At 42.0% G+C, this 529,635-nt stretch overlaps 7 protein-coding genes, 2 long non-coding RNA genes and 1 pseudogene across 38 annotated transcripts; 8 read left to right on the forward strand and 2 right to left on the reverse strand.

The window, feature by feature from the left end:
* Positions 1-1,590: 1,590 nt before the first annotated feature.
* MDN1 (midasin AAA ATPase 1) lies at positions 1,591-165,573 on the forward strand. 4 transcript variants are annotated; one of them, XM_073220970.1, is made up of 102 exons: positions 1,598-1,863; positions 10,256-10,482; positions 18,579-18,803; positions 19,157-19,264; positions 19,345-19,525; positions 21,626-21,868; positions 22,113-22,244; positions 26,892-26,995; positions 29,163-29,277; positions 43,137-43,330; positions 44,272-44,353; positions 47,430-47,525; positions 48,845-48,957; positions 50,284-50,432; positions 51,101-51,161; positions 53,984-54,195; positions 55,194-55,297; positions 56,642-56,786; positions 57,306-57,402; positions 58,356-58,469; positions 60,305-60,452; positions 60,758-60,868; positions 62,762-62,913; positions 63,384-63,562; positions 64,137-64,345; positions 64,534-64,680; positions 65,379-65,520; positions 66,889-67,023; positions 67,104-67,242; positions 67,816-67,954; positions 68,225-68,355; positions 69,421-69,565; positions 71,451-71,580; positions 75,022-75,240; positions 75,788-75,985; positions 77,445-77,653; positions 78,300-78,422; positions 80,188-80,385; positions 83,885-83,992; positions 84,352-84,540; positions 87,192-87,281; positions 87,387-87,644; positions 87,791-88,052; positions 90,736-90,895; positions 92,871-92,987; positions 93,911-94,119; positions 95,130-95,278; positions 95,643-95,854; positions 96,192-96,412; positions 97,338-97,451; positions 99,179-99,311; positions 104,211-104,326; positions 105,087-105,220; positions 108,366-108,523; positions 108,749-108,869; positions 109,232-109,442; positions 109,760-109,991; positions 110,325-110,454; positions 111,099-111,269; positions 115,848-116,062; positions 116,432-116,819; positions 117,586-117,695; positions 118,317-119,019; positions 119,657-119,818; positions 120,034-120,304; positions 121,041-121,276; positions 121,771-121,866; positions 122,519-122,613; positions 122,914-123,035; positions 123,617-123,763; positions 124,600-124,709; positions 125,327-125,400; positions 125,897-126,095; positions 127,407-127,566; positions 129,400-129,546; positions 130,051-130,177; positions 131,347-131,452; positions 132,011-132,126; positions 132,974-133,459; positions 133,722-133,948; positions 134,549-134,704; positions 134,878-135,047; positions 135,746-135,907; positions 138,374-138,511; positions 140,882-141,023; positions 142,232-142,407; positions 142,993-143,145; positions 143,670-143,817; positions 145,782-146,101; positions 146,355-146,522; positions 147,570-147,671; positions 148,414-148,615; positions 149,713-149,883; positions 152,827-152,990; positions 153,687-153,776; positions 154,696-154,811; positions 155,504-155,678; positions 160,904-160,977; positions 161,080-161,194; positions 162,007-162,070; positions 163,203-163,345; positions 164,152-165,573. In XM_073220970.1, the coding sequence occupies exons 1-102, from the start codon at positions 1,765-1,767 to the stop codon at positions 164,338-164,340; spliced, it is 16,785 nt and encodes a 5,594-aa protein (XP_073077071.1). In that variant the 5' UTR covers positions 1,598-1,764; the 3' UTR covers positions 164,341-165,573. The 4 variants fall into 4 exon arrangements, 3 of the variants coding, with proteins under 3 accessions (XP_073077073.1, XP_073077071.1, XP_073077072.1); XM_073220971.1 differs by having other exon boundaries at positions 132,014-132,126; XM_073220972.1 differs by lacking the exons at positions 160,904-160,977; positions 161,080-161,194; positions 162,007-162,070; positions 163,203-163,345; positions 164,152-165,573 and having other exon boundaries at positions 1,594-1,863; positions 154,696-154,820; positions 155,504-155,641.
* LOC140845851 (uncharacterized) lies at positions 127,585-168,638 on the reverse strand. Of its 6 annotated transcripts, none has more exons than XR_012124766.1 (5): positions 168,504-168,638; positions 153,114-153,277; positions 143,703-143,762; positions 143,316-143,455; positions 135,032-135,452 (listed from the first exon to the last, which is right to left on the reverse strand). It is a non-coding gene; the product is annotated as an uncharacterized lncRNA (long non-coding RNA). The 6 variants fall into 6 exon arrangements; XR_012124767.1 differs by lacking the exon at positions 135,032-135,452 and adding an exon at positions 141,017-142,168; XR_012124768.1 differs by lacking the exons at positions 135,032-135,452; positions 143,316-143,455 and adding an exon at positions 127,585-127,670.
* LYRM2 (LYR motif containing 2) lies at positions 168,507-172,290 on the forward strand. 2 transcript variants are annotated; one of them, XM_037014172.2, is made up of 4 exons: positions 168,507-168,662; positions 169,250-169,390; positions 169,824-169,900; positions 170,955-172,290. In XM_037014172.2, the coding sequence occupies exons 1-4, from the start codon at positions 168,618-168,620 to the stop codon at positions 170,986-170,988; spliced, it is 297 nt and encodes a 98-aa protein (XP_036870067.1). In that variant the 5' UTR covers positions 168,507-168,617; the 3' UTR covers positions 170,989-172,290. The 2 variants fall into 2 exon arrangements, with proteins under 2 accessions (XP_036870067.1, XP_017518276.1); XM_017662787.3 differs by lacking the exon at positions 170,955-172,290 and having other exon boundaries at positions 168,512-168,662; positions 169,824-170,667.
* Positions 172,291-175,074: 2,784 nt separating this feature from the next.
* On the reverse strand, positions 175,075-344,412 carry ANKRD6 (ankyrin repeat domain 6). 17 transcript variants are annotated; one of them, XM_073220976.1, is made up of 16 exons: positions 344,351-344,412; positions 234,074-234,338; positions 203,056-203,154; positions 196,668-196,766; positions 194,856-194,954; positions 190,892-190,990; positions 189,381-189,479; positions 187,386-187,484; positions 186,073-186,150; positions 182,207-182,311; positions 180,759-180,893; positions 180,271-180,456; positions 179,647-179,799; positions 178,307-178,420; positions 177,512-177,638; positions 175,075-176,388 (listed from the first exon to the last, which is right to left on the reverse strand). In XM_073220976.1, exons 2-16 carry the CDS (start codon positions 234,191-234,193, stop codon positions 175,817-175,819), a joined length of 2,184 nt encoding a protein of 727 aa, XP_073077077.1. In that variant the 5' UTR covers positions 234,194-234,338; positions 344,351-344,412; the 3' UTR covers positions 175,075-175,816. The 17 variants fall into 17 exon arrangements, with proteins under 17 accessions (XP_073077077.1, XP_036870006.2, XP_017518269.3 ...); XM_037014111.2 differs by lacking the exon at positions 344,351-344,412 and adding an exon at positions 344,022-344,225; XM_017662780.3 differs by lacking the exon at positions 344,351-344,412 and adding an exon at positions 303,505-303,980.
* Positions 236,534-237,512, forward strand: LOC140845852 (uncharacterized). Its single transcript, XR_012124770.1, has 3 exons — positions 236,534-236,673; positions 236,797-236,957; positions 237,463-237,512. It is a non-coding gene; the product is annotated as an uncharacterized lncRNA (long non-coding RNA).
* An 8,396-nt stretch (positions 344,413-352,808) lies between the features above and the next one.
* On the forward strand, positions 352,809-389,264 carry RRAGD (Ras related GTP binding D). 4 transcript variants are annotated; one of them, XM_017665701.3, is made up of 7 exons: positions 352,809-352,912; positions 370,021-370,316; positions 374,620-374,927; positions 375,747-375,861; positions 376,639-376,781; positions 381,076-381,224; positions 386,426-389,264. In XM_017665701.3, the coding sequence occupies exons 2-7, from the start codon at positions 370,074-370,076 to the stop codon at positions 386,572-386,574; spliced, it is 1,107 nt and encodes a 368-aa protein (XP_017521190.3). In that variant the 5' UTR covers positions 352,809-352,912; positions 370,021-370,073; the 3' UTR covers positions 386,575-389,264. The 4 variants fall into 4 exon arrangements, with proteins under 4 accessions (XP_017521190.3, XP_073077084.1, XP_036869982.2 ...); XM_037014087.2 differs by lacking the exon at positions 352,809-352,912 and adding an exon at positions 353,284-353,674 and having other exon boundaries at positions 374,728-374,927; XM_037014082.2 differs by lacking the exon at positions 352,809-352,912 and adding an exon at positions 353,285-353,674.
* LOC118971786 (U1 spliceosomal RNA) lies at positions 365,436-365,561 on the forward strand (annotated as a pseudogene).
* Positions 389,265-403,132: 13,868 nt separating the features above from the next.
* UBE2J1 (ubiquitin conjugating enzyme E2 J1) lies at positions 403,133-425,657 on the forward strand. Its single transcript, XM_073220984.1, has 8 exons — positions 403,133-403,301; positions 410,502-410,575; positions 411,506-411,637; positions 413,721-413,805; positions 414,088-414,193; positions 416,332-416,461; positions 417,688-417,807; positions 422,821-425,657. Exons 1-8 carry the CDS (start codon positions 403,271-403,273, stop codon positions 423,097-423,099), a joined length of 957 nt encoding a protein of 318 aa, XP_073077085.1. The 5' UTR covers positions 403,133-403,270; the 3' UTR covers positions 423,100-425,657.
* An 8,577-nt stretch (positions 425,658-434,234) lies between these two features.
* Positions 434,235-470,649, forward strand: GABRR2 (gamma-aminobutyric acid type A receptor subunit rho2). Of its 2 annotated transcripts, XM_037014067.2 has the most exons (9): positions 434,235-434,597; positions 440,235-440,338; positions 453,265-453,332; positions 454,819-455,042; positions 455,819-455,901; positions 456,083-456,223; positions 463,622-463,774; positions 464,775-464,971; positions 468,822-470,649. In XM_037014067.2, exons 1-9 carry the CDS (start codon positions 434,485-434,487, stop codon positions 469,131-469,133), a joined length of 1,395 nt encoding a protein of 464 aa, XP_036869962.2. In that variant the 5' UTR covers positions 434,235-434,484; the 3' UTR covers positions 469,134-470,649. The 2 variants fall into 2 exon arrangements, with proteins under 2 accessions (XP_036869962.2, XP_073077088.1); XM_073220987.1 differs by lacking the exon at positions 456,083-456,223.
* A 26,353-nt stretch (positions 470,650-497,002) lies between these two features.
* Positions 497,003-520,798, forward strand: GABRR1 (gamma-aminobutyric acid type A receptor subunit rho1). The gene is made up of 9 exons (XM_073220989.1): positions 497,003-497,137; positions 502,737-502,846; positions 504,267-504,334; positions 505,390-505,613; positions 508,319-508,401; positions 511,551-511,691; positions 513,336-513,488; positions 514,871-515,067; positions 516,012-520,798. The coding sequence occupies exons 2-9, from the start codon at positions 502,828-502,830 to the stop codon at positions 516,303-516,305; spliced, it is 1,179 nt and encodes a 392-aa protein (XP_073077090.1). The 5' UTR covers positions 497,003-497,137; positions 502,737-502,827; the 3' UTR covers positions 516,306-520,798.
* The last annotated feature ends 8,837 nt before the right edge of the window (positions 520,799-529,635 follow it).

Consider the following 529,635-nt stretch of genomic DNA (forward strand, 5'->3'; position numbering starts at 1 on the left):
GGGTGGGGAGAAGGTCATCTCCATATCAATGGCTAATTACCTGAGCAACGGAGGTTGTGTCTGAACCTTAGAGTTTAAAGGGAGGGAGTTGCTTGCTTGCTTGCTGGCTCCTTCCGGGGCAGAGGAGAAAAATGGCCCAGAGTGCAGTTTGTGAGTAGTAAGCGGGTTTTAAACTTTATTTCCCCCTTCCACTGATTTCGGTTTTTAGAGGTATTTTGCGCCAGGATTTACTGTCCCAGGACTAACACCCAAGGGAGGGGCTGGCTTCTTCAAAGGTCAGTGGCAAGCCACACTGATGGGCAACAGCCTACATTGTCTTTTGCCCCGTGTGCACCAAATGCTGATGTAGCCTTTGGGCCACATGAGAGGTAGGCTTTCCTTTTATTCATCGCACCTGGGCCAATGTGTCTGCTTCATTATTTCCTGGGGATGCCAAAGGCAAATGGCCAGTCACATGACTTACGCTAGATGTTTGTGCCACACCACTCCGTGGGCTTTGGGTCCAGTCTCTCACCCAACCCGTGATGGGATAGGTGGTTATTATCTTGGTAGGAGCTTTTCCGGTGATGGGCTCCGTAGCCAGCAAGGCTTGGTACACAGCAGAGATGTACCGGATCTCTGCTCCTTTCCATAGTCGGACCAGGCTCCAGCCGGCATCAAAAGCAGCAGCAGTGGCAGAAGCAGTCGCCTTAGTCTCAGGCAACAACAGGCTTGGGTCAGCGCAGCCAGCACCGGTGGTGGTGCCTCCACGACCACTTGAGTAGACACATGTCCCTCGTCGTGCGCGCCACTTTTCCGCATCGTTTCTTGGGGCGGCCCTCCCAAAGGAGACGGCCATTGTAACAGATTTTGCGTTCAGAGGCATCTTGCCGACTGCGCTAGGTGTTAGTCTGGGGAAAGGAAACCCCGGGGCAAAATACCTCTAAAACCGAAATCAGTCAAAGGTAGAAATAAAGTTTAAAACCCGTTTATTGCTTACAAACTGCAGTCCAGGACTGTTTATCCTGCTCCGCCCCTTTGTAGTCAGTGGCCCCCATAGGCAACCATTATTATCCTGATTGTCATTACTTTTTGTCTTGTTCTTGAATTTTATATGAATGCACTCTTAATTTTATGTACCCCTCCACTTTTTAAAAATGTCTTATGTCATCTCATACTTTAATTGAAGTATTTCCCAGCTGAAAACTTATTCGAATATTTATATTAAGAATGCTGCAAAGGGAGTGCTTGTCACACTTGTGTATGAATTGCCATAGCCTAGAGGTCTGGAATTGCTGGGTGGGAGGGGGGCGAATCTTTCTTCCGTATCTTATCTTTTTGCGTGTTGAGGAGGAAGCACAGTGAACTAAGGATAACACGCCCGCAGGGATTCCCTGGTTTCTGAGGCCTGGCAGAAATCTGTCCCACTGTCCCACTGTCCCGCCACACGCCCTCACGGGACATCCTTTCACCGCCAGCTTAAGCACCGCATCCGAGTAGGCATTCCTGTATCCAATCCCCTCCCGGACCTGACACGTAGTGACGCCTGCCATTTACGCAGCCGAGGGGGTGGAGCTGGGGCTGCCAAGTTCCCCCAGCCGTTGCCGTCGTCGCGGGCTGATGACGTAGAGCGCCGCGTGCTCCCCCACATGTGCCGGGTGTCGGTGTGTACTGAGTCCCGGTAGCCGCTTTCCTTGGCGTTTGGTTGGCGGCATCCACGGTTCGGGGGCTCCGAGCGCAAAGCAGGAGGCCCTTGTGGCCGCCCGGAACGGGGATCCCGCGGTCATGGAACACCTCTTCCTAGAGGTGGTCGCGCCACTGCGGTTAATCGCTGCCAAGAACGAAAAGAGCCGCAGCGAGCTAGGCCGACTCTTGGCCAAGCAGGTAAGAGAAAGAGGGCGGGCGCCTGGCGGACCCCGGTCGCTCCTCTGTGCGCGCCCTGCGGCCCTACGCGAGAAGCGGCACTTGTCACTCTGGCCCCCTCCCCGGCGCTGGCAGGTGGCGGAGGTGTCCGCGAGTGTTTGAGTAAATTGGAAGGGCCTTTTGCTTTTGTCTGGAGACCCTTCCCTTACCCTTTTCTCAGACCTACCTCTATGAGGCGATTTGACTGCGTGTGGCAAATGTGGCCATCGGAAACACATGTGGTTTTCTGTTGCTGAGATTCCGTGCCCGCCCCTTAGACATGTGTTTTACCTAAGTGTTTCGAGTCCAGCCACCCCGGTTTGGGTGCCTGTTTTTCTTTTCTGCGTGGTTCCTCCTTTTCGGCGCGTTGAGAAGCGTTGATGGATTTCGTGGTATGTGTAAGGCACCGAGACGTTCTGCAAGGAGACAGATAAATCCGTTACGGTCGTTTGCCCCCGGAGAATTTAGCATCTGTTTTTGAAGACAGTTCATAAACACAGAAAATGGGACAACTAGGGCTAACTAGGACGCTCACCGTAGTAATTATGAGGTGAATTATCAATTTTCTTGAAAATGGGTCTTTGACCTTTAAGAGTTTTCTGTCGGTGACGTCCCCCTGAGTTGAGGAACCTTATGCATTTTTTCTCATGGCATTTTAATTTTCTGTTTTGTGTTTTCTCATTCCAAATCTGTGAGCGGCTTGAGAAGAGAAAATGTGTGTGGGTTTTTTTTTCCTTACTAACTCCAGTATCTAGACCTTGCTCATTCACAAGTGCGATATGTACATGTATGTACGTTGAAAGCAGAGACAATATTTTGGGTCTGGAGTGACAGGGAACTAATTTAAAGAGCCATTTCTGTTTGGTGACAGCAAATTGAAGTGTGAAGCAAAAGGGAGGGAGGAATCGAAGATATTCTTGGGGTTTCTGGCCTGTGACCCCGTAGTAAAGGGAATCAGTATAACAAATGGCTACATCTTGAAAGAAAATTGATTTTTGGTGGGCTAAAGAAAGACAATCAGTTTGTATGAACTGAGCATATGACTATAGGCTCCTGATTATTTACTGTTGCTAGAAATATTTTCCTGTAAGTGAGCTTGAGGATTTAGAGGAGAGGTTCTGAATCTCAGGATCATGGGCCAGTAACAGGGGTTTATGAGTCCCCACCACTGTAACTGGGTGCAAGATTGGTGTGTATGTGTTGGGAGAAGCATGGAGAAATGACTTGTAGCCTTTTATTAGGTGAGGTTTTAGAGAATCTGACACACTGAAGTGTGAGAACCACTCACAGATTTCTGAGGTTGTATGGTAATGGTACTGGGCTGGAAAGCTACCAGAAATCTAGTTCAGTTGAATTAAGGAGATTGGGAAATTTATTTCTCCCTCAGTTTCACATTGTTTGTCATTCTGTCCTATCTCAGAGGTGCCTTTCAGGTTTGTTCTTTACATTTTCAGTAATAATTTCAAAGTTTTCACTTAGAGAACATTGTGTTGCCACTATTTTTCTCTTTTTTTTGGAAATAACAAAATAATTTTTATTGGAAAGCAAAGACTTTGATTTGATGACATTCCCACTGGAGTTTGGGATCTGAAGTAAGAACTGTTTACCATTGTGCTTCCGTGTATGTTCTTCATCTCAGCTGGTGACACCAGCACTCTCTCTCTCCAGCCACTTACTGTAGAGAACTGAGTGTCCTAAACTCTTTTCTCTCCTTTTCCTTCACGTAGAGGCAAGTCCTCCTGATTTTACTTCCTTAGCATTGAATTTATTCTTTTCTCTTTATTCTTACCATCACTACCATCTTACAGTTATGACTCCAGTTCCAGTGTGTGGGTTTTCCTATACCACCAAGTAATTCTCAGACACCAACCAGCTTGGTGCCCTACAGTTTAACTCAGTTATCACTGTTTACCTGGAGATAGTGACAGATCCCACAGGTTAAAGGCTCAGTCCTTCAAGACTCCCAGACACCAATTGCAAGTCCAGATTTTCTCCTGTGCTTCTGACCAACTGGCTGTAGATGGGAGGTCTCAGTGAACCCCCTCTTTGGGTTTGATTAATTTGGTAGACATAGAACTCAGAGAAACATTTACTTACTAGATCACCAGTTTATTGTAAAATAATATAATCCAGGAACTGCCAGATGAAGGAGATGCATTGGTCAAGGTATAGGGAAAGGGTGGGACTTCCAGGCCAGGCCCTCTCCAGGTGCACCACTCCACATCACCACATGTTCACCAACCTGGAAGTTTCCCAGACCAGGTTTGGGTTTTCTGGAGGCTTCATTACATAGGCATGATTTCATGACATCTTTGGCTGTTGGTGACTGAACTCAGTGTCTAACCCTTTGGAGGACAGCGGGGTAGGACTGAAAGTTCCCATCCTCTATTCGCATGTTTGGGTTTCCTGGTCCCCATCTTTGGGTGCTTTTCTGAAATCCACCTCATTAACATAACAGAAGACACCTTTAGTATTCTCATTACAGGATATTCCAAGGGTTTTAGGAACTCTGGCAGGAATGGAGTCCAAGACTAGATATGCATTATTGTACATCACAGTAGCACACATCTTTACCTCCTTGATCACTGTCTGTGTTCGGGAAGACCAAAGTGCTTAAGAGGAAACATGGGCACTGGAACTGAAGTATGGCCAAAGATCAAATCCGTTCTCTTTCAGTTGCTTTTGGGATCTGGACAAGTTATTTAACTTTCCGAAGTCCCAGTTTCTTGATATATTACATATGGTAGCTGCTAAATAGTTACAGTCAGGGACTTGGGAGCCACACTCCGACATGGATTCCTAGTTCTGTTGCTAGCTTTGTGACCTTAACCCTTTTTCTATTTTTCAATTTCCTTATCTGTAAAATGGGGATATTACCTACTTTATGGGTTGCTGTGAGGATTAGATGCCTAGAGTATATTAAGTATTGTCTATAAAAATGATTGCCATTGTTATTCCTATAAATATTGTCAGGAGAGCTAGGTAATGCACATGAAGAGCTTACTACTATGCCTGGCACATAGTGATCAGTACATGTGTGCTATAATAATTCTCAAAAGCAGATTTATTGAAATATATTTCACATACCATATCATTCATCCATTTAGGTGTATAGCCCAGTGGTTTTTGCTGTGGTCACAGATATGTACAGCTGTCACCACAGTCCATTTTAGAGCACTTTCATTACTTCACAAAGAAGCCCTCATACCTCTTAGCTCCCGTCCTCCTTCACTGTGCGCCTCCACCACCAAGCAAACACTAACCTACTTTTTTTCTCTATAGATTGTCTATTCTAGTTACTTAATATAATTATTGTTAATGAAACAAATCTGAACCTCTCACCATTCTTCCTAAGCTCTCCATTGTCTCTAGAATCAAAATGCAAGATTGCTAAAATGGTATATGAGGTGTTGTTTTATTTTTGGAAATTTTTTTACTTTTAAGAAACTTTATTTTTCATCCTTATTTTCATCTTGTTTGAAAAATTTTTTTTTTTTACCTTAAAATCTAGCCCAGTGGTCCTTGTAAGATAAATTTTAGCCAAAGTGAGCAGGTGAAGAGAGACAACAAAGGGCCAGGTAGTTTATTTGAGTTCAACTCCCGGGTGATGTTCCGTGGTCTGGGTATTAAGGCCGGGGAAGTCACACCCGGTCAGGGAGGTGGGGGTTTATAAGGGATTAGGAGGGGGAGGAGTGGGCAAGCTATCCTAGGGGGCATGTAGAGTTATGATTGGCTAAAGGTGACATAATAGACTACTGGAAACTTTTTTCCTTCCAAGAGGGAGGAGGCTGACATCTGGGTCTTAGTTGGCACATGAGAAGGATGGAATTCAGGAAGTGCTGTCCCCTTTCTATATAAGGCATGGAACTTGGGGTCTGTTCTGTTCTCCCTCTGGCATCTCTCTGTTCTGTTTGCATGTCCTTGTTTTTCCTTCCTCCAGCCTAACAGTCCTCACCTGGGGGCAAATCTGGGTACATTTTTGGTTGTTACAGTTGGTGTGGGGGTGCTACTGGCATCTAGTGTGTAGAGGCCAGGGATGGTGTTAAGCAGCTTATAATGCCCAGGGCAGCCCACACAAGGAGTCATCCAGCCTGCTGTAGTAGTGCAGACTGAAGAAAGAAACCCTAAATATATGTGCACCTAATAACAATATCAAAATACATGATTCAAAAAGTGACAGAAAAAGAGAAATAGACAAATTCACAATTATAATTGGAGACTCTATTCTCAGTGATAGAACACATACAAAAAATTAGTAAGGGTGTGGAAGACATGAACACTACTATCAACAAACCTGACCTACTTGACTTTTATAGAGTCCTCTTCCCAATAACTGCAGAACACATGTTCTCAGTGTCTGGAACATTACCAAGAAAATAATATATTAGGCCATTAAACAAGTCTCAGTAAATATAGGGGAATTAGAATCAAGCAAGGTATATTCAGTGACCCTAATGAAATTAAGTTCGGGGAAAGAAAAACCCAAAAAGATGCCAGGAAAAATGCCTAAATGTTAGAAATTAAATAACAAAATTAAAAATAACTGATGGTTAAAGAAGAAATCACTGGGAGAATCAGAAAATATTTTGAACTGAATGATAATTTTTAAAATTTGGGGGCTGCCGCTAAAGCAGTATTTAGAAGGAAGTTAACATTAAAGTCGTATATTAGGAAAGAAAGGTTTGGAATTAGTAATGTTTCTTAAGCTTTTGCCTTAGGGAAATAGAAAAAGAGCAAATTAAAACCTAAATATACAGAAGGAAGAAAACAATAAAGAGTGGAAATTAATGAAATATGAAATGGACAAGCTGTAGAGCAATCTAGAAGTTTTGTGAAACCAGAAATCTTTGAAAAAAACTGACCAAGAGTAAAAGGGAAAATCAAATTAATAGACATGAAAGAAGGCCACCGTTACAGATGGTTACAAGAATAAAAAGATACGTAACTAATATGAACAACTTTATGCCAATAAATTAGATAATTAAGATGACCAGAGTATTTGAAGAATACAGACTACCAAAGCCCACTCAGGAGATGGACAGAAACAAGCTAGGAATAGACCAAATTTCCTTAGACGGATACAGAGCATATACAAAAACAGGTATAGCTAGCATCATAGTTAATATATGAACAACCCAACTCAAAAATGGGTGAAATACTTGATCAAAAACATCATGAAAGATGATAAATGAATGGCCATTAAACCCTTGAGAAAATTCTCAACATCTTTGGTCATCAGGGAAATGCAAATAAAAGCACCAGGTACCACTCCACCTCCACTGGAATGGCTAAAATTAAGACTAAAAGCTAGAGGTCTCCAACGTTGCTGGTGTAAATTTACACATTTATATTGTGTAAACTGGTACACCTGCATTGGAAACCAGTTTGCTTCAAAGTTAAACATTGAAACATATCTTTTAGAAATTAAATTTGAACTCATTATCAAGTTAAGTATACAGTTACCATATACTTAACAGTCTCACTCTTAGGTAATGATAAGAGTAAGGAATACCTCTTTCAAAATCCTGAATATGCACAAAAGTTCATAGTAGCTTTATTGATGATAGCCGGAAACAATGAAAAAACCCATCAGCATGTGAGTGAATAAAGAAGTTGTGGTATATTCATACAGTGAAAAACTGATAATAAAATCGAATAAACAAAGCATACAAGTACATGAATAATTGTCAGAAGCCTTCTACAGGGCAAAAGCAGCTAAAATGTAAAATCCATACTGTATGATTTAATTTATATAAAGTTTTAAAGTAGGAATATCTAATCTATGATCATAAAACCGTATCATTTGTTGCCTAGGGTAGGGTGGGTGACTGAAGGAACACGAGGGACCTTTGGGTTCCAACTTTAATTGGTGTGGTGGTTACACGGGGGTGTATATATGATGTCAAAACACATCAAACTATAAATGGGTGCATTTTGTTGTATGTAAGTTATATTACAATAAAGTTGATATTTAAAAAAGTTAAATAATCTGTTTCTTCTAACACAGTTTTCCAGATTATCTCTTAAAGAAAGAGTTCCTTATGTGATGTTCTCTGGAGTTTTTTTCCCAGCCCACAAATATCCATTTGTATAACACATCTAGGACAGTGGCGTTTGTTTCATTCATTTTGTAGATGCTGTGTTTCTTTTTTTTTTTACAATGTAAACACCATATGTGGGTAAAACTAATGTTTACAGAATATCTCACCTGTTTCCAGGCATCTGCATATCAATAGGTATTCCTTAGGGGTGGGGAGAAGTTCATCTCCATATCAATGGGTAATTACCTGGGCTATGGAGGGCTTATCTGAAACCAAAAGGTGAGGGAGAGGTCTTGCTTGCTTTGGCAGAGCAGGAAAGAGAGACAGCCTGTTTGTAAGCAATAACGGGTTTTAAACTTTGTTTCTCCCTCTAACTGATTTCAGTTTTAGAGGTATTTTGTCCCTGGATTTCCTCTCCCTGGACTTACACTATATTACTTTATATTATTTTATTTTATTTTATTGAAATATTGTTGATATGTAATCTTACATTGGTTTCAGATATACACACAGCTGTTTAACATTTACCCATACTATTAAATCTTAACCCCCACTAGTGTGGTTACTATACCATAGAATCATTGGCTATATTCTCCATGCTGTGACCAACTTATGATCCAGAATTTCTGTGCTGCTTTATCCCCCATCTATCCCCCATCCTTCCCCCATGGTAACCACCAATCACTTCTCATTGTGTACCATATTACTTTTTAAATGGTACCTTTAGAGGGCTTGTTTATAGGGACATTCAGCAGTTGAAAATATGAAGCCACAACCGCTTGTGAATCATGACCAAATCTGTTACATTTCCTTGTCTCCTGTAAAGAGCAGAGCTAATTCCGAGAAAATTGTTTTCAAAGTACTGTTTTTCCCCTATCAGTGCTTTGTTCAGAATTAGGTATTTCTGAGAGAATTCCTTTCAATTTGGGAGACTTTGTAAGCTCAGGTGTAAGATTACCTTTTCTTTTCTAAGCGGTAACTTTGTAAAAACTCTTATATTTTTGAGTATGGTATTTAGGTGGCGTTCAGCTGCTCTCTTACAGATAATCATTTAGTATGAAACTCCTTAGGATGAACTGATAGCATTGGGCTTACTGAGTCAGAATATGCCTATTAGGTAATTTAAACCTGCTGTTGTATTGTCTGGTAGATTGACGTACCTGTTAGCAATATGAGACCTTTCACACACTTCTCCCTTATCCCAAGAACTAGAATTTTGTGCAGTATTTCATCTTGATCATCAAAGTGTGGCTGTCTACTCTGGGTCTGTTTTGTTTGTTTATTAGAGACTGTAGCCTTCATAGGGATATCCTCATTCATTTCCAGAACTGATTTTGCATCTCTGTCCTTGCTTTAGCAGAGTTGGCAGTTTTGCTTGCTAACTTCAGTTTTTGTGTTTAATTCTCATGTTTTTCTCCAAGAACAAAGGAGGTTGGGAAACACTGGTTTCCCTGGAGAGTGTTGGACCCTGAAACGTAGATCATTTTTCAGGGAAGCTGTGTGTAGCATATACATGGAATGCAGGTGTCAGTCCTTTTGAGACAGGGATGGTGAGTGTAGTCAGTAGAGTGAGGGCCTCTGGGAAAAGCAGGGCGGAATATTTTCAGTCAGAGCAATGTAACAATGGGCAAAGAAGTCCCTATTGAAACTCTGTTAAGCATTATGCAAAGTCAAGATCACACTAATTCTCTAAAGGAAAGATATCAGATTAAGAGTATAGACATCTTCAGTGAGATCAGTTAAAGGTCGAAAGGCCAGGAGCAACTTGGCTTGGAATGTTTAAGTGTTCCACAAGGGTATCTCAGCATAACCGTGACTTCACTGTAAAGAGCCCTACCAGACAGACAAAAGCCCAGCCCACCTAGAGGGCAGGGCAGGTGAGGCAAGTCCACACCCCTAAGTTTTTTTCATGTTCTCAAAAAATCTTCAACTGCCTATAAAACCTCATAGACAATGCACCACTATGGGCTCTTGTCTCCTCCTGGAATAAGCCAGGAGCTCTGTCTGTCGTCTCACTGTATCTCTCAGTAGAAGTCTCCCTCGCTATCCTACCTTGATTGTTTGCTAAGTTCATTCTTCCACTCTGCAAACAAGAACCCCGGCATCACTTTTACCTCAAACCCCAATGGACTGAAACTTATTTGTAACAGCCTGTACATGAAATTAATCTTTTGTTGCAAAAAACCCTCATTGTGTTTTATAAGATAAACTCACTTATGAAGTCTGGCAATTGGATATTTTCATGTGAAGCTAGGGCTCTTGGCTCCTCTGCAGCAGTGTAAATGAATACTGACTATTGCTCATATAGATACTTTGTTTTGCTTTTCTATCAGGTGTGGACACCTCAAGATCGCCAGTGTATCCTGGGTGCCTTGGCACAGTTACTTCTGGATAAGGACTATACTGTGCTGGTTGGTCGCCAGTTGCGTCCTGTCCTTTTGGATTTGCTGGAAAGGAATGCTGAAGCCATTAAAGCCGGAGGCCAGATCAACCATGATCTGCATGAACGACTCTGTGTGGCAATGAGCAAACTCATTGGGAACCATCCTGACATCCTCCCGTGAGTGAGAGTTTTTGCTCTTCACATTTTTCTTTGAGGTGGTAGAACCTGCTCTCTATTAGGAAGTGAGGAGGAGTCTGAGCTGAGAAGGTAAGAGGTGGAAATAGCAGAAAGGAGAGAGATGGGTGCTACTGTTTTATAAAAATAATCACAACAGAATACATTTATCCATCTCAGTTCAGTGACCATTTATGAAGTTTCCTTTTAGTCTTGGCCATCAGGATAGGTCTGGAAAAGTAGCCAAGATATCTCCCCTACCCTCAAGGATTATGTTATCTGTTAAGACAGGCTTATGCAAGGCAGATTTAAGGCTCTGACAGCATCCACCTCAGATAGATGAGATTTCTTGCTTGCTGGAAAGGTTGAAGGGGGTAGGTTAGAAGACTTGTAGTGTCCCTTTTTCTAACTTTCTATAAATCCATCCAAATCGGTGGTGTGAGAAGTTGTGTGGGAACTGGATTCTAATGTATTTCTCTTGTGGCCCGCTCTGTTTCCAGCTTGGTATGATTCGCCACTCCTTAGGCAGCCTGCTGTTCTCCTGCTTCTGGTCACCATATCGACGCTGAACTTAGTGCATGTGCCCAACCAACACAACGTACTAGAGCTTAGGACTCCTGGGCTCAAGCAGGCTTCCTGCCTCAGCCTCCTGAGTAGCTGGGGCTGCACACACTTGCCATCTCACCTGCCTTTTTCTTTTACTTTGGTAGTAAAATGTGGCTTCTGTGGAATAATCCAGAGACATTGAAATGAGTGTCAGGGGTTATTTCATTGAGAAGATAAAGAACTTTCACTCTAAACATGAATAATCTGTTCTGTATACTAATGGTAGCATCCATTTAAGTACATAGATATATGTTTTCTTTTTAATCTTTACATTCTAACATACTCATTGCATTTTATGACCTCATGACTCTTTCTGTTACCCCCCCAGGAAAGAGACCCTTCTCCTTAGTTTGTATATTCTCTAGGGTAAAATCTGATTGTGTTATTTGCTTGGCTAAAAATGCTTTATTGATCCATTCATCATTGCTTAGATCAGAATTTTAGAGCACTTGTTGAATATAAAGGGTCTCTAGAGAAAAGAGTGCTGTAGTCAGCTAAGTTCCGGAGGGTGCACCAGTGGGTCCCCACTTTTGTATACTTGCAGTGGACCACAGTTCCCTTTGCCCGCTAGCCCTACAGTGTAGGGCCATGGTCAGTGCACTCTGCTCATTTCGCCCCATCCTCCTGAAAGACCCCTTTGGTCGGGTGAACCACTGGGTTATTGCTTACCTGTCTGTCTGTCTGGTGCTGCCTGGTGGCCCCACATGTGCTGCCAACACCAGCTGCCAGTGCTAATAGAATACGGGCCTCCCACACCACAGCTGAATCTCGTAAAACCCATTTTTTCAATCTCCTTCAGAATATCATGAGTGGTAAATTACCAAGCCTCTGTTCCTGTTTGCTCCTTGAAGTCCAATCCTTCTCACCCATCCCCTGAATTCCCATTGTATCCTCTCACCAAGCTGACGTTCAGGTCTCTTCTCTTACCCAGCCCCTCTCGCTGTGCCCTCTGCCTGCTCCATAAACCTTCACACTCCCTTATGTACTCAGCCTCTTCTCTGAGTGTCCCTTTTGTGTCCTTGTTTTCACTGATTCATGGTGGTCTTGATGCTGTGTCCCTTCTGATATTCAGGTGGGGGCTCTTTAAGCTTGCCTTCCACATCCCCCATGTCTAGCAGGTGGCCTCCTTTTTTCTCCTGTGGAGTTTTCTGGACATTCTTTCCCTATTTGTATAACTCTTGTCTCTTGGGCACCTGCCATCTTCTGCTTTATTTTCTGCTGTTGCGATTGGTGATCATCAACTGATCTTCTAGTTCTTTGATACACTTGGCAACTGGCCCACCATCTTCTTCCCCACCCCAGCCTCTATCATCACTTGGGACACCCGAACAGTGCTGACTCTGATTCATTGACTAGCTAATCTCTAGTGAACGTCTTTGTCACTCCACTTGCCCTGCTCCCTTCAGTGGTTACACCAGGGCCTGACATGCATCTGCACCACCACCTTTGAAATCACTGGTGTTAATGCCCCATTCCTGGACTCCCATCTCCTGTCCCCTAGTTTATTTGCTCAGCTACAGTTAACACACTTCTTTCTCCTCACTGGGACTGCTAGTTCCTTCTTGTTATGTATCAGCTCCTTCCTGTTCATACTTTCTTTGTGCTGTTTGAAACTGTATTTTCCACATTATGGTTGCTGTCTTCCTGTTAATTTGTGCTCCTTTGTCCATCTCTTCAGTGTTGATGCCTGACTAGAAAACTCCCAAATTGATGAATCCACCTTCTTCTTCATGTCTGCAGTAGAGCAACTGAATCACACATCTGAGCATGGAGTTGGAGTGCCTGGATTCAAACAGCTGTTCTACACTTAGTAGCTTTGTGACCTTGAGCAAATAATCTAACCACTCTAGACTTGTTTCCTTATCTGTGCATCAGGGAAAAGAAGACCTAGTGTTGACAGACACCCTGTTCTACTCCCACTTCACAGTAGACCTGGGCAGTGAGGGTGCAGAGAGCTAAACCAATAGCTTCCATTGCAGACCAACACACACAGGGAACAGAGGAGTTTGCTCTAACATCTTCCTACTCTGGGTTTCCTTCCAGTCATTCATGCCAAGGAATACAGTAGGAGAAACAGCAAGGATGTATTAGTATATCATTTATTTACCTTTACTGACTTGACCCAAATCCATTGAGAATCACCATGTCTGCAGTACACATAAATTCTGAAAGTAGGCTTATGTCCTTAAAATTTTTTTAATTATTGAGAATGGATGTATACTTTTTTTTTATTGTAGTAAAAAACACATAAAATTTATCATCTTAACCAATTTTAAGTGTACAGTTTAGAAGTGTCAATCTGTTGTTGTAAAAAGATCTCCAGAAGCTTTTCATCTCACAGAACTGAAACTGTGTACCCTTTAATCAATTTCCCTTTGCTCCTCTCTCCCCATACCCTAGTAACCACCATTCTACTCTCTGTATCTATGAATTTGACTACTTTAGGTACCTTATTTAAGTGGAATCATACAGTATTTGTCCTTTTATGATTGGCTTATTTCACTTAGCATAATGTCCTGAAAGTTCATCTGTGTTGTCACATGTGACAGGATTTCCTTCCTTTTTAAGGCTGCACAGTATTCCATTGTATGTATACACCAAAATTTATTGATTCATCTATCAAAAGATTTTTGGGTTGCTTCCACCTCTTGGCTATTGTGAAGCATGCTGTTATGAACATGGCTGCGCAAATATATTTCTTTAATACAGTGCTTTCAATTTTGGTTGTATACCTAGAATCGAGATTGCTGGATCATATGGATCAGTGCATCATCTGATGCACAGTATTGCAGTTTAATTAAAATAATAGGTTTGCTCCATGGGGGAAAAGAAAAGATGGTAGTTCTATTTTTATTTTTTTAAGGAACTTCCATACTCTTCTGTAGTGGTTGTATCATTTTACAATCCCACCACTGTACAAGCTGGTTCTAGCTTCTCCACATCCTCACCAAAAATTGTTATTTTCTGTTTTTTTTGATAGTAGCTATCCTAATGGATGTGAGGTGATAATCTCATTGGGGTTTTGGTTTGCATTTTCCTGTTGATTAATGATGTTTCTTATTCTTGTTGGCCATTTGTATATCGTTTTTGGAGAATGTCTTCAAGTCCTTTCTCCATTTTTTAATCAGGTTATTGGATTTTTGTTACTGTTGAGTTGTAGTTCTTTATACATTCTGTATATTAATCCCTTATCAAATACATGATTTGCAAATATTTTCTTCTGTTCTATAGGTCGTCTCTTTGCTGTACTGATTGTTTCTTTTGCTGTATGGAAGTGTTTTTGTTTGGTATAGTCCCATTTGTCTGTATTTCTTTTGGTGTCATATCCAAAAAAATCATTGTCAAATCAAATCCAGTTTTATGAAGCTTTTCCCCTGTGTTTTCTTCTGAGAGTTTTATAGGTTTGAGTCTTAACACTTAAGCCTGCAATTCATTTTGAGTTAATTTTTTATATGGTGTAAGGTAAAGGTTCATCTTCATTCTTTTCATGTGGTCATCAGTTTTCTCAACACCATTTGTTGAAGAAATTTACCCATTGTGTGGTCTTGGACCCTGTCAAAGATAACTTGATTATATAAATTGAGGTTTATTTCTAGACTTTTTTTCTGTTAGTCGGTGTGTTTGTCTTTATACCTGTACCATACTGTTTTGGTTATGTAGTTTTATAATATGTTTTGAAGTTAGGACATGTGACTCCTCCATCTTCTTTTTCCAAATTGTTTTGGCTAATTGTGGTCCCTTGAGATTCCACATAACTTTTAAGATGTTGTCGGTTTTTTAAAAATTTCAAAAATGCCTTTGGGATTTTAAATTTGTAGATCTCCTTGGATGGTATTGATATCCTAACAGTATTGTTTTCTATTCCATTAACATGGGATGTCTTTCCACTTATTTGTGTTTTTCTTTCAGCAATGTTTTGCAGTTTTCAAAGTACAAGTCTTTCACCTTGTCGGTTTAGTTTTCTTTCCAAATATTTTATACATTTGATGTTATTGTAAATGGAATTATTTTTTTAATTTGCCTTTCTGTCTGTTCATTACTAGAATATAGAAATCTGACTGATTTTTGTGTGTTGATTCTGTGTCCTGCAGTTTTGCTCAATTCATCTAATCTAACAGTTTTTTTTGTTGTTGTTGTTGAATCTTTATGGTTTTCTACATCTGAGATCATGTCATCTGTGACCAGAGATAATTTTATTTCTTCCCTTTGAATTTGTGTGCCTCTTATTTCTTTTTCTTACCTAATTGCTATGGCTAGGACTTAGGGTACTATGCTGAATAGAAATGATGAAAGAAGGCAGCCTTGTTCCTGATTTTAGAGAAAAGCATTCAGTCTTTTACCAGGAAACATGATGTCAGTATGGGTTTTTCATATGGCCTTTATTGTATTGAGGTAGTTTCCTTGTATCACTGGTTTGGTGAGTTCTTATCATCAAAGGGTCTTGAATCTTGTCAAATGCTTTTTCTGCACCAATCAAGAGCATCATGTGGTTCTTTTCCTTTATTCTGTTGACATGGGATTACAATGATTGTTTTTCATGTTAGTCCATCATTGTGTTCCAGAAATGAATCCCACTTGGTCATCGTGTATATCTTTTTAATGTACTGTTGATTTTGGTTTGATAGTATTTTGTTGAGTAGTCTTGCATCAATATTAATTGGAATTTTGATCCTTAGTTTTCTTTTATTGTACTGTCTTTGTCTGCCTTTGGTATCAGGGTAGTACTAGTTTCATAGACTGAACTTGGAAGTGTTCCCTCCTTTTCAACTTTTTAGAAGTGTTTGAAGAGGATTGGTATAAATTCTTCTTTAAATGTTTGGTAGAATTCTCCAGTGAAGTCATGTGGTCCTGGAATTTTCCTTGTTGAAAAGTTTTTGATTATTGATTCAATCTCCTCATTGGTCTGTTCAGATTTTCTTGGGAGATTGTGTTTCTAGGAATTTAAACATTTCTCCTAGTTATCCAAGTTCTTGACATATACTTCATAGTATTCTCCTATAGTTTGCTTTATTTCTGTGGGATTGGTGGTAATATCCCCTCATTTCTGATTGAGTCTGCTATCTTTTTTTCTTAGTTAATTTAACTGTTTATCACTTCTCTTAATCTTTTCAAAACCAGCTCTTAATTTCTTCCCCGCCCCCCCATTGTTTTTCTATTCTCTATCTCTGCTTTAATCTTTATTATTCCTTCTTTCTGTTAGTTTTGGGTTTAGTTTGTTCTTTTTCTAGGTGATTGGGGTGAGATCTTTTTTAATATACACAATTTATAGCTATAAACTTCCCATGGGTTTTTGGTATGTTGTGTTTTTGTTTTCATCGGTGTCAAGGTAATTTCTAATTACCCTTTTGACTTCTTTGACCCATTGGTTGTTTAAGAGTATGTTGTTTAACTTCCACTTATTTGAGGATTTCCCAGTTTTCTTTCCTTTGTCAATTTCTAGTATTGTTACATTGTGATAGGAAAAGATATTTTGTATCATTTCAATTTTTAAAAATTTGTTGATACTTGTTTTTTTGTACTCATGTAGTCTCTCTTGGAGAATGTTCCATGTGCATGTGTGAAGAATGTGTATTCTGTTGTTGGGTGGAGTATTGTATGTATGTTCAATCCAGTTGGTCTATAGTTTTGTTTATGTCTTCTGTTTCCTTATTGATCTTCTGTCTTGGCCTATCCATTATTGAATGTGGGGTGTTGAAGTTTCCCACTTGTTGCATTGCTGTTTATTTTTCCTTTCAATTCTGTCAAAGTTTGCTTCATATATTTAGGAGCTCTGATGTTTGGTGGATAAGTATTTAAAATTGTTTCATTTTTTTGGTGAATTGACTTTATATGTCCTTTTATCCTTATAATGTCCTTCTTTGTCTCTTTTTGTTTGTTTCCTGTTTTATTAATTTATTTATCTATTAGTAAGGTATCATTGATATACACTCTTTTGATGGTTTCACAAGAAAAACAGTGTGGTTATTACATTCACCCTTATTATTGAGTCCCCCTCCATACCCCATTGCAGTCACTGTCCATCAGTGTAGTCGGATGTCGCAGAGTCCCTATTTGTCTTTTCTGAGCCACACTGTCTTCCCCATGACCCCACGCACACCATGTGCACCAATCATGATACCCCACAATCCTCTTCTCCCTCTCTCTCCACCTGCTTCCTCCTTTGTTTGTTAACTTTTTGATTTAAAGTTTGTTTTGTCTGATATTAGTGTAGCCATTTCTGCTTCCTTTTGGTTTCCATTTCCATGAAATGTTTTTTTCTCTTCATTTTCAGTCTATGTGTGTCTTTAGAATCAAAGTTAGCTTTTATATAGCATATAGTTTGATGGTGTTTTTTAATACATTCAACTATGTCTTTTTAGTAGGATATAAGCCACTTAAATTTAAAGTAGTTACTGATATCAAAGGACTTTTTATGTAGGTACATTCCATTTTTTGAAAGTTTGCTTTGTGTCACTTTAATTTTATGAAAGACCTACATGATTACCTGTTTTTGCTAACTGAAAGAAACCAAAAGAGCATTTTCCTTTTATGGAAAAGGGTGGAGAGTGAAAGTAGTCTGTTTTGCAGTGAGTCATTATAGAGGCAATGTGCATCCCAAGCAGCGAGAGTGACCCTAACAGGCTCCTTCCCTGGGAACTACACTTGGTGTGTCAGCAGGAAGCTGACCTACCTTTGAAATATGTCTGTGGCCATCCATGCTTTATCTTGGTTTATTTTGTGCTTCCGTTAGAAAGATGTGTCCTCAGGTATAAGAAAAGCCTGAAAGGTTATTTTTTGAGTCTGGGAATGCTAAAAGTTCTTTCCATATATATTAATGGGAATTGCTTCTTTGCTTTATGCCATTTGGGCTTATGAAAGATTTCATAGGAATGCAGATAGTGGGGGAGACCTGCACTGCCATTTTATTGTTTTCTGTATGTCTTGTAGCTTTTTTGTCCCTCTTTCCCAGTACTGTCTTCCTTTGTGTTTCATGAGGATATCTCCTCTTCATCCTTTTAAGATGTAACCAAAGCATCTCTTCTGAACTCCCAGAAGTACCTTTGAATACCTGTTATTTCTGGTAATATTAAGATTTCTGTTGTCTTTTTTCTTTATGCCCGTTATTGTTTCCGTAAGTGATTGTCTTTATTACTAGATAGCAGGCTCCTCAAGGAAAGTATCTCCTTGGTTTTGTACCCCCAGTACTCAACAGTGTTTGGCTCATGGTGAGAAGCCAATAAATATTTTGTGAAAGGGAGTGCATTGTTACTAGTAAACACTTGCAGTGAGTACTTATGATTTCTGTATCCTCTCAGATACCTTATGCCCATAGTCCTGGTTCCTGAACTTGAGCAGGATACAGTCTTAGTACTGGGTGGCTTTAGCATTCTTCTCTTTTAGTTCTCAGACCCTTGAAATTTCCTGTTATCTCATACTGCGGTCCTGTTTCAAAGTGGAGATGTATACTTTGATATCCTCACCAGCAAGTGAAAATGCTCTCTCTCTTTCTGAAGGTTTTCTCTGAGGTATTTCAAGGACACTTCTCCAGTCTTTCAAAGGCTCTTCCTAGAGAGTTCAGATGCTACTTCAGTCCGCTATGGGCGCAGGCGGATGAAGCTCCGGGACCTAATGGAAGCAGCTTACAAGTTTCTGCAGCAAGAGCAGTCTGTGTTCCGGGAGCTCTGGGACTGGAGCGTGTGTGTCCCTCTCCTCAGGAGCCACGACACATTGGTCCGCTGGTGCGTAGCTGTTGGACTTTTCCTGTGCCTTCAGTGTGGGCATGATAGAGGGAGTAAAGAGTTGAGTGCATGAGCAGAGAGGTGAAGCTATTTAAAATGTGTTGTTTCTGTTCCTATTCCTTTTCCTTAATCATGTGTGACTTCAGAGGAAACAGAGATGATATGAATGGCGTGCCACTCTTTGCATGTTCTGTTGAGTGAATTCATTGTGCCTGATTTGTATTTTCTACTCTTAAGTGTATCATGTTAATTCTGCAAGATTTCCTTTGCTTGGGTTTGGTTGTCTGGTGTGTGTTCTTAATTCCTTAGGATCCACTGCAGGTCCTGAATTTATGTTCTTTTGTTTTATTCAGGTACACAGCCAATTGTCTTGCTTTGGTTACCTGTATGAGTGAGGAACACAAGTTATCATTCCTTAAGAAGATTTTCAGTACTGAGGAGCTGATTCATTTCAGGTTGAGGTAAGCAGGAGTGTTCCTGGAGATCCTGATGTGGCTTTACTGTGCATTAAAGTAATTGATGAGATCCTCATTTCTGTCAGGTTACTGGAAGAGGCCCAGCTGCAGGACTTGGAGAAGGCCTTGGTTTTGGCCAATCCAGAAGCCTCCCTTTGGCGCAAAGAAAAGGAGCTGCGGTACTTACAGGGACACCTTGTTTCATCTGACCTTTCCTCCAGGGTGACTGCGGTCTGTGGTGTGGTGCTGCCTGGGCTTGGAGAGCAGGTATGTCAGGATCAGTAGGGGGTGTACCACCTTCCCCCTCCTAAACAGTGTGCTTTTTCCCTTGGTTGGGCTCTGTGTTACAGGTGGGAGCCAGATTGAATTTGCCAAATTGCTATTCCATTTACAGAAGTGTTCAGGGAGAGACTAAGAGAAATTCACCCATGCCCTTCCTCTCTTGATATTCCCTTTGTTCCTGTTTAATGTTAAATTAGAAAATGTCATGATGCCTCTGTGATGCTTTGAACTTTAGCAAAGCCTTTCCATATACCCTCTCATTTATTTGCCATGACCACCATGTACGGTTGGGTAGCACAAGCTGTTGCGCCGTGTTTATGTACAACAAAGGTGGCATGACTTGCCTAGAGACCCTTGGGTCGCCCTTTGGCAGAGACAGGAGCAGGCCCAGGTATGACTCCTGCAGCCTCTCTCAGAACATTCCCTTTGCCTTTTGTTTGGGGCCCTAGTATCTGTAGTAAACTTCCTCCTGCCATTTGAAATGACCTTCTTTCTAAGAATATGGCTCCAGACCACACCTTGGAAAGGCTTATAGATCATAACCTGGTTCCATAAACTGAAACCATTGGGAGCCAGTCTGTTTTTCCCCAGTAGCCTTTAGTCAGCTGTCATTTTGTCTGATGGTCAGATTCACCCAGTTTTCTTCTTGGAGAAGTCCTGGGTCATTCCTTGAACCATCAGTTTGTCACCAGGCAGTACAGTTTTTAAAAAAGTATAATATACAGGTAAAAAGTGCCCATCTTAAATATACAGATCAATGATTATTCATAAATTGAATATATCTGTGTATCCAGTACTACGACACTTTGGAAGCCCCTTGTGTTTCCCTCTGGTCACTAAGAGACCCCACCCCTCTTTAACTACTCTTCTGATACAGATTAAGTTTGGAGTATTAGGATTTTCACATAGTTTGGGGTGGGTAGCAGTGGTAAGGCACTGGGGCAGAAGTGCAGAATGGTGCTATGGCTCAGCCTGTCTGCTAAATTGCTGAGAATAACAGCCCTGCAGAACGTTCAAGAACTCCTAGCCCTGAGTCTCAAATTGTCCTCACATATCTTTAGGAGATTAGCCATGTTTGAAAAGTTACTATTCTTAAAAGTTAGTAATCATACTGCTTTTCCAAGAGACTCTTTTTCCATGTTATATAAGGTGCATTTTCATTTAAAATTTTAAATAAAGAAAGAGAGAGAGAGAGAAAGAATGTTTGTGATGAGAAATATTATATATATTTTATATATATTTGTCATCACAAACATTTTTAAGTATTTATTTCAGGGGTGTTAAGTATATTCACACTGTTAAACAAACAAACTCCGGAAGTTTTTCATCTTGCAAAATCAAAACACCAACTCCATTAAACATACTAGGTGCGTTGTCATATGTAGTAAACTTTTGTTATAGAAAGTGTCAAACATGGTCCAAAGTAGAAACAATAGGGTAGTGAGTCCCCATGTATCCATCACCCAGTTTCAGTAGTTATAAACTCATGATCAATTATGTTTCATTTGTATTTCTGCACACTTTCCCTATACCATATTATTTTGAAGCATCTCCCAGATAGCACATCATTTCATCCCAAATATTTTAGTACAGATATGTAAAAGAAAAAGACTTCAAAAACACCTGCAATATTCTTTATGACACTTGAAAAAAATTAACTATTTTATAATATATAATTTTCTTTTAGTGTCCATATGTCCCTGATTATATCATAAATATTTATAATCTTAGATATGAGTTCCTAGAATATGGTGAGAGGAAGAAAGATTAAAATCCAGTCATGACAGATGAGGTTTGCCTCCATTCCCATGTGTCAACTCTTTTGGCTTAAACTTTGGGAAACTTTTCATGAAAGTTGTTAGCAAATTTTGCCTCTCCATCCCCAGGGGCTGGGGAAAGAATAAAAAGTAAAAGAGTCATTTCCTTGCTTTGGATAACACTCCTGTTGTCATACTTCTGATGCTACTAATTTATTGGTAGAATTTTATGCAGTGGCTAGTGGCAGCATTGTTCTGTAAATTAATTAGTGCCCCTTGGAACGTCGAGCCTTCTTGACATGCCTTTATTTCTCACTTGTTTCCCTAGGCTGGTAATGGGACTTCACCTCGTGAGCAGGAGCTGGCACACAGGTCTTATGTTCTGGTTGAGTCAGTCTGCAAAAATCTTCAGACCTTGGCCATGGCAGTGGCTTCTCAGAATGCTGTATTGTTGGAAGGACCAATTGGATGTGGCAAAACTTCCTTAGTTGAATATTTAGCTGGAATGACAGGTAGAAGGAAGCCCCCTCAGTTTCTCAAAGTCCAGCTCGGAGATCAGACTGACAGTAAGGTAATTAAGAAATGGCAAATATTGGTGGATTAGCATGTTTGTAATTATTTGCACTGAAGTATTGTTTCTGCTAAGGGGATATGAGAAGAGTTAATGGTCATTCTCATAACTGATGGGACCAAGGTGTAAAAACTTAAAGTGCTTGTTTACATCCCTATTGGAAGTTTAATGGAATTAACCAAAGGTTGTATGTAGCATTGCCACCGCAGGTATGTGGTTTCGATACATTATCCTTTTTCTGCAGATGCTGTTGGGAATGTATCGCTGCACAGATGTCCCAGGAGAGTTTGTGTGGCAACCTGGCACCCTGACACAGGCAGCCACGAAGGGACACTGGATCCTTCTGGAGGATATTGACTATGCCCCATTAGACGTGGTATGTCATCTCACTGATTACTCACTAATTTCCTGTGTTTGAAGAGCATTTTGTTAATATTTTTAATATCTTAATGATTCTGTGAGATGGTTTAAGTAACATAACTAGAGATGATATGTCATAAGAAGCTCATTCCTGATTAGTCACCTTATCTGGTTTGAGGTGTTGGATTACTTGGCTGCTTTCTTTTTTGGTAGAAAATGGGTAAAATTCTGCTTGTGCTGCCTCCTTCCGTATAGCAGGCCCTCCTCCTCCCTGGTGTCATGTTTATTTTCCATACTCTCAGTTACCTGCAGTCAATCGCGGTCTGGAAGCTGATGATCCTCTTTCTGATTTACCATCAGAAGGTGAATAGTAACCTAATGCAACATCACAATGCCTACATCATTCACCTCACTTCATTTTACAGTCTATACAGGGAAACATCTTACCCATGTTACAGGTACTTTAAGAACTTAGACCCTGCTTCCCACCTATGGTATCTGTAGAGCTGTGGGAGCAGTGGGCTGAGGACAGATGGAGGAGATGATGTAATAAGAATGTGCTTGTTTTTGTTCCATTAAGGAAAATATAGTGGATGTGTATTTTCACCTATACTGTAGGATGCCTTTTTGTTCTACTGATTGTGTCCTTTGCTGTACAGAAGATTTTTAGTTTGATGTAATCCCACTTGTTCATTTTTGTTTTTTCTTCCCCTGCTTGAGCAGATATGTTCATGAAAAAGTTTCTCATGTTTATATTCAAGAGATGTTTGCCTATGTTGTCTTCTAAGAGTTTTATGGTTTCATGACTTATATTCAGATCTTTGATCCATTTTGAGTTTACTTTTGTATATGGACTTAGACAATAATCCTGTTTCGTTCTCTTACATGTAGCTGTCCAGTTTTGCCAACACCAGCTGTTGAAGAGGCTGTCATTTCCCCATTGTATGTCCATGGCTACTTTATCATGTATTAATTGGCCATGTATGTGTGGGTTTATATCTGGGCTCTCTCTTCTATTCCATTGATCTATGGGTCTGTTCTTGTGCCAGTACCAAATTGTCTTGATTACTGTGGCTTTGTAGTAGAGCTTGAAGTTGGGGAGCATAATCCCTCCAGCTTTATTCTTCCTTCTCTGCATTTCTTCGGCTATTTAGGGTATTTTGTAGTTCCATATGAATTTTAGAACTATTTGCTCTAGTTCATTGAAGAATGCTGTTGGTATTTTGATAGGGATTGCATTGAATCTGTAGATTGCTTTAGGCAGGTTGGCCATTTTGTGAATATTAATTCTTCCTACCCAAGAACATGGGATATATTTCCATTTACTGGTGTCCTCTTTAATTTCTCTCAAGAGTGTCTTATAGTTTTCAGGGTATAGGTCCTTCACTTCCTTGGTTAGGTTTATTCCTAGTTATTTTATTCTTTTTGATGCTATTGTGAATGGAATTGTTTTCCTGATTTCACTTTCTATTAGTTCATTGTTAGTGTATAGGAAAGCCACAGATTTGTTTTGTATCCCGCAACTTTGCTGAATTCCGATATTCTAGTAGTTTTGGAGTGGATTCTTTAGGGTTTTTTATGTACAATATCATGTCATCTGCGAACAGTGACAGTTTGACTTCTTCCTTACCAATCTGGATGCTTTATTTCTTTGTGTTGTCTGATTGCTGTGGCTAGGAACTCCAGTATTATGTTGAATAAAAGTGAGGAGAGTGGGCATCTTTGTCTTGTTCCCGATCTTAGAGGCAAAGTTTTCAGCTTTTCACTGTTAAGTATGATGTTGGTTGTGGGTTTGTCATATATGGCCTTTATTATGTTGAGGTACTTGCCCTTTATACCCATTTTGTTGAGAGTTTTTATCATGAATGGGTGTTGAATTTCATCAAATGCTTTTTCAGCATCTATGGAGATGATTATGGGATTTTTGTCCTTTTTAATGTAGTAGATGATGGATTTTTGAATGTTGTACCATCCTTGCATCCCTGGTATGTATACCACTTGATCATGATGTATGATCCTCTTGATGTATTTTTTTATTTGGTTTGCTAATATTTTGCTGAGTGTTTTGTGTCTATGTTCATCAGGAATATTGGTCTGTCGTTTTCTTTTTTTGTGGTGTCTTTGCCAGGTTTTGGTATTAGAGTGATGCCGCCTTCATAGAATAAGTTTGGAAGTATTCCCTCCTATTCTATTTTTTGGAATATTTTAAGGAGAAGTGGTGTTAGATCTTCTTTAAAAGTTTGAGAAAATTCAGTGGTGAAGTCATCTGGTCCGGGAGTTTTGTTCTTGGGTAGTTTTTTGGATGTGTATTTTCACTGTTAAAAAGACCTCTTTTCTGTGTACATGAAATTTAGCTGTGGAGGCTTTCCATATTTCTTCTGTAACCTATGACCAAAAAAATGTATTGCAGAGTGAAAATTTTTACCTTTGGGCAGATTTTTCTGAGATTTTAGTTTTCTTTTAACATGAACCCTAAAGTTACCTGCATATGGATTTTCCCTTCTTAGATATGAGACTAATGAGAGAGAAAGTGAGAGAGAGAGAGAGAAAGATTGAGAATGAGTGGTGTGTGTGTGTGCGTTGGTTTAGGGAGATATGAGGGGAAGGAGTGGCTATAAATACATGTGTATTATAATGGTTTTGGAGTCTGATGAGGTACAGATGTAATGGGGTTATTGGCCCAGAAATGGCCTCACAGTTTGGTCACTATGTTCTAGGATCTTAATGCACAGGTTTATATTGGTGGAAATTCAGTTGTCTTAATAAGCCCAGGGCCAAGGCTGACTCCTACCAACAAGAAAATAAAAGTAAAATACAAACCGCAAGGCCAATTTAAAAGTATTTGTTAAGTCTTTTCCTTTTCTAGTGCTTTCTTTCCTGGGCAATTTCTTGAGAAATCACAAATATCTAGGAAGTCTTTAGGATTATGATCATGGAATGAGAGCCAAAGAAGGTAAAAGAATGTAAGGGTTATTCCATCCTGGCTGTGATGGAGCCTAAGGATCTAGCTCTCTCTGTCCCATAGCTTGTACACTCTGTGGTGACCAAGTCCAGAGTCAAGACCAAACCTGACAGTTTTTGTCTTGGTCTTCCTTTGGCAGCATCTGATAAACATGAGAAAATGCCTGTACTTTTGAGTTCCATTTTGTGCAGATCATTCCCCTTCTGTTAATACATTTGTTTCCAGGGTTGATTTGTTCAGCTGATTATATTTAAACTTAATTATCCCTCTGGTGAAGTTTTGTTTACTTTAAAACATACCTGGATCCCTTGATTATTTTGTTCTTCCCCAAACTTCTTCGTGAACAATTAACCTAGTACTGTTTTAAGGTAGCTTTCATAGATCTCAGTCCAGATGGTTTTCTTTCGTTTCAAATTTTGTTATCTTGAAGTCATCCCAATATTATTTTTGGCTTTCCTATTAATTTCTGGCTATGTATGAAATAATGACAATTAATAAAATGATGTCTGATATTTTAGAATTCTTCCTCGACTCTCTTCTATTCTTGCTTTGTTCTTTTTCTTTTCAAACTTCCCCTATAAATTCATGTCCCAGATCCATATGTCTACTCCATACTTTTCTTAAAAAAAAATCTCTGCTTGGATGTCCCTTACCAGTGTAAGTTCAACATGTCCAAAGTGGAACTTGTCTGCTCTTTCTCAGACCTTTATGAGAAAAGTTAGTTAGCAAGCCAGCATGTTGGTGTTTCTTATTTTGTCTTATAGTGCTTAGTACTTTTTTTCTTGTGTCTTTATTCTCTCCTATCTTACTGCCGTAGCACAGGGCTTTTAATTTTTTCCATCTATTTTTATCTATTTATCTATCTTATTTTTATCTGTCTCATTTTTAATCTATGTAGCCACCCACACATCCATCCATCTATCCATCTGTCTTACCTGTCTTGCCTTTGTCACTTGACTGGTGTCCTTTTCTGCATCTTCCCCTCCATTCTAGCTCCCTTTCAGTTTATTTTCCATATTATTGCATAGTTGGCTTTCAGAAGTAAAAAATGTAATTTCTTTTACCCCAGCCAATATCATCTGAATAGCTTCATGATAAAATTCAGCACAGGAGAGTTTTTACATCTACGTCTAACCTCCTGTTTTTGCACTACTTCATGTGCACATGCTGTCCTATCCATAACAGAATTCTCTCATGCCATACGCTTAAGCATGTGCATTTTTATCTGAATATTTTTGCCTGTAGTCTATGTGCTATTTCTTTCCCACCAAACCCGGCTAATTCCTGTTTATACTTTAAAACTCAGTGAATGTCATTAACAGTGGATGGTTTCACTGCACTGCTTATTCTGATTTATAGCCACCTCTGTCTTCACATATTACTTTGTACACCCCTGGGGTCACACTGATAGTACTGTGTGGTGATTTGCATGGCTTTCTCCCATCAGATGCTAGTCTCTCCAGCCTCACTCATGTCTGGATTTTTAGTGTCTTTCTTTGGCTCCATAGGAGGCACCTAGTGAATGTTGAACAAATAAATTCCTGTGCTGGAGTGTAGGTGGCACAAGACACTCACACCTGCTGTTTGACTCCAGTTCACATTATGAGAACAGGGATTTCCTTTAAAGATGTGTTCATCATGTGGAGAGAGGGTTGTTTTGTTTTTTGTTACTTCTGTAATCAGTGGGGTTTTGTGCTTTAGGTTTCTGTGCTGATCCCTCTCTTGGAGAATGGAGAGTTATTGATTCCTGGCCAAGGTGACTGTCTGAAAGTGGCTCCTGGATTTCAGTTCTTTGCAACCAGGAGGTATGTTCTTTCTTCCCACTGTGGAGCCTCTTCCTTATAAGTCAGCACTCTAGAGTGCTGAGTACCAAAGTCTGGTAATAGCGCTCATTGGGCCCACTTTAAGCAAGGTTATTTGTGACTGATCACAGATCACACATACTCATTCTGGACTATTTCAATTGGAGATAATTTAGAAAATATAAGCTATTTTTTCTCACTTAAAAATTACTTATCAGTTTTAAGAAACTTGTTCTCGTTTTTAAAAATAATGAGGTGAGACTGTTATCAGATAGCTCTGACACTGTCAGGTCGAGTCCTGACACTCACACTTTTTACCTTTGTGTAAGTACCTTGCTTACCTGATTATATTGGAGCTAATAATACCTACTTTACAGCTTGTTGTAGCTGTAAAGATGAGATGAAATGATTTCCACATAATAAGTGTCTAATTAATGGCTAGATGTGGTGATGGTGATGTTTATGACATGCAGATTTGAAGCAGTTAAAAAATTGAATATTGGTGCAGCCACTATGGAAAGCAGTGTGGAGGTGTCTCAGAAAACTAAAACTAGAAATAATGTATGACCCAGTAATTTGACTTCTAGGAATTTACCTGAGGAAAACAAAATCCCTGATTTGAAAAGATATGTGCACCCCTGTGTTTATTGCTGCACTATTTACAAGAGCCAAGATATGGAAGCAACCTAATTGTCCATCAGTAGATGAATGGCTAAAGAAGATGTGGTACTTATACACAATGGAATATTATTCAGCCATAAAAAAGAAAGACCCTGCCATTTGTGACAACATGGGTGGACCTAGAGGGTATTATGTTCAGTGAAATAAGCCAGATGGAGAAAGACAAATACCATGTGATTTCACTTACTTGTGAAATACAAAAACAAAACAAAACAAACCAAACAAAATAGCAGTAGACTCATTGACACTGAGAAGTGACTGGTGGTTACCATGGTGGAGGGGTTGGGGTAGGTGGGTGGGAGGGTGAAAGGGATAAAGGAGCACAAAAATTCTCAATCATAATGTAAGTTGGTCACAGGGACAGTAGTACAGCATGGAGAGTATAGCCAGTGATTCTAGATAATAACAGCACTAGTTGGGGTGGGGATTTAATAATGTGGGTAACTGCTGAACCACTATGTTATGTACTTGAAACTGATACAAGATTATATATCAACTATACTTCAATTAAAAAAACATGAATATAAGCATCAACAAAGGACTAAAAGCTAAACAATCTTAGTGTATGTCCCTGTCTACATTTTTTAATACCATGAAAGCAGTGGTCTATTTCTTACTACTAGTCTATTCCTGTACAGTTTCTCCAACATCTTAAAATACCTGAGTGAAACTAATGTTGCATCATGTTTAGTGATTACATGTTTAGTGATTACTGTACCCCAGTGAACCTCCACTCCCTGGTGGAGTATAGAGCTAACCTTATGGTTCTCAAGGAACACCTTGGTAGGTCCTTATTAATTTTGAGAAACGCTGATTCTTTTTACAGAAACTTTGAAATTCTTTCTTGCTGGGTACATTTCCCAGAAAGTACTGGGACATCATAGAAAGCTATCATTCAAACTTGAGTTCAGTTCTTGGCTCTATTATTTATAGTCATAGTTGAATGAGCAAGGGGCATACTTTCCTTCTCCTGCTTATGCCTTAGAAGAAAAGAAGAGCACAGTCCTCTCAGGGTGGTTGCTGTGAGGATGGAATTAAATGGCTTTTAATTAAAGTGGTAAGCATGTGACTTGCCCAGAGTATGTGTTTAATGAATATTGCTTCTCTTCTAGAAATTTAGCTTTTGGTAGTAAGCAGTGGACTTATCTTTAATGTTACAGGCCTTGGATTTTGTTCTCTCTTTCCTCAAGTTATGCCTTAAGGGAAAGAAACATATTGAGTTCAAGATATCCAATAGAATCATTTGCAGTGATTGGAAAATAACTTGGTTAAAACTTTATTACTTCCCCTTAGGAAAAGAGTCAAACTTGGGTCAACTGGCAGCATTTCATTTGTCATCTGCCCTTGAGGCCCAGCATAGTGGTATCTGACCCCGGAAGGGATTGTGAATGTATTCATATAGGAGATCATATCTAGCAGGGGATAACCAGGAGCATAATTCAAGATTAACATTGGGAATTTTGTATGACTCTTTTATTTTGAAATACAGACTTTTGAGCTGTGGAGGAAATTGGTATCGGCCACTAAATAGTCATGCTACTCTGCTAGACAAGTACTGGACCAAAATTCACCTGGATAACATGGATAAGACAGAACTGAATGAGGTATATTGGTGTTTTTTTTTTTTTAACTTTTTGTTATTAAAGCTGCAGACTTACATGTAAATAAATAGAGGAAGTAATGTAATAAGTCACAACCTATTATCATCAACCTATTTTTAACAGTTAATATACTAACATTTTAATATAGTGACTTCACCTACTATTTTTCATTTGCTAATATATTTGAAAGTAAACATTAGCATTTCATGCCTAAATACTTCCATACATCTCTAAAAATCTTAGGGCTTTTTCACATATAACCACAATGACATCATTATGCGTGATAAAATAAATAGTAATTCCTCAGCACCGTCTAATTCTCAGGTCATATTTAAGTTTCCCCCAGTGTCCCCAAAGGATCTTTCTTACTAAGTTGATCTCTAACTAACATCTTTCACACTCAGCACTTTAATGCACATTTTGATCTGGGTATTAAGGAAAATTGAGAGTAATTATTTTACAAATTTCATACATTGATTCACTTTGTAGTGTTGCTGATTATCCTTGATCATTAAGAGGTATTCCTCACTTTCCACTGCTAACTCCCCAACACCCGTTTTGTCTACTTCCTCACTTGGAAAGCTCCCCATTTCCCAGAGCTTCACCTTGGAGATTAGCAAATAAAGCCTTGACAAGGATTATTCAGGCACAGAAGGGGTGCTTTGCCAGTTCTTGGGGGTAAGTTTTTAGATAAATAAGTGGCACAACACATTTTCACATATTTTATCCAGCCTTTTGGTTTTTTTTTGGCAGAGGGGTTCTCAGGATATCTTGTTCACTTATTAGGGGAAAAAGCTTGATCATGTAATCTCTAAGAAGCCTTGTCTTGCCAGTGTGATTTTAGGACTCTGCAACCTATTTTGCAGTTGTGAGCGTATCTCACTCTGGTTCGCAGTTGTGAATTTCTGTGTCCGTCTTCCCCATCTTGCCTCCTTCAGCTATAAGCTCCTCAGGTACCTTACTCACCCCTGTGCTGCCAGCATCTCCTCAGTCCCTGGCACCCTGTGAACATTTGTTATATTGCTCTGCCATAATGCAATGCTTCCTTTTGGAATGGTAGATGTTTAAATGTCTAGTTTTCAGACTTGCCAGTCTGTTCTTTAAAGGGAAGGCTACAGTTCACATTTAGGCACGATTTATTGGGGATTGAGAGGATGAGAAGAACACTTGACAGCTACCCTTTCCTTACTGTGTTCTGTATTTGAAGTAAAGGCCAAAGCTCATCTTTACGTTCCTGATATGAACAGCAGTGAGTCATCTTGCTGACAGGAAATGCAGCGGAAGCATTCACCCCCTCACTTAAATGACTCATTAGATAGTTGAATTTGAGATGTACACTTGTTATTTTTAAGCTTCTGGACTTACTAATAACTCTTAATACTCTCCTGATTCAATGCCTGGGGGCTAAAACCCTTGTTTTAACCCTTGTTTTAAAATAATCTATGCTGACCTCATGGGGAACACGTGGAACTGCATTTCTGCTGTTGACAACTCCAGTCATTTTAGGCTTAAATTGTCTTCTGACTTCCTGCTCAAATACCAGAGCACACTTTAAGAAAATGAGCTATTTATGTAGTGCTAGTTTCATAGTTATTAAGTGCCAGGAGCTCCATGCCTGGCAGTTTCTAATACCTTGTCTCCCCTGTACACCTTGAATGTGTCCTGATATCTTATGCACTGGTGCCTTAGATGGCTTGTTTTCTCTGCTGGCAGTGCCCACTCATAGCCACCAGTGACCTTTGCCAAGTGCATCTCCTGCTCCATAAAACTTTCCTGGGTTTCCCAAGCAGGGCTGACCACATTGTCCTTTGTGCTGCAAGCTTGATTTGCTTGTATATCTGCTGCTTATACCAGACAGAGTTTCTTGAGTATGGACTCCTTTCCTTATTTTGTTTCCTTATCTCTGGAACAGTGCCTGATACTAAGTAGATTCTTAATAAATGCGTATTAAAGGACTGACACTCCAGAATACATACCAGTTGATAATAGAGCCATAGCATGTTCCATTAGTTTATTAAGTGATAACTGTATTTTTTTACATATGCTGTAATAGCAAAATATTTTTGGCTGAGGTAGGGAATAAATTGGTGGTGGGTATATATAAATCATCTGTTTAGAACTTTTTTTTCATATAACTGAGTTCTTACTAAAATTTTAAACTTGATAGTTTTTTCTAAGTAAAAATAGTTTTACCCTGATCATAAATAAACATGCTCATATAATAGAATTACTAGGCAGTGAAAGGGAATGAACTATTGATACATGCAGTGATGCCTGGATGAATCTCAAAAAATGCTGAGTAAGACATGTAAACTATACACTACATCCTATGATTCCATGCATGACAGACTTGAAAGCAGAGCCATATGGATCTGCATGAGAGGCATCATTGTCAGAGGTGAGGTGTAGAGAAAGGGATGGATTACAACAGGGACCTGAGGGAACTTTTTGTTTTGGGGGATGGAAATAGCCTATGTTTTGTTTGTGGTGACAAGGTTATAAATATATATGACCAATTTTGTAAATATTCCTTCATACACAAAAATGTGTATTCTGTGTTTGAAAGATCCACATGTATATCCATTAAACTGAATTTTTTTACTTTATTATTCTCTTACATTGTCCATAATTTTTATTCTTAAGTACATGTTTTGAATATTTGTTATAAATCCTCCAGTAAAAAAGGTGTGAAGAAATAAAATCCATAAGATCTACCATTTGAGACAATACCTTTAAAAGGTTTTATGGTTTTTTATCTTCGCAAATATGTACACATTACATTTAATATATACAAAATATGTGGATATTTCATATACAGATTGGAATCACAATATGCTTCTTTCCAGGCTAACTTAAATGTGTTGGATGGTATTATTTCTGATAAAGCACACCTGAAATATATTGGGGGTTAAGTTGCAGATCACTATAGTAAAGTGAGTATCACAGTAAAGCAAGTCAAATTAAGTTTTTGGCTCCCAACACATATAAAACTTAGGTTTATAGTATACTTTAGTCTGTTAAGTGTGCAATAGAATTATGTTGAGATAAAGAATGTACATACCTTAATTTAAAATATTTTATTGGTAATAAAAGATGCTGACCATCATCTGACTCTTCAATGAACTATAATCTTTTTATTGGTGGTTATCTCCCTATTGATGGCTGCTGACTGATCAGGGTGGTGGCTGCTGAAGGTTGGGGTGACTGTCAGGTTCTTCATATAAGAACAATGAAATTTGTTGAATCTGTTGATTTTCCCTTTTGTAACAATTTATCTGTATGATGCTGTTTGATAGCATTTTATCCATAGTAAAACTTCTCTCAAAATTGAAGTCAATCCTCTCAAAGCATGCTGCTGCTCCATCAACTAAGTTTATATAATCTAATAGGCTGATCCGTTGTTGTCATTTCAACAGTCTTCACAGCATCTTTACCAGGAGTAGATTGGATCTCAAGGAAGTTATTTCTTTGCTAGTCCATAAGAAGCAACTCATCTGGTTCAATTTCCATCATGGGATTTGTAGCAATTTAGTCACATCTTCAGGCTCCACTTGTCATTCTATCTAGTTCTCTTGCTATTTCCACCACATCTGCAGTTACTTCCTCCAGTGAAGTCTTGGACCCCTCGAAGTCATCCATGAGGGTTGGAATACACTTCTTCCAAATTCCTGTTAATATTGGTATTTTGACTTCTTCCCAATAAGACTTGAAAGTCAAAACAATTTGATTGACATTAAGAGATTAAAGATGGTGGAATAAGAAGGGAAGACAGAAACCTCCTCCCAAAAACACGTAAAAGAGGAAAATACAGCAAATGCAGCAAACCTGAAAATGACCTCAAGACCACAGAACAGACCACCTACACCTGAGAAGGAAGATAGGACCACCCATGAAAGGGTGAGGTGGCAAAGCTGAAATTGAGTGGGACCCAAGCCCACCCCCCAACCCAGCCTACATATGGGAGAAAGAGGAATGGAGCAGGGAGGGGATAAGAGCCCAGGAACTCTGCACACCTGGCTCTGGAGATCTCCAGGAGCATGAGCCCAGATTACACTGGGTTCTGGTGATTATCGGGGATGGACACCGGATGCAGATGTAACACTCAGGGAGGCTGAGACTCCACCAGTGTGGAGGACAGGCACACTCCATCAGTCCTGAGACCCAGAGCAGAGATGATAGGTTGAAAGACTTCTGAGCAGTGGGAGGGGTGGGTAACAGAGGGGATGAGGGTTGGACGCAACTCTCTCCTCAGGAGAAAGGGCAAGTGAAGGACACCTCCCCAGGTCTTCCTCGGCCCAACAGATTGGGAAATCTTGGGATCCCCAGACACTCCATCCTCCTTGCTGGCAATGCAGCCCCGAGGATCCTCCTTGTGCACGCTCCCGACAGACAACCCACTTGGTCCAGTGGCAGCAACAGAATTGCTGCTGGCAGAAGGAGACTGTCCCAGCTTGCTTGGTTCCATTTCAGCCCAACCAGAGAGGCGCCTGGAGGAGCAGACCCAAGACCTCCTTTCTCCCTGTGGGTGTCCAAACCCAGTGCTGTGCGTCTGGACAGGGCACATCGGTTTGCCCACCCCATTAACCCAGCAGCCCTGCCATTGCTGCAGACCAGGCAGAGGGCAGCCCTGCCCAAAGTGAGCTGAGCAGAGATTTCTGAGCTGATTGCAAAGGCAGCAGCTTGAACAAACTTCCCACCCAGACTCAGGATCACCACAAATGCCAGACAGAGAGATGACCCTGCCCTTGGCCAGCAGCTGGGGCCCCCAAAATAGAACCAGGCACTAGAGAGTAAAGAATCTTGAGCTTCTGGGCACCATGGTACACCTTCTTCATAAAGCACCTGAAAGCATAGCAGAGATATCTAATACAAAGTAAGAAACACAGACTCCCTGACAAAATGAGCAGGCAGAGGAATTTGATCCAAACAAAACTACAAGACAGAATCCCAGAAAGAAGGGAAATGAATCACAGATCACCAGTCCTCTTGATAAAGATTTCAAAATAAAAGATAATAAACATGCTCATGGATTTACAGAAAAGTATTCAAGATCCCAGGGAGGACTTCAACAAAGAGATAGAAGACCTGAAAAAGAGCCACTAAGAGCTGAAGAATAGAGTAACTGAAATGAAACATAAAATGGAGGGATTTAAAAGTAGATTAGACCAGCAATGAAATTGAATCGGTAATCAAAAAACTACCCAAGAGCAAAACCCCTGGTCTAGATGGATTTACTACTGAATTTTATCAGACATACAGAGAAGACATAATAACCATTCTCCTTAAAGTTTTCCAAAAAATAGAAGATGAGGAAATACTCCCAAACTCATTCTATGAAGCCAGCATCACCCTAATACCAAAACCAGGCAAAGACCCCACCAAAAAAGAAAATTACAGACCAATATCCCTGATGAACATAGATGCAAAAATACTCAAAATATTAGCAAACCAAATTCAAAAATACCTCAAGAGGATCATACACCATGACCAAGTAGGATTCATCCCAGGGATGCAAGGATGGTACAAACATTCGAAAATCCATCAACATCATCCACCACATAAACAAAAAGAAGGACAAAAACCACATGATCATCTCCATAAATGCAGAAAAAGCATTTGACAAAATTCAACATCCATTCATGATAAAAACTATCAACAAAATAGGTATAGAGGGCAGTACATCAACATAATAAAGGCCATATATAACAAACCCACAGCCGACATCATACTTAACAGCGAGAAGCTGAAAGCTTTTTCTCTAAGATGGGGAACAAGACAGGGATGGCCACTCTCCCCACTGTTATTCAACGTGCTACTGGAGGTCCTAGCCGCGGCAATCAGACAAAATAAAGAAATACAAGGAAACCAGTTTGATAAAGTGGAAGTCGAACTCTCACTATTTGCAGATGACATGATATTGTATATAAAAAACCCAAAGACTCCACTCCAAAACTACTAGAACTAGTATCTGAATTCAGCAAAGTTGCAGAATACAAAATTAATACACAGAAATCTGTTGCTTTCCTATACACTAACTATGAACTAGCAGAAAGAGAAATCAGGAAAAAATTCCATTCATAATTGCATGAAAAAGAATAAAATACCTAGGAAAAAACCTAACCAAGGATGTGAAAGACCTATACCCTGAAAACTATAAGACACTCTAAAGAGAAATTAAAGAGGACACTAACAAATGGAAACTCATCCAATGCACTTGGCTAGGAAGAATTAATACTGTCAAAATGGCCATCCTGCCGAAAACGATCTACAGATTCAATGCAATCCCTATCAAAATACCAACAGCATTCTTCAATGAACTGGAACAAATAGTTCTAAAATTCATCTGGAACCACCAAAGACCCCGAATAGCCAAAGCAATCCTGAGAAGGAAGAATAAAGTGGGGGGGGATCTCACACCCCAACTTCAAGCTCTACTACAAAGCCACAGTAATCAAGACAATTTGGTACTGGCACAAGAACAGAGCCACAGACCAGTGGAACAGAATAGAGAGTCCAGATATTAGCCCAAGCATATATCGTCAATTAATATATGATAAAGGAGCCATGGACATACAATGGGGAAATGGCAGCCTCTTCAACAGCTGGTGTTGGCAAAACTGGACAGCTACATGTAAGAGAATGAAACTGGATCATTGTCTAACCCCATACACAAAAGTAAATTCAAAATGGATCAAAGACCTGAATGTAAGTTATGAAACCATAAAACTCTTAGGAAAAAACATAGGCAAAAATCTCTTGGACATTAACATGAGCAACTTCTTCATGAACATATCTCCCCATGCAAGGGAAACAAAAGCAAAAATGAAGTAGGACTATATCAAGCTGAAAAGCTTCTGTACAGCAAAGGACACCATCAATAGAACAAAAAGGCATCCTACAGTATGGGAGAATATATTCATAAATGACAGATCCGATAAAGGGTTGACATTCAAAATATATAAAGAACTTACGTACCTCAACAAACAAAAAGCAAATAATTCAATTAAGAAATGGGCAGAGGAGCTGAATAGACAGTTCTCTAAAGAAGAAATTCAGATGGCCAACAGACACATGAAAAGATGCTCCACATCACTTGTCATCAGAGAAATGCAAATTAAAACCACAATGAGATATCACCTCACACCAGTAAGGATCGCCACCATCCAAAAGACAAACAACAACAAATGTTGGCAAGGTTGTGGAGAAAGGGCAACCCTCCTACACTGCTGATGAGAATGTAAATTAGTTCAACCATTGTGGAAAGCAGTATGGCGGTTCCTCAAAAAGCTCAAATGGAAATACCATTTGACCCAGGAATTCCGCTTCTAGGAATTTACCCTAAGAATACAACTTCTCAGACTCATAAAGACATATGCACCCCTATGTTTATTGCAGCAGTATTTACAGTAGCCAAGAAATGGAAGCAACCTAAGTGTCCACTAGTTGATGAATGGATAAAGAAGATGTGGTACATATACACAGTGGAATATTATTCAGCCATAAGAGGAAAACAAACCCTACCATTTGCAACAACATGGATGGAGCCAGAGGGTATTATGCTCAGTGACATAAGCCAGTCAGAGAAAGAAAAGTACCATATGATTTCACTCATCTGTGGAGTATAACAGCAAAGAAAAAACAGAAGGAACAAAACACCAGCAGAATCACAGAACCCAAGAATGGATTTACAGTTACCAAAGTGAAAGGGACTGGGGAGGATGGGTGGGAAGGGACGGATATGGGTGAGGGGGGAAGAAAGGGGACATTATGATTAGCATGTATAATGTGGAGGGGGGTATGGGGAGGACTGTACAAGACAGAGAAAACTAGTAGTGATTTTACAGCATCTTACTATGCTGATGCACAGTGAGTGTAATGGGGTTTCTTGGGGGGACTTGGTGATGGGGAGTGTCTGATAAACAGAATGTTCCTCATGTAATTTTAGATTAATGATACCAAAAAAAAAAGAAGATTAGGTCATGTCGAGGGTATCGTAAATGAAATAGAAATTAGAGAACAGGAAACAGGCTGAGGCACAGAGAGAAAAAAGGATCTCTAGGAGTGAAAGAATGATAAGAAAGCTATGTGACCAATTCAAACAAAACAATATTCACATTATAGGGGCACCAGAAGGAGAAGAGAAAGACAAAGGAATAGTCTCTTCAAGGAAATAATCGTTGAAAACTTCTGCAATCTGGGGAAGGAAATAGACACTCAGGTCATGGAAGGGCAAACAAAAGGATCTCTGGAAGGCAACACCAAGATATATATAATTTAAAATGGCAAAGATCAAAGATAAGGAAAGAGTTTTGAAAGCAGCTAGAAGGAGGAAAAAAAAGATTACTTATAAAGGAAACCCCATCAGGGTATCAGCTGACTACTCAACAGAAACTCTACAGGCCAGAAGGAAGTGGCATGATATATTTCATGTTCTGAAACAGTAGGACTTCCAACCAAGAATCTTCTACTCGAGGAGATTGTCATTTAAATTTGATGCAGGTATTAAACAATTTCCAGGTAAACAAATGTTGAAGGAATTCACCACCAGTAAGCTAGTCTTACAGGATATGTTCAAGGGATTGCTGTAGATGTCAATCACCCAAAGGCTAAAAAGCTTTCACCAGTGAAAATAAACCCACAGTAAAGGTAGTAGAGCAACTACTTAACAAGCAAATAGGAAATTAAAATAAAGCAAAATCACCTATACACAAAAAGTCAAGGGATACACAAAAAGTACAGATTGACACCTAGTATAAAAAATGTGGCTGACAAGATATGGAAGCAGCCTAAATGTCCATCAGTAGATGAATGAATAAAGAAGATGTGGTACATACACATGATGGAATACTATTCAGCCATAAGAAAGGAACAAATCCTACCATTTCCAACAACATGGATGGAGCTGGAGGACAGTATGCTCAGTGAAATAAGCCAGGTGGAGAAAGATAAGTGCCAAATGATTTCCCTCATTTGTGGAGTATAACAGCGAAGCAAAAGTGAAGAAACAAAATAGCAGCAGATTCAGAGACTCCAAGAAGGAACTAGTGGTTACCAGAGGGAAGGGGTGTGGATGGGTGGGTGGGGAGGGAGGTAGAAGGGGATTGAGGGGTATTATATTTAGTACACGTGGTGTGGGGGATCACGGGGAAAACAGTGTAGCACAGAGAAGGCAACAGTGAATCTGTGGAATCTTACTACACTGATGGTCAGTGCCTGTATTGAGGTATGGGTAGGGACTTGATAATAAACGTAAATGTAGTAACCATGTTTTTTCATGTGAAACCTTTGTAAGAGTGTATATCAATAATACCTTAATAGAAATTTAAAAAAAAATGTGGCTGAAATAGAGTAATCAGCAATTCAAGAGAGACTATCATATAGTAAAGAACCTATACTTGAATCTTTCGTAACCACTAAACTAAAGCCTACAGTAAATACACACGTAAAAATAAATAAATGTAAAAAAGAGAAATCCAATTACAACACTAAAGAAAATCATCAATAACAAGAGGAAAGTATCAGAGAGAAAGAAAGGAACAGAGAGGAGATTTAAAAAGTAGCCAGAAAATGATTAACGAAATGCCAGCAAGTACATATCTGTCGATAATCACCTTACATGTAAATGGACTGAATGCACCAGTCAAAAGACAAAGAGTGGCAGAAGGAATAAGGAAACAAGACCCATGTATATGCTGCCTACAAGAGACTCATTACAGACCCAAGACATACACAGAATAAACGTGAAGGGGTGGAAGAAGATATTCCAATGGGGAGAAAAAAGCAGGAGTAGCAGTACTATCTCAGAGAAAATAGATTTCAGAACAAAGAAAGTAACAGGAGACAAAGAAGGATGTTACATAATGATAAAGGGGTCAGTCCAACAAGAGACTGTAACTATTAAAAATATCTGTGCACCCAACATAGCAGCACCAAAATATGTAAAACAAGTACTAACAGAATTAAAGGAGCAAATAAATTGCCACACATTCATTTTGGAGATTTTAGCACAGCTCTGTTAAAGAAAATCAAACAATCATAAAGAAGGAATAATCACAGTATATATCACAGAAATAAGAATTAATAGGGAATACTTTGAAAAATTAGATGCCAATAAATTGGATACTTTAGAAGAATTGGACAACTTTGTAGAAAAATACAACCTTCCCAGAGTAACCCAGGGAGAAACAGAAAATCTGAACAGACCAGTTGCCAGCAAGGAGATCAAAAAACTCCCCAAAGACAAACCTCCAGGCCCAAATGGCTTCACAGCCAAATTGTACCAAACATTTAATGAAGAGCTGAAACCCATCTGTCTTAAATCCAAAAAGTAGAAGAGACTACTTCCAAACTCAGTCTATGAGGCTAGCATCACTCTAATACCAAAATCATACAAAGATACCACAAAAAAAGAAAATTATAGACCAATATCCCTGATGAACATAAATGGAAAAATCCCCAACAAAATATTAGCAAACAAAATCCAAAAATACATTAAAAAGATCATCCATCATGGCCAAGTGAGATTTATTCCAGGGATGCAAGTGTGGTACAATATTCATAAATCCATCAATATCATACATTGCATTAACAAAAAGAAGGATAAAAACCACATCATCATCTCAATAGTTGCTGAAAAAGCACTTGAGAAAATTCAACATTCATTCATGATAAAAACTGTCATCAAAGGCCATATATGACAGACCCACAGGGAACAAGACAAGGATGTCCACTTTCACCACTTTTATTCAACTTAGTACTGGAGGTCTGAGTCACAGCAGTCAGACAACACAAAGAGATAAAAGGCATCCAGATTGTTAAGGAAGAATTTAAACTCTCACTATTTTCAGATAATATGATATTATACATAGAAAACCCTAAACACTGCACAAAAGAACTTACAGAACTAATAACTAAATTCAGCAAAGTCGCAGAATACCAATTAACACACAAATCTGTTGCATTTAATTTAATGCATTAAATATTAGCAATAAATTAGCAGAAAGAGACATCAGGAAATCGACTCTATTTACAATTACATCAAAAAGAATAAAATACCTAATAATAAACCTCACTGAGGAGGTGAAAGACCTATATGCTGAAAACTACAAGACATTCATGAGAGAAATTAGACACCAAAAAATGGAGATTTATGTATGCCGTGCTCATGGACGGGAAGAATTAATATTGTCAAAATGGCCATCCTGTTCAAAGCAATTTACAGATTCAGTGCAATCCGTACCAAAATACCAACAGCATTCTTCAATGAACTAGAACAAATAGTTCTAATATTCACATGGAACCACAAAATATCCCGAATAGCCAAAGCAGTCCTGAGAAAGAAGAACAAAGCTGGGGGATTATGCTCCTTGATTTCTAGCTCTACTACAAAGCCACAGTAATCAAAGCAATTTGGTAGTAGCACAAGAATAGACCCATAGACCAATGGAACACAGTAGATAGCCCAGATATAAACCCACACATATATTGTCAATATATGATAAAGGAGCCATGAATATACAATCGGTTAAAGACATCCTCTTCAATAACTAGTGGGGAAACTAGACAGCTACATTGTAAGAGAATGAAACAATTATTATCTAATTCCATACACAAAAGTAAACCCAAGATGGATCCAAGACCTGAAAGTAAGTTGTGAAACTTTAAAATTCTTAGAAGAAAATAGGCAGAAATCTCTTGAATATAATCATGAGCAATTTTTTCCTGGACACGTCTCCTTGGGAAAGGGAAAGAAAATAAAAAATGAACAAGTGAGACTACATCAAACTAAAAAGCTTCTGTACAGCAAAGGACACCATCAGTAGAACAAAAAGGCATCCTACAGTATGGGCGAATATATTCCAGAATCCCTGCTTCAGAAAAATACATGCACCCCTATGTTTATTGCCACACTGCAATAGCCAAGGTATGGAAGCAAAATAACTGTCCATCAGTAGATGAATGGCTAAAGAAGCTGTGGTACATATGCACAATGGAATATTATTCCACCGTAAAAAGAAAACAAATCCTGCCATTTGCAACAACAAATGGATCTAGAGGGTATTATGTTCATTGAAATAAGGTAGGTAGGGAAAGACAGATACCATATGAATTCACTTACTGTGGAGTATAAAAACAAAGCAAAAGAAATAACAAAATAGCATTATACTCATAGACACTGAGAGGTGGCTAATGGTTACTATGGGTGAGGGTGATCAGTAGTGGGATTGTGAGGGGGAATTTTGAATCACTGTGATGTACGTTTGATAATAAAATTAAAAAAAAGAATAAAAACAAAACAACCCATTGATCCATGGGCTGCAGAATGGATGTTGTGTTAGCGGACAAGAAAACAACATGAATCCCTATACATTTCCTTCAGAACTCTTGGGTGACCAGGTGCATGTCAATTAGTAATATTTTGAAAGGAATCTTTTTATCTGAGCAGTAGGTCTCAAAAGTAGGCTTGAGATAATCAAGAAACCATGTTATAAACAGATATGCTGTAATCTAGGCTCTGTTGTTACTCCATTTATAGAGCATAGGCAGAGTGGATTTAGCCTAATTTTTAAAGGTCCTAGCACTTTGGGATGGTCATCGAGCTTTGGCTTCAATTTAAGGCACCTGCATCATTAGTCTCTAATAAGAGAGTCAGTCAGCCTGTCCTTTAGAGTTTTGAAGCCAGGCATTGAGTCTCTAGTTATGATAGCCCTGGGTGGCATCTTCTTCCATTAGAAGGCTGTTTGTCTACCTTGAATGTCTGTTGTTTAGTTTAGCCACCTTCATTAATTATCTTAGCTGGGTCTTCTGGATAACTTGCTACAACTTCTACATCAGCACTTGCTGCTTCACCTTTGATGTTAGAGGGACAGCTTCTTTCCTTAAACCTCATGAACAAAGTCCTGCCGCCCTCAGACTTTTCTTCTGCAGCCTCCTGACCTCTCCAGCCTTCACAGAATTGAAGAAAGTTCGGGCCTTGGCCTGGATTAGGCTTTGGCATAAGGGAATGTTATGGCTGTTTAATCCTTTATCTAGGACACTGAAACTTCCTCCATGTCAGCAATAAGGCTATTTTACTTTCCTATCATTTGTGTATTCACTGGAGTTGCAGTTTTAATTTCCTTAACTTTTCCTTTATATTCAGAACTTGATTAATTAGCAAGAGGCCTAGTTTTCAGCCTTTCTCAGCTTTTGACATGCGTTCCTCACTAAGCTTAGTCATTTCTAGGTTGATTTAAAAGTGAGACATGTGTGACTCTACCTTTCACTTGAAGTATTAGAGGCTACTGTAGGGTTACTAATTTGCATAGCTTTAATATTGTGTCTGGGGAATAGGGAGACCTGAGGAGAGGTAAGGGATGGGGAAGGGCCGGTTGGTGGAGCAGTCAGAACACACTCATTTACTGATTATGTTTGCCATCTTATATGGGCTATTACAATAGTAACATCAGAGGGCACTGATATGAGATCACTCTACCAAAGATTATAATAATGACATAGTTAGAAATATTGTAAGATTTACCAAAATATTACATAGAGATACTAGCAAATAGTGAGTAAATTCCTGGGACTTGGATGTGCATTTTGCCTGGAGCCCTTTTTCCCCATTGGCTATGCTACATGTTGAGTTGTGTTATAGATGGTGAGATTGCTAGATAACTGAGTTTTGGTAGAGAAAAAGGTCATGGTATTTGAAGGGGAAAGCTATGTAGGTAAGAGCAGAATTTCTTACACCTGGTAAAGAAATGACAGATTTTATGGAGAATTCATTTTTGGTTGACTAGTTTCACAGCAGTTTATGTGTGCTCTTAAAAATCACTGTGTCTGCTGTTAAATTTTCTATGGTGTTTTTTTTTCTCTGTCAGGTTCTTCAGAATAGATATCCCAGCCTGTTGGCAGCCACTGATCACCTGCTTGACATTTACATCCAACTTACTGGAGAGAAACATCACTCCAGGAGTGATAGTTCTGTTGGGTGTGAACAGGCACCCGAGGGAATTCCAGAAGCCGGAAGAGAAAACAAAAGACTAAGTCTTGAGGGAAGAGAATTGTCTCTAAGGTATTGGACTAAACACTTAAAATTTTTGAGTTGATATTTTAAAAACTGCTTCCCTGGAAATTTCTTACCAGCTAGAACTGAATGATTACAAGGGGTTAGGTTTTGAAATTAGCCCTCTGGGCTGCCTCTTGGTATCAGATCCCTTTTTCAAATCTATAGTTACTCATTGGGAAGGCTTGTAAAGGTAATAAAATTTTAGCTTTAAGAAACAGCTTTTAAAGCCCAAACTGGGAATGGTTATTGACATACTTCTTCACTGGATGCTCTTGTGTGATTGTAACTCCAGGGAAAGGAAATCCTGGGGCAAAATACCTCTAAAACCAAAATCAGTCAAAGGGAGAAATAGTTTATAACCCGTTTATTGCTTACAAAGTGCAGTCCGAGGTGTCTCTTTCCTGCTGGGGCAAGCAAGCAAGCAAGCCCTCCCCCGCACTTCTCAGGTTCTGTAAGCCCTCAGTAGCCCAGGTAATTACCCATTTTAAGGAGATGAACAATTCTCTACCCCTGAGCGATGCCTGTTGATATGCAGATGAACTAAAGCCAGGCGAGATGTTCTAGAAATATTACAGTTACCCAGAGTGACACCTAAAGACTATAGGGTCTTGCCCACATATAGTTGGTTCTGTGCCTTTGCTGTCCATTTTTGATGGTCGTCTTGCCCTTTGAGAATTGAGGGCAGCTCCCTTAGTTTGCTCTGAGGTTAGTGGCTCCCCTTTCCCTGCTATCTTGTCTGGGGTGAATGGGGAGAAGTGCATGATAGGTCACTTGCAGGTAGGGGTAGAGACTGGGACCACTCACTCTCTTTCTCCTGAGGCTGTTTTCTTCACATTGCCAGGAGAAAGGAGATACTTTGTTGTCAGGTGTCCCCAGACTTAAGTAGACCAAATTGTTGTCTTTGGCCTATGGTCTTTTATTTCCTGGCTTTTTTTCTTTTTTTTAAGGGATCTACTGAATTGGTGTAATAGGATTGCCCATAGCTTTGACAGCCCATCCTCATCATCGTCATTAAATATTTTTCAAGAGGTAAGATGCAGTCTTCCTGCTTGTTTTCTCTGTGCTCTGCAAGGCTATTGATTCCCATTGTTATTTTGTCTCTTGGCTGCTATTAGAATTTTTCTTTTGTGTAGGTCCTTCTTATTATCCATAACTAGTTAAAATTGAGCTAATGTTGCCTTTAAGCTAATTAGGCATAATAAATGTTTTGTAGTTTTTGAAGCAGGCTACTACTAATTTCAAATATGGATAGTTTGAGATAAAGTAAGATACTGAAATTAAAAGTAAAATGAAAAGAAAATCTAGGTGATAATAGTTTTTAAAAATATAATGTGTTTCTAAGATGTTTAGTTTTTATACCAATGTATAATTTCTTAGTCTCTTTGATAGATTTGTTTTTGTCTGATTCCTGTACATGCCTCAGTAGGGCTTTTCAACTTTAGTCCAGAGAAATTTATGTGGGGGTTACAAAGTTTAATCTTGTATACTAGGTTTGGGGAAAAATGCGTTATGTGGGAGGAAAGCCCTATTGAATTATAGCTCTGCCACATTGAGTAAGGACAGAGATATTTATTCCTGGCTGGTTAAGAATAAAAATGGTACTGCCTGAGGATTTATGGGCCCTTAAAACATTGACCAGTTTTGCTTATGAAGTGTTCTGGGTTCTGTCAGCTGTGATTGAGAGAATAGTGACCTGTTTTGGTTTGTGTTTGGTTAAGTTACTTCAAGTTGAAAGAAGCCCCATTTGGAGTGCACACTTAAGCTCACATGAACCCTGAAATGTTGTGTGACAGTCCTGGGATCTCACTCTTCTCTCCAGTGAGCTCTCCTTCTTTTTGTACATCTCTCGTCTTATAGACACCTTTTTTGTACTTTTAAAGCAAAAGTAGCCTTGCTAGGATTCCTCTTATCTTCTGTAGTCTTTATTTTAGAATGTCATTGTGTGTGTGTATAAAATCACTTAATTGAGCTATAATTCACATGCCATAAAATTCACTCTTTTAAAGTGTACAGTTCAGTGTTTTTTAGTGTATTCACAGAATGACATAACCATTACCACTATTTGGTTCTAGAGTATCTTCATTACCCCCAAAAGAAACTTTGTACCCATTAGCTGTCATCCCCCTTTACCCTTCTGTGAAGCCCCAGGCGACCACTAATTTACCTTCTGTCTATAGCTTTGCTGAATCTGGACATTTCATATAAATGGAATTATACAACATGTGACCCTTTGTATCTGGCTTCTTCCATTCGGCATATTCTCTTCGTTAATCCATGCTGTAGCATGAGTCAGTACTTCATTTTTTTATGGCTGAAAGCATTTCGTTGTATTGATGTACCACGTTTTGTTTTTCCATACATTTGTTTAAGGCTATTTGGGTTGTTTTCACCTTTTGGCTATTGTAAATAATGCTGCTGTGAACATTTGGGCACAAGTTTTTTTATTAATATAGAAGAAATATATATGTGTTGTTGAAAATGGGAAAATAAAGGAAAGCACAATGATAAAATAAAATGTCCCCTCATCCAGACATTCCCCAACACTGTTAACACCTTGCTGTATTTCCTTCCAGATCTTTTTCTATGCATATAGGCTTAAGAACTCTTAGTATATCCGAATCCCCCCTTTAAAGACATTACTTTGTTGAAGAGATCGGGCCAGTTGTGCAGAATGTTTCACCTTCTGGCTTTGTCTGGTTGATCTTTCATTGCTCTGGTACCCTTTGGTGTCCTGCAATTTAATACAGTGTGACAGTGAGTACCTGAAGTTAGTGAAGGTTCAGGTTCAGTGGTTCAGCTCTCCACAAGGTTGCCACCACTTTAGACTACAGCCACAAGTCTTGGGGATCATCTACATGCACTACCTACCAGCTATAAATTCAGGGGTTCTCATGAACTCCTTAGATTGAGTAATTGATTCACAGAGCTCTTTGAAAGCACTATACTTAGGATATAAGTTACAGTTTTATTATAAAACGTATAACCTAGGAACAGTCAAATGAGGTGACGCATAGGGCAAGGGTCCTGAGTACAGGAGCTTCTATTCTGTGGGGTCAGGGTGTGCCACCTCCTGGTACATCATGTCCACCAGCCAGGAAGCTGTTCAAACTTTGAATGTCTAGCATTTCACTGGAGTTGTAATATGTCACTGGCCATATGATTGACCTGTGTCCAGCCCCTTTCTCCTCCTCAGAGATTGGGGGTAGAGCTGAAAATTTCAGTCCTCTAATCAGTCCTTGGTCTTTCTGGCCTCTGCAGCTCCTCCCTTAAATTACTATCTTAAGAGGTCATCAAGAGTCACCTTGCCTAGTAGTAAACTCAAAATCCAGTCCTAAGGGGCTCTAGTGAATAACAAAACACTCCTCACTCCTGGTAATTCACAGGATATTTGAAGCTTCTGTGTCAGGAATTTATCTGGCCATTGACAAAGACCAAATAAATTCTCTCCCTTTTTTTTGAATGCTTGCATGAAGTTTATTGATATATTTGGTGATGTTACAACCAGATTTGTTCTTTGTTTTGCCATGCTCACGGTGTCCTTTCCCTTGTCATTTTATTTCATCTTTCCTGTAGATAGAAGTTTAACAAAATGCTTGATATATTCAAATTCAACTTTTTTAAGGCAGACTTGATTTTTGGTGGTGATATGTATTTATATTTCATTATATCCGAAGACATATATCTGGTTGGCCCATTCAGTTGCTAAGATTGAATCCTGGATTAGTGTAATGACAATGTGGTCCCTTTATTGCATACCTGGAATTTCCCTTTACAGCTTGAAAGTAATCTTGTGTTGTTATTCACACTGTCTGAGAGTCAGTACCGCACCAACCATATACCTACTGATTTTGCCTGAATTTCAGGTTTACAAGATTTTTTTGTTTTTTTCTAATTAAGCAGTATTTTGATAACAAAGCCTCATATTTGTGCCATGTCTGAATCATGCTGAAGCCCTTGTGTGTAGTGTTGGCACGTTATATGTATTTTCCTTAGTCCTTACAGGAATGGTACTGTTGGACGTTCCTCCTTTTGTTGCCAGTATAGTGGTGCTTTGCTATTTATTATTTTAAAAATCAGTTGGCATTTACCTTGGTTCTTTTAATAGGCTCTGGACTGTTTCACAGCAATGCTTTCTAAGCATGCAAGCAAACTGAAAATGGCAGAAGTCATTGGAAGCAAATTGAACATTTCCAAGAAAAAGGTATATAGTGCTATTTTTACTTCCCCACTGAAAGGAAACTGGGATATTTAGCTTACTGGTGTCTGGTTGTTCCCTGGAACACTTCTTGCAATAACCGTCCCCTGTGTAACAGCTGGTAGTTTCATTGCTGCCTCCCATAGACATAGAGCTCTAGCTCCCAGGTAGGTTTTTCCATGTATTCCACATTCTTCTGCAGGCTTCCTTGTGTCCTGTATCACATGCGTGATTATTTTTCAGTGTTTTAATGAGCATGCTATTCTGCATGCTGTGGACTCACAGCTGGAACTGTGTCTTAGTAACACCTTTGTGCCTTTATGCACAATTAGATTTTTCTGACTTTTTATTATTAGTATCTTAAAACTGAGAGGTTAAAAAGAATGAACACCTGTACCATTACTTAGGCTCATTGCCGTCATTGTTAATGTTTTGCCATTCTTGCTTTAAGTCAAAGTGTGTGTTTTTGGAGGAGATAGCCTTTCAGCAGTGATGTTGGTAGCTTGAAAAATGTCTGGGGCTCATCTTGAGGCAGATAGCAGGTATTCCCAAGTGAATGATGACTTTTATCAAGAACTGAAATAATTAGAGATATTCCTTAGGCTTCTGAAACTCTTGGGATGGTTTTGACCACAGGTAACAGAACACCTACTAAAAGGGGCTCAAATAACAAATATATTAATTATAGTAGGCAAGAGAAATGAACCTACCACAACAGGCTTAGATTGATCAATATTCATTCATCCATCCCCTTTGGTTGAAGAGGGATTTCCATGAGCACTTTGCCTCCTTATTCCTGCTCCAAACCTGAACAAAATCTGGGTTCTTTGGGTTATAAACAAGGATAAGAGAGGGAGTGGCTCTTGGGTAGATGTCCTGGGGCATCTGTCATAGCTTTTCTTTCTGCTTTGGCATTAGTTGGATGTATCATGATTTATTCAAGTGACTGTTGCCATTATGTTAGAGAAGAAAGCATAGTTGAAAAAATAGTTGACTTTTTTTCTCCATGTCTTTTAGACGAAAAGATTTATTCTCTGTTGGGATATGTTAACTCTCTATTGGGATATGTCAGTGTGTTCAGTTTAAATATAGGCAGATACAAGCTTATTTGCAAAAATAAAAAGTACTGTTACCCGGGAACATTCATAATCAATGTTTTTGGAAGCATATTGGAAATTTGGGAAAATTAAAAAAAATTAAAGCTAACTCACCTATCTTAGAAGTAGAAGTCCTTCTTGGTAAAGGGCTAATTAGGGGCACAGTATGACTCTTGTATGAAGAGTACACAGAATTTTATTCAGGTAAAAATCTTTTTCCTCCCATAGGCTGAATTCTTCTGTCAACTTTATAAACCAGAAATTGTGATCAATGAGCTAGATGTGCGGGTTGGTCGAGTGCAGCTTCTACGGAAACAAAGTGAGGCTGTCCATGTACAGAGGTAAACAGGGTTCTCAGCTGATCTGAAAACTGTGGGGTTGTTAGAACTTGATAAACTGTGATCTTTTTGGTAAGCAGCCGTGTTTTCCCAAAGTATATTCTGTGAAACTAGATGTTAAATAGGTGAAGGAGATGATGAGGGTTATTGGAAGCTTGGCACTAGCAAAGGTGTACTTTGGTTTTATTCACTATGTAGTGTATTTAGCAAAGTGAGCTTCACTTGGAAGTCAGGCTAGGGCCTAACATCCATCTGTTAATTCCTTGAAGTCTGAAATTAATGTTAGATTCTGAGATCTAGGTACTATTTATTAAATACTTACTATTACTATATGCTTAACATTGTGCTAAATGCTTTGCATATGTTTTCTCATGTAGTAGGTAAAATAATCTCATGAATTCTGTATTAGCATCCTAGGGCTGCCATAACAAATTACCTAAGTTAGGTGGCCTGAAACAACAGACTTTTTTCTCTCAGTTCTGGAGGTTAGAAGTCTGAAATTGAGGTGTTGGCAGGGCCATGCTCCCTCTGAAGGCTCTTCCTGCCTTTTCCTGCCTTCCAGTCCCTCCCAGCAATCTTTGGTGTTCCTCGCCTTGTAGCTGTATATCTCTGATCTCTGTTTTCCATAGACATAAAATCTTCTTTCCTTGTGAGTTTGTGTTTCTAAATCTCTCTTTATTAGGACACTAGTCACTGGATTTAAGACCCATCCTTATTTAACTTTATTTTATCTGAATTTAACTTTATTATATCTGCAAAGATCCTCTCTCCTTCCTTTTTTAAATTGAAGTATTATTGATATATACAATCTAATACTGGTTTCAGGCGTACAACACAGTGGTTTAACAGTTACCCATATAATTAAATCCTTACCTCCATTAGTGCAGTTACTATTTTGCAGGTAAGGTCACATTCACAGGTTCCGGGTGGATCTCAATTTTGGGGAAGACTATTAATATCCAAATTTTACAGGTGAGGAAACTGAGGTTAGGTAATTTGCCCAAGATTACATAGCTAGTACAGATGATGTCTTATCTTACTTCTGTTCCAAGATTACATAGCTAGTACAGATGATGTCTTATCTTACTTCTGTTTTGAATCTCCAGAGCCTGGTAAACTACCAGATGTGTAAAAATACTCAGTGGTTGTAGAATGAATGAATTCTGCAATTCATATGTTCTGAGGACATCTCTTACAGTATGAAGACTTAACTCTGAAACATCTTCTCAGTCCTTGTTTGTTCATGCTAAAAAATCTGGTTACTCCAAACAACACTGAGAGAGGCTTGCAGACTGCTTCACAACTGCTTATATACTGTCCATTTCCCAGGGAGAAGCTCACGTTTGCGGCTACGAGGCCGTCTTCTGTCCTCCTTGAACAGCTTGCTGTGTGTGTCAGCAAAGGGGAGACTGTGTTGCTGGTGGGAGAGACCGGGACTGGCAAAACCTCTGCTGTCCAGTACTTGGCTCACATTACAGGTGACTCCTAGAGGGGAAGCTCCCTGCCCATGGGCACTAAACAGTACACACTGGCTCCCTCTTAACATTTTTTTGAAAATAAGTCCAAAGAATACTAGAGTTTAAAAAGTGCCACCACTCTGCTTTCTCTGAAAATAAGCACTGGAAATTTTATTCTCGGAAATAATATAATGTTTTCCCTTGGAAATAACCACTGTTAACAGATTGGTGTTAACATTTTTCAGTTCTAATCTATGGTCCACAAATGCATATACATACAGATTTGGTTTTATTTTGAAACAAATAGAATTATACTCTGTGTATTGCATTTAGTTAAGCATATTGGACATCTTTACGGACCGAACTGCCTCATTTTAATTCTAATGGCTAAATAATACTCCACACTGGACATTTATTTAGTTCTAATTTCTAGTTGTGGACTTACTTATTTTTGTTGTTTTCAGTTATCTGATGCTGCAGCAATACTACATAGCAAATCTTGTACATACTTCTCTGGGTTAGGTGAAAATTTTGAGTGGTTAAGATAGCTGAAGATAAAATGCAAGGCTGAGAGGAAATGCACATTTAAAGATATGCCCTGTGCGCATGCCACACATCCTAAAGGATCACACTGAATGTTTTCAGCCTTTACATTTTTGGAATGACCTTTTGCCCTTGTCTTTTTAAAGGCCACCGTCTGAGGGTTGTCAATATGAATCAACAAAGTGACACTGCAGACTTGCTTGGAGGGTAGGTGTGGTGTTATATTTTTCTTATTATTTTGTGTTCACTGCTAGAGGTAAGAAATAGTGATATCTTTTAAAGCTCAGAACTAGCTTTGGGAAAATGTTCAAAGACATGCATCCCTACCCCCACCCCAGCACAGTATTTATTGAGGAGCTCTTGAGTGTGTAGATGCTTCTCTTCATTGTAAGAACTTGCGGTTCTTGCTGCCAAAGATCATACTGGAAGGGGGAGGGAAAAAGAGACGGGTATGTAGTCAGCTAATAATTGTGTACATAGTTGTTTAAAGCATGCATTCTAGAGGCATAGTTTCTGAGTTAGACTCTCCTGCAGTTCAATTAAAAGTAGCTCTGCTTGGTGAAGTGTTGCTCTGAGGACTCCACTGTGGTCATTAAAATGCCCTTCATTCCTGGGGTGGTTCTGAGTATGTTAGTTCCAGTAGGAATTTTAGTTTTTGCTGAGGGCTGTAGAACTGCTGGGTACTTTTGTCATATCTTATGTTGAGCGATATTGGGGTCGCTTAAAAAATCGTTAAAGGCATAAAATAATAGAATTTATTGTCCTTTTTGCTCTTAATGGCATCTGCTGGAAATGTGTTCATTTGTCTCCTTTTTTAAGGGCCACATTATGCTGTAGCAATATTTTTATTTTTACCCTTTCCTGCCCTCATATCACTTCCTGCTTGGGGAGGAGTGTTTTTGGAATCCTGTATCCTTTGGTGTTTTTCCTTTTCTTACCCTCCCAATCCATTACTTATATTCTTTCTGCTCTATGCATATCATTAATTATATGCTTACTTACTGCTTTTAAATTTATATTTTGTCTTAAAATCCATTAGCTGAGTCTTATCTCTCTTTTTCTCTAATTCAACTGTCACTTAAATTTTTCCCCTGGTGATCTGTCTGAATCATTTTTATTTACTTCTATTTAGTTAATTGACAGTCTCCCCATTACCTTGTTGAGGTATTTGGCAATGTGTTATTGGTAATATAGGGAACTTTTTATTTAACTAGGCATGTCTGCACTACTTTGTATTTCTTTCTGTTCTGTATCTTTTTATGTTTTCTGTATTATCCTGTTAACTGTTCCTAACACCAGTGGCATTAATTTTAGTAATTGAACATGGAGTGGGTCTGTGTCTTCTAATCATTTGTAGGATCATGTCAGCCACTGCAAGTAGTTTTAAATGTAGTGAGTACACAGGAATGCCTGTGTGCCCTGATAAAATTGATAATGCAAAAAGGTCAGAATCTGAACATGAGAACTGGAATTTTGTCTTGGTGTCAAGCTTGGTGAAAAGAATATCCATTTTTTTCCTTTTAAGTTGTTTAACATCAGTTATCAAGAGAGCATTTACACATGCTTCAATTTTTGTATAGTTGGAAGTATGCCCTGTTTTCTCTACTTCTCTGACATGACCTCCTTCTTTTAGCTCTGCTGCTGAGCTCCAGCCACACTGTCCTCCGTATTGCACCTCCATGCTTGCTGTCCCCCCTCTGTGGCATCCCCTGTCATCCAGACACATGTGTAGTTTCCTTCAGTGCTTGATTTAGGTCTCCTTCAAATTTCCACCTTCAACAAAGCCTTTTCTAGAATATCTAAGTTACCAGTACCTCCTTCACCCATTCGCCCTTTACTTATTTGGATTCAGAGTATTTAACTACCATTTGATATTTATAGTAGATGTATTTCTTTATTGTCTCTTAAGAAAGAGCAGTTTACTCAGTGCCAAATACCTAACAGTGCTCAGTAAATTCTTGTTGAATAAATGGAATAAATATCTGTGCTAATGTGCTAATACTTACTAGTAAGAGAAAAGGAGTTTGTAGTTCTCTTATTTTTTCTCTCTGGAATCTCAGTATAGATGCTCAGGGCCCTGGGTTTTACTCATCTCATTGTTCCTCCCCCACAGGCCATGAGTAAATAGCATCCCCGAGTTCTCTAATTGTGCCTGACTTTTCTGAAACATATTTTGATATCATTTCAGTTCTCAAACTCTTTTTCTTAGAAATAAAATTTCTGTCATTGTCCTTAAATTGTAGTGTTTAGTATTTTAGGCTACAGAAAGCTGTATACTTGAGATTCCCCAGAAACAGTCAGTGCTGCTAGCGCAACTTACTTTTAGCTTGAGCAGTTTTTTGACCCTTTGCTTTATCAACCTCCACCCCCTGAATATTAAATATGTTAATTTAAATGAATTAATATCCTAACTCCCCAGCCAGCTAAACCAAATGCTAAAGAATAAGAGAGAACCTGAGTACTAAGAAATAAAAAGTTGAGCTTTGGGGTGGGGTACAAGGCCGAGGAGGTGGGGTGGCGGTGTCACAGGCTGTGGTATGTCTAAGAATTTTTTGCTGCCCTCTCCAATCCAGTTGGTGTCTCTTTGGGAGCAATCCTCTCCCTCTCAACTGAGAAGGCAGAGCTGAGTTCACCTTTCTTACGTAGATCAATTTTAAATGTTGTTATATTTTTCTTATATCTTGAAAACATTTCAGTCAATCTCAATAAAATACGGTTTATCACTAAGTTGCATATATCATGTTCCTTTAAACATGTTAGTAAAGTAAATGCCATGCCTTTCACTGCCTAGCTAGGAATTTTTCATAATATTGTTAATCTGATACTAGTTTTTACCTTCAGTAAAAGGCCCTTAAAATACTTGGAGTGGAGGAAAGATTATAGCTTAAAACTTTAACACAGGTTTTTAGAGTATTTTGGGATTATTTTTGAATTTGATGAAATTTAGACCTATTCCTGTTTTCTGAGGTATACTTGCTAATTTCTGTTAGCTTCAGAAGTCTGTGAGTCACATTTACCTTTTGTTTCAGTTACAAACCAGTGGACCATAAGCTTATTTGGCTACCCTTACGGGAGGCATTTGAGGAACTCTTTGCCCAGACATTTTCCAAGAAGCAAAACTTTACGTTCCTAGGGCACATTCAGACCTGTTACAGGCAGAAACGGTGGCATGATCTCCTCAGACTAATGCAGCATGTGCACAAGTCGGCTGTAAACAAGGATGGAAAAGAGAGTGAAGCTGGTAAGAATGCAACCCAGATTGCTAGTGGGAGGGCATGAGGCTAGGGCTGAAGGAGCAGAATTAGGAAAAGAGTTTGGGTGAAGAATGAAGCAGTACAAAGTGGAGCTTTCTAAGACTTGGGGCAAAGGTGATGAATACGAAAGTCTTGCTGTCTTGCCAATGGGTTCAGCCCCAGGCAAGTTCACTATGGATTCAATGTGACCAAAGAAATGACAGTAGAATGTTCTTGGGGTGAAAGGGTTATATCCAGCTTTATTTGCATGGTGGCAGGTCAGTCACTAGAATCCCATTCACTAGAGTGAGTCTGCATGCAGCAAGCTGGTCTCTACCTCTGGGCCTCTCTGCCCGCACAGCCGTCCTCTGGGCCTCTGTCCTCAGCACTGCCCTGACTCCAGCCTCTGCTCTGCTCTCCTGAGCCTTGCAGCCATGCCACCGTGTCACCTAGCGCACTGGGCAGGGCTCTTTATAGAAAATCAATAATGACATATTGCCCACATGTGTGTAATGAGCTAGCCAACAATGGCCAGGTGAGAATCCTGGCCACAAGAACCTTCCTTTTATCCACAATTGCTATTCCTGTGCCTCTAGCATGATTTACATAAAAACAGGTGATTGGTAATATTGATGTACAAGTACCACTTTGTGATCAGTAAAAGTCATATTTCCTTAGAAAAAGAGGTAATTTCCGTAACTGGATTCCACAACCAAGGGGCCTTTGGTAGCTTCTTTATCTTATCTGTAAAATGGGAATAAGAGGAGCTACTTCAAAGGGTTGTTTGTGGGAGAAATGAGTCCAGTTGTACATAGGCATATAACTGAACTGATTAATCTAGGGGCTGACACATAGTTAGTTTCATGCCAGTGGACCTATTTTTTACACTTTTGTCTAAGGTGTTTGATTTTTGTGTGAGTTTTCTTAACTATGTTTTTTGTATATTTACTTATATTTGTTACAACTCCAAAATGTGTGTTAAATTCCTGTCTTTATTCTTTTCTAGGGTTAGTCCTAAAAGAGAAATGGGAAGCATTTGGTCTTAGACTAAGCCATGCCCAACAACAGATGAAAATGACTGAAAGTGCCCTATTGTTTGCATTTGTAGAGGTATTTTGCCTTAGTTATTTAGATTAAGGGAATGTTGATTTGATGCAAAATAGAAGTTTTAGGCAGGCTCCTGTTTTGTATTCTTTTCATGTTGATATTTTTAGTGCTTGCTGTTTAAAATTTAATATACACTTAATGAAATAGTACTGGGAGAAGATTTTGAAAAATATCCTTTATGGAAATTAAAAGGTCTTGATCAGAGCATCATTATTATTTTTGAAGTTGCAGTTGATGACAGCTAGTGAACTCTTTATGTTTTATAGCTGTGTGTGTGTGTGTGTGTGTGTGTGTGTGTGTGTGAGAGAGAGAGAGAGAGAGAGAGAAAGAGAGAGTGAGAGAGGGAGGGAAGGTAGAAGGGATGGAGATTTGGGTCCATTCACTTTAGGCCCCATTTTTTATTCTAGCGAACGGGTAGCTCCACTGTTTACTGTGTCCCTGTTGGAAGGATCAACTTAATGAAATGTTAATGACTTAAGCTTTTTTAATTTTTAAAAATTATTTCTGTGACCCTCTGGACCACACCGTTAAGGAGGTAGGAATCTTGCGATGGTGTTTGGTAAGAGATGAGGTCACTGAACCATGTGTCGGTCATTGTGGGAAATTTGGTCATCAGTGCTTAATCTTAATATGATTATTTCTAAAATAACCAGTTAAAATGTCAAAATAAGGTTTATACCTATTTCATGACTTGGCATTACACTGAGTTTAGTGCATTTGTTCTTTTTTTTTTTCAGTTAAATTTGTAGAAAATTCTTTGTTAGGATCATCATCATGAAAAGAGAAAAAGGAAGTTTAATATTAGTAAGACAGTTTTTTTTGAGTGGATTGTAAGATTTCATTTTCATTGTTCTTGGAAGCATAACTTGAAGAGATAAACTTAGTAGAGATGAGTGAAAAATTCATTTTGAGAATCTTCAGCTGTGAAAGGCTATGTTTTAAAACTAGTATATACTCCTGATTTAGTCATATATCTGATCTTGGTACACTCACAGCCTGACCCTATATTAATTTTGAGTGCTTTTTAATTACCATTTGGGTACATTTAAACATTTGAATATATTGTAAGATAACATTTACCTCACCATCTATGTAATGAGATGATTTAGTTTATTGCATCTCACTATTAAGTTCAAAGATTTTCTCTTGACCCTTTGGAACATTTTAAACAGTTAACTTGGCCTTAACTCTGGCACCCAGCTGGGGCCTTTGGTGTTTAAGGTGTAAGCTCTGTTAGTAGGAGAGGTTTGCCCTTGTTTTTGTTTCTAACCCTGCTTACATAACTGCTCCTTGTGACATTGTCTTTATTTGAAATGGATCTTAACATTTTACTTGATCTTCTTCTAGGGTACGTTAGCTCAGGCTGTCAAGAAAGGAGAGTGGATATTATTGGATGAGATTAATCTGGCAGCTCCAGAAACATTAGAATGTCTGAGTGGTTTACTTGAAGGCTCCTCTGGATCCCTGGTATTGCTAGATCGAGGAGACACAGGTAGCATTTGACCCCCTTGGTCTTTGACTTGGTGCCAGGCCTTTTGGCCTCTTTAGAGTAAGATTCTTTGGGTGAGGTGGATTACATAGGTTTCCCGCTGGGGTTTGTTCATTCCATAGATACTAATTGTTTTTCAAAGTCTTTTTGTGAGGTGGTATGGTAAATGCAAAAAATAAAATTATTTGTCAGCGTATTTGGGTAGTAGGTAATAATAGACATGCATGCTCAGTGACAAAATATATGCTGTAAGTAGATAATAAAGTGTGAGTAACAGTGAACAATCACACAATAAAAGACAGTGGAATGGCAGCATAAGATTAAGCTGTATACACAGGTCTGGAAACTGATTTCATGGGGTTTCAGAAAAGGCAAGGATGGCGTGAGTAGCCAGCACCAACCTTGCTGAGCCTGAATTTGGTGCCCTGGGTTCTTTGGATTTAGATAGTCTTCCCCTGGGGACCTGTCGCTGATCACTTGATTGTTACAAGTTGTTGATAATTTATAATTTTTTCTTAACAGAACCACTGGTTCGTCACCCTGACTTCCATTTGTTTGCCTGTATGAATCCAGCAACTGATGTGGGCAAAAGAAATCTCCCACCAGGAATAAGAAACAGGTGAGGGGCTATGCCTGGTTCTTGGAGACTTTATAAAAAGTTCTCTTTTTTATTAATTGGTAATATTAACATAACCAACCTTATAACAGTACTTGAAATTTCTTGACCTCTGATAGAGGAATCTTTCTTGTCATATTCCTACCTTCTGTAGCTGGTAGAAGTAAGAAAAACTCCAGAACACTGCAGAATTTTTTCCTTTGGGTTATTAGTATGGCACTTAATGCCTCATGGATACTGTTGAAAACAAATGTCTTTCTTCCTTCAAATAGCCTTATAGCTATTGGAAGAACATCACATAAGGATATAGCAGTGTAAGTGCATTTTAGAAAGTTCTCATGGATAAAGCTAATGATCTGTAGAAAGCCTTTAAAAATGTTTTTGTTGTTAGCTGTGGCTTACATGAACAAGGTTCTTAGTTGTTGGTGTTTTATGTATGTAGCATTTGGGAAAAGATAATGGACCTTACTTATTTTTGGTAACCTGTTGTTGAGTTTGATTTTCATATAGTGTTAAAATTTTATTAGATCCTCTCCCCCATTATAAAAGTAATGTAAAGTTCTTAGGAAAATTTTATGAACTGTGAGTATGTATTTGTCTTTGCTCCAAGTACTTGATGGTAACTACTTGCGTGCATTTTTTTGTTACATGTAGTTATGGCCAAAAACATCTTCTGAAAATTAGGATAAATAAGTCTTGTTTTTGTAATCGTTTCTTTGCAAGGACTATACATAGAGGACTTCATTTCATGGAAGCAATAGTGGTAGGCTTTTGGTGACACATACATTATCTGTTATTATGACCAATATGTATTTCATTTTGAAAGACTTGTATTTTATACTACAAGCAGTTGAAATTTGAGTTTACATAACTTCTTCTGTTTGATATTTTTTAATTGTCAGAATAGCTATATTATTTTCATAAAAAGTGATTATGTAATAATGATTGTCTTATAGGTTCACAGAACTTTATGTAGAAGAACTGGAAAGTAAAGAAGACTTACAGATTCTTATTGTGGATTATCTGAAAGGATTGAGTGTGAACAAGAGTGTAGTGCAAGGAATCATCAAGTAGGTTCTCTTTATAAACTTCTCCTCTGAACATAAAAAGATGCACCTCATGTGTATATATTTTTTTCCTTGTTATTTCAAACTAGGGAAGACTGATGGAAGGAGTATTATTTAAATTTCTATTTTTAAGTTGGAACCACATGAGCTGCCTTGTATTTTCCTAAGGAAACTACATAGAAAGCTTATGAATCACTGCCCATGAAAGAATATGTAAACAATTAGTAATGATCTCCTGATTACTCTGTTGTCACAGCTAAGATTTGTAATCCCTGGGGGACATGTTAATGTCTTTTATTTTGATCTATTTTGATGAAATCTTACTTTTTGCAATTTACATACTAGCTATGTGGGATATTGGGGGGAAATGTTGATACTGATTGAGTCAGGTTTGGAATTATAGGAGCTTAGCTGAATACAATATAGAGTGATTATGTGTGTTGGTGCCTTAATTTGAGTCTCTTTCCTCTGTTCTTTTGTATGCTGTGTGGAAAGGGTGTAATCTTTTGTGTCAGACAATCTAAATTCTAGTAGTGGCTCTGTTGAAATTAGTTTTGGCACATCATTTAGTTGATTTTCTTTGTCTTCTAGAATGAAGTAAACAAAGTGTAAGTGGTTTGAAATAGGATCATATTAGTGTTTTACTTTGCATTTTATGGTTCCTTATTTTTTATGCAAGTGCTTATCGAGTTGCCCAGGTGCTAGGGATATAGCGGTAAATACAAGAGGAGACCCTGGTTTTCCTCATGGAGCTTTAATTCTAGAGGTAAAAATAACCAATAAATAAGGAGATATGTACTGTAATATTAGGTTGTGATAAGTGAAGAAAAATAACATAAAGCAAAATGGGGGTTAGAAAATAAAGTTTGGAGCCCTGTTTTAAATAGATTAGTCAAAGAGGCAAAAATCCTTTGGAATGTTTCACCATACCACATCCTAAAATTGGAATACTTTTTGGTAGCCAAGAGTATTTGGACAAAAGTATAAACATATGTAGTTAAACTTCATAAAGCTGTAGATAAAACAACACAGCCAGGTAAAGTAGAGGCTCTTGTAAATGCTGATTGTACAAGTAATGCATGTTCCATGTATAAAAACCACTCTGGAATGTAGATTCTTTCTACAAAAGAATGAATGCTAGATTGCAAAGAGGCATGTGAAATCCCACTTGGGCAAGAACTTGTATTTTATCCATAACACATATTCTGTTGACACTTGGTCTTGTGGTAGGTGATCATGAATTTCATGAATTTTAAAATTTCCTGCACTTCATGTTACAGTCTGAAACTTCTTCCATCTTGTCATCTTCTGGGCTTCTAAAGTGTTTGGTAATGATAATAGTAATGGTCGCTGTATCTTCATGCTTTTTAACATTTTGCTATTACTGATTATAGCCATATCCATACCCTTTCAAAACACCATGACTTTTGTTTGCCATGTTCTTATCCACCACCGCTATAGGTTACAGAGGGACTTGATTTGCCCATCATATTCGAGCTGACTATGAAGCACTGTTTGGACTCAGTATATTCTTTCTAAGGGCCTCTCATTCAGCATCTTGTTAAGAATCAGAAGTTTCTCTCCTCTCTTCTCTTTCTATCTTAAAAGAAATTGATAGATCTTCATTGTATTATTTTGAGAGAGAGCCCCTGAATGTGTGGAAAATAGACTTAAAACAATGTCAGAGATTTTGATGTGTGCTCTAGGAGCTTATGTGTATGGTTGGCCATCTTCTCTATAAAATGGCTTTTAGACCCTCTGTAGAGAAATAGGAACAAGAGTCAAATAGTGTGTACTTATTTGTTAGGAAAATCACCTAAACTGCCTTCACTTTGTAGTTTCTACACAGCTGTGCGGAAAGACTCTGGGACAAAATTGGTGGATGGAACTGGCCATAGACCTCATTACAGCCTTCGGACTCTCTGCAGGGCCCTGCGATTTGCAGCATCTAATCCGTGCAGCAACATCCAGCGCTCACTCTATGAGGTCTTCTAAAGTCTGTGTTTGGCTAGGGGGTTGGGTGGATGGGCTCGCCGTGGAAGAGAGAGTGGTAACACATTTGCCAGCTGTGCCCGTTTCCTGTTCTGTCTGGTTAGTCCAGAACATTTTATACCAGAGAAACCCTATTTGCTACCATTATACCACATATTAAAGTGATATGACGATGTTCTGGTAATCAGCACCACCCACACAGTTGAATTTTGTTCCTGGAAAAAAAAAAAAAAGCCTTTTATTACAGAAGGATAATTAGTGTTATTCATATTTGTGGCATTTTTGTGCTTCTTTCCTAGGGCTTTTGTTTGGGTTTCTTAACACAGCTTGACAGGGCATCACACCCAATAGTTCAGAAGCTCATTTGTCAACACATTGTCTCTGGCAATGTTAAAAGTCTGCTGAAACAGGTATGTTCTTTTTTGATTTTTGGCTTGTTTAATATAAAGGATGAATTACCGTATTTTTGGGTGTTGGGTTTTTTACAAAACGTGGTTCTGATTATAAAAGTAAACTGTTCTAAAAAAATTATAAGTGTTAGACAGTGTTTCTCATTTGAAAATTTCCACTAATCCTACTCTCTGGGGATTTTAACCCTGTATAGATAGATAGTCTTTTCCATCTAAGTTATATATATGTATTTTATTTTCTTATATGTTTAAATTCTGATTTTTGTGTCTGTGTGTGAAGATTTGTCAAGGTAAATTCTAATACATATCTAATGTTATAAACAGGGCCATCTCATAAGAAGTTTCCTTTCTGTAGTTTCCTTTTTAGCCTGACTATATCCTGAACAGAGATCACTGTGATATGCTTTCTAATGGTTACATAGCATTTCACTGGATGCTTTTACCGTAATTTATGTACACACTTCATGTCCAGTTGATGATTGGACTTCCTCTGCCTTATTGTATATAACCATTTCAGTTTGATAGAGGAAATTACAGAATAGCATGTGTGTGTGGAAAATGGAAGTTATCACGGCCAGGATCCTCACCTGGCCCTAAGGTACTTAACCACTATGCATGTGCAATGCTCACAGGCTCTGCTTGCACATATGTGGGTGGGCAATGACTTGTTATTGACTCTATAAAGAACTCCACCCAGTGTGTGGGGCTGCGGGGCTGCAGGAGAGCAGAGGCTGGAGTGGTGGCAGCTCCCAAGAACGGAAGCGGAGAGGCCTGAAGGCAGAGACCGGCTTGCTGCACGCAGACTTGCCCTGAGGAGTGGTGGGATTCTAGTGCTCTACTTGCCACCATGAGAGTAGAGCTTGGTACAAACCCTTCTCCACACGACGTTCTGTTGTTGTGATTAGGTCTCACCAAACCCAGAGTGAACTTGGCAGGGACTAAACCCCACCCCAAGACACTGGGAGTGAAAGAGTTTGAGAAACTGGCTCACCAAACTGGCTTGTTTTTAAGTGGATTGCTTGTTCTTTAGGAAGAGTGACTAGAACTTGCAGGTACTTTGGATCAGTGTGTTTTCCTTTTTAAAATTTATCAACACATGAATATGTATTTTTGGTACACTGTAAAACATTGAGAAAAGACTCAAACTGCATTTGATTATCCTAATAATTATTCTCCACTTGTTCGTTTTGTGTGTGTGTTGCTCATGGTGTTACACTTGATGGAGATTGATAGTGCTTTTGTCCCCACTGTTTCTCAACTCAGCTGAGGAACTGTTAGAGGTGGTGCCTAGAATTGTAGTTTCAAATCACAGGACAAAGTATTCTAGAAGAGCAGTTTTCCAAAGCTATAGATCTGCCTACTGTTTGACCATTTTTTATTATAAATTTGGCAATTTTGTATAAATCAACTTAATTGCCACTATATCTTAATAGATTATTTTCTTTGGAGAGTTGCTTTTACTTTTATGTCTTCTAAGGGATCCAGAATGTAGTAATGCAAAGCCCCACTCCCTCAGTAAAATATTGGTCCTGTTTTTGGGAATGTGATTTATGTGAAATACATGGCTTTGACCAAAATACTTCATCAGAGTGGAAATTGTGGTTGGTGAGAGAACTGAATCATAAACTGTCAGAGAAATGATTTAGATTAATGTTTTTTTCCCAAACCCATGTACCCCCATGTGAATTCTAAAATCCATACATGTCATTTTGTTCTCATTTCTCAAAGTAATTTTATTTGCATATTTCACTGATGGGTTTTGTTGTTGAAAAGCATCCAGAACAAGGCAGCGTTTTGGTGGCCATCTCTTTTCCTACTTGACACCCCTCTCTAAAAGAATGCTGTGATTGTCATCTGACTGTGGGTTGTTTTTCTAATTTTTGTCTTTTTCAGCCTATTCCAGAACCGAAAGGAGGTCGGCTTATCCAGGTTGAAGGCTACTGGATTTCAGTGGGAGATAAGGAACCAACAATAGACGAGGCATACATCCTTACATCTTCCGTCAAGCTGAACCTGAGAGACATAGTCCGAGTGGTCTCTGCTGGGTGTGTAGACCTTGTCTCTTGCTCAGGGCACTGATGACATTCTAGTCTTACTTCCTTAGCTTTCATTGCTTTATTTGTTATTAATTGACTAGATTAATAATTGCTTTCTAAAATCAGTACTGTCACTTTCCTCTTGGCCCGAAGCATTGTTTCTAGTTATACCTTTCGTTGAAGTGATACAGATGCAGCTTGTTTTGCTGGTGAATACTCACTCATTATTTGTTAAATGTCCCACTTACTGTTTCTCACAAGAAGTGCCCGAGAGTTTGGAATTGCTTTCCTCAGTATTTTCTGAGGAACTCTTCAGTGCTTTAAGAAACATTCCATTAGTAGTGCCATAGGTATATAAAAATATATACACTTTTTTTTATGGTGATGTTAAATGATATAGTCATTGTTTTTTAAAACTACTTGAATTAACTGGTTTCTGTCTTTCTTCTTAAATTTCTGTTTTGGCTGATCTTTTAAAGAACCTATCCAGTGCTGATTCAGGGAGAGACATCAGTTGGTAAAACCAGCCTGATCTGGTGGCTGGCTGCAGCTACTGGAAACCACTGTGTGCGTATTAACAATCATGAACACACGGATATTCAGGAGTACATTGGTTGTTACACATCCGATTCCTCAGGGAAGCTTGTGTTTAAAGAAGGTAGGATGCTCATTCTGTTCCACGGGTGTAGGCGTTCATCTTTTTAGGCCCATTTCCCCAAGGAATCAGTTCAGGCACGTGGATCTCTGCCATCGTAGCTGGTTTTTCTTTCTCTATGAGCTACTTGGTGCTTAAAGGGTAATGATTAAGGGTCCCGGTTCCTATGGGCCCCACTAGTCTTGGCAGCCTGTGCACAGGACTAGGGCCAAGTTTTGAAGAGTACAGTGGAATTTCCTAGAGATTCAGAAGGATGGTGTGAATGTTGAATGGAATGGAAGCTGAGAATTGATATGAGACTCTGGTAATTTAAATGAAATTAGACTACAGGGAAGAAAGCAAGTTGGAAATATGGTATTTGTCAGCCTTGGGTTCCCTTCTGCAAAATAAAAAGGGGTTATGTTAATTGAAGATTGCTTTTTGAATATTTAGCATCACAAGTTATTTTGGAGCATGAGTAACTGTAGCAAATAATTTGTTTTGAAATTTAATGATCATCTAGGATTTGTTGATTTGTATATAACATTTTTTAAAATTTGGGCTAATTTATGCACTAATTCTGTTTATTTCCTTCAAGGTGTTCTTATTGATGCTATGAGAAAGGGCTACTGGATTATTTTAGATGAATTAAATTTAGCCCCTACAGATGTGCTCGAGGCCCTGAACAGACTGTTGGATGATAATCGTGAATTGCTTATAACAGAAACACAAGAAGTTGTTAAAGCACACCCTGGGTTCATGCTTTTTGCTACTCAAAATCCCCCAGGACTGTATGGCGGCAGAAAGGTGTGTTGCATTTGTCCCCTTACTCCCATTTGTTACTGCATCAAGTAGCAGATCTTTTTTGAAGTAAGACTGAGGTGTGTTTGCATCTTTTGAAGGGTTTTTCTTTTTGTGGTGAATAACAGATTTTGGAATTAGGGAAATACATGAAAAGGCTCCTTTTGTCATGTTTTTTTCTGTGTGTTTCCTAGGTGCTCTCCAGAGCCTTCAGGAATCGGTTTGTGGAATTGCACTTTGATGAATTGCCTAGCTCTGAGTTGGAAACAATCTTGCACAAGCGGTGTAGTTTGCCACCCTCCTATTGCAGCAAGTTAGTTAAAGTCATGGTGGACCTTCAGGTAGTTCAGCTCTCCATCACTTAATTTAGTTACAAATGGAATGTGTTGATTAGATTTGGTGATCAAAAAAATTGACAGCTTCCTTGGGTAGAAATAGTCCATCCATTTATTATTTTTCTCAGAGTAAGGATCTTACCTTTAAAACATTGTAGATAACATTGGGACGTTTTGTTTAGGTTGGAATTTGGCATTGACAAACTGCAATTTTTGTTTCTTAAATGAGTACAGTCCTTGAATGGGCATAACTAAGGAGACCTTTTTTAGTTTAGCTCTCTTATCAACCCTGTAAAGTTAGTTTTTTTTTATATCATTAATTTTATAGGATTAAAAATGTTCTTTATCAGAATTATACACTGTCAAATTACTTTCTAGGAGTCTAATAATAACACTACTACAGTAGTCCCCATTATGGGATTAATTTTTCTGAGTGTTTGCCACCATTAGTATTATTATATGTATATATATATTCATAATTTTTTCTATATGGCATATGAGATGTAAATCCATTGTTTATCTTTGCTTATACATGGATTCGAACATTTTTCTTCAAATGATTACAGTCCATTTATATTTTTTCAAAAATTAATCTTGGTGGAATGAATCATTTTTATGGGAGCTTAAAATTTATTTGGAATTTTATGTAAATTGTATTTTATGCTTGCCATTGCCCTTTTTCATTTGTGTTGATACTTTAATAGTCCTATCGCAGAAGTTCTTCAGTGTTTGCTGGAAAGCAGGGCTTCATCACCCTTCGTGATCTGTTTCGATGGGCCGAAAGGTACAGATTGGCTGAACAGACTGAGAAGGAGTATGACTGGCTACAGCATTTAGCCAATGATGGTATGCTTTCAGTCAAATGCTGTCTCAACTGTGACATTTTGTCAAATACGAAACTTTTTTGTTAAAAAAAATCTTGCCGAAATTGTGGTCAGTATATACGTTTTACTATGTATCTCAGAAATAGAGCCTTTCTCCATCAGGTCCCAACCACCTTTTCAAGGGTTCCTATTTCTGCAGGTTTCTGTGTTAATGTTTCTTGCTAAGATACATTAAATCTTTGCTAAAATTTTCTCACTCTGCTACAGGAACCACAGGTGTCAGGACATGGCACAGTGCCTTTAGGAGTTTAAGCATGTGGTTGGTGGTGTCTTTGCGAACTATTTATCTGCAGTGTCAGTGACCGTGAATGATCATGATCATACTTGTGCCTTAGAGATACGCAGAAAACTGATAGATAGTATCAGAGTTCTGAGAGAAGGCAGTTAGGTCATCTGAGACCCAGGATTGGTCATTTTGGTTTAATCCATGGAAAGAATTTTGTGTTCCTTTCCATGATAGGATAGAAAGCATTTCAGAATCTTTTGATTTGAAAAGTGCTGATGAGTCTTTAATGGGGTGGTTAATAAGCAAAGAGTAAATGAAACTACCCATGAGAGTTGTGTTTTTCCCTTTACTGGTAAAGAATAGATAAGAGGGAAGCACACATTTTTCTAGAAACTTTTTTACCAAGGTATAACATCCAGTCCAGTGGGTGAGGGTGCTGTTACTTATATACAGCTCAGTGTATGTTCACATGTGTATGTACCCATGTAAGTCATCACTTAGCCCAATATTTAGAGTATTTCCAGCATCTCAGAATATTACTTCATGGCTCTTGCCAGTTTTCATTCTCCTGGAGATAATCACTGCTCTGACATCTGTCACTGCTGATAGATTTTTGCCTGTTGATTCATCTAAATAGAATGCAGTCTGTACTCTTGGGGTCTGGCTGCTTTTCACTCAACCTGATGTTAGATTCAGCCATGCTGTTATGTGTATTGGGACTTCATTCTTCTTTATTTTTTATTTTACTGTGTTGTAACTCATTGTATGGGGACACCCTAATATGTTTATCTGTTCTCTTGTTGGGGGACATTTGGATCATTTCCACTTTTTAGCTAGTATGACTGAAACTGCTTTGAGCATTCATGTGTTTATCTTTTGGTGCATATGTGTTCATTTGTGTTTGGGTCTACCTAGAAGTTAGATTGCTGGGGCACAGGGCAGGCATATGGTTAGTTGTAGTAGGTACTTCCAGTTTTTCCAAAGTAGTTCTTCAGATTTCCTCTCTGTTAATAGTTAGTGAGAGTTGCTATTGCTCCATATTCTCAACAATTCTTGGTATTGCCACTAGACACTTGACAGTTCCTCATTTTTCTTTTTTTAAAGGTTTTATGCTTCTGGCAGGCCGAGTCAGAAAGCAGGAGGAGGTTAATGTGATTCAAGAAGTCCTTGAAAAGCATTTCAAGAAAAAACTGTGTCCTCAATCCCTCTTCTCCAAAGAAAATGTTCTAAAATTGCTGAGTGAGTGGGCCACAGTACCCAGAGGGGATGAAGTGAGTTGTACTCATATTAGAACCTAAATATTATTCTACTTTTGATAGGTAAACTCTCTAGTCAGATATCCACATTGGAGTCTAAGTTCAAACACATCGTGTGGACCAAGGACATGCAGAGACTGGCGATGCTGGTGGGAAGGGCCCTGGAATTTTGCGAACCAGTGCTGCTGGTTGGAGATACTGGGTAAAGTTCTGTGACTAACTTATTATGAGGGTCTAGTTCAGTTCCATAGGGTTACTTGAGTTCTCTCTAAAGGACTCATCGGAAAGCAGTCCTCATTTTTTTCTTTTTCCTTTCTTCCCTTCCTCTTTTTTTTTTAAGACCCTAGGGTTCTATTGTTTCCTCTACTTCCAAACCTTTGTGATGGAAAAGAATAATTTCTTGGTATTATTATCACCAGGGCTGTATTTTCCTATTTAATGCTTTCAAACAGTGGCATTCATCCTATAGATGTGTAGAAGTGAGCAGCAGAAGAGCTAGTGTCTCTTGGAAGTCTATAAAGGTTGAGTTTCTTTCCCATCCCTTGGTGGTGGTTGGTAGAAGTAGAAAAGGATGGAATTCATGCAATATATGCCATTCCGGATGAGAAACTTGGTAGGGGGCTGTTGTTTTGGGGAAAGGATCCCTGAGCTGGGAGTACAGAGCTCCTGTGTTGGCCATCAGAGTCTGCTGCTACAGTGACCCTTTTTTGCTACAGTTTGTGGCTGTGTATTTAGAATTCATGCTCTTTGTTAATCTGGTGTGTATCATTCACAGGTGTGGGAAAACTACTATCTGTCAGGTGTTTGCAGATTTGGCAAATCAGAAATTATACTCTGTCAACTGCCACTTACACATGGAGACATCAGACTTCCTGGGAGGACTGCGGCCCGTGAGACAGAAGACAAAGGACAAGGTTTGTCCAGTAGCAAATGAATATATGTGTTCATTCATTTAAAGCTGATTCTGTGCATGAGTCCACTGTGAGATTTTGTTCATAGTGGTGTTTTGATTCCGGGTTTGACACCTACCTTATCTTCAAATTTTCACTGGTCTGCAAGGAGCCTTCATGAGCATCCTATTGTGCGGGTCTGTCCCTTGTTCTCAGATGCTTGACTCCAGCTAGTGTCTTGTCTTGAGGAGTCACCTGCCCTTTAATTTCACCCTCTTCTTTTCCAAATTGTAGGAAGAAATTGACACATCAAGACTATTTGAGTGGCATGATGGGCCTCTGGTTCTGGCCATGAAGGAGGATGGCTTTTTCCTCTTAGATGAGATCTCACTGGCTGATGACTCTGTCCTGGAAAGACTCAACAGGTACATGCATAAGAGGTTTGCCCTGTGTTTGATGTGTTTGCTGGTCTGGTTTTTATAGATATTAATTCTTGTGCATGGTAATGTACCTCGTAGGTGCATAGTAAATGTTTGAAAATGATAATGAGTTAATTGCTCTTTTTTTGGCTTTAGCACAGGGGGTCTCCTTTAAGAAACCTAGTTTTTCTGTTTTTCTGTCCATAATTAGAAGGATGGGACTGTGGGATATGTAGGGTTAAAACAAATGAGCCTGAGTTAAAATTCTTTAAGGTAAACCATATGGCCATTATCTTAATTTTTGGAAAGAACTGAAATCAGAATTCTAGATGTTATGTCTATAAGGCCTTTCCTCTCATCAAAACCTCAGACCAATACAAGTCTTGATATATATGTTTTTCTACGTTGAGATAAAATTTATATATCACAAAATGCATCAATTTAAGGTATAATTCCACAAGTGTTAGTAAATTTAATGAGTTTTGCGAACACCATAATCCTGTTTTAAACATTCCCATCCCAGTTTTACAGTTTATCTTTGACACCATTTCCTGTTCCAAGTACTGATCCACTTTTTGTCTCTAAATTTCTCTTTTGGGGACATTCCATATAAATGATCTCTTCTCTGACTTTGCATTAATATTTTGAGATTAATCCATTCTGTAACCTGTTAGCAGTAGTTTGTTCTTTCTGATTCCTGATAGTCTTTCATTGTGTAGGTGTACCGTGTACTTTATCCTTCACTTCTTGATGGTATTTGGGTTGTTTCCATTTCTATGACTAATGCTGCCATAAACATTTGCAGGTGGGACTTTTTTTTTTTTTAAACAAGTGCCTTAACAGGGCATAAGTAGAAAAGGGAATTCTTTTTCTTTTGATCAGACATACTGTGTGATCAGAAGAAATTGGGACAATGAGTCATTTAAAAATCTGTGGTGGGAAACTTAACTAAAGTAAAAGCTCATCAGAGGAGATAAATTCTTCTTTCCCTTCGAAAGAACTTTGAAGACCACAAAGATGAAAGAATATCTCTGCCTTGTATAATTTCATATTCTCCAATTTTTCTTCCAGTGTCCTTGAAGTGGAAAAGTCTCTGGTATTAGCTGAAAAAGGTAGTCTAGAGGACAAGGATAATGAGGTAGAACTGTTGACTGCTGGGAAAAAATTCCGTATCTTAGCAACCATGAACCCTGGGGGTGACTTTGGAAAAAAAGAGGTAAAACTGTGTTCCTGAAGCATTTTTTTTCCCCCTGGTTTTTTACCTCAGCTCAGTGGCACCTATAAATGGAGTATGTAGAAATGCATTTAGAATTTTATGTTAGGTAAAAACTGGCTGAAGGTAAAAGTCCGGAAAGATATTTTACAGTTATTCAACTGTATACTTGAAACCCATATAAGATTGTATATCAAACTATAATAAAAAAAATTATAGTAATAATGAATGAATGAATGAATAAATAAATAAAATTACTATAAGGTTGAAAAATAATTGACAGATAAACATTTCCTTATTTGGTATTTCACTTTATGTGCATGAAATTTAATTTTCAGTCACTTTGCCCAGTTTTTACATATGTTCCATAATGGATTCTCACAAGAACTCTGTGTGAAAGTTATTTTCTTACTTTATGGATAAAGAAAGTTGAGACTGAAATTAAATCTCCAGCTTTGTTTTCATAGCCAACTCTCATAAACAGTGTGGCTTTATGAGTGATTTTTTTAAAGTAACAAAAAATCACAGCCAGGAACCTCTTTCGGTTTTGCAGGTGGAACATGTTCTCCCAGAGGTTATGTAGGCCACTTGGGTTCTTGGTAAGAGGAAAGGGTAAAGGGGGTATCAGGATCCAGCCAGGCTCCGACCCCCTGAACGCTGCGGCTTTCAGGCTCACAAGGCTCTCGGTGAAGTCTCAGTTGTGTGTGTGATCTTGGTCTGTTATAAAGTTGGGAAAAGGGTAGCGGGGTAGTAGGTCAGGGACGATGCGAAGAAATAGGGGTTGATTGTGAATGAAAGCAGTCAAGATTGTTGGTAACTTGGTGGGTGCCTGAAATGTGAATATGATATTTTGGGGCTAATTTTCTTCAGTAGCATAAAAAGAGAGATTATTAGTGTGTGTTTCAAGAAATGTTCTGAAGAGAAGAAATAAAATATATCACAGTTTTAAACAAAGTATGAACTGGTTCCTTGGCAAGTGGAAATTGCGCAGAAAGATCTGATTTCAAGATTGTGTGTGTTAACTTGCCTGTCAGATTACCTTAAGTTTTTCTTAGACAACGATTGCTAACTCTTACCTCAGGGAGAGCCACCATTTAGTTTTACATGCTTAGCAAGCAGAGCGAGGTAGGATTCTGAAGACCAGAGGAACTGCTTGTCAAGGATGGCAACAAGGTGCACTCACATATGAGTGAGGACGGGTGTTGTTCTAGTCCTGCTGTGGTAGGTCAGAGAGAGACAGTGGCTAGAGTTCATTGTCAAGTAAAAGGGAAGTGAATTAGTCCTTACATGTGTGTGGCATTGTAAACACTTGTGAGTTGACTGACCTAGGGGATGGGTAAGAAAGGTAAGAGGACTGCAGACAGGGCAGAGGCTCTCAGACTGGAGGCATAAATAGCTCTTTGCTATTCCAGAAGTAAAATATCTACAACCTTATGATTTCCCTTACTGTGAGTTGCACAAAAGTCTTCTCCTACTTCAGACAGTGCTTCCTTATGAGAAGATAGCTTTTATTTTTCTCTAAAACAATGCTTATGTAATTGAAGGTAAAAAGGACCTCTGCTTAGGGCAAAGTACTTAGGTTTGGGAGTCACTCCCTGGGGCTGGAATCCTACCTGCACCGTCTACTCTCTTGAGACCTTGAAGTTCTGTACCAAGTCTATAGAGAAAGTGAAGGCAATTCCTGCTTGGCGGGTGTGGTGAAGATTCATGAGGTGACATATGGAAGGAGCAGGGCAAAGTAGGTTTCAATAAATCAGACCTAGTAATAGAGGTCACAGAAGCAGCATCTTGCACTTGGCAGACTCACAGCTAATGTTCTTTGAAAGGATTTATTTTCTAGCTTTCTCCATAGGTATTACATTCATATTGGGATTTGTGTTCCTTATAGCTATCTCCTGCCTTAAGAAACCGGTTCACAGAAATATGGTGCCCTCAAAGCACTAGCCGAGAAGATTTAATTCAGATTATCAGCCATAATCTTCGTCCTGGATTGTCTCTGGGCAGAATAGATCACAAAGGTGAGAGTTTCAGTTGTGTGGTTGGGTGGTAAGGGTGGAGGGGTGTGTGAACTGGGAGTGACAGGTGTGATGTAGGACACTATGTGTATGTGTGGCGTGTTATATATAAAGAGGAGAGAGGGAAATGGAAATAAAATAGATCCAAGGAAATATGCTGGTCTGCGAACTTCTGTTGAAGTGTTCGTTCTTCACATTGCCCTCTTCACCAGGGTTATTAAATTCTAGCTTCCTTATTATTTCACTTGTTGGTCATCTTTATATGAGGTATATTTATTTAGCTAAAGGTGAAGAAAATTTGGTTTGAATTTTAGTCATTACCTCCATTGCAAAATGTTTAGAATTTTAAACTGCATTTCATTAGTTGTCACCAATGATTTATTATTTCACTTTATTTAAAAATTTTTTATTGTGAAAATTTTCAAACATAAGTAAAATAGAATAGTACTAAAAAACTGCCATATATCTGTAACCTAGATTTAATAATTAAGATATCCAATAAGAGTCAAAATATTTATGTTTTTTTTATTGAACCTAGATTGCTTTGATATATGTATGTTTAACTTTTTTATTGAAGTATAATTGACATACGTTTTTTTAGGTGTGTAACACAGTGATTCAATATTTGTATATATCATAAAATCACCATAACAAGTCTAGTTAAATCCCTCACCTTGATAAATATATATATATTTTTTTCATAGATATCAAATGAGCTAAATTTAGAACCCAGTTCTGGTTCCAAGCCTTGGTACATAGTTTTTTGGATCATTTCACCTCTTTCTTAAGGAACATAAAAGGACATCTGGTTCTTTGAGATTTGGTTCATGGATATGTTCAGCTTTTAAAGGTACCCTGAAGCACACCTTCAAAAATAGGATAGCTGCGGATGGCAGCTGCATGGAACCCAGTCTCACCTATGGTGTGTCAGGAAAAATTGGGTCGCTTGTTTGAGCAAAGACTTCCCACACTGAACTTCCACATTCACAGGTATACACAGTGCTTCGTGAAGAGCTGGAGTTTCCAGGCCCTACCAAATATTGGAGCCACTCAGTAGCACAAACTAAACCTGTGGTTCTCTTAGTCACCTGGAGGATTGTAGCAATGATGCTTGCTGGGCCTTACACCCAGTGTTTCTGATTCAGTCAGTCTGAATTGGGGGTGTAAGAATTTGCCTTTCTAACAGGTTCTCAGGTGATGCCAGTAATGTTGGCAATTTGTGGCCCACACCCAGAACTTCTGACTTACCTTGGTTGTGTGCTGTTTACAATGCTGCATGTATTATGAAAATTAGAGTAAAAGAAGGAGAAGACAGACATTATTAAGCAGACACGGTTTGTCTTTAGGCTCCATGTTGGGGCTGGATCTCCCAAGGACAAAAACCTTGAATCTTACTTTTCTGTTATGTGGATTGTGGTAAGAATGGCAGAGGATGCAACTGCTGTTACACTGCATGTTTGCACCATGTGGGCTTCATGTTTAATTGAGTAAACAATTTTGCCTCCAGGCAGTAAACATTGTGACCTCTAGGACATACCTCTGAGCCTCTGCTTGTCCTTAGGAAACTTGTTTATTTCAAGGTTGCTGCCAGTTTGCATGGCAACAGCTTTTCTGGGGAGGCATTAGAGGTCCCACAGGAGCATGTAGAAGGGAGCAGTGGTTTAATAATTTATGTCAGTTTTATCATTTGGAAATGGATCAGGTTGGCACAGTGTAAAAACATGTTTAAAAACTGCAAAGTAAAACAGGAAGCTAGACTTTGCCTTTTCCCCAGATTTGCTTTAAAGATATGTAAGATTTAATGAGCTTAATATTTTAACTGATTATGAATTTTAAATTTAATTCTGATCTTATTCAGAGTACTTAAGATATATTTAGTGTATTATCTTAATCAAAATATAAATACTACTATGGTTTCTTCTTTCATTCACAAATCTTTATAGTTTTATCTGTATTTTCATGGTATGAATGAAACAAAAGATTCCATGAAATTGATGTATTAAAAAAAAATTAAAAAGACCTCTTTTAAGGGCGTAGCTGAACTTCTTAGCTTCCATTGGTCATGACCAGATTGCTCTCTAGAAAAACTATCATTCACAGTGCTACCAGCAGCTTCGTAAATGTGCCTGCATGGCATGGTCCTTCCAACATGGAGTTTTCATTTTTTTCAAAATAGTAAAATCCATTATTCTTAATTTAATGGATAGTCTAAAATCTCATTTTCTAGATGTGGAGCATTCTATGTGTTTTTAAAAATGATTCATTTTACATATTAGTATTATGTATGTTTTGGATAATATTCTATATTACATTTATCACAGGCTTCTATATTATTAGTTTTTAATATTTGTTGCAAATATATATACACATACATACATACATATATATATATATAGATATGTAATACACACACACACACACACACACACACACACCCATCTACTTTATCTCTAAATGATTGTTCAGTAGTCATGGTTTAAATCCCTTTTAACAGTGAATAAAGCTGCTCATTTTCATTAAGTTCATTGATTTACCTCAGGTTTATTCCACTCTGAAATGCAGGTGTAAATACTTGTATTTAATATGTAATTATTGAAACAGTGTTTCTTTCCTCATCGTTACTGAGCTTATTCCCTTGAGTTGTCATTTTAAGTTCTTTTTAAAGATTAGTTTTTTTCTGTAATTCATTTTTTCCCTCCTAACTAATTTGTTTTTCTCTAACCGATTTACAGTGTAGACTTGAAGGCTGCTGCTTTATAGTCTGTTTTATAGCCGTGCTGATTCTTCCTCATCAAATTTCCCTTTTTAAAAAAACATTCTCTGGTATTTCTACTTTTTAGATAAATGTTTACTATTGACTTCAGAAATTATATAAAGTGCTCTATTAAATTTAATTGGCATTGCTTTGTGTCTCTTTTTTGTTTTCAAATACTTTACAGTATGAAGTTGTGATTAGAAGTCATTTAACTTACATCATGAAACGAAATTTGTGAATTCTCTACTTTGCTGAATTGATGCATTTTAAAAAACAAAAAACCTGAAATAAATACCACTAAAAATGTCACATTCCCTGTGAATCAGTTTAAAATATAACATTTCTGTATTTTCTAAAATCGTTGTATCTGAACACGAACCAAATGAATATTTTGTTATTTATAAATAAATGAATATTTATTATGGCAGCTTCTTATGCTCTAATTCTCAAATTGTTTTGTTTGTTTGCTTTGGGTGTAGGTATGGAATGCTATTCATGAACTCAGTGGGAATGCAGTAAAAGCTGTGGACCCCACCTCTTAGAAAAAGCATTCATGTATATTCACAGAAATTTGCATTTAATCTCATGGAGCACCAAGCCCTGTTGTGCTATCTGTGGTCCCCAGATTACAAATCCCCATTCGGAAGTCTTTTGTAAATAGCAAGTACTTTTGCTTCCTTGTATTGTAGGGGCTGATATAGCTGCAGTGATGCTGGATTTCATTGACTGGCTGACCCACCAAGAATTTGGCCGAAGGTGTGTGGTCAGTATCAGAGATATCCTGTCCTGGGTTAACTTCATGAACACAATGGGGGAGGAAGCTGCTTTGAAAAGGCCAGAGACCATCTCCACTGTGACGTCTTTTGTCCATGCTGCATGCCTGGTGTACATAGATGGAATAGGTTCAGGTATGTCAGTTGTCTGTTAGCTGGAGGGAACAGGTGGTTAGGGTAGAGGAAAGTACACAATGGGGCAAGCCCAAACCTCTGATCCAGATACTTTATAGAATCACTCTAATATTTCTGGGACTCAGAATGGATTTCTTTTTCTTTGTACTCTTTTTGAGAGGTGGTTGGTTTAAAACTCCTCATTGCTTATACAACAGGGACTTGGTAAATGTGAAGAAGTCTGTAGGAGTTTGGTTTTAAGTTTACTGTAATTGCATAAAATCCAATATTTAAGTTCCATTTTTTGCTGTGAAGATTAAAAATATTAAAATGATCAGTAATACCACAGTAATTACTCTTTATCTCCAGGCTGATTTATCTCCAGGCATGCCTGGGGTGCTTTACTGAATAATCTGCTGCTGAATTGATGATCTTTTAAACTGTGGGGAGAGGAGAGTCACACTTCCTTAGGACTGCTTACGCTAGCATTTGTAGGGTCTCATTTCCCCAGGAAAACTGCCCTAGAGCTGCTGAATGGTGTCGTGTCGTTGTTTCCTTTATCTTTTAGGGGTAACAACTTCTGGGTTTGGTACGGCCCTCTTGGCTCGCAAACAGTGTCTGAAATTCCTAATCAAGAAACTTTCAAAGATAGTCCGGCTTACAGAATGTCAGAAAAAAGAATTGAAGATTTATGACAGACTCAAGGCCAAAGAATTCACTGGGATAGAGAACCTTTGGGGAATTCATCCATTTTTTATACCAAGGGGTAAGAATGATTTTAAGTGAATGAAGATTCTCTTGTTATAGATCATGGATACTTGACTTTCATTGTGATTTCATGATGGATTTTGGAATAGTTATCTAGGTTAGAATCTGACTTGGCATAACCATAGTTGTGTGAGTGGTGAAAAATATACAACTGGTGTGTAAAAGTAGGGGAAAATACACTTTCATCTCTCAATAAATTGTGTAAAAATGCATCTATTTGGTGTTCAAAACAAGAGCTTTCCTATAGTGATAATCCAGCCTATAGTGTGTTAACTGTAGAACTTCATCACTGGTTACAAAAACAGTTTTATGAACCCTGTGGGCAAGAACTGTGTCACTTATCTTCCTGTCCCTGGCATCTGACATGTAGCCAGCTTTCATAGGCATTTAGAAAACGTCTCTTGACTGAATGAATGGATGAATGAATGAATGAAGAAGTGGAAAATGCAAGTGTGTTTAAATTCTAATCCTTGCTTTCATTCTTACTGGGTTGTTTCTACCAAATATTTAAAATGTGGCAGTTAGAAAAGATAGCTTCTAAGGCACTTTAAATTTTTTAGAGTGTTTTAGCAGATTTAGCAGATTGTTGCTTTCCTTTTTTCTTGTCCCTTACTTCTTCCCTACATTACTAATTGTTGAATTCCTGAGGCAGTTGGTAGGCTTTCATTGGTGAACAAAACCAGCCAAGTTCCTGACTGAATAGAACATTGACCCCTTTCCTGTCCTTCTTCAACAGTACTTTCTTCATGCCTGATGGGGCCTCTATGATCTAACCTTTAGGTCCCTTCCCTAAGCCATTGTCATATATTCACTTCTCTTAGGTAGGAGCTATATGCTAGTGGCCTGAGACTGGGGTGGTTCTTGCTTCATTCTCCTTCCATAGCTGAGATAATAGATGTTTTCCTTGCCCTCCAAACCGGTATACCAAAAGTTTCTTCCAGGAGACATAGTGGCACAAATGTTAAGCCTATAAAACTATTATTCCTCTGCATGTCAGTACATTACGGTTCAAGAACGCATACTGGATTATCTTGGTGGCCTACTAATCGTAGATAAAATTATTTCTACAGAACCGTGGAGCCTATGCACCTAATTTACATTTGACTTTTAGGATAATACCTTTTTATAAAGGCGAATAGTACCAAGAACCTGTAGTAATTCCAGGTATAGGTTGTAAAAAGAAAGATGTGTGCTTGCAGTTAGACTTATGTATGTAGGTATATGTATAGATCTAAGAGATGGAGAGATCTGTATAGTAGGCCCAGATTTGCTAGCTGTGCTTTAAAGCATTTTATGGACCAAGAAGTGGGGAAATATGGAAATAAGGCTAAGCATTTTCACTGCAGAATGATACCTCGCCGACCGACAGTCCACTTGGTGGAATCTGATGATCTTGAGTTGATCTGAATATATGATTTGGTGACGTCCAGTTTATATGTGGCTTTTCTCCACTTAAGGACCTGTCCTGCACAGGAATAATATTGCTGACTATGCACTCAGTGCAGGCACCACGGCTATGAATGCTCAGAGGCTGTTAAGAGCTACAAAACTGAACAAACCTATTCTGCTGGAGGGCTCCCCTGGTGTGGGCAAGACAAGTTTGGTGGGAGCATTAGCAAAGGCTTCAGGCAACATCCTTGTTCGAATCAACTTGTCAGAGCAGACGGTAAGCTTAGTCATCCTGCTGCTGGTGAGGGTAGTAGAGGGAGTAATGTTTGTATCTGGGTATAGTTCCTAGTCAGAAATAGTTATGACATTTTCAGTACCTCAGATAGTTCATGGTGATAAACACCATAGTAACATGGCCTTCCAAACGAATTCTCCTTCTGGTTTCAGTAATGGTTGACATCTGTAATGTTATTCTCTCTGGATGCTTTCTTCTAATTCTCTTTTGAGAGAGAATGCCCAATTCAGTATTTTGTCATTTTAAAAAAAAGGACCTTTAAACAATCTTATGAAAATAAGGAACAGAGATGCAAAAAGTAATGGGGTCTGGGAGCAGGGCCTGGATGTTATTACTGTTCCTGTTTTTTAAAAGCTTAACCAATTTCCAAGTATAACTACAGGTGAAAACTGCTGATCTTGAGCTCCAGCATTAACGGGTGGATACTTGGAGTATTGTGATTAGAAGGTTCTCGGGGGCATGTGTGGGCTCCTGGTGAAGAGTGCTGGGATTGCTTAGTTCTGTCTTGGGTGTAAGAAGGAAACAGTTTGTAACAGCCAAGTATTTATCATTGTAGATTTAGGATCTTGGGATTTTGTTAATTTTTTATGTAATGTTGACTTTTCCTTGTTTCTACCCCTGCTCAAAGGACATCACAGACCTGTTTGGAGCAGATCTACCTGTTGAAGGTGGCAAGGGAGGAGAGTTTGCCTGGCGTGATGGCCCCTTGCTGGCAGCTCTGAAGGCAGGCCATTGGGTCGTGCTGGATGAGGTGAGAGGGCCGTGCATCATGCCAAGCATGGTGTGACAAGCGTTAGGAACGGCCATACTTTTTAGCCTTAGGGCATTTCTCAGTGAATGATTATGTTATTGGATAGTAAAGACAAATTCTCAATTAAAAAAGTCCTTCATGGTTTCTTTTAAGAATAAGAAGTCACTTGTCAGTACATACAGAAGTTCCTCTGTATATAACCTACAAACTCCTACTTTTGTAAGCTAGCCTTCTGAGAAAAACTGCTTCTTCACTAGTTTAGTCTGTGTCTCTGGCAGGCATGTTGTTTATATTTATTTTGTGGGCATTTTACAAGGAGTGTTAACACCTCATGTTTGTATCAGTGCAACAGAGGGACTGGGGAAAGTTATCTTAAGAAGAGATATAAAAAATGGTGAGAAAATGATCAGGGTTATATGTGCATATTGGATAAATTTTTCACCAGAAAAACAGACCACATCATGAGACCTGTGATAAGTGCTGAATCTCAGGGACCGCTCGGCAGTTTAGAGGGATGGAAAAGTGATGCATAAAAATAAGTTTAAGGTTGTGACCAAAGGAATCAAGTCATTTTAGTATGTTAATTCAGGAAAAAGCTAGAAAGTAGTTGTGGAACTTAAATGATTGTAGTGATGAAAGTGCTGTAGATGAAACTTTTGACATAGATGCCAGCGGGTTCCCCAGGTTCAGACCCCTCTGAGTCTGAAGTCAGGGCGTGCTGTGGGATTCCTTTTTGGATGAGTGGCTTCTTACTTGTCTTGGAGAAAGATAATGGAGATGGAGTGTTCCCCCATCTACCACTCCCTACCCCTGATTTTTTTGAACAAAGATGACTGATAGAATATTCATTAGCCAGGAAAAAAGAATGCTTAGTCTTAAAGCCTAAGACTTCTGACCATACTCCTATTGGGTTGAAATGCATCCAAGTACCACAAGCCATTTTGGACTTGCAGTTAAACTTTTAGAAGCAGCTTTTAGAACTTGACGTATTTGGGAATATACAGTGGTATGTAAACGTGATACTTCTCATATGATAGTCTTGTTTTTTTGCCCATTTGCATTTAATTGATTCACCTTTTCCCAATTGAATTTTCCCATGTTAGCTAAAAACTACCCATACTTCACATCCTTGAGCTCTGAACTCAGCATCTGAAGATCTCTATTTAGCTCTTTTCATTTTGGGTGCAACAACTTGTATTTGTTCTTATTCATAAAACTGTTGGTGAAAGTTAGTTATGTAGATCTACTTCACGTGGTTTATATCATGTCATGACTTTGAAGCCCATTTGGAGATTTCATTCGGTATTGGAGCTGGGAAAGATACTTGCTTATTTAAGTATATAAAGAACCATCTTACCTCATCTTTAAAAATCTCAGAGTGAAAATGAAATATCTGGGTTTTGGCAAATTTTTTTTGTTTTTTTTAGAAGCTATGATTTGTAAAGTATGTCAATATAGGTGCTTATAATGGATACAATTTAATTTTAGAGACGATTTTAACTGTTCTTTAATAAATTCAGTCTGCATATTTATTCAGTTTATTTAAAATTACTGATAATTTATACACCCCACGTCTCTGTAACTATAAATGAACTAATAATAAGATGAATGCTCATTAACCCATCTCTCGCTTAAGAAATGGAATGTTACCAATATTGTTTGGGCCTCCTGCTGAAGTAACACTGTCTTTTGTGCATATTTGCTTTTAGTTATAGTTACACAACATATGTAATAAATGTATGCATTTCCCCTCTAACCCCAACAGCTCAACCTGGCTTCTCAGTCTGTATTGGAAGGACTCAATGCTTGTTTTGACCACCGAGGAGAAATCTATGTTCCTGAGTTAGGAATGAGCTTTCAAGTGCAGCATGAAAAGACAAAGATTTTTGGGTGTCAAAATCCTTTTAAACAAGGAGGCGGGAGAAAAGGCTTGCCCAGGTCTTTCCTTAACAGATTCACTCAGGTAAGATTTGCTGTTGCCATAGAGTCTGAAGTGGCAGTGTCTGGGTGCTGAGACTGATGACATGTTGCAATTAGGATGCTCACTACCAGAATGAGAGTCAGTTTAATAATCCATTTTTTAATTCCATGTCTTTATTTATTTATTTTTAAATTTTTTATCAAGGTATTATTGATATACACTCTTATGAAGGTTCCACATGAAAAAACAATGTGGTTACTACATTCACCCATATTATCGAGTTCCCCCCATACCCCAGTGCAGTCACTGTCCATCAGTGTAGTAAGATACCACAGATTCACTGTTTGCCCTCTCTGTGCTACACTGTTTTCCCAGTGACCCCCTACACCATGTGTACTAAACATAATATCCCTCAATCCCCTTCTCCCTCCCTCTCCACCCGCCCTCCCACACCCCTCCCCTTTGGTGACCACTAGTCCCTTCTTGGAGTGTCTGTAAATCTGCTAATTTGTTCCTTCAGTTTTGCTTTGTTATACTCCACAAATGAGGGAAATCATTTGGCACTTGTCTTTCTCCACCTGGCTTATTTCACTGAGCATGATGTCCTCCAGCTCCATCCATGTTGTTGCAAATGGTAGGGTTTGTTTCTTTCTTATGACTGAATAGTATTCCATTGTGTACATGCACCACATCTTTATCCATTCATCTACTGATGGACACTTAGCTTCCTTCCATATCTTGGTTATTGTAAATAGTGCTGCAGTAAACATAGGGGTGCATATGTCTTTTTGAGTCTGAGAAGTTGTATTCTTTGGGTAAATTCCAAGGAGTGGGATTCCCAGGTCAAATGGTATTTCTATTTTTAGTTCTTTGAGGAACCTCCATACTGCTTTCCACAATGGTTTAAATAGCTTACGGTCCCACCGGCAGTGTAGGAGAATTCCCCTTTCTCCGCATCCTCACCAGCATTTGTTGTTTTTAGTCTTTTTGATGCTGTCCGTCCTTACTGGTGTGAGGTGATACTTCATTGTGGTTTTAATTTGCATTTCTCTGATGACAAGCGATGTGGAGCATCTTTTCATGTGTCTGTTGGCCATCTGAATTTCTTCTTTAGAGAATTATCTCTTCATATACTCTGCCCATTTTTTAATCGGGTTATTTGCTTTTTGGGTGTTGAGGCATGTGAGTTCTTTATATATTTTGGATATTAACTCCTTGTCGGATATGTCATTTACAAATATATTCTCCCATACTGTAGGATACCTTTTTGTTCTGTTGATGGTGTCCTTTGCTGTACAAAAACTTTTTAGTTTGATGTAGTCCCATGTGTTCATTTTTGCTTTTGTTTCCCTTGCCTGAGGAGATGTGTTCAGGAAGAAGTTGCTCATTCTTATATTCAGGAGATTTTTGCCTGTGTTGTCTTCTGAGAGTTATGGTTTCATGACTTACATTCAGGTCTTTGATCCATTTTGAGTTTACTTTTATGTATGGGGTTAAACAGTAATCCAGTTTCATTTTCTTGTATGTAGCTGTCCAGTTTTGCCAACACCAGCTGTTGAAGAGGCTGTCATTTCCCATTGTATGTCCATGGCTCCTTTATCATATATTAATTGACCATATATGGTTGGGTTTATATCTGGGTTCTTTAGTTTGTTCCATTGGTCTATGGGTCTGTCACTGTGCCAGTACCAAATTGTCTTGATTACTGTGGCTTTGTAGCAGAGCTTGAAGTTGGGGAGTGAGATCCCTGCAGCTTTATTCTTTCTTCTCAGGATTGCTTTGGCTATTCGGGGTCTTTTGTGACTCCATATGAATTTTAGAATGATTTGCTCTAGTTCCTCAAAGAATGCTGTTGGTATTTCGATAGGGATTGTGTTGAATCTGTAGATTGCTTTAGGCAGGATGGCCATTTTGATAATATTAATTCTTCCTATTCATGTGTGTGGGATGTATTTCCATTTAATGGTGTCTTCTTTAATTTCCCTTATGGCTGTCTTGTAGTTTTCAGGGTATAGGTCTTTCACTTTCTTGGTTAGGCTTATCCCTAGGTGTTTTATTCTTTTTGGTGCTATTGTGAATGGATTTATTTTCCTGATTTCTCTTTCTGCTAGTTCATCATTAGGATATAGGAATGCAACAGATTTCTGTGTATTAATTTTGTATCCTGCAACTTTCCTGAATTCAGATATTAGACGTTGTAATTTTGCAGTGGATTCTTTAGGGATTTTTATGTACAATATAATGTCATCTGCAGACAGGGACAGTTTAACCTCTTCCTTGCCAATCCGGATACTCTTTATTTCTTTGTGTTATCTGATTGCTGTGGCGAGGACCTCCAGAACTATGTTGAATAAAAGGGGCGAGAGTGGGAATCCTTGTCTTATTCCCAAACAATTAAAAATTTTATAATGAAAGTAATGCATTTTAATTAAAGAAAAGTGACATAGAACAGAAAATACCATGAAGAATAAAAAATCCAGTTTCTCCATACCAAAGTCAAGAATTATTAACATTTGGTATCTTTTCTTACTTCCTTTATTCTCATTTACATAGGTAGGAGTGTGTGTATGTGTGTGCACACATAAGCTTACTAGTTTTAATACTCATTTTTCAAAGTTGCACTAATCTAGAGGTTTGGAAATGGCTCTAGATGTTAACTTTGTTTAATGAACCTGTCCCTTGATAATTAAACAATTTGCTGCATATCTTTTAAGAATAGTTTATTATGAAAACTTGAAGCATATTGAAAAGTTGAACAAATTTTAAAGTGAACACTTTTATGCTTGCCATCCAGAATTTTGATAGCATTGTACATATATGTAGGAAGTTTTTATAAAACAAATATACATACCTTTTTTGAATTCACTAGAGTTAACGAAAAAAACCTCTGTTGCTGTATATTTTAGATTTTATACATGTGTATCCTAAAAAATGCAAGGAAAGAAATTTCTATACCTGAAAATGTTTGTGTGTGTGTGTGGTGGGAGGTATGTATGTATGTGTATAAGTATATATACACAGGTACAGTTGACCCTTAAACAATACAGGTTGCAATTGCATGGGTACACTAATATGTGTGTATTTTTCAATAATACATTGGAAAAGTTTTTGGAAATTTGCAACAATTTGAGAAACCATTTTTTCTCTAGCTTACTTTATTGTGAGAATAGTATATATAGTACAGATAACATAAAAAATATTTGTTAATTGACTATGTAATAAGTAAGTCTTCTGGTCAATAGTACGCTATTAAGTTTTTGGGGAAGTTGATGTCACAAGCTGATTTTTTACTGCACCAGGGGTTCAGCACTCCTAGCCCTTGCATTGTTCAAGGATCAGCTGAAGATACATACACACACACACACACACACACACACACATATATATATACACACTATATGCCACGTGCCAGATACTATATATACACATGCAGAGATACTGTTATTTTGGTGTTGAATAAAAATTTCACAAGTGGTGGTTGTTTCCAATATTGGTAAATAGAAACTGTAACATTTCTTCATGCTATTTTTGGGTTTAATAGGTCTTTGTGGATCCTCTTACTGTAATTGACATGGAGTTCATTGCCAGTACTCTGTTTCCAGCCATTGACAAAAATATCATTAAGAAAATGGTTGCTTTCAACAACCAGGTAAGTACTTACTTGTATTAATTGCTATTTATTTTCCTGGCTGTAATTGAGCCATCATTTTCTCAACATGGGACACTACCAAATTATCAGTCACTCTCAGATAAATCACATAGAATTCTGCAAGTTTCTAGTGGAGTGAAGCTACTCATTTGAGGGTTGGTGATTCAGTTCCGTTGTATCAGTGTTAATGCTTACAGGTATTCCTGGCATTGAGAAGTCTGAGTTCGGAGAATGAGACATCAGAAACAAGCCTATAAATAATGATTTTAGATTATGTATGCATTTATATTATATTGATAGTATTAATGCAGTGCCTAGAAAATTGGACTTCTTTCCCAATAAGTGTATTTTCTTTTTAGATTGATCATGAAGTGACTGTTGAGAAGAAATGGGGACAAAAAGGAGGACCATGGGAATTCAACCTCCGGGACCTTTTCCGCTGGTGTCAGTTGATGCTGGTTGACCAGTCCCCTGGGTGTTATGATCCTGGTCAGCATGTGTTTTTGGTCTATGGTGAAAGAATGAGAACCAGGAAGGACAAAGAAACGGTGAGTTTCACAGTTGCTGTTTGTGTTTTCTTTCCACCCGAAAGTTGACTTCATCCTAAGGGAGAGAAGGGGCTACTCACTAATGCCAAACCCAGTAAAGCTGCAGAGAAATCTAGAAGTTAAGGGAAGAGACTAAATAGTCACCTACCTTAAGGTCTCACAGTATAGGGTAATTTGCTTTGAAGTATAAACATGCTTATCCACCAAAATTGCCATGATTGCAAACTTCCTTAAAATAGTATTGCCCTCCACTAATAAAGAACTAGGTCTTCCTTCATCTTTCTGAGCACAAAGGGGAGAAGCAGAAGAAGAGATTATATCCAATAGAAGAGGAGAGTTTTCTGTTTTTAAATAAATGTCCAATTACAAAGTATTCTATCTAGAAAGTATCAGTAGATAAAAAGAGGGGATATTCTCCATTTAAATGGAAGTGAAAATATTCTTTTGTAAATAGAAAAATAACACTAGATTCTCAGTTTAATTAACTGAGATAATAATGTATTCACTTTGCTTTGTGATACTTAAAGTCTGGCCTCACTGGGTGCTCCCTCTACCTGCAGGTGGGAGGTGCTGCGTGACCCCTTACAGACGAGGATCCAAGGCTTAGAGTCATGGAACCTCACAAGTAGCAAGTGACAGAGACAGTTCTCCGGCCCAGGCCTTTCCACTCTGTCAGCTATTCCTTCTAGTATATCATAGCTGCTTTAAAACTAATTAATTAGTAAATAGTCACTGTTTAAAAACTAATTAATTAGTAAATAGATTGATGCATTAGAAGCAGTAACCTTGGTGAATGTAAAGACACGGCTATCCCACACTATGTGTGGCTTTCACATACCTTTGATTCTGCTGCTGATTGCCAAGATCCCTTTTTATGTGGAATTGAGAACCTAGCCAAATGTTAACAAATCATTTGTTTTGTGCAAGTAGCTTTCAGTCAGTATATTAGGACAAAATGTTTCAGCTAGTATTTTTTTTCAGCCAGTATTTTTTTTTTTTACAAATTTATTGATATAATTCATATATCATCACCTAGTATTTTAATTTCTTCATCTACTTTACTAGTTAGAGTATATTAATTGTGGCCAGACACTAGCCAATTGTTGGGTAACTGACAGATGGGTGTAAGCTGTGGAAGGTTTCCATCACTTCTTCAATTCACCAAATAGGAGTCTTCTGAGGAAGAAAAAAATGTTAGGAAAAATAATAATGGAAGAAAAAAGCCTTAAGAGCTGGAAGGGTTTGGATAAATTGAATATGGCTTTATAAAACTAATTAAAGCAGCTGTAATTTTAACTCTGATAGACTATCAGGGAGAGGAGATTATGTGCTTTAGGGTGGAAGGCAAGGTCAGGAATCACCTGCACCCAGGGACAGGCAGCAGGAGCACCGTTTTTCTCTGCTGCTTGGTGACTCACATTCAGTTTTTGATACTGGTTGTGATTTTACCTTTATTATTTTTCTCTAATGTCTCCTTTACTATTTAAAAAAATTTTTTAGTTGAAAGGTAATTGACATATAACATTATAGAGTTTCAGGTGTATAACAATGATGTGATATCTTGTATACATTGTGAAATGATCACCACAATGTCTAGTTAATGTCTGTTATCTTACATAGTTACCAAAAAAAACTTTTTTCCTGTGATAACTTTTAAGATCTATTTTCTTAGCAACTTTCAGATATGCAATACAGTATCATTAAGTGCAGTCACCATATACATTACATCCCCATGACTTACTTATTTTATAATATTATTGTTACTTTAATTTTCTGACTTCAGTCCAATGTACAATGATTAATTTGAATATCACTACTTTGTTAGAAACACACAAATTGGTGTAAATATTTTTGGTAGCTGGAATTTTTCCTTCTGCTGTGGGCTGAATTAGTGTTTTTTACACACCCCTGTCTTCTTCCGTGCCCCAACTCCTCTTATATTTTTAAAAGAAATCCAAGAAAGAAATGGGGCTAATGAAAAGTTTTCTAACAGTGTTCCTGCTAAGGAAGGGATAATTGAATATAAATTATCAGTTAGAGAAATAACTTTGGTTGTCATTTTACATAATTGTTTAGGGAATAATATGGTATTTTTGGGATCAGACTGGCTTAGATTTACAATCAGTTACTAATGTATACAATCAGTCATGTAACTGATGAATCCTGTTATTCACATGTATCAAATGGAAATGATACCTATTTTTGCAAGGGTTATAAAGATGAGAATCTATTATAAACATCTGTAATGTTTGGCATATAGTAGGTGCTTAAAAATGGTCATTTTCTTCATAATGTTCATGTTTCCATTCTTTGCTACTTTCTTCTTAGGTGGTATCTTGAATGATGAAAGCAAATTCATTTTTCAACTCTAGATTTGTCATAGTACCCATGGCTTTATTTTAATTTATGATATATTCTGACTGAAACTCAAATACTTTGAGATTATGTGACTACTCTTTGCTTCAGCTTCAGTTTGCTTTCATTCTGAAGAATTAAGTAAATATAATCCTTTTTATAAGAAAAAATTCGAAAGGATAAGAAAATTATGACTGCTGTTCTCACAATATGCTATGCATGTTTTCTAGAAGTCTTTATTTGAGAAGGTTTGGCTTGTAATTTGGTGGAATGATTTGTGTTTTGATTGAATATAGGTCATTGCTGTATTCAAGGATGTGTTTAGTTCCAATTCCAATCCATATCTGGGAACAAGACTGTTTCGCATCACTCCCTATGATGTTCAGGTGAGGAGAGAAAGATAATCCTCTATTCTTTTAAGGTGTTTATGATTTCTTTTGCTCCTATTACCAGGCGTGCTTGTAAGATCTCACTGGCATGTCTCTTTTCAGCTGGGCTACTCAGTCCTTTCCCGTGGCAGCTATGTTCCTCCCCGCCATCCCCTGTCACTGCTGCACCAATCATTACACTCTCTGGAGTCAATTATGAAGTGTGTCCAGATGAGCTGGATGGTCATCCTAGTTGGGTCAGCCTCTGTAGGCAAGACCAGCCTGGTCCAGCTCTTGGCACACCTTACTGGTCACACATTAAAGATCATGGCTATGAATAGTGCGATGGATACTACAGAGCTTCTGGGTGGATTTGAGCAGGTAAGTGGCCTGCCTTTGATATTTTCAGGCAAAACATATTAAAACCTGTGTTTTGATTGATGGTCTTCTGTGTTTGTGGTAACTATAATAGCAGTGCTCCTTGTAGCCAATAGCTGTGCTGAGTTCACATGCTTTGGGAATTTCAGGTTGATCTTACTCGGCCGTGGAGGCAGCTGCTAGAGAAGGTGGAGGGCACTGTGAGGGCGCTGCTAAGAGACAGCCTCCTCACTGGTGCTGATGATGCAGAAGTAGTGCTGCGGGCCTGGAGTCATTTCCTTCTGACTTGCAAGCCCAGGTGTCTTGGAGAACACGGTAAAGGTGTCACGATGGAGATTGTCAACAAGCTGGAAGCAGTATTACTGCTTATGCAGCGACTCAACAATAAGATCGACTCATACTCCAAGGCAGGTATGTGGGTTTGGATGTGTATCAGACACTTACCGTTGCCCATAGAGTATCCATTTATAGAGAGTAACAGATTTGTAAAAGAAGTGCCCATAATTTTTTTTTAAATTAATATAATGGCTATTAAGAATTAGAATTTGAAAATATTTTTTTTTAGAAAGTAAAGTGGAGATAATGTGTAAAGTAATTCAGAATTTGTGATCCTAAACAAAGTAAGGGAAAAAAGTTGACTAAGAAGAAAGAAATTGGCTATTAAGCTTGATGGCTTATTTGGTGTGTAACCGGATAACATGAATGTGAAATCACTTGCATGTGAAGCTGGTATTGTTTTTTGGCCTTTTAAGAAAAATGAATAATATCTCAAGAAATTAAGCTTAAACTGAAGAATAGAAATCTAAACTGATAGCTAGAATGTGCTTATTAATTTTGTACAGAAAGTAGAAGATATTCCTCAATTAAAATGGAAACTTACTTCTCTCATTTTGTGGTACAACTCTCCGGGTGGTGATGAGTGTGCCTTTAGGGGGGATCAGAGATAAAGGTGAGCAGGTTGTGTGTCACTGTTGTAAGGTTGAAGGCACTTGGGAGAGGGGTGAGCACGTCAGACACTGATGACATGCCAAAGTCCCCGGCTGATGCCCCCTCCCAACCTGAAAAATGTGCCTTAGGCTAGCCAATCCTCCCACCGCTGTAAATCTAAGCTCTGCCTCCTCCCACCTTCTTTAAAAACTCGCTGCCTGTCTACTTTCCCGTAACTTCCCAGGCCTGTGATGACCAGACCGGAGAACCTCGCCCGGGGGCATTCAAATAAATCACCTGGCCCTTTGTTGCCTCTCTTTGCCTGCTTATTTCGGCTAGAATTGATAGTCATCCTTGATTTCCAAAGGCTTGTAACTTGTAACAAAGAGTTGATTCCTTAGGGATGAAGAAATGAGACCTTGGTTGTAGCTGGGTCAACTTTGTATCCATTGCTGTGGTTCAAATAGTTTACTTTGTTAGGCAAGAGAATGATTTTACTGTTGATCTGTCATTTGCCGATTCATGGCCACTGTTTGAATTTGAAATCCTTTACTCGTTCACTTAGATTAATTATTAAACATATTTAATGGAGTCATACATCACTTTATATATTTTTAAAAGATGGGTGTTATAAAATGTACCATTTAGATGTGAATTCCTATGAGACTCTTAAATATATTTTCTTCTGATCCTCACATACTGCATTAAAAGGAAAGATTATCCCCATTTAATACATAAGGAAATAGGTGCTTGTAGAGGTCAAATGACCTGTCCAGTGTCTTGTAGCATTAAGTGCTTTGCTTCAGTGTCATTTTCTTCTCATTTGCCTGATGTGCATTTGTCACTCATGCAGCCTTGAGTATTTTTTCCTTTTTTTGGAGGAAATTGTTCCATATGTAGCTGTTTGACTCAGTGTGTCTGTGGGAGGAGATGGGTTCAGGATCTTCCTGCACCACCTTCTTGAACTAGATTATTTTGAACTTTTCAAGCTTGCTTTTAAGCTGTTTAAGGTTAGTCCAGAGTAGCGTTTACTCTAGGGCTAGATTAACTCCACCCTTGAGGCATGGCCCTCACGGCATCTGTGCTGAATGTCCTATATAGTCATTCAGTGGAGTCTCTCCACTTTGGCTGGTGGCAATGAGAGTGATACTTATTTGTGTGAACTCTGGGAAGCGTTCAGCTCAGCTCCCCAGTTACTTTCCTTTCCTTGGAAATTTTTGCTCATCCTTGTGGAGCTTCACCCTGTACATGCATGTGCAGATTTTTATTTATCCAAAGACTCCAGAGGCCCTTATCTAGAATTATGGAGCTTTATCTCTGAGCAGCTCCTTAACCTTAAGTACTCTGCCTGTTATTCTAGCTGCCTTGGCCTCCCTGAATTCCAGTCTGTTTCCTCAAGTCAGTGAGACCACCGGGGTCTGTTTGAGTTTGCTCTTCCTGCTTTGCCATCTAGAAGTTGCTTCCAGGTGGAAATCTGGGTCAATTATAGGGCTTCTTTTCTTCAGGTGTCACAGCTTCCTGCTATTGTCCAGTGTCTGAAAGCAGTTTCATATATTTTTCCTTGTTTTCTAATTCTTACCAGTGGAGGTTAAGTCTAACCTTTGTGACTTCCTCATGGCTAGAAGTAGGAATCCAATGTATATATATTACCTTGTGATATGGAAAAAGGTCATGAGCCAATTTCCAACAAAAAAGAGCAATTGAAACATTTCCAGGGATGGGCTATGTAAACTAGAAAGCACTCAGCAAATTAATACCAGCTGTTAATATGTCAGTTTAATGACAGTGATTGCATTGTGCCAATTTATAGAACTTTTGTTTGGTAATAGAATGGGATTAACAGCACTAGGTTGGAAGCCTTATTCTCCTGCCATTTGGGAAATTATATAAAGATTTCTTTCCTTCTTCACCACATTTCGAGTCACCTCTGTTTAGTCATTAATTCCAAAAACCAGTAAGAAGTACTTCCTGACCCTAAACCTAATTTTTTTACCTGCTTTAATTAAACAACAACAAAAAGTGCCAATTGTTATGAGACTTTAAAAAATTGGGCCAAAAGTTTCCAACTTTCTTTTAATATACATTAAGTGGGTTTTGTTTTTGTTTTTGTTTTGCTTGTTTGTTTTTGATTAGTTTGAAATTAAGTGTTCTGGCTGTGACATTTCAGAGTTCTCCAAACTTTTGGAAGAGTTCCGAAGCTTTGGGCTGAAGCTGCTGCAGTCAGCGAGTGGCCGCAGCCGTGGCACGTTTGAATGGGTTGACAGCATGTTGGTTCAGGCCCTGAAGTCTGGAGATTGGCTTTTGATGGACAATGTTAACTTCTGCAAGTAAGGACCTTCTGCCCATTCACGAGTGGGCCTGATTAAAATTTGGAATGTTTGTCAAGGTACAAACCCAGGTGGAAGCTCTGTTTTTTTTTTTTAATTGAAATATTGTTGATATTTGGTTTCAAAAGTACAACACAATAGTTCAACAGTTACCCACATTACCAAATCCTCACCACCTCTAGTATGGTTACTATCTGTCAACGTAGAAAGGTGTTACAGAATCATTGACTGTATTCTCCATGCTATACTACTGTCCCATGATCAACTTATATTGTGACTGCGAAATATTGTGCGCCTTTTCCCTCTCCCCAAACCCCTGCCCCACAACCTGCCCCAGCCCTTGCCCCTTGATAACCACAGTCAATTCTCAGTGTCTATGAATCTGCTGCTGTTTTGTTTTGTTCCTTCTGTTTTGCTTTGTTTTTATATTCCACAAATAAGTGAAATCATACGGTATTTGTCTTCCTCTTTCTGGCTTATTTCACTGGAAGTTCTGGTATTTTTAATCCACTGTTTTAATTTTTTTTTTGATTAAGGTATCACTGGTATACAATCTTATGAAGGTTTCACATGAGCAACATTGTGGTTTCAATATTCACCCATGTTATCACCCCACTGCAATCACTGTCCATCAGCGCAGTAAGATGCTATAGAGTCATTACTTGTCTGTTCTGTGCTATACTGCCTTCCCTGTGACCTACCTGTATTGGGAGTGCTAATTATAATGCCCTTTAATCCCTTCTCCTTCCTTCTCCCACACCTCCCCTCTGGTAACTGCTAGTCCCTTCTCTGAGTCTGCTGCTGTTTTATTCCATCAGTTTTGCTTCGTTGTTATACTCTACAAATGAGTGAAATCATTTGGTACTTGTCTTTTTCCGCCTGGCTTATTTCGCTGAGCATAATACCCTCTAGCTTCATCCATGTTGCTGCAAATGGTAGGATTTCTTTTCTTTTTATGGCTGAATAATATTGCATTGTGTATATGTGCAACATCTTTATCGATTCATCTGCTGATGGACACTTAGGTTGCTTCCATATCGTGGCTATGGTAAATAGTGCTGTGATAAACATAGGGGCGCATATGTCTTTCTTGTTTTCTTCGGGTAAATTCCTAGGAGTGGAATGACTGGGTCAAATGGTGTTTCTATTTTTAGTTTTCTCAGGAACCTCCATCCTGCTTTCCACAATGGTTAAACTAATTTATAATCCACTGTTTTCTTAACTAGAAAATATTCTCAATCATGACCTGTATATGTCTGTCTGTGGTGAACACTGATAGTTAGTTGGTCATTAGACAGCTGCCAGATTTTAGTTTTGTATGGTAGTTTTGAGCTGAACTGAAGGCAAACTAAATCAGATTACTTTCCCTACTAACTTTGAGTCAGACCTTTTTCTTTAACATCAGAAATCTTCCTTTTGTTAGGGTCATTCTTGAGCACAGATTTTTGAAATGGAGGTTCTGACACAGCAGACATTTAATAAATGTGCCTCAGTGTGTATCACTTTGGACTCTAAAGTAATGAAAAGGGCAAGTTAAAAACTCATCATTACACAGCTAGCATAAGAAGCTACACAGGTCAGATAATGGGTTTCTCTATCTGGAGCATTTTTCAGAATGTTTCAAATTGAAATCCATTTACCCTTAAATGGATTTGATAATGTTGGAAAGTGGGGGACTTGGAAGGGGAAAGAGAAGAGTTATAGTTTAGAGAACTTCCTATCATATTCTGTAATTGTATTTATTTAACAAATATTTTGCATATTTACAATGTATGAATTTGGTCTCTCTGCCTTGGGGAGTGGAAAAGAGGGGGTTAATGGGGAAAGAGACCTTGAAAGGGGTCACAATTCTACATGGGGGAATGGCCATGCTGAAAGGAGGGAATGGCTCATGGGCAGTGGGCAGCCTGTGCAAGGAAAGTGGAGTCAATGCAGTGCATCGGCCTGTCCGCCATTTGAAATCTTTTCTCTGCAGCCCATCAGTGCTGGATCGTTTGAATGCTTTGCTTGAACCTGGAGGCGTCCTCACTGTTAGTGAGAGAGGACTGATAGATGGATCCACTCCTACCATAACACCAAGTCCCAATTTCAGGTATCTATGCCCCTTAATTTTCTGCCTAAGAATCTGTCAGCCTTGATAGCAGAGGTAGACATTTAATGGGACCTTTTTACATTTTTCTTCATAATCTTGTCATAAATGTTCACCCACTCATTGGTTCATTTAACAGATGTTTATTGAGGCTCTCCTATTTGCCAGGCTCTGGGGTCACAGCAGTACACAAATGGGGCAAGGACCCTGTGGTGGGTTGGTAATGAAGGGTGGAAGCAGGGATGCTAGTTACAAGCCTTTTGCAGTAGTTCAGGCAAGGGAGAACGATAGCTTAGACTAGGGTGGTCTGATGAGTGGGACTTGCTAAACAGACTTGTGGGTTGAGAAAAAGGAAGCAAGGATGACACCTAAGTTATTGGTTTAGTAATTGGGTAAGTGTGGGAAGGGGGCATTTATTGAAAAAGGGAGAACTGGTAAAGGAACAGGTTTTCTGTGTGTGGGGTCAGCAGGGAATCAGGTGTTTAATGTTGGAGATGTCAGCTAGATGGAAACGTTGCCTGGACATTGAGTATATCAAGCTAATTTGGAGAACACACCGCTTCCTTTTTTGCTCTGTGTGGGTGAGTTAGAATGATGAAGTAGCTCTGCCTGATTTGGGGAATATCTGAAAGAATTCTAAAGTCCTCAGATAGCACTAAAGGTGCTAAATGTATATCTAGTGATGTACAATACTTTAGTTGCTAAGGTAAGCAAGTTCAGAGAAACTGATTTGCTGTATTGATGTATTCTGGAACTAGAGAAACAAAACAGATGAAAGTAGCAGACTTTGAGTTAGTGGTTAGTGTGAAGAAGTCTCTGAATGGGGCCACAAAGGATTTTCCCTCACCATTTGTTGCTGACTTGCAGCAGTGGTGGTACCGGGATTTAAAAACAATTCTTTTTCTTTCAAATTGCTGTATTACTAGACTTTTTCTCTCAATGGATCCTGTTCATGGAGAAATATCCCGAGCTATGAGGAATCGTGGACTTGAAATCTACATTTCAGGAGAAGGGGATGGGGTCATTCCAGATGACCTGGATCTGAAAGTTCTGCTGCACAGTCTCGGGTTGGTTGGCGACAGCGTGTGTGACACCCTCTTGGCTCTGCACAGAGAGACCCGAAGTACTGTTGTAGGTAAGGTGTTTGACTTCTAGGCCTCTGCAGAGTTTATCCTATGGAAATTTATGTTATTCCATTTGAGTACTAGGCCAGGAAGTCCTTATAGTTAGTGTACAGAGAAGTAGAAATTACCAGGAAAGCCTGTTAGAAATGTAGATGTTCTGGTGCCCTTCTTTCCTTCTAAGAGATTCATTGGGTTAGCAGATCTGGGTGAGGCACAAGAATTAGCATTTTAAGGGAAGCTCCCCAGATAACTCTAATGCATGCAGTCAGAGGCCCACACTGAGGATATTGTTTAGGCCCTGGCATTCCTAAGGTTTGTCCCTCTTATCTTCAAGGTTATCATTCAGTCTCTTGAAGGTGAAATAAAGAGGATAGTCTAAATTGTTCAAAACAGACAAACATTACTTCTTCTGAATGTCCAAATATACAAGAAAAAGCAATAATAATCATAGTATCAATAATAAAAAATGAAATGCTATTTATTAACTGACTACTGTTTGTTAGGTGGTACAGTGTTGATTGCCTATTTAGTCCTTAAATTAGCTCTGCAAGGCATGTATTCCCTTTTCACAAATAAGTCTTGGAAAGGTTGAGTAACTCATCAGAGCCAAGTAGTTAATAATGACAACTGGGATTTGAAAGCAGATCTGTTTTATCTCAAAGCCTGTGGTTCTTTATGAGGGCATGCTCATTCTGCCACCTGCAGTGTGTCAGTTTAGATTAAGAGCACATATGACTAGGCTTTGTAACACTTGTAAATGTGTCATCTCTTCACTTCCCCACAATACACTGTTGTCAGCCAGAGAAAGAAGGGGAAAGGTGGAATAGGAGGGAAGGAATACAAATGTCCCCACAAGTCCATTGTGTGCTAGTGAGACTGTAGAGTCAATTTAGATGACTTTCTAAAAATAAGTATCTGCGTGGATTTGAGTGGAATGAGGTTTGATGTGGTGAATTTATCCATTTTCATTGGAGATTTTGCAGAATCTATTGCTCATAGATGGCAATATTTTTCTTCATAGGTTCTCCAGCATCATCTATTTCAACTCTAATTCAGACAGCCTTACTAATTGTGCAGTACTTACAGCGAGGACTGAGTTTAGATAGAGCCTTTTCTGAAGCATGCTCGGAAGCTTATGTCCGCTCCCAGCATTCACCAGCAAACCGGAAGGTAACTGTGAAGTGTTCTCAGAAGCTTTCTAAATTGTAACACTCCACATTGTTTAGTAGGAGGGAATTCTTTTTATGATGCAGCTTAATGACCTAAGAGTGTGGACCACTGCAGTTATTTTCTAATGGAGGTCTGATATCCGGGTACTTTTCTGAAAAACAACTTAAATGTAAATATTATTTGCTTGAAATTTTCCTGTCATCAGGAAAAGTGGGATTCAGCTTCTAATGTTGTACATTGAAGAATGTGTAGGAGAGTTGTGAAATGATCACAAGAGACCTAGAAAACTGTTATTACTCTGCTGGTTTTTGGTTATAACACTTACGTGTTTGCCTGTATACCATGTATTTTTATCTTTTACCAGCTTGTGCAGGCTTTACTGGTGAGACATGCTTCTTCTCTGCGAGCACATGAAATCTGGGGTAACTCCATTCTTGCCTTGGGGCTGTGGCCAGATTCTCTGCCATCAGCCCTCTTTGCCACAGAAGATTCTCACCTCTCTGTAGTCCGAAGTGATGGACAGATCTTAGCATATTGCCTCAACAGGATGAGCTTGAAAACGAGCAGCTGGGCAAGGTTAGCAGAACTTGTGTGTCTCTGGCATCTTGACTGTTGTGGGTTTTTTTGTGTGTGTATTCTTTTTTGCTTTTTATTTTGGATGGTAATGGACATGACGAACATGTCCAACCAGAATAATAATTTGGCCATTTATTATCTAGCTGTCATAGTTTCATTGCCCATTTCAATATTGCTCCCTGTATATTATTCATCTGGTATTGTCCTCCTTTGGAGGGAGCTCATCTTTTTCTCATTAGCTCTGATCCATTATTTGTAAAGTTATTTTCCTGATTCTTTGAAATATGAAATCAAAGTTTATTCTACTATTGACTTAGCCTATTCCAATGAATTTCAGGATTCAGCCTCTTACTTTGCCAGACTTAGAGAAAATTATGCAGTCCTCCAACCCCGAGAGTTTGAAATTCAGTTCAGTCGAAGTGGATGCTTACTGGATTGATGAACCAGATGTTCTGGCAATGGCTGTTAAGTTGCTCATAGAAAGAGCAACCAATCAAGATTGGATGCTCAGAGTTAAATGGCTTTATCATTTAGCCAATAATACACCACAGGGGCTTGGTGAGTAGAAAAGTCTAATTTGTATAATGAGTAGATTTATGCACTTAACCTGTTTTAGTGTCTCAGCAGCTGTGTTACTCTGCAAGTACAAACTGTTAAAATTACATCTGGGAGATTCCCTAGAAAGACATTTGTGACCTAGCACTACTGTTTGTGTAACTTAAAAATTAAGGAACACATCTGCCCTTAGATGTGTCCCAAGAGAAACTTTTTTCCCATGTAATCCTTAGCATTTCAGAATCTGCCCACCTTTTTGTCAAATTCAAAAGGAAAGTATAGTATATTTTGTTACTTTTTATTTTTTTGAACATCCTGCCTTTTTGCTGTACTACTATTGCTGCACAACCATTCTATCTGGGAACTGTGTAGCTTTTGGTAAATAAGTGTTCCCTAAAAGTGTGTAAGAGATTGACTTCATTTAGTTCATGCTCTAAATTGTCACACTTAATTTCACTTGATTTCATTGTACTTTTTTCATTCTAAGAGAAGGAAAAGCAGCAGTAACAACATCGCGTGGGTTTCGAAGTGTAGGAGGTGGAATTTGTTGGTAGAACTTGCTGCCTGAAGTAATGAGTTCACATGAGCCTTCCTACTCTGTGAGGAACTTGGATAGGCCAGTGAATGTGTGTGGTACATGTGATATAACAATTTGTAGAGAGAATTTGCATAAATACTCCTATCTCTGCTTTCCTGTATGATAGCTAATAGCTATAGGTAGCTACAGAAATGTAAAATATTAATTAACCAAAATTAAATAAAATCTAAAATCCAGTCTCTTAGTTGGACTAACTACATTTCTGGTGCTCCCTAAGGTGTGACCGGTGGCTGCTCCAACAGTACAGTTACATGAATATCTCATATTGCAAAAAGTTTGATTAAACATCATTGCTTCACATACTGACATTTGCTTCTCCTTCCTCTACAGAGTCAATACAGATTCATTTGGAAGCTAGTGCTACCTCTCTTAGGAATTTTTACTCAAATTCTCTCTCAGCTGGGGCCAGTAATGTCATCAAAGTACTACAGCCAAACGTAACAGGTACTGCCTGTGATTTTATCTCTAGCTCTCAGCACTGCTTAGGAAACTTGTCCATTGAGTTAATGGGAGAAAGACCTGTCAGAGCTGCCACTGTGACAAACAGTGTTTTTTAGAAGACTTAGAATATCCAGATGCAAATTCTACTTCTTTGTTATAACTATCCATTTACCCTTCAGATTCTGAAAGAGGATGATATACAGCATATTGAGAAGAACATGGGAGTTGGAAGATTGGCTCTGGCCCCAAGGCCGCAAACAGACTTTTTGAGTTTTGGGCCCATCGTTTGTATTTGCTGCCTGTGTTTAAACAATATGGGAATTAAATTTATTTCTCTTGAATCCCTTCTGCTTATAACATTTTTTTATTTATTATCACTGTTAGCAGAAAGGGTTTTAAACTAAGCTATTTGGGACAGGATCATTTATGTCAGAAAATATAACTTGATAAAACTTGTGAAGCTTTAAGTAGAGTTATAAAACTACAATGATAAAGAAATACATCCAAGCTCTCTGATCAAGTGGAGTATTCAGAATTTCTTCTTAAGGAGTGGAATAGAACTTAGTTATTGAAACAGAATAATATAAAGTTGACTGACCATATACATTAGTGAGAAAAATAGGGGCATTTTCACAGAACCAGGTTTTTAAATTCCCACTTCCACCTTCATTTGATATTGATCAAGACATACTGTTGGCCATTTGGTTTTAAAAAAATGTGCACAATGCTTGTGCTGAACTAATTATTTAAAGGTAAGGTGAATGGTTGGCAAGAAATCAAACAATAGAGAAAATTACTGTAGTAGTCAGGTTGTGGCTGAACAAAATCATGGCTTTCCAATTCTGAAAGAATTTTGGTCTTTAGAAACACAGTTCTATAGTAGAGTAGCAGGTTTCCTTTTGGACAGACATCACTTGCTCACTGTTAGAGCACATTAGGTCCGCCCTCATCTTCTTTTTCATTGCATTACTCTGGGTTATGCAGTCTTACTGGACCTCTTGGAGTATAGCTTCCCTCCTTGATGTACCTTGCTGTTCACAGCAGGCATTTGTTAGTCTGCTATATGGTGGATGCCGACTTTAAAACTTGAAGTGCTCTATTTATCCATCCTACCTAGCCACCTTCACATGAACGTTTCCATTGTTTTGTCTTCCGTTCTTCCCTTGGGTTCTCACAATCTCTGGAGAGGGTCAGAGTTTGATTGCTGTAGCTTTACAGAAAAGGTACCAAGTCTGAGCCAAATGCGTGTGAGGTGGCAGCAGTCAGCCACATCCTATGATTGTGAAGAGATGGCCTTGAAAGGAAATAATGTTGTTTTTTTCCTTGTTGAAAACATATATTGAGAAATAGTCATTCATTTTCTGCCATGTAAATTAGTTTTTCTGTGGTTAATGGTAACAGATTGGATAATTAAGCCCATGGATTCTGACCAGTAGTGGGACCTGAGCAGAATGCACTGGTTATAATGTTTATGTGCCAGTAGGCATTACCTTTAATTCCACAGTGGAATGAATTTGCAAAACTAGCAGAAATTTTGCAGAAATAGTGTTAAAGCTGTTGAACCTTACTTTTCTAGTATTGTGAGCAGAGACCATGACAGCATTTCCCCATTCCACATCTTTCCCATCAGAACTGACTGTGAGCACATTAAAACAATGAGAATCCTTAACTGAAATTTGCCAGGGAAATTTAACTCCAAAATTGTATTTTCTCTTTTGCTTTTAAACCAGATGAATTTGTGATCCCTTTGGACCCCCGATGGAATATGCAGGCTTTGGACATCATTAGAAATTCGATGGACTTTGACCCACAAACGGACCAGCCTGAGGAGCTGTTTGCCCTTTTAGAGTCTGTTGCAAATAAGTAGGTGAAGGCTGCTGTTCTGGGCGCTGCTCCCCTCACTGTACACCACGGCTACACAGATTATTCCCTTTCTAAGATTGTCAAGTAACAGCTTATGTGTTTAATCTTCTGAACTTCAGAAGTGGTTGGTGATTGAGATGGTTGCCTTCATTGCTACTTCTTCTTCATGCTCAATGAAGTAATTCTACTGTGATGTCAGAATGCCTCTGAATATTGCAGGTTAATAGGGTGTTTTAAGAGATACACTAGCTTAACATTAATCGTAGGATTTACATTAAGGTTAATCCTTTATTTCAGGATAGTCATGTTTCTGTTTTCTGTTTGTGATCCCCAGAAGCTCCTCCCATTTTCACCTACTGATTTTTGCACATGTCCTTTCCTCAACTGTCTGTCTGTCCACATCATTTCCTATCCTCAAATGCTACAGACATACATAGCATGTGTATGCTTATGTACACACATATAAATTTACCTAATTGTTATATTAGCTGACCCTTATTTATTTATTTATTTTTATTAAGGTATCACTTGACATACACTCTTATGAAGTTTTCACATGAGAAACATTATGGTTACTACATTCACCCATATTATCAAGTCTCTCCCACCCACCCCATTGCAGTCACTGTCCATCAGCATAGTAAGATGCCACAGAGTCCCTACTTGTCTTCTATGTGCTACACTGTCTTCCCCGTGATCCCCTTCCCCCACACCATGTGTACCAATCATAATACCCCTTAATCCTCTTCTCCCTCTCACCCCACCCACCCTCCCATTTGGTAACTAACCACTAGTCCCTTCTTGGGTTCTGTGAGTCTGCTGCTGTTTTGTTCCTTCAGTTTTGCTTCTTTGTTATACTTCACAAATGAGGGAAATCATTTGGTACTTGTCTTTCTCCACCTGGCTTATTTCACTGAGCATAATACCCTCTAGCTCCATCCATGTTGTTGCAAATGGTAGGATTTGTTTTCTTCTTATGGCTGAATAATATTCCATTGTGTATATGTACCACAGCTTCTTCATCCATCATCCATCTACTGATGGACACTTAGTTTGCTTCCATATCTTGGCTCCTTCGTTACTTTTTAATGTAATGACCAGCACTATTTTTTCAATTGCCCATCAGTATAATTTTTATTTTATTTTATTTTATTTTATTTTATTTTATTTTATTTTATTTTATTTTATTTTATTTTATTTTATTTTTTTATTTTATTTTATTTTATTTTATTTTATTTTATTTTATTTTATTTTATTTATTTTATTTTATTTTATTTATTTTATTATTTATTTTATTTTATTTTTTATTTTTATTAAGGTATCGTTGATACACAGTCTTATGAAGGTTTCACATGACAACACTGTGATTTCAAAATTCACCCATATTATCAAGTCCTCCCTGCCCCTGCCTTTGCAGTCACTGTCCATCGGCATAGTAACATGCTATAGAGTCATTACTTGTCTTCTCCATGCTGTACTGCCTTCCCCGTGACTTAACCTGTATTGCGATTGCAAATTATAATACCCCTTAATCTCCTTCTCCCTCCCCACCCACCCTACCCTCTCCAACCTATGTTCTTTGGTGACCTGGAGTCTGAGAGTCTTGCTATTTTGTTCCTTTGGTTTTGCTTTGTTGTTATACTCCACAAATGATTGATGTCATTTGATCTGAGCACAATACCCTCTAGCTCCAACCATATTGTTGCAAATGGTAGGATTTCTGCTCTTTCTATGGCTGATTAATATTCCATTGTGTTTATATACTACATTATCTTTATCCATTAATCTGTTGATGGACACTTAAGTTGCTAACATATCTTGGCTATTGTAAATAGTGAAGTGATAAACATAGGGGTGCATATGTCTTTTTGAATCAGGGATCTTGTTTTCTTTGGTTAAATTCCTAGGAGTGGAATTACTGGATCAAATGCTATTTCTATTTTTAGTTTTTTGAGGTACCTCTGTATTGCTTTCCACAACAGTTGAACCAATTTACATTCCCATTAACAGTGTAGAAGGGTTCCTCTTTGTCTGCATCCTTGTCAGCATTTGTTGTTTCTTATCTTTTGGATGTTGGCCGTCCTAACTGGTGTGAGGTGGTATCTCATTGTGGCTTTAATTTGCATTTCCCTGATGATTAGCAATTTGGAGCATCTTTTCATGTGCTTCCTGGCCATCAAATTTCTTTTTTGGAGAAATGTCTGGTCCGATTCACTGCCCATTTTTTAATAGGGTTATTTACCTTATGGGTATTGAGGTGTGTGATTTCTTTATGTATTTTGGATGTTAACCCCTTCTCTGTTAAGTTGTTTACAAAAATATTCTCCCATACTGTAAGATGCCTTTTTGTTCTGGTGATGGTGTCCTTGCCAAATAGAAGCGTTTCAGTTTGATGTAGTTCCACTTGTTCCTTTTTTAATTTTGTTTCCCTTGCCCAAGGAGATCTGTTTAGGGAAATTGTTGCACATGTTTATATTCAAGAGATTTTTGCCTGTGTTTTCTTCTGTGAGTTTTAATGTTTTCATAGCTTACACTCAGATCTTTGATCATTTTGAGTTTACTTTTTTGTTTGGGGTCATTCCCTTCTATGTAGTTGTCCAGTTTTGCCAACACCAGTTGTTGAAGAGGCTGTCATTTCCCCATTGTATATCCATGGCTCCTTTATCACATATTAATTGACCATATATGCTTGGGTTTATACCTGGGCTCTCTGTTCTGTTCCACTGGTCTATGGGTCTGTTCTTGTGCCAGTACCAAACTGTCTTGATTACTGTGGCTTTGTAGTACAACTTGAAGTTGGGGAGCGTAATCCCTTCTGCTTTATTCCTCCTTCTCAGGACTGCTTTGGCTTGGCTATTTGGGGTCTTTTGTAGTTCCATATGAAATTTAGAACTATTTATTCTAGTTCATTGAAGAATGCTGTTGGTATTTTGATAGTGATTGCATTGAATCTGTAGATTGCTTTAGGCAGGATGGCCATTTTGGCCATATTAATTCTTCCTGTCCATGAGTATAGGGTTGTTATTTCCATTTATTGATATCTTCTTTAATTTCTCTCATGAGTGTCTTACAGTTTTCAGGGTACAGGTCTTTCACCTCCTTGGTTAGGTTTATTCTTAGGCATTTTTATTCTTTGTGATACAATTGTAAATAGTATTGTTTTCTTGATTTCTCTTTCTCCTATTTTGTTATTAGTATATAGGAATGCAATAAATTTCTGTGTATTAATTTTATAACCTGCAACTGTACTGAATTCAGTTAGTAGTTCTAATAGTTTTTTGGTGGATTCTTTAGGGTTTTCTATGTCTAATATCATGTTGTCTGCAAATAGTGACAGCTTAACTTCTTCCTTACCAATTTGGGTGCCATTTATTTCTTTGTGTTGTCTGGTTGCTGTGGCTAGGACCTACAGTACTATGTTGAATAAAAGTGGTGAGAGTGGACATCCTTTTCTTGTTCCTGACCTTAGAGGAGAAACTTTCAGCTTTTTGCTATTAAGTGTGATGTTGGCTGTGGGTTTGTCATATATGGCCTTTATTACGTTGAGGTACCTGCCCCTCTGTACCCATTTTGTTGAGAGTTTTTATCATGAATGGATGTTGAATTATCAAATGCTTTTGCAGCATCTATTAATATGATCATGTGTTTTTGTCCTTGTTTTTGTTGATGTGGTATATGATGATGGATTTTTCACATATTGTACCATCCTTGTATCCCTGGAATAAATCCCACTTGATCATGATGGCTGATCTTTTTGATGTATTTTTTGATTCGGTTTGCTAATATGTTTCTGAGGATTTTTGCATCTCTGTTCATCAGGGATATTGTTAAGTAATTTTCTTTTTTTGTGGTGTCTTCACCTGGTTTTGATACACAGAATGAGTTTGAAAGTCTTCCCTCCTCTTCTAGTTTTTGGAAAACTTTAAGGAGGATGGGTATTAGCTTTTCTTTAAATGTTTGATAAAATTCAGTGGTGAAGCCATCTGGGACAGTGGTTTTGTTCTTAGGTAATTGATAACCAATTCAATTTCATTGCTGGTAATTGGTCTGTTCAGATTTTCTGTTTCTTCCTGGGTCAGTCTTGGAAGGTTGTATTTTTCTAGGAAGTTGTCCATTTCTTCTAGGTTGTCCAATTTGTTGGCATACAATTTTTCATAGTGTTCTCTAATAATTCTTTCTATTGCTGCAGTGTCCTTTGTGATTTTTTTCCTTTTTCATTTCTGATTTTTCTTATGTGTCCAGACTCTTTTTTTTGATAAGACTGGCTAGGGGTTTATCTATTTTATTTATTTCTGCTGTGATCTTTATTATGTCCCTCCTTCTACTGACTTTGGGCCTCATTTGTTCTTCGTTTTCTAATTTCATTAGTTGTGAGTTGAGACTGTTCATTTGGTATTTTTCTTGTTTCTTGAGGTAAGCCCATTTGAAAATCACTTTGTAGTTGAGGTATAATGTACATTATCAAAAAATGCATTTAATAATAAGTATATGTGTTTTTTTAAATGAATTTTCACAAAGTAAACTCATGTATATGATATGAGCTAGCACCCCCTTGCCTCCCTCCCAAAACTCTGTCCCTCCCCATGTTACTTCTGACACCACCAATTGCTTTTAATAATGGCCAATTTTAAGAGTTCACAGTGTGGTTTGTCAGATCATGTCAAGTAACAGAGTGAGGCCTGGCAGTCCACCAAGACACAACTATTTCCATCCATTTGTCGTCTTGCCTTCAAACAAGATGTCATCACTTTCACTTTTGTTTTTCTAGTCCAGAATTTGCAGAGGCTGGAGAGGAATGGCAGGTTGAAGGAGAGTGATATTCTAAGGTTCTCAAGATTCAGCAGGTGCAAACTAGTATTCACCAGTAACTATTTGTTATGTTACTGAATCTCATTTCAGGGCAATCATATATCTGGACCGGGAAAAACGGATTTTTACTGAAGCAAATTTGGTTTCTGTGGGTGGCAAAAAGTTAAGAAATAGTGTTTTGCGAATGTCCTTTGAATTCCATAAAGGTAAGCCGATTGCCTTTTGTATTCATTCATGCATCTAATTGCATAATGTTATTAAGGTTAACAGACATTCAGTAGGCATTTTGCCAATTCCTTTTGATTTGCTGGCCTCATTTTAAACATGTTCTCTTATATAATGGTAATGACTAACTGCTGCTTACATGTCCTTGATCTCATTTTTTATAGCAGCCTTAGTTTGATGTAGCTAGCACATAACAGCTAGAACTTGAAGTTTGGTTTCCTGGATCAAAAGTGCATGCTCCTAAGTATTTGGTTATGGCTTCTTTCTTTCTCCATTTTTACTTTTTTAAGTTAAAAAGATAGCCATGCTTGTGAAAAAATTCAAACTATGTAGAGGCATGAAAATTGAAGAAGTCTTCCCTTGAAGCAGCTACTGTGTTAACAATACATTTGTATCTTCTCATATCTGTGCTGTCTATCCATTCAGACATGTGTACATTCAGTTATCATTTTTTATTTAAATATTTGTATAAAATATGCACTATTCTATTCTATAGTTTTCATTTTTCATTAAGACATTATGAACATGTATAGGTATATGTGCCTGATCTGCTAAGTTTAGTAATGGTAGGCTAAGAAGTTGTTTTTGATTTTGACCTTTAAAAATTGACCTTTGTAGGGAGATAAAATAAAGTTCCATATTACAGTTGATTCTGAAAATAACTGAACAACAGATATCTGAAAATATATAGAGATTAATTAAAATCTGATGGAATCTTATTTTATTTGTGTCAATTCTAAGATCCAGAGAGCTATCACAGCCTGCCCCATGAGATTGTGGTCAATCTTGCTGCTTTTTTTGAACTTTGTGATGCACTAATTCTGCTCTGGGTACAGTCCTTCCAGGGAATGGTGTCTGATGCCAGTGCCAGTGAGGTGAGGAAATGAATTTGTTTTTATTTTAAACATTTCCCTTGGCATGAAGGATCTTCTGGGTGTGACTAACATCATTGTTGTTATATGTGGTCTGTTACTTGAGAAATGTAATTGTTCTTCACAGCTTTAGATACATGCACATTTTAAAGCATTATGGAGATATAATTGACATTATAAATGGTAGATATTTAAAGTGTACAATTTTATGTTTTGACACGTATGCACTTATGACACCATTACCACAATTAAGATGGTGAAAATATCCCCCTCAAACCTTTTGACATGTTGTTTTGAATTCCTTCCTTTCCCCTGTCTCCAGTCCACAATCAGGCATCCATTAATCTGCTTTCTCATACTTTAGATCAGCTGCATTTTCTAGCATTTTGTGTAAATGGAATTACTCTGTGTACCTCCCGGAACAAGTTTCCTATGAATCCAGTGAAACAGAAATAAGATGAGAAGGAGAGTTGGGTTAAAGGGTTTTATTCCTCACAGCTTGCTCAGGTTCACCAGCCAGGCTCTGCACTGTCCATCTACTGGAGCTGTGTGCATGTGTGCTCGAGGGGTGTGTCCGTGACTGACTGGCACCAGACCAGTTAGGTACCAGTTAGGAGAGAATGGCCATTTTCTCTACACCCCTTGCCCTGGATCTGTGGAGAGGCTCTGAAACATCCATTGGTGTGTGTGTAAATGGACTAAGGCTAGGTGGGAAATTCTGGAAACTCTGGGTGAAAACTTCCATTTCCCCCACATGCAGTAAATATTCTTTTTGTGTGGCTTCTTTTACTCAAAATAGTTATTCTGAGATGCATCCATATTATCTTGTGTATCAGGAGTTCATTCCTTTTTATTGCCAAGTAATAGTCCATCAAATGTATGTACAACAACTTATTTATCCGATGATGGACATTGGAATTTTAAGTTGTGTTTTATTCACTTAAGCCTTCTTAGACATTGTTGTCATATGGATTTGAATTTTGAATTCAGATTATTCTAGCTATTCTAGTAAACTAGAGTAGAAGGTTTCAAACTTTTTGGTCTCAAGACGTCTTAGTGTTAAAACTTACCAAAGATCCCAAAGTACTTGTTTATGTGGCTACATCTGTCAGTATTTACTATATTAGGAAATAACCCTGAAAAACATATAAAATACTAACCTGTTTTAAAGCACATTAGTAATTCCATTTCATTTTAATATGAATAACATTTTTAATGAAAAAAAAAGCAACTGTTTTCCAAAACAAAAATTAGTAAGAAGAGTAGAACTGTTTTACATTTCTGTCTTTTTAATGTTTGTCTTAACTGAAGAAAGATGGATTCTCACATCTGCTTTTGCATTCTCTCATAATATGTTGTTCAGGTTGAAGTTTGTGCAGAAAATCTGGCATCTGTTCATATAGTTAGGTTAGGAGGTTAGAAAAGGGAGGAGTGTCTTAGTAGCCATTTCATACAATTGTGAGTAATCTTCTTTGATACTGTAACCACAACTTGATAAGTGGTAGTTTTGTAAAGGTTACTTGTAATGTGGAATCTGAACAAGTATCACTGAACTTCATGCCTGAAGAGCTGATGGTTTAGCTTGCAGTTTGGATGGGTCTTTACCCTTGCGTGCATTTGTACCTCATGCTTTGGTAATTTGGAAAATACCATTCACTGAGTTAACAGATCTTCCAAATGTTGACACATTTCATTCCTCAATATAAATAAATAAGTAACATACATGAAAAATTACCTCAGACCTCATCAGAGAAATCTTTATTTGGAAGATTTGGGTTTGGTTTTTCAGAATTGTAGGTTTTACTTGAAAGCTTTAATTTTATTGCTGACGACAAATACTCTGAATTGTTTTTCTTAATGACAGATTCACTTCATTTTCAATCCAATGTTTGACAAATACCCAATCAGTTTGTCTATCCCCTCCCTCCCCTCACTCACCTTTTTTTGGCATCATCAGCAACAAATGTCAACTAAGTAAAAATGTCAAACAATTTGATATTATTATGAAAATAGCTTTTACCATACAGAACTTCTGAAAGGAATCATTAATCTTGAGACTACTTTACTGTAAAGATGCATTATTAGAAGCACATGATGGAGACTCACATTACCTGATTGCATTACAAAGCTGCATTAATGAAAACAGTGGATATTGTCATAAGGATAGATGTGTACACCAGTGAAACAAAATAGAATTCAGAAATAGACCCTCACATATATGATCAATTGATATTTTTGTAAAATGTGGGAGGTAATTTAATGGGTAAAAACAGTTTATTCAGCAGGTCATGATGGAATAACTATATGTCCACATGATAAAGTTAAAATGAGCCTTTACCCCTGCCATATGTTTTATAGGAAAGTTACCTCAAAGTGGATCATAGACTTACATATAAAAGCTAAAACTGAATTGTCTAAAAGAAAACATACAGGAACAAAATCTTCATGATCTGAGGATAGGCAAACATTTTGAAGGACTCTTCTATAAGAAAAAAATTGGAAAATTTCATCAAATTCAAATACTAGGTTTTATATATTTATATATATTATAAAATTATATATATATTTTATATATTATACATATACATAAGTAATATGTAAATTATATAAACCAATATGACATCCCAGTTTAAAAAGTGAGCAAGATAATTTGATAAGGTGCTTCTCAGAAGGTATGTGAATGTCCAGTAAGCCCTTGAAAAATCACAGCATCGTTAGTTATCAAGGAAATGTAAATTGAAATCACAGTGAGGTGCCACTAATGAGAAAGGCTAAAATTAAATTCAATAACAGTTGCAAGTTTTGGCCAGGAAATGGAACAACTGGACTTGCCTACAGTGCTTTTTGGAATACAGAGTAGTACAGCTGCTTTGTAAGACAAGTTGATAGTTTCTTATAAAATTACATGTACACTTACTGTATGCTCCAGTAACTCCATTTTCTCCAGTGTAATAACTCTGAGCCTCAAGTCCTAGGAGGAAAGAGCTTCGTCTTCTCTGAGTGCCTGCCTTAATGTTTCTAAAAATATTCTAGTCAAATGCTAGATCTCTCATGTGTATATTGAGTACTGATTAGTAACTGAAGTCTGTGTCCTGTGTCTCTCTTACTGGGAGATGTTTGTGAGCAGTTTGGTTTACTTTGTTTTTAGATTTTGCATTCCGTGCATTGGCGGGACCGGTTTTGGACTGTGGCCGACACAGTAAAAGTGGATGCTCCAGGCCTGGCCCTGCTTGCCCTTCACTGGCACTGGGTTTTAAAACATTTGATTTGTCAGATTCCCCAACTCCTGATGAGCCATGAAGACAAGTAAGACTCATATTTAGAATAATAATGTCAAGATCTGCAGTATTGGTGATGTTTAAGAGTGGAGGGTTTGGAATTGAAACTGTTTCTTCTCGCTTTACTTTGGTTTATTCTCTTGACCTATTGGCAAACGAAAATCAAATATAAAATGTAAATGATGTCTCTTACCATCTAGTGTTTTCCCCTTTCCTTATTTCCTCTCTGCCCTTTTTTTTTCCTTGTTTAAAGATACTACAAAGAGGTTCAGAACGTCTCAGAACATATTCAGAATTGTCTGGGGAGCCCAACTGGTGGCTTCACTGGTATAAAGAAGTTGCAGAAGTTCCTGGGGCGACCATTTCCTTTTAAGGTACACCTTGGGAGCATGTAGTCAACACAGAGGTTTGGTGACTTCATCTGAAGGTCTTGGGAGCATGGGGACTGCCAAGTCAGCCAGACTCATCCTTGCCTTCAAGCTTAACTTTTAAATGTTCACTGAATACTATTAATTGATTGGCTAAATCTTAGCATATTACTTATTCTTGAAACTTAAGGCTGGGTAGAGTTTTAACTTTATTACGATAAGATCTGAAAGCAACAGGAGTAAATAAACCCTATGTTTTCTGGAAGTATTGTTTTGACATTTAAAATTTTTTTTCAGACATGAATAGGCTGCTAAAAAGAATCACATTTCTCCTCTATAGTAGGCTGTTCTGGGTTTTGTTGTTTTAGGACAAGCTAGTGGTGGAGTGTTTTTCACAATTGAAAGTCCTTAACAAAGCCCTTGCCATCAAAGATCGGATGCCTGCTCTTGGAGAGAGTGGATGGTGGGAAGACATTAGTCGACTCCAAATGGTTGCTTCTGAATGGACATTAAAGAACAGTCTCCTGAAGGCCTGGGGATTGGTCCTCAGAGCTAATATTCTGGAAGATATCAACCCAGGTAATATACTCTGGAGCTTGGCCTGTTACCCTGCAGCCAATAAATTTTAAGTTTATCCCTTTGATTCTCTTCTTTTCTGTGTACTATAATTATCATATAATAAATGTCAGACATAGATCTGAACTTTACATACATTGTTTAAAATTTTGTCATTAAGAATTGTGCAGGTATTAATTGCATCATTTTACAGATGCAAAACTCAGGCTCAGATTAAGCCGAAATCAGGTTAAGCTCACAGTTAAATAACTGGCTGTTGGAAATCTCAGCCTCTACTACTGACCACTATGCTCTAATACCACATGTGTCTTTTTGTCCAGATGAATTGAAGAATCTTGTAAATGCTCAGTATTTACAACTAAGAGCCAAAGGAATTTCACTTGGTTTTCTGGAGAAAAAGCACAGTGAAGCTTCTTGTCTGTCCCAGCCAGACCTTACCTCCTTAAGCCAGCTCACAAGGAATGTTCAGTTGTGGCCTGCAATGGAGTACTTGGCTCTGCTTTGGCGGTACAGAGTGACAGCTAACTTCATGACGCAGGCTTGTCTGAGAAAGTAAGCCCTTTTCTTCATGGCCACTTATTTTTTTTGTAGGTTATTCTGTGGATCACATATGAAACAAAGCACAGTTTTGTCCTGAGAGGTAATTGTTGCTGAAGCAGAGGGTGGTCAATTGCCAGCTTGGAAAGCTGAAACTTTTTGAAGACCCTCTGCCTGTTTTGACTTCACCCCTAAAAGTAACTAGACATTTTTCTAGTAGAATTGCTTTCTTATTTTTCAGTAAATTGACTTAAGTTCTGTGTGTTCCATTTTTCATACATGGCAGGTTTTCGCAGTTCAGTGCTTGCTCACAGCTCACCTTCTTCTCCCTCCTTATTTTTGGAACAGGTCCAGCAAAAGTCAGCAGCACCAGATAGACAAGGAGATGATAAGTCAGTACATCACATTTTGTCTTAAGCACACACCAGTTGCTCCTCAAGAACTTCAAGACCTTTGGTTCTTACTGAATCATCAGAAGGTAAAAACCGGAATTGAAAAGGGAAATAAACTTCCTTTACACTATGAGCTGAGATTTTTTTGGCAGAGTGGTTGCATGACGTTTTATTTATTCAATTTCGATTCTGTCTTACAAACTCCAGTCTTAACTGAATTAACTTAACAAAGGGGAGAATTTTGAATATCCTTTTGCAGTAATCACCTGGGTATTTTTCAGTTCTTATCACAGAATCATTCAATTTGTTTTTCACTTAAATGAGGCGAAAATAATTGCTTATTTACATTTTGTTTGCAAAAAACTATTGTGAGAGTAGTTTTATTCTTCCTCTGAAAATGATTATTGAATGAATACTGATAAAACTGTAGTTAATATAACTTCATTAGTACAACTTGATTTTTTTGATTATGTTTTATTTTGCTGACATAGTTGTGTGATTTTACTTAAATTTTCTCATGCAACTTGATAAAAGCAGATCTAATCTTAGTTTTATAAAATTATAAACAGGGTAAGTGACTTAACCAATATTATCAGTGTGGCAGAATAGCAGGAACACTGGAATTAATATCTTTAAACCCATGTTAGTTTTATATGATTCTTACAAGCCAGAGACCTCATATGGAATCTTTCTCAAATATTCTCTTATCTAATTATTCCTTTATCTCTAGGTGTCTACTGAAGAAATTAACTCTTTATGGTCCAACTTATTTAATTCCACATTTACGTCTTTCTGGAGCAGTACTGTGATGACAAGTCCAGAGTACTGGCTAACATGGAGCCCTCTGCCTGCTGTGCAGCAGAGGGAGATGCCCAAGTCCCTTTTGGACTCTACATTGAAGGTTTGTTGGCATAAAATCATGAAAAGTTCTGTAATAATGAAGAGAATTTCTCATCGGACTAAGCAATAAACATCCTAGGATAGAGCAGTAATTAAGAGATTACAATACTTTGTTTTCTGCAGGACGTTAATAAGTCTACCTTCAGAAAAGATAATCTGTCTGTCTTAAATGATTCAGGAAATTCTGAATTAAAGCAAAAATACTTTCCTTTAAAAGCCTTTTATTTCTTTTCTAATTAAAATATTTTTTCTAATTATAAAATATTTAAGCAGTACAGAAATGTGTATGTGTGTATATATGTATGTATGTGTATGTAATATATATATACACATATTAGTGCATAGTAGAAATAATCACTCTTTGCTCTGTATCCTTCTGTTTACATATATTTTTATATTAAATACATGTATAAGCAAAACTAAGATCACTTTCTTTGTTCATATAATATGTCATGGAAACCTGCACCGCACCTGTCATTCCTGCATCTTAATTCTTTTTAAGGTATTCCATTCCATCACTTCCTATTCTTAAGTGATGGGGTCTCTTGCCTTTATTTCCTCCCTCACTGTAACAGGCATACTGCATCACTACCCTTGTATATATATGTCTTTGTTCATTTGTGTATTTCTGTGGATATGTTACAAGAACTGGAATTTAACCCATAGTCAAAGTGTCTGCATAGTTAAAGAAATTTATAGCTGTTATCAGAAGGTCTAGGTAGGTGCTGTTTGGTTTTTACTTTTTTAAGCATGCTAGGAGCTAGTAAAGAGGGAGGTCACAAAGTCCTGGGTGCCTGAAGTAGGACTTGTGATAGAACACAGTTTTACTTCCTTTATATGAGGATCTGTTTCTTCATAGCCTTGCTACACCAGCTGTTATCAACATTTATAATTATTGCCAATCATACAATTTAAAAAATCTCATTTCATCTTATACTTTTGATTATTTTTGAGTTTGAACATCTTCATATTTGCATATTAATCACTTTATTTCCTAGAAATTTTCAGTCATGGTCATCGCTATTTTGTTAAAAAAAAGTGTTGTTCCTCATCATTTTATTATTAAAGATCTCTATATATATTAGGGATAGTAAACCTTTATTGAACATGTGGTTGAAAACACATTTCTAGTGTTCTCTTGTCTTTCAAGTTTTATAGTGTTTTCTTTTCAAGTATGCCAGTCTCTTTCTGCTTTCTGGCTTTGGTGTCATGCTTTTTAAAAAAGGCTTCCTTCTGACCAAAACAGCGTTAGACTCATAGACACTGAGAAGTGACTAGTGGTTACCGAGGGGGAGGGAGTAAGAAGGAGGGGGAGGGGGACCGTTGAACCACCATGATGTACATTTGATTTAAAAAAAGTCTTCAGTTCCTATCTCTAGAGTTAAAACCATTTGCCTATATTTCCTTCTTATATTTTTGTTATTGTTTTATATTTAAATTAGTTTTATCTGGGTATCTTATTTTGTAACATGGGCATGCATATTTTTTATTTTATACAAACAGCATATACACAAGCAGTGTAGCAACACCAGTTTTGACTAATTCATCCTTTTCCCCCTTGAATTTGAAGTGCCACCTTTATCGTATACCTTATTCCCACAAATGTCATGAATTTATTTTGGGACTCTTTTCTGTCCCATTGCTTTTATCAAAATTGATTTCATTATTGTAAAACATTTCTCAAAGCCTTTAGTGATTAACTTGTGATCCCCAAGAGTTGCCCAGAGTATAGTGTCTCCTGTCACGTGTATCTGACCACCTTGCCCTTGGTTGTGGACAGTTACCACTGTGTCCCAGCTGAACAGCCCAAGGAGCAGAGGTTTGGCAAACTTGTTCTGGCTCTTAACAACTGTCTTCTTTTCCTTTTCTCCAACTCTTACTTACCTGCTTTGTGCCCCTAGCTCGCAAGAGTGGTTTTCCTAATGCCCAGATGTGAGGGGTTTTCTTCTGCATTACTAAAGCACCCATTGTCCTCATTCCTAGGATGGAGTCCACATTCCCTTAAGGCCTGCTGACCCCTTAACCCATTCTGTTCTTCTCTTCCTACCTTTGGTTCATATTTACCTGGTTCTAGCAATCTAAACCTCCTTTTCTTGTTCTCTTACTTCCCTTTAAGGTGCCCAGTATTGCTTGTTGAAAACCTTGTAGTTAATTTCTTTTTTTCTTAATTTATTATTTATTTTTCTGGTATCATTAATGTACACTTACATGAACAATATTGTGATTACTAGATTGCCCCCATTATCAAATCCCTGCCACATATCCCATTACAGTCACTGTCCATCAGCGTAGTAAGATGCTATAGAATACTACTTGTCTTCTCTGTGTTATACTACCTTCCCCTTGGCCCCCCAACTCCCTACTTTATGTGTGCTAGTTATAATGCTCCTTTATCCCCTTATCCCTCCCTTCCCACCCATCCCCCCCAGTTCCTTTTGCTTTGGTAACTGTTAGTCCATTCTTGGGTTCTGTGAGTCTGCTGCTGTTTTGTTCCTTCAGTTTTTTCTTTGTTCTTATACTCCACAGATGAGTAAAATCATTTGATACTTGTCTTTCTCCACCTGGCTTATTACACTGAGCATAATACCCTCTAGCTCCATCCATATTGTTGCAAATGGTAGGATTTGTTTTCTTCTTATGGCTGAATAATATTCCATTGTGTATATGTACCACATCTTCTTTATCTGTTCATCTACTGATGGACACTTAGGTTGCTTCCATATCTTGGCTATTGTCAGTGGTGCTGCAATAAACATAGAGGTGCATATGTGTTTTCGAGACTGGGAAACTGCATTCTTAGGGTAAATTCCAAGGAATGGAATTCCTAGGCCAAATGGTATTTCTATTTTGAGTTTTTTGAGGAACCTCCATACTGCTTTCCACAAAGGTTGAACCAATTTACATTCCCACCAGCAGTGTAGGAGGGTTCCCCTTTCTCCACATCCTCACCAATGTTTGTTGTTGTCTGTCTTTTGGATGTTGGCCATCCTAACTGGTGTGAGGTGATATCTCATTGTGGTTTTAATTTGCATATCTCTGATGATTAGTGATGTGCAGCATCTTTTCATGTGCCTGTTGGCCATCTGAATTTCTTCTTTGGAGAAGTATCTGTTCAGATCCTATGCCCATTTTTTAATTGGGTTGTTTGCTTTTTGTTTGTTGAGGTGCATGAGCTCTTTGTACATTTTAGATATCAACCCCTTATCGGATATGACATTTATGAATATGTTCTCCCATACTGTAGGATGCCTTTTTGTTCTACTGATGGTGTCCTTTGCTGTAAAGAAACTTTTTAGTTTGATACAGTCCCACTTGTTCATTTTTGCTTTTGTTTCCATTGCCCGTGGAGATATGTTCATGACTTACATTCAGGTCTTTGATCCATTTCAAGTTTACTTTTGTGTGTGGAGTTAGACAGTAGTCCAGTTTCATTCTCTTACATGTAGCTGTCCAGTTTTGCCAACACCAGCTGTCGAAGAGGCTGTCATTTCCCCCATTGTATATCCATGGCTCCTTTATCGTATATTACTTGGCCATATATGCTTGGGTTAATATCTGGACTCTCTATTCTGTTTCACTGGTCTATGGGTCTGTTCTTGAGCCAGTACCAAATTGTCTTGATTATTGTGGCTTTGTAGTAGAGCTTGAAGTTGGGAAGTAAGATCCCCCCTGCTTTATTCTTCCTTCCCAGGATTGCTTTGGCTATTCGGGGTCTTTTGTGGTTCCATATGAATTTTAGAACTATTTGTTTCAGTTCATTGAAGAATGCTGTTGGTATTTTGATAGGGATTGCATTGAATCTGTAGATTGCTTTAGGCAGGATGGCCATTTAAAAAATTTTAACAAAATTAATTCTTCCTACCCAAGAGCATGGGATGAATTTCCATTTATTAGTCTCCTCTTTAATTTCTCTTAGAAGTGTCTTGTAGTTTTCAGGGTATAGGTCTTTCACTTCCTTGGTTAGGTTTATTTCTAGGTATTTTATTCTTTTTGATGCAATTGTCAATGAAATTGTTTTCCTGATTTCTCTTTCTGCTAGCTTATTGTTCGTTAATAGGAAAGCAACAGATTTCTGTGTATTAATTTTGTATCCTGCAACTTTGCTGAATTCAGATACTAGTTCTTGTAGTTTTGGAGTGGAGTCTTTAGGGTTTTTTATGTACAATATCATGTCAGCTGCAAACAGTGACAGTTTGACTTGTTCTTTACCAATCTGGATGCCTTTTATTTCTTTGTGTTGTCTGATTGCCATGGCTAGGACCTCCAGTACTGTGTTGAATAAAAGCGGGATGAGTGGGCATCCATGTCTTGTTCCCAATCTTAGAGAAAAAGCTTTCAGCTTCTTGCTGTTCAGTATGATGTTGGCTGTGGGTTTGTCATATATGGCCTTTATTATGTTGAGGTACTGGCCCTCTATACCCATTTTGTTGAGAGTTTTTATCATGAATGGATGTTGAATTTTGTCAAATGCTTTTTCAGTATCTATGGAAATTATCGTGTGGTTTTTGTCTGTCTTTTTGTTGATGTGGTGCCTTGTAGTTAATTCCTAAAAGTCACTTGACCCCTCTCTATCCCTCAGGGCCCTGGCAGTCTCAGTAGAGCCATATTCTCCAAGTGCTGCTTTGACGTCTTAACCAGTAGCTGCAGAGTGCGCCCTTGGGATGTGAGTGGCCTCTGCATGCTGTCCTCCTTGCACGTCACCCTGGGAGAGTGGGTTGAGAGAGCCCAGCAGCTCCGGGACATCACTTCAGTGCTTTGGACCAACATGGCTGTCTCAACATTAGCAGAGTTCAGGTATTCCCTCCCCCTGTGTAAACTGTCAAACACTTGTCTTTTCTCTAGACGTGGAGTAGGCAACCTCAGTCATAACTTAACTCTGTAACTGGCTAGTTCTGATGGGTGAACGCAACGGTGTTCTCTGGCTGGATCAGCAGGTTTTCAGTGCATGATAGGTTACTATGAGCTCCTCTGATAATTTGAAGCAAATTGTGAGCAAGAGGGTAGTGTTTAGAAAACCACATAAGATTATGTGAGAACAGAAATTCACCTGTAAGTATTGGCAGTGCAGGCTTCTGTCTCATTTTCTGAAGAATGACAGTGTTACAAGAAAGAAATGATGTTTAATGGAGTGCAGAGCCCTTAAGTGCTTCCTTGTCTCCACAGACGCACAGATTCCCAGCTCCAGAGCCTGGTGCTCTGTCGGCACCTGGCAGGCCTGGCAGAGCTGCTCCCTGAATCCCGGAGGCAGGGGTACATGCAGAATTGCAAACGGCTGCTACTCCAGGACAGCCAGGCCTTCCAGCATGTGGGCCAGACTCTTGCGGACATGGCCGGGCAGGAGGTGCTGCCCGAAGAGCTGCTCTGCCTCTTGCTTACCTCCCTGCGCCACTTGTTTGGGGAAAGTGAGGGTAAGCGGGACCTGCCCGAGCCAGCCCAGCGTGGGAGCCTCTGGGTGAGCCTTGGCTTGCTCCAGATTCAGGCATGGCTTCCCCAGGCACGCTTCGACCCTGCAGTGAAGAGGGAATACAAGCTCAAGTACGCCAAGGAAGAGGTATGGAGGTGGGAGTGTGGAGCATGGGCTCCATCCCCAAGTGGCTGCTTAGTGTATTACTGCTTTTGCTGCTGCTTGGTGCTCAGAGCATCAAAGGAGTGACTGTGCACAAGCTGCCCTGTGACTGCCCAGGGTGTGTTCTAAAGACTCTTCTCCTTGCGAGTTGCTGAGTAGGCTCAGGTACTGGGCAGGACCCCTTCCAAGGTCAGACACATCGCCCTGGGCAGCAGCAGGCAGAGGGTGTGACAGTGGAACACCTGGGGCATTGCCAGAGAAGTAGGGGCATCCCTCACTGGGCAGACTTCCTCTACCTAAGCTAAGGTTGGATATTTGCATTTGATAACTTCTCTAGTCAGGGTATAGTATTCCCTCAGGTTTTGCACTTTTGGTGTTCATTATATAAATTCAAGAATCAAGTAAATTCAGGTAATATGATATTCCTTGCTATTTGAACTTTGAACTAAGGAACTGAGTACATAAAGAAACATACATACTAGTTCTATATTTTGGAAAAGGAAAATTGTATGAGTTGGGCTGAACACTAAGTTGCTAGCAGTCTCAGAAGTTCACCGGTGTAAACAAGATCATTTCTTTCATCTAATGGCGCTGAGGTGAGTGGTCCAGGTTAAGGAGCAAAACCCCTGCCCTTGGGTCATTCAGGAACCAGGTTCCTTCTACCCAGTTGCTCTTCCCTCCCCCCGGGTATCGCCTTCTGGGGCATGGTCAGAGCTGGGCACAGCCGACCACTTTCTCGCATTTCTGTTAGTTACACCAGCTGCAGTGCGAGTGGAAGACCCGGAACCTCATGTCCCAGCTACAGACTGGAAGAGACCTAGAAGATGAAGTCTTTATCAGCTACACTCATCCTCACATCAGGTAACACAGCTGAGTGATTGTGTTGGGCCTGTTGATTATCCTCTTAAAAAAGACACTTTGAGGTTGACCGTTGCAATGTAATTCCAGTGTTAACAGAGGTAATGATACACATCTCTGAACTACATTGGCAATTAGATCCCAAAACTATGGTGATGGGAAAAATACATACTCTGTGAAAGTAGGAGGAGGATTCACATGGGGCCCCGAGGATTGAATCCAGAACTTAGACTCAGTGTGAAAGAAGTTGAGTGCGATGATGTGCATGTGTGGGTCTGTTGTCTTAGTAAATACTGTAAGTGTTGTCGGTTCTGAGTTCCAGTCCTGACCCTGCCTTTCAGCTTTAGACCTTGTTAACAAGCCTTTAAGCCTCAATGCCCGTGTCTGCTAAAGGAGGTTGATAGTACCTATTTCAGTGAGTTGTGATGAGACTTCAATTTTATATGCATCTAAATTGCTTAACATTATGTGTGGCGTGTGGTGAATGCTTTCTCCATATTATCGGTTTCATTATGATTATTAATATTATACTATTCCTCAGTAGCTGATATGTTTTCATTCTACTTTCCTAGATTTGCCGTGTTCTTCTGACTGGATTTACATACTGTGTTAATTTGCTTTTAGGTTACTTCGCCAAAGAATTGTTCAGCTGGAGAATTTAATCTGCAGTCTGTCAAAGAAGCAGGCCTTCAGACCCCAGGTGCCTGTATATGAATCGCTGGTGCAAGAGATCCACCATTACGTCACCAGCATTGCCAAGGCCCCTGCTGTTCAGGATCTGCTCACACGGCTCCTGCAGGCCCTCCACATGGACAGGCCTCGGTCTTCTCAGGTGGCCCAGAACCTTCTGAAAGAGGAGGCCTCATGGCAGCAGTCCCACCACCAGTTCAGGAAGCGGCTGGCCGAGGAGTATGCTCTATACCCAGACTCTGTTGCCCCATTACAGGCATCCATTTTGCAGTTGCAGCATGGCATGAGGCTGGTGGCGTCTGAGGTCCATGCCTCACTCCACAGCACTGTGCTCTCTGCAGACAGGCTGGGTACCCTGGCGGCATCCCTGCTGGCTTTCCCATCAGTGGGCCCGACTTTCCCTACTTACTATGCTCATGCAGACACACTGTGTTCAGTGAAGTCAGAGGAGATTCTTCGAGGCCTTGGGAAGTTGCTCAAGTGCTCAGGAGGAAAGGAGCTGGATGGCAAGGTCCAGAGTGCCTGTCCTACCCGAGAGCAGCTGCTGCTGAATGCACTCCTTTACCTGCGCTCCCATGTGCTGGCCAAGGGGGAGCTGGACCAGAGGGCCCTTCAGCTCTTCAGACACGTGTGCCAGGTAAGACTGTCTGGAGAGACAGCCCCAGCCCGTCCTCCTGTGGGACCTGGAGCACAAGCAGGGTGCCTGTGGACATTAGCAGTGCCCAGTGTAGGTAGAGACTGGGTGGAGAAGGAGGGGGGATCTGTCTGTTCCTACTTTTTTCTCTTGTAACTGTCAGGTTTGGAGCCTTTGTCTTCAAGATTTAAAAAACAAAAACTGATGTTAGCCCTTTACCTGTGATATACATGCAAATATTTTCTCCAAGTTTATTGGTTGTCTTTTGACTTTGTTTATGGTGGTTTTTGCCATGTAATCATGTCAACTCTTACTAATATTATGAAAATAACCAGGTTTTTCCCTTACCAACAAAACCAGTTTTCTCACTTTGGATAATTAAAAGAATAAAGATGAGTGAAAATTACCTAGATTTTATCACTGAGAGCTATATAAACTCTGTTAACATATTGGTGTATCCCATTCTAGGGTTGCTCTCCATCACCTACAATGTGGCTTCTTGGATGTTAGCATTTATTTGTTTTTGAACCATGTACTTTTGTTTTCATGGGAAGTTAAGAAAGAGCAAGTCTTGCCTTTGTTCATTTTAAGTGCCTTAGCAAAGGCAAATCAGTTTCCTTTTGAATGTGTGACTTTTTAGGAAATCATCAATGAGTGGGATGAACAGCAGCGCATAGCCCAGGAGAAGGCCGAGCGCGAGAGCAGCCTGTACAGATACAGGAGCAGGAACCCCAGGACAGCCTTGAGTGAGGAGGAGGAGGAAGAACGGGAGTTCAGAAAGCTGTTTCCGCCGCATGAAAAGGTCGGCGTTGTGGCAGGGTTTGTTTCGGAATGAATTCCTGTGTACCACACACATTCCCTTTGAATGTTTTATAGTCTTTTTACAATATTGTAATGCGTGTAAAAGGCTGCTTCATTTTCTTAATTGTTCATACTCCATCTTTACCTCTTCCTTTTAGTCTGATTAGAACTGGATTTTTATTTTTACACAGTCTATTGCTCTAATGTTGTTTACAGGACTTTGCAGATATTTTGGTAGAGCCAACACTAGAGGAGAAGCCAGCCCCAGACGGGCAAGAGGAGGAAGCAGCCCCAGACCCTGCTGTCCTCTCCCAGAGTTCAATGCAGGCCGTGATGTTGATTCACCAGCAGCTGTGCCTCAGCTTTGCTCGATCCCTCTGGTACCAACAGACTTCGCCGCCACACGAGGCAAAGCATTACCTCAGTCTGTTTCTGTCCTGTTATCAGACTGGGTCGGCTCTTGTGACACACTTCTACCCCTTGATGGGTATGGCAGTTCACTTGTTATGTTCTTGGGAAATCAAAATGAATAGATATGATTGCTACTCTGGAAGAATTAAAACCATTACTTCCCTGTTGTTGCTAAATTCCTCATTGATGGGGTTTCCTTATCTGAAAAGACTTAAGCTAATAGAAGGTGATTTAAAATCTGTAATTAATTTAAGATGGCTATTCATCATTTGAAAACTTTGGGGTGAAGAGATTAATAAGGATACAGACTTAGTTTAAGTTGTCTTATTACTCTGCATTATTCCCAGTTTGCCTCTAAATTGCTTCAGTGTTTTTCAAATGAAATCATGTATTCCCAAAAGCAATCTGGGAACTCTGAAATTAATCTCATAGAGTATGGTTTGATGCATCCTCCTGTATGACCTCATGCATTACTCCATGCAAGTAGGAAAAAAGGTTTTAAGTTTGATTCTGTCTACCAAAACTAGCTACAAAAACCAGGAATTTGAATCCATCAAAACCAAACTGCATTCTCTTTATTATACCTAGGCACTGAGTTCCTCTGTATATCCCAGAAACTTTAGTGGCTGCTGTGGTATCAGGGTCACAGTCCTCTAGACCTGTGTTGCTTTGGGGGTAGATAACATTGAAGTACCTGTTTTGCTGTTAGTTCAGTAGTTCATTATTTCTAAGTGTGTTTCTGACATCTTTGTGACTTGGTAGATCAATTTACTGAGTTCGTTGACTTCATTATGATATTGTTAACTTCACAGGAGTTGAGCTGGATGACCAACTGTTGGGCAGCCAACTTTTGGCCTGCACCCTCTCCCATAATACTCTTTTTGGGGAGGCAACCTCAGACCTGACAGTGAAGCCTGATGGGCCCTATGACTTCTACCAGCACCCCAACGTTCCAGAAGCATGGCATTGTCAGCCTGTGCTCCAGGGCTTCTCAGAGGCTGTCGGTCAGCTGCTGCAGGATTGGCCAGAACACCCGGTGCTTGAGCAGGTGGGGCAGCCAGTGAGGAGGGGCAATTGAGGACGTGGTCCCTCACCGTCCCAGGAGGCGTTCACTTGCACATTTGAATATACAAACAAAAAGGCTTACAGAACCCTCGTTCAGAGGGACTCTACCAGTTTGTTTTGCTGTTGTATAAATAATGTTTGGGATTCCAGTAATTTAGGTCAGGGTTTTCTGTCCACATGTTTAAAATCCTGCTCTTTTGTTCTGTTTATTCAGAGACATATGGTAGGAAAGGCCTGGCTTTTTCAAGATTGACAGTTTTAACTCTGACCATGCTCTGTGATTTTTGTAATAACACTTGTAACAGAGTAGCAAATGAGATCATTGTCTTACCAAACTCAACTGTGCTTCCATAAGTCTTGTGAAGCAAGGCCTTTGCATGAAACTTCAGCAGTCAGGCCTCTTTCCAGTACCCTGTGACTTTGGGTGATTGATAGTCTCACATAGTACCCCAATTTTTTTTTTTTTTGTCCCTGCAGCTGCTGGTTGTAATGGACAGAATTCGTAGTTTCCCACTTTCCAGTCCCATCTCAAAGTTCCTGAATGGCTTAGAGATCCTTCTGGCAAAGGCACAGGTAAGGTGATTCTCTAACTCATTTTAGTTTGTAGTCAATTGAAAAAAAGAGTATTGTGTGGCACCTTTATTGTTAGAGGATCAGAAAGGTATATAAAAGCCCCTGGGTTGGAGAAGGATAATCTTCATTTTTCTGATATGGGTTATATCATTGCAAACAAATCCATTGCCACTGTGGGCATGTGAGGGGCCTGCCTTACCTGCTCTCAAGGACGGGGCACAGCAGCCACCAGTACTGAGGGCTCACTGTGCCAGGACTTCCAAGTGGCCCCTTCAGACTGGGTGAGTGCCTGGGTACGTCCTGCCCCTGAGTCCTCTCACAGCTTCTGGTGCTTCCCTAGTCATCATATTAGGGCTCTGAACTTTGGAACAAAGTCACATGACTAACACCAGGCATTCAGACCCAGGTCTCCAAATCCTGAGCTGTTTGCTTGCCTGTAAGTTGGCTCTGCTGGAGTTCTGTCAAGGGACCACACAGACCTGAAGCTGGATACTCTGGATGTAATCTTACTACTGCTGTTGGTAAATTAGCATAAAAGTTGCATAAGGGCCCAATGATTTTCACTCAGGGGAAGTCCAGGATGTTCCCTGAGGGAGGAGATGATTAAGGGATGGAATAATGGCCGTAGTAAATTTCATCTTTGTTTCTTAAGGATTGGGAGGAGAATGCAAGTCGAGCTTTGTCTCTGCGGAAACATCTTAATTTGGTCAGTCAGATGATCATTCGTTGGCGTAAACTAGAACTGAAGTGAGTGATACATTTGCCACTCCCTTCCCCTCCTGAACATCCATTCCAGGGACATTCTTCTGTTGATAGGTTGTTTCTTTGGGGTTTATGTAGTATGACAGACAATGTGCTTTTCAGGCATTAATCACAGAGTTAAAAGCAGGGCATTAAAATGACCTTGTTCCTGAAGCAGCAAACTAGATGCTTCTCCATCTCCATTTGGGAGGAGGGAATAGCGAGCAGTAGCTTCTATTTCTGTGGTTTCAGAGATTCCAAGCGGTTTTTCTGAATGCCTCCTTTGCCTCTTCTGTCATGCTTTAGCTGCTGGTCGATGAGTTTGGATAACACCATGAAACGCCACACTGAGAAATCTACAAAGCACTGGTTCTCCGTCTATCAGATGCTTGAGAAGCACGTTCAGGAACAAACAGAAGAGCAGGAAGGTAACATGTACCAATAAACTCCCTTCATGTTTAGAGGTTCCATCCTAAACTTGGAGTGCTGCAGAAGGATGGGGTTCACCTGCTCGTGTGTCTCTTCCCTCCATGGTTTTCACAGAGGACACATCATTTGACTTCATGGTATTCCTGAGAAGTCAGCCAAGAATGCTGTATAGTACTCTGACTGAGAGAATGATAATGGAAGTCAGATAGGTTTAAGTGACTAGAAAGCTAGTCAGAAGATAAGATTTCTTTATTCTCTATATCCATGAGACAAATCAAAATGAAAGTTTCTGTGTTGGTAGGTAGTAATTAAAATGTGCTTATGTGGAAAGTATTCCATTTAGTGCTTAAGCATCTCATAATTTAGATTCATAATTTGCTGTGTATATAACACATACCCTGAGTGCAGCTGTTGTTTTTAAGTCAGCTTGAAATTTAGCTATGGTTCTTGGTTCAAAGCTTCGCTTTCATTGTGGTATCGACTTGCCATGCCTCGTTGTAACCTGTAGTAGACTGCATGCGTGTTATGAATAGGGAGTAATATTGCAGGCACACATGTTTTCCTCTTTGAATCTCTAAAGATGACAAACAGATGACCCTGATGTTGCTGGTCAGCACCTTACAAGCATTTATTGAAGGGTCCTCACTGGGAGAATTCCATGTACGACTTCAGATGTTACTGGTTTTCCATTGTCATGTCTTGTTGATGCCTCAAGTTGAAGGAAAAGGTAAGGAGATACATACATACATACATACATACATACATACATACATACATATATATATATATATTTCCCCCTACCTTTACTTTTACACTGCACTGTTTAAATGGGTTAGGCTTTTGAATTTTCCATGTGCACAGATAGCTCGTTGCATACCAGATTTTAAACAAGACACTTTTAGCCCTCTTGACATTATAAATGAAGCCCTGACTAGTGAACTCTGGCAGAGGTAAACTGCCAGATGCAGGTCTTGGGAACTGGTGTGTTGAGACAGCACATCTTTCAGTTCAGATGGTGTATGTGCCCTGCCAGGCTTCTGCTTGATCCAGGCCGTTGTTAGGTTCTGTGATATGGTGAGGGCACAGCCGTGTATCAAGTATGTGCACATAAAACTTCTGTTGTCAGGTTACTCTGCCTGATCACAGCCATGTAGATAAAAGGCAGATGGATTGTATGTGAATGAGCAGGCAAGGTGAGCCTTTAAGTGCCATCTTTTAAAACAGACTCAGTTTCTGCTGACTCTACAGTAAGATTCCAAGAAAGGGTTTAAAATTATGAATTTAGTAGAAAGTCTGAGTACATTGCCTTTAAGAACAAATGCAATAAAAAATTTCACTGCAAACCGAAATGAAAAGATAGTGTTGACAGTCTGCGTCTCAAGGAACTGCTAAGCTCGGCCAGGCTCCCCAGTGAGCTGCTACATAATCCTGTGAAATGTGCAGTCACCTCATGGCCTGAAGAGTAGCGAGCAAGGACCATCACTGAAGTGGGAAGCCCACAGGTGGAGCCAGGGTCCATGCAGCCAAAGTGTGGTGGTGGTGTTTTCTTTTCATTTCTTCCAGATTCACTTTGCAGCGTTCTGTGGAATTTGTACCATTATTACAAGCAATTCTTTGACCGGGTCCAAGCCAAAATTGTGGAACTTCGTTCCCCACTGGAAAAAGAACTTAAAGTAAGATAAACAGCTGTCATGATCACTCTTGGGAGAACAAGATCAGCACGTTTTTTTTATGAAGTTGTGTTCTTTTATTTGTCTAACAATGAGGCAGGGGACTCTGGGGGATGAAGGAGAGCATTGCAACTGCCAAGTAGGATGGCAAGATTTACGTTTTGTGGCATTGGCCTCATTGCCAGCCTGGCCATGTGTGTGAGGGATTAGTGTTGGCCCTGTCAAAGGCTCCTCAGGAAGACTGCCACAGACAAATGTCACTGCTCCCTTCCCTGGCCTTGCCTGAATCGATCTGCTTCAGAGGAGTGCCAGTTAGCATTGGTCCATGTGACGTGGGGTAAGGGGGACCTTCTCCTTTTGATACTCTCAGTGAGTGTGGAACCAACCTGGTATAACCCAGAGTACATATCAAGTGACCTGTTGGTTGTAGCCACAGTCTTTTTTATTGCTTTGCAATAAATACATGGTTCTTTTTTCAGACTTGTTTTACCTTGTTCACTGACATTCAGCCCTGTGTTTGGGGTGGAGTGGGCTCTGGTCTTTGGCAAATAATGATCTAGAAAGTGACAGAATGATACCAACTTGGTAAAGCCAGTCCTTGAACTTCATTTTTCTTACAGGAATTTGTTAAGATATCCAAATGGAATGATGTCAGCTTCTGGTCCATTAAACAGTCTGTGGAAAAAACACACAGGTAATTAATTCATATTTAAAACAGGGAGGTGATCAAAGCTCAGAATGTTCAGCAGTAGTAGCGGTACTACACTGTTACGGTGGCCTGACGGATGCCACCTTGGACTTCCTCTAAAACACTGGATTGTTTCTTGGCCTTTGGGGCCCCCCTACCAACCAAAACAAAGTCTGCCCGCAGGAGCAGTTGGCTTTGCCTGAGACAAAGCAGCCTATGTGCTGTAAAAGGGGTGAGCCTTCTGCTCCCTCCTGGCTGTCTCACCTTGAGTAACTGATCCCAGTATTCGTGGGTTCAGTTTTTCCTTCTAGAAAAGGGAGGTGACAATACCTGCCATAGTCTTCCTTTAAAAAAAAGAATAACATGATTAGTATCAAAGGAGCTCATTGCACAGAAAAGGTACATTATTAAGTTATGTGTGTATGCATTATGATGTCATTTTTACATTTCCTCACTTTCCATCCAATTTTTTCACCTCATCTCTGTCATTACCTGGGGCTAGGACCCTTTTTAAATTTATGAAGAAATTTGAAGCTGTCCTGAGTGAACCCTGCCGGTCATGCCTGATGGAGAGTGACAAGGAGGAACAACCTGACTTTTTGCTGCGGATGATAGATGCGGCTCCTAGTGAGGCATCCCCCATTCAGAGCCTGAACAGGGCACTGAGGGAGACCCTGTTAGGCCAGCCAGCAGCTGCGCAGGTACTAGCTCATGGGTCATGCTTGCTTACTCCTGGGCCAGTCAGGTGCGATCTGTGCTTACTGTGTCAGGGGTGTCCTTAGAAGTAGGCAAGGAAATGCCTATGAAGTCTGGTTCTTTGGACATACATAGCATTTGTATGTCTGCCTGATCCTGCTGCAGAATAAGGCAAAAAGCACTGATCCTAGTGCTAAAAGTTTCTTGTTAGCCTAACACTTCCTCTCCCTGTAATAGAAGATTTGAAGCATCAGTTTGGGGGCATGCCACTGGAGCTGCCTTTGGGCTCGCCCATGCTCAGGCTGCTGCTCGGAGAGTGGGTGTGTGCGGCGACCTGCTGGTTTGCCGTGGTTGCTCACGGCCATGTTACAGATACTCTCATCAGCGCCCATTTCAAGCACCAGAAGTTAAGAGCTGACCTTCAAAATTCCTGAAAATGTAATGGTCAGAAAGAGCTTGGGTGAGCAGGTCTAACGATGGGTGTTCCTGCTTCCCGTCCTTGGGCGTAGGAAGCTCTGGGATTGGGCGTCAGGGCTCGAGAGGGATCACTTTTGCCTTCTTTCTGTACTTCCCATGCTGGATCCGTGGCATGAGTAATGGCAGGTTTCAAGCTACCTTTAGTATTCTAACAGTACAGAAAGCATAATAGAAGTTGAGATAATAGCCACGGTATGGTTCTGCAGATAGGATATGACTGCCAAGTTTGTTTTCTTTTGACTGTATTCATCAATTCAGTGCTTCTGTCACACTGGTCAGAAATTTTGATTTGCTGTTGATGACAGCATAGGAAATTCAGGGAAGAAAAATAATAGAAATATGCCCCTGATGGATGGAAAGCCTTTGCTTTAATCTAATATCTGGGTTCCTGATACGTGAACTGGTCAGAAAGTGGACAGTGGAAAGTGATGGTAGTAGAAGAAAGATCAGTGCAGTCTTGTTTGTGTGTGTAAGAAACACAGTGCTGCCCAGCACCTGAAGGCAGCAGGTGGGTTATTTATCCTGCTGGGCCCAGAGATCGGAGCTGGACTCTTCCTGTGACTAGTCCAGAAAGCATCGCTGGGGAGGGGTCAGGGGCCCTTCCACAGTTTCTCATATGGAGCAGCCGTACACGTTCCTAATGTCCATACTATATGCCTCTTTAATTTGGTGATGCTTCATTTGTTCTTGGGAGACTTCAGAGGTGGTGGGAAGAGAATGTAATGTTTGCTGAGCTAGGTGTGTCCGGAGGGGTGCAACACTTAAATTTAGAACCCGTGCATATCAGTGATACTGCTGCTGCTCTTGGCAGTGAGACTCACCTGTGTTCTGTGTCACAGGCCATGATTCCAGAACAGTGTCAGGGTGCTCCTTTCCCCGTGGAAGGGGAGCTTCTACATCGCATGCCAAAGCTCGTGAAACGAATGAGGAGGGTGTGCCTGGCACTCATGAAGGAAAGCCGCCTTCCTCACCTGGTGGAGGGCCTCGATCAGTTCACTGGTAGGTGCCAGCAGCTGGGGCAGGGGCGGGGTTTGTGCTCTTTCTTCCCCAGTGGCCCCGGAGCGCTGGGAATTTGTCACCTATGTCCTTTGTCCTTTGACATCCTAAATAGCGTTGAGCAGTAAATTAAATAAACAAGTAGGCTAAAAATCAGCATATCCTAGACACTGGAGCCACCCAAGACCACAGAAACTGTCATAATATTCATCCTGTCCTCCTGTCACGTAAACTAGTGCTGTGTTAGGCCATTTGCTACGGCATCTTTATCTATGTCAGCTCTTGTTGGTTGGGAACTGGAGTAAAGGGGCACAGAGGTGGATTTCCCAGTCTCTGAGCTGTCCCCAACCCTCAAAATGTTGTCTCTCTTGAGTTAAAGGAAAAGGGGGGCCATCCACAGTCCTCTTCTTGCCTTGTTCATTTCAGAGAGGTGGGGCAGCTTCATTTCCCCCGGCTGTCCTTGCTCAGGGAAGGTGGGAGTGAGAATAGCAATGAGTGGAGGAGGGAATCCAGACTTCATATATTGCCTGGGCTCTTGGCTGCCTTTCCACCCCCCTACCTGACACCCCCACTCCAGTAAGGGTGATGTCAGAGTGAGGCTGGTCCTTCTGCAGTAAGGCTACAGTCTGATCTCAGGAAACTCTATTTTTAAAACTTGCCAGACTCATGGCCTGATATCTGTTCAGTATAACCTGCCTGCTTGAACCTGATGATGAGAGTGAATGGAATATGGTTCCCATGCACATCTTCTGGAAAGAGCACATGTTCTGTATGATGCCAAGTATTCTTTCCTCTAACTCGCCTACAGTGTCAGTGTAATGTGTGCAGTGTGCATGTCCTCACCCGAAAGACTAGTCTGCCTGTATCAACTAATGGTATATAAATGAGGGCTGCCTTAGCAGAGTAGCATATATTGGGTGGCTTAAACAACAGAATTAATTCTCTCATAGTTCTGGAGGCTGAAAGTCCAAGATTTAAGTGTCAACAGGTTCGGTTTCTGACTCCTCTTTTTTTGGCTTGTTAGATGGCTGTTTTCTCTCTGTTTTCACATGCTGAAAATCTGTGCGTATCTGTGTCCCAATCTCCTCCTTTTTTATGGACACCAAATTGGGTAGGGCCCATGTGGCCTCATTTGACCTAAATTACCTCTTTAAAGTCCCTGTTTCCAAATAAAGTCACATTCTGAGGTACTGGAGATTAGGGCTTAACCTTGCATTTCAGGGGACACAGTCTACCCTTAACACTGCCTGTGGCAGGCTGGCAGCATCCTTGTACTGCAGTGCCTGTGAGTATTCAGGAAGGCAGCATGGTGCTGGAGAAAGAACTTGGGCTTTGAAGTCCCTTAGGCCAAGATGCAGGTCCTGTCTTGAAGTCAGCTCTCAAGCTGAAAGGCCTTTAGAAACTGACTGCAAGCAGCTACAAATAAGTGTTTCCTGAGTTGTATGGATTAAAATAACATCTGTAAGGTACCAGATACAGGGTAGTTTGTACAGTATTTATCAGAAATTTGCCCCAGATGATTAAAATTCCTAGTATAAATTACTGCACATAGGTGGTGCTCATTAAGTGCTTTGCTTGATTAATTATAAACCGTTAAATAAAAAAAGAATACTTGGGTAGTTTGCTGTCAAGAGATATGAAATCTCATGTGTTTTTCTATTGCCGTGCATCTTGATCACTCCACTTGAGAATTTACCAAATGCTTGGATGATGCCACTTGTCTGGGATGTAAAAGATGAGTAACGCTTGTTCCCCAAAATGTCATTGCTCTGGGGTAATCTCAATACATTTATAAGCCTGTGGGATTTCTGTATTTCCCTATTGTTTTCCCCTCAGGTGAAGTAATTTCCTCTGTGACTGAGCTGCAGAGCTTAGCGGTAGGGCCCTCTGCAGAAAAGGAGAAGCAGTGCTCAGAAGCCAAGCACATTCTCATGCAGAAGCAGCGAGCTCTAGCAGATCTCTTTAAACACCTTGCAAAAACTGGTAAGGTTTTTGTGTAAGACCCGATGAAATATCATCAGCAGCTTTTAGGGGGAAAAACAACAAGGGTGATTTTGGGGGAAATTGGTAGAGATAGTTGAGATGGTGGGAAACAGAAGGTGGCAGGTGGGGTTTTAAAATGCCACTCTTCATACACATGAAAATCCTAGGATAAACCATTTGTGGTTCATAAATATTTTCATAGGTTTGTAATGAGGTTTCTTGGAAATCTTGCTTTTTATTTTCGTCACCATGTATTGTACATCACCCACCCTTCCAGCATACCTTAGAGAGCAACATTTTCCGAACTTCAATGAGTGTATGAAACAGTTGGGGAACCTTGTTCAGTGCAGTAGATTATATTCCAGGAGGTGTGGGGCAGGGCCTGAAAGTCGACTATCAAGCGCCTGAGTAGCAGTGGCCTTGCCTGGGGCAGGGCGGGAGGGTCAAGGCACATACATCCTGTCCTGAGTCTCTTTACCTAAACACATGCTGTTTACTTCCTAGGTTTGTCATACCGCAAAGGTCTTGCCTGGGCCCGTTCAAAAAACCCTCAAGAAATGCTTCATCTTCACCCATTAGATCTCTGGAGTGCATTGTCTATAGTCAGCAGCACTCAGGAGGCTGATTCTAGGTTCGTTTTTTTAATTATAAATAGAGCAAGTCATTTAAGCCTCTGTGTCCTCCATTTGACAAAATAGGGATAGCAGTACCTTTGCCCTAGCCTTGCTATAAAGCTGACAGTTAGTAAAGGGCCTGCCTTGGTATCTGGCATGTGGTGAGCATTCAGTAAACGTTAATTTCCCTTTTTCTTTATCCTTTTTCTTTCCTCCTTGTATTCACCTCTTATGTTGGTTTTTGGGTCCTTTGATTTCAATGTACAGGTGAAAATCTGAGATAATTTTTAGCTGTTTCATATATATACATGCACACACACATCCCCCCTTCTTAGATGTTCTACACACACACACACATACAGACACACACACACACACACACACCCTTAGACGCTCTACACACACACACACACACACACACACACACACACACACACACACACCCCACCCCCTTCTTAGACGTTCTAATATATTCCTGTAATATATTCCTGTATTTGAGAGCCTATAAACTTCTGAGACCGTTACCTCTATGTCAATAACTACAGAGGTTGGAAATGATTTGCATGAGCTGGGTATGGCTTACATTTATATTTTATTTGCTCAGTGGCCCTCTCCATGCTTTAAATTTGAATGCAATACAACATTGTAAAAAAGTAGAAATTTAACATAAACATTCTGAATTTTCAGTTTTTTGCAGAAATTTGGCCACACAAGCTTGCTTTCCCACATCAAAAGTTGACTATACCTCCCTCCTTTTGATATAGGACACATGCTCTCCAGTTCACTATGGTCCACAGCAATCCCTGCTGCTTCTCTCATATTTGAGGTCAGCTGTCAGTGCATGTATCATTTTGTACTTGGCTGTCCTGAATCACTTGTTACCTGCTTGGGCCCTATAGGCATCAAAATTTGTGATCCACTGCTTCCTCTCCCAGGATAGTTACCAAGTTTTCATTAAAGAAACCATATTGTCACTGTAATTTATTTCCCCACTATACTTCCAGTGCTAAGTATATAATACATCCTTTGCGTAAATGACTAATGAGTGCCTGAGTCCTCACAGAAGTAAATCTGTTCAGACTCTTGGCTTTTGGTAGTGGCTAAACATGCCAGTCTCTGTGTCTTCAGGATCTGGGGTGGGAGATAGTAGTTTTCATTAGCTAAATCATGTTGATTTCTTTTCCAGGCTGCTTACAGAGATCTCATCTTCGTGGGATGGGTGCCAGAAGTATTTTTATCGCTCTCTTGCACGGCATGCCAGACTTAGTGCAGCCCTAGCAACTCCTGCCAAGGTAGAATGCTAGAACCTCAGAATTGCCAGGGTCCAGGGAAAACTCCTGTTCTGTTACCCAGGGCAGTGTTAGTGTTCTCAGGCCTTGTCAGGTGATAACAGCCCATTACTCGAGGTGACTGAGCTCTCTGCAGAACATTGTGAAACTTAAAATATAAATCAATGTAATTTTGTGCTTAATCAGAGAGCATCTTAAATTCTCTTTAGAATTTGTCAGTAGGAGTAAATGTGTAAGAAAACTTAGAGAAGATAAACTTCAACACCGTCTTCAGATCTTCTTCCTCCTGTGAATTGAGAAAAGAACACTAATATCTAGTTCTGGTGTTAAACCTAGTTCCTACTCATGGAATATGAATGAACTGTGGAAGCATAATTTGAGGAGCATTGCTCAAAAAGATGAAAGTAGTGTTGCCTCTGGAGTCAGCACATCCCAAGATTATCTGAGCAAGGGGCTCTTCCCCCAGAGGGTATTAGGTGACACCGTTCTCTGGAGGCTCCTACATGGGGGGCTGTGTTTGCCAGCAGCACCTTCAGTGTGCTTTTTTTCTCCCCTTGCCAGGAGATGGGTGTGGGCAACATTGAGCGGTGTAAGGGGTTCTCCGCCCACTTGATGAAGGTGCTCATACGACAGCGGCGCTGCCTGACCACACTGACTGAGCAGTGGATTCTTCTCAGGTATTAGCTCACTGGCTGGGGTTGTGGCATAAATTAGGAAGAACCATGTGAGCCAGCTCAGAGTTGCTGCTCTCAATCATGAAATGAAGTTTGAGGTCCACAGAGGCAAGTGGGGTTTCTCTTGGCCCTGCCTCCTGGTTCTGGCAACACATCTAGGGAGAACAGGACCTGGGGGATGGGTTCAGGCTGAGTCAGATGGGAAAAATTGCCATGGCTGATCTACACTGGGTCTGGAGTGAGGGTGATCATGGTTGACATTTCATGCTGGCTGAGGGTTGTGTTCATAGTATTTGGGCATCCCAGTCTCTGGGCCAGACCAGATTTGAGTTGGCTTCAGCTTTTTGGATCACAGAGTTGCAATTTGCTGAGCCATCATGGACATTCCCCCATAGAAGTAGATACTTAAAAGATGAGGATAGTTAGGAAGCCTGTCATTACCTTGAGTGGGTTCTTGACTGAGAGGTAGTATTCCAGATGGTAACCATTTCTGCTTCAGCTATTTGCTGCTGCACTCATAAGGTTTTATCTAGCAACGCAGACTACATTTACTAGATTTTCTTTATTTAAATGATTGAAATCACTGCAGTGGTATGATGGCATTGGGTGTCAGAGGGTTGTAAGGGGGCAGGTGATAAGCCCTGAGTTTTGATAATTCTCTGGAAAGACTGAAAAATGTGCTTAAGAACTTTGGAAGACATTTTAACAGACTTCTTAACCTGTTATGGGGATCCTCTTACTCATTATGTGAGAAGGCCCATACTTCATCAGAAATAAATGAATTTACTGTTAAAATATGAGGACACTGTTTGAGGTGCCATGTGTTTTGCCTCTGGGTTTCTCCATACAGGAACCTCCTCAGCTGTGTGCAGGAGATTCATGGCAGGCTGACAGGGCCACTGGTCTATCCCGTGGCCTTCCCCCCTCAGGATGCTGTACAGCAGTGGACAGAAAGGCTACAGCACCTGGCCATGCAGAGCCAGATCCTGCTTGAGCAGCTCTCCTGGCTCCTCCAGTGTTGCCCCAGTGCTGGGCCAGCAGCGGGCCAGCATGATGCCCAGGCCCAGGGTCAGCCTTCTGCCCCCTACCGTGAAGGACCAGAGCTCACCCAGAGACAGCTTTCCGGAGTGGTGCTGGACCATGTGCCATCAGATCTGAGCTGCCCATCCCCAGTACCTAGAAATCACCTGCCCTCTGGTTGTTGGATGAGGAAACAGGACCAGCTTTGGCAGCAGTCAACTGCAAGATTAACAGAGATGCTGAAAACCGTTAAAACAGTGAAAGCTGACATCGACAAAATTAGGCAGCAGTCTTGTGAAACTCTTTTCCATTCTTGGTGTGTATGCCTATGTCTCTGCTATTCCTGTGTCCTTGGGTGCTTGTTTGGAGTTTAGTAATAGGATAAAATTATGAAAGGGATTATGCTTCAGTCTGCATTTTTCAGTGGACCCCCATAGTGCTTTGCAACATATGTCTAACTGTAAATCTTCAGGTACAGTTGAGTTTTGCCCTACTTGCATTTTAGTGATTGGAAGGAGGGGGTGTATGCGTGTGTATGTGTCCCTTCCTATCAACATGTGGCATTTCTGTTGTTACAGGAAAGATTTTGAAGTTTGCTCTTCTGGAGTGAGTTGCCTGTCCCAGGTGTCAGCTCATTTGCAAGGCCTAGAGTCCTTGTTCACTCTTCCAGGGATGGAGGTTGGGCAAAGAGATCAACAAATAGCATTAGTTAAGAGCCTGGAATATGTGAGAGGAGAAATCAATAAAGCGACGGATGACTTCACTACCTGGAAGACACATCTACTTGTTGCAGGCAGCCAAGGAGGTAAAGACTATTGTTCAAGGGAGTAAAAGCCCAGTGCAGGAATGATGTCTTACGGATTGAAGTGTAGATTATCCTAAAGTCACAATAATGGTTTTTCTAGATGTGTCTGTGCAGGGTTCTGAGGCAGGCAGATGTGGTTGGAACCCATAGCTTTTAACTTTTTTGCTTCATTTGTTTGAATCCCTTGCCTTTGGGTTGCTATCATGTCACTTACTCTGTAGCCCACGTGTAGGGAGGCAGCACAGACTCCCTCGGCTCTTATAGACATTGCTCTCTTAGCCTGGGAAGCTGAGGGCTGGTGTTCAGACTAAGGTGGTGTTTATACCCACTATCTCAACTTTCGTTTTTGTATTTTCAGCATTACTAGAGTGAAATTATTTTAACATAACACAAACTTGTAATCCTAGTTTATCTAGGCAAGGAATGGGTCTCATTAGTCTGGGTATCCAGCACAGCTTGACACCATGGCTCAACCATGGTTAGGTGTTTAATGGGTGGCTGTTTATATAGATATCAAAGAAGGATTGTTAATGATTTCCAGAGGCATTGAAGCAAATGATTTGGGCTTTTTGTTTGTTTTGTACCGTGTTTACTTACTAGGAAACCAGATGATGGATGAAGGGTTTCTGGAAGATTTTTCAGAGCAAATGGAAACTGCCATCCGGACCATCCTTTTTGCTATCCAGAACTTAGCAGAAAGAACCAGTAAAAAGACAGAGGAGAACATGCACCAAACAGGACCACAGGAAGAGGATGGTATGTGTGAAATCAGGCAAAAATTAGTTTCATACTTGATTATTTTTAATTTGATGATTTATTTTTGTGGCTAAATATTTAAGGACAAATGTTAGAAATGACAGCTGTGGCTGAATGGAGATGAAAAGGCCTTGTTTTCTGTTATTCATCATCTTCTTTCCTATAAATAAAAGGGGCAGCAGGCTTTGAGAGACTGCAATCAGGACATCTAACAAAACTCTTAGAGGATGACTTCTGGGCTGATGTGAGCACTTTGCATGTGCAGAAAATAATATCCGCTGTCTCTGAGTTGTTGGAGAGGTTGAAATCATATGGTGAGGATGGCACTGCAGCAAAGCACACGGTAACCAATTGTTCCTTACAATCTTCTTGCTGTCTGGAGTGGGCTGAACAAAGGTTGAGTGGGTTTCACTCTGCTCCATGTAGGTGGTCCCAAAGCAGGCCTCCATGGCAAAATCACTATGAATTTTATCTCTTTATACATGTAAATGTTACTGACAAACTTTGAAAAGTTTAGGGCTTGCTAGCTAAGGGTTACAGGTGTCGGATATTTGATGTTGCTGCCATCATCTGAGGCCTAATGGCTATTCTCTGCAAACATCTTCCCTTCACAGTAAACCAGCAGAGGAAGTTGTCATCTCCATGATAAGCCCAAAGAAGCAGCCTACTCTGTAGGGCTTGTGTGTCATTCTGCAGCATTGTCTCTAGTGCCGTCTCTGATTCCCAGAATTTGCTTATATATGTTTTACTGAAAAAAAATAAACAAACCAAACAGCATTGTGAACTAAAGACTTAAGTGACTGAGAATTTAAAGTGTGTTTTTGTGAGGATTTGTGTGAACAAGGAAGAGATCTCAATAAATAAAGGATGTGTGTGTATATATTAAAATACACAAAAAATTTACCATTTGTGACATTTAGTACATTCACAATGTCATACAACCGTCATCGCTGTCTAGTTCCAGAGCACTTTCATCACCCCAGAGGAAACCCAGTGCCCAGTAAGCAGTGTGAGCAGGCCTTTTGATCTGTTTGCCCCCAGGTCTTCAGCCAGTCCTGCTGCTTGGCGGTACGCCTGGTGCCCATGCTCTCCAGGTACTCAGACGTTGTCCTCTTCTTCCTGACCATGTCTTTGGCAACTCACCGTAGCACTGCGAAGCTGCTCTCTGTGCTTGCCCAGGTCTTTACAGAGCTTGCCCAGAAGGTAAGGATTGTTCATGTGGTGCACTGTGGGGCAGCGGTTTCAAATACCCTATACCCTTTAGTGTTTGATGGGCTTTTATTTTGGACCTTCACAAGTAGCAGGAGGGGATTTGCTCTCCCTGTGTATTTTTTAGGGCTTTATCTGACAATTTCAGTAACCCTGCTTCACTAAAGTATATAGGGACCTACAGGTCCCCCACTGATAAATGAACTCCCTAGACACTAGAGGTTGGCTGAAGGCCTCTCTGTTCACACCTTCTCTCCCTGTTCCCAGTTGGAATTCATCACGTAACTCTGAGCTAGACTTAAAGGATAGATGAATTCCTAAGGCTATTATGCTTCCTTGAAACTACATTTATATGTAATTCCTTGAAATGGTAATGGGACTCTTAGTGTTAGGAGAAGAATTTTTCTTCTTAGGAGGAGATGACTTAGGAGAAGTCATTCATTTATTCAACCATATGCTCAGTACTGTGAAAAGCACTCAAGTAGGGATTGTAGATGCTATCCTTGAAGTTCAGGAGCAGGAGACGGTCAGATCTGACAGACCCAACACAGTTTATTCAGTTATTGGACTCTTGAGTTAGTCATTTAACTTCTCTGAGCCTCAGTTTACTCATCTGTAAAATAAGATCTGCCTATGCTCCTTAGCATTTTTGTGAGAATCACCTTCAACTGAATATATAATTTTCATCTTTTTTTTTTCCTCCTTAGCATTTAAGATTTTCTCCAAATCTAAGTACAATACAGATGAGATTCATTTGAGGAAGATAGGAATTTCCAAATTGAAGATATGGATATAGGCTTCCTGTAAACAGTCCAGAGTTCCTGGTTCTGAGTATCTGGAATACTGGAAAGGGTTAAAAAATGGGGGGCAAACGCATGCCTTGTATCTAGAGGATAAATACATATATTTGTTGAATAATATGTAAATTAATGGATCTCAGTTTTGCCTGCTCTGTCTGATGGGTATTAAGCCGGTCTTACATCCCATCACTTCTTGGAGGAACTACTACATTCAAGACAGTGGCAGGACAATGTATGGTGAGGATGCCCTGAGTTTGGGTCAGCTATATTTGTCCACTTGCATCATTGCTCTTGTCTGACAGGTTCTAGAGTGACTTTGGGCCTGTCTGACCATTCTGTATTTTGGGGTTGGGGTGTGGGGGTGCAGTAGCTCTGTATAAGCAGAGTAATAGGAGCCCAGTGGCTGGCCTGTCTGTAGCTACTTAGTGATGTGCCTGCAGAAGAACATCTGAATCTCCTTCCTCTACAGTCTTACTCTGCTTCCATCAAAACATATGTTTTTACAAATAATGTATCTCAATAGGAAAATTAGGTATTTTAACCAAAATATAGTTTTCAGTCAACATTCCAAGAATACAAGTCCTGAAAGTGAATTTATCTTTCCTTTAAGTTTTTAAGAGTCTAAATTGTATTCATATCCTTTCTGAATAGTTTTGAGGGAACTTAAAAGTAGGTTACAAACAATGCTAAGATATTACATGTAGGTTGTAATTATAGCCCTTAATCCACAGAAGCTCTTTCTGTGTAACTAAATCACAATCTGTGTTTGCTGGACTTGGATCTTAACTCCTTGTGGGCAGTTTATTTCTAGTACATTTCATACTCAGATTGATAAATATCTTGATAGCTTATCAGTATTTTCTCTGATAAAATTAAGATTTTTTCATTGAAAGACACTGTTTTCTTCTACTTTTTCTATTCATTTTTGCCCCACACACTAGTAGTTGATTTCTCTTTTCAGGGTGTTTTCCCTCTTGAAACACGTTGCAACTTAACAAGCATTACTGTATCTGACCTTTTTCTTCACTCAACCCCATGCTGTGCTTTGGCAGCAGACAGCTGAGGCCAGGTGTGGCATGGTCCCCAGGAGGCACAGGTTTATTTCAAGAGTTGGGGGGAAGAAGGCATTTAAAAAATATATATTAAAACTAACATTTTATTTGAAGAGCTTCACACAAAATTTCTTGAATTTTCAAGAAAAACTAACTGTTCCACTTGCAACATCTTCAAGTTGTTGTACCTTCAGGGTAACATGTCTTCTCTGTCTCAGGCTTGGCTTATTTTGAGACATAAATAAAGGACATCTTTGGAATTTAGACACTGAGAGGTTCTACTATCCATCAGTGACTTGCTCCTAAATACTAATTTTATTTCATTCAAAATTTTACTCAAATTTTTGTCATGGCAAAATGGCATATTACCACATACTGGAGTCCTCTACAAAGACAAAACCTCATATATTAAATCTAATGTCAAGCTTTGTAATTGCACAGTCATTATTGACAAGGAAGAAAAAATGTCAAAGGTCTAATCTACTTCCTTGAGATTTAAAATACTGAACTAGAAAAACAAGCATTTGCTCAAATTTTTTTTTTCTGTGGCAGGACAGGAAATCCTGTTTTTTATTACCTCTGTGCCTAAATTCACTTTTATTTTCAAGGGATTTTGCCTGCCCAAAGAATTTATGGAAGATTCAGCAGGAGAGGGAGCAACTGAGTTCCATGATTATGAGGGAGGTGGAATCGGAGAAGGCGAGGGCATGAAAGATGTTAGTGACCAGATAGAAAATGAAGAACAGGTACGTCTTCACACGCATGAAATGTGTGCACAGTTCACAGAAGCTCTCTCCTTTTCCCTTTTCTTTTCAATATTTAAATTACACATGTGTGTTTTTTACTAGGTTAATGGTTTCCAAACTATGATCTATGGAGCCCTAAAAATACTGGAACTTGGGGAGTGAGTATAAGTACAAAGTTTGAAGACCTAAAGGAACTTTGCAACTCAGTCATTAGTTATGGCTATAATTTGAAAGGGAAAATGATTTAAAATTTTTAATTTTTAAAATTTAATTTAAATTCAATTTAAAATTTAGGGAGATTTTTGCTGATGATTTTCTAGAGAGTATTTTTGGTAGTGGCTCACTTAAGGATAAAGAATTTGGTTATTTTAAGTGATAATTGCATGTAACAACTGCCACTGCTTGCTATTAATAGTTTTATTGTTTATTTTTAAGACATTTTGAAATTTTTAATCTCCTTTTTTGGTTGGAATCAAGAGTGATACTGAAATAATCAGATGCTTTGGACTAAGATTGTTGTGTTACTTTCTTAAATGCCTGTTTCATGTGGGAAGGATTTTTTTAAAAAATACATACTGCTGTTAGTCATTTAGATTGATCAACTGTGACTTGAAGAAATAAGAGGTAGCAGAATTTTTTTTTATCCCTTACATTCTAACCTAAAAGCAGGCTATAAGTTTTTGTTTCAGGTATGGTTATAACTTTTAAAAATAAAGAAACAAACAAATCCAAACTTCCTTTCTTCCTTTGAAGGGAAAACTGGATAGAAATAAAAAACCAGAAGAGTGATGCTAGTGTTCATGTGGCGGTAGAGCTCGGACACAGTAATTGTTTTGGCTTTTCTGTGTTTCTCAAATTTAATGCAATCAACATAGGGTACTTTTCTAATGGAAGAAAAGTAAGCATAATAGGAAAGTACAGTCTAGTGCAAAAATATCTTAACGGGGTAAAAAGCTATTAGAACAGTTTGGCAATATCTAATAAATTTTAAATTGTGTATGTTCTTTGACTTTTAGTTTTCTTATAGAAATGCTAATAAGGGTCAAAGATAAATATGTGTAAAAGGGAATGTGTTTACACAAGGATGTTTGCTACAGCATTATTTATAATGGTGATAATTGCAAAAGACTAAATATTTGTCAGGAGGGAATTATTGAAATTATACAATCCAGGTAGAGAAGTACCACAAATTAATTAAATAGAATGAGTTAGATTTATATGTATCGACATGAAAATATATCAAGGAAATATTTTTAAGTTAGAAAAGCAGACTGCAAAAACAGTTGTAAAAGATGATCTTTTTTTATTTAAAAAGACTTTGGGATGTAGATATTAATGCATATCACCTGTACTGCTAAATATGTGGTGGTGTATTCATGGAAAAAAAGATACAAGAATGCATTTGTGGAATATAAAAACAAAGCAAAACGGAAGGAACAAAATAGTAGTTGACTCATAGATACTGAGAAGTGACTAGTGGTTATTGAAGTGGAGGAGTTGGGGCGGGTGGGGTTAGCGTGAGGGGGATAAAGGCACAATAATTCACAGTCACTGTATAAGTTGGTCACAGGGACAAGAGTACAGCATGAAGAATACAGTCAGTGATATTGTAACATCTTTCTACATTGAAAGATAGTAACTGCATTAAAGGAAGTGAGGATTTGATAATGTGGGTAACTGCTGAACCACTCACTGTGTTAAGTATTTGAAACCAACATGTTTGTATATCAACAATACTTTAATTAAAAAAAAAGATACAAGAATGCCTTTGTGGTAATTTCTTAGGGAGTTTTAGAGGATGGTCGTGCCATGGGAAACAATGTTTCTCCTTTGCTCAGAATTCTTCTAATGAGATTTTATTACTTTTGTATTTTAAATAAGGACTCTTAAACTTTAACCATAATGAAGGAAATAAACAATTATGAATCTTTTGCCCCAAATACTATATAGATTATATAGGAACGTATAGTCTAAGGAAAAGTGAACAAAATTATATTCACAGTGGGGTACTTACTATGAGAAATCAAAGTGACAAAGAAAGATTTTAAAGATATGGGCACTGTTTAATAAGATTGATGATTTTTTTTATCCTACAGAGAATACATACTCTTTTATCTGAAGTATTGTCGAATCAAAATTGTATATTGATTTCAAATATGTAACACAGTGGTTCAGTAATTAGCCACATTATTAAATCCTCACCCCCAGAATACATACTCTTTTTAAGTATGTCTGCATTTTTTTAAACAATTCAACATGAAAACCTAAAAAAAATTCTGTATTCTCTAATTACAATGCAACAAAATTTAGTGAAGTGAATAAACATTAGTGAAGTTAAAATGTTTGTTTTCTATAATGCTTTTGATATAGGCAGAAGATACATTTCAGAAAGGTCAAGAAAAGGATAAAGAGGATGCTGACTCAAAATCGGACATTAAGGGTGAAGATAATGCCATTGAGATGTCAGAAGACTTTGATGGGAAAATGCATGATGAGGAGCTTGAAGAACAAGGTTTGAGATTGTCAAATTGCATTCTTGTTTTTGAAAAATAACTATTTTACCCAGGAAGTTACATGTTCCTAGGAAGAAGCCTATTGTAATCTTTTGGAACAAGTTGGTTACTTTGCATAACTGCAGATGAAAACATCAGCCTGTGCATGTGTCACTGCCATCGCCAGTGAGGCAGAAGTTTATAGTTAGTTGGTTTGGAGATCAACTGAGTAATGTGAGACACTGACTGACATTCTGGCTGCCTCGTGCTAGCTGCAATGACTCTGTAGTGTGCCTCAGGGAAGTCTGGAAGAGCAAGGAGATGACCCCCAGCAGAGTGAGGCTCTCAGCTCAAAAGTCAGCTGTTCGGGGTCATTGTTTAAAAAACAATTTTTTTTCCTAATAACAAAAACAGTAGATGTTTGTTTGTTAGATGATTTGGAACAAACATGAGGGAATAAAATAGATACCCTGTAGGCCTCGCCACTTAATACATTTTGGTTTATTTCTTTCCATTTATTGTATATATGCATATACATATATATACACACACACACACACACACAGACCACAGTTTTGTAGCCTGTGTTTTTCATTTGACATTATGAACATTTCCCTTGTAGAATATGATTTCCTACAGCACATCACTTGACATATGTTTGTATTGTAATTTAGCTGTTGCCCTAAAATTCTGTCCAAAGCTTAATTTGAGGTGTAGTGTCTTATTCTAAGTGAAGATATTGCAAAAATGAAAGCTGACCTCGGAGTGCCTAAGCAGCATGAGGATATCATCTTTGGCACAGGAGATCTTGAACAAAAACAATGGCAAGAAAATTCTGATTTACTGAGCTTCGGCATATCATTTTAGATATTGGATAAAATCATAGAAGTATAATTTATTGGAGATGGTTGGGGGAGAATCTTGGAAATCACATAGCCTGACTCTGTCATTTCACAGATAAGAAGCCAAAGTCCAGCGAGGTTGTGGAGTCCCATGCTCCCAGCACTATGTCAGGACATCCTTCTACCTGTCTGCTAGCATAGTGCATCACAGACTGTCACACAGTAGAACTGCTTCAACAGATCTGCAGGCCCATACAGTCTTTTGCAGAAGCAGGCAGTGAATCCCAGGCCAGGCCCTTGCCAGGTGGTGGGTCGTGCCTTTCCTACACAGACAGGAACACTCATTGTGGGGATCTGCCGAACTAAGTTCAGTGCTTCCCTTTCAGAAGAGGAGGATGACAAATCAGATAGTGAGGGTGGAGACCTGGATAAACAGATGGGCGATCTGCACGGTGAGGAAGCTGACAAACTAGACGAGAGGCTTTGGGGTGATGACGATGAGGAGGAAGATGAGGAGGAAGAAGACAGTAAGACTGAAGAAACAGGACCAGGAATGGACGAGGTAATTGAAAGATTCCCCCATCCTGTAGTCCCCAGGTTGAGACACCACTACCACTCCCTGTCATTCACTGCTCTGCCTTTTCTTGTTTTTCTTTATCTTCCATCTCTTTTTTTCTTTTTTTCTCTCCCACCTACCTTACTGACTTAAGACCTAAAGAGTAGCCTGACCTGAGCTGTCCCATGTGTTATGGAGCAGGGAGGTCAGTGCAGATGCTCTCATTCTGCTACTGGCCATTGGCCTCCTCCAGCTTCCTGCCTAGGAGAACTGCGGGGCTGGGTGAGACCGTTCAGCAGCCTAGTGTGACTGTCAGCTGCTCCTGCAGCTGCTGTTCCTCCTGCTCTCCGGCAGGCCCACGCTTTGCTCGCCCGGTCATGGATGGCACCCTGTCAGCTAGGTATTTCCAAGGGGTCAGCCTAACAGGCGAAATGGCATGTGTCCAAGAGCTAAGGGCAGTGTCAACCTGTGTGAATGGTTTCGTTTCTCTTTCTTTCTTTCATTCAACTTTGAAGATCAGAGTTATTTGTGAAAACGGTTTCTTATGCTGAAAGTGATGATTTTGTTCTTTTTTCTTCTTCTGGTGTTTAGGAAGATTGTGGACTTGTTGCTAAAGATGACAACTTGGATGGTGGGAAGTCAAACAGAGATAAAAATCAGCAAGATAAGAAGGAAAAAAAGGAAGAACCAGAAGCTGATGATGATGGACAAGGCCAAGACAAAATTAATGAACAAACAGATGAGGTAATGAGGATTCAAAATTGACTCACTCTCCTGACTCAAGGTCAGGGCCCTGTGTGCCCTGTGCAAGACTTTTTTTCCTGTTCATCAAATGTTTTCCCATTTCCTCGTAAAAAACGTGTAAGAGAATCTCTTAACAGGCCATAAAATATCTAACTATATATATTGGTTACCTGTGAGATAATCTTCATGCTATTTGGGTTCATACTGTAGTTGCAAGCCAAACCCTTTAGTCTTTTTCTATATTTCTTCTCATCAACTTCAGTTTTCTTCTTGGAGATTAAGTCACCCAGTACCTCATACATGTGGAGAACTTGCACAGAAAGTGAAATTTGAAATTACAACATGAAAATTCTGAAGATACCAGTAAACTTCTAATGTGCACTGGTGATTTTAGGGAAGAGATTATATTATGTTAGCATAACTATTTAGAGCTAATTATATGCGAATGCTACTTTTTTTAAAAAGTTATTCATACATATATATATATATTTTTTTTTCCCCCTTATTGTGTCCATTGTCCAAAGAGGGAATATGATGAGAATGAGGTGGACCCTTACCATGGAAATCAGGAAACATTGCCAGAACCTGAGGCCTTGGACCTTCCAGATGATTTGAACCTAGACAGTGAAGACAAGAATGGTGATGAGGACACAGACCATGAAGAAGGAGAAGGTGTGTCTTTCAAAACCTAAAAAGACTAGTTGGAACTCATCCAAAATGAGCAGTAACCAGAAAGCGATTGTTTTCAGGCTGATGTCATTGCCAGATCAAAAGTCATGTCTGGTCAGCTCAGTTCCAGTTAGAGGAAACTGTCTGCTGTCTCTTGGTGGTGTTTCTCTTCCGGGTAGACCTGAAGCCTGTAAAGCCGCAGTGCTCTGTCAGTACTGTCACCTCTGGCCCCAGTGGCGCTTCGTCTCACACGGCTCATCCTCCTCAGCCACCATGGGCCCCACTCACGTGCAGTGTGGGCAACCCCAGCCTGCGTGCAGTGCCCACTTACAGCTTTTGTAGGGGAAATGATTGTTTCAGTTATTGATTGTTGTGCTTATGTTGTGTTTAGTCTGATTATGAAATCATAATCGGGAATGAAATGGAATAATCCCAAGAGAAATCACATGGCACAGACAGTAATCTAGTGCTTCTGTCACCCATTGTTCAACCATAGCAACTCCCCTAGGAAATTTTATCTGGTATTGGAAGCGTTGTGTAGGAGGGACCCCTGTAATAGAGAGCCCCCATCATGGTGGTTAACAAATGAGGTAGCCTCACTCTGCTTTATAATCTTTCAGTAACTTATTTAGAAAAGCTACTTAAAAAAAAACTTTTTTAAAGCACTCTACTGGAACAAAAATAATAAAAGCAAGTTACAAAAGGATAAGCAAGAGGTATCCTTTCTTTAAAAATTCAATGAAAGAAATAATATTATATAATGTTTATGGATACCTCGAATGTATGGAACATAAAAAGTAGTGAAAACTTCCTGTTGTGGTGGCCTGCGCTGAGGCAGGAGGAAGGATGAAGCCCTCCAGACCATTTATTTCTTGAAAACAAGAAATAGAAGTTTGATACAAATATGGCAAAATGTTAATATCTGTTAAACCCAAGAGATGGATATATGGCTCTCATAATTTTTAAATGCATTTTTTATGTTTAAAGTACTTAGGAATTAAAAAAAAATGTGCAAACTTAGCTAATTAACCAGAGTAATTTAGTTAAGGAGGGTTTCCTTGCACTCATAATATTCTTCACTCTGTGAATCTCTCATTTAATTTTTAAACATAGTATTAGGTGTTGCTCCTGAGGCCATTTCATTACCATATAATTTTGGAATTGGATTTCAACCTTAAATTCAACAACCAAGTAAGCATAAAATTAAGACAATTAAAATCCACTGAGAATGTAATAAGTTGTTCATGCTTAGAAAAACATCCAGGCTTACATTAAGCTACTGTGTATATAAACTAAGGAGGAGTTATTTTAATTAGTTTGCTAACAAAGTATTTGTGACTTTGCTAACCAAGTAATTGTGATTTCTGAGGTGTCCAAAGTATAGAAAAGCTCTTTTAAGAAAACTTTGTCAAGTAGGACTGTTTCTGTTTGAATTTATGTTTTATTTTCTGTGTATGATAATGATACCTACCATTTATTCCCAATAATGTCATTTCTTATCTTTGTCTAAAATCTCTCTCTTGTGTGGCTTTTATGATTTTTTCAGTGAATTTTTTAATGAAATGTACCATCTAAGCAATTGTCTGTAATATAAAAGTATGGTTTAGAGCAGAGTAGGTAAACTTTCTCTGTAAAGGGTCAGATAATAAATATATCAGGTTTGGCAGGTCATAAGCAGCAACAGAGGTTGCAGATGCTCAGTTCTGCTGTTGAGTAGTGTAAAAGCAGCCATAGGCTATAGGACAGATGGGGTAAACATGTAGGTAAATAAGTAGATGTGGCTGTGTGCCAATAAAACTTTGTTTACAGAACATGTCAGCCAGATTTGGTCCATGGGCCATAGTTTGCCAACTCCTGATTTGAGAATAATAGAACAAAATATTTGTGTAACTCCATCCCATCTTCAGAAATCGTATTGTTGTTGTTTTTAATTTTGTGTTCTTTTGTTTTTTGCTTTATCTATCCAGAAGAGAATCCTTTGGACATTAAAGAAAAACCCATGGATGCCAACGAAGCAGGTCATGAAGCTGAGGAAATAAATGAAGAGACTGAGGCTGACCACAGTGAAGGGCAGAGCCAGCATGAGCCTGAGGAGGGCCCCAGTGAAGAAGACAGGGTGGCGGGGGAGGAAGAGATGGACACAGGAGCCGATGATCAAGACACAGATGCTGCTGAACCTGAAGAAAACTCAGAGGAGGAGCAGCAGTCTCTGGAGGACCAGGATGAGGAAGCCAGTGAGGAAAGTGCAGAGAAGGGCATCCCTGCGGACCAAGGTCTCCAGCCCCAGGTATTACGGGGGGTCTGGCTTATATTAATAATAATGGGGAGGAGAAATTACTACTGCAGTAGACTGTCTTTTAGACTACTGCTCCATCACCAGGTGGCACTGCCAAGCAGCTTTAAGTTTCTGTTTTAAGACCCTCTCTGGTTGATAGCTTCTCTGCAGACTCCCTGTGGTGAGGAATGGGGTGCCTGCTTGCTGCAGGGGCCCCAACCTCATGTTCTTCCCCCATTTAACAATGTGTTTGATTTTTCTGCAGAAGCAAGAGAAAGAAGAAGGGGAGACCTCTGACACAGACGATCAGGGGCCAGAAGCTGCAGAGAGGACAGAGCATGACTCCTGTGGGCAGACTGGGCTGGAGAGCTTGCAAAGCACCCAGGCCTTGGAGCTGGCTGGGGCTGCACCTGAGAAGGAGCCCGGAAAGGAGGTAATAGGCCCTTGTCATCTCTGTCAGCTGCCTCCAGGACGGTCTCTTCCCTGGCTGAAGTCATGTTCTATTTAGCATTAGTTGTTTTATATGTGATGTTTTCTTGATATTGTTGACATCTAAAAGATCATGTCCCATTCTTTGAGACATGTACCTATTTTTATATACCTCTCACAACAAACCCCAGAATATTTACTACACTCAGATATTCTTAATGAGAAAAAGTTATTAGATTCATAGTTTTCCGTGGGAGAATCAGGGCTCCCAAAGGAAAAAAAGTTTGAATTTGGACTTCATTCAGTAATAAATCTCTAGTAGTGCTTCCCTTTCCATTGCTAGTCACTTCTGAGTGTTTTAATTTAAAAGCCAAAGCACTTATTCATTCCTTGACCTGGGGTGATACGTTCTGTATAAAACCACAGTTCGGGCTGTTGGCATGCCATGGAAAGAGCCCTTAAAGTCAGAGGACCTGCTTCTTACGGTGGTGACTCCAACCACTTCTTTAGCCTCTGTGAGCCCTTTTTTCTCACCATTAATAACAACTGTTACATTCTTATACCCACTCCACCCCATTTATTGAGCAGCATTACACAGGTGTAAGCACTTTCATTATTCCAGCAACTCCTCACAATAGTCCTGTAAAATACCTGTTAATACTATTATTATTTTCTCTACTTTACATTTGAGTTAAATGAGCCTCAGTAAAGTTACATGACAGTCCCAACAGTGCACACAGCTATTTAATGATGAAACCTGGTTTCTAATCAGGGTCTGTCCTGCCTTCAGAGTAAGCCATTGTTCATGTGGCAAGGACTTAAATTAGTCTTGCAAAGCGAGGTCACTGGGAGGGTAACAGATCCGCGTCTGGGTGTTCTGTTCTGCCCACAGGCCAGACGTCAGTCATGGGTGCATTCCAGAGCAGCGGGAAGGTGGGGTTGTATGGCCCTGACAGGACGGTAGTGAGGGAAGTTGTGTGCTGTGCAGCACAGCAGCCAGGCACTTGTGTGGTGTCCTCTCTCTTATCTTCTCACGGCTTGAATTTCATAGGAACAGGGGAGTGGAGCTGCAGACGCAAACCAGGCAGAAGGCCATGAATCCATCTTCATCGCCCGGCTGGCTTCCCAGAAACAGACCAGGAAAAAAACACAGGTCTCTTGCTTCTCAACTAAACTTAGGTGAAGGCTGCATGTAAAAAAGATGTTCTAAACATAGTGGTTAAAAACATAAAGCCACATTCCAAGCCTTTGCTGTCCCATCAGACACAATGGCAGCCTTGGTGAGCAGGCCAGGACCCTAGGGGGATTCCCACTGGAACCTGGGGCATCTTCCCTGTGGGTGTCGGGGGGATGCACACACCCTGTTGCTGTTACATAGCCTAAGAACCAGTGTTGTGTGCTCAGCACCAACCAGTCTTGCTTTTTTCACTGTCTGTGGTTCTGTGTTTTAATAATCAGGTTTTTTTTTAATGGGGGAATGTAAGTCATGCACATAATGCAGAATTAATACAGAAAAACCAGTCCCTGAAAAGTTTCCATCCTATTCCTGTCCTCAAGCCACCTGAGGGACCATCCCCAGAACAAATTGGTGCTATTAGTTTTTGTCTTCATTGAGATATTTTCTCCATTTGTAACAGATGTATGGATGAATGTGTGTATGTTCTTATGTGTGTCTTCTGTGCTTCTGTGCCTTTATTTTGGATACAAGAGTATAGCATAGCGATTGTCCTGTATGTGTATACAGAGATCTTCCCATTCTTGTTGACAGCTTCATTGCTTCCGTTCTTTTATATCTAATGTACTTAACCAGCCCCCTATGGATGGCCATTATGGTTATTTTTAGTCTTTTTGCCATTACAGAAAAGGCTCCGATGAATTTTCTGTATTTCCCACAGAGTTTTAAGAGGAAACCTGGACAGGCTGACAACGAACGCTCCATGGGTGATCGCAGTGAGCATGTGCACAAGCGGCTGAGGACCGTGGATATGGACAGCCACCCCGAGCGGGCGCCAGCTCTGCCTCAGGCTCCGGTGGAGTGTGCAGATGCATTTGAGCACATTAAACAAGGCAGTGGCCCTTACGATGCCCAGACCTATGGTATGGTGCAGGGACGGCTCCTCCTTTGCTCACCGAGCTGTGAGAACTTGGCTGTATGACTGTGCCGCCCAGGTGTTGTTATAAATTCTTCTTAGGAGGGAACGGAAATCACTCTTTCACAGTTTGTTTTTGGTGTAAAGGTATCCATAGTCAAGTGCAAATGTTCAGGGTTTCTGGGTCTAGTAAAAGCCTCTTAAATAGCCTTGATAACTGTTGGCCGCATCCAAACACAGCGCTCATCTCAGGGTTTCTTAGTACTGGATATTTTTTCATAGTCACCTTGAGGTTGCTCCTTGCCATGACAGGAGCTGTGTACTTGAAATAAATGATTTCCCCATAAGCCAAAAGAGGAGAAAAAAACCTTCCATGTGTGAAGGGAGTAGTCAGTCATTGGTCAGCCTCCCCTTCTGGTTTTCTTGGTGATCTCGGTGTTTCATTCCAGATGCTACAAAAACGTTTGCTCTGCCATGGATTACTTTCTCTCTCTCCCTGTCCCTACTTCTTAGCAAAATCAATAATAAGAACTACCAAGCACTGAGATTTTACTTTATGCCAGACACTGTTTGAGCCTTTGCTGCATGATCGTGGAATTCCTTCAGTCATCTTCTGAGCCAGGCTATCATTTTATAGATGAGCACACTATAGCCAAAGAAGTCTGAGAACTTGTCCAAGACCAGTGTTGGGATCCTCATGTTGGTCTTCTTATATCCCGGGTTATACTCTTCATCACTAATTTCTCTATAACTTGAAAATGGGGGATAATTGCATAGCTGCTCTGAGTCCTGTGTCCAGCCTGTTTGTTCTGGTCAGTCTCTGGTCATAATAGTAAAAACCCAACTAAACATCTCACTCCTATGGTTGCATATACTTACGTTACATCCTTGTAGCTTCTGGGTTGGGGAGGCGGGAGTAGAGAATACGCAGTTTCATCAGTAGGCCATTAGGACATCTTGGGCACAGACAAGCCATGTAGCTGGTCCCAAGGGCAGGCCACATAGCCAGTCAGTGGCAGAACAGGCACTAGAGTCTGGGAGGCTACAAGTGACAGACAGCAGCCCACATCTGAGTGTGTGTTTGTGTGCATACTTTATTGGCAGACGTCGCCAGTAGGGAGCAGCGACAGTCTGCACAAGACGCCAGCGAGGATCAGAAAGAGGAGGAGACGGAGGATATCAGTGAGGACACAGAGGAGCAGAAGTTGCTCAGAGCAGTAGACGCAGAGCAGCTGAAGCCAGAGGATGTCAGGTCGGGGACCGCAACAAGCCCAGGTGAGTTCTAGAGTGAACAGATCCCTGTGAAGCTCCCTCACGTGGAGAAGTCGCTTCTCTTGTGCTAGTCAAGTCTGGTCTGTTCTTTCCAACGTCCTAACCATGGCTTAGACTCCTTTGCCTGAAAGAATTCCCGTACGTTTCACTGGGCAGGAGAAAGTTGGAGGAGTGGTATTGCAGGACAGTCTCATTCAAGGAAACTTCTGAGACGAGTTTCAGACAAAATCCCATCAGTAATTTTTAAATATGTAGAAGAAAAGAGAATAGCACATTTACTTCAGTTGTGATGAGAAGGTGTATTCTTTTTTATTAGAGCAATATTGTTTTCAGTTACATGAAAATACCTAGGCATAACTCACTGTGCTTCACAAATAAACTACATTTTTAAAAACGGAAGGTTTGCAGTGCCCTTCAAGGCTATCAGTGCCATCTTTCCAAGAGCAGTTGCTCATTTCAAGTCTCTGTGTCACATTTTATTAATTCTCACTGTATTTTAACTTTTTTAATTATTACTGCATTTGTTGTGGTGATCTGTGTGTTACTCTTGTAACTGTTTTCAAGGGCCACAACCCATGCGCATTGAAGGTGGTAAACTTACTCTGAAGACGTGTTCTGACTGGCCATTTCCCTGTCTCTCTCCCTCCCCTTCGGGCCTCCCTGTTCCCTGAGATAACAACACTGAAATGAGGCCACTTAACCCCACTGTGACCTCTCAGGGTTCAGGCGAAAGGAAGAGTTACATGTCTCTTACTTTAAATCAAAAGCCAGAAATGGTTAAACTTAGTGAGGAAGATACGTCGAAAGCTGAGGTACACTGAAACTAGGCCTCTTGTGCCAAACAATCAAGTTGTAGATGCAAAAGGAAAAGTTCTTGAAGGAACTTAAAATGCTAGTTCAGTCACACACAAATGATAAGAAAGGGAAACAGCCTTATTGCTGACATGGAGAAAGTTTTAGTGGTCTGGACAGAAGATCAACCAGCCACAGTATTCCCCTAAGCCAAAGCCTCATCCAGAGCAAGGTCCTAATTCTCTTCAGTTCTGTGAAGGCTCAGAGAGGTGAGGAAGCTGCAGGAGAATAGTTGGAAGCCAGCAGAGGTTGGATCATGAGGTTTAAGGAAAGAATCCATCTCCATAACATAAAGTGCAAGGTGAAGCAGCAGGTGCTGATGGAGAAGCTGCAGCAAGTTATCCAGAAGATCTCACTAAGTTACTTCATGAGGGTGCAACATAGTAGCAACAGGTTCTCAGTGGAGATGAAACAGCCTTCCCTCTATGGGAAGAAGGTGCCACCCAGGACTTTCATAAATAGAGAGGAGAAGTCAATGTCTGGCTCCAAAGCTCTGAAGGACAGGCGGACTCCCTTGTCAGAAGCCAGTGCAGCTGGTGACTTGAAGTTGAAACCAGTGCTCACTGGGCACTGAGGTCAACAGGAGTTTGGAAGAAGTGGATTCCAACCCTCATGGATGACTTAGAAGGATTCGAGACATCCTTGAGAAGTAGCTGCAGGTGTGGTGGAAACAGCAAGAAGAACTAGAGTGAGAAGTGGAGACTGAAGAGGAGACTGAATTGCTGCAACCCCATGACAGAACTTGAACCCGATGAGTTACTTCTCAGGGAAGAGCAGAGAGTGGTTTCTTGAGCTAGTCTATTCCTGGTGAAAATATGTGAAGATTGTTGAAATGACAACAGAGGCTTTAGAATATTAAGTAAGTTGAGGTGATAAAGCAGTGGCAGGGTTTGAGAGGACTGGCTCCAGTTTTGAAGGAAGCTCTTGTTGGTAAAATCCTATCACACAGCATCACTTACTTCAGAGAAGTCATTAGTGAAAGGAAGCGTCAGCTGATGAGACAAAACTTCACTGTTGTCTTATTTTAAGAAATTGCCACAGCCACCCCAGCCTTCAGCAACCACCACCCTAATTAGTCAGCAGCCATCAACATCGAGGCAAGACCCTCATCTACAAAAAGGTTCAACTTTCTGAAAACTCAGAATTGTTAGCATTTTTTAGCAATAAAATATTTTTTAATTAATGCTATAAACTTTTCTTTAAAGATATAATGCTATATCTATCATGCTGTGTCTATGGACTACAGTATAGCATAAACATAATTTTTATGTGTACTGGGCAACCTAAAAATTCATTTGACTTCTTTATTGCAGTGGTCTGAAATCTAACCCTCAATATCTCTGAGGTATGTCTGTTAGATATTAGCATAAAATACAGTAAAATTCTTTAAAGAAATAGAATGGGGAAAATGCATGTGAGAACATAACAAAACTTATATGTTTCCTCCCACAGCTGACAAAGCTATTTTTTACAACACATACCCTATACGTTAAAAAATAACTTCATCCACAGTGGAGTAAATGCCAATTCAAAACAATCTGCCAGATTCAGAAGTTTTTATCTTCTGCTTCCTGGCCTGTCCTCTCCCGGGTGTTAGAACTGTTGACTACCTGGCTGTTATATGACAGTGGGAAAGGTATAACTCTGCGGCTAGACTTTTGAAGAGCTAATCCAGACTTTACCTCTTACTCACCTTGCAGGTTGAGGGAAATCATTCATCTTTTTGGGGGCTTAACTTCCTAAACTATAAAACAGAGTTGTGGTTTTATTTTAGTTTTTATTACCAAAGTTTCACATGTACATAGTGTAAAGAATCACCCAGTATCATAAGGCTTATCAGGGTAAACTATAGTCTCCCACAGTTCCCCCTGCCCAGAACAGCCACCTTCACCATCAGGTGGGGACGAGGGGGAGTTAGAGGAGTGTCAGTTGGCAGTGAGTGCCTCAAAAGGAAGAGCACATGGAACCAGGATGTGGAAATGAGTTGGGGAGTGGATGGGTGATGTGCGAGTAATTGTTAGGATGGGCAGGCAACTGCGAAGGCTCGATCTTTGTGTTAATATTAAGTAAAACGATGTCCTTGTATGAAAACAGGCTTTGATGAGATGGATATGGGGACCCATACTGTCGAAACAGAGGAAGACCAAGACCCCAGGACAGACAAATCCCACAAGGACACAGAGAATGAGAAACCAGAGAGGAGCCGAGATTCGTCCATTCATACAGCCCATCAGTTCCTTGTGGACATGATTTTCCAGGTACTAAAATGTTCACAAATTGTTGCTTTAATAAGTTGCTAAAATATAATCAAAACTGCTTTTAAACCTTTGTCTTTAGAACTTTATAGAACATCTGGTTGTTTTGGGGTATCAGGTCCTTACCACAGCTTCTTGGTGTGACAGGTGTTCTCCAAGCAGGTAGCACTGTTCCAGCAGTTGGTCCCAGGGTCACAGTGGGTGGGCTGTGACCAGGCCATGATGGGACATCTGGTCCTTGGGTCTGGCTCTCAGATCTACTCTTCTCCTGTCCACCTTATGTGAGAAGCCTGGAGGACAATGAACAGTTTATGATGGTTAAGTAAGGCAAGGATCATTGACTTAATGCCTGCATTTAGGAAGAGCTGATTGACTCTGCTGTTTTCCCTAATCGTTTGACTTAATGACAGTCTAGATTAATTAACATTTTCATTATTGATAGCTTCATGCGTTTTTTAGTTTTGTTTTGCTGGGATAGATTTATAGATGTTAAAGTTACCTTTATCCACCTTGTCTGTGAAATGGGAAGCAGAAGAATAGTCGTCTGGCAGCTTCTTGTTGTGCTATTAAATCTGCTTAAGTTTTGCATTTCAGGCTATGTACTTGGAGTTCATAACTGGAGGGAAGAAGGCAGCCAGTGATAATGAGTTGGTGAATCCACACCTGGCTGCCTCTCACCTGTGGCTTTTTTTATTTTAGCCCTTTTTAAAAGATATCTGTGAGCTAAGACAGGAGCTGGAGAGACAGTTGGAAATATGGCAGCCACATGAATCTGGAAACCCAGAAGAAGTAAGTTACCAGTCTTTTCACAAATATTTTGGTTCTTATTTTTAAAGACACAGCAGACTTAATAGGTTCTTAGCTGTAGTCACCTTTGTAAAAGGGACTGAGTATATGGAGAATAAATTAAAATCCTGAAGCCTAAATTTATCCCTTGTTTTCTGCCTGCTTTGCCACTAGATCTGTAGTTTAATTAAAACAGACAGAGACTAATATGTGTAATTCCTTTGAGTTCTGTTGCTTGCTCTGTAATGGATGTAATAGATCATGACAGTGGTCAGAATGGGACAGAAGGACACTGTGTGGTCTTCAGAATAGGCTCCTCGGAGTACTGGCAGCTCATCCAGTGTGACAGTGTGAATTAACCAGAAATGTCATTTTTAATGACTTCACATTTTAAGTTTAGTCTATATGTACATGCTTTTGGTTTATATCTATTACCATTGTTCTCACCACAAATGTGTATTGAGTGCTTTGCCATCGTTGGCAGAAAAATCATGGAGCTTTGTGTCCAGGAAATAAGCAAACTCTGGGGTGTGTTACTTGAGAGATTTGTGCTTGTCACTTTGACTTCAGAAACATGACCTTGGGAGCCCACAGAGTGGCTGGATCTGATGCTCATACTCTTAGATTGCACTCTTCATAGGTGAAGTAAGACACTGATTTGGTTAGGAATTCCAGTATGTTCTGTTTTGCTATTTCATTCTTTATCACATGGGATGGTGACTGTGGTTTTGATAGGAGGGGGGCAGTTTTAATCAAGTAAATTAGATGGCAGCTTGCTAAGACAGGCTTTTCAGTTAGCCTCTGTTGAGAAAGGCCATGTGAGTTGTTTTCTACTACTTTGCTTCAAGCCTTCCTTCTGATGTTACGACTTTGGTTGGCTCTGACTTTCTAAGGGTGACTTACATGCTGTGGTCTGTCACAGGAAAAGGCTGCAGCTGAGATGTGGCAGAGTTACCTGGCCTTAACGGCGCCTCTTTCACAGCAGTTGTGTGAACAGCTTCGCCTCATCTTAGAGCCTACCCAGGCAGCCAAACTGAAGTAAGTCTTGTAAGTCTCATCTTCCCCACTGGATACCCTCACGGTGCCCTGGACAGGTGGCCCTCAGTGGACAGGTGGCAGTGTTGCCTTTTCTGTTGATCTCAGCACCTAGCCACGTATGGTGTTGCTTCAGTGTCATGTTTTCTGCTGCACAGGCTCCAGTATGGTGTTCCTTCCCCTTTTTTGTGTTCTAATAACTGTGAAGTTTCTTTGTAAGTTGGCTATGAGTGCAGTTTCTCTGAACTGTTAATATCTGATGGGAAGTTGGCTGAGCCTTCTGGGTATATTTGCTACTTATCTTGCTACTTACTTCCTACATGTTTGTTACTCACTTGTGTATTAGTCATGTCGGTCTTCTCAAAGATTTGCCCAAAATGATAGTTTTAGAACAGAAAAAAGAAAATCTGAAACTTAATATTCAGTGCAAACATTTTTCTAATTTTTAAAATGTACCTTACCTTTTCTGGGATGACCTAGTTACATTGCTTACATACATGATACATTTTCTGGTTGTTGATCAAAAAGATCCTGGCCCTTAATCCTCAACTGACAGTAACACTTCATCATGCCAGATGACTGGTTATTTGGTATTGTCAGTTATGAGGTGGTACTATTGATTTTATCCTTTAAAAGACTTCTCAAAGGATGAGCAGTTGTTAACAATGTTTGTCACATTTGGATATATTTAATAGAGGAGACTATCGAACTGGGAAGCGGCTAAACATGCGGAAGGTCATTCCATACATTGCTAGTCAATTTCGTAAAGACAAGATTTGGCTTCGAAGGACCAAACCCAGTAAACGCCAGTATCAGATCTGTTTGGCTATTGATGACTCATCTAGCATGGTAGACAACCATACCAAACAGGTAAGGAAGAGAAGTGTGGTGGTAGTTCGATGAGAACTTAACACCAAACTGTCCCCTGTGGGCCACTTAAATGATAACACCAAGCAATAACTCTGTTCTGAGAATGTGGTACCACATTTGAAATGTAAAATTTAAAGAGTTCAAAAGGACAACTTCAGGCTATCTCAAATAAGTTGGTCCCTTACTATTATAGGTCTTTTAAATTGTTTGTTTCTTAACCTTGTTATGTTCTCGTAAAAGCTGCAGAATAAGTATTTTTTGACATTTATTTTCCACAAAATACAGTATAGTAAACTATTCTTTAAGACTATGTACAACATGATGTCTGAGTATCTTTGATTTTTAAAAAATAGGTGCCCACACTCAGCCCAGCAGGTTGGGAACTTTCAGGAGCTTCAGGTGCTCCATCCCCATGGCTGGCAACGCAGCACCAAGGGCCCCCACTGCGGCACACAGCCTGCTGCTCCTTCATACCGGCAGGCACTGGTATGCTCACCTGCTGCCCCTGCCAGCACACCAGGACAACCAGAGGGAGGCCTCGCCTATGGCAGCCTCAGGGGCATAATGCAGAGGAGAGGCTCCTCCCTGCATGCTCAGCTCACTGGAACTGGCAGTGGAGGCAGGCACTTTCTAGAAAAATACAACCTTCCAAGACTGACCCAGGAAGAAACAGAAAACCTGAACAGACCAATTACCAGCAATGAAATTGAACTGGTAATCAAACAACTATCTAAGAACTAAAGTTCTGGACCAGATGGCTTCATTGCTGAATTTTATCTAACATTTAGAGAAGACCTAATACCCACCCTCCTTAAAGTTTTCCAAAAAACGAGAAGAGGAGGGAATACTTCCAAACTCATTCTATGAGGCCAGCATCACTCTAATACTAAAATCAGGCAAAGATACCAGAAAAATAGAAAATTACAGACCAATATCCCTGAATCCCTGATGAACAAAGATGCAAAAATTCTCAACGAAATATTAGTAAACCGATTTCAAAAATTCATCAAAAGGATCATCCATCATGATCAAGTGGGATTTATTCCAAGGATGCAAGGATGGTAAAGTATTAGAAAATCCATCAACATCATCCACCACATCAACAAAAACAAGGACAAAAATGACATGATCTGTTTTCTTCCATATGCTACCTCTATAGCTTTTCTTCTTCCTCCCTAATTACAACCCTTAAATAGAATTCGTGCCTCATATCGAATTTACCGAGTATCATAATTCCTCCAGGTGGTAAAGATACCTCGAGACAAGTGCTGGGCATAGAAGCCACAGGGCATAAATCTGCAAAGAAATAAAAAGCTAACCTTTTCAAACAATATTGCTTCTCTCTCACTTGCCAACTTTACATTTCCCTGTATGGCCCCGGAAGATGACTGGTTAGCCAGAGACGGGTAAGATTCCTCAAGGGAGGAACAACCTAAGACAGGCACAGTCGCAGGGGGGCCATCAGGTGAGAATTTGGGGATCAACAGAGGTGAGGCTCAGAACCTCACTACCCCTGCTTTGAGAGAAATCTTCTGCATCCGTGGATGTTTTGCTGTCCTTGTCTAGCTTGGATTAACACATAGTCTACAGGCCCACACCTGATCATCTACATTTGCCCTCTTACAGCACTAAACTATGTTTTCTACCTTTATCTTGCATCTACCTACCACTTCAGCATTTTATTAAAAATAAAAAAAATAATAATAATAAAGGGAGAAATGTGGGATCAACATATAAATCAAGTATAAAAATCAAATGAATATTCATATTTGACCTGATTGTTTATAGTTCATAATGCATGATCAAAACCGAAAGTTTCTGTGATGACTGCCCTTGTACTGTTCACCATGTAAGAACTTATTCACTATGTAAGAATTCGTTCACCATGTAAGAACTTGTTCGTTATGCTTCAGAAGATTGGAGACTGACGAGAATTAGGCTTGAGATGGATTAATGATTGTACATTGAGCATTGACCCCCCTATATTGAATTTTATTGTTGTTAACAACCATTTGATCAATAAATATGAGAGATGCCCTCTCAGAAAAAAAATGACATGATCATCTACATAGATGCTGAAAAAACATTCGACAAAATTCAACATGCATTCATGATAAAAACTGAACAAAATGGGTATAGAGGGTAAAGGCCATATATGACAAACCCATAGCCAACATACTTAACAAAAAAAAAAAAAACTGAAAGCTTTTCCTCTAAGATCATGAACAAGACAAGGGTGCCCATTCTCACCACTTTTATTCAACATAGTACTGGAGGTCCTAACCACAGCAATCAGACAAGACAAAGAAATAAGAGGTATCCAGATTGGTAAGGAAGAAAAACTGTTACTGTTTGCAGATTACATATATTGTACATAAAAGCCCTAAAAAGTCCACCCCAAAACCACTAGTACTAATAACTGAATTCAGCACAATGGTAAGACACAAAATTAATGCATTCCTATATACTAACAATGAACTAGCAGAAAGAGAAATCATGAAAATCAATTCCAATTCCAATTATATCAAAAGGAATAAAATACCTAGGAATAAACCTAACCAAGGAAGTGAAAGACCTATACCCTGAAAACTACAAGACACTCATGAGAGAAATTAAAGAAGACACCAATAAATGGAAATACATCCTATGCTCATGGATAGAAAGAATCAATATTGACAAAATGGCCATCCTGACTAAAGCAATCCAGATTCAGTGCAATCCCTATCAAAATGCCAACAGCATTCTTCAGCGAACCAGAACAAACAGTTCTAAAATTCATATGGAACCACAAAAGACCCCGAATAGTCAAAGTGATCCTGAGAAGGAAGAATAAAGCTGGGGGGATTATGCTCCCCAACTTCAAGCTGTACTAAAAAGCCACAGTAATCAACACAATTCGGTACTGGCACAAATACAGACAGACCCATAGATCAATGGAACAGAATAGAGAGCCCAGATATAAACCCACATATATATGGCCAATTAATATATAAAAAAGGGCCATGGACATACAATGGGGAAATGACAGCCTCTTCAACAACTGGTGTTGGCAAAAATGGACAGCTACATGTAAGAGAATGAAATTGGATTATTGTCTAATTCCATATAGAAAAGTAAACTTGAAATGGATCAAAGGCCTTGAAGTCATGAAACCATTAAAACTCACAGAAGAAAACAAACTTAGGCAAAAATCTCTTGAATATAAATATGAACAACTTTTTCCTGAACACTTCTTGGGCAAGGGAAACAAAACCAAAAGTGAGTAAGTGGGACTACATCAAACTAAAAAGTTGCTGTACAGCAAAGGACACCATCAGAACAAAAAGGCATCCTACAGTATGGGAGAATATATTTGTAAATGACATATCTGATAAGGGGTTAATGCCCAAAATATATAAAGAGCTCACACACTTCAATACCCAAAAAGCAATTAACCTGATTAAAAAATGGTCCAGGGGATCCAAACACTGAATTTCAAAGAAATTCAGGTGGCCAACAGGCACATGAAAAGATGCTCCACATCACTAATCATCAGGGAAATGCAAATTAAAACCACGATGAGATACCACCTCACACCAGTTAGGATGGCCAGCATCCAAAGAACAAGCAACAACAAATGCTGGCAAGGACGTGGAGAAAGGGGAACCCTCCTGTGCTATTGGTGGAATGTAAATTGGTTCAACCATTATGGAAAGCAATATGGAGGTTCCTCAAAAAACTAAAATTAGAAACAGCATTTGACCCAGTAATTCCACGCCTAGAAATTTACCCAAAGAAAATGATCCCTGATTCAAAAAGACATATGCACCCCTATGTTTATCACAGCACTCTTTATAATAGCAAAGATACGGAAGCAACCTAAGTGTCCATCAGTAGATGAATGGATAAAGGAGATGTGGTACATACACACAATGGAATATTATTAAACCATAAGAAGAAAACAAATCCTACCATTTGCAACACATGGATGAAGCTAGAGGGTATTATGCATGGTAAAATAAGCCAGGTGGAGTAAGACATGTAGTAAATGATTTCACTCCTTTGTGGAGTATAATGACAAAGCAAAACTGAAGGAACAAAACTCACAGCAGTCTCACAGACTTGGAAGAAAGGACTAGCGCTTATCGAAGGAGAGGGATTAGGGAGGGTGGGTTGAGAGGGAGGGAGAAGGATTAAGGGGCACTAATTAGCGATCACAGTATACATAGGTCATGGGGAAACTGTACAGCATGGAGAAGACAAGTAGTGACTCTTAACACCTTACTATGCTGATGGACAGTGACTGCAGTGGGGTGAGGGGAGACTTGATAATATGGGTGAATGCTATAACTACAGTGTTGCTCATGTGAAAACTTTCATAATGTATATCGATACCTTAAAAAAATATGTTCCCAGTGTACATTTTTAAAAGTCTGTAATTATCTAGAGTTAGTGTTCTATCAGTATGAATGCACAGAATGCCTCATGATACTTCCATCACGGACACCGACCACTGTTTGCCTGCAGTGACGCGATCTCCAGCATGAGCCAGTGAGCAACTGAAAGTCTAGACAGATGTTCTGCTGGGGAAAGTCAGTGTGACCTCTATACCCGCATTCAGATCCCAGCTCCCAATGTAGTACCAAATCACTTTTGGTAATTTATTTACTTCTTAAGTGGCAGTTTCATCTTCTGAAAAATGAGCATTTTAACAATACCTACCTCATACTCAAGAATTGTGCAAATTAAATAATGTATTTAGAGTGCTCAGTTTTATGCATAGCAGTTGGTAAGTGTTCAGATGTTAATCGTTACAAATATTGTCATCTTTTTAATTGAATTTGAATTCTGAAACTATGTTATCACTTGTGCACAAATTGGAAGAAATTGGTTTTTAAAGCCCTTTGCTGTAAGAGATTTACTTGTTATATAGTCAAAAAAAGAAAGTTAAAAAAATTTTATGGACCAGATCTCTCAAGATCATTTTTATTAGATGCTGTCTAGAGCAGACCTTTCCTACCAGTGAAAAATGGATTCTGGGTATCAGGATTTGTGGTAGTAGCCATGGCCTAAGGCCACCAAAGCCTCTGGGTTGGTTGTGAATAGCCATATTGATGTTCCCTGTGTGCCATACAAAAGTAGTATGTTCTGTGATAATTTTGGTATGAAATGTTGAGAGGTACTAGTCAGTAGAGGATATTAGGATATTCTGATTCCTTCAATTCTTTGGTTTTCTGTTTTTACAGCTTGCATTTGAATCTTTGGCTGTGATTGGAAATGCTCTCACCCTGCTAGAAGTGGGTCAGATTGCTGTTTGCAGGTAAGGGGCCTTTTAATCCCACTGGAAAAAACAACCTCCTTTCATTTTTTTGGTTGCACAACAAAAACTAACTCCCATTGTATTCGGCTTTTCTCTCCCAAGTTTTGGAGAGTCTGTAAAGCTCTTACACCCATTCCACGAACAGTTTGGTGATTACTCAGGGTCTCAGATTCTGCAGCTCTGCAAATTCCAACAAAAGAAAACCAAGATTGCTCAGGTATGCTGGTGACATCAAATGTCTTCTGCACAGTTATTCTTTAGAACTCCCTCCTTCCTGGTATGGCATTACAAGTGAAATGTGTAATACAGTATAGTCCCAGACCTCAGCCCTCGTAACCACTAGAATAGAAACTTCCTTGGCATCCACAAAACAGGGTGTGACCTTTTTAGTCTAAGTTCCTCCAAGTCTCCTTGTCTTTGCATCACTGATTTTCTGGCTCCCTATTTTTTTGAGAGGTTTGAAACATTATGTAAAACAAACCATCTCCCAGCACCTGTATCATGTGGGTCAGGACCAGTTTCTCTCCCCCATTTTAGCTTAGAGAAGAAATGGTATAAAATAAAGCCAGTGCCTTTCTCAGGTGATGTAAGTTTAAAACATTACATGGGATAGTTTCCTGTCCTAATTTAGCCTCCTTTCTTTATGTTGCACTGGACTTTATTTGTTTTCTTGCTTTTTTTTTGCTCAATAATTTTCTTGAAAGAAGACAGCTATTTGGTTCATTTGGGGGAGTTGTTGACTTCTTATCCCTCAAGGGAAGCATTTCTTTTTCTTCAGCTGTCTTGCAGAATACTAGTGGTGTGTCTGCCAGAGACACAGGCCTTGTGTGTGCTGCACAGCACCAGTGCCCACGGGTGGATAGAGCAGGGCAGGGCCTGTGGATCCTTTACAGCAGCCAGGAGGGACAGACTGATTGCCTGCAGGTCTGAGATGGCTCTCTGATAATCACTGAAGTGTCAGAAATACTTTGTCTCTTAACAATGGGAATAAATTTTAAGTAGAATTCCAATTGTCTGTTTCTGGTTTAGTTTCTAGAGTCTGTAGCCAACATGTTTGCAGCTGCTCGGCAGCTCTCACAAAACATCAGTCCAGGTGAGCTGCCTTCTTTCTTCTTTGTAGCAAAATGCTCTTCTGTTCTCTGCGTCTGTAAGCTGCTAGCTTCCTCTCCCAGTGCCGTCATCATCTTTTTAGTATATACATGTATACAATATTGTACAAGAAAGACCTAAACAGGAGATGGAGAGGTATTCGGCCTTCATGAAATTTTATACTCACTTATTAAAACAATTTTATTGAATCCATATTCATGAGGCTGATAATCAGTGAAGGAGTTACACACTAATTAACTAGTTTGTAATTAACTAGTATATACTTGATAGATTGAGTTCAGAGTTATGAACGAAAGGAGCAAGGTTTATGGAATTAAGTATAAAGAATAGTCTGTAATATTTTAATAACAGAGGAAAGCAGAGGACACAATTCAGAAAACAACTAATCTAACCATGATTGATTTGAATCTAGAAACACCAATTCTTTATCTGCTCTTTCCAAAATCTCTTAATCCTAACTGCCTCATGGACAGACTTCTTTCTGTTTGAAGCAAGTCGTTCACACCTGTCAATATTTGCTAAGCTTTCTTGACAGAAAAAAGCCTACTCTTAAGCACTACGATCTTTCTCTGGAAACATAGCTAAAAAATTTTAAACATTTTTATTCACTATTTTAATGATCCCTTCTACTTAAATATTTGTTTGACTGAGTCCATCTCAAGAAAAAAAGAGTACAAAAATTTGGTAAAATCGTGATGGTGATGATGACTGAAATTTGGAAGACACATCCAGGTTTCTGAGTTGGGCCCTGCCCTCTAAGGGCCTGCATAGTATTACTATTTTTACCACTTTTAGCGACAACTATGTGTTTTGATTCTCAGATATGTTGCTGTATGATGAAGTTTGATCTAAATGTGATATTCCCTGGAGCACTGTGGGAAAACTGTTCTGTTGACAGAAGCTGTGTGTGTCTGTGTTCAGCCTTGTCTCTGACTTGGGCATCTGAAGCAGTAGAGCTTAACCAGGGCCTGTTTTGCTAGTGCCCAGAATTCAGTTTCAGAGATGTTTGGCTTTAATAGTACAGAGAAAGCCTACACTATGTGTCTTCGTTGTGAGCTGGTAAAAGTGGATTTTCATAATGTTCCCTTCCTCTCCTGCTACACATTCCACTATAGAAACTGCCCAGCTCCTCCTGGTAGTCTCTGACGGACGCGGCCTTTTCCTTGAGGGCAAAGACAGAGTCTTGGCAGCAGTTCAGGCTGCCCGGAATGCTAACATCTTTGTCATTTTTGTTGTGTTGGACAATCCCAGTTCACGGGTGAGTGACTAGAAAGACTACTTCTCTGGGGATAAAGTATGGGATTCCCTTCAGCCCATTCTGTCGGGAAATAGGGCCTCAGAACTCCCTGTCAGATGCCATGCTAGGCACTTCAGAAGGGTTTTCTCATGTAACACTGCAGTAACCTGGTGGGATAGGGATCATTAGTCCCATTGTTCAGTGAAGAACAGAAACACAGAGATTACAGTTGATGAAGAAAGCCAGGGTTCAGACTGACTCGAGAGCATCCTCTTAGCCGCTTCCTGTGCTGATGGACTGTGGCGGGTCATTTCCCTCTGTGTAGCATCACTGTAGGTAGTGCAGCCTTGACAGTAGGCCTCGTTCACTTGGAAATGTGCACCTGTGCTTTCCTGCCACCTATCTCAGCGGTGCCCTCTGCATAGCCGGGAGCAGCTACAGCTGAGTGAAGGGTGCCCACGTGGCAGGTCTGTTCTGGGGGAAGTTTGGTTCCTGCAGGCCACAGAAAGGCCTGGAGAGCAAACTGAAGATTTAATGTAAATCATTCCAAGTAGAGAATGGGAGGTGCTACTGTAGGGAAATCTGGGCTTTTGTCTGTCCCCTCTTGCGTTTCAGTGTATATTCTCCTGGAGGGGGTGCTCAGAGAAACATCTGCTTCCTCCTAAATAAGAGTTCTGAAAATTCTGTTTTACTTAATAATAAAAGCTAGTTTTATGTGCAAGAATTAGACACAGGAGACCTAAAACCTTCCAACAAGAGATCACAAAAGACCTAGCCAAGAATGCTGATTTGTGTTTTTTTTGTTCCAAAATGTCTTCTGTTGACAGGATTCTATCTTGGACATTAAAGTACCAATATTCAAAGGGCCTGGAGAGATGCCTGAAATCCGGTCCTACATGGAAGAGTTCCCGTTCCCATTCTATATAATTCTTCGTGACGTGAACGCGCTTCCCGAGACACTCAGCGATGCTCTCAGGCAGTGGTTTGAGTTGGTGACAGCCTCTGACCACCCATAGAAAAGAAGACACACAGTCCAAAGTGAAACTTTAAGAATGTCACACTTCTTGTCCTTGTGCTCCCTTGTGGACAACTGTTTCTGGACTCACAGTTCTAAAATATGATACTCTTACTGTGCCTCTGATTTATAAATATTCAACAACTACAAAAAATGTTACTGCATTGTACCTTTTACCCTGCAGTATTTTTTTCAGAACTTAAGGTAAAGCTCTCAGGCTCCCTGCTTTGTCTGAGCTACAGTTCTTGGAGCAACAGCAGGCACCTGGTTCCATACTCGGGGAGAGCTCCCCTTCCAGCCTGCCTTAGAAGCCCTGGTCCTGGAGGGGGGCTTGGGGCCCAGGCATCTCCTTCCCCTCACAGGGACCCTGGTTGCCTGCCTCGAGGAGATGCTGCCAGGAGTGTGGGATCGTGCCAGACCTCTGGACAAAGGACTAAAGGCAACCACCCTTCTGAGCCCAGGCTCTGCCTTGCCAAGCCCACAGCGTACACCCAAAAGCTGTCAGGTGGCCGAGAGAGCAGTTTCCTAGAGAGTCCCACTGTGTTTTCTTTTTGTGTTTCATGAGAAAGGAACTACCTTCTCTTTGAGGGTAGGAAGCTTGTGGTACATGTGTTTTCATAAAGCAACCAGCCATTGTGGCAGCCCAAGGAACCAGAAAATGACCCTTGGGCTGTGTGTGAATGGACACACTGGAAGGCCACTTCTTCACACTTGCTGCCTCAGGTGACTATGCAATGACAGAAAGATGGTTTTCCCCATGTTTATTTAGTTTTTTCCAGTGCCAGTGTCACTGTTGCTATAGTAATTTATTTCTTCAGTTCACACTGCCTTCCAGGTGGGCTGAGCCGCTCACTCTGGAGAAGAAGCGCTGCCTCCGGCAACACTACGCAGCTGTGTGTTTCTTTTTCCAGTCAAAATACACCAAGTTTCTAGGCAGTTTTTACTTGGCCAGAAAGTAGTGCTTAAGTACTTGAAACTGTGTTCTGTGTTACATTCTGTCAGAATGGGTTTTTGTAGACCACATGCTACATATGTATAGACAGCATGTAATTGTCCATCATCAGATCCCACTGTGAGGTTTGCCACCCCTTGAGGTGCTCAGAGACACAGATTGATTGTTTGACCAAGTGTCCTAAAGCATGTACCTGTTATGCCATTATTTTTTATTCTAAAAAGCTATGCAGCTTATATTCTGAAAACTATTAAATATATATATATATATATTATACATATATATATGCCCCACTGCTGATGTAATCTGTGACCACTGTTAGGAAACAGGCCAGGAGTGGGGACCAGAGTGGAAAGGGGCCAGGGCAGTGGGCCTGCCTGCCGGCTCGGTCGAGTCCCACTGGCTGATGCTGCGCTAGCAGGACCCATGCCTGCAGTAAGGGTTTGTGTCTGTGGTGAGAGATGCAACATGCTGGCCTATGGCAGAGGAAAAATGGTAAGTTGGGGCAAACAGTGGTTTGTAAAGATTCTGCTCCAAAATGATTTGTGTCTCTTCCACTGATATTTTATTGACCAAAAGCCCTTTACAGCGACAGGAAGTTTAATCTCCCAGCAGGGTCGGGTCTGGTAGGGAAGACTCCAGCCTTATGAAGGTGATGCTGTCTAGCATGTCCACCTTTAACTGACAGGACCATCTAAGCTGGAGCTTCCCGACTGGCGTGCTAAGATGCTGATTCCTTGGCCCTGAGGTAGCTCCTTGGGTCTGGGACCATAGGCAGTCCAGTTATCAGGTGACCCAGAGTGCCGTTTTCAGCCTGTGCTGCGATGGGCAAGGGCTGGGAAGCATGGGGGCAGTCACAGGACACCCGGCGAGACCTGACAGGGTGGGGTCAGTCAGGCCCTGGCCCCAGGGAAGGAGTAGGACGCGCCTGAGTCCCTGAGGAGGTGCTCATTCTCTCACTTGGAGCTCAGCTTCTTTATCTGCCTGCCTTCACTGTGTCCGCCTACACCCAGCCTGTCCAGCCTAACTCCTGGACATTCCTCTAGGCCTGTCCTCCGTTCTCTCTCTCTCCCCTGCACTGCAGCCGGAGCTCTGTCAGTCTGTAACCTGGACTACGGCAGTGGCATCCCAGACACATCACTTTGCTCACTTCATCCTACTCAAAACATCCAAGGAGACCTTCCCAGAATTCCTTTAGAGGGCCCTGTTGCAAAGAGGGTATTATTATTCATGCCTCCCACCGTGGCCTGATGCTCCTTCCCCTTTCTTCCAGCATGCCCACCACACTATGATCTGATCACAGCAAACCCTGGAGGGGCTGGAACCTGCCAGTGTCCCATGTGGTCTGAAATTTCCTTACCTTCTCTGCCTGACAAACCCCTAGCTCAGATAAGTCCTCCAGGAAGAATGAGCTCTCAGGATAGGAACCTGGACATGTGTAATACTACACTGTACTTAGATGTCTTCTGGTCCAAAGGGTGAGACTGGGGACAGGGAACACAGGACTCACGACAGTGTAATTACCCAGCACGAGTGAATGTTTTTCTAGATAGGAAGAATTGGTAAAAATGTTTTTTCTCATATACTAAAGATTCAACACTGCCAAATATTTTTTTAAATCCCGAAATGATTGGGAGGGACATGATATAAAACATTTTTAAATTAAAGGTCAACTTTAACAGAAGAGTATTATAAGAAACTACAGGGGAGTAGTCTTGCCAAATAAAACACAATACAACAAAAATATAACATCGAGTAACAAAAATTAGAAGCAACATGATACTAATTCCAGATGAAATAATTCAAACAATTTACCATATGGGCTTTACAAAGCCCAAGAAGAGGAATGAATTATTTAATAAATGGTGTTGAAGTTAGTTTAGCAGCTGTTAAAGAACTTATATCCACCACAAAACAAGTTCTAGATGGAGTATTTTAAAAGCCACAAAAAAGTGAAAACAAAGTTCTGAAATAGAATTACAAATGACTTCAAAGAAGATAAAATTGAAAGCCTCAGAAGAAATGAAAATGCTTATATAGGGATTGAAGGCTATATAAAAGAAAAGGGTGAAAATAAAAACTCAGAATAAAAGTTTTAAATTGCTAGAAATGGACAACCAAAGTGATGATGGTTCACAAAATGAATGTAATAAAGTAGTAAAGGATATGTAACCAATATTTTAACAAAATCAGTATGAATCGCTACAGCTAAGTAGTAGACAAACTTAAAAAAAAAAACGGTGGTGGCAGCAAAGACACTGACACTGTAACATCTTATATGCTGATAGGGACCAGAATGGAGGGGGTGAGGCCTTAATATGGGTGAATGTTGAACCACTCTTGTGTATTTGAAACCGTCGTAAGATTGTCTATCAATGATACTTTAACAACAACAAAAAAACGGTGGGACCAGCATCACTCCCATACATACAACAGGAGGTCTTGTTCTGAGTGTATTACGTGTAATACAACAGCTCCGAGGTAGATGCTGTTACTTCACTTTACAGATGAGGAAACATGCCAATCACGTTACCAAAACACAACTAGGACAAGGGAGTACGAGAGAATATCAACAAGCGATGCTCACTCCGTTAAACGGGTACTTGAACATTTTTTGCAATTTTAGGTATTCTATTTAGAAAGTAATACAGCAAAAATTTGCGAACCCCACTTTAAAAAGGCGTGTGGTGTGTTAGGAGGAAGACAAAACAACCACGAGTAAAAACTTAAGGCCTGGGGATATTCAGTTCCTCAGCATTAGAGATATAAAACTAAAATTGCAATGGGGCGGCCTTTTAAAAGCCTTGTTACTAATCATAAACAGACTGCCACGCCAGGAAAATAAATCTTGCCATAGAAAAAGAGCAGGATAAAAACGAGAAAAAAAGACAAAAAATAGGGTGCAAACTTTTCAAACTAACGTTTAAAATATTTTGGTATTTTTAACCATACACATTTAAAAAGTTTAAAAGAAATGCACCAAAATAATTTTCCCCTTGCCGCCAAAACCCCTAACTTCCTTCTAACGAAACTATTAAACAGGTGCCAGGAACTGTGCTAACTGCCTTACCACTCCTATTTCATGGTAACAATCCCTGATGCAAGCAAGCTATCCCGTTTCACGGTAAGAAAACGTGCTAAGACCGGTGACATTGCCCAAGGTTACCTAGCTCATAACCGGTTGCAGACCCGAGGGCTGTAGTTCCACCCACCTCCGAGGCTGACCTGCCGCGGTCGCCCAGGAAACAGCTCGTCCCACCTCCTGGCGCTGGCTCACTTCCGCTCCTGCGCACTGCGGCTCGGGCCAACCGAGCGCTCTGGAGAACATGGCCGCTTCCCGCTTACCCTCAGCGACGCTAACGCTGAAGCAGGTACCAGCTGTTCTCGCCGGCCTTACAGGGCAGCTTTCCGGAGTCTGATCTGTTATCCCCCTCTGCCTCCACCTAGTCCACGGAGCGGCTGTGGCGAGGGGGAAGGGGGGCACCTACCCTGCGCTCACTGTGATTGGCCGGGGCTGCATGGGCTGGGCTTCCCGTCGCGGAGCCTGACGGGAGGGGCGGGGCGGGGCTCTTGCTCTCCAGGCGCCCTGATGCCACAGCTGCCCGACCGCCACGGTGAGGGTTTCTCTGCCTGTCGTACTGAGCCATACTAGAGACCAAATGAGCGTACCAAAGGCTTTGCACAACTGCCTATAGAAAAAGTGCTGTTACTATGGTTGCAGCTTCGAGGAGACTGGTAGCCCTTTGCCCTGTCAGCTCTTGATTTTAGGGATTCTTAGGTTTGACAAATTAGTAAGCGAATAACCCAAATAAACTAACTGCCGTTTTCTTAAGTGTTTTTCTTTGCCCTTTCAACATTGAGGATCAAAGAGAAGTCATGTGGTTACAGTTTGGATTGCTAAAATAGAGCCTCCTGGCACCTTGTGCAGTTTTAATTGCCATTTCTTGTCCCGGTACAGTTCATGAGAAGGCAACAAGTTCTCCTTCTCTACAGAAGGATTTTGCAAGCAATTCGGCAAGTTCCGAATGATTCTGATCGCAAATACCTGCAAGACTGGGCAAGGGAAGAATTCAAAAGAAACAAAAGTGCCACCGAAGAGGTGAGAACGAGATGCTGGTGTTCGTACTCATCAGTGAAGTTTTTAAAAATTGAGTAGACATCTTGGAATATAAATGTCACTGAGATGCTCTATCTTGATTGTGGCTCTGAATGTTATGACTTTTCAAAAGATATTTTAAATTTTACAATTCTTACTGCACCTGCGTTTCATGGTAGCATCACCCAGCTTCTATGTTAGACTCTACACACACACATACATGAAAAGACTGTAATTACAGCATGGTGGTTCCGGAAGCATGATGATGGGGGTACATGAAAGCACGCCAGACATTGTACACCCTGTTAGCTTTTCACTTCCCTAATATGTAGCAGATGCAGTTCTCAGTATTGGTTCTTGACTAAAAAATAAACTAAAAGAACTATACCTTATTTAATGAGGTAAAACAGTGACCAGATTTCACTTTCTTCTACAGGATACAATCCGGATGATGATTACTCAAGGCAACATACAGCTGAAGGAGTTAGAAAAAACACTTGCCTTTGCAAAATCGTAACTACATCATTATTCTGAAAGATTTTTAGTCTCCATGTGTTTTGTTGTGCTCAGGCTCACTGATGGGCAGCCTAAAGCCAAGCCAGTCTGTCTGTACATTACTTGGGCAAAATAACAGAACATGGAGCATGGCATGTTGGACAGCAAAGAGTATCAAAATAATTGCCATAGCACTGAAAAATTTACCTTAATAGCATTTTGAATCTATTTCTGGATGTGCCAGCAGTTTAAGAAGCAAAAACCAGTATAAGAAATGGTCAGTTATCACATGAAAAGATGCTCAACACTGTTAACCATCAGGGAAATATAAAACAATGATACTCCTTCACATCCACGTAATTAAGAAGGGAGATAATAACAAATGTTGCTGGAGATGTAGAGAAATTGTAACCCTCACCTATTTGCTGGTGGAAATATAAAATGGTGCAGCCCCTTGGGAAAACAAGACTGCCGGTTGCTCAGAAGGTTAAACATAGATACCATATGATTTAGCAGTTCTGCTCCTAGGTTTATAAACGAGAACTGACAAGTATATAGTATTATTCCTAATAGCGAAAAAGTAGGAACAACCCAAATGCCCAACGCCTGATGAATGGTTAAATAAAATGTGATATATCCACACAGTATTATTTAGCAAAAAAGAGCGAAATGCTGATTCATGATAGACATGCATGGACCTGGAGACCAGTCACAAAAGTTCACACGTTGTATGACTGTGTTTATGTGAAACATCTATAGAATAAACAGATGAGTGGTTGCCTCGGGCTGTGGATGGCATGGAGAGTATTTAATTGCCAATGGGCAAGGGGTTTCTTTTCTGAGTGATGAAAATATTCTAAAGTTAGATTGTGGTGTTAGTTGCACAACTCGGTGAATATACTGAAATCCGTTGAGTCACGATTTTATCTCAACAAAGCTGGTTTTTTCCTCTGAGACAACTGACATAAAACATTGTCTAATCAATAAAGCTGTTTTAAAAAGCGGTATGAGATGATTAGAGGTATACTGACCTACAGCTTTTCTTGAAAAATCCTTCTGCATTACCCCTCAGGGCTGTGGAGGTATGTTCTCCAGATGTACCGTGATGTGATTCTCAGAGGACTCTGAAAACATCACTGCCGGGGCTCTCAAACTTTGTTGGAAAGAGGAGAGCGGCTGAAGGAATGTGCTGAATACAGAGGCAACTTCTGGATGAAACTAATGTCGTTACCTTAATATCTACATAAAAGAAAAATAAATTTTTAGGGAAGATGTTCAGTGCATCAGGTTCTCCAGTTCTAGGAAAAAAAAGTTTGAAGAATGCACTGGAAACAAGTTGACCTCAGGACCTTTTTGAAAGATACCAACTGTGTAACCCAGTTAATTTAGTGAAAGTGAAAGCTTGTGAGGGGCTGATGGGCAGTCCTGCAGGGAAGTTCTCTTCACCTACAGATCTGAAAAGTTAACCCAAGAATCTGAGCCGTGCCTGAAAGATGTAAAACAAAATTTGCAGAATGTAAGTGGTATCTGGTACTGGGCTGTGTGCCAGAGAGGCATAAGCTGATGGTATTTACGTCAGTAACCTGCATTGCCCAGGGTCCACTCCCATTTTCCACAGCCTCAGAGACCACAAGACAAAATGACTGAACATCTTCCACAGGGAAATCTAATTCAAAATGCTTGTATAAGCCAATTTTCAGTTTTATGTAAGTGTACTTTGGTCAACTGGTTGCAAAGGCATCTAATGAACAAAACGTTTGTGAAGTTTCTGAGTCTGAGCAGAGAACATTCATCTTTGTGTAACATGATTGACATACACACTCTGTCCGTAATAAATATAATTTTGCTGCTAAAAATCACCCTTTTAGGTGTGGAAGTCAAGGACTCGTTCTTAGCACTAGTGCACAAGAGCATTTGTGGTTTGAATCTGCAAGATGCAGATACCACGAACTCCCAAGACAACCTAACTTGGGGTTTGTTTTCTTTTAAAGTGGACAAAACAGTGAAAATTGAATTTTATCTTCCAGAGGCTAAGATTTTTATAATGGACAAGCATTTACCTTCATCTCTAAAGAAGTTTAATTTGTTCACTTATCATGCCTTGATTATCCCATCTTAATCAGACCAAATCTGTCGTTCAGGCTAGAAAGATTTAGTCAGCAATTTCTTCTCATCGATGGAACAGTCATTAACTAAGACACTGGCCAGAACAGAACTGCTGGTGAAACACATTTTATTTGCCAGTATTCTGGATCAGACAACAATTACCTTTCTGGATGTTCCCTGTAAACTATATACTCTTGAGTGTTAGAGTTTTGTTCATAAGATATGTAAATGCTCATGTATTTGAACTATAATAAATCTTTATGCTAAAACAATTTTAAATACAAAAGCTTTCTAGCATGTGACAGGTGGCTAAGGCTATTACTTAACATACTGACTGCCACTATGTAATTTCCTCCTTTTAAGTGTGTCCTCAGGTTGGAAGTTTTAAATTCATGGCACAGTTACTGCTGTGGCTGTACTTGCTGAGACGGGTGCCTAATATTTGGGCGAAGCAGAACATAGTTGTATTGGCATTACAGTTCTACCAGCAGTTGCTCGAAGACAGGCTGAGACCCATGCTTACCCCGATTACCTCTTTTATGGCACAAGTAAGGGAAGTGCTGGTAAAACACCAGAAGGAAGCAGCTCACGTCTACCTTGAAAGAAGTCGGGCAGATGTAGAAACAGATCTAAACAGGATCAAAATTGTCACCCTGTGCCAAACTAGAAATCGCTATAGACTATCTCCTTCCACTAGTCAGGCATTGGAGAGATTATATTAGGATGAAATTTACTGTTTTTTTCACCAAGAAGAGTAAATCACTTTTTACTGTATTTTGTATTTTAAAAAGTGCTTTGCTGTGCTGTCTTCCTTTAGTGTTTCATGGACTTAATATGTTCACATTTGATTGTCATAACATTTGACATACAGGAAAAGACTTTCCCCTTTCACATTACAACTAAAAATATTGTTAATGTTTTTTCTTAATCATAAGAGGTATCCTAAGCTGATTTAAACTGATCTGTCCTTTCAATCTTACTTGATTGGCTCTTCTATCACAAGAAGAAATGTATTTAGCTTTTAGGAACAATTTGTCAGTCAAAATATGTTATCTCTGCCTGCATACAAGTGGGGTTTTGTCCTTCTTTGCTCGATATTTTCCAAAAAGGCAACAGTTTAAACAGAACATTTAAACATTTAAACATGTACAGCTTACACAGAGAAATCTCTCCAGGTTACAGGCTTTTAAAAAAAATTCTTTTTCACACAGTGCACCTGATCTCTACTTGAAAGCAGATGTATTTATTCTGTTACACTTTCATAGAAACAAGGTGAAGTGTGGCTGGGTGAAGGCACTCTTAGAGGAGCCACAAAATCTGATCAACCACATGAGTGAGTGAAAGTAGAGGCTAAACAAAGTGCTCACACTTTCCCTTTTTAAATAGGGAATTTAATATCCACAGTGTTGAGAACCATGTTTTAACACTTGGAAGAGACACAAATTCAAGGTAATAAAAATATTAAATAGAAGACAACATACCTCACAAGTATCAACACTTGACTGAAAAAAAAGGTATAAACATGAAAACACTTCCTTTATTTTGGGCTCCCAAAGTCCGAAGTAAGATTAGAATGACTAATCTATCACAGATATGATTTACTATACTCAATGCATTAATGCACTAACAATTTTTTAAATTACTGCAACACTGTACAACTTTCCTGTGTTTTACATCATTTTTTCCGCAGCTATTGAAAATTCCAGTCTGTTTCATACACAACCTAAATGACAGGCTATGAATAGTTAATAGTCCTGCGTCTTTGGAAAAGTACTACCGCGGCATTTGCTCATTTGAGCAGACAGCACAAGGAAAAATACACACTGACCCAGAGCTGAGTTTCTGACTAAGGAACAAAAATGGACCAAACAGTTGTTGCACATAAAAAGCTCCTGCACTGGCCTTGAGACGCCGCCGTCTCTCTGGGTTAGGGGGCCGACCAATCCCGTTCCATTTCCTTCCCTCTGTTTTCCCTTCTGTGAGAGAGAAGATCCATGTGATCTGCCAGAGTAGGTACATCTAGTCCGTTCCCTGGTCTCTACTAGAAGCAACTGGCAAAAGTACCCCATTCACAACGCTAAGCTGCCTGTTTCTGCCGGGTGGGAGTTACATAATCAAAATACTTCCCACTGGAGCACTCTATGGTCTAGATGGCAAAATTTAAATTTAGTTTATTTTCAGCCTTTCTCCACCAAGATACCCTTTGAGGTGAGAGGAGATATTTTGATAAGTGAAAATAAGTCCTACTTGGGGCACAATTTACTGAACATCTCAGGAGTTCATCTCTTCTCTGACTCTGAGGCATCTCTCAAAAGATTAATATATGTTGAGGAATGAAGCATTGTTGGGGACAGGTGTAGAAAACTGAAGGTACCATTTATGATCCTGTGATTCTGCATTAGGAACAAATCAATGAAAAGAGGAGAAGTGCCTCCACATTTAGCAACCCAGCACGAGTCTCTGGGGAACAACCGTCTACCTACTTGCTAGTTGAGGAGTGAGACAAGCTCATAAACATGACACAAACATGAGAGAACATCAAATTAATTCCCTGCCCAGGTTCTGTGAGGGTGGCACACATACATCTGCGTGAATTAGGAGTATCTATAGCCATAGACGGTCACTGTTAGAGAAACCAACAAAACAAAACACCATGAGCTTGAAGGGAAAAAGCAAAGAGATGAAAAGCGTACTTTGTCTTTCTGGGTGTTTCCATGTCAGAACATCATTACAGTCTCTCTGGCTCAATGAGCAACATTTTTTTCAAAATTATAAGCAATGGTTACTTGGTTCTTATATTTATAGAAAGAGAATTGAGGTTTCTATGCACACATGGAATTTTGAGGAGATGAATATAATCTCACATTCCAAGGGACAAAATACTTAGCAAATAATTAAATCCAAAGTTTCAATGCACCCATGCTACTTTTACAACTATGTGTATACTCCATAGGGTAAAAATCCTTAGAGCTCCATAAAGCTGGGGACTTGTGGGGACTAAATCAAGTTATTGTGTTGACAGAGTCCCTGCAATGCAGTGAAAAGCTTTTGAGGTTTTCAATGACAGAACTCAATAAAAAATGAAGTACTTTCAAGCAATAGCTGTATTTCTTTATAAAACATAGCCCAATAAGCTCAAATTCAGAAAAGTACTCTGGGATGTTTGGGTTTGATTATGAAGAGGTTACAGAAGTTTCAGGTAATTGTTGCATGAAAGTTTTTCCACTCATCTGCTTTAAAATCACTAAGATTAATCAACTGTAGTATTTCTGTAATTTGGCTGAAAATGCAGAAACAATGTTCAAATGATCTGAACCTTTCTCATTTGTGTCCATTATTAAACATTCCCAGTGCTGTTAGCCAGTTGCTCATTATTTAATTAAACTGACTGCAAACATTCTAAGATATACTGGATCTCGTGACATGAAAATCTCTCCTCACTCGGTAAGTTTTCACCTGGTTAACATGTCAGCATTTTGAGAATTCACAAGGGATTAACATCTCTTCTTGCTTTTGATTTATCCTGAATTTGGGGATCATTCAGTTTCTTAGCATGGCTGGCTTAATGTGAGCTTTTGAACTTCAGATGAACTTGAATTAAGGTTTTGAGTTTGTAATGAAACCTGAAACTCAGCAAGCTCCTGCGGGTTTCAGTTTAAGTGTTGAAGTCTTCATAACTTCCGGGCACAGGAAACATGTGTCTGGCACATTCTCGAAGTTACGGATTTTTTTTTTATGCGCACCATAACTGACCCCTCGGGCACAGCTGTTCTGCGCTCACACAACCGGAAATTCCCACGAACCCCTTCCTGTGCCACTTCCCCGGCCCTAGTTTTCCTTCTGCACCTTCGTCCTTAGTTTAGCAAGTTCCTCTTCCAAACTTTTAATATGTTCCTTCAGTGTGGCCTTGTCCTGCTGGGCTTTGTGGCTGGCCTGGCTTCGTGCTTCCTCAATCTTCCTTTCATACCACTTCTCCATCTGGGTGGAAACAGCCTCAAAAAAATACTGGGTAATCTCCAGAGCTTGGGCGGTGTCTCGGACATGAGGTGCAGGCTGCTCGCTGCCTCCTGCGGCTGGCGGCTGCCCACCGGCGTTGCCAGGGGCTGGGTGCGGGGCTCGATGCCTCATCAGCCCACTCTTCCCAGACTTCTTGGTTTGGGTGCCCTTGTCGATGCAGGGCCCGGCCTGCTGCTCGCACGGGGCTGTCTCTTTCAAGGGCAGCAAGGCCGTGTGGCCCCTGGCATTCCTCAGGCGGCAGCCCATGCAGTCCGAGGCGGGCAGCTCCTGCTGGAGCCCCTGGGCAGCGGCCACATGGAGGGCCTTTTCCTTGGGCCTGACCACCAGTGGGGAACTGTCAGAAGCTGCTCCTGGACCTGCGGTCACCACCGACTGATCCACACCTGGTTGCAGAAGGAAAAGAAAGGTCAGAGCAAATCCACAGTCACGTAGCCACGGGCCTGTGGGTCGGCACCTGAGTCCCAGGAATCCCGCGAGCCGCCAGCCTCCCCAGCCACCTAGCACCATGTGCAGCTTCTCCTCTGCCCTTCCGTCCGCTTCTGCCCGATGACCGTTGCAGCCGGCCAGGGCGTACACGCATACTCCGTTAGCCACACTGGCGGCGGCTGAGCCAGAAACATTGCCGGCCTTTCCTGTCGCCTGCTTCACTCTACCCTAGGAGGCTCTGGCTACCACCTCCTGATTGCTACAGGTGACCCAGCTCGCCAAGCGTCTCAAAACGAAACTGGGCACTTATTGATGAGAATGAATATCCCCGTTCTTCGATTTCTGGGCCCTTTGTATGTCACAGCCCCAGTTACTAGTTCCTTGACACGAGCTCTGATTTGGAGAGGTGGTCCTATGCCCAGAGCCCCAGCCAAGCTCCATGACTAGGCCTAGCAGGAAAAGTTGGCCCCGGAGTCTCCCAATGTGAAAAGCACAAAGAAGGTAAAATCACAGCTCCGGAAATGGTCCACAGTAACATAAAAACACTTGACATATCAAAATCCCCCACGGAGGCCTCATCACTAAAGCTCTGAACGTGCTTAAAACCAGCATCCCTGAGCATAATCACTGCGGCTGAAGTGAAGATCACGGCTTAAAGCACCTCTCACGCAGCCCCGGTGGCAGCTTCCACGTATGAACAGCTATTTAAGGAGGTTTCACAGAGCTGGGCAAAGGTGAAAGGTCAGTCAGCGAGAAGAAAGGGGAAAGGGCAGAGGGTGAGGGCCAGAGCTCTGCCGGAGAGCCGCCCATTCATGACCCCTCATCTTCGGAGGCCACTGACCCCATCGGTGCTGTAGCTGAGGCACTGCTATCACTGAGCAGCAATTCTTTTACTCTCTCATTCTACTGGTTTTGAGCATTTAATAGGCGTGCGTTATAACTGTTCAGGAGCTGAGCACACAGCAGTGGGGACAACTTGGCACCTGCCCCCACGCACGTTACTCCTCAGTGCAGTGTTCCCCACAACCCTCGGACGCGGACCCAGGACAGATCAAGGTCTCTCTCTCTGCAGGTGGTTACCTGTAGAGGACTCGCAAGTAGATGGTGTGGATTTAGTCCTCGAGGCCCTGGAATCTCCAGAAAGCTTCACCTCCAGGTTCTGAATCTTTAACATGCACCAGGTTTTTAATTCATCCACCAAAGACAGCTAAAAACACACAAAATAACTGGTGAATTTGATACATGATTTGTGAAAAGGTATCAATTATGGACTTTTCAATTAGGACAGCTGAGAAGCCCACAGGCTGTGACTGAGCCCCCCCACAGGCTACACGGCCTCCTCCGCTGGCATACTTCAGACCAGGGCTCACCTGGCACCCAAGCTGGTGACCGACAACCTGTCATCTTCATTAAGTGACCCAGAGCCACCTTCAACTCATCCCCAAAGCTTCCCAAGTGTCCCGAGCCAGCACTTCCGGCTGAGCTCTCACACACTCCAAGTACTTGTCCCATGTGTCCTGTCTTGGCTGGACCATAAACATCCTAGGGGCATGAACCGAACCTGGATCAACAGGGCAACGGCCCCCAAATGCATGACACAGAGAACTTCCCCGGGGCAGAGCTCCACTTTCTCCAGCACGTTCTATAAACCACTCAGTCCCCACCTGCTGCCACCATACTCAGCGGCAAACAGGAACTGAGCTACAGGTTCTCTTCTGCTAACTTCATTTCAGAGTCATAAAAATGACCAGCTATGTAATGTAGATGCTTGTAAGGTCTCATGGCCTCTGGGTCTTGAGCGACAGGTCTGAGGGCTGACTCGGGTCGGGGGGTGTGATGACTCTCCAGCTAAGGACTGGCCGAGCCGGGCCTCACCTGCCGCTTCTCTCCCTCGTGCCTCTCGGCGTCTGCATGCTGCTGCAGGCGGCTCAGGCACTCTGTTCGCTCTGCCGAGAGTCTCTCAACCATCAGCTTGTCCAGGACACGCATCTAGGGTACGAGGGGCAAAGAGCACATGACTGAGATGATCTGAGGCCCTGGCCTCCCAACTCCTGCTCAGGGTACCAAGCAGGGACCAGAGAGGATGCAAGCAAACCTCAGCTCCTCACCTATTCTCTTTCCATACAATACCCCACGCATTCTTTTCTTGCAGAATTCCTAAGCCACATTTCTATGTAGGCCAATGTTTCTTTTTCTCATTTTTTAAGTCCTAAGGGGCTTAAAGACTGTGAATAGACAGTAAATATACAAGGGGAGCCGATGCAGACTTTGTAGGTGAAAGAATTTTTGTAGGTCTCAGAACATCATTTCTAAGATGATTATTACAAGGGAACACCTGAAGCTATTCTCCTCTATTTTAAATTAATTTATCTTCCCCCTCTCCTTTTAAATAGTTCTGGCTACCCAAGAGGTGGTGGAAAAACAAACAGCCAGGGCTTTTTCCAGCTTTCCCAGTGAACAAACACTCCTGCTCCACGGAGAGTGAGCAAAGCCAGTGCGAAGACGGGTGTGGGAGGAGTTCAAAGGGGCCGCTTCAGGGACCAGGTGACCGTTCCCTTCCAGTCATCCCCCTGGGCTTCCTTTCCGTCTTGACATTTCCTGGAGGGCCGGACACCCAACAGGGCAAACCCTTCCCTGCCCCGGAGCATCCAGGAGAGGAGGGAACCGCGCTGGGCTGCAGCCGGCACCTGCGGGCTTACTGCCTAGCTCCCCGCGTGTCAGAGACACGGGGCACGCGGGGAACGTACTGCCCGCTGTTTGAATCTGGGTGGAGGGGAGCCAAGGTTCGTGTTACTATTATTTCTACTTTTCTCTCTGTTCGAAAAGTTTCTCAATACACAGTTGGAAAAGAAAAAAAAATAGATATGATTATTCTGATTTTATTGTGCAAAGGGGTATAGAGCACATAGAAAAAACCTGGAAGAGAATAAACCCACACCTCAGGAGTGCTTTCTCACCATGGTGGGCTTCTGGGTGATTTGTCTTCCTTTCTAATTTTTGTATTTGAAAAAATGCTCTGAAATGGATAAGTATCACTTCTATAATCAGAAGCAAGTTATACATGTTTTTTAAAAATTTCAGTAAATGGGCTTTAGAGAAAGCACCTAAGCAGGCCTCTTCCCTGACACTCTCAGGACAGAGTCTGCAGGGGTCTCTTTCTGATTTCCTTTCCTGCCAGGACACCCCGGATTTCGGGGGCTGGGTGATCTGCTTACGTGGTGCTGGGTCTTATTCTCCATCTGACCCAGTTTTGTGTTCATTTTATCCTGAACTGATCCCAGCTCTGCTCTGATCTCCTCCACAGTTGCCTCCAACTGATTCTCCAGCTTGTTGATCAGGGGTTCACATCGACAGCCATTTATCGGCGCCTAAGAGGGAAACAAAAAAGGAATCAATCCAACTCATTTGTTCCTCCAGCAAATCAGTTCTGAGTACCTATCATGTGCCAGTCAGCATACTGGGGGGTGCAGACAAGGAAGGAGAGTTACCTGCTGGAACGGCCAGCAGGCCAAGCCTTGGGTACAGTAGGCACTAAGAAGATTCAGAGAGTGAGATATGGTCCCAATCTGCAAGCTACTTTTATCTATTCTGGGGCCTCAAGATTACCTTGTCACCTAAGGATGGTGCAGAAAGCTTTGTACTCCCCCTGTGTGCCTGGGCCTAAGCAACAGGAGTTGTCTGCACTGTGTAGGTGGGGAGGTCCAACTGGCGATTGTTCAAAGCTCATGCCTTCTTAAGTCAATGCCTCAAGTGGATACTAGCCCCCAGAAATTGTGTTAAACAGAACACCGTGCTTAAGGCTTGCAGTCACCCTACATCCTGCAGGGCGCGGTGGGTACCTGCATCACTTTCCCGTCCTTTCCCCGGTACAGCGTGTAGAGCTGGTATGCTCGGAACTCGTGGGGGGCCGGCGGGGGGGAGCACCGGTGCCTGGGCCTCTTTTTAGCGTGGTTATGAGTGTGCAGGCTCTTCTGGTGTCCAGGCTGTTGGTCTGCGGGTGGGGTGGGGTCCGAAAACGCTGACACCTGTGGGAAAGGAAGACATGACACTCGTTGGTACTGTGACCTGCACAACGGACATCCAGCAGCGGCTCCAGTATCACCCAACTTGTGTCCCCTGTGCCCTGCTCCGAGCACCACATCACAAGAAATGGGTCAAGATCAGCATGCCCACCTTGTGTCCACAGTAAGCCAGACTTCATCTCTGCGCTTGGCTCCAAACCAGCAAGCCCAGTGGAGTGGCTTTCTGGCTGCTGAGCCCGACGCCATCCCAGGCCCACCGCCAAGCTGCCTCCCAGCCCTCTCAGTGGCTCCACGTGCCTCCTGACCTTGGGTCTTGACTTTCTCTGCCTGTTGTCCTTCACTCTGGGCTCCGGGGAGGCTGACAAGAAATCTTCGCTGGCCTCTTCTTTCCTGGGCACAGCCTGTTCACTGCTGGGGGTGTCTCCTGCAGAGACACTTCCCTACAGAGAAAAAAAGCCCAGAAATCTGTTCTAACTGCCCCCCCTGGCCTTTTCCAATAATGCTGTGAAATTCTCTTTGCAAGTCTCCATTCCACGGGGACCTATGAGAATCCTTGCCAAGGACAAATGTCAGCCATGGGGAGCACAGCTGTGTGGGCCTAACTGAACACACACGCCTTTTCCTATCGGCTGAATATTTGGCTTTTAACGTGTTAGATACCAGACTAAATGCAGCCTTGGGTCTAATTCTGTGTTCTAGAACTTCAGGGACCTCCCAACACAAAACAACTCAGGAGTAGAGATTTTTGGTTTTTTGCATTTCAACAAAAAACAATCCCACTCACTCTCTGAGGTTGGGCCCCCAGAATTCAAGTGGAGAGTGGGAACTCTCTGAAATGAAAAACACCACCACAGTTCTGGCTTTTGTGAGCACTTTTACAAATGAATATGTATTATTCACACACAGGAACTTAATCAGAGTTACAGGGCCTTAACCCTGGGAACTTGTAAGAGGACTTTGCAAGAGCAGACAAAAGAACAAGTACTTGGTATAAAATTGTATGTGCCAAAAGTTGTCTCTCTATCCCGGGAGAGCTGAAAAGCATGGTTTGTTCCAGGGCTGCCATGTAGAGCGGTACAGGCTGCTCACTGCACAAGGGTACCTAGCTGAGAGGGGTGAGTGGGGCAGGAGGAGCTGATGCCTATCCTCCACATGTGCCCTGTGCAGGGCCGGGCTGCCCTGGGGGCATCTTCTCTGGTTTGCGCAGCCTCAGTCTGCTCCCTAAGGGGGAGAGAGGACGGAGTTTATGACAGTGGCTCTCACTGTGGTCTGTGTCAGAACCTCCTGGGGGGCTAGTCCACACGCAGACTGCTGGGCTCTCAGCCCAGAGTTTCTAACGCAGTGGGTCGAGGTGAGGCCCCCACATCTGGGTTTCTAGCAAGGTCCCAGATGACACGGGGGCCACCCACTTTGAAAACCACGCTGCACACAAAGGCAGGGTGCCCGAGAGGCAGTGCTGTCCATACGGTGGGGGAGGCCCCCCCACATGGGGTAGTCAGTGCCCCCACACGGGGTAGTCAATGTCCCCACACGGGGTGCTGGGAAGGACAGCCGACACTCACGGGTGCAGGATCCAAAGTCTCAGAACAGAGGAGGCCGAGGGGAAAGGCTGACAGCGGAGTGAAGGGGCCCAGTGGGGGGAGAGGCCGAGGCTGGCAAGGGGGCCGCGGGGGCTTCTGGGGGAGGCAAGGAGAGTGTCTCCGGCCCCCAGGCTGGGGCAGGGCTGGGGCGGGTCGGGGGTGCTGCCTCCTACCTTGCTCTGTGCCACCTCATCTCTTGGCACAGACTGGGCTCTCCTCTCGTCCTTGAGCCTCTCTCTCTTTTTCCTCAGGCTTCGCCCACGACTGAAGCGCAAGACCTGAAGGAGGCAAGAGGCTCCGTTACAAGCGGTGGGTGTGTGCAGCATTGGTGGGAGAGAAGTCCCTGCCCTCGGCATTCAAGGCCTAACGGGACTGGGGCGAGACCAGGCACCTGCTTCAGACAGGCACCTCCAGACCACCTGCTGTGCCTCCTCGGGCTCGTGCTGGGCACTGTGGGGACCAGACACAGGCAGGGCATTGCCGCTGGCCTCACAGAGCTTTCAGTCCACGACAGTATCATCAGGCCAGGGCTGCCATGCGGATGTGCAGGGCACCATTCACACAGAAAAGGGTGTGAGTGGCGTCCCCTGGGCTTGCACGGCTTGGCAGCCCTATGCCGGGCGCAGGCTCACTGCCTGGGTACCCTGGACCTGAACTAGCACATCAGGCTTTTCTTGGCCAAACTCTAAGTCATGTTCAATTTGATTCAAACATTACTGCGGTGCATCCGTGAGCCTTGGTACTGACCACAGAGTCTCTTCCCCAAAAGGAAGCGATGGTCTGCCCGTAATGTGCGGAGAGGTAGAAGGGACAGGAGCGAGAACGTGAGGGGTCTGACAGATCCCGACTGGAACCCAGCAGCTGCCTACAGGAGCTCCGGGCAAGTTCCTAGACCTCTCTGTGCCCTGCAGTCTTGAACGTGACAATGAAGAGTTGCTGGGCTTAACCAACACGAAGGAGGTGGTGGTGCACTTAGGGCCGTCGGGCACTGTCAGTTGCCTCCCACCCAGCTGGCTACCTTTGAGCTGCTCAGAGGGCCGAGGACGTCTAGCCACAGAAGACAGACCTTGGAGCCGGTGGAGACCTTCCGTCTCCAGCCCAGCTCCACACCCTTCCCCTGACTTGCAGTCGCAGGGTCCACCCCCTTTAACCAGGAGGTTCTGAAGGCGAAGACAGTTTCTCAAGGTCACACTGTCTTTCTACGGTAAAACATTTTATGTTGCTTTGCATAGATTGATAAGGGTTCTCTGCAGTTCAGCACAGTGTTCTCATTTCTGTGTCAGACCTGCTTGTGTCCATTAAGTTCAATGATTCCTTTGTAAGACAAAAAGAACCTGTACACGTTCTGAGAACATCTCAGTGGAACATTCTGCCAATTCCTGCCAATATCTGCCTGTGGCTAAGCCCGATTTTTACTCTCATCCCTAAGCCAGCAGCTCTGAAAGTGTCCAGGGACCCCTGGGTCCATGAGGCTAAAATTATTTTCGTGACACTGCAGCAGCGCTGGTCTCTCCCGCTCTGACTGTCTTTGGGGTGTGCAGTGGAGTACCCCGGAGGTTGCATGCATGAAACTGCAACAGGTAACAGGATCCTCAATTTCTGCGTGCAGTTTTCTTTCAAGTAAGACAATAGGAGATTTGCAAAAATGTAAAACAATGGTACTCTTCTCACTCAATTTTTGTGTTGAGAAATAGTTTTTTTCACAGAAAAGATGCTATTTATGTTACTGTAAAATAGACTTATTTTTAAATGAACATCTTTAACATCTCTCAACTTTAATTTCAAAGAGGGTAACTATGAATAGACATAACTCACATAAAACAAAGGGGCCTCTGTAATATTTAAGAACGTAACAGGGTCCTTAGAACACAAGGTCTGAGAACTGCTGGCCTAAACCATTTTTAAACTGAATTCAGACTCACTAGGAGGTCAAGTCTGATGAAAGGAAGTGAGCAGCGCCCGGTCATTCAGTTTATGGGCCCTTAGACCAGGATACAGCACCAGAATCAACCTGAAACTCATTTCAGAAGCATCTGTGAACCACATCAATTCAAAATAAGGAGGGACACTCAAGAGTCACCCAAACCCAACATAATCACCAGAAAACTTCCCTCTATAAACCATGTTATTAGCCAGTGAGAATAACCGCGTGGCTCACAGCTGTTCTCAGCACACCATCCCAGCTACCAGAGGGAACGTCAGCAATCTTTTTCAGTTCATACAAATCAGGGGATACTGATGTTCAGTCCTCAGCAAGAAGCATCTTCTCAGTACTGCTGTGAGCCACTGAAATCCATGGCCAACTAAGGTGCCCAGGCAGGGGGATTTTTTGTTTCAAATAAAAAACAGTAAGACCATTTCTGGAACTATGGAACAGCAGAACAGCACACATACAATATTATGCATATTTAAAAGTCCCTTCTTTGTGCTGAGAAGAGGGTTTAGCATGTATAATTACATAAAATATCTTTTCATACAATGTCATCCTGGGTGACATTCAATATGGGTGCAGAAAAACTTGCCTATTTCTTGTGGAAATCCCTCAAGGAGAATGGCCCACGGTAAAAACTTTTCCCCTATGACTGCAGATCTTGGGCTCTGGAAGACAAACGCCAGGCAGGTTCAAGGCACATAAGTCTTTGTGTGCGTGGGGGATATTCTACTCCCCAGCTGATGACGTTCATACAGCTGAGGGCAGAGCTGGCTATCCAAACTGCCAAATGCTGACATGCCAGCGAACTGTGAGGGGTTCTTTCATTTATAAAGCACCCCATGCTTTTCGATCCATGGACAGACCAGCCTTTTTCTATGAGATGTCATGGATGTGATTCTGCTGGTGATTTGTCTGCATAGCTGGAGAGGTAGAGCCTTCTTCCAAGGGAGCACCTGACTCGTGCCTGTCAAGGGCTCCACGGACTTCCAGAGACCACCTAGAAGGACCAACTCCATGGCCAAAATGTGATCAATTTTCAAAATGCAAAAAAAAAAATCTTAAACATTTCCAGAAACTGACAGTTATATTAGGCATGTTTTAAAAACTGGAACGAACTAAAGGCCATACAGAACCCTGGCTGGCTAGGGCTGGGCTGTGATGCAGCCGAATGGTGTCTGGAAATTTCCTCTGGCTCCCTGAGACTTTGTCCTCTTGAAACATTAGCCGGAATAAGGTGGAAAACCGATCAGTATTTGCTGTAATTTAATAAAGAATAGCTCCAACTGGGAAATAACCTAAACGCCCTACATTAAGGAAATGGTTTAAAAAAAGAATACTATGCTCCCCTTATGATGAGTAATTGTGAAGACAACAGAACATTCTATTACAGTAAGGACAAAGGGCAGACTCTGAGAGGGTATATACACTGCAGGCACAATGATAGAAAAACTGTGTGTCTGTGGTAATATGAAGAAACAAAAACAGTTATTTCAGGGGGCTGAAATCATGAATAGCTTATAAGGCATTAAATTTCTTTATTGTTAATGGGAGAATTTAAACCCCAACTGACATATCATTTGTAAAAAAATTAAATGAGAGATAAAAAAGGAAAGCTATACATCACACTTAGCTGCCTTTAGTGGGCATTTTCGACTTGGTCTGCCCAGGAAGGACCCCTCTCCCCCACCTTTCTCCAGGAAGTGCCACTTCTGACCATGCTGTCAGACGGATGCAACCATCTTCTCAAACCCCCTGTCCTGTTTGCTCTGTGACTTTGTCCCAAGCTCTCTGATCAAGATCCTTTCCTGCAGCGCTTTAAGCTGGAACTTCTCTCCTGCCAGTACCTTAGGAGTTATGATCCCGGAAGTTGGAAGTGGCAGTGATGTGGCAAAGGGAGGGAATGATGCCTGTGTATGAAAAGCAGCGGGCTGGACCTGAAATCTCTGGCTCGTTACCTTGGCGGCCCACATGGCTTCCTAGATTTCCCACTGTGCAGTTAGTAGGCCCATCTAAGTTGGAATTGGCTTCAGTAGACTGCAACCAGGGAGTCCCAGTGACTTTGCGGCTCCACATAATCAATACAATAGAAAATGTAATAAGTCCTACCTGGGGAGCTTTAGTGAGGAGAAGAGCAACCTCCGGATTATTGTGATGGCGGGCAGTCTCCAGCGGAGTGTGGCCTGCCTACGGAAAGCACAGGGGAAGACAGGGCGTGAGGGCCTCCAGCCCAGGACACACAGCCTGGCTGGGACAGTGGCCCAGCACACGGTCAACCAGCAGCTGCCCGTGCTCAACAAAACATGACCACGTGTACGGTGTGGCCCTGCTCTGGAGCCTCATCCCATTCAGCAAGGGAGCCAGGTGACACCCAAGGATCCGGGACTAACACAGCAACAGAGGGGAAGGGCTGCCGGAGCAAGCAACCTGCACGCTGGGAGGCCAAGGCTGCTGCTGCCCTCCCAGGAGTACTTCCTGGGAAAGGGGCGGGGCAAGGTAAAAACCAGACGGGTCAGCGCGTAGGGTTTCAGCTGAGGAGACACCAAGGGCCATGAAATCCAGACCAGCAGTGAACTTTCCCTAGAAAACCGTGGAGCAGACACCCGGAAGGGCCGATCAGGGCCCGGCCGCAGTCTCAGTAACTGGACTGAGGAAAACGCTTAGACGTCCTGGCCACAGGGAGGCTCTAGGGGATTCAGCCAAGCACCAGGAGTTGATAACAGTGGGATTCAAAGGAAGGGAAGGAGGTTCAGGGCATCATGGGAGGGGGGGGGTGCCATGACGCACCCCCCAGCCACGCTGGCACCAGGGCTGTGAGGAGGGGAGGAAGGGGGCGCCAGATACGGAGGCTTTCGCCAGCTTCAGCACCCCGGCTCTCCAGACAGCTGATCCGCCCCAGGCCCCTCTGGGTCTGGGCTGCTGCAGGAGGGCAGGGGTCACCGGTCAGTCCCGAGGCAGAAAGGACGCCTGAGCTCATAGGACCCGGGAGAGGTGGAGGGGGTGGACCCTGATGGAGCTGAGAAGAGGGAAGGCGATTCTACAGAGAAAGGAGCTTGAGTTTTGAGGATGTTCAATCTGATGGCCATGTGGTCACTTTGAGTTCATCGTGTGTAGGCCTCGAACTCACTTCCAGTAACATCCACCTGTCAGTTTCCTTAGGTACCTCTTACCTTCCTTTTCTCAGCAGGAGGTGCTCACTTCAGCAGTGAGTCTAGCGACGCACCCTTGGGGCTGCTGAGAGCACGGGTTCCCCCAGTGCCTGAGCGCCCCAGGGGCTGTAGCTTTAGCAGGGCTCTGTTCCTCCAGAGCAAGCCTGGGCAAGGCTAAGTGCCCCTGGGGTCTGCAGGAGGCGAGGCAGTAATCAAACAGCCCATTCAGGAAGGGGGCGTGGCTTCAGAAACCACTGCCGCAACTCAACTCACATTATTAAGGATGGTCCCGTCTGCCCCAGCTTCCAGTAAGATTTTAGCCACCTTCTTGTGATTTAGGGCAGCAGCAATATGAAGTGCGGTGTCTCCAGCCTGAAATTAATCAAAAGAAAGCCTGCTAATAACACCCACGCGCTCACGGCCCCCAGCCCTCTGGCTTGTCATCCCATGGTGGTGGCTTTTCAAAGTCAAACTCAGATTTGCCTTAGACCGTAATGGGGCACTTTGCTGAAGTGGTATGTGGTTCTTTTAAAAGAGATTTTGGAACGAAACCTATGCACTAATACCACATTCCTTTCTGCCTGGAGATACCAGAAACCACAGGATTAAGGGCAGAGGGCAAAGCAGTGCTGGGTGGGTTGTTGAGAACAGTGAGATCAGAAGCCTCACATCAAGGCAAGACGACAGGCTAGTCAGGGGCCAGCAAGCCCTCCATCCCAGAGCTCTGGACTATGTCCCTCTGCCCAGGCACGTAAGAGGGCAGAGAACCCCTTAGGTTTCTGAGGCTCGAATGAGCAGAGCCTGCAAAGATGGCTACAAGCACCAGCCCATCCCTGCGGCGCCTGCAGGGGAGTGACGGGGCCATTGGAATCACTGTGGACAAACATGACAAATGCTGCTTTGGGGGCTAATTCCAAATACAAATGCTGGTTTTCCAATGCCCCCCTACTACCCCAAGCAGAATGATGTATTTTTAAAAAATCAGGCAAATATAGAAATTCCTATCAGGTAATCAGGTATAGCAGCCTGATACTTTTTTCCCTGGGCAGTGTGTAAATCCAGCCATCTCTGTGGCCCTCTTTCCCAGGGAGTAGCCAGGGAGGTATTTCTTCCATTGCTGAGTTACTTGTGGTGTGTGGGGGAGCAAGCTCTGTGGCAGCGGTTTCCGAGCCTGGCTGCACACTGCAGTCAGCTGGGGGCATTGAAAAACTACTGATGCCTGGGCCCCCAGACACTGAATTGGTCTGGAGTACATGTCGGGCGCAGTGATTCTTCAAAGCTCCAAAGTGACTGACACAAGCTGCCATGGCTGAACCCCCCCAGTGAGTGGGGGCTGTGGAGGGTTGTGACCTGATGAACTAGAACCCACTGGCAGGCTGTGGGATGACACAATTCAGCTATTCTGCCAGGTCAGTGGTTCTCCATCCTGTCTGCACACTCGGGCCATGTACTTTTAAGAAATCCCATTATGTGGATATTTTGGTCATTTAAATTGAGGTGGGATTCAGGATGGTGTTTTTAATTCTCTTGTTGATTCTTATATGTAGCCAAGGTCAGAAAACACCATTATAAGGAATATGTGAATAACAGTCTATTTTTGAAATTGATCTACAGTTTTATATTGGTTTCAAGTACACAGCACAGTGGTTCAACAGTTACCCATATTATTAAATCCTCAGCCCACTAGTACAGCTATCTGTCAACATAGGGAGATAAAACAATCTATTTTTAAGATTTCAGATATATACACCTAAACTCAGGCAAATCAAACAGTGCATCACTTAGGTATCAGCAAATACAAAAACATTTAAAAAATATTTAAACAACTATTGAAAACCACACACCTTTCCACAGAACACTAATAAAGTTTTATTTCAAAACCCTTCTATATGGAGTAGATACAGGTCACTTACCAAATTTTACAGAAACCAGAGACTCCATCAGCGCAAAGTGGCAGTGGGAGTCGTGAGATGCCCCCGCCCCTCCTTCTAGGTTTCCTTTATAAAGTCATTAGAACAAAACCTGCCCCAGGATCTTCAGGAAGTGTTCAGTGTGCAAGACCAGTATGGTTTTGGAATGATAAGGGCAGGCTCTGTCTGGGAGGCCAGGGAAAGCAGGGCCACAGGAACTCAGTGGAACACCCAGGCAAAGCGAGCCCTCAGCTGGGAGAGGCTCCCAGCAGCCCCCACTCCCACTGTGCTAACACACCTGCCAGTTAACCCTACGGGAAGCGGGCCCGGGGGCCACAAGGAGGACACACACACTGACCTGGTTCTTTTCATGGACAGAACAGAAAGCGCTGAGGAGGAGCTTAATGATGGACAAGTGATTATAGCGTGCGGCCACGTGCAAACAGGTATCGCCAGCCTACGGACAGAAATCAAACCCTAAGCACAGTCTGAGCAATCGTAAAACAAAGCAGAATGTAAAGAGAAAATATCATTTTAATGCTGGTGGACTAGCATATCTTTAGAGGATATCAGCCTGAATTATAAGCATCTCCTCTACCACAGATACTTGTCTCCAAGACTCACAGCCCTTTGCTGCTGTCTGCAGTCCGGCTCATTTTCCACCTGCACAGTCTCTGCTTTCATATGCTGGACGCCTACTTCCCATGAGGCCTCCACCACTGCAAAGGCAGGCTCTCCTTACCTAGCACTTGGTAAGAATCCAGTGACTCCAGCCTCTCCTAGCCCCCGAAGCCCCCGGAGTAAACTGAGTCAGGACCAGTGGCACTGCTTTGCAAATGAGGCTTTCCCATCATAGATGCATCATGGCTCACAGGACAGGGTAGCAGGGAGAGCAGGTTTTAAGATCACATGTGTTCTAAAAAATTCAAGCTGCATGCCATCTTGCATCCTGTAAGACCCCAATACCCTCTATGGAGCAATGCAGTCTGGGGACCTGCTGAGGAAGCAGTTACTAGACAGGAAGACAAAAGGGCATTCAGAAAGACTCAGCATCAGTATATCCCTTTAGTGGTCACAGGTCCAACTGCTCCCAGGGGACAATAATAAAACTGGAGACAAAGTTGTGCCATTCTGCAGTGCTCTCCTGACGTGTTCATTCTAGCTCTGTTTACGAATGGCAACCACTCAGCATGGCCTTCTCCCCTGGATCAAAAAGGAGCGCAGGCTGAGGCTCAGAGCACCCTGAGAACCGCTTTAGATGAGTCTGTCCCCAGTCACGGAGTCCCCAGCTAAGACCAGTTATTAAGAGAGGCCGTAGTCAGGTCCTCTAGCCAAAGTGGCGGAAGCTGGGACTTCAAAAGGAAATGCACTTTGCTGTGGAGGGAGGAGAAACATCCTTGTGACTTCTCAGGTCAGGCGTCCTCTGAGAGCTACTGGCCCTTATGAAGCTCACTGTAAGGATGCCTCGGGGATCAGCCTATAGACACAGGCACAGAGCACCGAAGACCCGCCCCGTGCAGCCCCATCCAGCATCGGTTACTAGTACAGCACTATGTGGGGGAAGACTTCCCTCAAGCATTTGGATTCTTCCTGAACTCATTCACCAGCCGGTGCTGCAAGAAGTGATGAAGCAAGCCAAGGCTGAGGAGCGAGGCGCAAAGGATGGGAAAAAGGAGGTGTTTCCGAGTCCTGACTCCTGTCTCATGCCCCTAGATGGCCCCTTAGGAAAGCAGCAAGAAGTGAGTACTTTATCCGTAGTCCTCAAACACAAACATGTTTATTTCTAGATGTTAATACTCAAGTACGCGTTCAGGGTTATTTTCCAAGCGGACACAAGGAGTGTGAGAGGAGCTGGTCGCGTGCACCCACGTTATTTTTGAGGTCGGCGCGGGACCCGCCCAGCAGGAGGACGCGTGTGCTCTGGGAGTGGCTATTCTGGCAGGCCAGGTGCAGAGCCGTGTTCCCTGCCTGGGAGAGAGGCAAGAGAAGGGAGGACACGTTAGCAACGCACTTCTCGGCACACCTGCAACAGACAGGCCTTGCGGAGGGGCGATACTTACAGGAAAAAAATGTCAAGGCTCATGTTCTCTGCTTCCTAATTAGCAGTCCTGGTGTGGGTGCCTCAGTGGCAAGAACAGTTGATATGGAACCCAAACAGACAGGAGAGCCACATTTGTCACAAAACCTTGGTTCCAAGTCCTGTCTCTGCCACTTACTAGTTAAAGTTCGCTAGGTGAGGCTCTTAATATTCCCAGCCTTGAATTCCTTACCTGTAAAATGGAGCGTGACCCCTGTATCCTGAGGCTATGCAGACTGATTCAGAGAGCCTAGGAGAGCATTTTCTTAATGGTAAAATGCTGTGCACATCCACTGAGTTATAGTCCTCTTAGAGATGGCTGCATCCTTCCTGCCCGACAGGGATAACAGCTGTGGCTACAGCACTCCGCCCATGGAGTGCGGACAGCAGGACAGGCCATTTCCTGTAAGTGCAGGCTGAAGGAAACTGACTTAACTTGTAAGCCTTTTGCAAAGCATCCATGCTTGTGCTTTTCTTGAAACATCAAAATGTAAACTATGGACAAGTTCCACGCATAACAGGCAATACAATTCCACCTGTCACTTACCATACAGAGACCCTTTTGTTTTTTGGACTCTACCCTCAACATGCCATGTCAAAATGACAACCAAGGGTCAGAAAAATGTCCACAGCAACCTTGCAAAAAGAACTCATGACCTGACCAGAACTTTATGAAACTATGGGAATGGGGCATGCAAGGCCACTGATAACCCCTTAGGAGTGCAACAAGAAAAGCAGACCACCTGACAGACGTGGAGGTGGCCTGAGAGAGCCTGTGAGCGTGCAAGAGGCTGAATATCCAAGCTCAGTGCTTGTGCTGCTGAGCTGCAAAGCTGGGTCAGGACGGCACCTGCGTGAGCTCAGCGCTGTGACACTGCCTGTGTATAGCCTCTCCCTCCTGGGTCACAGCACTGCCTGCCATGCCCAGGGGAGTTATATGCCTCACTTTCTGAAAAGAGGAATGAGTTTAAAAATAAACAGGAAGACTGTATGCCTCTGGGCCACTCACCTCCCCCTCATAGCCTTGACTCTAACCAGCCTGGGTAGAGTCTTCCCCACCTCAGGGTGGGGTTACAATACCCTAGAGGTATTAACTCCAGGAACCTGTAGGTTACAAACCTCAGTGGTCATTAACCCTTTGTTGCACCTTAGAATCACCTGGAGAGCTTTAAAAATATCCATCACCGTTGCAACCCCTCCAGGACTCTGATTTAATACATGTGAGGCATGAGGTCTGGGTAGTTCAGGTTTTAGCTCCTGAATCCCAGGAGGCCCTCAGTGTAGGGCAAACTGGGGCAGCTGGTCACCCTAGACATAATCATCAGGGTGGGGACTTTTTTTTCTTACTTTTATTTGGTTTAAAATTTCCCTGGAGATCTTAAAAAGTACAGCCAAGTAGGGGAGTCACTGCTAGCTTACTTCTCAAAAATGAAGAATCTGTCTGCATTTAAAACATTCCATTTCCTATGAAAGAGCTCAGTGCTTGGCTTGGAGTAATTCTAATGAGAATTACACAAGGAATAGGTTGTCTAAGTTGTTAGCTTCATGGGAGTCATTAAATATGTATTGAATAAATTGGTGAGATAAAAGAAATCTGGTAGTTCTAGAAATATGTCATACCAAAATTCACTTCACTAAAAAGAAAATTTTAATCATGCTGAAAAGCATTTGGATCAAGAAAATTAAACACCTTGGGCTAGAATAAACAAATCACGGTATATCCACACGATGGAATATCCCTCAGCAACAAAAAGGAATGAACTAATTACATGTGTGACAACATGGAAGGATCTCAAAAACATGCTAAGTGAAAGCAGTCAGACACAAAATCCTACATACTGTATGATCCCTTTATATGACATCCTGGGAAAGGCACACCTAAGAAGGATGACCTTCCCTATATATGGATTTTACCTCAAAAGCTGACATTTTTAAAAAGTGACCTAGGTAGCTATACCTAGCAGGCATTTTTCCCAGCCAGAGCAATGTGTACTGATTTCCCAGACAGGGGCTGAAATACTCACTGGGTACGTTAGGACCTTTCTCATACAGTGGAATATTTTTCAACCTTAAAATTGAAGGAATCCTGTCGTTTGTGACGAAATGGATGAATCCAGAGGGCACTGTGCTAAGTGAAATAAGCCAGAAAGAGAAAGACAGTCCTGGATGGTATCACTGATATGTAGAATCTTTAAAAAAAAAAAGTCAAACTCACAGAAACAAGGAGTTGAAAAGTGGTTGTTATGGGCTGGTGGATGTGGGAAATAGGAAGAGGTTGGTCAAAGGGCACAAGCTCTTAGTTATAAGATGAGTAAGGTCTGGGGATGTAATGCACAACATGGCGACTACAGGTGACAGCACTGTGTATTAAACTGAGATTTACTAAGAGTAGAATTTAAATGTTCTCACAAAAAAACATTTTTTAAAAAGGTAAATACATAAGGCAACAGATGTGTTGATTAACCCAGTGGGAGGAATCCTTTCACATCTTTTTGAACACTTTAAATATCTTACAATTTTATTTGTCAGTTGTAACTCAGTCAAGGTGGGGGTAACAAAAAAACCTTTCTGGAAGCTTCCCCAGGGGCTCTAGCTGGAGGAGAATCTAAAGTCCTCTTCTGGGATGGCACTTCACCTAAGCTTCCAACAGCCTCCTCTGTTTATCTGGATAGAACTTGCGGTTTCCATAGGACAGGAGGCAGGCAGTGTGCAGGGGCGCACAGACACAGGCCGGTTCATGGTTCTAATTGTATCACAAACGAATCATGTGTCTCAGTCAAGACTACAGGTTCCCAGCTTAGGCTTCCCTGTCCACTGCCTGGGAACCACCTACTTCTCAGAGTTGGTATAAACTTACCACCTCATGTTGTGGACTATGTATCACCTCAAAGAAATGAAGCGGCCACCGCCTGCCAGCCAGGAGGCCAGGGGGCCAGGAAGCCAGGGAGCCAGGGAGCCAGGGGGCCAGGCATTACCGCAGATATTACAATGTATGGCCTGCTTCTTTCCCTCAAGCACGGGACCCAGGTGACCAGTGAGGGAACCCGAAGGATCATTTAACCAGTAAATAACAGCATAAAATGACTGTGTGCAGTGCCAAGGGAGTCGGCTGGGAACAGCCCGAGGGGTCCACAGGGAGGGAGGGGACGCTGCCCTGGGGAGCTGGGTGCAGGTCTACAGGCAGAAGTGAGGAGTAGGGGGGTGGGCAGTGGGAGGGGACAGGGAGTCTGCTCGGACACGCAGGAGGCCCAGATGTGGACTGTGACGGCATCGGGCTGAGGAGCTTTACTAGAGCGTTTCTGAGCAGAGGGAAGAGCAGATAGAGAAGGGACTAGGCAGGCTGGCCAGTTTGCTGTGAGGCTTCCGAAGTAACCCGGAGATGCCTTAGCAATGAGCAGAGGAGATGGAGAGATGCCTGACAGACCAGCTGGGATGGGCGCCAGAGAGGGAGGCGGGAAAACAAGGAAGAAGAAAGGCTACCGTCCTTTCCCTGCCTCCCCGGGGACAGGGCTGCCGGCTTAGCCACTGCCAGGGCACAACACCTGGGGCAGCGAGCGCCAGGGCGCCAGAGGAAGCGAAGCCATGCCAGCAGGTGCCCGCGCTCACCACGCAGACATTGCTCACCACGGACTCCGGCTGTCATTGCCCTGCCAGGTCCCACGTGGTCCCCACGCCCTCCCTGCACAGGGACAGGGACGGGACCTGACAGGCAGCCTCACCCGTGAACGCGGAGGTCTAGGACCTGCCGGGCCTCACCTTGTTCTTGGCAAGCACATTGGCCCCTGCCTTGACGAGCAGCTGGGCGGACTGGCTGAAGCCGTGCCACGACGCCTCGTGCAGGGCCGTGTTCCCGTCCTGCAGAGCGCGTGCGGGAGGAAGAGCACGTTATCAGAGACCTGGTTCGTCACACGGTGATCAGTACATCCAGTTCATCTCATATGAACGCATCACGGTATAGATTCAGGGCACCCCACAGGGCCGTTCTCCACTGGGGTTTCTCACCCAACCCAGAAGTGATTTGAGGGGTCAGGCTCTCCACTCCCCCAGAAATGGTACATATCAATACCACACTAGATGCATTCTAGATTTATGATGTGCAACAGATGCCTTAAGGCACTAGGGGCCTAAGGCTCTCTGGCAACTCCAGCTGAGAAAGGCTCCGCGTCCGAACACAGGTCACATGGATCAGAAAACACCGTCAGGATGGCACCAAGTCCATTCCTGCCCCCAACCCCGCCACCACCCCAGAGAGAACCTGAAAAGACCGGGAAGTTGAAGAGTCCAGTGTCCTAAATTCCAGGGGTCCAAGGGTTGGATGGGCAGATGCCACCCTGCCCCTTTCCATCCCGCCACATTTTAGTTCTCATAAATTTAATCTGACCCAGCTTAATCCAAAAGCTTCTGGCCCCCCAAAAATAAGCAGGCACTGAGAAAACAGATTCGTGAATGAGATAAACAAGAGTCCTCAGTCATGGAGCTTTTAAATAAAAATCAAGCAATTGACATAGCTGGTATTGCCTTAACTTTCTATAAAGAAACATTAAGCGCAATGAATTGGGTTGGGCGGGGCGGGGAAGGCTTGGGTGAAGGGGAGGGATCAGCGCAGAGAGGAGGCAGAGGCCGCTGGGGCTGTCCAGCCGGCAGGGACGACCCGCGGGGAGCAGCGCAGGCCCACCCTCCAGTTCTGCCCCATCCTCTGCCTTAGGCTTTTATTCCACTGGTGCCAAGAGATGAGGATTAATGCTGCCACATCCGAGAAGAGGGGAGCCTAGTGCTCTGAGGCCATGGTACCAAAGGCCAGGCAGGGCGGAAGTGCTGGGAATGGGGGGTGGCAGTGAGCGGCTGACTGACTGCAGGAAGCAAGCAGAAAAGTAACTGGAAGGGGGTGAGGGTGTCCAGGGTGCTGGTTCCAGCCTGCTTCCCCATCTGGTTGCTCACAGTGGGGTGCTCAGGTAGTGAAAACTCACTGTGCCGCTTGCTTATTGGTGTACTTTCATGCACATATATTACACTTTCATAAAAGTTGTTGGAAAAAGTAAACAGAGGCTGACTTGCACTTAGTTGTCATGTTCCATGATTTAAGATTGCTTGACCACTTAAAAACAATGGAGTTAAATAAAATATGTCATTGGGATGTCATAAAGATTGCTTTTGCTAATTTTTTTCCCAATATACTTAAAATGACTCACTCACTATTCTGAAAATAAAGGTAACCAGAGCACCTGGGGCACATACCTTCCCCAGCCAGGCACACACAGGCCATCATTTCCGGCCAGCTTTCACTCTACCATTTATATCTCTGTGCTTACCCACGGCTGCCACAGAACAGGGGGAAGGACTAAAAAAAACTGCTGAGATATTAGATACTCTTTCAAGGCAATTTGGGCTGATTTCACCATGTTAAATCGTGAGTGATAAGACTCAGGAATGATCAGTATAATATTGCCTGTCATCTATATGCCAATAAAAAAGGTTTAAAAAAATACATAAGACTCAGGAATGACAACATCTTGGGCACTCAAAAGTTCCCCAAATGGGGGGTCCTCAGGCCGACACGGCCCACCCCACCTTGTCCTGCCGGTCCAGAGCACAGCCCTCCTGGATGAGCGCCGCGATGACCTCGGTGTTCCCTGCCACTGTGGCCCGGTGCAAGGCGGTCTGCTCCCCCTGCAGAGTGGGACAGAGGCAGGAACAGCTGTCAGCGCCCCCACCAGCCCCCCACCACCCACTCACTCTCTCCTCCATTCTGACACAAGGCCATGTCCCCTCCCTGCATGGTACGGACTGGTCCCCAAGCTGGGCAGGGCACTTTGTTCCCAAATTCAGTGGAAACCTTGAGTGGGACCCCATCCACAGAACAGCCCTCAGCTGCAGAGCCAGCCTTAGAAAGAGGTTCAAGCACTCGGCCGCCACCACGGGGCATGGCAGCGTGCAGCAGGACTGTGACTGCCAGGCTGTGAAGAGTGGGTCTGAGAAGCGGCAATGCCGGGAACCTTGGCTCCCCGAGCTCTCCAGTCCCTGCTCTCAGAGGAGGCGCTGCCCAGCTGTGTCAGTGAGCAGCTCTCAGATCTGCCGACTCACCCGTACTGGCCAGACAGATGTAGGGGTTTACACTATGTCAGCTGAGGACCCCAGAGCCTGCAGGCGTCCCTGCGTATCTCCAAGAAGCCTCTCCGGGTACTTCCTAACAGCATCCTTACTGACTTATGCTGCCTTTGATCCCTTTCTCTGGCGTCAGATCCCTGCGACTGCCGACCTTCTCTTTTCTTCAGGGCACCTGAAGGAACTTTCTCCTAACTGCACTCGAGAGGGCTGAACACTCCCAGAGGCACAGCAGTCAAGACTGGAACAAGAGAGGGCTCTGACGTCTGTAAGCACGTCTTCTCTCTGACGTATCAGGGAGTCAGGCTGAGACCTGGGGTCTAGGCTGGAAAGGGGAGACGGGGGGAGCCATGTGGAAAATTCTTGGTGGGAAGGAAAGGGCACAGGGCAACGGCGTCAGAAGAGGTGAGTAGTGCCCAGTCTTGGGAGACAGCTGCCCCCTCACTGGCCCTCAGGCTCTTCACCTGTGAAAGGAGGGGGTGGATGATCCCAAAGGCCCCTCCCTGCCCTTCCTGGACTCTGTGATTTGGTTGGTAAACATTTTGCATAAAGGCAGTTTCCTGGTGGAGCCCCAGGAGAGGAAAGGAGGGACCCTGGGCCTCCCTGGTCCCTAGCCTAAGAGAGGAAAGAGACCACTGCAAGACAGAAAACATGGAGAGTTTTTAAAGAGGGATGCATGGCTATTTATAAACAACCTTAATGAAATGCTGGTTCTACTTGTTAAACTCCCTAGAACCCGTAACCAACAGTAGTGTACATTACAGCACTCGGTCCAAAGAACAGTTGTAGGGATGGGGGCTGGTGATGGTCGCACAGTGACGGGAATGTACTTAATGTCACTGGACCACACTGTCAAAAATGGTTAAGGTGGTAAATTTATGTTGCATACGTTTTACCATAATAAAAAAGCAATTATGCTATTTGAAATTCAAATTCACCTTAAAATTTAAAAATCTTCCTTTAAAAATCCACATGGGGAAGTGACTTTTATTTTCTTCCTTGTATTTTTTACTACTTTCTAAGTTTTTCTATTAAACACGTAATGCGAGCATCAGGAAAAACTACCATTTATTAAAGGTCTGAGCTGTAACAATATGGCATTAAAGGGACCGGCCATCTCTGGAAACCTTTTCTCACTGTTCATTCACACAGTTAAGGGGTTCCCCGGGGGAGGGTCAGGACACCCAGACCCACTACCACAGTTTCACCCACCGTCCTCAGCATTTCTATCCAAAATTCTCCCCTCGCCATTCTAAGCTATTATTCTCATCATAAATTAGGTGTAGAGTTGGTTTTCTTCTCACCCACCTTCCCGGAGCCCTTACTTAAGAAACAAGACCCTTTCTGGGTGCCATGCAGTCCAGAGAATGCAGCCCCGAGTCAGCAGGCGCAGGAGGTGTGCCCAGCCATTACACACCCGTTTCAAACATCTTAGGAAGTGTTTCCAGAGGAGGTGATCTTAAAGCCCAAACTAGTAACTGTAGGAGAAGTTGCCCAAGGCTTAGCTTTTTCAACTTTCTACAAGAATTTCCAAGACTGCCCATCTCCCCATCAAAATGGTGATGGGTTTTCCTGAAATGGATGCTAAGTGCAATTTTCACTGGCCTGCTAGGAAGATGGAGCTCTGATCTCAGCAGGCAGGGGAACTGCAGCCCACTCTCTCAAGGGAAACGGTGAGGGCAGATTTCTAGCTGTTAGAGGCCTGTAACATCCCGACACACTGCTGGCACTCTGACCAGCCCTCTTCAAAGCAAAGACAACCTTTTCACAGAATGAAACTTAAACCCCCCGCCCATGTCGTGCCTCAAGCATGAGCAGCAAGCCCCCCAAGCTGGCTCCTCTTGCTGTAGAGTCACTGCACAAAGGGCCTCGCTGGTGAGGACTCAGTCTAACCCGAGCCTTGCTGTAGGTCAGATGTTTTATTTGCTGCCACTAAATCATGAGTTGAAGGAGCTTTGGAGCCGGAATGTCACCATTATTCATTATGCGCCTTCGCATGAATCTACTGTATTTGCTTCCCTTAAGGTAACATGCCTTTGTGAAACTCTAGTTTAATGCAAGAAGCTAAATCTAACCGGTAGTTAGCCCTTAAAAATAAATTTCCTAATGGATTATCCAGGCTTAAGGAGCTCTAACAACTTGTGGGAGGGGGCAATGAGAACACGATTGCCCTAAGCCAGCTGGCATGGGTGTCCCTGGCCACTGTTCTTGCCCTGCAGAGACCTTTAGCTGCCCTGCCTCCAGGCCACAGTTTTCCCTCCATCTGTCACCCCCTCAGAGACCTCACGCAGAGCCTGGGTCCGTGGCTCACCAGCCCGATGAGCACTGTCACAGCCCAAGTCAGCCTTGCCCACTGTAAGAGCTGCCTGGTAGCTGGACCATTAGCTTTGTTAACACCAGGTAGGGTAGTTCTGGAGGCCTGAGTGAGGAACCCCCTGGCGTATAAAAACCAGCCACTCAAAAGTGACCGGTATGAGAGTTAAAAGCTGGAGAGACATGAAATACACAAGCAAAGGGCCACCTTGAGCCACCTCTCTCACAGCCGTTCTGCCCAGAACACAGCACAGCAGGACACCTAAGACCCTCGCTTGAAACAGGGCCAATTACCTGGAAATCAACTTTTCTTCCTCTAAAAGTTAAATTCACTATTGAAACATTTCCTCATGAAATTCTGAGATGGAGAAAAAATGCTAGAAAAAGGATGGTACTTTTAAGAGCATTTGCTAATTATTTGTTCAGTGAATCATTACTGACCCTCTACTATGCTCCAAGTGACACGACCTCTAATTCTCCATTTTATTGATTAAGAAACCAAGGCTCAGTGCGGTTCAGCGCCTAGCCTAGGATAACCAGATAATTCGGGGTAGCATGGTCAGGCCGGAATTCAAATTGTCCAGGGTCTCGGCGCTTAGCCCAAGTTGCTTCTAACCTGTGAAGTTACTTAACCTTAGGACAGGCCTTTAAAAAGACCAGGTGCCCTCATGGGGTTGGGGCTGCCCCTTCATGGCATCACGAAGCTAAGGGCTTTAGCATAGGACCATCACACTCCAGGCCCCCAAGAAGTGCTTGTAGGCTGATTAACACAGAGCAGAAGGAAAAATGCTGCAGTTGGGCTTTTGAAGAGCCAGCAAACTTGCACTTTGGCACTTTGATCTGGAACAAGCTGACCCATTTACAAAGTGCATGAACTGCCAGTTCTCACTTTTTCTAAAGACATCAGTGTTTCTCACTTTGGAATTTAAGGAGTTTGCAATCTCTGAGGTCTACATCTTTGTTCTGAAGTACTTTTACTTTCCTTTTCTGTGTGGTGAAAAGAGTGAGCGCAGGCAGATTCCAAAGCAAGTCTCATGGAAGAAACCCAAAGTCATGCACAGGCGGCACATGCCCCACCCATTCAGGAGGAATCCCTCCCAGGTGTTGCAGGCAGACATGTTGCAAGGAAGCGCAAGACAGCGTAGGTGTGCAAAGCAAGTTGCTGACCTCTGTTTCTCTCTCTGATCTTCTAGGGTTCTTCCTAGCCTTTCTTCTCTGGTTTTTCTTATTTTTTTCATCCTTCATGGTTTTCACCATGGCCACACAGTCCTGGACTATATCTGAGGTGGGGGCGTTGTGACTGCACACTGACCACTCAGAGATGGCGTTAGAGCTCCAAAGAGGGTTGATGGGATTGGCGGAAAGCGAGAGGGAATTTGCTCCTGGAGTTGCATATTCTAAAGAACTGGTTTCCACAGGTTGAAAGTCATAATAATCCCACTCCAGGCCACTGGAGGTCATTCTTCAACTAATTCTCAGTCCTTACCATGACATAAAGAACAGTATCTGTAGAATATGAAGTTAGGAGTAAATTCTTTGTAATATTAGCATTCTCTATTTCTACCCATCATCTAAGACAGGTAACTTCTGAACTGATTTTTTTCCAATAATCTCTAAGTCTCTTTAAAGAACACCCATAAAGAGTTTTCTTCTTCGAATTCTTGGATAAACTTCAAGGCCGATCATCAACAGACATGGTAAATATATAGAACAGACATGAATCACATTCTGGCAAATGCAATATTCAGAACTAGTGAATTTTACCTTTTCCATTCCCAACTATTTTTACACTATTTTGTTGTTAGTGTGTTTTTGTTTTGTTTTACTTTGTCTTAAGTTATCTGGGAGAGTTAATGTATGCATTGTCTGTCTAGAGCAAGGAAAAGATGTAGGAAAATACTTAATCCCAATAAACGAAAGAGGGTGTTTCTGTCTAAAAATAGAGCTGACTTTCCTTTTGCTGGCATGTGTCTCCTCTTGGCTACCTTCTGACAACTCCTTACTATTTTACTTCCTACCTTGCCTGATATAAACAGCAGTTCTATGAAGTTAGCATGGATTTGCTCCATTGAGAACTCAATAGTACTTGGAGCTCAGGACCTGAGGCAGAGAGCTGTGCTGGGATGGGTTGGCAAGCCTCAGGCAAGGACTTCACTGATGGCAGAAGATCAGACGCATCCTAAAGTGTGTGCACCAGCAACTCAACGCCCTTCCTTCTCTGTGGTCACAACCTCTCTCCCTATATTTTGCTCCTGCCATCTAAAGATGTGATACAACCAAGAATGTTATGAGGGCTACAGTGTAGGAAAATAAAAAGCATTATGACCTATGGTAGAAATCACCAGCTTAGAGCTAAATTAGAATCTTTTGAAAATAAGATCCTTGATGACCCAACAGTTTCCAAATATAACTGGGGACTTATGAATGACACTGGACAACCTCTGCCCGTGAATAAAGCAATGACATTTTTAGGCATTTCTTTGGAATGGTACCCTTCTCACTTGTGTGTTTGCCAAGCTTTCAGACATTCACACAGAGGCCCAAAGAAACCTAGAAGTGCTTTGGTAAGCCACACCCTAGCACACTATGGGTCTGAAATTTGTTAACAGTCTGTAACCACGGTTAAGGTGAATCTGGAAGAGGTTATGATAAGCACAAAACTCTCCAAGATTCTGTGTCTTCCTATAAGTTCTTGTCTTAGAGTCCCCCTACACAAATCAGAATTAGAAACAGTTTCTGAAAATAGTTTCCAATCACATTATTACAGGACTTTTTCCTAATACTCACTGGAGGACAAATGACATAATCTTGTCTGCATCCCTTTCTTAGAGAAACGACTTCCCCAAGACCTCATAGGGCAACCCTCGATACTACGAGTCCTCACCGCCGGCCCTGCTGACGGACTCAGGAACCTGAGAGGAACCAGCTGGAGTCTTTGTCCAGATCAATCTGAATGAAGAGACTCAGGGACTGGCTCTTAAAAACAGCACAGCACCAAAGTGAGCTCTTTCTGAAGGCTTCCTTTTGCTGGATCCTATGAGATCAGGTTATTTTCCTTTGAATAGGCCCTTTTTAACTAAAGGTACACTAAGAGAAATCAAGGTGAGAAAAGGAAGAAATTATGCTTTTAAGCACCATCTTTATTCCCATGGTAAGCCTGGCCTGACACGCATTTCCAGTAGCCTTGATATGTGTGTGTGTGTTTGTGCACGTGTGTGCATGCGCATGTGTGTGGGGGGTGGGGGGTGTTCCTTCATACTGAGACAGGATAAGCAAAATGCCCTTTGAGACTCTGCACTTGAATGATGCTAGAGAGTAAATGAACCGTCATGAGAAACCTGCCCAACACTCCCCAAATCTAACTTGCTAGTGAGGGAGAGACCCAGAGCAGGTCTTCAAGGGAAAGTTACTCCCAGCACAGGGACGGAGAGAGAGAATCCACTACCGTCCCGCCTCACAGATAGTACACTGCACTGTCGATTTCTAGGTAGACAACCTCCCCTGACAACCCACCCCTGAAAGAAGGATGGCTTCTACTTACATCATCCTGGACGTCGAGGTCGCAGCCAGCCTTCAGCAAGATCTGGACCACAGAAAGATGGCCCTTATTTGCAGCAAGATGCAGGGGGGTCCGGCCATGCTGTTAATGCAAAGCAAACACTGAGTTCAGAACAGTATATCAAAACCTCTCCCCTGGAGTGGGGAGGGGCTAGAGCGAGTTTTCCAAGTGGCACCTCCCCGTCTTCCTGACCACTTCGGTGTGGCAAGAGATTCAGAATTCAAGTTTGTCTCAGTTAACAACGTTGGCTACTGGCATTCTAATAAGTGAACAAAATATGCTCAAACTGTGAAGATTTCCTTTGGCGTGTAATTTCTACTCCCACTCATCAAACTAACAAGTAGGAATAAAAGGGTTTCATGTTTTCTCTTATTTTCCCACTGGTGCTAACAGTCAGGGATGATGATGTGGCCCCAATTAATCTGACGGGGCAAGGATGGGTGAACAGGAAAAGGTCAAGCTCATCAGCCCCAGAAAAATATGGTTACTAATTACTCAAAACTGCAGCTGCTGAGCAAACTGATTAGAAAAGGTTTTCCTCCTTTTTAATAACAAGTTCTAAAATTACAAAGTATTTCATCCATTCAAAAACATGAAGCAAAATTTTTAAATGTACATACCAACCAACGACTTTAAGAAAACACTAGAGAAACCGCATAGCTCTTACAATCTTTTCCAAGATGCAATTCCCCCCTGACTCGAGATAACCACTCTTAAATCTGGTATTCATTATTCTTTTGCCTTTTATTATATTTTACTGTTTGTAGCAATAAACAATATATAAACATTGTGCTTGTCTTCAGAGCTTACATAAACAGCATTAAACTAGATAACATCATCTCGCAAATTTTGTCCAACAAAATTATTGTAGAGAAAATGGAAGTTACCATGGCTAGGATCCTCACCTGACCCTAATCTACTTGCCACCATGCATGTGCTATGCTCACCAGTGCATGACTGCACACCTGTTGGCAGTGAGCCATAGCTGTCTGTGTTGCTATATAAGGGGCTCAAATCAGTACTCTGCCCAAGGTTTTAAGGAAGTGGAGAGGCCTGGAGACAGAGATGGATTGTGAATTTGCCTAAGGCAGACGTGATTCTAGTACTTGACTTGTCATCACAAGAATAAAGCTTGGTAAGACCTTTTACTTCCAAATGTCCCACTGTCATTTTTCAGTCTCATTGAATCTAGAGTGGACTTGCCCGCAGCTGAAACCCCCCTCAGGTGAGACATTTGGCATAGTCGGCAGGATTCACTGCGGGAACCTCTTATGGAAGAGGAGGAATTTAGGTGTCCCCCAGGCGACATGTGGACTGAGGTAGCTTTCTTCCTGAGGAGTGGGCCCCTCCCCAGGACTTGGGGGAGGTGGCGGTGACACCTGAGGCAATGACAGAGGCCCTCCACAAGATTGGGAGATCCTTAGAGAAACATAGTGCCTGAAAGGTGGTGGGAGCTGTGGTTTGGCTATTTCTCACAGCATTAAAAAAAGGCTATGAAGGAGATGGATGAACTCCTGTGAGAAATACAAGAAGATGCAGCATGTGAATGCAAGCTGCATGGAGCCCTGGAGGAAGTTAAAAATGTGTTGGATGACTGAGATGGCATGACTGCAAGGTGCTGTGGGAGGGGTAAAGGATGTAATGGTAGCACAAGCAGTGGCAGCATGAGAACACAGGCCGGGAGGTGCTGTGGGGGAGGTAAAGGACATAGTGGTGCCGTCAGCTCCAGAAATGGTGGAAGATATATCAGACAAGGATGAGGGGAGGGGTGTGGTGCTGGAGGCACCAATCTCTTCTTTATTGAAATCCCGCCTGGTTGTAGTTAAGAACATAAAGACGCAGCACCACAAATTCTTCTGGGAGAGAAGCAGCCCTTTCCCCAGGTCGTAGAGCACTCCATACTCCCCTACACACAGGCAGAGCTGGATTTGGGCTCCAGGTTTCATCAGAAACCACTGGAGTCCCTGTCAGCCTGGCTTCTGAGCCTTTGGGATGTAGGGGTGGATGGGTTTATTCTGTCTGGGTTAGAAATTGGAAAGCTGGCTTCTCTAACAACTCATCCTGCTTTAAGGTAGCAATTACAAAATGCACACCAGACCCCAAGCAATCACTTCCACCTTGACTGGCTGATGGCTGCACTGTGAACTGTATGGCCCAATCAGGGTGATTTACCATCTTTTCCAGCTAGATGGCAGATGTATGCCAAGCTCCAAAAGATATTATGGGCATTGAGCATGAAAAATGCCATTTATAACCCAGGAAATCATGGCCCAGATGAGGAGCCATTTACATCAGGGATGAGGGTTACCATGTTACAAACAGCTCCCCCATACCTCTTTGGGCCCTTTCATGCCCTTCACTTAGGGCCACCCATGAATGAGGTCACCTGTACTGGGACAGATTTGGGAGAGGCTGAAGCGATGTGGGCATGGAAGGGAGTACAGTCCACTGCTGAGAGGAAGGGCTTGAAGGGCCTGTGAAAGTCATAAGGACCCAGATGTGGGTTGAACTATAAAGGCAAGAGAAAACAGAGAAACTGGATGGGAAGTAAAATAAAATCTTACTGGAGCTGTGGCAACAACGGAAGCCAGAGCAGTGGTTCTAGCCGCTGAGGACCAAGAAATGGAAGCAAGAGACCCACAAGTCTGGCCAGTGTGTCTGAAGGACTTCCTGCTGGGGAGGGAGCTGACTCTGCCTGGACCTTCACAGGCAGACAATTGGGCAATACTGTTTGACTGAGGAGAGGGTCAAGGCACCTGGGGGACTGGGTGGGGGCCAGAGGTCACATGTTGAAATATCCATTCATTGGTTCCCAGTGAATGTGTAATGTGTCCTGGCTCTGGTGGACACAGGAGCTGAATGCTCACTCTGATTTATGGCAACCCTGAGCAGTTTCCCAAGACCCCTCCTGTGATAGATGACTATGGGGGAAAGGCTATCAGAGTGAAACAAGCCCTAATCCTTTGGGAATAGGGTATCTACCCCTAAAGAAGTGTAATGTATATATCTCTTCCATCCCTGAATGTATTTTGGGGATAGATATCCTGCAGGGCCTGGGGTTGCAGACCACTGCAGGTGAGTTCAGACTGAGGATATATGTGGTAAAGGCAGTTCTGAGGGGACATGCTAAGCACCCACCCATAGCTTTGCCTGTGCCTTGGTAGGTGACTAATACCAAGCAATACAAATTGCCTAGAGGGTATAAAGGAATTGGAGAAACCCTTCAGGAACAGGAGAAGGTAGGTATTATAAAGCCCACCCATAGCCCTTTTAATTTCCCAGTGTGGCCATTAAAAAAGCTGGATGCCTCCTGGTGCATAACTGTAACTACAGAGAATTAAACAAAGTCATACCCCCTCTGCACGCTGCTGTTCCTGTATTACAGTCTTTATGGATACCCTCAGTCAAGAACTAGAGACATATTATCATGTTGTGAATCTTGCTAATGTCTTCTGTTCCATTGACATAGCCCCAGAAAGTCAGGAACAGTTTGCCCTCATTCACATGGGAAGGACAGCAATGGACTTCCACTGTTTTCTACAGGGGTCCCACATTTGGCACAAATTCTGAAGACCTTAGACCATCTGGTACAAAAGGGTGTCAGGTGGTAGTGGGATGAAACATGTGCATTTGCTTTTGCTGCTGCAAAGCGGGAAGTCAAGGCCATGCAGGCCTTGAGTGTGATAGACCTATCAAAGCCCTGTGAGCTGGATGTCCATGTGACCAAAGATAGTTATGGCTGAGCCTTTGGCAGCGGCTTGGATGAATGCACCAACCTATTGGATTCTGGTCATGTTGCACAGACCAGTGAATGACCAAAAGAAGCCTAGAGAGTCTCTCTGCAGTCTATGACTGACCGCAGGTAATTGAGAGTGATCAAGGTACCCATTTTACTAGACATGCACTACAAAAATGGGTACAGCATTTAGGGATAAAGTGGAAGCTTCATGTACCATGTAATCCTACAGGGGAAGGCATGATAGAGAGGCACAATGGCTTGTCAAAATCTGGCCTGAAGTCAGAAACCAATAGTCTGCAGGGATAGTCAGTCCAATTATGGACAGTGCTACGGCATTTGAGTGAGAAGCCCCGGAAGAGGGCACTGAGCCCTGTAGACATGCTAATACACACGGCTGCCTTCCCTATACAACTGCAAGCACAGACCAAGGAGGAATCATTGAAGCTGAGGTTTGACCACCAGAATAATATCTTGCTTCCAGCACCAACTGCAATAAATCCTGGAGACTCAGTTCAGTGGCTTTGGCCTTGGACATTTTGACATATGAGGGACCAGTGATGGGTAGCCCTCCAGAGACCTTGGGGACAAGGTCTGGGGGCTGGATCCTGTGTATTCCTGGAGTAACAGCAGAGTGGCCCCCAAAGATCACAGTAGTGTATCCTAAATGGTCAGAAGGTAAGAGCATCTTACCAAGGAGTTTTGTTTTATCTTCATGGCCAGTGCATGCACCTCCAGTAGCACTATATCTAGACCCCTTAGTAACCCCCACAGGGAGAGGGGTAAAGGTATGGCATACTAGACCTGGATGGGACCCCCTTTTCTGTTACAGTCCTATCATAGGACCACTCTCTTGCATGCATTTTACCTGATGGACAAGATTTGCCTATGTTGGTGTCATTAAAACATGTGTCTTACTGCCCGTCAGGTTAATTTCCTCTAATGTCTTTGTGGATTGGGCACACACCCTAGCACTGCTTTCTGGGTGTGCATGGAGCTCCCTACCAGTTCAGCTACTGGCCTCCTGTGGAAAATGCGAGTCATGAACTCATCTGCGTAGAACTGGTTTGAATACAGCTGGAATGACCAGTTGGTGGCAATCAGATCCTCAAGCTTGAGGATGACTACTATTACTGTAATTTTTGTTATCAGTCCTCAGGTTTGAAAATGACTATTATTATCATAATTCTGTTGTTATTTGTATGTTGTTATAAAGCCTCTGTTGCTGTTATGGAACCTGGTTGCAATGTTCCAGCTTTCTCGCACAGGGACCATTGTTGAAAATTGAAAGTGTGTAGTTTTAGTGAGGCAAGAACCCAGAGGGGTGGAGTGCAGGGAAAACAGAAGTTACCATAGCCAGGATTGTCATCTGACCCTAATTTACTTGCCCATTGCACACATGGAATGCTTGTAGGCTTATGCTTGCACACCTGTTGGCGGTAAGCCATAGTTGTCTGTGTTGCTGTATAAGGGGCTCACCCAGTGCTCTGCCTGGGGTTGCAAGGAGGCAGAGGCCCAGAGGCAGAGAAAGAGGTGAACTAGCTAGAAGCAGATGTGATTATAGCACTTGATCTGCCATCACGAGAATAAAGCTTGGTGTAAGACCTTTTACTCCCAAATGTTCTGTTGTCATATGCCAGTCTCATCGAATCCAGATGAACTTGGAGCTGAAATCCCCCTCAGGTGAGACAATATGTTTTTTTCACACTGTCACATGTAGTTTCAGGTTTATTATTCACCCACTTTCCTACTGATGGGCATCCAGGTTGCAGAACACATTAGTGTCCACTTCTCCTTGTGCACCTGAGAAGCCTGCTTTGCCCTGTTGCTGGAATATGGAGATGACCCTTCCTTTTAAGCACTCTAAGAATGTGGGTTCCTAAGGTCTGACTGAGGGTGATGTGTAGAATAACTCTCTTCAGTGCAAATCAAATTCTATCCAGAGAACTGACTTAGCCACAGAACAAACTGTCCAAATTCCAAATTCTAAAGAAGACATTATGTTCCCTTTGCTTTCAACCTCAAGTTCACCCTCAAAAAATGCTTCCACCCCCTGCTCCAGACATCCTTTATCCATGCCCCCCACCCATGGGAAAACACACTCTGAGAAATAAAGGTCTCACAAAAGTCCTTTAAAGCATCTTGATTAAACTTCCCAAAGACTTTTATTGATATTCTAGCAGGATAAACCCATTTATGATCTATATAAAGTGCCAGTCCGCCATGGGTAACTAGCCGTGAAAGGAAACAGAACAGATAATAATGGATCTTAGTTTGTACCTGTGAAATGCAATCAAAGCCTAGAAGGATTCTGGAAAGAGGTCAGAGCTCACTTTAAAATTAGAACTCTTAATTAAGAAAAAAGTTACTCCCAAGAAAGCAGACTATAAAAAGCCTTTATTAAAAAGTCACACCTGAGATGAGGTGAAAGCATGACCTTCCCTGGCCAGCAGCTGTGCTGAGGCTCATGCTTCTTAACCTTGATTCTTTAAATGCAGTGTCCACAGCTCTTCAGACAGAGCACAGCACAATGACTGGATTCTACTCACGGGGCCTGGTCCCAGGCTCCATCTGTCATCATGTATCCTTGTCAAGGACATCTGGTAAGTGACCTTCGTAAGTTTCTAAGGCATTTAGAAATAGGGAAATTCATCACATTTGTGAGGAGAATGACATGTGTGCTATGAGGGGGTTGACAGGATGGTGGGACACGAGTGTTTTTGAGCATCTGGAAAATACAGACCATGATGGGGAGAAGCTGTCTGGAGAAAGACCAGAAGAGGCCGCGAGTAGAGGAGGCACTGGGTGTCGGAAGCCCTGAGGAACATTCCCATCAGTGACCTGACATTACCGAGTGGAAGGTGAGGCCCACGGAGGTGGAGGGGCCTGCCTAAGGAGTGCAGATAATCAGAGGCAGGAGAAGGAGACACACCTGTGCTTCAAGCTGCAAGGGTGCTTTAGAGACTGAATTACTAACAAGATGGTCCTAGACGAGAGGCACCTTCCTGACCCAAAGTCAGCAAATAAGCCCCTCTGGGGAGAAAGGAAAGGCCAGTGCCACTGGAACCCAACAAGCCTAGTTCAAATCCCAGCTCGGGTAACACCTGTGTGATTTTGTGTGCGACATTCTCCAAAGCGCGTTTTCTCACCTGTAAAACAGGAATAGCGTCCACTCTCCACCCCACAGGCTTGAAATAGGGTATCTGAGGCCATACTCCTTGCCTGACATGGGTTTCCCTTCCTGCCAACCGTCCTCAGCCCTCACCCCTGAGGACACCCCATTATTCCCTCTCCTCGGCACCTTGTCACCTGGGCCTCAGCAAAGGCCAGTGAGGTATTTCCAGTGGCTAATCCATCTGGGCTAAGAGTCGGATCTTGGGTCACTTGGAGAGCCAGGTGGGCTCAAATGGAGGATCGAGTTTCTTGCTGGCCAGTTCCGAGTCACTCATCAGCTTCTATAGTTTCCCTGTTTATATATAACTATACATATAGTTTCCATGTTTCCCTGTCTCTGCATCTCTGCTGGATTTTACCTTCCTCACTGGGAATGTCCTTCTCCAAACCATGCCTTCTCTGGTTCTCCAACAGGAACTTCCTGGCCTTGTCTTCTCCACTCCCACAGCACTCAGCTCCCTCTGAGGAACCAGCACCTTCTGTTTGGAGTGTCAGCTCAGGTGCTGGCTTCTTCTTCCAACTCGGCCACCATCTCCTTGAGGGTAGGGCTGTGTACTCCGTGACTGCTGAAGCGAGTCGACTCTTGGGTGATGTGGGGGCCATCTCAAACAGATGCCGGTGTTTCCCAACACCCCACCCAGGCCGAGGCTACCAGGGACGCTGGAGCAAATTGCGCAGTTCCAGGCTTGACCTCAGTGAAATGGGGAGCGTAGGGTGGCTGCAGACTCCAGGTCCCGGGATGTCACAGCCCATCAGAGGAGGTGTAGACATCTGGGGATTTGTAAGTATTTAAGCAGTGGCAGCTGTGACATGGGGGTTTCTCTGAGGAGGGCCAGTGTCCCCTTCACATATCTGGGTCCTTTTCTGGCACCAGGTAGAAGTACAGCAGTATAAAATTTAGTAGGATCAGTTTCCCATTGTACTCAACTCAGGCCCTAGGTGGGCCCAGGGAGGCCAGTAATAATGTGCACAAGAACAAGAGAAGGCGGCAGCTAACAACTGTGGGACACTTACTGTGTAATAGGCACTACCTTAAGCATTGTACATGTATTAGCTCATTTAATTCTCCTAACAACCCTGAGGTAGACAATATCATTAAGCCTATTTTACAGATGAGGAAACTGAGGCACGGAGAGACTGTCATACACCAGGTAGAGTACGGATTCACCCGCGAGCCCCCACATTCTGACCCACCACTCTCCCTGCTGCCCGCCTGCTTCTGGGGAGGCTCTCCCCCAGCTTAGGGGAGTCATGCCTCACTCCCAGGTGATGACCCCTGAGGGTGCCGGGAAATAACCTTGTTCTTTAGAGCCTCAAGGACGAGGAGAGAGGTTTTCCACTCTCACCGTACCTCTGAATCACTTGGGGATATTGGTCTGTTCGCCTACCCACTTGTACTGATGCCCAAGCCCCTCGCCCAGAGTTTCTGACTCAACTCTCTGTGGTGGGGCCCAGGCCACAGTTGTTACACACCCTCCCCAGGTGAGTCTCATGAGTGACCCTGGTGGGGAACCTCAGGACGAGAGGAAGAGGGGCCAGGATAATCCTCCTCAGATCAGTTACAGGCCCCCAGGCAAAGCCTGCCACGTGGGGCCTGTCCCAGCAAGAGTCAGTCTTCCTGCTACATTCTTCATGATGCTCTCATTCCCACCTGTCCACACAAGACTAAAATACTGTTGTACCACAATAGAGTTTCCCACACCTTAAGCATATACAAGCAATATAATGACATTACTAAAAACTTGGAAAATAAAAGCAAAGAATCTGTAATTCTACTGCCCCATACAACTAGCATCATTTTTATCCAGTCTTTTCCAGCATATCTTTTCAAATGATGCTTTTGCAAAGTTATAGTCACAAGCCACATAAAACTATCTTGCTTTTTGCATTAATATTAGGCCTTAACCCAGTGGTTCCAAAACCTTACTGGGGCAGCAGAACCTTCTTTAAGGCTTGTGAAAAGACAAATCTAGGTCCTTTTGCAGAGTTTCTGGTTCAGTAGGTCTGGGGTGGAAACTGAGAGTTTGCATTTCTATCAAGTTCCCAGGAGAGGCAAATGCTGCCAGTAGGGGACCATATTTTGAGAGGCACTCATGTAAACTGCTGGTTTTCAACCCTGTTGCACATTTGAATCACCTGAAATCTTAAAATAAAAACAAACCCAAAATTTACTCCCAAACACCTGTATTTCATCAACCTAGGTAGGGTGAGGTCTGGTGTGGGTGTCTTTCAGTTCCAGGTGATGCTAATGTGCAGCCAGAGGTCATAAACCCCTGCCTCAGACGCTCCAACCTGCCCTGGTATCAGGACAGGCATCTGAAACCAGCTGGGGTGAGAGGACGCTGGACCCAGTATGTTTCCCTTGACCTAACCAGGGAGAGGCAGAGACCCAGACGCTGCTCACTTCCAGGGAGCTGAAAAGCAAAGGGCCTTGAGATGTAGCCAGGCAACAGCCACAAAGAAGGGGCCTTACTGTCAACAACTCAGGGGCTCTGGTCTGGGGCACTGCTTTGTTCTGGCAGGTTGAGCCCTGGGCATCCGGACTCGCAGCAGAACCGCCACATGTGAACATCAGAGCAAGTCCCGTTCCCGCAGCTGGCCCATAAATTACACTCACAGGTGATCATAAAGACTGCACAGAACAAAAAGGTCCCTAACACTCATTTTGAAGAGGCCAACTCCCCGCTGAAGCAGGCAGGCTCCATCAGGGAACATTCCAGGAGGAGGATTTCTGTTCAGATTAAGATCTGCGACCAACGGTGGTGACAATAGGGCCTGCCAAAGGTGACCAACCTAACATATGCCTTGAAAGGAAGTGGGGGTGTTTCGTTCCCAGCAGGTGTTCAGACATGGTGCCTGACGCTTCTCACTGACAGTCCCAGGCAGACAGTGGTGTTTACACTGGAGAGACCTCCCTAGGAAGGCGCCGAGCCCCAGCGAGGGGATTCCAGGTCAGCTGAGAGCCACAACCCACAGAAATGAGCATGGAAGGACTCTCCCCTCCCCCAGACTTCATGGGGCCGTGATCCAGGTCACTCAGAGCTCCAGCCAAGACTCAGAGGTAGGGTCACAGCTCTTCTCCTGGACTTAGGTGTCTCGGATCCTCCTTAGTAAAGGGTCCTCAAGAGGGACAACACCTGCCCCAAGGACAGTCCCTGAGCTCCTCAGGGTAGATGCCTAGTCCAACAGAGAGGGCCAGGGAAGTGAGAAGGCATATAATCAGCAGATCATTATGCTGTCCCCGCAAAACTAACGTAATGTTAGATGTCAATTATATCTCAATTAGAAGAAAAGGAGAAGGAAGGACGCTGCTGATCACCGACTCCTGCAACACCAGGTAAGCCCAGTGATGTGCTTACGTCCAGAGCCTTACAGAGACCCGGGGCAGTGGCTGGAGGAACCAAAGGCTAGCAGCTCTGAGGGAGGGGAGCAGGGTGAAGGGATCGAGACTCATTAGCTCAAAGACATGGAACAACTTAATCATCTTAACTGGGGGTTCTTACAGGGAGGGGGCACTTAGAGACAAGACCCACGTGAAGGGAACCAGTTTAATAGGGAAGAATTTAGTTTAGGTTAGTGTAATGATTTCAAATGACAATGCTTCCTCTCTTCTTCAGATCATGAAAAACAGACTATCAGTCATGTAGTCTTTCTCGAGGCAAACAATGTCTGTCTATTTTATCTATAGCATTCAGGAAAAAAGCAAGGAAAGAGAGAAGTAGGTGGCAAGAGAGATGTGCCGATGTTGGTAAAATGAGTGGCGCCTATTTTAGAAACGATATAATATTCAGATTGAAAAGGGTCTTTGAGAACTTAATTTGGATGAGGCTAAGCTAACAGGTTCGGTGGTTTTTCAAGATCTCAAATATTATTTGTGGCAGAACTACATACAGCTGGAGTCCTGGCAGCATGGCCCCTCATTCAGGTTTTAAATTGTGGAAGACCCCCACTAACTTTCCTAGGTGCCTCCAAGGTTCTCTTATTGTAGGCTGTGTTGCCAGGGTCTCAATTACCTGGAGTGGTGCTGATTTGGGTCAAAAACTTCCAAGTCCTTCTCAGGCTTATGGTTCAATGAAAACAAAGTTAGACAGACAATGGGCCAAGAAAAGTCCCATGAATCAAAGAAGAGAAAATAAAACTTTACATTTAAAAATAATTGTAAGTACACTCACACAATGAGATATTACCTCACACCAATAAGGATTGCCACCATCCAAAAGATAAACAACAACAAATGTTGGCGAGGTTGCGGAGAAAGGGGAACCCTCCTACACTGCTGGTGGGAATGTAAATTAGTTCAACCATTGTGGAAAGCAGCATGGAGGTCTTCCTCAAAAAGCTCAAAATAGAAAGACCATTTGACCCAGGAATTCCACTTCTAGAGATTTACCCTAAGAATGCAGCAGCCCAGTTTGAAAAACACAGATGCACCCCTATGTTTATCGCAGCACTATTTACAATAGCCAAGAAATGGAAGCAACCTAAGTGTCCATCAGTATATGAATGGATAAAGAAGATGTGGTACATGTACACAATGCGATATTATTCAGCCATAAGAAGAAAACAAATCCTACAATTTGCAACAACATGGATGGAGCTAGAGGGTATTATGCTCAGTGAAATAAGCCAGGCGGAGAAAGACCAGTACCAAATGATTTCACTCATATGCGGAGTAAAAGAACAAAGAAAAACTGAAGGAACAAAATAGCAGCAGAATCACAGAACCCAAGAATGGCCTAACGGTTACCAAAGAGAAAGGGACTGGGGAGGATGGGTGGGACAGGAGGGATAAGGGCGGGAAAAAGAAAGGGGGCATTACGATTAGCATGTATAATGTGGGGGGGAGCATAGGGAGGGCTGTGCAACACAGAGAAGATAGGTAATGATTCTACAGCTTCTTACAACGCTGATGGACAGTGACTGCAATGGGGATTGTTGGGGGGACTTGGTGAAGAGGGGAGCCTAGTAAACATAATGTTCTTCATGAAATTGTAGATTAATGATAACAACAACAACAAAAAATAATAATTATAGTTTTAAAAGCCTTCAGAGCTCTCTTTCCTTGTTGGAAATGTGTTTTGTCTCCTTGGATGAATGACATATCATATCTTAACACAATTATAGATGATAAGAAGCAATGAGGGAGGAAATTCTTTGGGTGGCAAAAATCAGGATCCAAGGCAATCTGAGATCGGAGAACCACGCTGACCTTAGCAAGACAAAATGTAGTGGGGGCAGATGTGAAATTCTTGCACTGAGGATCACCAGTCCAATTGCACATGGGCAGGCATGCTGTTATTTATTGTCATGCATAATAATAATCCTCCCTTTAAAAGAATTTGTTTTCTAAGCAAAAAAAAAGCTTCTCTAAGTCTTACTTTGGGAATAGCCTAAAAGTCATAAATAATTTGGAGAGATGATTTGAAATGTGTACTGTTAGGAATCAATTACTCAAATATAATGGCTTGTAAGAGAATTCCTTTTGAGGTGATCCACAAATTGCCAGGGTTGAGCTTGCTTTTAGAAAGATCCACCAGCAAGAGGGACCAAAGGTATTTCAAGCAACTTAACTGGCTGTTAAGAACTACTATAGTATTATCTGTCCATTACAGTTTAATTGCCCTGCACTCCTCACAGGCAGCTGCTTAAACTACATTTGCAATGGCTTGACACATTTGATAGAGCAAAGCACGGTGGTCCAGTGCATGATGGACTATGGTTAGGAGATAAGAACTGTCCTCTCTTCTGGTCTTCACCAGGAATTACTGCCTTTTCAGCAACTGTTAATATAATAGTTATGGAACCATTCTTGCATTCCTGGATCAAACTTTATGTGCTCATGCTGTATTATTCCTCTGATGAGTGCTGTATTCATTTTTTTTATAATCAAATATACATCATAGTGGTTCAATAATCCCCCTCCTCCCCACCCCAACTCACTCCCCTCCCCCTTGGTAACCACTAGTCACTTCTCAGTGTCTGTGAGCCTAATGCTGTTTTGTTCCTTCTCTTTTGCTTTATTTTTGTATTCCACAAATAAGTGAAATCATATGGTATTTGTCTCTCTCTGCCTGGCTTATTTCACTGAGCTAATACCTCCTAGATCCATCTATATTGTTGCAAATGGCAGGATTTCTTTTCTTTTTATGGCTGAATAATATTCCATTTGTATATGTACCACCTCTTTATCCATTCATCTACTGATGGATACTTAGGTTAATTCCATATTTTGACTGTTGCAAACAGTGTGGTGATAAACATAGGGGTGTGCATGTATCTTTGAATCTGGGATTTTATTTTCTTTGGGTAAATTCCTAGGAGTGGAAGTTTTGTTTTCTTTTAAGCAATGTTATTAATAATTTTTGTATTTATAATCATAATTGAGATTGATATAGTTGTATTATCTTTCTTGAACTCTCTCTCTTTCTCATTTATATTTACCTGCCTTTGATATTATGGTTGTACTGGCTTCATAAAACAAATCTAGCTTTCCATTGTGTTCTATGCTTTATGGTAGTTTAAATACATTGGAATTTTTGTTGTTAAAATATGGAATGGTCTGTGAAACAATCAGACCCTAGTACTTTTTAAAAGTTGCATCTTTAATCACATTTCTAATCTTTTCTATGAAAACTGGACTATTTAAGTTTTCCTCTTCTCATTTTTATTTTTTATTGTGGTAAAGTATACATAAAACTTAACATTTTAATCATTTTTAGGTATACAATTCAGTGGCATTAAGTTTATTGTGCCACCATCACCACTATTTAGTTCACCATCCCAACAGAAACTCCGAATTCATTGAACACTAACTCTCCACCCCTCCTCCTCCCAGCCCTGCTGTCCTCTGTTCTACTCTGTCTCAGTGAATCCAATCCCTTTAGATACTTCATCGAAGTGAAATCATATAATATTTGTACTTTTGTGTCTGGCTGATTTCACTTAGTGTAATGTCTTCAAGGTTCGTCCATGTTATAATGTGTATCAGAATTTCATTCTTTTTTAGTGCTAAATAATACTCCATTGTATTATACACAATGGTTTGTTTATCCGTTCTTCCACTGACGGACATGTGGGTTGCTTCCACCTTTTGGCTATTGTGAATAATGCTGTATGAACAGAGATATACAAACACCTATTCAAGGCCTTGCTTTTACTGCATTAGGGAATATACTTAGAAGTAGAATTGACAAATCATTTGATAATTCTATTTTATTTTTTTTGAGGCAACGACATACTGTTTTCTGTAGTGGTTGTACCATTTTACATTTCTGCCAGTCATGCGTAAGTGTTCTAATTTCTCCACATCTTTGTCAACACTTGTTCTTTCTGGTTTGGTTTGGTTTGGTAATAGTCGTCCTAATGGGTGTGAGTGGTATTTCATTAGGACTTTGATTACATTTTCCTAATGATTTAGTGATATTGAATCACTGTTATATGCTTATTAACCATTTGTTTATCTTCTATAAAAAAGTATTAAAGTCCTTTGTTCATTTTAAAAATTGTTTTGTTGTTGAGTTGTTGGAGTTCTTCTTATATTCTGGATGTTAATCTTTTGTCAGATTTATCATTTGCAAATATTTTCTCCTATTTTGTAGGTTGCCTTTTTACTCTGTTAGCAGTATCATCTGATACATAGAAGTTTTTAATTTTGATGAAGCACAACTTATCTATTTTTCCTTTTGTTTTCTGTAGGGATCAACATTTTGGTAGGAAATCCTCCACCTTCTTGAAGTTTTCATATTCTTGGAGTTTCAGGTTTCCCAGTATAACAGCTAACACTTACTGAGCCCTTACAAAGCCATATACTCTTCTAGGCACTTATCATATCATTTTGTCTTCCTGGCCAGCATTAGACGGTTCCCCACACCTTTTTCTTCCAAGACTAAATGCAAATTGTATGAGACCTGACACATACACAGTGTTGGAATCCTTCCTTAATAAAAAGATTACAAAGTGACAGATACAAAATTAGGTGGGGGGCACTGAAAAGGTCCAGTGAGAGGGCAGGACCCCGAAACCTAAACTCCATCACCCTCAGCCACATCTATCTTAATGGTGAAGCTGTTCCCCTTGCACTCAGGCTGTGGCCAGGAAGACAGAGAACCGCACTGGGAAATCCCAGTGCCAGGGACAGATGGGGGCTGGTCTCCCCTCTCCTACTTGGCATCCTCTTCCAGGTCTAAAGCTTTGTAGATTCGAGGTTTGCTTTAACAGAAGTAGCTCTCTTTTCTCTCTGGCAGAGGTCTGTATTCTAAAGGAACTACAGCATGGACATCTAAGAATTTTCTGTAGGCAAGGTAGTAGGCATAATTTAGTTGATGAACATTTATTGAGTGCCAAGCTAAGTACTAAGAATTCAAGTACTAAGAATCCTGCCAGCTCAGTGCCCACCCACATTTCCTATAAACTTTCCCAGGGACAATCACTGCTCCTTCTTGACAAGCAGAATAGCCCAGACTGGGCACCTAAGGGCATTGCTCCAGTTGCATGAAGGTGTTAAAATGAGGGTACAACATATACAGGGCAAACAAATGCCAGATACACAGCACGAGAACTCAGGCCCAAGCAATGGGAAGACCAGAGGATTCAGGCCTCGAGCTGCCACATCACTGACTAGGGCAGAGGGAGGCAATGATGTTCCGGAGCCGTATAAACCCAGCTCCAAGATCCTGGGATTCCGGGTTCAGCATTAGGCTGAGGTTGAAAACTGTGGCCCTTAGGACAATTATGGCTTTTAATTGTAACTTTCTGTTGTTCCTTCCCTTTGTAATTTTTAAAAAATAAACTCTTTATTTTGATGAATATAGTCAATGATTCTGCAACATAACTTTCTATGTTGATAGATAGTAACCACTAGAGGGGATGAGGATTAAATAATATGGGTAACTGTTGAACCACTGTGTTAAACATTTGAAACCAATGTAAGATTGTATATCAACAATACTTCAATGAAAAAAAATAAACTCTTTGAGATGATAGTGGATTTACATGGAGTTTCAGGAAATAATACAGAGAGCTCCCAGTACCCTCTACCCAGTTTCCTCCAAGTGCACCATCTTACAAAACTAGTACAATATCATAATCAGAATACTGACCTTGATACATTCAAGATACACAATCGCTGTATCACCAAGAATCCCTCTTGTTGACACTTTACAACTACACCCACCTTTCTGTGTTCACCTGCCCCCCACTCCATCCCTAATCCCTGGGAAATACTAGTCTATTTTCTAGATTAAGTTTTTCAATGTCATACAAATGGAATAATAGAGTATAAATATTGATTGTTCCTCTTTATTACTGAGTTGTACTCTATGGTACAACTCAGTTGTACTACGATTTGTTTTTAACCATTTTCTCATTGCAAGACATCTGGGGTGTTTCCAGTTTTGGGCTATTATGAATAAAGGTGCTATAAACATCCATATGTATACTTTTGTGTAAATGTAAGCTTGCATTTCTTTTGGATAAATGTTCAAGAGTGCAATTGCTGGATCATAAAGTAGTTGCATATTTATAAGAAATTGCCAAACTGTTTTCCAGAATAGCTGTATCATTTTACATTCCCACCAGCAATGTGTAAGAGATCCAGTTTCTCTACATCCTTGTCAGCATTTGGTGTTGTCACTATTTTTTTTATTTTAGCCATTCTGATAGACGTAGAGCTATCTCATTGTGGTTTTAATTTGAATTTACCTAATTGCTAGTGATATTTAACATCTTTCATCTGCATATTTGTCACTGGCATATCTTCTTCCATGAAATGTCTCTTCATGTCTTTTACCCATTTTCTAATAGGACTGTTTGTCATTCTACTGTTGAATCTTGAGAGTTCTTCATACATTCTAGATGTGACTCCTTTGTCAAATATGTCATTTGCAAATATTTTATTCCAGACTGTTGGTTGTCTTTTCATCTTAACAGAGTTGTTCACAAAGCCGAAGTTTTTTAATTTTGATGAGATCCAATTTATCAATTTTTCCTTTCATGTATTCTGGTTTAGGTGTCAAGGCTAAGAATTCTTTGCCTAGCTCTAGATCCTGAGGATTTTCTCTTAATATTTTTTTTTCTAAAAGTTTTACAATTTTACATTTAAGGCCATGATCTATTCAGGGTTAATTTTTGTGTCAGGTATCAGGTCTCGGTCAAGGTCTATTTTTTTAACCTATGGATGTCCAAGTGCTCCAACAGCATTTGTGGTGAGTTCCTCTATTGAATTGCTTTTGCACATTTATGAGAAGCTGCACATCTTGGTGGGCTCTACTTCTGGGTCCTCTATTCTGTTCTATTGATCTATGTATCTATCTCTCCATGAATGCCACACTTTCCCAATTACTGTAACTCTATTGTTGGCTTTAATATCAAGTACAGTAATTCCCCCCTCTTTATTTTGTTGTAGCTATTCTAGTGTCTGTGCCTTTTCACATACATTTGAGAATATTCTTACAGATATGTGCAAAGACCTTTTCTAGGATTCTAAAAGAAATTGCATTCAACATATAGATCAATTTGGAGAGAACTGTAATCTTTACTATGTTCAGTTTTCTAATTATGAACATGGTATGCCTGTCCAATTGTTTAGTTCTCCTTTGACTTCTTTCGTCAGCATTTTTGTAATTTTCCAGATCGTATACATGTTTTGTTAAATTTCTATTTAAGTATTTAATTTCCTTTGGAGTGACTATAAAGGGTATTGTGTTTTTAAATTTCCATCCACATGTTCATAGTTAGTTAGTATATAACAATGAGTTGATTTTTGTGTGGTGAACTTATATTCTGCAAGTTTGCTGAACTCTCTTAATCAGTTGTAGGAATTTTTTTTTTGTAGATTCCTTAGTATTTTTTTAGATAGATTTTTGGTATCTGAAAATTGGGACTTAACTTCTTCTTTGGCAATCTGTATTCCTTTTCTTGCCTTGTTGCAGTGGCTAGAATTTGCATCAGATTGCATATCAGTGGTCAGAACAGATATCCTTCTCATGCTCCTTATCTTAGAGGAAAGTAGTCAGTTTTCCACCACTAAGTCTGATGCTTTTTATTGTGTTGAGCAAGTTTTCCTTAATCCTAATTTGCTGAGAGTTCTTTTACCATTGAATGGGTATTGGATTTTGTCAAATGCTTTTTCTGCATCTGTCAATATAATCATAACATTTTTCTTGTTTAGCCTGTTATTATGGACAAAATGTTTGTGTTCCCCAAAATTCATATGCCCGAGGATGTGCTTGGAGACAGGGCCTCTGGGAGGTAATGAGATGACACTGTGAGGATAGGGGCCCCAGGATGGGAACTCTCCTTGTAAGAGGGAGAAGAGAGGCCAGCGCTTGCTCTCTCTTCGTCATGTGAGACCAGAGTGAGATTGCGGCTGTCTACAAGCCGGAAAGGGGATTCTCACCAGGAATCCAACCTGCTGACACCTTATTCTTAGACTTCCCAGCTTCCAGAACTGTGAGAAATAAATGACTGTTTAAGCCACCCAGTTCATGGGATTCTGTTACAGCGCCCAAACTGACTACGACATCTGTCAATGTGGGGATTCTACTGATTGGTGTTGAACCAGCTTTACATACTTGGAATAAATTTCACTTGCTTATGGTGTAGACTTTATATATTGCTTGATTCGATGAAAACATGGGCTAGAAGAAGACCAGCCACAATTGCCACCTACTCACCCATCTAAGTGTAGATCCTTGGTTTACAACAAACTAAACATGCAACAGTCGATTCTCATTGGAAACAAACTGAGAGGCCTGGTGAGGAAGAATTCTCAGTCACCAAACAACTTTCTGGCTTAATTTATTTCCTGAAACCTAAGTCATTATAGATTAAGAGAAAGAAAGAAAAGAAGAAACTAAGAGGGACTCAGAGAATTCAACAATAAACCACCTACACTGGTATTAGAGCTGAGGCCCAAGTGGGCCACTTGGGAGGTTCTGACCTCCTTTTCTACTTAGGCTTTTGCATTTCATATCCTAGAATGCAGATTCGGGGATGACACTGCACAAGTAAGACAGCAGGCTGATTACTGGCCAGGAACCAAGTAATCCTTCAATGCATTTCCTTCAGAAAAGATATATGTATTTAGGGAGGATTTTAAAAATGCTGACAGCCAACTGTGCCTTGACATAACAATATCTCCCCTACAGCAGTTAGAACCCCTTAAATACTTGTTACGGGTTTTCCACAGCACATTAATCTGGATTCTAAAACACTCCACTGTGTAGTTAGAGGTTCCATTTCACTTGCAGGCAACTGACGCAACAGAATGCAAACCGCACAGACTGACCACGGGGATGGGGAATGGTGCGCAATGTGCTGACTGAACACCTAGGTGCTGGGTGGGCCTCTGGACCAAGCACCCACCAGGCCTGCACAGACCTTGGGAAAGAGGTGGAGGACAAACAGGACCTGCAGAGCAAGGCACGGCTCCCCAGGCTTCCCCAGAGCAGGGACGGGGCGCAGAGGGCGGCGAAGAGACTTGGCGCTGACTCCAGCCCCGGTCCCAGAGCAGCCTCGACAGCCTCCCCTCAGATGCCTGAGTCAGGGTCGAGGGTCCATCCCAAGGCTAGAGGCTCGTGCTCCTCAGTACAGCATGTCTCCACAGGCCCAGGCAGGAACTCACGTGTGACCCACTACACCAGACGTTATACTGTCCCTTTCCATCTGAGAGGCCACCTCTCCTTCATGCACATGCGTCTCCTGAGGGCGCTTCCCCCAACCCTTGCTGGAAATACAAGTTACTCTGTTTGCCTGCCTAATTAACACCCTCATCAAATTAACTTAATACTTACTGGGATGTTCCTAATTATCGACCCAATAATTTTCCACACATTGTCTCACAGGTGAGTCATACAGTGTGCAGCATGCATTTGCCTCCCCAAACCCGAGACACATTTCCTTCTGGTAGAGGTGCTTCTAGTCTGAATCGTGGCATTTAGAGTGTCAGTATTTCAAGGGGCTCTACAAAGAGCACCGTGACTCGCAGGAGCCTCACACCTCTGACTTGGCCCAATGCTCAATGAGGAGTGTTGTCCTAGTCTGCACGCAAGGCTCTGAGACCTCAGGGAGAAACACTGGAACGGGGTGAGCAGTGCCCCACCTGGCTGCTCACTAGAGCTCTGAAACACTCCCAGCCCAAGCCACACAGCAGATCGATTAAGTCAGAACCTCTGGGTGTGGCACCGGGGCGTGGGCATTTTTCAAGGCTCTCCGGGTGGCCACATGTGCAGCCAGTGCTGGGAACCACGGACCTAAAGCAGCTTCTGTGCCTCTGAGGACAGCAGACTCAAGGGAGAGAACAGTGACGATGATGACAACTACCATCCACTGTGCTCTCTCTGCGTCCTTATTACATCATACGAAGTGCTCTGACCACGCCCCTTGTCTAATCCTCACAACAAATCCCTGAGGTAGATGTTACCCTGATTTTACAGAAAGGAAACCAAGGCTCAGAGTGGCTAATAATCTGACTAGGGTCACAGAGATGTGTGAGTGTGATTAACTGCCTCTACTTCTCGTAAAGGACAAATTGGGAAAGCTTTTTAAATAGGTGGCAAATTCACGGAGATGGCAAGTGGAGCTATGGTTGCCAGGCACCAGGGGAGCAGGAATGGAGAGTTAACTGTTTAGTGGGCACAGAGTTTTAGTTTCAGAAGATGAGAAAAGCTCTGGAAATGGCTGGTGCCCGTGGTGACACAAAACGTGAATGTATTTAATGCCACGGAATTTTGCACTTAAACATAATTGAAAGGGTAAATTTTCTGTTATGCATTTTACCATAATTTTTAAAAATAAAATACATTAAAAAAATACAAATGGGCGAGAAGATGAGAGAAAGACTGAGAGATGACTAGGTATCCTGTCTCAGGCATAGTGCAATTCAGGGTTATCTCCTGGTTATCTTCATCATCTTTGAGCTACCTGACAACTCTGAGTTGTAGAACTCTGAGGGTGATGCCAATAAATCCTGTATAGCAGAGATTCAGTGTATATTGGCCAATTCTGCATCTAACAACTAGATTTATTTCCAATTGCCTGATGGCCTACATAGTTGTAATTCTTTTAATTCTCCTTTGAACAAGTTGCAACATCTTACTGGTTCCCTCATAAATTGATTAGTTAAATAAAATCTTAACACGTCTTTGTTTTATAACTATTCATCAGAATTAAGGATTACCACTTTATGCTGAGTTTCCATGATGATTTCTGACGATAAACTACAAAGGCCTAAGTTGTCCTGGTTGAGGTTTTCTTCCCACAAGGTGATGCTTCTAGCAATTATAGAACAAAAAGCAGATTTTCTATTTGACCTGACAGGCAACTGTGTAGCCCCGACGCCACAACAGTGTGTGAGGATCCAAGAGCCTGGAGCAGGGCCAGCGCAGGGTCCAGCCCCCACTCTGGGGGTGAGAGCACCCCAGTCTGCTGGGCGTGAGGCGACAAGTCCCGGCCGCCTTAGGAGGGAACCCTCTTTTCCACCTGCGAGTGGAGGGCAAGGAAGGGGAGATGTGTGGGGACCCCGGCCACTCTCCCCCCATCAACCAGCTCCCCCGCTTTTCTCTCCAGTCCCAGGCAGAAGGCCCTAGACACAACCTAGAGCAGATAAAAAAGAGAAAATTCCATGGAGCTGATGCTGAAGTGGTGAGGAACTGAGGCCAAATTAGCCACAGCAGAGAGCTCCCGGAGAGAATGTTAGAAAGGCAGGAGGAAGCCGGAAGACGACGGGCTAGGAGAAGGGGGAGGTGGGAGCTGCCAGGAAGGGGGAGGCCACTGTGCCAGGGTCAGTTCTCATGGGCCTTGCTCTCTCTGTGGGTAGAGTGTAGACCGAGGACAATTCCACTCAAGCCGTCAAAATTACAAGGGTCCATGTGCCCTGATGTAACAGTGCCACTTAGAGAAATGTGTCCCACAGATATAATCAGACTGCAATAAGACCTCAGGACAAGGTGAGTTGTAAGAGCAGATCAACATGATCTAAATGTCCATCAGTAGGGGATAAATTAATCCAATTATGGTTCGACAAATAATAAAGCAAATGAAGGATAGGCATAGCATCCTGCAAGTTAAAGAAGAGGAGGGAAACAGATGCATCCAGCTGCACACATATGCATGAAATAGCTCAGGAAAAATGCAAGAAAAAGATTGCCTTCAAGGAGAGAAATACTGAATAGCTGGGAGACAGCATGTGAGAAACCTGTCAACCTTCCGGACCTTCTGTGTTAGAGCCATGTGAATGTATTAGTATTCAAAAATGTTTAAATTTTGTATCTTTTTAAACAAGCATAGAGAGTCTTTGGGAGGAAGCATGCTACATACAACATGTTCTTGCAAGTGAGCATTTTCACCTGCCCACAACCTCATAAAGGGGGCGTTTCCCCCACCGCCCTCCTCCTGGGGACTGGCAGCTTTCAGGGAAGGACCACAAACCGAGAGACTGGCAAACACGAGTTCAGACCCACAACATTCCAGTGGGTCCTGATGTTAAACACACACCCACAGAATCAAAACCAAAGTGCATGAAAACAACAAAAAAGGGGTTTGGCCCTGGAGAGCCAGCCTCACAGACCTGCCCTGGAGGTCTTGCCCAAAGAGGAAACAGGTTTAAGAGCAAGAGGCCCGGGCACTCCCAGCAGGAGGGAACCGCCTGCAAAGGCTGCTCTTCCTGAAGTTCTGGTGGCCATGAGTGTACACCAGTTACACATTTATCGGCCCCCAGCCGATATTTACAAGCTCTGCATGTTCCTCTTATCTGTGAACACTATCAAGTGTCACACTTCGGAACGTTAATTTGCTACCATCAAGCCCTTTGTATTTCTCTGTTTAAAAGTTTAAGGTTTGTGTTTACTGGAGCAGACACTGAGTAGTATGGGGAGACAAGACAGGAAAGCCCACAAGGGCCACCGACAACTTATAAATGACTAGAACGAAGTTACTAAACCTCCTGCAGTTTAATGGTTCCTTATCTACAACAATAACTATATAAAGAAGAGTTATTTTAAAATATCAAGTTTCTGGAGGCATAATTTACATTCAATAAAATCTACCCTTTTCAAGTAGTTTGATGTGATAGGATAAAGGTATACACTCGTATAATCACCACCACAAGCAAAAATAGATTTTCACTGACCCCCAGAAATTCCCTCCTACTTTCTTTCAGTCAGTCCCCACCATCCCTGAGCCCTATTTTCTATTCCTATAGTTTTGACTCTTCTAGAAAGCCATACACTTGGAATTATATTGTGCAAGGCCTTTTGTATCTGGCTCTAGATGCTTTTGAGACCCAGGTAGGTTGCTTCCTCTATCAATAGTTCATTTCTTTTCATTGCCGAACAGCATCCCCCAATTTGTTTATCAATTCAGTGGTATGGGCAGATTTACTTGAAGGAATTGGCTCACGCCAGTTGCGGAGGCTTGGTGAGTCCAAACTCTGCAGGGTGGGCTGGTAGGCTGGAAACCTAGGCAAGAGTTGATGCTTCAGCTCAAACCCAGAGGCAGTCTGGAAGCAGAATTCTCTCTTCCTCACAGGAGGTCAGTCTTCTTTTAAGGCCTTCAACTGAATGGATAAGACCCATCCATATATAGAGGATAATCTGCCTAACTCAACATCTACTGCTTTAAATGTGAATTCCACCTAAAAAACACCTTCACGGAAACGTCTAGAATAACGTTTGGCCAAGTATCTAGGAATCACGGCCTACTCAAGATGAACTAAAATTAGGTATCACACAAGATCATAAAGACTTCATCCTGTTCTAGAATTTTCATAGGCCTGTGATCCATTTCAAGTTAATATTTACATGTGCTACAATACATTCACTTTTTTGCATGCAGATGTCCCATTGCTCCTGCACCATTTGTTGAAAAGACTGTTCTTCCCCACTGAATTGCTTTGGCACCTCTGTCAAAAATCAGTTGACCCCGTAGGCGTGTGTATATTTCTGGAATCCCTATTCCATTCTCTTGATCTCTTCATCTATCTTTACACCAACACCACCCTATCTTGATTATTGGGGTTGTAGAGTAAATCTGTAAATCAAGCAGGGAAAGCCCTCCAGCTCTGTTCTACAAAATTGCTTTGGCTTATCTAGGTCCTCTGCAGTTTCATACACATTTTAGAATCAGCCTCTCAGTTTCTACCAAGGAAGCCTATTGTGATCATTTATTAAATGCTGGAAACTGTGCTAAACAGTTGTCATCTCATTTAATCTCCATGGCAACCCCACAGGGTTAGGATTATCCTCATTTTCCAGAAGAGAGCGCTGAACGGCCTTGTGCCCCCTGCTGAGGAGCCCCTCCTGGTGCTCGGATCCCAGGAGGCATGAGATGGTCCCTGCTGCGTCATCAGGACCTCGTCACCACGGCTGCCTCATTTAGCACTCACTCCATGCTCAGCACTCAGTTCCTAGCACTCGGCATTTTTTTATTTAATTAGTGCCTCACCCACCTAATGAGGTAGCTACTAGTACTTACCTGAATTTTAAAGGTGACAGTATGAGGCACAGAAAGATTAAGTAACTTCCCCAAGATCACAGAGCTGGTAAACACGCTGGCATTTGAACCCAGGGCAGTCTGGCTCCCACGTTCCCACTCCCATCCTCTACACGTCACTGCCTTGGTTGGGAACTTCTCAAGTTGCTACAAAACCCCAGGAATGGGGTGAATGTGGTGGGGGGGGGAGTGGCTGTGAGGAAGAATAGAAAAGCTCCTCTGGCCTAACCCCCTCCCACAGGACAGCCTCTTTCTCTATGTACATCGAAAGGGACGAGGGACCAGCAAGGGGTGCTAGGGGTTCAAGCTGGAAGGAACAGGGATGTATAGGTGCTTTAGACAGTGGGAGGCAGTGTCCTAAATGTGGGCATCAGAGCCACACAGGGTTGGGTCTCTCCAGGACTAAGTAACCTAGTGCTCAACTTGGTCAAGTCACTTTCTGCTCAGCACCCCCTTCCCTTCTGATGCTGCAGAGCTGAGCACACAGGCTTCTCAGCTGCTGTGGGGGGCTCAGCGAGGTGGTATATGCCGAGCACTGCCTGGGGTGCAGGGTCATCATACCCACACACTGTTAGCTACTATGTAAAATCCCCGTGAGGACAGAGGAGACCCCTTGCACCTGAGCCCCTGGTGCAACAGAGAGCACACGTGTGTGGGAGCCAGGAGCCAGGTCCCGGTCAGCCCCGGCCCGCCGTAGCTTGTCAGATCACTTCCCTTTTGAGGCCTCCATTTCTTCACAACTCTAAAAGAAAAATCTGCATATGTGTGTGTCACAGGGTTCTGGGGATGAGCAACACATGTGCAAAAATGATTCAATTAGTGTGAAATGCTGCACACACATCTGATACCATTATTGGGATACTGCTTTATCAAAGCATTGGGCACTGTCAGTCAGTCAGACACTTGCAGGCTGTATCTACTAAGCGTAAGGGGCCAAATACACTAAAGAGCAGCCGCTGGAAGCTCCATCCAGTCATTAACCCTACAGTTAAGACACGGTGGCTAAGAGCGAGGACTCCAGACCAGATGCCGGTGTTCGGATCCTGATTCTGACATTTTCTAACTGAAACTCTGGACGGGGCTGGCTACCCAGTCCCTCCTTACCTCAGTTTCCTCATCTGTACATTGAGGATGACAGAGGCGTGGTGAGGTTTAAATGGTGTAATCACCATGGAGCTCTTACAAGAGCTAAGTGCAAGCGACTCACCCTCAGCAGCGTCATTGCCCGCAGTCACGGTTCCAGGGGCCTAGTGTCCGTGGCCCGTGTGAGGGCTGCACTGGGCGCGACAGGAGGGCTCAACCACACAGGTGCAGTGTTTGGGGCCCACTTTGATTTTATGACTGTGATGACACATGTTGCCACACTTGGTGCTTACAGAAATTGGTGAGGAAATGGAGGCTTACGAAGTGAAGAAATGTGCCTCATTAATGGTTCTTGGTGGGGGCAATTTTGCCCCAGGAGAAGGGTTGACTAGCAATGTCTGGAGACATCTTTGGTTGTCACACTAGGGATGAGGGAGCGCTGCTGGCATCAGTGGGTGGGGGCCCGTGAGGCCGCTGAACATGCCACAAGGCACAGAGCAGCCCCCGCGGCCCAGAGCCATCCGCCCAAAGCAGGCCTCGGGCCCAGCCGAGGAGCCCTGGCCGGCGCATGTCACCAGGCGGCTGGCTGGCACACAGCGGACAGGCGCCCAGGCCGAGGCCGTGGGAGTCCAGACCCGGTGCTCCCTTCCGTGCCACCTCAGAGCATGGGAGACACACACCGAGCTGGGTCGCGGTGACAGTCCAGCGGGCAGGGAGGGCACCCGGGGAGCAGCACGCAGCTATGGCCAGTGTGTGAAGGGCCAGTGCCTCTGAGGCTGCAGAGAGGGGCGCGAGTCTATGCAGGGGCTGCTCCCTGGGTGCGCATCCTGGGCCGGGGGCTGATGTCAGGCCTGACGGGTGGCATGGGCGCCTTTGGGAGGCAGGTGAGGAAGAATCTATAAGCCAAGTTTCCCACAGCAGCACTGTAAGCTCAGAGATGACAGAACACTGCCTTCACGTGCTGAGGCGAAATGCTTCTCAGCTGGCGTTTCATATGCAACTGTCAGTACATGAGCGTGCAATAAAGACTTGTTTCACACCTGCAGACTCTCAAAGCACTTATCTCCCCTGTTCCCTTTCTTAGGAAGTTACCAGAGATAATGCACCTCTAAAGCGAGGGTGACACGGGTTCGGGCAAACGGGACCCAACACAGGAGGGAGGTGGAAGGAATTCCCAGGACGTCTCCACGCAGGCAGGGCTGGAGGGCCAGCCGGGGCCCGGAGGACCAGGGACTGGATGACCCCACAGGGAGCTCTCCAGGAGAACAATAAAACTGATATATTACAGATTTAATCCTGGAAAACTACACTAACAACTGCTGTACGGGCTTGTTGGAGGGTAGAGCAAACATTTAACTATAAGCTTGAATAAACGAAGCAAATAAAAAATCAGGGCAATTACCAAGCCCAGGAAAAACAGCAAGTTATATAGAAAATGGAAATGCAATTATAGTGCAACTCTGGGCACACCAGTGAATAGCATTTACATAATCACACTAATTATGGATCTGCTCAAAAGTTCTGATGTAACTAAACTGGGAGAGTGTGGGAGAGAAAGGGACAATGGTTTATGTCTAAAATTGATTAATCATGTGCTCATTCTCAGGAAGACATTAGAGCTGTGCTATTCAATACATGGGACATTTAAATTTTAACTAATTAAAATCTAATCTAAAATTCAGTTCACCAGTCACACCACACCAGCCACATATTAAGTGCTCAGTAGCCATGTGCTGCCGCCACCCTGTAACACTCGGAGAACATTTCACCATCACAGGAAGTTCTGATGGACGGCGTCACACTAGACAGTGTGCCACATCCAAACAAGGCAGTGAACTAAGAGAAAGAAAGACATTGGGGTCTAGAAACAGAAAATTCATGTTTATAAAAGGGGTTAAGGAGAATCCCTAGGATAAAGTAAAAGGAGATCCCCATGGCTGTCAGAAGGCCCTGTGGGCCCCCAGTCCAGATGAAAGGGGAGGGGGGCTCCAGGGAATGTCTCCCCAAAGAGACTCCCTGGGGAGACAACATTAAATGTCTGAATTTCCAGTAAGATCAGCATCACTGGAGGAGAGTTTAGGGATGGTACATACCACATGGCTCAGCTATGAATTGGGTAAATTAATGTAAAGCCTGAATGCTGATGTCACCTAGGTAATAATATAAGTATGCTGGAGAAGGCAGAAGTGCACGTATGACAGAGCAGAGAGGGTTAAATCTTAAATTATTGGTTCTCATATTGTTAAGTCAACAGATAATCCCTAAAACAGAAAAACCAAGATTGAACAATATCAGGATGTCATTAACGATGTAAACACTAAAAGACCCTAATGGGAGAGTTTAAAGTGGTTGCCTGATGAGAATCAGAAATGGAAGGTAAACATTGTACAAATAGCTGACATTTCAATCTACGTGTATGTATGACATACAAATCTAAATATCTAAATTGCTTTTAAATTAAAATTAAACTAATTAATCAAATTAGTAGTATGTGTATATTAATTAGGAATATGGAGATAAACACCAGGGTGGGGGAAATAAACAGCTAAAAGACTTGAAAGTTCTTTTTTCTGGGGAACAGACTGGCAGTTGGGCCAAGAGATACCTGTTTTTGTTAGAAGCCTTCCAACAGTATTTGAACTTATACTTTTAAAGCTCCTATGTGCACACATTACTTTCACAAAGATAACTATTAAAAACCAAATGATAAACAAAAAAATAGTATAAAATAATAAGCAATGGGCAAAGATGTAGAAAAACTGAACCCCTCATACACTGTTGGTGGGAAGGCAAAATGGTGTAACCACTCTGGAGAATACCTTGGCAGGTTCTCAAGGTGTTAAACATAGATTCACTATTTGATCCAGCAATTCCACTCCTAGGTATCTACCCAAGAGAAATGAAAACATAGGTTCACACAAAAACTGTACACAAATGTTCAGAGCAGTGTTATTTGTAATAGTGCCAAACCAGAAGAAAACCAAAACGTCCATGAACTGATGACTGGATAAACAGTATGTGGTCTATCCACATAAGGGGATACTATTCTCAATAAAAGAGAATGAACTGCTGATGCATACTACAGCATAGAGGAACCTAGAAAACATTAGGCCAAGCAAAAGAAGCCAGGTACAAAACACTGCATATGTTAAGGTTCCATTACATGAAATGTTCAAGGAAGGGCTATTTATGGAGACAGAAGGTAGATTAATGAACGGCTGCCAGGAGCTGGGGGTTGAAACGGGGAGTGACAGCTAGTGAGTATGAAGTACTGGCAATGTTCTAAAATTAGAACACGGTAAACACATTACACATCCCTGAGTTCACTTTGGTGCATTTTATGGCATGTAACCTGACTGTGATAAAGCTGTTTTTTATAAAGCCAATGAAAAAGTCTATTTAAAGAAGAACTGCAGACAATGAGCTAAGTCCTTCAATAAGTTATTATTACAATAAACATGAAAGGCTGGTGTTTTCATCCCCCTTTAACAGATAAGGAAGTTGAGGATGGAAGTTGGGCAACTTGCACAATTAGCAAGCATAGCAGAGCTGAAATGTAGGGGCATGCACCCTAACTACTAAGTTCACGCATTTGTGACTGCTGGGCCCTTAAGAGCTGTGGGCAGATCACACCAAGGCCTGAGTTAAGGCCCCCTTCACCCTCAGTCCCACACAACCTAGTCACCATTTCTGTGCAGTGTGCTGTTAGGAGCATGGGTGACCTTTGAGTAGCCCAAGATTTTCTGTCTCTTTAGGGACCAAAGCATATTGTGATATTGCAACTTATAAAAATAAATAAATGTGTGGTGGCAGTCCCTGTTCCTGGCTCACAGCTCAAAGCCCTGGAATCCTGGGAGAGAAGAGCAATGGGAGCATATTCTGTTATGACATGCAGGCCTTTTGTCATCAGTTCCTGAGAATAGCTGCACGTGTCATTCATAACAGGGCCCTTTCACCCACACCTGAGTGTGTATTAATGAGGCGACTTTTAAAAAACTCCAAGAAAGATGGGGGCTGGGGGCCAGGGGCTGGGGGTTGAATTAATCACCACTGGCCAATGATTTAACCAAGCATGTCCATGTCCAGAGGTGCCATAAAAAGCCAAGGGAGCTCAGGGAATTCTGAGGGCGGCGCTGGGAGTGTGGTGCGCTCAGTGTGGGAACTCTGTGCCCTGCTCCCCAGACCTTGCTCTCTGCACCTCTTCCATCTGGCTGTGCCTGAGTTATATCATTTTATAATAACCCAGTACCCTCGTGAGCACAATGTGTTCTGGAGTTCTGTGAGCAGCTCTAGGAAATCAATCAAGCCCAAGGAGGGGGTTGGGTCGCTGGTACCTCCAGTTTCTAGCTGGTCAGTCAGAAGCACAGGTGAGAACCTGGACTTACTGGCAGTTGGCATCTGAAGGGAGTGGGAGAGGGCATTCCTGTGGGCCTGAGCCCCTAGCCCGTGAGATCTGATGCTACATCCAGGTAGACAAGAGTCAGAACCGACTCAACTACTTAGTGGTGCAGGAAAAGCCTGTATCAGAAGCACAAAACACACAGTAGGCACATGAGTAACTGAAAATGTGAGGGGGCCAACCTTTGCCATGAGGTCAGAAGTTATTCGTTTTTACTATTTGAAAACTAAGCTTGGCCTCTCTCCATAGAACTCTCCAGGATGGCCTGGGGGGTGGGCTTTGGAGCCAGACTCTGTGAGTACTAGTGCCATTCTGCCACTCAGCAGCTAAGGGATCCTGGGCAAGTTACTTATAAAAAAAAAAAAACCTCTCTGTGCCTCAGTTTCCTCATCTCTAAAGTGGGGATGGAAACTGAACCTCTTCTAGAGGACCGTGAAGTACATAGAGCAATACTAAGTGCTCAGTGTGGTGTGTGTCTGCCACCAGTCTTCTTTCATTTATGTATTTAAACTTGTCACCTACCTGTGCAGAGCCCGCCTTTCCTCGGCTCTGCTACAAAACCACCCCTTGGCTAGGATGGTCTCTCACCCACCATGGCATATCTGTGATGAGGGTAAGCAATGTCCTGCAAAGCTTCCCGCACATTTTCACTGACTCACACCAAATCAAAGCCAAAGCGGGGGTGGTCAGCTGGGCCAAGCCCATCAGTGTACAGATGGCAACAGTGCGCTGTCCCGTACGGCAGATAGGCTGCCCCGTCCACAGCTGGCCCACCTCCCCAGGAGGCCTGTCCAATGTGATTATCTCCCCCACACTCTACCCAGCAAGGTCCCGTGCACCAACTTCTCCAAAGAGATCTCTGTCCATCTGGCTAAAGAAGTAGATAAGAAAAAGCCAACTGTAATTTTAAAGACTGTCAAATGCTAACTACAAGTTACTCCATTTGAAAGATAGCAATGAGCACGTTTTAAATTCTCCTTCCTTCTGTGCAAACCCTACATCACTGGGAAAAAAAGCCAGTTCTTTGAAAGCTATGAACCAGACACACCAGTTCTGCGGACAGTGGGTAAGAGATAAGCTTTTCCCCAGGAATGGCTAAAGTGTTTTTTCTCTCTTGTTACCTTGGTAACGGCTACCTTGGCGCCCTTGTTGATGAGCTGAACCACATTCTCTGCTTGGCCTTTGTACGCAGCTATGAGGAGGCGTTCTGAAAGCGCAGCGACCGCATCCTGCTGGCTCATGAATTAGGACAGAAAGAGATTTTCGGGAAAGCAGTAGGCAAGTTCCTTCGGCTCAACACGACGCCACTGGCCCGGGCAGGCCCCCACGGGTAAAGGTGCTCCCGATCATCGGACGGTGCCTTTATTACTATGCCATCTTCGGGACCTAGGAGTTACAAAACAAAGCTGCCATCAGAGCCGCTCAGCACACAGGACAGGCTACACCTCTGCTCTCTGATTTTAGGATGTTCTTCTGATTGCTCACTGCAGGGGAGGGAGGCCGTGAGAGTCAGGACGGGTGGGAAGCGCACTCACGCAGCAAAGCCCTGAACTCCCCAAGCGGAAGGCAGCGGAATGTGCCAACCTCCCCCCTTTCTCCTGCCCAGGACATTCCCCAGAGGACTATGGCCAGGGCTGCAAGGTCAGCTCTGAATTTTCTGACCCAGGTAGCAGAGGTCTGATAAAATCCCCTAAACATCCCCTGGTTTCCAGGCCCGCCTTTGCAGGTAACTACTGTGTATGGTCACAAAGGGTCTCTGGATGGTAGTGTGTGGGTTCACCACGATTTCCCTGGCAAATGAGGTGCCCGTGGATCACATCCGCAAAGACCCTGAGGCGTGTGCTAAATACTTGGGGTTTTCTCCAGCATTTACTTGAGTTCTCTTCCTTCATCCTTTTCTCCCTGTGAACAGCGCAGTTTCCTGAGTTCTGGAACAGATGGAGAGCTGGGCGCAGGCCTGGGCCGTCCCCCAGTTCCAATTACCACTGGAACAACATGGGTGCTGGAAACATTGGCGGTTGCGCTGCTTTGCTGCTTAACAAGAGGGAAAAAAGGCCTACGAAAGCCACCCACAGACAGCTAAGCCCGACTCTGGAGCACAGTAACTACTACTAAGCTTAAGCTCTTCTTTCCACCAGTTAGCAGAATGACTGGAATTTTAAAGTCAGTCTGACCCTCCAGTACCCGGGGACCACCATTAGCACAAACCAAAGCCCTGGATAATGATGTCAAAGGTGAAGGGGTCTTTGGGTGGAAGAAGGAGTGCTTAAGGATCCACTCCTCCATGACAGCAGGGAAGTGCGGGCTTCTTTGTGATTTAAAGTGTACTTACTAAAAATACCAACATATATGCAAAGAGAAAGAAAATGCTGTGCCAACCAGACACCATTCTTCGTCCCAGACCTAACACACATTCTAATTCTGAGGGCCCAGAAGATACAGACATCTTTTACAGTTGCTTCTATGGGAACCCAAGGCTCTGTTCAACCTCTGAAGATTAAGGAATTGGCCTTGATATGGCTGGAAAAGTCGTGGGCTGTACTCTGCTCTAAGTCTCGTTCCCCATGACATTCCAGGTGGGCCGTTTCACCAGCCCATCTGGCAGGCTGGGGTTCCACACTCATATATAACAAGGACAAAAAAAATGGACTGTGGTGAGAATTAAAGATGGCATGTTATTAGGTTAAAGAATTGGCCAAATAGGATTATTATAACTTCTGAAAGAGAATTCTTATCCCCTGTCCCCCAAATTGTGAGCTATCAAATTTTCTCACTGATATCCATCATTTTGCTGCCCAAAATGTGGGCAGAGAAAAAGAGAAAAGGAACCCTCACAGACGCATCCTGCTCTGACCACCAGGCCCACAAGAAGCCCAGCAAAACCTGGAGAAGGTGCCCTCCAAAGAAGTAGACTCCCCTGCTAGCCGGTCAGAAATCTCTAGGATGCACCCCAAATCTTTGCTGAATGAATGAGCCAATGAAAGAATAAAGTTGAAACTACACACAGAGAGAAATGGGGCTGGAAACACCTTTGGAAATTCCCAAGTTTGCACGGAAGACTTGGTAGTTCGGGCTTCCTTTCCCCCTGTTCCACTCTTGGGAAGTGGTTTGTTTTTGTTAACAGAGGATACCTTGTCTCTCTTCATTCGGGTCAAAAGCGGTACCTTCAAACCAATTCCACTGAGCTTCTACTCTGTTTGCCCCAACATGGTAAAAACGCTCCAGGCCCAAACAGCAGGAAATGCAGAAAACTGGCCATGGCTCCCTAACTGCTCTCCCACCCACACCACATTGTCCTTCATTTTCCGCCTCTGTTACCTCTGCGCACTCAACCTAAACCACTCCCTTCGCCTCTCTAGGTCAGACCTACCCTACACTGGCATTAGTACATCTCAAGTACAATGGCCCAGTTCGTACAAACATTATTACCATGACTAAACTTTCACTCATTTTACTCCATAGCTTAGCTCCTGGGGGGAGATCTCGCAGCAGCTTCCGTGCAGGCATGAGCTGAGGTCACGAGCTCCTGACTAGCAGAGCTGTCCGGTTTCCCCGGCAACAGATGTACGGGTCACCAGGCCTGTAGAACGCCGACAGCCACTCCCCTGCCTCCCGCCCGGCCCACGCGATTCAGCCGCTCAGACCCTGAGACAAAGCCGAGGTGCATTCATCGCCATGGCTGCAAGCTACGGGGATAGCCTTGTTTACATGATGACTTTCGGTAAGCAGCCCTCTGCAAGCCCAGCACACATCACTATTCCTTTTTTTTTAAGATAGAAAAAAAGGACATATGTGAGAAAATGTTGACCAAGCAAAAATGTCTTCTTTCTAAATTTATTTCCAGTTACAGCTACTTAAGAATGAAATGCTCCACGCCCGCCCACCCCCTCCACCACGGCCTAGACGTAGGCAGCCTCCTGGGATGGCTGAGCCTCCGGAGCCACTCACACAGGGAAGTGCCTGCAGGAGCAGCAACAGTCTCAGGCTTCCAGTTTCCAGTTTGCTGTGAGCACCATCCCTGTGTTACTGGGTATCTCAAGATTATTCTCCACTTAAATCCATTAAAAGCTTCTCCACTAGGACCCCCGGCTCTCAGGTGTAGTTACATTTACACACAGAGTGGGTGGAAGAGATCCCAATGTCTGTACCTCCAGTCTTGGGTGGGGGTTCAGGGCAGCTCAGCCTCCTCTCCACCTCTCTCATGATCACTGTGCTAAATCCCTGGGGTCCTTACTCCCCATCCAGAAGGGTGATCCCCATCCTTTAGGAATGAGAGGATACCCGGCTTCTCATCTGATACCTCGGAACTGAGAAGTCAGGCCCGGCAGAGGTGGGCTTAGGCAGAGAGCTAGGGAGGGATGGAGGACCCCCAACGATGAGTGCAGAGGGGAGAGCAAGGCGGGTGGTGACCAGTGTGCAATCAGCCACTGAAACTTCCCTGCCAACCTGTTGTCACCTAGGCTGCGGCAGCCCCATCCCTCATTAAACCTGAGCCTCCTCTTCCAAGCAGATCAGCTATGATTCAAGACATTTCCCACTGCTGGCGCCGAGGGCTTTCTGGAGAAAAATGTTAAATGCAAACATGCTGCCAGTTCTTTAAGCAGAAATGAAATAAATGCACGATCATAAACACACAATAAGCACCCTGATTCCAGAAAGATACTCCACTTCCTAAGAGAGGCTTCTCCCCCTCCTCCCAGCCCACTGCCCAATTTTCATTGTTCTCCAATTTGCCAATGCCTTTGTCTCTCATCACAAATGCCAGGGAGACACACCTTTGCTTGGTTTGTGATGCAATGAGATCAGTTTTCTTTCTATAGCAAGAGGCCTATACGGTTTGCTTTTGCTGTTTTTATGAGGATTTACAACAAAGTCTCCTGATACAAACATCCCTATATATTCAGTCTCCTGACAGGCAAAATGTTCGAGAAGAGACCTGCAAACAAAAGTCCCAGGCAGGCGTCATTCCCAACCCACCCAGAGACAGTCCACAGGTACCCAAGAACTGGTGGTTAGGGGGCGCAACCAATTACAGTAACTGGCTCTGCTGCTCCTGCTCCAAGCCCCGCGTTGAGGACAGACAGTACTCACACCCAGGGGTCGGTTCTCCCCGTTCTACATCACGTTCTGTTGCTGGACGACCGCAGTCCGTTCCTCCCTGGAGAGGGCATTAGCTCCCTCGGCTGCCTTGCCCTGTGGGTCTGCAGGGATTTACGTGCCAATGCTTGCTGCCGTGTCCCTCGAGCTTCCTCTGCCAGCACTGGCCAAGTCACATCTAAAAGCTTATTGAGACATCCATCCAGCTCACAGTGTTTTGTGGCTTCTAGTCCACTCACATAGCTTCTGAAAGTCCGGGTCTTCAGGTTGTACTGAAGTGCTCCCTCCTGCCGGCAGAGGACCTCTAACAACACCCTGATGTTAGAGTCAGGGAATAATTCAGATGAGCGGGAGGCATTTGACTGATGCTCAGATGCCGGAGAAATGAACTTTGTTTTCTTCTGGCAGTGACGCAAGAAGAGATGATTCTGTGCGTTGTAAGAGAGGGAGGGTGCAGAAAGGGTCCGAATCTGTAATGACTGCCTGTGATAACAGTTAGGGCGATGCTCGGTTTGTGGCAACAGCCGAGCCCCAGGCACTCCACCCTCCCCGGCAGAAGAGTTCCAGCACAGTGACTGTGGCGGCGAGGAGCTAGGGGCTGGCAGAGCAGTTGCCCACGTTTGTAAGACCTTAGCATCTCACAAATCCTCCTCTGTAGGTCTCTGTGGGGAAAGGGGAAGGAGAAAACGCAAGCAAAGCTGTCTCAAGTGCTGTCAGTGGCCCGAAACATCACAGGTTTGTGCTTCGGATCACCTGTTGAAGCAGCAGAAAACCAACTTCTCAGCTGGAGCAATCAGAAAGGAAGAGGGTTTTCATTTTGATTTGAGTCACTACCACTACGTTTTCCTAATTTCTAAAGCCAGAATTGTTAGTCCTAGAGATGGGAAAAAACTACTTGATGGCAAACCCACTCAGCACTCTCCCTGCCCAAATCCTTGCTATTGCCCAAACCCTCACAGCAATAGTTCCTAATAGGCAACAGTTAAGTGGAGGAACTCTCTGCTGGGGAGGGTGGAGTGCCTGGGTCTCTCCTGTTCCCACAATGTGAGCATCACCCTAACTGTTATCATAGGCAGTTCATTACAGATCTAGGCCCTTCCTTCACACACTCATCTCTTCTGGCATCACTGCCAAGAGAAAGCAAACTTCACTTCTCTGTCATCTGGGATTCTGCTTTGGCCACTGCTGGCTTACACCAAGGATAGGAGACTTGCCAGGGCATTGCAGAGAGACTGAATTCCACCGCAGGGACCCAGTGCCAATAGAATAATCAGCTTATTTTTAATACACAATACTTGTACTAGTTTATCCCAAAGTGATCACATGTGGGACACTGCAATCACCTCTGGAGGCAAGTGAAGCTAGAACAAAAATAGACGTGACTCACTCCCTACTTTGAAGAAACTTATCATTTGGCCCTGATAAACCACAAGCAGGGCTCTTAAAAGGCCAGATGTCAGATGGGAAATGTGAACCGAATTCTACCAAAGTACCAGCAAGGTGTGGTTAATTTTCTCAAAGCTTCTGGGATGTTTCCTTCTTCTGAGAATATGTACCCATACGCAGGGACCCCCAACACAGTCCTATCCGTGAGCACAGCAGAACCTGACTGTTCACAGCCTGGTGTCCGTGAGTGCTACCTGCAAAGGACAGGGCCTGGCGAAGGGGCAGAGACACGCCTTTTGAGCAAGTACATGACTCACTGTACATATCCCACCATGGCCCCCACCAGAGGGATATGTATGCTTATTTCTTAAGCCATCTCAAGTATGGTACCTATCCTCCTATGCATCTGACAGTTACTGAATCTTCAAAATAATCACCTTTGCAGGAGCCATAAAGAGGCTGTTGCGCTGCAGGTTGAATGATATCTGGAAACCTGTGACACAGCCCACCATCAAGAAAAGCTGCTGACAAATGTATAAGTAATATTGGAGACATAAGGACCTATCACTGAATAAAGAGGTGACTGATGGAAGGCTTGTGGTGCACCCTCCCCTTTCACATGGGACAAGAAGGACCTGCTGACTGCCCAGGCCTGCCAGACCACCAGAGCCTCCAACTTAAGGCTGGGTGCTCATGTCACACAGCACACACCCACGTGCCCCAGACCCAGACCAGGGTCACTCCTGAGCCTTCTGCCGCCCCCTCTCCCTCGACAAGATGATTGTGCCCTCGTCCGTGCTCCTCCAGTTTCCTAGAAGCTCCTGCATGGATTGAACCGTGTTCCCTGCAAATTCGTATGCTGAGGCTCTGACCCTCAGCATGACTGTATCTGGAAAAAGGGTCTTTAGGAGGTAATTGAGGTAAAATGAGGTCATAAGGATGGGGCTCTGATTTGATAGGATTAGTGTCCTCATAAGAAAAGACAACAAAGAGAGCCCCTCCCCCCAATGTTCTCAATTCACATTTGTTGGGTAAAACCACAAATGCTAAAAGCAAACCAAAACAAGCAATAGCAAACTGCAGGAAACCAATCACCAGAGAGATGGCCACTGTCCATGCACCCGTGTCTCACTGCCACCCACTGCTTCCAGCTGCGTTGACCTGGCTTCTTTCTGTCTCCAATTTTCCTCCTTAACTGTTGTTGTTGTGACTGCTGACTCTGTGGTGTCTTAAGCATTTATCAAAGAGGAGGGCACAAAGAACTAGGGACACTGGGAGATCTTTCTTGCTTAGTGTGCTGGGTGCAAGGAGTCGGCAAAGTTCTCCCAGGGAAGGGAACATCTGGGTTGGGTGGCAGACAGTGTGTAGGATTTTGTTAGGCAGAGCAGTGCGGGGATGAGAAAGTCAGAGCAAGAAGACAGAGTGGTGGGGAGGTGGGTGCCAGGAGGAGGGAAGAGAAGCACAGAGTGTTGCAGCTGGAGCACAGAATGCATGGGCAGTGCCCTGGTAGGAAGCCGGGCTGTGAGAAAATTTTCCTTCATGTCAAAGACATCAGATTGTATCTTGCATTTATGATAAAGAGCCCTAGAAGTTGGTAAGCAGAAGAGAGACTAGTAAGATTTGTGCTCCACTTGGTCCAAGCACACAGAATGGGACTCATTATAATTATGTGCTCATGCTGCACTTTCAAGATTGTGTAAACGTGGCTTTCTTTCTCTTTCTTCCTTTATCTCTTTCTTTTTTTTCCTCCCTTTTCTCTTTTTCTTTTGATTAATAGATTTTTTTTTAAAGGACAGTTTTAGCTTTGCAGAAGAACTGAGCAGAAGGCACAGAGTTTCCAGAGCCCTCACCCGTTGCCCCCCACCCCCACCAGTTTCCCCCATTATAAACATTGTGCACAGTGGTGGTCATTTGTTACAAAGATGAGTCCATATTGATGCATTATTATTAACTAACACCCAGAGTTCACACCCAGGGTTCATTCTTCGTGCCGTATAGTTGCAGGACTTTGGACACATGTATGATGGTGTCGTCCATGGTTACAGTATCACAGAGAAGAGTTTCACTGGCCTAATGCTCAAACTAGTCATTCCTCCCTCACCTCAACCCCTTGAAACCACTCAACTTTTTACTATCTCTATAGTTTTGCCTTTTCTAGAATGTCATTTATTTGGAATCATACATTATGTAGCCTTTTTGACTGGTTTTTTTCACTTAGCAATATGCACTTAAGGCTCCTCCACATCTTTCCATGCCTTGACCGTTCATTTCTTTTTACTGCTTAATAATAGTATTCCATTATACAGATGTACTACACTTTATTTATCCATTCACCTATTTAAGGACATCTTGGTTACTTCCAAGTTTTGGCAATTATGAATCAAGCTTCTATAAATGTTTTTGTGTGAACATAAGTTTTCATCTCATCTGCACAAATATCACGGAGTACAACTGCTGAGTCACATGCTAGGACGATGTTCAGCTTTGCAAGAAACTTTGTGCTGTCTTCCCGAGTGGCTGTGATATTTTGCACTCCCACCAGCCGGTTTTATATTGACCTCATTTGCCAGGTGCAATGGTAACTTCCAGTCCTTACCTTGGGTGATTCCCCTGGTGCCTCAGGCACTGCTACCATTCCTTCATCTCACTTCCTTCTTTGGTTTGTGCGACCCTCTCTCCTCATTCTCCTACCAGCCCTTGAACCATTTTTTTCTCTCATTCAAGGGCTCCTCTATCACTGGTCCCTCAAGTGGTACACATCCCTGAGAGTCTCTCCTCAGTTGTCTTCTCTGCTCAACTTCTTCTCCAGAAGATCTCAGTACCCCCACCTCTCCCTGCTGCCACACCTGCTCCCCTGCTGTCTAGATACAGATGCCTCCATATATGCTTCTTTATCCTCAATCGCTTTCTGAAGCTCTATATTTTAAACACCTAACCATTTAGCAGACATCTTCCTTGGATGTCCCCATCAACATATTCACATCTAAGTTACCATCCTTTCCAAACCCATTCCTTTTCCTAAGTTCCTATCTTGGTGAGGGGCTTCATCTTTCATGTATGTGCCCATCTCCCTAATCTGGAACATTCCCCCTATTCTTCTTATTCTCCTCCCCTTACCCCTCCATTCAATAAATTACCAAATCTTCCTGATTTGAGATAGCAAAGAACACAAATTAAAAATGAGAGCTTTGATGCACTATTTACAATAGCCAAGATATGGAAGCAACCTGTGTCCATCAGTAGATGAATGGATAAAGAAGATGTGGTACATATACACAATGGAATATTACTCAGCCATAAAAAGAAAAGAAATCCTGCCATTTGCAACAACATGGGTGGATCTGGAGGGTAATATGCTCAGTGAAATAAGCCAGGAAGAGAAAGACAAATACCATATGATTTCACTGATTTGTGGAATATAAAAACAAAGCAAAATAGAAGGAACAAATAGCATTAAACTCATAGGCACTGAGAAGTGACTAGTGGTTACCCAGGGAGAGGGGAGGGGAGGGGAAGAGGGGGACTGTTGAACCACTATGGTGTACATTTGATTAAAAAAAAAAATACAGCACTCAACAGAGGAATAATACAAGTAGAGTTTGATCCAGGAATGCAAGGATGGTTCCATAAGGATTATATTAACAGTTGCTTAAAAGGCAGCGATTCCTAATAAAGACCAGAAGAGAAGACAGTTCTTCCCTCCTAACCACAGTCCATCATGCACTGGACCACCATGCTTTGCTCTATCAAGCATGTGGAGAGAGGGGGAGAAAGACAAGTACCAAATGACTTCACTCATTTGTGGAATATAAAAGCAAAGCAAAACTGAAGGAACAAAACAGCAACAGACTCACAGACTCCAAGAAGGAACTCATGGTTGGGGGAGGTGGGTGGAGAGGGAGAAGCAGACTAAGGGGCACTATAATTCACAATCACAGTATAGGTAGGTCACAGGGAAGGCAGTACAGCATGGAGAAGACAAGTAATGACTCTATAGCATCTTACTACACTGATGGACAGTGACTGCAATGGTGGTGGGGGCTGAGAACCTGATAATATGGGTGAATGTGGAAACCACAATGTTGTTCATGTGAAAACTTCAAAAGGTTGTATATCAATTAAACTTTAATTTAAAAAAAAAGAAAAATGAGAGCTTTGAAATCAGATTACCTGGGCTCAAATTCCAGCTCTGATACTTTGGGCAAATTTCTTAATGACTCTAAGCCTGTTTTTTCATGTGGAAAAGAGTAACAGCCTCTATTTCACTGGGGTGTTGCAAAGACTAAATGAGATAATACACTATATAATGCCTGGCACATATCAAGTGCTCAGTAAACATAAGCATGGTTGTATTTTTACTGCTTTAATGTTCCTTCCTCTGTTCTATCTTCTCTAGCTGCACTGCCACCACCTTGATTCAGGATGCCACATCTCTTACTGGAACTATCACAGTGGTCTCCTATGGGCAGCTGAAGATGTTTCTTGAAATCCTGTTTGTGAGAATCTAAACTTAGAAATTAGGACGAGAGAGGTGAAGCAGTTTTCAGCTTGCATAACGGAATCTGTTTCTGCAGATGAGTTTTTACCAGGGGAAAAGTAGAAGCCAAAGGCAGACTGATGTTCAGGATTCTGATAATGAGTGTCCTCTGGCTCTAAACACATCTTCAATAAGACACAGCTGTGTATAGAAGTCAAAGGTAAGTTCCACCCTTCTTTTGATTCAGTGTTGGAAGAAAAGGAGTTGTGAGACACTAAGCCTTCTCCTCCAGCTTGTAAGATGGCAAAGACGGAGGACAGACAGACGAGCTGCGAGAAGAAGGGGCCGTCAGCACGGTGCCGAACTGCCAAGCAGTGGTCGGCTAGGCGGGGCTGCCTGGGCCTTTGGCGCCAATGACTGTGCCTCTGCCTATGGACCCCTCTTCCCCTGGGCCCCGTGTCGAAGGGCGTTTTATGTGAACAGACCATACGGGGGCTGGGAGGACTGCCAGTCACAGGACTGAACTTGACATGTGGGTACCACTGTGCCATGGTGGTCTCCCTGACTCAGACCCCACCCACTCCCTAGCCCCCAACCAATGGGATCACTGTCAAAATGCTCTTTTCAGGACACAGACGTGGTAAGTGTTTCCCTTCTGCTTATAATCCTCACAGACTCACATTCCCTCAGAACAAAGTCCAATGATACAGAAATCCACAGAAGGTCTGGTCTCAGCCTGTATCTCCAACAAGTCCTCCTCTGACACCCCACCCACCCCCTCATCCTGCACCCTGGATTGCCACGAGTGTACTCAGAACCCCTTAACAGCACTGCCCTGTCAGTTTTGCTGAGAATACTGATTAGATTTTTTCCAAACTCTTTCTTATCCTTCAAACCCGATCCAAGGCATTCTTCTCTTAGAAGGATCCCCTCAGGGCTGCTCCACCCTCCAGGCTTCGAAGCCCGGATCCCAGGGCCACTGAGCGCAAATCCCAGCGCGGCCACTTATTTAATGAATCTAAGCTCATTTCCTCATGTGTAAAATAGGAAGAATAACAGGTTTTACCTGTTGGGCTGCTGCAAAGATGGAATGAAGCTGATAAGAAACGATGTTTGTTTGTTTTTATCCCACTGTAGTAACTACCAGGCTGGACTGCAATTGTGTGATGTCAGTATTCTTGCCCTCTCTTCCAACTTTGATTAAAAAGCCTCTCCATTCACCCTGCCTCCTGTCCTAGTCAGAGACGTTACTGGGCTTTAAGTGCAGAATTAGAGGACAAGCAGGAGAGATGGGGAAGGAGGAGGTTGACTTGTCAAGGGAGGCTAAGCCAATTCACATGACAGAGCTGGGAGAGAGAGAGAAGCGCCATGCAGGACAGGACGGAGCAAGAGCTTCTGGTGGGTGGCGATAAACAGCAGGCTTCTGTGGAATGGGGGAGAGGGAGAGAGAGAAACGGGGATATGACAATTGTTACTGGGAGTTTATGAGTTGGGTTTCCTTTAACTTTTTAAGAGCAAAAAGAAAACAACTATTCTTCATCTGAAAATTATTTTGGTTTGCTTCCTTGAATATCTCCATACAAACACTAGACCATGTGAGACGGAAATTCATTAGGATTGCCTTGTTTACAGTGTCTTTCCTCTCTGACTCAACTTCTCCAGTACAGGGGCTGTGTCTCATTTCTCTCTGTAAACCCACTCACTGCAAACATACAGGCCAGCACATGGCATATGAACAATAAAATGCTTGCTGAATAAACAAACATATCTATGTTTACCAATTGCATCACAGACTCCTAAAAGCAAGTGCCTGCTCTTAGTTTTCCATTGAATGCTGTAGCAAGTTAAATGGTGACCCCCAAAAAGATAGGTCCATGCTCTTATCCCCAGACCTGATTATTAACTTACATGACAAAAGGTGTAATTACGTCAAGGATCTTGAGAGGAGATGCTTGTCCTGCATCCTCTGGGACAGTCCTCACTGCAATCACGTGCATCCTCTTAAGAGACACAGACAGTTTTATGACAGAGGCAGAGGAGGTCATGTGACCCTAGAGGCAGTGACAGGAATGATGCGGCCACATGCTAAAGAATGCCTGGAGCCAGCAGGGGATGGAAGAGGCACAGGGTCACCTCCTGGAACCTCCTAGGGTGTACAACCCAGCTGACACCGTGATTTCACACTCTGGCCTCCAGAACATGACACCATATATTTCTGTTGTTTTAAGCTATCTAGTTTGTGGTAATGTGTTACAGTAACCGCAGCAACTCATACAAGTGCCTTATACGTAATGGATGCTCAATAACTCTTTATCAATGACCCGTCTGGCTTGCTCACAATCACATGCACTGCTTCCTTTTTAAAGCCACACACACCCCCTCAAGGTTAGGAGCCAGGACTCCACTATGTCACTTCAACACCTGTAATCCTGTTGTAACCCTGGGGTCCCTCACTGCTGTCTGAGGGACAGTCAGGTTCCAGGGGCTAAGAGTGGTCTTATTCCCATATTCCTATAAAATGTCCTCCCCTCATTCCTTCAGGAAGGAGACAGTACAGTAAGGAGGCACGTGAGGTGGTGTGATACCAGCAGGAGAGGTGGCGGCTCACACCACTGGGGGTGGACAGCCCCCATTACAAGGGTCCCTCTCGCTGACAGGCATCTCAGGTTGCCCACAGGAAATGCCGCAGACCTGAAAGCCACATCGGTGTGTTTCCAGTTTTGTACCACAGCACACACAAAAAATCATGAAGCTGATCTTTTAGCCAGGAACTAAATGAACGTAACTCTGCAAACACAGTCCCATATATGGCAAAGGGAGGTCTGGGATTCACATGAGTGTCTACCGGAAGCAAACATCAACTGTGATCTGCCACTGTAATTCGTTTGCTAGCATCACTTCTTCCACTTCATGCCTCAGAGGACAGAGGCCCGCTCTCAGGGCCGGAGGAGGCCTGCAGGTCAGCAAGTCCCCGGCCCTTCAGGGGGACCACCCCAACCTCCCCCACCATACACAGACTGCTCCTACTTATCAATGTCTGCTGTGTGATCCCCCAGAAATGGCTGCTGTTTTTAAGGCCTGTGGACCCAGTTTTCATATCATTGGTTCCCGTTTACCTAATTGCCTTGCCAAGGACGTATTAACATAATATTTATCTGATACTAAAAATTCTAGAAACTGTGAGGCACACCACCCCTTCTTCCCAGCCCCACCTCCCCTCACCCACATGACTTTCTGCAATAACTCTTTTTAAAAGCTGCAACTCTCAGCAAGCACATCTGGGTGAACCAGGGTGTGATGGTGATGCTGTCTATCACCTGCAAGAGGAGACATGCGATGATCCGGAGAAGCCAGCACTATGCCAGCTGCCCCCATCACCGTTTGCAGAAGACAAGACTGTGCACACGGATCCCCTGCCTCAGTTCCCTTCAGGTCGGCTGAGGCAGGAGGGAGGCAACGGGAGAAGGTCTATTTAAACACTCCGCCCACAGGGTGTGCTGCATGACCTTGGAAGGGTTATATAACGTCCTGGGGCCTTAATTTCTTCCTCTGTAAAACAGGGACAATAATGATAGCTACTTATGTCACTGTGGGAGTGGGTGACAAGCGTTTAGCACAACGTAAGCACTCAGGAAATAGGAGGTGTGCGTCTATCTGTGTATCAACTCAATGGGAGGCTGAATTCTCCAGTCAGATTTCCAAATCCTTTCCAACGTTTAACCCTTCCTCCATCGCTTCTGTACTATTCCCAGGGGCCGCCCCTGGGGGAGTTTGGTCCCTTGGCCTTACCCAGGACACAGCATGACACAGCGACTGGCTTCAGCACAGAGCTTTGCTGGGATCAAATGTCCCTGCGGAGCAGGGGAATGAGGACTTCAGGCAGAGCCAGTTGTCAGGGAGGCTTTCTGCTTCTCCCCCAGTATTCACACCACCACACACCCACAATCGGACATGCACGCAGTCCGGGACTTGGGAGGATGGACTCTGATCCCCAGGAAAGTGAGTATCTAGTAGGTGGAGCGCTTCCCAGGACTGCCCTGCTGATATCAGCTTCCCTCGCATTCGGCCTCTCCTGACCCCCGAGCTAAGACTTTCCCAGCTCCGACTACCTCTCAAATTGGTTATTGCTCATATTCTAAGTTTCAGTCACGGATTCTCCATGAACAAATGAGGTTCCACCAAACTCTTTTGCTAATAATTCTATCACATAACCAAATTTCCAATAACAATCAGTTATTCTGCATTGTTTAAAATTACAATTCTGCCACATCTTTACAAGAAGAGGTTCCTACAGTGAAGGCAGCAGGAACAGAAATGACACTGACCTTGAATTGCTTATTATACGCCCAGAATTAGCCCCAGAGATACTCATTCTCGAGAGTTTTAAGCAATCTTAAAATAGTTCTGTCTCTCAGGATCTTCCCATTATCATACTCAAATTATTTCCACAATAAAAATTCATTTAATTAGTTGAGCTTCAGTAGTGTGCTGGAGACGGGGTCAACCTGAGGAGTTACAAGCCGGGATCTTTCTGTGTAAGAGTCCTGTACTCCTCTTCAGAGCAGGAGCTGGGCTCTCTCTTGAGCAAAGGGCGAGTTTAACTTTGCAGTGGTAGGTGGGCTTCCACTCTTGGGCTTGGTTCTTCTTTGGAGCCAGTCGTTGGGAAGAATTCACAGGCCACAGAGGCCTGTCCTGACATCCTCCTCTTCCTGGGGGGTTCTCACAAAGCCCGGGGCAAGAAAAGTACCACGCATGCTTCAACTGCAGGCGGATCGCCTCTTTGATAATCACTGGTGTCTACCCAGTGTCCAAACAAAAGCATGGAGGGAACAGGGTAAAGAAAAGGAGGAGAAAGTCGGGGGCAGGGGTGGGGGTGGGGAGGAGGAATAAAGGAGTAAGGGCAAGATTGGTGAGCACCAGGTGAGGGTGCAGCTACTGATAAGAAGGGGGGCTCAAGCTCAGTCCCCCCAGTTCCCACCCCTTCCCAGACTGGAAGGGCTCCACCCAGCCCAGTCTCTGCTCATCAGATCTCTATTGAATTAGTGCAGGATTCCTTCTGGCAGGATGTATTTATTATGTTTCCATAGTCTGTATCATGCTTAACATTTTCCTTTAGAAGGGAAAACCTGAAAATAATTATGTGTATGTGTGTATGACGTGGGTGTGTATATATTCATTCTTTCTAAAATATGTAATATACAGAAAAGTGTACAAATCATAGGTTGAACTTTCAAAAACAGAGACAGACTGTGTAACTAGCACCTTAGTCAAGAAAATTGATTGCCAGGATCCCAGAAGCCCCCTTCCAGTCACTACCTCCACTCCAAGAGTGACCAATGCCCGATTTTTAACATCACAGATTAGTCTTGCCTATTTTTGACTTTATAGGAATAGAATCAAGTAGGATATATTCTTTTCTGCCTGGCTCCTTTCACCCATTTTATTTGTGATTCTTGCACGCCATTGCTTATAATCACACATACTGCTTTCACTCTAACTGCTGTAGTGTCCCGCTGCATGAACAGTCCACGTCTGTGTATCCATTCTTCTATTGAATGGATGGATGCCCTTTTGAGTAGATTTTTATTTTGTGTATTGAAAGCAATGCTCTTCTATAAACATTCTAACATGCACATTTTTCGGTGAATAAACACATAAATATGTCCACATAGGACTGGAATTGCTTATATGCTCAACTTTAGCAGATGTATCTACGCATGTTTCTTACATTCCAGTGCATCCTCTCCATCTATGGGACTCATGTAAGGTATGTGAGAGTCCCAGGTGCAGGAGTGCTGGGTAAGTTCTATTACCACTGAGAATTAGGCAATGCCTTCAAAAAGTTATGGAAGATGAATAAACCTTTAATGCTAGCTTGTTTGTGATCTTTAGTAACTAGGTTAGAGCAAAAGAGCAACCACTGCAGGAATATTATTGATGGAAACATGACACACAGAGAGGCGGACACTGGGCAGCGCAGTCCCCGGCCCTTGGTTGGCAGCAGGCTTGCGCCGTCCACCACAGAAGGAAATCACTCCACCCCGGGGGCCCACATCAAATGCCCAACTGATGGAAAAGACAGGACACCAAGAGTATTTTATTTAGTTCATGCCTTGTTTTTATCAAATTGGACTTTAAAGGAAGTTTGCTGTATTCCAATTATGGAAGACAAAGACATAACTAGTACTATGTACATCATGTCCTCTCCTGTCTGCACAGACCCAGTGTCACACTCCTTTACAACACTCTGCTTGCCACGGGACAATTCATCAAAATAATTACAAAACTTCAAAGGAAAGGTTCCCTGAGGGAGCCTGCCTCTCCATGCTATGATAGTCTTCTAAAGCATTGCCTCAGAAACCACCTTATTTTCATTCTTCAAGAACACTCAAGAGTTTTCATGTAAAAGTCTGGTTAAGTCACAAAGGTACCAGATGAGTCAGCAATTCCACTGCTAGGTATTTACAAGCCCAGGAGCACGGAACACATATGACCACGCAAAAACTTGTATACAAATGTTCACAGCAGCATTATTCTGAATCAGAAAAGTAGAAACAACTCAAATGTCCATCAATTAGTGAATGGACAAGCAAAATGTAGTATATCCATACAAGGGAATAGTAGTCAACCATAAAATGGGGTGAACTACTGATATGTAATATGGATGGACACTGAAAACTTTACGCTAAGTAAATGAAACCAGACATGAAAGATCACATATTGTATGCTCGAGCTTATGCAAAATCCAGAATCAGCAAATCCAAAGAGAGAGAAAACAGGTTGGCAGGAGAAGGGGCGAAAGGGAAGAGGAATGGCTGCTAATGGATATGGGATTTCTTTTTGTGGCGATGAAATATTCTGGAATTAGATAGTGGTAATGGCTGCACACCTTTGTCAGTACAGTAAAACTCACTGACTATGTACTTTAAAAGAGTATATTTTATGGTATGGAAATATATCTCAATTAAAAAAAAAAGTCAAGTTAAGAGCCAGGGCATTGAAATCAGACCAACATGGACATGAATGCACTCTTTTGCATGCATTATGTTGGGGGTGAGTCACTTAAGCCTCTGAGCCTTAATTTCCTCCTCTGTAAAATGGAGAGAATAAAAGAATTATTTCAAACAATAAATAAAGTGTTTGGCATAATGATAACACATAGAAAGTGCCCAGTAAACAACTGTTGATGTTAAAGTGACAGAAATAATAGAAACTGGCTCTTAGCAAATGTACCTTTTGACATGTCTGGGACATACTTATCACTGAGTCCTATCAGACCTACTGCAGGATTTCACTTTCTACATATTGTGTAAGAAATTAAACAGGCGAGGCCTGCTGCTTGTCAAAGGGGAAAAAGCCTGCCACAAAGAACGAACTACCAGCCAGCAGAGGAGCAGAGATGGCAAGGGTTGTTTGCAGAGCAGAGGCCCCAAGCAAGCGTTGTCGAGCAGCTGCTGGGAAGCCCTTGCTGGCGGAGAATCAGCTGAGCAGGATGCCACCCGTCCAATACCCCCAGACGCCTAGGAACAAAACACCGTGCGTGCTGGCTTCCCATCCTACGCCTTCATCCTCAGGTATGGGCAAGCATGCTGACACCAGGGCTGCCGACCACAGAACAAGCAGGTGCCATCCCCGTAACTCGGAAACGGCTCAGCCTGCTGCCTCCTACTGGAGGTGACAGCAGAAAGGTGTGATGATGGCAGCTTCCCATCTCCAAGCTCCAGCTCTATCCAGATCAGCCACTGCCCCCACACCTGCCTCAACCCATGGCTGCAACCTACTGTATGTAACCCCCCAAAACAACAAGATGCAATAGGATCTTCCCAGTTATCAACTCTTAGCAATGCCAACAATACTCCATAAATCAGAAGTTTCCTTAAAAGTCATATTTCAGGGACAGCAGTTCAAAATTTATCTTATAATTATCAAGGACTGAAGACAGATGGACCGCAGGGATGTTCCTCCTTGTGGTCCTCCGGGCCGCCGATGCCATGAATGCCAATCACAGCGAGAAGGTCCTACATGACGAGGGCTTCCTTCTCTCTTTCCTTTTCCCCTTTTCATTTTTCTTAAATGTGGTTTGATGCAATTTAAAAAACCATCACATTGCTTTTAGCCTTTTTCTTAAAAGATGTTTTGGAATGGCACTGGCTTGTTGTACTGTTCCTTTTTTCAGAAATTATCTATATATGTATGAAAAATTCTGACTGGTATATACATTTCCTCCCTTAAGTTTTCACAGCTTTGTTGGATTATCAGTATAGCTGCTAAAAATCAGTTGGTTAACATTTGAGAGTCGGATCAATTTAGGATCCATTCCTGCTGGTTATTTTATGTGTTGAAGCTACTTAACTACTCTGAGTATCAGCTGCTGCTTTTGTAAACTGGGCATATTATCTATTGATGGAATGGTTATAAAAATTAAATAATAAAATATAGTATAATATCTTATAGAAATACGATAATGTACCTAGAATATATATAGATGCCAACTTTTAATAACCACTATTATTATTGCTATTATGTAATTAGACAGCCATATTTGACTCTAGTTCAAAATTGCTTTCTTCAGGATTTTAAAAACCATCACATGCTTTTAGCTTTTTTTAAAAAAGATGTTTTGAAGGAGCACTGGCTTGTTGTACTGTAGGATATCTGCAAAGCCCTCACCTAAGGCTACTGCTTCACAAGGTCATGCTTTCCTTTCTCAAAATCCTTCCACTCCAGCTGATAATTAGGGCTGGGTCTCAACACAGCCTGCAGGGAAACACAGTACCTGTTCTTGCAGGAAATAACTTCATTCTGAAGAACTTTCAGGTTCCACTGTTATGGACTGATGGAACTTGGGGACACATGGGCAAGTGCAGATAAAATGAAGGTTCCTGTGGCCAGGACTCCCACCTGGCTCTGATTGGCTAGCTCACTACACATGTGTTGGCAATACATTGCCACTGACTCTATATAAGGAGCTCCGCCCAGTGCTCTGGGCGATACGGTGGCACAGCTACAAGGCTGCAGGAGAGCAGAGCAGAGTCTGGAGTGGTGGCAGCGCTGAGGACAGAGACTGGGATGGCTGTGCGGGCAGAGAGGCCCAGAGGATGGCTGTGTGGGTACAGAGGCCCAGAGGTGGAGACCAACTTGCTGCATGCAGACTTGCTCTGAGTGGATGAGATTTTAGTGATTGACCTGCCACCATGGAAATAAAGTTGGGTATAACCCCTTCACCCCAGGAACACTCTACTGTCATTTCTTTGGTCACACTGAATCCATAGTGAACTTGCCTGGGGCTGAAACCCATTGGCAAGACAGCAAGGGAGGGCTCATGGGTGAACGTCAAGCTAGAGTGATGAGAATTTATCAACACAAAAGCACTCCACTGTCATTTGACCCAGGAATTCCACTCCTAGGAATTTACCTGAAGAAAACAGGATCCCAGATTCAAAAAGACATATGCACCCCTATGTTTATTGCAGCACTATGTACAATAGCCAAGAAATGGAAGCAACCTAAGTGTCCACCAGTAGATGAATGGATAAAGAAGATGTGGAACATATGCACAATGGAATATTATTCAGCCGTAAGAAGAAAACAAATCCTATCATTTGCAACAACATGTATGGAGCCAGAGGGTATTATGCTCAGTGAAATAAGCCAGGCAGAGAAAGACAAGTACCAAATTATTTCATTCATCTGCGGAGTGTAACAATGAAACAAAACTGAAGAAACAAAGCAATGGCAGACTCACAGACTCCAAGGGACATGTGGTTACAAAGGGTAGCGGGTGGGGAGGGAGGGAGAAAGGGGATTGAGGGGCATTATGATTAACACACATAATGTAGGGGGTCACAGGGAAGGCAGTGTCACACAGAGAAGACAAGAAGTGACTCTATAGCATCTTAGTATGCTGATGGACAGTGACAGCAGGGGGTTGTCGGGGGGACTTGGTAATATGGGTGAATGTAGTAACCACAATGCTGCTCATGTGAAACCTTCGTAAGATTGTATGTCAATGATATCTTTATAAAAAAAACACTCTACTGTAACATGTGACTTACTCTCCTGACAAACACCCGCAGTGGCTTCTCATGTATTGGGATGGCTGCTTGAAGCCTGGATGCAACAATGGCCCGCATTCAAGTAGACGGAGATGCTACAACTGTCCAGGCAGAAAACTGAGGATCAAAAGGTTCAAAGGCGGGTGTGCCAGACCAGATTTATTTTGAGAAAGCAGAAGAGCTCACTAACGATGACCTCAGGAAGGCCAAGTGGTCGCTTCCTTCACTACAGGGACTGAGGCACTCCATGAGGCCCAGCATCATGGAGAAGCCAGGGGTCTGTTCTCTGCGGGCTGGAGTGACAGTTGGAGGTGCTGCCACAGTTTGGGGCTCTTTTTAACTAATGGGGGATGAGAGGATTCCAAAATAGCAGAGGCCAAGTGGAGCCGATTAACCATCAGGGGCTGGATGGATGTAAACACCTAACTGACAGCAAGGCCAGAGCGGCAAACAGGGTGGACAACTGACTTGTATGAAAAGAGAAAGAGCTGGAGAGCAGGAGGCTGACGGCTGCTGTACTGCACAGGTGCACAGGCCCCCAGCTGAGGACAGGCTGGATCTCCTTGAGGACGGACCCTGCTACAGCACCACCAGTTCCCATGAGAAAGATTTTACTGATCCTTCCACAGAAGGACTTGGTAGAATGTCAGATCTTTCTTGTGGGGTATGGGTCTGAGCTGACCCTGAACCCATGGGACCTGCTGTCTTGAAATGGGTTTCAGCCCCAAGCAAGTTTGCTATGGATTCAATGTGACCAAAGAAAATGACAGTAAAAAGTTCTTGGGGTGAAACGGTTATACCCAACTTCATTCCCACGGTGACAGGTCAATCACTAGAATTCTGTCCACTCAGAGCAAGTCTGCATGCAGCAAGCTGGTCTCTGCCTCTGGGCCCCTCTGTCCACACAGCCGTCCTCTGGGCCTCTCTGTCCGCACAGCCATCCTGCACAGCCATCCTGCACAGCCATCCTCCGGGCCTCTCTGCACAGTCGTCCCACACAGCTGTCCTCTGGGACTCTGTCCTCGGTGCTGCCACCACTCCAGCCTCTACTCTGCTCTCCTGCAGCCTTGCAGCCCTGCCACCGTGCAGAGCACTGGGCGGAGCTCTTTATATAGACTCAACAGCCATGTATTGCCCACAGGTGTGCAGTGAGCTAGTCAGCCAGGGCCAGGTGAGAATCCTGGCCACAGGAACTCTCCTTTTATCCACACCTGCAATGGTGGTTCTGCAGTTCGAATAGAGGTTTATGGAGTCCAGGTGACAAATGGAGTTGTGACCGTGTGTGCTTCACATGGGGTCTGGTAGGTCCCTAGAGTGTCTTGGTGTCTGGTGGTGTTTTCCCAGCCCCCTGAAGTGTATATTTCATATAGATATACTTAGAAACTAGGAAAACCCTCCCAGTGGTTCCCTGAGGGAGAGTCAGGACTCTCTCTCCATAGAAAAGGAAAACCTTCTAGATGTTATTGTTCTTAGTCTCTAAAGCAAAACATACTATTTTGTTCCTGGAATAATAGTTGGCAACCTTAATAATTAAAATAAAAAGTAGTATATTTTTCTTTACAAGGTGGTGTGAAGGAACATTCATACGACAACCTTTTGTCGTGTCTTATTTTTCCTTGCATTACTATGATATTTAGTGTCTTAAAGTCTGTCTGATATCAGACAAGCTGAATGTAAAATACCATAAAAATCCCAAGAACAAACAGATGTTTGGCAATTTGAAATTGAGCTGTTAAAAGTTACTCATTTGGGCAAATGAAATCCCCACTCTCCACACAGAGGTACCTTCTTTTTATTTTATTTTATTTATTTTTATTTTTTATATTTTTGGTACCTTCTTTTTAATGATCATAGAAATTTGTTAAGCAAATAGGAAGAACAAAATGACACCAGTTTCTGAAATTGAAATTAAAAGGCTATAATTAGAAATACCTTCTGCTAATTTTTGTCTTCACAAGAGTAGGTTGTGGAGTGAAGTGACTTAGCACTGAATTACTTATACTGATGATCTTAAATAATTTCAGGTGTCAAAGTTGAGCCAACCAGTCACACAAAAAAAATTCTTAAGGCTAAAGATTCTAGTCTTTATTTATCCTTTATTTGCCTTCACAGTGCTTGCACACTGTAGATACTCATTAAATAATTGCTGAAAGCCATTTCTCCATGACAAGAGATTGCTAAAAAAGTGGTACCAGTAATGATGACTTTTGGTAATGTCAAAAGGACTTTGTGTCCTATGCTAGGCCTCCTATCCGTCAAGGTGGTCAAATAGTTGATGGAGTGAAGTTTCTCTTTGTGCAAGTATCTCAGAGTCCAGAAGCATAGAGATAAATGAAGGAGGAATGATAGGATATCACAACTGTGCGTTGTCTAATCAATTAATGGATCTTAGCAATGATCACCAATAGGTAATAATGTCACAAAAGAGACAGCAGAAACTAGATACTGTATACCTCCTGCCACAAGTGCATAACACCAATTGTCTCTCTCACCTAAAAACTGAGCCTGACTCTCATCAAGCTTCTTGGAGATCTAACTACTAATTTATAGAAAATACAGGAACAGAGGAACATGTTAAATGAAACCATGAGGGTGTTTCTAACTTGATTTTGTATTTCTAACCTGTCTCGGTTTCTAGATCTGTATTTGTAAATACAATAAAAAATCATTACTAGGACAAAGAAAATTAAAAAATACATACAATATACAAGCCCCAAGTTTTTATTCATAGGTTAAAAAGACACAAAAGTACATTCCAATAAATTATAAAAAAACATTATTCTTTGAAAACGTACATACAGGCAATTAATAGAAAATTGCTATTATACTCACAACTTCCTATCATATTGTAGTCTTAGCTAAATAAAGTTATGAAGTAGCAATTCTTCATATTAAATGCTTATATACACACTTTGAAAGAGCACTATATATATCACTATTTACATTTTTAATGTGAAAAATCAGCTAGTTTCAAGCCTGTCAACCAATCTAACTTCAACTGGATTAAGGACAACATGACTTGTTGGGGATATTATAGGAACTGCTTCAATGTTTATTTTAATAGCAGTCATAGTAGAGAAAACAGTTCCTCTGTTTCTCTGTTTTCTCTACATACGAATGGAAGAATAGATTGCAAAACAATTTTAGCAAGCTCAAGATAATTACTTTATAACTTTTATCCAAAATGAGATGATAAAATTTACATTTTCAAACTTCATCTTCAATCTACAGTAGCCAATGCTAATAATTTATCTTGTAAAATTAAATTTAAATTATCCTTCAATGAAATAAATAGATTTCTAGATTCATGAATTTTCTATACATGGATTTTCTTTTGATGAGCAATTAAATTCAACATGATTGATATGGATAAAGTGAAGGCTCATGTGGCCAGGATTCTCACCTGGCCCTGGTCGGCTAGCTCACTACATACGTGTGGGCAATATGCTGTTGCTATTGACGCTATATAAAGAGATCCACCCAGTGTTCTGCGAGACACAGTAGCATGGCTGCAAGCCTGCAGGAGAGCAGAGCAGAGGTTGGAATGGTGGCAGCACTGAGGACAGAAGCCCAGAGGATGGCTGTGCAGGCAGAGGGGCCCAGAGGCAGAGCCCGGCTTGCTGCACGCAGACTCGCTCTGAGTGGATGGGATTCTAGTGACTGACCTGCCACTGTGGGAATAAAGTTGGGTATAACCTTTTCACCCAAAGAACTTTCTACTGGTCACAGTGAATCCATAGTGAACTTTCCCAGGGCTGAAATCCATTGGCAAGATACTTGATTAAATTCAAAAGGTGTTTGGTGATTCCTTGTTATAATGCCACACATGGATGTCCTTCAGTATTAAGTTATGGAATATGTCATAACAATCAATTAAACTCTGTTCTGCCAAATTATTCTCCCCTTTTGATCTTATTTTCCATTGAAAAACATGTTTTCTTCTTTGTATGAAAGTACTAAGATCACTGATACACCAAACATATCAGATACATTCATATATTTAAAAAGTTGGAACCAAGCTAGCTTCTTACCTTGAGGAACACCAGGAGTTCCTACATTTGACAGAATTTTTTCCCTCCATAACCATTATACTTCAGGATGCCCAACTGCTATTTATGATCAGTTTCCACTTACACATAATAAAGAGAATAATCTCAAATTGAACAGATCAGCCCTAAGGTAAATTCATACCTTTTCATATATCACAAAGACTATTATTTAATACTGCTGGCAGTTTTTCATAGCAAGACACTCTTTTTTTATTTTTATTTTTTTTAATTTTGGTATCATTAATCAAAAATTACATGAAGAACATTATGTTTACTAGGCTCCCCCCTTCACCAAGTCCCCCCCACATACCTGTTCACAGTCACTGTCCATCAACATAGTAATATGCTGTAAAATCACTACTTACAGCAAGACACTCTTGATGAAGGAAGCCATATGTTCATTTACACTCTGACACAAATTTCTTCACCTTGGTATTACTCTAGAATGTCATCCCAGCTGCACCATCAGAACAGCCTCACACAAAATTTAAGTCCAAAGCACGTTTGCCGAGAATGCCCATGTGCCTGGATGTTACAGCAATGTCCAGTTGCTATAAAAGCTTCTAAACATTACTCTGTACTTGTCACAGCCAAGCCCTAGACCACACTTTGAGAACCACTGCTCTATAAGGCAAATGACCTGATATCTTCAACAATAACCAAAAAAACTACAGGGTAAAAAAAAGAAGAGAAACTACAGATTAAGAAAGGCTTAAGAGACTTATCAGTCAATTGCCATATATGACCTTGTTTGGATTCTAATGAAAAGAAACTTAAATTTTTATGTGACAATCAAAAAAAAGTGAATCATTACAGAACATTTTGTGACATTAAGGAGTGATTGTTGATTTCTGAATAGGTGATAAAGATATGGTGGTTATACACATATATTTATTTTTTAGAAGAGTACTTTTAGGTACACAAACTGAAATATTCACAAATGAAATGACATGCTATCTGGGATTTGCATATAGTAACCTAGGGTTGGGGTAAAGAGGTACGGACGAAATAAGATTGCCTATACTCTGAAAATCATTGAAGCTGACGGTATTAGTTCAGAAGGTCCATTGTACTATTCTTTCTATTTTTATATGTATTTGAAATGTTTTATAGTAAATGTTTTTTAACGATCAAGAGAATATCAAAAGATAGAAGCTATCTGAATAACTGGTATTTTATTATTGATCTGCAGACATTTAAAAACAATAGTAGGACAGGTCTACAGATTATCCAGGCCACGGATAATGATTAGTGCCGTGGTGGAGTCACAGAAGACGCAGAACAGCTCTGAGACACCCATTCAAGATTGTTTTAGGGTAGTTCTCAATCTTCTTTTTTTATCATTTTTAAAATTTTTTAATTTTGGTATCATTAATATACAATCACATGAGCAACATTATGATTACTAGACTCCCCCCATTATCAAGTCCCCACCACACACCCCATTACCGTCACTGTCCATCAGTGTAGTAAAATGCTATAGAATCACCACTTGTCTTCTCTGTACTGTACTGCCCTCCCCGTGCCCCACCCTAACCCACCCCCCCATCCCCACATTATGTGTGCGAATTGTAATGCCCCTTTTCCCCCCTTATCCCTCCCTTCCCACCCAGCCTCCCCAGTCCCTTTCCCTTTAGTAACTGTTAGTCCATTCTTGGGTTCTGTGGTTCTGGTGCTGTTTTGTTCCTTCAGTTTTTTCTTTGTTCTTATACTCCACAAATGAGTGAAATCATTTGGTACTTGTCTTTCTCCACCTGGCTTATTTCACTGAGCATAATACCCTCTAGGTCCATCCAGGTTGTTGCAAATGGTAGGATCTGTTTTCTTCTTATGGCTGAATAATATTCCATTGTGTACATGTACCACATCTTCTTAGGCTATGCTTTTTAAAACTCTACAGTCTGTCCTGGCTTACACACACACTCTCTTCAAATACATCCCCTTCCCTTTTGAAAGTCACCATTCCAGGAATCTCATCCACATTCTAACTGCACATGACTCAAGCCGTTTTCAGAAACAGCCTCAGCTTGGCCTGCTGGAGTGTAGTTCACCTCTACTTAGCTCACTTAACAATCACCACCGCGAGCCTCTCCTGTCGCCTCCCTCCTCATGGCCTCTCTCCCATTCCTCCCATCTGTCGCTTCCCAAGAACCTGGTTTCCCCACTCCAATCCCCAATCCCAACATCTACTCCCTTAAAAGCACAACTTTAGATTTAAAGCCTAATAAATTCCACTCTCACAGATTGTGAGAGATCATATCTCAATCACCTGGGTGTCTATATTACCTCCTTAGTCACACCCCTTTTTACTAAGTCAGATTTAAGTTGACTGACAACGATACCCAGCTTTCTGTAGTCTAGTCAGCCCCTCGGAGCAGATAAACTCCTCTGCAGACCAGGGTCAAAGCACAAGTACACTGTTCACTTTGTTAAGTCATCTAAACACAGAATCCGAACTGAACAGGGATGTTGGCCAAAGAAGACTCACTGGCTGTTATATCTGAAAAATACCAGGGTCCAAACTCTAAAACCCTGTGTGTGTTGTGTGTGTGTGTGTGTGTGGTAGGGGGTTGTCCAGGTTCCTGGAGTGAGACTGTAAGGTGATGTCTTCACAAGAATGTAGCCTTATATTCTGGAATGGGGCTTTTCAAAACCCTGCAGGTTGGTGCTATATACTAAATGTGTGCGTCTCCCCAAATTCATATACTGAAGCCCTACTCCCCAGTATGGCAGGACTAGGAGGTGGCAACCTTTGGGAGATCCTTAGGTTTAGGTGAGGTCAGGAGGGTGGGCCTCTATGATGGGACAAGCACCCTTCTAAGAAGAGGAGCAGACTAGGGGTGCCCCCCACACCCATCACGACCCCTGTCCCTCTGCCATGTGACAAAACAGCAAGGAGGAGGCTGTCTAGAAGAGTCCTCACTGAAAACCAAATCAGCCAGGGCCTTAATCTAGAACTTCCAGCCTCCAGAACCAGGAGAAATATGTTTGTTATTTGTTCTTACAGCAGCCCAGACTAAGACAACCACCCTCATGCCTATTTTAGGAATTATTTTAAATTTAACAGCACAACTATTACATGCATAAACTCTTATTGTAAAGTAAAATCTAAGTATGATAGCTAAAGCAAATTTCCCCTTGACGGTTGCCTCCTCTCCACTCAATTCCCTTCCCATAGGAAACCACATTCCCAGGGTGGTGTCCTTACTTCCAGAGCGTTCCTATGGGCACTCACACACACACAAGCATAGATACACACTCTCTCTCAATGGCTGGGTGTGTGCATTTTAATATAATTATGTTATGCATATTATTTACAACTTGCCTTTTTCCAAAAACTGCTATGCAGTATTCTATGGACTATGACAGTTGATTTAGGCATTGCTTATTAATGATCATTTAAGTTGTTTCCAACTCCTTTTTGCTTTTTTGTCACAAGTAATGTTGAATGAACAAAATGTCTCTCTGTGTCCATTGCCCTGACCCTGAGATGGGTAAATGAAGGTAAAATAGGGCACCTGTCCTGCCCAGGGTTGCACTGTGGCTTAGAGCAGAACAAAGGCCCACCGGACTGCTGGCCTGCTTTCCGAGGTTTTCCTACCTAATATAAGAGCACTCATTTTGCTTAATCAGTTCTGATGTCTTTAAACACTTATTTTTAAATATATTTTTAAACTCATAAATATAATACAATATAATTATACATACATATATATATTTTTTTCATACTTTCGAGTGAGCCTGACAACTCCTAGTGGATCAGCTACATTCCTTAAAGAATTCCCAGACGTGTCTTTCTCTGCACGCCGGGGCCACAGAAAGGGCAATCATGGCAGCACGTCACCCAGAGCACATTCCGCTACCCTGAGGCTGAGCAGAGCTACCTCAAGTATCAGGGTCACTGTAGCACACACTGCGCCCCAGTAGCGCCTACATTTCTGGGGGTGTAGCTTTCATGCTGCTTTACAGAGAAAGGGAAAACACAAAAGGGCAGAAATAGCCCCACCTGGACACCAGATGGAGCCCAGTAATGATGACGGTGGGAATGATAAGACAGCAAACCACTTCTTGAGCATTTTACCCTGGGCCGCATGTTGTGGTGAGGTCTCAGCTTCATCCTACCATTATCCACCTTTCACAGATAAGGAAATAAACCAGAGAGAGGTCAGGACAGTTAATCAATATTGCACAGCAACCAAGTGGCCAGGGTAGGATGTGAACACAGGCTGATAAGTTCCAGGGCGACTGCTCTGAACCTGTGTGACGCTGCCTCCCCGGCTTCAAGAAGGCACCAAGTTTCCATGTTAAGCCAAGTGTAGGCCGAGTTCCATGGTAGGCTTTCAGAACAAATGCATTTTTTACTTAAATTTGCTCTCCATTTAAGGGACAAGGCCTTAAATGACTGGTCGCTGCCACCAGGCTTCTCTGCAGAGCACCCTGGGGAATGGGGAAGCGGCCCGGGTACTTCACAGCCTGGCACAAGGCAGGAGTGCAGCCAAACAACCACACGTGCATCAAGTTCCATATTTATCAGTGAAACCAAAAGCCCAAGCTCCTATCTGCACAGGTCTTCTTGCACATGGGCATGTGTGTGCATGTGTGTTTTAAAATCTTGTCTCAGCTGGAGAAACGTGCCAACTGTAATGGTTTTCTGAAGCCAACTGTTTTTTTTTTCCTCCAGAGAGGCTAATGAATAAAACTTTACCCTGTTTATGCGGCAGGTATTCAGGGTTTAGTACTTACCCACAGTGAGAGTCACAGGTTTACATGAGGAGGCACACCTCTCCTAAATCAAGATGCCTTTGAACATGAGGGAGGAATTTAAATATTACTCTTATATTAAAACATAGTTAATCATAAGGAAGTTTTAAATATTCAGTTTTAATGAACCTGATTAAGGCAGCGATTGGGGAACCTTACTCTTGTTTAAGACTCTCAATGCCTTCTTGTCTTTTCCCTAAAGAAGCTACGTGCTCTACTTAGCTGAGTGGGGAGGCCAAAGGGAGCCCTGCTAATAGTCCTTGCTAGGTTCTTGCAAAGGCTTCCATTTCTACCTGCAAAGTGTGCAGCACCAACTCGCAAAGCCAGGGAGGACAGCAGGATTGGGTGCCCTGCCTCAGGCATTAGCTCCCTAAGACTACCATGTTTATGCAGAGCTGAATAGCCTAGCTGCCTCCCCCTTCCAAGTCCACACACTTCATCTCATTACCAATTTCTATTTTCTGCACAACAGTTCACACCATTTGAAATGGTCTTGCTCACTAATTTATTTACTTAAGTATTGTTTGCCTCCAGTCACCCCCTCCCATGATACCCAGAGAACAGGAGCCTTTTCCATGTTCACCTCTTTGTCCCCAAGCCTGCAGCAGTCCCTGGACACAGCGGCACTTATAAATACTTGTTGAGTAAGTGAATGAATAAATGAGGTGGATGTGAGACGCCTAGTCAAGAATGCAAACAGAGGTTCTAAAGATGGGTCTGAACAATTGCCCTGTTCACTAAGAAGTACTCCACAAACGCACGGGTTAGGAGCAAGAATAGACTAGAAATCCTCATTCCTCCCCTCTCCCCATTCTGGAGGGCAGACACAACAAGCTTTTTGGGGGGTAAACCTATACTATCTTTCAAATTTACAAAACAACTTTTTAATAAAACATAAAAAAGGTTTTCAACCTTTTTTTTGGCAAAGGCAAGAACCACAAAGTAATTACAGGCTTTACACCTAATAGGATCATACATTAGTTGGAAAGAGTCGTACTGCCCCCAACCCCTCTCTCCTTTGTCAGCAAGAATATGTTAGGGAGACAACAAGATATTAACCCAGCGGTTAGAGACAAATGCTTCAAGTCAGCCATAAAATTGTCTAATTGTCTCTGAAAATTAAACCTTTTACAGCATAGCCGCTTTTGGCTGCATTATTAATATTACGACTTGGTATGGAAAAAAAACAAGACCTGCCCCATCATCTGGGAATTAATTATTTCAGGGCACCAGTTTGTAATTTAACACAATGAAATAGCCATTTAGCTAACAATTCTGGGAGTGCAGATGTGTTTTCAAATCACCTTGGGAAAACATATAGCCTCAAAATATACATGTATATACCTGATTTCAGAAACCAAATCTTACGACCTATTGGCACCAGGTAGTATCTGACCCCTCCCCTACCTCCCCAGACCACAGAGGCACCGACTCAGAGAATCTGGCTTACCGCACACATCCCGGTGAGGCTGACCTCGATGCGAGACTGGGAGAAGGGGCTGCTTTAGGGGAGAGTGCAGTGGTCACAGAGACAAGCACTTCTCCACACACGCTCATTCAGGGCGCTGGAGGCAAGGTTCTTGTACAGACGAGGGGTGCCTTCAAGAGGGGAGGGCAGTATTCTGTTCTCCAATTGGATATCCACTTGGCCAGCACACTTACGAATTTGTCCCTACTTCCTGGGGCAAAGATAAAGAGAACTACACTAACGATGGTCCAGAGAAGACCACGGGGTGGAGAGGGGACCAGCGTCCCCTCAGATTCCAGATTCTGGATTCCTGAGACACATAGAAGCAGATCTCCAGTGTGAAGGAAACCCAGGAGGGCAGGGAACACTGTGGGGCATTTGGGGGCTACCTAGCTCACTAGGTTGTCAAACATATAGTCAAGCATATAGAACGGTGCCTGGCCCTTATGAAGTACCGAACATGCTAGCAGTTATATTCATTACTATCTGAAGCCCGGATTTTGAATGATTAGTGACATGACACTGGGCAAGTCCCTAACCTCTGCGGGCCTCAGTCTATAAGAGTGATGATAATACTGACTTCACAGGGTTGTATCTATGTGTATTAAGAGTCTCATAGCTTGTAAGCTTTTAATACAGAGTAAACTTCTAATATATTCATTCATTCATTCATTGGATGATTTTTGAACAGCTAGTAAACGCAGGCATGTAATAGCGGAACAGATACCTGCTTCCTGCCCTCATGGGCTCCCCCTAGTGGGGAAGATGAGCACTGAACAGGTAACTTCAAAGGTGATACTAAAGGGAAGTGTTTACGTGCCCTGGCAGTAAATATCTGAGGGAATGCCTAACCCAGGAGATCAGGGCAGTTACCTTTAAGGAAGCGGAACTTCTGCCTGACAAATGCAGGCAGTAGGGAGATGAGGTGGCATTGCGGGTAGAGGCCACCCAAAGGGCCGGTGATCTCGGGGGGTAGGCCACAGGATGGGAGGGCAAAGAAGATGTATGGGGCAATGCCAAGCCCCAGGAGGGCATTTCAGAGGAAGTCGCATGGCCAGATCTGTTGAGTTTTGGGTGGTGCCACAGTGCAGCACGTGGACCGGGGGTGCGGGGAGACGGAGGGGCCAGGGAGTCAAGTGTGGGCCACCATGCTGCAGCCTGAGCAGGGCTCAGAGGTTTGGATGAGGGTGACGATGCGGAGAAGTTGGAATAGAAGGACATATGAAACATCAAGAAGTTTCAGTCCACACGGTTGGCTATCAATGTCTTTTCTCTTGGAAAAGGAAGATAAAGCATTCTACAATTCTCCTGCAAGGAAAGCTCGAGCTACTACAATGGATTCATTGGCTCTTCCAATGTGACTGTATTTTCTTGCCCATATCTTCTGTTCTGCTGATTCTTCTAATGCCTTTCCTCAACCTAAGAGTGACATAACTGTGAAAACAGGAGCCCGGAGAAAGAACTGATTGGAACTCTGGCTGAATTCCCAGATAGGAGGGCCCCTTCCCCACCTCTGGGGAGGAGGGCACGCGCAGCAGGTGCACTAAGCCACCCCCCACTCCCACAGACTCGGCTCTCTGGGGCACAAAGAAACACTGAGCAGGTATCCTTAAGGCCCTTATAATTCCTAGAGCAAATTGAGGACAGTAAGGCCTCCCATGGATTTCCACGAGTGCACTGTTTATGCATGTGGTGCAAACAAACCCAACTATCTTTTTAACTACTGACATTTAAATGTAGAAGTTTAATAGATTTGCTCTTCAAAGCCACCGCTGTGATTTTCAAACAGCCTGCCGCATACAGCGTGAAGACTGGAGGGATGGCAGTGGTGGAGCCAATGATGTGGGCTGCAGCAGGAGCCCCTCCGCCCCCGGACAAGGCAAGACTTTCAGAATCGGGTCACAAATTTATCTTGGGAACCTTTTCTAAGCAAGCCCTCCCGGGCGAGTGTGCTGCCTTCTTTGTTCCTCCAGCCTGGGCCCTCCTGCTGACCTGGGCAGGCCCCAGTGGGAGCGCTCTGTGCGGCCGGCCTGAGGGCTCCTGGGCACTGCACGAAGTGAAGGCCACTGATGGTCTGGGTCTCTGAAAGGAGACTTATCTCCCCACTGCTACTCAAAGAGTGTGTGACTCATTTAAGGTCACCACAGAATCAGGCCAAACAAAAAGGGATTTCACAACAGAACTTCTGTCCCCATCCCACATGATGTGAAGGATTTAGGGGCCCGTGCCCCATAACAAATTCAGGAAATGGTAAACGAGGCATAAATTTCTCTGAGAAATGGACAGGCTTCCACCAGTCCCTCTCCAGCGGAGGCCAGGCCTGCAATGTGAGAACCACGTTTCAGAGCCTGCAAGCCGGACTACTTACGGGGGCCGGCAGCTGCTATCACACTCTCGAAGGTTCACAGGTGGTTGGGGCAAGGTGAAAGGAGGGGAAGGGAGGCTCAGCACTTACACCGCCTTGGTTCACAGATGTTTGAGTGGCTCGGCCCTCCACGTCAGCACCAGGGCATATGGGAATTATAGAAGGGCAGACCACTCAAGACCACTCAAAACCTATGGTGATCGGAGTGTGAGCACCACACATAACTAGTGCCCCAGCAGCAAACCAGCAGCCCTAGCTACAAAAGGCTGCTTCAGGGAATAGTAAAAGCATGCAAAAACAGCTGGATGGAAATGCTGGCTTCCCAGCGACAGATAAGACAGGGGGAAGTAACCTGCTACCGCTGAGAGCCCTCGAGGCCAGGAGTGCACATCTCCAGGAATGGAGCCCTGAGCACAGGCACTCTTTTTAATTTTTTTTTTGAACAGAGCAGAATGAGCTCCTGTGGATGCAAGTTGAGCTGAGGGCATTTTTCTTTCCTGCTGAGGGTTATAATTCTACTGCTATTTTGGCTTCTCTTACATAGGGTAAAAAGCATATGGACTGACATTAGTACCTTTATCCAACTGCAGTTGAGCTAACTTTTCATTATAGAAACATGTTTTAAAGCTGATTATTAGACAGCAGAGGTAAGAGAATTTAGCATTAGGATTATTCTGATATCAGATTACCAACTCAGCCAAAAAAGATTCATTCATGCTGTAAACTCCTTGACGGTGGTGATTTCAACCTATTTATTTCGGCACACTCAGCACCTAACACAGTAGTATCCTAAGTGGTTGCTGAGTGAAAAACCGAAACTATCTTCTCCAGCTGCTAAGGAAACTGAGCACAGAGAAGTGTCAGGCTGGTGGCCCTGGTGAGCTGCAAATCCTGCTACAGCAAACCTTTCACAGCACTATTTCTGGTAAAGATGGAGGACTCTAGATCCAGAACAGACCTGAATCTCTTCTTGCAAGATAAGAATGAGTTACCAAGATGATAAACGTAAAAAAACTTTTCACTTGTGGCCACAGAGTGGTACCCCTGAGCTCTTCTTACGAAGTTCACTGCTTGGCTTTGTCACTGTTGGCGATACACCTAAATATGCCATAGCCCCAGAAAGAGCCTGAAGGTCCTCCAACCATAAGCTGGTCCAGTAACAGAAAAGTCTTCTTGAAACATCTCTTTCAAGCCTTTGCATGACTGTCTTGGAAGGCAACTGTTTCAAGTATTTTCCAAGAGCTGTTCTCTGCAAGAAGACAGCTGCTCACCAAGCAAAGAAGCAAACGGCCTCTCAGAGAGAAAAAGATATGAATCTCGTTCAATGCAAAACTGATGGCCTGATAGTGCCACAGCTCCTTAAACGTCCTCTTCTGTGACCTGTGGTTCACTACTTCGGCACACAGTAGCACAGTTAATTAACCGACTGAAGAGGCTGCCCCGACTCCCAGGGGAAAACCTGCTGTCTGCATCTGACCTGGGCTGACCCCCAACCACTGCTGAGGAATGCTTTTGATGGAGCAGTCCCAAATCTATGCACGCAGAAGGCTGGGGAGGGCTTTGAGCTGCTAGAATCCATCCCTCCAAGCCTTATGCAGTGCCTCTTGGGGGCCATACGGAAGAACAGCAAGGGTGCAAGTCTAAGTGGGCGGAGCTCAAGCCCAGGACACTTTCCCCGCTGATCTCCACTGGAAGGAAAGAAAAAATTCTACGAGAAGTTTCTCTAGAGCCAAGAGATGTTACTCCCCAAATCTTCTGGAGCCACTCTAGAAGAGCTCCCTGGCCCACTGGTGCGTATCGCTAACCCAGGACGCTAGAATCCCTGCCACAGATTTTGCAAAGCTTAAGTAAATGCTGTCAAAATGAGAGGGAGAAACCACAGAGGGCTGAGGAACAGTTTGACTCTTGAAGGGTATTGGTTTGTTTCATGATCTGTCAAGAAGGGTCATCAACACTGTTTCAAGATGACACCCCCAATATTATTTCATTTTGTAATAATTGAGATAAATTGACATCTAACATTATATTATCTTCGGTATTCCATTTCTTCATTTCCCCTTCAGCAGGTCCTGAGGCAGCATGCCTGCTTCGGTTCACTCTGCAGGAAGCTCTTCGGCAGTTCAGTCTCATTCTACAACGATCTTTTCCTTTGACCCTTCAGACATGAAACTAAGCTCCTTAAACACCCTGCCAGCCCCTGCAACAGCATCACGGAGCCTCTAAGTTGCCTGCCCTGCAAGAGCAGAGCTCTGGTGCCTGGAGCTTCTACAGAGCATCTCCTGGGACCCTTCCCCTTAGGGTGCACATGACAACATATTGGGTAGACATTCTTTCCGGCCAGAAATGAACAAGATTCAGCACCGAGAATGACAGGCTCTGAAAACAGATCTTAGGTTATGTATGTACAGATAGGGGATTCTTTCCGGGGAAATGGACAAACTGATACCAAGCCGTTTCCACTGTCAACACAGGCTAAAGAAGTTACATTGGAGGCTAGAAAAGCTATTATTAAAAGTACAGGTTATATAACAATATACACATAATACACAAATTTTGTTTTTAAAAATGAATATGTAGTGTAAACACATAAGAGAGACTGGAAGGGTTTACGCCAAATAAATAATGCTACTCCGGATTGGGTGACTTATCTTCTTTTTTGTGCTTATATATTTTTTTCAAGACTTTCTATAAGGAAAGTAAGTAATGAGAAGAAACACTGTTTTTACAAAGGAAAATAGATGTGCTCCATGCAGGTCTCTCCAGCCCCAGGGCAGCCATTCAAGCCCAGGCCCCCATTCTCTTTGCCCTGAACGAAAACCTCACCTGCAGCCTCTCACCTGGGAGAGCACAACCGCCTGCCCGCCCACCTGGTCTCACCATCTCCGGATTCTTCGCACTGAAGTCGGAGCGCTCTTTTAAAAACATAAATCTGACTATGCCACTTTCACTCTTAAAACCTTTCACAGCACACTGGTTGCCCTTAGGATAAAATTCATAATTCTTAACATGGCTTGAGGTGCTGGCCCCTTCCCTCCAGGCTTGTTCCCACACTGCTTCCTCTGTCCGGGACTCTCCCTGCCTCTTCTTGGCTTTATTCTCACTCATCGGTGAGGCCTGAGGCTAGACGTTGCTTCCCCGGGGAGACCTTCTCTGGCCCACGAGCTCATGAAGATCCACTCAACCTTATGAGTTTCTTTTCATGACTGATTAGACTTAAAATTACCTGTTTAACGTCTGTCTCCTGGGATGGACTGTGAGCTCTGCAAGGGCAAGGACTATAGCACACAGTAGGTGGCTAAGTACTACATTTGAATACTTTACTGCTTAAAGAATGAAGTTCTGAAAATCAGGGCAACATGAAATAAATTCACATTTCTCAGCATGTTATCTCCTGTGCTACTTTAAGAATTACATTTTAAAAGAAGGGAATGTGGGAGGACAAACACTTATTGTGCCAACTTTTCATGCATCCACATACCTACTGTTCTCCTCTAAGACAAAACAAATGGTAACTACCTTAACTAAAGCTAATACAATTGGCTGTCTTTTAAAAACTTGCACTATTTTTTTGTTCCCATGAAACAAGAAGGCTGAGTTTGCTCAGCCCTTCCACTGTGCAGTCCGAGGCAATACCTCTTCGCTCAGCTGGCCACCTGGACACCAGGTCATGCCTGGCTCAGCAAAAGCCATTAATAATCCAGGAACTAGTGATGTGAACTGTTGACAGAAGACCCTTTTGATATGACCTTAGGCCCCTATCTTTCTCATCCTCTGTGGTTTAACTGTGGTAATTGCTAAAATATTTTTCGGGTCTCTGCTATTTGCTGTAATGCCGACAGATTTAAGCCAAGTCCATGCAGCACACTCCTGCTTGTGCACCCGTGCAGGTGACTGCCTGGTGGTTTGGCGGGCGATGCAACAGATCAGACAGCTGTAAACTGGGGGACTTCCAAGAAAATGAAAAGAGGTACCAAATTTCCTCTTATCCTCACAGCTTGCATTCATTTTCAAATCTTTTTCCAAAATCCTTACTATGAAAGTCAATCACCAATACCCAAAATATCACATGATGCAAAGAATCCTTTCTGTTTGGTTGGGCATGCATTTTACTGTTTTCTTTTTCAGCAGATAGCCTTTCTAAGGACGTGATTATACACAGCGCTTAAACCCTGCTCCAGCTCATGGCAAGACCACAATATATTTATTTTTTATTCAAAAACATTTATCAAGAAGTTAAAATATGCCAGGCAGTGCACCAAGTTCCATTATCATCCAGAAGCCCAAGCCTCACAAATTCCAATCTTTTTTCCAGATCTCTCCTCCAAACTCCTGACCCAGCTACCCAACTGCCCAACTGCCTACTCAGCATGTCCACATGGATGCCTCAAAAGACAAATCTATGATTCTAGGACCAGAGTTACCTTTCTCCAACCTAGTCTCCTCCAGTGTTCCTACTGCAACTCTGCAAGTCTAAAAATTTGGAGTCAATCTTGACATCTCCCTTTCCCCATTCCCTCTATGAATGCATCCATTCATCATCATTTGCATACTGTTGATTTTGCTTCCAAAACCTCTCTCACATACATCTGTACTACCAAAAATTTATTTTCTCACAGTTCTAGAAGTTCACAAGTCCAAGATCAAGGTTCCAGCCAATTCAGTGCTGGTGAGAGCTCTCCTCCTGGCTTGCAGACAGCCACCCTCATATCATGTTGTCACATGGCCTTTCCTTGGTGCATGTGTGTCAGGCTAGAGCAGGGTGCGGGGTGGGGGGCAAGCTTTCTGGTGTGACACTAATCGGATCAGATCAGGGGCCCCACCCCTATGACCTCATTCCTTCCTTACTCCAAATACAGTCACACTAGGGGTCGAGGCTTCAACATACAAATCTGGGGGGACACTTAGATTTAATCCATAGCATCTCATAAGAAGAAGAGGCACCTAGGATGTGGTGCACACAGAGAGAGACGGTCGTGGGAGGAACATGGTGAGCAGGCGGCCAACTGCCAGCCAAGGAAAGGGACCCCAGGAGAACCAACCCTGCCAGCACCTTGATCTTGAACTCCCAGCTTCCAGAACTGTTGGAAAATAAATATCCATTGTTTAAGCCGCCTAGCCTGGGGTGTTTTGTTATGGCAGCCCAAGCAGATTTCCATTGCTCTAAAGATACAGATCTATGCCCATGACTTGATTTAAAAGGTTTTGCATAAAACCACGCTCTGGGCGTCATCTCTCCCAACACTACACTTCACTTTCTGGGAAGCAGTCACACTGGGCTTTCCTGGAGGGCTTCACAGGTGTTAGGCTTCCTTGCACCATGGGACTGGGAACGGGCAGGCCCGTCTGCCTGCGATGCTCATCAGACTCCAGCTCAGCATGAATCTTCCCTGAATCCCCAGCTTAGATTACGCTCTCCATGTTCTCACAGACTCCTATGCCTTTCTTTGACAACTCATCTCAGTTTGTGTAACACATGCACCTTAATGATTTTTGACTGTCTTTTTCCCATTAGACTGTAAATACCACAAAAGCAAGAACCATATCAGTTTTCGCTGCTCAAAGTATCTTCAGTACCAGGCACAGCACTTGGTACAAGGTGGGAGAGTAGCAATGATCTACCGAATGAATCACGAAGGTCTGCAGACACTGACTTTGCTCTGAAGGGCTTGCATATATATACCCATGTATTCAAAACCCGACAAACAATTGTCACAGGGGCTATGACCAGTAAGAACCCGGGATCTAAGCCGGTGTTACCACGGTTTACCCACATCCCCACTATGTATATCAACAACCTAGGAAAATGCACAGATGGGCTTCTGTGCCTCTACTCTATTTACCAATCTTTCACTGGAAACTTTTTTAAAGTTTTGCCACTGATGGTTTAGAAGTGCTCAGAATAAACATCAGTTTTTCCTTCCAGCGAACTGTAATGTTGATTATGCTGATTAAACAATCTCTCTGGACTATAAATCCAAATATTTTCATCTACAATCGTTTCACTATAACTTGTTTTTTTCCACTTAATGTTTTTAATCAGTATCTCCACAAATTTTGGAACTAATACAACACTGCACTGTGCTAGGGAAAACAAATGAAGGGCACAACACTTTCAACGTATCTGAACTTCATGGAAGGAGCTGCTGGATTCTCTTAACACAATGAGACCTGCTCTGTAGTAACAATGGAATTGCCTTGTGCTTCTCTTCTGACTGTATTAAAAATTACACACCAGTCATCGTTATAAACAAAGAAAGAATTGCATCCCACCAATTTAATCTGAAATAGCAATTAAAATCTAATAACTGACTGTAATAAAGTTATTAAACTACTATTCATTAAAAGAAGTTCTGGACAAACTAATTTTATATCAGAACTATGGCCCACCATTTATGGCCCACCCAGATAATCCAGGATAAATTCTTCCTCTCAAGGTCCTTAATTTAAACCACTTTTTTTTTTTTTTGCCATATAAAGTACTAGTCACTATTTTATCATATAAGGTAATATTTGGGGGATTAGAAAGTGAATGTCTCTTTGAAGGGCCATTTTGTCTGCCAACCACACCAACCTTACTCCAATAATAACCATAAAAGCCCAACAAAACATTAAAAAATTTGATTAAGAATAGTATCAGAGAGAAAGGGGAACCCTCCTATACTGTTGTTGGTGGGAATGTAAATTGGTACAATCTTTGTGCAAAGCAATATGGAAGTTCCTCACAAAACTAAAAATAGAAACACCATTTGACCCAGTCATTCCACTCCTAGAAATTTACTGGAAGAAAACAAGATCCCTGATTCAAAAATACATATGCACCCCTATGTTTATCGCTGCACTATTTGCAACAGCAAAGATATGGAAGCAACCTAAGTGTCTATCAGTAGATGAATGGAAAAAGAAGAGGTGGTACATATACACAATGGAATATTATTCAGCCATAAAAAGAAAAGAAATCCTGCCATGTACAACAGCATGGATGCATTTAGAAGGTATTATGCTCAGTGAAATAAGCCAGGCAGAGAAAGAAAAATACCAAATGATTTCACTTATTGTGGAGTATAAAAACAAAGCAAAACAAGTAACAAAATAGCAATAGATTCATGGACACTAAGAAGGGAGTAGTGGTCACAAAAGGAAAGGGGTTGGGCTGGTAGGGGAGGGCAGGAAAGAGGATTAAGGGGCACAATAATTCACAATCACAATATAGGTTGGTCATGGGGACAGGAGTACAGTATGGGGAATAGAGTTGATGACTCTGTAATATCTTCCTATGTCGATGGACAATGACGGCACTGGAGGGAGAAGGGACTTGATAATATGGATAACTGTTCCACCACTGTGTTGTGTGTTTGACATCAACATAAGATTGTATATCAATGATACTTTAATTTAAAAAAAATAGTCTCACAGAGCTACCAAGGCCTCAGGGACCTAAGTGGACAAGAGCATGAAGAAAAGGTTAGGGCGAAGAGGGGAGCCACACGTTTGGGGTCTCTTGTTCCTATGTGGCATTTGCTGATTTGCAAGCAGCTGCTGAGAGAGTTCTGGGAACAGTGAGGTGGAAGGGCTTGCATCAGGGGACCCTGAGAAGGGCTCATCACCCAGGAATAAGGACAAGCTGGAAAGAAACTAGCCCTCACAGAGACTTACACACAGCCTGGAACTGATTCTAGTAAAAGCAAAACCAAAGAGTGAGAGAAGAAATATAGTTCATATATCCAGTTACGGTCTCATGCCCAGAATACATTGAGAATTCCTCCAAAATCATTAAGAAAAAGACAGGCAATCCAATGGGAAAATGGTATAAACTCTTGACAGGTAACTTTACAACAGAAGCTGTCCAGACAGCCAATAAACATATGGAAAGGTGTTCAACTTCAAAAGTCATTAAGAAAAAAGAAAAATAAAACCACTATACACTGACAAGAATAGCTAAAATTTTAAAAGACTGAAAATACCAAGTGTTGGCACAGATCTGAAGCAACGGGAACTCTCCTATACCTCTGGTTGGGGTGTAAACTTGCAGAACCATTTAAAAACTTTTTGGTAAATGCCAAACAAACACATAGCCTATGTTCAAACGATTCCAATTCTAGGTATGTAATCAACAGAAATGCACTCACATGTGCAAAAGACGTAAGGGAAATGTTCATTATACCATCAATGATCATAGTAAAAATGCAAAATAAGTTATTGGCAAACAGTCTAAAACTCACATAAGGATCATGTGAGTCATCTCTATTTCCACATAATCTGACAGGCTACTGAGGATGTCTTATATACATTGTAATTGCATTTATGGTTTGACTACTTAGATAACTAAAATGTGACTGATAATTGTCATCACAAACTGGAATATTATTTTCCCACAATGTTATAATTTTTAAAATTTATCCATAGAAGCAACAAACACATCCTGAGTCCTTTTAACATGCCATAAATAGGGAGACATTTGACTACTTCATAATGAAGTGTAAACTTCTCTGTCTCTTCCATGAAGTGCATTACCACCTGACACTAACATGAATGCCTTTCTATTCCAGAATGAAATTAAACAAAATATTTGGGTTATGTTCTGAAGTAGTTATAGTTTAGTGATTGCTTGATGCTTTAGTAGCACATGAAGTGGAAAACAAAACTCGAAATACAACTTTCAAAAATCCATAAAACCAGAATGTCCGTTAATAGCAGAAGGATAAATAGTGATATCTACAGACCATATAGTAAGGTAAATCAATCAGCTATTACTACCCATGAATGAATCTTAACAAACATCCTGCTTAGCGAAAGAAACCAAACATGGGAAGGACACACTACATGATTCTCTTTACATAAAATTTAGAAATAGGCAAAACCAATCTATTGCATTAGAAACCAGGAGAGGGATTTGGGGTGGAAGAAAGGTAGTGACGGGAGGGACATGAAGAAGGCTTCCGGGCGGCTGGCAGCTTCAATTTCCTGATCAGGGTGGTAGTTACATTCCCTTTCTGAAAATTCACCCACCTGTATATTCATGATTTGGGCACTTTTCAGCTGCTATATTTTAAATGAAAAAACTTTTCAAAGCTCAGAATCTCTAGATCTGGATTTTCTGAAGGGAAATCACTCACTTTTCTAAGAAAAGAAAGCAACAGGATTACTACTCTTTCCAGATTAGCTGAGACGCCTCCCCCAATCAGTGTCTGTGATTAAAATTGATACTGACGTGCAAAGTGCTGCAGCAGCCATTTGCTAAGCCTACTTGCATTTCTGACACTGCCAAGAAATTCATTGCCATTAATTAATTGATGCTTCATTAATACTGGTAAGGCAGAAAATACCTTCTACCAGTGAAAATCCAAGTGCACCCCAACAGAGAAATGGGTGCTACTTCCTGTGCACACTCTGGCCTGTACCCCACACTCCAGACTGCACCCCAGCTCCAGAGGACAGCTCAGGATTTCTGTGAACCCTTGACTGCACCTTTGCCCTTAAATCTAGATGGCAGTTCCTGCGGGTATGGAGAGAGGAGGGTACAGTGAACAACATAACTGAAAGAGAAATCTTTACCATTGTCCGTTTGCTTTGTTCTCCTGAGACCCAGCCTCTCTACTGGATATATTTGGAGGTTTTGAAAATACAGAACTAATTGGGTTTTTTTTTAATATTGCTATAAGATTGCGTTGGGGATAACAATGATCAGAGTGGAAGATATTCGTTACCCTTCTATAGCATCTGTGGGTTGAGGTTTAAATGGCTCACACAGGCTTGCAATATGGCCCTATAGCTGCTTTCCACTTGACTTCTGCAGGACTCACAGAACAGTCAGGCTGACCCTGTGATCACCACCATCCTCAAAACCAACTGGGAGGCGGTGTTTTCCCTGCCACTGTGGCCAGCCACCTCCTCTCTCTCCATCTCCCCTCACTCCCCTTCCAGGAGATGAGAAGCACAGGGGAGTTCAGTTTCTAGTCACCAGATAATCTGGCAAATCACAGGGTAATTTAGAAGAAACTAAATTCAGTCCTTTCGTTCCCTGGAGAGGAGCGACGGGAATGCTATCAGGACCAGATCGCTGGTACCACCCAACGCAGCACTAACACGCCGGGCTGGGCGCTGCCCAAGAGCGCCACGTGCACCACTGCCAGGCCCCTTCCAAGTCGGCCCAGGTGGTTAAGCTAGTCTTACCCCTTTTACTGGCAGGAAACATGGGCTCAAAAGGATTAAGTAACTTGCCCACAGCCTCAGGACTAAGAAATGTCAGGTCTGGCCCTCAAACCTACGATTGTAAGCACCGCACTACTCCGCCTCTTCATGACTGAGTAATGTGAGCTGAGAGTACTTACGAAAAGGCAGGCAGGCTGCCGGGCTTAGGTCTGCAGGTGGGAGTGGGAGTTCCACAGGCTGGCAAGTGCCTCTGCTACTCAGAGCTGTAAGGACCTCCCAACACACCTCAGCCAGGGCCTCTGAGGAATGGGGACAATCCATGGCTTCAGGCCTCATCTGGCCGGGGAGCCAGGGACAGCAGGTATCCCTGGAGGGGAGGGAATCCAGTGAGGACCTGAGAACAGTGTGCATGTGGAGGAGTCTCTGGAGGAAGAAGAATCCAGGGTGTGGAAGGCCTGCACCAACTCCTCCGTGACCTCAGCCCTGCAAGGGGGCATTTCTTTAACAACCACCCCACATCAAGGGTGTGGCCTTCACTGGGCCCATCTTTACATTTTTATAAGAAGCCCTGAGAGAGAAATTTCTAGATGAACAAGAGACAGAAATTGTCAGCAGGTTATTGTATTGCCCCCTTCATTCTCCATCCAGGGCAATGGTGAGCAACACCCGGCTAACACCACCCTGCCCTCACCCCTGGCTTTGGCAGTCATTCACTCATACAACAGGTACTGAGTACCTACTATGTGCCAGGCACTGTAATAGGTGCTGGAGTGACAGCACAGAACACAGCAAAGGTCCCTGCCCTCGTGGAACATACATTCTACATGATCCATTCATGTGAGATGTCCAGGAAAAGCAAATCTATAGAGACACAAAATAGATAGATTAGTAGTTACTAAGAGTGGGAGCTTAGGGGAAATGGAGGTACCCACTAATAGGCAAGGAGGTTTCCTTTTGGAGTAATGAAAATGTTCTAAAATTCATTGTGGTGATGGCTGCGCAACTCTGTGAATACATGAAAGACCACTGAATTGTGCACTTTAAATAGGTGAAATGAATGTTGTGAATTACATCTCAGTAAAGCTGTTGTATTTAAAAAATAAGAAGGACCAATCCCTCAACACAAGAGACCCTAGGAAGACAATATCAAGACATATAGTAATTAAAATGGCAACAATCAAGGACATGGAGAGAGTATTAAAAGCTGCCAAAGAGCAAAAAACTAAAAACAGAAGTGCCATTTGACCCAGGAATTCCACTCCTAGGAATTTACCCTAAGAAAACAGGACCACAGATTCAAAAAGACATGTGCACCCCTATTATGTTTATTGCAGCACCATTGACAATAGCCAAGAAATGGAAGCAGCCTAAGTGTCCATCAGTAGATGAATGGATAAAGAAGAGGTGGTACATACACACAATGGAATATTATTCAGCCATAAGAAGAAAACAAATCCTACCATTTGCAACAACATGGATGGAGCTAGAGGGTATTATGCTCAGTAAAATAAGCCAGGTGGAGAAAGACAAGTACCAAATAATTTCCCTCATCTGTGGAGTATAAGAACAAAGAAAAACTGAAGGAACAAAACAGCAGCAGACTCACAGAACCCAAGAATGGGCTAACAGTTACTAATGGGAAAGGGACTGGGGAGGGTGGGTGGGAAGGGAGGGACAAGGGGAATAAGGGGCATTATGATTAGCACACATAATGTAGGGGGGCACGGGGAAGGCAGTATAACACAAAGAAGACAAGTACTGACTCTATAGCATCTTACTACGCTGATGGACAGTGACTGTAATGAGGTATGTGGTGTGGACTTGAAAATGAGGGGAATGTAGTAACCGCAATATTGCTCATGTGAAACCTGAGTATAAGATTGTATATCAATGATACTTTAGTTAAAAATAAATAAATAAAAAGCTGCCAGAGAGATAAGAAAGATCATGAACAAAAGAAAACACATCAGGCTATCATCAGACTTCTCAGCAGAAACCTTACAGGCCAGAAGGGAGCAGCATGACATATTTAATGCAATGAAACAGAAAGGCCTCCAACTAAAAACATTCTACCTGGCAAGTTTATCATTTAAATTTGAAACAGGAATTAAACAAAAAAGCCCCTCTGAGATCGGGAACAAGACAAGGATGTCCACTCTTCCCGCTTTTATTCAACATAGTACTGGAGGTCCTAGCCACGGCAATCAGACAACACAAAGAAATAAAAGGCATCCAGACTTGTAAAGAAGAACTCAAACTGTCACTGTTTGCAGATGACATGATATTGTACATAAAAAACCCTAAAGACTCCACCCTAAAGCTACTAGAACTAATAATTGAATTTAGCACAATTGCAGGATACAAAATTAATACACAGAAATCTGTTGCATTCCTATATACTAATGATGAACTAGCAGAAAGAGATATCAGGAAAATAAATCCATTCACAATAACATCAAAAAGAATAAAATACCTAGGGATAAACCTAACCAAGGAGGTAGAAGACCTATACCCTGAAAACTACAGGATAGTCATGAGGGAAATTAAAGAAGACACCATTAAATGGAAATATATCCCATGCACATGAATAGGAAGAATTATTATTGTCAAAATGGCCATCCTGCCTAAAGCAATCTACAGATTCAACATAATCCCTATCAAAATACCAACAGCATTCTTCAACGAACTGGAACAAATAGTTCTAAAATTCCTATAGGACCACAGAAGACTGCAAATAACCAAAGCAATCCTGAGAAGGAAGATGAAAGCCTGGGGATTATGCTCCCTAACTTCAAGCTGTACTACAAAGACACAATAATCAAACAATTTGGTACTGGCAAAAGAACAGACCCATAGATCAATCAAACAGAACAGAGAGCCCTGATATAAACCCACACATATATGGCCAATTAATATATGATAAAGGAGCCATGGATATACAATGGGGAAATGACAGCCTCTTCAACAACTGGTGTTGGCAAAACTGGACAGCTACGTGCAAGAGAATGAAACTGGATTATTGTCTAACCCCACACACAAAAGTAAACTGGAAATGGATCAAAGACATGAATATAAGTCATGAAACCATAAAACTCATAGAAAAAACATAAGCAAAAATCTCTTGAACATAAACATGAGCAACTTTTTCCTGAACACATCTCCTTGGGCAATGGAAACAAAAGCAAGAATGAACAAATGGGACTACATCAAACTAAAAAGCTTCTGAACAGCTAAGGACACCATCAGCAGAACAGAAAGGCATCCTATAGTATGGGAGAATATATTTGTAAATGACATATCTGACAAGGGGTTAACATCCAAAATATTTAAAGAACTCACATGCCACAACACCCAAAAAGCAAATAAACTGATTAAAAAATGGGCAGAGGATATGAACACACAATTCTCCAAAGAAGAAATTCAGATGGCCAACAGGCACATGAAAAGATGCTCCACATCATTAATTATCAGGGAAATGCAAATTAAAACCACAATGAGATATCACATCACACCAGTTAGGATGGCCACCATCAAAAAGACAAGAAACAACAAATGCTGGCAAGGATGCTGGGAATGGGGAACCCTCCTACACTGTTGGTGGGAATGTAAATCAGTTTAACCATTGTAGAAAGCAATATGGAAGTTCCTCAAAAAACTCAAAATAGAAATGCCATTTGACCCAGGAATTCCACTCCTAGGAATTTAACTGAAGAAAACAAGATCCCTGATTAAAAAAGAGATATGCACTCCTGTGTTTATCACTGCACTATTTACAGTAGCCAAGATATGGGAGCAACCTAAGTGTCCATCAGTAGATGAATGGATAAAGAAGATGTGGTACATATACATAATGGAATATTATTCAGCCATAAAAAGAAAACAAATTCTACCATTTGCAACAAAATGGATGGAGCTGGAGGATATTATGTTCGGTGGAATAAACCAGGCGGAGAAAGACAAATACCAAATGATTTCACTCATCTGTGGAGTATAACAACAAAGCAAAACTGAAGGAACAAAACAACAGCAGACTCCAAGAAGGAACTAGTGGTTACCAATGGGAAGGGATTGGGGAGGAAGAAGGGAATGAAGGGGCATTATGATTAGCACACACAATATAGGTAGGTCACGGGGAAGGCAGTACAGCAAGGAAAAGATAAGTAATGACTCTATAGCATCTTAGTATGCTGATGGACAGTGATTGCAGTGGGGTGGGGGGGACTTGATAATATGGGGGAATGTTGCAAATACAAGTTGCTCATGTGAAACCTTCATAAGATTGTATATCAATGACACCTTAATTTAAAAAAATAATAATAATAAAGACCAAAGCCATTTTCAAAAATTTTCAACCTCAGGCTCCATGCTGTTACTACAGTACTGGGCTGCCTTGTACATATAAGGAAGAAAATGAATGCTACTCAGTAAGGTTAAAAAAATAATTTGGAAAGACCTTTAAGTGTCCAACTTATTTTCTAATGTACCCCTTAAAATATTAGGCACATCAGAGATTACATCAATCAGGATGGGCAAGGTAACAAACAAACCCAAAATCTCAGTCGCTAAACAACAGAATTTCACACTCAAGCTATGCCCACCTAGGGTTAGCTGGGGCTCTGTTTCCTGACTTGCCCAGGCTGGCAGGAAAACCACCATCTCCAGCTTGGCTACATGGCGCAGGAAAGGAGAGCTGGAGGGTGTCACACCAGTGACCACATGATGGAGCCCAGAAGTGATACAGCACCCTTTCCACAACTCACTGGCCAGAAGCAGTCACACGGCCCCACAAACACAGGGAGGGCAGCAACGCAAGCCAATCACATGCCTAGAAAACAGAAAGCTTTGAATATTCAGTAAACAGCACTAATGTTTGCAAAGGGAATCAGGTCAAAGTGCAACTAAGACAGTGGATGGTGAAGCCAGCGTGCTTGGCTTTGAATCCTAATGCAGTCACTCATAGCCACACAGACATCACCACATCATGCTGGAAAAGTTAACTTCATCTCTTTGTGCCTCAGTTTCCTCCTCCATAATATGGGGAGAGTAACAGTATTTACCTCACAGTTTTGTTAGATGAGTATTTCTGTCTGTAAGGAACTTAGAACAGTACCTGGCAAGTGCTTCTTGTAAGTACAGCATAACTTGTATTACTTTGGAAAAAGAGTTTTAAAGGCAGTATTTCTTATTTTTGTATTAATGGATGGGCACTCTGTGACATATTCGCTCAGAAGCCAACACATGCAGAGTAGGTACAAACTAAAGGGCAGCCTTTGTCGACAGAGAACCTGGCCTTAAGCCAGCTGCCCAGTCCCTTGGTTTCTAGCCTGCTTTCTTATCTTTAAAAGAGGGGGGTTGTATAAGGTGATTTCCAAGTTTCCCAGCACTAAGAGCTTGGAATTCTTTGGTTCAAGGGTCACTGACTTGGCCTGAGGAGGTACTTTTCATTGTTCCCTCTTTATTCTTTGCCCATAAAGGATGATCCTCCCCTTCAAACCAAGAGGGCACTAATACGTTCCCTACCTGGTCCAGAAAGGTCAACCTCCCCTGGATTCTCTTCTCTGTGAGGGCCTACCTGCACCCCTCTGACCTGGAAAAGTACCCACTTGCTGTCAGCCCGGAAGTTGTCAGGAAACAGGCAGGTCCCTGGGCGCACTTCAAAGAGATGCCTCACCTCCCAGGGAGAGTGGAGAGCGCAGTAAACAGTCACCAGGGGGTGGCTGGCCTCTGCTCAGAGGGTGGTGAGCTTGCCTCCTCCCACTGCTGTGCGAGGACGTCAAATCCCTCAACAAACAGCTCCGGCACCACTCAGGAGCGCCCCCCTGCGCCCTCCCACCGCGTTCCGGGTGGGGACGCCGCCGCGTGTTGGAGGGGCAGCAGCTGTCAGTCTCACGCTTTAAGGGAGGCAAACACTCTCAAAGACCTTTCTGTTGTTTAGTCTAACCCTATTCTGGTGTCAGGAACAGGAATACACATTTAAAAATTACGAAGATGTGCTAAGAGGGAAAGAAGTTCTCAAGTGGAACAAGCTTTAAAAAAAATAGGGAACAATCCATAATATTTCAACCTCAGCCGAACACATTGTTGTGTCAGTAAAAACATGCATGTACCTAGGAAAATAAATCTCTCAGTGCTGCTGTTTTTCAGACGTTAATGACCACATCTAATGATTTCAGTCTGGGTAACTAAGGCCCTTCCTTTTTAGGAGCTAGTGAAGCTGCCTCACCAATGTAATCAATCATCTTAAACTCTTTCTGCCCCTCAGTACGTGTCTCTGAGCATGCTTGCATTCTGCTTTAGGCTCCATATGAATTTCTCCCTGTGCACCTGTATTTTCATCTCCCTGGCTGGAATGCCATGCCCAAGGGTATAGGCACCAACCAAGTCCCACCTTCAGGGTAAAGCCTTCCCTGAATTCCCCAGCCCTTCTCATCATTTCTGGGTCACTTACTGTCAACCATGCCCATCTGACATGGTTTTGTGCCATCCTTTAGGGCTCAAGCCAACAGCCATGTGAGGGAGCCCTGCTAGAAGTAGACTCTCCAGCCCCAATCAAGTTGCAGAACAGTACAGCCCTGGCCAATGTCTTGACTGCAACCTCACAAGGGACTCCAAGCCAGAACCTCCCAGTAAAACCACTCCCAAATTCCTGACTCACTGTAGCTGTGTAAGATAATATATGCTTATTATTTCACATAAGCTGCTAAGTTCAGGGTATTTTGTTACATAGCAGTAACTAACTGACTACCAGTGGTAAAGCAGCTATAACTACAGGTCATAAAACAATTTTAATAAAATGTTGATTGTAGAATTAGGTGGCGGGTGTGCACTGTAAAATTCTTTCAACTGCCGTATAAAGGAAAAATTTCAGTCAAAAATTTGGGAGAAAACAAAATAAAACATAACATAAAACCAGCAGCTAGAGCAGTCCGTGACAACTGTAGTAATGTTTCCTAAGCAACAGAAGAGAATGATTTTAAAGGGCTACCAAGGAATATAGCCTATTTTAAAAGCAGGTACCTTTAAATACATATTTAAAAATATAAAGTATATACTATATGTTAAATAACATTCTAAAGTATTTGTGTATCAAGTAATATTAGATATATATGTGATATTTTACTCATTTTTTACCTCAGCCTCCAATTTCCAGAAAGACATTAATCTGCCAATTTGTTTTTCAGCCAGGGTACTTTCTGGGAACCCCATGATTGATAAGAAAATTACTGTTGTATCAAAACTTACCCATTTCTTCAGATGAGCCACCAATATCCATTTGTCCTACTCTGTGCCCCTCTCTGGGTTTGTTCTGTTTGATGTCGTTCCCAAACTCATCAGGCTAGCTACATTTCCTGCTGCTTTATCAAGTGGTTAATGAAATTTGATTAACTTTTACAAAACATGCCTAACACAAAAGTGCAAGAACTAGATACTTGTGTGCTCCACAGAAGTCGGAGTCAGACTGGCCAGACCAGTGTCAATGCCGGTTTTTGTTTTCCTTCATGTTTATCTAGACCTGACATGCACTCCTGCATGTTTTTATAGTGAAAATACTCTGCTAAAATTGCTGCTCATACCAAGGGTTGATAATGTACTTTAAAATAAATAGTACAACCAGCACAGTCCTTTTGTGTAATGACATGAACCATAAAAACATTTTGTGGTAAGCAGAAATCCAGGCTCATCATTTCTCTAATATAAATAAACTGACATCTGCCTGTCAGCGATGGGGGCTCACTTTGTTTATTTTACAGACATCAGAAGGAGTCATCGCAGTGTAATTGGTTGTAAGCGCTTCTCTATAAAAAAGTTACACAGTATTGTACTAAAGATAAGCTCAGAAAATGCTGACAGTTGGATTCAGCTTTTAACACAGAGTTGTGCACAGTATCTTTCCAGTATTTGCCAACACCAACACACCTGGAAGCAGAGGCCCCCACACTACACCAGGGACAGTAACCTTCAAGGGGACTGGAGTTCGCTTGTTTATGCTCACCTCATCCTCCCCATAGGTGGAGGACAAGAAAGCTAAAAACTACATTTTACCCACCCCACATCTTGCAGCTAGAAATGTGGATGTGATCTAACTAGAGGCACCTGTGCAAAATTAGGAAGCCAGAAGTGAAGCAGAGCCTTCTCCGTTCAGCTTGTAGCTGGCAGGCAAGGTGTGGAAATGGGAGGCCCTCCTGCAAGCACGTTCTGGGGCTGTTCTGGGCACCAAGAAGCATGGTGGGGGCAGCGTCCGGTCCATTCAGGCTTCCCGATCCCCGGAACCCAGGGCAGGGCATGAGTTCTTGAACCCACAGCCCTGTCAGTGTCCTCTGAGTTGGGAGGTCCTGGTGGGCCAGTTTGTCACTCTCTTGGGAGTCAGTCACCAGGGGGCCGGGCCTAGGGCTGCAGACCTTCCAGGGAGTCTGTGAGCCCTCAATCCTTGTCTGTTTTGCTTAAACTACCTAGAGTGCTTTCTGGTTCCTGCACTCAACCCTGTTCACCACTGAAATCCTGTCTCTTTCCGAAATATTAGAAAATGCAAATGCAGTTATTCCTCCCATGTTTACTTTCTAATTGCTCCACCTCTAACACTCCAGGGAGGGTGGCAAGCACTGAAACTGCACAAGCCCCGGACACAAACAGAAATGCAGAGTAAGGAACTCAAGAACCAGCCCAGCGCTGGGGTGAGGGCCAGGCCAGCTCTGTCTGCAGAGAACGGACAGAAGGAGGAGAGGATGCACAGGAAAGCCAAAAACACACGGGCTTAAGTTAAATGCATGTGATGGGTCGATCAGCCACAAAACCTGCTCGTGGACACACTGACTTACGGAACCCGGGCTCACTGTTTTGGAGTCAAAGCTTACTGCAGAGGGTGAGGCAGCAGCTATTTTTCCTGTGTGCGATTTAACTGAGCACTTGCAAGCTGTGATTTCACAGTGATTTAGATTTTTAGGTAAAGGGAAAGGCAGGAAGCACTCTTTTGGCTCAAAGCCAGCCATTCTGAGTTCCAGTCCCAAGGCTGCAGCTGCCGACTGGGTAGGCAAATCCCTGACCTGTTTCCTGTGTCTGCGAGTCTTGGATGTCCTACAAGATGACAAGCCCCTCCATACAATAGTAGCAGTTGCCTTTTACTGAAGACCTACTACATGTCAACACTCAATGCACATCTCATTTGCATAAACCACTCCATCAGGGGGTGTTACTGAATGGGTCCCCCCATTCTACACTCCCATCTCAGCCCAAGCACGCCATCCTGTCTCACCTGGGTGCTGCACAGCCCTTTTGCCTGGTCTTTCTGGTCCAGCCTTGACCTTCCCCCCACTGACTAGTCCTCATCCATCACACTGCCAAGGTGGTCCTGTTAAACCTTAAGTCCAGTCATATCCCTCCTTCTATTCAAACCTCCCTTCCTTGCCCCTGAACATGGCTTCTCATGTTACCCAGAATAGAAGCTCAGGTCTGAACAATGATCTGCTCCCTCTTGCCTGTCTGATCACACCTCCTGTTAGTCCCCTGCCTCACTCTACTCCAGCCACACTGGACTCCTTGCTACTTTTCCAACACACCAGGTACACTGCTGCCCCAGGGCCTTTGCACCACTGTCCCTCAACACAGGCTGTTCTTCTACACCCAGAGATCTAAATGGCCCTTTCCCTTAGCCCCTACAGGTGTTTGCACAAATGTTACCTTATCAGTGATGCCTTCCCTACCTTATTTAAAATTGTAGTCTTAGCACTTATCACTATCTGTATGTTTATTTTGTTTACTGTGTTTTGCCCTCTTCCAGCTTCATGACGGTAGGAATTATTTTATTCAAGTCTGTATCAGCACACAGTAGGCACTTAATAAAAATCTGTTGAATTTAATGAACAGATGAAGAACCTAAGGGATAGGTAGCTTGCCCACATGTGCACAGGCAGTAAGGAGCAGTGCAGAGGCCAAACTCAGATTCCTCTGACTCAGAAGCCCACACTCTGTCCAGGGCACCCAAAGCCCTCCTTCCACAGCTCAGAGCTGTTAGAGATGTGGCAGACGTAAAATCTGAACTGATGTGAGCCTAACAGTTTTCTGTCCTCCTCTCTACCCAGGAGAGGTGCTCACCTGAGATACACACCCTGGGCCTAATCAACGCTGCTTCCTAACTGGGCTGGGAAGCAGTGGGACCCCACTTTCTGAGGATGTTCCTTGCCCTCCTTCCAATCCTTCCTTGACAGTCCCGGCAGCCAAAAAGCATTAGATCCACCCACTGATCTAATTCAAAAAGCTGGGAACAGCCTGATGAGCTCTACAGTTTAAGCCCAATCACTACCTTGGGGACACGGCTTCTGCAGATTACCTCATATTCAGGCAGAAAGAACTGTATGGGCCCCAGCCAAGCACTGCAGCCTGTGGGATGGACAGGAGTGTGGAAGGGCCCCTGCAGCACCAGGAGGCGGCTGGGGAGGGGTTTCCATGCAGGGATATACAGAAATAGGGGCAGCAGCAGCAAAGGATGGCTGAAATCTTGCCAGAACCACACTGTCTGCAATTCGCCCTTCGCTGGAAGGAGCACGCCTTTGCGTAGGCAGACCGTTACACAGAGACTGGCAGTGTTTTTTGTTACATCCTACAGTTAAGATCTGTCTTCTTAAATCAAGTGAATCAATATAAATAAATAACAGACTTAGAAATAGTACCTGTCACAGTGTAAGTCCTACATTTCTGCAGCTATTATCATAATGGAATTTAATCAACTGTTATTTTCTCAGCAGCCAAAAAGCTCAAAAAGGGTCCAGGTAAGGAATGCAAGAATCAAATCTGCATATGCTTTAAAAGCTGACCTTAAAAAATAGTTATGTATCTGCCCAGATTGCTCTAAAAAATAAGTAAGACTACGCTGTAAGCTCGGTAGGGGTCTGGACTTACTTCTGCTGATATCTCTACTGAGATGTGGAAATGGTTATTCTGCCTGAGATCATTAGTTTAGGCTACTTTTATTACGGTTATTTTAATTATGGCAATGCTATATTATTTAAAATAACTATATGTATATGAAACAACAACAAAAACGTTTTAAAAAGTCAATGGGCAGTGTGAATCTCAGAGCACATTACTGTCATAATGATTACCACTGTTGCTATGAAGAGATGTAGTGGATCTCAGGAGAAGACTGACAATTATCTAGTAATGAGTGAGAGAAATGAAATGAAGAGAAATTTTAGGGCACCTGTAACTTAATGGCAACAAAAATGCAGGGGCTGTGTGACTGCGCTAATTTTGTACAATGGCTGCCAACTAGATCTTTCAGCTGGAAACCAATGAAGGTGAGCAACTGGGAAACCAGTGTGTTAAAAGGAGAGAGAAACTGTGGGGGTGGTGGGAGGTGGGGTGGGGTGGGGAGGGTAGAATGGGCCATAATGTTTTCTGCACCACTCAATTCAAAGTCATTGCTTCATTTGTTTTTAAAGATAATTTTCTCGTATTAAAGACTCCGCACTATGATGTCTTTTCAAGGAGAAAGGAATGGGGAAAAACGGAAGAATCTTAGTCACAGAACTAAATATGATGCAAAAAGCACAAATGCCCATTCACTCCAGTGTAAGCAACATTACTTTTGAGCATCTCCGAATGGCTATCACCCAAAAAGCCCCTCCCCACGTCACTGAAATAAGTGCTTTTTCTTCAGCACAAAGACAGCAGGATAGACAGCTGACGGGCATTCTGTTGTTTTGTTTCCTTCCAGAGAGCTGCCTTGAGGGTTAGTGACAGGGTGTAAATGCCATGCAGTAAATAAACTGTGCTGTGGATAAGCTGAGCATTCCCGGGGCTGGGAGTCAAGTCGGGCTCTTAAGGAATGTTACTAAAGAATGTTTAAGCAAACTTCAGGAGTTCCAAGCAACCCGGTATTGACGGTGTGGTGCAGTTGCCAAAAAGGCATTTCTCTTTTGAATGCAAATATAGATCAAGCCCCATTGACTGGAGCTTCAGCTGTGGAGGGGGAGACCCAGGAACACTGGGGACTCTTTGCTGAATTTGTTTTTTATAAGCATGTGCTCCTTAAAGGGCAAAATCCTGGCAATACTTAGCAACAAGCCTGATGCTTCCACAAGAAAAACGATTAGACAAGTCCGAGTATTGATTTTGCAGGTAGGTTGTATGTACAGTGTAAAGAGAAATGTACATTAATAAGAAGCATTCTGGTGATCTGCAGAGCAATTATTTTGCGAGAAAAGCTATTTCTAAAAAATGACCTCAACTGCAAGCCCCATCTTGATGCACATTGCCAGCAACGTGTCTTTCAGAGACAGTAAAAGCTGTGCTTTTCCGTGCTGGGAAAAATATGACTAAGAGGGATACAGTTCTCTTCTGCCTTTGCTAAGTGCATCCCTATTATGTTTATTACTTACTTAATCCATTGCCTTGGCCTGCAATGAATTCAATTGGACCTAATAAATCAAAATGCAACAAGAATCAACAGAAACTTAAAACTATGACTCACAGTCCTGCTACATGACCTTGTCTGTTATTAATGCCCAAAGCCACTAAAAGCAGCACTGGTCTAATGAGGATAGTAATTAACTTTCGTATAGCCATTTTCCATTTCCAGAGTGCTTTCACATCCCGCATCTCCTTTAATCTCCACTAGGGAGCTGGGAGATGGCTGGTATGCTCCTGCCCCTACAGAGGGTGAGAATTCTCTGAATTTCAGTGACTTACTGAAGAAGACACCTGGTGACAAATCCAGAATATTTTCAATTCCAGTTACTACTCATTGCTAATGTATTTTCATTGTTATTTAAAAAACTACCCTATGATATGGTTAATAGCTGGTGAAAATAATGCAGCTTCATGCATTTTTCTAACCATGGTATATCTCATTTCCGGTTTTCAGTGCCAGAAACTACAGGGTAGCATTTCTATCTTGGATACTGCGGGCAAGCAGCCTCTGGCCTCCTACCTTTGACTCCCACATTTTCTACAATGGATACATTTTTAATCAATCAATCAATCAATCAATTAATTTAGGTATCATTAATATACACTTACATGTACAACACTGTGGTTACTGGATTCCCCCCATCACCAAGTTCCCCCCACATACCCCATTACAGTCACTGTCCATCAGCGTAAGATGCTATAGAATCACTACTTGTCTTCTCTGTGCTGTACCGCCTTCCCCATGCACCCCACTACATTATGTGTGCTAATCGTAATGCCCCTATTTCCCCCTTATCCCTCCCTTCCCACCCAGCCTCCCCAGTCCCTTTCCCTTTGGTAACTATTAGGACATTCTTGGGTTCTGTGAGTCTGCTGCTGTTTTGTTCCTTCAGTTTTTTCTTTGTTCTTATACTCCACAGATGAATGAAACCATTTGGTACTTGTCTTTCTCCGCCTGGCTTATTTCACTGAGCATAATACCCTCTAGCTCCATCCATGTTGTTGCAAATGGTAGGATTTGTTTTCTTCTTATGGCTGAATAATATTCCATTGTGCATATGTACCATCTTTTCTTAATCCTTCATCTACTGATGGACATTTAGGTTGCTTCCAATCTTGGCTATTGTAAATAGTGCTGAGATAAACATAGGGGTGCATCTGTCTTTTTTACAATGGACACATTTTATAGTATGTAAACTGTACCTCAGTAAATAAGGTGGGAAGAAGAAAAAGAGGGTGGCACCTGTCTCCCGGGAGGCAGGGCTGGGAGGTCTAGAGCCCGGCCCCTGGGCTGCTTCTCAAGAAGCTGTCTAAGCCACAGGAGCCTCGCCTCTGGAAGCACCCAGGCCATCAACTGGAGCGAGACTGAGCCACTAGGGGCTGAAAAGGTGACGAGCAACCCCTCGCACCACCACACCCACCACCACCCCAAGCCAGGCCTCATGAAACTGGGAGGTGATGGAATCTGGGAAGACAGTGAAGGAGCTCCAAGCCCAGGTGCCTCAGAGACTTTTCAGAGTGTGACTCTGTAGATGCTTTAGGGGTTTCGATGGGCACGTCATGCTTCCCCCCATCTTCATTTTTGTCTACTTGTGTGCACATTCCACAAAGAAGCTGCTTATGTTTTATATTCAGTAATTCTAAAAACAGTGACAAATGGTCTGCAAAACCATTTGCAGGAGTTTATTTCTCCTTGCTTCTTTTAACTCAAATAAAAATCCATCTTATCTTAAGGGGGCATTATGATTAGCATGTATAGTGGGGGGGGCCACGGGGAGGGCTGTGCAACACAGAGAAGACAAGTAGTGATTTTACAGCATCTTACTACGCTGAAGGACAGTGACTGTGAAGGGGTATGTTGGGGGGACTTGGTGAAGGGGGGAGCCTAGTAAACATAATGTTTTTCATGTAATTGTAGATTAATGATACCAAAAAAAAAAGAATGAAAAAAAATCCATCTAATCTGCAGCCCACCGGGCTCCCAAATCAACAGAAACACTGACCAAATAGTATTCTCATCTTGGTCACAATTTCTGATTAGCCAATTTGGAAGTATCTGCTTTTACTTCTTTGCATAACAGGTTTCAACACCAGACTTCACATCACCTCTATAATGCATCTCTCCTCTTAAAAACAAAATGGCTTTGAGCATAAAAGCAAAATATATACAAGATGAAAAAAAAAGCCTAGAAGGACAACCTGAAATCTATTATTTGCACACACTGATGTTTGAATTAAATACTGTAATTATATATTGCAGACTTAGTAGACACACAAGACTTACATACATCAATTATATCCTAGATTGCCACAGGTAGTGCCTTGAACATAACAGGATGGTTATGTCTTAGTTAAATTAATATTTAGCTCTCTTATCTTCCCTTTTACCTAAGTACCCACATTTCTTAGGATATTTAGCTCCTCAGCTATAGAAAAGAAGGAGATAAATAGAAATGTGCATGCCAAACTCCTAACAAATTAAGTAATATAATGGCCAGGACTGGCTTCATAATAATCCAAGGGGTAGGACAGCAAAGAGGGGCAGGCAGCAGATGTGGAAAGAAGGCTGACCATGAATCCATAATTATTGAGTCAGGAATGAGGTACATGTGGGTGACTTACATTAGTTTCTCTAATTTTGAAATTTGCCACAGTAGGAATTTTTTTTTTAATGGCTCTGGAAATTATTGACACACATTTCAGGGATGAACCTCAAACACAGAGTTGAGTAGAGTAGCCAACACACACACAAAAACCTTACATTATATGACTCTACCTATATGAAAGGTTTAGAAAAGACCAATCTTCAGAAGGAGAAAGCAGACCAGCGGTTGCCTGGACCTGGGGTGGGACTGACTGCTATGAGCATGAGTAAACTTTGGGAGGAAACTTTTAGAACATTAGAAAATGTTCTACACTGGATTGTGGTGATTCCTGCAAAGCTGTATACATTCACTAAAAAAAAAAAAATCACTGAACTGCACACCAACATGTAAATTATACCTCATAAAGCTAATTTTAAAAGAGAGACAGAGAGGGAGAGAAATGTACCCAATGTTGTTTTTGTTAATACTACACTTGGAAGATGAGACTTGCAGGAGTATTAAAAAAATAATTTTGACAAAAGGACATTTTTGAAGGATTTCAGTGGTTTTGAACTAACATCATAGAGAAAAGCAGTATCTAGTCACATACACCATTTGTTATAATACTCCTTCAGATCTGAACGTGAGAAATAGATGAAGAAGACAAACAGGCCTGTGCCTGGTCTGGCTGAGGCAGTGAGTCACTGAATGCACAGCAGTCAGGAACTCACCCGGCGAGGAGGAGGTGATCCAATCCCTTTGTTGACAAAGTCACAGAGAAGACAGAGATAAACTATGTCAAATAAATAAACAAACGCAGTTTCAAGTTCCTAATTTAATTTTGAATGTCCTAAATCCTCTGCTTGTGTCAGCAATTTCTTGTTTGTTTCTTAAAACTTCCAGGAGAGAATCTAATCCATTCAAAATCACCTCCGATTAAACTGACCTGGTATGGAAAATCAATTTGAAACTTCGAATATAGTCAATAATATTGTAATAACTTTGTATTGGTGATGGATGGTAACTAGACTTATCATGGGGATTTGGTAATGTATAAAACTAGGTAATCACTATGATGTGCACTGGAAAGTAATAGGATATTGCATGTCAATTATATGTCAATTAAAAAAAAGAAACTTCATTTTCTTCGGTAAAAGGAAGCCTCTCTGACAAGTTAGAATTTACACCATAACAGAATAAAGGAAGCTGCAAAGTCATCCAGAGCAGGGGCATTATGTTTGGGGTAGAAACTTTGCTGCACAAGTAGGAAGTAAAATAAATTTGGTTTGTCATCAATATTGTCTATCAAACAATAACTGCAAGAGTTTATGCTTAGATGTGACAAAGACTCTTAAGTTTCCGAAACTCTGAAACTTAGTAAAAGTTGTTCATTATCACTTGGAAAACAGACAGTAGGATTTAAATTTTAAATGTTCCCAGGGCACGTCCCTGCAAGGGGAAGGGGGTAAGAGACAGATTTCCTAGGCCTGGTCTGGATGGCACCGCACTTCGTATCTCTCCCTACATCTCCCAGTCTGCACGCTGACTTCAGTTAGTGTCCTGCAGGCTTGCTATAAAGAGGATTCTGGCTGGTGATTTACTTGGCCTCTGACAGCCCTTAATCACTCCAGCTGAACCGCACATTCTATGTACCCCGGATGACCCGACACCCCTTCCTAATAGAGAATTCTGTTACTCATTCAAATATTGTCTTCCCAACTGAAACTCCTTAGTACTTACAAAAGAAAAAAAACTTGCAAATAATCCCTCTCTTCAGTGTTCCTGAGACCTGGAGAAGTACAATTCCACAGTTTTCACTTTCAACAGGCTTAGTAAGCTGTCCTAAAGACCTAAGATCAGTAGGGTTGAGGCGGGTGGGCGTTGGGGAGGGTGATAAAGGGGAACAGAAATTCTCAGTCACAATGTAAGTTCATCACTGGGATAGTTGTACAGCATGAAGAATGTAGTCAATGCTGCTTTAACATCTTTCTATATTGACAGATAGGAACAGCACTAATGAGGTGAGGATTTAATAAAATCGTAACTGTTGAACCACTGTGTTGTATCCTTGAAACCAGTTTAAGGCAGCCACCAGTTAGCTCCAGGATTCTTTGCTGGGGGACCCACTAGTCTGGAGGTGGCAGCCCCCCAATCCAATCCTGACTCCACAATTACCAGATGTGAGAACCTGGGTAAGTCAGAAACTTTTGAGCCTCAGTTTCCTTACTTTAAAAAAATTGAAGTAATACCCGTAACTCACAGGTAGTTGTAAAGGTGAAATGAGATAAAGAAAAAATGTGCTAGACAGCACACAGCAAAGGGCTGGTGTCCAATAAATACGAGCTGAATGCAATATGAACAGACTACTAAATTCCTCTGAAGCTCTATGAGAGAGTTTCAGTCTGATAAGTCAAAAGCACTCTTCACTCCCCACTTGGTAGAAAATGAGCTTACAGAAGAGTACTGGGAGTATGGTGAAAGCAGGGCCTCCCATCCTCTGAGGCGCTGGCGGGAGCTACTTGCAGAGCTGTTGGGCAAGTCCATTTATTTACTACCTGTCAGAGTCCAGGGCAGGACGCAAGCCAGCATCTGCCTGCTCAGAGGGGAGTCCGGCAAGAGATCTGGACCTGGTTCAGCCCTGGTCCTCCCCAGAGGAATTAGGTCAGTTGGGCATTTGAAGGCAGACCGTCTTCCCCTGCTGTGGGAGAGATGCCCCCACACCCTCCTCCCTCAAACCCGAGTCTTGAATCTGGACCAGCTCTGCCCCTGCCCCTAAGCCACGGGGTTTATGCCAAATCAGGTCCTCCGAATGGCCACAGGGCTTCTTACCAGTCACCAGTCTGGACCCCCAAATCAGCAATTTCCTCTCCCCACACAGAGATTTACCTAAAACTCTCTGATGTTGCAGTGAGTTTCCTAAGGCCAACCCCCATGGGTGTGTGTTTTATTTTTCCTGTAGGTTGGTTGAATCCAAACAGTAACATTCAGCCAGAAGCAGGTACTGCTTCATAGTCCGGGCGGCTGGGGAGCAGGTGGCTTGTGAACTGGCCGTCCTCACGAAGGCAGCATGTCCCCTCTGCTAGGGCAGGCTGTCTGTCTGGAGAGGCACGACAGACTGATGGCAGGAGATGGGAGGATGCTGCATAGATCCACTGTCCAATGAGGCAGCTGCCGCATGCAGCTCTAAAAGTTCCCTCACCAGCCTAAGCTCGGGTTGGCTTGGGGGGCCTTTCTGAGTCAGAGAAGCCCTGCTTGGAGGATTGCGACGAGTCTCCGTGACCAAACTTTACTCCTCCTCCCTTTCATATCTGATCACACTTACAGCCCCTTCAAATTCCTCATCCCCTCCCATCCATCCTTTAGGTGATACCTGACCACCCTGGTCTGCCTTCAGCAAGAATCCTGTTAGCAAGAATTCCCCCTACCCTTGATGTGTCCTCTTAATAATTTGCCATCCACCCCTCCAACCTGCTCCTTGGCTATAAATGCCCACTTGTTCTTGCTGTATTCAGAGTTGAACCCAGTTTCTCTCCCCAGCTGCAACAGTCTTGACACCTATCCCAATAATCCCGAATAAAGTCTTCCTTACCATTTTAACAAGTGTCAGAGCAATTTTTTCTTTAACAATGGTTAGTAGGTTGAACGGTGGTCCCCAAAAAGTTTTATTAACATCCAAATGCCTGGAACCCATGAGTACTACCTTTATGGCAAAGAGTGGATACTAACCTTATGGGGTCCTAAATGCACTCACGTGTACCCTTATAACAGAGCGTTTGGGGACAGAGACACACAAAAGAGGAAACAGTGATGTGAAGACAGAGGCGAAGACTGGAAAGATGTGGCCTCAAGCCGAGAAATACCTGCAAACACCAGAAGCTGGAAGTCATGGGACAGAATCTCCCCTGGAGCCTCTTGAGGGAGGGAACTCTGCCAGCACCTCTGTTTTGGACTTCTGGCTTCCAGAACCATGAAAGAATAAATTTCTGTTGTTTTACAGCACCCAGTTTGTGGTAAATTGTTACAACAGTCGTAAGAAACTAATATAGGGGTAGAAGTATATCTTAACCCATTCAGGTTGCTGTAACAAAATACTACAGGCTGGGTGGTTTATAAACAATAAAAATTTGTTTCTCACAGTTCTAGAAGCTCAGAGGTCCAGGATCCAGGTGCCGGCCAATGTGGTGTCTGGTAAGGATGTGCACTAGGTTTGATACACAGCACCTTTTCACTATGTCCTCACACGGCAGGGAAAAGGGAGCTCTCTGGGACCACTTTTATGAAGGCACTAATCCCTTCCATGGGGGCTCCACCCTGGGGACCTAATCACCTCCCAAACCCCCCACAGCCAAAGACCATCACTTCGGCCATTAAGTTTCAACATATGAATTCTGGGGGGGCACAAACATTCAGACTATAGCGAAGTGAGAAATGGGTTCTGCAACCAGCGGAAGTGTTAAGGAACAGTATGTTCAAACCAACCATCTGACATTTTTACAACAAACTTGAATTATTTATGTAATAAAAACTAGTAATTAAAAACTATAAAACACAAGTGCAGTATCTGAAATCTGGGGCATAGAGAAAGTAAAGATGTAAAAAGATTTTGTGCAGGTCAGAAAGATTGCTAAGGAGACACAAGACCTTTAGCTGCTACGCTCAGCCTGAGGAGATAAAATTTAATTTGATCCCCAAGTGTACTCACTCCTAAATTCCATTTCATTCAAGAAAATTAAAAGGTATCAGACAGTCCAGCCTTCTAGGAGAAAGAGCAGGAGGTGCGGAGGCTCCGTTCTAGAATCTGAGCTCCTGAGCCTCTGAAAGCAGCACAGACTGGTTTCCATTGAGAAATAGTTTTCTTCACCTGGTTTAAAGCTGTTCACTATATACACAAAGTATCACAGGAATGATCATACATTAACCTACTTTCAAATAAACAAAATGCCATGAAAATAGATGTTTTCAGGAAAATGAAGTGGGAAATACAAGTTGAAGACGCAGCAAGCGACTAGAGCAACCCTCCAGGGGAGCGTGCAAGGGCTCTTTCAGGGGGCAGGGATCAGGAACGGTCTATGCTCTCCACAGGGCCACACAAGAGCTGAGCCGCCGGAGCAGCAGACAAACCTCATCTGCTTTTTTCTGCCTGGTCACAGGGCGGTAAGAGCCATTACCTAAGAGGCAGTACAACGAACTATCAAATGATCCTTTAGAAACAGGGAATGACTCCAACCACGACAAAGGCATGGAGTCAGACACGAGCTCTCCAGGCCCACCTCCTGTGCTCCCTTGCACAGAATCCACGCTCTGGACAAATGGCTCACTTTCTGCCCACCAGGGCTTTGCTCCCTGTCCCATCCTCTCTGCAGAAACGCCTCCCCCCTTCTGTAGTTCCTGCCTATGGAAATCCAGGCTGTATGTGTTTCCTAGGGCTGCAATAATAAATTACTGCATAGGTGGTGGTTTATCACAGTAGAAATTTATGCTCTCACAGCTGTGGAGGCCAGAACTCCGAACCCAAGGTGCTGGCAGGCCTGCGCTCCCCCTGAAGGCTGCTGGGGAGAATCCCTTCCTTGCCTCTGCCAGCTTCTAAGGTGGCTGTGGCATTTCTTGACTTGTGGCCGCATCCCTCTAAGCTCCGCCTCCCTGGTCACACGGTCTCCTCCCCTGCTGTCTGTGCCAAATCTCTCCTTGCCTTCCTCTTAAAGGGTGCTTGGCTTGGTTTTAGGGCTCATTCAGATACTCCAGGAACAGTGCCTCATCTCAAAATCTTTACTCAATCACATCTGCAAAAACCCTTTTTCCAAAACAGGGAACATTCACAGGCTCCAGGGGTTAGGACCTGGGCATATATTGTTGGGGGGGGCAGCATTCAACCCTCCTCACAGGCCAAGCTATCACCCCTCACCAGAAGCCCTCCCTGGTCTCATTTTCTGAACCTCAGAGGACAGTTTCCTGTCCTCTCACAGACAATCTTTGCAGCTTGTCCTGGGCTGTGCTTGGTCCAGAAGAATCAGTCAGTCCACTGCTTTCCCAAAGTGGGGCCTCGTGGGACAAGCCCCCCAAGGTAAGGAGGCAGCAATTACATATCCTCATCACTGCAGCCATCACAGTGTGTCGCAGTCATCTCTGTGCCTGTCTGCCCCCTATGGTCTGAGCATCTCGAGGGCACGTTTCACCTTTGTACCCCAGCCCCTCACTACAGCACCTATGAACAACCAGCGTTTAATTGACAGCTGATATCTGTGAAATGAAATCATGAATATACCTGTATCACACGAACCGTGTTGTGTGCATTACTACCTTTAGGATATATCACATGTCTGTGGCAGACACGATGCTTGGTGGGGAAGACAAATGTTTACAGGGCTCTCACCCAGTCTGCCACAGTCTGTCAGTAACACCCATAAAGCTGATCTAATAACCCAGTAATGGATTGATAACCACAGCTTGAAAAACACTAACCTGGTCATCGCTCAGGCCTCCTTCAGCTCTAAATTCTATAACTAACTGGAAAAACAAGCTGGCATACAATGTAATTGTGGTGATCTGGCCAGCCAGAGAGCTAAGATTAAGAGAAAATGTCTACGTTTTTTGGAAGGCACTGAACAAAATACAATGTCAACTTTGGGCAGCATACTTTAGGCATGTTGTCTAAAGGGAATTCATTTGTTAAACAAAAACGCAAACCACTGCACAACACGGGCCACATAATCCCTGAGTAGCCAGCAGCCCTAATAGTTCCCGTCGCCTTTGGTGGGCATCATTTCCCTCATCTCCAAGCCCTAAAGTTCACCGCAAACCACCAGATCTTCATAAAATTCTCAGAAATATTTCAAGAGCTCCATTATTCCAAAGTAAGTTTTCAAATTACTGTTAGACCCCAAACTTCCACAAGCCTGCTTCCTCTTGTGTTCCTGTTCACAGAGAGGCCCCCCATGTCCCCCTCCTGCACCCCCACCCCTTGCTCTCAGAGACTGTCCAAATCCCTATTCAAAGTTACCTGATACAGTCATAAATATCCTTTTCTTAAGGATATTTTCATAATGATCTGGAATTCTGTGAGAACAAAAAGCATATATGATTTAAAAGAATGAACTTTTAATGGTAAAATTTTAGGCCCAAGGCAATAGGTAGATATTTTAAAGAAACTATTTTCTGGACCTCTTCAAACACACCAACTGGGGAACCAGCTTTCTGCCTACTTGAAAGTGAGCCAGCCCCGGCTACCTACAGATCAATCCACGGGCAGCTGGCATCCTTAATAATGAACAACTTCCTTCTCTTCCGTGGAGAGGAGAGACAAAGACATGACTCAGGGGCACTCAAACTGAATTACTGTCTTTGTTTAAGCCTTCCCTCTCAGGCAGAGCCATCAGCTGCAGCCGCCAGTCCAGGGAAGGATGAAAGTTCTCACAAGCACAGTTGTTCAACACAAGAGGCTCTGCTGCCACTTGCTGCCCAGCCCCCTGGCACTGAGACCCCTCCAGACCCTGCAGGGGACCCAGCAACGTGCTTCCACCCTGAAAGGGCTGCAAGCCTCCAGCAAAGCCCCCAGTCAGCTTACACTCAACAACAAACCACCTCTGGAACACAACTTCCAAATGGCCGGTCATGAAAATAAATTAGTTGGTCATAAGCAACATTTTAAAGAATGAAACAGAATAGAAAATTCAAAGTGTACTTCATGTACTGTTTCACTTGTACGTATGTTTATATTTGTATGTGCATATACTGGGTTATTATATAAAATGGGTTTCTCACACAGTCACAGTCCAAAGTCTGAAAGCCACCGTTCTTGAGCAAAAATGAATCAAATGGTCAATCCAAAGAAATCATAAAAATATAACCTATATTTCTTTTTAGAATGCCAATAACTGAAAATCGTCTCAGACAGTGTCTGCAAACCAAGTCAGCTTTTCCCAAGCATAGCTCTGGGATTCTAAGATGTATTTTGAGGGATCTGAGAATTCTCGGTGAGAATGTTTGCATTTTGTGTTCTTCAGGAGAGTCTGAACTAAACTGCACATACTCGGAATCATTTGGACATCTCCCTCATAATTGCGTTAGGTTGTGTGGTTTAAATGTTCGTGTTTGCATTTGGGTTCATAACCAAATGCAGGTTGAGTGGGTTGCTGAGAACAGAAGAGAGGTAGACTTCATCTAGCAACACTGCCCTGGACACACCCGAAGGCCAGTTGGGCTGTGGTGTGCCTTTCAGAGGGATGCCAATCACCAAAATGGAGAAGATGGGTGGGAGAACGGAGGCACCACCAAGGAACTGGTACCACAGACGCGGTAAACAAGGACCCAGGATCACAGCCTCGCTCTCAAGTCAAGTAGCAGAGTACACTAAGGATTCCACCTTTGTATACACCAGCTTGCGACAACTTCTTCATGGTGAACGTGAAAGTCCATAGAATGAAGGAAGTAATTTTTACATACCACAGAACAAAGAGACTGACAATGTTTTCCAAATGATATAGGTAATTTCATGTACATTTCCTAAGGCGTTGCCACAGATAACTTTTTTCCTTCCAGTCTGTCTAGGAGGTAAATTGGGCTGGGGGAAGAGGGTGTAGGACTGCACAGCAGCTTCCACAGTCACGTCCTCTCACACACGACCTGTTCTCGTTGAATTTGTCGTTCGGCTAATTCATTTCCTTAACTATGCTTGCCCTTGACCAGTATTAAATGAGCTCATATTCCCAGTTACTGGAACGGGGGCAGTCTTAGAGCATGTGCAGTGTTAGAAGGAAGAGAAGCTGAACTTTTTAATTCAGCAGAGAAGAGTTGGTAGAAGGCAATACTGAGCCGAGCTTCCTGGAAGGCAACTCAGCAGTTATGTAACCAAAGCCCCAAACTGGTGTTTGCTCTTTGACCCAGAAATTCCAGTTTCACAAACTGATCCGAAAGTAGTAACTCTGGGTGTCAGAAAAGATTTAGTTGCAAGAGTGTCTAATACCAGGGGGCTGGTTAGCAGGGATGGTATAGTTGTAGAATGAGGCTATGCTGACAAGATGGTATCTCACAGATGCTGAGTGCTGACTTCATGCAACTCCATGGTGAGCCCTCAACATGGATCACCTAATTCTCAAAGCACACCAGTGTACTGGGTATGTTGGTCTCCCCAATTTACATAAGAGTAAACTGAGGCACAACAAGTAAGTACTTTACTGAGCTAATAAGAGGTAGAGCTGAGATATGAACCCTGAGTCTAATTCTAGACTCTGCCCTTTGGTCCTGTCCTCTCAGTGCATCACCAGCAGTCGCGTAAAATTACATAGTATTTTCGTTACAGAAATGTGTTCATGGGATAGTATGGCATGAACAAAGCAGGTCATAAAACATCATACACTGTAATGGCATTTTTGTAAAATTTTAAGACTGGCAGGATATATATCAAAATGTAGTCATTAGTGTTTTTTTTCTTACTTATTTGAATTTTCTTTAATTAAATAAATTATTTTTAAAGTTAAAAACAATACAGCAGTTTTAAAAAATATGTTCCAGGTAATCTTATGCTTTAGTTATTGAGAGGTGCATATATGTACATCACAGTAAAGTTCTGGTGAGAATTAGTAACTCACCTCTCTACTGCTTTCTATAAAAAGACAACCCTGAGAGATGCTTTGATGTAGCCCTTTGATTTAATAGCACGTTACTGTCAAATAAAAGGTAATTTAATCACATCAAAATGTTTAAGAATTCAGACTCCTGAGGAATTCCTGTTCTAGCCCAAATCCCATTCGGCCTCATCAAGGTCTCTGGGCTGGCCTGTGAGAACAGGCAGCAGTTTTGCAGGGTGGCTCCTGCCCCAACAACAACGCCTTTCCGACAGACCGGACGGCCCAGCAGGCCAAGAATCACAATGACACAGCTGCCCTTCCTCTACGTTGGAAAAGGCGAAGGCCTGGAGGCCAGGCCAGCAGCCACAATAAACCCACTTCTTCCCTTTGAGGGAAGGAGGACATGAAGGGACTTCCACAGCCAACCAAAACACCCAGATCAGCTGTGTACCTGCTGTTGACGAGGATCAGTACTTTTTTCTGTGCTCAGGGCAGGTAATTCCCCAGCAAGGAAGCTCTGAATCCGAGTTGCCGTGGCAGGAGTGTCCTGACGCAGCACCCCCAGGTCTGACTTCACTCCCAGCCACAGTGTTTAATGCTGAATGTGAGACACAGACACTAAGTGTAAAGGTTCAGCATCATTTTAGATGCTTTCAATGTTCTTCTTATGACCTCGAGAGAAACAGAGCTGGAAGAACCTTGGTGATCCTCTGGTCCAGCGGTTTCCAGTCGGGTGCCACTGGCATTTGGAGTGAGACAATTCTTCACTGAGCTAAGTGGCATTTCAAGATTTCTGGGGTCCACAGCCATTAGTGCCCCTGTACACTGTGACAATTTAACATGTTCCTTCTCAACATTTCTAAGTGCTCCTAGAGGGACCATGCCACCCTTAGTCTGGAACCACTGATCTAGTCCTTCACTGAAGTCCAGTTAGTCACTTATTCCAAGTCACCTGGGTAGCTAATCAGATCACATGTCTCATGACACTTAGTTTTGTGTTCTTTTCACTGTATCAAATTTCCCTGATTATGCTCAACAAAAGCATGAGATACTAAAAAATTAAAAATAAATTTCACACTTAATGATAGAATGTATGGCTTTTGGATGAAAGAGGGATGGCATGAGCTTTTCTTTCACTTTCACTATGGGTATTCTGATATGAAAGCATAATTTTATTACTGTATTTATCTTTTAAAAACAAAAAAACTAAACTAGCAACTACCAATTAATATTCAAAGCTTTAGGATGCTGTGTACTGAAGTCATAGTGTGAAGAAGGTATCTATAAGAGAGAGAGAGAGGACAGAGAGAGATCTGGAAATATTTTCATTTCATTAAGGAAATAATTTCCTAAAAGCACCATCTCTGCAAATAATCAGGAAGTGAGTCCTGTGTGGGATATTTATTTTACCAAATAAAACCTTTTACTTTAAGATTTTTTAAAATCAAGATTTTATTCTCACTCAACCTACTATTCATTCTGAATCTGACATCTACACATATGTATCAAATAATTCTTGTGAGTGCTTCTTCTTAAAAAACTTGTAACAAAAGCAGCTCCCAAAGATGACACATACCTTCCACCATTTGATAAGAGTGCCACAGATTAAACAGTTGCCAGATTAAATTTAGGTTACCAACACTAAATAAACTCTCCCACTGAAGTTTCAGAGGGAAAAACAAAAACAAAATTTCAGCATATCCACTCTTCAGTAGTGGTTTGTTTACACGATACTTCCAAAGGTGTATAATTTTTCTTCATGTCTGTAACTTGTAAAGTACACAGTGACTTAATATACCATCAGTACAAAGAAAAGGAGGGAAAAGGGAAGGGAAGGATGGTTAGAAGGAGAGGGGAAAAGGGGGAGAGAAACAGGAGGGAGGGACAGGCAGGTTTCCAGAAACATAATGACAAAAATTAAATTATCCTATAGAAATGTCAGGTAAAATTCAAATCTTGTATATGCACATATATGTGGACAATGGGATTTTGCTTCTTTGCCTACATCAAATTAAATTAATAATCACTTAGTAGCTACTTTTCATTTCAAAACCTTTATAGGATCCATGTCTCCACCCAGGAAAAAGTGCATTCCAGAAAGTCCCGTCCCACTGCATGTGGCTAGAGGCCTTTCCAGTCCAGTCACGGCCCAAAATGGAACAGGCTTACAAGTCGCTGGTAAGGGGACTTACCTCTGCAGCCAGGACACCCGGGGAGCCTCCCAAAGGCAAAGCCTGCAGCCCTCCGGGGTCGGGGCTTTGTGTGGTTGGCAGGATGGCCGGAAGGTCTGCTGGGGATCAATCTTGGGCCCCTCGACCATTTACATGTCAATCGTCAAACCGAAGCTCCTCCAGGGGTGGCCACACCCTGGTCCTCTCCTTCTCCCTTCTCCACAGAGCCTGAAGCCGCTGGCTGCCAGCAGGCACTTGGCAAACTCCTCAGGAGGTATTTGTCACCCTCTTCAAGCCCTGAGCGTAGGTAAATACATCAACCGGCAGGCAAGCTTTAGAAATAATCCGAAGACACCATGCTGGGAAACATGAATGCTTTCCATAAGACCGAAAGAATCAGAATTCCAAAAGCCCTCTGGGTTGAAAAAATGAGTCAAAAGGAAAAAAAGACTTCAGAAAAATAGGTGTTCCGTCTTTCACTTCAGCTCAAAAAGCAACTGCACTGAGAATTTAGTTTGTTTACGAGTCAAGGCAAGACAATGGTGGGATGTAGGGGCCCCAAACAGACAAAGGAACAAACTGAATTTTAGGATTCACTATCAGAAAGACAGTAGTATTATGAACAAGAAAGGGATGGAGGAGGATCAATGGTCTGCATACTCTTCTACAAGAGAAGAGTGGGTAACCAGGGGGGCAAAAATTCTAGGAATCCTGTCCCATGAGAAAGAAACAGTTCAGGCAGGAGCAGGGTGGGGAATGGCCACCCTCAATACATGAAGGGTACAAAGAGTAGATTTATTCCGGGGGCAACAGACAGCAGAACAAAGGGTTGGCAGTTGGAGGGTGATAGCGTCTGCATAAACAGAGAATTCTCTAACAATGAAACACTCTGTTGCCAGTGAGTCGGTGGGCAGGAGCTTCCAGCAGGGCCCTGGTGGGGGTTGCCCTGCAGGCGGGGGCTGCTTGCAGAGGCTCCTTTTGGTTCTGCCTGGAGGCCAGCTGGGCCCCCTGTCTCCCTAGATCTGATACGAGACCGCCACCTGGAGCACAGCTTCTCAGGACTTTCAGCGCTGCAAGCAAGATGACTATGAAGTAAAAATATGGATTTAAAAGGTGATTATCAGTGGAAAGACTGATTTATACTGGAATGAGGGCACTGTTACATGCCCCAGAGCAGTCCAAGCACTAGTAGTTTCTGAACCTACAAAATGGAGATCCATGACCCATTGATTGTGGTTGGAAAATGGCGAGCTTGGCTCCCTGGATCCCATTCCCTTAAATTTTTTTCCTTTCTCCCTCCATTTCTCAAAAAGCTGCTGATACAATTTGGGTCACTACAGCACTTATATTCACAAAGCCTGAGTGGACCCCCCCGGCTGTTTCCACCTGATGAAAGGCAATGTTAAAAATCTTTCCTCCCCTGGGAAGCTTATCTTTCTGCAGATGTTTTGAAAGAATCAGGAGAATTGTTTTGACCCACACTGCCCCTGGCCGTGTTCTGGGTACAAAGCCATCTGGGACATGACTTAATCAAGCATTCTCCCGCAGCACAGGACACCACCACCACCACCACCACGACATCTAAGGACGTTATTATAAAGCAGCTATCAACATGCCTGTTTTTCTAGGCAGCAGAAGAAATGTATGTGTATACAAACTTTTGGTGATTACTGACAAATTGCCCTCCAAATAGATTTTACCAGCATCATAGGGAAGCACCCATCTCCCTACCCATCCACCAACATAAATGTATCAGTCTTTTTATGGCTTTTTTAATCTTTGAGAACTTGATATGGAAAATGATCTCATTTTTTGTCTACTTTGTATTTCATTTATTGTAGTGAGTTTAAGCATCGTTTTATTTTTAAAATGCTAGGAAAAAAATCTAGAGAAACATTTCTTAAACTGCAGGCCATGGTTGCTTATCTTAGCAGGACTATAGGAGACTCACACCTTCCACATCGGGCATGTTTATTAATGTTTTAAGTATATACAACTTTCCTTTTTATTCTGATTTCAAAAGTAAAGGTTTTACATGTAATTAGTGAGTGGGACATTTTTAAAAATTACATTATTCTTTCACATCAATTCATCAATTACATAAGGCAGGCTAGAATACCTTACCAATGCATACATTGCTGGTTAGAAACCAGCACAGACATTGTACAGACTTACCAAGTGCAGAATACATAACTTATTAAGGTGTAGTCCTTGCCCCTGGATGCTTGCTCTCTGGCTGAGTCAATAAAATGTACTCACACTCACTTTTTAAATGAAGGAAACAATACAATGCTTGCTAGCAAATTCTTCTCTTGCTGAGACAAGATGCTACGCCATCACTCCTGACCTGGCTGCGTCAGACACCCGAACTCCCCGTGTGTCCCCATGATTGTGGCTCTTTTTGTAACTCTATTACAGCAGACATTCTGCCTAGGCAAGTGGGATTTAGAGTCTACAGAGTGGAGAGTACAGGAGCCATTCTGAAAGAAGCTTGGGGTAGAAGAGGAACAGCCCGCTTGGAAGGCTGACCTTTTGGGGTAATTACATTTCAGACAGATAAAGACCTCAGAAGAGTATAAACAGAGGCCAGTGCATACATACATCTGCTGGTTAGAAACCAGCATGAAACCAGCACAGACACTGTGTGGCATGTCTATGACAGTACAAAGTTCTTTTAGCAGGTTTTTTCGAATGGGGTTCTGTTAACCCAAAAGACACAAACCACTCTTTGCTTCCTAACAGGCACTGTCTTCAAAACAGGGAAATAGTAAATTATTTTAACACACCCCAAAGGATATAAAAGATTAAATCACATTGATTTGTTAAGAAATTTTACTTGATTATTAATGGGAATATATAAATATTAATGGGAATAAACATCAGCATTTCTGAAAAATAATTTGACCTTTTTAATATTGTAATTCTACTTCTACTCCGTCACTAAGGAAATAATTCTAATTATGGGAAAAGTTTTATGCACAAAGATGTATACTACAGCATTATTTTTAACAACAAGTCATCGGAAACAGAACATCAGGGAGATTTCTATGCAATATAAGATGACTCCATAACCCAAGAAACCTCCATCTGGTAGAATAACACTGCCCTAAAAATGATGTTTAAGGTAAACATTCTTGTCTCAGTTATGCATTACTAGAAATCTGTCCTTAAGAAATAACGCAAAAACAGAGGAAACTGAAAACACCCTAATGTTCAACAACAGAATAGTTATGCAGGCTCCTACTGGTTCTTTAAAATGTAGCTCAAGTGGTACTTCTGGGAAGTCTGTCCTCACTCCTGCCCCAGCTCTGGGCTCCCATGAAGCTCTGTGCATTTCCTATCATAGTGTGACCTCAGGGCTCCAAACATGTGCGCCCACCTACACACCTTAAAGACAGGGAACTTGACTTCAATGACAGTATTCCCAATATCAGGCACAGCGCCTGGCTGTGCAGAGTTAATATTCTTCCAAACGCCTCTATTATGTAACATCATTTAATCAGTGTATTATTTTTAAAAGGGTCCCTGACCATCCTCAAATTAAGAACCACTGATAGTATACTATCTCAAATATTTCTTTAAAGAAAAAATAAGTAAGGTAATAAAGGAAGATATTAATGGTTGTTTGCCTCTGAATGATGGGATTATGGATGTTTGCAATAATTTTCCAATTTTCTGTAACAATTTCAAATTACTTTAACAGTAAGGGAAAAAACCCTTTCACTTTTTTTTTAAAAGGAAGGAAAAATAATATTTTGAAAGGGCTTAGATGCATGAAACAATGAATATGCTTTACACAAATACCATAGTTACAAACTGTAAAGTATAAAAATGAAATATTAGGAAAAAGACAAGAAGGAAATATGAGGCTCAGAGCTCATTAACAGAGGTTAATGAGTTGTGTGTATCTTCCTATTTTATTGTTTTCTAGATATTTTTATGATCAATTGTATTCCTCTTATAAGCAACCAGGACAAACCAATAAATCTTATTAGTTAATAACATGCAGTTTAAGTATTTGCTTGTATATTAAATATTCAATATTAAGGACTGAATTAGGAAATTATGCTACAGTAACAAAATATAGTATTATGCAGCTTTTAAATGACCATTATGAAAGATATTTAGAAATAGAAAACAGCTTATGAGACAGTTCTGTGAAAAAAGCAAAATATGAAAGTACTAATTATAACTGGGAAAGCACATATGTATATAGATGGTAATTTGCAAAAATGAAAATCTTTTAAAAGCATGATTATGCATTATCTTAAAAATTTTTAATACAATTATGTTTTCATTTTTAAAGTATTTATGAAAATGTCCTTTTCTAAGAATATTTGTAAATTGTGGGCTCCCTTTACACTGACTGAAACAGCTTATAACCATTCCAAGAATCAATGTCTTGACTAGAAAACTGCAGGCAAAACTTCAGGCTTGTCTGGCTCCCCACAAACGACCCCACAGTACCTCATGATGAAGAGGCTGGTTTGACTTTCACTGGCAGTAGAAGTGCACAAGGGTACAAGCTTTCCAGAGGACAATTCGGTGGTGCCCGTCAGAACTATAAAGGTTCAGTCCCTTTGAGGGTTTCCCCATCTGAGAATCTGTCCTCCAGAAGTAATGCTACACAGGTACAAATGGGAAGGTAACAAGAATGAACAGCTAGTCTACCTAGGGTGGCCCTTCCTAGCAGGGGTGCCAGAGGGACAGTTTCATTTAGAAAAGCTGTGGAAGGACCTAGAGTAACTACAAAATGAAAAAAACATGCAGCTTTGGTTTGTTGCACAGTTTATCTGTTTCCTTTGATGTCTTTACTTCTGGTAACTGACCAGAAACAAGGGTGCTGATTCAGCTCTAAATATCCAATCACAGGCTTCCCAGTACAGATGCTGACATACAGACTCAACTGAAATAAGCCTATTTTTGAGGATTTTCTTTTTAGCTCCCAGCTCACAAACAGAATTTAGAGTCTAGCAACTCTTAAGTTGAAAATAGTCATGGACCGAGACATAGGTAATGTCCAGGTCTTTGGTCTGGGCTCCTGGGGTTTTTATTTCCTAAGTAAATTGTGTTTTCATGCATCTATTCATGTTTACATAGAGAGTCTTGGGATTTCTGACAATTATAAATCAGACAAATTTCTCACTTTACACTTGACTCAAAGTACAAAAATTCTGATCAGGTCAGGGAATAGAGGTTAAATTAGGTCTCCTCAGTACAGGCTGTGAAGGACTGTCCAGACTAAAAGCACAAATAATTTCCAGCCAAAATGAAATCAGCATTTGGTTTGCTTTTGACTGTACTCAGTGTAACGATGTAGTGGGCAATCTTTCAGATTACAAGAGAAAAAAATGCTACACATTATTGATATTGGTGTTCCTCAGATAAAAATATCTGTATGAATTCCGGTGACCTCTATGTGTGCACCACTGTACCGTGTGAATGAGACAGGGACCATAGATGTAGTCAGAGTAGGGTGAGGGCCTCCGGAGGGGGCAGGGCAGGATATTTGCAGTCAGTGCAATGTAACTACATGCAAGGAAATCCCCCTACTAAAACTCTATGTTAAAATACTGAGCTCTAGAATCATTCTTCAGTGAGATCAGTTAATGTCCCCCAGATAAAGGAGAGTAGCATATGTTTTATTATGCTAATTATTTGTAACCATGTGTAAGATTCACTTTAGCATGCTAAAAGGCCCAGGCCTCTGTGCTGTCTTTCCTTCTTCAGATCTGACAAGGTGATTTTGCAAACTGAGCAACTAACTTAGCTGCAGACCCAGCTGTAGACGGCATCGTAAAAGGCAAGAAGAATTCCATCTTAAAGACAAGATTGCATTTTAACACTCAGGAAGTTCAAGAGGCTAGATTCTTTAGGAAGTAGACAATACCTCAGCCCACCTTAGGGGCTGGGCAGGCAGCCTTTTGATATGCTCCCAGACCAAGGCGCCGGTGTCCCAGAGAGAAATCAAGGCAGGAAATTCCTTACAGTTAAGTTAATTTTTAATATTCAGGGACCACTTAACAAGTCCCCACCCCTAAGTTTTTTCATGTTCTTGAAAAACCCTCAACTGCCTATAAAACTCCTAGACAACGCACCACTACGGACTCTCTGTCCCCTCCTGGCGTGAGCCGGGAGCTCTGTCCCTTCACTTTATCTCTAAATAAAAGCCTGTACCTCGCTCTCCTACCTTGACTGTTTGTGAAGTTCATTCTTCGGCTCCGCAAACAAGAACCCCAGCATCATGAACACTTTTGACAGCTTTGGAGATGTGAAGAATGATAAAAGGAAGTCGGGTGGGTTGTACACAATCACAGTGTGGGCTACCCGGAGGAGACATACGCGAGCTGCCTTCCACACCTCCTCACCATCAGTGGTAGATGAGCGGTCGATCGATCTAGAGAGCCGTCCATCTCTAGGCCTCCAGTCTCACCATTAACTGGACAGGCACTTTGTTTAGAAAACAAACTTTCAAAAGTCATTCACTTTGGTAACGTGAGATGTCACTTTACAAAATAACCTTACTACACTTGATTAGGAAACACTATTCACCTGGTTGAATAAACCAATTGCATTAATAAACACTATTCACAGAAATTTCCAGGGAGACTTAAAATTAGGCAACCCTAAAAGGGTAAGAATAAAGATGAGATTTAAAAAGGAAAGAAAAGCCAAGAAGTGACACTTTTAAAGTAAAATGTTCTAAAAGATGTAATAAACATGCGTTTTAATAAATCCTCTAGACCAACATCAGTGATTACATAAAGGTAAAAAACAGGCAGGGGAGGAAAAATGGTAACATGCCTGAATTTGAAACTCAGGATGTCAGGTCAAGAAAAAAAAATAATGTCTGATTTAAAGAAACTATTAAATACAAAGAAGGTACAAGCAGTACACGGCAACAACACAGAGCAAGGCCAGGGACTATGGGGACGGACGAGGGGTCAGGGAGCAGGCAGTGCCCTCTTCCTCTGGGGCTTTCCCCTGCCAGTGTGAACCCAGGCACCTGGGGCCGCGGGAACCTCTCACAGGCCAAGACACACGGAAAACTGGCCTCAGTAAAGACTGGGGACTGACTGATTTTTTCCGCTTTTCAGAAGGAGACAGCGGGTGGGGCAGACAGAGCAAAACGACATGACTGGCCTTGGCTGGCAGAGGACACAGCTCACAGCCAGAGATGCCAAGAGTCGAGGTCTGGAGAGATGCTGGGACAGCAACGGCGACGTCACCCCACTTCCTAACCCGGAGCCAGGCAGCACCTGTTTTCTGGAAGCATCCACAGGCGGTGCCTTCACACTCCTGGCACTGCTATCCTGAGAGGCGCTGACAGGAAAGGACCCAGAAAGTTCCTGACATGCACAGGGTGAAGCAGAACTACTGCCAGAGACAAAGGAAGCTTAGGGAAGCGCAGTGCCCTCCAGGGACGAATTCACTAACTTTGGGCAGGGTTTGATAAATATGAGTATGCATGTATGTATGTATGTATGTATGTATGTTGTGTGTGTGTATATGCATTTACATTTAAGTGTGTGGAGATGAAAGGGAGAAGGAAGGAGGCGGCAGGGGGAGAAGCTGATTCCTCATTTAGAAAAACAGGAGAGGGAACCGCATGACCTCTCTGCTAATCTGTCGTCTACAGGCTCTTGTGCAAACCTCTGTACATTAATTTGAAAGTGAGGCAGTCCAGTAGGCACTGTGCCCTATGCAATAGATTCTTGGGTTAGACTAGTTGTACTTTAAGGAAATTTCATAAAAACTAACTGATAAAGGAATTAAGATTCTTCCTTCCGGTTCTACTATAAATGGTATCACTAGTAACTGCATAGTGAATGAGGTAAAGTTCCTCTTTCTGTAAACAAAGAAGAATGATGCAATCAGAATCTCCACCCAGCCATACCCAATAGACTAATAATGGCTCTAGACATTAGTCATCAATGGCTGGTGAAAAAAAGAAACAACCAGCGTGTGCCTCCTGATGAAGGAACACACCACCACTTATGAATTAGTCATAAATAAAATTAATAAATAAATTATACCTGAATATGGCCAAGTTTCAAGATCCAACTGCCAATTTACAAGAAGTACAAGGGACAGAAGATGTTAAATGATACCATACGAATACAACCAGTGAAACCCAAATGATGTAAAGTAAAATTGTACAGGACAAAGAACCCGGCTTTATCAAAGTAGAGTTTACAAGGAAAGAGAGAGAGAATGAACAGGTAAGTAATAATAAAAACAGACTTAAGAATCACCTGCCTAATCCAATTTGTAGACCTTATTTGGATTTTTATTCAAACACACCATTTAAAAAAAATCTTTTATTTTAGACAATTGGAAATCTAAATACTGACAATATCTAATGTTATTAAAGAATTGTTATTTTTTAGGTGCTGTAATGGTAGTGTAGTTATTTTTAAAAAGTTCTTATCTTTTAGAGCTACACACTGAATTTACAGATAAAAGACTTCAATGCCTGGGATTTACTTCAAAATAACATGGGGGAAGGGAATGTTTGAAGAGAGATGAATAAAATAGACCATTAGTTGAAAATTACTGAAACCGGGTTGTAGGTACATCAGGATTCATTATACTGTTTTCTCCATTTTTATTTCTGTTCAAATTTTTCATAATAGAGATTTTTTTTAAAGGCTCTGGGAAGCTACTGAAGACTTTCTGATAAATCAAAAGAAATCACCGTAAGGGCCAACTCCTCTCTCATGATTCCCTCTCATCTTTTTAATCTAATTCCCCACATGAAGATAAGGTAGATCTTTTCTCCTTGACTTTACTTGGTTTCCAAGAAAACACGCATGCACATGCACTGACCTCCTTTTCTTACTACTTTTCTGGCCTTCCCTTCCTACACTCTGGCTCGCACCCCCTCATCTCCGCACCTGTAAGGTCAGGCAGTCCCCGGGCTCAGCCCTTGGGCCTCCAGCTTACCTATACTCACTCTCTGTGTGTCTCAGGCAGCCTCAGGGCTTCAATTACTTCCAGTGCCGAAGATCTGAAAGTAATCTGACTTTCCAGCCTAGAGCTCATCTCTAAACTCCAAACCTCTCAGACCTCTTCTGCTCTTCTCTGCACTGCTCTGACCACAACGACCTCTCCTCCTCCTGTTCCTTGAAAACACGGGTGTGTGCCCACTTCAGGACTTTTGACCTTGATATTCCCTCTGCCTGGCATGCTCTTTTCCCAGACGTTGACATGTCCCGCTTCCTCCCTTCTCTCAGGATTTTACCTAACGGACCTCTCAGTGAGGCTTTCCTGACATACTACATAAAACACACACAAATATTTATATTCTCTTTTTCCTCTTTAGCCTTCCCTCTTTAGCACTTTTGCCTATCTAATATTTTACATTATTTACCTTGTTCACAGTCAACCTCTTAATACACATCTTCCCAAAGATACTCTAGATCAGAGTTGTCCAATACAAATATGTGAGTCACGTTCATATGCAACTCGAAATTTTCTAGTGGCCACCATTATACACCTAAAAAGTAACAAGTGAAACTAACTGTAATTATATATTGTATTTTACTCCATTGTGGGGAAAACGGAACTTTCTGCCCAGGACTCCTGCCTGGCCTTAATTGGTGTCCTGTTTGACACCTATGGGATATTTCGCCAGGGCCAGAGAGGCTGGTCAGCAAGGGACCACTGGTCCAGGGCAGGGGTGGACAGGAAACACCCATCCCCTCCTCCCCTCTATTCCTGGTATGTAATTGGTCAGGCGCCCACCAGTAACCAGGGACCCGCCCACACAGTTGCTCCCGGTGTGGCAGGGGGTGTTGAGAGTGTGCCTGAGAGGGAGAACTTGGGATCCGGAGGGAGAGGGGCTCTGGACAGGTGTGAGTGAGCAAGGGGAGGCTGAGCAGTGAGAGTAAATCCTTTAATTCCCAACTTCTTGTCCTGGCTTAATTTGGTCTCATCAAATTCATAGGCAACTTGTCCTGGGCGGGGAACCCCTCCTCCCAGAGCTACACCCGTATCTCCGAAATACTCTCACTTCAACAGGGAGCACCAGCAACGTGCAGATGCTCAGCAACCACATTTGGCCAGTGACGATGTACCAGCAGCACAGCTCCAGCATGTTGGCTTCTTTGATGGCAGGGATTTGTGTGGGTCTCACTATGAGAAAATGCTTGGTGCACAGCAGGCCCTTCATAAATCTCTTTGAGATAATGAATGATTCGGTATTACACTGATTCTCTACCCAATAATCCACATATTCAAAATAATCCTCTAAAACAGGATGTTTTTAACTAAAAAGAAAAAAAGACTTAAAAGTTTTAAAGCAAGCATGGGAGGATAGAAAAACTCTGAAGATAACAAAAACAAAAGGGTTGTTACATACTAGTTATTATAAAAATAAAGATATATAGATGTTATAGTATACGTATTTTATAAAAAAATAAAACTATAAAAATAGAAGAAAATATGGATTGATATTTTTACAATTTTAGGTGGAGAGGACCTTTTCAACTTAATCATAAAAGCCAAACATTTTAAAAGAAAAGTGTGATAGATAATCGTAACATGCATACTTTTTAAAAGGTTTTTACAAATGAATAAAGACAAAACACTCAAATAGTAAAATGGGCAAAGGATCTGATCAGGCAGCTCCACGCACACACTAAACTGTTAGCTCCTCACCAGGACTGGAATTATTTGGACTCAGGACGTAGAAGAGTGCAGTGAACAGTCGTCAGTCTAACTGAGGGAATGTGTGCATGTACACACACAAACAGACACACACACGGACATGAACTTGGAAAATGACACTTAACCTCAGTCTTAAAAGAAATGCAAAAAAAAGAGATATCTTTAAACCATAAAACTGGCAAAAATTAGGATGATTTGACAATATCCATGTTGGTGAAGGTAATGAAAGGCCACTCACATTTGGGTACAACTTTACCTTTCTGTATAGGCAACTGGCCAATAGCAATACCTAGAATACACATATATTTGACCCAGCAATTTCACACGCAGGAGTTTATCCTAAAGAGATAATGAGAGAATCTAAGGATAACTCTACAGTTGACCATCAAACAACATGGTTTGAACTGACAGGTCCACTTGTAGGTGGATTTTTTTTTCAATAAACATATTGAAAATTTTTTGAGATTTACAGCAATTTGAGAAAATTCTTTTCTCTAGCTCACTTTATTGTAAGAATACAGTATATAATAGATACAACATACAAAACATGTGTTCATTGTTTATATTATCAGTTAAGAGGCTCCCAGTCAACAGTAGGCTATTAGTAGTTAACTTTTGAGAGAGTCAAAGGTTATACGCCTATTTTCAACTGTGCAGGGGGTCAGCACCCTTAGCCCCCATGTTGTCCAAGGGTCAACTGTATAAAGATGTTCACTACTATGATGGTTAATTTTCTGTGTCAAGTTAACTGGGCCACAGGGTACCCAGATACCTCGTTAAACATTATTCTGGATGTGACAGTGAGGATATTTCTGGAGAAGATTAACATTTCAACCAGTAGACTTGATAAAGGATGTTGCCTTCCTAATGTGAGCAGGCCTCATCCAATCCCTTAAAGGCCTGAACACAAAAAACACAGCTGAGCAACAGAGAATTTGCTCTCTGGGTGACAGTCTTCAGCTGGGATGTCAGTCTTCTGCCTTCAGATTTAGACTGGAACTTGCTCTCCTGGTTCACAGGCCTTCAACTGCAGATCTTGCAACTTCTTAACCTCTATAATCATGTGCGCCAATTCCATAAAATAAATTTGTTTGTGTGTGTGTGTGTGTGTGTGTGTGCATGCACGCACATATGTTCTGCTTCTCTTTCTCTGGAGAACCCTAACTAATACAACTACAATGTTAGTTATGTGAGAAAAAAACAGGAAAGAATGAGTGGTCATCAAAAGGTGGTAGATTAAATAATTTTGCTCCAGTGGAATACTTTAAAGACATTTACAGTAAAGATGAGAATTAATCTGAACTGAATTGGAAAGATGTCCCCAACAGATGCTGAATTTTTTTTTAAAGGTTACAGAATAGCATGTATCATGTGATCTCATTGATAGGAAGTTGTGTATCATGCATGACAGTATGTGAGTATGTGTGTGAAATGGGACAGGATGTTTAATGAAAGGCAATTGATCTTTGGGTGACAGCATTTTGGATGACTTTTACCTTCTTCAAAGTCTGTATTATTTGCACTCTTCTCTGATGAGCTTATTTATCAGAAAAATTAAAAAAGCTATTCTCTTTCATTAAAAAAAAAAGTTCACCAAGGGAAAGAGAAAGATACCACTGCAACAGGAAGAGAATTGGGGTAAAGAGAGTTTATTGTTTTTACAACGGGAGAAATGAGAATGTGAGTGGGGAACCAGGAGGGAAAGACTGAGCAGGCTGCAGGCCGGGCAGTGCAATGGGACCAGAAATGGATGAGCTGGTTCCTAGCCTCAGGCAAGACATACAAGGGTTTACCATGTAAAAGTAATTGCAGCCCAGTGGAGTGACAGGGAGCGACGGAACGCAGGGGACCACTGCCATCTGGGAAGGAACGCTGGAGGGGATGGCGCCCCCTCCAAGGTGGGTCAGATTTCTTGGCACAGAGATGAGTGGTAAGGAAAGTGCTGCCTGAATTATTCCTGGATCAAAGAGGTATGGATAACTTTTAATTTTCTTCTTTCGGTATTGCCATATTTTTTAATTTCTGCAAGAAATAAATATTATATTAGTAATTATAAATGAATGTAATGATACTTAAAAAAAAAAGTGCTGCCTGCTCAAACCTGGCAGGCCACCCAAATCAACCGGGCAAAATTTTGGGATAAAGGGACAGCAAATGAGAGACTAGAAAATTAATCGGGAGCTTTGGTAAGGAGGGTTAAAGAAGACAAGGACTTTGATAGTAACTCAGTAGGAATTTTAGGAGGGCTGGGCAGGGCAGTGACACACTGATGGTGTGGCAGACATTTAATCTAGTGGCTACTTGTTGAATTTACAGATTGAAGGAAATTGACCAGGGAGGCAGGAAAAACCCAGGGAAAAGCTAATGTGACCGAGATATGAGCTAAAGTTGCAAATTGAAATGGAAGCAACAGAACTAGAGAGTGGCACAGAAAGCATCGTGGCAGGAATCTACATACAGTATGAAACACTCGGCATTAACGACCTTGGGAAACCTAATCAAGACAAGGTTGAGTTGATTACATGAGGCTATGCTATCAATCATTTTGCATCAGGAATTCTACTCAAATGCCATAGGTATTTTCTCTTCTCCTTCTGCAAGTTACTTTTCTGTTGGGTATAAGACAGTGAGGAGGTGACATTTAACAGTTTTTCTAAAGAAAATCTAAAACTTTAGAAAGAGCTGAAGTCATAAGACAAGTCTCATTAGAAAGAGCTGAATTGTTAAGACAAGTCTCAGACAATAATCTTTACTCATGTGGCAAAGAATAAACAGACCCAGAACTGGGGAGTGGGAGGGCTGAAGGGATGGAGATGGAGAAGGGAGGAGCTAAGCGTGGGAGAGTCAAGAAAAGACAAGTTCATGACACAAATTTTTACAAAATGATATGCCTTGGAAAGTTTCTCTAAATACTCCTAAAACTCTAAGATGGATTAAGTAGCCAGAGAAATACTATAAAACCACTTAGGATAGCTAGAAAAAAATCATACCCACGCAGAAAAGTTAAAACTAAAAATTTAATTCTAAGCAAAGCTCCACTTTCAATGTTCAAAAAGAAAATATGTATCATGCCTTAAGTACATAACATTTAAATTGTTATAAGTAATATTGAAAACAACTCAGTTTTTGCTCTTCTGATTTATATAGATGTTACACATTTCCCCATAGTCTGTTCTCACTGTCAAATAAAAGATGATAGATAATACAGAATATTTCGAGTTAAAATAATAAAGCACTTTGAGTAAAAATATTCCAACAAGATAAGCACCCTCATGATCACTTATTAGGGAAAAATGTGAATTGTTAAGACTCACTGACCAGAACTTTAGAAATCTCCTTAGATGAAGAAGGTAAACTATTTTTAATTTTTGTGGCTATTCTAAATTCCAAAATGTATTTGAAGGTGTGAGTAAAGTTTCAAACCACTCTCTAAGGGAATTCACTTCAGCTCCAGGTTTCACAGCAATATATGCTGCCTGCTGAAGCCTCAAAAGGCTACTTGGGTAAATGAGTCCTCCAGCATAAGATGCTTTCAGGAGTTGTATGTGCAGGAGGCCTGAGCCACAGTTATCTGTCCTACACAGGGTGAGCTATCACTGAAGCCTAAATCTTTTCAAACAGTTTCAATCTTTCTAAGAATCCCACCTTTCAAGTTATTTGCATACGAAGCATTATGACCTCAGTTTTAGAATCACAAAAATCTGTTGGCCTTCCTTCTTGATTTTTGATCTGTCTACACAGCAAGTGCTTCATAAACACTGTGACTGACTTTAAGAGTTTAAATACTAAGAGTGTCCAGAAAATAGTTCAAGAGCCCACCAAGATAAAGGTTCATCATGAAAATTCCTAACATCTCATCAGAATGAATAAAGTATATTCAGACTCACAGATCAACTCACCAACAAGCATTTGGTATACAAAAAAAAAACAAACCAACTAACTTATTTATTTACAATAAATATTGTAATTTTTATACTGTATTTTTTTAATACAATTTTTATACAATATTAATATACTGTAATATAAATATCAACTGATTTGTAGTTTTTCTTTTACAGATCTCATGAATGAAGCTAATTGATCCACCTCAGGGTATCAGATTCACAAAATTGCAGAAACTTTATTCCTTGGGGGAAAATATCTTAATGGAACCAGTCAATGGCTTGTCTATACAAGCATCTCTTACAAATTGATAGTTTAAAAGAAGGTGAATAGTTCACCCCAAAAAGGTGTGTGAGGAATTCACAGACATTTCACACACAGAGAGAAGAAAAAGAACTACTAGAGCTAAAAAACAGATACAAACGTTCAGTTTTCTTCACAATCAAACAATAGTAAAGCAATGAAAATACAAATTTTCTATCTACAAAATCGAATGTAAAAAATGAGAATAATCACTGCTGACACGGACAAGTACTGCTTGTGAAAATTTCTGGACATCATTTTAACAATATATGTCAAAAGTCTTAAAAACATATACCTTTTGACTCAATTCATTTCTCTTCAAGGAAGGTAACTTCAAGTGTGAGAAAGTAACTTCACAAGTGTAAATGTTTATTGAAACATTACATATTAAAAGTGAAAAACTGGACACCACCTAAAGCTTTAACAATATGGGAATAGTTCATTAAACTGAAATATATCCATCTACTTAATGTACTTAAGTTCTTTTAGACATAATGGTGTTGAAAACTGAGTAGTATGAGAAAGTGCTCATGATACATTATTATTAAGGGGAAAAAGTTACCAAAGAGCATGGGGACTATAATCTCAATGTTTTATACAAAAAATAAATGTAAGGATATTTACCAGTAAATTAAGAGTGATCACCTACACTTTGGATAATGAACCAAAAAGGGAGATACTATTATTATCATTCCCATTTTAAATATGAGGAATTTGAAGCACAGAGAGGTTAAGTAGCTTGTCCAAGGTCACACAGCTAGTCTGTCATGGAGCCAGGATTTGTCCTAAGTTGACCTACACCTCCAGAGTCTGATATCTTAACCCTTTGAAATGAGTCACCTTTTAAAAATAACTTAAACCAAATGTCAGATAACAAAATTACAGGCACTACAAATTCTTAAATAAAGACCATCTTTGTGGGCCGGAATTTTCAGGCAGGTGATGAAGTTGGTTGTCTCTTATCTTCCCAGGTTGTCTTTTTTTGTTTTAGGGTTTTTACTCAGATTATCTGAAAAGTCACCTATTTACTCCTCTGTCACCATTCTCCCTCCCTTCAATGCACACACAAACACATAGCATCATCCAAAACTCAAGCTACAACTGGCAACACTCTCCTGCTCCTTTCCCACCTACAACAATTCCCTGAGAATTTCTTTCCTGCTCCTAAAAGCCAAGTAAGTCTCACACAAGTAACTCCTCAGAGGTCTATTCAGACATATTAAAGTTTAACTCACAATCCAGTATAAAATAAAATATTTTCTGTTCCCCTTACAAACAGAAATGTGTACTAGTTTCCCCCTAAGGAAGTTACAAAATAGTTTAGATGGAAGCAATGTAAGTTCTTGGGAAAGAACTATTACAATACAAAGGACTCTTGACAAACTATAGCGTGTCACATGTGAATAGGCAAGGTTATAAGATCTTTTCCTGTGTATCATATGACACTCCTGCGCTGGCCTCCAAACAAAAGCCTGACAGATGTAAGTGCTTGTAGATAACACTCTGAACCATCTAAGGCACAGTGAGATTTCTGCAAGGGTGCACAGATGATCAAGTTGCAAGGGACTAAAGAAATGTTTTATGTATCGCAGAGGAAAAACTATGACAAACCAGTATAGAGCAAGCTCCTGCCATTCACTATTCTAAAACTGGACACTTGATCAGGTTAAAAAGCAGTGAAGTTCCTGCTGGTAGAAGGAGGAATTTAGACTACTAGATAAAATATCACCACTAGTGATGAAATTATCTTATTAAAGAACAATGACAGCTTTTCAGCTTCAGGGAACCAAAAGCAGTTCTTCTCAGTTACAGTTCATAAACGAGTGTTTTATTCCATTATCCTAGAAACTATTACACACAAGCTGATATTACTGAAGGGCTGTGGTTTTATACTTAAATGATATTAGATTGATCCATATCTCCAGTATACACATAAACATTATGATGTCTCTGTTTTGTAAGTGAACCTAACAACAGGTTGCCTTACCATGGAATGAGACTAGTTAGTTTGAATTCCTTCAAGAACAAAGATTTATCAAAAAACAATTTTAAAATTCATATGAAACCCCAAAAGACCTCAAATAGCCAAACCAATCTTAAGCAAAAAGAACAAGTCCGAAAGCATCACAAATACATGACTTCCAAATGTACTACAAAGTTATAGTCATTAAAACAGCATGGTACTGGCATAAAAACACACGTAGACCAGTGGAACAAAGTAGAGAGGCCAGAAATAAATTGACGCATTTACAGTCAATTGATCTTCCAAAAGGTGCCAAGAATACACAAGGCAGAAGGACAGTCTTTTCAATAAATCTTATTGGGAAAACTGATTATCCATACGTAAAAGAATGAAACTGGACCATTACCTCACTCCTTATGTAAAAATCAACTCAAAATGGATTAAGGACTTAAATGTAAGACCTGAAACTGTAGAACTACTAGAAGAAAACATAGGGAAAATCTTGACATTGTTCTGGACAGTAATTTTTTGGATATGATTCCAAAAGCAGAGGCAACCAAAGCAAATATAGACAAATGGGATTGTATCATATTAAAAAGCTTCTACATAGCAAAGGAAACAATCAGCACTGTGAAGAGACAACCTATGGAATGGGAGAAAATATTTGCATATCACCCAAAAGATAAGGTACTCAAACAACTCAATAGCAAGAAAACAAAAAATCCAATTCAAATAGGGACAAAGGACCTGAATAGACATTTCTGAAAAGACATACAACCAACCAACGGATAGATGAAAAGATGTTCAATATCATTAATCATCAGGAAAATGTAAATCAAACCACAATGAGATACCACCTCACATCAGTTAGAGTGGCCACCATCTAAAAGACAGAAGTTAAGGATTGGCAAGGATGTGAAGGAAAGGAAACCTTTGTACACTGGTGGTGGGAATGTAAACTGGTGCAGTTACCATAAAACAGTATGGAGGTTCCTCAAAAAATTAAAAAAAGAACTACGATATGATCCAGCAATCCTACTTCTGGGAATAAATCCAAAGTAAATAAAATCAGTGTCTGGAAGAGTTATCTGTACTCCCATATGCACTGCAGCATTATTCACAATAGGCAAGGTATAGAAACAAATGAAGTGTCCATTAATGAATGACTGGGTAAAGAAAATGTAGTGTATACATATGTATGCCTAGTGGAGTATGTTTCAGCCTTAAAAAAGAAGGAAGTCCTGTCAATTGCAACAGCATGAATGAACCTGGACTGCATTGTGCTAAGGAAAATCAAACAAACACTGCATGATCTCACTACAATAAGGTGTGAGGTAGTTGTACACCATGGTGACTGTAGTTAACACTGTATCATATAATTGAAATTTCCTAAGAGAGTAGAAATTTAATATTCTCATCCTCCACCCCCAAAAAAAGGATAAACATGAAGTGATGGATATGTTAATTAACTAGATGGAATCTTTTCACAATGTATAGGTATATCGAATCATTATGTTGTACACTTTAAATATCCTATCAAAAAAACACAATTTTGTCAGTTATACCTCCATAAAGTTTTAAAAAGGGGAGAAAGGAGAAAATGCCCCATTGCTAACAATGGTTTCTGATTTAAAAAGAGCTTATTAAACACATCCCCTATTTCCTCTCTCATCAACTGTGAGAGGAAAAAATATTAAGAAAAGGCATCTTAAGGATGAGAACATGGGAGTGGCAAAAAGAGGAGAGATTTCAACCGTTGTGAAAGATGGAAACTCGTGGCAACGTGGTAACTGCTGTAACGGGGTAGGGAAGAAGCTTCAACCTGGTGTTTACGGTAGCAGACACATGCGGAAGGGGGCAATTTTGCTCCGCAGCACTTCGCTGACATTTGGGACTTGGTACTGGGGTGAACACAGACACTTGAGGAGAAACTGAAAGTCTGCATACCTGGTTATCAGTGTCCCACACGCACTGATTTATTATAACATTCTCAGTCTCAATCGTTTTAATATTACAAACTATGCACGCACATCCACATGTGCACACACATCAGTCCCTCTGCTACCTAAGAGTGAGCAGAGGGAGGATGCGCACCTGGCCACGCCCCTCGCGGGAGCTCAACCAATGAGCACTAAACGCAACACTGCACTTTCTCGCCAAGCCGCTCCTTTACTCCACTGGGATTTCTTGTTCCGCCTTTAGTTTATGGGCAGCCGAACATTCTGACTCAAAATGGCTTACAAAGACGTGTAAGTGACAGCAGTAAAGGTGGTGCCAAAGCGCGAGAGGCACCTTGCAGAAGGTAACTGATGAAACTGAAGACTAGCAGGCAATCGGGACTGGTAAGGGGTATCCCTTACATACCGCTCAAAGGCTGAATAGTGTGTGTAAGAATCGACGGCCACAGTACATCAGGACTTCAGGAAACTTGGCGCTAAGAACATCTCCAAAGGAATTATGCATAACCCAACAATCTGTTTATGCTGATTCATTTCACCCAGTCTTTCCTCTGATTGCATACTGACCTGAAAGGGGGTTTGATTATAAACAGTCAAGAGTCAAGCCCTCTAACCCCACTGCCACTCCAGGCATGGTACACTTTCAACCAAGCAGCTACTCCAGCAAGGAGTTTCCTTCAAAACTTCACATTTTTATTATGAAATATTTGACAAATATAAAAGACTGTATGTAATATACTACATAAATATAAGTAATGAGGATGATAAAACTCATTTCCCAATTTTAAAAAATTCATGTAATAACCAGTAACAGTGAAACTTTAAACTTCACCCCCCTCAGATCCTCAAAGAGTAAGCACTATTTGAATTTCCTGTTTAGTTTCCTTTGCCTTTATGATGGTTTTGCCATAAATGTATAGATCCACGAGCCACATATCATTTAGTTTTTATTTTTCAATTTGTAAAATTGATATCATATTGTATTTATTCATCTGTGTCTTGCTTTTTTTATTTTTGCACATTTTAAGTTTCCTCTAGAGAATTTCAACAGTTCCTAAGCCAAGACCTTCACATACACTACAATTTTGCATACAGAGCCTCCAAGTGCCTTTTAGTCTTAAACAGGATCACAATACCAAGGATCACCACACATCAAGGAAAGTTTCCAAAGTGAGAAGTAGACACTACAGAAAACAAAAAAGAAATAACCCTGGCGTAAACTGAGAAAATACTGGCAACTGACAAGAACTTTAAAACAAACAAAACCAAACTGAATTAGTATCTTCAGAGAGATTAAAGAGAGCATTATAAAACAACTTATAATAAAAAAAAATGATCAGAGAACAAAAGAAAATTCTTGGGAATAAAAATGTGATTGACAAAGATGTTTAAAATTCAACAGAAGGGCTGGAAGTTCAAAAGACATCTTCCAGGAAGCCAGAGACTGGGGCAGAACTAGAGACAGAAAAGTTAAGCAAAAAGGAGGCAAAATCAACATCTGTGTATTTAAGTTCCAATATCTGTGTATGTAAGTTTTTAAGGAGAAAACAGAGAAAAAGGACAGGAAAATTGTCAAAGGAATGACAAGAAAATTTGCCAGAAGTGAAGGGCATGAGGTCACTATATTAAATGTGTCAATCACAATAAATGAAAAAGATCAAACACATCAAGTTGTTGACATTTCAGAATTATCCAAATTCTCTAGATGGAGAAGAGATTCTTTTTAAAAATAGAGTAAAGAAACCATTTCTTTTTCTCTTCTTCCTCACCACTCTGGAATGGGTTTAACAGTATATAACTCATAGCCATTTGAATATGTGCAAAATAAGGCATCCAATCAATCACACTAAAAACTGCAGACCATCTGAGAAGTAAACAAGTCAAAGTTTATTGCTCATGGTAAGTAGTGGGATCTGGTGAGTTTACAAAGCACTATAATAAAGTTAGAAGCTATAGCTATAAATAAAAGCTAGTCTTGGAAAGGATTGATGTTCTTCAGTTTTCTAGTCCTGTTTTCCACCAACTGCACCATATGAAGAGTGTAATGTTTTATGAAGTAGGAAATCAAGTATCCATCATGAAAATGTTAAAAGTTAAAAACTCATCTTGGTGGCCAATACACAGGGGTACCTGTGTACCTTCCTGTATTTAAAAATGTCTCTAAAAATAAATAAAAGGGCTCAAATAACAAGATCTGTTAAAACAGAGTCATAGGAAATGCCCAAAGATGAACTTTAATTGTCTCATCCAGCAGCTCTTACTCTGTCTCTAAAACAAAATGTTGTATGTGAAATATGAAAGACAGAACACAGACGTGTGAATCCCACTCCAATCGGGACTTGAGAGTACTGCTATTTCACAAGCCATCTGGTAATAGTAAGTCCCTGTGATTCTATGCTCTAGTGTGCTCTTTCCCCTTTACCAAGCAGTCACTTCTCCCCAGGTCTCTCCCCTGCAACACAGAGGGATCATTGTTCCTAAGGCAGACAGACAGAAGCCAACGGGGAGCAGGTATTGTGTGTTCAGAAAGAACTGTTTATTATTCTCCCATCTCTGCCACACTAAATTTCAATAACCTTGAGTCTGCAACACAGCCTGATCCCAAGTGAACACAAACACTGCAGCTTCCTCCACTACATTTTGGAAACCTGCAACCAGTCTCTGCCAATGAGCCCGTGGAATGAGGTGAAATATAAACATATTAATTCTTAGTTATGTTTTTTGATATGAGTTGTGTGAAACTCAGTGTGACAACTACTCAATTTATTAGACAAACTTTCAGGGCTGTAAAGATTTAAAAACATCATTTCTAATATTCTACTCACAAGAGTTTAGATTGAATAATATACTCATTTCTACAGCGATGTGAAGTCCAATCTATAACACTTATGGAGCTTAAATGGTAATCATACATATTTCAATAATATTCCTAATTTTCCTTTATGAGTGATACTATAATCATTATGAATAAATCTTTATTTAACAAATGACACTGAGTTGTTATGAGGGGACTGCTACAAAAATTCAACTTTTGAAGAATTAGCATCAGCTTTACAAAAGACATAATTGATTTAACATAAAGTCATTTTTCTCATACTTCATACTGCTAAATTACTTGGGTAACTACATCTTCCATCAAACTGCATATAATACTACAGCACAAGTTTACAATCTGTCAGAAGAAATCTCATCTCACACCAGTTCTATTTTCTCCCATCAAGTAATACACTCTCCCTGTGATTTACCTTCACTTCTGTTCAACTTAATTCCCCTCCTTTACATATCCTTCCTGCTCCTTAGCACATGCTCTTCTGCCATTTTTAATAAAGTTGCCTACTTCACACAAAGGCATATGTGATATCTGAAAAGCTTTTTTGATCCCAGTTTCAAGAAGCTCAGTAACTTCTGAGGCATATATGAATCTTCTGGGAGTAACACTCCACTTTGTGAATTTCAGAACTGTGCTATGGCATTAGCACAAGACAGCAAGGGTGTATCAGTGACTCTGAGACAATTAGTTCATTTCTTTCTCTGCCCCTCCATTGTCTCTCAGCCTGAAATGACCCTAACTAGTAAATGTAACAGAAAACTCAGGAGAGAAAAATAATTTCTTCAAATGTGTACTTCCTAAATATTGTTAATCTATAAGGCATTTTTGATGCTCCTCTGATTTTAACAGTTGTGTATCTAAGTTGGCTTGGCTTATAAATATTGCCCATATTCTCTCTCTTAAAAAAAGGAAAAAAATGAATTTATTACTGATTGACGTTAATGACACTGTTATCCAAATGGATCACTGTCAGTCAACTTTCCTGTCTCTGTGATCATGATTTTTCAGGTCCCATTATTCCCTTATCTGGTATGTGTTTGGAAAAGGCTGTCTGGATCCTCAGTGTGAAAACATGAGGAAGAACCCCACTAGGACAGTTTCTAAAAGATTTCCACAAAGGAAAGTAAATTGTTTAAAACAAAAGTAAAATGCTTTATTATTTATCTACTTGATTAAAGTATCACTGATGTACAATCTTATGATGGTTTCAAATACAACACGGTGGTTCAACATTCACCCATATTATCAAGTTCTCACCCCCTCCATCAAAATGCTTTATTTTCTAGAATGCATGCTCTCTAGGGCCAAGGATAATATTTAATCAACTCTATACAGTGGCAGCATAGTAATAGAAACATTAGAAATACCTATATATTATCTGTTTTCTTTGTTCATAAAAATTAAGCAAATATTTATGGAAAGAAGTTAACATGGAACCTGATGCATCTGCTTATAACTGTCAACATGTTCAAATAAAAACCCTAACTCTTACAAGGCTGCACAAAGAGATAAATGATCCATAGGTGGTGGTGAAAATAGAGGTTGGAGGGCCAGATCAGAAATGGACACTGCAGAGCCCAATTCTCTGGCACAGAGTTTTTAATTAACTTGAGACTTATCTGAGTTATTGCTGGATGGATGGAAATTGAAGCAATGAACTTAAAGGCATGGTAATTTGGAAGAACACAGACTAATAGAAAAGAAAAGACAAATAAGGATGAAATTTGTGAACCAACAGAAGTCAAGGCACCTACATCCATCCACAGGAGTACACAGCCTCCCAAAACGCCTTCGGTTGCTCTACCACTACTATGGGCAGGACCTAAGATGGGCAGCAGCAGTAGCTGCCCATGGTCCTGAACCCCAGGACATACCATGGGCCAAAAACTAGGCAAGACCATAGTCGCTCGGCAGAATTTCACATTACATTCTAGTCCTCCATAAAATTATAGTCCCAAATCATCACCAGTTTTTCCCTGTAGTTTTCATTTATTATTTTCACCATTAAAATAGATTAATTAGAACCCTCTTTTCATGTAACAGATTAAGAAGCTGAGAAAAACATTTCCATTAATTTATTAGGATTCACTCAGCAAACCTCAAAGTTACAGCTTTAGCCTGAGTCACCCTGTTTCCTAGTAACCTAGGCCAAAATTCCTACTGCCACATTTTAGACTTTAGGACCCACCATTTGATTTAAGACCAGTATCTCAGATGAATGATAAAGCTCAGTATCTCGGATGAATGATAAAGCTGAAGAGAAATATACTAATAGACAAATGTATATTTGCACTAGTATAATCCTTTTAGCCAGATTCAGCATAAGAAGTTATCTTGAAAACTCTTAAAAATATTAACTCATTAAGGGTAAAGTAGAAAGTTAAGATTCAGTAATGATTAATTTCAATGGAATACTGATAAGGTAAGCAAGCATTTGAAGGTAGGGACTTGAAAACAGGTTTCCCAAAAGTAAGAGACTGTTTACCCATCCGATTTATTGTAGCCACTGTCCAAGATGGCTCCCAAAAATCCATACCTCCTAGTATCCATGCCCTGTGGCGTTCCCCCGCTACACTGAGTCAACACTGGATGTATGTGACCAGTAGAACCTGGTGAAAACAACAGTGCACTGCAGATTCTGTCTTGGCCTCTTGGATTACTCACTTGGAGAAATCAGCTGCCACGCCATAAGGACATTCAAGCAGCCAAGTAGAGAGGGGTGGAGGCCTCCCACCGAACGCCAGCTATGTAAGTGAGCCGTCTTAGAGGTGGATCCTCCTGCCCCAGTCAAGCTTTCAGATGACTGTAGCCCCAGCGAACATCTGACTGCGATCTTACTGAGACACCAGAGTCAGAACCTCTCACCTCTCTAATTCCTGACTGACAGACTGTGATAGATAACAATATTATTGCTGTTTTAAGCTGCCAAGTTTTGGGGTGATTTGTTATATAGCCCAGTAACTGGAGCTTAATTTTACCCAACATAATCTGGGCCTAATCTTCAGTGGTGTCCTTCATGAACGATCTTGACTCTCTAATAAAAAGTTTATGTGACTATTGTTTATGCTTTATGTGACCAGTGGTCGAATAGCCCAAGTATGCTGATAAAGAAATAGCAAAGAAAAGAAAGGGATGAAAGGTGTTAAGGGCTGAATTTTGTCACCCCAAAAATTCATGTTGAAATTCTAACCCCCAGTAACCAGGAATGTGAGTATATTTGGAGACAGGACCTTTTTAAAGAGGTAATTAAGCTAAAATGAGGCCATTGACGTGGACCGAACCCAATAAGGCTACTGTCCTTATAAGAAGAGAGACACCAGGTGTGCACGTACACGGAGGGAAGACCACAATGTGAGGACACAGTGAGAAGACCATCTGCAAGCCAGGGAGAGGGACCTCAGGAGAAACCCAACCTGCTAACACTGTGATCTAGGACTTCCAGAATTTAGAACTGTAAAAAACTGAATTTCTGTCACTTAAACCACCCAGTCTGTGCTACTTTGTAATGGCATCCCTAGCATAATACAGAAGGGAAATCCATAAATTAAAAAAAAAATGACTTAGAAAATGCAATGAAAGCATTTTAAGGAACAATGGTAAACCACAGTGTCTAAAGATATACTATAAAAAAAGTACAAGGAAGTGATTACTTTAACAGAACAATTCAGGCAGCCTTCACTTTACATGATTCTAATATGCACAATTTCAATTCCCACAGTCCAGTTAAATTATTATACCAGTCCTCCAACAATACAGTTCAAATCTCACTTACCATAGTATATTAACTTTAAGAAACTGCATGAAGTACAAACTTCATTAATAGCTCTTAGCCTACGAATCACTATGTAATTAATGTATGTTCATCAGGAACAGTGACCAATCACAACGTGTCTTTCCTAGGCTGTCAGTGAGGAGTCACTCCTCATGTGTCATTCGGTTCACAGCCAGCCAGCCAACCACGGATTCACATCATCTCCTTGTCTCCCAGTGATAAACCCACATTGTATTTTACCAATACGAACAACTGAAAGAGGTAACTGGTCAACAAAGAAGAAAGTGCAGAGAAGAAATGAGAAGTGGTAACGCTGGAAATGATATTTGCAGGGACTATAATGGAGTTAGAGAAGAGCATGTGGACACTGCTGCGATTTGAAGAGTAGGTATGCAGCCAGAGGGTCTTGGTGAAGAGAAACCGACATGAATGAGAAAGTGGTGAGAGGAAGAGGATGAAATGATGCCGACAACAACTTCTTCACCTTTAAGGTCCTGGACATACTTCACACACTAAAAGCATGAAGGATAAAATACTGGAATCTGATCCAGACTTCAAAGGAAGAGCATGAAAATTCGTCAAGGCATAGAAAAGATGCTTGCTCTGTATCTTAAGTTCTAGGATGGGGAGAAGAGGGCAAACCAAGCTACTCTTGGTAAGTTTTACAAAGAAAAGTTTGTTTCTCAATGTTGCTAATGTTTTACATTACAGTGTACTAAATTTTACTACTTTTTCATTTCCCTATACAATTATAACCAAACACTAAGACAGTTTGTAATGTTTTGACCAAATATTGAACGGTCCCAGACAATCGCAATTTCTCCCACTGATGAATAAAATAATCTTTCAGGGTTTCACGTGCACTATTATCTCTATAAAACCACCACCCTGTGCAAAGCAAGGCCTGCCGGTTGCTTTGTTAGTTACTTTGAAGGGAGGGAGCTATGACTGAGACAGCCTTCTGGGGGGATTAGCGAAGTTCCATTTTCTGACCAGAGAGGCATTTATAAGGATATTGGCTTTATTATAATTTGTTAAGTTAAAGAAGTGTTTCTGTGACTCAAAGCCATGGGAGCAGGGGTCTAATCAATGAGGACCTATCTGAAACACTGGGCCTATGTTCACCTTTTTAAGAGAAAAGAAAAGCCACAGAAATGAGAAAGTGACTTGGCAGAGGGCATAAAGGCTGCTGTCAGACATGAAATCAGAACCCAGGTCTTCCTGGCAGCCAAGTCTGCACTCTTTAAAGACTGCCAGTCTCCCATGAAACAGATTTCCCCTAAAGGGCATCTTCATTGTCCATTTCCAAGAGAGGTAATTCAGCCAGGTTTGAATGTGGAGGCCTGGGGTTTTAAGATACATTATTTAATGCTAATCAGAAAGAAAAAGACAAATAAAACAGGGAGGCCATAAAAGAGTCATTGACCTTACAAATTTTTTCCTTAAATTATTTTTCAGCTAGAAGAGATTGAGGCTTTGCAGAAAACAGTAAAATAGTTTTGCCTCCCTGATCCTAGCGCAATACATTCAAACTTAATGAATACCATGTATTCTGTGGGACTAAGGCTGGGCTCTTGTGGATTTACAATAATCTGGTTAGGTCACGATCAGTACTTGGTCTTTCCTTGTAGATTTAGTACTATCACATAACATGTTCCCCTATCACATATATACCTTAATAGCCTCTGATGTTGCTTTTTCATACAAAACCCGGCTTCTATTTGCTCACTGATGTGGGGGACGTTTTCTCTCCACTTTGTACACAGCTTTCATTAACACTAACAAGAAGTACACCTTATATAAGTAGGATATTAACTTCCACCCAATTTAGTTGGTTAGTAATTCAGAGCAAATACTAAACGTCTCTTAAGATTTATTTTCTTACCCTCCAAGTTAATGTTCCTGACATTAGGGAATTTCAAGGCTAGGAAGAGAGGGCTGTAATAAGAAAATGCACAAAAGTCCTGGGGCAAAATCTAAAACAACATTTTATGTCCTGTTTTTTTATTGATATAGTCTTTTATTAATTTCAAGTATATAAGACAGTAGTTCAACAGTTACCCATATTATTAAATCCTCACCCCCCCCACTAGTACAGCTACTATCTGTCAACATAGGAAGATGTCACAGAATCACTGGCTATATTCTCCATGTGGTACTACTATCCCCATAACCAACCTACATTATAATTGAGAATTTTTGTGTCTCTTTATCCCCCTAACCATGCCCATTCACCCACCACAACCCCTCCCCCATGGTAACCACCAGTCCCTTCTCAGTGTCTATGACCCTCTAGATCCATCCATATTGTTGCAAATGGAAGGGTTTTTTTATGGCTGCATAATATTCCACTGTGTATATGTACCACTTCTCCTTTATCCATTCATCTAGTGATGGACACTTAGATTACTTCCATATCTTGTCTATTGTAAATATACAGCAATAAACATAAGGGTGCATTTATCTTTTCAGATCAGGAATTTTGTTTTCTTCAGGCAAATTCCTAGAAGTGGAATTATTGGGTCAAATGGTATTTCTACTTTTAGTTTTTTGAGGAACCTCTGTACTGCTTTCCACAGTAACTGCCCCAATTGACATTCCCACCAACAGTGTATGAGGGTTCTCATTTCTCCACATCCTCGCCAACACTTTTTATTTTCTTGTCTTTTGGATAATGGCCATTCTGGCTGGTGTGAGGTGATAGCTCATTAAGGTTTTCATTTGCATTTCCCTGATGATTAGTGATATGGGGCATCTTTTCCTGTGCCTGTTGGCCATCTGGATTTCTTCTTTAGCAAAATGTCTGTCAGGTGTTCCACCTGTATTTTAATCGGTTTATTTGTTTTTTTAGTGTTGAGGTATATGAACTCTTTATATATTTTGGATGTTAACTACTTATCAGATAGGTCATTTATGAATATATTCTCCCATACTGTAGGTTGCCTTTTTTGTTCTACTGATGGTGTCCTTAGGTGTACATAAGCCTTTCTAGTTTGAGGTAATTCTACTTGTTCATTTTTTATTTTGTTTCTCTTGCTTAAGGAGATGTGTCCAGGAAAAAGCTGCTCATATTTATATACAAGAGATTTTTGCTTATGTTTTCTTCTAAGAGTTTTATGGTTTCATGTCTTCCATTCAGGTCTTTGATCCATTTTGAATTTACTTTTGTATATGGAGTTAGGCAGTAATACAGTATCATTCTCTTGCATGTAGCTGTCCAGTTTTCCCAACACCAGTTATTGAAGAGGCTGTCTTTTTTCCACTAAATATTCATGGCTCCTTTATTGTATATTAATTGACCATATATAAGTGTGGATTTATATCTGGGCTTTCTATTCTGTTTCATTGATCTATGGGTCTGTTCTTGTGCCAGTACCATGTGTTTTGATTACTATAGCTTTATAGTATAGCTTGAAGTCAGGGAGTGTAATTCCTCCAGCTTTGTTCTTCTTTCTCAGAACTGCTTTGGCTATTTGGGGTCTTCTGTGGTTCCATATGAATTTTAGAACTATTTGTTTCTAGTTCATTGAAAAATGTTGGAATTTTTATAGGGATTGCATTGAATCTGTAAATTACATTGGGCAGGGTGGCATTTTGACAATATTAATTCTTGCTAACCATGAGCACTGGATAGATTTCCACTTGTTTGGTTTCTTTAATTTGTCTCATGAGTGTCTTATAGCTTTCAGAATACAGGTCTTTCACCTCCTTGGTTAGGTTTATTCCTGGGTATTTTATTCTTTTTGATGCAATTCTAAATGGAATTGTTTCCTTGCTTTCTCTTTCTGCTAGTTCATTGGAACACAACAGATTTCTGTGTATTAATTTTGTATCCTGCAACTTTGCTGAATTCAGTTATTTTAATAGTTTTTTGGTCGAGTCTTTAGGGTTTTCTATGTGTAATATCATGTCATCTGCAAATAGTGACAATTTAACTTCTTCCTTACAAATGTGGATGCCTTTTATTTCTTTGTGTTGTCTGATTACCATAGCTAGGACCTCCAGTACTGTGTGGAATAAAAGTGGTAAGAGTGGGCATCCTTGTCTTGTTCCTGATCTTAGAGGAAAAGCTTTCAACTTTTCACCATTAAGTATGACCTTAGCTGTGGGCTTGTCATATATGGCCTTTATTATGTTGAGGTACATACCCTCTATGCCCATTTTGTTGAGAGTTTTTATCACGAATGCATGTTGAATTTTGTCAGATGCTTTTTCAGCATCAATTGAGATGATCATGTGGTTTTTATCCTTTTTGTTAATGTGATATATGATATTGATTGACTGATGAATACACCATCCTTGCATCCCTTGAATAAATCCTACTTGCTCATGATGGATGATCATTTTGATGTATTTTTGAATTTGGTTTGCTAATATTTTGTTGAAGATTTTTGCATCTATGTTCATCAGGGATGTTGGTCTATAATTTTCTTGTTTTGTAGTATCTTTGGTTTTGGTATTAGAGTGATGCTGATCTCATAGAATGAGTTTGGGAGTATTCTCTCCTCATCTACTTTTTGGAATACTTTAAGAGGGATGAGTATCAGCTTTTCTTTAAATGTTTGGTAGAATTTAGCTGTGATGCCATTTGGTCCTGGACTTTTGTTTTGGGGAAGTTTTTATTTTAAGTACCAATTCAATTTCATTGGCCAGTGATTGTTCAGATTTTGTTTCTTCCTGGGTCAACCTTTTAAGGTTGTATTTCTATGTCCTATTTTTAGATGTACACAAAAACTTTTAGCACAGCCAATTAAAAGCAGTTAATTACAGTGTTTGTGTTTTTGAATCTTTAATTACCAAGGGAAAATAAATTAGTGAATTTAGGATTTAAAAAGGCAGAAACATACTAAGATCAAGACAATTTATTTTTGGCATATTAAGCTTTATTTTCTTCAAAATAGACTTTTCTCAGGGACTTAGTAATAAAAAGGAAAGAAATGGTAGCACCTAGAGATAAATTAGACTTGCTACATATTTTAGAAGGGGAAAAAGGAATGATCTAGAGCTATCATTTTAATAATAACAGAAGAAGGCTGTTTATTACAAAACTTATTGGAATGTGTTCTATACAGTATTCCCATTTTCCTGGCAATGACAGGCTCCTAAAAAGAGGATAGACTTTTAATTGTAGTAATTTATTCATATATTAAATATGCTGAATCTAAGGGAGCTCATGCTTTAAAGGAATTTTCTGATAATCTTATATAGGATTTTTAATATGCCTATTAGCACATTTTTTTTATTAAGGTAACATTGTTATACAATCTTATGAAGGTTTCACATGAGCAACACTGTGGTTGCTACATTCACCCCTTTTATGAAGTCACACACCCCCATATACCCCATTATAGTCACTGTCCATCAGGGTAGTAAGATGCTATAGAGTCACTACTTGTCTTCTCTGTGCTATACTGCCTTCCCCGCCCCCCCACCTACATTATGTGTGCTAACTGTAATGTCCCTTAATCTCCTTTTCCCTCCCTTCCCACTCACCCTCCCTACCCCCTTTCCCTCTGGTAACAGCTTATCCCTTCTTGGGGTCTGTGAGTCTGCTGCTGTTTTATTCCTTCAGTTTCTGCTTTGTTCCTACACTCCACAGATGAGTAAAAACATTTGATACTTGTCTTTCTCCACCTGGCATATTTCATTGGGCATAATACCCTCTAGCTCTATCCATGTTGTTGCAAAAATGGTAGGATTTATTTTCTTCTTAAGGCTGAATAATATTCCATTGTGCATATGTACCACATCTTCTTTATCCATTCATCTACTGATGGACACTTAGGTTGCTTCCATGTCTTGGCTATTGTGAATAATGCAGCGATAAAGATAGGGGTGCATATGTCTTTTTGAATCTGTAGCACATGTTTTTTAAATCAATTTTCCTATTTGTCTTCCAACAGGAAGGCACCTAATTAGCTGTAAGTGTTTACTTTACTTACACTTCAAAGTATAAAATACCTTGGCTAACATCCAATCAAACATACAGATTTATTGCACAATAGCAAAGATGGAAAATGTTTAAAGGCATTTGATCCTCAGTTTTAAAACAGTGCTTCTGATTGGCAGCAGCATACTGAAAGTACTGAAGGTGTGAGGTTCTTTGATTTTTCCTACAAGTTTTTATTTTTTTTGTTTTTGTTTTTGGGATTTTGGGGGAGAGTCTCACTTTTTTCCACATTGTATTAAAAAACCAACAGGTGCCGGGGATTTTTCTATTATTCAAAGGCATCAGCAAGCAAGCCATTCATTAAGTATCATGTAACCGTGGATAACACATTTAGGAGATTAAGGAAATTATAAACAATTAAGTAAGCAACCGTCCTTAAGAAATCTATAAAGCCCTAGGACTTATGGTCCCTCTTTCACAGCAACTCCTACTGCTGTTAACTTTTACCCTGATTTTTGAAAAAGACAGCTAACCAGAGCCATCATGCTAATTTTAGCTTTAATTTGTTGCCTCAGCATCAAGGGACACACTGAGCTCCAGTGTAAACCAGTCACATGGACGAAAGCCTCAGAGTCCCAACTTTCCTATCATTTCTATTTGGAAGCAAAGCAACATATGGCTCTATAGGTGAGGTCAGGCAGCGCATGATTTGATTTACTGAATAAGCCCACTAACTGCGTCTCTCTGAACATGCTCAGAATGCTGATTATTAATGCCCACTGGGCATTCCCCTCTTGATTCCAAGCTCTCCTAGTAGCAAGGAGGGAAGGCTTCAATTCTGGTGAGTCAAGACATAACTAGAGCTGCTGAGAAACTATTTCAGGAAACGAAAGACAAATTGCCACAAGGGTATCCGAATCTGGGGTGCTCATTAAACGTGCACCACCTCAGACCTACTGAATCAGAATCTAAGGAGTGAGGGTGGGAATCTTTGAAATTTAATAGATTTCCCAGATGATTTATTCATGCTAAGTTTGAAAAGTATTGGTCTAAGTAAGCTAACTAGAATATAGCTAGCTAACCAGCAGATAAATTTAGCAGCTTGCCCAAGATCATTTAACTTGAAATCTATTTTATTTGTTTTAACTACCTCATTGTTTAAGTTTTATTATCCTGACTACCATGGTGAAGTAACCGTGGGCCAGATAAAGTATGTCCTAACTAGGAGCACAGTTACTCTAAAATCTAGTTATACTGATTTTAAGTCTAGTGATGAAGGGCTTAGCAGACTTTTTCTGGAAAAGTATAGATAGTAAACATATTAGATGTTGTGGGCAATGAGGTCTAGTGACAACTACTCAACTCTGCCAGGGCAGTGTGAAAACAGCCACAGACCATATGCAAAAGAATGAGTATGACTGTGTTCTAATACAATTTTACAGAAAGAGGCAGTGGGCTAGATTTGGCCCATGGCTATGATTTGCTGACCACTGGTCTAGGGCATCTTCAGTTCCAATATGGGCACAATGAAATATAACTTTTAAAAAAATTAGGACTTAAAAGATGGTAAATATTGATTATTTGCATATTTTCCTTAGGTAGAATATCACAATGTCAACTAGTATTGGATAAGTGAAGCATGACTATAGGTAGTGTCCATTCCTAAAATTGTGGACCATTTTCTCCAGGATTCCAACTAGGCACTGGGATCTTTCACATGATCTTTTATTAATCACTATGCTCCATGTGTAGCAGTCAGATGCTGGTTATAGCCAAATGGCACCCTCCTGGGCACACGTTTACTTCAAGCAAATAAGACAAAGAGGTCCAAATCTTTACAACTTTAATTTCCATTAGGAGCAAGTAAGTCAAAGTGACACGTACATCATGATTGCATAATACATTCCATGGCAACATGGAATGTATTTTCTTTGGAGAGGATAAAAGTTTCACACTTCCTATTGCCAGCAGCTTGAAGTAGTTTTAAACTGTATGATAACATTCATGATGCCAATAAGACATGCATATTCTTGTTCTTTGCTAATCTTCCTCTGTTCCCTCTTTCTCAAATGTACAATTCTCTACATGACTGGGGGACTCTGAATAAACCAAATATGCTTTACTCATTAATAAATGCATGAACGTAGATGGCTTAATCCCATTTTTAATTTGGCCAAACGGCAATTACAACTGCTTCTTGTATGGAGGTCTCACCTAGAACCTTACACTACAAAGACATAACAATTAATATACAGATGTTTGGAAAGTGAGAAATAGGTTATATGATGGCATTTACACTTAACTTTCCAGTAAAGAGACTAGCATATTTGTATAAAAGATGGCTACTTATCCACCAAAGAGTTCTGTTCCCCTTCCCAAGTAAATGATTATTGCTCGGAAACAGTCGCCCAGCCAGGGACTACATTTCTCAGCTTACATAAATCTGCGTGGGGCTATGTGACTTGTTCTGACCAATGGAATGCTAGCAGAAGCGATGTTTTTCACTTGCTGGTGAAGGTAGTTAATCTAGCGTGCCATTTCCATACTCCCTTCCCCTCATAGTGATACTGGAGGCCACGTGGCGAGACCACAGGAAGGAAGGAGCGTTTATCCCTGCTTCACGTGAGGGAGAGCTAGCCAGGAGAACTGCCCTACCAGAAACAACAGATTTGGACTTGGTGTGCTAGAAATAAACCAGAACCACAGAACAAGTATCAACACAAGGCAACTGGCATTGGCATAATTCTATTAACTAAACTATAGACCATAATATGTATTTCACTTTCCCGTGTGCTGTGTGTGCGTGTGTGTGTGTGTGTGTGTGCAGTCCTATGAATTTTAGATATAAAGATAAATGTAACCTCTACCACAGTAAGAGTACAGACTGTTTAAAATCCCCAGTTGATAGATGAGGAAACTGAGGCATTAAAAGTTTCAGTAAACTGTCAAAATTTTTCATGGAGTAAGTGGCAAAGTCAGTGTCAAACCCAGTGTGATCAGCTCTGAAGTTCATGCCTTTCAACCACTGGTGGCCCTAAATATCTACAGGGCATATCAAATGCATCCATATATACCCACTCAAGAAGTATGCTTTCTGGTACTTGCCTATTTTACACTCTAGATAGCATAATATAAAATAGGATGCAGTGCATCTCAGCATTCTACCTAAACTGGGTTGACTTCAGAATATCATGCTAGGACTTAAGAGTTCACTTTGGCATTTTTGAACTAAAAAAATAAGTTTAAAGACTGGCATGAAACATGTTATCCCTATCAAAGAAGAAAAATAATAAGCCGTGAAAAATCTGAACTGAAATTTTCCTACTTGATTATTCATGATTTATTTTTTATTCTCAATAAATTCAAATCATTATCATATAAGCCTGATAAAAGAAGTTCATCCTGTGTCTTTACATTTTTACCTCTCATTAAGCAGATATTTTAGTTACTGAATATCCAAATAGTTCCACTATGGAAACAAAGTATTTAAAAAAACACATTTGACTAATATTGAATTTTCTTGTGTAACTTTTAAAACTTCCTGATTTATTTATTTTTCTGAACATTATCTTAGTATATGCTCATTACAAGAAGTCTTTAAAGTTCTGGAGAGAGCAGTTATTAAGGATGGGGTCTGCCTGAAGTAGCCCCAGGTTAAGCTTCTTTGTGGAGTGGGCTAAGTCTTGTTTTCCTATCTTTGTAAAATGGAGTAGCTAAAGCCTACCTCATAGGTCATTAGGAGGATTAAACTAGATAATGTACATAAAGTGTCTATAAAGGAGCTAGAATATAACAGTCTGAAGAACACTAACAGAAGTAACAGAAGGAAAAACCCTAATACCCCTAAAGCTCACCACATAGAGGCAATTTCCTTATAGATCAGGTTCCCATGGGACTTTCCTAGAATTAGAATAAAAAGCAGACATTTTTTAAAAACTGAAAATTCTAATTCACTGAAATAAGAATGAATTCTTTGACCTTGGAATCAAGTTTAAGAATAAAATGGCACTTCTGGTTTATATTCCGAAATGTGAATACACACACAGTTTTAGAAGACACTACCCTGTAAGCTACTTATGTTCATAATAAGGGGAAATCATCATATTTCATCAGGTTAACAATCTCATTAGTCCTCTTTGGTCCACAGACCAGCAGGTTAATTCAAGGTACCTATCTCCAGAAGTGTGGGAGAACAAAAATGTGGCCACTCTGCATATGTACCATTTCACAGAACTACACACATTTTTGAAAGAAACACCTTGGTCTGCTCCCCTTATTTAGAGGAAAAAAACTAAGGTTCTTGAAAAATTAAGTGTCTAGACCTCCACAGTGAGTTGGTGGCTAGGACTAGCTTCTGGGTCCACCAATGGCCTTCTATCCTCCCCAAGGTCCCCAGACATGCTCTCTCCCACTGCCTCATCCAACCTGACCAGGTAAGATAGGGGGTTCCGAAAGCTAAGGAAAAGGTCACAGCCTCAAGAGAACCGGTTGTTCTTCATCTTTTATATACTTAGTATCTGTAAGGAAAATCAACTTTATTCTTCTGTATCTGTTCATTTCAGAAAGATGTCTTAAAACATATGTCCTTTATACAAACAAAAATAAGCAAAAAAGGGCCTTGCTGGTTCCTGTTTAGCTATTAAGATTAATTTACTTTGGGCGATTTTTCCATTCTTGGGTACTATTTGCTGATAACTCCATTAAATGCATGCTTGTTTGTTTTTTAAGAATGACATAAATTTTTTTACTATTACAGATAGTAGTATTTCACGTAATCTCTGTTCTTGTACCGAGGATAAATCCGTGATGTTGGAATTGAGTTAAGGCCACTTCCGCTGCCAATAAACTCCCAAAGTTAAATAAAATGCTTTAATCCTTACACACCCTTTCATAGCTTTGTGTGAAAACACTAAGAGTCAAGCATCTCCTAAAGATCTTTGTGCCTAGACTATCAATTCTAATAGTGAAATGGATGCTCAAACTTTCCGACTTTCAATTTTTAGTAAAAGACTAACAGACAAAAAAGGGAATACAATCACTCTTAGCCACATTTTATTATCTACAATATAGTCTTCTACTTTGTACCCTCAAATCACAAGATGCTGATATTAAATATAAGAAGTTTAACACAGAGAAAGATTTGAAGTTCTTATTTATTTTTTTAAAAGGATCAATGTTAACTGAAAATAATGTTAATGATTTCTTAGCTGGGCATCAAATGGAAAAAGGAGAACTAGTTAAGAAGAATCAAAGTACTTTCTCCCACACACATGTATTTCCAAATTTTACAAAGAAATTGAAAGCCTTCAACATATGAGCCAAAACAGATAAAAATGGTATCCAGTAATGTTTGTCAATTTGGAAGCCTCACCTATGGTTCTGCAAGGGCTTCCTAACAATAAATGACTGAAGAAAGTAGCTGTAAAATTGACAATCACACTAGGGAAATATTATTGAGTGTATTCTCACAGATTGTTAAAATAGCACCAGGTCTTAGCTTAGGTTTGGGGTAGAGAAAATGAACGGGGCAGGGAAGAAGGGTCTATGTTTCCTAAAGGCACCGTGCCAGCCGTCTGTGACATTGTTTTTCAAGCAGCCTTTCCTTCGAAGGTCAACAAGTAACACTGATTGAAGGAATTATCAAGGGATGCCCTGAAGTTTAATACAACTGTTTCATCTGAAACGATTATCTGCCTCCCTGTACTATAAATTTATGCATAAGTAAAATCCTACCTGAAACATTTTCAGGCCTGTAACCCATGTCCAAACTCTCAAGACACAAGACAAAATACCTCCCTCCCAAGATCCTAAGTCCACTCTAGCCCGTTAAGTGGAATTTGAAAATGATATTTTCATTTGAAATGATAAATTTTGAAAAATGATAAATAATTTTATAATGTGAACTAATTCATAATTTACTTGCTAAGATTAAGATTTGAAGTACTGGCTATTTTTAAATACAGACAATGATATATACCTATCACTGGACAGTTATTTAGTACTATTTAACAATAATGAAACAGCTACCATTTCTTCAGACTGTTATATTCTAGCTCCTTTATAGACACTTTATGTACATTATCTAGTTTAATCCTCCTAATGACCCTATGAGGTAGGCTTTAGCTACTCCATTTTACAAAGATAGGAAAACAAGACTTAGCCCACTCCACAAAGAAGCTTAACCTGGGGCTACTTCAGGCAGACCCCATCCTTAATAACTGCTCTCTCCAGAAGAGGGTCTTACCTTAGACTTCCCGAACTGTGCACCAAGGCCCTCCAGGGGCCATAGCAAGTTCACAGGGACAGCTTGGAATATTTGAAAATTCTCAAGGGAAATACAGTGTACTCAACGTGTTGGCCACTGCTACATCTACAGATTGGAAGCAGTCACAGTTTCAACATTAGATCACATCGGGATCCTATCAACAACACTGCATCTTTGCAAAGCTTGGATTTTCACTGGTTGCGGTGATAAAGAGCAAGTGCTGCAGAAAAATGAATGTGGAATAGGAAGTATGAGTGGAGGTATCCAACTGATCCCAAGGTTTAGGAAGTAGTACAGGCACACACATCATGTCTGAAATTGTGGTTATTTAAGAATGACATAATTTTTTTTCTCTCAATTTATGTATATACACTTTTAAAACAGCTTCTATGTGGTTAGGACTTAAATACTTATTAAGCTGTTTGAACCCACTACTACTATTTAACATTAGGGCACTGTGGAAAAAATTACTGAGATACTAAGGGTGCCACGAACCAAGTTTAGGAATTTCTGTCTTAACCAAGAAGTGTTAGAGCTGTACAAGATTCACCAAGCAGAGCTGCGACCCTGAAGAAATAACTTAAAGTCCACAACACAAACGTACTCACAAGGAAAAGAATAATTTGGGTTAAAACTATTTTTTAAAGGTTGCTCTCAGACAGCTTAATCCTTCAAATTCCACACAGTAGCCCCTGGATAATTTGTATTTTTTAAAAAAAACTTCTAAAACACACACATGCAAATTACTGTTTTTCCAATTCTTAGGGACTCAGGAGATGCTTTTAAAATTACAGCCTCCAAGCTATGTTGGAAGAGACTGGGCCTCCCCTACACAGTCGGAACACACCCATGAAGCCTGTGCCAAGTAAACCGGGGGAATACCTTGCGAGGGTGCCCTATCCCAGGTCTTTGAGACTTCCAGCTCTTTCGTGATTTGCATCTTACTCTCAATCTGCTTTTAAGTCCAATAAGAACGCTAGAGGTTATTGTGGAAATACTTGTTCGGAAACTTCCCTCTCACAGGGTTTTTCATGTAAGATGTTATGTGTGAAAAGCAAGGGAAAAATTAACACCAAATCCAAACTAGTGGTTCCTTGGGGGGAGAAGCAGCAGTGAGTGGAAGGCCATGGGGAGGGGTACCGGGGGCTCTGAGGTCCTGGAGATGCTCTGGTTCTTCAGTTTCGTGATGGGTAGTTGGGTGTATGTTTTATTCTTATTCTTTTAATTGCTCCTTAAGCTTAACACTTTCTGAATACATATTTCACAGTGGCAGCATGGAAGTGTGCCTTGTCTCAAAACTGGGTTGGATCACAAGCCATCAGCTTTTACTTGGGGTGTAAGCTTAGCTAAAGGGCCACTGGAGAGATGATGGGTTTAAGTGGAAAGTGAAAGTTAATTTTTGGTGCCATCATGGAGGAATAAGGAGTTGAATTAGCATTTCTTTGATGCAGTGGTTTATACCTCCCAATAATGTGCAACTAGTTGTTTCCCAACTCTTTTACTCCATTTCACCCATCTCCTACTCTCCCCTTCTACTTATGAGCTGGAGAGCAGAAAACTCTTCCAATTTTAACAAATATCCCTAATTAAAAAAAAAAATCTTTGTTTGCCCTGTGCTAAGCACCTGCTAGGAATGATAGAAGTAAGTTAAAGATGCACAGTCCCAACTTCTACTGGCAAGAACAACAGGTTGCTATTGCTGTTTTAAAGATGGGAAACCTCTCAGAGACAATTAGTAAGTAAGTACATTGTGGCCCCATTATGGCCCCAGGTGTTTGTCTTCATTGCCCAGGCCCCTTCCACTTACACTGCCTGGCCTGGTAGGTATTACCGACACACAAATATCAGTATCCAACAGGTTCACAGAAAGGATGCCTAATGATCTAGAGCGGTATGCCAGGCATTTTTACTTGCATCCCTTCATTCAATTTCCACAACACCACTACCAGGTTATGTATAATACACCCAGTTTACAGTTCTAAAACCTAAGGTTTAAAGAAGTGGGTTTTCCAAAGTCACATACCTAACAAGTGGTCGTATCAAGATAACAATCTCACGACGCCAAAGTGTACGTTTTAACCACTACTTGCACCATCTCACTACGATTCGGGGAAAACATTAAAGGTTTAAAGAAGTGGGTTTTCCAAAGTCACATACCTAACAAGTGGTCGTATCAAGATAACAATCTCACGACGCCAAAGTGTACGTTTTAACCACTACTTGCACCATCTCACTACGATTCGGGGAAAACATTCTTGACCAGCTTTATGAAATTCATTCCCTCTCGGGTCTCACACAATGCTCTGCTTCGTCTCCCGGCCCCCAAATCTTCCGGAAGGGTCACACTTAAATCCCCCAAACCAGTGTCGTCAAGCTGGTGTCTGAACTCAAACCCAAGTGCTAGCTTCCTGGCCCCGGGAGACGGCCCTTGCTACCTCTTTACAGAGCTTCAATCCAGCCACAGCGGATCTCCCCGGGGCAGGAAAACTGCGCACACCCTCTCGGGCCTGCACCCCTTTGCAGCCCTCAGAGGGGCCAGGGGATGAGGGGCAGGCTGCTGGCGCGTCCGGGCCGAGCCCCGGCTCTCTAAGGCCAGCCCGCAGGCCCGGGGACGGCGGGGCGCGCTAGGCGACCAGAGGGGACCCTCCTGCACCCCCGCAGACCGCCGGCCACCGGGTCCGGGCGAAATACCAGGTGATCCCCGCCTCCCACCACCACTTTCTCCAAACTCTTTCATCATAATGTAGAACGAGGAAGGGGCTGAGCAAAGACGACAAAGTTCTCTGTTCCCCGCCTCAAAGTTCGATGTTCTAGGCAAAGCGTTAATAAGGGAGGGACCCCGGGAGAAGCCCCCTCCCGCCGGCTTGCCCAGAGGGGGCAACGCGTGCGGCTGGGTCTCCGCCCCGGGCAGACGCCGACCTCCCCGGATCAGGGGTCCCCGGGAGCTGGGGCGCCGGCTCTCAGACCCCGAGGGGTCCGAGGGACCGGCGAGGGCGCACGGTACCTTCCTCTCGCGCTCCGGGCGTCCGCGCCGCAGGGGCCACTGCCGGCGACAGGGGGTGAGGGGCACGAGGGGAGGCGATGGGGACGGGCTCCGCTGGCTCCGGCGGCCCCGGGCCTCGGCTGCCCGCCCGCGCGGCTGCGCTCCCGCAGCTTACCTGTGGCCCAACCCGCCGCGCCCGCAGCCCGCACGGCCCTCGCCCCGGCCCCCGCCGTGCCCGCTCCTGCGCTGGGGCCGCAGCACCCCGCAGCGGCCGGGGCGGGCACGGCGGGGGCCGGGGCGAGGGGGTCGCCCTTGCTCAGGGGCGGTCCCCTGGCTGCGGCCGCTCCTACCTGGGGGCCGGGGTCCCATCCGCGCCCCTTAGAGCCCGCCTTCCGAAGAGTGGGAGGAAAGGGGGCTGCAAACCCTAGCAAGGGCTTCCGCAGGTCTATTGGAGGGAGAGGGGGATTGTGGGGAGAAGCCATCCCTCAGCCCGTGGCCAATTGGCTATTTTTTCAATATATTCATAGCTCACTTGGCGGAGGTGGTTGAGTGGAAGCTGAACAATAATGAATGATACTGATATCGGGGTTCTTGTTCACGGAACCGAAGAATGAACTTCGCACACACTCAAGGTAGGAGAGCAAGGCAGAGGCTTTTATTTAGAAAAAAGGCGAGAGGACAGAGCTCCTGGCTCAGGCCAGGAGGGGACAAGGGAGCCCCGGGGTGGTGCGTTGTCTAGGGGTCTTATAGGCATTTGAGAGACAAAGGCCTAGGGATGTACCTTGCTAAGTGATCCCAAATATCTTAGAACTTATTAGTCTTCCTGGTTATTTACAAGAATGTTACTGCTGATTTCCTGCCAGGATAGCAGCTTCCTGGTCTGGGAGCATATCACTCAAGGCTGCCTGCTTTGCTCCCAAAGGTGGGCTGAGTTATTGTCTGTTTGGTAAGAAAGTTTTTTTAACTAATTGGATTTTAAGATGGAATGCTTCCTGTTTTTACTATGTTGTTTTGGGCTTGCTTGCTACATTGCCTAAGGTGCAACAAATCATTTGTTTAAGACTGGAGGAAGAAAAGCAGCCCTTGGGTAAAGTTAGAAAAATAAGCTGGGCACCCCAGTAGGCCAAAGCAAATCTCACAGTGGATTATCTTGCTTTTGTTTTTTTCCAGAGGCCCTCACCCTACTCTAAGCCCATGGTCCCTGTCTCAATACAGATTCAAAAGAGAGCTGGAAGGGGGAAAGGAAACCAGACAGCTTGTCTATGAGTAGTTAGTGGGAACCATCCCATATGAAACAGACAAATGCCTTGAGCATTGCTAACTTCTATATTCAAATCACACTTTCAGTACCACTGACTCAGTCCGTTCTGGTCTGTTTTCGGTTACTTCTTCAGTACCTAGAAGAGTTTCCTGAACAAAGTGAGCACCCAATGAAGTATTGTTGAATGAATGTATGAATGAATGGGACATCAACCTTCTGAAGAGGCATGATGAATAGCTGCTCCCCACATACAGAGAGAGGAGGGGGAGATGGAGCCCTAAATGAAGTCACAGTGTTACCTGAGGTTTGGGACAAGCTCGTTTTGAACTTGATTTTTCTTACGCCCTCTGAAATAGGCCTGGTTTCTGGGGGTAAAGAAACATAATGATCTCATTTTTGTCAAGATATTTGTCTCTCACTTCAGAGGGCATGAGGCAGGAGAAATCCTTCAGCTCCTGTCCACACGAAGGAAGGGTAAGTGCTCAGTTTTTCCCCTACTGCTGCAGAACCTCCCTCATCCCATAGTCACAGCTGTAGTTCTACTGGGCAGGGTGTGAAACCTCTCTTCCCAGTGTACTTTGGCCTTCCGCAGATTTGTTCCCTATACCTGTCACTCCCCAGCTGGAGCTGTTAGGTTAACGTATTTCCTTTCCCTGCCCGTTAGTAGCTCTGGATTTCTTTCCAGGCACCGCTGAGTTCTAGGTGAGTACACAAAAGTCAAGAGATATATATCTCCATGACCTTTCAACCTGATCATTTCTTTCTTATACTTTTCCAGATTAAATTGTTTTCCTAGCTAGTCCCTTCAATAAACTTCCAAAGATACAGAGTGCTCCATGCCTCTGGGGGGTGCTTTTTATCACCCTAAAGTCACTAGAGTTTTAAGTTAAATGTATGGGCAGTCAGAGAAATCGTGCATTAATTTTGCTGAAAAGAACAGAAAGCTCAAGCCAGCCTGTAAGACATGTGAATGCTCCTTGAGCTGACTGGTCTGCCGTTGTTCTCAGACCTTGGTTAGTGAGAATTCCTGGCACAGGGGCTTCACGAGAGCCAAACAGTGGGTGAGCTGCTTAGAGATCGTCCTCGCTCATCTCCAAGTGAGCACCCCATCTTTGGGCTGCTAATGAAAGGAGACTCCTGAACCTCACAACTTTTCATTTCTGGGATTTATTCTTAATTACCTTGTTTTTTTATCACAACTCTATTGTATACAACATTATCATCAGTTCAGAGATGAGGAAATCGAGGCACAGAGAGGCTAAGTAACTTGGTCCAGGTGAAACAGCTACTTAGAGGGCAAGGTAGGATTTAAAGCCAGGTAGCCTGGTTCTAGAGCCTGGGCCCACTGTCCCCGGGTCTGGAAGGGTGAGCGGCCGTCTCCTGCCATCTGCTGGGAAAAGCACAGAAGCCAGTTTTGGTGCAGTGAGGAAAGAATGAAGTAAGAAGTACAGAGAAGGAAACACAAGTTCCCTTTCTAAGAAATCCGTCATTACCTCCTGTAATACCTGAGACACCTTTGCCAGGATCCTCTGCATACGACATAATTTCTAAGCTGCACCACCGGTTATATGATCAGAGGTCACCCCTTGTCCCTCTACTCATAGAAGGTATAATTTGTATCAGTGAGTATATGTTGTATGCAATGTTCAGTGCACCCATCTTCAGTGGTTTAAGCAGAACTTCCCCTCTGGTTTGCTACCACCATTTGTATGCCATGAATAGCCAAATGTGCCCATAGATTTGGCCAAGTTACTGATCCCATCAGCCTTTGGGGCAGCTGGGTAAGGCCTGAAGGAGGCAAGGTCTCTGGACCAGTCACCTCTGGCTGCAAGCAGCCTGTCCTTTAAGGTCCATATACCGTACAAATATTATCATTTTCAACGTGCACTATGGCTGGACAAGGTGGGGAAGCACTGGCTTGGGGAACGGAGTTCTAATTTTCTCATTCCTATATTTCATTCTCGGAGATTTTTAAAAGGTCATTTGTGTTACAGAATCTGCTTTCTTGTATCTTTGATTATATAAGTTGGTGTAACTGTCCTAGCCAAAGCTGGGGTTGGCTAAACTCATCTCTAGACACGCAGAGCTGTTAAGACCTCTGCAGGGCTGCCTCTAACGTCAAGAGCTTTCTTACTCTCCTGTTATGGCACCATTTATGTCAGAACCTTGCCCTTAAAAGTTCATATGAATAAAAAGTTAATTTTTTTACAGAAGTCCATATGTAGCAGTTCCATCTCACCAGTTTGGGACTTCTTTTTTAATAATTACATGTCACCTTCAGTTCATTCAGGGCTTGTGGTTGGAAAAATTCATTATTTACTCCAAAGACAACATGACAGACATCTAAGAAATGGCCGAAATTACAAAATTGAGAGAGATTGCCCTGTGGCAACATACAGTAACTAGAATGTTAGAAATCAAGAACCTTGATCCATGTCCTGCCCCTTCCCCATCCCGTTCCTATCTGTATCTTACTTACTTTAAAAAATGACATTATTATGTATCTAGTTGCTCAAACCAAACACCTGGGAGGAGTCTTTTCTCTGACAGCCCATGTTAAATAAGCTATCAATAACCCTTTTCTACTTCTGAAATTTATATCAAATCTATCCACTTCCTTCACTTTCCACTGTCACCACTCATTTCTGTTATGGACGACTGCAGTGGCTTCCTGTTTTTTCTGCCCTTAAATCTGTGATCCATTTCCCCCATGTCAGCCAGAATATGAGCATCAGTTACTGACTGCTACGTAACAAACCACCCCAAATCCTAATGATTGTATTCACTCATGATCCTGTGGGTTGGCAGCACAGAGTTCAGCTGGAACAGCAAGTCTGTGTTCTGTGGGGTGTAAGCTGGTCTTGCTCACATGGCTGCGGTTTGGGCTGGTGAATCCAAGATGGTATCACACATACGTCTGGCCTCTCAGCTGGGATAGCTGGAATGCTGGGGCCTCTCTATCCTTGTGCTCTGGCATCCTTCAGGACTTTTCTGACCACGGAGCCTCTCCAGAGGGCTTGTCCAGAAGTGCAGACTTCTTTCCATGGTGGCTCCATGCTCCAAAAAAGCGAAAAAACGAAGTAGGAGAGCCTTTCATGAATCAGTCTCAGAAGTTGCTCAGTGTCACTGTCACTCTTGCCACATTCTGTTGGTTAAGGCAAGTCACGGGGCCTGCCCACATTCAGGAGGAGGGAAAATAGGTGCGAGGAGTGGCAAAGTCACATTTACAAAAGGGCACTTGGGATGGTCTGGATGGTTGAGACCATCTTTGAAACCATCTATCAACGTGAACTCTTAACAAAGTAGACCACACATTTCACCTCCCTCTGAAGACTCTTAAATATTTCCAGTGGCACTTAGAATAAAATTAAAACTCACCCTAGCCAAAAAGACTACCTGTCTCTCACACCTACCCCCTCTCTCAACATTTTTATTTGTCCAACACCAAGCCCTTTCTTTTATCCTTGGCTTTTCCAACTGCTGAGACACCTGCACACCTCCATCCTGACTTTGACCTTGCCATCTCCTGCTCATGGTCAGCTCCAGTGTCACCTGTTCGGAGAGGTCTTCCCCGGCTGCCCCACCTAATCAGGCTCCTTGTCTCCCCACAGTTAGTCTTTCACCTCCTTCTCTTCATTTCCTTCAAAGCACAGCCCTGATAATCAAATTGTCTTCATGTTCAGTTAAAATAAAATTTGCTGACTCTTAAAGAAAAAAATGTCTAATACACGTCTCTATAATGGCTATCAAATATGTTTGCACATTTAAAAGCAATAGGTTTCCCTCTGTAGAGGGGAGCCAGGAAACTAGATCAGGAGAGGGAGAAAAACTAGTATTTCACTGGATATTCTTTTATGCTGTTTGGCCATTTTACCTTAGGCATGTTATTAAAATAGCAAAACATCGTTTTAATAAAATCTCTTTAAAATGGATTGCTCCAGTGGAAATTTATTTATTTTTAATGATTTCATCGGGTCATCAACTGTTTTAGGAGAACCAGACCTTCTCCTAATGCCCTCTTGAAAAATTCTGTTGGCTTCTCTGGATTAGCAGGAGTCCAGCAAGACTTTGGAGAGGCCTCTTTCCTTTGTTAGCTTCAAGAGAGAACTGATGGTTTTAAATACATATTTAAAAAGAAAGCCTAAAAGGCTTTCAGCATGTGAATCCCACAAACCAGGCACAATGCCATCAAATGCCTTAAAATACCCTCAGATGCAGGATGCAGGCTATATTTAATTGCTTGCCCTATCCAGGACTGTAATTATTCTGCCTAAATTGTACAGGTCTCTTTGAAATAGCTCTCATGTTCTTCGTCACAAGACATCTAATTGGTAACAGCAAAATAATTCACTAAAATAAAGGGCACAAAACTTCTGGCCTTTAAAATTCAAGTTTTAAACAATAACACTTAATTATCCTTTAGCTTAGCATGCAGTACAATATAGCCATAAAAACCACTGGGTACTAATCACTGGCTATTTGTGTTCCTGATGAAAGGATTGATGATGTTCAACCATTTTATTATAATGAGTAATTTTTGTCCTCTTAAAAATCTTATTTTTTAATATTATTTTTTTACTGAAGTATAGTTGACCCAGACAGGTAGTTTTCTAACTATTGTTGGTTAGGAAGATTTTCCGTGTTTTTTTCTTCCTTTTGGTGAATTTTGTAAGTTAAATAACTTGAGACAACAGACCCATTTTTGAGTGTTTGATGTGTGTTTTGCTTCTTTACCTAGGAGACTGAGAACCAGCACTTTATTTCCCTTTCCTCCTTTTCAGCTTAAGGCTATAATGTAATTGACTTCAGCCTTCAGCCATTAAATAGGAATAAGGTCTAATATCCTGCAAAGTCCCAAGTAGTTGCACATCCATGCCATGTGGTACACTGGTCTAATTGTTTAACCTCAGTTTTCATATCTTTGAAGTAAGGGCAATAACATTACTCACTTAATGGGAATATTTTAAAGGTCATATTATTTTGGAACAGTGTCTCATTCATGGAAAATCTCAGTAAATAGTTGCTTACCTTTTAATGGGCAACAGAAAAAGCTTATATCTCATGATGCTACAAATATTTCTAAAAGTTAAAAGAGTTTTTCAGAAGGGAGAGTTAGTAAAAATAAAATAAGCATTTAACAGTAATTCCTTCATATTTTCGGGCAGTCCTGAAGAGATGAAGGCCTAAAAGTCATCTCTTGCACGTCAGCTGCTCTTACACTCCTGTAGCTCACAGTTCCTGTTTACCTCACTTTGCTATTTCCCAGGGTTTAGAATAAGTACAAAATTTGGCTTCTTTGTGTTCCTCAAGTTTATCTCAAAAAAAGGCCACGACTGTGTAGAAAGCTGGCCATGTACCATCTATCTTTCTCTCTTCTATTTTTTCACTCATTCCAAACACATTTATTAAGCACCTACCGTGTATACGGCAAGCTGCCATAGTTACATACAACAGCAAAAATCATACTTAGCCCAGAGAAAATCCTCACGTCCTCGAGAAAGCTCTCCCAGAGTGACATCGCAGACATAGTCTGAGGGCCAGACCAGAGAGAGCTCAAGGCAGTAACCCAGGCACTGAACAGATCCCACACCCACTTTCTCAAAGGCTTTCCATTTTTAGTGCCTTTCTATTTTTACTTAAATTCTGAAAGATGTGCTTTTTAAATTGAAGAACTGCTATGTCTAAGATATTTTTCAACATATCCCTTATTTGAAAGCTGACAGCACTGAAATAGCAGCAAAAGAAGAAAAGCAATAAAGTTTTCTCCTTGTTTACTCAGACTTCATCCATACTGTGTATTTCTGAAATAACAATGAATTAGAATCTCTTAAACCTGTTTATGACTCTTTCACTTTGAAGTTGAGCATAATTAAGGATTTGGCTTTTATTGATATTTTTATGAATCTTTTCCCTTTTTTCTCAAGAACAGTCCAATTCTCAACTATCTTACAGAGTGTTCCAATATGCTATTGGTGTTTCCCGCTAAACACTCCAGGAACTAGCCCAGGGATGACTTGGTGGTCTGGGCTGACCTTGGACTGGTTTCTAGGGCTCATAAGTAGCCCTCTGCAGTCTGACTCAGACCAGCTCAACTGCCTCTCCAGGCTGGTGGGTTTGTTCTGGGGTAGCTTAAACCCACTCTGGGAGAGCTCTTCCACCCTGGGACTTCATTTATAAAATGGATGAAAGCTAGGAAATTACCCCAAGTAACTTCTTCTGATTAAAGCAAGTAGAGCCTGTTGCTCACACCCACACCCACACCCCCCATCCCACCCTCAGACCCTCTCTCTGGCCTCCCTACCCAATCTCTGTGTCTTGGACTAGGTTCCAGTCTCCCTTGCCCTCTGGCTTCCAGCTGGGTCTGACCAGGACAATGTAGGGTGAGAAGAGAGGTCAGCTGTTTCTTCAAGCTCTGTCTCCTTGCCGTGAGGTGGTTCTGGCAGCGGTTGCTGCCTCATCAGCTCCTGGTTTTGCCCCGCCTCCAGCGTTTGCTCCCTTCCTTTACTCCCATTAGTTTTGGAGTGATAATCTCTTCCGAGCGTTACTGATCTATGTTGAGTCCCCAAACTCTGTTCACACCCCTGTAATCTGTGCCTCCATTTAAAGCCTTGTACGTTAACATCTCTGCATGTGCCATCTGTTCTCATCCTGGGAAGAAATTTGACTGATAGTTATACCAAACTATGCTGCCTCCACCTGGAAAACCCCCAGACCTTTCCAGTTAGAAGCAGCCACCTCTTAGAAGATGTATGCAACCAACCTCAACACCCACAACTACCACAAAATCCAAGGCATGCTAGACTGAGAGCTCCTCCAGGGCAGAAACACTGTGCTGAGCACACACACACAGCCCAGCCCCTGGCATTTGGTAGGTGCTCAGTACATGCTCCCTAAAGGCAGCACCCTTGGGCCCCAGGAGTCTCAGGCCTCAGCTCCCCTCCTGTTCTGCTCCCTGCTGAGGTGCTGGCACCTGTAGGACCTGATCACCATGCTGGCCAGCTGGTTTGTTTCTTGTGCTTGACAGAAGGAAGTCTGTCCACGTGATTTTTTGCAGTATCCAGGAAGGGTGAGTACAGAAAGTCCTGCGGTGAAAAGCTTGTGGAGGAATGCAGGTTTTAATCTCACCCCCACATTACTGCTGTTCCTAAATAAGAATTATCCCTCCTCACCCATCCGCTCCCAAAGCCTTGAAACATTTTGAGATGTGAGATTACAGTCTAGGCAACTAAGAGACTGGAGGAGGTGGCCGTGCATTGGCCCTGAGTGTGTTACCTTTTCCGAAAAGCTGCAGGGGAATTATAATTCAGTCTAGGCATCCGCGAGGCATGTTGTTATTTTTTTTTCAGGAACATTTGCATTTGGGTAGGCCTGATTTTTAAATATTCTTGATGGGAAGCACTTTGAACCATGAACGCGCACTAAGAGGCAATTGCTATGGAGATTGCTCCTCAGAATTGCGTTTCCCTTGAGTTTTCTTCTTGGGGCGCTTCAGCATCCACGGGTGTGCAAGGCATGCTGCTCTGGATGCGGGCCTGGGCGCGGCAGTGTTGGAGGTGGGGGTGGGGAGGTGCGGCGGTAAGTAGAGGGGGGCGCAGCTCACTCGGGACCGTCATCGTCTCCTGGGACTGAAAGCTGGATACGGCCGCCCAAGGTAAGGTGCGTGAGTCCGAGGTGGGTGGCGTGGGAGGTCCTCGGAGTGAGCAGGCCCCCGGGGCGCCCCCCGGGCGGGGACCACGTGCAGAAAGGGCGCGTGGGGGCCCCTGGCGCGCAACCGCGGTGGGTGACTGCGCGGCAGGCGGAGGCCCCAGGGCTCCGGCGTGTGTCCGTGTCTCCTGGGTGGGCGGAAGCCCCCAGGCCGTCCTGCTGCTCCCCCGGGTGCGCGCGGCCGCGGCCCAAAGCCCCACCGATCGGTGCCTGCGCCGGGGAAAGCGCGCGCGCGCCCGTGCGGGTGTGTGTGTGTTTGTGTGTGTGTGTGTGTGTGTGTGTGTGTGGCAGAGTGTCAGGTGACTTGGGTCACGCAGTCTCCCTCGCCCTGCTCGGGGAGGAACTGCCGCGCTCCGGCCGACTCCCCCGCCGGCGGGCGGGCGGGGCGGGGGGCTCCCGGGGCTCCGGCACTGCCGCGCGCAGCCCTGGACGCCGACCCCGAGGGGCACGCGCGGCCCTCCCCGCCGCCGCTTCCCGCGCACCTCCGGACAAAACCCTAATCGGGAAATTCGTTGCGCCCCTCCGGCGGGGAGGTTTGGCCCCCACCAGAAACCGCCGCCACCCGCGGGCGCTATGAGCCAGGTGCTGGGGAAGCCGCCGCCGGGGGACGGCGACGACGACGACGAGGAGGACGAGCTGGTGGGGCTGGCGGACTACGGGGACGGGCCCGAGTCCTCGGACGCCGACCCGGACAGCGGCGCTGAGGAAGGTGAGCGCCTCCTCAGCCCGCCGGGGTCCCGTCCCTCCGGTCTGCCCCGACTTGGAGGGGACCCAGGGCAGCGGAGTTGCAGGGTGGCGGTGGGGAGGGGCGCCGGAGAGGGGAGCGGGGATGGGTGGAGAGGGCAGAGGGGAAGCGTCTGAGCTGGAGGAGCGCGCGCTCTTTGGCCTCTTCCAGGGCCGCTGCCTCCCCCACCCTTCACCCCGAGCTTGCTGCAGGGTCGGGGGCTGGGGGAGGGGACCGCCCGGCGCTCCCTGGGACCTCTCCCTGAATGCCGCTCTTGAAGCTGGGGTCAGATATCGTGGCTAAAAAAAGGCAGCGCGCGGCAGCGTGACTGGCAGGGCCGTCGGCAGCTGCGAGTGTCAGTCTTGCCCCTTGTCGCCGCGGGAGGGGTCTTGGGGCAGTCCACGTGGGCTACAGGGGGATGCGCGCAGGCGATACGGGAGTCGCCGAGTGGCTGCCGGTTTCCTGGGATCTAGGCAAATGCGGTTGTTAGGACCCCTTATCTTTGCCCAGTGTCACCACCTGGCCATGGCAGTTGCTGGGCACTGGCAGTGCCTGCCATGGAGTGAGCGCGGGGCGGGGATAATGTATTGCCGCTCAAAAGCAAACTCTTGTTTGCTGTTCAAGAAGCGAGACTTTTGCAATGGTTAAGCTTGTGGGGGCTACCTGCATTTAATTCTTAAGGCCTAAGGAAGTTGAGAGCTTTTTAGAAAAGTTCATCTTTTTGTTTTCCTCCAAAGCAAGGAAAAGGCCTTTTATTATTAAGTTCACTTGAAAAGATCAGTAGAATGAGGCTATTAAACATAACGTCTAGATGAAGCTGTAGGCATCCTAAGGAAGGAACTTTAAATTTTTCATTTTGAACATGTGTGAGAGAGAAAAGCAACCATCCTAACTGTTGATTTTGAAGAACTTTTATCGAAAGTTCATTGAATTTATTTTGAATGTCCTATAGAGAGCCTTTCTTTGCAGGTTAGTTTGCTGTTATTTTACACGTAACAGCAAAGTGCTACTTTCAATTAATCAGGAATGGAAGACAGTTAACTAAACCTTGAGCCCTTTTACAGGAGAAACTCTCCAAGTCACCTTTCTAACTCCTTTTTTTCCCCAAGTCACCCTTTGTCCTAGTGTCCTTTCTCCAGGGAGGATTTGTGCAAATTTCTCCATTTGCTTAAACTGGCCTGTGCACCTGTGCACTTATCTCTTCTGAACTCCCCGTAATTGGTCCCACAGTTGAGCATGTGGCCACATTTTTGTGGAAGAAGGCTTTCAACCCTTTTGTTGCAGTCTCTAGGGCTACCTCTGGTAATTAAATTGTTCAGTGGCTTCATTATTATTCAGGTTGCATCGTTAGTTCCTCCTAGAGTCTTAGGAGACTTCAGGGTGGCTTGCTTTTGCAAGGAATCTGAATTGATAGACACACAATAGGGTGCATGTGTGATATTTTAAAAAAAGAAAAGTAAAAGAGAGAATATCCGGGAAGAGCCCTGTAATTTGATATCGTCCTGGGGGCTAGAGAGGGTCCAGGAAAAGCACAAGATCTGTTTGTGTATTCTGCAGTTCTTTAAGGGGTCACTTTTAAAACTCGACTTGGGGATTTCAAATTGAAGAGAAAATAAAGCTTTGCCTGAGAGGTGGGATTTCCTGAACAAGGGGCTTCCCTGGGGCCTGATGTTGGAAGCTCCCCCCACTGCTCCTACTTAGAGGCAAACCTGTCTGTAACTGATGATGCTTTTCATTACTTCAGTAATAAAATACTCCCTTGTCAGTTCTTGGGATCAACCTGGAATCTTGCTATAAAAGCATTGAGTATATTTATGTGGTAAGAGGAACAACAAATGAGTATTTGCTCCAACAAACAATACTGCGGTCTGGCCTTTCTTCACTTGGCCTGCTGTGTGTAGGTAGTCTGTTCTTGGGAGACTTCCTATGTTATCTCTGGCTGTTGTTCTCTCCACCTGTCCCTAGTTTTAATTTGGGGGCTTTAGGCCTGAATGCAGAATCAGTGAGCACTTTTTGCTTTCTAGAATAGCAGACAATCATCTCTGGCAGTTCGAGCAAGGACTGTCCCTGACAGTATCAGTCATGCCAGCTGATACTGTCCCAGGGAAATCAGGAGTGGAGGTTAGGACTTGGGACTTCCATTCCTGGAACCTCAGGGCGCCACCAAAGCATCAAGCCGATTTCTGATGGGCCCTGGGCACGTAATTCACTATAATTGTGTTATTTTTGGTAAAATTTACATATACGTACTCTCAAACTTAAGAAGTGGAATTGGGGTGGGGAGATTACTCTCAGAAAAGATGAATATGGTATACTTTGAATGGTCAGCAAAGCATTTCTCTAATGAACCCTCGTCTGCCTTATATTCCTAACCGGGTTGGTTAGTGCCAGTACTTAGTGGATACCTGGGTCTTTTTCCATGTGTCTAGCCAAATGTCTTGCCTGAGGGTTTCAGCCCCAGGCAAGTTCACTCTGTATTCCGTGAGACCAAAAAATGGCAATGGAACGTTCTTGGAGTGAAAGGGTTTATACCCAGTATTTTCATGGTGGTAGGTCAAACGCTAGAGTCCCATCTACCTCAGGGCAAGTCTACATGTAGCACATCTGCCTCCAGGCTTGTCCCGTCCCCTACCTCGTGGCCCTGCAGTCGCAGGGCACGGGATGGAGGCCTTTATATAGAGTCCATAACAACTTCCTGTCCACACGTGTGCAAGCCTGCACCTGCGAACTTTGCACTTGTGCAGTGGGCAAGCAGACCAGGGTCAGGTGAGAATCCTGGCCGTGGAATTTCCATTTTCTCTACACCATGAGTTTCAGAAATCTACCATGGCAGGTGGGACACAGGACTGGCTGTTGTGCCAGGTAAATTGCAAAGCAGTTTATCAGGAGCTGTGCAAACGAATGTGGACTGAAGGTGGGTAGTGTGATTTTCCTTTCCCTTGGTCTTATAAGGAACCTCTATCTTATTTTTAAACGGAATGTCTTGCTAGTTTTACCACCTTGTGCAATGTTTGAAAATGCAGTGCAGCGAAGGTGAGACTTAAATTGCGTTTCTCTGGCTTGCACTCTAAATTTTATTCACCACGAATAGCCGGAGTGTTACTGGGCACTTTAATTCTGTTAAGGACCTATTCGAGCACTTCTCAACCCCCCTTTCAGGGTAGTTAATCAGAGATAAGGTTAGTCTCACCCTCAGTCTCCAGGATCCAGATAAAACTCCAGAGAGGGCAATAAATAATTAAGCCATAAAAAACAATTGAACCAAAAATAATTGCTTTTAGCCACATGGACTTCAAATCTCTAGTAAATTACTGTTTTAAAAACTATAAAAAGGGAAGGAATTGAAAGATCATATTTAACTAGAAAGCAAAGTTGTTTTTCCTAAGAGTTCCAGTTTTTAGGGGAGACCTGGCTGAGACAGTTGCTCACCCAGTCCAGCCAAGTGCGGTTTTGTTGCCATAGCAGCCTGTGAGCACTCTCAGGGGCTGAGGAAGTGACAGTTTAGGTGGTTACCAGAGGTATAGGAAACCCAAGGTCATCAGGTGATACTTCCCTGATCAGTGTGAATGTGATGAATCCAGCAATTTACATCTATTAACAATTAGTGTTGGCTTTTTTTTCTTAAAATAATTAAAAAATTATTTAGTGGATTCATTGCTCATTGTTCCTTAAGAGTAAGTAAAGATCATTGTTCTCATGATACTGAAACTGGCTCACAGGTGCTAGGAGACTTCTGTAGCCACAACATGAGCTAGAACTATCAAAGTTTTAAGAGAAGGTCAAGTTGGTAGAAATATAAGTCCCTTTCCTTTTATTCTCCCTTCTCCAAAATGAATTGGCTTGACTACAGCCCTGGCTGTAGCTAATCTCTTGGACTCTCTTGTGGCCCTGGCAAGTACAAAGATAAAGAAGAGTTGGAATAGGTGGAAATACAGAATAGTTTTGTGACCAGTAATTTGCAATCACAGTATGAGTTGATCATGGGGGCTGTTGAACCAGTGTGATCGACATTTGAAACCAACATAAGATTATATATTAACGACACTTTGATAAAAAAAAGTGTGACCAAAGTCTCACACCTTAGGCATAGTGCTTGTTCAAATACATATATTTAGAGAGATCATATTTACATATCAGATACTTTATAAACATACGTCAGTTGTTCAAGGTATCATGGAATCTTGAGTCTCTACTTTTATCAGAAGTTTCTTACATTTTAATATTAGAACAGATAGAGGGTAGTCAAATGGGAAAAAGATCAAGAAACAGCAAGTTCTGGAGTTCTGGATAAGGGCTATGGCTCTGAGTTTAATAGATCGGTTCTCCCCGGGTGTTTGAGTATCATCCCAGCTCACCCTCTGCTTTATTCAGCCCCTCCACCCCCACAGTCATTGTTGATGACTCTATTTCACTTCCTGCCTCAGCCACTTTCCTGCTCATTTTTCTTCTTTATTCTCTACCTCCTTTATTTTACCTTACCTTTTTTAAAAAAAACAAAAAACCTTTTTTTTATTCTCCCTCTTCTGCAAAAGCCTTAAAGCTCTCTTATGACAGTGGCTTTCCCTGGTTCTGCTATGACACACAAGACAAAGAGGTTTTTCACTCCTGGCTGAATGTGTCCAGGGAGCCAGTCAACTTTCTCCTCGTGAGGATCTCAGGGGAAGACTCCAGCTCTGTTCCCTAGTGCATAAAATCACCTTCAAAAGCCTTGATGCCTTTGAAAATGTATGTTCTGTTTGCATTTAGTTGTCCTTACTAAGTAATCAAGTGGACAGTGATCTTCATGATTTTGCATGTTCTTTTAGAAATGGTACAATTATTACTCATATATTTAATTCCCATTAACTTGGAGTTTCTTACTGAACTCCTTCCTGGGCCTTGAATGTATAAATAGTTCCATTGATCAGAAATGGAAAGAGCTGCAGATGATGTTGCAAATAGAAGCAAACCAGAGGCCTCTTCCTAAAACCAAAGGTATATAAACCCTAAACCTTTGTTGACCCCCCAGAATACTAATAGCAAGGGAATTCTACCTTTCCCTCTAAGCTGAGTGAGCCTCCCACTGTAGTCACATTCCACAAAAGACCCTCTGGTTACCTAGGCTTGGGCTGTGGAAAAAAAGAAAAAGGGTGTGTGTGCACATAGGCACACACACCGTGACAGACTGATGGATGAGGAAGTAAAGATTCATGGGCTAGGGGACATATGTATGGGCTCACATAGGTAATAAACGGCCAAGCTGGGACTTGAACCCCCTTCCAGCACTAACTCAGTACTTTCTAAACCGTTCTACTTGCGATTCCTTTGCCACTGCATTATTCTAATTCTTTCATTAAATCTTTATTTTTTCCCATTTTGGACCTGTTGAAAAGTGTCACCTCTAGGAGAACTTTCCTTAATTATATGGTAGTCCCCCTTATCCTTGGGCGATCTGTTTCAAGACCCCCAGTGGATGCCTGAAACTGGATAGTACCAAACCCTACCTATACTGTTTTTTTTCCCTATATATACATACCTATGGTAAACTTCCATTTATAAATTAGGCACATTAAGAGATTAACAACAATAATAAAATTGGACAGTTATCATAATGTGCTATAGTAAAAGTTACATGACTATGGTCTCTCTCAAAGTATCTTAGTGTGCTGTTTTCACCCTTGTGATGATGTGAGATGATAAAATGCCTATGCGATCAGGTGAAGTGAGGTGAATGACGTAGGCATTGTAGGCATTGTGGTGTAGTTAAGCTACTGTTGACCTTATGATGGCATGTCGAAAGGAGGATCGGATCATCTGTTTCTGGACCGAGATTGACCTAGGGAAAGTGAAACCATGGATAAGAGGGAGCCTACAGTAATAGCTGTCAATCGTATAAATACAGAGTTTATGAAGCGTATTTCATATGATATTTTATTCTCCCCCAAAAATCCCTTGAGCTCATTAAGGCAGAGCCAATCCTACTGGAACTGTGTGAAGAGGTACACATTGGCCTTGAAGTCCCATTTTCCTGACTTCTGGTTCCTTTTTTTTGTGAACATTCCCAACCCACAGATAAACCAGGAGTGGCTTCTAGGCAGCTTTGTGTTCAAGGCTCTGATCCATCTTTCACTTTCTACTATATAAGGCCTGTTGGTTTTTGAAGGGCTTTGCCAGTTACAGATTAGGTAATTAGCCTGCAGTGTTAAAGACTGAGTGGCTCAGTTAGGTGACCTCCTCCCCTTAGTGCTGTTTCTGGGGGTGGTTAGTTTTCCCGGGGTCTAGTTAGAAAGCTGGGCTCTTTGGGAAATTTTAGGACCCAGCGCAAGATAGCTAAGGTATTTGCAGTGTTCTTGACCACAGGTAGGTACAGTTTACCTAGGCAGACAGCTCATCCTTCTGATACCCAAGTGTTGGTCTGGGCCAAAGTCAGATAGGAAGTTTCTTTTTAAAGCTTTAGTTAATTTAGCTACAAATTCTGCTCAGTCTCTCTCATTCAGTCATCCCAAGCAACAGACATCTCTTGAGTGTGTATTGTGTGTGGTAGGCACTAAGGCCCCAGTTTTTACATCTGTAAAGGATAAATGTTACCAACTGGAGGACTAGAGATGACACTGTGCTGCACAGGAGGTCAGGAGTAGTAAGTGCTTGTGATAAGAGGTTGGAGCAAGCTGGTTTGAGCTGTTGTCAGTGACTATGGCTAAAACCTCTCAAATGTGCCTTCCACCTCAGCCAGCCCACTCAGGGTGAAAAAGGACTGTCAGGGCAGGGACTGCCTTTGCAGTCTGCATTCCCACCCAGACCTGTCTGCAGTCTCATGGCTTTGACCCCCTTCGGAGACCCTGAATCCTTTCCTCCCTTGAGCCTCAAGCCAACAGGCCCTCCAGACTCAACACCTTGAGTTCCTTTCCCACCTCCCCTCTGGCTGCTTGGCACACGGGCCCTTGTGGACTTGTGGATCACCAAATAGAATCTGTTCCTTTTGACCATTTCCACAGCCTGTGCCTTGATTCTTCCATTTCTCATTTGTGTTCTAGAACAGCCTCGTAACTGCTGTCTGGGAGGGAAAATTTTCTCTATTCTCTTACGTTTTGAATTGGGAGCCTGCAAATTAAACTGACAGATTAACAAGAAAAAAAGAAAAGATTTAATTACGTACTAATGCATGAGAGTTCACAAAATATTCTGCATGAGGTGTTTAGAATTTCTAGCTTTATACCATCCTAATGGGGAAGGGCAGAAAGGCACTTCTGTGAGAACACATGACTTTGTAGAAGTGGGTTGGGGAAAGGGCATTTATGATAAAACAAATGACTTCTTGAAAAGATAAGCAGGCCCATAGGAGAGCAGGTGGGAGATGTGAATAGTCTTGTGACAGTGTCTGTCTGATGTGGTGCAACTTCTCTTTTGTCTCAGTCTCCAGCAAGAGATGATTACAGTTGCTCCCAAGAAAGAGATTGATGACATTTGAGTTCCTTGGGGAGTCTCTGCTTTAGGAAAATAAGGGATTTCCATGGACTCAGATGTCTTTAGCTCAATATAATTTTTATGCCACAGTGGCTTATTCTAGACCCCTTCAGTGTCTCCACACTGACCCCCCCTCTAGGGAGTCTGTATCTGGAGTGAACTTCTGAAGTGTAAATCTGATCGTCTTAGTTTCCCCTTAAAATCGTAAGTGAATTCCTTCTGGCTTTCAGAGTAAGATCCAAATTTCCCAGCATCTCATTCCTGAGCTTTTCCCTCCAATTTTTTTTTTTTTTGCAAGGTACAGGCTTTTATTTAGACATAAAGTGAAAGGACAGAGCTCCCGGCTCACGCCAGGAGGGGACAAGAGAGTCCCCTCTTCCCTCCAATTTATGCAAAGATATTTATTGAATTCATGCCACCTGCTATATTGTATTTTGCCTCAGTCTCCAGTAAGTGTTTATGTGAGAGATGGACAAGTAAGTAATTACACAAAAAGACAGACATATCAAGTAAAAAGATAGCAATAAGTATGATTAAGAAGTTGCAGGATTATTAGGAAGTGATGGAGCCTGATTTCGATGCAAGGAGATAAAATTGCCCTGGGCTGGGTGGGAAGAAGGCAAGGGGAAGCCTGGGGAAAAAAAGCCGGCCAGGCTGAGGGCGGAGCAAGTCCAGGGCCTGAGGTGTGCAGCCAGGAGGCCAGTGAGGCTGCAGGTAGGGAACTAGTGGGTTGGCTGACCCAGGCATGGAGAGAGAGGGTAGCCCAGTGGGGCCTCTTGCGGGGAGGAAGGCATTCTGATGGCATTCTAAGTGCTCTGGGAAGCTGTTGCGCAGTGTGCAGCCTCCTTGCATTGAAACTACATTCCTCAAACTCCAGGAAGGCCAAAATATCTTCCTGGCATTATCTTTCTCTCCCATCTCTTCGACCTTAGACATAGATGTTATTTCCCCAGGGAGCTCTCCCTGAGCGCTTAACACCTAGAGAGCAGTGCATTGTAACTCCCCTTTTTTCTTGTCTATTATCCCCTCTGATCGCCAGGGAATACATATTTGAATCTTTTCTTTGTGTCTGCAGCCGCCAGCTCAGCCCTGTGTCCTCTCGGCGGATGTTCAGGGAACCTGTATGAAACCGGGACAATCTGCCCCCTTGTGAATCTCACCTCCCTCCAGCAACTTCCTCCAAACCCGCTGACACTTTTAAAGAGCCTTCTTGGGGTTTCATCTCTAATCCCCAGTCCTTCTGTAGTTCCTTCTCCTTCACATTCTCCCCTTTCTTGGGTGGTCCTGAGCAAGTGGGTAGTGCTCAGGGAAATGCGGGTGGGGAGAGCCCAGCCCTCTCCAGGGGGCTGGAGTGGTCCATTTCCTCATCTAAGCTCATTGCGAACATTCCCAAAGTGGGAAGACCCCCCTCCGAAACTCTCTGAGAAACCCCTCAGGGGTTCAGAAGCAGAGATACTTGAGGGAAGCCTGGGAGAGGGCTATAGAGGGGAGATTATCGTCTGGCAGCCCTTTCTGAGGTTAAGAAACCTTTCCTGGCTGAAACTGAGTACAACAGTATTCTGGATGGGTTGGTCAGTCCTGATAGGGTGCCTGCTGTTCCTGCAGTAGCTGTTTTCCTGTGGATTGTTCAAGCAAAAAAGGTAGCTGACTCAATCCCTTTTTGCCCTCGTTTGGGAATTTCAGTTCTGGCATTTAACTGGCATGGATTTGTAGAGTTGGAGTTTTGTTTTTAAGAAAAAAATCACAACCTCATTTCCACTTAATCCATTACCTTTTATTTTAGTGAAATGTACAAATTAGTTGAAGAAAAGATTCTTCTTCTGAGTATGGGAGTATGTTGTCATGACATTTCAAGGGATTTCCCTTCATTTGGACAAAATTAATGCTTTATGTTGAGCTGCATATTTCTGTTTATTTGCCATGATAGTGCTTGCATCCTATTTGGTGTACTGAGCAAATGAACTTTCCCTTTTAAACAAACAAAATCTCACCTAATCAACAGCAGTGGCCTACAAAAATTGTTTGACTGTGGTCCACAATAAAAAATATTGTGAACCAGCACCCACATGTGTAAGTGAACCTAAGAGAGTTTCACTTGCAGTGTTTTTATTTTTCATAATGTACTCTGATTTTCTAGTCTCTTCATTTTTCTTTGTTGCGGTTATTGTTGAATGCCATCCAGTCGGTGGTGGAGGCCCTGGGTGAGGACTCCACCACATACCAGCCCTATGACTTGGACGAGTTCCTACCCCCCTGAGAGATTCCTCAGGGGAGAGACTCCCCAGTGGGTGGGTAAAGTTTGTAGAAATGTCGGGTGAAGTCCGTGGCAAATGGTATATTTCGGTATACACCAGCTAAACAGGATAAAATGCATCTGCATAGATCCAAGGGATCTCCACAGAACTGTTGGTACATTTACTGATCCGGCCCATTTCCCAGCTGTTTGCAGTTGGTAGCCCATGCTTGAATTTGGCAGGGAAAGGAAGTACTTCAGCTGTATATGGACTTTACAGCTGCATGTATATTTTGCTTCCCAGACACTCTGTATGTAAACATGCATGTACACTACCTCCCCTCTCCCAGGAGGAGATCCAACCTCTAGCGCACCAGCGTGCATGATCAGGCCACAAAGGAGACTTGGAGACCTTGCCCAAGGGAAGTTAAAATCGGTAGACATCCAGCAGTATGAGTTGGGAGGAAACAAAGACGTTTATAGATACTTAAATATTGTTGTGCTTGTACATAATTTACATGTGGAGTTTTGTTTTCTTTCGAGGCAGTATTGCCCAGCAGAGAGAGAATGTATACACTGTATAGGTTAATCCTGAGTTTGAATGTTACTTGACCTTCCTGAGCCTGAGTTTCAACTGTGAAACGGGGATGATAATATCTATTCCTGAAGGAGTATGAATGGGATGAAGTGTGTGGAGCATCTAGCACAGTATTTTGCATATGGCAGGCGCCTTCATACATGGTTGCTCTGAGTTTTCATTGCATGTATATTTTCTTGTTTGTGCAAGGCATTGAGACTTTGCTTACATTTGGGCTCCCCTCTCTTGGAGAGCTTCTTCCCCCTCACCTCTGCGAACTCCCTTCAAATTCTTTAAATTGCTTTGTCTGCATTTAGAGCCTTTGTAACAACCACCTGGGTTCCTCCCAACAGCCTGAGGGCATTTCTCCCCTACTTGGCTTTGCTCTAACACTTGCTGTTTGAAAAGTGATAATAAAGCAATTACAGCTCTTTAGGTTACTATTCTTTTCCTTGAGAAGACGTATTTTAAAACGGCTGTATTGAGGTATAATTGACATAAAGCGTACCTATTTGATAAGTGTTGACATACGTGCACACCTGTGAACCCGTTGCCACAATCAAGATGAGCCTGCCCACCACCTCCAGAAGTTCCCTCATACCCCTTAATACCTCTGACCTACCATCTCTTCCATTTCCCAGGCAACCACGGATCTGCTATTTGTCATGTAGATTCCTTTACACTTTTTAGAACTCTGTGTAAATGGAATCATAAAGTATGTCCTTTTTGAATTGGCTTCTTTCACTCAGCTTAATTATTTTGAGATTCATCCACCTTTTATGTATCAATAGTGTGTTTCTGAGATGCAGTAGTTTATCCATTCACCTGCTGATGGATGTTTCGGTTGTTTGCAGTTTTTGACTGTTGCAAATAAAGTCATGAGCCTTTGAGTACAGATTTTTGTATGAACATACGCTTTCATCTCTTTAGGGTAAATACATAGCAGTGGAATATCTGGGATATTACAATCAATGTATGTTTAACTTCTTAAGAGACCTCACAACTGTTTTCCAAAATGGTTGTACCATCTTACATTTCCACTAGCAGCATATGAGAATTTAGTGTCTCTACATTGTTGCCAGCACTTCTTACTGTTTCTCTTAATTTTAGCTATCTTAGTGGGTATGCAATAGTATCTCATTGTGGTTTTGATTTACATTTTCCTGATGATTGAGAATATTTTCATGTGCTTATTTACTTTCCATAAATCTTAGGTGAATTGTCTATTCAAATCATTTTACTTCCCCCACGTTTTTAAAAATTGGATTTTTGTTTTCTTATTAATGAATTTTTAGTTATTTGCATATTGTGGATACAAATCCTTTATCAGATATATGATAAATATGCAAGTATTTTCTCCCAGTCTGTGACTTGTCCTTTTTATGCTTTTAACTGAGAGCAGTTTTTATTTTAACACCACTGTATCAATTTTGGGGGGAAAGTGTTGTATCTGAGAAGTCTTTCCCTAACCCAAGGTCATAAATGTTTTTTCCATACTTACTTGGCAGGAGAGATACCATGATCAGAAAAGTGGTTTTCCTAGGGTGAGGCTTATCTATTGCACCCCAGATATGCTGACCCCTGTGATTCCCCTAAAAGTGGGACCACGTTTGTGCTTCCCCCTACAAAAAATAAGTTTTTTTCCTAGAAGTTACTGTTTTAGGCTTTACATGTAGGCCTATGATCTGTTTTGAGTTAATTTTTTATATGGTGTGAGATACGGATTGAAGTTCATTTAATTTTTTTTCTTTCCTTTTTTGGCATATGGATGTCCATTTGTTCTAATACCAATTAGTGAAAATGACTATCCCTTCTCAATGGAGTTGGCTTTGCAGCTTCATCAAAAAGCAGTTCTCCATGTATATATATGTTAATTTCTGGACTCTTGTTCTGTTCCAGTGATCTATTTGTCTATCTTTATACCAATACCACACTGTCTAGACTAGATTTTACATTTCTCCAAGATAAGTACATGTTTTTTGTCCATCCAGCATTTATTAATCGAACACTTTGGGTACATTAACCAATATATTTATAGTATTGAAAAAACAAATCTTAAGACGACCATTTAAAAAGAAAATAGAGAGTTAAAATTACAATTTAAGGACTATTTAGTATTTTGAAACATGTTCTGCATGTTAAGTCCAAAAGATATCAAAAGTTTTCAGTAAGCTTGTGTATCTTTGAAATTTAACTTAAGGTCTAAGCTTTTTAAAGCACAAACCAGTGTGTTGGTTGTCCTCTTCTAATCCTCCCAATTCTGTGTCCTTCCTGACTGCTATACATTAAACATCTTTTGGTTCTTTTTCAAAACTAATTTTAATTATATGTGTATGGGAGTGTGTTTCCTTTTCAAAATTAAAGCCAAAATTTCCAAATCCTGTCCCTGTACACTCTTTGCTGTTTGCTCTGTGTGCTTCTGAACCCTTTTCTAATGCATTTCTGTACATATTTGTATTTGCTACTGGTTTGAGATTATTTTTAAATAAAAAAAAAATTGATAAACATAATTGTGCTTTTCTAACAAAAACCACAGCATTCTTGTGGTTACTTTTTGCCTCTCTCTCCTTCACCAGTCCCCCATGTCTATACTGGAATTTTAGTATCTGATTTTTATTCAAAAAATTTAAATAAATAATTAAAGTGCATAGATTTTGATAAAACTTCTTTGTTTTCCATTGTTTATTGCATTGCACTACATTTTGAGTATTTTTCTTTCAAGAACTCTTCCTTGAATAATTCTTTCAAAGAGATTAAGTGGACAGTAAACTTTGGGAGTCCTTGAATATCTGGAAACATCTTCATTTCACTCTTACATTTGCAAAATAGCATGACTGGTTATAAATCTAGGTTCAATGATGTTTTCTTTCAGGCATTTGAATATACTATTCTATTCTCTCTTTGTATCCCATGTCTTTCTGATTCCTTTGCAGATAACTGCTTTCCTCTTCTGAGAGTTTTAAGGACTTATATTAGTATCCTTAGTGTTTCTGAAGTTTTACCAGGATTATTCCAGGTGTGGGCTTGCTTTTGTTGTAAATTTCTCCTTTTTTACTTTGTGGGCCTGTTCATTTTGAGTTTTTCCTAAGCATGGGAAAGGCTTATTTATAGTTAGATATTGCTTTCCCCTGTGTATTACCTTTCTTTATTTTCTTCTTTTTGAACTTTGACAGACTAATGGGACTTCTGAATCTTACTCCTCATGTTCCCCTAACCCGTATTTCATTCTTTCCAGTGCTCTCTCCCCTTGTACTGCGTTCGGAGTTTTGCTCTCCAGTTGACTATTGCGCCCTCTTCATGTGTCCATTCTGCTTTTCAATCCACAACTGCTCTTATTATGAAACTGTGTGTTCCTCTTTGATGGATGCCATATTTCCTCTTTATCTCTGAGTATTTTAATTACACTTAACTTGAAATTTTACTCTGACTCCTTTATGAAGTCTGCTTCTTCAGATGCACATTCTTCCATTTGTTGAGTCTGTATTTTCTCTATCTTGGTTTTCTCGAAACATTAGGCATTTGAGAAAATGTCTGCAGGAACGATGGCGCTGTTCCATACGTGTTGTAGCGAGCTAAATACTTGGAGGGTGGTTGGTCATGTGGGTGTTCCCACCTGAAAGATACTCTGGTGTGTGTGTGTATTGGCTGGGAGGGCAGTGGTGCCCAGAGGTTATATGCTTGGCTTTGCTCACTGTGATTTTTCAGATAGCAGCCCTGCTGGTTGTCTTCCTGGCCCGGCCTGTTTGGGCTCCCACTAGTTCTCCCTTCGGCAGCAGAATCCTGCCATTCGTAGCCAAGGACTGCAGTTTCCCTCTCCAAGCTGGCCTTTCTTTGTGTTTCTTAGAAATTTCACAGTAATTTGTCGACTTGGAGTTCTCTTTTTATGTTTTAAGCTCAGCTACCCTTGTTTATTTGTTCGTCTGTTTATGTATTGTTCCTACCTTTTCTATTTTTAGGGATTCATTGTGGGAGGTGAAGACTGTGACATGTTACCAGTCCGATATTTTTGAAAATGGAAGTCCTGTTGTCTTTTTCAATTTCTATCCTGCTTTTGCTCAGATGGGCTTGTAATGACAATACTGCAAGTAGGTAGCCTATAATCCCTGATAAGGAAAAAGAAAGCTGGTGACCTTTTGGGAGGTTTACTTCCGCATTACTGCTCCTATAGTGAATCATCAGCAGTTTGTTGCACTGGGTTAAGTTGAACTGGAAAAGCCTGTGAATAGGGTGAGAATAAGGAGTGTAGTAGTGTCTGTGCACATCTAGACCTGTTTATTTTTTATTCAGTCATTGTTTTACCTGAAGTTTGTGTGTTTACCTATGCCTATTGCAAATTCAAACATCAAAATACTGTATATAGTAAATGACATTCACCAAGATAGTATCAAGTATTACTATGTGTTTTAGGAAAAAATTGTTAGTTACAGTAAGGGAAGTAAAGGATTACGTTATAGTCTGTTTGGATTAGGTTTAGGTTGGGACCAGGAACTGAGAAAGACATGAGGTGTAGGTTAGAAAAAAATAAACAAGAGATTTAGAAAAATAATTAAATGTATGTATATATCTATATTTGACTATATTCTGTGTTTTTCCTTAAAACATTGGCTTTTCTCGATTTTTCTCCGAATTTTATAGCGTTTAAAATTTTTATTTAATTTTTTGGTCCGTCATGATGCCTTTTTAAAAAATACTGAGGTATATTTCACATACCAAAATATTTGCCCTTTAAAATACAAATCAGTTTTAGTATATTCACAGAGGTGTGCAATGATCACCACTATTTAATTCCAGAACATTTCATCACTTCAAAGAAACCACATACCCCATCATAGTTCCCCCATTTTCCCTTCCCTCTAGACCCTGGCAACCACAAAATACTTTCTATCACTATGGATTTGTCTATTCTGAACATTCCATATAAATGGAATATAATAATATGTGACCTTTTGTGTATAGCTTATTTTGCTTAACAGAATGTTTTAAGTGTTCGTGTATGTTGTAGCATGAATCAGTACTCCTTTCCTTTTTCATGGCCAAATAATATTCCATGGTATGAGTATACCACAGTTTGTTAAACCCATTATGTTGTTTCCTCTTGGCTATTATGAATAATGATGCTATGAACATTGGAGAACAAGTTTTTGCTTGGACGTACATCTTCATTTCTTGCATTCCTATGAGTGGAATTGCTGGGTCATATGGTGAGTCAGTGTTTAATTGTATGCAGAACTGCCACCTGTTTATCAAAGCAAACCTTTTTACCTTCTTACTGGTAGCGTATGAGAGTTCTGATTTCTCTACATCCTCACCAACTCTTGTTACTGTCTGTCGGTTTTATTTCATCTGTACTAGTGGGTATGAAGTGGCATCTCATTGTGATTTTGATTAGTATTTCTCTGATGGTTAATGGTGTGGAGCATCTTCATGGGCTTATTGGCCATTTGTGTATCTTCTTCAGAGACATGTCTATATCCTTTGCCCATTTTAAAAATCAGGTTGTCTTTTTATTGTTAAATGTAAGAGTTTTTTATGTATTCTGGTTGCTAGACCCTCATCACATACACATTTGCAAATGTTGTCTCCCATTCTGTGGTGGCCTTTTCTTGGTAGTGTCCTTCGGAAGCACAAAAGTTTTTAATTTCAGTGGAATCCAAAATTATTTATTTAAGTGTAATTTAAAGGAACAAGCATCTCTTCAGTGCATGGAGACTCTAGGCAGAGAAAGACAATGCTCTGGAATGCTAAGACGGGATTCTTTCCCCTGACAGTCTGATCCAGGAAATCTCTACTCTTCATACTCCATACTTGCTGCTTGTGGTGTGGAATCATACAGATTTTTAACCCTCTGGGATGGTGTAAGAGGTAGTGAAATGGCGTGTATTTTTTTAGTGTTTCCCTATTAACTAAAAGCTGGCCCCTTGACGAGTGGGGTGATGTCGTTAGCACTCTGCGTATTTGGAAAAGTAGCATTGTCTGTGAATCATATATTACATCTGAGGTGGAAGTGAAACTCCTCTAATTAACCGCTGTGAAAGTGACTCGCGACTCACCCTCATTCTTGTTCTGTGGTTTCTCCAGTTCTGGACTTCAGCGATCCGTTCAGCACTGAAGTGAAGCCGAGAATCCTGCTCATGGGCCTGAGGAGAAGCGGCAAGTCGTCTATTCAGAAAGTTGTCTTTCACAAAATGTCTCCCAACGAAACCCTGTTCTTGGAGAGCACCAACAAGATCTGCCGGGAAGATGTTTCCAACAGCTCCTTTGTTAATTTCCAGATTTGGGACTTCCCGGGACAGATTGACTTTTTTGACCCTACATTTGACTATGAGATGATCTTCCGGGGAACAGGAGCCCTGATATTTGTCATAGACTCCCAGGTAAAGCTCAGGCGTGGGTGTGATGATGCTGCAGTCCCCGGCCCGGCACAGGCAGCCCCTTCCCCATGTTCACACTAGTGCCTTTATGATGGTTTTGGTTTGGTTTTTAGAATCGGGAATAGGCCTTCTGCCAAACAGACATTTCTCAGTTGGGGCTGTCGGGGTTTGCAAAGGAGAAGAGACTCCTTTGTCACCCCAAGTAACAGGCAACTGCAATAGTGATCTGTGTACACCTCAGCAAATTACAGACCTGGGAAAACTCACAGATGGAGGGTACCTGCATACAGGCCATGGCAGCGGCTGTATGTCCCTGCTCTGATGCTCTTGGCAGATGTATATTAAAGGTTACAGGTTCTCTGCAACAAAAATACATATATAAATTTACATTTTAAAATGTTTACTATTTCCTCTAAAGTTCAGTTCTAAGTGTGACATTTTTTCTTCTGAATTAAATTATTATGATATTACTAGTACACAAGACAGCCTAACAATTATGTATTTATAGGTAACTGTTAAATATAAAAAGTAAAGTTTGAGGAAAACATCTCTTAAGAAGAGGATATTTTTCCACTTGATTCATATATCCAGGCTTGATTAAGACAGGATATAGCATCAGTTCTGTTTTTGTTTTCTGTTTGTATAAGCGTAAATGCTGAGAAACCTTGTTCACACAAATGAGTGGGTGGATATGGGGTGAGTTTTGTTACTAGCATTCACTTGATTATTTCAGCTTCTCCCAAGTTACTTCCCCCTAAATTTCCCAGTTTCCTACCACAAAAAATTGTTGGTAGTAGTTTATTGATAGACATCCTGATCGGACGGACCGTCCTTTAACTTTCCAAAAGCAAAAGGTTGGGAAATCCTTGACGGTGAAGAGCCTTTATTATTTATTGCCCAGGCGTTAGTAAACTCACTTCATCAGAACGCTTCACTCTTATCACCTTCCTGAAATCGTCTCTGGCACCCCGGTTTCATAGCTGGGCCTTTGTCCTGTAGAGCAGGAGCCGGGCCGTGGTTGCCCCTCAGGCACGTCAGTGTCAGGAAGGATCATGGGTGACAGGACGGGACGGTGACCCTCCCCATCCTCTCCAAGCCCAGGGGACTCTGAGGAAGTGTCCCTGATGCGCGGCCCCGCCTGAGGGCTTGCTCCAGGGCTCTCCTGGGCAGCTGTGGGGGAGTAAAAGGCAACAAGCCCTGCAGGAACGCGCTAAACAGACTGAGTCCCAGTCACGCCATTTCCCTGAAACTGTGAACCTGCAGACAAGTGCGCAGAGCCCCCCAGCCCTTGCAGGAACGCCACGGGGTTAGGGGGCAAGGGATATGAAGACTTAGAAATAAGGGTCTGAGCCACACGTGGAGAACCTTCCTCATGCCTGAGAGCATCATAGATTCACTCAGGGAACTAAGCGCCTATTTAATATAATAATGAAGCTTTCAACTAAGCCTTTCGGTTCCAAGCGACTGCATTGTGTCCCCCTAGCGTAGCTGGGGGAGTGTGGCCATATGGTTAGAAGGGCTCTTTGTTTGGGGATGGGGGCGTGGAGGGGGGAGGCCGTGGTTCTCAGGCCGTGGTCCACGAGCAGCAGTGCCGCCCGCTGACAGTGCATGCCCCTCGACGCCGGCCTCAGGCCCAGGGCCTGCCGTGGGGCGCTGCCTCTGGCTGTCCCGCTGGTACCGACTCGTGACCCGTCTGTGGCTTGGGCACTGTCCCCCGCCTTCCTGCCTCAGGCGCCTCGGGTCTGCCAGCACCGTAAGTTAGGGAGCCGGAGAAGGGCAGCTGGGTTCTGCACCTGCTGCTGCATGGGGGCGGGGCTCCGGGTGTCACTGTCGTCTGACCTCTGAAGCTACGTTTGTATCCCGAAGTCACTCGGCTGCTGTTTTCTGTAGTTGAACTTGGTAGCCTAGGTAGTAATAGCCCGCCGGGGAGGTAAGTAGATCCCAACCTGATGACTCATCATTTCAAGACAGTGGCTCAGTAAGTTCTTATCACTACCGCGCTGTGTTCCTGGAATTGAGATTGCCAGCGCAGCTCTGTCTCGGGTGTTTGTAATGTGCCCATAATGTGGCTAACGTTGGTACACTGACCTATTTTTAAACTGTAACTGTAATTTTTAATTCTGCCTGAACATGGAAAGTGGATCTTCAATTTGGGTGGGTAAATGTGTTTTTGTTTTATTTTGTTACTTGTTTGGAGTTTTTTAAAAAAGTGAGGTAGAGAAAGGCGTAAGAAGAAAAAATTCACCTTTTAAGTTAGATATTAAAGAAAACAGTGTTTTCACACATGAGCAGTCATTTAGTAAAAAGAAGGAAAATTAAATAAGCCATTTCAGAACCTATCTAATACATACTTTCCTTCTGAAAACAGACTATAAAATACAATAATGTTCCAGGGAATCTTTACAGATGTGATTACAAGCACTGAGAAGAAAAGTGTATTTTGGGGAAGCATCTGGCAGCACTTGCACGTCGTTGCCTTAGTTTCTAAGCAGTGCTCCGTTGGTCTGACAGCTCATGTTTTAGTTTCTGCCTGTGAATTCCTCACAATCCCAGGATTGCCGGATAAATTTATGACCAAGGAGAAAACGTGTCCTCACAGCATGTTGTAAAATAAAAGAGAATGAAATCATCTGAAGTGATTTCCCAGGAGCTAAATGGGTGGCACCTCCCACGCCCAGCAGAGCCCACAGAATGCACCACATCTGCAGAGCTGCCCTCAGCCCTCTGAAGCCAGTTCACACATGTTGGGATCCTGAGAGCATGTCTGCTCAACCCGTGTTGATTGCGACCTGCCTGTAATTCCTAGATCTAATTTTGAACAAAAACTAAGCAGTGTATTTTTCCTTTAATTCTACTTATTGTAGAAGATAATAACAGACAGTTGGAAAAGTCATCCCCAATCCCTCTGCTCCAGTAAGCCAAGAATTCTTTTTAATGTTAGTTTTAGATCTTGTATCTATATGCCACTTCATCAGTTGATAACCATATCATTTTATATGCTTGGCCGGGAGGTTAGAGGAGAGATTTTTTATCTTCTCATACTGTGATGCTCTTTTGACATTGGCTAGCTTTGCTCACAGACATGTCACCTTAACTCCCCTATAATGCATCATAGGCAATACCATTTTTGGATACAATTTACATACAATAAAATGCACTCATTTTAAGTGCACAGTTCAGTGAGTTTAACAAACATACACACTTTGGAACCACTTCATAATCAAGATAAAGACTTGTCTACCACCCCCAAAGTGTTATTTTAGGTCCTTTCTCAGCACCCCAAAATTTTTTGGTAAATTTTAAGACAGTGTAATAATTCTGTGTGTTGTTTATGGGTACATGTAACAATGTAAGGTGATGAGTGAGAATATAAACACTTAACTCCAGCAGGGGTTACCTCTGGAGGGTCGCGGGTAGAGTGATGGGCTGGGCTGGGAAGATGACACACGGCTTCAGTGTCTCCTGTTTGATTTCTTAAGCATGGAGATGTATATGCAGGTGTTCATCATGTTGTTACATAGGTATCATCTGTAGGAAGGAGGGAAAAATGGTATGTTATTTGGGGCAGTTAACTCCAGATCAAAGGTCAGCTAACTTTATATGTGAAGGACCAGATGCTAAATGCTCTAGGCTTTGCAGGCTATACTGTCTCTGAGGAGTTTCCACGGAGGAAACTGCTCAGCGCTGCCATGTACCACAAAAGCAGCCGTAGACAATATGCACACAGATGTATGTGGCTGTGCTCAACCACTTTACTTAACAACCAGCAGTGAGCCTGATTGGATCCTCTGGCTACCGTTTGCTGACCAGTGGTTCTTAAAAGTCTCCCCTCCTGTCTCTTTCCTCATTCTCCCTGTGACCTCCGTCCCATTTCCATCACGGTTCATCAGGAGACTTGCCACCAACCTGGGAAGACAGTACCGTGCCCAGGGAAGGCCCTAGGTGCTGTGAGGTCATTCTGAATTCATACAACTGCAATTTTATCGTGACCATCAAGGGAAATCATAACAGCCTACAGCAGCATTTTCCTAGCCTTTCTTTTTCATCTCTTTGTTAAAACCGAAGTTTTCAAACTTGGATTCTATGAAACCAGCTTTTATTTGGGTTTTTGCAAAATATGTTTGAGGGTCATACCCACGTGGTTTCCAGATTTAGGAATGTATGTGATGGAAAGAAATGGTGGCCGTGAGGTGGGGTGATGTATGGGTTAATTAGCTCAGCTGGGGGTGGGGGTCATTTTATGATGTATAAGTATTTGAAAACATCATATTGTGCACCTTAAATGTGTGTGATGTTTATTTGTCAGTCATACCTCAGTACAGCTAGAAAAAGCACAGTATCTGTGGAAGACAGCCTAGAATGGTCCAGAAGCAAAGCAGCGCCTCCCCTGACAGAAGTGTGCCTTCCTTCCCAGGACGATTACATGGAAGCCCTGGCCAGGCTCCACCTCACCGTGACCAGGGCCTACAAAGTGAACACTGACATCAACTTCGAGGTGTTTATTCATAAGGTGGACGGTCTGTCAGATGACCACAAAATCGAGACCCAAAGAGATATTCATCAGAGGGCAAACGATGACCTTGCTGATGCTGGATTAGAAAAAATTCACCTCAGGTGAGAACAGAAACCCCTCAGGGATCACAGGGTTTCTGACAGAAGAAAACAGGTTTGGGGTGCAAAGTCACTACCAGTGGTTTGACATGGACAGTAATTTACCTGTTTACCCTATTTTGTGCTGTAGGCATTGGGAGGGTATTTGGGGAAATCAAGCTTTGCATGTGCTAATTTTAATTTTGTAAAATTTTTTAAACAAATGATCAGAGTCAAGGTCTCCATATAAAAAGACATAACATAAAACCCAGGAATATAATCCAGGAAGTTAGCAATGCTGAAATGTGCCATTCCTGATAAAAATGATAATATTTGTAGTCCTAAGTATAAAGGAGTACTCTCTGAAGATTATTCGAGTAGGAATACTCTCCGAGGAAAACCACTTCCCAATCATTTTTTTTGTGTGTGTGTGTAGTATCATCACTCAGTTTACCAGTTGGCAAATGAAAAAATTAAATGCTTTAGTGTCAGTAACAACCAGTAACTAACCTAAGAGGTGTGTGTGAAGATTATCTGGTGTGGATTCTCTTTCGGAATGTTAGGAAGCTAGTATAGTCCCATGCCACTGCATTTTAAGGCTTCCCAATCCAGCCAGTCAGCAGATGAGAATGGACACAGTTCTTGCTTTTTGGGAATTAGGGAGAAGTAGCTTGTTAAGACATGTTCATTTTTTATCAAGGTCATTTTGAAATCTGGAGGGGACTAGAATGTGTGTGTAAGAACTGCATATAGAGAAGGCAGGGTGCTGGTGGTATGGCATAGCCTACGTAATTATTCCTTAGCCAAAAGGAAAACATGATGAGATATTGTTTCCTCTTTCAGCTTTTATCTGACAAGCATATATGATCATTCAATATTTGAAGCTTTTAGCAAAGTGGTTCAGAAACTGATTCCACAACTCCCCACCCTGGAGAATTTGCTAAACATCTTTATCTCAGTAAGTAAATAAATACATCCTATTACAGTCATTTGCACAATTCAAGAATAACTTTGCAAAAGTGAAAACAATCTTACTTCTGCTTGCTTTTATAGCTGTTCAAGGTCACTGAAATATACTTTTGAAACTGCTCCTACATACTGTTTTGGGGCCTTTAAATTTTAACTCCCAGAACAGATTCCTGTACTTCACAGGTATAGTTGGAGTGGTTACTCTAGTTGCAGGCAATCATTCAGTGTTCATAGAGCCCTACTAGAGGTAGGGAAGATAAAAGCTGCTTTTGGCAATAAGATATTGAGATTTTTTACCTGTGTTTAACACTGAATGATATGCTAGCTGAATGAGTCCTGTGAGCTGTCAGCTCTACACAGGCTGCACAGAATTGAGGCAAAACTGTTGGTTGCACTCATATTTACTCTGTCACTGCAATATTTTGAGTCTCTTTAGATTTTTTAAATTTATTTCTTAACTTACAGTCAGTAAGATTAGTGTTTTTACTTTCCTTTTTCCTAACTGCAGGTGCATCTCTGAGTCAGGAAACTGCTCATTTTGTTTAAAGTAAATAATTTGTGATAACTAGTTCTACTTTTCATTTCTTAGGCAAGCCCCTTATAAAGAAGGTTATATGAGCTTTAAGTTACAATAAAAATGGAAGAGCCCAAATTCTTAGTGACTTAGTTTTTATTTTTACACTGAGGATGGCATATAATTTTATGCAACCATGAAAAGGTCTGGAATCAGCTGTCACTTTAAGGCAGCATCTTCTTTTTGTTTTAGAATTCTGGAATTGAAAAGGCTTTTCTATTTGACGTGGTCAGTAAAATTTATATTGCAACTGATAGTACTCCAGTGGATATGCAAACCTACGAGCTCTGCTGTGATATGATCGATGTGGTTATTGATATCTCTTGTATTTATGGGTAAGTAAAACATTCTTAAAGGCTTAAATCAAACCATGGTTCTCTTTTTTTTTTTAATTGAAATGTCTTTGATACACAGTCTTACATTGTTTTCAAATGTGCAACACAATGGTTCAACAGTTACCCATATTATTAAATCCTCATCCCCACTAGTGTGCAGTTACTATCTGTCAACATAGGAAGATACTGCAGCCATGGTTCTCTTTTATAACTGTTGAGACATTTTGCATTTACCTATTTGATATTAACACTTCTGTTTTAAATGACTGAAATCTGTAAATAAATATGCCATTTAGCCATGCAATTACAACAAAAAATTACTGAGTAAATGCCTGGCATTTTGCTGATTATCTCATTGCATATATTATAACATTTAATTCTCCACCATTCCATGAGGCGGGAATTACTCTATCCACATTTTACAGACGGGAAAACTGAGGTTCAGAGTGGTTCAGTTTCTAGATTCTGCTCACACTGTCAGTAGTGGATGGAACTAGAGTTTGAACTCAAGTCTAACTGATTCCTGGTTCCTCTACTCAAAAATCTGTCATATATCGTATATGTTTGGGAAAGGCTAATAGGTTCTTTGAACTCTAAATAAATACCTCATATTTACAACAGTTCTATCTTCTTACAGGAAATAACTACTGGTTTTTTTATAGTATACTTTTGATTATCTTCTTGTGAGGGTAGCAGGGAATTATAGAACTAAGCAAACAATATTACCTGTTTATTATTACATTAGGTAAGTCTTAGATTCCTAAAAACCAGAACTTCCTATACACTTACTGTAAAACAAACAAGGAGTGAGGAAAATATATTGTTACCAAACATAGAAACATTTCCACGTAATTATAATTTGCTGAATACATGACACACAGAGTGAATGGGTGTGAGCTAGTTTGTCTGTCTTACTAAGACATCACATTGTTGTGCTCTATTTATATTGGATCTTAGACCCGTAAGCGGTCATTGAGGAGATAAGACTCTTGCTCATCTTCCTCTTTATGCACTGGCTCTGATCTGTCCTACACAGCCACCTCTGTCCTGTCAGCTTCTGTGAGTCTGTCTCACCATTTCTCTCTCCCACTGTCTGAAAATCCTTTCCCTACTCAGTTCACATTTTCTGTTAACACCGTTATACGCACATGCACACACAGCCCGTTCCATTAAGAAAAAGGGAAAGTGATATTTACCTCACAGGACTGTAGAAAGGACGAAATATCATTAGGCTTTACCTGGTAGACCAGGGACAAAATGGAGCTATCATTATTATTATTATTATTATTATTATTATTAAACATTGCCATCTGGTTTTGGAAATAGACCTCATTTCCCAAGATTACAGCCCTATTATTTTTGTTGTTGACATTGGTATTATTGAATAACTGCCATCTTGCCTTTCGAGATAGGTATTTTTTTTACCTCCCTGCAGTACTCTATTGTTTTTAAACCATAGTGGATGACCTTGAAATACTCATGGAAGTTGAATGTAGCCTGGTCACAGTCTAGATTGCTGTGATAATCAAATGTAATGAATCACACCATTTATCTGGCACATTCTTAATGATACGCAGAGTCATTACTGTGCATATGGTAATTAGACGGAAGTAGCAAGTTGTTCCTGTAAATGATGTCAATCAGAGCCCCTTTCACCCAGCTGAAGCAGACACAGGGAGGGAGCGGTTGGGAGGAGGGAACTGGGTCCTGCTGGCAGGTTGTTTCTCTGTGGTGCAGCCCAGTGTTCTCAGAACCCACCAAGTTCGGTAAGAACCAGCCTGGGTCACGTGTGGGCCCCGGACTTTACTCAGACTGTCTCCTGGAGCACAGCGCCAGCCTAGCTAACTGGCAGCAGCCGAGAAAGCAGGCTTGCGGCCAGTTCCCAGCCGCTCCGTGGAGACCAGCAGGGCAACGCAGGCGACCTGTCGAGGCTGGCTGTGGCTGCCAGCTCTGCGCCCAGAGCACCCACACTTTGCAATACGTTCCACCTTCGTGTGTTTTCATTGCTTTCAAGATAGACACTTAGGTAGTAGAAGACAGTTGTTGGAGTCATAAAACCTTACCAATTTCTACTTGTAGTTTTTCATTTGGTCGTTTTTGTTTTTCCAGTTTGTTTAATGTTTACTTTTTTCCTGATTAGGAATGTAATCCAGATTCATTGCAGAATATATGTAACCGTATAAGAATAAAATTAAAATAGCCCATAATCTTATCACGTAGAAACAGTCACTATTCATGTTTTTATATATTTTGTTCTTATTTCTGTGTGTAATTTTTAGGAGAATGTGATCACTTTGTATATATATAATTTTATATCCTGCTTTTTTCTTTTAGCATTATCACCTGAGAATTTTCCTGTGTTATTTTAAGTTCTGTTAATAAATAATGTTTAATGTCTGTAAGTGTTATATTTACTTGGAAGTTTTAAATGCAGTTTTCTTCCTTGGGTAAAAAATTTTTATTGTTTTAGATTATTCTTCTCAGAATATTACTTAGAAGCAAGAGAAATTCAGTTTAGAAAAATAGTAGCTGAACATAGTACAAAGAAAGTTAGGAATTCTGTTAAATCTTCTTTAACAACTGAGATCCAGCACTTTTCTAATGTTTTGGTTGGTTATAGTGAGTTGAATCTTTTTTTAAAAAAAACCAACTTCCTCAAGTTACCATTAAATAGTCATATAAGTGCCAGTTTAAATATTCTCAAAACTGGAAATCTACAGTTCCTTTAAAGCACTCTACAATTCAGACTTTTCACAAAATCTGGTTTGTCACTCTACCCCCTTGTGATATGTACAAGCATTAAAAGCATTAGCTTTGAAATGAGTCTGATTAGTTTGAGTTCCTGGCTCTACCCCCACCTTCAGTTTTGACCAAGTTACCTTACATTACCCCTGCCAGCCTCGGTTCCTGAATACCTAGCTTAGACTATTCTTGTACCCACACAGTGGCTAATGCCTGGCAAGAACTAAGAATAGTGCTGGTCATATAGTAAATTTTTAGTAAATAAAAATCTTTTAATTATGCAAAACTGATAAGGTTTAGCACCAGCTGTATTAGTTATTATTATTATGCTGTATTAGTAAGGTTTAGTATAATTCCAGGTAAGTCCAATTGCTTGTCAATTGTTCATAAATTTGAGAAGTAAGAAATCAAAATATATACACAGTTTCAGATAGCAGGGTAAGAGGTACATGGAAGTGCCGTTTGTCTATGTGGAAAGAATCCATAACTCCTTGATCACCTCGGTGTCTTCAAAGAATACAGTTTCAGTCCTTAAGGCCATGATAACAATAATAGCGAACATTCGCTGTGCATTTTACATTCTCAGCACTATGCTCAGTGCTATGTATGTATTATTTCATTGCATTAGGAAACGTTGAAGTAAGTACTGTTAGTACATAGGTGAGGAATTGGAGGCTCTTACTCAGCTCGCTCAAGTTCACACAGTGAGTGAGCTGGGATTCAAACCCAAGTCGTATGTCTGCAGGCTCCACCTTTTCTTAATAGACCAATATATTTATTTAACTTTTTCTTTAGAAAAAGGTTCAAGCCCACAGAAAATATACAACAGTGCAGTGAATGCATATACATTTTTCACTGGGATTCACCAATTTGTTACTGGTTTGCCCTCTTTGCTGTCTCTCTCTCTAATGCATACTGTTGATTTTTGCTGACCCATTTGAGAATTGCACACATCATGATTGATTGATCTTAGCTACTTGGACATCTATCTCTTACGAGCAAGGACATTATTCCTTCACAGGACCACAGTTCAGTTATCAAATTAAGCATAGTTAGCAGGGCTACATTGCTCTATGATCAAATAGATAGTCCGTATATAAAGTTTTCCAGTGTTCCCAATTGTCCTTTATAGAATGTTTTTACCTTACCCAGGGTCTAGTCCAGCATTTGTCTGTCATGTCTCTTTGGAAAAACGCATCTTGATTTTTTTCATGAGACCATGTGATTGACAGCTTTGTTATTCTGTCATGGGAAAACAGGAAGCCCTTGTGGACCACGCAGGGGAGAGGAGCTCACTTCCGTCCCTCACCTGTGTTCCCAGGTGCCTAGAGAGTTAGTTGCCCAGCTGCCGCAGCAGTCAATAGGAAAGTGACTGTCATACACTGTTATTCTTGTGATTGTGTGTTTCTGAGACGTTTTGCTGAAAGGTGCTGTAAGTGTAAACTACTTGTTGTGAATACATTCCTGTGTTAAAGCTGGTCTCCACCACTGGGTTGCAATTTGTAGTTCCTTCTCAATGGTCAGATATGTTTTGGTTTCTGTCCCCATTTAGTCTCAAAGAAGATGGAGCAGGAACCCCTTATGACAAGGAATCAACAGCCATTATAAAGCTGAATAATACAACGGTTCTTTATTTAAAAGAGGTGACAAAGTTCCTGGCTCTTGTTTGCTTTGTCAGAGAGGAAAGCTTTGAAAGAAAAGGTAATGTTTTTGTGCGATTTAAATGAAGCATTTCAATTCCGACTAATACTGCCTTTACTGCCAGTTGAATGTGGGTGGACTTGTTTGAGGCTTCCAGACTTGAGTCATAGGCCCCCCCTTGGTCCCCCCCACTCCCCGGGCTCCTGCCCCCATCAGTCAGGGATCCATGAGCCCGCCTGCCCTCTAGTGATACAGCTGTCAGGAGGTGGAAGTGAAACCAGACCGTCCTCTCCAGGCCTTAGCTTTTCTGGGAGTGGAGCTAGCAGGGGCGTTGTTGCCACGTGGGAAAGTCTTACCAGGAGAAGGGCCTCCCCCCCCCCCACACCTCCTGAAGGTCAGAGGGACCATGTGACCCCTCGTGCTCCCCGTGTAGAGGAGGGGACTCAACATTACAGCTAAACGGTATTGAGCTTCTGTTCAGCCTTTGTACATTTTTAGTTCCCAAAACACAGGTGGCATGATTCCCAAAGGAACAGACATGAATATACGTAATAACGTCACTACGTATCTTTGTAGGACAAACTTGGTTCTACTTAAAAACAAAAGCAATTAACTTCATAAAGATAACTCATTTTCCCTGTACTATCTACCCTGGGAAATAACAGCTTACTTGACACAGCTAGGGGGTTTTTGCTAGTAACTGGTGTTTGATGTACCAATTTGTTGGGTAAAAAAATTCCCAACAGAGTGGGAGTAGTAACATTTACTGAAACAATGGCCTTTTTTTCCTTATTACCAATGCATGTTTGTTATAAGAATATTGGAAATTTTACAAAAGTATAAGGAACAAATAAAACCACTCAATTTTACTATGTGGAGCTAAACCCCATGTTAGATTTCTGAGATTTTTGTTGTTCTCCGTCCTTCCCTCCCTCCCATCTTCCTTTCCTTCCTTCCAATAAGAGGGGCCGTATTGTCTATATAGTTTTATATCTTGTTGCTTTCACTTATTTATGTCATGAAAAGGTTCCTGATTCATTGAACATGAAAACATAATTTAGATTTTTATTGTTTCTATTATAAAAATAATGGCTTCATTTAGAAAATTTAGAAATAATAAGCAAAAAAATAATTATTGATAAATTTCTCTGATAATCACTCTTAAAATTTTCTGTATAACTTTTCATTTATATCTATGTCTATATATGGGATTGTATGATAAATACTACTTTATAACCTTCACTTAAATTTGGAGACATCTTTCCGGTTCATGAAATCTTTTTGTCATATTTTAATAATTGTTAATTTTTTATTGTTAGTGATTTATATTGTTTCTAGGCTTTGATGTGAGAATAATCTATGATGACCTTTGCATTAAATATTTGTGTACCTCTTTCGTTATTTCCTCAGGAAAAACTTCAGCAAATGGAATTATTTAGATCAAAGGGTAGGCATGTTTTGGTGGCCTCTAATGCGTATTACCAAAATGTCCTTCAGACAGTCTTCAGGGTTTATATTACTAAGAGAATATGGATGTGTCCATTTTTACTGTATTCTTATCGTGACTGGGTATTAGCATTAAAAAAATTGATAACTGAAAACTGGCATATCTTTTAGATCTGTATTTCCTTGCTTCTTAATGAACTGTGTATCCTTCCTGTGTTTATAGATTATGAACAACCAAATTGACTTTTGTGTTGCCCTTATTACCAATCCAAATTGCCAAGGGCCCTCAAAACTTTTAACAAAGTGGTATTAACCTTTGGACGCCCTATTTTCATCTTTCTGAAAGATAGAACAGATTATATAAAAGATTCATGGAATTTTTTAAGACACAGGACCACAGCTTGTCTCATTCCCTCCGTTACAGGTGATTTTGCCTCAAAGCCAGGTCGCACCACCCATGCATGGCAGTTAGGGGTAAAGATTCCTGGGCTTCTCCCTGTATAGAACCAGTCACATAAATTGTGTTTCAAACCATTATACATACATTCCCATGGTTAAAGATATTCCAGAATTTGTATTTGGTTATTAATATTTCATGTTGATTTTGGAAGCGAAAGAAAGTTAGAGTAATACAAATAGTATGACTACAGCCCCAAAACCATCTAGGGTAGACAGGTCCTAAAATTTAGGGTACATAGGGTACATTAGGATCAACCTTGACAGCTTGTTTATTTTTGAACTAATTTGAGACTTAACAGAAAAGTTGTAAAAATAGTATGTAACTTACATATACTCCTCATCCAGTTACCCCAAATGTGGACTTCTTTATTTAAAGCTGTCAAAACCAGGGAATCAACATTGGTATAGTACTAGTAATGAAACTACAGACCTTATTCAAATTTCACCAGTTTTTCCAAAAATACCCTTTCTGCTCCAGGATCCCAAATTGGTGTAGTTGTTATTTTTCCGAGTCTCAAGTCTGTGGCAGTTCTTCATCTTTCATGACCTTGACACATTTGAAGAGTACTGATCAATTACTCTGCATAATGCCCTTCTAATTGGATTCACCTGATGTTTTCACCCAGTCGGAATGAAATTGTGCACTTTGACAAGAATACCACATGGAAATGATGTGTCCTCAGTGTATCCTATCAAGTGGTTCATGATATAGATAGCTTATTGGTGATGCTGACCTTGATTTAGTTAAGGTGGTGTGCGCCAGGATTTTCCCACTAGAAAGTTCCGTCTTTCATTTGCAGTTAATAAATACTTCAAACTTTGCAATTCTTGTTTCTCTTCAGACTTTTGCCCATTAATTTTAACATCCATCTGTGGTTGTGGAAGTAAATTTAAGTGGAAATTTAACCTTCTAAGTGGGATCATCTCTGAGAACAGGCAGATTTTGTAGAATTTATTAAACTAACCAGAAACCTAGGTATTCGTTTTAATGTTACAGCTAAGAAATGTAAATAAAGAGGTAGACAGAGTTAAGCTTGTGTGCTTTTTAGGGAGACTAAGTGTCTCCATTCGCCTGGGACAGAGGGTGTTCTGGGATAGGAGAGACCTTCAGTGCTGAAACTTGGAATGTCCCGAGCAGATAGGATGAGCTGGTTCCCCTATCAGGTAGTTGTCTTTAAAGAGAACTTAGTGCTTACAAATGCATGGGGGTAGTTGGCTGGGTTTTGTTACTGTAACGTCATGTGGTGTCGCGTCCTGTTGGTGCGTGTTGATTAGCTTTTCCTCCTGGTGGGCTCCTTCTGAGTGTTCAGTACTGATCTCTGTCACTGCTTTTGCAGAAAGGAGACAATGGGAAGCAGATGTGGGGTTTTCAGCCCTGGCCACATGCTGTAGGCACTTTGGAAAGGGAGGTGGTTAAAAAATACAACATCTAGGCCCTCCTGAAAACCATTAGAATAGAATTCCTAGGAGGAGAACCTGGGGTTTAGTTTTTTAAAAGTTCCCTGGATGTTCTTGATAACACAGCTGGGGTTGATAACCACTGAACCATTGAAGAATTGTGGGGCCACAGCTGTACGTGGTGATGAAGACAATGTTTGTTCTGTTCACATCTGTGTTCCTGTATTTTTAACTGCTTTTAATGAATGGGTTGAAATAAAGAACAAACACTTTATATGAATTCTTATATCTTTTGAAGACCTCAGTTGTGAATTTTTCTCTTTAAAATCCAGATACAGCGAGATGACTGTTACATGTTAATTGTGCAAATATGAATTAGTGAAGATTTGTTAGGAACAATCAAGTAAGATGTCTGAAATTTCCCAAGTTCTTATTGAGCCAAAGGCCTTCAGCTGGGCTTTCTTCCTAAGGCAGTTTGGCTGCACATATAGGCAGAGAATTTTGAGGTGGTTCTCACATCTCTTATCCACATTCCTACTAACATAATTTCTTTGCTCCTTGTTTCTTTCTTTCTTTCTTTTTTAAATCACATCTTTATTTTAAAGATGATCCCAAGAAACAAGTGAGCAAGTGGGGAAATACAGGTAGAGAGGCCATCCATGTGTCACTGATGAGCACTTTATGCTCAGTCCCAGTGGGGGAATCACAAACTCAGGTTCGGCCCAGTGAGTATGCAAGACTGCGGCATACCTCGCCGGCTCCCACGTGCCACTGTCTGAGGGGCACCCTCAGAGCCCTGGTACCTGTCCGTGTGCGGTCAGGGAAGTTCTGTGGTGCCAAGGAAGCTTCAGACAGAGAAGATGTATCTATACCCTGGCTTGTGTATTTCCTGTTTCTCTCCCCCTATTGTCTTAATTGTCTTTCCTTAAGGAAATGTCTCCTGGTCTTACTGCACAGTGGGTACTACCGCTGTGGAAGCAGCAGAGGGCGCCATGCAGGGCCTCCTGCTTCTGGAAGCCCGGTGACCGTTTCCTGCAGTGCCCTTGCCTCAGCTACACAACTGCTTTGGGGAGTTTCACTCATTGCAGGGAATCCCAGTTCTTTTTTTGTTGGTTGGAGCTCTAAAGCATCACCTGAGTTGGATGGAAGTAATCGTTGGGCAAGTTATTTTAATAAGTTTAAAGGGTGTTAAATAGAACCAACTGCCTTATCCTAAGTGGTGTAAGTGTAATGTTGCTCTCAGCAGTTGTACAAATTAGTGGTGATGATGAAAAATGCGCCCCAGACTTTGGCTGGCAGCTTTGATTCTATTTTGGTACCACTAATTTCTGGAAACATAAGATTCTCCTCTGCCATTTCTCCATTTACAATTTACTTAATATTGAAAAACTGAGAGTGTCCTTGGTTGTTGAATTCCTGAGATTGGAGCTGACCTGAGGTGACTTGTGACCACTCAACAGTCAGGGACTTTGCTTTCCCCTGGGCTTTTGACAATGGTTCAAAATATAATAGATATGCAATTGATCGATTGGCACCATAGCTTTGAGATCAGCCCCACTCCAAGTCAGGGTCTGCCTCTCCTTATTAGAGTCACTTTAATAATCCTCTGAAGGGAAAATAATTTCATTGAATATACTGCTTTGTTGTAAGAAATCTCTCATTCTGACAGGTTTTAAAACAATGTGACAGTTCAGCTGGTTCTTCAGATCTTTTTGGTAGTAGACGTCTTTGAAAATGTGCTATATACTCTGGAACATTTGCTGAGGAAAAAATATGCATTCAGAAGACTCTGCCTGCAATGCCTGAAGCCCAGCTGCAGACCTTTTAGGGGACTCTGCGGACTTATGGTTAAGGCTGTTCCTCTGCCTCCCACTACTCATTCGTCCTGGCCACAGCAGCCATGAAAAGATGGAGATGATTTCTGTGCCATTTCTAAATATCTTTGTTTTCTTCTCCAGGGCTTATTGACTATAATTTTCATTGCTTCCGGAAGGCCATCCATGAAGTTTTCGAGGTGAGAATGAAAGTGGTAAAATCACGAAAGGTTCAGAATCGGCTGCAGAAGAAAGGAGCCCCCCCCAACGGGACCCCAAGAGTGCTGTTGTAGTAAGGTGTCAGGACCGTCTGTTGAAATCAGACCTTTCACTGAAGCTGCTGCGCTGTGTTGCACTAAAGGAAAAGGAGGAGGAGATTGGGACACATGACATATTTGTTGTAAAAAAGAAAAAAATTCCTGCAACCCTTTTAGTCTTTTTTAAATAAAGTAAGCACTTTGAAGCAAACACTTGTATTTTAACAATGAAGTGAAATCCATTGTAATTGCATTACACAAACGTAAACTTTTATGGTCTGCAGTCAGAAAAATTCTGTGTAAGAACTGCCAGGAACTGTATATATTTTGCACTTTTTCCATGTTTCACTGAACTGATCTTTGATAAAACAACTTTTCTAAGCTTTTTTCTGTATGTGGAGTCAAGGACATGCATACTGTAGTCCATGTGTATATGGCAATCAGAAATTAATCAAAAGGCAGTGAGTGGGCAATGACTTTTTATAAATCTGAGAATATTTGCTACCAATTGTTGAGGAAAAATCATTTTTCATTAGAGCTGGAACAGATGGGGACAGGCAGCAAGCTCGAAGAGCAGTAAGAGCTGTCGTCTGGTAATAACTGGTGTAAACAGGAGTTTTGTGGAGTAATGTTAGCGCCAGACTCGGATGGATACCTGAAAACTTCCATAGCTGTGACAGTGCTTTCCTACTCAACAGTTTTGACATAGCTCTTTACCTCAACACATTTCTGCCTATTTATACAGAGGGGTCATTTCCTTTTGCTGCATTACAGTTCTTCAGAACCTCTGGGACCACATTTCCAAAGTGGTGCCAATCACTGGACAGAATTGAGAACTGTGGGGTTTCTGGAAGCTTTTCAGTCACTGCTACCCACACCCAAGTAACATCAGAGCCACATGTTTTCCCAAATGCGACTGGCAACTGCAGATTTAAAAACCTGTGCAGTTACTTACGTTTGGCCCATGTTAAATGGGCCTGTAACTGCAACATTTAAAGTACTTAGAACCAGTTTTTTGTGTTTGTTTTTTTACTGCTCTGTAACCATGGAGAATGTCTAGATCTCTCTAGCACAGAGCTTAATGCTGATGGGCACAGTTGTCATCTCTGAGCCTCATCTGCTGCAGTGTGCCTAGTGTACTCTACCCGTTCCCACCTTGTGATTGAACTAGAGTTCAGCTTACTGGTAGCACTCTCTGCACAGTGAAACATCTGTCCTGAAAACCCCTAAATATCTGTAGAAAGAGGATGGTCAGCGGAGACATTACAGTTTGCTATGTATTTGTTTCTAGGAAATTCTTCCTTGGCATGTTTACTTGACTATGGGGAAGTTAGGAGACTCTTGAATCTACCCCCACCCCAAACCATTCCAAGTAGCTAGAACCGATGTCCAGTCTAAGACTCAGTGTCCTGAAGCTTGCTTGGGAGGTTTTTTGTTTTCTTGTTTTTTTACCAGAGCCTCATAGGGACAGCAAAAGCTGGTCCTAGCAAAAATGTATCAATTTCCTATGGCAACCTGTCCTTGAAATTACCCTACTTGTATTTGGGGCTTCTTTTCTGTCCTCTCCTTCCTTCCTCAAGTCCTATTTGAAGCTGGTAACTGCAATTTAAGATGGGAACTGATTTGAGCCCCCCTCCCCCCAAGGGTCTGCATTTTAGGAGGAAATTTGTAAAAATCACTAAGGTGCCCTAACTCCATGACTCCTACTGGGAAACCTGGATGGGTTAGGAACCCAGGGCTCTAGGGAAGTCTTTTCCTTAACTTTGGACCTATATACTCCCTGCTGGGTCTTTGCCAACAGGCCTGGTGCATATGGGTCGTTCTTATAAACTTAATTCTGTGATTTTTTTACACAGTAGTTCTTGTTGAATAAGCTTAAAGAATTGCTTTTCTAATGTGACTTGATCCTCAAGAAGGATACTTGCCTATCTGGTAAATCACACACAGGTATATGTACTACTGTAACCAGGTGGAGCTTCCATTTTAAGGTGGGGTATATGATGGGTTTTTGTTAAAATGTGCCTTAAAAGCCTATCACTTCAAAAGCAAATGATTCTTTAGGGGAAGGGCGAAAATAATCCTATGGCATGGGAGTCAGCTTCACCGTAGTGCACTCTGATTAATCACATCGATATGTAGATTCCTGCCTCAAACCTGTAAGCATGGCAATGACCTCTTAGTGAAATTCATATGTGGGAGTATGTTTTAGCATTCCGTTTTTTAAGTCTGTGCTACTGGAATTATAAAAATCAATTCCTTTTGCAATTTATTTTGATATGAGACTTAGCTTACTGCGCTATGCATGACCTCGTGTAGGTCACCAATGTAAAGCTATATATACAAAGTCCAAATCTATGGCTACAATGACTGCTCTGGAACATTTTTTGCTCATTTTCAAAGGTTGAGAACTTGACCTGCAGGTTTCCAGGCCAATTAGAACTTCTATGTGGAGGTGAGACTCTGTAAATTATCATCTTTGGTTATTTTTAGTGATGCAGGTTAGTATGTATAACCAGGGTAGAGTGTTTTTGCAGAAATACAAATCAAACACTGGTTGGCATTTATGGGCAGTGTTATTTTGTGAACATATTTTGGACCCTTAATTATAAAATGACTAGAAACAGCAATATTGTTATATACGGGTTATATGCTAACTGTTTGAAACTACTCCAGAAAAACACCTGAACTGTCTTGATTTATTAAAGTACGGTATGCATTCAACTTAATACTGAGTGGATCTAATTTGTAACTGAGTATAGTATGTTTTACTTTAAGCAATACATCATTGATAACCATTGTTAAACCATTGCTTTCAAGAGTGTTAACTGCCAATTCAAAAGCACGTATCATGCTCCTGATTTGGTAAGTTTGTCATTTCAGTCATACTCATAACTAATCTTTCTGGGAGCAGAAAGGTCTCTTGGTGGGGTTGCTTACTGTACGTGCATATCACTGCTTCACTGGCCCTATTTAGATCCCTTTAGGAAAATGTGTTTGTCCCGATTAACCAGCTTTCATTTTATGGAAATGGGGATAAATCACTGTGTTTGAATTGAATTTACACTTTATTTTTTAAACCTTCTTACTTCTACATATTTTTTGATGGGGACATGACTGTTTGAACTATAAGACTGTTACTCAGAAAACTTCAGATATTAATCCTTGCTGCTCTCCCCCTAACCCCTAGCCGTCTGGAAATTATTTTTCTAAGAGTCCACTCTATATAATGACTTACAGATGCCCTCTAAGAGTTCTCAGAGAAAGCTAGTATTAGATGTTAAATAAATGAAATCCTATTTTGGGTTGGAAAATCTGATCTAATTCCAAGATTTTTAAAAAGTGGTCATGTTGAGTTTAGGAGAAAGAAAATATGCTTAACAGAATTATTTACTAATAATATGTATTGACTATGAGTACGCACAATATTCCAGGTACTGCTCTTAAGTGCTTATTTATAACATCTTCATGAATTTGAGAGTTAGGTATGATTATCACTCCTGTTTTACAGATGAAACAACTGAGGCCAAAGATGAAATAACTTATCATATGGAGGCCTGGAGTCTGACTCAGGAATCCACCCTCTCAGCTACGACTATAAGCAGCCTCACCAAATGTCCCCTTGAATGTCCTACTTTCACAAACATGAAGAGGGAGACTTCATGTTTAGGATTTGCTGCTACAATGCTGGAGTATTTAAAAAATACCATTCTTTTACACAAGAATAGGAGCAGTCTTCTAAATGTACTTTACTCGGAGAAGAAAGTAAACGAAGATTTTCTTCCTAATCCATTAAATAACTAGCGCTGAAAATAGTATTAACAGAGTATTAAATATCAGAAGAAAATGTATATACCTCTTCCTGATAATTGGCTTTCTAAGAAGCAATAATATACCAAATTCAGAACATGGGAAAAATAAGCCTTTGCTCTTAGCTGTATTCAACCTTTTACCTCCAGTTTTTAACAATTTAAAGAAAACAAAACACTGATGTAGATTAAAGTAAAAATGATACATTTCAATCCCAGTTTTGTCTTGAGCTTCAGGCCTATAATTAAAATTGTCACTGGCATACTTTTTCTAGAATCTTCTATAAGAGGACTCTCAAGTCTACATCCAAAGTTGAACTGGCTTCCTTCTTGGTAAATCTTATGCTGTGATGGCATGACTATTCTCCTTCGTGTCCCTGCCAGAAACTTGGGCCACATCCTTGACTGACCCTCCTGCTTACCTCCCAATCACCACTTCTTTCAGTTCGGCCTTCCTAACATCTATTCGATCTATTCTCTCCATCTCTTCTGCTATTATCTTGGTTTGGACCACCTTCTCCTCTTACTTGGATCTCAATAGCCTCTTGACCGATGTCTCAACCTTATCCATCCATCCTCTCCATTCTCCACATAAGACCAAGAGTGTCCACCAAAATTCCAACCATGCTTTGTACCTCTTTGCTTCGTGCGTCCCTTTGTAGCTCTCTGTTACAGATGTCAGTCAAACTCCTTAAAAGCAGGTTCAAGAACCTGCCTCGCCGGTCCCTTCCTCCCTCTTCAGCCTCAGCTGTTCCTGCCTTTATGGAGCTGGACCACATGCCCATACAATGTGGTAAATACAGGCATACCCTGTTTTATTGCACTTCACAATTGCTGTTTTTTTTGTTTTTGTTTTTAACAAATCGAAGGTTTATGCAACCCTGCAAGTCCTTGGCACTATGTTTCCAACAGCATTGTGTCTCTGTGTCATATTTTGGTAATTCTCATGACATTTCAAACTTTTCCATTATATTTGTTATGTTGATCTGTGATGAGTGATCTTTGATGTTACTATTGTAATTTTTTTAGGGTGCCATGAGCCACACCCATAGAAGATGGCCAACTTAATTGATAAACATGTGCATGTTGTGGCTGCTCGACCTACCAGCCATTCCCCCATCATTCTCCCTCTCCACAGGCCTCCCTATTCTCCAAGACACAACAGTATTGAAATTAGGCCAGTTAATAACCCCCCAGTGTCCTTTAAGTGTCTAAGCGAAAGAAAGAGTCGCACATACCTCACTTTAAATAAAAAACTAGAAAGGATTAAGCTTAGTGAGGAAGCATGCTGAAAACTGAGACACCCCTAAAGCTAGGTCACTTGCCCCAGTTAGCCAAGTTGTGAATGTGAAGGAAAATCCTCGACAGAATTAAAACTGCTACTCTGGCAAACATGAATGATAACAAAGCAAAACAGCCATATTGCTAATATGGGGAAAGTTTTAGTGGGTTGGATAGAAGATCAAACCAGCCACAACATTGCCTTAAGCCAAAGCCTGCTCTGGAGCAAGGCCCTAACTGTTCAATCCTGTGAAGGCTGAGGGAGCTACAAAAGAAAAGCTAGTAACTAGTAGAAGTTGGTTCCTGAAAGTTTTAACAAGCCTTCTCCATAACATAAGTGCAAGGTGAAGAAGCAAAGGCAAAGGAGAAGCCTCAGCAAGTTATCCAGAAGACCTAGCCAAGACACTCCATGAAGGCACTGAACAACAGATTTTCAACATAGATGAAACAGCCTTCCTTCTATTGGAAGAAGATGCCATCTAGGACTTTCATTGCTAGAGAGAAGTCAGTGTCTGGCTTTAAAGCTCCAAAAGGCAGAATAGCTCTTGAGGCTGATTTAGCTGGTGACTTTTTAAGTTGAAGTCAGTCCTCATTGACCATTCCAAAAATCCTTGGGCCCTTAAGAATTAGACTAACTCAACTCTGCCTGTGCTTTATAAATGGAACAACAAAGACTGGATGACAGCACATCTGTTTACAACATGGTTTACTGAATATTTTAAGTCCACTGTTGAGACCTATTGCTCAGAAAAAAAGTTTCCTTTCAAAATATTACTGCTCACTGACAATGTGCCTGGTCACCCAAGAGCTTTGGTGGAGATGGGCAATGAGATTAATGTTTTCATGCCTGCTAACACAGCAACCATTCTGCAGCCCATGGGTTAAAGAATCATTTTGACTTCCAAGTTTTATTCTTTAAAAAATACATTTCATAAGGCAATAGCAGCCACAGATAGTGATTCCTCTGATGGATCTGGTCAAACTGAATTGAAAACCTTCTGGAAAGGATTCACCATTCTAGATGCCATTAAGAACATTTGTGATTCATGGGAAGAGGTCAAAATATCAATATTAACAGGAGTTTGGAAGAAGTGGATTCCAACCATCATGAATGACTTTGAGGTGTTTAAGACATCAATGGAGGAAGTAACTAGATGTGGTAGAAAGAACAAGAGAACTAAAATGAGAAGTAGAGCCTGAAGACATGACTGAATTGCTGCAATCTCATGATAGAACTTGAACAGATAGGAGTTGCTTGTTATGGATGAGCAGAGAAAGTGTTTTCTTGAGATGGAATCTATTCTTGGTGAAGAATCTATGAAGACTATTGAAATGAAACAAGATTTAAAATGTTACACAAACTTAGTTAATAAAGCAGTGGCAGAGTTTGAGAGGATTGACTCCAAGTCTAAAGGACATTCTACTGTGGGTGAAATGTTATCAAACAGCACTGCATGCAGCAGAGAAATTGTTCATGAAAGGAAGAGCAATGTGCAAACTTCACTGTTGTCTCATTTTAAGTAATTGCTACAGCCACCCCAACCCTCATCAACCACCATCCCGATCAGTCAGCAGCCATCAGCCTCAAGGCAAGACCTACCAGCAAGAAGACTGAGTTGTGGAAAGCTCAGATGATGGTTAGTACCTTTTAGCAATAAACTGTTTTTAAATTAGGGTATGTACTTTTTTAAGACATAATGCTATTACACATTTAATAGACTACAGTATAGTGTAGACATAACTTCTACACACCATGGGGAATCAAGACATTCATTTGACTCACTGCAATATTCTCTTTATTGCTATAGTCTCTGAACCAGCAGTATATCCAAGATATGCCTATTAAGAGGGATCGTGAGTTATGATTCCTTTCTTTGCCAGTCATTTTCTGAGGGAAATAGTGATTTTTTTCATTCAGCAGTTACTGATAGGACACATATTATATGCCAGACATTGTGTTTAGTAAAATAGCTAAAAGGCAGATTCTGGAGATGGAAGGATTTTAATAAATGAAAACAAAAGAAAATAAACTACTTACTTTTAGATGGGCCTCTATAGATGTCAGTTTTTATAACCACCATTGTAAGGATCTTACCACTTGCTAGCAAAGACAGTGGATAGCCATAACTCGCATCAGAGAAGTTGAGTTGTTCAACCAATTAGCAGATCAATAGCTTTAGTTAACATTACTAATTAACTGTAGACTAAATGAGAAGAGCGCTGCGGAAGTAGAAATGTTGGTCTGAAGAAGTGCCTTTCTTCATAATAGGTGAATTATTTTAAAAGTGTGAGTTTAATTATTTTAATGTTCATACTTTCCTATCTTAATACATATATGAAATCAATATCATTTCCAGAATTACACTTAATAAAAAGCTTATTTTACTTTACTCTTCAATCAGTTTGTACCAAGGAACTATAATTGCTGTCTAAGGTTTATGACATGAGGAGCAGTAGAAGATGAGGGAAGATTCTCATGGTGGAATTTAAAGCTAAGACAGAACTTTTTTAAAGGTCACCTAGAATTTCAAAAGGTTGGATGATATTTTAGAATTTGCTAAACTTGACCTTGCAGGTCTTCAAGGAGATATACTTTGATCATAAATTCAAGTTAAGTGCTGTTGGTGACCTTATTTCAGTTGTATCACCAGTATATTTGCAGTTTTCTGTAACAGTCATAGTGAAGTGAAATAGAGGTTTTAATGGTCCCTATCACAATTTTAAAGATACTTCAAATTGCACCATGCTATCCCAAGGAATAATTCAATTCCATAAAAACAAGTAAATAAATTTAAATGTATTTTATGTATAAAAGAAATACAATTATTAAAGACAAATAAATTAAAAACAACATCCAAAATGAATTCTTTAAGACTAATCCAGTAAATAGCAGTCAACAGCCTTTGTAGAGTATCACATTTTCTAAATAACTTTTTTGTTTTGTATTTTTTGTTTCTTATTTTTAAAAGCTGTGCAGATAAATAATTTATATTTTATTACTTTAATGGGAATATTAAGGTGCTTTGTGTTGAGGGTTTTTTAAATGATAGTTATGATAGCTTCAGGTGTGCATCATAGTGTTGTGACATTGATATACATTATGAGGTCATCACCACCATAAGTAAGAGTTGCCATCCGTTGCTATACCAAGTTATTACATTATGAATGACTATTTCTGTATTTTTCATCCCCGTGACTTACTTGTTTTATGCCTGGAAGTCTGTACCCCCTGATCCTCTTCACCTATTTCATCTATCCCTCCACTCCACAGAACATTACGTTTTTAGTTTCAGTAAATGATTAAGCAGTTAAAGCTGAGATGGAGTCTGGTCCTCAGTATTTAATCTTGAAAACATTAACTATCTTGAAATGCAGAATGGCCATGTGAGTTCATGTGCAGAACAATGTTTGAATCATATGTTTAAATGTGCCCTGGGACAGAACTGTAGGAGTTATTTTATGAAATCCATTTTAAGCTTTTTATTGTCGTTGTGAGCCACAATAAATGCAGTTCACATTGTAAACTATCACACGTCATACTTACAATTATTACTTTAAAAAAATCCCAGGAAGTATTATTATTTCTACATGCAATGTGTTCTGGTATTTTTCCCTCTCATTTCCTTTTTGTGAAAGATCTCACAATTCACTAATGGGTCATGACCAGCAATTTATAAAGCCCTGCTAGAGTGAACCAGCTGACCAGGTCAGAGATATGTGAAGATTATCTTTCTAGCCTAAAATATTTTCCTTCTGTCAATTTTAAGATCTTTGTAAACATAAAGGAAATTCTGAGAAAGTTCTTGAATTTTTCTTTCATTTGATCAGGGCTTTCTGCTGTGTTTACCACAGCAGTTTTATTTTCACTGCCATCCCTTAGATGTTTCTGTATTCTTGAATCTACAATATTAGGAGTGGGAGGCCCAGCGGTCTCTAGTCCTGAGAGGGTCAACTTGTACTATAGACTCTATACTACAGTAAATAATTAGCTGTACTTGGAGTTTAGCAACTAGTGAGTTCTTATCTACCATCTTTTGTTAATTCAGATGACATTGATCTTATCCAATATCAAGAATCCACGAGTTTTGCACTTCTGTGCTATTTTGACACTCCCAGGAACCAGGTGAACAAGGCCCTTCCCCATGAAAGGGAGCTTATCTAGCTGCTTCACTGGGGGTGGAGGAGGGCTTACCCAGCATCCAGCTGCCTGAGGCCTCAACCACCGGCTTCCTCAGTCTGTACTAGAAAGCTGCTGGTTCAAGGTGGGTCTTTCTGGTCCCCACAGGCAGAGAGTCAGGAGACTAAGGCCGGGCTGAGGGGCCTTGGTTGAGTGGCAGGGCAGTCACACAGAGCAAGAAGCAAGGGAAGGCCTGCATGGAATTCATCCCGAGCCACCTGTCGGACCACTGGGACCCACCTGTGGTGCTGGCTGCTGGACCAGCTGCTGTGTCTCTCCATGGTCTGGGCCAGCCACCTCTTCCTGGATTGCAGTTACAACAAAGACTGTTAGACAAGGTCATAGAAATGGCTAGTGGGATTGAATAGAAGACCTGCCACAGTTTACTTCCAGAGGTGAATTAATGAAAAAGCACCAAAGCTGAGGTAGAAGGTTCATCACATTTTCATCATCAGCTACACACTTAGAAAAGAGGCTGGGGTGAACGTGACATTGACCACAGCAGCTCTTTTAGGACTCCTGGTACTACCAACTTGTAGGAAAGAAGCAATTGCAATGAAAGGGAATCTTGTGTAAATTGGCATTTTATTAAGTCTCATTCTTCCAGTAGCTATTATTGTAAAAGTATGCATGGATATTTATGCATTTATAAATCTCCATCTTTTTTATTAAAAAAAAAAAGAGACTAAGGCCCATCTCCTGAATGGCCAAGTACTAGAGGGTTGTGGTTTCTCCCCTGTGCCCCTCACCACCACTGCGGACAACTCCATTCCTACAAGCTGCTTCTCTTTGCTTTGGCTTCCATTATTGCCTAAGTCCCTCTGGCCCAATTCTCTCTGCCTCTGGCCTTCACCCTCATCAACTAGATAGTCAATACCCAGGAACTAACCCCAGACTTCTCCCAGATCTCCACAAGGTGGTCTTGGCAGCCAGGCTTTCACTTCCCCTTCTTGGGAAGCAGCCAGCAAAGGGGCTGACTGAGAGGGGCCAAGCCTGTGTGTCTTTCCATCTCTGAGGAAGGAACTCAGGTGTACAACATGCAAGAAATGGTGCCACCAATTCCTGTCCTGCTGTTTCATTTAATGCTCTCAGCCAGTGTTTTCTAAAGTCACCTGATCTTAAGAATCATCTAGGGTGCTTAAAAAGGCAAATTCCTTACTCTCCCTGAGTCTTCTTGACTCAGAATTTCTGGGAAGAGGTCTGGGATTCTGTTTTAAATAAGCCCCATAGGTTAATTCTTGTGACTTGGGTGACATTGCTTGGCCTATAGCTGTTAAAAGGGGTGGGGAGAGATGATGGAGGACTAGGATTGGAATATTGGCATCACATAGGGGAGCTTTCTTCGCGCCCCTCCGCTCTCCATACACACACACACAGGCCTCAAGGGCTAATGTCTTTTTCCAACTTATTTATGTAGCTTTTAAAAACCACATTATTAATCTAGAATTTGAATGTAAACTTTTATGGATGCAAGTTAAATAATTAAAGTCTGTTTAGACCATTTATTAATTTACACATATAAATACTTATTCATATTTAATATCACAAATTATACAAAATATATTAATTTACAAAAATTGTTTTTTCCTCACTTTTTTATTAAAGTGTTGTTAATATACAATCTTATGTTGGTTTCAAATATACATCACAGTGGTTCAGCAGTCCCTGTGATCAACTTATATTGTGACTGTGAATTACTGTGCCCCTTTAACCCCCTCTCTCTCCCTGCTGCACCCACCCCCACCCCTCCCCCTTGGTAACCACCAATCCCTTCTCAGTGTCTATGAGTCTGCTGCTGTTTTGTTCCTTCTGTTTTGTTTTGTTTTTATATTCCACAAATAAGTGAAATCATATGGTATTTGTCTTTCTCTGCCTGGCTTGTTTCACTGCTTGCTCAAGTCATTTTACTCAAATTCTTCATGAGCATCTTTTACAGTAAGGTCTTTATCATTGGAGCCACGTTCACTTGTGCACTGAGCATTGTTTATAAACTAAAGCATGTTTCACATATCTATGAACTTTTTTCAAGTTTGTGGATGCTATAGTGGTGCATGATATACAATTTTGTTTTAAAGTACTGAATTCATTGCAGTTTTTTTATTATTTTGCATTTTCCCAGCGAATAGAAACCAAAACTGCTGTCAAGGTAGGGAGCAGAGTTCTAAGCTATGCAGGCCAGATTGTAGGTGACCAACTTTCATCAGTGAGCAAGTGGCTAAAAGAGGTTCAGAGAATGACAAATTGAAGTCACAGGATATGGGGACACGAGCAAAAAGGCAGAGTGGCAGAGGGACAGTCCCTAGAAGAGCTATTGGGAGAGTACCCTGAAGGAGGGAGGGAGGGGACACAGCTGTGCCAGAGCTGTCTGCTGGCACATGGTGAAGCACCTGTTCTTTCCATGAGCAAGTTTATCTTAGTTGCAGGTGTTTCCTTTAGAGCTAAATTTAAACAATGAAATATCTCTTGTCAAACTCATCAGTTCATTAGAACCAACGAGTCAGGAATACGAGTATTGTAATTTCTGTTGCTAATTTTAAAAGCACCTTTATTATGGAGAAAACATCAGCAACAAAGAAATGCAATCCATGTAAATAAAGCAAAAACGCAGTTCTAAGCAGGTTTCCCTTTCCTCATCCCCTATACCAAGAGCTGTCATTCTCCGGGAGATGTCAGGTAATTCAAAGCTCTGGTAACAAATTGGGTCTCCAGTAAGACATAATGTTTAAGAAAGCCACAGTAAAAATGATTTAAATAATGTTGCAAACAACTACTTCTTACTGTATTAGGAAATGCTTCTTTGCTTATTAAGGGGAAAATCCCTCTAAAATGCAGTGCTGGTATAGATGCAGTACAAGGCGTGTGGTGGAAGGAACTTGCTAAACCAGTATTGTGAGCTCTCCATGGGGTTTTAATATTCTCTCCGTAATCCTTTCTTCCGGAATACTGTATTAGCAAGTGTTACAGTAGAGTGAGCAGATAAGACATATCTTGAACAAAGCAGAAACTGAGAAGGAGAAAATGAAGAGGTTTTCCCCGGATCTCTCAGCCAGCCACCAGATGGTAGGCGAAAGCATGCCTGTTAGACCTGCAATGCAGGAAGGTTGGGCGCGCAAAAAGCCGACTCCTGATCTGACGTTTTTGTTCAGGTGACCACATTTTAAACTTGTGTATAACAACAGCTATATCCCCATGGGAAAGTTAGTCCCATTTTTCCTAGAATTACTCCACAGGGGAAATCCTGGGGGGAAAACAAAACGAAAAACTGTGGCAGGTGTTTTGTTTTTTTTAATGAAAAATTAAATAACCTCTATTAAAAAATATTGAAAAGAATTAATAAAATGTTTTCAATAAAGTTTACATATGACTTTCTGACGTGTTTATAATTTTTAGTTATATTCCAGGAAGACAGTGATGTAAAATAAATCAATTCATCCTATCAGTCTAAGTGATAATAGCACTGTTATTTGCAAAACAAGTAACCCAATTAGCTAATGGCCAGATATTTTTAGTATAAAAAGGTATGTACAATGGAATTTCCGCTCTGTTAAAATACCTAGGCTTTATAAATAAAGACTTAAGGTAAATACACTAAAATGTTAATCATGGCAATTTCTGAGCAGGTGGATTATGGGAAAGTTGCATTTTGTTCATACTCCAGATATTGAACAATCATGTATTACTTTTATGATCAAGAAAAAAAGATTTAAAAAAATAAGAAAACTTTTTGTATTGAAATAAATTGACATTCAAAAATAAGAAAAGTTTTAAATGCTGAAGAATAAATACCTTAAAATATGTGGTCCAAGAATAGCACTAACTTTCTAAGAAGCACATTCCTATTTTCAAATGGTGGGAAAAAAGGCCTTCCATGACACACAACAGCCTGATTCTTTTATAAGGAAAAATAATCCAGGTTTCAGAGCCGGAAGTTGTGGACTTGAATCAGGGTTCTGCTTTCTAATTAAGCAGACTTGAGTAAGTCAATAAAACTTTAAGTACCTTTGTAAAATGGATTTCAAGGTATTTAATGCAAATTTTAAAAATGAAAATTTAGAAAATTTTCCCTTCATCATTTTGATAAAAATAAGATATCAGAAGGATAAGAACTTGTAATATAGTTGAAAAATTTGAGAATGTAAGTAAGTCACTTGATTTTTCGAGATTTCGATTGTCTTCATCTGTAAAATGGGTATAAATAATCTGTGCTGCTGCCAGAGCTCTTGGTAAGAATAAATGAGTTGATGGATGTCAAGTGTCCAGTACAGGACCCAGGACACAGTAGATATGCCCCAAAATTATAGTCCAGGCCTTGTTCCAGGACACAAACAGTGAAATGAGAAAGGACCTGTACTTCAAAGGGCTTCTGGTTACTATCTAAGAAAAAGAGGAACTATATAGGTCAACGATCATGGTTCTGAGATGTTTATTTAAGATTCTGAAATATTTTAAACTTTACTTTTTGTCACTTTTGTTACCTCTTGAGTTTGCTTTAACAGGAAAAAAAAAGCCCTAAAAATGTAAAGGAGTTTTCTTTAGGACTACCAAATGTAAAAGAAAAATTATCCTAAATTTGATCTGAGAGAGAACCTTTTTACCTAATGTAAGTATTCCTGATAAAATAGAAGCAACTTTTGGATAAACTCAAATGTTTTGGAGAAACTAAGTCCCTTCCCACCAAGCTGACAATCAATATTCTAAGGACCTTTAAATAGAATACCTTTTTTTTGCATCTAAATACTCTTTTCTCTTTTGACTCGGTAAATGTCACTGCCAAGAGAAATCTGTGAACTGGCTTGTTAGAGGTCTTTGCTCTTGCAGCAAAATTGTAAGAAACTTTAAAATGTGTCCACAACTAAACTGTCAGTATAGATTTTGTTCTTAATGGAGGAGGGAGAGGTTATAATTCCTACTGAGCCAGTCTTGTGGGAAGAAGAGCCCCAAGGAGCAGAGTAGGCGGTGGTAGCTTCTAAAAAGAAACAAAAGCAAAATGTTTCAGTCTGCGCAGAGGAAGGAAAGGAGAGGAGAGCCCCAGAGGACTGTATTATCTAGTATTTGATTTGCAGGCTGAATAGCCAAGGGTTCCTAGTGCTTCCAAAACTGCTTCCTCAGCTCTCAGATGGGAAAGATAGTGCCTGATTTGCAAGCCTGTCTATTGTGAGGCTTATTCCATGAGCCACAGACTTTTGCAGAGCTGAGGTATGGAGATGGTGTCAAGTGTTAGATAACACTTCAACACAAGGAATGAATGAATGAAGCTGCACAATGGGGTTTGGTTTTGTTGGCCTATCTTGACCAGATTATTAGTTTACTTTCCAGAAAACAACATCATGGAATGGTTTAAGAGATACCAGCTCATTTTACCTCAGAGATCTTCCACTCTCTTCTCCCCTCCCCCGTTTCACTTTTTACAAAGGGTTGCTGGTACAATTCACACACTGAGAACTCAGTTCATTTTAGATTTAACATTCCTAACTTTAACAATAGAAAATGTAGGGAAGGAGAAATAATTTTCCCTTCTACCCTTCTGAGTTTTTGGTTCAGACTTCCTGAAATAAAAGATTAATGAGAGAAAAATAAATGGAGGTTTATTAATATGTATGCCTCAGGTATAGATGGGAGATAGATACCCAGGGAAACTGAGTAACTCGAGAGCCACCACCTTAAATACCATTTTCGGGCAAAAGAAAGATTTTGGGGGAGAGGAGTTAGGGAAGGTTACTACAGGTCCCAACAAGGGTAAGGTTTGTTTTGTAGGTTAAGGGGGCTGCCTTAGTCATTGAAAAGATTCTCTTGCTATTTAGTCAAACTTCTCTTTGAGGTACAGAGAGAGAGAGACTTATAAATGGAGATTTCCTTTATTAATGTAGATTTCCTTTACAAAAGGGTAAATTCTACTCTTTCAAGGATTTCCCCCAAACCTGCTGTTTTTCAAAGCAATCAACTCAAAATAAGCCTTATGCCCAAGAGATGTATTTTGGGGTAACATATTCTTTTAAAATCAAATCAGTTTTCTATCTCTATGTAACAAAATGTAACCTGTGCAATCTGATCAATTCTCTTCATCCCCTCCCCAGAATTCTTTTCTTCTCTCTTAATCTTCCCTACCATTTTAATCCTTCCTTTCCTAAACCATTGCTCCTCCTTTAGGCCTTCAGGACCCATAGTCCTCTCTTTCTCTCCATCCCACCCTTTCTGACAATGAAGCATTACGTGTGTTAAAAAGAAAGACAGGCCCACCATGGTCTCACTTTTGCTGGGCCAATCTCCAAACCGGGCTTAATACCTAGCCTACCTGTAGTCTCCACGTCTCCCAGAAATGTAGTCAGCCAGGAATTTTCTGGTCAGCGTAAATAGATAATGTCACCTATGGCCTCTCCATCCCTAAAGGAAAGTGGGGTAATCCATCCGATGAGACCCTACCCTTGCCTCCCCTCACACGCAAACGTAGCATCGGAATGTTAATGGCAGGATCCTTTAGGATACTCATTAGCTGCATCCATGCCACACGCTTGATACACTGATAAATGTAACCTTTGTACACAAACGTCTTGCTGCAGAGAACATATTTAAGATGTCTCCAAAGGAAGGGGCTTTGGAGCAGTTTATCAGAGCACACTGATGGGCTTCTCTCTGGCCCCGAGCCGCAGAGTATGAATAAACTCTTAAATGTAACAGTTGCGTTGATTTCAGGTGCCAAGGGTGTCCTTTGAGGTTAAACCTTTCATATTTGTGTGCTTTCCCACAAACTCAATGTAATTTCTTTAGTTTTAGTCAACAAGTATTCATTCTTTTTCTCAAACCCCCGCAATGCTTACAAGTGTCTTGCATCTAATCACATGATCTGGGGGAAAAACTTATCAAATCCCTACTCAATCCCCTCGTCACTGGGTTTCCCTTTTCCCTCTTAACTGCTCTTACCCCACAGCAAGTGGATCTACAAAGCGCTTCCCAGACTTTGCCGTGCAGGGCGCGGGGCCGCTTCCGGCCGCGCGGGTCCCCGAGGGCGCCCGGGGATTCCGATGGGCGCGGGCCCGGCGGGAGGGTGGCCTCGGGGGGCCGGGCCCACAGGGAGGCGCGGGCGCCGTCTGCTCGCGCAGGTTCCGGAGCGGGCTCGGCGCGGCTGGCGGCGGCCGCCGAGGGACCGGCCGCCACGGGGCGCCTGCCACGTCAGGGCAACTTCACAAAACCCGGCGAGGGCGGGTGACGCAGGCGGGCGGCTGCGGCGGGGCTGCACGGCGGCCGGGCGAGGAGGCTGAGCGGCAGCCGCGCGCCCGGTTCAGCGACGCCCCGGCCCTCGGGAGGCGGGGGAGCGGAGGAGGAGGCCCGCGCCCGCCCCGCGCGCAGCCCGGGCCCCGACTGGGCGGCGGCCGGGGCCAATCGGCTCGAGCCGCGCTCACACCCGGGCAGCGGCGGCGCGGAAGGGAGGCGGCGGCGGGCCGCGCAGCCGGGGCCGGGCCAGCGACCGGCCATGGAGACCCGCTACAACCTGAAGAGTCCGGGTGAGCGGGGCGGGACCCGGGAGCGGCGCCGGCAGGGTGGGCCGCGAGGGCCGAGTGACTGGGCTCGGGGGCCCCGAGCTTCGGTGTCCCCGCGTCCGCCGCCGCTCGCGGCGCCACTCCCGGTTTTGCGCTGTACGCGAGACCGCCGCCTGCCGGGGCGGTGCAGGCCGCAGGGTGGGACGGCCGGGGACGCCGATCCTGGGAGCTGGCTCGCCGCGAGCAGCGCCGGACGCCACCCTCCGTCTGCGCGGCCTCGGAGGGCTGGGCCACAGGCCCATCCCTAAGAGCAGGTGTACAGGTGATTGATGTCCGTGGGTAACAGTTAACAGCCCCTTGCCGCTTCAGCCCCCTGCAGAGCCTCGTTACCCCTGCGTCGTCGCTGCCACTGGACTTTATTCGCTGTTTAACTCTCCCGCATTTTCTGGTTGCATAGATATTCTATTTGCGGCATTTGGGGCGAATCGAATTACAGACATAAAGGAAATATTCTGCACCAAACTAATTAAATAAAGAGCTAAGAAAACTAGTTAGATGAGCCGTGTACTTTAGAGAGAGCCATGATTTTTGCCATACAGACTAATGTGTGTCTCTATTCAGTCACAGAGATTTCTCTTACTGTATTTAATGCCCCTCCTTCATTCACAGAAGCAGCCCAAACAATCCTGATCTTAAATTCATTCACAGAAGCAGCCCAAACAATCCTTGTCTTAAATTCTTTCCTGGTACATTATAAAGATGCAAGAGAAGTTAACCAGTTTTCTCATATTAAGGCAGGCTTGAAGTGAATCCCAGGGGTCTGTAAATGGTATTCCTTCTAGCAGTACCTTGATAAATTTGTTAGGAGGGAGAAACTCCACAGTTCAGCTTTAAATGATAATCCTAAGATATTAGTGATGGTTTAATCAAAAGTGCTTCTCATTTTTTCATTCCAAAAAAGCAGCTTCTCAGCAGGAATCAGCAAGATTAGCATCCTTATGGAGAGAATTGACATAGTGAATCTTTGATTTTTTTTTAATACTTATGAATATTCTTAGATTCCAGAAAAGCCTGAGGATATTGAGAGAACTGAGCTTTGTTAACTTGAATGCTGTCAGGCTAAGAAATGCCCCTACGTGACCAAGTGTGTATGTAGAATGGGTCATAACATTTTCCAGGGCACAGACTCCAGTAAGTCTATGGATCTCTAAGAAAGAAATTTATACAATTCAATTTCAGTGGGTTCACGATCCCCCCTCCCCACTCTAGCCCATCTCTTGAGAATGCCAGGAAAAAAATAAAGATCAAAGAGAAAGAGGGAAAGTAAACCTTAATTTTAAGGTTAGAGGTTAGAATGTTTGAATTGTTTAGATTGTGGTAGATTTAAATAAAACTATGTGGGTGAAAAGTGACCCTCTGGTCACATGGTACCAAGTTCCTGAGGACAGTGAGGGATTTAGTGGAATGTCCAGCGAGTAATGCCAGTGTGAGTAATAGTGCAGTTTGGAATGGAGAACTGGTGGGTCAAAGAGAACACTGCTCAGTTTTGATAGGTTATCGTACCTGAGATTACACTAAGTGTTTAAAATTCTCTGGAATTTTGTACATTTTCAAAGTATATGACCTATTCGTAGCTGTCTGAGCTTTGGCGGACATGCTTCAAGCTGTGTAATAAATTGCTTCTCCTTTTTGGTTTCCTTTCTTCAAAGGTGGTGAAAGGTGGTGTTGCTATGCTAAAAAAGAGATGTCTTAAAAATCTTTTTTTGTTCTGTGGATCATTTGGAGTTCATGGAAAGGAGAATTAGAGGAGATACAGGACTTAATGAAAATTGGAGGGGGCAGAGTACAAATGCTTCTTTGTTTTCTTAATCGTGTGATAATTTTAGAGTAATTCAAATGTGAAAGGAAGTGAAAATCACTGCAGGATGTAAGAGATGTAACCCTTTTTCTCTCTGTCTGATGTGGCACTGTCTTAGAGGTATGAATGGGACAAATAAGTAAAGACAATACAGACAACTGGTAAGGGCCAGCGTGCTAGCATGTGGATAGTAAATTTGTTCGTTTTGTAAGTGGGAAAACTTAATTCTGTGTGGTTTTTCTGGAATGGAGTTGTGGGCAGAGCTCTGTGTGGGGCCACCTCATAAGCCTCTGACCAGTAGTCTGTCAGTAGTTGCCTCTGGATCAGGCCCCCTAATCCCTTTTTGGGTCTGCTCTGGCTAGGCATGTAGGATCTCGTAGTACAAAGGAGGGGACCCGTTTGTAAAGAACCTCCTGTGGCAGCTTTCCTCAGAAGGGGCCTGTGGCCTGTTGAGTGGGGAGGCCAGTGGAGGCACTCACCACCTCTGCCGGAAGCCCAAGGGTTACCCTGTCCATGCCCTTGGTGTCGACTCTACCTTCATGTTAATCGTTCTCAAGCTGTAACGTCCAATTCTGACCTTTCTACTAGGCTGTAGATATTAGAACTTGTGATTTTAACGTCTTCATCCAGATTTCCCACAGACTGAAAAAAATCTCTACAAGGTTTTAAGACCAAACTAATCAGCTTCCTCTCTTCCCCTAAATTTGCACTTCACATAGTATTCCTTATCCCAGGGATTGACAGCAGCTAGGCACCGGTAGGAGTCGTCTTTGATCTCTGGGTCTACTCCTTTACTCCACCCCCTGCCCTGAAATACACACACACACACACACACACACACACACACACACACACACACACACACACACACACACACACACACACACGTACGCGCATTCTACTGACGGTCACAGTACACACAGACACACATCTACCTAATCATTCACTGTTGTCACCAGATCAAGTCAAACAAAACAAAAAGTGACTGAATCACTCCTCAAATTGAAAAACGTTCAGTAGCTTTTTGATAGCTGTGAATAAGGTTCAAAGTAAACTGTTTAGCTTGAGATACAGGGCTCCTGATGCTTTCATCTTTGCCTTCCTCACCAGCCTCATCTACCACACCTGTGCTCCCCAGCATTTTCACCATCTGTCCATTTTTCCTGAGTGCCTCTCTGGATGGAGCAGCTCTTACGTATATTCCTTGGTTCCTGTTGGAGCCTCTGCTTGTAATGCCTTCTCTTTAATGCATCTGAAACTCCTATTAATTCTTTGAATTTCTTTAGGTTTCAGCCTTTTCCAGCTCCCCTAGGCAGACTGTTGTGGTCCCTGTATTCGTACATATGTGGGCAATGTTTGTAATGTTTTCATGTCTTTGTCTCTCACAATGAGCTTTTTGAAGGCAAGAAGCAGGTCTTGGTCATTCTTCTATCTCCATCACTCAAACATTCTTTTAATCATTGTTCAGTGGATACTTTGCAGGCTCTTTCTAGGCAAAAACGTTAGTCCTTAAACATTTGTGTAAGTTCCTTCACTATGGGAGCAGGAAGAGGCATTTGGGGAGCATGACATGATTCACGTCCTCAATATACCCGTCTCCTGCATTTACCCATGCCTTGGAGATTGATGATGCCCAGCTACTTGCTTTCCAAGAGACATAGATGCTTGAGAGACAGTGACCTGTAGAAGATGCCTTCACTTGGAGCTTTGTCTTCAAACCCCAGGGTAAGCCCAGTGAGCTAGCCCGGGCATGTGAAGAATGCTACTGCCTAGGCCTGTGGAGCCTAGAACTTGGATCTAGAGTGATCAGGTGGCCTCCATAAAAAGGAAGAACAAGCCAAGCATGAGGTGCTCTCCACCCCTCTTCTCAGGCACATTCTATCTCAGCAGGGTAGAGAGTTCCATTGAATAACCTTGCAAAAAGATAAGAGAGAAGCTGATGAGAGAAAGTTTTCTCTCTAGCTATGTATGTGATAGCACAAGGAGTACCAGGAGTGGCAGACTGCTCTAGCCCTAATGCCAGGCAGTGCTTTGAAACTTGACTGTTTCATATTAGTGATATTTCTCCTTGGGAGCCAGGGAGCCATGCTGTGAGGCCAGCTACTTATGCACAAGGCCTGGTTTTGACCAGGGAGCCATTGAGAGGGCCTTATATCCCAGTTCATTTCTGACCTTCACATTTTGTGATTCGAGGACGAGGGATGGGTGAAAAGGAAAAGGAATTATGTGAAGAAATTATTGACTCCCATTTGACAGGAGTTAACATTGAGGCACAATAAAATTAAATGACTTGTTCAAGAATTTAGAGCTACAAAACGTCAGAATCAGAAGTTCAGTGCAGTTCTAATACAGAGTCCATGTTCTTTTCACTAGGCATTTAAATCTAATATATGTTTTTTCAGAAAAAAATAGATTATGAAAACACTGATCTTCTCTTTGGCTACGTGGCTTTAGCTCTCACATGGAATGTACCTGTGTAGCCTGTGAACCAATAAAATCAACATGTTGAGTTGTTGAGCCAATGATTGTTCCTTTAAATACATTATTACAGCAATTCTGACCCTTTCATACGTCTCTCAAAATATCCAGGTATTATTGGGTGTTTATGTTCTTCTCTCCTATTGAATTGAGCTGAGTAAGGAAGAGGCAGAGAAAATGTGATAAGGGTATGAAATAACATAAAATATGACTTTTTCAACTTAATCATTTCAGCCAGCTAATGAGGAATGAAGGAAAAACAGTCTCCTTGGCATCTTTGACTGCTGGCAGCAGCCAAACTAATTAACTTCGTAACAGCTTCCATGGTTTTACTTATATCCAATAATATTAATTTAAAAGAATGATTGTTTATATGGCTTTAAACCAGAGGTTTTCAATTCTTGTTCCATGGGCCTCTTACATAGAATATGCAGAAAGGTGTAAGTAGCCTGAAAGCCCTTCCATGCTCGCCTTTTCAACCATGTTCAGCTCTCAGACCTGTTTTACATGTAGAGGTTCTTATTAAACCTTTTTTTGAACATAGGATTTTATCTTATTTTCGTATAGGTTTGAAAACCATTGCCTTTAATCAGATTTTTTTGAAAGAGATTTGTTGGGGGCAGATAGTAAAATTCAGTTCCACTAATGTTTGAGTGCTTACTATCTGTTAAGTCCCGAGGAGAATGCAGTGAAGTAGATTGTTTATCAGGGGAGAAAGGTGTTAAGAATTACAACTGAGATGAACTTTGTAAAAGATAAAATATAAGTTGCTATGAGGGGTTAGAGAAGGGAATTCAACCTAGTCTCTGAGTCAGTGGCTTCCAAACCTGACTGACCATTAGAATAACTTGGAGAACGTTTCTGGTCTCCTCCTCATTTGGGACTCCTCATCTGTCCAGATGGGGATTTTTAGTCCTCCTCTGAGGGTAGACAAAGGAAGGTGTCAGAGAGGCCTTCCTGAGGACGTTCCTTAAGGCCCAGTGGAAGCGAGTCTAGATGAGGAGGTGGGGGACCAGGGCAGGAGCAGTGCTGCAGTACTGTAAGCCGAGGAATGTGGTAAATGCTGTATCAGGAATGTGTACACATTGAGACACACTCTCTCCTCAAGTTCTAGACTCTAGGCGTTGTTCAATTCTTTGATTACCCCCACCTCTATAAGCTCCTTGGTAACCGAAATGATATTTTATTTTGGTTGTAGCTATAGCATCTAGTAAGAACTCAATAAATATTTGATGATCAAGTGAACAAAGACCCCACCTACAGGGGCCTAATTTAGAGTGGGAAATGAAAAAGAATATTAATAATTATGGAATAGGACAGTGACTTAACTTTCTTTTTCATCTTAGGACCCCTTGATTAGAATGCAATTTTGTGCCGAAGTCCTGCTACATATGCTACATACTGAACTGTTTGGTTTTATATTCGTGGGAGTTACTTCTCTGTTAACCTCTTTCCCCATAACATTCCAACCTGTGCCTCCACACGTTTTGTCTCCTCTGCCTGTTCATGCGCTCCTGTGTCTTTCTTTCAGATGTCAGTATCTGGTTCCTTTTCTCTTGTCTGCTCCCAGGTTAAGTGCCCACCTGGTACATACCTCTCTTAATGGCGTGTATTGAACTACATCAGTTGATTTTCAAGCAGAGTTTTGAGGAGCCTTGGGCTATCTGGCTTTTCCCTGGTTTTTCTACCCTATACTAGTATCCTGACATTTTTTAGCCCCTAAAGCTTGGGATGAAGGCAGCGGGAAGAGCCAATAGGGAAGGAAAGATGTTGCAGGTAAAGATGGGGTGGTAGATTGTGACAGGCTGTCATTAACAGTCATTTATCATGGAAATAGAAGCTGTGCCATCAACTGAAAGAGGTGGAAGAGAAAAGGATGAGAAGTGAGTAAATAGGTGTGAAATAGTCTTGGTGTGCTGGTTGGAGAAAGTGGGCCGGTGGGCTGGCTAGAGAAATAGGGGAAGTTTGAGTGGGGTTGTACTCCATTGATGATTGTTGATAGTAACTTAAATGGCGTGAATGTGTCTACCTCTGTGACTTTTAACTCCCTTCTGTAATCCTCAGCTGTTTGAGTATAGACACCAAATAAGAAGATGACTGGATTCGGTCAGCTAGGATTGAATTTTATTAGGGGAGTATGAAAGAGGAACTCCTAAGAGCCAAACATGTCGGATAAAGAAGGAAATGAATATAGGTATAGGTGCAGTACAAAAGGTTGTGAGGTCATAGATTGGAGGTTTTTATTAAGATGAAGATCACTTCAAAAAGAAATCATTTAGGGCTATGGAGATAGTGACCTCTGGGGACAGTCCCATTAAATTAATGCAAGATACTGGGTGATAAGTCCCAAGAAGTTGAAGACACAGGAAGTTTACTGTTCATGAGTATGAATCCCAGCGGTACATTTTGTTAATATAGACACTTCAACAAGGTAGAGTTGGACTGCCTGTGTTGGAATCCCAGCTCAGTCATTTTCTAGCTATGTGACCTTGGACAAATTATGTAATTTTTCCCTGTCTTGTTTGTCTGGAAAATGGGGGTTAAAAACAGTACCTTTCTCATTCCATTGTTTTGAGGGTTACATGAGTTAATGTCTGAGTGCTACCACATAGGAAGTATATAGAAGTGCTTAATAAAAAAAGTGTCTTGATGAGACTTCCTTATGTATTTAATTTGATATATAACTCCTCTATTGCCTAGCTACCGTTTATTTCCCCCCAATTAATACTATTATTCCACAATTAAACCTTTACCGTATACTCAGTTGAACTTCTCTTCTACACATTTTTTTGTTGAAATAGGAACTCTTTTCATTAAGTTTGTAAATGTATGCTAGTCACTTGGAAAAGTATGTTTTAAATGTCTCTGTCTTACACATTTTATTTTAGCTGTTAAACGTTTAATGAAAGAAGCAGCAGAATTGAAAGATCCAACAGACCATTACCATGCACAGCCTTTAGAGGTTAGTTCCTGTCTCCATCTTCTACACATGGGTTTTAATACTTTAATATTTTGAATTCCTAAAATTGTTTTTTCATTGCTTGGATCATTACAGGTGTGTCTGATGTGGTTTATTGATAGATTGATAGAGTTTATTCCCTGTGTTGCCTGAGTATGTCATTAGCCACACTCTGAATCAGACATTTTAGAAGAACTCGAGTCTCCATAAAGTGAGTCTCAGATGCCAAATTGTTTTAGGTCTCGAGTATGAGGGAGGGAGGGGAAGTGGAAAGAACCCCAGAACCTTTATAGTTTGAAAGAGCTAACCCTTTGAGGGGCCTTTGCAGCTGGTCTGGACTTTTTGCATAAGCATCTCTGCCTCTCTTCATTCTTCACATCTGTAAAAGGAGGGTATTTAAAAGTACTCAGTCTGGTTTCCATGATAATAGAAAAAAATGTAATATATGTGCAAGTATTTTGCAAACTGTAAAGTACTTGGTAACTGCAAGATGATGTTGATAGCATAGGTATTAAAATAACCATTTTTAATAAGCCCTTAGGCATCTGTGAGGGATAATTTTTAAAAGTTTATTAAAATAATCAAATTTATAGTAATTATTTGATTATATAATAATTATCACTAGTTAGTATTTAAGGATTAATTTCCAGCTTAATTAAATATGTAATCTTAAATAAGTGCATAACAATGATCAGATTTTTAAAATGTACTTGTTTAAAAAAGATTTTAACTCTATAGGACACGAAAGCTAGATTAAATAGCTTTATTAATAACTTTTATGCTTAAAACACTTTGTGCATCAGAAACTTCTAGCAGTAATGTAAAACATTTAATTTTCCTTATCCAAGAATATTTCTAATACTCATTGATTAAAACAATCATAAGATAATGACTCTTAATGTTATTGATTCCTTTCTTACTGTTTTTATTCAGGATAACCTTTTTGAATGGCACTTCACAGTTAGAGGGCCCCCAGATTCTGATTTTGATGGAGGGGTTTATCATGGACGAATAGTACTGCCACCAGAATACCCCATGAAACCACCAAGCATTATTCTCCTAACAGTAAGAATTCTAGGCTTTTCTTTTTTTCTTCTTGGAGGGGCCTATGGATTTTATTTTATTTTTTATTAAAGTATCATTGATATACAATCTTAATGAAGGTTTCATATGAACAACATTGTAGTTTCAACATTCACCCATATTATCAAGTCTTCACCCCTCATTGCAGCCACTATCTGTCAGTGTAGTAAGATGCTATAGAATTCTAGGCTTTTTAAAATGCTTATGGTTTAACTCTTCATGGTGGCTGCAAAGTGTAGTCAGAATATTTGTTTTCATTAAGAAATAAAGTGGAACATTATTATAATTTTGCCTTTGGGGACCAGGCCTTGGTACTACAGTGTTTTTCCCCCCAAAATAATTCCTTGGAATTATTGATGCTGATGAACACATCATTGCCATTGCATGATTGTTAGGATTCAATGAATTAATGTATGCAGAGTGTAGGCACAGTGTCCGGCACATAGCAAGTACTCGGTGAAAAGTAGTGAATGTTTTATACCTCTTACATGCCTTTCAACTTCTGACCTTTCTTACACTGTTCCTCAGCTTCTGCGTTTTTACATAAAGCTCTTAGTGTAAGATCTGACAGTCCTCAGTAAATTTTAGCTATATTGTTGCTATTTAGATCTTAGAATTTCTCTGTCTTCATATGTTTTATCTCCATGTGAAGGAAAACTATTGATCAAATTTTATCTTTCCTGGGTTGTTTTTCCATGAGTAAATTCCTCTCTTAACTGTTAAGCTTCCTTGCCTTTATTTCTTGAATTTATGTCTGTTTAACATATCCCCTGGCCTTGAGTAAAGCAAAAAAAACTGCACAGAAACGTTTCTGTATCTCTGCTACCACTTTAAACTGTGTCCTATTTCTCTTAGATAACCTCCCAGGCTTCCTTGCTCAAGGTTAGCTTGTTGCGGCCTGGTTTCCACACACAGCAGCCTGGGGAAGCATGCTCATTGCACCAGTCTCAGAGACCGGTTTGAGAAATGCCCCTGCCTCTTCTTAGTCTTAATCCTATTTCATCTAGTTAAACATCTGACACACATGGGGAGCAAATGGTGAAAAAGAAAGGTTGCAGTTGTGTTAGGTGTCACTTAGTTGCCTGACCGTGGGGAGAGCCGGTGGTCTAGGGGTCAGGCTGGTGCGTGAGGAAATGCGTCCATGTGCTCTGGGCAGCAGCTGTTCAGCTACAGAAATGCTTCGGTGTTATGGCCATGCTTAGCATACTGGCTGAGAAACAGCGCTGCCCTCCTGATTTTTAACCTTTGTTCTTTCTGGTTAACATCCTCTCTTTTGAAAAGTCTTCCACACAACTTTCATTCAACAAATATTTATTAAGCACATGTCATGCACCCTGTGGGTATGGCAGAGAATAAGTCAAATCTCTGCCCTTGGGGAGCTTACATTCTTCATGCCTCTTCTTCTTCACTGTTCCCTTCTACAAGTATGGATATTCCACAGGCTCAGACTTCCGCTCTTCTGTTTCTTTCAAATGGCTTCAGTGATTACCTCTGTGAAGTCAGGTACCAAAATTGCCAATCTTCTGCCATCAGTGTGTAGTACATTTCTACCTGCATGGTGGACATCATCGAGATATAGAATCATGCCCAACAAAACTGTAATCGTTATCTCTAGTCTTCCTGCCCCCTGGTCTTGAGAACTTGTATCATTCTTCTGGAAGTCACTGCCGTCTCAGAGCCTTCCTCACCCTTGTCTAGTTAGGTGGTGCCTAGTCCTTAGCTTTCATCCTAGCCTCTGCATAGCTTCTCTTTGAGATCCCTCACTGAGCCTCGCACCATACTAGCCACAGAGGAGGACATCAGCACATCTTTATGTGTCATTTATTTAGCTTCCAGTTGTGCAACTCAGTTTCAAAAAGGTGCTACATCTAAAAACACCTTATATTATACATTATTCAGGATCCAAAAAATATGTGTGGGGTGTCTGTAAGAGGACAGAAACCTGTGTCCCTTTGGAGATTACATTCTTCTAAAATTACCTTTAAAAGTTATTTATATATAACATACTATTATAAAACATTAAGCACATACATATGTAATATTTAAATGCCTCTTTATTCCTCAGGCTAATGGACGATTTGAAGTAGGCAAGAAAATCTGCTTGAGCATCTCAGGGCATCATCCTGAGACTTGGCAGCCTTCCTGGAGTAGTGAGTATTAATTTACAGTGAATGTAAATCTTATATAACCTCACTCAATTCACAATTGTAAAGTGTAATACTCTCTTGAGGCTAAAGCTGTTTCATATAAATAATTTAATATTATTAAATAAATAATGCAAATTGCTTTTCCTAGATTTTTGCCACCATTTTAATACATCCACCCTACTTGTACCTCTTCAGTGAAAGCCTGAGTCTTTTTTTCTTTTTCCAGAGTGAACAACCCAATTCCTCTTATAAGCAACTTAGATTGATATTTACGTTTTATTTCAGTAAGAACAGCGTTACTAGCCATCATTGGGTTTATGCCAACAAAAGGAGAGGGAGCCATAGGTTCTCTAGATTACACACCCGAGGAAAGAAGAGCGCTCGCCAAAAAGTAAGTTTTGCATTTCATTCTTTGTTAAGATCCAGAGACTCTTCTGGATAATGGCTATTAGAAGACAGGCCTTGTCTCTTTGTGAGTTACTTTGGCTACATGATCTGGTCTTAGTTTTGCTATTTTAGAAATTCATTGTATCAGTTTACCCAGGGGTGACCAGATTTCATTCTACCTAGTTTTAGAAAGTAGTTGATAATCATCAGCCTACAGTCAGGGGTATATTCTCCTAGAAAACAGTACTGGTCATTTGTCTCCACCTGAACAGTATTTCAGATGGAAAAGAACCAAAGCAATTATTGGTATGTAGTTTTCTAGAAGATTGAAAGCTCCTTGAGGGCAGGAAGGGAATCCATTTTATCCATCTTTGTATCTACATTATCTGGCTCATAGCAAATGCTCAATAAATGATCTGGAATAAAGCAAAGATTTTCTTTATCAGTTGTGATTTCCTGGTAGTATTGCCTTCTCGGTTTCTTTCAGGGGCATTCTGTCTGTATAGTCCAGATTAGTCATTAGATTCTAAGTAGCCTCTCCTCTCCGTAGTGCTAAGACCTAATTCTTGATTTTGATAATTTTTCCTGTTCTGGACTCTGCTGCCTACCACCCTTCAGACATTTTATGTTAATAAAATTATAGTGTATCTTATCTAAGCCCAGCCCAGAATGGACCCCCCACAGATGCTTATTAAATCAAATAGATTTTAGTATCTGAAAGATTTGTTAAAACTCTCTGGTTTGATCAACATCTTTTCTTTTTAAATCTTATTCCAAGTTCTAGGGGTATATCTTACTTGAAGCTACTAGTCACAAATTTTAACAAGTATTTTGAATACATAGCATTTGTTTTTATTTGCATTTTGATGTTAGCTTTCTTTCTTGATACTTTTATCTAGTTCATTTCCTGTACAAGGTTAAAAAAAAGAATTTTTTTTTGTTCTCAGTATATATATTCTAGGTTCTTAGTATATGATAGAGGCTTTTTAAAAACTTCATGTTTTTGCGTTCATCCATGGTAGCATACTATCCTTGTGGATAAATGAATATATTCAAAATAAACATTAAGTTTCATCTGACTTCTCAGTTAAAAGTGGACATATTTCAAAGCAAATAATTTGGATGCAACTGATTTTCAAAAATATATGGACAACATATGCTGCTTTTGGTGAAACAAAAAATACTCAACAAAACTAAATTAATGCTTTTACATATATTTTATTTTCAAGAAGTTATTTATTAAATTTAAATAGCATGTTTTTTAAGATCTAAGGCTTTTATTACGTTAAACTAGAACTACGATAAAATAATTTCTTAGAAAGAATTTCAGCAATGTTACAATACATATTTCTATATATTACACATTTTTACTTCTAGTTATGCAAATCCCTAGCACTCTTTTGAGCATTAAGGTACTTTTGGCTGTTTCTGGAGTACAAAGTAGAAAAATGAAAACATAGAAAAACAAATAAATCTTAGGAAATAGCCTAGTTGACAGACTTATCTTGAGTCTCTACTTAATATAATGAGTGATAAATTTCATAGTTTCTGGATTTTCAATGAGTTTTCCATCTTTCAAGTTGTACTGCTATTTCGATGAATAAGATTTGTTATTTTTATTTTTTATTATTTGTTATCCTGGAAATACCTGTAAATTCTATTTTTAATTGTCTTCTTTTATGTATATTTCTACTAAAGATAATTCAAGTTTTATAATTGACTTTTTTATACAAGCTTAAAATAGACTGTATGATCTTGAGGGCATTGTAGTTTGACAATTTACATACTTTGTCATATACATTTAAAGCTTATTTTTATTTAGATATTGGAAAAAGATCAATCTAAGCCCTGGACATTTTTTTAATTTTAGATTTTTTTAAAAATTGAGATATAATCAACATAGTGTTTGTCTTTTAAAAAAAAATACCAGCCTAACTTCTGTATTTGTCTCAGAACTTCAATTATTGCCATAATTGTCAAATTTACATATAGGTGTATGTGATATGGAATTATCCAGTGTTCTTTTTAAAAAAATGTCATCAGTATGTGAGTGTCTTGAATTAACAAGTATTCACTTACACGCAAATTCAATTCAATTAAGTATTTGATATATTCCCATCAAAAAAAATTATTTCCTACCAGATCACAAGATTTCTGTTGTGAGGGATGTGGCTCCACCATGAAGGACATCCTGTTGCCTTTAAAATCTGGAAGCGACTCAAGCCAGGCTGACCAAGAAGCCAAGGAACTGGCTAGACAAATCAGTTTTAAGGTATTCTAAATTCATAAATTCTAATTATGTAGTCTTTTTGTTTACTGCCAAATTCTGGATAGAAGGTAAAGCAATATAGTTCTATTGGAAAAGGTTTATACAAATAAGTTTTTCTTATTACAGAACTAATAGTACACATTCACAAAGACATGTAGCATGTGGTTAAAAACTTGAACTCTGGCGTACAATGCCAGGCTCAGCTCTCAGCTTGCTGCGTATTAGTGCTCGGACATCAGACAGAATGTCATTAACGACTCTGTGCCTTCTTCTCATCTGTTAATAAAAAAATGTCACTTATCTTGTAGGATTCTTATGAGGATTAAGTTAATATTTAAATGTATTGTATTCAGAACTGTCCCTGGTACTTAATAAATTTTAGCTATTACAGAAAATGTAGATGAGCACTAAGAAGAAACTAACAATCATGCATAATCCCATCCCACAGAAATACTGCAATTCGTATTTTGGTATATCCCCTTCATGTCCTTTTTTCCACATGTATTTCACCTAAACAGAACTACCTCTGGAATTCAGCCCCACTAGGAACTGCCCGCCGGGCGGCTGCGGGCTCCCCCGGGGCCTGTGCGGCCGGCCTGCCCTTCCCCTTCCAGTTCTTGGGAGAAGTCTTCCCTTCTGTTTGGTCTGACGCCTGGAACAACAGTGCTTAATAGAAAAGAGTTGGTTATTTTCTTTCTCCTGAGGATCCCTATTGTACTTAAAATTATTCTCTGAAAGTCTTTGGGCCAGGTGGGTTTTGTAGATCAGAATTTCAGATTTTAGGAAATATCAAGCATATACTGTATGTTAATACCCAGAGTGGGATTTGGGGCAGCACCTCATAATCAAATCTATTACTATTTCCTCTGCAAACCTGGAAGAATTTACACTAATGTAGGATAAAAACTGTAATGTGGGATAAAAGCCTGTCATGTCAGACACTGCCTGAAAATCCCAGAAAGCTGGGTTTTAGAGGTTCGTTGGAATTGTGGACTGTGAACCGTGAGCGTTAGTTCTCCTCCCCCCGAGAAGCAGCTCCTGGAGAGCAGGTGTGTCTGTGCATCTTCCGGGAACACCTCACACAGCGTCGGACACCAGTGTTGAATGCTTGACTGCTGTTAGTTGATATTAAAGTAGCAATTAAAATAAATCCATGAGAGGATTTTTTAGGTTGTGAGTTATTTTGTACATTCTTCTTGTAACTGCTCTTGGGTGTATCTTTTTTATAGGCAGAAGTCAATTCATCTGGAAAGACTATTGCTGAGTCAGACTTCAACCACTCTTTTTCAATAAATGATTTACAGGATGATATACCTACAACATTCCAGGGTGCTACAGCCAGTACATCGGTATGGCCCTTGCCTTTTACATGTATCTTTTATATCATTATCATTGTTTTCAATAGAAGGGGGAGATCTCTAGATGATGTCTGATTATTTTCCTTCTCCTAGCGGTTGGATTCTAGTCTAGCTGTTCCTCTAATGAATTATATTATCCTAAGCAAATTATTCATATGTTCTGGGCCTTCTTTTCTGTTAAACGGGCTGGACTAAATAGTTTTTAGGTCCTATTGTCCCTCTAGAATTCGGTGATTTCTCTAAAAAGTTAGTTTCATTATAGTGCTAGACTCTGAATAAAACAAAATATACATACATTAGCCACTTTCCGAATAGACACTCTGTATTTGGCAGGTTGATTAAGCTATTTTAAGGCACTGACTTAAAGGCCTGGAACCAAAGATTTGCCTTAAATCTGCTGTTAGTAGAAGCCACTTGTCACACATGCTCTCAAAATTTATATTTAAGTCATTCAGAACTAAATTTAAAATTCAGTTCCTGAGTCACACTGGCCACATTTCAAGTTATCCATAGCCACATGTGACTAGTGGTACCATATTGGACAGCACAGATATTGAACATTGTCATTATTTCAAAACGTTCTCTATAAACACCCTGCCATGTACATAGTAAGTGTCCAATAAATGTTTATTAAGTAAAAGATTAAATGAATGCTGTGGGTCTTGTTAGTTGTGCCCTGATATTTTGTCTAACTACTGGTGGACCTAGGTCATCAGAGAGACTGAATAAGAAAATGTAACTGGATTATTGCCAAATAATAAGGATTTTAGGAAAAAACATTGACTTACTTTATATAAAAGATGGAACTGTCTTTGGGTAACATGCTGTATGGTTGCGTAGCCATATCTTCCCCCCCATCCAGTTTATAGAGGATTTTAAAAGGTCAAGAAAATTAAAATAGAAGCTGAGCAAATACAGATTTGCCTTTTACCTAAGAATAACTACTATAAAGTGGGACTAAATAGTCCTGAGTGGTTCTCCTATTCAGAGAGGGAGATGGGCAGAGGGAAGCAGGTTGGAGGAAGTCAAGAGAGAGTATATAGGTGGGGGATGAGGGTTAAATTCGTTTTGAGGTAATCCCCATGTAATTGCAGAGGGATGTAATGAATAATCACTGTAGGTTTTAGATTGAAATACTAAAAAAAAATCTTATTACTTTTCACTTTTAGACTTCACAAATAGTTTTTAAAAAGAACCATTCTATTATGGAGAGGAGTGTGATGAACTTTTTCCACCCATAAGGATGCTCTCCTAATGCTTGTGATGTATTTAAATCTGTCTCTAGTTTATTTTAAATCTATGTCAGGTCCCCCTGTTGTATATTCCAGTTGTAACTTATTTTATAATTAATTATTCTCTATCTCACTACCCCAAATGTTAAGTTCCTTGAGGATCAAGCCTCTCTACTGTACTGTGTCCTTAGGGCCTGGCATAGTGCCTTGTATACAGTAGCTGTCAATACATGTTTGTTGATTGAATAAATGAATTTAGAGTTGGCACTTTTAAAACATACTAGGAATACAGGTAAAGAAATAAAAAAGAGTAAATTAAATAGTACAAACAATAATATTATTACTGTTGTATTTTGATTTTAAAGTACATTCTGATTTTAAAGTATGTAAAACTTCATGAACCCTAGAATTCTTTTCATTTTTTCTAGAATTCTTTTTTATAGGCACAGGTAATGGATTGACATCAATTCTTGTTAAAACAATGACAAGCAAAAATTGTCTACAATTGCAAGTTAAGCTTTTAATTACATTTACATGTAAATTATCTCAGTGTGATTATATAATTTGAACACTGTGGAAGTAACTGAAACCTGGTTTTGGCTGGGGGAGGCATGCAAGTGTAACATAAATATAAATTTACTAAAATGTTATACATCAAATCCCAGATAAGCTATATTTTTTTAGCCTTGAGGGGGTGAGAGATTGCCCAAAATCTAAATACTGCAGATAACATCAGACCATCTGGTAACTTTTGATGTAGATTCTTTAGTTATGTAGATATGGGAAAAATACTGATAGTACTTTTATGTTCTTCCAGTCTGTCAGATTTTTTTCCTCTTCCCAGGGATTGAGATTCTGAATAAGCCATTCCATTTTGTATTAAAAAGCAAACAGAAAACTCCCTCACAGGTGCTTGTTACTAGATTATTATAGAAAAACTGATATGTATTACAAGGGATTTATCTGTGATTGAGATTAGTCTCTTTTTTTAATTATTTTTATTTTGATATTGTTAATGTACAATTACTTGAACAACATTATGGTTACTAGACTTCCCCCATTATCAAGTCCCCCCCCACATACCCCATTACAGTAACTGTCCATCAGTGTAATAAGATGCTATAGAATCATTACTTGTCTTCCCTGTATATACTGCCTTTCCCTGAGGTTAGTCTTTTTAATATTTAAATTAGATTTAATTAAAATTAAATACAAATGTCACATACTTCCATCTTCTTAGAAATGGTTGCTTTGTCTTAATTAAGGAAATGGAAACTATGATGACATAAATCTTTGTTCTGTGATATGTGTGTTTGGACAAGTTAAGGCAAACAGCAAAGATTTAGAATTTCTACCACCAAATCTATAGCATTTTGAAAATGTTAGTGAATTTGATTCTCCGTCTGGAATTTCAGTATGAACTACCAAAATTTAGTGCAATTGTCCTTCGACTCCAAATAATCTAGGTTCCACCGAGTCTTTGCCCTTGGGGTCATTATAGTTTTCTCTTGATGTGGTTGTTTTAAATAGGAAAATTCTTAGAAATTTATAGTATCATAGCACTAGGTTGTAGCTAGTAATAATACCATTCAAAAGGCATCTCAAATACATGAGCCTAATTAAAGCATATCTATATAAATATTTCCATTAAGTGCATTTACTAAAATATCTGAAGTCAGTGTTTTAAGGGATTGTTGTTCTAAATACATTAATGATACTGATAAAGGTCTGAAAACCTGTCCTAAGACATTTTTTTTAACCTAAATATAGTGTCTCCAACTAGTAACAATATTAATAATAACTAGCATTTAATAAGCAGTTGTATATCTTAAGCATGTTCTATCATTATCCCAATGTTTAATCCTCACTACTACGGAAATGATGTTGCCCTCACCTGTACAGATGACTTAGGTTAACTTGCATAGAGTCTCACATCTGCAAAGCAGCCTAGTAATGATGAGACTCCGTTTTAGTTACATGGCAGGTTAGTGTTCTTCCCTCAAATCTGTGGGAAAAATAACATGTTCAGAACAAAAGCTTTAAGTCAGTCTCTTGTGTTAGTTTCTGGATTGATAGCACCATCATGTTTTTTATTTTCCTTAAGGACCCATTTTCCTGTAAGCCTTGAGTACTTTTGCTCACTTTTATTTTCTTGGCTGAGTAGTTGGAAGAATGAGAGATTTCAAATGGAGTGTTTTGTATTGGCTGCTATAACTCATTTCATCTCAATGAATATTAGGTCGTTATATGATGCCTGTTACAAAGGAAGAAAGATCTCATAAAATGCTGCAGCATTGTTGTGTATCTGCTCTTTTCAATTAGCACATTGCTTCTGGGAGTCCTGGTGTATGAAGCCCAAGTTCATGCAACTCTAATTCAGTATCAGTGCTAACTTTAATTTTTAACTGAAATAGTTAAAAATATTATAGTTCCTTTCTACCTCTATTACAGGTCACTCACTACATTTGAGTGCTTCCAAAGAATAGTTTTAAGTACTCAGATTTTTTGTACATTTTAATGTTGAAATGAATGTCATACTGAAAATGTAATTTCTTCTGCAGGTAACTTATACCAGCAATTTTCCCCCTAAGGTTTATAGCTATTGCCAAGAAAAAGCCCATCCTATAATCTTTTTAAAAAACATATTTGAAATACATTATTTAATACCTTTTTTTCTAAATACTGACATTTTCTCTAGTGGAAAGTATTTTAAATGTTTTTTATTTACTCAGTTTTTCAAGTTATTCTGAATAAAAGATGCATTCTTATTTTTTTGAAAAAAATGTATATTGGCACTAATATAGTCAGTATAAAGTTCTCAGTAAAAGAATTAAAGGCCATTGGGTTATTAGAGGTAGAGTTAAGGCATCTATATAAATAAAAAGGAATTCATACTTTATAGAATTTTCTTGTCAGTAAACCCCATTTAGATTTTGAATCACTTGGTACCACAGTTTGGTTATACTTGACGAAGCAGGCATTGAAAGGACAGAAAACAGTTGACATCCAGTGCTTTGTGGGGCAATTAATACACCAAATAGAGGATACACTGAATCTCCCACAACTACCTCCAAATTTTTCTCAGTGCATAACCGGATAACTCTTGACAACGTCAAGTAAAAAAGTTCATGCTTACCATACATAAAGAACGCAGTTCAAGCACACAGTAAAGGGTTCTTCTAGACTTGTGTTCAGTTCAGTTGATAGGAGTTGTGAGAAAGCCTGCTCTGAAAACCACAACTAATTTTTACAACAACATTGCTATGAAGAATGCACAATTTGAAATTATTTCTTAGGCTCTGTGATTGGTGGTGGAAGCATGATGATGTAGTAAGATAATATTGAAAGAAACCTGGGTCATGAAAGGCACACTGTTGAGAGTTGCCTTTTTTGCCATTTATCATGGCAAATGTTCAAGCAGAAAATAGAAATCAAACTGCCTCACCCACTGGCTCTCCTGAAAGAAGGGTGGGGCCCAGATGCCCAGCAGGTACTGCTGGGGTTGCAGCTCAGGAAGAGCACAAAGCCACATGTGGACAATGTGGGTAAACTGTGTCCTTGTCTTGTGGCTGCTGAGTTCCTCCTCCACCTGGTGAGTACTTAGAGTAAGTTGTGTTGCTGGCTTACTCACGAGGGTCATTCAGGTAATTCTTGGTAGTTTTGCCCTGGGTCATATTTAGTGCTTTGAGATTCTGCATACTTTTGAATAGATAACGGGTATTATACAAGTTTTCTTGGCCAATTTTAAGCACAATTTCTAAAAACTTCCTAGTATGGAGTCCAGAACCCCTCGGCAGCCTCCCTTCAACAACCTGCCCAACCTGCAGTTAAGAATACCTCCATGAGCCCTCGACAACGCCGGGCGCAGCAGCAGAGTCAAAGAAGGTCGTCTGCTTCACCAGATGTAAGCCAGGGCCAGCAGCCAAGAGGCCACCACACTGATCACGGTGGATCTGCCGTACTGATTGTCATCTTGACTTTGGCATTGGCCGCTCTTATATTCCGGCGAATATATCTGGCCAATGAGTACATATTTGACTTTGAATTATAATATTGTTTTGTGTCTTAAGAGCTGTGACTCAACTGCTTCATTAAACATTCTGCATTGGGTATAATCTAAGAATTGTTTACAAAAAGATTATTTTCTACTTACCCTTCATTCCTTTTTTGATCCTTATAACTTCAGTATAAATATAACTAGACATTCAGACTTGTCCTGCTTAGTTTAAGAGACTGGAAGTTGAAGTCCCTTGTCCCACCCAATGACCTGTTCTACAGGGATAGAGTTTACTGTTGTTTCTCATGCCTTGACTTTTCTTTATGTAAATTTGTGATACTCTTCTGTATAGCCCTTAGACATTTTGGATAAAAGATGGTGTTTTAAGCTCCAGTGAGTATTACTAGTTACTCAATGCCAGTTATTGAGTACTCTGTTTCTGTAGAATGAAATAGGGATATGAGTTGAAAAGGGAAAATAAAACCCGTCAAATAACTTTCTTAAAATATCATTCAAGAAACATACTGGGATTGCCCATTCTATAACTTTGTGTTGTAAACAGTCTTCAGTGAAAGTAGCTGTTTCATTCAAACATCTGTGAGGAAATGAGATTATATCTTTGTTATTGGATGTTACTTGACTAGAGAATAATGCATTGTAACCACTTTGTTATGCTGTTATCCCTTCAGTATACATACAAGATTCACAAAGGAAGAAAACAATCCTCCATCGATCTTTGTTTAAGGGAGGAAAGGTCCAGTCCAAACCAATTCTTGATTTTCTTCCAGTAGTTAAGTGGGAGAATCTTAAGATTTTAATGTTTGCTCTGCTCTGAATTGTCTATTTTGAGATGTATTATAAGCCTAGCTTTGTAATCAGTACAAATTTAATTATTTCAGGAATATGCATAATGTTGATATACTTCATGTACCATTTTAATAGAAAAGCTCAGGGCCTAAGTAACAGTGAAAGAAATTAGAAAAACCCCTACTTAGAATTGCCCACCTAATCAAAGCCCAAGAAATAATTTTCAGTGCAAAATCAATATATAACTTAATGCTAGTCAGCTTTACAGACTCTTAGTAGATAATTTCATCATCAGAATGCCTGCCGAGAACATATAATCACAGGTAAACATTGCCTTCAGCATATTTAGCTGCAGCATTAAGGGCATTATTGAGAGTATTATTAATGAAAATATACTTTTTAAATGCAGGCAGTCCCCAGTTTTCAAATATGTTATGCTGTAAAAGTGCATTTGTGTTAATTTTTTTTTGTAACTCAATGTTATAAGTGTTTTAGGTTTTAGACAAGTCCGCAGAAGTTAGTCCATAATGAATCTTGAATACTTTGGGGGATAGTATTCATAAAGTCCTTATATGGTTTTAGCTAACTGAAATTATGGGCAAGATAGAAACAATTTGTAAAATGATTTTAAAAGCAAATTCAATTTTTACTCTTGCTATTGGCCTTTGGTTCTATTAATTCAGACACAATTTCTGTTTTCATCTTAGAGCCAGTTCTTTTATGTCTGCATTTAAAATAAGAACCTAATTGTGTACCATTATATAATACAGAGTTGTATACTTAACTTTAATAAATAAGCATTTTAAAAGTATTTACAGATTGTTTCTGTTGTATCTACAGCTGAAGTTGGGTCTAAAAAGCCCAAGGACTTTATGAAGACCTCATATGTCAGGGAAATTGTAGGTTACCATTTTATAACTTTATTGCCATGAGAAAGTACATTCTGAAGTCTTGGTTTGGAACACGAGATTTTAGAAATACTGGTTCACTGGTCTGTGGTGTCCTGGCAAGAGGTCACTGACCCCTCTGGGAAGACCAGGCAGTGTTATCACCTGAGAAGAAAGAAGTCCCTGTGCTGTCGACCTGTGTGAGATTAATCATGTGCTACGAACAGTCTTCCCTCTGTTCCTCTCAGTCAGACTTGAGTCAACCTCTGGATTTATATGATTTTGTTGCATGGTTCCATGGGGTGTTAACCTGTACTTTAAAACTGATAAAGCCAAGCAGATTTTGCATTATGCAGATCTTTCTCTGTCTCATTTGCCTCTCTTCCCGCAGCCATCAGCTGACAGGCCTCCTCGGTTGTCCTGGGTTTTTTAGCCCCTGATACGCGTATCTGAAAGTGGCATCCTTTTTTGCTCCTCTTTCAGCTTACATGCTACCTAAAAATCCTTGTCAACCTGACCTCCATTGTGGACTTAATAAGCAAAACTGATCTTTGGGGCCATTCTTTCTCAACCCTCACCTGAAGAGCTTCATCAGAAAACTATCTTTAAAGCCCTATTTAACCCCTTAAATACAGCATAAGGCCAAAACAGATGTCTGATCTGGTAGATGAAGGTTTTGGACTCCTTCCCTCAATCCTTAGATTTTGGTGACTTGTGGCTTTTTTCTTGACCAACCTAGCCCATGACTACATTTCAAAGTATTGAAATAGCGTGCTTGAAAACATACCTATTTCATCTGTAACTGTTCAGGCCAATGCAGCCTTTCCAACTGTATGTATTGTGGGGCTTTTATGTAGCACTTTACATTTTCATGCTGCTTATTGTTTATTCTACTGAAATAAATGAATTTCATCAAAATTCTCAATTACTTTTTTAAAAAAACCTTTCAAAATTGTTTATTACTTTGATTATGGAAATATAAAATTTCCCATTTCAAGAGAATAAGAAGTCTTTATTATTTCTGGCTATGAATACATTTTCTGGTATCTTGAGACCTCCTATTTTTGTAATCCAGTCAGTGAATAAGCAAACCTCACACATATGGACTTAACTTGAGCCAAAACCTAGGCTGAATTACTGAAAAGCCTGTATTGTTTTATTACTTGCAAGTAAGTATATGTGAAGTAAATGCATTTACAGGGGCCTGACTTAACAAAGAATAAGGGCACATTAAAGTGTGTACCATTAAAGCCTTTGTGGGAGGCTGCACATTGCTCACACGCTGTTTGGAACACCTCTGACAGTTGCCTTGAGAACTGGTTTGAGCTGCTCAATAAAACCAGTGACTTTATTCATACCTTGCTTTGACCAAAGGTTGTATTCTCTGTGTCATTCAGTCTTACCTCCTGCCCATCCTACTTCCTTGGATATTCTCTCACATCTTTCCACTTCTCTTCATGCTCACTGCCACTTTACCAATTAGTCATCACCTCCTCTGATCTAGTGCAGTAACCTCCACCAAGTGTCCAGTCTTGCCCCATTCATCACATTGAAGCCGGAGTTGTCTTCAGTGCACAGATCTGACCCCATCTCTCCCAGTGTCCCCTTAATGTGGGACAAAAGGCTGTGTGTGACTACAAGTTCCACCTAGCTTTCTGGCCTAACTTCACTGCTTACATATGCTGGGTCCTTTCCACAACTCTAATCTTGAGCCACAGGGCCCAGTCCCCTCCCCTGAGAGAATTGAACAAATGTTAAAGTTTCATACCACATACAAAAATTAAACTCAAAATAGATTTAAGACCTTAATATAAGAGCAAAAACTAAAGTCTTAGAAGAAAACAGTTAATCTTTGTGACCAGGTTTAGGCAGTGGTTTCTTAGGTACGATATCAAAAGCACAAGCAAGCAAAGAGTAGATAAATTATAATTCACCAAAATAAAAAACTTGTGTTTCAAAGAATACCATTAATAAAGTAAAAAGGACACAGAAAAGGAGAAAGTATTTGCAGATCATATACCTAATAAGAGACTTGCATCTCAAATATCTAAAGAACTCATAACTTAATAATAAAAAAGATAACCTGATTAAAAAATGGCAAAGGGTTTGAATAGACATTTGTACAAAGAAGAAATGGCCACTAAATAGGAAAAGATGCTCAACATCATTAGTCATTAGGGAAATGCACATCAAAACCAGTGAGACTGCTTCACACACATGATGGCTAGAATAAAAAGTGTTGGCGAGGATGTGGAAAAATTGGAGCTCTCATACCTTGCTGGTGGAAATGTAAACTGGTGCAGTCACTTGGAAAAATTGGTAGTTTCTCAGAAAGTTAAACATAGAGTTATCATTGTGACTCAGCAATTCCACTTCCAGGTATATATCCAAGAGAAGTGAAGACGTTCACACAAATTTGTACACAAATATTCATAGCAGCATTGGCTGCCATTAACCAAGAAGTGGAAACTCAAATGCCCACCAACTTATGAATGGATGAAAAGATGTATTATACAATACAATGGAATATTGCTTGGCAATGCAAAAGAATGAAATTTTAATACATGATTCTATTTAGGTGAAATGTCCAGATTAGGCAGACAAATCCATACAGACAAAGTAGAGGTGATAGCTAGGGAAGGGGGGAGAGAACTGGCTGCTAACGGGTGTGAGGTTTCTTTAGGGAAATGAAAGTGTTCTAAAGTTACATAGTGGTAATAGTTGCATAGCTCTGAAATACTGAAAACCATACATGAGAGTACATTTATGGTATGTGAATGATATTGCAATAAAGCTGTTATAAAAAAGTTACACTTATCTCCAACTGTAATTTTCTCCCTACTGTCATCACAATAATTGAACTACTGAAGATAAGAGAGTTTAATGAAAAAACTGGTAGGACCTAAGTTGCATCTGGAATGCAACAAAAATGTTTCTTGAACAGTGTTCACATGCAATTCTAGGGTTTCACCCAGCCCTTTATAGGCTTCTTCCAGGTGGAAGGAAGAGATCTATTGAACAAAATCCGTGGAAAAGAACTTTAATAAATCTCACCTCTTTCCCACTAAATGTTTGGCAGGAGTGGGACTTTATTTTTTGATTTAAAATAAAAATATAGTTTATATACAGTATTGGTTTCAGATGAATGACTTAGTGATTCATCAATTATATGCATTACTAAATGCTCACCATGGTAAGTGTACTTACCATCTGTCACCACATAAAAATGCTGCAATATTATGAGCTATATTCCCCATACTACACTTCCATAATGGTGACTAATTTATTTTATAATTTGAAGTTTGTGTCTCTTTATCCCCTTCACCTATTTCACCCATCCTCCCAAGGTTAACCAACTGTCGGTTCTCTGTGTTGACTGTTTTGTTTGCTTATTAGTTTTGTTTTTCAGATTGCCCATATATGTGAAACCATATGGTATTCATCTTTCTCTGACTTACTTAGGATTATATTCTCTAGGTCCGTCCATGTTGTGACAAATGGCAAGATTTTCTTTTTATGGCTGAATAATATTCCATTGTGTATATGTACATTTTTATCCATTTATCTATTGATGGACACTTGAGTTGCTTCCATATCTTGGCTATTGTGTGAATAATACTGCAGTAAACACAGGGGTGCATATATCATTTCAAATTAATGATTTTGTTTTCTGTGGGTAGGTTCCCAGAAGTGGAATTGTTGGGTTGTGTGGTCTTCCTAGTTCAGTTTTTTGAGGAACCTCCATACTGCTTTCCATAGTGGCTACACCAACTTGCAATCCCACAGGCAGTATATGAAGAAGGTTCCCTTTTCTCCACATCTTCATCAACACTTACTTCTTGTCTTGTTGATACTAGCCAATGCGACTGGTGTGAAATGATACCTCATTGTAGTTTTGATTTGCATTTCTCTGATGATTATTGATGCTCAACATCTGTCTTCTGGCCATCTGTCTTTGGAAAAATGTCCAGTTCCTCTGCCCATTTTTAAATCAGATTATTATTATTTTTTTGGTGTTGAGTTGTATATGTTCTTTATATATTTTAGGTATTAGCCCCTTATCAGCTATATCATTTGCAAATACATTGTCCCATACAGTAGGTTGCCTTTTTGTTTTATTGATGGTTTTCTTTGCTGTGCAGCTTTTTAGTTTTAGTTTGATATAGTCCCACTTGTTTGTTTATGCTTTTGTTTCCCTTGCCTGGGGAGATCTATCCAGAAAAAATTTTCTAATGTTGATGTTCAAGAGTTTACTGCCTAAGTTTTCTGCTAGGAGTTTTATGGTTTCAGGTTTTATATTTAAGGCTTTAATCCACTTTGAGTTTATTTTTGTGTATGGTGTAAGACAGTGATCCAGTTTCATTCTTTTGCATGTACTGTCCAGTTTTCCCAATGCCATTTGTTAAGGAGACTGTCTTTTCCCCACTGTATATTCTTGTCTCCTTTGTCATATGTTAATTGACCATGTAGGCATGGGTTTATTTCTGGGCTATCTATTCCATTAGTCTATGTATCTATTCTTATACCAGTACCTTTCTGTCTTGATTACTGTAGCTTTGTAGTATAGTTTGAAATCAGGGTGTGTGATATGTCAGCTTTATTTCTTTTCTTATACTAACTTAGGACTTTGTTCTTTTTCTAGTTGCTTTAGGTGTCGGGTTAGATTGTTTATTTAAGATGTTTCTTCCTGCTTGAGGTAGGCCTGAATTGCTATAAACTTCCCTCTTAGCACTGCTTTCCCTGTATCCCAAAGAGGATTTTGAATTATTGCATTTTTTCATTTCTTCTTTGATTTCTTTGGTGACCCATTGTTTGTTTAGTAGCAGGCTCTTAGGCCTCCATGTGTTTGTGCTTTTCTATTTTTTTTTCTTGTAATTGATTTCTAGTTTCATACCATTGTGGTCAAAAAGGATGTCTGATGTGATTTCAGTCTTCTTAAATTTATTAACTCTTTCTTTGTGGTCTAACATGGGATCTATTCTGAGAATGTTCCTTGTGCACTTGAAAAGAATGTGTATTGTTTTTGGTTGTAATGTTCTGTATATATGTTAGTTCCAATTGGTCTAATGTGTCATTCAAATCCACCATTTCCTTCTGATTTTCTGTCTGGATGATTTATCCATTGACATAAGTGGGGTGTTAAAGTCTGCTACTATTATTGTATTACTGTCAATCTCTCCCTTTAATATTTGTTTTATGTATTTAGGTACTCCTCTACTGGGTGCATAGATGTATACACTTGTTATATCTTCTTGTTGGATAATGCTCTTAATAACTATATAATATCCTTTTCTGTCTCTTGTTACAGTCTTTGTTTTAAAGTCTATTTTGTCTGATAAAAGTTTTGCTATTCCAGATTTTTTTCATTCTTGGTTGCATGGAGGATCTTTTTCTACCTTTCAGTTTCAGTCTGTGTGTATCTTTAGGTCTAAAGTGAGTCTCTTGTAAGTGGCAAATAGATGGGTCTTGTTTTTTTGTCCATTTAGTCAACCTATGTCTTTTGATTGGAACATTTATTCCATTTGCATTTACAGTAATTATTGATAGGTGTGTCATTATTACCATTTTTGTTCTTGTTTCTGATCCTTCTTCCTCTCTTGCTCTCCTCTTATGCCTTGTGACTTCCCTTAGTGTTATATCTGGATTCCCTTCTCTGCTTTTTTTGTGTATCCATTACAGGTTTTTGGCTTGTGGTTACCATGGGGTTCTCATATGACATTCTACATATATAGCTATCTATGATAAGTCACTGGTCTCATATTCAAAGACATTCTAACAACACTACATTTTTTTTTTCTGTCTCCATATTTTATGTCTCCACTTTTACACCTTTTTATTTGGTGATTCCCTTGACTAATTTTTAGGTGTAATTGATTTTACTCCTTTTGTCTTTTTGACCTTCATACTATCTTTTGATTGATTTACTACCTCTGGTATATGTTTGCTTTTACCAGTGAAATTTTCACTTTTGTATCTTTCTTGCTTCTGTTTAGGGTCTTTTCTTTTCCTCTTAAAGAAGACTCTTTAATATTTCTTGTAAGGTTGTTGGTTTAGTGGTGATGAATTTGTAAACTTACATTTTTATAGTTTTCTGTGAAGATTTTTATCTCCCCTTCCATTCTGAATGATAACCTTGCTGGGTACCATATTCTTGGAGTTTTTTTCTCTTTCTGCACTTTAAATATACCAAGCCACTCCCTTCTGGCCTATAGAGTTTCTGCTGGAAAAATCAGTGGTCAGTCTTATGGGGTTTCCCATGTAGGTAACTCACTGCTTTTCTCTCGCTGCTTTTAAAATTCTTCTGTCTTTGACATTTTAATTGTTATGTGCCTTGGTGTGGACCTTATGTTCTAACAACACTACATTTTTTTCTCCCGTCTCCACATTTTATGTGTATGATGCTTTCTTTTACACCTTTTTATTTGGTGATTCCCTTGACTAATTTTTAGGTGTAATTCCCTAGGTTAGGGAAGTTTTCAGCTATAATTTCTTCAAATAAACTTTCTACTCCTTTCTCATGTCTCCTTCTGGAACTCCTAGAATGTGAATGTTTGGACATTTGATATTGTTCCAGAGCTCCCTTAACCTATCCTCATTTCTTTGTTTAATTTTTTTCTTTCTGCTATTCAGTTTGAGTGCTTTCCATTACTCTGTCTTCCAAATCACTGATCCATTCTGCACCCTCTAATCTGCTGCTGATTCCATCCAGTGTATTTTGCATTTCATTTATTGTATTATTCATCTCTGATTGGTTGTTTTATGTATTTCTGTCTCTCTGCAGAGGTTCTCACTGAGTTCCTCCACCCCTCCCTCAAGTCTGGTGAGCATCCAGTAGATTACTTACCTCTCTTTCATTTGTTCTTTTTCTGAAGTTTTGTCATGTCTCTGTTTCAAGCATATTCCTCCATCTCTGTATTGTTTGAAGTTCTGTGCGTTAGTAGAAAGGGCTGCCTCTCCTAGTCTTGTAGAATTGGCCTTATGTAGGAAAGGTCCCTGGGGTAGACTGTGTGTGCTGGTGGCTTTGACTGGCTGGCTGAAGGCCTAGTGAGCATGAGCTGGGGGTGTCCTGGGGTCTGGGCTCTCAGGGCATGATTGGAGGGGACGTGGTCAGAGGGACCAGTTCTGAGTGGCTACCAGTGGGGTCCATGCTGGTGGGGAGGTAGCCCATCCAGGTGCAGGTTCCAGGAAGGCCTTGCCTCGGCAGCTACCAGCTCTGTGCCTCAAGTGCAGCAAGTGGCTCAGGTGTACTCCAGGGGTGGTCAGCAATTGGCTGCATGCCCTGGGGGCAGCTGTGGCCCATATGCACTCCCTGGCTGATATGCCTGGGTGTGGGCAGGGGCTGGGAAGCCACCTATATATGCCATGTCTAAAATTGGTGTATGTGCCCCAACCCTGCTCCCCCTGTCACTATTGATGTGGGGAAGAAGTGCAAACAGTGGTGCTCACCAGCCCACCTACTCGGAGAGAGTTCCAGCTGTTCCCCTGCCAATGGAGGGTGCTTTAGTTCTTTACATCAGGTTTTTTCACTTGTAGTTTAGATGCACTTGAAAACGTGTTTTTTTTCCTATGCCCGAGGACAGGGAATCTGTGTCCAGCTATCCTCCCCCTCTGCAAGTCATTGTGTGGGGGCACAGTTCCCTCCATTACCTTGTCTCCATCTCTCCTGCTGTCTTTTTATGTGATTTTTCTATCCCTTCTTTTGCAGAAGGTACTGAGTCCTTCGTTCTCCCTCCAGGTGAATTGCTGTATGTGTTTAGGTGTAGACTGAGTGGGAAGCTGGGAGGAGGTCAAACGCAAGTTCTCTCTATGCCACCATCTTCCTAGAAGACCTGAGAAGCCTCAGAGGGACTTTTAAACAAATTACCTGATTATTTCTGAGGAGTGGCCAATTCAGGACCACTGAATTTGTCCCTAAATGAATTATTCCCACTCCCAAATATCTATTTAATCCATTGTAATTTGGATTCCAACCACATCTTGCAAGTGAAATTACCATTAGCTGAGGTTAGGAAGGATGTCTGGCTGTCAGCCCAGTAGCCTGTTGTTTGGCCTCATGCCCTCACAGCACCAACTGTTGATCACCTTCCTCCCTGAAACTCCTTTGGATTTCATAGTCTCTTTGTTCTTCTGTGCTTTTGTTCTGGCTGCCCCTTCATTCTTGAAGAATATAGATTCTCCAGAATCCTGTGCTTGGCCTCAGACCTCCTATTTCCCTGGAAGGTCTCATCCTCTCCTGTGGTTAAATTACCATCACTCACTGATGGTTCCAAACCTATTTCTCCAATGCAGACCTTTCTCCTGAGCACCAGCCTCACATTCCAGCTCCTTAGTGGACATCCAGAGGTCCCATGACCCCTCAAACTGCACAAGTCAAAATTCACCTCATCTCCCTGCCAAACTGGTCCATCTGTAATGGTATCAGTTAGTGGTGGTACCACACACCAGACCTACCTCCAAACCAGGATCCTGGATATCAGTGTTGCTTTCTCTTACCTCCTACTCTACTTGGTCATCAGATGTATTCTTCTTCAGAAATAACCTGCCTGTCTCATCCTATCTCCCCTCCCCTCCCCTCCCCCTTCCCTCTTCCCTTCCCTGAGGATCTTACCCTCTTTCATTATAACTTCTCTGATCCAAATGATCCCAGTTAGAAATTCCATAAAAAATGTCGCAGATCATGTCATCCCTCTTTGCTTAAAGTAATCAAAAGGAGCTTTTCTTTTTATCCTTTCTTTCTTACATACTAAGACCCCAATTCTGTTTCTGTTGCTCCACCTCATCTTCATCCTCATCTCTGTGTGTCTTCCATGCTCACCTCCTCTCCATTCTCAGGTTGCAGCAGGCAAGCGATATGTGGTTTTTAAACATTTTATTCTGTTTAGTATATAAAACACGACCACATGTTATCTTTGTACTTCTAAAGTTCTTCATTCCATACCCCAGGGTAGGAATCACGCCTATCCTGATGACCTTACACATTTTAGGATTAAAGACCAAAGTCAATCTAATGCTCAGGAGAGGAAGAAGAGCTTATAAAATCATGAATTCTCCTTTGGTTTATGCTTTGCTTCAAAATCAAAATGTATTTTATGCTTTGATAAGATGCGTCTTCATTTAAAAAACAAAAAAAAATTTACATTGGGGAAAAAGCAAGCATCTTGGCCGGAGGCAAAGCACAATCTCAAAGATGAGGAAATTAAGCAAGCCTGTGGAAGCAGGTCATTTGTGTGTTTCCTCAGCATTTTCCGAGCACACGCATGCACTCATCTCCATGTGCACCAAGTCTGCCCTGCAGATCAACTCAGAACCCAGGCTGACTCTGGTGGACGTGACAGACAGGTTTTATGCAGTCAGAGAGAAGGATTACTGATCTCAGCAAAAAGCTGGCATGTTAAAGAGATTAAAATTTTTTTTATGTAACAGTTTTATCCAAAGCTGTTCTAGGACTCAGTGGAAGCAGTTTCACAGAGCAAACTTGTTGACTAATGGCCAATCACTAAGCGGCAGGGAGGGCAAAGCCTTGGTGTTTGTGTCACGGCCCAGGGCGTCTGGGGGTGCGGTGGGGTGGGACAAGCATTAGTATCAAATTTTAAATTGGGGATATCAGCCTGGCCGGCCATGCCCTCGCAGCCCCTTGGAGAGGCACCGACACAAGGCAGCAGGCTGAGTCAACGGTTAAGCCCAGGGTCATTTGCTCCGCCGCAGTCACGGGGGAGCAGCTGGCGGCCCAGTAGACCTTCCCAGAATGCCTCATTTCACAAGACTCGTTTTCTTCTTGTTTTGCCTGATGGTTCTCGTGGAAAGCAGAAAGCCCAGGAGGAGGAAGCGGACGGGGCAGCTGGAAACGCCCAAGCCGAGGTAGGGCGGCGGGGCGGAGAGGGGGGCTCCTGGCCGCAGCTCGCGGTGGAGCCGCCCCAGGGAGGCCTGGAGGGCGCATCACCCTACCGGGCTCTGATTCCCAGCCGAGACGGGCCTCGACCTCACAAGGAAAACAGCCTTGCACTGGGCACACTTACTGTCTCGAGACACGAGCACTGAGAGAGCAGAGCTAGACTGGGTTGAGCCTTTCATTCTGATGTCTGTTTCGCCAAAGCGTCTTGACTTGGCAGATAGTTGGGCCTCAGTGGGTAAGATGCCTTTGTAGCCCTCAGATGGTGCGGCTGTTTCTCAGCATTACAGCCTGCGGGGACCATTGGTGCCGTGTTAAGTAATCACACTCAGGGATGTTCCAGGGAACTGTGTATAGAAATTGTAGCTGAAACAGTTCAGAAAAATGTAAGTGGGAATTGTCTTCTTTAAATTATTGGATTGAGAACAACTTTATATTGGTATTGGGTTTCATTTTACTGTTCTGAGTCTTACAAAAGGTGTTTGAAATTTGCTAGGTTATCAGAAATGTATGTGTGGAAAACAGTGAATGCCAATTCATGAGGTAATGAAAACATTTCTAAGAAGTACTGGCTAGGCCCAGAATTTGCATTCAGAATCGTTGCATTACAGTCCGAAGTTCTGTTCTAAGATTGCTTTAAACTGGTACGCGAAGTCTGATACCCCAGGCCTAATGTAGACATAGGGCTGTTTGGCATGAAGAGAAGAGCACGCAGCTAAGGTATAAACACCATGTGTGAGATGTTAAAACACACATCTGGTTTCCATTATATGAAGCATTGTGTGAACTAGTGATTATGAATATAAACTCATTTCTTGAGGTGCATTTTCTAGGTCCATGGTCTTTATTTTTAATCATGCACTGCTGTCAGTGACAGTTTTTTGAACCTCCAATATATGTATATTTACTTAAAATTACATAACATATGTTATAAATATTATATTTTAGTAGTATTTATATATTTTATATTCTGATATAGTATTTAAAAATATTATGTATATTAAATTGAAGCCTGATTGCTTCCTTATTTTTAGAAAAAAAAAGAACTACAAATAAGAGTTCTAGTCTCTACTTCCAGGACTCCCACTAGACCATCTTGAGCCCCCAGGTGTAGGCCTCTCCTTGGGGGACTGCTGCTCTAGGAGATGTAAATACTCGGTAGGGCCTAACCCTCCCTGGTCAGCAAGAAAACAGATAAAAATAATCCAGGATGATACAAAAGAGACACTGACTGCTTTGAAACTCATTCTGGTTACATTGCCAGAATCAGAGGCTGTTGAACTGGAAGGAATCTCAGAGATCCCTGGGCCAGCAATTCCTCTGAGCTCTGGTTCAGTGAAATGTGTACAAAAAAAGAGCTTCAGGATCAAAGAAGCTTGGGAAACTCTGGTTTGGACCATTTTGAACAGATGTCTTTATAGCAGAACTCTTAGATCCTTTTTATATATCATGCATATAGACATTGTATATCTTGAAGAGGGGGATATATTATGCAGTTTCTAAAAAAACAAAAACCCACACTTTTTTTTGGACTATCTTGTGGAATTCATATTCCACAGAGCCCACCCTGGGAAACACTGTGCCATTTAAGGATGCCAAAAGTTGGCTCACAGGCAGGAGTAATTGACATGGCTTGCTGATGACTGATGGGACTAGAATGCAGGTTCCCCTTTTCCTCAGCCTGGAGGAAAAGCACTATCTGAAACTGCCATGCTGGGGTTCAGGGGTTCCCACAGCAGCCTTGCTTGTCACATCTCTGTCCCGTTCAGAAGACCCCCCCAGTCTCATTCCCATACACCTGTATGAGCTTGGGGACAGGATGAATCTAGCCCTTAGGGCTGAGGAGAATTTCTTGTAATTTATCCTGTGAGGTGTTGAAGTGGATGACAAGATAAACACACACATTCAAAGAATATAAAATAATTATTGAATAGAGGCTGGGAAAAAGGATAGAGACAAGGTCACATCAGGGAACATGGCTCTAGGCCTTTCTTCATCCACCAGGACTTGCATATACTCAGACAATCATAGAGCTACGTCTGTGAAAAGTTTCAGGCAAGCATCTGACCAAAAATACTTTTCATTATTGACACACTAGAGTTAAACTATACTAATAAATAGGAATAAAATGACCTGGTCCTTTCTCAATGCAGTCTTAGGGCATTTCATCTCTGGAGGGCATCTCCTTTCCTTAGAAGTCCTGTTCACACACACTCACAGAGTCATGCACACACACGCCACATGTAATATATGTGGTCGCTCATGTGCACGCACACGTCAGGACCTCTTCCCGGGAAGCCTTCCCTGCCTCACTCTGGCCAAGGCACCCTCACCTCTGGATTATTCTGCCAAGCAGATGCCTCTTTAAAAACTGCTTCTGGCTTTCGATCCTTTGTGTCCCTACTTACTGAATCACTGCCCAGTGAACCTCTTTTCCCTCAGCTGTCTGTTTTGTTCTGTTCTTCCTGCGTCTCAGCTGCCCAGCTTTATTCCAGCTCATCCTTACCCTGCTGCCTCAGTGGGCCTCCTGACCACACGATTGCTTTCCTGCCAAGAGAGGCCCTCCTCCCTTCTTGCTCTGAAAACAAGCCAAGCTCTGGGCCCTGGGAGCCTGGGCTCTTCCTGAGTCCCCGGGTTCCCCTTTCATATTTCCTCCCCTGTTCGCTGCTCCCTTGGGACCACCTGCCCTTGGCCATCCTTGCCCCGGTTTGCCTCAGGGCTCAGGTTGTGCTGGATCCGGAGCGTCTTTGCTCTCCTGCTGCCCCGTGACCTTCAGCCTTGCCAGAGGGTCTGGGGCACGAAGTGGGGCTGGGAAGCCAGGGAAAGCAGGCTCAGGCCCTGGCTCTGCTGCTCCCTGGCTGTGTGATCCTGTTTCCTGATCGGTCTAAACCTCATTTCTTCAACTGAGAGGCAGTTGTGATGAGACCTTCCCCACTGGGGTGATGGGATGGCTGCTGCTCAGGGCCTGTGCAGAGGGGACCGATTCATGAGGTCATTGTGATCATTACTACTGCCAAGTCAACCGCAACCTAATGGCACCAGCCCTGCTTCTCAAAGGGGTGGTGAGTGTGTCACCCTCCAAGTCTGGATTTGAGGTCCTGTGAAGGTTCTGGCTTCCTTACGGCAGAGCTGGGAGTCAGGACAGGGCCCCTGGAATCTGGGGTCTGAGGCTGGGGTATCAGGCAATGGCAGGATGAATTGAGGGCTTCTGACTCACGCAAAGAGCCCACAGCTTGGGAGATTAGTGACCTGAGTTATCAAACAACTGGTCCCTTAAAAATAACTTCTAGGCCCTCATTAATAGCACCGGGATTTCAATCCTCTCTCTCTTGCAGGGGTGCTGGCCTTCTAGGACTCCTGTTCCCTAATCCTCCCCCTAAATAGATGTGGAAACTGTGCTGGCCGGAAGGGATTTACTCCCCATGAGGCAGGGGGTGGTGAGCGGCTGCACTCAAAATGTAATGTCTCAGATCTGCTAAGCTCTTTGGCCAAGCTCTCTTCCGTGTTCCCGGGGTGTCTTTGCTGGGGCATCTGAACCTGGCGCCTCATGAGGTTGGGTCCCAGGGAACTGGGCCTGGTGCCTCTGACTTCTGGCGTGAACCACCCCGTCTGTGGCCACCCTGCCTCAGTGGGGGGCTGGACTTAGGTCCCCTCTTCCAGCCAAATGGGAGCAAGACGTCACAGTGGGCTGTGCTCCCTGAACTGTGCAGCCTTAGCTTTGTCTAAAAGCAAATCTGATCATGGCTTCTTCCTCCAACTGCCTATCACCATTCAGGGTTTCCTTATTGCCTTTGGGTAAAGACCCAATTCTTAACATGGTCTTTGAGGCTCTGCTGGCCCGGCCCCTGCCTGCCCCGACAGCCCCACTCTGTCCGTGCCAGCTGGCCCCCTCCTTTCCTTCCCCGCTTCACTTGATGCCCACTCATCTCTCAGCCGGGCCACCTCCACCTCAGAGCTTTCCGATCCAAACTACAGGGTGTTGACTTTCAATGCCTGTAGGACACTCCGCTGGGGATAATCAGGCATGGGATATACTTAGGGCAGGGGATACAGAGTTAGGAATCTCCAGCACGCTAATGACAGCTGAAGCCCTTGATGTGGGCGTGCTGCCAGCGTGCAGGGAGAGAAGGTGGCTGGCACAGGGCCCTGGGGACACTGGCACTTAGGATGGCCTGGGGACCAGGGGAGGCTGCACTAGAGACTGAGAACTGTCAGGTAGGAGGAGCTGTCAGGTAGGAGGAAAACCCAGGGGCGTGTGGCAGAGGCTGGTCCTCCCCACCCCAGGCAAGAGCACCTGCCAGCCCAGGGCACAGGCCGGGAGTGGGGGCCGCATGTGGGGCGCAGCTCTGTGGGCATTGTTTGTTTACTGGGAGGGAAGACATTTTCTCAGAAAACAATGTTCCAAAAAGAATGTAACTACCACACCTGTACTGCGGCCATTTTTCAACAGATTTTGCATGAGGAGGCTGTGGGGTCTAGCGGACTCTCTGCTCAGTTTTGTGCACAGTGGAAGAGCCTCGAATGCAGTTTTAATGCTGATGTGAATGAGCTTGGAGAAGGGATACACTGAGGAAAGTGGGGTGAGGATGTTTGAGGGCCGAGTCTAAAGGGCTCTGCGAGGAGGAGGGTCAGGCCCTGCTGTGAGTCCCCTGCTCCCCCAGAGCCCATGGGGCTGAAGGGAATGAATGCATTGTTTGCTGCCTGTGTGTTGCCCGCCACCCCCACCCCGTTTTCACCTTCTCCCTGGATGTCTCCCAGGCAGCTGGAAATCAAGGTGACTCGTAAGAATTAGATGCACCCCCTCACTGCTAACACACTGCTCCCTCAGTTTTCACCATCTTAGGGAATGTCCCCACTGTGCACCCAGGTGCTCAAGGCACGATCCTGACCCCCTTTCCCGCATACCCTGTGCACAATCCCCAGCAATCCCCCAGACCTCATCACCTCTCTACACCTGTCTCCACTGCACCCTCATGAAGGCGCCAGGTGCTTCCAGCAAGACCACCTCAGGGCCTGTTCTGCTCTGCACTCAGACAGTCCCCTCCCCGCAGTAGCTGAGTGAGTCAGGCCCCACTGGGCCCCTGCACGTCCCCTCCCCCAAGTCCCCAGGGAGTCCCTGCTCGGAGGCATTCCCACTGGCCTTCCCCGCGCCTTTCCTTGCCCTCCTCCCATCTGGTCTGGCTCGGACAACACCAGCGTTTTAAAGCTTTCAAAACTTGAACTATATTTGCCTCAGAATCTTATTTATCACAAAACCAGTATTATAACAACATAAGAGCAATGTTTAATAAGAAAAAACATCGCAATCCTGTCTCACTGTCATCCAACCCCAACTTCTGGCAAGATAATCAAGGGCTTGCCAAGGTGGAGTGCTGTCTTCAGGAGGGCTTTACCTTAGCAAGGCCCCCCAAGGCCTGCTCCGCAGGGGGGCCTGCCTGCGGGGGGCCTGGGGCAGAGAGACAGGGTGCGGAGGGGTTGTGTGTGAGTGTGTGTCCCTCAGCAGGATGGAAAAAGGAGCGCAGCAAGTAGGGTCTGCACAGAGCAACCCCGCAGGCCCTCCTGTTCTGTGAGGCGGATGGAATGAGAGCTCGTGCCTATCTTTGCAGTTACCTGTATAAGAAACTTGACGTGACCAAAGTCGGCAAAGGAAAGCCTCCGCCGCTTCTCCGAGTGGAGGACCACGACTTCAGCATGAGGCCCGCCTTCGGAGGTAGGTCTGGGTCCTCGCCGTGTCCGCAGGGCCGCCTTCTGCTGCTCTGTCTGCTCTGACAGGCCTCCCAGAGTCCCTGGGTTTCCCACCGAGAGGAGAGCTGGAAGGAAGTGAGTGAGGGGGGCTGTGGGGTGGTGGGTGGGACAGGCCGAGCCGCCCTGCTGCAGCCGGCTCTCCCTCCCTAAAAATGTGAGACCGGCCCGGGGGAGCCTGGGCGCAGAACGGGTCCCCTGCCAGGCCGCCCCGTGATCGGCGGGGAGTCTGGGGTTTTGAGGGGCTGCCTCAGCAACAGCTTAGCTCCTTCCAAAGCCCTCTTGCAGGCCTGCCCCAGAAGAGTGGTGGCTGTCCCTTCCGGGAACTGGAGAAAAGCCACAGGAGAGCTGGGAGAGGGGACAGCCTGCCCCTCAGGGGGTGGGCTGAGAAGAGCAGAATGCAGGAGATTCAGGGCCAGGGTCCCTCTCGTGCATGTGGGGAGCAGCAGCCCGTGGGCCCTGGGCAGGACAGACGCAGCAGGCTGCCTCCCCTCCCCCTGTATCTTCCCTCTGATTTTGTCTGAGGTCCTGGCCTTCTCCTGAGGGGGCAGGAACGAGAGGGGTGACCTGGGGGCAGGCCGTCCAGCCTCCCTGAGCCTTTGTTTGCTGGTTTGTAAACTGGGGAGATAGATCCCTGAGTCTGGGGTTGTTGTCAGGATTAAGGGAGTTAATGTATGTAAAGCCCCTGGCACATACCGGCTGGCATCCCCTTAGGAAAGCCCAGCTGCCAGGCCTTCCTCTTGTGTGACTGTTAAGGGATTAAGACATTAATTTATCCTAGAGGCCTTTGCCTTTTTTAAAGACCTCAAAGCCTCCCACTCGATTCCCGAGCTTTGGCATCTGCAGAGGGTAGGAGAGAAGCGGTGGCAGATTATATCCCTCTTCTTCCATGCCTCTTCTTCCGCTCAGGAATGCTGCTCACCACCAGCTCATGTCAGGAGGCCCGCCTTCCCTTTAGGAGTCTGATTCCTTTGCCTTGCGGAATGCCTCCACGGAATTTTATGGAGATAACATTTTCCTGAATAAGCAGCTCCGAAATAGCTGTATCAGCTCTAGGAGGTCCAAGTGAGCCGGTCTGTCAGGAGGGAGTTCCACCCGGCCTGCCTTGTAGAGTGTCAGCAGATACAGAGGCGCAGCTACGTGGCTAGAACAGTGAACAATGGTGTCAACAGCAACTAACACTTTTATAGTGATTGTTGTGCAAGGTACTTACACACACGCTCTTATTTTAGTCCAGAGAACTACTCTGTGGGGTCGATGCTATTACGATCCCTGGGTGGGGAAAATGAGGCACAGAGAGGCGAAGTGACTGGCCCTGGTCACCCGCTGCCTGGTCAGGCCTTCCCTGCACGCTGGGTCGCTTCCTTGTTCCCTCTACTGGTACGTCTGCCAATGCAGGGCTGGCAGATCCATTAGGCAGAGTAGGCGTAGCGTGTAGGGCTCACAAATGATACTCTAAGGGGCCCCTGAAAATATTTTATTTTAAAATCAGAAAAAAATTAAATTTTAGGAAGAAAAAGCTTTTTAATATATAATATTAATATATTCAACTTTTAAAATAGGCCTTCTAGTATTTTTATGGAGGAAGGGCCCATGAAGGCAAAAATGCCCTGAAATGTCATAACGTGGCTCTGCCTTGTTGCACAGTTCGGGCAGGTGTGTGTCTGGGTGTGGCTGACATTCTGAACAACATGGTGTAACTTTCTAATGGAGGCTGTTGTGACTGTGGCAGGAACACGAGCAATCACCCAGTCAGTACCCTCTGTTTACAGAAGAAGAGCCTGGGGTCCAGGGAGTTATATGATGGCCACAGAACAGCCTGGAGCAGAATTTTAGTTTCTCCTGTGATGTCAGCTGCAAAACTGAAAGCCTCCTGCAAACTCCGCCGCCTCTGGGAGTAAGCCGGGAGCTAGCTCTCAGGAGTGGCAGGTGCCCAGAAACCTAGCTCTGAGCTGAACTGTCCAATAGGCTGCAGCCCCAGTCAGGGCGCTCTTTCCTCAAGTCATGTTCAAGGAACAAACTAGACGTCCTGTGCCTTGATCCCTGCAAATGCTGGGCATGTCGGTGGGACCCCCTAGTGCGGAGGGTCAGGACAGCCCCTTGACTCAGCCCCAGTAAGCTTCAGAGGCTGGGGAAGGCTCTGACTTGGGGGGTAGCTGCAGGGCAAGATATCACCTCTGACTGACGGGTGCCATGAGGCCTGAGACTCTTACACATGAGCTGTCAAGATCTCAGTCACCAAAGTGTAGGGTGGGGGCTGTGCCCCTTCCTTCCAACCCCAGGGCATTTGGTCCTTGGGGGGCCTTCTATCTCCTGCAGGGTTTTTCTGGATGTCCCGGTGTCATTCGGCTGGAATAGGGGTAGGGGAGCCCATGGTGGGGTGCCTGGGCTCCACACCTCCGCTAGCCCAGAACAAGAAGGTGTGTGATGTCTGGAGTTCTGGCTAGGCAGGCGGGTGGGGCCAGCACAGGAAGTGGCCTCCCACTGCCTGCAGTTCCAGTCATTCTTTAATTATCATCTCTGGGAGCATCTAGAGATAGTTTGCAGTCAAGAAGCCTTCACTGGAGGTGCCCCTGAGGGTCTCCATTCCACCCAGGACTTCCTCCTTGGGCGGTGGGCATTGCCCAGCGGGCAGGCAGGGTGTGAGAGGGAGGCTGGCAGACGTGGGTGACTGTACCAGTCACGGAAGGCTCCCCTTGGCTGGGGGCAGCCCTGTGCCCCGCCCTGGTAAGAAGCAGAGTGGGCCCAGCCTGCCCTAATGCTGGCTTAGCCTACCACCCCTTCCCTTGGCACCTCACACACCGCACACACCAGGACATCTGCACAAAGGTGTCTGTCGACATTTGTGGGTATGTCTTCTCATTCCTGTCTTCTCTTCCTATTTTATTTCTCTAAAAGGGACTTCCTTGTAGGTTGTTTTAAACGTAGTTGATAGGAATTTATCTATGACTAGATAGGCCTTGATGACTTTTTCCATCTGGAAAGAAGAAAGATTAAAAACCTGGCAGCTTCCTAATAATCCAAGCAATCAATTGAAACAAAAATACCCTGTCTGAGCTCCCAGCTACGTGATTTGGCAGTGTGTCCCGGGTAGGGGAAACACCAGGGGCCTTGGGTTTTTCCTCCGTGTGTTAGGAGAAATGTTCTAATGTATTTTCTAAATTTAATTTTTTTTAATGTGGTAAAATATATATAACATAAAATTTACTAATTTAACCGATTTTAGGTGTACAGTTCAGTGGCATCTAGTACATTCACATTGTTCACAGTTGTCACCACCAGCCATCTCTAGAACTTTGTTTATCATCCCAGACTGAAACTGTCCCCATTAAAAACTTAATTCCCACTCTCCCTTCTCCCTGCAGCCCCTGGCAGCCACTGTTACCCTTTCTGTCTCTGTGAATCTGACTACTCTCCACACCTCCTATAAGCAGATTCGATTTGTACACTTTTTACTGGCTTTCGTGATGGGCATATGCATAAACAACATTTTGTTTATGCGTTCGTCAGTCAGTAGGCATTGGGTTGTTTCTATCTTTTTTTGCCATGAACAAATATCTGTTGGAGCCCCTGATTTTACTCTTTAGCTATATACTCTGAAGTAGAATTGCTGGATCATAGGGAATTCTAATTTTTTGAGGCAACACCACGTGCTTCCATAGCAGCTATACATTTTACGTTCCCACTAGCACAGCGCTGATTTTTAATGCAAACTATGTAGATGGAGGTAAAGGAGGGATGTCGTGTCCTCATGGATTCTTTTGAATTGTATCCAGGGAGTTTGTCAGTTTGGTGGCAATGAGGTGAGTTAGGTTCTCTAACCAAAATACTTTTGTTTTTATGTGTTTTCTGAGCTGTTATTATATGTAAGACATGGCCCATGGTACTTGGGGACCCAGTGGAGAGCAAGACCACCACCATCCTTGGATTTTTAACCTTCTTTTGGGGGAGACCAGTGTTATAAAACCCTCAGATCAAGATGTCAAATTGTGAGAGTTGCTGGGAAGGAAAGTCCAGGAGCTGTGGTGGGCACAGCAGGGCCTGGTCCCGGGCACCAGGGTGTGGCTGCCCCGAGGAGCCAGTCTTGCCTGGGAGGCACATGCTATTGGAGTCCCTCACATTCAGTTTCTTTGCCTAAAATAACAGATGGCTCTCAAGAAGCTAACGGTCTGCTGGGGAAACAGAAATGATTAAGTGCAGGCAAATATCACAGAGGCAATGTAGGGCATCCCTACTGATGGAGTGGGGGTACTGAGGGAACAGTCAGCCCTGCCCAGAGAGAGAATCAGGGAAGCCTTCATTCAGGAGGTGACACACACAGTGAATCTGGAAAGAAGCCAGGAGGGTGAGCCTAGCAGGCAGAGGAAGGAGAGGGCCAAGCTACAGAGAAAGTGAGCATGTCAGGAGAATGTGAGCAGCTCTGGGTGGCTGGATGTAGTAGAGGAAATGTGGGGTGGAGGCAGAGAGAGACAAGGCTGGAGCCTGGGCAGGGGCAGCTCCTGGAGAGCTGCACTGTGTTTGGACGCTCAGCAGCAGAGCCCAGGCTGGGGGAAGGAAGGCAGCATCACACACGTGCTCTAGAAGGCTCACTGGGAGCCCGCGGAGATGGTGCTGGAGCAGCTGAAGTGCCTGCCAGAAACCGGCTACACCTGAGGACTGTCCAGAGCAGAGCTGATGAGAGGTGAAGCTAAGGCCATTGAAAGCCGCAGAGGGGTCTGAGCAACCGTGGCTTGTACAGAGCGGAAACCCAGAAACCAGAAACCTAGAGTCCGTGTTCCTAATCATTACGATGTGAGCGCAAACTAACTAACCATGCATTGTATTAGTTTTCTATAGGTTCCTTAACGAATTAGTACAGATTTAGAGACTTAAAACAACACAGATTTATTACCTTAACAGTTCTGTTGCTCAGAAGTCTGAAATGGGATGCTTCACATCACTAATCATCAGAGAAATGCAAATTAAAACCCCAATGAGATATCACCTTACACCAGTAAGGATCGCCACTGTCTAAAAGACAACAACAAATGTTGGCAAGGTTGTGGAGAAAGGGGAACCCTCCTACACAGCTAGTGGGAATGTAAATTAGTTCAACCATTGCAGAAAGCAGTATGGAGGTTCCTCCAAAAGCTCCAAATAAAAATACCATTTGACCCAGGAATTCCACTCTTAGGAATTTACCCTAAGAATGCAGCAGCTCAGTTTCAAAAAGACATATGCACCCCTATGTTTATCACAGCACTATTCACTATAGCCAAGAAATGGAAGCAACCTAAGTGTCCATCAGTAGATGAATGGATAAAGAAGATGTGGTACATATACACAATGGAATATTATTCAGCCATAAGTAGAAAACAAATCCTACCATTTGCAACAATGTGGATGGAGCTAGAGGGAATTATGCTCAGTGAAATAAGCAGGATGGAGAAAGACAAGTATCAAATGATTTCACTCATCTGTGGAGTATAAGAACAAAGCAAAAACTGAAGGAACAAAACAGCAGCAGACTCACAGAACCCAAGAATGGACTAACATTTACCAAAGGGAAAGGGACTGGGGAGGATGGGTGGGAAGGAGGGATAAGTGGGAAAAAGGGGCATTACGGTTCACACACATAATGTAGGGGGTGGGGTCGTGAGGGTGGTGGGGCACGGGGAAGGCAGTATAACATAGAGAAGACAAGAAGTGATTCTACAGCATCTTACTACACTGATGGACAGTGACTATAATGGGGTATGTGGGGGGGACTTGGTGATGGGGGGGAGTCTAGTAAACATAATGTTCCTCATGTAATTGTAGATTAATGATACCAAAATTTAAAAAAAAAAGAAGTCTGAAATGGGTCTTGCTGGACTAAAATCAAGGTGTCAGCAGGGCTGTGTTCCTCTCTGGAGGGTCCAGGCAGAATCTGTTTTCTTGCCTTTCTGGCTTCTAGAGGCTGCCCGCATTCCTTGGCTCCTGGTTCCCCTCCTCTGTCTTTAAAGCCAGTAATAGCAGGTGGAGTTCCTCAGACACTGTGTCTCTCTGACTTGTTCCCTTTTACTCCTTCCACATTTAAAGACCCTTGTGATTACACTGGGCCCACCTAGATAGTCCTGGATAACTTCCCTCTTTTAATATCAGCTGCTTCGCAGCCTTAATTCTATCTGCTACCTTAAGTCCTCTTTGCCATGGAGCCTAACTATTCCCAGGTCCTGAGGATTAGGATATAAACGTCTCTGAGAGGGACATTATGCTGTCTAATGCAAACATATAAAAGTGAATTGCACAAATCTTAGGTGTATAGCTTGAATTTTTACACATATGAACATTTACCCTTGAAAACACTACCCAGATCAAGACATAGACCATTTCCAGCTCTCCAGAAGACCCCTTCCTATTCCTGCCCAATTGGTGTTTCCCAAGGGTAGCCATTATTCTGACCTCTATCTCCATGCATTAGTTTCATATAGATGGAATCATGCAGTGTATGACTGACATAACCTGGTCCATCTTTGGTGCAGAAGAACTATTAGAGAGTTTTTCCATCACTTTGAACACCATGCTGTCCGTCTGAGGCTGCCACAATGGGGACATCACTCAGAAAAAGTCTCTCTTCCACATGAAAATTCTTTAAGTCATTGAAGACTGTGAGACTGTGCAACAGATTTGATTTTGCAAGATAAATGTCCTGTGTCCTTTGATAGCTTCAGGGATGGTGTGATCATGAATTACCCTCTCCTCACAGTTCTCTGACAGTCTACGCTATTCACAGTGGGGCGTCTAATTCCATACACCCTCCTCTCCCGTGGTTGTGCCACGCAGCCAGGGGAATCATCCTTCTATTGCCCTGGATGACTGTGACAATCTTTTATGTGTCCTTCCAAAGTTATTTTATCCATCTGCAAGTAAATATGCATGTATTTTCTCCCTATCCCATTTTTTAGGTAATTGTTACTATGTTATACATACTCTTCTGCACTTAATTTTTTTTTTAACTCCTCAATATATCTTGGGACTCTTTCCCTCTCAGTTCACAAAGAACTTCTTCATATTTTCAGTTGTAGCTTATTATTCCATTGTATGGATCTACCAAACTTTATGTGATCAGGGTCTTATTGAAGGATATCTGTTTTCAATATTTTATCACAAGCATATGTACATCAGTCATTTTATAATTTTGCACATCTCTTATTTTGATAATCATAAGATCTAAATAGATAAGGAAAAGCTCTTGATAGCATCACCTATTAATGCTAAGAATTCTTAGCAAGATAGGATCTCTTAACAGCAGGCAAAAAGAATTAAAATCCAGTAGAAAAATAAACAAGCAATTCACAGAAGGTGAACTCCTGAAGCTACAAACCCATGAAGACCTTCAAACTTACTGGTAACTGGAGAAATAGAAATGGAAGCAATGCTGAGAGGAACTTCCCCCCTTCAGATGGGCGTACCTTAGGAAGCTGGATCATGAAAGGATAGCCAGGGCTGTTTGCTGTCAGTGAGTGTGACCACTGTGGTTGGAAAGCCCATCAGCTGATCAGCTGTGTCCACCACAGGCAGCAGGACCCTGAGGCCGTCTGAGTCAGGGACACAGAGCCCCTGCAGCAATATGGAGATATGAGGCTGAGGCTAGTTACAGGAATCAGAGCTTGCTTGGTGGGAGGAGCTGGGGCTGTGCAGTTCTGGAAGGTGGAGGCTGGTCATCAGAGCAGTCACTCTCCACGTCAGCCTGCTGGGAGTGGACAGGTCCACCTCTCAGGCAGCCTGCATGTCTGGGCCACCTCCACTGGCCAAGGTGGGCTTGGGCCACTGTTGGTCAGGAGGCCCTTCTAGGGTCCCCTTCCAATTTACCTGGCTGCTTTCTCCTCAACAAACTGACACATCCCCTGTTGCTCCTATATATTTTGCTCCTAGTTCCCCCGAATAGCTAAACCTTCACATTGTTTCACTGTAATGGTGACATGGCATAATGGTGGATTTTCATCCTCAGGAATTCCTAGTCCAAGTCATCCCATATGTTCCCTATATCAAGAGTCACACTGACTTAGTTCATTGAGGCTTTTTGCTGTGAAGAGAGGACGCCACTGCTGTGGTCAAGGACACATAGTGCCCTGGGGACAAGAAGAGTTGTTCTTGCCAGACAGAAAGAGGATATGGAAAGTCCACTGCCCCCCGAGCATCGTAGGGGCAGAAGAGGGAGAAACGGATGGGTAGAGTAAAGGGCTCCTGCACGCGTGTGCTAACCTCCCCTTGTAGTGTGGCGGCTCAGCAGAACTCTCCAGGTGCACGTGAAGGAGCGCAGGAACCTGTGGGGGTGGGGGAGGGGGGCTGGAGGACCACGCCTGGCTTAGCATTGGAGTGGGGTGGGGGCTTGCTGCCTCCGTGGGCAGATGTAGAGGCCTGAAGTGCCCAGCAGACCAGCATAGGCTTTGCACGCAGAGGCCACTGGGTGGGAGGATTTTGCAATTGGAGGGAAAAGGCGGGACCATGGATTTGCTGAAAGACAGATGGGGTCTGTTGCACCTCAACAGATACCAGTCCAGGGGTCCATCCAGGCAGCATGTATACTGATGTCTTTTTCATTCCTGATACTGGCTATGTTTGTGTTCTGTTTTGCAAGATCCATCTCATCAGAGTGTCACCAATTTTATTGGTCCTTTAAAAACTCCTGTTCTTGGCTTTATTTATCCTCTCAGTTGTTTGTTTTCTGTTTCAGTACTTCCTGTTCTTACCTTCAATGTTCCTTCATCTACTTTAATTTGCTGTTCTTTTCCTTTTAAGACGGTTGCTTAGCTCATTAAATTTAAGCATTTCTTCTTTTCTGATATGATAGTTAAGGTTATTCATTTCCCTGTAAGAAACACCTAGCCTGCCGTTTCATGAATTTTGATATGTAGTTTTTTTTTTATTGTTGAGTTAAAATTTTCTAGTTTTCATTGATTTCTTCATCGATGCATGGATTTTTCCAGAACTATATTGCTTAATTTCCAAATATATGGAGATTTTCTAGTTATATTTTTGTTACTTAATTTATAATGTTTATTGTATTTGCTTTCACAGTCCTATACATGTCCCTTCTGTCAAATTTGTTTTTTTAATCTTATATGTCCTTGCTGGGTTTTTTTATCTGCCTGTTTTATTAAGTTCTGAGAGACATACTAAAATCTCCCACTATGATTGTAGATTTGTCGGTTTTTCTTTTTTGCTTTCTGCATTTACTTATCTACATCAGTAAATGCATATAAATTTAGAGTTGTTATGTTTTATTGGTGAATTGAATCATTTATTATTAAATGACCCTTTTATCTCTATTTATCTGCTACACTTGATATAATGTAATGACACCCATTTTCTGGTTGATATTTGCATGTTACTTATTTTATATCCTTTTATGTCGAAATTTTTGCATCTTATATTTTCAGCGTGTCTCCTTAAACAGCATAAAATTGAGTTTTGTTTCTTGATCTAGTCTGACAGACTTCAGCATTTCTGAATTATCAAGTTAGACAATATTTGCTTGTGAACTAGAGCATTTAATCCATTTACATTTATTGACTAATTTATAAGTTGATTGTACATCTATCATCCTACTTTATCTTTTTAAATTATTTAACCTATTCTATATTCTTTCTTTTTCTCTTTCCTTTCTTGCTTTCCTTGGATTGATTATTTTTTGGTTATTTCTATTTTGGTTCTCCTATTTTAGTTTTGAAAATACATAGTCTTCCTGTTTTTTGGCAGTTCCCCAGAAAACAACACGAACTCTTGGCTTACCACACAGTGTGTTAATCAGCTACTTGTACTGTTATCCTGGACAATGCAAAGACCTCAGAACAGTTTCACTCCACTTACATCCCTCCCTACTTGCACATTTTGTTCGTTGAGTTTTTACAACCCACAATACATTATTAAGATTGTTTTAGATAGTCAATGTTTGCTTAGAATTATGCATATGTTTACCATTTTTGTTGTTCTTCGTTCATACGTCCATCTCCAGCTTTCCTCTGGGATCACATTGCTTCTGCTTGAAAAACCACTCCTTTAGGGCAGAACACCTGCTGGCAAATCTTCTCTGTTTCAGTCTGTCCAAAAATTCTATCTCACATTCATTCTTGAAGAGTGAGCTGGGAAGAAATGACATATATTTTAATTCAAAAATGAATAAATCCCTAATGTGTGCTTTCTAGGACCATGTGAGAGAAATGTTGGCACCAAGGATAGGAAGCAAGAAGAGCCCTTGGCTAATAAGTATTTATCTGATGCTGCCTTGAATTTGTCCCCTCAGTGGCTCTGCCTGAAATCCCACTGAGGACTTCTATTTCGTTTACCAGCTCCCCGTCTTAAAGCAAAAGAAGCCCCCCAGCAGTGTTAAGGGGCCAAGACATGAACCCCTGTTTTGTTTAACTAGACTGTTTTCTGTCTAACAACTTACAGGCTCAGTCCCACTCAAAACAAAACTGTTCACAGGAGGAGGAGAAAGACCAGTAATTTGGAAGAATTTCTCCAAAACTGGGTTGGGAAGGACCACAGAGTAAGAGTCCAGGGGAGCCTGAGAGTGTTAGCCTTGGGCAGTGGGGCAGGGCAAAGGCAGTCGCGCTTAGACCCAGGAGACAGGGCTGTTCATTCTGCTCACGTGTGAGGTGTCAGCCCCCAGAATGCAGCTCTGGAGCCTCCTGAACACATAGACTGTTGACCTCCAACAACACAGGTCTCCTGAGAACCTGACCTGCACTCCCACACGGGCAACGCTTCCAGATGGTGGTGCCACCCTCACAAGCTTATCGAATTTCCCTTAGAAGGGCGATTGGAGTTGTGGAGGCGAGGCAGGCCCTGAGAACAGAGAGACACAATCACAGACACCAAGCATTTTGTCTGGAAAATGTCCTTCACCCAGATCAGCTCCTGCTCAGACACTATGCCCATTATCTAAAACCAGGCTGCTGGGCAGCGGGTCCAAAGAGGGTGATGGCGCTACCACTTCTTCCCTTTGGCTCCTGGAGCCGCTGGGTGCTGCGGGTCACGTGGCACTTCAGAGAATGGGAGTGAGGGGGGAGTATGAGCAGGTGGGGTACAGCTCACCTTTCTGGACAGGCAATGCCACCAGGTTAAGAGTCGGACTCTGGGGCCGTTTCAATATCCCAGGCTAATGAAGGGTCCAGAGGATGAGGAGATTAACCAGCTCTGCTTCCCTGATGGAGTGTTGGGAGGAGGTGGCCCCATCCAGGCTGCCAGTGGACTTCCTCGTGCTGCAAGCCCCTCGGGACAGAAAGGCAGGCCAGTCAGTCCTATGGAGGGGCCTCCTCTCCACACGGAACATTCCACTTCTGGAACCTTCAAAGCACCCTGGGAGCCTGAAATTAGAGGAAATATGGCTGTGAGAGCAGGGATTTCTCATGAACCCTGACCTAAGCCATCAATGGAGAAACACAGGAAAATAAAAGGATGAGCTTACACTCTGATGTATTCGAGAGGGAAAAAGTAAAAATAAAAAATGAAATGTACTCATTTGCTTTCATGTTTAAGAACACAGAAAATATTCACTAAATCCCACTAAGGAATAAATAAAATCCGTCATTCCACTGGGCTCAGCCAAAACAAATCTTTAATGGTGGGATTGCAAGCATCAACAGGCCTATGGGGGATGCCTGAAAAAACCTACGGGGGATTCCTGGGGGAGCCACCCAAGGCCCTGGGCGCTCTCCGTGAGGACTCCTGGCCATGGCATTTGGGCTGGAATTGAGGACTGAGCCTTCCAGTTCCCACTCGGTGTCAGGACCTCTGACCTCCTTCGCTGACCACAGCCAAACTCTCAGTCCATTCCAGTCTTTCTCATTCCTAAGACCCAGACTCCACCTGCTACCCTAAGGTTCCCCCCACTCAGAGCACAGGGGTCAGCGTGTCTGTGGCCTGTGCTCCCTGGCCAGCTGCATGGGGCTGGTCTCCAGGCAACGCCCTCCCCCCAGGAGGACCAGCAGCCACTGTCTGGAGAGCCAGTGTGTCTCAGACGTGTTTTGCCTATGAGTGTGGCAACACTTGTTACTATGCTTAATAGACAGAGGTTTTTGGTTTTCTAGGTTTTTAAACAGATACTAACATCTAAAAAAACATTTTATGGAAGCATGATATACACAGAGAAAAGTACACAGATTGGAAGTGTACAGACTGCTAAGTTATCATAAAGTAAACCTACCAGTGTAACCTATCACCCGGCCCAATATGTAGAATAGGAAGCCACAGATAAGCCCACAGAAAAACATGGTTTTAGACATCTTGCCACAGGTCAGATGAAGTGGAGTGCCAAGCACCTGTGCTGTGTATTCTCGTACTTCTCATCTGACGTGTCCTGAAAGGATTTCAAAATCTACAGCATCATGATCTGACTGTGCACAGAGATCTTGTCTCACACTAGGTTGGAGGCTTCTAGAGGGCAAGACTCCAGTTACTTGTTAGATACCCTGGAGGAATAGTTTGAATGACTGATTCAATGAATGAACCCAGCCCCAGGCGTGCAGGTGTCTTAACCCAGGTCAGAGGTTGCTAGGCCTCATTCTGTTCCTTTGTAGATGTCACCAGGGTCTCTGCTCAAACATTAGAGCAATATTATTATCTTCCTTTGCAAGGACAGTTCTGGGGTGTAGAAAGTAGTAATCCAGCTCATTGACTCATCTGATGAGAGGGATTAAACATGCACCTTGGCCCAGGAAAGGCATGTAAGGCAGACACAGTCTCTGCCCTCATGGAGAAGGTCAGGCACCCAGCATGTCAGGGAGTAGCAAGAAAACCCTCATGGAATGTGAACCATGGTCTCACCCCTGCCCCAGTCAGGCCCCCTGCAGGAAGGGAGTTGGGACTGTCCCCAGCCCAGGGATAGAGAGGAATGTGAGTTAACCAGCTGTCTTTGCTCTTCTGTAGGCCCTGCCATCCCGGTGGGCATGGACGTGCAGGTGGAGAGCCTAGACAGCATCTCGGAGGTGGACATGGTATGCAGCAGCCCTGCTGGGGCCGCCCATAGTGGGGGTCTCGAAGCTCAGGTTCTGTGAGAGCCTACGGCTGGGAAGGCTGCACTGGGGCCTGGGTGTGGCAGCTGGAGCTGGAGGGGGTAAAACTATAAAATGGGGGCTCAGAAGTTGGCCCAGGTGCAGTGAAATCTGGAGCAAGACTTCTCAGTCTTCATGAGCAAAAATAACTTGGGGAGTTGGTTAAATGCAGGTTCCTGGGCCCCATCCTGCCTCAGAGCGTCTGGGGGTGAAGGCCAGCACTTTCCATTTTGAACACACTTCTCAAGTGATGTGAGTGGTCAGAATACCCATACCTGGATGAGCATGGGAGGCAGACATCTTCAGATTGGAATTTTGTGGTTCTCTGATCTCGGATACCCCCCGTGAGCATCGCTCCCCTACGCATTACTAGGCAGTGCCCACCAAGATCAAAGGGTAAGGGAAGGCTCTTTGGAGAAGCCTCATGGTGGCCGAGACTGAAGGCCCCGAAGGAGACAGCCATGGGGAGGCCCAGGGCAAGAGCACGGAGAAGGTCCCGGAGGCAGAAGAAACAGGGAGTTTATGAACTGAAGGACTGGTGCACAAAATAGGAAGAGATGGATTTGGAGAGGTGGGGGTGTGCTCTGCCCCATGGGCGAGCCCCTGTAGGACAGCCAGGAGGGCTACAGGTGTGGGGTAGAGCCATAGGCACTATGCTCCGAGCCCACCACCACCACGCATCCTTCCATCCTTCGCCTGCTTACTCCCAGAAGACAATACTCTGGGCACTTACCCACTTGTGCTTGTGTCTTAGCGCTGGCTGTGGCATAAGAGCCAAACTCTTGGTTTAAGGCATCAACTATGGAGGCAAGGGGACGCTTGTTAACAGGGCAAGCTTTCAGGCTGACATTACAGTGGGATGCAGCTGCCCTTCCTCTCAGCCATGCATCCCCCCATTCTTCCATCCTGCAGATATTCATTGAGCACCCAGTGTATGCCTCACAGTTTTAGGGACTGGGGTTCAGTGGTGGGCAGGACACAATTCTGCCTCCAAAGATCTTACAAGTCCAGCAATAGAACCCCTTGTAATGGGACATTTGACTGTCCAGGTCTCTGGAAGGGTCCACTAAGCTGAAACTGAATGGTTGGCCAGTAGGTAAGGAGCTATGTGTGCAAAGTCTGTGTGTGAGAGAGAAGGGCTTCGGGGAAATCTGCCCTGCTGGACCCCGGGCCAGCCTGTTTGCATCACCACTGCAGGTTTCACTGGCCCAGCCTGCAGGATGGGCTGCTCGGTCTCCTGGGCTCTGACCATCCTCTTCCCTATGCAGCAGCGCCATTTCTACAGCTGTCGTGCTGCCAGACTGCAGAACTGTTCTCTGCAAGCCCGGGGGCTGAGCCTAAGGCATCTGTGAGGGTGGTGGGTGATGCATCATTTGCAAGGAAGGAAACTTCCTAAGTGCTTCTGTTTGCCCTTGTCCCCGGCCCCCAGGACTTCACCATGACCCTGTACCTGCGGCACTACTGGAAGGACGAGAGGCTGGCCTTCCCCAGCGCCAGCAACAAGAGCATGACGTTTGACGGGCGGCTGGTGAAGAAGATCTGGGTCCCCGATGTCTTCTTTGTTCACTCCAAAAGGTCGTTCACCCACGACACCACCACCGACAACATCATGCTGAGGGTGTTCCCTGATGGGCATGTGCTGTACAGCATGAGGTGACTGCGCACAGGGTCACGTGTTCTCTGTCCAATGTCATTCTCATATGTGGGGTCACCCTGAGGAGTTTGCCAGTGTGGCTGGGCCTGTGGGCTACACAGGACAGTACAAGCCTTCTGATGCCGGTTGGAACTCTCTGGGATGAAGTGGCCACCCTAGTAACAGGTGACTGCCTGTCATCAGGGATCTTAAGCTGGGGTTAGGAGACTAGTTGTGTCTGAATGAGTTGAGAAAGACAATGACCTCCTCCATACCCTCTACCCTTTAGAGTCTGTGATTCTAGTTTATTGGTAATAAGGATTAAAAAAAATGGCCATAGCTACTGTTTATTGAATGTTTATTGAGTTTATTGGCTTCTGAGCTAACTACAGTGATTCTACATCTTCCTGGCCTGCTTATAGTTACGCCTGCGTTAGACGCTAAGCCCTGGGTGGGGGCTGGGCAAGGGGCTGTAGCACCCGAGCGTCTGTAAGGGAGGAGGCTTGCTGGCTGAGGGCCACGTCCGAGAAGGGTGTAGATGTGGGCCATTAGCAGCCAACACCCTTAGTAGCCGGGATCTGGGTGGAGCACTAATAACATCTCCTCTGGAAGACGAAATTCTCAAAGTTTTGTCTTAAACTTAAGCTTTTGCAACTTAGATACCTGGGTCTCCAAACTTCTGAAGTAGACGTGTTAAGGCAGCTGCTCTTGGTCGCGTCTGTGTTCGCCGTATCTGGGCACGCGTGTGAGCCAGCGACCTGCTGCTCAAGCCAACGTGCTCGTTTGGGTTGTCTAGGATCACAGTCACTGCCATGTGCAACATGGACTTCAGCCACTTTCCCCTGGACACCCAGACCTGCTCTCTGGAACTGGAAAGCTGTAAGTATTGAAAAGGCGTGGCCTTATTCTTTCTCCAATCTTTGTGCCATTTTAGTAACCATGAGTACTGCCTGCCAGTGCTAAGACCTGTTTACTCCTAGGCTGGTGTAGGATTTCCCTGTGGCTTCACCCTGCATCAGAAGCAGAGGAATCAGATTAACTTATTTTCCTCTTCCCAAAGATGCATATACAGACGAAGATCTGATGCTGTATTGGAAGAATGGGGACGAATCCCTGAAAACAGATGAGAAGATCTCCCTGTCTCAGTTTCTGATCCAGAAATTTCACACCACTTCTAGACTGGCCTTCTACAGCAGCACTGGTAGCTAATGTTTGCCGTGGGCTCATTCAAAGGCAGAAGAAAACACATTAGAATTCTTTAGCCTGAACCTTTTCCCTTCTCATGAAACCAAATTTTTTATTATTAAAAGAACACACACACACACACACAAAAAGAACACATAGTCCTACAAAACATCAACAACACTTAAAAGCAGAGATTTAAAAAGTCACTGTCCTCTGAGATCCCATGGCCAGATGCAATCATTCTTAACAATTTGGCAAATACCCTTGCTGACATCTTGTTTTAATTATGTAATTTTTCGAAAGTGGGGTCAGGTTTCACATGTAATTTTATAAAAGTGAGCTCTTCTGTAACCTGGTTGATTTGACTTGATGATATAAATGGATAGCTTTTTGAGAAAATGTGATTTACTACCTATATTTGAATCTATAGACTCATTTTTAATGCTTAGTGTAACCTCTTCGTGGACTTTGGACTCTATTAGAGGTTTTGAGAGGATCCATTTGTCAGTTCTTCTTGAGTCTGACCTTTACTTTTTATATTAGTTCCCAAGGGCTGCCTTAACAAAATTTCACAAACTGTGAGCTTGAAACAACAGACATTTATTTGCCCACAGTTCTGGAGGCTAGAAGTTTGAGGGCCATACTCTTCTGAAGGCTGAGGGAGAAATCCTTCCCTGCCTCTTACTAGCTTCTGGTGGTTGCTGCCTCACTCCAATCTCTGCCTCTCTTTGTCCTGTGGTGTGTCTCTGCATCTGCATCCCCATCCCCACCCTAATCCAGAATGTCCTCATCTTACCTTGACTACATGTGCAAAATCCCTATTTCTAAATAAGGTCACAGTCACTGGGGACACAATTCAACCCAAAATAGCTCTGCAGTGGCTATGGGGCCCAGAGGACATCTCACTTCATTACTGTGTCCTGTGCTGAGAAGCCGAGGCCCTTCTGTGGGAAGATGTTGTGGTACTACATGCCCTGGCATGGCCATTGTCTCCCCCATTCACTTGCTATCACCCACAGTCTTCTGTTCATGGCTTCAAACACTGGAGGAGAGTGAGCCCCAGCTGAGGCTGTGTGGGCACAGGACAGCCATGCCTGCCTCACTTTATGCCCGCATAAAGTGCCTGCCCTCACCACCCTCACCTTCTCTTTTGCCCCAATTGGTATGGCCACGCAATTCTCTTTTCTCATCTGTTCATGGCCAGTTCAAATTACCTCTCATTCTAATACCGTTTTTCTGACTATCTTATATAACTTTATAATGTGCCACTGTTTTGAGTGCTTTGTATGAATTAATTCATTTCTACCCAACAAACCTATGGTGTGGGTATTATTGCAGATGACAAACCTAAGCCTCAGAGGGATTACATTGTTTGCTGACATTGCACAGCTATTAAGTGGCCAGGCCATCTGCCTCAGTCACTCTGTGTACTCCTCTTAGATGTTTTCTATGTTGGACAAATATATTCTATACTGAACAGGCATGCTTGTTTGTTTTGTCCCCCATTCAAGCTGTTTTGGAGTCCAGACTGAATGTATCTTCCTCTCCCGGCATTTACTATGTGCCAGCAGGCAGGTTCATCACCCCACCCCGTGGGGCTGTGTTGTCAGCCAGGAGTGCTCCGTCTGGAACACACAGTGTATGTTTTCAAAGTGCCTGGTTCCCTTCCAATGTTTCCAAGGCAACTCTCTCTGATTTCCTTAGACAGAAGGAAAGGAAAGTGGAATAGTCCTTCATGGAATAAGGGCAGCTCTCAGCCCTTCTGAGAGACCCTGTGCAAACCTAGGAATGATGTGATTTGCTTCATGAATGCCAATTTAAGCAGGGAGAATAAAGCTGACTAGATCGGCCAAAGTTGTGGGATGAATAAATGATTAGTAGCTGCTGTCATATTTGAAGATCACTTTCTATTTATCTGCCTCACTGAAAGCACCTGCCTCACTCCAGCACCCCAGGAACCTACACAGACACCACATGTCAGGCTTGTCTGGACCCACCGCCCCAGCCTCTCCTTATTGACCCAACTCAGCACTCACTTTCCACTCCAGCCACATGGCCTTTGTCCCCTAAGCAGTGTTTGTACAGGTGCAGCCTGAGGCCCACCAGGATCCACACCACCATGGGAGTGTGTTTCACGGGCAGATTTCTGGGGCACATTGCAAGCTACTGAGTCAGAATCTCAGGCAGGGGATCCCAGGATTCTGCATGTTTTAACAAGTGATTTTTACACACTTCAAAGTTCAAAGTTCAAAGTTTCAGTCAATGTGGCTCACGTAGTGTGGTGCTCAGGGCAGCAGTATCAGCATCACCTGGGAGCTCTGGAGGTGCAGCCCAGCGACCATGTTTCGGGAAGTCCTCCAGGGAGGTATACAGAGATTGCTGGGCCTCACCCCCCACAATGTCTTGTCAGTAGGTTGTCCTGTGTGGGCCCTGAGAACCTGCATTTCTAGCTGATTCCAAGTGAGGCTCTTGCTGCTGGTCCAGGAACATCCACTTTGAGAACCGCTGCTCTAAGTTAATGGTTCTCAGCTCTGGCAGCGCATGAGTATTACCTGGGGCAGCTCTTTGTTGTTGGTTAGCGTTTTTCTGTGTGTGGTAAAATATACATAACATAAAATTAACCATTTTAACCTTTTTTTTTTTTTGGATTATCATACTCAGGAAATTTATTGATGCTGTTTTCTGCATAGAGTTCCCATTTATATCTTTTTTTTTTTTTAGGCTTACCATTTTATTTATTTATTTATTTATTTAATTTTGTTGTCATTAATCTACAATTACATGAAGAATATTATGTTTACTAGGGTCCCCCCTTCACCAAATCCCCCCACAAACCCCATTACAGTCACTGTCCATCAGCGTAGTAAGATGCTGTAGAATCACTACTTGTATTCTCTGTGTTGCACAGCCCTCCTCATGCGCCCCCCCCCCACATTATACATGCTAATCATAATGTCCCCTTTCTTTTTGCCCACCCTTATCCCTCCCTCCCCACCCATCCTCCCCAGTCCCTTTCCCTTTGGTAACTGTTAGTCCATTCTTGGGTTCTGTGATTCTGCTGCTGTTTTGTTCCTTCAGTCTTTCTTTGTTCCTATAGTCTTTGGGTTTGAGGTGAGTCTCTTGTAAGCAGCATAGAGATGGGTCTTGCTTTTTTATCCATTCTATTATTCTGTGTCTTTTGATTGGTGCATTCAGTCCATTTACATTTAGGGTGATTATTGAAAGATATGTACTTATTGCCATTGCAGGCTTTAGATTTGTGGTTGCCAAAGGTTCAAGGTTAGCTTCTTTAGTATCTTACTGTCTAACTTAACTCACTTATTGAGCTATTTTAAACACTGTCTGGTCATTCTTTATTTTTCTCCCTTTTTATTCCTCCTCCTCCGTTCTTTATATGTTGTTTTATTCTGTGCTCTTTTGTGCTTCCTTTAACTGCTTTTGTGGGTAGTTGATTTTATTTTTTGCCTTTAGTTAGTATTTGGTTGGTCTGCTTTCTTTGCTGTGATTTTATTTTCTCTGGTGACATCTGTTTAGTCTTAGGAGTGCTCCCGTCTAGGGCAGTCCCTCTAAAATACCCTGTAGAGGTGGTTTGTGGGAAGCAAATTCCCTCAACTTTTGCTTGTCTGGGAATTGTTTAAATGATATTTAATGATTATCATATTTAAATGATAGTCGTGCTGGATACAGTATCCTTGGTTCAAGGCCCTTCTCTTTCATTGCATTAAATATATCATGCCATTCTCTTCTGGCCTGTAGGGTTTCTGTCGAGAAGTCTGATGTTAGCCTGATGGGTTTTCCTTTGTAGGTGACCTTTTTCCTCTCTCTAGCTGCCTTTAAAACTCTGTCCTTGTCCTTGATCTTTGCCATTTTAATTATTATTTGTCTTGATGTTGTCCTCCTTGGGTCCTTTCTGTTGGGAGTTCTGTATACTTCCATGGTCTGATCGATTATTTCCTCCCCCAGTTTGGGGAAGTTTTCAGCAATTATTTCTTCAAAGACACTTTCTATCCCTTTTTCTCTCTCTTCTTCTTCTGGTACCCCTATAATACGGATATTGTTCCTTTTGGATTGGTCACACAGTTCTCTTAATACTGTTTCATTCCTGGAGATCCTTTTATCTCTCTCTGTGTCAGCTTCTATGCGTTCCTGTTCTCTGGTTTCTATTCCATCAATAGCCTCTTGCATCTTATCCATTCTGTTTATAAATCCTTCCAGAGATTGTTTCATTTCTGTAATGTCCTTCCGGACCTCATCCCTTAGCTCTTGCATATTTCTCTGCAACTTCATCAGCATGGATATGAACTTTATTTTTAATTCTTTTTCAGGAAGACTGGTTAGGTCTGTCTCTTTCTCAGGGTTTGCCTATGTGATCTTGGTCTGTATCAATTTCTTCTGCCTTTTCATGGCGATAGATATATTTGTAGGGAGCTGGCGCGTGTGTTGGGTAAGAGAAAGTCCCTTCTTGCCAGTTTGTGGCCTTCCTCTCCTGGGAGAACAGCGGCCTCTAGCGGTTTTTGCAGGGCAGCTGCATGCAGATGGGGCTTCTGATCTCGCCCGGCTGCTATGGAGTTTATTTAGCTCTGCAGTTGCTGTGGGCATGGCCTGCCTCAGGCTGCTGCTCCAATATGGTGGAACTGCATCAGAGGGGGAACAGGCGGGAGGCTGTTTATCGCGGTGAGGGGCCTCCGAGCTGCACTGCAGGGGTTCAGGCACCCAGAGTTCCCTGGGATTCACAGCTGCTGGGCTGTGTCCTGGGGCACTTCCATCTGGCTGTGGGGTCCCTGTCCCTTTAAGACTTCCAAAAAGCACTCGCTTTTCTTTGTCCCCGGGGCACCAGCTGTGGGGACCCGCTCACAGGTCTGACTGTCCTGTTTCCCCATTTTCCAGCACCCCATGCACACACTGTGTGTCTGCGCTCTGGTGCGGATGGCTGGGGCTGGGTGTTCAGCAGTCCTGGGCTCCCTCTCCCTCCTGGCTCAGACTCCTCTCCTCCCGCCGGGAGCTGGGGGGAGGGGCCTCGGGTCCCGCGGGGCTGCAGCTTGTATCTTACCCCCTTTGTGAGGTGCTGGGTTCTCGCTGGTGTGGATGAGGTCTGGCTGTTGTCCTGTGTCTTCTGGTCTCTCTTTTAGGATTAGTTGTATTTGTTGTATTTCCAAAAATATATATGGTTTTGGGAGGAGATTTCCGCTGCTCTACTCACACCGCCATCTTGGTTCTTCTCCCATTTTAACCATTTTTAAGCATACAGTTCACTAGCATTGAGTACGTTCAAATGTTATACAATCACCACCGCTACCATTTCCAGTCCCTGTTCATCATCCCAAACAGAAACTCTGCATCCATTCCACAAGCGCTCCCATTCCCTCTTCCCTCGGCCCTTAGGAACCACCATTCTATATCTGTCTCTATAAATGACCATTCTAGGTACCTCATGTAAGTGAAATCATGCAATATTAGTCCTTTTGTGACTGCTTGTTGGTTCTCATTACAGTAACTCACCTTCTATAATGGTCTCAGAGTTCATCTATGCCATAGCATGTGACAGAATTCTATACCTTTTTAGGTCTGAATAATAGCCCATCGTATGGATATACCACATTTAAAACATCCATTCATCTGTTGATAGGTAGTTGAGTTGCTTCTGCCTTTTGGCCACTGTGAATGGCGCTCTTACGACCTAGGGAATTTTTAAAACGTAACCATGCTGAAGCCACCACCCCAGACCTAGTAGGTCAGACTCTGAGATAGGATGGGGCTTTGGAGATTAGTAGAGCTCCTAGGGGTTCTTCTTATGCAGCCAGGTTGAGTGTCATGGTCTTCAGACTGCACCGCTCACTCCGATCTCTGAGCCTCCCTCTTCCTGTCCACTGCCCAGTTTATACTCACCTATCTCCTCCATGAGGCCTTTCTTAGTCAGTCCAGCCAATAGTGATTCAGGGCTCTCTCTTCCAAACCTAAAGCACTCATGCTTATGCAGATAGACATATTAGTGCTCAATGTACATTCTTCCATGTCTTGAGCCTGTCCATTCTGCGGAAACTCTATTTATTTCCTTGAAAATCCTAGAGAGCAGAAAATAGGGCCTGGGTGTCTCTCTGTTCCCTTTAGGCCTGAGCACAGCCCTCACGTGTGGAGACCCTCAGTGACCACTGCTAAGTTGAAGGGACATTGTGTGAGATGAGCCCTGGCCTGGGCATTGGAGACCCGAGTCCTGACCCAAGTTCATGTGTGACTCAGGCTAAGGGTTACACTCTGTCTGGGCTTTAATTATTTATATGACCTCACTTATTTACATAACACCCTTGCAACGGTTGTCTTCCTTATATACCATCTATGTTGCTGTCAACTTTTTTTTTCTGTAAGTCAACTCTCCTTTTGTACTTTATTTTGAAAAGGAATTTTCTATCACGCAAATAATGGGAAACTAGTGTCATTTGTCATAAATAAAAGGTGACATTAATAATAAATATAATGAACACAAAAAAGTACCCACCTCTGTACCCCTGAAATCCTCTTGTACCACCATGGTGTGTCCCTCATGCTTTGGGACACAGAACTGGACTATCTCTGAGTTCTAATGTCCTCTGATAAGGCTGGACTGAGATGGGAGTGGTGTGGGCATGTGCATACAGCTTCAGGCCACTTGATACATTCACATGGTCCTTGACACCATCTTTGGTCCCAGTAACTGGGCATTGATTTCATGTATCATTTGAAGCCTTACAATTTCAATCCTTTTTTTTTTTTTAACAACCAATAGTCAGTGATTTTCAAACCACCAGATTGAAATAGATAATATCTATACCCTCATTTTTTCCCTGGGGAATGATCAAATGGTAAATGACTTGTACCAGATGGATGGAGTAACTTCCACAAGGTGGGTGAGTGTCAGGACTGGAACTGATGTCCGACTTGAGAGTCACGTGAACAGCCTGTTCCTCCTTGTGACAGGGGTGTGGGGACTGCCTGAGCTGACCGATCTCACAGTTCAGAGGACAGTGACAATAGCCCTGCTCTGCTGGCGCCTGCCTCAGTGGTATTGGCTGTAACAAAACAGGACCAGTCCAACTTCTTAGGCCCCCGAGCAGTGAGTCACTCAGGAAGTGTGGCTGTGATTTCAAAATAATGAACACCAGCAAACAACTAAACCTAGACCTGTATTTATTTCGACCTTCCCCCAAAATGCTGTGAAGAAAACTTGGATAATACCGAATAAAGCCGTGAATGTATTAGATACTGGCAAGATACCTATTTATATGCAAGAGGTCTTACATTTTGGAAAGGCAATTCGATCACTAGTTTTTAGCTCTTTGCTGAAGGTAAGAGCCATGTCAGGGAAAGAAAGGCTCCCAGGACAGGAGCTTGTGTTTGTCTCTCAGATTGAACCTCACTGGCTCCTTCCTGTGTCCCCCAGGCTGGTACAACCGTCTGTACATCAACTTCACCTTGCGACGCCACATCTTCTTCTTCTTGCTCCAGACCTACTTCCCTGCCACCCTGATGGTCATGCTGTCCTGGGTGTCCTTCTGGATTGACCGCAGAGCTGTGCCCGCCAGAGTTTCACTGGGTAAAAGCATTTGATAAGGTGTGGTAGGGTGGTTTTTGCTTTCAACTGATTGCTGTGCAAAAAAAAGGTCAAACCATGATTCAGAGTTCTTAACTGCTGGGCTGTCAGAGTTGACAGGAGCCAAGTTTCCTCTTGCTTCCTGCCCTGGCCACTCATACACTGCCTGTTCCCAGCTTATATTATGGAAGTGGGGACTAAACTGACATCAGCTTGACAACTCATTCAGAAAGGTACACAGCCTAGGGGAGGTATCGACTTCCACCTGCAGCCGTGTTAGAGCTCAGGACTTCGTAAAAAGGACGATTCTACAAATGCCAAAAACTTGTTCTGTAAACACAAACACTTTGTTTATTGGCCTTGTTTAGACAGACTGAGAGTCTGAAGGCAGAGCGCATGTTGGGGGATTCCTGAGTTTGGAGATTTCTGGGAAGGAGAGTGCTGTATTCCCTGGAAGTGTGGTTTCAGTCCTCCACAGACCCTGTACTCCCGAGAGCACGTTTGCATCTCATCATTGTCCATCTGGACAGATCAGCTTGGGTCCTGAGGAGTGTGCGGGTTTAAACAGTCAGGCTCAGTGAAGAAGAGACAAGCATGATAGGCCTCCACGAATTTCCACGGTTGTCATGGCATCGATCAGTGTGGCTTAGATGAGGAAGAGTATGTTCCTTCCTCGAGTTTGTGAATGGTCTTTACAGGTGCGCTTTAGTCACTGCTCTAAATTCCACATCCGAACAGGTCCCTCCTGAAGCAGTCCTCAATGTCAGCCATGTCACAGAAACCCAAACCCCAGTGTGGCAGGCTCCAGAAGCGGTGACCTGGCCAGGGGACCTGGCTCAGCTGCCCGCGGAGCAGATGCTCGCACCTCTGTGAGGTGGGCACATGCCCAGGGCATTCCTCATGAGATTTAAGAGCTGGGGAATGTAAAATGGTGGCAGAGTGAAATGGGCAGGGGGGCGGCCCTGTGCCCTTTCAGTGGCTGAACGAGAGCTGGATGTTGCAGGCATCACCACGGTGCTGACCACGTCCACCATCATCACGGGCGTGAACGCCTCCATGCCCCGCGTCTCCTACATCAAGGCCGTGGACATCTACCTCTGGGTCAGCTTCGTGTTCGTGTTCCTGTCGGTGCTGGAGTACGCGGCCGTCAACTACCTGACCACCGTGCAGGAGCGGAAGGAGCGCGAGCTGCGGGAGAAGGCGAGATGGGTTTCGTTCATTTCCTCGTCTGAGCTCGTGCTGCTGGTTGAATGAGAATGGGGAGGAAGGGGGGTTGCTTATAGGAAAGCGACTGCTTATGAAAAAGGAGGAGGATCATTTTAGAGGAGATTCTAGGATGGATCTCGGATCTAACGCCAAGGATCCCCGAAAGGCGAAAGTCTTTGGACAAAGCCTAGGAACAGGAAGACGGCTTAAGTTTTTGGCCTAAGTCTGCCACTTATAATGGGCCTCAGTTTCCTCATCTTTAAAAAAGGTATAAGATAATAACCCTCACCCCGCCTTCCTCCCAGGGCTATTGTAAGGGTCATGTGAAATAAAACATGTGAAGGTAGTTTTGAAATGGTAGGGCTCTAGACACATATGAAATATCAATATTATTACTGAACATGGTCAGGGAAAATGCCTCCCTGTGCTGTGACCAGAGGAAAATTCTACAATAAAAAGGTCTGGTATTTATCAGCACTCTGGCCCAGTGAAAATTCAGCCATACATGACTATAGCCTTTAGACTCACTGGAAGTACCATCCTTTCTCTGCTGTATTACACTAAACTACGGAACGAAGAGGGAATGCACATGGGGAATTTAAGGCAATGTGCACGGGCCTTTGGCCAGGGAGGGAAAGTCTATTTCATTCATAGTCAGTCTCTTATGAACCACAGTCAGAAATAAAATGCCAGCTTGTCATGAAATCATTGCCCATCATTGCACTAATCAAATGAGTGTTCGTCTAAAAGGTGTAAAGATCAGGGACACGAACATCCCACAGTCCTGCACATCTATAGGGCTGGTAGCTCCTTAGCCTATGGGGGTTTTAAATTTTTGAAAAAGATGTGTTGCTTTTTCAAAAATAGCCTTTCAATGCCCACATTATCCCTGTTAAGTATTTCCACAATGTTTCCAAATATGCTAGGTTGTTTAAGAATTTATTTAGAAAATTCTACTCCAGCTTTTTTACTTCAGCTTTTACATATTTGTTCAGATTTTCGATACTATGTACACTGATTGTTATCAAATGCCTTTGGATTATATTTAAACACTTTGATTTATAATCCATTGGACTTTCCTAGACAGAGCTGTTCAAAAACAGCAAAGCCTTCATCCAACAGATATGGGCTCATAAACTGTTAACCAAGCACAAGTGGGACTCATTAACCTGTTACTGTGCAATGGGGCCTGGTCTTTGCCTGTGATGACATAAGACCGTCTAAAGAGAAGCAAGGAAATCATTCTCAGAAAGGCCACTGGGCCCATGTCTAGTTCCCCGTCTGTGTGAGAACAGACATGGGAAGGTGAGAGCCTGCAGCAAAGCAGCGGCTTAGAGGCTGAGGAGGTGCAGTAGCCGGAGGGCAGATAATGTCGGGAAGACACCCATTCTCCCTCCTGCTGCACCAAGAGGGACCACTATTCATGGCTGCTAGAATGGAGCTGAGGTTCTCAAAGTGGGAGCCTAGAAGCACCTGGCCTGAATTTGCCTTCAAAGCCTGTTAAAAATGAAGATGCCAGGCTGCCCCTAGATCAACCAATTCAGAATCTCTGCAGGTGGCACCCTGGAACCAGCATGGCTAACTATCTCCCAGGCAACTCCGATGCTCACTGAAGTTTGGCTTCCACTATACCCAGGGCAGGGCCGAGTGGAGCCTGCTCGGTTCACCCTGGTTCAAACGTGGGTCCTGCACAGCTTTGGGTTAAAGCCAGCAGGCAGACTGTGGTAGCAGAGTGGGGGGTCTGCCTCGACTGTACATGCTCAAAGGAAAAATTCCTTGGCTGCTTATCAAGACCTGCCCAGTGCAGAAGCCACTGAATTTTTCTTAGAAACAAGCTGATGTAGAAAATAGGGATTTGTCATAATTTTTGGCATTTCCTGATTCTAACTCAAAATCTTAGGAGAAAAGTCTTTTTGATTTAGCAGAAAGAAATTCAGGTTAGAGCAAGAAAAAGAAGCAAAATCTTATGTCTTGAAAACAAAAAAGCCCAGGACAATATTTCAGTTTTAGCCCTATTTGGGTGTGATGCCATCTGAAGGCAAATAATTGAATAGATGAACCTCTTGCTGATCTTTTATCCCTAAAGTCTATGAGTTGATTATTCTAAATTGCCTTAATGTGCTACTTAATTATTGTTGCTGATGGGACAAGACATATAGAAATAGTAATGAAACAATCATGCCTAATTAAAAAATGTATATCCCCAAAGCACAAAATATTTCAAGTACAAGAATACTTTGAGTAATTCCTGTTTTCACATAAAATCATTCATCTGTTTTTGCATTCTAAAGCTTTATGGTTTCCATCCGAGTATTTTAAGATCCATAACGAGAGGAGGCAGGTTGTGAAACGTCATTATTTTGCTTTTCCACGTGGAAAAACAGGCACTGTAGGGCTGAGAGCCAGGTTAGAAACATATTAAGCAGACTGGCTAGAGGAATAAACCCTGTCTGGGTGAGAACAGACATGGGGAGGTGAGAGCTTGTAGCAAAGGAGTGACTTAAGGGGTGAGAAGGTGCAGCAGCTGAAGGGCCGCACCGTGTAGGCCTCATGCCTTGGACCAACGCCACCAAATGCAAACCTGTTTTATTTCAGAATGGGAGAATGTGTTTAAATTTTCAATACTCTGTATATTGATCATTATCAAATGCCTTTGGATTACATTTAAGCCCTTTTGATTTATGATCCATTAGAGCTATTCAAAAATTAGCAAAGCCTTTATCTGACAAATATGGACTAATAAACTGTTAACTGATGCCAGCTGGAAGTCCACTTTTTGCTGACTCAAGTTGTTGGGGGGAAATCAAGCAAAACCATTTCCTTCACTCCAATTTATAATTTCTTATAAACATTTTCATACCCGCAGAGACGGTTGAAAAATAGGATAATATACATCCAGGTACCCTACACCTACATGCAATACTGTTAATATTTGCCATTTTTGTATGAGCTCTTTCTCCATATAAACATATTTGTGTCAGTGCAGTGGAACCATTTAAAAATACATTGTAGGTGCCATGACCCTTTATCCTTAAATGTGACTCTGTAGAATAAGGATACTCCTACCTAATTGTGGGGAAAACTCAAGTTACTATGGCCAGGATCCTCCCCTGACCCTAAACTGCTTGATGGTGTAACTGGCTTGCTGCTAGGCTACTGCTTCCACACCTGTACTCAATGAGCTGTTACTGACTGAGTCACTTCATAAAGAGGTTTGCCCAGTGCTCTGGGCAGAGGGAGAGAGAAAGAGGATTACAGATCTGCAGACTGTAATTCTAGCGTTCAACTATAGCAGGGAGACAAGCTGGGTAATGAAATCTTTCACCCCAAGAACGTTCCACTGTCATTCCTCGGTCTCACTGAATCCATAGTGAACTTGTTCAGGGCTGAAACCCACTGGCAAGACACTAATCTTTTGACTATGCACAAAAGGTGGAGTCCCACAGCTGAAATCAGGATGTGTGGATTTAAAGTCCTGACTCTGACAATAGCTGTGGGATCTCAAGAAAATTGTATTGCCTCCCTGGGTCATAGCTTTTGCCTCTACATTGAGGGCATTTGAATTAAATCGGCGGTTCTGAGCTCTGGCTGCTCAGTACAATCCTGTGGGAGCTTTAAATTAATTAGTCTAGAGTGGAGCCTGGGTGTGGCCATTTTAAAAAGCCCCCCAGCTGATTCTAATATGCAGCGAGGGTAGAGAATCTTTGGACTAAGTGTCTCTGGAGATTCTTCCAGTTCTGCCTTTCTGTGGTCCTGAGTAGCCTTGGGGCTTTGCCCTCAGCCCAGACCACCTCCTCTGCACGTCACAAGGCCTAAACATGCTGACACTGTTTGCTGTTCGCAGTTCTCCTGCATGTGTGGAATGCTTCATTCAAGAACCATGATGCTGGACGGGAGCTGCAGCGAATCTGAGGCCAACAGCCTGGCTGGGTACCCGAGAAGCCATATTCTCACTGAAGAAGAAAGGCAAGACAAAATAGTGGCCCACCTGGCGCTGAACAGCGGGTCCAGCTCCTCCGGGAAGAAGGGGCTCCTGAAGGGCCAGATGGGGCTTCGCATCTTCCAGAACACCCATGCCATTGACAAATATTCCAGGTTGATATTTCCTGCCTCGTTCATATTTTTCAACTTAATTTATTGGTCGGTGTTTTCCTAGGGGCTTGGAGGCTGTGCCGGGAAGAGGGCAGAGACATCTGTGTGGCTTGGCCAGCCATCTGCACATGGCCTTGCTGGCTGCACCCCCCTCACCCGGCAGCCCAGGTCCTGAACCCCCCTGGCGATCCCAGGAGCCCTCCACCTGCCCTTCCCCGACTTCAGGGGTTTGCTCCTCATTCATGCTGTGTATTTCGCCCCACTTCGCACCTCCTTAGGACTGTCTGCTTCTGTTCTTGTGTGTGAACATGTTCACAAGAGCCCCCCTCCTATAAAAACATGATTCAAATGCCTCCTAGTCTTTCTGAGACCCTAATAACTTAAGATTTCATTGTAAAGGGAAAAGGAGAAATGAAGTGAGAGCTTAGGGGCATTCTGGAGAGGAGAAATTAGGGTGCCAAGTAGGAATAAGAAATTTGTAGCCCAATCTGTGACCCCTCTAGAGGTCAAGCTAATAACTCAGCCCAGAGCTCCCAGGTAAACAAAGGCCCTCCTACCAGGTGGGATATTCTAAGGGCTTAGCAGTTACTGCCAGGAGCTGGAGGCCAAGGCCCACACCTTTCTCTTGGCAAGGTTGATCCCTGTCTGCAGAGCAATCCCATCAGTTTCTTGCTGCTAATGTTAACTCCTGTGCTGCTGCGGTCAACACGCAGTAAACGCTTTAAGGCATCCCAGCATTAGGCACAGTGGAATCCAAATTAAGAATAAGAGACAGTCCTAGTTCTCAGAGAGGACATGTTATACAGGTATCTGTAAGTTAAAAAGTGGTAAGTGCTACAATAATGGTTCAAAGTATAAAAGGAATTTGGAGGAAGGGAAGAATGATTTCCACTGGGAAGACTGGATCTCATGGAGGAAATAGCCTCTGAGTTGCCCCCAAAAGGTGGGGATTTGGAGAAGAAATGTGCTTGTTGGATGGGGGTGATCCAATACGGTAGCCACTGGCCATGTCTCTATTTGAATTTAGGTCAATTAAAGTTAAATAAAATGAAAAACTCAGCTCTTGCTGCATTGCAGTAGCCACATTTCAAGGGCTCTTCTCAATAGCCACATAGGGCTGACGACAACTGAATTGGATACTGTAGATCTGTAGAACATTCTCACAGTCACAGGAGACCCATTAGATGGTGCCGCTATAGATGAAAGACCAGCCTGAACAAAGGCTTGAGAGAGTCAGGAAAACCCAGATTGCAGAGTAAAGCATTTGTGGGGCAAGCCACCCATTTTGGCTGCATTCCAGGCTGTGGGAAAATGAGGTAGGAGACCAGCTTTTTCCCCAACACAAGGTGTCATGCCAGGTGCCCCCATGCCTGTGTTAATGGGATAGCTTCCCCTCCCTGGAGTTGCCTGGCCCAAGACTGTTGGATTTCCCAGCCTCATGGACAAATGAAGAATGAAAACGCACAAGCAAGGATAATTGGTTGGTAAGAGAGCATCTGGACATGTTTAGAAACCTTTAGAGATTCTCAAAGGCCACAATTCTGCTCAAAGAATGCTAATTATATTGCCATTAAATATAACATGTTGTGTTGGCTGTCTTATTTAATTCCAACACTACTCTGCTTCTGATTACATTGTCTTCATAAATTGAAGCTCATAACATGGTGGCCTGTTCACAATTTTAAAAAAAAGATGTATTTTAACTATCTCATATATTTAACTGGAGTTAATTCTATAGCAAATGTATTAAGAATCATAAACAGTATTTTATCATGTGGGACTGTGATACAATAACACCATTACATTCAGAACTGCCTTATTGCAGTGTAATAGTCTGACTCTATTTGAGAAAAGTAGAAATTTAAAGAAAGAGGAGACAACCATAGACATAGAAAACAGCAAGAGTGAACATACCATCAGGAACACTTGAATGATACTTTATTTCACAGAACCTAAGACACCATCAAATGTAAGATGCACCCATATTTTACGTACTACTAAGAAAGAAAAAATTGCTGCCAATTTAGTTATAGTTTGCCAATGATTATTAGATGAATGCTGACTTAACCAATATTAAATTGTGAAGAATGTGCATGTTTGAACTAAAGAAATAGGTGTTATACAAAAAACTCGTGATCAGACATCCTTCTTTGACACTAAGGAACCAACATTTATAATGCATTGGTCTTCAAGGTTTTGTGCCCAGGTGGGTTATGGGGTGGTGGCAGATAAAGAAATGAATGGGAAACCCCTTTTAGTCATTTCAGAAGCTTATGTAGTGGGCATAGTTCAAAGGAGGGAGAAATCACAGAATTTGAGGAGTAAAAGCTGTTTGCTGTAAATTTTGAGCAATGGACAGATACAATTTCAACCAGCAGAAAAGGAGGGGAGAGAGTGATAACACAGCAGAAGGAAAGCTCAGGCGTGTTCAAGGGACAGTGAACAGACACCTACTAAATGTACAGAAGTCTCAGGTTCTCATCCTTCCAGTTCTATAACACTGGTGTCAAGGGTCCTTCTAGGCTCATTCCACTTAGAATAAACCTGGGGAAGAAATTTGACTGGTCTGGTCTGGGCCATGTAGTCAAAGATGATCAGAGCTCTGTGCTGTGTGTGCGTTTAGAGAGTTAGAACCCTTCTAAAACACTCTAATTTGGCTCAGTCTTTTTGTAAACATCTGCAGGAGGGAAACCATGAATTGGAAAGTGGGAAGCTGCTCAGTTTGAGGGGACCAATGAGGCAGGGAAATAATGGTAATAGTGGAGAATGTTCATGTCCAGTTTGGTTATGTGCGAGAGCCACAGCCTATGGGCTGACATCAATAGAGCCTGGGAAGCCAGGGGTAAGGGCTATCCCATGTGGAGAATGAGGAGTTTGGACTGGCAAGGAAGTGTAACTTCAAATAAAAGGTTACCAACACTTGTCTGGGGCTGGAGGGACCTAAAGATTTGGGACTACCTTCCTAGATGTGCCCGAAGAAGCTATGAAAGTAAACAAAACTCCTGAAGGAGAAAAGCAGAATGGAGGAGATCTTGCAGACAAGAGCTCAGGAGTGTATATATTTAGGTGGGAAGAGAAGAACTGATCAGAGAACTGGAAGTCTGTGTCATAGAAACTGGGTGAAGGGAGACTCAAGTCGAGGAGGGTAGGGCTGGGGCAAATAATAACCATAAACAATAAGAAGGCTAAAGACTGAACAGATGTGACAAGATGGGGTCAGAGGCTACATCGGATCAAACATGCAGGCGGACAGCCGGCCCTTCTCAGTAAAGAGGGACTTTTACTACAAGGGATTTAGGTAGGTCGAAATGTTCACAAAATTACTGTTTATTATGGAAAGACTATTTAGATTCTGTTTTCTTGGAGGATTTAAAAATAACACTGTAGGCTGGGTGACTGCTGTGGTCTCAATGGTTGGTCCCCCAAATTATTATATTGGAATCTGCGGGAGGGGCCCAAGAACACGGTTTACAATCCCGTCACCAGGTCTGTGGACAAGAGCTTAGGAAGCAGCAGTCTTGAGGAACTTGTACCATCCTCTGTCCCCACACACGAGGGTACCACCTGAAGACAGTGTGGCCCCTGCCGCAGCCATCACAGGGGCTAAAACAGATGTTAAAGCAAATGCATTGGGTGAAGGGCTGAGTACTGAGCACTTCTCCCTGCTGGCCCCATGGTGAGGGCAGCATGTCTGGATCCTAATTCAGCTGGCATGGAAACACGGCTACGGTACGAAGGATTTCCCCTGTGACCTGTCCAGCAGTGTGCTGCCTTCCGTAAGGGTATTCAACACATGTAGGTAAGTGGACTTCACATGAAACAATTCATTACTCAGAGTACGTCTAGGGAAATGGTGATTTATTCCTCTATTTACATGGGCCTAAAAGGGGTTGGAAAGAGTAGAGAGGCAACTCAAATTGGTCTGGGTTGTGTGGAAACATGGTGGCAACGTGGTGGCATGGAGTTATCCTCATACCCAGGTAAACTGGGACAGGCAGCTCCTTGCCCCTGGAAGCTGCCCTGTGGGACATGTAGCAAGTCGGGGCAGCCAGGACAAGGCATTATGTGCTTCCACTGCCTGTGCAGTCGCACAGGGAGAAAAAGTTTTGCCCAGTCCTGTTAGGGTCCCTGGCTGGGTCTGCAAATTAACTGAAAAAGAGTAACAGGAGAAAAGCATACATGTTTATCTAAGTTTCATGTGGCACAGGGTCCTTCTTAAGGAAATGAAGACCCAGAGAACTGGTTAAATGTGCATGTTTTTATGCTAGATTTGATGAAAAGTACAAAGCCATGGAAAGATATGCTAGGACAAAGTGTGGGAGGTAAGGGTAGTAGACTAGGGGAAACTTAGGGAGGCCTGTTCCTACAGGTTCTATGTGCCTCTTCACCTTCACAGAGGGATGGTAGAGGGAGGGCACCCCTCACATCAGAGTTATGACCTGCTTTGGAGAAGGTCAGTGAGTCTTTCCTGCACATGCCGTTTCTCAAATTCCTTCACGTGACATAGTCAGTAGGCCATGTTTTGGGCTTTCCTGTCCAGAATCCCATCCCTGTGTACATGGCACCTTCATTTAATGCACAGGCAGCATTCTTAGTCCCCACTGCCACCACTGGAGACTCCTTCCCTTTTTCATTTCATTGTAAAGGACAGCTGTGGCTGGAGAGGAGATTAACTCTGGATAATAAGCAGCAGACACCCCCAAACCCACTCCTGACCAATCACTAGGCACTGTGACACGAGTGTAAGCGGAACCCGCAAGGAAGGCTGTGTACCTAGCATGTGTCTGAGGATGGACACACCGGCCTCTGCCCCGAGAGTCACATCCTGTGCTGGGAGGGCCCTCTGTCCCAGCCCGTCCAACCTCCAGGGCCGCCCGGGGAGGGTCAGCACCAGTGGCATAAAACCATTCCCCATTAGTTGATAGGATGGACTCTCAGTCCTCACCCTCAGACCTTTGGATGTCATTAGAAAATGGCATATGGGTCAGCCATTGAAAACATTAGGCTTGGGATTTCTTTTAAAAGGTAAATTGGGGTGCGGAGCCAGGATGGCAGCATGAGTAGAGGAGCGGAAATCTCCTCCCAAAATCACATATATCTATGGAAATATAACAAAGACAACCCTTCCTAAAATAGAGACCAGAGGACACAGGACAACATCCAGACCACATCCACACCTGTGAGAACCCAGCGCCTTGTGAAGGGGGTAAGATACAAGCCCCAGTCCTGCGGGACCCGAGCACCCTCCCCCTGGCCCCTGGCAGGTGGAGAGGAGTCAGCAGGGAGGGAAAGAGAGCCCAGGACTGCTGAACACCCAGCCCCAGGATTCCGGACCAGAGTGCAGACACAGTGCATGCGTGGGGTCCTGGATACTAGGAAAACAGGGCAGCAGGACCGGTGAGCGGGTGCCTGAGGCTGACGCCAGAGAACAAAGAAACGGGAGTGGTTTTTGTTTTTTTTTTGGCGAGTGCTTTTTGGAAGCCTTAAAGGGACAGGGACCCCAATACTAGGGAAACAGGGCAGCAAGACCGGTGAGCGCATGCCTGAGACTGGCGCCTGAGGACAAAGAAAATCACGCGTTTTTCCCTTTTTTTTGGCAGTGCTTTTTGGAAGCCTTAAAGGGACAGGGACCCCAATATTAGGGAAACAGGGCAGCAAGACCGGTGAGCGGGTGCCTGAGACCAGCGCCTGAGGACAAAGGAAATCGTGAGTTTTTCCCTTTTTTTTTTTTTTTTCCTTTTTCTCTTTCGTTGTTGCTGTTGTTGTTTTGGTTTGGAGAGTGCTTTTTGGAAGTCTTAAAGGGGCAGGACAGGACACTTAGCCCAGAGGCAGGGAATCTGGGGATCTCTGGGCACTCTAATGCCCTGGGTAACAGGGAGCACAGAGGCCCCTTACAGAGATAAATAGCCTCCCAGCCACTCCCCCTCCAATGGGGCTCCACCATTTTGCAGGAGCAGCCCCAGCCAGGCCACACCCACAGCAACAGCAGAGATAAACTCCAAACCAACCGGGCAGGTAGCTGAAGCCCTGTCTGCACACAGCTGCCAAGCATAAGCCACTAGAGGTCGCTATTCTCCCAGGAGAGAAAGGCCACAAACCAACAAGAAGGAAAGCTCTCCCAGCTGTCACTCATACCAGCTCTGCAAACTATCTCTATCACCATGAAAAGGCAAAACTATAGGCAGACAAAGATCACAGAGACAACACCTGAGACAGACCTAACCAGTCTTCCTGAAAAAGAATTCAAAATAAAAATCATGAACATGCTGACAGAGATGCAGAGAAAAATGCAAGAGCAATGGGATGAGATGCAGAGAAAAATGCAAGAGCAATGGGATGAGATGCAGAGAAAAATGCAAGAGCAGTGGGATGAAGTCCGGAGGGAGATCACAGATGTCAGGAAGGAGATCACGGAAGTGAAACAAACCCTGGAAGGATTTATAAGCAGAATGGATAAGATGCAAGAGGCCATTGAAGGAATAGAAACCAGAGAACAGGAACGTATAGAAGCTGACATGAGAGAGATAAAAGGATCTCCAGAAACGAAACAACACTAAGAGAATTATGTGACCAATCCAAAAGGAATAATATTTGTATTATAGGGGTACCAGAAGAAGAAGAAAGAGGAAAAGGGATAGAAAGTCTCTTTGAAGAAATAATTGCTGAAAACTTCCTCAAACTGGGGGAGGAAATAATCGAACAGACCATGGAAATACACAGAACCCCCAACAGAAAGGATCCAAGGAGGACAACACCAAGACACATAATAATTAAAATGGCAAGGATCAAGGACAAGGAAAGAGTTTTAAAGCAGCTAGAGAGAAAAAGGTCACCTATAAAGGAAAACCCATCAGGCTAACATCAGACTTCTCGACAGAAACCCTACAGGCCAGAAGAGAATGGCATGATATATTTAATGCAATGAAAGAGAAGGGCCTTGAAACAAGGATACTGTATCCAGCACGACTATCATTTAAATATGATGGTGGGATTAAACAATTCCCAGACAAGCAAAAGCTGAGGGAATTTGCTTCCCACAAACCACCTCTACAGGGCATCTTACAGGGACTGCTCTAGATGGGAGCACTCCTAAAAAGAACACAGAACAAAACACACAACATATGAAGAATGGAGGAGGAGGAAGAAGAAGGGAGAGAAGAAAAGAATCTCCAGACAGTGTATATAACAGCTCAATAAGTGAGCTAAGTTAGGCAGTAAGATACTAAAGAAGCTAACCTTGAACCTTTGGTAACCACGAATCTAAAGCCTGCAATTGCAATAAGTACATATCTCTCAATAGTCACCCTAAATGTAAATGGACTTAATGCACCAATCAAAAGACACAGAGTAATAGAATAGATAAAAAAGCAAGACCCATCTATATGCTGCTTACAAGAAACTCACCTCAAGCCCAAAGACAGGCACAGACTAAAAGTCAAGGGATGGCAAAACATATTTCAAGCAAACAACAGTGAAAAGAAAGCAGGGGCTGCAGTACTAATATCAGACAAAATAGACTTCAAAACAAAGAAAGTAACAAGAGATAATGAAGGATACTACATAATGATAAAGGGCTCAGTCCAACAAGAGGATATAACCATTCTAAATATATATGCACCCAACACAGGAGCACCAGCATTTGTGAAACAAATACTAACAGAACTAAAGAGGGAAATAGACTGCAATGCATTCATTTTAGGAGACTTCAACACACCACTCACCCCAAAGGATAGATCCACTGGGCAGAAAATAAGTAAAGACACACAGGCACTGAACAACACACTAGAACAGATGGACCTAATAGACATCTATAGAACTCTACATCCAAAAGCAACAGGATATACATTCTTCTCAAGTGCACATGGAACTTTCTCAAGAATAGACCACATACTAGCTCACAAAAAGAGCCTCAGTAAATTCCAAAATATTGAAATTCTACCAACCAATTTTTCAGACCACAAAGGTATGAAAGTAGAAATAAATTCTACAAAGAAAACAAAAAGGCTCACAAACACATGGAGGCTTAACAACATGCTACTAAATAATCAATGGATCAATGAACAAATCAAAATAGAGATCAAGGAATATATAGAAACAAATGACAACAACAACACAAAGCCCCAACTTCTGTGGGATGCAGTGAAAGGAATCTTAAGAGGAAAGTATATAGCGAAACAGGCGCACTTGAAGAAGGAAGAACAATCCCAAATGAATAGTAACATCACAATTATCGAAACAGGAAAAAGAAGAACAAATGAGGCCTAAAGTCAGCAGAAGGGGGGACATAATAAAGATCAGAGAAGAAATAAACAAAATTGAGAAGAATAAAACAATAGCAAAAATCAAGAAAACCAGGAGCTGGTTCTTTGAGAAAATAAACAAAATAGATAAGCCTCTATCAACACAAATCAACAGCATCAGAAATAAGAATGGAATAATCACGACAGACTCCACAGAAATACAAAGAATTATTAAAGACTACTATGAAAGCCTATATGCCAATAAGCTGGAAAACCTAGAAGAAATGGACAACTTCCTAGAAAAATACAACCTCCCAAGACTGACCAAGGAAGAAACACAAAAGTTAAACAAACCAATTACGAACAAAGAAATTGAAACAGTAATCAAAAAACTACCGAAGAACAAAACCCCGGGGCCGGACGGATTTACCTCAGAATTTTATCAGACACACAGAGAAGACATAATACCCATTCTCCTTAAAGTGTTCCAAAAAATAGAAGAGGAGGGAATACTCCCAAACTCATTCTATGAAGCCAACATCACCCTAAGACAAGAACCAGGCAAAGACCCCACCAAAAAAGAAAATTACAGACCAATATCCCTGATGAATGTAGATGCAAAAATACTCAATAAAATATTAGCAAACAGAATTCAACAGTATCTCAAAAGGATCATACACCATGACCAAGTGGGATTCATCCCAGGGATGCAAGGATGGTACAACATTTGAAAATCCATCAACATCATCCACCACATCAACAAAAAGAAAGACAAAAACCACATGATCATCTCCATAGATGCGGAAAAAGCATTTGACAAAATTCAACATCCATTCATGATAAAAACTCTCAGCAAAATGGGAATAGAGGCCAAGTACCTCAACATAACAAAGGCCATATATGATAAACCCACAGCCAACATTATACTGAACAGCGAGAAGCTGAAAGCATTTCCTCTGAGATCGGGAACCAGACAGGGATGCCCACTCTCCCCACTGTTATTTAACATAGTGCTGGAGGTCCTAGCCACGGCAATCAGACAAAACAAAGAAATACAAGGAATCCAGATTGGTAAAGAAGAAGTTAAACTGTCACTATTTGCAGATGACATGATACTGTACATAAAAAACCCTTAAGACTCCATTCCAAAACTACTAGAACTGATATTGGAATACAGCAAAGTTGCAGGATACAAAATTAACACACAGAAATCTGTAGCCTTCCTATACACTAACAGTGAACCAATAGAAAGAGAAATCAGGAAAACAATTCCATTCACAATTGCATCAAAAAGAATAAAATACCTAGGAATAAACTTAACCAAAGAAGTGAAAGACCTATACACTGAAAACTACAAGTCACTCTTAAGAGAAATTAAAGAGGACACTAACAAATGGAAACTCATCCCATGCTCATGGCTAGGAAGAATTAATATCATCAAAATGGCCATCCTGCATAAAGCAATATACAGATTTGATGCAATCCCTATCAAATTACCAGCAACATTCTTCAATGAACTGGAACAAATAATTCAAAAATTCATATGGAAACACCAAAGACCCCGAATAGCCAAAGCAATCCTGAAAAAGAAGAATAAAGTAGGGGGGATCTCACTCCCCAACTTCAGGCTCTACTACAAAGCCATAGTAATCAAGACAATTTGGTACTGGCACAAGAACAGAGCCACAGACCAGTGGAACACATTAGAGACTCCAGAAATTAACCCAAACATATATGGTCAATTAATATTTGATAAAGGAGGCATGGACATACAATGGCAAAATGACAGTCTCTTCAACAGATGGTGCTGGCAAAACTGGACAGCTACATGTAGGAGAATGAAACTGGACCATTGTCTAACCCCATATACAAAGGTAAACTCAAAATGGATCAAAGACCTGAATGTAAGTCATGAAACCATTAAACTCTTGGAAAAAAATATAGGCAAAAACCTCTTAGACATAAACATGAGTGACCTCTTCTTGAACATATCTCCCCGGGCAAGGAAAACAACAGCAAAAATGAGCAAGTGGGACTACATTAAGCTGAAAAGCTTCTGTACAGCGAAAGACACCATCAATAGAACAAAAAGGAACCCTACAGTATGGGAGAATATATTTGAAAATGACAGATCCGATAAAGGCTTGATGTCCAGAATATATAAAGAGCTCACACGCCTCAACAAACAAAAAACAAATAACCCAATTAAAAAATGGGCAGAGGAACTGAACAGACAGTTCTCTAAAAAAGAAATACAGATGGCCCACAGACACATGAAAAGATGCTCCACATCTCTAATTATCAGAGAAATGCAAATTAAAACTACAATGAGGTATCACCTCACACCAGTAAGGATGGCTGCCATTCAAAAGACAAACAACAAATGTTGGCGAGGCTGTGGAGAAAGGGGAACCCTCCTACACTGCTGGTGGGAATGTAAATTAGTTCAACCATTGTGGAAAGCAGTATGTAGGTTCATCAAAATGCTCAAAACAGACCTACCATTTGACCCAGGAATTCCACTCCTAGGAATTTACCCTAAGAACACAGCAATCAAGTTTGAGAAAGACAGATGCACTCCTATGTTTATCGCAGCACTATTTACAATAGCCAAGAATTGGAAGCAACCTAAATGTCCATCGGTAGATGAATGTATAAAGAAGATGTGGTACATATACACAATGGAATACTACTCAGCCATAAGAAGTGGAAAAATCCAACCATTTGCAGCAACATGGATGGAGCTGGAGAGTATTATGCTCAGTGAAATAAGCCAAGCGGAGAAAGAGAAATACCAAATGATTTCACTCATCTGAGGAGTATAGGAACAAAGGAAAAACTGAAGGAACAAAACAGCAGCGGAATTACAGAACCCAAAAATGGACTAACAGGTACCAAAGGGAAAGGAACTGGGGAGGATGGGTGGGCAGGGAGGGATAAGGGTGGGAGAAGAAGGGGGGTATTAAGATTAGCATGCATGGGGGGGAGGGAGAAAGGGGAGGGAGGGCTGTACAACACAGAGAGGACAAGTAGGGATTCTACAACATTTTGCTATGCTGATAGACAGTGACTGTAATGTGGTTTTTAGGGGGTACTTGGTATAGGGGAGAGCATAGTAAACATAGTATTCTTCATGTAAGTGTAGATTAAAGATTAAAAAAAAAGGAAAAAAAAGAAAGAAGGAAAGAAAAGGGGGATTACTCCTTGATAGGATAAAACTATTGGTAAATCAAAGATTAACACATGCTTTAAATATCCTTAATTTTGATCACTTAAAGGGTGTCAGATGATCGGCTATGGAGGTACTCTTTTCTGATAATATTCCTTTCTCTTAATAAAAAAAAAAAAAGCAGTTCCTGTGTGCTGACCTCCAATGAGTTCTACACAGTGGTATAGAGGGCATGTCAAAGTGTGGGCAAAGGGTCTGTTTGTTTCTATGCAGAAGATCAAGGCCTAGCTTGGCTACCCAGAAAATGAACTAAGATACGATATGAGGAGGAGCTTCCGGCATCAGCACCCTCTGGAGGACTCGTGCCGGGGAATGATCATCAAAAAGCCTCCATAGGGATCCGGGCGATGCTGCGGTTGTGGCTGCGTCCATCCCACCATTTCCTGGACTTGCCACTGGAATGAGGAGGGAGATGTCTAGGCTGGCATGTGCATACAGTGAGACAACGAATTTGAGTGGATCTGTACTGTTGGAACTCAACCAGGAGTTGGGAGGGGTGCAAGTTGTAGCGCTCCAAAATCTTACGACTATAGACTATCTACGGTTAAAAGAACATATGGGATGTGAACAGATCCCAGAAATGGGTTGCTTTAATTTGTCTGATCTCTCTCAGACTGTTCAAGTACAGTTGGACAATATCCATCATATCATAGACAAATTCTCACAAATGCCTAGGGTGCCTAACTGGTTTTCTTGGCTTCACTGGAGATGGCTGGTAATTATAGATTTGCTTAGTTTATGTCACCGTATTCCTATTATGTTAATATGTGTGCGCAAGGTAGTTAGTAGTTTAAAACCTATACATGCTTACGGTACTCTACAAGAAGATATGGCAAAGAAATAGTCAATCCTCCCATGTTTTCTTCCATATGCTACCTCTATAGCTTCTCTTCTTCCTTCATAATTACAACCCCTAAGTAGAATTCGTGCCTCATATCGAATTTACCAAGCATCATAATTCCTCCAGGTGGTAAAGATACCTCGAGTCAAGTGCTGGGCATAGAAGCCACAGGGCATAAATCTGCAAAGAAGTAAAAAGCTAACCTTCTCAAACAATATGGCTTCTCTCTCACTTACCAACTTTACATCTCCCTGTATGGCCCTGGAAGATGACTGGTTAGCCAGAGACGGGTAAGATTCCTCAAGGGAGGAACAACCTAAGACAGGCACAGTCGCAGGGGGGCCATCAGGTGAGAAATTGGGGATCAACAGTGGTGAGGCTTAGAACCTCACCCCCGCTGTTTTGAGAGAAATCTGCATCCGTGGATGTTTTAAGGCCCTTGTCTAGCTTGGATTAACACATGGTCTACAGGCACACACCTGATCATCTACAATTGCTGTCTTACAACACTAAACTATGTTTTCTACCTTTATCTTGCATCTACCTACCACTTCAGCATTTTATTAAAAATAAAAATAATAATAATAAAGGGAGAAATGTGGGATTCACATATAAATCAAGTATAAAAATCAAACGAATATTCATATCTGACCTGATTGTTTATAATTCATAATGCGTTATCAAAACCGAAAGTTCTGTGATGACTGCCCTTGTACTGTTCACCATGTAAGAACTTATTCACTATGTAAGAATTCGTTCACCATGTAAGAACTTGTTCGTTATGCTTCAGAAGATTGGAGACTGACGAGAACTAGGCTTGAGATGGATTAATGATTGTGCATTGAGCATTGACCCCCCTATACAGAATTTTATTGTTGTTAACAACCATTTGATCAATAAATATGAGAGATGCCCTCTCAAAAAAAAAAAAAGGTAAATTGGAAAATGAACTTCAGCTGTAGTAAACTGCTGTTTAATCTAAACTGTCCAAGTTTACAGACCAATGCTCTTTTCCACCTTGTCCACTTAGCCCAAGGAATCTCAAACTCCAGTGTGCATGTGGATAATCTAGGACTCTTGTTCAAATGCAAATTCTGATTCAGCAGGTTTGGGAGGGGACCCAGGACTATGCATTCCTAACAAGCTCCCAGATGTCTGTGCTGTTCAAGCAGCAAGGCCAGAGAGACCCCCACTCATTGTTTAATGTGGAGCTTGAATGTCACCTCCCCTCTATGGCTCTTCTGACATCCTCTCCCTTCCCAAGGCAGAATGTATTATTACCTCACCTGTGTTCCCAAAGCCTTTTGTGCGTTGAGGCACTTCCTTATGTTGTTATTCCCCTTGATGCGTAGTTCCCAGCACAGCTAAGCGTTGGTCACCGGGGGAGCTTTTGAAAGCTCAGGGCTTGAGCTCCACCCCAAGTGTTTCCGATTTTATTGTAGTCCTTTTTTAAAAAATAATGGGAACTCTTTTTTGAAGGTTGATACTGAAGTCTGAATAAATTTCCCTGGGAGAGTATCATCTCAACTTGATTTGCCTGGTTTGCAAACTGTGTTCCCTAGGAACAGAGGGGTTCTCTGCAGGTGAGCCAGTGTCCGCTCTGGGCGTCAGAGATGGGAGAACAGGACTGAAAGGAGCGCGTGGGGACGAGGCAATGGACAGAGCCGGAGCAGGGGACAGGGAAGTGGGAAGAGAAGCCCCTCCTTCCTCTTTACCCACACGTTGTTCATCCTGCTCTCAGGCAAACCAAGCAGTCTGACAATGCAGTCATAGCCTACTGTGAGCTGGTGCGTCTACAGTCCTTTCATCCGTCCAAGAACCTAGTGAAGTAGGACTTACAGAGGAGGTGGAAGAGGTCATGATGACCAGTTACACGGCCTGGACTGCAACGGGACTTCCGGTCCCAAGTCCTTTTTTGCTTTTCACAGTTCCCCACAAGAAAGCTGTGGGGTCTGAGACACACAGGCGCTAGGGAAGTTTCCGCCTTCTCCTTTTCAGCGCTCCTCAGATCAGTCCAGAAGGCACCTGGACTCCTGGTGGTGTGGATGCAATGGAGGTCACAGGTGGGAGGGACAAGCAGGCACCACCCGCGCATGGGCATCTGGGTGTCTGCGGTGACGTTGGATTCGCCCACACTGGAGGGAGCCTCCGGCCCCGGGTCCGGTCACCTGGTTGCCAACCTCCTCTGGTGTCCAGCCTTCTCCCACTTCTTCCTTTTGCTGAGAGCACCACGGCTCTCCTCCCGGGAGGAAGCCGGCTGCTGTTGTTGCCACATCTCTCTCTCTCCCCTGATGTCTGCTGTGCTGTGCCATGTGAAGGGTCATGCAGCAGAGCACAGCCCCAGACCCCTCATTCCTCCTGGAAGCAGAAGGAGTGCATGTGGGTGACAGTGGCAGCTGAGGAGGTAACCGCAGGGGTAAAATGAGCCCTAGCATGTAAGCCCCATGGAGCAGGGGGGTTTTGTCTATTTTCTTAATTGCTGCATCTCAGGGTATATAACACTGCCTGGTGTATAGGAGATGCTCAGTAAATATTTTTGGAAGGAATGAGTGAACAACTACTCTTTATAAGTACCCACTATGCGCTGGATACTGTGGAGGGTGCTTTGCTTACATCACGTCATTTCCCATTAGTGACTGAGATATCTTATTCATGTTCAGCGTGGGGGTAGGAACTGGAGATCAAGTGAATGCATTTTGCCAGTTAACTTAATTAATCTCTTTGAGCTTTAATTTCTTCATCTGAAAAAAAAAGGTAGAAATTCTGCCCTCTTAGGATGGATGTGATGAGTAAGTGAGTTGTGTCTTAAATACTCAGCCCAGTGCCTGGCCCAGAGAAAATACAAAATAAACGGAGGAGGGGAGAAGGACAGGAGACCAGGAAGAGGAAAAAGGTGGAGAAGGAAAGGAGGGGCAGGAAGGGAGGGAAGGGTGTTGCCAACTTTTAACTTTGCCAAATGAAAACATTTGAAACCTCCCCACAATCCAAAATACCACTTAAAACTATAATCACAATTTTTTCTAAAGCAACAACAAAAATTTTAACACTGAAAACGTAGGTAGACTTGATCACAGCATATATAAAATTCTTCCCAAGAAAATTCAGTTTCTTCCTCCCCAAACCCTGGCATTTTCATCAAAGGGACGGATGAAAACTTCAACATGAACCAACTGGCACTTTAGGGGACAACATTTTTAAGGCGATAACTGGTTCTTCATTTTGCCGATGAGAAGACAGACACAGAGAGGTCGAACAACTTGCATAATGTTAACCAGCTAGTTTTTAAAGGAAAAATGTTTATCCAGACACTCTCTTCTGCCAGTTATAGAATTAAAATGAGTTAATATCCATCAAATGACACTGAATTGGTGACAGTGTGCAACTAGGATTGAAACTTCTTGCTTTGGATGGCGATGCCTTCCTCTCCGCCCTCTGGCCCATTGGCACACCTGTGCACACCCAGACTTTGTAACTTCATGTGTTCTTTCTGAAGCTGCAGTGGTTAAGTGGCCCACCTTTCAGGATTCTTCACTGAATCACGCTTTTTATTGAGTTTCCCAGAACATATTTCTGGCCTCAGGAAAACTCCTCTGAAAAAGTTTGCTTGATATCATTGAATACCATCTAGGTTTATGCATTTACTTTTGGTGATTTGCTGAATGGCACCTACATCAGTTTCAGTTAGTTTCAGCTACGAGTAAAAGAGCATGGGGCTTAAAAGAGAGAAGTCTGAAAGTGGTAGTTCAGATGGTGTAGCTGCTCTGCTCCATGAAGTCCTCAAGGGACTTTCCAGCTCACTTTTTGGTGTCTTAGAATGTGGCCCTTGACCTCATGGTCCGAGATGGTGGCAGGAGCTCCAGCCATCATCTCTGTAATTGAAGAAGTAGGATGCTTAAGGGGGTGCAGAAGGGAAAGGGAAGCATGCCGTCCATCTTTCAAGGAAAGCTCCAGAAGGCTACCACACACTTCCCATTAGCTGGAAGTTGGTTCCGTGACCACATATAGTGTAAAGAATGCTGGGAAATGTATTTACTCTGAATAGGCATAGCTAGCTAAAAACAGGAAATCCTGGAAGAAAGGGAAAAATATATGGAATAGGAGAGAATGCTCCTGCTATACCACCCCAGAACACACTCACTTGCTTCCGGGAAACACCAGCCACAAACTGTTAGCAAGTTCATCTCTAGAGACAAAATGTTTAGCCATTGCCTACTTTTCCCTCTTTCCCACCCAATACCTCCTTGCTCCTGTCTCAAGTGTGACGTAGACAGGTCAGAGAGAAATTTCTTTCTAGAGCATTGTGTTGATGCCAGGAGCTTCTGTTACAACTCAGGTCAAAGAGATTTGGAATGTTTCTTTGCCCAGAAACAGGACCTATTATACTGTCATTGACTTTGAAAAAGGGCAGGATTTCTTCTTTTCCCCCCAAGTCTGCCAGTTTTGGGGGCAAGCAAATGGGGTCAGCAGACCCAAGGCAGTTCTCCTTGGGAGGGACTGTGGAGGCCCAAAGCCCCTGATCCTGTTGCCTGCCTCCGCTCTTTGTGCGGCCGATTTCTCCAGAGGCCAAACTGGCCTGTCCTCCCCACACTCTACAGGGCCTTGATTACTAGATTCAAGAGGGCAAGACCAGCCTCCGTGGTGACTCATGGGCTTAGGAGTCTCCCTAAGAGTGGTGAAGGGTTTGCCCTGCGTCATCCCCATGCTCTGAGTCAAAAACTGTTGAGATGTCCTGCTGGCTTAATGGGTGTAAATGTGACCCCAGAGAAGAGGTTCTTCTGAGTTTGAATGCCTTGACGAAACTGAGTCCGTAAGCAAATACGATATATGTGCATTAAAAACAAGATTATCAGAGTGAGAAAAATAGCTGGAGTGTTTTGTCCTGGATATTCTCCTTAATAAAATAAGACTACATTTAAAACAATATTGCGAGTAACAATGTGTTAGTAAATGTGTTAGCAATCTGGACTGTTTGTATACTTGTGGTTCAAATTATTGCTTACCTTAAGGTCATCTAAGAGCAAAGGCATCTTTTTTCTACGATATTATCCTGCTCTTGTCTATTGCATATTAATCAATAATTCACATGAACATGGGCATCTGAATAGGTGGTATGTCTAGGCATATCTGTATTTCTGAAAAGCTACCATTCAACAACCCTTTAGTAGATACCTATATGCCTACAGTGGGCAGCTTTTATTGAGGTATGATTTACATACAGTGAAATGCACAGATCTTAAGTGTACAGGTCAATGAGTTTTCACAAATGTGAATACCCCTGCCTCTCAAGAGATAGACAATTTCTGACACCTCATAAAGTTCTCCCATGCCCCATTCATTTCCAGTCAACCCTTATGTCCAACTCCCCTGACCTCATAACCACTGTTTTGAGTTCTATCGCCACTGAATTTGTCTCATCATTTCTAAAACTTCACGTAAATGGAATCATAAGGTACATACCCTTTTGTGTTTGGCTTTTTGCACTCAATAAAACATCCCTGAGATAAATTCCTGTTGGTGCATGTATCCACAGTTCATCCCCAGCACTGCTGAGCAGTTCCCATGGTGTGAACAAGCCACGGTTTCTTTATTCATTCTTCTGTTGATAGACATTTGGACTATTTCCAGTTTAGAAAAATAAAGCTTCTTATAAATCTTAAAATAAAAAATTTAAATTCATAAATGGTTAAGTGTATTTATCTTAGACATTTATAAAGGAACGGACAGGTGTATGTGTGTGTGAGTGTATGCCCAGCTTAGCCCAGAAACATGCTCAGTAAAGAGAGAAACCAGCCTGGAGCTCAGAGGCGGTGGACACACAGCTGGAACCTCGCTGTGGGTGGGCACAGGGCTGATTGAGGAATTTGTACAAGTTGGCAGGTGAGGCAAAAAATTACCAATGCATGCAGTTTTAAGGAGTTAATGTCTATCATTGCGAGCAAATGAAAATAGGCTTGGTTTGAAAATGCATGTCCACAATTTTGAGATGAGTCACTCTTAATGGGCTATTAATTGCTCCATTTTATACTGGAGAAAATTCTGGGACTCTCAGTTTCCTTATGTGTAAAATGCAGACTTTAATTCCTACCTAGTTTACTTCACAGGGCTGTTGTGAGAAGCAAATGAGAGAATGCATGGAAAAGCATCCATCAGCTTTAAAGCTCTGTGTAAAGGCAAAGTGGTGTTGTCTATGACAGATTCAGTTTCCCTTGAGAGACTACAGCGGAACGTTTTATGCGTGTCGCACACTTCGTGTTTATTAACTCATTTACCTGCCTAAGAAGGAAATATGCTACGGTCATTCTGATTTTATGGATGAAGAAAATCATTTTTGAGGTCTGGACACGTTTACTTCCCAGAGGCCATATGGTGTAAATGGCATAACTGGGATTTGAATCTGGGAGGAACTGGCTCCAATCTGAGCTGTTACTATTGTGCCGTCTGTCTTTCTAAGATGATGTCATTATACCTCCTCTTAGCAGCCCACTTTATAGTAACTGTCCTCATCCACAGCCTTCATCACCTTGTGGGAGGGTTGCTATATTCAAATCCTTTGGCATGTTATCTGCTAGATTTAACAGAAGGAAGCTGAATGCTTTCAAATTGTTTCCCATTTTGGTCTCTTAGGACCTCTTTGGAGGTTTGCAGTGAGGTGGTTGGATCAGCCATATGATGAGTACAGATCTTTTGTTTATGAGACAGTCGGAACACCACCCTGACGGGACAGATCCCAGGAGTTCCTAGCTATGGCTATCTTTCCCAGGACAGAAAGCATGGTGTCTAGCTGAGGTGGGAACGGCCCCATGGCCCTGAATGCTAAGAAGGGAGCATCCCCATGTCCAAAGCCAGGAGTACTTTACTCCATTGTCTCTCTCTTCACCACCTTGGCATTTTGGCCTTGCTTCCTACAGGCTTTTCCAGCCCCTCAGGCTCCACCTCCTGGGCCTGGGAGGCTGTGGATAACTGAGATGGAGAAGCCCCTTGCATGACTGGGTGGGGAATGGGTGGGGATGGACAGGGCACTATTTCTTTTTTACACTTTATATTTACTAGGGACCACTAATAAACACCTGCAAGTTCACTTGGAAGTAAAGCACAGCTTTCAAGCAAATTAATCATGGTTGTCCAAAAATTGCACATCCTTAACATGGAGGTTTCGGAGCATGAGCTGTGGATATTCTAAAGTTAGGTGAAACTGAACTCAGCAACTCATGAAACTGCATATTCATCTCAAGAGGAACTGAGAAGAGCACCTGCATTGGTCTCTTTAGCATTTTCTACAGAACAATTAAAAGCAGGAGTCACTGCCCCCAAAGACCTCATCAGCAGAGACTGGCCGGCTCTATGAATGCATCAACCAAAATAGATGGGAAATTACCAGTTGTACTTCAATGGAACCAATAAAAACAAGAACCACCTATGACTTTATAGCCATGTGGGCAAAGCAGCCCAAAGCAAATAACCCACTTGGACCTGTTTTCTGTTGGTAAATGAGGTAGATTAACCTGGGGAGCCCCAGCCCCTTCCTCCGACGGAATACTCATGATTCTGTAAGACGCCGAAGGTAAGCTTGGGCCGCCCATGATCACGAACAGCAGCCCCCACAAACCTGTGGTTTTTGTTCATATCCTGGTGGGATGGCAGGGTGTGGAGCAAGATCTAGGGTGATTTCAGAAGGCCCTAGGGAGAGCCGCACCCTGACCCTCAGAGGGCAGAAGGTGGACACCAATCTACAACAACTCGTTTCCCTGATTCTTGATCTTCAGTGTTTTCTCTCTCCTTAAAACAATGAGCTAAGATATTTGAAAAAATGGAGACAAATGCATACACTCTGAGGCTTGCTGTTTTGTTTTTATTATTCAAAAGATTCAAAGAGAAAGTGGAATTTATGTTGACTTATTTTAAGGAATTACATGAACCAAAGTTATTCTTGTACGTCCACTGTCACATGCTGAAATAGAGTCATCCACTAAATCGCACAACTGTTATGTCCTACTTTTCTGCTGTTCATTTACCCATGAGCTCATTTAAAGCCTGTTGTTTATTTTACTGTAAAATTAAATTACATTCTTTTCTTCAAGAGCTGAACAGTTCCAAATGTGGCTTTGCATTAAAAAAAATTTTTTTTGCCGTGGCCAAGAAAAAATCCCTCTTTCATTCATATGAATCAGTTCCTCTAACTAACTGGGAATAATCTGGAACTAATTAACTGAAAGATTTGATTGTCATCAAAATGCCTTGGGCAGCATATTGAGTAAGAGGACTCCGTCACTAATAATCCCTTTACAGACCCGCTGATTCAGGAAGGGGGACGAGCCTAGAGCCAATGGAAAAGCACAGGCCTGAGAACAAAAGCACAGACTTCCCTTTTATTAACCACGTGTCCTGGGGAAAACACCTTAACGTCTCAGAACCTTGAGACCCTCACTGATGAAGCGGAGGTACTTAGGAACCTGCTATGCCTGCCTTCAGGGCTGGTTCTTGGGGCCAAATGGAATCACTGGCTGTAAAAATGTTTTGTAAATGCCAAAGGGTCCTTCACTTGCAAACTGCAAACTGTAATTCTTCAGCAGTTGGGTTGCTCTGGGGACAACAAAAGAAGTCCCTGTGTTCTGCATTCAGCCCTCAGACCATATGAGGCTGCTGAGGGGACCCCATGCCTGCACCCCCGGAGGGCTCCACACAGTCACTGTGGCTGTGGGTTAGGTTGATCTCAGTGTTTCCTCTTCTCCCCACAGGGACTTCCCTGGAGCCGTGACATGCAGATGGAACTCCATCCACAAGAAAGGAGGGGAGTTTTTGTGCAAAAAGTTATACTTGAACCAAGAAGCCTGTGTGTTTCAGTTAAAAATAGACTTGGAAATAAATAAAAAGTTGCAGTCAACAATTTTACTCGGATTCCAGCAGAGGGAGACAGGGCTGCGCTGACTCTCCCGCAGCCCTGGCAATGCAACCCAAAGCTTTGCAAAAAAAAACCAAGGGCCTTTTTCTCCTTTCCTTTCTACTCAGGAGATGGTAGTCATAACTTCAATATCTCTGGGTGGAGAGAATACATGACTAAAGGCCGTTATGAATTCAGCTGCACTTCCAGAAGATTCCCCAAATGGGTTTGCATTTTATTTGATTGCAGGATCTACTGTGGCATTTGGAAACAGCAAAGTCATGTTACACGTTTAGTCTCCAGATGCCCAACACTTGCAACCTGGTTTTGTTCCAGTTCAGAGGGGCATCCTGATTAGTTTAAGCCAATCAGGGCTCATTTCTCCCTGTAAAATGTTACCTGGTCTTGGGTGTACTTATGACCTTACTTAGCCCAGTCAGATGGAAGAGAAGGGTCTTATCTTCCATGCTCTGGAAGAGGTTTTCCCTTCCTCTCCCACTGGGTGTGAATGAGGAAACCTGGGGCTGTTGGCAGCCATCCCCGAGCCCTGGCCAAGCTGGCCAAAGGAAAAGGAGGATGCACAAAAGAACGTGGGAAGGGGAGAACCTGGGTTTCGGATGGCTCCATGAAGTTAAACAACCCTGCAGCCTGGACTTCTTGTTTGAGAAGATGATACATTGCTGTTCAGGCCAGCTTGGTCAAGGCCTCTGTTCTCTGCAGGTACTTCCTGGACGGACTCCCTTCAGTTTCTCCAAGGCCACCCTGTGATGTCTGTCATGGGCTGAGCTGAAATGGAGTCGAGAACCACTGTGTTGACCTATTTTCATTCGAAACTATTGGTTTTCCATGGGTTACTCGTTGAGGATGTCATTGTATATTATTTCTGTGATATTGTTCTTCTCATTGACATAGCACTTTACAGATATTTGGTATTTATTCCTAGTCCTAGATGGATCTGTAACGTAGAGGGATTATCTCCAAGATTGCAGTACAGCAAGTCAAAATATGTCCAGAGCCACCCCGGGTGTTCATTACTGAAGATACTGTGTCCTTCATAAGCAGTCCTCTTAGTTCTAGTTCTAGCCCGATGGAGGGAAAAATTCAAGCCATCTAAAATGGCAAACCATGATAGTTTTAAAAATTAGAAATCTTTAGCATTGCCTTTCTTTGCTTTCTTTTCCCAGGATGGGGGGTTATATATGTGTTTTGTTTTTTTTTACTGACTCTTCACCACTAGTTTACGTTCAAAACCTCTAATTAATATAAGCTGAGCCACATTTTAAAACCACATGTGGTTCCTGATGGAAATAGCTTGTGACAGCAGGAAAGAGGGGTGTCTCGTGGGAAGGAAACTAAAGGGCCCAACATCCCAGGTATTTGGGCCAAGTGTTTGAGGGGTTGTGTAGAGAATCACCAGATAATTGGTCTAAGCACTCATTTGATCATAATTATAAGAAATAAGGAATGAAAAAGTAATGAGATTTTTCAACCAGTAGTGTACAACGTCTTGTGCTGGGTGCTGGTGTGGTAAAAAGATAAGATACGGTGATGAAATTTATATTATAGATAGATAGATGGAAATATATATGTATACATATATTATATATAGGGAGAGAAGGAAAACCAATACAGTATGTGTGAAGCAAGTAGCCAGATAACTGAATGCTAAGGTGATATGATACAGAATAAGCATTATCAGTACAGGGGGGAGGAGATCTCAAGGTGAGCTGTTGTGGTCAGGAGAGGTTATTTTATAGAGATGAGCTACACAGGATGGTTTGAATTTGGATGAACTTTCAAGATGAAAAAATTAGGGCATCTATGGTATTGCGTTTAAAAATTGAATCAATGCTAATCAAAAATAATTTCTATTTCAAACATTGTTAAAATTTTTCCTAAAGCTTATTAATACATGAGCATCTGAAAGTGTTTCCTGTATTTTGGAGTTCTCCAAAATTAAACTTAGAAAGAAATTTAAATGCATTTATATGTGACGTCTTAGTAGCAGTATTTATTAATTCACTTACTTATGTAGTGAAAGAACAAGGAGAATAATACATGGAGAGCTATTTCATGTTCGTGGATAGGAAGACTCAATATTGTTAAGATGTCGGTTCTTCCCAACTTGATCTATAGATTCAATGCAATGCCAATCAAAATCCTAGCAAGTTGTTCAGTGGGTATCAATAAACTCATTCTAAAGTTTGTATGGAAAGATGAAAGACCCAGCATAGCCAGCACAATATTGGAGGACTGATAATCCCCAAATTTAAGACTTTCTATAAAGCTATGGTGATCAAGACAGTGGGATATTGGCAAAAGAGTAGACAATAGATCAATGGAACAGAATAGAGAGCCCAGAAATGGAACCATATAAATATAGTCAACTGATGTTTAACAAGAGAGCAAAGGCCCTTCAATGGGGAAAGGATAGTCTTTTCAGCAAATGGTGCTGGAACAATCGTAGATCTACATCCAACCATAAAAAAAAAAGGAAAAGAAAATGAAAAATATGAATCTAGATAAATATGTCTATTTATGCAGCAAATATTTATTGATTTCTACCAAATGCTAGGCACCAAGCTTGTGATGAAAAAATGTGTATGGATAAAATTCAGGCTCCCCTATCAGGAGGTCATTGCCTGGTGGTCTGTTGGCATTGTGCAACTGGAGCAGTTGTGGAACTCCAACTAATTGAGACTTCTTGCTCATTTAGATATTCCATCAGCTGTGAAAATTTTAATATGGGTGTAAACCGTCTCCAAACAGACTATCTCCACCATTATATTAAATAATTTGAATTAAGTAATTTAAATGCTTTCAGTGTGACACCAGTGCCAGCTCAATTATGGGATTGGTAATTCAGCAGGTGACAGGAAAGTGACACATTACTTTGCAGATGAGTAGGAAAAGATCTAAGATCAAGGAATCTGACCTGAATTAAAATATCAGATACAGAATGGGGGTGATCACTGTGGATGCGCCCCACAAATATCACAGACTTTTCAACATGCCTGATATTAATGGGGTGACTGACATGTCCCCTCCCTATTTAGTTTGGATGCTGTAACTAATCTGGAGTGTTTAACTTCAGATATGAAGTGGGCCAAGGGGAAAAAGAGTTCAGTAAAGTGGGTTTTTAGGACTAGAAGTGAGGATTCAAGTCATGGCTACCTGGCTCCTGGATGGAAAGCAAAATTAGAGTTTGGTGAACTGCTGATTGTTCTCCCAAATTTATTCTCTTTTTTCCCCCATAGTGATAGAGTTTATACCTAGGCAAAGGGAATTCATCTAGAAACTGCACTTCTCAGACACCTCACAGTCGGGAGTAGCCTGGTCCTTGTCAGTGGAATGTGAATGGAAGCGATGTGTTCAGCTCTTGTGTCACTTGCTTAAAAGGGGTGTTTGCCTTTCACATCTTCTCCGTCTCTCTCCATACCCTGGGCTATAGTCATGGTGACAAGATGACTTTATTTTTATTTTTTAATTTATTTTTTATTGAAGTATCGTTGACATACAATCTTATATTGGTTTCAAATGTACAACACAGTGGTCCAACAGTTACCCATATTATTAAATCCTCACCCCCACTAGTACAGTTACTATCTGTCAGCATAAGAAGATGTTACAAAATCATTGACTATATTCTCCAGGCTGTACTATCCCTGTGACCAACATATTATGCTAATTTCTATGTCCCTTTATCCCCTTCATCCTCTCCACCCACCCACCCCAAACTCTTCCCCATGGTAACCACCAGTCACTTCTCAGTGTCTGTAGTCTACTGCTGTTTTGTTCATTCTGTTTTGCAACAAGCCAACTTTAATCATGCATGTAAGAACCATACCCTGAGAAATGTTTCATTTTAGTTTAAAATAGCAGAATTTACAAAGTTATTGTGAGTTACAGATAGCATAAGAAGAGAAAGGCTTCCTTACATATCTAGGAAATAGGACATTAAAACAAATGAACACTGTTACAAATAACCTCAATATTCCCTCATCAAAATTTCCCTCATCAATTTGCTCAGTTCTATGTAATTAATTCTTGTTCTAGTAAATCTTGGGTTAGCCGTTTCATGAAACTGTCTGCTTTTCAACTATGAAGAGTCTGGAAATCTTGACTAAGTCTACCAATATACTCTGAAAGTCATCCAAGCCATGTCAGTCAGGCTTCGAAGAGCCAATAGTTTAAAGGACCTCCTGCTGTCCTCTCCATGAGATTCTGAGACTGTGCTTGTTGAAGGACAAACTCTGGCCTGTCGATTATAGCAGTCTTTGAGCAAGCATCAAAGAAAGAGAAAAATTACCTATAGTGTTAAAAAGTTTAAATGAGTGAATTTTGAAGCTCTTATTAGCTTTATTCAGTGATTCATAAATTGGGCAGCATCCCATCTACCAGGTAGATAGGGGCTCCAAGGGGCTGCACAAAATGAAACACTTTTACAGGCAGACGGAACAGGAACACAGAGTATTACTAGGCAGAAATGTGAGCCAATTATTGCAGTTATTTTCCTCTAGGAGACGGCAGGGTTCTATCAGACAGATTACCTACTAGTGCTGATCAGGAGATTCCTGACTGAATGGTTTAAAATTCCATTTCTGGGAGAGCTGCAACTAATTAAATATTAGTTTGGTGATGTGGGGTTTAGCGTAAGTGACTCCATTTTGGGCCTGTGTTTAATAACAGAGAGCATAGACTTAATGGCTACTTTTAAATTATTACTGGTAATTTTCAAATGTGAAAAGTCTGATGAAGTTCATAATAAGCACAACAACTCACAAGGAAATTTAGTTCTTTCTGTGCAAAGAAAGCCTCTTCCTGTGTCCTCCCAACCTCAGCCATACAGACACCCCACCAGGGGAATGAGCCCCAAAGTTCAGGCTGCAGCCACAGGCGGGAGTTGGGGTGGCAAGCTGTGCAAATCCAGCCCGTGGCTAAAGCAAATAATAATGGAGGAAAGCTTAAAATAGCCCCAGGGAGGAGCTTCTTAACTGGCATAGGAGGCAGTTCATCACCTCTGGCAATTCTCATTTTGGAGATTGTGTTGGTCCATTTTTTTACTTCTTTCCATTTTTTGGACCAAAAACCACAGACCTTTACAAATATATTCACCACATCTGTTGATGAACTAAGTTAGAACAGCCAAAATAATTGTTTGACAGACACAGGACTCCAACCGCGTTCAGAAAATCCCTGACATCTGACGTAGGGGGATTTGTAGGTTTAGTGGAAATTGCTTTCTCCTGCTGTCCAGATTACAGACTGTGGGTTGATTTTTATTTTTTATTTTTGCATGAGTAAACATCCTTCTAATAATGAACAGACCAATAATGTCTTAAGAGAGAAAAAGAACATCCATTTCCTTCTTGCTGTTTGTTGAGAGAAAGGTTTGGGATTTGCAAACCTCTGCTGGCTGTCCAGAATATGAAAGTTGGTGTCTTCCTTTTGTGGTGGGGATGGGTTTTGGCCACTGAATGCAGCGTGCGCTGGCGAGGATGGGAAGTGCACGAGATGTCTAAGAAAGGCAGGTGAGTGGACTTTTAGGGATTAAGGATTTAGGGAAAGGGGAGTGCAGAACAAGCTTATGATACTGTTCTGAAATCATTTCCAGCATGTGGTGTTTTATGTGATGCCTTTTCCCTTATTTTTCCTTTGTTTTCCTGTTCCCCCTCTTTCAGGAAGTTAGAATTATGTTTTCTGTTTAAATGATGCTAGATCAGATATACAGTTCTATCACTGCATATTTTTAATCTCTTAGGAATTGTCCTAGATGAATGATAGGCTCTAGAAAAAAGAAGATATGCATGTTTTTCTTTTAAATAAGGGCAATAGTTTGATGTCTTGCATCCTAGGTTGGAACAAGTCTGCAAATTTTCAAATAACTAATGGGACCTCTAATTAGTGAGAATGATTCTGTTGGTTCTAATTCTTTCTGCTAGATTTGGGTCTCTTTTAAAAACCTTAAGGAGAAAACGAAGCAGCTCATTCCAAGCCGCATGGCTAGAAGGATGCCTAGATTTTCCCCTTTTAATAAGTGGGGTGGGTGCAGGGAGGGACCTGCATGCAGACCAGCGGCTTGCTCGTGGCCAGCATGGTACGTGCCGCCCTGGCCGTAGGAGCCTGCGAGGAGGGAGCTTAGACAGAGCCAGGCTGTCCCTCCTGCACTCGGGCTCACTCAGGCGACGGCCCCGGTAACTGAGTGCACGCCTGCGCACCTGCTTGCCTGATGTGCATCAGCAAATTGGGACATTTGGGGAAAACTTAATTCAACTCTCTCTATTTACGAGGAAATGGAGGCAGCACGGGCTTCCTGACTCTCAGTTCTTTATCAGCCGCTGGCCCAAACTGAGCTTCAGCTTTCTTTATCTCTGGATATAAATATGAACAGAGGTCAGAAATACCAGTTCCTATTAAAGGAAATCCAGCTTCCTGGGTCTGAGAGAGCCCTCTGCCCACGGGCTCCTGAGCAGCCAGCCAGCTTTGACCCCACAGCACTTGTTGCAGGCTGTTTTAGCAATATCACAGAACTAGGGGCTGAAATATCCAGGGGTCATGGCAAGTCCTAGAGACTGGGAGGGACTGCTGTGTGCAAGCCGTGTGCCCCCCTGTCCGGGTCAGAAGCTGCCTGGGCAAACAGTGGAACTGGTGGGCGGTGCAGCCGCAGATAATTTGAACTCAATGTGCCCGTGAGAACCAAAATCAGCAACAGCGATAAACCCCACTGGCTGTCCTCAAACTTTTTGGCCTCTGAGCCCAAGTCAGAGCAGCAACCTATCGGTCAATTGGTAGTTACCAATGATGAGAAGTCCCAGAGAGTGAAACAGATCTTCTTTCAAAAAATTAGTTGGAAGAATTTTCATTTTTTTTATCATGAAAGGTATGTATGACCATTATTTAAATTTTTTTTAAATGAGAGAAAGGTTGGAAAACATGCAAAAATCATTCATAATCCACAGACCCTGAAATAATTTTGTGTCTTGTGAAATAACACTTTTGTGTATTTTCTCCCAGTCTTTTTTTTCTAAGCATACATAAAATACTAACTAGTTTGAGATAGTTTTGTAAACTTAGTATACTTGCATGATTTTGTTTGCAATTTACCTAGATATAAGTCTATATAATTATCATTTGAATGGCTGCATTATAATGCATAAAATGCCTATTATATACAAGGTACCACTCTTTAAGCGTTTCCTCTATTTTATAGATGTTTAGTTGCTTCCTTTGTTATTCTAAATATTATATATGAATATCTTTGCATTTAAGAATAGTTGCCTACATACATGATTCTTAAATTGGGATAGATTCCTGAAAGTGTACTGGGTCAAATGGCATGAGAATATTTAAAACTCCAGATATATTTGCCCAAACTGCTTTCCAGAATGGTGGAATCAACTTACACCTCTACCAGCTGGGTTAAGTTTTATATTTATTTAGCCTAAACTTGTAAAGGGCTCACTTAATTTCAACTAGACTCTAAAGTCATAAACTGCTGGTAATTTGTATCCAGGCTTCTTTTCATGGTTTATACTAACAAAATGGGAAGCAAGGTGAACACATGTGTGCAACAGGGGTGAGGCAAGTGAGGTGCCCAAGGTGCAGGATTCAAGGAGGCCCTTGCACGACCCTGAGAGTGCGTGCCTCCTTAAATGCTGCTACTCATTTGCCTCACTCTAGTCTCTGCCCAGGCTAATACTTCCTGTGGTTTTCCCATGATCTCCTTGGGAAGCACATCCGGGTAGGTCCCCCCTTCACAAACCATGCTGGGTAAAGGTCAGAACGCCAGGGCGTTGGGCACTGCTTCTGGAATGAATCAATGCTCATGGTCTCTCTCTCCCTCCTTCCTGGAAGGAGACACAATGTATCTACACCGCAGGCCACCAAAAGACGCCAGCTCATGCTCAGGGAGGGTAAACTGATCCTATCAGGAGCTGGACATAACCATTATTGTTCTTGCTTGGCCATGCTTAAAAAATTCAGATTTAGCCTGAAGGTAAAGAGGACCGAACAGTTTCCGCTTTCATTTTGGAGAAATCAGAGTGGTGGCAGTATAGTGGAGCGATGCAAAGGGTATAGAAGGGAGACAGAACGTCATCCAGAGTCTACCTTAGACCACCTAAGAGACAGTGAAGGCCTGAAGTAGGATATTCGTGGATAGAACAGAGATGGAGGAGCTTTAAGGAGCTAGAATTGTCAGAATTAGGTTGGATGAAAGTCTAGATTGTGTGGGCCATACATACATGGGTGGTGCCCGCGAAAGGACTGCAGGAGAAGGAGGAGGTGTGGGAGAAAACCCGATGAGTTCAGCACGAGCGTATGGGCCTGAATGTGCCTGCAAGATACCAAAAGGGAGCTGCGCAGCCGGCAGGAGGGCCTGAGGTCTGCAGCTCAGGAGGGGAGGCAGGCCTGGCGATGTGGACTGAAAGGGAGTCCTCATAGGTGAAGGCTGAGTGGCCCAAAGACAGTGCGTAGCATGAGATAAGAACAGGACCCCAGGCAGAACCTTGCGGAGCAGCAGATTCAGCTTTTGAATCTTCCCTCTGTGTTTCTCGTTCCTGTCTAATCACGACCTACCGCTCATCCTTGCGGTTTCCTGAGGCCCTTTCCTGCGCTCAGGACACCCTTCTCTTTCCTCTTTGTCTGGCTCCAGTCTTTCCTAATCCAACACTATCAGAGCTGTCACCTTCTCTGAGGAGCCTTCCGTGGGCTTCCTCCACCCCCTGCCTCTCAGGCTTCAGTTAGGTGACTGACTCCTGAGCTCCTACGGCCCCTGATCTGCCCTCAGAGGACTAATCACTCAGCACTATCACCTCCTTCTTCCTCATCTGCCTCTGCTTCTAGACCACGAGCCCCTTGAGGGCTGAGTTCATCCGCTCAGGCTGCCATACCAGAATCCAGACTGGATGGCTTAAGCAACAGGCACTTATTTTCTTACAAGTCTAGAGGCTGGAAGCCCGTGATCAAGGTGCCAGCAAATTTGGTTTCCAGCGAAGGCTCTCTTCTCGGCTTGTAGACGGCCACCTTCTGTCTTAGGGCATTGGCGTATGAATTGGTGGTGGTGGGGGGACACAGTCCAGTCCATAACAAGACCTCAGCGAGCCTCTTTATCCCTGTATCACCAAGTTCAAGTCCAATATCTGGTACACGGTAGATGCTCAAGAATTGTTGGGCAGGAATAAACGAGGAAATCCTATCCCTTGTTATTCTTGTTCTTCATTCATTCATTCATTCATTCATTCATTCATTTAACAATACGCAGTGACTACACAATGCTCCAGGTTCTGTGTTCAGGGCTAGGGAGGCAGTGGTGAGCAAAATAGGCCTCACTCTTTCTGTGGAGGTGCCGACGGTTTAGAGAGGGTGACAGACGTTAATGAAATAATTTTTACAGAGTGTCAGAATTTCAAGGACTTTAGAAATCCCTCATCTTAAAGATGAAAAGAGAAAGGCCCAAAAAGGTATAAAAGTTGTGCCAGGGTTGTGCCACAGACCCTCCAAATTCCACATTCCCTCACTTCTCTACTTTCTGCCCCTCCTCTCACCATTAATTTTATAATAAACAGAAAGTTGTATCAACGGATGTAAAGTTCAGGTTGAACCATACGAAAGTGGTATTGTAGGTCAAAACTAGTTGAATGTCAGCCATTTCCTGTTGTTCAAACTAATTTTCTTGCTTAATCCTTAGAGCAATCCTGTAAAGTTAGCAGTATTCCCCCATTTTATAGGAAACAGGCACAGAAAGCTCAAGTAACTGCCCAAGGTTTACAGCCAGTTTGCGGCTGCCCTGGGGTGCACACAAGTCTATCTGGTGCCAAATCAGAGCCCCTCCAATACTGTAAGCTGCTTAGCTAAGGAAATCTAACCTCAAGAGGTCACTGCAACTTGTGATGCCTGTGACTTCGAGATCTCCCCGAAGCCTTCACTCCCCTTGTCCTAGGCCAGGTCTCCTGCTCCTTTGCCCAGGGGAGAGGGTGGGAGGTGGGGCCGGGCAGAGAGGTCCAGCCGGCAACTTTCTGTGGATTTTACTTCAAGAGTGAGGGTTGTAAGAGGAGATGCAGCACAACTGTGATTTTTCATTCTGTGGCATTGGTATGACGGCTGGATTAGAGAAGGGTGGTACCAGAGGCATGGAAGCTGCAGCCTCCCACGTGAGGAACAGTGATGCATAGGTGGTGGGTGTGGGGATGGAGAGGCCAGAGGGTGCAGAGAGGTTCTGAGGAGGGTCAGCCAGGACTGGCTGGCTGACTGGTGTGCTCAGGCCCCAGCGGGCCTCTCCAGGGTTTCTATGCTCATTAGCAAGGGGTGTCCCATGAGCAGACACACCTCTAAGCACAGGGGCGAGGGCGGGACCTGCCCAGGTGTTTCCGTGGCCCTGGATGAGGGTGTGAAAGAGATGGAGAAGTCAGGGAAGACACCAGGTGTTCTGGACTACCTACGAGGACTTCTCTCCGTGGCTGTTACACATGCCGAGGAAGAAGAGCATCTCCATTAGCTGCTTCCTGATTCCTTGTCAAAATTAAGTCCTCTGTCTTCTCAGAGATGGTATCACCAGCAAAGTGAAGTATAGATTCTCCAGGGCTCTGTTACTGCTGAATGGGAGAAGCTTCTAGCGGACCCCTCTCTTCACAGTTTCCATTCCCAGTCTGTCTAACCTCTGAGAGAGTTCTGGGAGATGTTTTAGGAAAACGTCATCCACATATGAACTTACTAGGAACTGTAACAAGGAAACATCAAACGTAGGTCAGAACTATTCATTCTGTCCAAGAGGAGAGCTGAAAATGAGCGTTCAGAAAAAGGGTGGTCAGTTATGTGTGTGTGTCCTAGAAATGGGGCTTATGGGTAAACCAGACCATTCAAGGCTGTTGCAACATTGTTTATAATAGCAAAAGACTGGAAGCAACTCAAATGTCTGCCACTAGAGGACTAGTCACATGAACTTCGGTGCATCCGTGTAATGGAACACTACACAGGGTGAAAAAGAGCAAGAGGCTGTGATACTTTGATATGGGAAAAAAAATTGAAGCTGTATTTAAACAAAGAAAAAGTAGAAGAATTTATATAATGTCAATTTTATATTTTAAAAAGGGGAGAACTAAGAGCATATGTTTGTATTTACATATCTCAAGACACTCTGGACAGAGACAAGAAATCACTAGGATGGGTATTGTGGATGGGGAATAGGGTGGACGGAGGCAGAGCTACAGGCCAACTCTTCACTGCATTTCCTTTTTTAAAATTGTCAAACCCTGCAAACATATTACCTATTTAGAAAGAGTGAAAATAAATAAAAAAGTGCCTTCTGACAGTTGCAGGGGGGCCATCAGGTGAGAATTTGGGGATCAACAGAGGTGAGGCTCAGAACCTCACCCCGCCTGCTTTGAGAGAAATCTTCTGCATCCGTGGATGTCTTGCTGCCCTTGTCTAGCCTGGATTAATACTTAGTCCATAGGCACACACCTGATCATCTGATCATCTACATTTGCCTTCTTACAGCACTAAACTATGTTTTCTACCTTTATCTTGCATCTACCTACCACTTCAGCATTTTATTAAAAATAAAAATAATAATAATAAAAGGAGAAATGTGGGATCAACATATAAATCAAGTACAAAAATCAAACGAATATTCATATTTGACCTGATTGTTTATAGGTCATATTGCATGATCAAAACCGAAAGTTTCTGTGATGACTGCCCTTGTACTGTTCACCATGTAAGAATTTATTCACTATGTAAGAATTCGTTCACCATGTAAGAACTTGTTCGTTATGCTTCAGAAGATTGGAGACTGATGAGAATTAGGCTTGAGATGGATTAATGATTGTACATTGAGCGTTGACCCCCCTATACTGAATTTTATTGTTGTTAACAACCATTTGATCAATAAATATGAGAGATGCCCTCTCAAAAAAAAAAAAAAAAAAAAGTGCCTTCTGTGTGGTCCAGGAGCAGAAGCACAAGTAGCTGCCTCCCATGAAGCCAGGATAGTGGGCATTTCCAAGGGCAAGTCTGTCCTCCTTCCTCATGGGCCAACAGAGGTCAAGGGTGTCAGGCTCAGCCTCCACCCACTGCCTCTCCCTTCCAGCTCCAACCATCCCAGAAGGGCCAGGGTGCTCTGGGGGAGTTTGTACTTGTTAATAAGGCCAGGACTAGCAGGTGTCAGCCTTGATAACACGTTAAAATCATCTGGGAAGCTTTTAAAATGGCCAATATCCAGGCCCCATCCCCAGAGCACCCAAATCTAAATCTCGGAGGCAAGGCCTGGGCCCTGGTATTTTTAAAGCTCCTCAGCTGTGATTCTAAATCACTGTCCTGGAGCTTCTGGGCCAGTTCATTTCCGCAGAAAGCCAGAGAAGAGAAGATATTCAGTAGCTTAAAAGAAGACATAGCACATCCTTTCAAACCTGTCAAGGTCAACCCTGAGGGCAAGTTCTATCTGGCTGGCCATGAGTGGTGAACCTGTCCTTCCCTCCCAGCAGCCCGGTCCCGAAGCGCAGCCCTGACATCACCAAATCCCCGCTGACAAAGTCGGAGCAGCTTCTGCGGATAGACGATCACGATTTCAGCATGAGGCCTGGCTTCGGAGGTAGGAGGCGTGCCCTCGGGGGGGGGGCGGCTTCATCGTTCGGGCCCGTCTGTCCGTCCCTGGCCAGAAATCACACCAAGGGACCAGCCGGCTTAGCTCTCCCTGACCAGGTGTGCTCAGGTGCGCTTGGTGGACCAGGCTCCAAGCCGAGTGTCTCCTGAGCATGTGCCCTGCCCGACCCCACACTGGGCTCTGCTGAACGTGTCCTCGGGGGTACCTGTGGGTCGGTGGCCAGGCTAGGTCAGCCGAGTTGTCCTTGGGCCACTGCTCCCGACTAGGAACACTCAGGACCCGTGAGGCCAGCAGCTGGCTGTGGGAGGGCAAGGGGAAAACGGGGCAGCTGCTCTTAAGTAACAGCCGTGGACTAAATTTATTCTCAGCTGGGAGCTGGCAGATGAACCCTTGGGTACATATCCGAGGGCAGAGTGTGGTTTGCTGGGTTTAATTAAATGCAGATAGCTTGAGAAAACAATGATTTAGTGCGGAGGGATGCCAAAGCCCTTCAAGGCTTAGCCTGCAGCTGCAGGTTTTCAGTCTTCCTAGTGTCAAATGGGGTTTTCGTCCTTATGGGGATCTTTCCCTGGAGAAGAATATTTATTTAAAAAATCACTCTCCTGCCTTATTTCTTCCAGTCACCTTGACCCAAAGAATAACCAGGCTCTAGTACCGAGCCTTCATCCAATCCATAACCTGCTGCTGTTGGCTCTGACCCCACCTCTTCACTCCTTGATGACCCTCACCTGCCCCTAAGGCCTGAGCGCAGGGAGGAAAAGGGGCAGAGCCACCTGCTCCTTGATAATGCTTTTCTTCTCTTTATGAATATTAAGCTTTCGTGGCCTATGCTCCCCAAAAATCTAAGGTTTCCAAGGCCAACATGGCGCATCACAGCCCCTGCGGAGGCTACGGCATCCCATGGGCTTAGCAAATGACCTGCATATGACTTTGGTTCTTTGCTTATTTCCCAAACAATGCTTTTCTCATAACCAGACAGACACTGGCTTCTATGATGAAAGAGGGCACAAAATCAGGAGGTAAATATGTGAAATAAAGTGGGTGACCTCGTGCTAATGCCCTGACTCTTTAGATCAGACCCTGCTTTGACCTAAGGCTTCATCATACCCTTAGATAAGCATTTGTAACCAAAGCAGAATGCTTTATATAACCTCATTGTTCCAGAATCACCTGGATGATTCAGACAAAAAAAAAAGACCTGTTTTCCCTTTACTTGAATAATCCAGGGAGCTAGCCCATGATTCCATTCTCTTTTCTCTGGTTTGACTTCAGCTTGGCATGTGGGACACCAAACCTTCAAATCTGACAAGATACTGGGGCTCCAGGGGAAAGACTCCATATGCTTATTTCACCCATAATAAAAGTTCAAGTGAAAAGAGTTAATGCTCTTGCCATGCCCTGTCCCCAGGCCCGGCCATTCCTGTCGGTGTGGATGTGCAGGTGGAGAGCTTGGACAGCATCTCAGAGGTGGACATGGTAGGTGTCTCTCTCTCTGGAGCTGCGGCCTGTGCTGGGCCAGCAGGTCCACACACCCAAATTCACTGGGTCACAACTCCCTGGGGGATGGGAATGCTCACACTTATTTTACAGATGGCTCAGCGGGGTTCAGACACTTGCCAAAAGCCACCAGATTGGTATGAAACAGAGCCAGACAGCAAAGTGACCTCCCCACCCCCACCCTTCAGTGCCCAGGCTCTTGCCATTCGGCTGCGTTCTCTGGGCAAAGGCTCTCATACAGAGCAGGGCCCATGGCCGCAGCGGCAGGTGTCCAGACATCCTGCTTCTGTGGATCAGTGTCTGCTGTGGACATGTGTGAGAAGCAAACCTGTACCTTTTTTTTTAGTGAGTTCAGATTAAAAAATATAATATTCTATACAACTCCTTGAGTTAACCAGACTCTTTACAGGGCCTTACCTTAGTTTGGGTTCCCCAAGAAGCAGACCTAAGACAAGCCTTCTAGCACAAGTAGCTAATTTGGGAGGTGGTCCCAGTAAACACAGGGAAAGTTGGGAGGTGAGACAGGGCAGGGTAGGAAGCACAGGGGGCCGGCCGTTAAGCTGGTTACTGCACTATTATGGGTCTCAATCCCATCGGGGCTCTGGGAGTCAGCAAAGAGCACAGCTCAGGGTTACCCCAGCGGGGAGTTCAGGGAGCCGGGTGCTTATTCACCCCCGACCCCTATCCCACCCCTGACTGAGGGCTGCTTGCGGAGGCATTAACCCTGCCCCTTGTCCAGGCGCAGAGCCCTCAGGTTTCAGAGGGTCCCAGGTGCAGGTAGGGCAGCCTTCTCCGTGCGGGGCAAATGCCAGGGTGTGGGGCAGGTTCAGGGACCCTCTAGGCTAGAGATCCCTTGCTGAATTCCTCCCCTGCAGGGTCCCTTCCTCCCACTGCCGCAGACCCCAGGGCCTCGGAGCAAGGCCGCACTCTGTTTCATTCCCGGCCCGTGAGGGCTGCTCCGAGGGGGTACGTAAGGCCCAGCTGGTACCCCGTGGCTCAGTGCATTGGGTCCCTCTCCCACCCCCGGCCCCCAGGACTTCACCATGACCCTGTACCTGCGGCACTACTGGAAAGACGAGAGGCTGGCCTTCCCCAGCGCCAGCAACCTCAGCATGACGTTTGACGGGCGGCTGGTGAAGAAGATCTGGGTCCCCGACATGTTTTTTGTGCACTCCAAGCGCTCCTTTATCCATGACACAACCACGGACAACGTGATGCTGCGGGTGCAGCCCGATGGGCAAGTGCTCTACAGCCTCAGGTACGGCCCTTCCGGGCCCCGTGCGTGCTCTCCAGCCGGCGGCCCTGTGCCCTGGAGGCCTGGGCAGAGAGGCAAATCATTTATTCCAACCGAGAAATTGCCGGTTCCACAAATCAGATGCGCGTTTTGGCCTTGACTAGCTAGCTTGCAACTTTTCAGGCGCTGCCAACCGTCAGCACCAAGGAGAACTAACTTTACACACGAGTAAAACTTGTAAAGAATTATTCAGTCTTGAAAACACATCTGGAGGAATTTCTCAAGCCACTACTTACCGTCTATACCTTATCCTGTATGTTATATTTCAATTTAAAACCTTTAATAAAAGTTTTATTTCTTTGGTATGAGGTAGAGAAATAGGTGACGTATTTTCTCAAAGACTTGCCTCCTTTGGCCTCTCAGGTTCCCAGGTGTCAGGTGTATTTTAGAATTTTGTTTAAAAAATGTCTTTCATGTACCTGCCTGCTGCAGGTATGTCTTCTATCCTTTCTCACCAGGGTCCTAACTTGACAAACTATGTGAATTCTGGGATACTTTGTGACTTTAAATGGTGTTCTGAGCACCACTTGTTAAATGTAAAAAATTCAGTCTTTTCTTCTCACCAGCTCAGAGGCTTTAGAAGTGCGTAATTGCTCATTAAATGCTGGCCTGGAGAAGCTGTCCTTGGTACGGGTGTGCCTCCCGTTGCGGGAGAGGGTAAGAGAAGAGCTGTCTAAGCACCCAGGGGCAGAGCCGCAAGTTTTTGCTCTCCAGGGTTGCTGGGAAAAGTTGAGTGTGTGCCGTGGGTGGGTGGTAGAAGAACGGAGAGCTGGGGTGGGGAGTTACTGCCAGTGGGGAGTGTAGACCTGCAGCCTGGAGGCGCCCAGCAGTGGGAATGAAGAGCCTGGTGAAGAAAGTATCATCTTCAACCCCTGCAGCAGACCCAGAGAGAGCGCAGCCACCTGCAAAGACCTGCCCACCCCTACCCTCCTCTCTCCTTTCATTTCTTCCTGTGCAGGAGGTGATGAGAGATAGGCAGAAATGGCCCACTTGGATGCCAGCTTTGTATCTTACCTGAAGAGGGGGAAGCAGAAGTCTTAATTTGAATCAAGTTTGAAGTGTTGTTTAGTATCTCAGACCAAATTCCTTGAATTTCTGAGTTGAGATGTGTTGTTACTTATGGGGGCTTTGACTACCTATTACATGAGAATAAGCAGAAAAATCACAGGACCTGCCAAGTTTACATCCAGAACAAGAGAGGATGCCCTCAACAAATCAGCTTTAAAAAACTTGGGGAAATAAAAATACACATGAATTAGATTATACCACAAATTCTACTTGTTCAGTGTGCAGGTTACAGATGGAAAACCATCAAGAACCAATCTGATGTCTGTGATTCTAAAAATATCTGTTCCTATAACCAACTAGTGCATTAAAGAAGAAATGTTCAATCTTTTTGTTCATAACAAAAAATTCCTGCATTTGGTATTCATGTCCCCAAAGTTATCTCCAAGTGTCCCCAGACTTAATAAGTATCTTTCTTGCTGGTGATTACCCATAGAAACAGAAGCCCACCCATTAGGTGTCCAAGTTGGCAGCCAGCCTGACTCCTTCCCAAAAATATACCCCCTGGATTTCCAGAGGGGTAAGACTGCCTAGCTGCTAGGAATAGATATTCCCTCCCAGAACAGAATCATGCCATTCTCAAGTAGAATGGGGAAAATAAGGAAAATATTTAGATATTTCAGTTTCAAGAAAGCTCTTTCTTTGAATTTTCCACCTCAATTGAAAGTGATTTTTTTTTCTTTTAGGTCATGAATCATCCAGGTAATTTCCACAACTTACACATAGAAAATTTTGTGCGGCTGGGGGGGAAAAGTGTGTTCAGTACCAGCCAATAACTGTTAATCATGTCTTGCCAGGAGATTTCCCACTAGATAGGAGGTGTTCCATCTATGACTAATGATCTGTATTTGTTTTTCTTTAATGAGGAAATCTATTTTCCTGGGAAAACTTTGAAACAAAACCATTAGGCACCAGCAAGTGCTTATACAATAAGATATTTCAGTGCTTTTCCAGTACTGTGAGCTCCATGGAATTAGCAATTAAAAGCACGTATGCCCACTAGTAGATATGATGATCTATATGAGAACATCAATGGTATTTTTTTTTAAAGTGCCCAATTTGGCAACTGGCATAAGTGCTTCCCTGATATTATTTGTGAAACAGTGTACACAAATATTGAATATCAATAAAATGAATAACAGAACAAAAGAACTTGAATGTATGTAACACAGGAGAAAAATATATACTCCGATAGTTTCTTTTAAGAAACCCTATCATGAGAGTTTTTATTTCACATTGTTATATCGATGGAGACTACTGCTTTGCTTTTTTTTCTCTTCTCTTCTTTTTTCTCCTGTTTTCTCCTTTGCTCTCCTTTCCTTTTCCTTTTTGAGATATTGCTTCTTTAGTATACTTGAGTGTGACAGGAATCAGCAGAGATGTTCTGCTTGCCTCACACTGATCCTGGGGTAAAACATAAATCCGTAAAAGTTCTCCAATGAGAACTTTTTAGCTACTTACCTAAATCCCGAAACATTGCCCATGAATTATAAGAAGGAGGAAGTTACGTTGGAAGGAAGCAGAGGCCTTTTCTGTTTGTTTTATTATATTGCATCTGTATTTTGCAGCCTCTGAAAACCTGGATTTTGTCTTTTTGGTCTTAGGGTTACAGTGACTGCGATGTGCAACATGGACTTCAGCCGGTTTCCCCTGGACACCCAAACGTGCTCGCTTGAAATTGAAAGCTGTGAGTAGACGCGTGCCCAGCCACCAGCTCATAGCTCCTAAGTCACTCCACACCCTGCTAACTCTCAGAAGCAGGCGCAGGATGTGCTCCTCAGTCGTGACTCTGCTTTTAAAGTGATTTTTTAGATTGACGCTCAGTCCAGGGTAATTTTTAAAATCAGGAACAAATTTTGAACTAAAACCTTCTATTCCCATAAGTGACCCTCGATGGCTTTAAACTTTGTTCTATGGACCTGGAGCTTTTGAAGTTCCCTAGGCAACTGCTTGGGGAGGAGGAGTAAAGGGCTCTGTAATCCAAGCCCCCTGCCCTCCAGTCATACACACAGTCTACCTAGAGCCCTCATTTTTTTTTTTTGGCAGAAGATATTCATGCATTTATTTAAGGACCACTCTACTTACAGACTTGACTGATTTGTAGCCACCTGGTAGAATCATCATGAGCTTTGAGATCAAAGGATCTTAAGAGGTCATTCAAGTGCTTTTTAAAAAAATTTAACGTATCATTGATATACAATCTTATGCTCAGGTTTCACATGAGCAACAATGTGGTTACTACATTTACCCCTATTATCAAGTCCCCACCACATACCCCGTAACAGTCATTGTCCATCAGCATAGTAAGATGCTATAGAGTCACTACTTGTCTTCTCTGTGTTATACTGCCTTCCCTGTGCCCCCCCCTACATTATGTGTGCTAATCATAATACCCATTAATCCCCTTCGCCCTCCCTCCCCACACCCTTTCCCTTTGGTAACTGCTAGTCCATTCTTGGGTTTTGTGAGTCTACTGCTGTTTTGTTCCTTGAGTTTTGTGTCATTGTTATACTCCACAGATGAGAGAAGTCATTTGGTACTTGTCTTTCTCCGGCTGGCTTATTTCACTGAGCATAATCTCCTCTAGCTCCATCCATGTTGTTGCAAATGGTAGGATTTGTTTTCTTCTTATGGCTGAATAATATTCCATTGTGTATATGTACCACATCCAGAGAGCTCATTTCTGATCTGTTTTATTGCTCTTCTGAATAAGATTTCTACTGAAGAAATAACTTTCTGGCAAAAACAAGCCTGACAACAATAGCCTGAGGGCTGCCACTGTGCACACTTGTGGTGGTTGACACTCTCAGGCACAACCAAAGGACATCAGGAAATTTGCACACACATGGGAATCGTGGAAATTGTGGGAACCAGGCCCCAGGAAGAGCAAGGCTGAGGCTAGCAGCTTGCACCTCTAGCTGTCTATGCAGCAGCTCTGTTTTCCAATCTCTGCCAAAATGCTTCCTCTGGTGGGTGCAGACCAGATTCCTCCATAACTCAGCTCCTACACTCCTTCTGAACTGGCACTTTCTGGCTGGTATCAATGTCCTAGTGAGGAGTCTTGTTGGCTGGGGCACCTTGCAGGCCTGCTTGTGCTGTGGCAATGGATCAAGTGTCCCCTGGCTCCAATTACCTAGAGAGGCTGACCACACCCCACAGGGCACTGAACTGGGGAAGGGAGTAATACACCCAGCACCAAGGGAGTGATACCTGCCACATGGTGGCCTTCCACCTGCTCTGCCACTTAAACCTCACAAGGTGGCTGTGAGAAGGTTCTTGTTCATCTCCATCATGCAAAGGAGGGTCATGGTTTGCCTGAGGATACAGCACTGAGAAGGACTGCACTTGTTGGCTGTCGAACCTGGTTTTCCTCACTACACCCAGGCACTCCATCCGGAAGGTAGCTTCCTCCAGGTGGTATCAGTCCAGATATGCAGAACCACCAGAGAAGCAGAACCACAGGAGACAGGTAGTGAGAGGTTTAGGGCAAGGAGCTGGCTCACGAGAGCAGGGGTGCTGCCAGGGTGTCTGATATCTGCCAGGCAGGCTGTCAGGAAGGGTAGGCCAGGGAGAGTGCTGTCCACAGGCAGGTTTCTTCTTCCTTGGGGGGGACATAGGCCTTTTAATTGAATGGATCAGGCCCACCCAGATTATCCCAGATCATTTCCTTTATTTAAAGTGAGCTGGTCATCGACGTTACTTACATGGGCAAAGCATGTTCAGAGCAACACCTAGATTAGTGTTTGAATAACTGGGTGCAACAGCCTAGCCAGGCAGACTTGTGAAACTGACTATCACACAGGACAAGTCTACAAACAGAATAAAATAGAGCCCCAGGGAGTACCAGAGAGAGCTGTTTATGTGTGCCCAGACTGGACCAGCAGCTCTGTTAGGTTGTACCTCAGTTCTTTCGGCCTGCAGGGAAGTTTGTTCAGCTGGAATAAGAAATGTGCTCATGGAGAGTGGATAGGGGGTGGGGGCTGTGTGCAAAAATGGTAGCATGAATGGGGATGGTCCTCATGGGGGCATTGTGGGTAAAATTGCAGTATTTCCGGAATCTCTTAACTGGCTTTATTACATTTACATATCAATAGGTAATTACAAGGGTGTGTGGGAAGGTGTATCTGGACCCTGAGGGCTTGGGTGGAGTTCTCTCTTCTGTTGCAGCCCAGTGAAGAGAGAGACAGGATGACTACTTGCAAGAAATAAATGGGTTTATTAAACTTTATTTCTCCCTTTGACTGATTTTGGTTTCAGAGATGTTTTGCCCTGGGATTTTCCCCCCACAGTTACAGGCATCCTTTGATTTTATTCGGGTAAGAGCAAGTGCAGGTCGACAGAGAAGAGATTTGCTCTGCTTCTGTCTCTGTTGAGGCCTTTTCTTGCTGGAAAGCAGCCCTTTTTACCTGAGAGTGTGTAAAGGTGTTTGTCATCCATGGACACATCCCTGCACTGTGAAAGAAGAAAGGAAAGGGCTAAATCACGTCCGGTTTATAGGGCTAAACCATAGGCAACTTTGCCAATGTTCAACCATTTCTGAGCTACAAAAAATAGCAATTTCATTTGCTTTAACCTAATAAATAGCAGGCTGAGTTCCTTCTATGGGAATTATGAGATTTAGGCCCAAGAGTTTTGCTCTGATGACTTCTGGAAGATGAGAGAATTAGATGTGTCTGTGTGGATTTTGCTTGATTGAGACTATAGTGTGCTTATTCAGACTATGTGATCACAATCCCAACAGTGTGCGTGGGAGGCCTGGAGCAGCCTCCACAGGGCCCCACAGACAGGCCGGTCTTCCCTCCACCGCATGCCTGATGCCGTCTCCCATCTTTTCAGATGCCTACACAGAGGATGACCTCATGCTGTACTGGAAAAAAGGCAACGACTCCTTAAAGACAGACGAGCGCATCTCGCTCTCCCAGTTCCTCATTCAGGAATTCCACACCACCACCAGGCTGGCCTTCTACAGCAGCACAGGTGGCTGCAGGTGGGGCCCTGGGGGGTGGGCACAAGCCTGGCTAGGAAGGGGCATCCTGCATTTTAGGAAAGGTCCGATTGGTGTCAAGTGGTGGGGCCTGTGCCTCCTGGATTTGAAACAAAAGAAAGGATCTTAAATCAGGTCTAGAGGGTGGTGAGTGTTGGGTGGGGGAGGTTTTGGGGTACCCCCGAAGCACCAGAAGTGATTACCTAGAAAATATTAGTCAGGACTCAAATGAGCCACGTGAGGAGGTTTGAGACAATCACACCGACAGCTTAGTAGCCGGCATCTCACTCCTAATGTGATTGCCGGAGCCCCTGTGCCTACCAGCAAGGCACAGTCCAATTTCAGGTCTGTTGTTTTCCACTCACATTCTCTCTGCTTCAGTCTGCCCCTTTGGGGGGCTCCACTCTTAACCAATCCCCTATTACTATACTGCTGGCACAGACTCTCCTTATGACCATCTTGTGATCCTCGGTGCAGAAATTGCCAGTCATTTTCCTGGGGCAGTGTTGCTCCTTTTTGACCAAGGGTCTGAACAGGCTTGCCACCCCCCTTGCCTGAGATCATGCCCTGTGGTCTTCTTCCTGGAAGCTGAGCTTAAAGGCTGAAGTTCACTCTCTCCAACCCTTGCCTCTTTGTTGACTAATCACCTTTCAGGATATTGCTCAAATCCTTATGCAGTTTCTGGTGCTAATGCTTTGCATCATTGCCTGCACAAGGAAGTACAACCTTTTAAGTCCCAAAAGGGACACGGGTTCACCCATGACTCTTGGTCTTTTGGGGGCCCCCTGTTGCTTTGACCTTTAGCATTCTGACATTACATCTTGTTTCAGTCTGTTTGGGTTGCTGTAATGAAGTGCCATAGACTGGGTGGCTGCTAAACAATAAACATTTTTCTCAGTTCTGGAGACTAGGAAGTCAAGATTAGGGTGCTGGCAGATTCAGGGCCCAGTGAGATCCCACTTCTTAGCTCATTGACAGCCACCTTCTCACTGTACCGTCACATGCAGGAAGGGGTGAAGGAGCTCTTGACTCATTTTTATAAGGGCACTAATCCCACCAATGATGTAATCACTTCCCAGAGGCCCCACCTCCAAATACCATCATATAGAAGATTAGGTTTCAACATACGAATTTTGGGGGATGCATTCACCCAATAGCACCCCTACAATCACTTTCTGGAATTTCTATAATTCTAACGATAACCGTTGCATTAGAATTGTCCAGGATGCAAATTTTTCAAGTGAATGTTTCCAAGTCACCCTTTTATTTTCCGTCCTCATCATTTCAAGCTTATCCTGCCTTTTCCTTCCATCCTCTCATTTCTCTCAGCTCCTTGTAAAGAACACAAGGGCTGAGCTAAAGCGCAGCTGGACCTTTGATTGTTCATTCTGTCCCAAAATGTGGTTGGCTTGGTGTTTTAATGTAGAACACATTTCCCTCCATAAGGAGGTGTGGGTTATCGCCTCTCTTCCATGGGTAATCACCCTGTTCCATGGTTTTCCTCACTTCCACTTTATAAGGTATGGTAAAGTTCCAGGCAGTGTCTAAGGCATTGATGATTCCCTGAATAAAATGCATGTCATGGAAGAGCTGAGTAGCTACGGTTTGTGTTATCTTCTCTTCCTTGTGTCCCCCAGGCTGGTACAACCGTCTGTACATCAACTTCACCTTGCGACGCCACATCTTCTTCTTCTTGCTCCAGACCTACTTCCCTGCCACCCTGATGGTCATGCTGTCCTGGGTGTCCTTCTGGATTGACCGCAGAGCTGTGCCCGCCAGAGTCCCCTTAGGTAAGGAACATCTCAAATGCACATTCCAGGCATCTGAAAATACAATTCCTCCCAGATAAAACCAATCATATCAAATTGGTCCTAACCCCTCATTGGCATTATAACTTGGACAAACCTCAAGTTATTCATCCACAGACGAAAGCCATTAACAAAACTGTTTCTAGTTCCACTGATGCCCTTGCAAACAGCCCACCTTTACTCTTGTTTGAGCCACTGGGGAGGGTGGCCCTGCTCTGTGGGTGCTTTCTCTGCCCACCTAAATAAGGAATCGCATCCTAGAACAGGGTTTCTCAAAGGGTGGTGCAATGGATCTCTGTGACAGAATCTGTGAGGGAAATAATTTTTTAAAAATCCTGGGTCCCGTCTGTATGTATAGAGTCAGAATCTCTGAGAGAGGACCAAGAATCTGTATTTTTTAACAAGCTCTCCTAGTAATTCTTAAACATGCTTAAGTCTGTGAATCCCTATTCTGTGCGCGTTCCCTTAAACTGATGGCAATTTGCCACCGGTTTTTTTCCCCACTTTAAATATTGCACCTGGTCAGTCACACACACCACCACTGCTCGGATGGTTCAGGGGCTTCAAGAAGAGAGGGAGACCCACCAGGTTTTAGTGAAAGTGCATTGGAGCTGGCCCTTAAGATGACTCCTCTCCCCTGTGATTTGGTATTTTCCAAGCAAGTGTTCTTAGCTTAATTTGAAATCCCCAGGCAAATTTCCCACTGACAGATGCCCTGTCCTTTAACAGTTGGTCTGCAGCTTGCACAATTACTGTGCTAAATAAATAAACCTTCTGATTGATTTAAAAAATCTGTCTCCCATAAATGAGGTTAACATCATTCTTGGACAAATTACTTTTGAGTCCTCAAGTCGACATTGCTGTGCGGGTAGCCAGGTCCAGCAGGGGGGACAGCTGCCAGAGCCGCCCTGACAGCTGATGACACAGGCCCAGAGCTACAGCTCCACCAGCAGCAGCAAAGGCACAAATATTAAGAGAGAACTTGCACACTTTCCCCCCTTATTTGGAGAAGTAGTTACAAGAAACATATATACCTGCTCAAATATGCCATCTTTGTTTTAAATAATTGAATGGAAATAAATGTTTTATTGCTAAAATGTCTGGGGCTCTCTACCAGACAAAGTGATACAGGTGCTACGATGTATATGCAGGTATACAGAGGGGGAAAGTGCGGGCCTGAAGGGTGGAGGACCAGGAGAAGCTTCGTAGACTCTAAATCTTGAAAGATGAGTGGGTGTTTGCTGGACAGAAGGGCAGGGATGGAGACGTTCCAGGCTGAAGGTGCAGGAGGAACAAAGAACAGAGGCCCGAAGCCATCCAGCATGTTTGGAGAAATGCAAACGTGCTTATTTCTCACTCTGCAGGCATCACCACGGTGCTGACCATGTCCACCATCATCACGGGCGTGAACGCCTCCATGCCCCGCGTCTCCTACATCAAGGCCGTGGACATCTACCTCTGGGTCAGCTTCGTGTTCGTGTTCCTGTCGGTGCTGGAGTACGCGGCCGTCAACTACCTGACCACCGTGCAGGAGCGGAAGGAGCGCGAGCTGCGGGAGAAGGTGACTTTACCATGAGCTGCTCAGGGATGAGGCTTGGTCTGGCTCTGGACCTTGGGCAGGTCAGACCTTCCCTGTAAAGTGGGGTAAATGACACCACCCCCACACTTACTTCATGGGTTGGTATGAAGAGCAAATATATTAATATGTTAAAACAGTGTGAAATTTACTTTGGGCTGCATCTTTCAGTCACTCAAGCACTTATTTAGCAACTACTGTATACCAGGAGCTGAGCTAAATTAACTAAGACATGGTCCCTTTAATGCTGGCATTCATAGCTTAGTGATAAAAATAAATGACAATTCAACATGGTAGAAGAAATTATTTATGAACACAGAGGTGTAATAAAAGAAACTTTCAGGGAAGCACATTTCTCTGTTCTAGGAAATTTTCCTTCATATGTGACCTCATATATTTTCCATCATTGCCTAATCATCTTCCCTCCCACCTAGATCATCTTCCCTCCCACCTGGCTTTCTTTTCTTCCTCCTGTTTGCAGTTAAATAGTTATCTCCTCCAGAAAAGTACAACTGTATAGGAGTAAACTATCCCCACAATGCCACACCTTTCAAATTCCCACCCATCACACATACACACACACATACACAGAGCTATCCATAAACCCGTTTTTATCAGGGATCCTATCAGTTCATGGTCTTATGGAAAAGAACAGGGCTGTCATCTGATCATGAGCATTCTTGTTGGTCTCTGATACAACAATGATGTTTCCTCAGAGATGATAGGTAGACTTAAGTCAAGAAAAAATGGATACCTGCTGTTTAGAATGGCTACGGTGCCATTACCAGTATTTTCTTACCCTCCCCCCCGCCCCCGACTGGGAATAAAGACTCTAGAAAAAGACAGTCCCCTCCACTAGGCAGGCTCTTCTGAAGGGCTTCCGAGAGATGAAGCTGAGCTCACATCCCAATGTGTTGCTGTGTTCACAGCTTGCCTGCCCCTGCGGGTCATCTCAGTCGCGGGCCACCATGCTGGACAGGAGCTACAGCGACGGCGAGGTGAACGGTCTGGGCAGCTGCGTGCTAGGGAGTAGAGAGAAGCCGGACAGGACGATGGTGCAGCTGGTCCTGGCCTCGGAGAGGAGCTCCCCACAGAGGAAAAGTCAGAGGAGCAGCTACGTGAGCATGAGGATTGACACCCATGCCATTGATAAATACTCCAGGATAATTTTCCCAGCGGCATTCATTTTATTCAATTTAATATACTGGTCTATTTTCTCATAAATGCCTGTAATTCTATAAATTTCACATTCTTCTGGATGTACCATAGAAATATCTGTATGATGAAAAGTAATTTAAACTTATGATGAAAACCAAGTTCCCAGGACCCACCCTTCTCCAGTTTTCCAAAATTACATTGACACTTACTGGTTCAAAAAGCACTTATTAACCACCTTTTGTATATATATAGCGTTTACCTGGTGCTGCAGGAATATACACCCTGTAGCAACTGAGGGTAGTTGTTAGCATAGTGCTGTGGAAAAGCAGTGCTGCCCGTGTTGGGGGCCCCCTGTAGTTCAACTTCTTTTAGACCCTAGATGCTTCCTCACATGAACGACAGCCTCTACGTGAGTGTCACTGTATTCCCTGGACTAGGTGGAATTGGGAAGCACCTAAAGTTCATTTGCATGGAACATACATGTACCTAAGTCCCCACGTTGACCAAAATTCATGCTTCCGTTTATACTCTATTACCCATTTTTTCTCTATCTCATGGTTATTTTAATACAAGGAAATAACAGTATTCCCACTTTTATTTACATCTTATAGCCCATGAAGTTTTACCTATTCACAAGAATAGCTCTTTAGATTGGTGCAGGCTTCCACTTTTGGTGGGAATTTCCCTGGTAAGGAAACTGAAGAAGAGGGCACATACACTCATTTTGACCATTTTGTCTTAGAGATAAGTAGCCTAGAAACTTGTGTCTGTTTCATAATCACTCCCTCATGTGTCTCCACCTTGGGGCATGTCCCAGTTCAAAGTGAAGTCCTTTCTCAGTAATGCTCTATCCTCACTGAGGACCTTGAGGAACTGACTTTTTCTGCATCAACATTTCAAGAAAATGCATAGTTTGGGACTACCTGTAACTCACTAGGATGAGAAATACTCACATGGTTTCTGAAAGAAAAAAAAAACAAGAGGATGGGAAGCCATCACTGGACATCTCCATTTATACTCAGTGAATTCCAGCATTTTCTTTGAACCAGAAAACGGTGGCCACTGATGTCAGAGCATGGGGTTAGAGGAAAGGAGAGGGTTTGCATTTGATTTATTATTTAAAAACAATTATTCACCATATATCTATAGGATCAACCCGCACCAAATTGATCCAGACAGCAATTGTTTGAAACTCACTTTAATAAAGTGAATTCTATAAACAATGTCATTTTCATTCCAAAGTTAATTTGGCTGATCATCCATACTAAATATTATGAAATTTCTTCATGTGAGGGCTATTCTTTAATCTGAAAAAAAAACCAAAAACCCTAATTACAAGGCAGCCTCACATTTCTCCTAATAAAAGCTCATCAAAAGTTGATAAAAAGGGAAATAGATGGAATAGTTAAATGCTTTTAATATAAAAATATATATTTTTAAAACATTTTTTCAAGTTTACTTTGTGAAACAATTTCAAACTCTTCACAAACAGCTTTGTCACGTGCTCCTTCCTCATGACAGGGCCACTGTGAGTCACCCAGCAAGTTTCCAGGGCACAGCACCTGAACTTCCCCTACTTTGTTTGGGAAACTGCCATTTGAGCCAGCACACAGGGTGCTGCGTTAGTCGGCCTGGGCCACCACAGCAAAGTCTCACAGACAGGGTGGCTTAAACAGCAGCAATGCATTTCCTCTCCGCTCTGGAGGCTGGAGTCCAAGGTCAAGGTGTCGGCAGGTTTGCTCTCTCTTGGTGCCTCTCTCCTCAGCCTGCAGACGGCCACCTTCCTGCTGGGGCTTCTCCTGGCCTTTTCTCAGAGTGCATGCACCCCTGGTGTTTCTTCCTTTTCATATAGGGACACTGGTCATACTGGATTAGAGGCCCTTTAAAAGCTTGTTTACATCGATGTCCCCACTAGCAATTGTAGAGAACAGGTAATTAAATTCATGTTAAAGTTTGCTGCCTTTTCTGGTGATTCTGATTCTCTCAGGTGACCTCTACAAGCATTTCAAACTAGCGTCGATTGAGGTCATTTCCAGGTGAATGCTTTCTCAAGGCAGTACTTTGCTGTCAAAGCTGTGTGACTGAGAGAGAACGCTGTAGTATGACTTTGTGAAGACCCAAATATAAAACAACTCCCTCTTTTCTGATGAATAATTTTAGAGAAAACCTCACCTTATCTGTGGGCTCCATCGTACTTAATAAACTTTTGCTGGAGTGATTGGACAGTTGGAAGATTTGGTCAATAATATTGTCTGGTTAAGAGGCAGGTAGCATGAGGCCATACTGAATAATTTTTAGGGAGTTAAAATACTATAAAGTACACTTGACCTGAAGCTATATCTAATGTAATTTATTCTTTGCTTGGTAGTCCAAAGGGCACTTCAGGGTTTTGAGGGTTTTGCATCATTGGGGTGAATACAATGTGGACTTTGTAAAGTTGTGCAGAGTGTTAGCCAGGAGGGAATTGGGGTTAGTCAGACCAGCCCTACTTAATGGCAATATTCTCTTCCTGTGTTGTATATTCCTAACCAATATTCTTTAGTATTTTCTTAATTCCTATTTTATAGAGAAGAGTAGTGATCCTAGACTTTAGGGAGAATAAAAAATGGCATGTTAGAAACGATGAAATCTCACATCTGTAAAACCCAGTTTTACAAAAAAATATTTCCACATTTATTGTCTCATTTAAACCTGAGTGAGGAAACTTCAAAGGCAGTGAAAGGCCGACCGAATAGCATGCAGACGACATGGGTAATAAATGAAAGGCTCCTAACTCAATTCTCATGCACCTCATTACAGATGATGGATGAACACTGAACAAGTAAACAAACTATCACATACAATTCACAAACACTAGTGTGAAGAAATATTTTTTTAACCAGTTCATGGCACCTTTTTATTTATTTATTCAATCAATAATAGTGAGCGCATATCATGTAGCATGCAATGTTCAAGACCAGTGCTTCTCAAACCATCTGTGGGGTTGGGCCAGTTAATTTTTTTCTAAATTTCCAATCTGTAGACTTTTTTAATGGTGCGTTTTTTAAAAGTGGAGAGTCCGTCACAAAACCTAGGCCTATGCCTGCATTCCATCCTCTAAGAACATGGACTTGTGGGTTTGACCGTGGAGCCCAATACCATGTGTGCATGTAAAGCACAATGTTACAATAGAGCATGAGCTGAAAGGTCAATTTCATTTTGATGTTATCAAGAACAATCATGTTCCAACAACCGAATTTCAAAGATTGCTGTGAGGGAAATTTTAATACCTGTGGTAATAAGAAAGTACATTATCCAACACACACATCAATGTTAGTAATACCATTTAGCTCATTTCGGTATGATCATAACTCTCAAAATAAATGGATGCTTTAACTTCTCAATTCCATATTCAGAATTTTAATCTATTTTCTTCCCATCATTTTTAGTCTTTGTACCTTTGTGTGAAAGGAGACATCTTTGTTTTTCTTGAGACCAGAGTATTTTCCAAATGCTTTCTGGTTTACTTCAAAAACAATTTACGTATTGGTGAAGTTTAGTGGGTCTCCACAAGTAGCTCTTAAAGCTCTGGATTGTCACAATCAGTCTTGATTGTGATAAAACACATGCATTTGTAGGGCAGCTGACTGGGACACAGGCCTAGACCATGAGAACTGAATGAAGGTAACTGGATCTCCTTGAGAATCAAACCCAGGCTTTCCTAAGTGAGGTTAACTTACATGAACGCCCAACCACCCAACTGTACATTTTATCTGTAAGTCGGAAGCTTATTGCTCATGATTCAATACTCTGTTCAGTACAGCATCATTTGTATTAAGGACTCAAAGTTTCAAGTACAGAAACCTTTCATTTTGTGATGATTCACCACAGAACTCATAGTAAGGGACACAGACTAAGTATAAAAAGAGAGTAAGATGAACTAAATTCTTGATGAAAATTTAGTATCTAGTTAGCAAGGGGAAAAAAAAACCAAACAACACTTAGATTTTCAGGCCAAATGAGAGTTAAACACAACCCTAATGACTGTGAGATAAAATTCAGTCTCTCTTGGGTCTGTGCAATGTCTGACAGTTTGACTAGTCTGATGAATTGAATAGTTGCTTTGGAATTTTGTAGACTGAACCCATCTATACCTATCTAAACTCTGTGATTCTCCCATATATAAAAGCCCTTTAAACCTTTTACAGACCTAATTTATTCTGAAAACTGAAAATAAGACAAGGAAACACAATGCTATAAAGTGAGGCAAAAAATAAATCCTCCCAAATTCCCATTTCTTTGTCTTAAGAACTGACCTTTCTAAGAGTAGTATTAACACCATTTGAGCAAGCAAACAGGTTCTGACAAGAAATGCAAATACTTTTGAGTTTCTTTGTTGTAATGTAGAACCTAGATGGATGTAATTCCAAAACGTTGTCCATAAAAATGATGGATCCCAAGGGAACAGGAATTTTTGCAAGCCAAGAGGTCAATGAAATTATTTGATGAGGATTAAATGAAAAGGCACAGACATTGCTTTAGGAGATTTTAAAGGGCTGTAATAACAAAATTTCCTCTATGCAAAGGCCAAGTTTTAAATCTCATTCAGGCGTGTTACAACCTGTAATTTTCTAGTAGGTTTCTCTTAGACCTTTTGGAAAATAATCAACTTTTGTATTGCCCAATTTAATGATATGTCTAGAAAAATAGTTCAAGCACTATGAGAGAAGAAAAAATGATCTCAGAAACTCAATTGTCACCCCAAATTGGCACCATTTTCTCATGTTGTACACCTGTGCATAACTATTTTTATTTAAAATCATTCTTAATGTTCCATCTTCTCCCTAAAATACTATGATTACAGTTTAATATAAACCTACCTACAAGTTCCTGGCTTTGCCATTCCAAATACTAATCCTTACAAAATGTCTTTTAACTATGAAATATGGCATGATTATAAACATTTGGTAGCCTTACCTATAACCTAGAGGTTTAAGGTAGAGCATTACAACTGTATTTCCATTTTGTAATACTGTTCCATAACAAAATTGAATTACCATAGCATTCAAGTTGGCATTTGATTACATGTAACAGTAATCCAGTCAAACTAGCTAAAGAAAGAAACAGAATACAGCAGGATCTCACAGATAGGAAGTAAACAGAAGTACAGCTGGGCTTGATGAAAACTGGAAAGATTTCTGACAGCTTCCTACTAGGAAGTAGTAGGTAGCACCCCCCCTTTTTAAAAAAATTAAAGTATCATTGATACACAATCTTATGTTGGTTTCAGATGTACAGCACAGTGGTTCAACAGTTATCAATATTATTGAATCCTCACCCCATCTAGTGCAGTTACTACCTATCAATGTAGAAAGATGTTATGGAATCATGAACCATATTTTCCATGCTGTACCACCATCCCTGTGACCAACTTTGTGCCCTTTTATCCCTCTCTTCCTCCCCCATCCCCTGCCCCAACCCCTCACCTTTGATAACTACTAGTCACTTCTCCATGTCTATGAGTCTACTGCTGTTTTGCTTTGTTTTTATATTCCTCAAATTAGTGAAAAAATTTAGTATTTATCTTTCTCCACCTGGCTTATTTCACTGAGCATAATACCCTCTAAATCCATCCAGGTTGTTGCAAATGGTAGGATTTTTCTTTTTATGGCTGAACAATATTCCATTGTGTATATGTACCACATCTTCTTCATTCATCTATTGGTGGACACTTAAGTTACTTCCATATCTTGGCTACTGTAAATAATGTGGCAATAAACATAGGGGTGCATATATATTTTGAATCAGGGGTTTTATTTTCTTCAGGTAATTTTGCAGTTGAATTACTGGGTTGACTGGTATTTCTATTTATGTTTTTTTGAGAAACCTCCATATTGCTTTCCACAGTGACTATACCAATTGACATTCCCAGCAACAGTGTAGGAGGGTTCCCTTTTCTCCACATCCTCGCCAACACTTGTTATTCCTTGTCTTTTGGATGGTGGAGATCCTTACTGGTGTGAGGTGATATCTCATTGTGGTTTTAATTTGCATTTCCCAGATGATTAGCGATGTGAAGCATCTTTTCATGTGCCTGGTGGAAATCTGCATTTCTTCTTTGGAGAAATGTCTTTTCAGGTCCTCTGCCCATTTTTTAATTGGAATATTTGTTTTCTTGGTGTTGAGGCATATGAGTTCTTTATATATTTTGGATGTTAACCCCTTATCAGATAAATTGTTTACAAATAAATTCTTCCATACTGTAGGTTGCTTTTTGTTCTGCTGATTGTGTCCTGTGCTGTAAAGAAGCTTTTTAGTTTGATGTAGTCCCACTTGTTCATTTCTTACTTTGTTTCCCTTGCCCAAGGAGATGTGTCCAGAAAAAAATTGCTCATACTTATATTCAAGAGATTTTTGCCTGTTTTATTCTAAGAGTTTTATGGTTTCATGTCTTAACATTCAGGTCTTTGATCCATTTTCAGTTTACTTTTGTGTATGGAGTCAGGCAGTAATCCAGTATCATTCTCTTGTAAGTAGCTGATCAGTTTTCCCAACACCAGTTATTGAAGAGGCTGTCTTTTTCCCACTGTGTACTCATGGCTCCTTTATCATGTATTAATTGACCATATATGTGTGGGTTTACATCCAGGTTTCTATTCTGTTTCATAGATCTATGGGTCTGTTCTTGTGCCAGTATCATACTGTTTTGATTACTGTGGCTTTGAAGTATAGCTTGAAGTCATGGCACATTATCTCCCATAGCTTTATTCTTCTTTATTTTTTCTTCTCTTTATTTTCTCTTCTTTATGAGGATTGCTTGGCTATTGGGGATCTTCTTTGGTTCCATATGAATTTTAGGGTTATTTGCTGTAGTTCATTGAAAAATGTTAATATTTTCATAGGGATTGCATTGAATCTGTAGATTGCTTTAGGCAGAATGACCATTTGACAATATTAATTCTTCCTATCCATGAGCAGGGATATATTTCCTTGGTGTCCTCTTTAATTTCTCTCATGAGTGTCTTGTAGTTTTCAGAGTACAGGTTGTTCACTGCCTTGGTTAAGGTTTATTCTTAGGTATTTTATCCTTTTTGATGCAATTATAAATGGAATTGTTTCTTGATATCTCTTTCTCCTATTTCATTGTTAGCATGTAGAAATGCAACAGATTGCTTTGTATTAATTTTGTATTCTGCAACTTTGCTGAATATAGTTAATTGGTTCTAATAGTTTTCTGGTAGAGTCTTTAGGGTTTTCTATGTATAATATCATGTCATTTGCAAATAGTGACAGTTTAACTTCTTCCTTACCAATTTGGATTCCTTTTACAGTCTGTTTGTCTTGTCTGATTGCAGTGGGTAGGACCTCCAGTACTATGTTGAATAAAAGTGTTAAGAGTGGATATTTGTTTTGTTCCTGATCTTAGAGGAAAAGCTTCTCGCTTTTCACGTTTGAGTATGTTAGCTGTTGGTTTGTCATATATGGCCTTTATTATGTTGAGGTATGTGTATCCTCTATGCCCATTTTGTTGAGAATTTTTACTATGAAGAATGTTGAATTTTGTCAAATGCTTTCTCAGCATCTACTGAGATGATCATGTGGTTTATATCCTTCCTTTTGTTAGTATGGTGTATCATACTGATTGACTTACACATACTGTACCATCATTGCATCCTTAGAATAAATCCCACTTGGTGGTGATGGATGATCCTTTTAATGTATTTTTTAGTTTGGTTTGCTAATATTTTGTTGAGGATTTTTGCATCTAGTTTGATCAGGGATATTGGTCTAAAATTTTCTTTTTTCGTAGTGTCTTTTCCTGGTTTTGGTATTATAGTTATGCTGGCCTCAGAATGAGTTTGGTAGGATTCCCTCTTCTTCTAGTTTTTGGAATATTCTAAGAAGGATGGGTATTAGCTCTTGTTTAAATGTTTGGTAGAATTCAGCTGTGAAGCTGTCTGGTAATGGTGTTGTTTTTTGGGAGTTTTCTTTATTACCAATTCAATTTCATTGCCAGTGATTGGTCTGCTCAGATTTTCTGTTTCTTCCTGGGTCAATCTTGGAAGCTTCTACTTTTCTTGGAATTTGTTCATTTCTTCTAGGTTGTCCAATTTATTGACATATAATTTTTCATGGTATTCTCTAATAATTTTTATTTCTGCAGTATCCATTGTGATTATTCCTTCTTTATGATTCTGTTTATGTGTGTACACTTTTTTCTTGATAAAAGTCAGGCTAGGGCTTATCTATTTTGTTTATTTTCTCTAAGAACCAGCTCTTGGTTTTGTTAATTTTTTCCATTTTATTCTTCTCTATATTAATTTCTGCTTTGATCTTTATGTCCCTCCTGCTAACTTTGGGTTTCATTTGTTCTTTTTTAGTTTCTTTAATTGTGAGTTTAGGCTTTTTATATGGGATTGTTGTTGTTTCTTGAGATAGGCCTGTATTGCTATGTATGTTCCTCTTGAAATGGCCTTTGCAGGGTCCCACACATATTGGACTGTTGTATTTTTGTTTTCATTTGTCTCCATGCATTGCTTGATTTAATTTGGTCATTGATCCATTGATTATTTAGAAGCATGTTGTTTAGCCTCTATGTATTTGTAGGCTTTTTTGTTTTCTTTATGTAATTTATTTCTACTTTCATATCACTGTGGTCTAAGAAGTGACTTGATACAATTTCAATCTTTTTGAATTTATTGAGGCTCTTTTTGTGGCCTAGTATGTGATCTACTCTGGAGAATGTTCCATGTACCCTTGAGAAAAATGTGTATCCTGCTGCTTTTGGGAGGAATTTTCTGTGGAAATCTGTGAAGTCTATCTTATCTAATGTATTGTTCAGTGCCGCTGTTTCTTATTTATTTTCTTTCTGGTTGATCTACTGATGTGAGTGATGTGTTAATATCTCCTACAAACAATGTGTTACAATCTTTTTCCTCTTTAATTCTGTATTTGTTTTACATATTTAGGTGTTCCTATGTGGGAGGCATAGATTTTTGCTATTGTTATATCCTCTTCCTGGACTGACCCCTTTATCATTATGTAATGTCCTTTGTCTTTTGTTATTTGTTTTGAAATACATTTTGTCTAAGTTGTCTAAGTATTTTGTTTCCTGCTTTTTTCTCCCTATTGTTTGCACAAAATATCTTCTTCCATTCCTTCATTTTTAGTCTGTGTACATCTTTGGGTGTGAAATGAGTCTCCTGTAGGCAGTATATAGGTGGGTCTTATTTTTCCATTCTGCCATTCTGTCTTTTGATTGGTGCAGTCAATCCATTTACATTTAAGATAATTATTGATGGGTATGTATTTAATGCCATTTTATTGTTTTCTGCTTTTGTATCTCCTCTCTGTTCCTTTTTTCCTCTTACATTCTCCTTTGATTTTGGTGGTTTTCTTTAGTGTTGTGGTTGGGTTTTACTTTTTATACTTTTTGTGTATTCTATTATAGTCTTTAAGTTAGTGGTGACCAAAGATTCAAGGATAGCTTCCTGACTATATAATAGTCTATATTAAATTGCTGATTGTTTCATTTCAAACACAATCTAAAAGTACTTTTCTCCTTCTTCCTCCTCCACACTTCATATATTAGATGTCATAACCTGCACTTTTTGTGTATTCCTTGAAGGATTTTGTGTATAGTTGGTTTTGCTACTTTGGTTTTGTTTTCATTTTGTATTTGCTTGGTAATTAATTGGCCTGTTACCTTTACTGTAAATTTTCACTGGTGAAAACTAGTTTTAACAACATTTCCATCTATAGCAATCCCTTTAACATATAATGCTGGTTTAGTTACTATAAATTCTTTGAGCCTTTGTTTACATGTAAATTGTTTAATCCATGCTTCAAGTTTGAATGGGAATGGTAATCTCATTGGGTAGAGGATTCTTAGTTGAAGGTCCTTCTGTTTCAATACATTAAATATTTCATGACACTCCCTTCTATATTGTAAGGTTTCTGCTGAGAAGTCTGCCGATAGCCTGTTGGGGTTTCCTTTATAAGTGATCTTTTTTCTCTTTCTGGCTACTTTCAATACTCTCTCCTTATCCTTTGGCCATTTTAATTATTGTCTTGGTGTTTTCTTCCTGGTATTCCTTTTGTTAGCTCTCTGCGCTTCCATGACCTGAATGTCTATTTCTTTCCTCAGATTGGGGAAGTTTCCAACAATTACTTCCTTAAAGAGACTTTCTATCTCTGACTGACTCTCTCTCCTCCTTGTATCCCTATTATGTGAGAAGTTTTGTCTGAATTGGCCACAGTCCTCTTTATCATTCTTTCATTCCTAGAGATCCTTTTTTCCCTCTGTGCCTCAGGGGCTTTTGTGTTCCTGTTCTCTAACTTCCATCTCATTGGTTGTCTCCTCTACTTGCAGCAATTACTCATTCCCTCCATTGTATGTTTCATTTCAGTTACTGCATTCTTCAGCTCTTGTATCTCTGTTGAAATCCATCATGAGATATCTAATACATTTCTGCAGATCAGTGAGCATATTTATTTTTACCTTGAAAACTATCAAGAAGATGGGCGATCTGTTTCATTTAGCCCTCTTTTTGATGTCTTATCCTGTAGTTTTGTTTGGAACATACTCCTCTGCCTCCTCATTTCGTCAGGGTTTCTGTGTTTCTTCCTTTGTGTTACATGGATGTGCTTTGTGAATCACTTTTTCTTTAATCATTGATAAGATTCTAAAAACCTGTTCTATTAGTTTGAACTGCATAGAGATTACTTTGTATTGAAGCTGAAAAAAAATTTTTTAAAGAAAATTCAACACTGTAATTATGTATCTTACTCTTAATTATGAATAGATGTACAATTTGCACTCGCATTTCCTAGCTTCTGAGACTAGTAAAACATTCCTCCTTAAATAAAGGGACTTTATGGTTCCTTTTCTAATTATATGAATAATATGACATAATTTAAAAGCAAATCAACATCTGTACTGATGAATTAATAAGGCAGTGAACCTACCACAGTGTATTTGGGTATTTGTGCTTTATCTTCATATATTTCCTTATCTCCAAACATATGTTGAGAAAAACCACAAGATAATTGCTATTAAAGATACTTATTGATATTTTCTTCATACATATCCTAGTATGTATGAAAATATTACAAAAAACTCCTATAATCTGATAGTAGAGACTGTTTACTTGAAAACATTCACTTCATATATTATATCAAGATGTACCATCCTCAATTATATAATCGGATTGCCAAATGCTTGAAGTACGTAAAAAAAAAAAAAAAAAGTCAATCAGACCTTACAGCCTCTTACAGAGTTGCTAGCTGGCACCAAGATAACTGATTTATTTTACAATGAAAATTTGATAGTTTGAAGGCTAGTACTATGTAGACCATTTTCCATAAGACTAAAGAGATGCTTCAGGTAAGAAGCAAGAAATGTATAGAACACAACTATCAGAAGGGTTTTTTAACAAGAGTATCAATCATTCTTTTAAAAATGCCTTTTCATATCAATTTCTTCTATTCCAACAGACTGTTGTGAGTCAGATATTTGAAAATATTTTAGAAACACTTCCTCAACCACTTCCAAGAGAGTAGCTTTCAGATGTTTCCTCAATCCCAGTGTTGCTTATATGAAGTAAATCTTAAAAGGACTTGCCACCAACCACACACTTCCTTGGGGCATGGACCATGTCTTACTCTTCTTTCCCCCAGTGCTTAGAAGTAGGCATTCTTCAACAAATGTGGAAACATTTGTTGTGAGTCAGATATTTGAAGTTAAAATGTCAATATATCAACAAATAAACAGCACTTTGGAGGACTGTGGGAAATCAAAACACTTTCAGTTTATACAAGTACTCATAAACACATGAAAATGTTCTAGTTTATCCTAAAAGCCCCAGCCTTTATGACTGCTATAGAAGCAATTAAAAGGGAAACATTTCCTGAGTAGATTAAATACAGTTTTAAAACTAAGAAATAGTCAACAAATTTTAAGAGGCAAGCTAAGTATTAGCTATACTTAATCTTAATATATGGTATATAGCAACCTAGTAATTAATAGTACCAACTAATTCTATTTATTTACAGTTTTTAGTGTAATATGGCTCAATTAACTCACTGGTATATAAACCCTGAACTATACAAAATAACTGTTAAAGTAAAATAATATATCAAGGTAAGATCTGAAAACAAAACAATAGCTCTGCATCAGCTCTAGAGAATCAGCTCTCAATCTCTTTTCTGACGGGGTAAGTCCACCACACACTCCAATGGGTCAACCCGTATTCTGACCAAAATTTTCAAAAACTGAAAGGGAGATAAAATATTACAGAAACTCAGAAGTGATGCAAATCTCTGTGGCACATCAATATTAGTTCCTCACACTGGCTGGTGGCAGACAGCATCAGTGTAGGTTACGCATGCCATCTGCAACCCCATATCTTGCTCTCACACAAGGATACTTACCAGAATGCAAGTGCATCAGTTAACAAAATGCTAACCTGAAATTTTCATTTGTTTTTAAAAGGTAAATTAATCACAAGCAAAATACAAACACTTTTTTGAGTAACAACTTGTGACACTTCACAGAAGATGGGAGAATATTAGTGTGTCAGGATGCCAGTGAACAATCACTGTTCTTAAATTTTATCACGGCTTTAGAAAATAAACTGTGTGCCTTAGAGGATTTACACAAGGAATTTAAAACTTGTAGTTGATAAATTTATTAAACTGATAATTAGGAAACTAATTCTGTTTATGTAAGCCAGAGGTCTGAGACATACCCAATTCTCAGCCAGAAGCCTTTATTGATCCCTCTCCTGTCTATAAAATATATACCAACAACTACTACTTGAGATGACAGATAAACAGAAGATCATGGAGGATCACATTCTAAAAGCTGATAAGAAGAGTTTGAAGACTGGCTTGCACAGGGGACTGTCTTAAGGCAGCAGGGTAGCTGTATCTCAGAGTGAAATGAATGAAAAGTTAAAAGAAAACTTCTTAAGTGCTAGAACTCCCAGTGAGAACAAGCCACTGATGCATTATAATGGTCACCACCAGGGCAATGCCATCTAAATCCCTTTCTCAAATGTTTTCATTCAGAGGTTTGACATTTTATCTTAGGTAAAGATCTGATTATGTAATATAAATCAGAGAGAAATAGGTCTAATTTTACTGTTACATAAAACAGACTGGCAAACTTTTTTATAAAAGGTCAGATAGTAAATATTTTAGGTTTTCTAAGTTACATAATTTGGTCTCTGATATTTTGTTTCCCTACAACTCTTCAAAAAGGTAAAGATTATTGTTAGTGCACTACCCATACAATATAAAATCAGGTTGCTTGCCAAATCAGACCATAGTTTGCAGACCTGATACAGAAGAAAATTCTCAACTGCTAACTCTCCCCCAAAATACCCTTCTCTTTCTGTCAACTCTACATAACTT

The sequence above is a fragment of the Manis javanica genome, chromosome 13 (assembly GCF_040802235.1).
Source record: "Manis javanica isolate MJ-LG chromosome 13, MJ_LKY, whole genome shotgun sequence".
Lineage (NCBI taxonomy): Eukaryota > Metazoa > Chordata > Mammalia > Pholidota > Manidae > Manis > Manis javanica.

What these genes read in the sequence shown, in the direction of transcription:
- RRAGD (XM_037014082.2), top strand. Translation starts at nt 353,539, where the DNA reads ATGAGCCAGGTGCTGGGGAAGCCGCCGCCGGGGGACGGCGACGACGAC. An exon ending in TATTTGTCATAGACTCCCAG is followed by an intron (nt 370,317 to 374,619) that starts GTAAAGCTCAGG and finishes TTTATTTGTCAG; the next exon opens with TCATACCTCAGTACAGCTAG. An exon ending in GGAAAGCTTTGAAAGAAAAG is followed by an intron (nt 381,225 to 386,425) that starts GTAATGTTTTTG and finishes TTTCTTCTCCAG; the next exon opens with GGCTTATTGACTATAATTTT.
- GABRR1 (XM_073220989.1), top strand. An exon ending in CAAGTGCTCTACAGCCTCAG is followed by an intron (nt 505,614 to 508,318) that starts GTACGGCCCTTC and finishes TTTTGGTCTTAG; the next exon opens with GGTTACAGTGACTGCGATGT. An exon ending in AGCGCGAGCTGCGGGAGAAG is followed by an intron (nt 515,068 to 516,011) that starts GTGACTTTACCA and finishes CTGTGTTCACAG; the next exon opens with CTTGCCTGCCCCTGCGGGTC.
- GABRR2 (XM_037014067.2), top strand. Translation starts at nt 434,485, where the DNA reads ATGCCTCATTTCACAAGACTCGTTTTCTTCTTGTTTTGCCTGATGGTT. An exon ending in GCATCTCGGAGGTGGACATG is followed by an intron (nt 453,333 to 454,818) that starts GTATGCAGCAGC and finishes CCCGGCCCCCAG; the next exon opens with GACTTCACCATGACCCTGTA. An exon ending in GGCCTTCTACAGCAGCACTG is followed by an intron (nt 456,224 to 463,621) that starts GTAGCTAATGTT and finishes TGTGTCCCCCAG; the next exon opens with GCTGGTACAACCGTCTGTAC.
- LYRM2 (XM_037014172.2), top strand. Translation starts at nt 168,618, where the DNA reads ATGGCCGCTTCCCGCTTACCCTCAGCGACGCTAACGCTGAAGCAG. An exon ending in ACAAAAGTGCCACCGAAGAG is followed by an intron (nt 169,391 to 169,823) that starts GTGAGAACGAGA and finishes TTTCTTCTACAG; the next exon opens with GATACAATCCGGATGATGAT. An exon ending in ACACTTGCCTTTGCAAAATC is followed by an intron (nt 169,901 to 170,954) that starts GTAACTACATCA and finishes ATTACCCCTCAG; the next exon opens with GGCTGTGGAGGTATGTTCTC.
- MDN1 (XM_073220970.1), top strand. Translation starts at nt 1,765, where the DNA reads ATGGAACACCTCTTCCTAGAGGTGGTCGCGCCACTGCGGTTAATCGCT. An exon ending in GTCCTGGAAAGACTCAACAG is followed by an intron (nt 68,356 to 69,420) that starts GTACATGCATAA and finishes TTTTTCTTCCAG; the next exon opens with TGTCCTTGAAGTGGAAAAGT. An exon ending in AAAACGAGCAGCTGGGCAAG is followed by an intron (nt 95,855 to 96,191) that starts GTTAGCAGAACT and finishes AATGAATTTCAG; the next exon opens with GATTCAGCCTCTTACTTTGC.
- UBE2J1 (XM_073220984.1), top strand. Translation starts at nt 403,271, where the DNA reads ATGGAGACCCGCTACAACCTGAAGAGTCCGG. An exon ending in CAAGCATTATTCTCCTAACA is followed by an intron (nt 411,638 to 413,720) that starts GTAAGAATTCTA and finishes TTTATTCCTCAG; the next exon opens with GCTAATGGACGATTTGAAGT. An exon ending in GTGCTACAGCCAGTACATCG is followed by an intron (nt 417,808 to 422,820) that starts GTATGGCCCTTG and finishes AAAACTTCCTAG; the next exon opens with TATGGAGTCCAGAACCCCTC.
- ANKRD6 (XM_073220973.1), bottom strand. Translation starts at nt 200,975, where the DNA reads ATGACCTCCAGTGGCCTGGAGTGGGATTATTATGACTTTCAACCTGTG. An exon ending in ACGGGACCATCCTTAATAAT is followed by an intron (nt 186,151 to 187,385) that starts GTGAGTTGAGTT and finishes TGCTTTCCGTAG; the next exon opens with GCAGGCCACACTCCGCTGGA. An exon ending in TCCTCACTAAAGCTCCCCAG is followed by an intron (nt 182,312 to 186,072) that starts GTAGGACTTATT and finishes TGCCTCCTTCAG; the next exon opens with GTCTTGCGCTTCAGTCGTGG.